At 40.7% G+C, this 576,716-nt stretch overlaps 6 protein-coding genes, 2 long non-coding RNA genes and 2 pseudogenes across 26 annotated transcripts in view; 5 read left to right on the top strand and 5 right to left on the bottom strand.

The window, feature by feature from the left end:
- GRIK1 (glutamate ionotropic receptor kainate type subunit 1) overlaps positions 1 to 47,260 on the bottom strand; it is a 276,806-nt gene extending 229,546 nt beyond the window's left edge. Inside the window, exon 1 of the mRNA XM_061629481.1 lies at positions 46,863 to 47,260. Coding sequence (XP_061485465.1) covers positions 46,863 to 46,986 — 124 coding nt within the window. The 5' untranslated portion in view covers positions 46,987 to 47,260. The remainder of the gene's footprint in view (positions 1 to 46,862) is intronic.
- Positions 47,261 to 142,520: 95,260 nt separating this feature from the next.
- Positions 142,521 to 143,186, bottom strand: LOC133385894 (claudin-8-like). Its single transcript, XM_061629480.1, has one exon. The coding sequence runs from the start codon at positions 143,184 to 143,186 to the stop codon at positions 142,521 to 142,523; it is 666 nt and encodes a 221-aa protein (XP_061485464.1).
- Positions 143,187 to 150,682: 7,496 nt separating this feature from the next.
- Positions 150,683 to 151,360, bottom strand: LOC133385893 (claudin-8-like). Its single transcript, XM_061629479.1, has one exon. The coding sequence runs from the start codon at positions 151,358 to 151,360 to the stop codon at positions 150,683 to 150,685; it is 678 nt and encodes a 225-aa protein (XP_061485463.1).
- Positions 151,361 to 193,564: 42,204 nt separating this feature from the next.
- On the bottom strand, positions 193,565 to 423,181 carry TIAM1 (TIAM Rac1 associated GEF 1). Of its 18 annotated transcripts, XM_061627835.1 has the most exons (33): positions 422,713 to 423,181; positions 420,465 to 420,588; positions 393,957 to 394,110; positions 375,451 to 375,504; positions 371,339 to 371,407; positions 369,488 to 369,672; positions 304,361 to 304,539; positions 300,765 to 300,931; positions 293,653 to 294,632; positions 275,744 to 276,188; positions 270,478 to 270,650; positions 259,878 to 260,111; positions 257,584 to 257,769; positions 252,971 to 253,117; positions 249,662 to 249,736; positions 246,921 to 247,091; positions 241,018 to 241,122; positions 238,242 to 238,323; positions 236,611 to 236,697; positions 233,959 to 234,183; positions 228,001 to 228,104; positions 218,949 to 219,128; positions 217,862 to 217,930; positions 217,428 to 217,553; positions 215,707 to 215,815; positions 212,665 to 212,844; positions 211,122 to 211,240; positions 208,539 to 208,647; positions 206,409 to 206,467; positions 202,179 to 202,281; positions 199,855 to 199,942; positions 199,119 to 199,291; positions 193,565 to 196,433 (listed from the first exon to the last, which is right to left on the bottom strand). In XM_061627835.1, the coding sequence occupies exons 8-33, from the start codon at positions 300,787 to 300,789 to the stop codon at positions 195,949 to 195,951; spliced, it is 4,839 nt and encodes a 1,612-aa protein (XP_061483819.1). In that variant the 5' UTR covers positions 300,790 to 300,931; positions 304,361 to 304,539; positions 369,488 to 369,672; positions 371,339 to 371,407; positions 375,451 to 375,504; positions 393,957 to 394,110; positions 420,465 to 420,588; positions 422,713 to 423,181; the 3' UTR covers positions 193,565 to 195,948. The 18 variants fall into 18 exon arrangements, with proteins under 18 accessions (XP_061483819.1, XP_061483818.1, XP_061483817.1 ...); XM_061627834.1 differs by lacking the exon at positions 371,339 to 371,407 and having other exon boundaries at positions 422,709 to 423,181; XM_061627833.1 differs by lacking the exon at positions 371,339 to 371,407.
- On the top strand, positions 321,324 to 321,438 carry LOC133386339 (5S ribosomal RNA; annotated as a pseudogene).
- On the top strand, positions 422,953 to 458,329 carry LOC133385232 (uncharacterized). Of its 2 annotated transcripts, none has more exons than XR_009762821.1 (3): positions 422,953 to 423,332; positions 425,294 to 425,466; positions 456,525 to 458,329. It is a non-coding gene; the product is annotated as an uncharacterized LOC133385232 (long non-coding RNA). The 2 variants fall into 2 exon arrangements; XR_009762820.1 differs by lacking the exon at positions 422,953 to 423,332 and adding an exon at positions 423,350 to 423,534.
- Positions 458,330 to 461,763: 3,434 nt separating this feature from the next.
- On the top strand, positions 461,764 to 474,047 carry SOD1 (superoxide dismutase 1). The gene is made up of 5 exons (XM_061627853.1): positions 461,764 to 461,915; positions 469,277 to 469,370; positions 469,787 to 469,856; positions 472,850 to 472,967; positions 473,756 to 474,047. Exons 1-5 carry the CDS (start codon positions 461,832 to 461,834, stop codon positions 473,864 to 473,866), a joined length of 477 nt encoding a protein of 158 aa, XP_061483837.1. The 5' UTR covers positions 461,764 to 461,831; the 3' UTR covers positions 473,867 to 474,047.
- On the bottom strand, positions 472,148 to 559,282 carry SCAF4 (SR-related CTD associated factor 4). The gene is made up of 20 exons (XM_061627852.1): positions 558,928 to 559,282; positions 517,638 to 517,721; positions 517,194 to 517,238; positions 515,278 to 515,439; positions 514,166 to 514,301; positions 512,028 to 512,164; positions 511,003 to 511,179; positions 510,347 to 510,447; positions 509,788 to 509,896; positions 509,492 to 509,659; positions 507,598 to 507,677; positions 504,904 to 505,088; positions 504,192 to 504,292; positions 502,903 to 503,016; positions 502,075 to 502,231; positions 495,142 to 495,305; positions 493,944 to 494,103; positions 493,618 to 493,713; positions 493,345 to 493,533; positions 472,148 to 477,533 (listed from the first exon to the last, which is right to left on the bottom strand). The coding sequence occupies exons 1-20, from the start codon at positions 558,955 to 558,957 to the stop codon at positions 476,761 to 476,763; spliced, it is 3,168 nt and encodes a 1,055-aa protein (XP_061483836.1). The 5' UTR covers positions 558,958 to 559,282; the 3' UTR covers positions 472,148 to 476,760.
- LOC133385892 (ataxin-10-like) lies at positions 518,459 to 520,104 on the top strand (annotated as a pseudogene).
- On the top strand, positions 558,341 to 562,194 carry LOC133385233 (uncharacterized). Its single transcript, XR_009762822.1, has 3 exons — positions 558,341 to 559,498; positions 561,264 to 561,306; positions 562,077 to 562,194. It is a non-coding gene; the product is annotated as an uncharacterized LOC133385233 (long non-coding RNA).
- Positions 562,195 to 576,716: the final 14,522 nt, after the last annotated feature.

Genomic DNA, 576,716 nt, shown 5'->3' with positions numbered 1-576,716 from the left:
GCTATTGCTCAGTGGCAACAGAAGATCCTAAGATCAATCACCCACACCTCCAGGTAAACCTGGGAAAGACCCCTGTGGAAACCCTGGAGAGCTACTGCCAGTCAGTAGAGTACAGAGAATATTGAGTTAGATAGATCAAGGGTCTGGCTGAGTATAAGGTATTTTCCTATGGACCAATGCTTTTCAACTCATGTCATATTTCTTTATTCTGCTTCTTCAGTGTGGCTGGCCATGGTTCATCTCTGTTCTACATGCTGTACCATAATAGCATGCTTTGTAAAACATGACTTCAAAGGGAGACATCGGCATGAAACCACTAAATTGCACCTTATCAAGAAGTTCAATTTTATCAACTCTAGCCTGAATAGAGAAGATGTTTAATCCCACTAAAGGTGTTAATTGGTTTAACCTATGCCAGGATGCCTGTGTTATCACCAACACTGCCAGTAAATGTAATTATTATACTTTTTTGTGGTTTTCAGTCTGTAATGTTTGCATTTCATTTCACTCTGACCTCACTGCATATTTTTCTTTCTCTCTGCAAAATCTTATGCAATAATAAATGTGATGTTATTTAAGGTGACACAAGATTCTTTTTCCATCGTTAGCACAATTAGGATTGTATCCTTAATCTCTAGCTAAGAATTCAGCCTTACCTATGAATACTAAATACTATACTTGATTTTAGAATTTCATTCATATACTGATCCTACACGTTTACTTAGAAGTCTCATTGAGTTCAGTCTCAGTAGGACTTACTTCCAAGTCCGGGTGTCAAAGAATTCCAACAAAAACAGAAATGGGGGTGGAAATTGCCAGTGTTCGCTTATATGTTCCATGTCTGGAATGGAAATCAATCCAACAAATACAATTGTTATTCGTTGTTCTTGGTGCTTTTAGTTCACAAACAATATATTCCTCATTTGCATTGCTTTTACTTTGCACTGAAATGAATGGGGTGGAATAACGTAATGACAACATAATGGGCATAATTTATATAATCACATTAGTTGCATCATTTCACCACAGCAGACAGCGAGACAAATAACGTAGTTTTTGGCAGAAAACAAACTGCAGTGGAATGAAAACTTCCATGACAAATAGAGGGCAGAAAATGATGCCTTCTTACATCCCTACTTCCAAGCAATTCTGCATAGGTTTGCCCAGCATGAATGCCAAAATTCTAGAGCAAATTCTGGAGCAGATTATAAAGCAGTCAATCTGTAAGCACCTTGAAAACAATGCAGTGATTACTAGGAGCCAACATGGATTTATCAAGAACAAATCCTGCCAGACTAATCTTATCTCATTTTTTCACTGTGTAACCTCCCTGGTAGACTGTGGGAATGATGTGGACATAATATATCTCCACTTCAGAAAAGCTTTGACAAAGTGATTTGATTTTGATTTGATTTGATTTTAATATTTCTACCCCGCCTTCCAGCCAAAAGGCCCTGAAGGCGGCTTACAAAAGAGCAACAATATAAAAATACACCAATAAAACATCAATAATATATCAATAAAACATCAATAAAACAATAAACAATAAAAACAATACAATTTGTAATACATTTCGAAGTTAACACAAACTACCTCCCCCCTCACTTTGGCAAAATAGGTATTATAGACATTGGGCTACTTTGCAAGGCTAGCCACACTCTCTCAGTCATAGTCCTATCCCCATCGTTCCGGGTGTGGCGTGGCCCTCTCAGTCTGTGGAAGCCAGGGCTCCCGCTTACAATGGTGGTGGGATGGTGGTTCTGGCCCTGGAGCTGCCTGTTCACCTTGCAAGGGTCCCAAAGGTGGAGCCCGATGGGGGAGGAAGGGAAAGAGAGCAGCCACCGGAGGCCTTTCCTCGCTGCGGCCTTCCTGCGTCTTGGGCCGCAACATCATCCCCGGACAAGAAGCAAGCAGCCCCCGAGGGAAGACTGGCGCCAGAATAGCTGTGATGAAGAAATTCCAGGGGAGGAGAGTTCCCAGGCCGAGGAGGAAGAAGATGATCCCCACACAATGGAATGAGTCCATGGGGGCCGCCTGGGTTCCCATCGGGAAGCTGTTATCCACTGTTGGCGATGGCGGCGGCTGCCGCTGGTGCCAGGCTCTTCGGAGAAGTGCTGCGCCCCATGATATTCTGATTAGCAAGCTAGCTAAATGTGGGCTGGATGGAACAACTATCAGGTGGATGCACAGTTGGTTACAGAATTATAATCAAAGAGTGCTTATCAATGGTTCTGTCTCAAAGTGGGGAGGAGGTAATGAGCAGGATACCACAGGGCTCGGTCCTGGCCCAATGCTCTTCAACATTTTTATGAATAACTTGGACGAGGGGGTGCAGGGAATGCTTATCAAATTTGCAGACATTACAAAATGAGAGGGATAGCTAATACCTTGAAAGACAGAAACAAAATTCAAAGGGAGCTTGATAGGTTGCAGCATTGGGCTGAAACAACAGAATGAAATTTAACAGTGATAAGTGCAAGGTTCTAAGCCTAGGAAAAAGAAACCAAATGCACAGTTATAAGGTGGGGGATACCTAGCTCAGCAATACTACATGTGAGAAGGATCTTGGGGTTGTTGTTGATTACTAGTTGAATATGAGCCAACAGTGTGATGTGGCTACAAAAATGCAAATGCTATTTTAGGCTGCATTAATAGAAGTATAGTTTCCAAATTGCGTGAGTATTGGTTCCCCTCTATTCGGCACTGGTTAGACCTCATGTTGATTACTTTGTCCAGTTCTGAACACCACACTTTACGAAGGTTGCAGACAAACTGGAACAGGTTCAGAGGAGGGCAATGAGCATGATCAGGGGACTAGAAACAAAGCCCTATGAGGAGAGACTGAAAGAACTGGGCATGTTTAGCCTGGAGAAGAGAAGACTGAGGGGAGATATGATAGCACTCTTCAAGTACTTGAAAGGCTGCCACACAGAGGAGGGACGGGATCTCTTCTTGATTGTCCCAGAGTGCAGAACACAGAATAATGGGCTCAAGTTGCAGGAAGCCAGATTTCGACTGGACATCAGGAAAAACTTCCTTACTGTTAGAGCCATACAACAATAGAACCAATTACCTAAGGAGGTGGTGGGCTCTCCGAAGCCTTCAAGAGGCAGCTGGACAGCCACCTGTTGGGTATGCTTTCAATAAGATTCCTACATTGAGCAGGGGATTGGACTCGATGGCCTTATCGCCCCCTTCCAATTCTATTATTCTATATTATTTGTATTCTACTTTCTAGTATTCTAATTGACAGCTGCTTTCCCTTCCTTGCTCGACTTTTGCTTTTCCCAAGATAAAAACCTTTGAGAAATTGTGGCCTTTTCTTACCAGTTTATTTTATAACAAGGAAAGCTGAACAGAGTCTAAATCTTATCTGCTAAATTAGCCATGGGTCTCCAGAGATTCTTCTTCTTGGGTCTTGAGCTCATCTGTGTTTTGCACTTTGTGTTCAAGCGGCTTTGTTATTTTTCATTGCCTTGACCCCGCCACCTGCATGCCTTTCCCCCACCATTTGCCCTTATCTGACATTATCACTGGCGGTATGCAATTGTTCTGATTTCTTTCCAGTGCTTTCCCTTTCTCTGCTTCAATTTCTGCATCTTGCACCCACAGAACATCCTCGATGGAAGCAAATATTGTACTATAACGTCCAATATCTCTGCTCCTTTATCATTTTGGTTGTGCTTCCACTCACAGTTATTTGTTTGCTGATTACTAAAACATTTCAATAATATCTCTGCATTGCTGAATTTTCTGCACTGGATGCTATTAATGTACCTTTGAATTCCACATTAAAATGTGTGGCTAATGGAAACAAGTCTATGTGATTGCTACACTGGATAATTTAATGCACCTTTGAATTCTAAGTGAAATTATGATCTATTTCTGGCTAATAGAAACAAGGATAGATGTTATTTTCAGATTTCAAAACCACAAAAAATAAGCCCTTTACAGAAAAAAAAAAAGTTGCATTTCCCCCCACTGGAAACAGGAACAACATTTCTGTGGCTGGGCTTTAAATTTTTGTGCCTTAACAAAATGGGAGGATATGAGGTGGAGCAGGGGGGTTATTTTATTTTGTTGGGTAGGAGAATGTCTTTTTGCATTGCTACATTGCCTGTTGTACTTGTCTTTGGACTGGTATTTCTGAACTTTGCTACATTCATAGCTGAGTACTCTTCCTCCAAGGGCAGCCCTGTTTCTATGAAAACAGCAAATTTTAGCTGGAGATATAAGACAAACAACGTGTGTGTGTGTGTGTGTGTGTGTGTATGTGTGTGTGTGTGGTGTGTGATTAAAAACATTTATCAATCACTTGTTTGAAGTGACAGTCCTCAGAGAGCAGTTATGGATGAATAATTCAGACATTTTCATACTTGTGTTAGTGAAGCATTTTATACATAATAATGTTGCATTTATTTTATGTGGGTACCTATGCAGGCATATATGGCATTCCCAAGCTAAAAGCCCAGGGACTCAGTCATCCCAGTAGTTACTTCCATTCATGCACTTCTCTCCAAGAGAGTCTAGTGCTACTGCCTCGCTTAGGGATGGGAGAGAAATTTGGTTTGGTTGTCATTTAAAGACAAATTTGTGAAATTCACACTTTCCAAAACAATATCAGAACTGAAACATGGCCATCCTTTAAAATTCGCACTTATCTGAATTTTGTGATGCGCTTTGCCAACCAAACAGTGTTAACAAGAATGAATATATGAGGAAATATGGACAAAAATGAACGTATTTGTGAAAATAGCATATAAAATGCATTACATTAGGAGAAATTGCTCGCCAAAATGTGTACATGAGTCAAAACTAAGTTTGCTGCCCTGGGCTACTGGGAGGAAGGGACGCATATAAATCTAATAAATAAATAAAACTGCATACAAAAATGTGTTTTGTAGGAGAAATTCACACTAAAATGCTGAAGAATTTTCATGAGGGTTTTTGCAAATTACTGCAGAACTGAATTTAAGATTGAAAAAATGAGAACCTGGGAGAAGTAGAATTGACAAATCTTTCCATCCCTAGCCTCACTACAATGCTCTTGAGGCAGGGACACACATAATAAAGTGAAGCAGCAGCAGTAGCAGCCTTTCTCCGAGAAAGAGGATGACTCGCTACTAGGATGACTCTGAGTCCCTGGGCTTCTAAGCTTAGAGATTCGGGGACAGTAGGACCCAAGGGAAGCCAACAGAAATGGCTGAATCACTAGAGGCCAATTCTCAGAAGGAACAGAAAGCCAGGATACTCAAAAGTTTAAAAGGTAGCTCAGGGAAAATGACAGGGTTCTCTTTTAAGGCTGAGGAAATAAGTCTTTCTGTGAACAATAGCAGGATTGGTGGCTGTACTTGGGGATTATTGGGTGCAGGATACCTCACAGCTCTGGTGTTAAGAGTCCAGAAAAAGGTGATACGTATAGTGGCATATGCATAACTGACCAGTAAGAGGCATCAGCTAACGAAAGCTGCTTCTAAACTCAGGTACCCTTCATGGACAAAGACCAGATATATATGTGCATCAACAATTTAAGCCACCTGGATGCAAGGCATCCAGTGCACATGAATCCTTTTTGGGTAAGAATAAGAGCACGGATTTCTACCCGTAGTGCAATGCAGATGCAAATCCACCTCCCCAGACACAGTCTCGTGTACTTTACTGGATATGCCTTCATTTGGATGGGTACTCTAGCGTACCTTTGTATACATATGCAACTTTGCCTTTCTAAGTACTGGTACCCTTTCTTTCTTTATTGCCCAACGCAGGTTTTATAGAATAAGTTATGCAATGTCAGGAAAGCTATCACGCACTGCAACATTCATGCATATTTTTCCTTTAGGTTTTAATACATTAGAGATGACTTTCTCAGCAGAGTTAAATGACAAAAGTGAACAATTGGCATGAAGAAGAAAGAGGAGTCACAAATCTAGTGTCAGAAACATTCAGGTCCAAATGATGAAGCATGCTGTCCTGTGGCATGCCTTTCAGACTCCCAATAGGATCTGAAGAAATGCAAGTTATGTGACAATAAGGACATACAACTGGAGCGCACTGAGTTGAAACCCTGCTGGGGTCATCCCAGGTTATTGCAAAGCATGATAATGAATTTCTACAGAATGGCCAGTTAGCTGGAGGTGCCAATAGTCACCTGTGACTTTCTTTGCATTTGGAGTGTAAAATCATAGCCAGAACAGGAGGATGCAGTTCCCAGCAACTTACATGTGCTCTGTCTAAAGGCTTCAAATCATAGACTGGTGGATACAAGGACAGCAGTTCAAATTATGTTTTGATGCAAAGTGTTGCTGCTAGTTTTTATTTATTAATGAACAAATAATGAATTAAACATTACTATTAATTTGAAACTTTAGGAAGATGATACAGAAAGGAAGTCAGCAAGAAGCCTAAGCAGAAAAGAAGCTCCACTGGGAGGTAGGGCAGGATACAAATGTAATAATTAACATATATTCTGCCCTAAGTACAGACCGCAGGAAGGATGGCTAACCTTTTTTGGCCAAGGGGCCACATTCACCCTTGGTACACCAGCTAGAGTTTGCATGCCAGCAGTGGGAGTGGCCAAAAGTGACTGTGATCACCCCACACTCTCTCATGCACAGGCATACACATGCACAAACAGGCACTCATCAGCTGATCCATACAGAACAGTTGAGGAAGGAGGGGTATCACCCCTCCCCATTCAAATGATCAATCTGATGACAGAAAGAGGTGGCTCTGGGCTCTGCCTACTCCAGCACTGTGTCTACTTTAGATTAGATTAGATTAGATTAGATTAGATTAGATTAGATTAGATTAGATTAGATTAGATTAGATTAGATTAGATTAGATTAGATTAGATTAGATAGACAGGCAGGCAGACAGACCTGGACAACAGGGACATTCTTCTTGCCTATCCTTTTTTTAACACTTCATGGAAAAGCGCAAATAGCAGAACACACACAACTACTCCACAGGATGATGGACAACACACATTGGGACAACACACATTTTCTCATAGGGAGATGTAAAAATTCCCCCTTTGCAAAATATTTGGAAGCACTCTACCAGAATGTAAGAGTAGCTTACACACTTGGATGAAGCGGATTATTTGGATCCTTTCCAATCGGGCTTCAGGACTGGACACGGAACTGAAACAGCCTTGGTCGCTCTGGTGGATGATATGAGGAGGGCGTTGGACAGGGGAGAATATACATTCCTCGTCCTCCTGGATCTCTCAGCGGCTTTCGATACCGTTGACCACGGTATCCTTTTAAATCGCCTGGAGGGATTGGGAATAGGGGGCACTGTTTTATGGTGGTTCCGTTCCTATCTCTCCGGTAGATATCAACGGGTGGCATTGGGGGATGAGGTTTCAGACCCTTGGCCTCTCAATTGTGGAGTGCCACAGGGTTCTATCCTCTCCCCTGTGCTATTCAACTTCTATGTGAAACCGCTGGGAGCCATCATCAGGAGTTTTGGGCTGCAGTGTCACCAATATGCGGATGACACTCAGCTCTATCTCTCATTTAAGTCCTCACCAGAGTTGGCTGTGAATGCCTTGTCCAAGTGCCTGGAGTCCGTAAGTGGATGGATGGGAGAGAACAGGCTGAAGCTGAACCCCGACAAGACCGAGGTGTTGCTCGTGGGTGATAAGAGAAGGTTGGGAAATTTTGACTTGGTGCTTAATGGGGTGAGACTACCCCTGAAGGACCAGGTCCGCAGCCTAGGGGTCATTCTTGACTCCCAGCTGTCCATGGAGGCTCAGGTTTCAGCAGTGAGCCGGGCAGCTTGGTATCAATTACATCTGGTACAGAGGCTGCGACCCTACCTTCCTGTACATCTGCTCCCACGAGTGATACATGCCCTGGTCTCCTCTCGCTTAGACTACTGTAATGCGCTCTACGTGGGGTTACCCTTGAAAACGGTCCGGAAATTGCAGCTGGTATAGAATGTGGCGGCCCGCGTGATAAAGCAGAGCTGCCGCCGGGATCATATCACCCCAGTGTTGGTAGATCTACACTGGTTACCAGTTGTTTACCGGGCCCAATTCAAGGTGTTGGTACTGACCTTTAAAACCCTATACGGTTTCGGCCCAGTTTATCTGAAGGAACACCTCCAGTATCACCAATTATGCCGCCAAACAAGATCAGCCTCACAAGACCTTCTCTCGGTCCCACCGGTGAAAACAGCTAGGCTGGTGCGGACCAGAGAGAGGGCATTTTCGGTTGTGGCCCCCACCATCTGGAACTTGCTTCCTTTTGACCTCCGTCATGCCCCCTCCCTGATGGTCTTTCGCCGGGCCTTAAAGACCTGGCTATTCAGGCAGGCCTATGGGATTGCCGGGGCAGATTAAGGTTATAGTGTATTAATTGAAAGATGTTTTAGAGGATTGTTGACTGTATTTGTATTATATTGTATTTTATATTGTTGTAGGTCGCCCAGAGTGTCTGTTAATTCGGACAGATAGGCGACTAATAAATAAAATTTTATTATTATTATTATTATTATTATTAGCTTGCAAATCATTTGTAACTGATTCTAGGTAACATATAACATAGCTTTCTGAGCAGATCCAGTTTCAACTCTGTTTATTTTACTAAGTGCATTAGAGTTCATGTCACGATAGATATTTGCTTCCTTTGCAAGAGGCTGTATTTTCTTTAGCTGAAGTGGGAAAGAGACAAATGGTTACAGTTAACTAGGAGTAATGTAGCTTGCAACAGGACCATATTGATGCTGTTCCCAAATGTTCCCAGCTATGCTTAAACAATGCCCAATCATACTTGGAATAGAGACATGTGGGGGACCTCTGCCTGAAAGCTGTTGATGATTGCATAGAGATTTTCTATGTCACAGCACCAATCCACATACTGAAACCCTTCCATAGATTATAGCAGCCATGTGGTGCCCCCAGGGCTGCCAACAGAGGGGGTACACATGCACTTGGCCCCAAGCCGGCAGAGATCCCAACTCTTAGCATTCTTTTTTTTTTAAAGTAAGTCAACAGGACATTTCTAAGCAAAGTTGGAAAGCAAAACACAGAGGCAACTCCAAGGCTTTGGTACTTGGCAAGCAGCATCATTACTAAGGACACTTAATCACTATGCTAAGGAATCAGAGGAAGGAATGCTGACTACCCCTTCTGACACTTGGGAGGGAGGGTCCCAAAGCAGCAGAAGAAAACAAGAGAAGCTCGTTGTTGCTGCTGCTAGTCTGGCACTGGACATGCCAGTTAAGGGGAACTCGCCCCAGACAACTGGTGGCTGTGACGTGTTCCGGTCCTCCCCACACCCACAGGATTGCTGGTAGTTCTATCAGCCAACCCTCGGATCTCCAGTTGCTGCTTTTCAATGCCAGATCAGTAAATAATAAAACCTCCCTCATCCATGACCTAATTGTGGATGAGGCGGCCGATCTGGCATGTATTACCGAGACCTGGGTGAGCGATCTGGGAGGTATTAATCTCTCCCAGTTGTGCCCACCTGGGTATTCGGTTCAGCATCTGGGTAGATCCGAGGGTCGGGGAGGGGGAATCGCTGTGGTCTATAGAAGTTCCATCCCTCTTGTTAGGCACCCTATCCAGGTGGCTAATGGTCTAGAGTGTCTACACATAACGTTGGGTCAGCGAGACAGACTGGGAATACTGTTGGTGTACCGTCCACCCTGCTGCCCAACAGCCTCCCTAACTGAGCTGACAGAGGTGGTCTCGGATCTATTGTTGCGTTCCCCCAAACTTTTGGTATTGGGGGATCTCAACATTCATGCTGAGGCCGCTTTATCTGGAGCAGCTCAGGACTTCATGACCTCCATGACAGCCATGGGGCTGTCTCAATTTGCTACTGGCCCTACGCATGTGTTGGGGCACACTCTGGACTTGATTTTTGCCTCTGGATTAGGGGATGGTGATCTGAGAGTGAGGAATTTTACATCTATTCCTTTGTCATGGTCAGATCACCGCCTATTAAGGTTTAGACTCACATTGTCTTCTCCCCTCTGCAAGGGTGGAGGACCAATTAAGATGGTCCGTCCCCGGAGACTAATGAATCCTGAGGGTTTTCTGATGGCTCTAGGGAATTTTCCGGCTGATAGAATTGACGGTCCTGTCGAAACCCTGGCCACACTGTGGAATACAGAAATGGCCCGGGCAGTTGACACGATCGCCCCGGTGCGCCCTCTCCATTGCAGAGCTCAATTGGCTCCCTGGTTTACCCCGGAGCTAAGAGTGATGAAGCAAGAAAGGAGACGGCTTGAGTGCAAATGGAGGCGAACTCCGGACGGCTGTAATCATGCACTTGTGAGGGTCTCTACCAAACTCTATGTGAAGGCAGTGAGAGCAGCAAAGAAGCAATACTTTGCTGTCTCTATTCAGTCATCTCTTAACCGCCCAGCGGAACTTTATAAAGTTGTCCGGGGACTTTTACACTCTGGTCCCCAGGATGCAATAACACCATCAATTGCCCGCTGTAATGAGTTTGCGCGACACTTTCGTGATAAGATCATGAACATCCGCCGGGACCTTGACTCCATTATTGTAGCAGTTGATCCTAATGAGGTGTCCAGAGCACAGTCTTGTCCTGTTTTACTGGATGAGTTTCAGTTGGTACAGCTCGAGGATGTGGACAAGGTGCTTGGACAGGTGCGGGCGACCACTTCTGCTCTGGATCCTTGCCCCTCATGGCTAATAAAAGCTAGCAGGAATGGAACAGCCGGCTGGGCCAAGGAGGTGATTAATGCCTCTTTACGAGACGGAGTGGTCCCACCCTGCCTGAAACAGGCGGTGGTGAGACCGCTCCTAAAAAAACCCTCCTTGGACCCTGATAATTTGGACAACTATAGGCCGGTAGCAAATGTTCCATTCCTGGGCAAGGTCCTAGAGCGTGTGGTCGCTCGCCAACTCCAGGCTCTCTTGGATGAAACTGATTATCTGGACCCATTTCAATCGGGCTTTCGGCCGGGGTTTGGTACAGAAACAGCCTTGGTCGCCCTGTATGATGACCTCTGTCGGGAGAAAGACAGAGGGAGTGTAACTCTGTTGGTTCTCCTTGATCTCTCAGCGGCGTTTGATACCATCGACCATGGTATCCTTCTGGAGCGACTTACGGATTTAGGAGTGGGAGGCACTGCTTGGCGGTGGCTCTGCTCCTATCTCGGGAATCGTCTCCAGAAGGTGATGCTGGGGGAACATTACTCGAGTCCCTGGGTACTCCAATATGGAGTCCCGCAGGGTTCAGTTCTGTCCCCCATGCTTTTCAATATCTATATGAAGCCGCTGGGTGAGGTCATCAGGAGTTTTGGAGTGCGTTTCCAGCAATATGCTGATGATACGCAGCTCTACTACTCCTTTTCATCTTCGTCAGGTGAGGCTGTTGATGTACCAGACCGCTGCCTGGCCGCGATAATGGGCTGGATGAGAGCTAATAAACTGAAACTCAATCCTAACAAGACTGAGATGCTGTTGGTGGGAGGGCCCTCTGCCCAGATGGTTGATGTTCGACCTGCCCTAGATGGGGTTACACTCCCCCTAAAGGAGCAGGTACGTAGTTTGGGGGTCTTATTAGACCCGCTCCTGTCACTTGAGGCTCAGGTAGCCTCGGTGGCACGGAATGCATTCTACCAGCTTCGGCTGGTAGCCCAACTACGACCCTATCTGGACAGGGAGAATCTCGCCTCAGTTATCCATGCTATGGTAACCTGTAGATTGGACTACTGTAATGCACTCTACGTGGGGCTACCTGTGAAGACGGTTCGGAAACTTCAGCTAGTGCAAAATGCTGCGGCCAGAGTTCTCACTGGGACAAAGAAATTTGACCATATAACACCTGTCCTGGCGCAGCTGCACTGGCTACCGATATGTTTCCGGGCCAGATTCAAAGTGTTGGTTCTTACCTATAAAGCCCTAAACGGCATCGGACCGCAATACCTGGTGGAACGCCTCTCTCGCTATGTACCTACCCGTTCACTACGCTCGACGTCGAAGGCCCTTCTCCGGGTCCCAACTCATAAAGAGGCCCGGAGATCAACAACTAGATCTAGGGCCTTCTCGGTGGTGGCCCCCGAACTATGGAATGCCCTCTCAGACGAGATACGCCTGGCGCCTTCTTTGTTATCTTTTCGGCGCCATGTAAAAACCTACCTTTTCGCCCAGGCTTTTTAAACATTTTAAATTTAATTTTAAACCTAATATGGATTTTAATTTATAAACTCAATGGCAATTCTATTTCGGATTTTTATCATGTTATATTTTTCACACTTGCTCATATTTTAATTGTGATTTTATTTGTTGTACACCGCCCTGAGAGCTTTCTGCTATAGGGCGGTCTAGAAATGTAATTAAATAATAAAATAAAAATAATAAAAATAGGAAGATACCGGGGTATGTGTCTTTAAGCACTTTCTTCTGTGTCTGCATTATTTCATTCACTCCCCACGTGTGCTGCCTTTACAGAATAAAACAGAATTGGCCTGCTTTGGTATGTTTTACTACAAAGTAACTCCCGTGAAGGAAATGAGATTTCCTTCCTACTGAGAAAAAATTGTGATATTGCAGTGTGTTCCCCCTCCCTGCTTTTCCATATTCCTGACACAGCCACTGCTGGTCTGCTTGTCATCACTGGTCTGTTATTAATTAATATACAGTAACCATAAACAAAAAATACAAAATACAAAATGATTCAGCAAATATAATTATAAAATAATCAAACCTTACAGCTGAAGCATGTTAAAATTACACAAGGATGCTTTCTTGTTTATCACGGTTGGCAAAATGTTTAGTGTGTATGTGTTTTTCTGAGAGTTGTGAAACTGCACTTATTTGTTGCTTGTTGTTGTATGTTTGTATCTTGATTTTCCACCCAGGAACTCAAGGCTGTGTACATTATCTTTCCCCTTCCCCTTTTTATCTTCACAACAGCCCTGTGAGAGGTTGTTTGGAGTTTGGTAGTTCAGACACCAAAGTTGCAAAATTGCACATACTTTGTTTATCAGGGTTGACAATTTTTTTTTGCTTTGTTTTGGTATTTTGCTGTAAATATCAGGACTATGAAACATTACAGCTTTCTTTACATGATGTTTGACATTATATATTTGTATATCCTGCTTTTCCACCCAGGAGCTCAAGGTTGTGTAACACCCCATGAGGTAGGCTAGGCTAATAAATGTACATAAGCAACAATTCTTGCTAATAGATTGTGAGGAGGATGCAGGGGACCCATTCCACAGTGTACTGGGCCCAGGAAATCCTATTGGGATCCCTGAATGCCCCCTGAGTTAAGTGGGGAGTTCTGATGCCCCTGTAAATGTTGTGCAGTAATTATGGTAAGTGTCGGTTTTGTAGGGTAAATGTGGTAAGTAGAGTGAGTGAGAGGGGGGAGTACATGTGTTAGAATGTTGAGGAATGTTGAGTTGTGACTGGGTGAGCATCTAGATGATTGAAGGTATAAATGAGAGAATGACAGTTGGAGAGAGGATTGTTGGTGGTGGTTCTGGGTTTTGTAGGGGTGGATTTGTGTTTAGGCGGGTAGTGAGGCAGGTTTTAGGACTAAGATATTTAAAGAGAAAACTATTATATGTAACCACATGCATGTTGCTGAACTTTAAGTAATCATGTTTATTCCTTGTGTTAATAATAAATAGTTATGGTTTAAGAACACACCTGATCCTTGGCTGGGATATTATTTTTTTATCATTAATTTTTATTCAAATTTTCAAAAACAAAACAAAACAAAACAAAAATAATTAAACAATAAAATAAAATGTTGACTTCCGATTTGTCGCAGATCAGTTATAGGTCTACAATATATAACAAACCTGTCTCTTAAATTATATTACAAAATCACTTTCCTCCAGTAGTTATCTTAATTAATCATCAAATCTCATAAACATTACTTTATTCTTTCCACAAAAAATCAAAGAGAGGTTTCAATTCCTTGAGAAATATATCATTCAATTTTTCTCCAAATAAACATGTCGATTAATGCATCTCATCAAATCTGTTAGGTCCAATAATTTCAATAGCCATTCTTCCATTATCAATGTTAATTCCATCTTCCATCTTCAATAATCCTGTTAAGTCCAGTAATTTCAGTAGCCATTCTTCCATTATCAATATCCCATAATAATCTTGCTGTCATAGCCATAGTCATATAATAAGAGTCTGATGGGAATTTCCTTTATCACAAATATTTCCTTGCCATCAATTCTGAATGTGTTGCTGAAATATTGTTGTAAAGTCATATCTCTGTTCTTTTTTACAAAATGCACTGGCACATCTCTTGAGAGTTTTTCCATTGTCACATATCTGTAATTAATTCCATAGATTTTTTCTATGTCAAGCTCCATCACATCATTCCAGTCCAGAAATTTATCCAAGACATTGATAACTTTATCTCTAATATCTTCATTAATTTCTTCAGAGACAACGTTGAATTCCAAACAGTAAATTTTATCTCTAATATCCATAAACTCCAAGTCTTTTTCCAGTTCCACATTTGTTCCAATCTCCAGGGCTTGCATCTTCCCTTTAATTTTTCTTTTTTCATCTTCTAATGCTTGTCCAGTTGTATCTCTGATCTCATCAACCTCCTCTCTCACAAGATCCCCTATTTCTTTAAGCTCCTGCTTCATTTTGCCAAATTCAATTTTCATCTCCTGTCTACCCTGTCTCAGGGTTTGTTTCATTATCTCAATCTCATCCATTATTTTCTGAAACATAATTACTTCCAGGATCTCAGCCACTTTCTTGATTGCCATTCTTAAAACCACGAAGAAAAAACAAACCACTTCTTATTCCAGCAACAATTGGGTTAATATTCCAAGCCTGATGACATCACAGTGTAGACAGCACAGCCTGCCTTATCTCTTATATGTTCAGGAATGCAAAACAAATTTAGTTCACAGCATCAAAACAGTTAGTGGCATCGTGAACAAGCAGATTCGTCAAAATGAAATAGACCAAAAAAAATAGTCCCAGACATATAATACTCCAAAGTTCATAAATCAGATTTATTTATTTTTTTTCTCCTCGGAATAGAAATCCCTCATCCGTTTGTATCTTTAAAATGCACAATTCCAGGCCAGCTTTTTGCAATAATAACAAAGATAAACTTTTTCAATTTCTTTCCTCCTTAATTTCGTGAATGAAAGAGAAGAGTTATAACTCACCCAGGGATTCTTTATAGCTGATTCATTGACAAATCTCTTTTTGCTGCAACAATTTAAACCAGATGATAAAAATAGAAAGAAGGATGCTTGCCTGTTAAAATCTGTTTTCCTTTAAAGAAAAGATAAACATGTCGCTTAATCAGTTAGAGCTTGTTTGGAAGTCCGTCCGGCACTGCTGGCTGAACCTTCTCTCATAAACTAATGAAATCCAGTCCTCCCAACAAACACAGGCTTTTGTGGTTAATCTCTATGTTTCTCCCTGCCCAGGAGAAAGTCTTTACCAGTCAAAAAAAAACGTTCTGACTGATTTTAAAACTAAAAAAGCTTCCTCTGAGACGAGAGCTCGTCTCAAAGGCAGGCACAGGTGAAGTCACCCTTCCCGGAAGTCCTTGGCTGGGATATTATAGACCAAAAGTGTGGGCAGAGCAAATACCAAAGCTGGGAACAGTATCAATGGTGGTAGCGGTGAAGGGATAGTGTAACAGCAGCATGTATCCAAAAGCAACCCAAGGCTGTAATCTTTAAAGGCAAAAAGATACAGGGGGGTTGTGGCCTGTAAGTGCACCCAGACACTACACAGCAATCTGAGGAGGAGACTAAGGCACAGTCTGAGGGCAGTATTGCGTTACAGAGTGTCAGGTGGTGGCGCCTAGTAGTGGGATCGTGAGAGACCTGTGCTGGGGCCAGTGTGAGAGATCCATTACAAGACCAAGCCCAGAGTAGGGGTCTGACAGGATTCCCCACTCCATTTCCCTGCCAATAGCTATCACAAACCTTCCTCCAGTAGTGATCTGGAATGTCTTCACCACACAGTTTGGAAAATCCACCTGGCAAAGAACTCTTCACATTATTCATATAGTGTGGTGTGTAGAGCCAGTATGGCGTAGTGGTTAAGGTGTTGGACTATGACCTGGGAGACCAGGGTTTGAATCCCCACACAGCCATGAAGCTCACTGGGTGACCTTGGGCCAGTCACCGCCTCTCAGCCTCAGTGGAAGGCATTGGTAAACCACCTCTGAATACTGCTTACCATGAAAACCCTATTCATAGGGTCGCCATAAGTCGGGATCGACTTGAAGGCAGTCCACCTCATTTTCAAAGAACAGGCACCACAGCAGAAGCTCTTTCATCTGACCTCTATGTAGCCAGTGTGCAATGAGCAGACTGGCTCTCAGACTGAGAACCATTTGGGAGCACAGATCCTTCATGCATATGCGTAATTGCTTTAAATTGCCCTTGGAATATGGTAAGATCTCGAGATATATGAATATATGCTTGATCTTTTTTTGGCTACAATGTTAAAAGCATCAGACATCGCCAAGGGATACCTCTTAACTTTTCCATGCAAGAACTGAGAGAACATTTTCATTGCAAGCGATATCAGGACAACTGTCAGCAGTTAGGAGCAGTATCTGTATAGGATGTTGCAAAGCCGCATTATTGCTAGTCATATACATTTCATAGTAAAATATAAGCTGACCTTTACAGTAGCTTGCAAGGCAATTTTAAAGTGAAACAAACACAGGCTGATTTACCAGCCACTTACACTGGTGCAATTAATTTCAAGATGAGTACTCCAGTATAAGTGCTTAATGCACCAGCTCATTAATGTTACTATTTTCTCCCTTAGAATATCCCAACTGATCACTTTATTATTCATTATTATTTATATATATATAAAAAGATGGTTCAAGTCCTTCATTTTGCCCTTGGGTACTTTTAAATCTCCTTTGATAATCGTCTCATATTGTTAATCAAGCCTCAGTTTAAACTGTTCAACATCTTTCTGTGGTTTAGGACTTTTACAGTTGATTGCCATAAAGCTGCCTACTGGGCTAAATAAAGGATATCAAAATTACTCAGCGCAACAGAGCTTCACATTAAAGATCTCCAATAGACAAACAACCCAGATTCACACATAATACAGGTGCCTGAATTTACACTAGAATCTGCTAGATATTTGCATATTCGTGAAAGGGGAATACACTATTGTGGCATTGCTTTAGATGCTTTTGTTCCAACACAAGAGGATACCTGAAGATGAATTGCTAGGAGTGTTTTTGAAACCCTGCTGATCTGAAGTTGCCCAAGGCTACAGACCAAAAAATAAGATAGCTCTGCAGAATGATATGAGGAAAGATGCTGTGCCTGCAGGGCACTTTTTCAACTGCAAATGGGGGGTGGGGACAAAGACTCTGCTTTTCTCATTTGAAGTGGAGAAAGAACAAGAATAAAGTCTTAGGTATAAATCCCAATCTACAACTTTGTTGCTATCCATTTAATTGTGATCTTTTTTTTTCTTTAATTTTGAGAGAAACTGTATTTTTTAAAGACAGGGCTTTAAAACTAAGTAATTCATCAACCACCGCTGGCCTAAATATTGCAGAGGGCAGGGATGGGCAACTTTTTTTTTTCTGTAGAGGGCCAAATTCCCTTAGGAGTGATTTGTCAGGGACCACACATCAACTCTCAGTGGGGCCAAAGCCAGCAGTAGGCAGAATCAGAATCCCTCCCTGCCCAGGGGCTGCCAGAAGAGGGACAGAGCTCTCTTGCCAGAGGACTGAACTGATCATTTACAAAGGACTTTGGAAAATAAGCAAAGGGCTACATGCGACCCTAGGGCTGCAGGTAGCTCACCCTGATCTAAAGTCATAGCTAAATTGCTGCCTGCTCCCCAGCTAAGTATAGTGCAGGAGTTGGGAACCTTTTTGGGCCAACAATACAGATCACTATATGTCCCCACCCCATGGGCCAACTTTGACAGACGGGCAGGACAACTCATCTATCAATCAGCTGACACCAGATGTTTGACAGGTGAATTGCCCTGCCCACTTGTCAAAGCCCCTTGCACAGAGTTTCCCAAGCACCTGAGAGTCTGTTGGTTGTTGGGTGCTTGGCAGCTGCAATACAACTGGCATTGCCAGCCCTTTGCTCAGTAGGGCACTGAGCATAAGGCTAACAAATGTGCTATCTGCAGGGATCAGGTGTGTGTTTGAGTTCTCCACAGAGAAGTCAGTCACATAGCCAATCCAGCAGGACTGAGCTTACCAAACCTCAGATGATGGGTGGTGAACTGAACCCTGCTTTTTGCAGGGATCAGCTGTATACCCGTGGGACCAACACTATGTTATGACATAGCATCATTCCTAGGAGCGATTTTTGGGGGGGGGGAGTTGGCTCCCCTAAGATGCATGAAGTCTTATTGTCAGTTGGCAGGAAAATATACAAAGAAAGAGAAAAATGGTAAGCACAGTGGTTAAAATGGCAATAAGATGCAAAAAGTATAACTTGACAATTCTATGAATATATGAATGACCAATCATAATGGGAGTAATTTGCAATATAATCTAGCATTGCTATTAAATTAACACCTGAATGGGACAGGAAACCATTGGCCTGGTTTGCACATCACACTAAGCCAAGCTATAGCTTAGTTCACAGCAGCATGACCAAGGCAAGAGACCAGCAATTGCAATCTCTCAGGGAATCCCCACACTCACGCATTTGCATGGAGCCATCATCCAGCTTAGCCATCCATGTGCAAAATATTCCATGGTCTTTGTCCTATCCCAGGCAAATAGATTCAAATTACATTATTAGTTCCAATTAAGCTATTTTGTTCTGGAGTCTCACTCTGAAATTCCTCTGTTGGAGAACACCTGACATTATGTAACACGCAATAGCTTATTTATCTTCCCATGGCAATTCAGAAGCAAGTTCCTTGGACTAAGCATAAACCATGGCTGACACATTGATAATTTGGTGGATAAACATTTGCTCCTGGGAAGAAACAAAACAACAGATCTCAAAAAGAAAGGAAAGCCCATTTGCCATTATTTATACTCGCACTGCAGTGGATAAACACTAATGCCATCATGATTGCCTGTTGTAAAGATCCTGTCATCTCTAATAGCAACCTGAGTTTTTTTTTCTTTCCTGTTGGGGCCCTATGTACTATCTATTGCTGAAGAATAAAACTCTAGGAGGACCTGTAAAACTAAGAGGCTATCAGCTGCATTGTTTTGCTGCAGCAGCTGCCTTTTGTTGTCTCCATTTGTTATTTTCATTTTACATGGATAAGTCAATGCCTTTTCAGATTTTGTCTTTTCTGCTCTTTTTCCAGAAAAAAAAGCCATGCGGACACCAGTGAAGGATCGATGAATCAATCCAGCATTGCTTGGATAGAGTTCTTGCACTCTGATGAAATGTGACCGCCAAAGCTGTATAAAATGCTCTGATCTTGACCTGTAACATATCAGAGTTCACAGCAAAGCTCTCCCTGAAGCTTTATACAACTCCAGGCATTTTGTTGTATGCCCTGATTTGTGAGGAGTGCATTTGTTTTTCACAGCATAGATGCTCTAAAGTCTTGGCAGTTCTATTTCTAACTGTGTATTATGTATGCTGAAAAGTACTTCAGAGAGAGGTGAGGGGAAGCAAGAGAAAAGTACAGATCTGTTCTGTATATGTAAGATTAATGCCAACCATCTATTGTTATCTGGATAACATAGAGGGGAGGAATTAAAAGCTGGATGTTTAGTCTTTTATCCAATTTCTCTCTTGATTCTCTTTATATGCCTGTGTTTTGGGACAGAACATCAAGGACACCCAAGGTCGAATGTATCTAGCAGGACCCCCCAGCCATTACATCATCTCACAAAATCTTAATTTTTACAGTCCATGACCATCAGCTTCAAGAAGATTATCCAACCACTGAAGCCAAACAGCCTATGATAGAAGGGTTGCAAGTGTGGGAGAAAAGCGAGCAAAATGAAGAGTAATTTATGAGGAGAACTTCTCCAGAAAACTTATTTAAAATGATCCATTGGCCATACATCACTAAAAAGAGTGGTGAGAAGGGATCGTTTTTGTAGAGAGGGCTAAAATTAACACACTGAAAAGGAAACAAACAAAATTCCTATGGGAGTTTGGGCACTGAATCTGATTATATGTGGGCTGTAATAAGCAAGTCATACAGAACTTAGTGGGACTTGCTTCCAAGCAGGTGTGTCCAGGTAGGAGCAGGCTTAGTGTTGAGTTATTTGATCAGACCACTGGCTGGAATGGTGTCCCTTAGGAAAGTTTTCATATCAAGGGCCAAGTCAAAAACAGTGGGAATGTGTGATGACAAAGTTCAGACAATTATTTCAGTTGCACATGAAGATAATCCCCCCTCCCTGACTGCTACTGTGATAGCTGCCCTGATCCAGGATCAGTAGTTTCATAACTCATAAGGAATTTGCTCCCAGAGGAGGCATTGATGGCCACCAGTTTGGAGGGCTTCAAAAGAGGATTAGACAAATTCATGGAGAATAATGGTATTGCAGGCTACTAGTCATGATGGCTGCCTCCATAGTTGGAGGCAGTATGCTTCTGAATACCGGTTTCTGGAAACTGCAGGAGGTCATAGTGTGCTCAGGTCCTGCTTCTGGGCTTCCCATGGGCATCTGATCGGCCACTGTGAGAACAGGATGCTGGACTACATGGGTCATTGGCCTGATCCTGCTCTTCTTGTGTTCTTAACTGTACAAATATAATGGTGGGAAGCCTCTTGTCAGGGAAAAGTTTGTTTACAGTCTCATATAGACTATACCGCAATGCAAGTAGCTAGATCTAGTCAATGTCACTCTTTTGAAACAAAATAAAATAAAATGGAAATGTTCTTGAAAGGCATGGGCATTGCTAAGAGAGGAAAGTAGCCTTGTATTTATTATATTGCTGTTTAAGTGGATAAGTACCCATCTTTTCAAATATTTAAGAAAGTTAATGAAAAGACATTAAAAACAATTCCCAAACTGGAGCATACATGAAGCTCTGGATCAGGATCAGAAATATAAGCACCACAGTACATCTCAATAGACATTCTTCATTTGGCTTCTTTTAAAAATCCCCAAATACTGTACACTTCAGTGTAGCTGCCCATTTACCATGTCATAAAAGTTATGGCTAAAATTTGTTATATGTAATTTCTCAATCACCTTACTGGAAAAAAGGCTTATGTCAGATGAATTGGCTTGTAACTACAATGGACATTAATCCAGAATGACATTAGACTGCATTATATTTCAACTTATTTAATATATTCACTTGATCAGATTAAAAGGAGGGTCATTTTAATGCACAAGAAAACCAGGACCTAATGCAATGTTTCACCTTATATGAATGGGTCTGCGCTGCAAGTATATTGGAAAGTGGCATGATCTGCATACACCAACAAGCATCTGTTCTTTAGAAGACGCCTTATATATTAATCTTGTAAAAGTTTTGGCAAACTTTGTTATAGCTTTACAAGATGAATGTGGAAGTGGATCTCAGATGTTGGACTCCAGCTCCCAGCAGCTCCCGCCAACATGGCCAATGGTCAGAGATGGTGGGAGCTGCAGTCCAGCAACATTTGGAGGGCCACAGGTTCCTCACCCCACTTTACAAAATTACCAATAGGGGGGATGAAGGCTGGGATTTGTCCTTTAGTTCCTCAAGCTTTTCAAGTTCAGAATTTTATGAGCTTTAATTATATGGATGAATAACAACAAATTAGCTGGTGCCGCCTTCAGTCAGAATAATATATTTTTGTCATAATATAAATCAACCATGCTGCAATTAATAGTGCTTTTGTTGTTTCCATAGAGATCGTTTCAAGATCTCTCTACAGACTCAATAACTATAAACTAACCCCCGTGAATTTGGAAGACAGACATTTTGGAAGTTACTGCAGAATTTGGCAACTGTTGTCAAACTAAATACTTTTCACACAACAAAAGTTGGTTGTGCCTTAAGCCAGCATTCAAAAAGTGTGCTCTCACAAAAATGCACATTGTCGTCTTTTAATCTACCTAGCATGCAGATTTGCCACAAATCAACAGGCATGCAAGAGTAAGCCAAAGACAATGGAACTCTTTCAAACGTATGGCATCTCAAAGCAGGATATGGCTATGTTGGATCTTCCTCATTTTTGTATTGATTTGCTGTAATCCAGCACCATATGCATCTTGCTGAATTCAAAATGGAGGTTCTGTCAGTGATAATTGTTTTCCTTAGACAACTTGGTGCATGACACTTGGTTCGAGACCTTAGGTATTACTATTCATAAAACATTGGCACACTGGAAAAAGCCCAGTATGATGCCACAATGCATCTCACCTGTATGCTGGCTCCTGTATTTCTGCTATATTTCCTGGAAAAAAATCCTCACTATAAAATATCACTTTCTAAAATATGATACCAACAATTTTTCAGTTTGAAGTAAGAAAACTAAATATACTTCACAAAAAATGCCTCAATGTGCACAATGCATTGACCTGCAGGTTTCATAAAATCTGGTTTCTTAAAACATGGGACCTTTTAACTGAGAACTTGCAACCTTATGCACAATAACTAGGGAATAAGTACTGCTGAACATAGTAGAACCTACTTTGAGAAAACATGAATCAGGCTGCAGTTTATGCAACACCCCAGGCATTTGGGTGGTATGGTTTTTGTTGTTGTTTTGGGGGGGTTGTTTTTGTTTTTGAGGTTACATGAGTTAACGAATCAATAGACAACTTTGCTTTGAGATCAGCTTCCCTTCCAGATCGGAAGGAGTGAGCCTGTGTCTATTCCTTAGGAGCACAGACTGGCTTTGTCGTCCTTCTAGAGAAATGTTTCAATTGTGTGAGCAGCAGGGTCCTGTTTAAGACTTATATGCTGTCAGAGTAAAACCAAAAAGAATCTTCTCCAGACTGCTCCTTCAGACTACTTAGTTTTGGACCCTATGCCAGTGCCATCTTAGAGGCTCAACTCTCCCTTTTTTATGTGTATCATCCATTTAATATTTTTTAAAAGGTATTCAACAGTTCTGTGGTTTTTCTTGTCTCACCCACCCCCACACAAAACACTGCAGCCAAGCAGCAGCACAATCTGCTCTGATTATCCTGATAAGCTTGTCATAAAGTGATGTGATATAGATCCATGAAAAATTGCTACGTAGTGATTTTTTTTTCTTATGGGGATGATTCCTTCTGAATGCTACAGATTTATATTTAACTATGCCCTGGGAAGTTGTAAACAAGCCTAGGCTCTCTAAAATGGCAGTAAAATGTCAATCAGGTTATGTGGGAATGCATTTGCAAAAAGCTTCATCACAGTGTAATGAGAAGGTAAAGGCACCCTGTGGTAGTCTCTCACCATCATAAATTATGATAGTCACCATTAAGTTACCTGTGGAAAAGCTTGAATTGGAGAAGCCCAGATTGAAGCTGACATTTTCTTAATTTTATAAAAACAAAATAGAGGGGGGAAAGAAAGAATGAAACAGAAAACACTTTACATGTAGAACAGGTGTGGGGAACCTTTGGTTTTTCAGATGTGACTGAACTACAACTCCCATTTGCTGATGGGAGTTGTAGTCCAGCAATGCCTGGAGGACCAGAGGTTTCACATACCTGATGCAGAGGAACAAGATTTGCCAAAAAAAAAAAAACTCCTATCTGTTTTACTGCCAAGCTATACAAAGAATTCTAACCACATTAAACTAAATGCCAAAGCAATGATGCCAAAAAAGCTCTGAACAATGGATTTTTCCAGTTAAGCTGGGAAATTTACGTCAGTCAAAAAAAGGGGAGAGTCCCAAGACACTTGTCTGTTAACTTTTACTGTTAAATTAGGCATGTGAAAGCAATGGCTGTCATCTTCAATATTTTAAAACATAATTTCTTTTTCTCTTTGTGCATTCCTTTGAAAAGAGTTTCATTGAAATGATAGGCACTTACCTAAAGTTCTGCTTCAATAAAAATACAAGCTGTAAAAGATCACCATGCCCCAAAGAACTGACATATGGGAGCTTGGCAAGGAACAAATTCTTATTTGCCTATATTCAAAGTACTAAATGTGCATATGATGAGAATCCCTTTTTTTAAGTCAATCAGGCAAAAACCACATTAGTTCAAGATAACTGAGTATGTAAAGACAAGCATGTTGAAGATCCCTTTTATCATATGCTCTCTACTTACTTCAGTTGAATGCTTTTATCACCGGCCTGAGTAAAATGAGATTTCTGACCTCTAGGGAGATGGGGTGCTTGAAAGTTAAAGAGATGAAATGCTTCATCACAAACAGGGACGTGGCCTGATCATGAGATTAATGAACACATTTGTGGAACATTTGTAGAGAGTTTTCTCTTCTCTGGCATTTTTAAGAGACAAGAAAGGTTTGGTTGAATGACAGTCCACTCTGAAGTTGTGTGGAAAGGGAGGACCTAGCAACACTCACATTTTATTTGTCAAATAATGCCAAAGTTCATTATTTTTAAAAACCTACTTCATACAGTTAGCGCATAGATAACAGATCTAGATTAAGGGCCAAACTGCATGAGGTATTTACCGTGTAGCTTACCTTTTAGTTCAAGCTTTTTCTTTTGCAAACTGCTCTCCTGAGGACCCTTATCCGAAATAGGACCTTGGCATGGGGAAGGGTTTTTTAACCCATTCCACTAGTGCTAGCCGAACTTTCCCTTCCCACTCTGTCCCGTGCAGCCCCCCTTGTGCCCACAAAATCAGCTCCAGAGGGTTGGGGGACATGAAAGGCGAGAAGAGGAATGGAAGCGCCACTGCACCAGCATAATTCCACTGACACTGCTTTGGACATAGCCCTTTGTCCCCTGCTGTGGTCTCTTCTAGATTGAGTCCCTCACACATGCAATATGCTTTGGTGGGGAGAAACTCCCATTAGAACAAATGGGACTCTCCCCCCCCATTCAAATTGCCAGCTCAACACACACTATCTCTTATTAGAACTACAGCAAGGAGGCGAAGGGTTAAAGTCCCCTCCTGCCCTCATGCCAACTCCCTGATCTGGATTAGGGGGCCCCTACTGACAATTTGTGAAAGGGTGAGTTTTCACACAATGGCAACTTCAGGATGAATTTAGGAGCCTAGGTGGCAGCTTTAATCTAACATAAACCACTGGTCCATCTAGTTCAGCACTATCTACACTGACTGGCAGTGACTCTATATTGTTTCAGAAAGGGGTGCCTTCCACTTATAGGAGAAGAGCCATAGGTCAGTGACAAAGCATCTGCTTTACATGCAGAAGGTTCCAGGTTCAATCCCCAGCATCTCCAGGTAGGGCTGGGAGAGATCCCTGCCTAAAAAGCTGGAGAACTGCTGCCAGTCAGTGTAGACAATACTGAGCTAGACAGTGGCCTGACTCAGAATAATACACCTTCCTATGTTCTAACATCACATGTACTTTGATTGCAACACAAGGAAAAGTTTCTTAAAAAAAAAAGAACTTGTAGCTATTTCTAACAATAGAAGAACATTCATGTCAATACAGGTCTATATATCATTTACATATGACTTCTCCCAATGACATAATTGTTTGTGTCCATTAAAGAACATTGTCTAATGTGTGTATTTTGACTCCTTTACCTTACATAATACTCTTTGGATGGGAAAGGACGTAATCAACCACTAAAGTGTTGGACAGCCTTTTCACTTCAAAGTGAAAAATCTACATCTTTTAATGAGCATAGTTCAGAAATCTCTTTATTCTGTTCAGTGGAACAGGCCTCTAATTTACAATGGAAGATAAGGCAAGAAGAGGTAGCATAAAATACTTAGAGTAGTTCTTCCTCCTATATTAAAATGTATCTTGGGCAAAGTAGTCCTAACATTTCTTCACATATGTTTCCAGCTGATAAGTAAACAATTTAGATGAGAAATGAAAATTTCAAAGATAGCAGTCATAGGAAAAGGCTCAGTTTCCATTCAACTTTGGCTAATCACTGCTAAGCTTTGTATGGTTTGGTACATAGAAAAGCAAGCAGCTATGGAAGGATGAAAAAAACCCTTTTGTACAGAAATTGATGGTTCAGAGAGAAGGAAGGAAGGAAGGAAGGAAGGAAGGAAGGAAGGAAGGAAGGAAGGAAGGAAGGAAGGAAGGCATTCTCATGAAGTTTCAAGGGAATGAATTAGTGCTGAGCATAGCAAGATTGGGCTGAATAGCATTACAGTCAAGTAGTTGGGAGAAGTAAAAAGGAAAGGATACAAAAAGGAACATTCAAATTAACAAAAACCAGGAGAGGTGATGCACCATGAATTTCAATAGGGTATAGGTCATCGTTTAGTTTCCACCAAACAGCTGAGTCCAGTTCTCTAGTAACACATCCACAGCCCATCTCTGTGTTCCTCAAGGTCTGTTTATCCTCCAGACAATTTTCCAGACAAATGCTGAAAGTGTTGTTGTTCTTCACACAACACAACCACGTCACACGTGGTTAGATTCAAAAGAATAATCAGCTCTGCCAGAGGACTTCACATATTGAATATACTCAGACATGCATATAAAACATCACATATAAAATATGAATGTGTGAAGAAGCTTTCTCCCACATAGCTTTTGAAAACAAGTTTCATTTTCCATTATGAATGACACTGAGGGCAATTTTTTTGCAGACCTTCATTACATCTGTTTGTTCATTCATTCTGTTCGGGTAACAAGCAACTAAGAATCATTTTGTTGTAGTAGTAGTAGTAGTTGTTGTTATTGTTGGCCAGCCTGGGCCAACCACCATTACAGGTGGGAAAGGAACACACTCAATCAAAGTAGTTTACAACAATGATAATACAATAAAAACAGATCATCAGATGATTATTATGGAATTACCTTTCTTAATTTTCTTAATTGTCTGCATAAGGCTGGCGACAAGGAAAAGTTTTCATCAAGGGTTTGAAGGTTAATATAGAAGGTGCCTGCTTCATGCCACCAATGAAAAAAGACTTGTAGCCAGTTACAACTCCCTGATTAATGCACCCATACAAAACACATGTTTTCAAAGGCACATTTGTCATAGTCACACTCTAATTTTGAGATTCACACTTGGTGTACATTTAAAAGGTATAATGTAAGAAGTGATTTGGGGGGTTGAAGTTCAAGTCCCTTTTCTCATAGTCACCCTTTCCCAGTCTCAGTCCCCTATCTGTAAAATAATTTTATTGATCTTCTTAAGGCCATTGTCAGAGCAGCCAAGATAGAAATAGTAAGATACTGTAAGTTCAGCACCTTAAAGGCCCATTGACTTCAATGGGAGTGAGCTAAATATATGCTTAACTCCTACTTTTGAAACATGCTTCATACTGGATGGATTGTGTCAAAAATAATAGTTGACAAAAAGGAAAAGGTTCTTACACCATCCATAATTTGATGGCTGTGGAATACAGATAGTCTGAGGCTTCCTTTATTATTCATCTACACACACACATTTTTTAAAAAATGACGAACAGTGAATGCGGTCCACTGGGAACTGTTCCAATGAAATGAACAAGAGCTGCACCTAGCTGTATGGCCGGGGGGGGGCAAATGGGACACCCCTTCCAAGCTGTGTTCCCCCCCTAGACATTTTTGGGAAATTGTCATCTTCTTAATTTGTGACATGACAGACAATGACAACCACCATTTAAAGAATGAACTTGTTTAACAGGAGCAGTTTAGGAATAAGACCTTCTAAAAAATTCAGTGACCCTTGAAGAGTTAAGTATTAGAACGTTATAGGCTAGAGTTAGACGCCACCCCTTGGACTTTCCTTTGCTCTGCTTTTCAGTTTCAGTTGTGTTCTTTACCCAGCCAGCAACAAACATGTTTGTTTGTCTGCAGTAAAAAGTTAGGGTTTGTTTATTCGGCAGTTATTATTATAATGACTAGAACAAAAAAGGGTGCTTACTGCTAAAGGGTGAAAAAAAGAGATAACAAAGTGATCTGAAAAAATGGCTACCCTAAATTACCATTTGCTCTTTTAAAGTTCTCACTATACTAACAATAATAGTGGCTATTTTTTTCTTCTTTGTCTTGAATACTTGATGGCAAAGTATGAAAACAGCCCTAGAGGAATAGAAATATTGCTGTGTACACTACAGTTGGCTAGCTGGCTGCCTACCTACACTGTAATTCAGGCCTAATTTCTGATTTTCCCAATATGTGCAGTCCAGCATGGCACCTTTTCAGGGTTTCCGGACAGAAAAATCAACCCAACAACCAGTAAAAAAAATCCCAATTGTTTTTCACAATTAGTTTCCAGTTACCTAGTTAATATAGCAGCCAGTTAAAAAGTTTTCCTTTGATTGTCTAACAGGAAGGAAAACCTAAAGGTCAGGAACAAGACTAGAAGGAGGGATTCTCACGGAAGAATTAACAAATACACCTTAAAGTATTTATTTTCTCTCTGCCCTTCCCTAAACTTGTATGGGCAAGTTTGTTTCTCAGGTGGAATCTAAAACAGAGATACTCAGGAGTATCACTGTGATTACCATAGTAGTTCAGTTCATGAACAATCAGAACACAGAGACAGAGCACAGGTGAAAGAACTGTAGCTGTAGGCAAAGGCAAACTTCTGAGTCTGGTATTTCTGGGGATCTCTCAAAAAAGGGTGAGACAATTCAACAGATTAAACTTCATGCATGTAAGTTAACACACTCTCTGGATGGAGGAGAGAGAAAGTTACAGCCATTCCCTTCCCTTGGCCTGGCCCTCACATCCTCTCCATCAGTGTGTGTGTGTGGGGGGGGTAGAATTGGCTGGTGCTATGTACCTCTTTCACCCAAATGCCCCACCTAGAAATATGGCTGCCCCACCTAACAAGGAATGCTGGCTACAGGGCTGGCCGCATTGGAGTACTAAAGGAACTGTTTGCTGCATTGTTCATCAGAGCATTTTTGCACAACTCCCATTCATTTCAATGGCAAACTGATACAATCCCTTACGAATTGTGGGGGCAGCTGATCTTTTTTTTAATATGTTTGTTGTTTAAACCATTTGGTTTTAAACAACAGTTTGGCAGTAAAGTTTTATTAGCATCAGCAGAGGAAGAAGAAAGCGAGATAATAGGAACAATCCCTTTCCTAAATTGTAAACTCACCATAAACTAGGATAAACTGAGCTTTGAGGTCACAGATCCAAAGCTGTGCAGTAAAACTAATCAGTTCTTTGGACAGGATTTCTTATTATTATTATTCTTTAAACTGCTGAACAATCTCTGGACCAGTCAGTCAAATCAAGCCTTTCTGAGAAAAGAAGATTAAAGGCAGTTGCTTAAAATACTTGGAGGAGAGGAAAGATTTAAGCTTTATTACTGAACAGTATGTACAAAATAGCCTAGAAGTGGGAGAGAAAAGCATTAAAGAGGTTTGTCTTCCACCAGTATAAACAGAATTTACAAGCCAAAGGTGGACCATATGGAGTGATTTAGTTTTATAGCAGGGATGGGAGATGAAATACTTGCCCTCTGAGTATGCAAAACTAGGAGATATACTTTCAGTAGGGGGAGTGAGTGAAGCGATTTGCATTATAAAGACAGAAGCTGGACAGTAAGCATAATGTGTAATAGTTATGCACACGCATTATATGGATTCAGGGCATGATCTGAAGGCACATGTGACCTCCACCTTGCTAAAGCAACCAGGTCAGTGCCTCAGTGGGTGTCTGCCTGGAAACCACATGTATGCCACCTTGGGTTCCATGATAGAAGAAAGGAAATACATAAATGTAAGAAAATAAGTAAAATATTATTCACTTCTGGCCATACTTCAGAGATACTAATCTTGTCAAGATGTCCTGGCTTTCCATATTTTGTTTCACCCATAAAAATTATTGTAAGGTATACATACACAGGTATAGGCTAATATATGACCTTCTCTGTGCTTCCAGATGTGTGTGCATGTGTATATTTCTCTATGCAGCATACAAAAGCTATAAAAATATCAAGAAAGTTCTATATAGCAGCACTAACATCAAAAATGGTTATTTTAAATCAGAGAGAAAATCAAAAATTCAAAACAAACAACAATACAAGGCCTAACAATTTCCATGGAGTTGAGCCACCATATTAATGTACAGCACAATAAAAAAAAATTAAAAGCATGGAGACTAAAAGGTCTGTGAAATGCCTGGTGCCGAAAAGGCATTCTAGTAGGTGCCTGACATACTTCTCTGGGAAGGGTATGCCATAACCGAGAAGCTGTTGCTAAGACATCCCTTTCTCTTGTGTCTACTCACTGTATCTCAGCTAGATGGAGGCACATACAGAAGGGCCTTCATTGATGACCTCAGCAGGTAGGTACATATGGAAAGAGGCAATACTTCAGATACCACAGTCCAAACTATAAACAACTTTAAAAGTTCAGGACCAGCACTTTGAACTGGACCTGGGAGCCAATATAAATGACAAAGATGGTCCTCAGTATGATCTGAAGGAATATGAGGCCACTACCTTGCTGATGCTAAGCAGATCTTAGTCTGATCAGTGCCTGGATGGGTGGCTGCCTGGGTACCACATGTATGCCACTTTGAGTTCCATGTTGAATGAAAAGTGGGATATAAATATAAGAAAGAAACAAAGTAAGTGCTGGGGTAATAAGATTGTAATGGCTGGTCCCAGTTATTACTCCTGTAGCCATATACTGTACTAACTGTTGTTTCCAGACCACCACCAAAGGCAGCCCCACAAACAATACATTGCAATAATCTAAATGGCATGGATCACTGAAGCCAGGCTATCACTGTCCAATTAGGGTCATAGTTGGCATATCAGCCAAAGCTGATAGAAGACATTTCAAGCCAAAGGGGCACTTATTTATTTATTTATAAAAGTATTTATATGCAATCTCTCATAAAATATCAGGGTGGTATATAACAATATGTATACAAAAATATCAAAAACTTAAGAAAGTAAATATTAGAATGATTAGGTAATCAAAAGGTGCATAGGCCTGTTAGCATAAAAAAAAAGTCTTGAAGAGATGCCTGAATGTCAAAAGCAAGGTTGTCTGCTGAATCTTCACTAGAAGAGAGTTCCAGAGCATGGGACCAGCAGCATTAAATTCACAGCTTTTGGTTAAGATCAATCAGACCTCTGAATGCAGGCTCAAACTAGCAGCACTCCTCCAGACATGGGGGACAACTAGCAGCACTTTTCTCGATGCTCTCAGTAATCAAGCTGGGATATAAGGACTCAGGCAATCCATAAGGTATCCTGGACCCAAGTTGTTCAGAGCTTTATATAACAAGCATTTTAAACCTGTGCCTCTAGTGACAAAGATGACAATGAGCACCTCCAAAAGGATACTAGCCTAAGATCTAAAGCAGAGGTAAGGAACTTCAGGCCAACAGTCCAGGCCTTTCTTGATGGCCCCCACCAATCCACTCCAGGCTACACCCCTTCGCCCAGGTCATACCTCTCACCAACATGCTTTGCACTCTCCTTGAATGCCTTTGCTTGCCTGGAATGTGTCCTTGTATTGTGATCTTGCCTCTTGTTTGCCTGGATGGAGGATACAGAGATGTGTGGGATGTTTGTGTGCTTGTAGAAACTCTCCACCTTCTATGTGGCCAGAATGTAGCTTACTATATAAAGATAAGAGTCACGCTCATTGTTCCAGCCACTTTTTGCCTCTGGCCCCAGCCACCACTGGCATGCAGCCCCCAGAAGGTTGCCCAGAAAGGAATGCAACCCTCAGGCTGAAAAAGCTTCCTCACCCCGATATACACCAAGAACATGCAAAACTGATTCAGAACCCACACATACACTGAACAACATGCCCAGTTCAGAGACTAGTTTGTGTGCCAAGCGTGCACAGGGCCTCTAGCAAGTTCACAACCAAACCAAGATCATGTACATGCATTTATTGCACAAACTGGTGCCACCATGTGGGAAATGGATATATGCCTACCACAATCTGTGCAATAGCCACAATATTCACAATATTCACAGGATATTCGCAGGGAGACCAAAATGCTTATTTACAAAGCCATTGTACTACCGACCTTACTGTACGCCTGTGAAACATGGACCATCTATAAACGCCACTCCCAACTTCTTGAAAGACTCCACCAACGCTGCCTCCGGAAAATTCTGCAAATTACTTGGGCAGATAGGCGGACTAATGTTAGCATATTGGAAGAAGCAAAGACCACCAGTGTTGAAACAATGATCCTCCAACATCAACTTTGCTGGACCGGCCATGTTGTTCGAATGCCTGATCACCGTCTTCCAAAGCAGCTACTTTACTCCCAACTTAAGGATGGAAAATGGAATATCGGTGGACAGCAAAAGAGGTTTAAAGATGCTCTCAAAGCTAATCTTAAAAAATGTAACATGAGCATCGAGAACTGGGAAGCCTTGGCCCATGAGCATCCCAATTGGAGGTCGGCCATTATCAAAGGTGCTATGGACTTTGAAGAAGTGCGAGTACAGGACGAAAGGGACAAACGAGCTAAGCAGAAGGCACGTCAAGCAAATCCTCATCGTGACCACCTTCCATCTGGAAACCTATGTCCTCACTGTGGGAGGCTTGTGTGGATCCAGAATTGGCCTCCAGGGTCACTTACGGACCCACTGTTAAAGACCTTACCCTGGAAGACAATCTTACTCTGCCACGAGTGATTGCCAATGAATGAATGAATGAATGAAGCCACAATTTGGAAAAGGGTAGAATCCAAGTCCATAGGGCATATTTACAATAGAGACTTTTATTGGTTAAATAGTATACTCCATTCAGCTAAGAATTACACAGTATTGTTGTAATTGGGGTGGGGCTAGCAAGAAACTGAGCAGTTTTCAACCATGATTTAATATCAATTATTTGTGATGCAATAGATTTAGCTGCACATTTATGAATGGCTTATCAAGTTTGTAGGAGAGACCTTTGCTGTTTCATGTTGCAGCAAAGGCATAAATCAGGGGTGTGGAAGCTTTGGTCCTCCAGATGTTGCTGAACTACATTTCCATCAACCCCAACCAGCATGGCCAAGGCTGATGGGAACTGTAGTCCAACAACATCTGGAGGGACAAAGGTTCCCCAGCCCTGGCATAGACTATGGTGTGAGCCATAGAACTGTTGAGTTCTACATTCTATTTAGACCAAATTATGTTTAACATGCCCGATCTTGACTGATCTCCAAAGCTAAGCAGGGTCAGGCTTGGTTAGTACTTGGATGGGAGACCGCATGGGAATACCAGGTGCTGTAGGCTTAGAGGAAGGCAATGGTAAACCACCTCTGAACACCTCTTACCATGAAAACCCTATGAATGTATCAAAAAAAGATTCATAGGGTCACCATAGGTCATTATAGACTTGAAGGTATATAACAACAAAATCTTTTATAAATCTGAACATACAATGCACTTTCTTCCTATCTATATATTTCCCAGTTATTGAAATGGCTTCTATATTTCTGAAAGAATTCAAGTTTTAATGCAATTCAGAGGAATTTAAGCATTGTTCCCTAATTGCTGCACCTTTTGCTGATTGTTTCTTTTAAAATTCCTGAGAGGCTTTGAAACAAGAACTAATTACTGACCATTTGGATTTAATTGGATCCTAAGTGGTTGCCTTTTGCATAAATCTGAAATTTACCCATGTTTGAATGCCACAGAGAGCAAGGTAGAGACCTCCAAGGGATTAGATCTTACTGATTCTTTGATTCATTCTTCTTACTCTAAAATAAAATGACAAGCTCAAGGAAGAATATTACCCGAAGAAAGATCTCTCTCACATCAAAATTTCCTCAAGCACCAAGTTTGATTATTTCTTAACAACTGCTACGAAACTATAGCAAAGCATGGAATCCGTGAAAGAGTCAGAAATTGCTGAATACCATGAAATGCTGGAGCAAAACTGAGGGAAAAGCAGAGACCTGATTTCTCACCCAACATTTCCAGTATATCTTACTATTGCAATATATCTTCATGGACAGTTCTGAATATCCTTGGATAAGACACATATTGAAATGGTCAAACACAACTGTGGACATATTTTTTTTCGTTTGAAAAAAAAATTAATTTAAAAACAAAACACAGACAGAAAAGCTACAATCCCTACATGGGAATCCAAGAACAGAGTACGTTATACATCAATAAAATTCTACAGGGTTAGCACTAAACACGGCAAGAATCAAGATAACCAAATCAATTTGACTACATTTGGCAATTGGTCTGTCAACTGTGGACAGAAGCTAGACAAAATGCAGATATATAGTAGCAGCTTCTCAGATCATCCCTCGGATCAGTATGTATGTAGGTATGTATTCGATTTACATCCTACCCTTTCTCCCAGTAGGAGCCCAGGGTAACAAAGTAGAGACATTTTGTTTGTTAAGCACATATTTTAAGCACTGTGCTCCAGCATGCTTTGCAGTGTTGGAGACCCTGGAGGACATCCCTTGAATCAGCCCCTGCCTCCTTTCAATGGATGCAGATTGATGGGTGAGTGCCAATCTTAAAAATACACTGACACATGGAACTGGTTGGGATGCTCGTCCAGTTGGACCATATCTCACTGTGTTCTGAGAGACTACTGCCATGATCACGGGAACTGCTGCGATTGCCCAGCTTTAGAGAATATGCTTAGAAAAAGGAGCAGATTCCTGAGGAAAACTGGAACTATTTTCCATGAGGATGAATAACCATTCTTGGCTCAGGACATGAGACCTTAGTGAAAAGAGTCTCTTTTTGATTTCTGGAAGGTGAGCTCTCTCAAACGGCTTGTGGTGGTGGTGTAGCGTGGAGGAGAAGAGCCCCATCTTAGACTAAGTCGGGCTTTTAATTGGACATTTTTGGTCATGCTTATCAATGTCATATCGTAGTGGTATCAATATTTTTATGTATTATGGATATTGTGTTATTCTTTTCTTAATTTATAGACAACCAGAATACAACAAAGCATACAAAGCAAAAAGAACAAAAAAAAGCAGTTCTCTTTTGTGTACTCAGACTAACAGAGGGAGGGAGGAAAAAGAGAGAGTGTATCAGATAACTAGGAGGAGCAGATGTTTTCCCAAACAAATTCACATTGAGCACGGACATAATAAATACATCTGTTTTTAGTCACATATGAGATAAAGTCCCACCAAACCACTGCAAGGGACTCTGGTTCCACCTTTCCTCCATGCAGCTTCAACAGCTTTGTTAATGTTTCTCACAGTGCAACAAAAAAAACTTTCTTGTACTAAGAGACAAGAGTTAGTAACCATGCATCCTTCCATACATTATTCTGCTATTACTGAATTTACATTGTCTATTTGTGGTGCAAGTGTGTTGGATTATAACCCAGGAGATCAGGGTGCGAATCCCCACTCAGCCATGAAACTCACTGGGCGACCTTGGGCCCGTCACTGTCTCTCAGCCTAACTGACCTCACAGGGTCACGGGGGGGGAATGGAGAGAGGAGAACCATGTACACCACTTTGAACTCCTTGGAGGATTGTTGTTATGTGCCTTCAAGTCAATTACTACGTATGGCGACCCTATGAATCAGTGACCTCCAACAGCATCTGTCATGAACCACCCTGTTCAGATCTTGTAAGTTCAGGTCTGTGGCTTCCTATTAGGAATCAATCCATCTGTTGTTTGGCCTTTCTCTTTTTCTACTCCCTTCTGTTTTTCCCAGCATTATTTCTTTTCTAGTGAATCATGTCTTCTCATTATGTGTCCAAAGTATGATAACCTCAGTTGGGATATATATTGAACGCTTCCAGTCTGTGGGCCATTGTTTAGTTTTCCATATTTGTTGACAAATTTTGGTCAAAATTTGGCCAGATTCAGTCTCAGTAGCTTGTAGCAACTCTATTGGTATGCCTTGGAGGATAAATAAATAAATATTTCCTGTTAACTGCTTTGAGGCCAACGTATTTGTAAAATATACAGCATATAAATAAATGGACTATGACTAAGTACTGTGTGGACTGGTCCCATGTGTAAGTAATGTAAGAATATCAAGCACCTTATTTAAAGCACAAGAAACAACAACAGTTACATATGAAGATCTTTCCAATTTTACTGGCTTCAGGAGAGTTGCACAGAAAACATCAGCAGTGAATATTACCCTAGTCCTTTGAAGTGACTGGTGGCCGCAAGATGCTAAGCTGCAAGAATCAGAAAAGCAAATAAAAAGTTTTTAAAATCTAGGGAAGAAATAAGAGCATATTTGATTTAGTCTGGCTTTTTGACTTTCAGCCTATGCACACTGGCAGCACAGCATAGAAGTTCACCTCATGCTTCCAGTACTAATAGATGGGACTGCCCTCTTCACACGTTCCTCTTGTGCTGAAGCTGTAGCAGCAACTGGGACGTAGACCATATGTATTCACCATCAGTGTCCTGCAATGTGGGGGCATGTGGGAAGGAGCAGCAGAGGGAGCCAGAGTCTCCACCAGCTCTTTGCATCCCATCAAAGGAGCCCAGAATTGTACTAGCATCAAAGCTTTGCAATGACAAAGACTGTAGCAAATGCTCCTTATAAAGCAGGGATAGAGAGCCAGCTGCCCTCCAGATGTTATTGGACTCCCAGTTCCCATCAGCCCCAGCCAGCATGTCCAATGGTCTGGGATGCTGGGAGTTGTAGACTCCCATAGCATCGGGAGGTCCCCTTCCACGCTATAAAGGCTTACCTGGTCTCCACATTGGAACCTTTTTTTGGACCAAGCCAAAACATTTTTGTTCGTCCAGGCATTTTAATCTTATGCATGCTGCAAGTATTTAGCAGTGTTTACCCACTCACCCCCCGCTTTCCTATTGTTTTATGTTTAATCCAATTTTGATGGTGGGTGTGACCTGGGGTGTAGCAACCCACACAACCCTGGTTATGGAATTTCCTTCCTGTTGAAGTGAGTCTGTCCCCTACATTGGCATTATTTATGCATAGTCTGAAAATATTTCTGTTCACCAAGGTATGATCAGTACCTTGGAAATCATGCATATATTCTGCAAATACGTTTTTCATGTTTTAAATTTTTGTAATTGTTTAAAATATAGTTTTATTTATTTTGTTGTATGGTTGTCTCTTTTGAGAGGAAGGGTGGGATAAAACTTGAAACAACAACAGAAGATTAAACAGTACACTGACATTCTGCATAGAATGAAGGGCTGTATAAATAGGTTTTACATTTTTAAAAAGTGATATCTATTTAAATGTATGGTGATTCACAATAACAGTTTTGTGGGTGTCTCTGGGACTAGAGCCTGGAAACGTTGGGCCTGTATTCTCCTGTCCTTGTGCCAAGCCACTCAGAACTACAGACGGAAGGGTTCCCCGCATTGATGGAGTCCTCTCAAGCTCCAGGTTAGGAGCCAATTTGGTTTTTTTCCTGTCATTAAAGGACTATCATTTCTTCCAGGTCAGGCCCAGGCAGTGACAGCTGGTGGCTCTGTGTCAGTGGGGCAGTGGAATCCCCTCCAGGCTGTAGTCTAACCTTTCAAGGAGTTGTCCAAGGTGCTGAATCCTATTCCCAAAATAGTTTAAGCACCTCGGGTAGCTCCTTGAAAGTTCAGACTAAAACCCAGATTGGATTCCACTGCCCCACTATGATGGAGCCACCAGCCACCACTGGGTCAAGGCTTCTGCTCTTGGGGGCAGTATGCTTTAGAATACCAGTTGCTGGGGATCACAGCTGAGGAGAGCACTGTTGCACCCTGTCCTGGAGGCTTCCCATGGATTTCTATTTGGCCACTGTGAGAAAAGGATAATGGACCAGATGGGCCTTTCTGATTGCTGCAATTCCACATCAGCCTAATCTCCACAGATGCTAGAGATGCCATTGTAGCATAACAAAGGTAACTTAAGACAAGGCTGTACTTCCTGTGGTCACAGGCTGAATTTGAAGTGAGCAAGTACCCTTACCGGTAGGAAGACCAGAAAGCTGTTCAGTCCTACTTGCCTCACAAAGAATGCCACTTTATCTACTGTAATGGAGGGCAGTAATATCTCAGTTAACAAAGTAGATGCATTCCTGGACTTCTTTAACAGAAACTTTGGTACCATAAGTAGGAATAACATGGAAATAGGGATAGGTTCCTACACCTGCTCATAGATGGCGGGGGAAGCTTCAACAGGTGTTTTAAAGGGGCCTACCCGGTTTCACCTTAGCAAAGCAAAGGCACAGGCTTATCACAGCAAAGCAAAGACACAAGCCAGACAGTTTCACCTTAAAGCAAAGACAAGGCTTGAAAGTTTATCCAAAGCAAAAACACAGGCTAGGCAGTTTCACCTGAAAGCAAAGGCATAGGCTTGTCAGTTAACTGATAGCAAAGCAAAGCTGGTCAGTTCCACCTTTAAAAAAGCCTTCCTTAAAAGGAGCTTAGTTCTTGGAGGATTGGTTATCTGAGGTATTATTGTATAAGTGGTTGATAACAAAATATAGACTACTTCCTAACAATGACATGAAAGTTGTCCTGAATCTCAATGGAAGCAAACACTGTTTCTCACTTGACTTTGGATCTTAAAATAATATTATTGAAGAAAGGGCTATTTTAAAAGGTTTGCAGTTAAGTGGAAATGTTGTAAATCAGTTTAAAGCAAATTACTGAACTTTGGAATATGAAACTCACCTTGCCTATTTTCTATAAAGAAGAAAAATGTTGCCTTTTGACTACATACAGCTTTCAAAACATTAAGATATTTTTATGATATAGCCGGCATTGTTTAATCACTACATGATCATGTCCTCATTGGTTAATCTGATGTTTGTATTTTGATACAAGCAAGACTATTAGTCAAAAACAATTCACATAACTGATAAATAATTTTGTTGCCTATATTTTCAGGGTGTTTGTCTTTTATACAGCTGGTATAAATATATTTTTGTAATCATGTGTTTTAAGACTATAATGATAAAGGAAATGATTCTCACACACATATATGAAACCTTAATAAGATGTCTTTTGCAAGATTGATTAACACATTAACTTTAATCAGTGAAAAAGCACAGGACTGAACATTATTACAGTCAAGTGCAGCAAAATATTTTAGTACTGAGTGTTCCTGTTCAGGGTGCCAGCCAGCCAGACTCTTTCTAAGATGCTCTATTCCAAATTTATTCTCTCCTTATCTTCTCCACTCCCAACAGACAGGCACCATTCTGTGGCTTCTGAGCATGATCTTTGTTCATTAGGCAGCTTGGGCAGGGGGAGGTCTGTTCCATATGTACATTTCGGCATTGAAAGGTCAGGCTGGATTGTCCCCTATTTAATCTCATCAAAGCATCATGATAGGCAGGTTGATAAAGTCTGGATGTTATTTTCACTATAAACAGAAATGAAAATTCTTGGATATTAAATCAAATGTATTGGGTTCATGAGCTTTGACAATTTTTTGGTAATATACTTGAGTGTGTGTGCATATATAGATATCATTTCTATTATTACTGTGGAGTACATTGCAAGTGCATACATCAAAGATAAGGCTTTTGTAAAATGTACTAGGAAATCATAAAGTCAGCAACCCACTGAAATCAAAATGTTATATTGTGAAAAAAACACCACTTTATTCTTTATGCATAGGGGAACAAGGCTCTGATCCTCTAGCCCCGTGCAATTTTCTACCATTTCAGTAATGTTTTCAGAAATATAGAGCACAATCTATATAGAGAAATTGCCTGCATAAGCTCCCTTTGAAATGAATGGGAGTTTTGGCAAACTCATGTCAGTGGGGCTTGTACAGGAGAACTTCCCAGTGAATTGGGTGCATGGTACTTCAAGACTGCATTACACCACTGAATCTTTCATTTCCCATGAAGTTTTTATGAATTATATACTGCACGGACTTAATGCTTGGAAAACTGGGAATGGCATTTCACAAAAACTTAAACCAACTAATAGAACATATTATTATTAATTTATTATTAGCACCATAAGAACCTGACATGATCTCACCATCTTCTATGACATTATTCATATTTAAGTCAAACTTTCTCAACCTAGTCAATTATAATAATTAAAAAATAAAAGTTTATTTTATAAACTAGTATGAGTAAATCCAAGTTCAGTTGAAGTCAACAGTAGTTTTCCCATTGATGGAACCAATCTTATTGTGTAAAAGAATGTTGAATTTCAAGAGATTTGTGCAGAAAAATCCCTGCATAGCTATGGGCTCAGTTGGGGATGCTGACAAATCACCACCTCTCAGGCTCCTTAATGAAACAGAAGTAATCATTTGCAGGGTTCTCAGTCATCATGTATATACATACATCTCTACACAAATACAGTCGTATGTTTGGAGGCATTCAAATAAATATGTGTAGGCTGAAGACACAGTTTGCCAACCCAAATCTATGCATGTCAGTATCCACGTGTACTGAAAGTCTGAAAGGGATAAAATGTGGAGATGAGAGAATTTATGTAATTAATGCTCTCCATAATGTCATAAGCACTAGCCAACATTGTGACACTTGTACAATAGCAAGTTCTGAAAACACTCACAGTTTATTTATTTATTTTATTACATTTTTAGACCGCCCTATAGCAATAAGCTCCCAGGGCAGTGAACAGCATTATAAAACAGATTAAAATACATGCGGATATAAATACAATACAGTACACAATAAAACAATTAAAATTTCCAAATTTAAATTCAATTTTAATTTTTTTTAAAAAAAATTTAAATGCCTGGGCAAAGAGGTAGGTCTTTACCTGGCGCCGAAAAGATAACAGAGAAGGCACCAGGCGTATCTCATCAGGGAGGGCGTTCCATAGTTCGGGGGCCACCACCGAGAAGGCCCTAGCTCTAATTGTTGTTCTCCGTGCCTCCTTATGCGTTGGGACACGGAGAAGGGCCTTCGACGTCGAGCGCAGCGACCAGGTAGGTACATAGCGGGAGAGGCGTTCCGCCAGGTATTGCGGTCCGATGCCGTTAAGGTTGTAATGGAAGTTCTAGTGGAGGGAAAAGGCATGGAGACGTTTTGCAAATATATGTGACATGGAACTTCAGCTGCTTTAGAGGCTCCTTATTCCTCCTTATACCTTCGCCCTGCACACGTAGGTGTCACTGGTAACTTGGACAGAACAGAAATGAGTCATCCCAGTTTTACTTCTGACACTAAACTCATAATAAAGGCACTATAAATAACTGCAACCGCCTCATGGGTTATTTCCTTCATACCAACAGGGCCCTTGATATCACCAACTGGTAGTAATTAATCCAGATTACACAGCTATGGTTACAGAGTAAGAGGGTGTTAACCTCTTACTCTCTAACCATATGCACTCTTTCCTAGGAGTAAACTTCACTGAACAGTATTGTGTTGCATCCTTTTCAATTTCTATCCACACTATTCCCAAATGAACACTTTCCTGGTAGCTTAACCAAGCAATAGGCATAATTGCAATCTTTTAACAAATCCTGCTAAATGGATTTTGGCAGCACACAGACTCACTTAAATAAGAAGAGATTTATTAGTCAATATAGATAGAACATGTTTTCAGTGTAAGATGAAAATATAAAAATAAAACCTTCTTTCTAGGTAAGAAAGACCTAAAGCAGGAAGTGATATATTTACACTAGTGCAGATGATCCATAACCATCTCCCGAAATTAGACAGCATAAGACATCATCAGTTTCTGACCCTTTGACTGTGATAATCACATGATGAACAGCATGGTCCAAATTACCACCTTGGAAGCCACTTACAGCAACTCTGGCTCTATCTTTATTTATTTATTTTTTAAAAAAAACTTATTTGGGAATAAGTACTTTGGTTCAAGATGATACAGAACAGATAAACAGAAAAATAAGGAAGTGAGAAAGTATGCACAGTTTCTCCTCGGGGGAGGGGCTGCCATGTGTCAAACAGCAAGACGTAATATACATTCACAAGAAATTCATTAGGATTGACTCACAAGAACTCATCATTAGAGGGGGGAAATAGAAGCTGTGTAGTTTAATCTTAGAATATCCCCCTGTCAATTAGAGGAAGAAGGTATATATATCATATTAGCTCCTATCTGTTAATGGAATCAGTTAAGTTCATACCTTCCCAAGGTTAATAGCAAAGTATTCCTATACCAGACTAATTCCTGCTGTGTTACTAACCATATTATGTGATATCATATTCAGAAGTATACTTCCCACCCCACTCGCCACTTCTCACCTGACACAGGCAAGAGATTAGAAGCATCTGCTTCTGTTTTCAATTTACTGCTGGTTGTTATTTCATTTTAACTGGGGACTTTCATGAGTTTTCACTATGGTTTAACCCAGATGTGAGGAACTGTGGCTCCCCAGATATTGCTGTACAAATGCTCTCGTTATCCTTTACCACATACCAGTTGGGGCTGATGAAAGTTAGAGCCCAACATATGGTGGGCCACAGCTTCCCTATCCATGGTTTATCCAAACAAGCAAGGATTAGAAACCATTCCTGGATCTCAGTTTCTTTGGACAAACCATGGAATAAAATAACCACACTTTGTTCCTCCTTGGATGATACAAAAACTGTGGTGTGCTGAACATAGAAGAAACTTCTCATCTCCTCATCATGGCTACAATGGATGAGAGAAGGGAGGAAAGAGCAGCCTCATGATGTAACACTAAACTATATCAGATATTTCTGTTCTTAACAGCCCCTTCCTTAGATGCAGTGCCTCATTTCTGGAGTGCATAGCATCAAGCTATCACCCTGATAGCTCCCTACTCTAACGCTACATCAGAAGAGTTAGTGCAGCCTAGGACCATAACTTAAGCAGCCAAAAGTATTCCTGTGCCTGTGTTTTCCCCACAATCCCTGTGCAGAACAGCTGAGCCCTAGCAAAGTATATGCATTACTCTTGAGAGGATGTTGTGCCCTCTTGCAAACCATTCCTTATAGGTCTCTCTAGCTTAGCATGAACCACAGCGGTCAATGTTAATGTGCATCACAATGTTAGATAAAGGACAGAGATCTCCCAGATAGCAGTACAGAGCCATTCTCCTGCTCGCTAAAAATGAAATCAGGCTTCAGCTGCAGTGCTGCAATTTCAGATGAATTAGGGTTGTTGGTCTGCTATTTTCATCTCAGATAATCTGAAATAGTCTCCACAACCATTTTAGGGCAATAATTAAGTGTAACTAGTTCAGGGATTGTGCACTAGGCCCTTCTTGATATGCATTTTAAAGCAGCTCACACACTGTTGAATGTATTACCATTATTTATCAAGCTTCAGTTTCATCAAAAGGGAAGCTCACTAACTTTACTAGGATTATTCATGTAGGTAAGTGCATATGAGTTCTCAGGGTCAAGGTTAGATTTAATGCACATGAAGGCCTTTCAAGAAGGTAACCCTTCAGTGTATTATGGCTGTTTCACTGTGGACAGTTTTCCATGGCTGATCTCAGAAATATGGTTGTATGACCATCATTGCTGCTTTTCATTTCTAATGCATGTGTCCCTGCCATATCTGTTTCCTTAATATATTAGTACTGCACTGTGGTCTCGTATTATAAAATAATATTGAGAATGGGAGGGATATATTCATTTTCTTTCCTTGGGCTATGTATATAAAAAAAGAGCTACTCTCAAAAGAAAGATATGAAATGCTAGTCCCAGTCAACTTGAAGGAATTCCTCGTCCGTTTTGTAAGATAAAGATCCTGTCACCACAAGAACAACTTTTTTAGCACTTGGTTCAGATTATACAGCCATATGATTCTTTTCCATTTAATAGGCCCATCTTCACAGTTGGAAAACCTTAAACTCTGTAAGATAGCCTCCGAGTTTCCTGGTTAAAAGAGCATGCTTCTATAGACTGTTAGCCACTTTGCTTCATAAGTTCAGTCACCACAAAGAAACATGGATGGAGATCCTGCTGCTCATTTCATTTCATTTGTTATTTTCCCAGTGTCTCCTTCCGTTTCCTTCGATACTTGGTATTCACTGTCTCACTTGACTGACACAAGAAGCCCACTGTGGGAAGAAACATTTCCTGTGAACTTTGCCTGGTTTCCATGGAGCAAAGTTTTCCCTTTAATTCTCACTTCCAGAGCTTACACACACGTGCAGTGTTTGTGGTGTCTTTCTGCCAAGCAAAGCTTACACCAGGATCAGTGTGAGGTAAAGAACTGCAACACACCATCGCACCAATTTATCAATAGCGTTATGCCATTTTTAGCTCCAGCTCTTTGTTCAGATTGGAAGAAATACCATTACTTTCCACTTTGCTCCTTAAAGTTATTGAGTTGTGTTGTTTTGGTGTGCCATCATTTTACAAACTATAACCATGCTAGCATCAAATCCTCTGTCAGCAAGTATAATAATATATTGAATACCATATATTTTATTCAAGGTTATCATTTGCTAACTGTTTCTTCCATTTTAACATTTCCCCATTCTAACATCCAGAAGAACTTGCAGTGAAGTATGAGCCTTTCAAAATCAAGTCAGCTAGACCTTTTAGTTAATTCTACAGGATTTAGCTTTCTAGATAGATCAGAACCTCCAGAACATAATTAAGCAGATGTCACTCACATGTAGTTAACTCAGAATTAATACAGACTAACGCCCTCTCTCTGTGTGTGCGTCTCTCTCCCTCCCTCTCTCTCTCACACACACACTTCTGTACTCATCCTCATTTGTAGTGGGAGAAATCCACAAGTGAGAAATTTGCCAGATCAAATTAGGTGCAGTGGTCTGCACAAACACACTTAAAATTCAAAGGAGGAAAATAAATTGTCCCTTTTATCACTCCATGCTGGCTTGTTGTTGTTGACCCAGGAGATCAGGATGTGAATCCCCACGCAGCCATGAAACTCACTGGGCCATCTTGGGCCAGTCACTGTCTCTCAGCCTAACTGACCTCAGGGTCACTGGGGGGGGGGGAGGAATGGAGAGGGGAGAACCATGTACACAACTTTGAACTCCTTGGAGGATTATTATTGTTGTTATGTGCCTTCAAGTCGATTTCGACTTATGGTGACCCTATGAATCAGTGACCTCCATGAGCATCTGTTATAAACCACCCTGTTCAGATCTTGTAAGTTCAAGTCTGTGGCTTTCTTTACTAAATCAATCCATCTCTTGTCTGGTCTTCCTCTTTTTCTACTCCCTTCTATTTTCCCCAGCATTATGGTCTTTTCTAGTGAATATTTATTTCATTAATTTATTTATTTCATTAAACTTATAGACCGCCCCATAGCCGAAGCTCTCTGGGCGGTTAACAAGAACAAAACAACATAAAAACACAATAGCATATAACACATTAAAATGCAATTAAAATACAGAATATTAAATTAAAACAATTCCAATACATACATACAAACATGATTAAGATGGTTAAAATGATTAAAATGCTTAAAATGCCTGGGCGAAAAGGAGAGTTTTAACCTGGCGCCGAAAAGATAGTAATGTTGGCGCCAGGCGTATCTGCTCTGGGAGGTTGTTCCACAATTCAGGGGCCACCACTGAAAAGGCCCTTTTCCATGTTGCCGCCCTCCGAGCTTCCCTATAAGTAGGGACTCGGAGGAGGGTCTTCGATGATGAGCGTAGTGTACGGGCAGGTTCATATCGGGAGAGGCGTTCCAACAGGTATCATGGTCCTGTGCCGTGTAAGGCTTTGTAGGTTAAAACCAGCACTTTGAACCGGGCCCGGAAACATATAGGCAGCCAATGCAGGCGGGCCAGAACCGGTGTAATGTGGTCGGACTGTCTAGTCCCCGTTAACAATCTGGCCACTGCATTCTGCACAAGCTGCAGTTTCCGGACCGTCTTCAAAGGCAGCCCCACGTAGATCGCATTGCAGTAATCTAATTTCGAGGTTACCAGCGCATGAACTACGGAGGCGAGGTTCTCTCTGTCCAGATAGGGACGTAGCTGGGCCACCAACTGGAGTTGGTAAAAAGCACCCCGTGCCACCGAGGAGATCTGAGCCTCAAGCGACAGGGAATCATGTCTTCTCATTATGTGTCCAAAGTATGATAACCTCAGTTTCATCATTTTAGCTTCTAGTGATAGTTCTGGTTTAATTTGTTCTAACACCCAATTATTTGTCTTTTTCGCAGTCCATGGTATCTGCAAAGCTCTCCTCCAGCACCACATTTCAAATGAGTTGATTTTTCTCTTATCTCCTTTTTTCACTGTCCAACTTTCACATCCATACATAGAGATCAGGAATACCATGGGCTGAATGATCCTGACTTTTGTGTTCAGTGATACAATGCAACCTGGAGGGGTTGGGGGTGGCAGGCAGGATCCACACAGAGTGATTTCCAAACCAATGACAACCTGAAAAGGGAAGAACATTCCAAAGGCAAGGCAGGCAAAACGGTTCCTTTTTCAGGGCTGAGCGATGAGGAGTGCAACTCATCTTTTAAAAAAAAAACATACACACACACATCTAAACTTCCTTTGCTGGTTCTGCCTGCCAACTATTTCTTGGAGCTTCTGAGTAACTGCAATTGGAAGGAGTGAGTGAGAGTGTTACTGATCCAAGAAGCAGGAGGGAAGAGAGGAAAGCCAGGGGGCAATCCGTAGGTGGCATAAACACCTCCCAAGTAATGGGCACCGACCAGAGCCAGGGCAAGAGGTGGACTGTGTGCGCTGCATCGAGCAGCCTCTCGGCAGCTTAGGGCTAGGAGGGTGCCCAGTCACCTCACACTGCGGACCTGGATCAGCGGTTCAGCGGGTTACAAGTAAGCCTCCCAAGTCAGGCGAGGGAGAGGCGTGTACACAGATACACACGCACGTACACAGAAAAATTGGTGTTAACTGATATTCACATGCAATCCCTTTCTGAATAGCGTGATTATATGGGAAGGGGGGTGTCTTACCCCGTTTTCACCGGATGTCACATTATACAACTGATCACTGTCTGCGACCTTTAAAAAAATATGTTTTCATGCCTAAGAGACCAGACTGCTCCGTAACAGCAAGAAAGCGCCCCCCTCCACTTGCAAAATAAATAGAAAGAAATGCCCACGAGTCCCCCTGTTGCCCTGCACTCACCGATCCTGAGCACTTGCTGGGAAGTCTGGGGGATGCCTAGGCAAACGTAGATGAGGAGGAATAAGAGTCCTCTGCCGGCCTTCATAGCAGAGTCCCTGGGCTCGCAGCAAAGGGATCTCTCCATCTTCTTCACTCCTTGCCCGGATTCATGCTTCAGCCTTTCGGCCCCACTTCTCCTCGCCCCTCGTGCATAAGCTACTTCGAACCGGATCTCTGGCCCTCATTCTTTCTTGGGGTCTTTTTTGCCCATGATAAGGACGGAGGTGGGTGACTGGGGGAGGTGGATATCGGTGGCGTGTGTATGTGTGTGTGTGGGGGGGGTTATAGTTACATATGAAGAGCTGCTGAGCTTGCTGCTTCAGGAGATCCACTTCGATCTCTCCTGACGTCTCCCGCCCTCCCCCACACCTTTTCCTTTAGCCCATCGCTCCCCCCTGCATCCGAGAGCCGCCAGGTGTGGGGCTTGGTGGGGGATGAGTCGTGGTAGTGGTGGGGTCTCCGCTGTAAGAGATTAGCAAAGCGATTCGCGAGGCTGGAAAGTTGCCTCTCGAAATGGCCGGTGTGGCTCCCTCGTGAGACCTGGCGCCAAGCGCACAAGTGGAGGAGAAAGGGCGCGCGAGGAGAAGGCGCGGCGTCGAGGGGGCGAGGAGAGGTCCCCTGGCAGAGTCTGGTCTCCAGCAGATGAAATGGGGACTGAGCCGCTGCTCCGTGCACCTCTCGCCCGCCCGCCAGCTCCACAAACTAAACTACTTTCTGCCCTTTCGCTCCAGGATTGATTGAAATCTCCGCTCGCAGCCTGATGATCCAAGCAAATCCCCTCTCCGTATTGGCCGGAGCTGGCGCTGCTCTCGGGGAAGCATGAAAGGGGACCCTGTCAACTCAAAGACGGTCAGTTGGACAGAAGGGAACAAAAATCCTTTGGTGACGTCATTCGGTGCGTCTCTCCTCTCCCCCCCCCCTTTATACTTCTCTTCCCTGCAGTTAAGGCGCAAGAGCGCATAGGTGGCTTCTTTTCCTGCGGAGGGTCTTCCAAGACTCAGCGTAGGGGGCATGCAGAGCCCAAAGGAGATGATACCGTTGAGCATTATCCTCGCCACGAACTAACCCCGACCTCCAAGCAAGCGCAGCTCATTTTAGAAGTCTAGCTCACAGGTTGCCGGGCTAAGCGGGGAACTCACCTACAGGCAGAAGTAAAAACATTCCCACCTTGGGGTTACTTTATTCAGCCAAGCTTCCCGTGGTGTAATGGTGGTGAATTTTGGCGTGCGGGACAGCCCTCATGGCTACGCCCCCAAGATGAGTCTAAAAACTCCGGGGAACTGTGCTGATCCACTACATATGGATCAGCGAAGAGTCATAGAATAGTTCTTATCTGATTTCCTCGATGCTAATATGTCACAAAGAATAGTAAAACTTGAACGTCTCATCCACTTGCCAAAGTAAGGAGAGTGCATCCTTACCCTGATGCTTCTGCAGATGACATCATCGCTCCCACTCAGAAAAAAAAGTCCTGGAGCTGCATGCCTTTCCTCTCTGCTCTGTCAGTACACCTTATACACAGCAGGCAACCTTTTCTTTTCTACCCTCATTTGCATCATCCAGACACATGGAACCATGGTGCTTGTCAGGGACACAAATGGCCCCTTTGCCAGCGGTGGCTGATGCCCGTTGGGACTGGTAGAGCAGAAGGCAGACTGGCCAGCAGTAGGCAGAGCCAAAGGCAATGCCAGGCAGAGCCAACTAATTCAAGTTATGTCCCCATCCTCATCACTACAGGCGGGGCAACACTGAGCCTAAGGAGGAAGAAGCTGACAGACAATGTCACCCTCTGGACTGGACATAAGAAGGCAGGCAGCAGGAACTGGTCGAGGGAAGACTGAGGTTGCTGGGGTGTGGGCCCATTGGCCCTAAAAAACTAGCCTCCACTGCATTTCCCATGCTGCTGCTTGGCACTGACATGCATGTCAAACCATGGCTTGGGGTTGTGATGGGCAATGCAACCACCCTCTTCACCACCACATCAGTGGTATCCTCCTGGCTCCACTAACAACCTTCTGCAGTGCACCAGTTTTCAGACTGTGGCAAGCTGTGGGCTGGATTGCCACATTTCTTCCAGTTGCAATGGGTCCCTATGAGAGGGTTCTCCATGGAACTGACTACTAGGAGTCTTCACAAAACTATGGATTTCTCAGATTTCCCAGCTTAAGCAGGGTTGATTCAGAAGTGGCAGCTGGTAGCGGTTTGGTCTTTATTTAATAGTGAACAACTTAATGGGGGGGGGCTTTACCATTTGTTCTCTTGGTCGTCTTGCATGAACGGACCAAATCTACATATTATGTTCCAGTCCGAAGGCTGAAATCATCCAAGGCCATAAAGCCCTGGGGAGCCCTAGCCTAACAATATCAATTCCCTGCAGCACAGCATTTAAAAGCAGAATTTGCAAGCACTTTACAAGAAATTTACCTGGGAATTCCATGAAATTATGAATAAAAAAAAGTAGCATTCATGTGGGGCCTGCCAATATCTCGTCTTCTGTGACAGAATATGGCTGAATGATGATTAACCATTTTTATTTCCACAGCTCTACTGACTTGATTCCTAATGGGGATGCATGGACAAGTATCAATTTAAAAGCCAGTCACCATACTATCCACTTCATTGGCATAAGGCAATGTTTCTCGAGCAGAAAATTACAAAACTGAAATGGAAAATGCACGAACTGTACAAGTAACTTATTTTACTGGTAAAAATCATGTAAATGGCTCCACACAGGAAGCAAAGCACAAGAAAATGATTAAGTACAACAAAACACAGGAAACTTTATTACTGAATTCCAGCTGCTGAATGCATGTAGGATATAAATGTACAAAAGCAAACACTAGGCTGTTCAAATGCTTATATATAAAGGCTTCAATTAGGTTTTAAAATGTATTATTACTAATCTGGGCCCTACCAATTAAGGATGATGTGAAGATTTTTTAAAAAAATCTTACCAATGTTAATTTTAAGCATAAGTCTTGTTTAACTGGCTTTGTTAAGGCAGGGGATAGAAAACAAATAGTGGAGCACTTTTATAAATCAAAATACACTGTTGAAATGTACAGTGATATTTGCAAATTTGCTCTTTTTTTAAAAAAAAGTCATCAGTTCTGATCATTATGGTTCGCCTGAAGATTTTTAGCCTCTAGACCGCTTAAGTCAACAATTCAACATTCTCATCAGATCTTGAATTAGTATTCAGTGACAACACTATCAGTGCACTTGAAGAACTGCATTGTTTGACGTATCAGCCTAGGTTTCAGTTCACATCCAAATCATATTCCCTGTTGCCTTTCTTTGTCCAGCATCCTGATGTACACTCAAGTGAAATGAACAGAGTCAAGAGGAAATCCCAGCAATTTTCTGGCTAATGCTCCCTTTCTCTGTCAAACAGATTTCAGTGCCCAGAGCTTTATGCATGCGAGATGTTCAGAGCACGCCGGCTGCCACATTTGCTTACTCATTCATTGCACTGCCAATATTTAATTCAGTGCATTAGTAAAATGCTTTGGAATACCTTGAGAATGTTGTGAGAGCCAAAAGGCACTTCATGGCAAAAACCACAATGTTTGCAAGCCAATCCAGATGTGGATCTGGCCAATTGCATAGAGAACCTTCACAGCAGTGGTTGCCAGGCATGTATAGCACTGGCATGGAGACTCTCTATGTCATTACTACAGACAAATCCACGTCTCAACTAATACTTACAAATGTTCTGGGTTCTGTGTGAGCATTACTATACAAAAGCTCTTTTCACAGGTCTGCAGCTTTTCATGGGTAGCTTAATAAACTAAATTGATTAGTTAATTGCTGGGGGCAAGTTTTAAATGGCAGAGACAAGTTGTAATCAGTGGGAGTTAAGGGCATACTTCCTTAGCTACTTTGGTGCTGGTGTGTTACCATAAGAGCAAATGAAAGTAAAATAAAATAGTAAAGACAACCTCTCATTCTAACAATACACAATATTTTGTTTAGTAAATTGTAAGCTGCCTTAGAAACATAAGGAGCTGCCTTATATTGAGTCAGGCATTAATCTATCTAGCTTAGTATTGTCTACATGACTGGCAGTGACTTTCCAGAATTTCAGAGAGGGATCTCTCCCGGTTAGGGTTGCTAGGTCAGAAGCATCCCAAATTCTGAGGTTTCAGGGACAGGCCCAAGTGATGTCATGAAGCATGATACATTAAGCATCAACTACAGTTGCTTGGAGCATACAATTCAAACAAAAACATTCCTCTGATTGGAAATTAAGATAAAAATCTTAGCTAAAAGATGGAGCCTAGATAGGGAACATTTAATCTGGCCTATTTAGTTTTTTAGTTTAGTTTAATTTCATTTATAAACTGCCCATAACCAACGGCTCCCTGGGCGGTGTACAACATAAGATAATACAATAAATCAACAAAAATCACGAAATATAAAAATACAGATACATAATAACAATAATGTAATATTAAGATCACTAAACCATTAAAACATTAAAATACTTTAACATGAATTAAAATGCCTGGGAGAATAGAAAGGTTTTAGCCTGGCACCGAAAGGATAACAACGTAGACGCCAGGCGTACCTCCTCGGGGAGACTATTCCACAATTCGGGGGCCACCACCGAAAAGGCCCTGGATCTTGTCACTACCCTCCGAGCTTCTCGATGAGTCGGTACTCGGAGGAGGGCCTTAGATGTCGAACGAAGTGCACGGGTAGGTTCGTAGCAGGAGAGGCGTTCCATCAGGTATTGCGGACCCGCACCATGTAAGGCTTTATAGGTCAATACCAGCACCTTGAATCTAGCCCGGAGACAAATCGGCAACCAGTGCAAACAGGCCAGAACAGGTGTAATATGTGAGGACCGATTGGTCCTCGTCAATGGTCTGGCTGCTGCGTTTTGCACTAGCTGCAGCTTCTGGCAAGAAGGGGTTTGTTTGTTTGTTTGATTGATTGATTGATTTCCCACCCTCCCTCCCAGCAGGAGCCCAAGGCGGCAAACAGCAGTAAAAACACTTTAAAATATCATAAAAACAGACTTTAAAATACATTAAAACAAAATATCTTTAAAAACACTTTTTAAAAAAGCTTTGAAGACATCTTAAAAAAGAAAAAAAAGGTTAAAAACATAGTGTTTGTGGTTTTTTTAAAAGGTTTACAAACATATTAAAAAGCAATTCCAATACAGACGCAGACTGGGATAAGGTCTCAACTTAAAAGGCTTGGGGAAAGAGGAAGGTCTTCAATAGGTGCCAAAAAGATAACAGAGATGGTGTCTGTCTAATATTTAAGGGGAAGGAATTCCAAAGGTTAGGTGCTGCCACACTAAAGGTCCGTTTCCTATGTTGTGCAGAACAGACCTCCTGATAAGATGGTATCTGCAGGAGGCCCTCACCTGCAGAGCACAGTGATCAATTGGGTATATAAGGGATAAGACAGTCTTTCAGGTATCCTGGTCCCAAGCTGTATAGAGCTTTGTACACCAAAACTAGAACCTTGAATTTGGCCCGGTAGCAAATGGGCAGCCAGTGCAGTTCTTTCAGCAGCAGGGTGATATGTTGGCGATACCCTGCCCCAGTGAGCAGTCTTGCCACTGCATTTTGCACCAGCTGCTGGTTCCAGACCAATCTCAAGGGTAACCCCACAAGGAGCACAATACAGTAATACAGCCTGGTGGTTACCAGTGCATGGACAACAGTAGTCAGGCTATCCCGGTCCAGAAATGGCCGCAGCTGTCTTATCAGCCAAAGCTGGTAAAAGCAGTTCTAGCCACTGAGGTCACCTGGGCCTCTAGCAACAAAGATGGATCTAGGAGCACCCCCAGACTATGGACCTGCTCTTTCAGAGGGAGTACGACCCCATCCAAAGCAGGCAACTGACCAATTATCCAAACTCGGGAACCACCAAGCCATAGTGTCTCTCTTTTGCTAGGATTCAGACTCAGTTTACTGGCCCTCATCCAGCCCACCAGGCCAGGCCGGTCACCAGAAGGTCATTGTAGGAAGAAAGGAGCCTAGTATTGTGCAGATGTTAGATAGGAGCACTCAGGAGTAAAAATAGATGCCCGTGAAGGCTGCAATTCTAAAAACACTTACTAAGGGTCTAAGTCCCATACAACTCAATAGGACTTACTTCTGAGTAGACATGGTTTGGATTGTGATGCTGGTAAAGCTTGACTAGGGATCCTCTGCAAAGATATGCATATCCAAGCAGGGTTGGCAACCTGGAATGACCTGTGCCTACCTTTTAACATGGCTTCTCCAAATTTCTTTACGGATTTGACCCTTCACTTCAGAAAGAGGTCTGAAAAATGAATAAGAGAAAGAAGATTCTCTGCCCTTTTCTGTCTACCGTGTGGGCTGCTATAAACTCACTTTGACAGCTAACCCAATGTCAGTGAATAATAACTGACAGAAAGAAAACATATGGTTTGGTCTACCTTCACAGGCAGCAGCTTGGCAACAACAGTTGCAGCCATGCCTCCCAGTATGTGAATGCTTTTTTACCACTATTGAGCAACAAACAAACCGTCATACAACCAACAAGGTGCATCATCAGTGAATTTAAGCTGAGCACATGGAACCACTGTTGTTGCTTATATGGATGTAAGGGAGTACAGTCAGAAGTAAATAAAATGCAAACAGAAAAATAAAAATAAAAGTCAGTGATGCTTTCCTAAATGCAATACCATACCAACCACAATAAGATTCCTATGAGTAAGGCAGAAAACTCAGCATCCCACAACCAGTCAGGATTCCTAACGAAAACCCAAAACTAAGAAAATCCTGGAGCCACTCAGCCAAGGTCACAGAAATCCCCATGCAGCACAACCTGACCCAGGGACTGCAGTTAGAAGCTATTATGTTTTTTATCTGTTTTTAACTCGTTGGTTTTATTCTTTAAAATGTTTTTAAATACCAGTGTTTAACTCTTTTTGCCAATAATTTTATTGTTTTAATTTATTCTGTAAACCGCTTGGAGGTTTTTTACAATAAAGGAATATAAATGTTGTAAATAAAATACAAAAATTAATTTTGGAGTCACTGTGGCCCTTGAGTCTCTTTCCACTTTTAGGAACAAAGGAATTTGCCTTATACTGACTCAGGCCATTTGGTGCCATCTAGCTCAGTACTGATGACATGGTCTAGCATTGGCTCTCCAGGATTCCAGGCAATAATCTTTTCCAGAAATTGAATTCTAGACCTTTGCATGCAAAGCATATGCCCTGCCACTCAGCTACAGCCCTTCCTCTGTTTAAAAAAGTATCTTTTAAAATTGTTCTTTTCAATTCACTCTTGAATACACATCATACCTAGGGCAGATCCACACCATTCATTTAAAGCACATTCAACACACATTTGAAGCACATGAAGCACACCACACCATCATGGGAACTGTAGTTTGTTAAGGGTGGTGGGAACTATAGCTGTGAAGGAGAAACTTTACTTCCTAGGATTCTTTAGGGGAAGTCATGTACTTTAAATGCAAGTTGGATGTGATTTAAATGTATTGTGTGGATCAACTTAATAACCTTTGCTTGCATTTAAATCATTTTAATTAATTTTTAAAAATGGAAATTAGCTATAAAGTTTACTGGGTGACCATGGGCTACTCACTATCTCTCAGCTGAATCTGCCCCTCAGGATGAAAACAACAGAGGGGAACCATAACCACCCCAAGGAAGAAGGGTACACTTAAAATGTAGAGAAAATAATAATGTACAATCATAGTGTGAAATCAGATACTTATCGGGACATAGTATGAAGAAATATTTATATAAGCATGACTGTCAAAGATGTTTATTATTTACACAACCTGTAAAGAAATTTATAGTGCAATCCTGTTTTTGTTTACTCAGAAGCAAGTGTCAAACAGGGAAGCATGCACAGTACTGCAACTTCAAGTGATAAAGAACTTCACTCACCCAACCCAAAATTCAGAATCATGCCACTTTAAACTGTTTTGCAACTGTTTATACTTTTTTTTTACAGTTATTGGACTTTAAAGGGATTTATTTCTTGTTGTGAGCTGCCTTGGTTTCCAATCACCAACCCTACTTCACAGGGTTGTTGGGAAGACTCCACACACAAACACACACTAGAGCAGCCTTTCCCAAACAGTGTGCCTCCAGATGTTGTTGGACTACAACTCCCATCTTTCCTGACCATTGGCAATGCTGGCTGAGGCTGATGGGAGTTGTGGTCCAAAAACATCTGGAGGCACACTGGTTGGGAAAGGCTGCACTAGAGATATAAAAATACATACACTCCATATAATACCTTCAGAGCTTGGAAAAGTTACTTTTTTGAACTACAACTCCCATCAGCCCAATCCAGTGACCATGCTGGCTGGGGCTAAAGGGAGTTGTAGTTCAAAAAAGTAACTTTTCCAGGCTCTGCTTATTGTCAAAACAAGTTGGTCACTGCAGAACATTTTAAATAATATAAAATCAGTATTCGTTTCCTACATAATAAAATCAGTGATACCTATGTAAACCCTGCCTAATTGCTTTAAAAAATAGGAATGGAGGAGGAGAGAAAGATTTACAAAACAAACACAATTCTTTGCTATGTTCCCTCAAAACTCCCATTAATTTACAGCACAATCCTAACCATGTCTACTCAAAAGTAAGTCCTATCAAATTCAATGGGGTTTACTCCGGGTATGTAGGATTATCATTGCAGTTTTACTCCCAGAAAAGGGAGTATTGGATTAAAACTTCATATTGGGAAGTTTTTCAAAACACTGCCATTTTCAACAGCCCAGGAAAATAGAAACTTGTTTGACTCCTGCAAAAAAGAGAAAAAAAGACAATGCTATATACTTACTTAATTTATGAGATTTTCAGATAAGCAGAAAAAAATGTGATGGTGCCTAGCTGTTGCCTTGTCAATGACAACCCTTACTTCACTTATTGGCTACAAACCTGAAAGGGCGGGGTTAGAGCAGCCAGCTAGGAGCTCATTTAATAGAAGTTGTGGGGGGGTGGCTGATGTTTTGGTGTATATCTCTTGAACCAGACCACCTAGAAACTTAATTTTTTTTAAAAGGAAAGTGGAGAGTCCAGAGATTCAGATGTTTCACCCAGAGACTCAGAAAATACCCCAAAATACAGAGTCTCTGGGTGAAAACATGAGACCTGGCAACCCTACTCCCAGTCCTACCTGGAGATGCCAGGGATTGAATATGGGACCTTCTGCAGGCAAAGCAGAAGCTCTGTCATTGAGCCAGAGCTCTTCCCTTATATTTCCTTTGATATCTAAAAACAAAGCAGGCTTTTATATTGCCAGCAATCCAAAGAAGTGCACAATTATTTTCACATCCCCAAAGATGCTTTGGGCTTTTGTCTTTTAATAGGAGCCCCCTTGCTGCATGACTAACCACTTTTGGAACTGCAGAGGTTTTCATAAGTAGTTTGTGATACAGTCTGGGGATCTGCTATCTAAAAGAAAATGTTAAAAAATCCCACTGGACATGCCAAACCACGGACATGCATAATCTAGGCCTTTGAATTCTGATCACTGAGCTGTTGGTAATATGCAAATATAACTTGAAGATATATTTTAATGGAATTGAATGGAATTTATTAATTGATAATGTAACAAATGGGGATTTAATCAACTAACAATCCTGTGTATGTCTACTCAGACATAAGTCCCATTGAGCTGCTAGGAAACTATTCATAGGATTGCAGCCTAAAAGATCTTTAATCAATTGGGACTGGATCCAAGTGAATACTCAAAAATGCTCTGTCTATTAACAACTTCTCTTTATTTTAGAGTGGAAGCTTACTTGTAACAACACAATCAATTATTTCAGGTTGCTTTAAATGTATTACTGTTGTAGTTTATGTCATGCCAAAATTGCTACTGCAACTTTGCTTATTATGGGAGTAAATTTGACTTTTATTGCAAGTCCAATTAGGGTGCTCAAATTAAGGGTATTTATGTGCCCTACATAATAAGCTTTCTTCCTTTAGCTTTGGTGTGGAACTGGTATTGAAAACCAAAATCACACGCATTTGTATGTGTCCAGCATGTGAAACTTGAGGGTAGCTGTGACCATGAGAACTCTACCCTGTGAGGTGAAAATGTCATGAACATGACTGATAGCATGATGTTCATGAGTTTGCGAAGGAACCACTAGGCTAAGCTGGCTCAACTGATAGCATGATGAGATTTCAAGAGTAACAGTAAGTTGGACACTGCTTAACTGCTAATTGTTTGGCTACTACTTAAATATTCAGCAATGTATTATATATATTATTGGCATTTAAACTTCCAAATGGAGGCATGGCTTACCATATTTGACTAGCTCTTTCAGAACCCACATATAGACTCTTGTTGTTATATGCCTTCAAGTCAATTACAACTTATGGCAACCCTATGAATCTTTTTTTGATATATTCATATGGTTTTCATGGTAAGAGGTATTCAGAGGTGGTTTACCATTAAGACATAAAAAAATCTGCACCTAAAAAGAGTCACTATGCACAAAATTCTGTTTTTTTAATCAATATCTTTGTAAAAGCCTATGTAATCAATCCATCACAATAAATCCTTACATTTGTTTTTAAATACTAGGGACTATCTCCCCTGCTCACTTCGCTCACCAACCTTGCCCACTGTCACCAAATTCCTCCCACCCCTCACCAACCCTAAGTCCCCCCATAGCAACCCCTTAGACCTTCCCCTTTCACCTCCTATAACTGCTAAGCCCCTCCCTTTCCCCCTTTAGACCTTGCTAAGCCCCCTCCCTTTTACCCCTTAAAGCTCCTCCCTCCCATGGGTTGCCAAAGCTCCTCCTCCCCTCACAGGACACCAAAGCTCCCTCTCTCCCCACATGGGTTGCCAAAGGTCCCCCGCCCCCCACAGGTTGCCAAAGCTTACTTTTATACTGGGGTCAGTTATGCTGCAATAAAGGTGGCTCTGTGAATTGCAGCCTATCTCTCTCTCACACACACATACATGTGTGTGCGTGTGTATATATATATATATATATATATATATATATATATATAGTTGCCTTGATGTACCAGGGGGAATCCATGCACAGAAGTAGTTCTCCACACATGGATATCTTTGCTGGATGTGAACAAGATGCACAAAAGGGTGCTGTGAGAGGTAAAAAAAATCCCAAACCCTACACCTGTCAGCCAGGGATGCACACATGGTGTTTTTTGCTGGAATAGCACCATCTATATACCCATTGAAGTGATGGTGTTTTCAGTTTTGACCATGCTTAACTGCTCATGAGTTTGTGGTCAGAAGACCTGTTGGTTAATTCTCCAACAGGGGGGCTGTACCAGTCCTGGTGCAGATTCTGGATGCATCTGTTCACACTCATTGAACAGAGACTCACTACTTAAGAATTTGCATCTGGCATTCCTCAAACTACATATCCACCTAGAAGAGACCTAGAAGAGAAAATGACAAAATGTCATTTATCACTAATAATTTCAAGCTGAAAACACTCAAACATATCATTACTGATCTGTAGCCCATGCTGGACAATGACACTTCCCTCTCACAGCCCTTGGTGTAAGCCACACACCAGAAATAAGGACACAGGAAGCTGCAGCAGACCCAGATGCCAACTCTTTCCCCATGTCTATTCTGGCAACATGATTACAGGACCCAATGATGTCATCCACAGCATCTGGTGTTCACTCACCTGCTCATCTTCCAATCTGATATATGTCATTATCTGCTAGCAATGCTCTTCTGCATGCTACATAGGACAAACAGGCCAGTGTCTATGCAGAATAATAAATGGAGCCCAATGTGACATTAGAAATTACAGTATTCCAAAACCAGCAGGGGAATATTTCAATCTCCCAGGATACTCTTAAGTGACCTTAGAGTGGCCATCCATGAGCAAAGAAATATCCATGGGTGAGTGCAATGTGAAATCTTTGAATTACAATAGATCAAGTGTTTCAGTGCTATCATTTGTGTATTGAACTGAGACAAAGGATTTTTAGCTCATTATTTGCATCCAATGCCAAAATGTTTGTGTCATCAGCAATTGTTTTAGGAATTATACCACTGTTAATTATTTAATTGTCACTGTCTGCATGTTTTTGCATTTATATATCAGGATAACACTTCCTGCATCTGAGGAAGTGGACTGTAGTCCACATAAGCTTATGCCATAATACATTTGTTAGTCTTTAAGGTGCCACAAGACTCTGTTGCTTTTTCACCTATCCTGGTGTTAAGCCATATGGGACAAAATGTTATAAATACATTTATCAAGCTTATTCTTACAAAAAAGATCACCTTTTAATATCTGTTAGAAAAAATTTATTTTTTCTAAGAAAGGATATAAAAACAAATGGCCTGATCTAAGGCATGCTGTATTGCCCCCTAAACACTTCAGAATGTGGCATACCAAAGCAACAGCCATATCACTGTCTGCAACATTACTGGACACAATGTTTCTCTGAACTGTTGAAATGGTACAGCAAGCAAATTGTTGTGAAAGTACTTAGGACTGGAAGTGTAACATTTATTTTAAATTGATCTAGAGCCATTTCTGCTGTGGGTTTTCCTGTTCAGCTCATAATATCCCAGAACATTTTATTTCTGTTTAACTTCTAGCAACTTTCCCTGTTCAACGATTAATTTGTATTGCTTTATCTATTCACTTCTTGTTGATTTCTCCCTTTACTTCTTCTCTATCCACCCCAAGATTCATTTAGCATCTTGTATACTCATCCACTCTGCCCTGCATACCTTGTTTAGAATCAAGATATGATTCTAAACCTTTATCTCCTTATTCCAATATTTTCCAGGCTTTTAAAAAACAGACCCCCTTCTTATAAACATACACAATCATCTGTCCCCAATCTAATTTATTATCAACTCATAATGATCAAATTTATGATTGCTGGACTACAAATGTCATTACATTAACAGACTGTGAGCGTCAAACTTTCTTTTCTTCCCTCCTTCCTCTCTTTCTCCCTCTCCCCTTCCATTGTTCATTTAGCATATTCTAATTTTAATTTTAGCATCATATAACAAGAGACCTGCCACCAATCAGAAAATCTGCCATTATCAAAACAAGGAACAAAGAAAAGAAAAGGGATCTGAATTATATGTGTATGGAATTATATATGAATGGAATAATAGACAGTTATTTCTTTTCTTCAAAACCCAAGGCTGCATAAATTCCATTTGGCCATAACTAATGAGCCAAAGTCATTGGCAGCTTCATATTCTTACAGTTATACAAAGTTGCACAATCAGGGCCAAGATTTGGGACCAACAGCAAGATGTTGTCTAAGACTGTTAGTGGTCAGCAGCAGAGAGGCCCACTCTAGAGGTAAGGAGCAAAGCCAAATACAATGATATATTCATTCATCTTGTGGAATCCTTTCAGATCACAGGAGTGAGAGTGTAGTCTGGGCAGGCCAAGGGCTGTCAATTGGATGTAAGGGAAAGGAATGGCTAAGAGGATGCAGCACAAGCAGAGAAGATAGACTAGAGACAGTGGATGCAAGCAGTCAGGAACTGGATTAAGGGGAAGGATAAAGATAGAACAAAGCACCAGCAAAGTGTGAAAATCATCTGTGTAGAAAGCATATATCGCATCAGGGGCCAGTAAAACGCCTGTCACCTGCTTCAGGGGCAGGACTAAGCAAAGGATCCACTATGTCAAGCCTGCAACCAGAATTGAGCAGTGGCACATGCATCAACCTGATAGCTAGTTAAGCAGCCACTGTACCTGTTGTTTTTGTGATTCCTGATGAACCAGTGTTGTGTAGTGGTTAGTGTGTTAAACCAGATGCAGGGAGTCCTGGCATCAAATCCCCAAGCAGCCATAAAGCTGCCCATCACTATCTCTCAGCCTAACCTACTTCAGAGGATTGTGATTAAAATGGGGAAAGTGACACAAATACACACGGGTCTGAGCATCTTGGAAGAAGGATGAGATAATATATATAATAAATAAATCCCAGTGAAATACATTTTTAAAGCAAATAGTTTTTCCCTTTAAAAAACCCACAAAACATAGTCCTTTCTCTCTCTTGTTCTTCATTTGATAATTTTTTCAACTGAAAACACAGAAAACTAGTAGTATATGGATTGATAATGAGCCACAAAGACTTCAGCTCAGCCTGGGTTTATTTTATCCTTGACTTTGGACTAATTCACATTCTGTCCATTCTATTGTTTTGCTGCATGAATGCATTCACTGCAGCTAGTTGATGACAATCTTGTTATTTGATCCAACAGAAACACTTTACTGTGTTTTCTGACAAAATAAGACAGCATAATATATCTCAGTCAGAATACTTTGTTTTTACTGTATTGTGAATATGTCTATAAGTTAGGGCCAGCATTACCATCAGCTGGAAAGGGATATTTTAAAATACTGTGATAGGTGGATGGAGCAAGACTTGAGCCATTTTCTGCCCTCATGCTTATTGTTAGGTACATCGATCAAACTTGAGGTCAAGGAAAGTCAACCATATCTCTGCTAATAATGTTGTCAAGTACACTGCCAGCCTCCCCCATAGGTCATTTTGGACTTCTTGTGATTCTTAATTATCTTGAAGTGCAGATAATTGAAACAATCCATTTGATATAGGTCAAGTTCCTCCACTATGACGATGATACATAATGCAGTGTTTTTAGCAATAATAAAATGCCTTTGCAAAGTGAGAAATCAATCAACACCGTTATTTTTAATCCCCTGGACTGCTACAGACTTTCTTCATAATGTTGAATAGCACTGATTCCTGATCTCTCCATGTTGGTTCAGGTGATGTTTTTCTCACTTTAGGTAACATAAACTCTACATTTGATTCTGAATCTGACATTTTGGCATCAGGAGAAAAAGAAATGTGAGTACTAATAACTGAATATTTCAAATAATAGCAGGGAGAAGAAGATGGAATCTTTATTCCCCTTAGCTGGAAAAGTGGTGTCTGAAAATACCTTTTTCCGTATGTGACAGGGATAGGCAACTTGTGACCCTCCAGATGTTGTTGGAATCCCAATTCCCATCATCTCCAACTGGCCCGGGCAAGGATGATGGGAATTGTAGTCCAGCAACATCTGGAGGGCCACAACTCTGTTTAGCAATATCTGGAGGGCCATAGCTACCCCCACACATACTATACAGTATAATGTATGTGTGGTGGTGGTGTCTAATTTGTATACCGAATGCATTGTATGGATGAGGGCATCTGAAGCATCCCTGACCAAGATTCCCTGGACAATAATCTCAGGCACTGTTCTCTCAGCGTGGCTCCAAGAAAAAACAGAAGTGAAAAAGCAAGGGAAAGTAAGGTAGCAAAATGGGGCGTAGTTAGCATCCCTTTTGGTGTAAAAGGCTTGATACTTGGCCCAAAGCTGTACCATGTTTTGAAATGAAATTCAAAATGTTTGCAGCATTGATAGTATTAGATAAGAAGAAATCATTTTAAACATATGATTGGGTTAAATATATATTCAACAACATTAAGCATTAACTTAATTTCAGAATGGTCATTAATATTTCCACTTCAGCTCAAGTGTCAGTATTAAATGATATAAATAGAGTCACCAATATATTTTACTCTCTGGGTTAATTAATTCATCAGTGCTTGAAAAATTCATCTTGTCCAGTGCTAAGCATTCCATGTAGGGGGCAACTCTAATGTTCTGTAAAGGCTTCAGATTCATTCCCTGGTTTTCAGGAGCAGCCAAGTAATTTCTAGTGTCTGGTATTGTCTTCTGTGAGAGCTCAAGGCTCACAGAGGAAGCTCAGCAGTGTTGCATCAGGAGGACAAGGCAGCAATTCAAGGCAAGAATCCATGGCCCCAAGAGCACAAGCAGGACCTTGGAGAGCTCCCAGAGTCCTACAGAGGTTGCTATACAAGCTGTTCTCTCTGCAAATACCTAGATCCAACTAAAGGCATATATGTGATGACTAGATCAATAGTGTAGTAAGTCCCATGTCCCCAGAGGAGCTGGATGGCTGATAAAGAGCCCTCATCTTATTCTGTAGTTTGGGGCTCCTGTAGGTTTGAGAAGACAGGGGTACTGTTGAAGAATCCTCCTCTGAGTCAGAGGGCAGCAGAGCAATGTCCTCTGGCCAGAAGGGTCCTGAAGAAGTTTCTGGTAGTTGTTCTCCCAAGAATGGAGCTGGAGCTTATCCTTTGAGTAGTCCATCCCACAGTGCATAGTCCCTGAGTCATGACATCTGTCATTGGCAGCTTTACAAATGAGTTAACAGAGTGCATTTTTATTTTAGCCAGTGGTTTCCTGCTGAAATCACTGGGACTACAAATTAACAGAAAATAGTCTAGCTTCTCTGCTTTGTGGATCTCAAGCTGAATTCAGTTTCTGGGTCAACTAGACTCTCACCAGTGCACCCAGAGGCACAATGGCACCCTTGAGATCTTCCCCTAATGCCCACAAAGCCACTAAGACTCCCCATTCACTGGCCTTTTGATCACAAGGTGGTGAGGGTGGATACTTTTTTCTTTCTTGAAAAGTAGATACTGTTTAAGGAGGAAGTTGGGGGAATAACACTCTTTCCCACTTCCCCTTTTAGCTCTTTGATTTTTAAGGCTCAGATTAACTCTACTGGATCCAACTTTTACCCAGATTTCTTGGGAAAGTGAAATGTGTGTGCACATGCTTCTTTTTCTGTCTCTTGAGCTGAGGCTGTTTGCAATATGATCCCTAGTACCTCCTCCTTTTTTGAATCCAGCTTGGACATCTGGCATTTCTCGCTCCATATATAGTAAGAGCCTTTGTTGTAGAATCTTGAGCATTACTTTACTTGCATGGGATATAAAGGCATGGGATAGTTCAATAATTACTGCATTCTCTGGGATCCCCCTTTTCTAGAATTGGGATATATGTTGAAAGCTTCCAGTCTGTGGGCCACTGTTTTCTTTTCCATATTTGTTGACAATTTTTTGTCAAAATTTGGACAGATTCAGTCTCAGTAGCTTGTAGCAACTCTTTTGGTATGCCATCTTTTCCTGGTGATTTGTTTCTTCCAAGTATTTTAAGAGCAGCTTTCACCTCACATTCTAAAATTTCTGGTTCTTCTTCATACGGTTCCTCCGTGAATGAATCTGTCATCCTTGCATCTCTTTTATAGAGTTCTTCAGTCTATTGCTTCCATCTTCCTTTTAATTAATCTCAGTCAGTCAGTGTGTTCCCCTGTTTATTATTCAACATCCTTACTCTTGGTTTCAATTTCCCTTTAATTTCTCTAACCTTTTGGAATAGAGCTCTTGTTCTACCTTTTTTGTTGTCCTCTTCTATTTTTATACAATAACTATTGTAATAGTTCTCTTTGTGTATGGAAATACACATTTACATGGGCATTAAAATATTGGTTACACACTCACCACATGTTAAGATACAGATACTGTCTAACTGGTGCTGGCTCTAATTATAGTCCTTGATATGCAGAAACAAATCTACAGATATGCTGCCTCAGTTTTCACAGGATTGGCTTATTACCAGCATGTAGTGTGGGACTCATAGATTTCTATGTATAGAATTAGTGGAACATGGATGGTATTGTTGCTAGTGTCTGAAAAAATCCATGCTCCATCATGAAGCTCACTGGATGACTCTCAAGCAGCCACCATACTCAGCATAACCTACCTCATAATGATTTTGTAAGGAAAAAATAAGCTAACTCCCTGAGATCATTTGAGAAAGAACAGGATCCAGCAGCAGTGTTCAGTGTATCTGCTCTTGTCATCCACATGCAATAGCATAAGAACATAAGAAGAGACTGCTCAGGCCGATGGTCCATCTAGTCCAGCATCCTGTACTCACAGTAGCCAATCAGATGTCTATGGGGAGCCCCAAAGCAGGACTTGTGCACAACAGCACTTTCACCACCTGTGATTCCCAGCAACTGGTACTCACAGGCATACTGCTTCTGACAGTGGAGGTAGAACACAGCCATCATGGCTAGTAGCCACTGATAGCTTAAACTCCATGGATGACTTTGTAACACGAGAAAGCTAAAAAGCCACCCTGGGCTCCTGCTGTGAGGAAGGGCAGGATATAAATCAAATAATAAATAAAAAAGTAAAAGTATGCCTTGAGTTTTAATATTTATGTCAAGATCATTGTATTCAAAAATAGTTTTAGAGAAATCATTTTATCAGCACTGCAATTTAAGGCTGTACCTGGATGACAGATACCCTTTTCATTCCATTGTTGCTCCTCCAGGAAGGACTGAAGCTCATTTTACAGGGCTATGCAAATACATTGTTGAGTGGGTTTCTTTAACAGTTTCAGAAGTGTATTGTGCTAATATGGAGGCCGTGTTCCTTTTCTTGTCTTGTGAGCTGCTTTGGGTACATCTGTGGAGAAAAGTGGTGTACTAAGTAGTGGCAGTGGTAGTAGTAATACTACCAGACACATATCCCATACTACAGAGTTTCTGAATTTAGAAAGGGCTTGATTCTGAATAAACAAGCTTAGGGTTGCACTGCTGAAACCCTATCCTACACATGCTTACTCAGAGGTACATTGTTGCACTCAAATGGTCTTATTGCTGAATAAGCACTGATAGGATTGTGTTGGATATCTTCTAGCTTGAATGTGTCTTACACTGCAATTGGATATTCATTGTTGATTTTGTTAAGAACGATTAAAAATGAACCATCAAGTTACATGTAAACTATTAAAGATAACAAGGCAACATTATTTCACAATGCCAATTCCTCTCATCAGTGCATACTTTCATTTGGCGGTGTTCATGGTAAGATATGCATTTGATGCAAGAAATCCTCTGAACCCTCTGTATGCAGTCCTTATGCTGCAGTACTCTGCAATGTGGAAAGCCCTAAAACACTTCCCTTTGAATCTCTGTGTTACTACAATAAAACAGCTGTCTTTTCATGGCTACAGAGGCACTCATACATTATATGAAGAACTTGTAAAGCAAGCTAGAACGCATTACTTTCTGCTATAGTATGGAAAGGAATATGGGCAAAACATTTTCTCCCTTAGAAAAGGTCACAAACTGCATGCCATATTCGCACCAGAGATGAGAGATGGCTTTACTTTGCCAGCTAAAATAAATTCCACCTGCAAAGGAAAAGGTTTTCAACATTTTTATGGCTTTAAATGTGTGTTTGAGATTACTTGAGGGATGATACAAAATATTTATCATTTACTAGTTAGGCACATTGAAGTTTAATTCCCCAAGTTTATTTTCCTCAAATTCATTCTTTGCTTGAGGAAACTATTTTGTTCCAATATGATGCATTTGGTGCTCTTGGAAAACATTGCCAGAAGGGAAATGAATGCAGTGCTGCAGGGACAGGGAATCTGTGACCCTCTGGATGTCGTTGGACTCCAGCTCCCAACAACTCCAAACAGCATAGCCAATGGTAAGGTATGATGGGAGCTGGAGTCCAGAAACATCTGGAGGACCACAGGTTCTCCGTCCACTACAGCCTCTTTCATTCCAATAGATCAGCCTTTCCCAACCTTGGGTCCCCAGATTTTGCTGGACTACAGTTCCCATAATTCCTGACCATTGGCCATGCTGTCTGGGGCTGATGGGAGTTATAGTCCAACAACATCTGGGGGCCCAAGGCTGGGAAACACTACAATAGATTGTACAGTAAGAGAAACAGGACTATTACAAGCAGCAATTAAAACAGGACTGCTTGACACATGAGACAAGTCAAAGCCCACAATAATTCACAACGGGTTGGTTGGTTGATATACAGAAAGGAAGGACACTCTCCATTCTTTTATTTGCCCTATCTCTGTTCAGCCCAACCACTCTGCCAGGGCTCAGTCTAACCTCCTGCTTGAGAAGCAAGCCGCGTTTGGGGTTACCTCAGTGGAAGTACCTAACCTGTGGGGAGACCCAGGTCTGGTTCTTACAAAAGCAGATGAAGTTGTAAACCTATAGCAATTCAGCCTGTAGGGAGGATTCATGTGATGAAATGCTTCTTGTTGGCTCATTTGCAGAGTGCATGTGTTGCATGCATAAAGTTCAAAATTCAATCTCAAGTGTCACAAGTAAAAAACATTTACTTTCGCGGAGACCTTGGAGATCCACTACCTGCCAGAGCAGACCAGTGGTTTGACGCACTGGTCTGACTCACTGTTAGCCAGCTTCATGTGTTCATGAAAGATTCCTACACAGAAAACTAGCACATCATTTTCTATATGCAGGGAATGTTGTTATGTTTTGTTTGTATTGAGTAACTTTAAAGCATGCAAAGTTAATTTACTGTATTTAATTACAGCATTTTATATACCACTCTTCATTGTGTTTAGGATACCAGGGCTATACATGATGATGATGATGATGATGATGATGATGATGATGATTACCACCACCAGATGAAATCGACAAGTAAAAATGCCTGGGTAAATAAAAACCTTTTTGCTCATTGTTTGGATTTGTGAAAGAAAAAAAGCAACACAAATTAACATTCTCATCAATGCAGATTTTCCATTCAAATTGCAAGCCCAGTTGAAGCAAGTCTTCAGACATTAGCAGCTTTCTGCATACTTTGCCTAGGGATGGCACTTACAGATTGCTGATTGTCTACTTAGTGACTATGGTAAATGATTCTCAGTGCAGCCAGCTCCAGAACACCAGCAGAGCATGACAGCTTCAATTAAATTAGGGACAATTATAGCTGAACCTACAAGAATATTTTCTTAGGGTTTGTTTTTTTTAACACACGGTGAAGTGGGTTGTTTCTCAAAGTTCACAGGCTCTCATTCACTGGTGGAGAATCTAAACTTCCCAGGCTGTGCCCCATAAATAGAGTCCATGGTCTTCTGTACATTAATGCTGCTCCAATATGATGATATAATTACATTCACATAAAGCTGTATGAAGGATACAGAGTACACAGTACATCTGAATCATTACATACTTTGGAAAACCAAGCCTCAGAATGTTTCAACTGGAATTCTTTCTTATGCATAGCTTGCATCATTGGTTCAAAGGGATGTTCCAGTGTTATAAGATATGATCACATTGCAATCAGGGATTTGTGGAGGAGAATAGGGTGGAACAATGCAACAACAGGGGTTTTCACCCGCATTTTGTCATTGCAGTAGTTGGAGCTGTTTCTGTTGTCTGGCCAGTTCACTCTAACTATGCTGTGTGAACTTATTACAGTTAGCTGCTTCCTCTGGTAACTCATAGTTTTAAGTAGCCAAAGCTAGACAGCCTACTTACTCCTTCTAACAAAAACGGGGAGTGTTGTGGGTTTTTGTTTTTTGTTTTGGAGAGGGAAGAGGAATATGCTCTGCTAAATATAAGGATTGATAGAAACATTCATCAGCCCCTTGTTTTTGGCTCAGAAACAAACTGGTAGCTAGTTAAATTGTTTTAAAACTGGTGAAATATGTGCACATCAGCTTTAACCTTTAGCAATTGAGCATTCTGTACCTGTGAACGTTTCTGAACCATCTCCAACAGCAACTCGTGTGTGTCTGTGTGTGTAAGCAGTCTGTGCGCTACTGCAGATGTTTGCCATTTGCTCATCACTTTGCCATATCTTTTCTCTGCTCCAGGTATATAAAGGGAAGAACCAGCCTGAAGCAGTGCCTCAGTGCATGCCTTGGTGTTGTGCAAAGTATTTCGCTAAGGGTGCACTTGGTGCACTTGGTGGAATCTGTTTGGAATCTATTCCCTTCCAAGAGAAATCATCACTAGACTCTGCAAGTGCTGAAGAGAGATGGGCAAACCAACAGGCTGTTGTGACTGAAAGCCTTCCCCTTTTCAGGGTGAAAGTTTGAAACTTGAATAGTTTTTCATTTCTTGGGTGAGAGATGAGGGAAGTGTCATTGTCTACTACGTTAGGAATAGTTGTTTCTATAGCCCCAGGGTGAGAGCCTGGTGGGGATAGTTTCTGTCCCATTGAGTGAGAGACAAGGGGGAGTGCTTGTTATGAAAGCTTTATTTAGTGTGTGTGTGCATTCTTGTTTATTTGTATGCATTTAGATTTGAATGATTTGCATGAGAGGATATGTGAGGGCTGATTTTAGGATGTGAGACTGAATTTATGTGAGTCATTACAGAATGTGATTTGAGGTGTGTTAAAATAGTAAGCTTGACTGCATTGGGCTAAGAATGTATATATGTCTGATATGTTTGATTAATGTGAATATTGATCTTGTAAGGGTGTGCTTTAGTAAATTGAATATTTACTTCCAACAGTAGTTAGATAAAATTCAGTTTGCTATTGTAAAGGGGGCTGGGTTTTTTATTTGTTTTGCTTTATTATTAGATATTGATTAAGAAATTAGTTGATTTTCTTTGATCCAATTTACTATATTTAAAAATTAGGTTGATGATTTTTAACTTGATTTTTATTAATTTTTTATTGAAGCCTAGGGGTATTTTCTTCAGCCTACTATGTTTGCTATGATTTTTCTAGTATTTTTTGTAGTTCATTTTTATATGCAGTGTTGAAACTAAATCAGTGGTTCCCAGCCTGGGTGCCGGAACCCCCAGTGGGGGCACAAAGTAATCCAGAGGGAGCCGTGAACAGTGAAGAAATGAATTATTAATTTTGTTTAAAAAAGTCTTCACTCCCTGGACACTGTCTGATCCCCACTGCCACTGCAGACAACACCTCCCCCTTGCTACAAATGAGAGGGGGAGGACTTTTGCTGAAGCGCCAGAACATCTTTCAGGCACACTGAGGGCAGGCATCTGCCTATAAAACACATGGCAGATGCCACAGGAGGCTGAGGGTGGGGCTACCAGGAAGAAGAGGGGATTACTATCACTGACTCCCATCTCCTCACACTGCTGCTGCTGACGCCCTTACTCATAACAAGAGGAGAGGGCTTTTCGTGAAGCAGAAAGAAGCAAGGTTGCAAGGAAAGGCTGCTTTCCTCCTTCCTGCCTGCCTTCCCAGGTTGCCTGCCTTTCTTGGCTCCTGCTTCACTGGCATCTCCTTTTAAAAATTATTCTTACTGATGAGGCCGCCCAGATCTCACTTTTGGCCCAGACAGAGCAAAGGAGCAGTAAGGAAGCTCAGGACTTGCTCGCCCCCCATCTCTGAAGCTAAGTGTGTGTGCCAGCGCCTGCCCTTTCTTCCGCCTACATTCTGCCATTCCAATCTCTGTCTCCAAGATGCTGCAGTTAAGGGCTTCCCCCCTCCCACGTGCCCAAATTCATGCATGCCTGCAAATGCTTGCAGGAGGGGCAGGTGTGTTTGTGTGTGTGCTGATCAGTCTTCTGCTCCACTGTTTCCCCAAGTGCACACTAACCAAGTCATCAGTTCTGATGATCATCCCAAGGCCTAAAAGTACTAACCCCCTACTCAATCTATCCACCCTTTTGTCTTCACAATCTAGCATCCCCACCAGTATCTCATTTCTTCTTCTTCTTCTTCTTCTTCTTCTTCTTCTTCTTCTTCTTCTTCTTCTTCTTCTTCTTCTTCTTCTTCTTCTTCTTCTTCTTCAGCTCAGCAGGTTGGCTGAGGCTGGGATCCACATACTGCAGCTGAAATTTGTTTATTTATTATTTATTATTCCTCCAAGTTGCTCAAGGTGGTGCGCATGGTTCCCCCCTTTCCATTTTATCTTTACAACAACCCTGTGAGGTAGGTCAGGCTGAGAGACAATGTTTGGTCCAAGGTCACCCAGTGAGCTTCATGGCTGGGTGGGGATTTGAACCTGGTTCTTCGTCCAACACTGTAACCCACTGGTGTTGGGAGACAGGACTGTACATCTTCAGACTGGGGGGGGAGGGGGATACCAATTTGATTGGACCTTTGCATTAAGAAAAGAAAGCCAACGCCTCCCTGTCTGCAGGGAGCTTTTTATGGAAAGGGATATTTGGGAATGTGATTTTGCCATGCACCATTTTTTCAATTAACAGATACTAAAATTATAGTTAGCATGGGGGCGATCACAATTTTTTTTGAGCTTATAAAGGGGGTCCTGTACTCATAAAAGTTGGAAACCACTGTACTAAAAGTTGTCACTAAAGAGGATGTTATGTTCAGTTACCAATTATATTTTATAGATTGTGTAATTGTTGTTGTTGTACAGGCATACCCCGCTTAATGTAGCTTCACTTAACGTTGCCTCGCTATAATGTACATGCTCCATACATCCCCATACCCCGCTTAACGTTTGTGAGCTTTGCAATAATGTACAGTAGGGTCCCACTTCCCAGTGCTCCACTTCCCAGCACTCCGCTAATGCGGCGGCTTTCCTCCCCTCTTTTAAAGCAGCTTTTGCCTCTTTTGCGGCATTTTCGCGCAATGCGCCCCATTAAACTCAATGGGGTTCCACTTTACGGCAGGGATCCGGAACGACACCCACCATATAAGCGGGGCCCTACTGTACACTTTATTGGCATGACGCCGCTGCCATCTAGTGGTGATTGCATGCAGTACAAGTGAAGACAATTGCTTCACTTAACGTTTATTTTCTCTTAAAGTATACTCTCCGGTCCCATTGCGAATGTTAAAGCAGGGAATGCCTGTATTTGCTGTTTAAGATTTTTAACTTATGCTGCACACCTCTTAGAGTTTCATTTAAATATAAAAAAAATGTAAATGTACTGCCTTCAAGTCAATTCTAACTTATGGCGACCCTATGAATAGGGTTTTCATGAGGCTGAGAGACAGTGACTGGCCCAAGGTAACCCAGTGCACTTCATGGCTGTGTGGGGATTCGAACCCTGGTCTCCCAGGTTGTAGTCCAAAATCTTAACCACTACACCACTCTGCATATATAAGCAGTATATAAATTGTCTAAATAAATAAATAAATAAATAACTTCCACACAGAGCACCAAGCTATGCAATTGATGATTAAGTGTCCAGCCTTCAGCAGCAGGTCTAGGTGGCAAACCAATCAAAGCTGGTAAATGGTACTTCAGGTCACAACAGTCACCTAAGCTTCTAGAGCAATGCTGGATCCAGAAGCATCCCATCCTATAAGCCTGTCACTTTAATAATAGTGTGACCCTATCCATTACGGGCATTTCCCAAGCCTACTGAGGCTGCAACCTTATATGCACATATCCACTTAGCTGAATGAGACTTAATTCTGAGTGCACATGCAGAAGATTGCACTGTGTGAGCCTCCTACCATTCTTGTTTGGATTCATCTTATATTCTCAGTTCCCATGGGATGAAATAATGGTTTCCTAGCATCACTTGATCCTCCAAGATCCTCCGTGGCGCAGATTGGTAAGCGGTGGTAACGCAGTCGAAGCTCTGCTCATGGCCAGAGTTTAATTCCGGTAATCTCCGGTAAAAGGGGTCGAGGTCCACTCAGCCTTCCATCCATCCGTGGTTGGTTAAATGAGAACCCAGCACATGCTGTGGGGTAAAGAAAGGCTGGGGAAGGAACTGGCAATCCCACCCCATACATACGGTCTGCCTTGTAAACGTCGCAAGACGTCACCCTAAGAGTCGGAAACGACTCGCACTATAAGTGCGGGGACACCTTTACCTTTACCTTTAGCATCACTTTATGTTTGTGAGAGGCCTCTGTAGGCCATGCTTTGTTATCTATGTTTCAGCAGTCTTGAGTGGAGGAGGATGCTGATTGAATATAGCCCAACAGGAGAGCTGATATTGAATAACGTTGTGGTGTTGTGGCTTACACAGCGTGGGACCTCAATACCTTGTGGAACGCCTCTCTCGCTATGAACCTATCCATTCACTTCGTTCAGAATCTAAGGCCCTCCTCCGGGTACCAGCTCATCGGGAAGCCCGGAGGGTGGTTACTAGATCTAGGGCCTTTTCTGTGGTGGCCCCTGAGTTGTGGAACAGCCTCCCCAAAGAGGTACGCCTGGCGCCTACACTTCTATCTTTTCGGCGCCAGGTAAAGACCTTTTTATGCTCCCAGGCATTTTAATCTTTTAATTTTCTTAATCTTTCTACTTTTAACATGTATCCTTCTTAATTTGTGTTGTATTTCGTTTTTGTTGTGCTTTCTGTTGTTTGTTTGTACATGTTTTTGTGATTTTTTACTATGATATATTGTATTTTATCTTGTTTGTTCACCGCCCTGAGAGCTATTCTGCTAAGGGCGGTATATAAATTGAAATAATAAAATAATAATAAATAATAAACCTACCCTACAGGAAGGAGTACAACCATCACAGTTCACTGCATCCAACACATAGCCAGAGAGTAGAGAAGGCTAACATGGTCAGTGATACTGAAGGCCATTGAGAGATGCAGGAAAATGAACAGGGGCACGCAGCCCTTTCTTTCTCCCAATATAGACAATCCATCAGCGTGGCCAATACAGTTTGTCTCAAAATTAGGTCAGAAACTACACTGAGTTGGATCTAGATGATCACCTACATCCAAGGCTTAAGTTCCCCAGGTACCACCCACCTGAGCAGGTGGATCCAAAAAGACAAAGTAGAGATCTGCTAGTCTATAGCTGTGATAATCTGCCAGATCCAACAATGACTCATCAAGCAGGCTTTTGCTCGGTTTATTAAGCTGTCCCCCCTTACTTATTGTATTGTTTTTATTTAATGAAGGGTTTGGGGTGACCAGTTTTAGAAACAAAGTGACTTTTTAATCTTATTTTGTAATACTTTAAAAAAAATTACCTTCAGTGATTCACAACAATGGTTCTTTTCTAAGAAAATGTAAAACAAATAAATGTTTGAGCTATAACGAGTATATTAAGCAGGATATATTAGCTACAGTAAGAACAATGCATCTTTATTAGGTTGCTGCCATGAACTCAGATATTGTTGTGGAAGGAAATGAATACAAAAGGCAACTTCTGAATTGTCGGAAGTAAATGCTGCAGACAAAAAAATGCAAATAAAACAGAAAGGATCAAGAGAAATCATTTCATTTCGTTGGACAGACATGGAGACAAATGATCAAGTTGTTTGCAACTTTCATGTTATACTGTATTCAGATTTCAGCTTCTGTGATTTCTTGAAAGCTGTGGTGCTTACAACACACGCAGAAAAATTTCTGAGATATCTGATTACCACTGAACCATATCATCAGAATATTTTGGTGTTCTTGGCTCATTACAACTCCATTAATTTCAAATTGGGATGAGATGTGTAGTCCAATAATTGGTTTAAGTCAGTAACATATGAAGGGAAAAACTCCTGAGGTTCTCACAGCTATCAAAGCTTCCACGGCCCCCACAATTACTTAGGATGCAATCCTATGGCCACTTACCTGGGAATAAGCCTCACTGAGCTAAATGGGACTAACTTCTGAGCAGATGTGTAAGATTTCACTTTAAATGTCATTTGCAGAGCAATCTTGTATACCGGGGTGGGAAACCTGTGGCCCTCTAGATCAGGGGTCACCAATCTTTTTGGACCAATGGGAACACTTGGAATTTTGAGAAAGTGCTGTGAGCAACCAGTCACAAAAGTGTGTGTGTGTGTGTGTGTGTGTGTGTGTGAGTGAGTGTGTGTGTGTGTGGCATAACACAAAGTAGCTGCCACATCTAAAAGTGCAGAAACAGAGACAGGACAGCAAATTGGTGTGGGCATGCCCCCACATCAATAGGGGGAAAGGCACTTACATCAGCCACTGCCACACTCAATCACAGACCTTTCACAGATGCAATAGGAGATACCCGTGGGCATGCTTGTACCCACAGACATGCCACATTTGTGACCCCTGCAGTAGATGTTTTTGGACTCCGGTTCCCATCAGCTCCAGCCTGCATGACCAACAGTCAGGCATGATGGAGGTTATAGTCCAACAACATCTGGAGACCCACAGGTTCCCCATCCTCACTGCATGCTAAAATCATGATTGCGCCTTTGAATGGGATTGTGTGCCTTGAAAATGATAATACCTTCCATATAGAGAAACAATCGTTGGTTAATAGCAGTCAAACTGAGATTTTCTGGAAAATTTCAGAACATATAATTAAACACTTTCAGCTGCAATCCTGTCCCCACTTACCTGGGAGTAAGCCCCATTGAATTCAATGAGTAGACATGGTTAGGATTGCAGCTTTCATTATTTATTTGATCTTAAATTTCATCTAAATGAATATGGCATTAGCAATACTATCAATTATAATTATGTCCCTTTTCATGTGGCATACTGAAACAGTGTACTGCATGATTAAAGCAATCTTACATTAAAACAAATTAAAATATACAAAAAGGTAGTCGTATAATAAAGATAATGAGAGTAAGCAATCCATCAGCAATCCACAAATGCCTGGGTGAACAGAACTGTTTTTTATTGTCACTGGAAACGCATTACAGAGGGTACTTGCCCAGACCTCAAAGGGGGGACTGTTCCATTATACAGATACCATTGCAGAGAATTACATTTTCCTGGTTGATGTCAGATAGATCAGAGGAGCCATGGCACCACCAGTATGGGCTTCTCTGAACAAGGTAATGTATGGGCTTGTTCATATGGATGAAGACATTCACTTAGGTACCCAGGTCCCAAGTTGTTTAAGGACTTTTAAGGGTTGTTTAGAACTTTCACGTTGGCTCAACAGCAATTGGCAACTAGTGCAGATTCTTCAGAAGAAGTGTTACATGCATATGGTAAGATGCACCAGTAGGCAGCCTAGCCACAGCATTGTTCACTAGTTCTAGCTTTTGAATCAAGCCCCACATACAGCACATTACACCAGTCAAATATATCAATCAACAGTATGTAAACATGAAAACATCTATAATAATTATGATTCTGACGCCCAATAAGTCAAAGGAACAGGTTGACTTATGTCGGTCTATATTATTAATTAATATTGATGCTAAATTGTTCACAAACATAATACCACTTCTCAAATTTGGCTCCAAAATATGTCCATTTAGCTCAAACAGGCTTCATTAAATCTACATCCGTGACTGATCCCATATGCTGTATATTAAATTCCATTTATTGTACCAACCAACAGGAAAGTCCATTAGCCTTGGTCTCACTGGATGTGACCAAGGCCTTTGACAAACTGGAATGGGATTTTCTGTTTAAAGTTTTGGAATATATGGGAATGGACTATACCATTATATTAGTAATTAAAAACTTATACAAAGAAAAACAAGCATTTATACAAATTAATGGCACTGACTCAGGACCTTTTAAAATTAATAGACGCACTAAGCAGGATTGCCCTTTCACTAATACTATTTATTTTGGCAATAGAACCTTTCGCCAATATGGCAACCATGCCATTTTGTTGTTGTTTTGTGCCTTCAAGTCGATTACGACTTATGGCGACCCCATGAATCAGTGACCTCCAAGAGAATCTGTCATGAACCACCCTGTTCAGATCTTGTAAGTTCAGTTCTGTGGCTTCCTTGATGGAATCAATCCATCTCTTGTTTGGTCTTTCTCTTTTTCTACTTCCTTCTGTTTTCCCAGCATTATTGTATTTTCTAGTGAATCATGTCTTCTCATTATGTGTCCAAAATATGATAACCTCAGTTTCATCATTTTAGCTTCTACTGATAGTTCTGGTTTAATTTGTTCTAACACCCAATTATTTGTCTTTTTCGCAGTCCATGGTATCCACAAAGCTCTCCTCCAACATCACATTTCAAATTAGTTTATTTTTCTCTTATCCCCTTTTTTTCACTGTCCAACTTTCACATCCATACATAGAGATCGGGAATATCATGGTCTGAATGATCCTGACTTTAGTGTTCAGTGATACATCTTTGCATTTGAGGACCTTTTCTAGTTCTCTCATAGCTGCCCTACCCAGTCCTAGCCTTCTTCTGATTTCTTGACTATTGTCTCCATTTTGGTTAATGACTGTTCGAGGTATTGATCCTTGACAAATTCGATGTCCTCGTTGTCAACTTTAAAGTTACATAAATCTTCTGTTGTCATTACTTTAGTCTTTTTGACGTTCAGCTGTAGTCCTACTGTTGGGCTTTCCTTTTTAACTTTCATCAGCTTTCGTTTCATATCATTACTGGTTTCTACTAAGAGTATGGTATCGTCTGCATATCTTAAATTATTGATATTTCTCCCTCCACTTTTCACACCTCCTTCCTCTTGGTCCAATCCCGCTTTCTGTCTGATATGTTCTGCGTATAGATTAAAGAAATAGGGTGATAAAATACACCCCTGTCTCACACCCTTTCCGATGGGGAACCAATCGGTTTCTCCATATTCTGTCCTTACAGTAGCCTCACGTCCAGAGTATAGGTTGTGCATCAGGACAATCAGATACTGTGGCACCCCCATTTCTTTTAAAGCATTCCATTGTTTTTCATGATCTACACAGTCAAAGGCTTTTCCTGTAATCTATTGTAATAGTTCTCTTTGTCCCTACATACTAGTCGCTGTATTATTGCATTTAGGGTTCTGACTGTGTTTCTATCTCCTTTTGCTTTTGCTTTCCTTCTCTCTTTAACCATTTTGAGAATTACTTCAGTCATCCACTGAGGTCTTTCTCTCTTTTTAACTAGAGGTATTGCCTGCCTTTTTGCATTCTTCCCTGATAATGTCTCTGACTTCACTCCATAGTTCTTCTGGTTCTCTGTCAACTAGGTTTAAAGCCTCAAACCTGTTCGTTATTTGATCTTTATATTCTTCTGGGATGTTATCTAAAGTGTATTTTGGCATTATGATTGCTTTGTTGTTCTTCTTTAGCTTTACTTTGTTTTTCGATACCACCAGTTCATGATCTGTACCGCAGTCTGCTCCTGGTCTTGTTTTTGCAGAAAGTATGGAACTTCTCCATCTTCTGCTACCAATTATAGAATCAATTTGATTCCTATATTGACCATCTGGTGATGTCCATGTGTACAGTCTTTTCAGTTGTTCAAAAAATGTATTTGCAAGAAACAAGTTATTGGCTTCACAGAATTCAATAAGTCTTTCTCCTGCTTCATTTTTGTCTCCTAAGCCCCATTTCCCCACAATTCCTCATTCTTCTCTGTTCCCCACTTTTGCATTCCAGTCCCCCATGATTATCAGCACATCTTGTTTGGGTGTGTGATCAATTTCTTCCTGTACTTCTGCATAAAACCTCTCTAATTCCTCTCCTGCATTTGCCGTTGGAGCATGGGTGATGGTTATGTTAATAGGTTTCCTGTTTAATCTCATTGATATCACTCGCTCACACCTTGCATTGTAGCTCTTAATTGCTTTTGCTATATCACTTCTCACTATTAAAGCAACCATGTTGCTTCTTAACTTTTTCCCCTGCATAAAATATTTTGTAGTTGCCTGATTGAAAATGTCCCATTCCCATCCATTTTAATTCACTCACACCAAGTATTGTAATGTTAACATGTTCCATTTCTTGCTTGACAATTTCTAAGTTTCCCTGGTTCAGCTTCTCACATTCCATGTTCCTACTGTGTGCGTCGTACAACTCTGGACTCTCCTTTCGCATCTGTGCGCATCAGCCTCTGGGCTTCCTTTCGGCTTTGACCCCGCTGCATCATTAGTCACAGCACTACTCGTACTTGTCCTTTGTTCTTCCCCAGTAGCTGGGTGAGTGCCTTCTGACCTGGGAGTCTCATCTGCCAGCACTATCTCATGTTGCATTTTGGATACTCTGTTCATAGGGTTTTCGTGGTAAGAGATATTAAGAGGTTGAGTTTGGATCCATGTTAGTCTGGTGTCTCAGCTTTGGCCATTCCACCTTGGGTGCCCCTACTAAGAGTCTAGCTTCTTGGTCTAGACTCCTGACGGCTTTGCTCTCAGCTTCTTCAACACTCTCAAACCCCCTTACCATGTTAAGGTGTGCATCCTAGAGGGGGAGCCATGCCATTAAAGGAAGGCAAATAAATGGTGCCTACCAGGTTAACTTTTTTGCAGATGATGTTGCACTGATGATCTCAAATCCCTTAGAAGACCTCCCTCATTTAATGAATTTGATCGAAAACTGTAAAAGTGGCAGGGCTTCAAATCAATTTTCAAAATTAGAAATGCTTTGCTTTAATATTATTCCAGATCATCAAACAGAAATGAATAAATTGACTAATTATTCAAAACCATTTAAATACCTGGGTATTGAAATCCTGAAAACTTTAGACCATTTGGAAAAAAACTAAACTTTAAACCTTTTATTGGACAAGTTAAATCAAAATTAAAAGACTGGGAACAATACTCATCTTGGGCTTGGGAGGATTGCAGCAATAAAAAATATTATTTTACCAAAATTTAATTTTCTCTTTCAAACATTACCAATACTCATACAAAAAGATAAAAATGGTTGTTGAATTCATTATTGGGGGGGGATCAAGGTTATCAAAAGCAATGTTATGTAAATCCACAAAAAAAGGTGAACTGGGTATTCAAAACATATCATGATGCTTTGCATATAAAAATGTCCCATATAACAAGGAAACATGGAAAGGATCTGGATTACCATGGAAGGGTCTGGAGTCTGTATGAAATCTATTAGCGGTCTTCTTTATTTGACCAACTTTCCCCATACGTTGCACTTACAGAGTGATCCAACTCATGGGAAACGGGCAGAAGGGATGCTGGCAGAGGAGGAGCAGATGGGAAGGTCCATGGCATCCAACTGCCATTTGGAAGCCTCTGGGCTGGCTGAATGTGGGCTCAGCCAAGAGCTGTGCATGGGGACCAGAAAGTAAAAGCTGGCTCTCACAGATACCCTTTTGGGGAGTAAGCACTCTCCAAAGACTTCCATTGTAATTATTTTCTTAGACTGACCTTTTTCTCTTTTCTTTGGCCCAGATTGGGACCCGCAGGAGGGCCCTGAATGGAATTTGAATGTTGCATAAGTCTCCGCTTGGCACCTCCTCCTACATGCTCCAGGAATATGCCTATTTTTGAGCCTTATGCCGGCTTCCACCAGCACCCTTCTGTCAGGCTAGGCTTCCCTAGCAGACCCCCAGCTGAGCTGGCAGGGTTTCAGCTCCACCACAGCTGAGTCGGGGTGAAGGGTTTCTGCCAGTGGTCCACCATATCCAACTCCCTTCAGCCTGGTGTAAATATGAATTGGATTGCACCCTTAATATCTAATCTTCTTTTGAAACAAGATTTAACCATATGGAAGAAATGATCTAAAAAATTACTACCATCACTTTCACCATTAATTCCCTCTTCCGATATGAACCCGCCCGTACACTGCGTTCAGCTACGAAGGCCCTCCTCCAGGTTCCAACCCATAGGGATGCCTGGAGGGTGATGACAAGATCTAGGGTCTTCTCGGTGGTGGCCCCCGACCTGTGGAACGGTCTCCCTGAGGAAGTGCGCCTGGCGCCGACGCTGCTTTCCTTTCAGCGCCAGGTTAAAACCTTTTTATTTTCCGAAGCATTTTAATCTAAATTGATTTAAATTTAAAATGTTACTGCATTGATTTAGATTGTGTTATTTTGTATCATATTGTGTTATTTATTGTATTTTTTATGCTTTGTATTTCTATGTTCACTGCCCAGAGAGCTATTGCTAGTCGGGCGGTATATAAATTTAATAAATAAAATAAAAATAAAAATAAAATAAATCACCCACACATTTTATGAGAAAAATTAATTCACAATATTTAAGGACTAGGAAAAGAACAGTTTATACCGCATGAAAGATTTCTGTACTGGCAATCGACTGAAAACTAGAGCTCAACTTAAAATTTAGCCTGAAGATCAAACTTGAGCTTGGTTCCATATACTCCAAGTTTCACACTTAATTTCTGCCTCAGAGGTGGTGAACCAAGCAAAAGACCACTTTGTTGCTGCCTTGGGAAACTTGATAGATATAATGGGATACTAAAGATAATCTTTATGATATATATAAGATTTTAACTGAGGAACATATGAAAGTCTGAAATACTTATGGGAACAAGACCTGCAAACTAAAATTGATGCAGATAGATGGAATTTTTTATGGTCAAAACCCCCGTTCTGATCAGTTTCAGCCCAAATAAAAGAAAAATCAAAAATTAACTTAGGATACTATCTTCCCCTAACTAAATTAAACAGAATAAATCTCTCCTGTGTGTTGGCATAATTGTGGGGAAAGGGAATGTCTTACCACGTTGGGTGGTCATATAAAGATACTGTTCAATTTTGGACAACATTTTTTATTGAAATTAGCAAAATTACTAATCAAGATGTACAGCCAGATCCAACATAGCTTTATTAAAGACCTTTGAAAATACATCAGGGTCTTTAGTCTTTAAAGATTTGATAGTTACGTTGGTTACAGCTGCTAAGTTAGTACTTGCCAAACAGTGGAAAACCTCACATCTTAATCTGTTAGAGTTTTGGTATCAAGATGTGTGGCAGACTGCTTTGATGGAAAATCTTACTCATAAGGTTAAAGCACAATGAAAAGGAATGGATGTCAACAAGTTTCAGAATGTCTGGTACAAGCTGATTGAGTATGCTTCATCATCAAGGGATATATGCAGCCCACCTTCAACACATGGGGCCTTGTAGAGAAATGTACTTGGCTAACTAGAGCTGATTATACCCTGTACAAAATTGTGAAGAAAACTTGACTGGATTGATCTTTTGATAACCTCCATGACTTTGTACACTTGTTTCGCTTGTTGTTTTGTTTCTCTTGTTGTTGTTTTGTTACTCTTTGTTTATGAAAAAACTAATAAAATACGTTTAAAAAACAGTATGTAGATATTTCTTTTTAAATTCACCCCCCCCAAAAGCATAGTCAATAAAACAATGTTGCAATTTTAACAAACATTTTAAAGCTGGTGGCCAGCTAGGATGAATGGATCCTAGATGTTTCACTCAAAATAGGCCATATTCTACAATTACTTTTCTTCTTATATTCTGCTTTTGACAATCGCAGAATAAATTGCAAAAGCGTTTTTAAAGAAAATATTGTAATGCAATGTGCTCATTTTTAATAATTCTGACTATTTTTTAATTTTTTAAATTTTTGGCTGCGATTGGTTGGGGTTCGAAGCTAGGATACTGGGAAGGTGAATGCATAGAAAGGTACTGAGGCCATGGGAAGGGTCACCATTGGTGTGGCATGTAGACAATTGCTATCCCTGCAGACTGGCAGTTCTGAAAGCCCATCAGTTTCTCTGGTCCTTACCTTTTCTTCCAGGAAAGAAAGATAGGCCTCAGTGTTCAACAGACCACATTTGACAGATCTCACACTCATAGCCATGTCGTTTTCTAGATTGTAAACTGACCCCTGGGTGAAAGCTGACAGGATCTAAGGAAAGTATGGTATGAGATGAAAACGTTTTTGATGGCCAAAAGAGGACAGGGTGGAAATAGGACACCATCCTGCAGTAGAACATGGTAGCCAGTCAAAGGGGCCAGTGGACCACTGAGGAAAATGCACATGCCAGAAGTTGAGGAAAGCTGTAAGTATTTTAATCCTAATGCTAGAAGCTTCTGAGCCAAGTTGGGGGGAAATCGAGCATTTGGTTTTAAACAGAACATAAATACAGCAGCCATAATGGAAACCTGTTGGAACTGAGAGAATCAGTGGGATAGGGTCATCCTTGGATACCAACTCTATAGGAAGAGCAGGGCAGAGTGGGAGAGTTCTATTGATTTCATGTGTCATGGGCATCTGGTTGGCCACTGTGGGAGCAGGATGCTGGACTATATGGATCTTTGGTCTGATCCAGCAGGGTTCATTTTATGTTCTTTATGCTCTGAGATTCTCTAATGATCAGCAAATGGAGAATGAATGAAAATGGACTTCTAATAACACATCGATCCTGAAGCTGAATTGCCTTTATTGTTTGAATGGGCCATTCAGATGTTGCCAGACTACAACTCTCCTGTCATCCATGACCAGTGGCCACACAGGCAGGGCTGATGGGAGCTGAAGTTCAACAACATCTGGAGGGCCACAGGTTCCCCATCCCTTACTTATGGAATAGTTAATTTCAACACTAATTCTGCTTTCAGGGAACAGGGGAAGAGAAAACCACAGGGAAAACCAGCTACTTCCCTTTCTAGCCTTGTTCCTTGCTTTTAATGTTTGTAGAAAAGTACACTGTCCAGCCAGACTGTATACTAATTAATGTGTCTTCTATCTCATATAAAGATAACTACTGTAGTTATTTCAAGTCAGAAATTCACATAACAATTGTGATGACACAGATTTTCTTTTTGCTACTGCCCATGAGCCAAGCCACTAACAACACGTAGAATATATCTGTTCTTTCCAAAGCAATCTGCAAACAGTAAGTTATTAACCCAAACAGCTTTGGGGACAGGTTTACTATTATTACTAATGGAAACCATTACACTCTTGAGGGAAATAATAGAGTTAATATTTGTATTCAGACAAAGTCTTACATCAAATGGGCATATTGCTGCAATGAGAATTTAAGTTTTATCTTTTCTTTGTGTTCCAGTAATATTTTCATTCCACAAAAGGAATAAATGGTTTAAAGCCTGAGTCTCAGTGAGGCGAGTGTGTGGGTCTGCATAATCATGAAGAAACACTTTTACATCCTAGCCATGTGTTCTAGACTTGTAGCCCTAATAATACATAGAGAGATGTTCACAGCTTACATTTCAGTGGAATATCACCTTTGAGCCATCTCAAAGTCATCACCATGACCTAGAAGTCAATCCATTTTCTTTAGTCTCCTGTTATTCATGATATTATTGCTATCTTTATCATTTTTATATAGCATTGTCTATGATATGTATGTTTTACAAAATGCAAAAGGAGAGATCGCTACCCAGAGAAGCTTACAATGTAAAATGTAAAGCAGGGGAGACAACAGAAGGTAGGTAGTGTGATGGAAATGGGGACAACCAGAGAAAGGATGTATATTTGTTTCAGGGCTGCACCTTTTAAACAATTAATTGGTTAGATTAATTGGTTAAAAGATTAATTGGCTAACAAGGCATCCTTGATTAATCAGGCATCAGATTAAAGAATGGATGAGTTTAAATATATGAATGTATAAAATAGGGATGGGCAGTGGATTTGGGTGAATCCCCAAACCGCCCTGGGCTCCTACTGGGAGGCAGGGTGGGATGTACATTTAATAAATATGAGTCCAATAAATAAATAAATAAATAAATAAATAATATAAAAAAAACTTGAGCCAAAGCAGGGCACTTCAGAGGAATTCTGGGCTTGTGAGAGACAAAATGGGATCTGCATGAGGCACCCTGAGTCAAAGCTGGGAAACCCCCAAGTGCCTCATGGTCCTCAGACACACACAAAAGAAATCCTGCTGCAGACAACTGTCTGCTAAAAGCAAAAATAATGTCTCTAATTTTATCATATAAGGAAAATACTGGGGGCAGAGGGGAGGTAGAGCAAATGCCAGGGTGGTGATTTTACCCAGACTTTCCAATCCCAGTGCTTTGAAGAAGAAAGATTAAGTAAATAAATAACCTTGGTCTCATGTGCTTCTTGCTCTTTTCAAGGTCCCCATGTTATTAATGAGTTCTCTGGGGCAGAGCAGTTGGAAGGAGGCTTTTCCTGCTGAAATTGAGCCTGGTCCTTCCTTTAACCACCTCTCCCCCCTCAAATCCTATGGTTCTTTATTCTTTTTTATTTAATCTTGCCCTTTGTGTTTGAGTCTTCATGTTGCTTGCTTGTTCTTATTTGAGTTCTGTGTGAGTTTGCTTCCTACATTCAGTGATGTGTTCTGTTTAGTCTGTCATGATTTTATTCAGCCATTGTCTGCCTTATATCATTAAATTCTTAGTGTGTGTGTGACTGTATGTGGCTTTTTCACTCATGCATCCCTTAGCATGTTCCAAACTATTTTTAGTGATTATATTGAATTATTATTAAATTAGTGGGTGGTATTCAGTGCTAGTCCTACTCAGAGCAGACCCACTGAATTGAATAGACATGGCTTAACTTTGGTTCATTAATTTTAATGGGTCTACTCTGAGTAGGATTTAGTTGACTACAAGCCAGTGCCTTTAGAGGACAGGGCCACATTTTATGCTTTACCCTGTCCCAAGTGATTATTGATAAGCCATAGCATGCCTTATTAAGTTGTTGTTGTTGACGACGACAATGATGATGATGGTAACTTAATGTTAGCGAGTTCATGCCTGCATGTGAAGGGAGTTCACACATACTCCTGTCTGTGACTGGACCATAGTTTTATTGTGAGCAGCAAAGCAACACACAAAACACTTTTCATCATTTATCATCACCATCTGCATCATCATCACACAGTCACACCTCTATTGTTTCTGATCATGAGAGACTTACGTGGCACTGGCACCCAACTACATGGTGCCCCCAGAGACAGAGTTGGAGACAATGGTAGAGGTGGCAGCAGTAATTGATATTTGAGTTCTTTCTCCACCAAGCTCAACTGCACCTTTGCTGTTGCAGATTGGAGCAGTGATGGTATGTAGTTGCTCCCCTCGCTGGCATCACTAGTGGAGACAGCAAGCAGCAGAGCATATGCTGGGATCACTTTGAGTTGCTAGTGGACCAAGCTGTACCATCTGCCTGCATTGCAGGAAGTAGCTAAGCTGGGGGAAGGTTCCAGGGCACTACATCCCCAGCAGCCTTAAAATGCACCTGAAGAGTCAGCACCAGTACCACTTATTTTTATTATTTATTTAATTAATTAATTTGTATCCCACCCTTCCTCCCAGCAGGAGCCCAGGGCGGCAAACAAAGCACTAAAACGCTTAAAAACATCATAAAAACAGATCTTAAAATACATTAAAACAAAACAGCATTAAAAACATTTTAAGAAACAACTTTTAAAAAGGGTTAAAACATTATTAAAAACATATTAAACAATTCTTCCTACCTTTGAGAGAGGCTGCATGGCAAGATGCTCTCTGCTGAGAGCATCCATTACTAAAGACCAAGATGGACTTTTCTTTCATCTAAGCTATAGAGCCTATGTTCCTAACATATGAGGTCGTAAGTAAACATTCTTTTTCTTTTACCTAAAGGATTATGTCTGTTGTTATTTATATAGAGAAAGGTGGGGCTGGTTTATTCTCATTCTGCTGCTTGTATTTTTACAACTCTGCTAAGAAATAAGACCAACCAAATTAGTTCCTATTTCTGTGTGTATTTTATAATACCGAACACCTACAGCTCAGAAAACTTTGCTTGCTGTTCTGTGTGCAGTAGAAGCAAAGGGAACCCACATAAGGCCACTGAACTGAGGTCCACAATAAAACAACAGAGAGGAAAACAAATCCCTTTTAGCTCTTCTCCCCAACCAATTTTAAAGGCACCTAGCATAAAAACCCTTGGACCTCTTTGTCTGTAATTTAGGAGGTTGCTTGCCTAGGGGTACCTCTCGCATGTCCTCTGTTTTCATAACAATTTCCCACAAGACAATATGGGAGATTAAGCAGCCCCAAAGTGTAAAGGCTGCTCTCTCAGGAAAACCACTGCAGCTATCCTTCTAAAATTTGGCAGGATTCATCTCCACAAGGCACTACCATGCTTGCTAATTTCATCCAGTTCTGCCCAAAATACTTTAAATTTATAGACTGTTCCTTTTTTAAAAAAAAAAAGATCAAATTTTAAAGGTGCTCACCACGAAAATGCCAGATGTTTGTCTGAAATTAGGCAGACTTTATCCACTCTGAAAGAGTGCCTGAAAATTCAATCCACTTCTATTGAAAGGAAATATAGGTGTTTTGATTTCACCATAATACTGAATGGAAGGAGGAATGAAGCTTCATTTTTCTAAAGCAGACCTGGACTCAGACTCTGAAACACATTTGGCAGCTTCCAAAGCACCTCCAAAAAAAGCAGGCTGTTTTCCAAAGCACCAAATCGATGTCTGAACCAAATCTTGTGATTGGTGCACACCTCCAGTATAAAACTTCATCATCTAGTAGGCATCATCTTAAAAGAGGCAGTCACTGTCACACAAGAACAAATCCCTCTTTTAAGATGAGAGCTTCTACAACATATACATACATCTAAAACCAAAGAGCTATATCCAATGGTGACTTTACATTAGTGAAGGGATGGACAACCTTTTTTTCTGTTGAAGGTTGCTTTCTGTTACAGGTGCTGCACAATACTCATTCTGCACTTCTAAGAAATTGTTCTTTTATTGCGGCAGCATCTAACCTTTGGAACTCCCTGCATATTGACATCAGACAGGCAGCTTTGCTGTATTTCTTTTTGTGCCTGCTTAAAACATTTTGTTTAGGCAAGCCTACCCAGACACATAGGTGATGATGTGTGTGTTTTTGATCTGTTTTAATAACTTGATTTTAGCTGTTTTATTGATAATTTTAATGCTTTTTGTAAACCACTTAGAGCGATTTTTCATAATCAAGTGGTATGTAAATGTTGTTAAATAAAAATAATAATAAACCTTGTTGCTGGAACTGACAATAGACATATGTTTAGGGAAAGCATGAAAAATAACAATGATAAGAAAAGATTTAGAAAGATAATTCATGGTACATTCACAATGATAATTAAACAATAATAATTAAACTTTAAATTTTCATGAAATGCATGCCTCTTCCATTCTTGTATAGATTCTCTTCAGTGAGTTGTAGTTAATAGAAAATGAGTCTGGGGATTGAATAGTTCTGGTGTGAAAGATTTTGCTGACACTGGATATACAAAAGGATGCAGCAGGCAAAGATGCATTACTGGTGGCAGAGATGCTGCTTACGCTGTGAATCTCAGCAACATCAATTCTCTCTCAAATCATTTGCACAGAGGTAGAAAAGAAAAGATCAAAATTTGAATCATTTAAAGACTCTAACAATCTAACCCAGGGCTGGGGAACCTTGGGCTCTCCAGATGTTGCTGGGCTACAACTCCCATCAACCCCAGCCAGCATGGCCAATGGCCAGGATGATGTGAGTTGTAGTTCAGCAACATCTGGAGTGCCAAAGGTTCCCCACATCTCTGTGACCACTTTTCTTAAATTAAGAAATAGAACAAAACCATACTGAGGGATTCTGACTTCTCCAGTTGCATATGAAATATAGAAGTACTTTAAAAAAAACTCAGTCAATATCAAACATCACCCTTTTAAAAAAATTAAAAGGAGGAAGATTCCATTTTCCATTTCTCTACAAACTTCAAATGCAGAAAAAACATCCCTAGGTTAACAGCTTGTTATGCTTAAGAAGTAAAGAGCACCGGAAATTATTGCAGTCCATATGTTACTAAAAAGGTTTTGCTGTGGATTAGCATCTTATGTAATGAAGAGGACCAACCCACTTTGGGCTTAACTTTGCTTCCCCCACCCTTCTCAAAATGTTTGATTCCTAATGATAAACGTGGTATTAGTTTAATTTGCATACTGTTTGCTTGCAGGCATAATTACCATACACTGCAATAAGCTCTTGCAAAACTGATGGGGATGAGGTTACTGTATTTTCTGTTTGATTGTATATATATGCTGTTGGTTGATTATAGAGTTATCAAATCCTAGACATATTTCACTATTACTACACTGAGGGGTGAGGGGAAATAGAACATGCTCACCAATGAGGGAAATCCCTTGCACCAGGGCTGGTATCAAGTTTTAATGTTGATGTGGTCATTGTTTGATGTGGCACTGGATTTGGCATAAGTGTGCTCCTCCCCTGTGCTGCTGGTATATCTCCCACAATTCCACCCTGTTTAGCTGTTCTGCTTGACTATTTCTGCTGGCACAGCTGTTGCACTGGCAGTACCCAAGGTATTGTTGCACAGGGATATTATTGTGTTGACAATGTATCTGGTGCTGCACTGGTGCAGAGGGACTTCTGCTATATCCCATGGTTCCTCTGTTGGCATAACTCAGCATAGGCCTAAATTATATTTAGTGGCCAAGAGCTGGATGGAGAGAAACAAGTATGGGCCTTAAAATCAGGGTTGTGGGTAGGGATGGAAAGACCTGTCAATTTCAGTTCTCTCCATTTCTCATTTTTCCAGTTTTAAATTCACTTCTCCATATTTCTGCAGCAACTTGCATTTTGATGCACACTTCCCCCTAACATATGCATTTTTGTAAACATTGTTTGGTTGCCGAACTGCATTGCACAATTCAAAGAGTGAATTGTGAAGGATGGCTGTGTTTTGGTTTTCACATTGTTTCGGAAAGTGCAAATTTAAAAGATTCAGCATGAAATGCAAACTGAATTGAATTTCTCGCCCATCCCTATTTGTGGGGAGAATGTTCCAAATGGCAATGAAGGGGCACTTCAGATAGAGCTACAATCGTATGCCCGGCTTGAAAAAGTATGGGATATGAATATAAGCTTGAAAAATGTTCTAAACTAATGCCCCCTTCAAGGGGTGTCTGTCCCAAAGCTGTGTGATTGACACTTGAGTCAGGCTTGCCCTATAGAGATGTGGAAATAAAAGTTAAGCCTGTCTGGATCATAGTAAAAACAAGCTGCCTTATACCAGGTTAGACTATTATTAGTTATTCTGACTGGAAGCAGCTCTCCAAGCTCTCAAATGGAGGTCTTTCATTTTGCTTGTAACCTGACCCATTTATATAAGATGCCATGGAACCCTGCCACTCCAATGGTGGCTTTCAAATGGGAACCAGAAGTGAAAAGTGTAGTCACTATAGTCAGATTTTAGCTCTATGGGTCCCTTAGGATTAGGTCATCCATTTGCAAAACCACATTTGCAGTGCAGCTGCCAACATAATTTCTTGCTTGTCAATAAAACAGTTAACCCCCTCCCCTGGAGCTCTGTATCACTCACTAGTAATACATCTTAAAAATAATTACGTCTTTAACGCTCAATTTAATCAGAAGAAAAGAGGCAAGAAATACACAGCATGGCTAACTTCAAATGGAAACAGACAAATGTTTGTTATTGCTGACAGTTTCCATAAATTGAAGAGTTTTTTCCATAAAGGCCACATTAGCAGGAGTGCCTAATGCTTCTATCTGCATGATCTTTTCTTTGAAATAAAGATTTGAAAGTCCTGATCAACGCCATAATTGAGAAATCCTTTGGCAGCCTTGTGTGAGCATGTACTTTGTAGGTTTTTTGTCAATAGCACACTGTAACATCCTTAGCACATCTAGACTCAGAGGCCACAGTCCAAAACATACTTCAGTGCACGCATGCCCATTGCCCACAAAATGTAAGGGTGCTTAACTCTCCAATGGGCTAATCCATAAATATAATCCCTTGTGAAAAAAGGTATTCAGGAAGGCCTTACTGGCTAAATGCCTGAAGTGTTGGACACTGGCAGGTTTGAATCCACAGCCTTTGAACCTTTAAATTGCTAGTTTATATATGTTTTGGACATACATGTTTGCTTCATTCATGTACAAAAGAATGCTCTATAGTTTATATACCACTATGCTCCTAAAACGTCAGGAGCTGCTGGAATCTCTCTGTGTGGCTGCACCATGTTGATGAATCATTGAACTGTAGGTAGCAGCCTTCACAATCGAGTACCTTCAGGCTGTGAACTGACTCCACTCACCCAGGCTGGCCATTGTAGTCTTCTAAGCATGAAGGAGTATAAAGGGCTTCCTGCTCCAGCTGATACTTGTTCAAGCAGCATGGTTTTCCTGAGCTCTGGTATGGTCCTTTATCCTTGGTCCTGAGTACTACTAGCTTCTCCACAACTTCTGGTTTCTGGCTCTTGGTTCACCTCAGACCACTGCCCATGTTCGACTCCATATATAAAAGCATCAAATTGCAATTGCCACATATGGCAAATGTTTCCATATTTTGTAGTCGAGGTTGTATTCATTTATGCAATAAATCCCACTTTAGAAATTCAATCACCAAGCAAGTAAAAACTCATAAAATCACCACAAAATTGCAAAATAAAAAAAGAGCAACCAGTGGCAGACAGATAAAAAGAAACAGCACTTTAATTAAGACATTTCTAGAAGCATAACAGTACAGGAAGGCATTACTGGCTAAATGCCTGAAGTGTTGGACACTGGTAGGTTTGATTGCATGAACAGTATACTAAATTATCTGGATAGGAGTGACTCAGAATACTTTTCCGTTATCATGTTACTCAAGTATCTTCTTCAATACAGCAATAGAACGCCCAGGGTGTTGCTCAGCTACCCAAGTTAGATGTTCTTTTCAAACAAGAGTCCTTTGATGTTTGTTTTTGAACACTGTTATGCACCTGGTTGCACAACAGGGTGTATACAGCCAACAAGACACCAAAATTGTGTAGGAAGGAAGTGAACATTTAAATGAAGCATGGGTTGTGATTCATCTTTATAGAAAAAATGGCTTCTGGTTTTGAAAAGAAATTTCCTCTGTTCCTGGAGAAATACAAGGAGCAAACAAGATATTCCAGTAAAATATAACTGGGCGGACAAGAAATTTGTAGAAAATCCCATATATGAACCTCATATCTAATACTGCCAAAGTTTATGCAGTATACCATCATGAAATATACTAAACCTATCTTGCACCAAAAGATTTTTCCTTCAAATACCATTTTTATTTATTTTATTTAAAGTATATTTATTCTGGTGTTCAGCTTCTAGAGTAGTTTACAGATCTGCCCTCACACTTATAATCAAAAACACATGGCACAAAAGGAAAATGGATTGGAAGGAAATAACCAAACTCAGATACAAATTCTTATTTACAACTGACAATTAACTGTAATTAATTATAGTTAACAATTAATTGTATGAAATCACACTTCAGTGGGTTCTGCTGAACAATCTATTCTGTATGTGCATACGAAGATTTTAATAGCCTGTGGTCCTAAGCACTTTTGCCTGAAAGTACATTTTGAAATTAAGGACTGTCATTTCCAATTAAATGTATTTAATAGGATACAGCTGTAAAGATGTCCTGAATTATCCAATGAAGGCACATGACTAATATGCAAAAATGTATGTATATTGTCATATGTACAGACAACAGCAGCCCAACTTGGAAATCCCCACTTCAAGAACCGCCTTAGGTCCTGCATTCAGAACTGCTCTCCAGAGCTTTGATAAACATACGTACAAAATACCAAAGAGCAAAAAGCAAAAGGAGATCAAAGGGACAGAGATGATATAGTGGAGGCAGAACTGCTCAAAGTACCAGTAACCTGTGCTACAGGGATATACAGCATTCCAAATAAATTTATATTCAAATATATCTTATTGGCACTACATGCAGTACAAATGCTGCCCAAAAAAGAGAGGCAGACCCCTGAAGTATCTATCATAGTTCTACACTACTTGAAGAACATGGAAGTGGCTTCAGAGGAAGCAAGGTTGGAATGATAAGAGATGCTTTCAATAACTGTAAATAAAACACCTACAACAGTTATTCTGGCTGAAGGTGAGAGGGGTCAGGATCCACTTGAGATGTCGCCTTACTGTGAGCTGCTGGAAGTGAACATTGAGCCCTTTTAAAGTGTTTCACTTCTGGGTCACAGGTTCAAAGCAAGAAGTGTGTTCCTAAACCATTCAAAAACTTCTATAATAAAATCAGAAGGTGTGCCTCAGTTCTGGCCTATTAACAGAGCTCCAAAAATAAAGACTAAAATTTGCATCCACTTATTCATTGGATCAAAACATCCTCTTCTGGTACAAAGTTTTTAAATACTATTGCAGCAAGCATCACTTAGCCTCAGTAGCAGTTTTAATGATTTAATGTTTAAACCTTGGTAAATCCTATAAATGTTATTAATGGGATTAATAAATGTTATAAATGGGATTCCCTTTATTTAGGGCCCCAGCATTTTGTTTATACTGGCTCCTTGTTCGTTTCCAGGCACAAGTCGATGTAGCTGTCAAAGTGGCTGACATTAATTCATTTGAATTCAGTTCAATATGGAGTGAAACTAAAATCTCACATAAACACATCTTAGATCCAAGAGAAGATATGAGTAATTTTCTGCACCTTCTTTGAGACAGCTTGGCAGTGAAGCAAAATCATTTCTTCCTGCCACAAATTACTAAAGGTCTGTTTTTGCAGGAGAGGCATGATAATATCCTCCAATATACTTTTTTATTTTGTAGACATTTCTTATGAAACTGTCCACTTCACTTCACAGCTTTCTATTTCTTTCTCCCTTTGTTCGTCCTTCTTCCCTCTTACTTTCCAACATTATTTTTCTTGTTTTTTATAATGAAGCTGTTTTTCCTGCTCCCATTGTTCCTGCTAATATCCTTCAGTCACTGAAAATGGCCATGTTCCTTGTGAAAACTACCTTCCAAGCCTTGGAAACCCAGTATAACTTAAAGCAGAGCCTCATTTCATGACCTAATGCTGCATACACACTAACCTATTTGTAGCACAAAAATGTTGTTTTTCTCCATTCAGAATCGTTCATGCGTGTCCTCAACATGCTGCTTTCAATCTAGATTGATTGTAGAACTTGCCATCCACAAGGGTGGGTGTGGTTACTTGTTATGCATTTGAAAGCCCTCCCCTTTATTAGATTATCCATTCCTTTTCCTTGTACACATGCCCCAGGTGAAAGAAGGAGGATGTGGTGATTGAGATCTTGGTCTACCCCCATAACAAAATATAATTGGGCAGGTGTAGATACACCCCCATTGCCATGACTGCCTACATATATTTTCAAATGGACATACTGCAGGCTCATGCAGAATCAATCTGCAATGAGCTTTTATTTTCAGCATGAAAAAATATGCAATGGATCTAGAGTGTGTGTGGACTACGTTGAAAAAAACCCTGATCCTCTATTGATTCTAGAATAAAATTACAGCCTTAATGTATGGGTCTGGAAGATCAGGCCTCAGAAAAGATTGATTGATTGATTGACTGAGTTGTTATAAAGACTTTATTTATTTGCTTCTATTTATGAATTGCTTCTCATAAAATATCTCAAAGTGATGCCACAGTAAAAATATCAACAACAAAAACAATTAAAAACAACTCCATTTGTAAAAACAGCTAAAAGAATTCTGTATATACAAACAATTTCAAATCCAGTACAGACTAGGAAGCATATGAGCACCTACTTTCTTTGCTCATTTCCTGAGGTGGGATATACAGTCCGCTCTGCTCCTTCCCTGTGGGTTTTCCAGAGACTTCTGAAAATGATTTTGTTCTGGAGAGCCTTTGGGAGGGACTGAAGGTAGAGCCTGACACTGTTTTTATGCCTTCTACATTAAATTTTACCTTTGTAGTCCCTTTAGTACCAATCCCTATATATATGGAGAAGCAGTTGCAAGCGCAATTGGAGGAAGCGGATTATCTGGATCCATTTCACTTGGGCTTCAAGCCTGGACATGGGACTGAAACAGCCTTGGTCGCCTTGGTGGATGATATGAGGAGAGTGTTGGATTGGGTTGAATGCACCTTCCTCATCCTCCTGGATCTCTCAGCGGCTTTTGATACCGTTGACAACAGTATCCTTCTGGACCACCTGGAGCGGTTAGGCATAGGGGGCACTGTATTGCAGTGGTTCCGTTCCTTCCTCTCTGGTAGGTACCAAAGAGTAGCATTGGGGGATGAGGTTTCGGACCCTTGGCGTCTCACTTGTGGGGTGCCACAGGGCTCCATCCTCTCCCCGATGCTATTTAACTTCTATATAAAGCTGCTGGGGGCTATCATCAGGAGATTTGGGCTGCAGTGTCACCAGTATGCGGATGACATGCAGCTCGATCTCTCATTCAAATCTTCACCGAGGTTGGCTGTAGAAACCCTGTCCAAGTGCCTGGAGTCGGTGAGTGGCTGGATGGGAAGGAATAAGCTGAAGCTGAATCCTGACAAAACTGAGCTACTGTTCGTGGGAGACAAGGGAAGGTTAGGGGATTTGGACCTGGTGCTCAATGGGGTACGATTGCCCCTGAGAGACCAGGTCCGCAGCCTGGAGGTCATTCTTGACTCCCAACTGTCCATGGAAGCTCAGGTTTCGGCTGTGAGCCGGGCAGCGCTGTATCAACTCCATCTGATACAGAGGCTACGCCCCTACCTTCCCAGTCATCTGCTCCCATTGGTGGTACATCCCCTGGTCTCCTCTCACCTAGACTATTGTAATGCGCTCTACGTGGGGCTATCCTTGAAAACGGTCCGGAAGATGCAACTGGTACAGAACTCGGCGGCGCTCCTGATTAAATGCAGCCGCCGGTGAGATCACATCACTCCAGTGCTAAGAGAGTTGCACTGGTTACCAGTTGCTTGCCTGGCCCAATTCAAGGTGTTGGTTTTGACCTTTAAATCCCTATACAGTCTCGGCCCAGTCTACCTGAAGGAGCACCTCCAGCATCATCAGCTATGCCACCCAACAAGATCAGCCTCAAAAGACCTTCTCTCCATCCCATCAGTCAAAACAGCCAGACTGGTGAGGACTAGGGAGAGGGCTTTTTCAATTGTGGCCCCCACCCTGTGGAACTCCCTCCCAAATGATCTCTGCCATGCCCCTTCTATGATGAGCTTCCGCCGGGCCTTGAAGACCTGGCTCTTCAGGCAGGCTTTTGGGGTGGGTTAGGTTTTATTATTATTGTTTTTAGATTTTTAATGTCTAATGTATTTGTATGTCTATTTTGTATATCACCCAGAGTGACTGGATAACCAGCCAGATGAGTGATTAATAAATTCAATATAAATAAATAAATAAATAAATGTATATGTATGTGTGTGTGTGTGTGTATTGTATTTTATGTATTTTAATGTTTTTGTGATTTTCCTGTATACAATTTTATTATGTACGTGTTTGATTTTATTTTTGTAAGCCGCCCTGAGTGCCCTTTTATAGGGTAGAAGGGCGGGATAGAAATATTTTAAATAAATAAATAAATTTTAAATAAATAAATATGCAATTAAGTTTTCTCAAATGCATGCTTCTTTCCTGCAGGGAAAAAGTCTTCTCCTGGACTTATATGGGCTGACTAGAGAAGAGTGCATCCATGCTGCCCCCAAAGTGCTGTGCTGCTTTTTCTTCTGCTTGGAAAATCTGGGCAGTTAGGATAAGACTATCAATAGTTACTAGCCACAATTGCTATGTTTTCCCTTCACTCTCGAGGACAATAGACACCTGAATACCAGTTGCTGGGAATCACAAGTGAGTAGAGTGCTGTTGCGCTCAGGTCTTGCTTGTGGGCTTCCCATAGGCATCTGGTCAGACACTATAAGAGCAGGACGTTGAAGGAGATGGGCCTGATCCAGCAGGGTTCTTAGTCTGTTCTTAGTCTTGCAGTTTTATTAACTTGGAAGAGCCAGTGCAGGTAGGGTTACCATCATTTTGTCATTTCAAAAAGAGTACATTTGGCTTTGATAAGTGAAAAGTAAGAGTATGCTGTTGCACCATCTCAAAAAGAGTACATGTACTCTTAAAAGAGTACGGTTGGTAACCAAAAGTGCAAGCCTTATGGGGACAAGATGGAACAACAGGTGCTGGGAATAAGTGGAGAAGCCTGAAAAACATCTGTAAATAAAGGTATGGTGAAGACCCTGGAGTTGGGCAACATGGAAGACCCAGAAATGAATTAGCTCTCCCCTGGATATAGTGCTCCCCCATCTCTATCTCCCATGGCCTCCGATTCTGAGATTTATTTTCCCACAGTTTTAGTGTCTGACAAATGAAGCCTTGTTCCTATTAAAAAACAGTAAAGCTGTGGTTCACTTAGCAACCATTAAGGCAGAGTATATTCCAGCACATTTGTTTGCAACTCAGTGTAGCTTTCAATTGGTTTGGTGTGTTCCAACTGCTAGTATAAATCTTCTTCTGCACTTCTGCATCCCTGCTGAGTGCTTCCCCACACACCTGTCTTCCTCACCCTACCCCCTCTTCCTCTCTCCTTTTTTCCACCCCCCCGCTGCCTAAGTCAGACAATCAGGTCACAGAAGGGTCTGTGGGGATATGTAGTTCCAAGTCTCCACAAGCCCATTCCAAGTGTTTATTCAGATTCTCCACACACACACACACACAAGAGATGAATTCCTACTTAGCTCATTACCTCAGATAAGCCTCAAGCATGAAACAGGCTTCTATCAATTATATCTCAGTCATCTGGCTAAGCAAAATAAATTTTGAAGACTCATCTCTGTCATAATCCTATTATGTTGCTGGAAATCAACGATGCATAATAGGGCATAAATATGAACTTCGTTCAATGGACAAAGCAACAACTTAAAGCAACTCATCAAACTACAGCGTGTCAGAAAGGTTTACATCAACTTTTTTTTAAAAAAATAATCTTTATAAACTGCACTTTCATAGGAAATATATGGTGTACATTAATCGCTTCCCACATCCCTCCTCCTCTCTGCAGACCTTGCTCGGGACTAGAGAAATCCTGAGCACAGCAGTGCCATTAAGTGTCCTGGGAAAAGAGAAGAGGATCTCTTGATGCTAAGGCAGGGGTGGGGAACCTCAGGGGTGGGGGCCACACTTTGTTCAATGGATAAAGCAACAACTTAAAGATTTGCTGTTCTGAACACACTTAAACTTATGGTCAGCTATAGGCGAGGTAGTCAGAGGTGTTTGTGTCGAAGACGTTCTTCAACGTTTCACTGCATAAATCCCAAGAGCTTCCACAGAAGAATAACAGCTGGTACAGCTGGTATAGCACAGTGGGGAGGAGAGCTTGGCTGGGAGTCCAGAGTCTGTGAATTCAAATCCCCATTCATGTCTTCTGGGTGTCAAGGGCCAGCTAAAGATCACCCCCACCATGAGTGGCTCAGGGGTTACGTGCCCTGCCACTTGTGCAGCCGTGGGCAAGCTGCATAGTCCCAAGCAGCCCAGTTGCCCCCTAGCTGGCAGTTGCGGACAAGACAGGGGCTGGCTTGTGCAGCTGTGGCAAGCTGAGCAGGCCCTAGCCAGCTAGGGGGGACTAGCCTCAGAGGGAGGCAATGGTAAACCCCCTCTGAATACCGCTTACCATGAAAACCGTATTCATAGGGTCGCCATAAGTCGGGATCGACTTGAAGGCAGTCCATTTCCATTTTTCCACAGAAGAATAGTTAGAATAGCAGTTTCCATAAGTATAAAAAGCGGGGGCGGGAGCCATCCACACAGGATGTGCAGAATACAACCTTCTCATTTCTTCCCTTGTGGGGTAGCTTTTAAAATGGTTATTTAGGAGCACCAGCACTGCCTGTAGGCTAGAGGAAGAGTGTGCATGAAAACTGAAGACATATTGCTCAAACAGCCCAAAAAATATTCCTGACTCTGGGGGAACCTCCCACACACACAATCTCAAGGTGCTTAAAGCTGGTCAATATATTCTGGCAACTGAGGGGAAAAAAATCCCACAAATGCCTTTCTCCCATCCTGTCAGGAAAATAATGAAATAGCAAATGATTTGCTGGCCTTTCATGATATCCCAAACTGGCTGCCTGAGGTGGCCACCACACTCTCGCCTGAGTCACATGATGGTTTACTGGAACCAGGAACGGGAGAGAAATTTGCTTCAGTTCTCATTTAAAGCTGAATTTATCAAATTTGCACTTTCTGAAACATTATGAGAACTGAAGCACAGCCATCCTTCAAAATTTGCACTTATCCAAATTTAGCGATGCAGTTCTCCAACCAAGCAATGTTTACAAAAATGTACATGTTACGGGAAAGTGTGCACAAAATGAGTATATTGGTGAAAATAACATACAAAAATGTTTTATATATTAGAATGAATTGCTTGCAAAAATGTTTACATTAGTTAAAACTGCACACAAAAATGTTTACACACTAAAATGCTGAGGAATTTTCATGAAGATTTTTCTTTTAAAAAAATTGCAAATTGTGGCAAAAATGTGGAGAACCAAATTTAATATTAGAAAAATGAGAAACCAAAAGAACCAAAATTGACAGATCATTCCACTCTAACTGAGACCGCACAAACATGTTCACAACCACTTTGTTCCTTCCTCGTCCTTTTTGTTCTCCCACCACACTGGGGTAAGCCAAGGTTTGGCCTAGCGTCTTTTCCAAACCCAAGCCACTGCTGGCATGCAATGCCCAGAATGTTGCCTATGAGACAATGCACCCCTTGAGCTGACTTAAACATTCATAATTGGTTAGTCCTGATTCTAGCTCAGCTTACAAGGTCAATGTCAAGAGAAATCAATTACCATTTCATGGAATGGCATAGAGAAAAATCACTCAATTCATGGCATGAATGGTTGTTGTACATGAATGCCTCCACTACATGGCAACAGTATAAAGTAGCTTCCCCCTTGTGGACATAATATGTAGACTAGGCCAGGTAAGGAGAATATAAACACCTGGGCTTTATTCACTAGCCATTGGATGTCACTGTTTAGCTGTGAATGGATGGTGGCTTGGACTGACAGGACCACCTTATTTCCTAAGAATAGTATGGGCTAGTTTCTTTTCATGACTTAACACTAGGTCAAACTGACTAAAAGATATCATCCCAAAAATTGGGACTAAGGATTAATTTGTGAATTTCCTTTCCCTCATAATTAGTATATTCTTATGTGTGTGCTTTCTTTTTGTTGCCTGCCTTTGAAACTTTTTTCCAAAATGCCATGTTTAAAAATGACACCTCATTACTGACCTCAGCTGCATTAGAATTAGGACTGCAGTGTTTAGTCAAGTAATCAGTTAGACTGTTTGCTGTAAAAACCTTTTGACCTGGGTGATCTTGGACTGGTCACTTTCTCTCAGTCTAACCTACCTCATAGGGTTGTGAAGATAAAAAGGGGGAAAGCATATATACCACCTTAAGATGCTTGGAGGAAAGGTGGGATATAAATATAACAAGCACACAATTAAGTAAAAAAATATGTCCATAGTGTGCCCATCCTTTTCCCCTAGCAACTAGGATACATCTTTCCTGTGCTGAGTTCACCTGAGATCAGGTAGTGCCTATACATTATTTTCTGCAAATAATAAGTGTGGGTGAATGTTAAAGAATCCCTCCTTCCCAAAAGGCAAATGTGAAAACTTTGCAGAGAGACATAGGCATGTCTCCTGCTTTGCAGGAGCTAAAGACCAGGGACTCATTAAGAATTCAATGTACAGTTAGCTTACAGTACTATGACATACATGTCTATGCAGCAGTGCTCGCTATGTGTTTACTGGGGCTTACTTCCAACAAAGTGGCTACAGGATGGCAGCTTAGACTTTGGTTTAGAGTTGGCATGGGGGAAAACAGAGCTCTTGTGCCTTTAACAGCTGCATGCAGGCAGAAATTCAACAGGTAAAGACAGCTCTGGTATGGGAAAGCATCACCTACTCTCTAATTTTGTGTTATTTCCTGCCCCCATGACAGCCATTTTGTGTTATGCCACTCTCCTATACAGGGCCGGTGCTATCATTAGGCCAACTAGGCAGCCACCTAGGGTGCAGACCTCAGAGGGGCGCAGTACTGACCTTTGAGGGGCACAGTTTTATACAGATTAGTTTTTTTAAAATGGTGCATCAACCCTACAAGAAACAGGTTCAAAAGACTGGAAGAACATTGGAACAATTCTCTCTTCACATGAGGGGAATACTGACCATTTAGAAAATGATAAGACCTGGAGAGAACTTGCACTTATCTAAAGGAAAAACAATTGATGATATTAACCAGCAGAAAATTAGGCAAGAAGAACAATATTGGCAACAAATCTTAGAACGCTTGATTGCTTTGGTCAGAGTTCTTTCAGTGCAAAACGTGGCATTCTGTGGTACAACTGAAAAGTTGTACAGTGCTAGCAATGGAAATTTTTTGAAGTTTGTAGAATATCTAGCCCTTTTTGATCCTACCATGAATGAACATTTGCGCAGAGTTAAAGATCAAGAAACAATGGCTCACTACCTAGGAAAAGATACCCAAAATGAGCTTATACAGCTTCTAGCAGGTGCTATAAAGCAGAAAATTTTAGCACATGCAAACTCAGCCAAATACCACTCAATTATTCTGGACTGTACACCTGATGTTAGTCATATTGAACAAATGACAATGATTGTATGTTATGTTGATGTAATCAAACCATCAGATAATGAGATGTCTGAGCGTGAGGTTATCATAAGAGAACATTTTTTGGGATTTGTTACACTAAAGGAGACTACAGGTGCCTTTATGACAGAAACTCTTCTTGGACAGCTTGAGCAAATGGGATTACCATTTAAATAAATATTTTTTAACATTTTAAACTTTTAATCTGTTTTATATTGTTACACGTTTATTGTATTTTTTTTATGTTTCTTGTCTTGTGAACCGCCCAGAGAGCTTCGGCTATGGGGCGGTCTATAAGTTTAATGAAATGAAATTTAATGAAATAAAATTACCAATTGACAATTTGCACGGTCAAGGCTATGATAATGGGAGTAACATGAAAGGCAAAGAAAATGGTTACAAAAGTCCTGAACATAAACCCACATGCCTTTTTTGTGCCCTGCAATGCACACTCTTTAAACTTGGTAGTCAATGATGCCACTAAGTGTTGTCTGGAAGCAACAAGTTTCTTCAGTTCGGTTCAACAGATCTATCAGTATTTCTCTGCATCGACTCAGCGTCGACAAATTCTAACTAGCCATGTATCAGACTTAGGCATAACTGTTAAGCCATTGAGAGAAACAAGATGGGAGAGTCGGATCGATGCTTTGAAACCACTGAAATATCATCTTGGTAGTATATATGATATGGTAGTATATATGATATGATGCTTTAATAGAGATCTTTGATGACACAAGCGTAATAGGTTTATGTGGAAATACTTCCCGAATTGAAGCTAAGGCCTTTGCTGATGCAATTTGTAAGTTTAAGTTTGTGGTATCCCTTGTTACATGGTACAACATCCTTTTTGAACTCAATCTTACAAGCAAACTACTACAAAATAAGGAAGCTGATTTAAATTCAGCTAGAAGCCAATTGCAAGTGACCAAGAATTACCTTGTGGGCTGCAGGTGTGATGAGGGTTTTCAACAAGTTTTGATAGATGCTACTGAGATTGCAAAGGAGCCAGAAATACTACCAAACTTTGAGACAGAAGAGGTTAGAAAAAGGTGAAAGAAACTGCAGTTTGAGTATGAGGCCCAAGAAGAGGCACTGCAAGATCCAAAGCAGAAATTCAAAGTAGGTTTCTACTATGCTATCTTACACATGGCCATACAATCTGTTGAAGAGAGATTCCAACAGCTACAACAATATAATTCCCTATTTGGCTTCCTGTATGATATATACAGTATCAACAAAAAAATCTACTGAAGATGTACTTAAGGCCTGCAAGAATTTGGAAAAATCATTGATGCACAACAGAAACAAAGATATTGATGCTGAAGATCTGTGCTGTGAACTTATAGGAATAGCTCGAAGACTTCCAAAGTCTATGCCGCCACAAGGAATACTTCTCTTCATACTACAATAAAAACTCCTGGATAATGTACCTAATGTTTCTGTTGCTCTGAGGATCCTTCTCACATTTCCAGCATCAGTGGCAAGTGGTGAATGCAGTTTCTCAAAGCTCAAACTTATAAAAACTTACATACGCTCAACAATGTTGCAAAAGAAACTAGTTGGCTTGGCAACTGTATCAACTGAACATGCCCAAGCATCAGCACTTGACCTGAAGGAATTGGTGACAAAGTTTGCAAAGGAAAAGGCACACAAAGTGAGATTTTGATGTGCCTGAAATTGAAACTTTTAAGAGACTTAAATTTTAATATCACAATTCACAAGATTATTCAAAATGATTTGTGTGCTAAAACATTTTCTTTTGTATTTGAGAAAGATAATCAAATATTGTTGTATTACTTATTATTGCAATTTAAACTAAATTTAGCAGTTTCAAGTTTTGTGCTTTTCATTTGTTCTACAAGACATCTGTTTTTGAAAATTGAAGTTAGCAATTTCTTTTTTTGAGGGGTGCAAGTAGTTAGCCTTGCCTAGGGCACAAATAGCCTGGCACCGGCACTGCTCCTATAGCAGCCATTTTGTGACTGGTGTCAAAATTTGAAGTGCTCCCTCTGGTGCCCTGTCCTAAAGCAATCACCTGCTTCTTGAAAACATTAAAAGTTATCAGAGAGAAAACATTTCAGTCTAAATTCAGAGCTTGGAAAAGTTACTTTTTTGAACTACAATTCCCATCAGCCCCAGCCAGCATGGCCACTGGATTAGGCTGATGGGAGTTGTAGTTCAAAAAAGTAACTTTTCCAAGCTCTGAATTTAACACATTAAATTTAACACATTCCTCATGTCTACCTGAGACTATTCTACAGAATAGTCTGTGCTGTTATTTTTGGAGGGTTTTTAGTGTAAATTATGCAAAATGTTGCTGTACTTCACATATTCACAGAAATAGAAGCAAAAGAAAATAATTTACTATAGGAAGCTTCACCAAAATTGAAAAGTAAATCAAACATATTTAAAGTAAGTATCTGAACTGTATTAACTGTCTTAATATTGTTGTTTCCTCCATGCTAAATCAAGATCAGCACAACACGTCTTGTTTCTGTTATTTGAGCTGATTGCAGGTGTTGCCACCACTCACCATATGCTCAGAGACACGTTACCAAATTCTTCCAAGCTATACAGGAAATGGATTGGACTGTGAAAGACGAACCCAAATTGTGTTTGCATTTTTACATATTTGTAGGGCAGTACGATATGTCAGAGAGGAGGTCAAGTCTCCTGCTCCTCTGGTGCACTATAGCTACCCAATTTTCTTGCTTTTTGAAGTTTGACAGAAATACTTATTGGCTAAAGGTATATTCTCAAACCACAAGAATTTTTTGCCTATTAGTGAACATAGTTATAAATTGAGACTCCTTCCTAGGTTTTCAATCACAGGTGTGATCCAGCAACTCATCAAACTACAGTGTGTCAGAAAGGTTTACATCAACTTTTTTTTTATTAAAAAATCATCTTTATAAACTGCACTTTCATAGGAAATATATGGTATACATTAATTTATATTTATGAAACATACAAAGGTCAATGGCTGTCTTAGCTGCAGAGGTAGCTAAGCATACTGTGTATGAGTTGCAAACCATGGGAAGTTACCTTTTGCCATTGATACTTTTCTGTCTTGGTCCTATCCTAATGCACACACAATTAGGGAATGACAAAGTGCACTGAAGAACAGAAAGCACAGTCATTCTTCCATGTGAACCATAAAATAAATTATCAAATGTATAAGGAGGTTATCAAATCATTATCACAAAGAGTCATGGCATTCAGTGTGTTTTACAATGCAATTGGCAAGTCATTGCAGTTGGAGCATGCTTTCATTATTATCATCAAATTACCACATTGCTGTAAAACAGTTTTCTGAACTGTGGAATTAATTGGAGCAGTCATATGGATGAAGAATCTTTTAATGTCTTTAAAGCAGCCTCATGACTTCTGCTCCAGTGCTTGGAGTGTCCCTTCTATTTGGAGCATCAAACTGTAGTGTCATCTTTCTGCACTATGCTTGTTTAGGCTTTTTAAACCCTGTCCTCAAATTGTCCAGATGCCTAAGAGAGCCTTTGAATTAATCTTTTTGTTGTTGTTGTTAATCAGTGGTGGAAATTGCCTTTGCAATCTCATCAATATAACTGTGCATTCAGTGCACTTCACAAAAGAATATGTACGGAGCTGTCGACAATTGACTCCAGCTTTCAGCCTTCTCTGGCCTTATATTGCCAAGTGTGGACTGCAGTGGGCTGGAAATTAGCTGGCTTGGTGAGGGGGAAGGGATGGTAGCATCGGCCCCATCCGTATTGGTTAGATAAAGGCCCAGACAAACAGCAAGGGGAATGGCAACCATATAATTGGGAAGCTCCACACTGTAAGGAGGCTAGCAGCTGGAAGCTTTTTCCACCACAGGAGAGGAAAGTTAAACAAAAGTGAAGAGCAGTGGCGTCACTAGGGGGTGCGGGGTGTGTGGAATGCACCGGGTGACACCATCTGAGGGGGTGACACTCAGAGCCACCCCGCCCCTAGGCACTGGGAAGCGGGGCAGTTGCAGGGACTCAGGGAAGCAGCAGCAGCAATGACGAAGGGCGCGCCAGAGAGTGGGAGAGAAAGAGAGAGATAAGCGACCCCCCGCCCCCAGCCAATAAGCTGCGAGGGCCCACCCCCAGAGGAGAGGCAGTCTGTGGGGCCAATCGGCTGCACCCTCCCATTTTACCTTCAGCCTCCCTTCCCTCCCCCTGCGAGGCCGGCATCCATGCCCCCTCCCGGTTGCCTGGTGAAGCCTGAGGCCTGGCTGGGGCCTGCTCGCCACTTGCCGCCTGCTCGCCACTTGCCGCCTGCCGAGATGCCACACAGCTTCAAGGCCGGTGACCTCGTCTTCACCAAGATGAAGGGATACCCGCACTGGCCCACCCAGGTAGGTCTGTGTGAGAGAGATTAAAAGAGCAGGGGGGCAGGGAGGGAGGCAGAAAGTGCACTCCTTGTTGCCTGGCAACCACGCCCCTCCCTCCCTCCCTCCCGTACTGGGTGACACCAACCCTAGTGACGCCACTGGAGAAGACAGCAGCATTCTGGACCTGGGGAGAAAGAAGAAGCAGAGACAGTGAGTGGCAGAACCCCACAGCTATGTAGAGGAGAATAATATAGGAAGTAAACTGGAACTGTATAATAAATTAAACAAAATGGCTAAACACTATTATTTGAAACTTAAGTTCCTGATGCTGAGAAGAGCCTGGGACTTCCTCAGAGATAAGAGCCTTATCAGGTCTCCTCTACAACTGTAAGGCAGACTTAGGACTCAGAAGGAAGCAATCTAGACTGCTGAAGGTTGCTAAACCCTCTTAAAGAGAAAATAAACTGTACTAGAAGAATTAAGAAAAGCATAACCATGTTTCTTTGTCTGTTTAGACAGGTGGAAAGAGTGCTGACTAAAAGATTTCTTGGGCATCTTTATTTCTTTTTAAATGAGATTTCAGAGTTAAGCGTTGATTAGCAACTGGGAGGTACTCCAAGTGCAGAACCTAAAGATAACATGAGCTGAGCCATTATCAACCATTCTATAAAGGTAGTTAGCTGACTCCTTCTTTCCCTGGTCCTTTTCAACATATATGGATGGGAAAACTTAGAAAGGCAGGCATTTTAGCTAGAAAGGAATATACATTAAACTTATTGCCAGGGCCGGTTCTAAAGGGGGGCCAGGTGGGGTACTGGCCCGAGGGCCCAGAGCTACAGGAGCCCCTGAGGGGCCCTCCACTCCTCTTCTGTGATCTGCGGCACCATCCACGGATCGCAGGGCAGGAGCTTCAGCCTGCCCACCATTCCCTTGCCCCACCTACCTGTCTCCTGCCTTTTAGCATTGCCCTTAATGAAGATGGCGGCTGCGGCTTCCCTAAGGTACTGAAGCAGCTGCCACCATCTTAGCTGATGGCAGAGATGCACGCGTGTAGCATGCACGTGTGCCATCAACAAAGATGGTGGCAGAGGCTTCATTCCCTTAGGGAAACCATGGCCACCATCTTCATTAAGGGTAATGGTAAAAGACAGAAGTCAGGTAGGTGGGGGGCGTGGGGGGTGCACGTGTGTGCACACACGCATACCCCAGGGCCCAGGGCAAGCTGATGCCCAAGGTCCCCGGCATGCCTGGAGCCAGCCTTGCTTATTGCTGTGGAATTATTTTTGTTTATGAGGTTGCAGTTAATTACTACAGGTAAATCTAGCATTCTTATTGGTATTCTCAGCCAGTGTTTTCTCATTAGTTGAAATTGGAAAATAATGGTTTATGCACCAATAATTTTCTCACAGTTCAGATAACATTTTTGTATTCCCTTCACCTTTCCACCTCTGCCCCCTTTTAGATGCAGTGTGGCTATGAGAATGAGGAAAGAATACCACAGTATATGGTTTTTCATTATTGAGGTTATATAACATCACTTAAACCTATTCTGTATGAGTCCACCTGTGTCATCAAGATGGATTTGCACAATTACTTGATGTGTGATGCTCCATGCCATCCGAACAGGGCTATAGGAACACATGAAAACAGATTAAATGAACTTATTTCTGGTTATGTATCAGAGATGCAGTGGGAAAGGGAATGACCAGCAGATCTGTTTTTACTGGTATGATATTCATAACCACATTACTAGCCTCAGGCCAGCCAAACATTTGAGAAAACTGCATGTCATACTGTGATGGTACGTTTTACTGCATATTTTCCTGTCTCATGACCAAAATGTATGGGGAACAATCTTCTTGAAATCCACTGATGGATTACTAGAAACAACTGCTGTTTCCATATTCATTTGTATTCATGGTAGAGAGCACTATATATTAAAAATAAACAATTCTATGTATAAAGTAAATATGGAAATCCACTCTCTATTATAGCTGCCCATTACAAGCAACTGACAGATGCATTTCAAATGAAACCACAACATAACACTGAAATTTGGCACAGATATTCATTTTTGTGTCCTTGTCTCATATCAAAATGCCAGAAATTGTCAGAGTTGCAAGGGCCTTGCAATTCAAAATGGCAGCCAGACATCTTGAAACAATGAATTGTATGTTTAAACATTACAATTTCAGTCACAAAGCTGAAATTTGGCACAGACATTTATTTTCGTGTCATTAACCCATATCTAAATGCCAGTAATTGACAGAGTAATAAGGGCCTCATGATTCAATATGGCAGCCACCAGACATCTTGGAACTGATCAATGGAGCATTAATAGTGAAAGGAACACAGGAATCATTCAGTCAAATGTCTCCTAACTTTCATTTGGAACAGATACTAAACAGATCTGCAAAACAGTCTGTAGTTAGCATTACACTTGATGAAGCTGCATGTGAATGATGGTTCCTAGCTACACATATTCAAGCGCAAATACAGGAGGCTGTAGATGTCATTAGCCAAATACACAGAGTGGTATTCAGTGCTAGTCCCACTCAGAGTAGACCCATTTAAGTTAATGGACATAACTAACCTAGGTTTATTAATTTCAATGGGTCAGCATTGGGTAAGGTTTAATAGAATACAACCTATAAACTTAAAGAATTATCAGTAGAATGAGGGAAAATGAGCTGGATGTATGAAAGTTGACAGTAGTTCTCATTAGAAAGCTGGCAAATCCATTTGAACAGGTAAATAAAGGACCGCTGCATATAGCAACTTGGAAAATCATCCAGAATATTTAGTAAAACCCATGCCTCAGACAGCTGCAATTGGAATGATACAACTTCATGCTTTATAGAGAAGCACCTACACACTGAGAGAGAGATCCCACTAAGAAGATCAACATATCCAGACTTTATTGTATGTTGGGTGAAAAAGGTGAACAAATATACTGCCAAGGGGATATTTTACAGCTTCTTATTGCAAAATTGTATGTCAAATGTCACTAAACAGGACTTCAAAACCCAGGGAACCAGATGTGTCTGACCTGACCTGTAATTCCACCTATAAAAGGAGATCCTCCCTCTAGAAAAAGACCCCACTGAATTCCTGCAAAAACATAGAACAAACCTTGAGGTCCCTGCACATCTCTCTGGTGACCCTGACTTAATGTTGGGGCTAGGAGGGCCCCTTCAGAACATCATAAATTTGCCGTAAAAAGGCATAAACTGGTGCCACCATCCTGCAGGCCAAATGCATGTGGCCAGACAACTTCAGTTATGTAGCAATGTAACAAAGGCTATCCTATGCTGTAATCCAACCAACATAAAAGCAAATGGCTAAACCGGACTACAGAATCCATTTCAATACAAAAAAAAAGTGCTGACAGGTGTCCCTTAGTTTTCTTCCTTGCTATGGAACACCCAGCTGCTTCACGATGAAATCAAATTTTCTCACCAAAAAACTGACTAGATGCTGCCTCCCCTAAAAAGAAAAAAATCATCCAGATAGTGAACTGTATTCACCAAGCCAACCTGCCTCTTCAAACCCCAGTCCAGAAACAATACACCAAACAAGATATTGAGCAACCCACGGGCAGTGCCTGTTTGACATAAACATGACCTTGAAAGTCAAAATCCATAGTCTTCTGGATGGATCATGAGAAGGCAGAAAACTGACTTGATGTTGCATTTATCCATTTGTGTTCCCTTGTCACAGTGGTGAATCATCTGGGCATCACTATCAAAAGGGGCATAATGGACCATGCATAACAGTTCAGGGATAACATGATTGACAGAGTCCACATGGGGAGCATTAATGACAGGGAATTAAACAGAATCCCCTGTGCCTTTTTGGACACATTGGCCAGCAGAGACACCCACAAAATAGGCATAGGAGATGACAATAATGGACCCAGGGCCTTGCCTTCCAATACTTCCTTATCAATTTTGTATTTTCACCACAACAGATTTAAGTTTGTCTGCAAAGTAGGCCCTGCGGGGATCTCATTATTTTAATTGTTCATTATTTTTTATATTTATTTTGCATTTTCTGTAAAAAGAAGCTCAAAGTAACTTACAACAATGGAATGGAATGGCATTCTGTATGGAATGTAGAAACCGTATGTGAAACTTCCTGAAGATAAATAGTGCCACCATGCAGGGGATATGCATCCCATCCAGGCTAATTGAACTGGGCCCATTTCCCCACATTTTTTTAGGAGGTCCAGACCTGGCTTTCCCTGGAAGCCCCTTTAAATCCATTGGCCCTGGGAATGAGTGGGAACCTCCACAAATGGAACATTCAAGGCAAAACTGTCATGAGTTCATAAAGCAGTAGCCCCAGAAGATATACTGCAAATGACACAGAACCCCCTGCCCTGTGAGCCTGCAGGAATTAGATGTTGCACCAGGAGAAGTGATGACGTGAGTGACCACTATCTACCCTGTTTCCCTGAACGAGCTGAGCTGGCATCATAGTTATAGGATTGACTCTTTTTTTGTCCCATGCTAGTCAAGGGTCAAAGGCTACAAGCATTTTAAGGCCTTCTCACACATCAGCCATGTGGATCCTATGTATTTCATGTAGGGCTGATAAATTATATCAAGGTACTTAAGAAAACAACCCCTTCAGTCATTGTTTGTAAAGCCCCCCCATGCAAAAAGAACCCTGCCACCCAATTAGACCAGCTCCTGTCTACCTTTTTTTACACATTTTCCTGATCCTTATCATTTCCTTTTTTCCTTTTGCAGTAGCTCCAGAAATAGCAAGGAGAAAACATCTGCATATTCCCCTTTCCCATTTTTCTTCTGTGGCTGGGTATAAATTATAGCTTAAAGAGGCTGACATCTCCAAATGGGATAGCATTGTTTTCAATAGCTGCCAACGGGTCCTCAGTGGCAGCCAGTGCTACTGCCACCAGAACGTCTGCCAGAAAGTCTGGCATGAGATTCTGCCAAACCTGCATGCAAGTTAACAGCAAAGGAACCTGTTGTGGATCCTGAATCCCATCAGCTGGAGGACTAGATGCCCTAATCTGCCAGTTTCCATGCAGCTGGCATGGAAAATGGCCAGGCTTGACCTGCTACTCATGGAGGCATAAATGAGGTCTAAACATGTTCCACACAGGCCAATCCCACTGCTGAAAAGGAGTAGTTGAAAAAGATTAATCCAAAGCCAACTCCATTGTCAAATCCTCCCTGGGTTTCAGCCCACAGCAGTTGGAGGGTACTTACTGGTTCTTGTTTCCAGCACCACCAGATAAGCTGAAACATCAAGCCCAGCCTTACTCAAGTTAGGTCTTTCCCTTTTTCATGGTGGCTTAGATTTCTTGGCTATAGCCTTCTTCAGTGCAGCGAGCTGGCCAATATGCCAGCATGATTAGGGCCCTCATCATCAGAAGACAGCCAAGGGGGGCACTTAGATGGCACTTTGTGAGCTTTACCTTTGCCCTTAGGGTCTCCTACCCCTTTCTTGGACCCATGCCCTAATAGGCCAGCCATAAAGTGGAGAAACCAGAGCTTAAGAATCTCCCTGGAAGCCCCTCCCAGCTACCCTCAACAAAGGACCAAATTATTCTCCACAGGGCAGTATGTTTGGGAAGGTTTTAATAATCTGCCTTACCAAAGGCCATCCAAAAAGTGGATGTGGACTATATAGGCCAGAACTGTAAGTGGTGCTAAAAGGCTGCAGTCCAAGACCATGACACACAAGCCCTTCTTGTAGCCCAGTAGGCTGACTGGGCCAGCAAAATGCTTCCCATGGCCAACCAAGAGGCCAATGATTGGAAGGACTGCTGCGGTCAAAACACATGCAGTGAAGCTTTAGGAGCAACCACTTACCCAACATGCTGCAAAGTGTTGTGCTAACCAGGCCGCCTCTGCCATTCTTCTCCAGCACCGCTCTCCCCAGGTCCCAAAAATACAAAGAAGAGGGGTGGACAGCATGGATTTAGCCTCAGTTGCCCCAGACTCTTTGCATGCCTGACACTGCCTGCATCTGCCTGCTGTGCAGAGCACGTCCCTCTTCCCTTCTCTGCCAGTTGCAACAGCACCCCTCTGCCCGATTCCAGAGCAGATCAGAGTGGCAGAATGGCCTTTGGAATGACAGAAGTCTCCTCTTAGCTGTTGGGCAAAATTCAAGCCCTCAAATTCACCACTTGAAATACATCTAATTAAAGCAGGGGTGGAAAACCTTCAGCCTGTGGAAGTTGACAGGCCTCAAAGACCAGCCAGCCAGGCCATTTTGGGCAAACCACACCAGCCTTTCTTGTGCCTATGTCAGAAATGGAGTATACTGGAGAAAAGCATAGCTAACTGAGTAGAACAGTAAAGAGGAGCATTTCCAATGGCAACATTTTGTTGCAGTTCCCACTTTTCTATCTGCTTCAAAAGGCAGACTTTCATAATTGGAATTAAAAGGAAAAGAATTATGTTTCAGACTGTTACAGTTATTGTTATCATTAAAGGGCTTTAAGATGTCATAGGACAGCTACAGGAGGTAAATGATTCTTTTTCTTATTCATACGCCTTCTTCAAGATGTTTATCATTTCCTATAGAAATCACACTGGTCAATTTCGCAGAACAGAAGAATACTCCATCATATCCAAGGGCAGAATAATAGATACATAGATATTATGTCTTTTATCAGACCATAATGTGCCACAGAAAACAAGACAAAAAAGTGATCAGGGTGCCATACAGCAAACGAAATAAGACTGTTCACACAATTTCCAACCCCAGGACAATCCCCAACTGGATTTCCACCAAAATGCATGTGTGTATGGTCCAAACACGGTAGACGCCTCCAGTAATTCTGAATATGAGCCTGCTCTTTATATAAAGGTATTAAAGGCATGGGAAAGTCATTGGCCATGAATAAGAAGTGTGTTATCTCTTTTTACTATTGTATTAGGGTGATATGAGAACCAGCTGTTATCAGGACTGCCATTCTTCAAAGATCATTTTTATGGATGCAGATTTAATGACATCTGAAGTATTTTAATTAAAGAACTGTAAAGCTGCCTGGGCCATACAAATATTTAATTTGAATTTATGTATTTTTAGCCTGTGCCCCAGGCTTGTGAAAATTCATAAAACTTGTTTAACTTTAACACTGCCACAGAAAACCATCAAGTATAGATGGTTTTTTAATGCAAGAATTATTCTGTTCCCCATTTCAGTATTTCTCAACTGCTTGATATCAAAACCAATATTAACATCTCTTATGCATATGTATCCTTGTTGAAAACTTTGGATATAGTAGAATTCAGTATCACATTGTCTGTTATTTTACATTTATATAACTTATCAAGTGCTATTAATCAAAAGCAAGCAAAGAAATATAGGAATTGGAGTTAAAATTTGTAATGGTGAATACTAAAAAAGTGGGTTTAATTTACTCCTATATGAGGATTATAATCCATCACATTGTTTACCATTTCTTATCAATAACTATATTATTATTAATAATCACAGCTATATCAGTTACACTCCCCCTAAAGGAGCAGGTCTGTAGTTTGGGGGTCTTATTAGATCCGCTCCTGTCACTGGAGGCTCAGGTAGCCTCGGTGGCACGGAATGCATTCTACCAGCTTCGGCTGGTGGCCCAACTACGACCCTACCTGGACAGGGAGAACCTCGCCACAGTTATCCATGCTCTGGTAACCTCTAGATTGGATTACTGTAATGCACTCTACGTAGGGCTACCTCTGAAGACGGTTCGGAAACTGCAGCTGGTGCAGAATGCTGTGGCCAGAGTTCTTACTGGGACAAAGAAATTTGACCATATAACACCTATTCTGGCCCAACTGCACTGGCTACCAATATGTTTCCGGGCCAGATTTAAAGTGTTGGTTCTTACCTATAAAGCCCTTAATGGCATCGGACCGCAATACCTGGCGGAACGCCTCTCCCGCTATGTATCTACCCGCTCGCTGCGCTTGACGTCGAAGGCCCTTCTCCGGGTTCCAACGCATAGCGAGGCCCGGAGAGCAATAACTAGAACTAGGGCCTTCTCAGTAGTGGCCCCTGAATTATGGAATGCCCTCCGTGACGAGATACGCCTGGCGCCTTCTTTGTTATCTTTTCGGCGCCAGGTAAAGACCTACCTCTTTGCCCAGGCTTTTTATATTTAAATTTTAAATTTCAAATGTTAATTTTAATTTTTTTTGTTGCAATCTTGTTTTTACATATGTTTTATAATGCATTTTATTTATACTCACTTGTATTTTAACCTGTTTTTATTGTTGTACACTGCCCTGACAGCTTATTGCTAAAGGGCGGTATAAAAGCACAATAAATAAATAAATAAATAAATATCTACAGGACAATGTCTGCATGGATCCTGATCTTCTGAGTCTGATTTGCTAGATGTATGGGGAAGGTATCTCATAGCCAACCATGTGTTGGAAAATTTTCATACAACTTGATATCCTACAGATTCTTCTGTGCTGTAATGCTATAAAGAAAAAGAACAAATCATTGTGTGAATATAGTTCTGCTGGATTCACTATACCCATATTCCACAAACCCCTTGCTGGATTGTCACCTTGTAGTGGTGAGTGGGCTTGTGTGTTCCAATGAACCCTATCAGCAATGCCGTCAGGAGTCATGTACTCCCAGCAGGGTCACCCATGGCAGTAAGGTCAAGGGAGAGGAACCAGACAAAGAACAATCCAAGAATGTCCTCAACAGCAGAACAGGTGGAGGATAACAATGTGTATGTTGCGGTGAAGGCGGGTGAAGGCTGCAACAGATAAAAAACTTCCATTTGTTGTGGTATCCATGCCATTGGATCAAAGCCTTTTTCTGTCAAGATTATGTGTTGATTGTTGTGTGCTGATCTAAAACAAATTCACGCACAGGCGTCTTCCAACCAAACCAAACCGAACCAAACCAAAAGTCCCATCGTAAATGGCAAATGGCGACAGGGGCAGGACTGTGAAATCCAGAAGCCCATAGTAACGGACCGAACATGGGCGGCAGATACAGACTCAGTCATCCTGGCTCAAGGACCAAGGCAGTTGAGTAGTTCAGCAGCTATATCCACGACTGCAGTCCTATTCGGGAACCACTCTGCTCACCCCGTATGGGGAGGGGGCTAGAAAAGGTGTCCTAAACATAGTCTGTGTCATCTCTCTTCCTGACTGGATTAATGCGTCCAGTGGGGTCACCACTTAAAGGTCGCAAAAGACAATTGCATTTTGGAACATGGAATATACAGACATTGCTGGGCAATACAGATAGGGAACGTCCTGAACGCAGGACTGCCATCATCGCGAGGGAGTTGAAATATCGACATAGCAGCACTCCAAGAAACTCGAAGAGCTGGAGAAGGACAACTGAAGGAAGAAAAAGGAGGTTATAACTTCTTCTGGAAAGGACTGCCTGAATAAGAATGACGAATACATGGAGTAGGCTTTGCTATTAACAATGATCTTGTGAAGCTCTTGTCAGAAGTTCCTATTGGCATTAATGAACAACTCTCAACTCTCCAGTTAAAACTTGCCAAAAACCAGCAGGCAACTATTCTAAGTGCTTATGCACCAACATTAGATGCTGATGAAGACATCAAGGAAAATTTTTATAACCAGTTGGACACCATCTTATCAGAGATACCTAAGGAGGATAAAAGTATCCCCTTGGGCGATTTCAATGTAAGAGTTGGGCATGATTTTGATTTATGGCCAGAAACCATCGGGAAAGAAGGAGTTGGCAATAGCAACCTGAATAGTGTTCTACTTCTGACTAAATGTGCAGAGCATAATCTTGTTATTATAAATACACTCTTTCACCAGAAAAATAAATTTAAAACATCATGGAAACACCCTCGTTCCAAACACTGGCATCTCCTGGATTACCTTATTGTCCATGCCAGAGTTCATCATGATGTACTCCTCACTAGGGCCATGACGAGTGCTGATTACTGCTGGACAGATCGCCGATTAATTTGATCCACTATGGCAGTTAATATTGTTCTTCAACATAGGCTCCAAGGAAGAAAACCAAGGTGTAAAATGAACATCCATCCCCTTCAAGATCCTATTAAGTGAGCCTGCTTTCAAACAACTCTCAAGAAACATCTCCCTATGGAACTCCCTGAAAATGTCGAGGAACACTGGATTAAACTGAAGACATCCATTATTGCAGCATGTGAACAAACTATTGGATACCAAACTAAGAAACATCAGGATTGGTTTGATGAGAATGACAGTGAGATTGAACATATCAGCAAGAAAAGGAAAGCCTTCCAGATATGGCAGAAAGACATTAACTGTGCTGCTAAAAAAAAAATCTATGCCAGTGCAAAGGCTGAGGTCCAAAGAAGTACTAGAGAACTTAAGAACACCTGGTGGATAAAGAAAGCTCAAGAAATCCAGCACTTTGCAGATGCTCACGATGCACAGGGCTTTTTTAATGCCACAAAGGCCATCTATGGACCAACAAATTATGGTACAAATCCCTTACATTCAATGCATGGTACCAAACTTCTTAAGGATAAAGAGTCTATTGCACTGTGCTGGAAAGAACATTGCCATGACCTCCTTAATCATAACTCTATAATGGCTGGTGAGGTCTTCTTGCAAATCCCACAACAACAAACTAGAGACGAGCTTGCAGTATCCCCTAATTTGGATGAAGTCAGTAAAGCCACCAATCAAATGAAGAACAACAAAGCTAGTAGACCTGATGGGATTCCTGCTGAAGTCTTTCAAGAAGATGGGCCTAAATTTACACAACAACTTCATAAGCTCATCAAAAAAATCAGGATGAGGGAGGAGATCCCGGAAGACTTTAGGGGTGCCATAATTATCACCCTTTTTAAGAAGGGTGATAGAACAGATTGTAGGAACTATCGAGGTATCTCTCTTCTTGCTACAGCAGGTAAAATCCTTGCAAGGATCCTCGCAAATCGCCTTCTGCCAATCTCAGAGGATGTCCTCCCCGAATCTCAAAATGGTTTCTGTCCTTCCAGGGGGACAATGGACATGATCTTCACTGCACAACAGCTTCAGGAAAAATGCCAGGAGCGGAATTAACCTTTATATATGTCGTTTATTGATCTGACTAAGGCCTTTGACACTGTGAATCGAACTGCTCTCTGGACCGTCCTTCTGAAAACTGGGTGCCCTGATAAATTTGTGAATATTTTGCGACTCCTTCATGACAACATGACAGTGACAATTTTGGATAACAATGGCTTTCAGAGCGATTCATTCAGAGTTGGATCAGGCATAAAACGGGGATGTGTCATTGCCCCTACCTTATTTGCTATCTTCATTGGTATGATTGTACACCTCATTGAGGGGAAACTTCCTACTGGTGTGGAAATCATATATCGAACAGATGGAAAGCTTTTGAATCTCAATAGACTGAAAGCAAAAAGTAAGATAATGTCAACCTCTGTCATAGAACTTCAATATGCCAATGATAATTTACTCTCTGCACATTCAGAGAAAGATCTTCAAACTATCCTAAATGTCTTTGCAGAAGCATATGGAAAGCTTGGGCTCTCACTTAATATTAAAAAAACCAAAGTGCTTCATCAACAGGTGCAAACTAGTCCCTCTGTAGCATCATCAATACAGCTTAATGGTGTGACCCTGGAGAACATTGATCACTTCCCCTATCTTGGCAGCCATCTCTCTGTAAAAGCTGACATTGTTGCTGAAATTCAACATTGTCTGAGCTTTGCGAGTGCCGCATTCTCCTGAATGAAGAGTAGAGGATCGGGATATTCGCAGGGAGACCAAAATGCTTATTTACAAAGCCATTGTACTACAACCTTACTGTACGCCTGTGAAACATCGACCATTTATAAATGTCTCTCCCAACTTCTTGAAAGATTCCACCAACGCTGCCTCCGGAAAATTCTGCAAATTACTTGGGAAGACAGATGGACTAATGTTACCGTTTTGGAAGAAGCAAAGACTACCAGTGTTGAAACAATGATCCTTCAACATCAACTTCGCTGGACCAGCCATGTTGTTCGAATGCCTGATCACCATCTTCCAAAGCAGCTACTTTACTCCCAATTTAAGGATGGAAAACGGAATATTGGTGGACAGCAAAAGGGGTTTAAAGATGTACTTTAAGCCAATCTAAAAAAATGTAACATGAACATCAAGAACTGGAAAGTCTTGGCCCATGAAAGTCCCAAATGGAGGTCGGCTATTATCAAAGATGCTGTGGACTTTGAAGAAGCACGAATACAGGGCGAACAGAACAAACAAGCTAAGCGGAAGGCACGTCAAACAAATCCTCATCGCAACCATCTTCCATCTTCCATTTGGAAACCTCACTGTGGGAGGCTTTGTGGATCCAGAATTGGCCTCCACAGTCACTTACAGACCCACTGTTAAAGACCCTATCTTGGAAGACAATCTTACTCGGCCACGAGTGATCACCAATGAATGAATGAATTCCACGAAGAAACTTATATGACTCTTAGGAACAACAAGCTTGTTTTTTGTTTTTAAAAGACCATCCTAGCAAAACATCAAGAACAGCTATTTACTTACATGCCAGGCATACACATTAAAGCAGTGAAATTTTGACACACATCCAATCAAATGTTGATCAGTGAGTAAGTATCCATCTGCTGCTATCAGAATTAGTCATCAACCACTGCAAGAGCTCAAATGGTGTAATATTTTCATGCTTTTGACTTTGTATATTGTCTATTACTACTGCTGCTATTGCTACTACTACTACCACATTTACCTCACCTTTCTGTTTTAAGGCAACTTACATTATTTTTTATATATAACAATCAACTAAGAAGCCTAAAACACAGAGCAGAAAATAAAGGCAACAACACGGGAAGAACTAGGTGTAATAAAATATTAGTCAGGCCAAAAGCCTGCCAAAAAAAGGAAAAAAGGGGGGGATATTTTTTTATTGACTGCAAAGCAGCATCAGACATGATTTCTGAGAGCCTAGGCATAGCAACAGAATAGTTGTAGGTCTTGTGATATGTTCTTGCCAACTAGCCATGGCAACAAGTCACGATCACACCACAGAGAGAAGCAGTATGCTTCTGAAAACCAGTTGCCAGAAGCCACAGGAGGTGAGAGTGCTCTCGCACTCAGATCCTGTTTGTGGCCTTCCCATGAGCATCTGGTTGGCCTCTGTGAGAACAGGATGCTGGACTAGATGGGCCATCGGCCTGATCCAGCAGGCTCTGCGTATGTTCTTAACTGCACCTCAGATGCTGCTTGCCAGAGAGATACATAAGAGGTCCTCCCCAGCTGATCTGAGTAGACAGAAAAGGACTGTGTCCTCCCATATTACTAAGTTTTCAACTCCTAAGCCATTTTCAGACTTTGAAAGTAATAACCAGTACTTTCAACTGAGCCTGGAAATAGCTCATGATCCAATGGGAAGAGGTACATGCTCCCCCAAAACAGCTCTGGCCAGCTCTGTAGCCACTGTATTTTACAGAGCAAGAAATTCTTGCTCAAGCACATAGTTGTGTGAATGCTGTTTGATTTGTGGACCCCTTTTACTCCTCTTCTTTCTGGCTTCTATATGGCTCTGTGGTTCCTATGACCCATGCTACCTACCTAACCCACCATCATACCCTTCCTTCACCCCCAATATTCAGTTCTCTCTTCCGAATGACATCCTGGGTCAAATAACTGATTAATGCAAGGGTCGAACCACTTTACGCATATACCAACTTCATTTCAACTTCTATCACTTTTAATGTACATGGTGTGCACAAATGTCTTCATTATGAAGACCTTACTATTGCCATTTGAGGCAATAGTCACTCAGATCTTGCAAAACTGCTGCCCTGTACTTGGGTGAACAAGGTCTACAGTGATCATTTCTTACATGTTCGTTACAATGGCACTCAGAAAAAACTATCCAAGAATAGTTAGCTTTGTGCCAGCTACTGCCAAAATGTATGAACTCAGTTGACTTTACAGAATTCAGTTGGTTCTGTGTCATTCATATTCATAATTTCCTAAAGTGTTTTTTTTTAAGACTTTGAAACTGCAAGCCACAAGCCTTTTATATCAAAGCAGCCCTTTTAAATTCAGTGATCTAGCTCTGGAGTACAGGGAATGCAGTTGCCACATAAAGGCAGGGGTAGGGAACCTTTTTCAGCCCTTGTAGGGAACATTCAGGGGCTCCATGCCAGTGGTGAAGAGGGCCAGATGCAACAGTGGGCAAATAAGTGGACGCAACTCTTTCCTTTGTACAGGAGGATACATTCCAGCCAAGCGAAATCCAGAGGTTTCTATATCCACCCACATCTTCCCATCCTCTATCCACGTAATCAAGAGGCATTATTACAGTGCAGGGACACATTCCAGCCAGACAAAAGCACTTGAGGGATGCTGCCTAAGGAGAAAGAGTTGCCTGGGCAAGGGATGTGGCCTAGCAATTGTCCTGAGGGGTAGATTGTGAGCCTTAAGGCCTGCGGTTTTCCACACCTGCACTAAGGGCAAATGATAGATTGTACAAGTCAAGGGGTAACTGTTGAAGATTTCTTCTTCTTTCAGTTTTTTTTAAGAGAAACAGAGAATGTTTCTTTTTCTATTGACAACAAAATGTACATAACCCAAATTGAGAGGGATACAATATACACAAAATAAATTTCTCCGTCCATGAGCATACAAACAAATAATCTACTAATTTTATTTGGTCACATTTATGAAATCCAGAGGTTCTGAAAGGCTTGTTTTTATTAACTGCCTCGTTAGTGCATGTGATGAAGCTCCACCATTCTGCAATAAATGTATTTTTACATTTTTGTTCTTTTGCACTCTTCAGTTTCTACGTCAGTTTTTCTATTAATGCTAATTGCCACATGTTGCTATACAACAGGGGGATGGAAATACCTTTCAAATCTTCCCAAAATTGTGCAATTAGCACCTGAGCTGCAACCAACAAGAAACCACTTAACTCTTTATATTTAAGGGCCTGGTTTTCATTCAAAAATAAATTTAATAAAGCTTATTCTGGAGTTATATGAACTGCCTGTTTTGTATTTTTTTCTATTTGTGTAAACACCAAATCCCAAAATTTGGCAACCTTGGCACATGTCCACCACATGTGGGGGAAGCAGCCCTTCTCTGAACATCCCCTCCAGCATAGTGGGGAGACAGTTTTACTAATATATGATAGCTTGACAGGGGTGAGATACCATTTCTGTTGAGAATGTTTCTATTGGAGCCTGAGGATAGGGTAAGGCAAATGTAAAGAATGTGAACATAAAAAGAAGGTAGCTTTAACTCTCCTAGAGGTTTGAACTCAGTTATTGAGCCAACACAAAAATGTCCACTGGAGTATTTACCAGTGCAACAACGTAAACCATAAATTCTTTTCCACTGCTAGAACTTGTTCTGCATGGTTATGCTACTGCTAAACCTGTCTACAGATCAGAATTGCATTTATTCTCCTTTCAGCTATTAAGTTGGCATGGAAAATATGACAGAAGAGTAATACTACAAAAATATAATTTAAATGTTTTTTTAAAAAAATCTGGCAATTTTTACAACTGCTTAAATTTTCCTTTGGAACTACGGGATCATCCTTGGGCATAATAATACTTTTTAATTGTCACTATATTGCTATTTAAGCAAAGGGAAAAAATGAGCTATTAAAACTAGACTATCATTTGAGGTTTTGAAATATAATGTTGAAAAGAATTATTTATTTATTTCTACCAGAGCTTACAGGTGGTTGCCAAAATTATCCCTGAGCACTTTTTAAGACAAGCTGTTTTAATTTGGTAATGTTTCAAGAGTCTCTAATTTATCTTTTTGTTGTGTGATCTAAAAGGGACTCAGTATTTTGGGGCACTTCACTCAAGCAATGTTAATAGAGCTAGAAATACATTGATATAACAGTTGATAATCATATCCAGCATCTTTAATAATGGCAAAGGTTTGTGTTGTGCCACCTGCCACCATCTGTGGCCCCTATTTTAAACTGAGAATGACAGCATTTCGCTTGAACCTATGCATGGATTCTGTGTTTCTCCTAAGGAGTTCAATCTGTTTGGCCCAGCAATGTTGAATATTCTACTTAGCACCTTTTCCCATATGTTAATGGAAATATCTGAAACAAACAGGTGGTCTAGAAAAGAAATACCATTAAAAAAAAAAACATTAGCCTCTTTGTGTTATAGACATTTCGCCTAAAAACTCATTCGAGGGATATAAAGGACTGAAGAATGTAGTAGTAGTAGAACAGCTTATGCCTTACTTCTCTCTGGTTCTTCACTTTGAGTGGCTTATTATAAACATATACATGGTCTTTGTATTGGGCACACACATAAAATAGACAAAGTGGGAGGGGATGACTGTTCATTTCTTAACGCAATAGGGGTTAGTTTAGACTAGACATGGGTCTAATTCACTTTAGTGTTTTTTCCCCAGTACGTACTGCTTCTTGGTTGTTCATGAGGCACATACCAGACATGCCCCCAATCTGTAGTAATACCACCATATTCTGTGATTTTTCATACTATTTCTATGATGGCTTTTTCGTTTATAGTGTTGTTCTTTTGCTGTGGATTTCCATGTTAACCAACTGTGTGATCTCGCTACTCTTATCAGTGGGAGTAACTTGGATCTTGCAGTACCTGTTTGGCATTTTTTAACATCTTTGTATACATTTGTTTCATTTAAAATATTATTGGAAACAAAATTTGCACAATGCATATCCAAACTGTATTTGCAAATACTTACCGGAAGTCATCTATGAGTGTACTTTCACTCTATTTTTTCCACTGCATTTTGCAAACTCTTTCCTCACACAGCTTGCCTTCTCACGTACTATCTCTCTATTTGTGTATTTCTCTTTTCTGAATCTGCATCTAGTGGTGCTTCTTCCATGATGTTTGGTACTGGATGCTAATACAAAAACACATGTGCATTCCCTCAGATATACAAGATGTGCACATATGTAAAATGACCAATTTTCTTTAAAATGTGTACAAGACAGGGCCAATCCTACTTTGTATTTTAAACAGGGACAGCATTTATTTATTTGTGAGCCTTTTAATGACAGATTATGTCAGATACACATTAATTAATTAATTTACATCCTGCCCTTCCTCACAGTAGGAGACCAGGGCAGCAAACAAAAACACTAAAAATACTCTACAACATCTTAAAAACAGACTTTAAAATATGTTAAAACAAAACATCTTTAAAAACATATTTATATATAAAAAAAGCTTTAATAACATCTTAAAAAGCAATTCCAGCACAGACACAGACTGGGATAAGGTCTCTACTTAAATGCTTGTTGAAAGAGGAAGGTCTTCAATAGGTGCCAAAAAGATAACAAAGATGTCTAATATTTAAGGGGAGGGCATTCCAAAGTGTCAGTGCCACAACACGAAAGGTCCCCTTCCTCTGTTGTATGGAACCGACCTGCTGGTAATATGGTATCTACAGTGGGCAGAGTGCAGTGATCAGTAAGGGGTACTTGGGTTCAGCAGCTGAGTACCAATTGCCACCTAAGAAACAATCATTTTTCTTTATTATATTAAAGTAATATAACTTTATCCCTGGTAAAAGTAAAATCAGTAATGTCCAGCACCTCTCTGCCAACATACATATCTTCATACTTACAGGAAATACTGCCCCACTCTCCGCGCAGCTGGTGAGCGGGACATAGTTGTTGATGGGGGCGATGCTGCCGCTGCCATCTTGAAGGAGAGCAAAATTGCACATCGCAGCAGTTATGTGTGCACGACATACAGCATGGAGGGGCGGAGCTACGGGGCTTATTTAAGTCCTGGCCACCCCTCCTAGCCTCCTCTTCGGAGCGCAATGAGAGGATGATGAGGGAGCAGGACAAGGAGGACGGAGCATTGCGTCAGAGAGCTGCGGCCACATGGAGTCACCATTTTGTGGCACACAACATGGCAGGAAAGGTTGCATTTGTGGGCTGATTAGGCCAAGTTGTTTGATCCCCGGAGGGGGTGGGAGCATAAAGCTGCCACGTGGGCTGTGCCATTTGGCACGACAGCTTGGCTGCTGCTGGCATGCCTTGGGAAAGGCCACATTTCATGGGGCTGATTTGGACCATTCACTTTCCGCCGGCAGGGGTGGGCCACCAAAAGGTGACGCTGCAGCATGGCTGCTGCTGGAGCGGGCCTCTTAAAAGGGGCCTAGCCAGTGGGCCTCGTAAAAAGGGCCTAGCTAGCTGGATGTCCCCCCCCAGACAGTTAGGGGAGGGTGGCATGAGGCATCTTGAGCAGCACCACGTTAGTGCTGCTAATTGTTAAAAGAAAGAAACACACACATAAATAAAAATAAATATAAAATAAAACAAAACAAACAAACAAAACAACATTATATATAGCAATAATAAAAAATACAGTAAAATAAACCAAAGTAACTACATAGAAAAGCCATGTCTTCCCACAAAGGAAAGGGGGGGCCAAAGGGGAAGGGGAAGGCATTTAGGCCTCCACAAAAAAGGCACCCCCCCAGTCCCTACTTCTTCTGATGAGGATGAGGCACCTCCATGGGAGAGAAGGTGGCGCAGGCCTTTCTATCCCCCCCCATGCACCTGGGATAGGTTTTGGTGTAGTGGTTAAGATGTTGGACTACGACCCGGGAGACCAGGGTTCAAGTCTTCCCAATGGCCGTGAAGCTCACTGGGTGACCTTGGGCCAGTCACTGCAGGCTTAGAGCAAATTATGGGAGAGGAGGCTGCACAGGCCCTATTTCCATCTTTGATTGCCAAGGCTGGGTGTGAGTTCAGCCTAGGTAGGGGGCACAAGGTAGGGGGATGTGGGTGAGGCCCTGGCAGCCTCTATTGGCAATTGTGCGGGGCTCTTTGGTTAGTCTTATGGCTTTTTCCTAGACCCGGGCCTATATTAGGTTTCAAGTACTTTATTCTATTAATTTATTACATCGTGGCTGTTGGGGGGTGCGGAGCTCTTGGTTAAGCTTCCGACTTCTTGCTGGGCCCAGGAATATATTTAGGTTGAGGTAATTAATTCTATTATCGTTACATTATATGGTGGCCTTTGTGGGGCCAGGTGAGCTTTCTGGGACTTTGTGCCTGTCCTATTTAGATACTAGTGGTGTGCACAGATGACAGGGTTTGCTAGAAAATGTCTAAATCACCATAACTTAGGTGACAGTGATCCTTTTTCAAGTATCAGTTCCACGTTAATTGTTAACTCTGAGACAGAAGTTGCATTTATTTGAATTTGGTCTCATATCAAAAACAAAGCATATGCATTTGTTATATTTAAAGGAGGACATGCAAACTTATGCAGGGAATTGAAGGTCTAGCAGATGATAATTGGCTTGATGGGAGGATAGGAATAAAGAGGAAAGCCAGACTGCTTATCAAGCTCTTATCCTCATTTCCAGGATCTTACGCTTTGCTGGCACAGGGGCTGCCTTGACAGGATCTTAGACTCTCATTGACACAGAGGCTGCATTTTAAGAGCCAGGCAGACCGTTCACCATTTCCTGATGATTTTACGACGAAACCTTCTTTGTTAGGATTTCTGATGTCATTTACCTGAAGTCATACATAGCATGCAACTTTTACATTGGCACTTCTATTCTGATTAGTGTTTGGAAACCTGTTAGGAGAAAGCTGCTGCAGTGGGGCCCAATATTGGTGACAGCAGCATATCCTCAGTCTCTGCGCTTTAAGGGAACTGGGTTAGCTGTAAGGAAAAAGTAGTTGGTAAAGTGTACTTACTCATAAATGATTTCCTTCCTTTCTTTGCTGAAGAATATGTGCAACAGTGAGATATGAGGCCAGAGGACTTCAAAGGGGTAAGAAGAAACCCCCAGCATGAGCCCAGTTAGACTCGAGGTACTACCAACTTCGCTTGCAGGCTACCCAGTTTAAGGGGAAGTTTTCTGTGTTATGGTGTTTTCCTTTTGGTTTCCCAATCCCATACTCCATCTCCCGGCTGGCCTTCATGGCCTACAATCTTAAATCTTAGTATGGCAGTGATTGCCAGGGACAGGTTGTAAAGATGTACAGTTGGGTAGGGTTCTTGGCCCCTTCCCAGATGCCCCAGTGGTGTAGGGCCCCTAAGAGGCGGTGGGCGAATTACACCTGATTACCACCAGTCTTATTTACAGGGTCAAGCAGTAAAGGTTTTCGTATCAAATAGTCTAGGAACAGTGCACTACACTTCATTCAACATGGTGCACGCCTGTGGTAGAGGTGCCTTATGCATTTAGGGACTGCTATATTTCTCACAATGAGGGTTTCAGCTCCTTCTGGGAGGGAGCAGTCAGGAGACAAGTGGGCTCAGAAGCTGTGGGGCATTACCTGTATGGTGGTTCATAGGTCTGGCAGATTTTGGGGTGCATGTTAGTGCCTGAGGTCACAGTTTATAATATGGCTATGTAACTGGGGGGTTCCCTTGACAGCTGGGAATAGGGAGGATTCTGCCCTTTATGGGTATCAAGATTGACTCTGGGACCCAGAGCTGCAGGCTGCCCTGGGACAAGCTTGAACTGTTGCAGATTAGGATCCTGGAGTATTCAGGGGCCATGAAAGTGTTTTCCTTTCTGCCATCCAGGTATTAGGGTTCTTTTATGGTAGGTTATGATGCCATGGCAAGGCTTTCACAGCCTTACTACAAGTTCAGGGTTATAGCTGCCTTATGCGCCGACCTGGCTGTGTGGCCTTCTTTCTAGTGGCTGCAGGCCTGGATTTGGGAGGGGTTACCTAGGGATTTCACCTTTCAGTAACTCTTTTCCAGTGTGTTGGAGGTCGACTTATGGGTGCAAAGGCTCATGGCCATGGGCCAGATTTTGTAACTCCCTTATATTTAAGAACACTAGGGTTAGGTCCCTTGTCTGTTCCATTGTTCTTGGAGAGGTTGTGGCAGTGCTGTACAAAACGCACATTGAGAGATTGGGGGACAGAGTCGGAGATGGCCATGAGCCTATATGTTGCCCTAGCATGATCACCAGCTATCAGAATACAAAAAGGGATTACCAGGAGTTCAGGGCCGCAGGGGCTGTGCAAAGGTGGCCTATTCCTGTGAACTCCATGCTGGAATTCCCGTGGATTCCATTGCCCCCAGCACACTCGCCAGCTATCAGAGAGCAGGTAGGGCGATTCAGGAATTCTGGGACAGCAAGGGCTATGTGCCAGAGTAGCCTATTCTGGTGAGTCACCTGCTAGAATCCCTAGTGGATGGCAGGAGAAGGGGCCTGTCAGCCCAAGCACTTCAAATTAAGCTGACGGGACTTTCCTTCCTAGCAAAGGCTGGTGGTTTTTTCCTGATCATTCCGGGGACTTTAGAGTCTGCTGTATGTTGGCTCCTCAAGCTATGAAGCCAGACTATTCCAGGCTGTAGCCATTAAGCTGCTTTGGGAGCTTTTAGGATAGGGGAGGTGGTGGCTGGATCCAAATGAGCCTGTCTCAATGTACCCTTCAGCTATTAGATGTCACCATGGAGGGGGTTTGGTGCTGCAAAAATTGAGGAGGTCTAGGATAGATCAGAAAAGCAAGGGGTGGACCGTGCATTTAGCCCCTTCCTCAGTATTGGACCTCTGCCCTGTGAAGGCTTTGCGAGCTTTTCTGAGGGCCAGGGGATCTGGAGAAGGATATTTATTCACCCATGAGAGTGAGGATCCCCTCACAAAATACCAGTTTTGGGCACTCACAAAGCAGGCCTTGCAGGGGCTAGGGCAGGCTCCCTCAGAGTTGGAACCCGCTCTTTTAGAATTTGAGCTGCTTCTACGGCAGCAGGTCTTTGGTTTTCACAGGCAAAAGGTGCAGACCGTTTGGATGCTGGTCCTCTGGTGCTTATAAGGACTATATTCGCCCCTTTAGAGGGCCTGGGAATTCAAAGCCTAACAAGTTGTAATTTGTTTTGACAGGTTGCTGGACAGGGATTGAGCAGATGCGCATCCTAATATGCGGCCACAGCATGGTCTTCTGGGCAGCCCGGAGGCTGTGAATTCGAGCATGGGCTCACAGTTGGGCCTCAGTTGATAGGCTGCAGTGCAGTGGCTTGGCCGGTGAGGAATGCATTGGGATGGGCTCCTACCTGCTTTGTTCCAGCATGGTTCTGTGTGGATGGTTCCGCAAGTGGTGGTCATTCCCCTGGGGGGGCATCAGTTACTTGAGGCAAGGCCCTCAGATTGCTGGCATGTGATGACATGCAGTTTGAGAGGCAACGATGGCCTCGGTTACTTAAGGGCAAGACCCTCAGTTGGTAGGCATGTGGGGACATGCAGTTGACAAGTTTGAGAGGCAACAACGGCCTCGGTTACTTAAGGGCATGGCCCTCAGATCGCTGGCATGTGACGACATGCAGTTTGAGAGGCAACAACAGCCTTGGTTACTTAAGGGCAAGGCCCTCAATTGGCAGGCATGTGAGGACATGCAGTTAATAAGGCAACGATGGCCTTTGGTATGTCTGCTATGGTCAGACATTCTCCCACACAAAGGTGGTGTGGTGTATGGAACCCAAACGGGATTGATCAGGCACGGAAGAAGGTCAACCGGTGGATTCGGTTGGCTCTTCTTGAGTATGGGGGGTTGGCTGTTACACATCCCCACATACAGCATTCAAGGGTTGAGCTTTATAGGGCCGATGCTTTCACCTGTCGGATGCAGGGAACGACATCTTCTGGGGAGGCCTGCAGAGATGTCTGCGAGAGTTGCTTCTCAGCAGTGGGGTAAAGAAGGACTAAATAGAGGTTTGTCCCCCTTTTGTGGCGGGAAGGTGCGGGAAGGGAAGTAGGTAAGAACAGCTAGGTGGCACCTTTGGAGGTGATTGGTGGTTCCAGAGGCCTGTCTGTCAGGGCTTTACAGCTTGAGGGCAGGATATGGGCTGCTTCTGGGGCCAACTTACCTCATCCACCTGAGGGTTGTACGGCCCCAGGGGGTGGTGATGTGAGAAGGCCCCCCTACTCACCTACTGGGTGTGGCCGGGGTAAGGGGTAAGCAGATGGGCTTGCCCTTGCCCCAGCAGGGGCTGGTCGCCGAGAGCTGTATGGCAAGATGCTTGCTTATAGACAGTTCCCGCACCTAGGTTTTCCCTCTGCAGGTCACTTTAAAATGGGTTTTGTTATAACTTAATAAAGTGGCCCTTGTTCAACCCAAGCTGATGTGTCTGTGTCTTATTTCGCCCCTCAGCTGCAAAAGCCATTAGACTTTTGAAGTACATGTTGTAGTAGGAGAAACTGACTTATGAACATCCTCTCATTTCAAAGGCACAACTTCTTAACTAAGCAGGTTTCAAAACTGTTACCCTCTTTCAAAACCAGTGAAACACATACAAAGGCCTTTAAAACAAATGTGACTTCATCAAACTTTGGTCTTACCTCAGGTCACAAGATTTACTGTAAGTTCAAGGAAGATCTATTCAATTTATATCTGAATAATTTTAACCTTGAAAAGTGCTAGTCATATGCCACCTTGATATACTACCCGAAACTATTTTGGTACCAAAATGAACAGACTAAAGAGACTACAGAGAATAAAAAAAACAATAATTGCTTCCAAACCTTTAAGCCAAGTTGCAATTGACTGACCGGCATGATGTTCAGCACCTGTTAATGACACAAAAAATAGCAGATATATTTAAAACCAAAACAACCATGGCTGATGAACACTTGAGACAGTGCTATGGTTGCCATGGAGGCCATGAAGTCCTGAGACAGACCAATGATCTCTGACATTTTGGAGCATGGATGTTTTAATCTATTAACTGTGACTAGAGATGGGGTAAACTTACCTTATTTACTTATTATTTTTTAAATTATTTCTCACTATTCATGATATAAATTGCTCAAAGGCAGCTCTGCTCACTCCTGGACTTATCTGAAGAGCTTGAGCCCTTACTAGGCCTGTGAAGCCTTTGGTCTATTGGTATGGCATGACACAACAAGAGATTTTGACTATAAGATACAGGGGAGAAGTGGGTTGAAGACGTGAGAGGGAAGAGTATTGTGAGTGGAGTGGAAGAGCTGGATGGATGGGGAACCAATTCAGCACATACAGAAGTCTCTAGAACAGGAAAAAGAAACCTGTGGCCCTCCAGATGTTGTGGGACTCTTGTTTCCATCAGTCCCAGATAGCAAGGTCAATAGTCAGAGATGATGGGAATTGTACTCCAGCAGCATCTGGAGGACCATATGCTCTCCATCCTTGCTCTAGAATAGTTCTCTCCATTTCTCATTTTTACAATCTTAAATTTCATTCTCCATATTTCTGCAGCAATTTGCGATTAAAAAAAAATCCTCATGAAAATTCTCCGGCATTTTAATGAGAATTTCTCCTACCAAACCCCTTTCTTGCACGTAAATTCTCCTAATATACTGCATTTTGGAATGTCATTTTCACTAATATATTAATTTTAATGCACACTTTCCCCTAATATATACATATTTGCAAACATTGCTTAGTTAGAGAACTGCATCACAAAATTCAGTTAAGTGCACATTTCAAAGGATGGTTGTGTTTCGGTCCTCATGCTGTTTCAGAAAGTGCGAATTTGATAAATTCAGATTTAAATGCAAACTGAATCAAATTTCTCTTCCATCCCTTCTCTAGAATTAGCCTTGGTGGGAAGGTTTAGCAAGTCTAGAAGGGTGTACAATTTCATAAAGCTTGGGAACCTTAGGGCTGAAGCATTCGTTATATTGTGCATTTGGAGTTTGCAGTTCAAGACAAACTGTCTTCAAATGTTTTGCTGGTAGCTAAAATGATAGTTTTCCGAAAATACTGGTGAAATTAAGTACATTTCTCAAAAGGCCTGCTTTTCTTTATTGCATAATTCTGGTGCTGTCAAAGAATGAATGCTATTCCATTTGTAACCAGCCTCCTCTCCCAAAAGCAGTGCTTGTTTTCTTTGTTCTAGTGGACAGGGGAATTGATTCACTAATGTTTAATTCATGAAAACATATCTTCTGAATGTGGCTTCCAATACATATGAGGAGCAAAAGTATTACTAACAGAGAAACGTCATGAAATCTCTCTGCTTTGGTAACAAAAGGTTCAGCAAATTGAATTATTGCCACTAATGGATGTCCTAACTCCATAATTGTACTCCAGCTTCGAACACTGCAGAAGCAATTAGCTTCCTTCAGAAGTACAGATCAGAAGTTCATTGCAATCAAGAAAAAAGGGCATCTGGATCTAGACAAAGAGGGTAGTGCTGCTCTGTCACAAGTCTGACAAAATACTGTCAACTTCTTAGAATGTGTCAAGTCATTCTGCCCTAATATCTGTCTTTAAAGCTTATCATAGTGATATATGAATTTCCCACCCTTTAGTTTTTCTTAATAAATATATACAGCCCTGTGGAAATAAATAAATTCTAGCCACAGAGCTTTTTCTGCTGTGCATAGATCCCATATATACTTGATGAAAAGTCATGCTAACTAGTGATTCTAGGAAATGCAGCATTTTTCATTTTCATTGCAATATAACACCTGTAGCATAATCACTAACTTTTCCATACACGAGGAACACCAGGGGCAAAGCTGGCTTCAATCAACTGTAGACAAGCAAGGGAATTAATGGGGACAAAAACAGAGGACAGCTCCCCATCCAGGTTAGTAGTAGTAGTAGTAGTAGTAGTAGTAGTAGTAGTAGTAGTAGTAGAAGAAGAAGAAGAAGAAGAAGAAGAAGAAATGTAGTAGTAGTAGTAGTAGTAATTTATAAACTGCTTTACAGCTTGAAGCCATCCATATGGTGTTCAACAAGATAAAAATGAGATGATATGAAAAAAAATATACATCGAAAATCAATTAAAACCATTCCTACAAACTCTAAAATATGACATAGAAGTGATCTTTCCACTTGCAAAGGTGTCTGAGAGGCAGGAAAGCTAATGTCTCAGTCAGTATCATCTCCTTAAGAGGCACAAGTGACATCCAAAACAATGAAAATGTGTAGCTCATCTGCACTGGATTATAAAATAAGATAGTTGTTCCCCTACCCTACTAATGTCATGTTTAGGGACAAATGCAGCTGTTCCTTGGAGGCTGCTTGAAGCTGCCACATGGAGGGGAAGTCTTGTCATGCATAATATTTCACCATACAGATCACACACACCCATTACAAGCCACCATCAATAATGTTTGGCAGCAGTATGATGCCATGCTACGCAGTGTGGGCTGATCTGCACTGTGATCCAGTACACACAAAAACCCCTTCTCGTGAAACAGAAAAAAAGTTCCAAGAATGTTTTCTTGAGTGTATTAAACTGAGCCTTGCCTTTTGCAGTGTTTTAATCAACTGGGTGGTCACTTAGGAAAGCAGTAATGTCTTTTTGATTTATTGCATTTAAGTCCCTAGTTGCAGGTTGCATTTACTTCTTTGGCAGAATATTAAACCTATGGTTGAATACTTTAAAAAGCCAATCCCTGCTGGCTTAACTGATCAGAATGAACAATGAACAACTCATTCTCTTTCTTTCTTCTTTTATAAAAAGCTGCTGTAGATGTAGAATAGATTTCTGCCAGGGGAAATATTTTTTCTTTATGTTATTTTATGGACCATACTCTACTAACCCTAAGAAGTTTTTTCCCCTACAATATCTGGCTTTTGCTGCTGCATATGTTACCATAGCATCCTTGAACCTTGTGAAGGTATTTTATCAAATTTACTTGCAAGAAAGTGGTTTGTTTTGTTAACTTTAAGCTCTCTTTTTGCGGCATACTTAATGCTTATGGCAGCTGGAATGACACTGCAAATGGATAATTTGGAGCAAATGTTCAGTCGAGAAGACCATGCCTCACTGAAGAGAGTTAAATTAGGATGACCTTCCAATCAAGCATTTTTATGGTTCTGGGAATTCTCTTTAAAAATGTTCCATTCATTCAAGATTAAGGAAAGAACTGCTGGAAGGTGACTGTTATATATCATACTTGTATCAAATAGGAGATGTATAAATGGAAATGCTAAGTAATCGAATCATATTTGTGATGCCATAATAAACAATCAAAGAAAGTGTGTTAATATTTTTCCAAACATTTATGACAACCGTTTTAAGCAGAGACCTTATCCCAGTCTGCACCTCTTGAAATTGCCTTTTAAGATGTTTTTAAAGGTTTTTTAAAATATGTTTTTAAGATGTTGTTTATTTATTATTTTATTTATATCCTGTCGTTCCTCCCAGCGGAGCTTTCCTCCTGCCCTTCCTCCCAGCAGGAGCAGGAGTGGTTGCTATTTTTGAGATGTTTTAAGATGTTTTTAGTGTTTTGCCCCTTGTTGCCACCATGGGTTCCTTCTGGGAGGAAGGGCAGGATAGAACTTTATTATTATTATTATTATTATTATTATTATTATTATTATTATTATTATTATTATTATTATTATTATTATTATTATTATAAGGATTGTCTCCTTTAATACTGGATAGCTACATTAGGGGTTGCATGTGTGATGACACATGTTGATAAGAATCAGCTCTAAATAGGCACCTTTTAAAGTGGAATTATGAGGAAATGGGCAATACTTGATGTGTATCCTCAGGTATGTACAGTCTTAAACCACACCTATGGCTTTCAGCAACCAATTCAAACCTGGTTTATTTTAGTCTAATTGAGGTGATTTATACCTTAGCTATTCACACACAAACAATATTCCATGCCTATTTACTATTTATTCTAGAAGCAAGTTATCCTTGCCTATACATCTCATGTGAAACCAATAGAGGAGGAGCTGTACTGTGCCTTTTTTACAGCACAACTATAAAAACAACAACTGTATGAATACATAAGGGTTGGGTATCTGCTCACATGCTGCACAGACATCCCTCACCACCTAATGTACCAAAATAGCCCCCAGCATCCTCAGATTTGCCTGTGTGTCCTACAATGACATGTGCATAGATTTTAAATCCTGATCACTGTGACAGAATAATACATATTTCTAATTTATGGTAAAAGCTAAAGGAAATGGGGAGCAAGAGAATCTGGAACCAAATTGGATCCTCTTGCTGGTTTATGATGGTGGTTTGCTTGTTTCCTTAAAGATGACATAAAGCAATCACACTTTTGCTAAACTAGTTAACTAATTTTTAAAGTCACCCTTTCATGTTTATCTAGATCTAGTTGGAGGACGAATCTAAAGAATTCACACTTAATTTTAAGTCTGCTTAATTTTGGTGATTGTTTTCTGGTTTTAGGGCCCAAAAATCTTTTTTCAGAATCTGAGGCCTAGCTCTGGATCTTCAAGTCTTCTGTATCATGTACATTAGCTGTAGTGTATTTTTCTAGACCTGTGTGCTAGGCTGGAGAAAAGAGTGCATCTGCATGTACAGATTATTGTAAACTGTGGCTGTGTACTAGGGATGGGGTAGAAATTTGATTCAGTTCACATTTAAAGTTGAATTTATCAAATGTGCACTTTCCAAAACAATATGTGAACCAAAACAGCCATCCTTTGAAATCTGCACTTATCTGAATTTTGTGGTGCAGTTCTCCAAGCAAGCAATGTTTACAGAAAATTCATATATTAGAGGAAAGCGTGCACAAAATGAATATGTTGGTGAAAATAACATACAAAACTGCATTATTTTAGGAAAACTGCTTGCAAAAATATGTGCATTAGTCAAAACTGCATGTAAAAATGAAATTCGTACTAAAATGCTGAAGAATTTTCATGAGGATTAAAAAAATCACAAATTGCTGCAGAGATGTGGACAACCAAAGGAAAATTAGAAAATTGAGATTAGAAAAGTGATAGAGAGAACCGAAATTGACAGATCCATTCCATCTCTACTGTGTACACACTATACTTTCAAAGCACATTCAAAGGCCATTTTCCCCCTTCAAAGGATCCTGGGAAGTGTATTTTGTTCTGGACGCTGGGAATTGTAGCTCTCCCGTGTGTGTGTGTACGTGTGTGCACGCGTGTGTAAACTACAGTTCCCAGGATTCCTGGGGGAGGGTGTTTTGTGCTTTAAAGGCATAACCTTTAATGAAAGCATTTGCTAATCTTGAGAGAGAAGCCCCGAGCTCCCTCCTAGGGCAAGGAAAAGGTTTCTGTGCTAGAAGAGCTAGAAGGAAAGAATCACCCAAGCAGGAAAAAGTAGATAAGCAAGAAGAAAGAACAGCCACAGGGAGAGATCATTGGAGCCAGGAGCTATCAGAAGAGATATAACTTGTTGTACAGGCAAGGGCAAGATGGTAAAAGAAAAATAACACTAAAAATAATGTTTATTGTTAAGTCAATCCCATTGTGTTCACTGGGCTTACTCTGTAGTAAGTGTTTAAGATTTTAGTCTGAGGCTTTCTGAACCAGTGATGTGGTGCAGCTACAAAGGAAATGCTCACCACCTCCAAGGTTGCTAAGTTCAATGCTGATGATTACACTAACCAGACATAGTCTGGTTGAGAGTACATGGTTTGATCCACGTCATCTATGGGCAAGTCATTTTTAAAATGTCTGTTCTGAAACTGTAAAATGAGAATGTTGGTAATGTAGACTCATAGGGTTTCTCTGATAACATATCTGCTAGAAATCACTTGCTAAAAGAATAGTCCTATGTCTGCTCCAGAAGTAAGTCCTATTGAATTCAATGTGGCTTACTCCCAGGTAAGTTAGGACTGCAGCCTAAAATGTTAGTAGCAATTAGCAAAAGACAGCAAAACTATTTTAAAATGTCATAAATTAGGAAGGCCGTTGAAGGGTTTTTGAAAATGAGATTCCTGTATGAGGCTGTGTGAGTCTACTAGAAGGTTGCCACCTGTACAAGAAAAAACACACAAAAGGCTTTGTTCATTTGTGTATGTAATAATTTATTGAAACAAGTGCCATTAATGTTATTGATCTTTGCAGCTGAGCATTTTAAAAAAAATTGCTGGAATCCCTGGAGGCAGAAAGTCCAACCACATTGCATATGAACATTGTGTAAAAAATAGCAGTGGTATAATTGCTCACAGCAGTCTTCATCATAGAAAACTTTGAGGACTAGAGATAGGTTTCCTCTGAGCTTTTGTTTGGTGATAATAAGGCACAAGGGGGGGCATCAGAAGAAGTACAGCAACAAATCATTCATTTAAATTGCAGTAAGTCACTGGGCTGAAGGGTCATTCCTGATGTCCTGTGGTGAATTAGGAGTGAAGTGAGAAAGTTATTGCTAAGGGTCACACAGAAGTCAAATATACTGCTGTTTGAACCAAGTCCTTTAAATTTATTAATGAGGAATTCACATTAGTCACTTCTTTTTAGTATTAAAAAGATAGAGTGGGATAAGGGTAAGAAAGGAATCAGGCTGAGTATCATATATACAGCTCTTGGCATCCAGTGCAAGGTTCCTACTGTGAATCTGAGATGACTGACAACTTGTTTCTTTAGGCTAGGCTAGCAGAGTTACAACATTCAGCATTGGTGTTAGTATTACTAGTAGTTGGAGCATTCTGATACGATGGATCACCTTCCATTTTCACAGAATAGTAAAACTGGAAGGAGCCTACAAGGCCATCAAGTCCAACCCCCTGCTCAATGCAGGAATACAAGGTAGAGCATACCCAACAGGTGGCTGTCCAGCTGCCTCTTGAATGCCTCCAGTGTTGGGAGAGCCCTAGGTAATTGTTTCCATTGTTGTACTGCTCTAACAGTTAGGAAGCTTTTCTTGATATTCAGTCGAAATCTGGCTTCCTGTAACTTGAGCTCATTATTCCATGTCCTGCACTCTGGGACGATCAAGAAGAGAAGAGATCCTCGCCCTCCTCTGTGTGGCAACCGTTCAGGTACTTGAAGAGTGCAATCATATCTCCCCTCAGTCTTCTCTTCTCCAGACTAAACATGCCCAGTCCTTTCAGTCTCTCCTCACAGAGCTTTGTTTCCATTTCCTTGATCATCCTCATTGCCCTCCTCCGTACTTGTTCCAGTTTGTCTGCATCCTTCTTAAAGTGTGGTGTCCAGAACTGGACGCAATACTCAAGATGAGGCCTAACCAGTGCCAAATAGAGGGGAACTAGTACTTAAAGTGATTTGGAAACTATACTTCTGTTAAAACAACCTAAAATAGCATTTGCCCTTTTTGCAGCCACATCGCACTGTTAGCTCATATTTAGGTTGTGATCAACAACAATTTGAAGATTCTTCTTGCATGTAGTATTGCTAAGCCAATTATTCCCCATCTTATAACTGTGCATCCCTCAACTTACAACTGTTTCTTTTCCCTAGGTATAGACCTTTGCACTTATCCCTGTTAAATTTCATTCTGTTGTTTTCAGCCCAATGCTCCAGCTTATCAAGATCACTTTGAATTTTGTTTCTGTCTTCCAAGGTATAAGCTATCCCTCCTGATTTTGAATCAACTGCAAATTTGAATAGCATTCCCTGCACTTCCTCATCCAAGTCATTAATAAAAATGTTGAAGAGCACTGGGGCCAGGACTGAGCCCTGTGGTATCCCACTCATTACCTCCCCCAGTTTGAGAGAGAATCACTGATAAGCACTCTTTGAGTACAATTCTGGAGCCAGCTGTGCATCCACCTGATAGCTGTTCCATCCAGCCCACATTTAGCTAGCTTGCTAATCAGAATATCATAGGGAACTTTGTCAAAAGCTTTGCTGAAGTCAAGATATATTATGTCCACAGCATCCCCACAATCTACCAGTGAGGTTACCCAATCAAACAGCATCCTATAAGTTTTTGAAGTTCACCCTGACAATAAAAAGAACACATGTTGCTCTTTAACATTTCAAAATGTGTTAGATCAATGGAAATAAAATAATGAGCAAGAAAACGGCATTTATTGATACCCAAGTCTGCAAAATGCAAAGTAACTGTTTACTAAAGGTCTGACAAAGATTTGTGATGTGTGTATAGTTGATGTGTGTATATTTTGCCAATAATTAGAATTTTTCAATACATCTCCTTCCTTGATTGTCACATCTATGAATGCTAAATTGTATTTTACCATTTCCTTTTGTGCTTACATCTAAGCAACCGGGCTAGTTATAGAAAATGGTTTATTTTTGTGCTGAGTCTCTGCATAAAAGTATTAGAGGATGCAATGTAATGTTGCAAAGCATAAAATTCAAAAAAAGAACATTTGCCAAGAGTTTATAGGGAGCTCTTAAAGGTATGGCAGAAGAAGAAATGCAAAAGGGTTTAAGCCTCATCTTACGGGGAGAACAACTAATCTGACTGAGTGTAGTAGGCTGAAAGAATGCAGAAAAAACAACCCAAACAGCCTTTGAAATATTACATTGACACAGTACAGTGGAAGTTGAAATGTCAACTCATACATTTTGTTTCCGGGCAAAGAAAAGACAAAAGATAATGTCTGAAGCTCTGCAAATGTCCAGCAAAACAAAAACAAAAACAAAAAAAACCCCACAAGAGTGCTGAAAAACACTGTGGCCTTGAGGATGTTGCTGAGCAAGAAAAGTTTATTCAGTGCTTTTTTAAAATAAAATAAAAAAAAGGAAAGCAGCAGCAACTTTATATCTGCAAGAGAAATCCCATGGAATGCCCTCAAGCAGGGTGCAGAGCAAGAAGGATGTACAGGAGACACAATGTAAGGAAGGCACACTGTGGACTGGCAAGGAGGAGGAGGAGAAGGGTTACCACTAAATTATTGGGGGCCTTGGGTACATTCAAAATTGCTGGGGAGGGCTCATATCGGGCTGGGAGGCCGCTGGTTTGCTACCACTGCTGTAAAGTGTGATGCCAACAACTGCTACTAACAACAAAATCCTGATCATGGATAGCATGAAAACATGGTCTAGAACTATGTAAACAAATAATTTATCCTTTATCTACGGGAGGCTAACAGTGCAATCCTATACACATCTATTTAGAAGTTAAATCCCACTTAGACCACATTCACACCATACCATTATTCCACTTTAAACAGTCATGGCTTTCTCCAAAGAATCCTGGGAAAGGTAGCTTGTGAAGAGTGCTGAGAGTGGTTAGGAGACTCCTATTCTCCTCACAGAGCTACAATTCTCAGCGTGATTTAACCCTCAGTCCCTCTTCCTAGAGAACTCTGGGAGTTGCAGCTCAGTGAGGGGAATAGGGCATCTCCTAGCAACTCTCAGCACCCTTCACACTATCCATTTGTGGCATCCCACTTGTGCAACAAATGACCACTTGGGCAGGTGAAACTTTCTTTTCCTCCCCTCCTCCCTGTAGCTCCCAGTACGCACCCAAAATCTGGATCCTTCAGAGCCAATGGGGTACAGGAACTGTAGGGAGAGGGAGTGAAATCCCATTGCTTCTGGTGGGCCAACACTGGATCTTGCCTATAACCTACCAAATGTTGAAGATAAATTCATTGTGAACCAATTAGTGATGGACAAATTTGTCCTGAATCAACCTGAATGAGTTCAGGTTTGTTGTTTTTAGAGCTTTCTTTGAGCATTCTCAGAAAAAAAATCAGCTCTGAGGGTTTTTTCTTCTGCAAAAATCTAGTGAAAACATACTCAGAGATGCTTACTTCCAGCTAGCCCTTCCCAAACAAACTTACCATTGTGAAGTGGTGAAGAAGGCAATGGAGGTCATGGAGGTCTCATTTTTAAGTTTTGGGTTCTCCTGAGCATGTGCCAGATTACCTATGTTTCTCAACCCAAGTCACTCAGTTGTGAGGCACAGAAAACTGTGAAAGATATCTTGCCAAAATATGTTGGACAGTAATTATACTAATAAATTATCCTTCATGCATCAGTGTGACATCTTTCCCTCATTTTCCTTTTCAGTAAAACCAACCAGTCCTTAATTTCATATGATCTTCTAGCAGTAGATCATGAAATACAATTTCAAATTCAATGATAAATCATGCATAAGAAATAACATCTCCAAATATATAATTCTCCAACTACAGATATTTCTCAGAATCAAATACCTCTTTTCAACAGAATGCCATCTTAATAACACAGCATCTAGTCAACTTCCTGTGTCCTTAGGAACACAATATTGCACAATATATTAGTCTTTTTTCCACTTTGGATCATAATTTGCTATGCAAGGCTAATTTATTCTTGGGAAACAACAACAAATGATGATGCTTTGTTGTTCTTTTCAAAAATGTTTCAGCAGACGTCTTGACTTTCTGCACTTTCTGGGTGTTGTGGCAGTGATGAATTGGAAGCAAGCAAATGACACATGCATTGTTCTGTTTGGTGGAGTCTTCCTTAAAACAACAACACAAAAGTTGTTATATGATGGAGTAATTTAGCCAATTAGGTAGTAATGCTGTGTGGAATCTCTCAATCCAGCCTGGCAGTGAAAAATCAGACAAATATGTCAGTCTTCTCCAACCTGGTGCACTCCTGATGTTTTAGACTGCAACTCCCATCAGCCCCAGCCAACATGACCAATGGTCAGGAATGATTGGAACTGTAGTTAAAAACATCTGGAGGGTACCATGTTGGGGAATGCTGATATATGTCATGATATCCAGAATCATCCCAATAGAAGTTAGGACTGGGGCACAGTTTAAGGTTCTTCTAGTGCTATGTCTCCTATATCTGCTATTATGTCCAGACCTCTCTCCAGAGATGTCATTGTCCAAAACATCTGGTGGGCACCAGGCTAGGGAACACTGCCCTAGAGAGAGCTGTCCACTAGTCAGTGTAAACAATACTGAGCTACATGTGTATGTACCATTATTCTGATGGTACAAAGCAGCTTCCTTTGTTTCTAAATTACGGTTCTGTGTGTCTTTTATATGGATTATTCTAATTTCCTCTTGGGGACCTAGGTTTGAAGGTGACATAAAATTATTTTTATAATATATATTACAAAGAAAGAGGATCCCAGGGAATGCAGTAATCAAACTGTTGCCTTAATATCCCATGCAAGTAAAGTAATGCACAAGATTCTACAACAAAGGCTCTTCAAGCTGGATTTAGATAAGGAAGAGGTACCGGAGATCATATCGCAAACATACATTGGATAATGGAACGGAACAAGGAATTTCAGAAGAAAATTATCCTATGCTTTATATATTACAGCAAAGCCTTTGATTGTGTAGATCATGAGAAACTATTCAATGCTTTAAAAGAAATGGGAGTGCCACAGCATCTGATTGTCCTGATGCACAACCTCCCTGAGGTTCCCCATTCCTGGTGTATAGAATTGCAGTACTAATTGCTACATATAACTGTTCTGAAGCTGTACATTGTTGATTATTACATCCCATTCATTTAGAAGATCAAGAACTGGTTCTTGTGAAATCCAAATGTAATATAGCAAAACAAATGCAGGCAGAAGAGAAATTACATTTTGGCTGCAATCCCACATACACTTAGGGCTAGATCCTCAACAACCATCAGCAGATAATTTGGACAGATATTATTGTTATGTGCTCTACACTTCCCTAAGTGATGAGACATTTCAGGGGAAGCACTAATTGGGTTTGGTTTTGTTTCAGAGGAGAGATCACTAGAGACTCAAGAATTTGGTTTGGTTTATTTACAAAAATGTAAGTAGACCATGGGTGAAGGCAAGTGACACAACACACTTATCAGGCACCAGATACACTATGTCACATCTAATCCTCAGAAAAAGGAACCCTGCGCCTCAGGGCACTCCCTTCTTTCAGCTAATGCTCAGACTTTCTGTGTTTCTTTCTTCCTGTGTGCTTCCATGCTGGGTGTTAAGTGGGGAATTGCCATGATTGCTCACTCACTCTTTAACAGGGCATCCACTGTCATCAAGTGTTTTCCCTATGGGTCTTTTGCCTTTTGTCAGACCAAAGTCCCACTTTTTCCAGATGGTTAAATCTCTGATGTCTCCAGGTGAGCCTGGGAGAGACCCCAGCCTTGAAACCTTTGAGACCACTGCCAGTCAGTGTAGACAATACTGAGCTAAATGGGCAACTGGTCTAAGGCAGCTTTCTGTATTTCTTTGTTCACCAGGTCTGGGACCCATAAATGTAGTTTGCTACACAAATAGGCTGTACAATAAATCTGAAGCTGTTTGGCAAAAAAAAAAAAAGTCTTCATAATATAAATAGTCCAAGGACAGCTGTAGCATTAAGGTATTGTCATGGCCCCCTCAGAGGACTCCTCCGATGAGGACGACTCAGGAGTAACAGCAGCAGACCCAGGAGCAGCAGACCCAGAAGGAGACACGGAGGAGCCTCCTGAGAATCCAGCTCCTTCTGCCCCTCAGCTGCAGAGCACCCCAGGGACAGCAGAGGCCCTGCAGCCAGACACAGACAGTGAACAGGATACTCCCCCCTCACCTGCAGAACGTAGACAGCAGAAGGTCAGGCAGAAGAGAGGCAGGCCTGTCTCCTTAAGGCCCAAACGCTGAGGGCTCACACCTGCTGTCAACCCTGCTCTTTATAAGGCACACCTTGGCTGCAGCTTGTTGCTGACTGCAACGTCAGGAGTGGCTTCGTGTATTCCCAGTTTCCCTGCAGCATCTCTTGGACTGACCCCTCGGCAATTGATCCCGGACCTCTACTGACCTCGCTTCTGGACTTGTGACTTAGCAAGTAAGCTTCAGACAGGCCTGGCCCTTATCAGGTTCCCTCCTCGTTGGCCTGGCAGATTTACAACCAGTCTGCCGGCTAAGGACTTCCCTTCCCTGCTAACGACCCAGGAATTTCCAACCCCTACTGCTGACTCAGTGCAGAGCTGACAGGTATAGACTCTTTCAGTCTTTTATCATTTGAGCACTTACTAACGTCTTCTTTCTAGGTGAAACTGTGGGCAACTTTATCTTGCCTTGATTAAAATTGATCTGGAGTCTGGATAAAATAACCCCAGAACTCTTAACTAGCCAGCCCTGCACCCTGTTTTTTCCCCTCTCCTCTTGTTTCATTTGTGACCTCTCTGAACAATCTTTGACCCAACAAGCTGAATGCAGCCAATTAGCGAAGCACAGTGACCTGGCCCTTGATTAACCTCTGTTTCTACTGCCATATCTCTGAATGCTTGCTTCATCAATCAAGAAAATTGAACAAGAGGAAGAAACTGTTGATGAGAATACTTTAGCTTTAATATAACATATTTTACCTAAAGAGTCCTACAAAATTGCTACAGAAGCCAGGGGCCTCCAGCAGGTTCAGAATACATCTGAAAGCACTTGTAATAAGCATTCATAAGAACATTAGAAGAGTCTGCTGGATCAGGCCAATGGTCCACCTAGATCAGCATCCTGGTCTCATAGTGGCCAACAAGATGCCTATGGGAAGCCCACAAGCCGGACCTGTTGCAGTTTCCAGCAACTAGTATTCAGAAGCATACCACATCCAACCATGGAGGGAGAGCATAGCCATCATAACTAGTAGCCACCGTTAGCCTTATCCTCCATGAATTTGTCTAATCCACTTTTAATAAGAACATAAGAAGATTCTAAAGAGAAGGCACAACATTGCTAATATAACTTCGAAAACTTTGCTATGTTAAACAAAAAAAGTTGCTTGCATTTCACATCAAGATTCTAAAGAACCATATTCACCTTGATCCACAGAACTTAAGGAGCAACAGAGAGTTGTGTCCATATTGCTTCCCATAAGAAGACAATGCGACAAAGCCTAACTCAAAGATCAATACATTGTGACATATGGGTAGGTATATTTAGTTATGGGATGTTAAATCCCACACACTTTTGCACATCCAAACAGCAGATCCATGCATAGAAACCTATCTACACAACTAGATTGTGTTCATTGGATCTGGATGACTATGGTCTTGCTAATACATATGTTGCAAGAACACTGGCTCTGCTGCCCAAAGCAAGCACAACATGCTAAACTGAAGTAATCAGACGTAAGAATCCACAGTCAGGGGCTTTCTTCTGATATGTTCAGGTTTGTTCAGTCTGTGGCTGGAAAGCGATGAATCCCTGTATCTTCCAGGCTTCTCTGCAGAGCCACAGAAGCTGCAAAATATGGCGCCTCCACTGATTAGAAATGCTGAGGTGATCCAACCTAAATAGAGGGCAGCTCCCAATTCACGTTTCCGCGCAGCCTGGATAAGTGGATTGTAGAAGTCCTTGATGATTTTGTTGGCAGTCAAGGAAACAGGAATCAGCACGATAACACCAGTCAGAAGAAAAATTACTCCAGCTGCCAACAGAATCTTGCTTTTTATTTGATCATTATTGCCAGGACATTGGATGCACTTCATGCCAGCAATGGCAATGAGAAAGGCAATAACTGACAGGACACATGCTGTGCACATTAGCCCTCTGGATGCTTCTAAGGCAGGTGGAAGGGCCAACAACGACTCATAGAATTTGCACTGATACTTCTTGATATGACTGACGCACACCATCCATAGGCCCTCCCAAATAGTTTCAAAGACTATAATGTTATTTTCTGTGAAAGCAGATACTTTCCACTGAGGCATCAGAGTGACAGTAAATGTTCCAACCATGCCAATGCTCCCAAGTAGAAGAGCCACAGTTTGCAATGCACAGCAAGCCATATGGTTTCTCAGAAAATGGCACCCTAGCAAAAAATTCTTAGGAATATTTTTCTAAAGAAGATCTTGCATTTCCCCAAAAAAGTTGAGAACCTTTCCCATAGATTCTTCATGTGGTGAATTAATTAAAATGGATTCTATTGATACAGCTGAAGAACAAGCAGGAAGTAATCTACTTCTGTCTAGCCTGAAGGAGCCTCTATATATTTCTTCTAAAGTTCCATAATGAGTCAAGGGCAGACCTAATACCTTTGTGGCCAATCAGATTCTATGGAAGGGTGAGTCCAGACATTTGCTACCTGACATTGTTGTATTTGTGTATTTCAGTGTTTCTAACATGCTATAATTAAATGACTACACTCTAATTTTAGATGCCCAAATACAATGCTGATAATTATTCTACAGCAATCATCATTGCATCTGTGTCAAAAACACCACACACAATGAGTTAATCATGTTTGATGCTCTTTCTGGTTAAAAAAAAAAGTCACATAAATCTGTCCCTTTACAATTTGCTGGTGACAAATCTCTAAGGTTGCATTTAGGATAAGCTTTAGAAATTTTCTAATGTTGCAAGGAACTGAAGGATATGTATAATAAAAGTTATATTGTGAACATGAGAGGTGGGCAACCTGTGGCTCTCCAGATATTATTGGATGCTAACTCTCCAGTAGCCCCAGCCAGCATGGGCAATTGGCAGAGATGATGGGGTTTGTAATCTAGCAATATCTGGAGGACCACAGATTTCCCACCCTACTATATATATCTTCTTAAAGTTCTAGCCAAGCAACTTTCTTAACTTATATGCTTAGTTTGCTAATACACATAAAGAAAATGTACCCCTACACCATCTTTTATGCTGTTCCCAAAGGGCCCTCAACCATCTGGAGCAGATTTGGGGGAGGGGTTCAGACAGAAAAGAAAGCAAGGAAAATTTTCACCCTCCTTTTTCCATCATGAAAGCCTCTGCTGGGTCGGAAATCCTACCATCGGTGAAGAGACAAAGTTAGGCAGCCCAGAATTTCTAAGTCATTGATGATGGATTAGAGCCGTGTTTCTCAAACAATGGACCCTGGGCTACTTTAAGATGGGCCTCAGTACCACTGCTTGCTTCCACTATCTAGCTGGGCCGTAATCGTTTGGCTGAGCCTCAGTGTTGCCAACAAGATTTTTTTCTCACCAGACCCACACCCCAAGTCCAGTGGAATCTGACCGTAACCCACTAGACACTGCATCTGGTAACATTTTTTGCGTTATTGTGAAACACTGTTATGAGGAATTGCTTAACAAGGTAGTTAATAGAATTTAAAAGGTTCAAAAATGTTCTGTGTGCTTGTGTGTTGTATTTAAGTTTGCAACTGCAAATATATGTGTGGGGTTTTAGATCTGAGAGAATTATGGAGCATTCCTTTTTTTTTAGATGTACAAAATGCTTTGTGTGTGTGTGTTTGGATGGTTGGTTGGCTACTCTGAGAACAGGATGCTGGACTAGATGGGCCTTTGGCCTGATCCTGCAGGCTCTTTCTGTGATTATTAGAAAATGTACTTCTTTATATAAAGGATACCTGCTGTGGAATCACCTTATTAAATACAAAAAGAGGTTCCTCATTGGTGAGGCAGGTGCATTCTGTGTGTGCTCATGCCATTTATTTCTGAGCCTTATAATTCCTAATCATCACATCTCCTCTGCTCAAGTTTGTGAGAGCCAACTGTGGTTTGTGAGGAGGAGCTGGTGGTGTTTAGGCTGCATCACACTTTGGGTAAAATATTGCCTGCACATTTTCCTTCTCAGTAAGCCAGGTGGCAAGAACCTCCTTGTCTTTATACCTTTAAAAAACAAGCACACCAGAGGATCAGGAGACTTAACTTAAAAATCCTCCTCTCTGTCACTCCCTTATTGTGTGGTGTTGGGTACATTACTCGGGTATCCTTTAAATCAAAGAAGTAGCCAAATAGGCTTGGCTTACAGCAAAAATGAAACAATAGTCAAGTAGCACTTTAGAGACTACATAGGAACAGAAATGCAAACAATGAAAAATATAAGAAAATGTCCGAAAGTAGAATGTTTTTTTAAAAGGCTAGATTTTGGCTAGACAATTTCATGAAATACTTAACAGAGAAAAAAATAATGAAACTTAAGTATTTCTAAAAACCACCAGATTCTCACCATAAAATGTTTGACATCCACTAGATTTCCCACCACCAGACATGTGCCTAAAAACATTAGATTTAGTGAGAAAATCACTAAATTGGCAACAGTGCTGAACCTATGCCAGCACCAGCAACTCCTTGCATGCTGAGTAAACATGGCCAGGAGATATTCAGGGATGGAGGAGGGAACGAAGGTCTCCCTCCTGCAAGGGAAAAGGGCCAGAGGAGATATTGAACAAAATTAGATAATGACATAAATATCTATTTATTAATAAATAGGGAATAGAAAAGAAAAAGATGGTGTAAAAGGATCAGAAAGAAGGGATGAATGAAACTGGTAGGGTGGAGGTTTTAGGGAGTGCAGTGGGGGAATACGGTACAAGTTAAGTGTGCAACAAGGATGGGAGAAGAAATTACAGGAGATGGGTAAAAATACTTTGAGAAGCATATGGAGTAGGGGTTTTCCAGTTAAATTCTGCCTAAAATAGTGAGGGTGAGTTACAATACCTCCATAGAAAATGTTTGCACATAACTTACAGTGACCATACGACTCCCATGTTACAAAAGCTCCACTCTGCCACTCTGTTTCCGGACACAATTCAAAGTGCTGGTGATGACCTATAAAGCCCTATATGGCTTAGGCCCAGGCTATCTGTCAGACCGTATCTCCCTATATGAGCCTGCCCGGGCCCTGAGATCATCAGAAGAGGCCCTTCTCTCAATACCTACATCCTCACAAGTACGACTAGTGGGGACGTGAGATAGGGCCTTTTCGATGGCTGCCCCGAGGCTTTGGAACTCCCTTCCTAGGGAAGCAAAAATGGCCCCCTCCTTGCAGTCCTTCCGTCGGCAAGCAAAGACTTTTTTATTTCAACCAGCCTTTGGAACTGAAAGCTAAGGACAGGACTTAAAGGGTGCTGCATTGCTATTGTCTAATTGTATTATTTTAAACTGAGTTTGAATTATTTTAACTGTATGTATGAATGGTTATAATACTGTAAATAGTTTAATTTGATTTTAATCTAGACTTTTGTATGTTTTTAATTATATGTGTGCTTTTACCTGGAAGCCACCGTGAGTTCCAGTTTTGGGGAAAAGGGCGGGGTAAAAATAATGATAATAAATAAATAAATAACTTGAGAGAGCTCAGCTATGGAACTCCTTAGGGTCCCCCTACTGTTTACCTCAGAAGATGGTACCTGCTAGGCAATATGTTTTTAAAGATGTTTTGTTTTAATATATTTTATAAAGATGTTTTGTTCTGATATTTTTTAAAGTCTGTTTTTAAGATGTTTTTAGTGTTTTCTTTGCTACTCTGGGAGAAAGAACAGGATATACATTCAATAAATAAATAAATAAAACCTCCACTACACTTTTGTCTTTCATTGTTGGAGGCTTCAAATGCGTTGAATTTTTTTGTTGGTTTAGGGATCCCAGTTGCATTCAACCCTGCTTAAGTTGTTCTAAGAGTCAGCCCAAGTTCCTTATGACTTGTGACAGATTCATATCACCAGTGTTGATTTGCACACACCAGGAAATTAGAGAGGCAATTAAAATTGGTAGTCAGAGGAGCCACCAGATTTGCGAAAGCTGCTCACAAAGCAGCTTCTGTAGCTAACATTTCCAAAATATCTGAAATAATTATCTAAGGGACACTGACTAAAAAGTAGATTGTGTTTATTTTTGTGTGTAAGGTGTAACTATGCTGAAAGGCACTCTTGTCTCAAATGATGGAATAATCACTGGTATTGAATTCTGAGGGATGTGAAGCAGCAACAGGAGGGATGAGACTATAGGTATTGCAAATGCTATAAACAAATACAGACTGTATCGGAATGTGTTCTTAAGAATCCCAAAGGATATTATGAGTTTAGTTCTCTCTTTATTTATCTGTAGTAAACCTTTAAAACAAATTAGTAGTAGTACAATGATCTTGATGAAGGTTATGAGGTAAAAGAATCTGATCCCAGTTCCAGTCTGGGACAGCAAGCCAGAAGGTTATCTGGAAGAAACATAAGGGGATACCTCTGACTCTTGTTACTGCTTTGCTAGTTGGCATAGAGGCTCCAGTGAGTTGGCAAATGGGGCAGGAAGTTTATTATCCCTGTGAATCAGTGCACATCCCCCTCCCCATGTCTCAATCTCCAGAGATGGAACGTTCCTATCTCAGTTGAAGTTCCTGCAACATATTCTTACACTTAATTCACACATGCAGTGTGTGGTATGTTAGTCATTTGAAAATACAAATAGATAGAGGCTGTTCCACATGGCAAGCTGTTTCTGTCATTCTCCACAGTTTTAAATTGTTTTCTAGATACATGCAGTATTTTGAGGTGCATTCCAGCTTCAGTGGAATTCAGTGGTAACCATGGTAGGCAAAAAAACATTGCACTGCCTGAGATGGGTACCATCACCCTCATTCCTCTTCTTCTCTCCTCTGACCCCACTTACTTTAAAACCATTTTGCCATCGCTGATGCAGCAGCAGCAGCAGCATTGGCAGTCTCTCTGCCTCAGCCATCTCTGTTCCTAGCCCTGCCTACCCAATTTACTTTAATAACATTTAACTATTTTTTTTAAAATGACTAGCCACAGCAAAGTGGTTGTGGTGCAGGGAGTCTTCTGGGCACCTTGGCCAGAATGCTTCACTTTGAGGAAGGACACCCCCCCTTCATCAGACTGAGTGAGATATGGCAATGACTGAGGCTGGCCCTGTGGAGCCCTGAGGAGTGTTGGCCGGTGGGTGGGCAGTGGCAGCAACAATGGGTGGCAGCAAGGCAACCAAGCAGCAGGTGAAAGGGAGTGTTAATTTTCCTCTCCCCAGGCCCTGCCACTTCATTTCCTCATTTTGCCTCATGAAAGAGCCAATCCTGATGGTAAAGAAAAAGCACCTGCTGACATGAATTCAGCTGGATTGCACAATATTTCTCCCATGTTAAGATAATCTGATAGTGGAAAAGCTTTGCACAATTAAAGGATTTTTTTAGTTTTTCAGCATAGCACACACAATATTCTGCTGCAGTTAAAATAAGCCCCCGACCCCCACTGAAAATTACTAAGGGTGGTATCCAATGAAGTGCTTCCGCTAGCACAAGGACTTTGGGCCTTCCCCTCTCTCTTCCCTGTGAAACTCCTGCACGCCCCATAAATCTATTCTGGGGGTTCTCCCAACCCTCTGGAGCAGATTTAGGGAGGCCATGGAGGGTGCATGGGGAGAGGACAGATAGAAGTTCTGTTGTGCAAGTGGAAATCCTTGTGCTAGCAGCAGGACTTGATTGGATTCTGTCCCAGGATTTTGCCCTGCCCCCCAAACTAAGGTAAACCCTTTTTACCCCATCCCTCACTACACTAGAGCTTGGAAAAGTTACTTTTTTGAACCACAACTCCCATCAGGGCTGATGGGAGTTGTAGTTCAAAAAAGTAACTTTTCCAAGCTCTGATAAGTGCCAAAAAAGAACAGAGCAAATAACCTGGCCCTGCTCTAGAATATGTTTCTGAGAAAGAACTAAGCATAGAAATGGGGGGGGGGTTGTGGAGAAGGTAAGGGAGAGATTTAAGATAAGAAACATTGATTGCAGTGTTGCTACTTTGTCGGGGGGGAGCAAATTGGCTAAAGTCTTGGGAGGAGGGAATTGGCAGCTAAGCAGGTAGAAAGACCTGAATAGCAAATAATAACAATAATAATAATAATAATAAATTTTATTTCTAGGCCGCCTATCTGGCCACACAAGCGGCCACTCTAGGCGGCGTACAAGATAAAGTAAAATACAACATACAAACTACATAAAAACCCAAGAACTACAATATAAAATGAAACCGAACCCACCCATAGCTAAAACCAATGGCACCCAAAAGAAAACAAAAACAGAAACAAAAAAACAAAACAAAAGACAAAACCCCAGGCCACCTCAGCCAGCCGGCTTATGTATCCCTCCAAAGATGGACAGGTGATGGAAATTAGTCACAGCTGGCTGGGTACCTGGGACCTGGTCCTGCAGGAGGCACGTCTGCCAGGCAGCAGTCCCACTGGGAAGGGTGGTGGAGGTGGTGTTCCAACAGCAGCAGCAACAGCAGGCTCTCCTTCCCTGGGTGGCGATGTTCTCCTTCTTCCTGCAGGCACTGGGTCTGAATATAAAGATAAACTATTTCTATTTTCTTCCCCTTAGCTCCGTGAATAAAAGAGAAAGCAATAAGCTTGGAATACTCTAGTACTATGCTGTATGACTGACCTGATTATATATTCAATTAACCTTTTAAAAATGGCAAATAGTCTTCAAAGCTATCATAACAAGACTGGTTTGCATTCTCTACAGACCTGTCAAATCAACAAAACTAAAGTGCACTGCAAGTGTGTGCTCGCACACACAGAGGAACACCCTGTTAGAAAAATGCACAAATACTAGTAATACAAATGCTACCTATCCGCCACACACAGTCCTAGTCAGATGCTAAACTGTATTGGAATTCACCGACAAGACAGCATGCCGCATCTTCGTTATGTCATCTTGCCTGCCATTCTGCATGTCATTGTGGTTACATATATCTTTAGAATTCTGCCTAGTGTACTCTGTGTGTTACCAGGAAGGTCACACAAAACTTCTTACCAGATGCAGTTTTAATTTTTTTTGTTAAAATGTGTTAAAGCTCCTTTGCCACAGAATAGACTATAATGTGCAGAAAAATAATGGAAGAATATAGTTAGCGTCAACAGCAAGAACAGAAAGCACACAACATTTTATTATTGCTAAAAAGAGTTAATACTTTGGACAAAAATAAGGAAGTGTTTTTTCAGGAAATACAGAACATCTACTTTGAAAACTACATTAATTTTTTTTAAAGTACATCACTTTTTTTACCAAGCTAAGGAACACTTTGATAAAAGAACATTATATGTAAAAAAACCAAATTGATTTAAAGAAGTTTTTCTTTTCAGTTTTCCCCCTTCAACTCCCAATAAGATCCTATGCTAAGTTTTACATATTAAAATAATATTTAGATCGTGGATTTCAGTAAGTCTTAGAATTTTAGCTGTAAAATAACCTTTTCCCCCTCCAAGGCAATTTCCATTCAATGTTAAAATGAATATTCCCCTTAACAGATGACAATAAAAAAAAAATACAAAACTTGAGACAAGATTCAGCTTCAATTTCTGTTCCTGCAGTGAAATATCTGAAGACGTTCTGTTGTTATCACAGAGCTTGCTTTGTCTTGGAGTTCATAGATAACATCATGAATTTTCCTCCAGTGCACACAGCACGCTGTACCAGCAAAATTTCTTCTAACATTATTAGAATTCAAGTTTGATATTAAAGAACTCTGTCCTTGGAAAGACAGTAAATCAAGAGATGACTAAACATACTGACTTTTAGAATATGAACTTTCAGCTCTTCTTTGGGTATGGTGGCTGTGGTAGGCTGTACGTTGAGAAGGCACCGAGTAGCGATAGCTTCTGTTTTTTTCATTGCAACGGCAGAAGTAACAAAGAATTGCCCCTCCCGCAACAAGACAGAAGGCAGATGCCCAGCCTATGTAAAGGGCTTCCCCAAGCTCCCGCTTCTCAGCCACTGTGATGACTGGATTGTAGAAGTCTCGGATTATGTTATGGGCAACGAAGCATACTGGGACGAGCACAACGATACCAGCCAGAATGAAAGTGATGCCACCTGCCAGCAAAATATACCCCTTTATTCGGTCATCATTTCCTGTGCACTGTGTACACTTCATACCAAGAACAGCTACTGCAAAAGCAAGGAATGCCAGGGCTGAAGCCGCACACATCAGACCTCTTGAAGCCTGAAGGTCAGGCGACAGTGCCAAGAGGGAGTCATAGACCTTGCATTGCATCCTGATGGAAGCTTGCCGAATGCAGTTCATCCAGAGGCCTTCCCAGAAGGTTTCAAAGACTACAACATTGTTTTCAATGAAAGCAGTCACTCGCCACTGAGGCATGCCTGTGATGGCAAAAGTTCCAACTGTGCCAATGCCTCCAAGGATCAGTCCAGCAATCTGCAGAGCAACAGCAGCCATCTCTTCATCTCAGGAAAGCACTCCAGAATGGAACTCCAGATATGTATCCTTCGAGTGCAGGGAATGGGGTGTTTGTTTTGCAGATCAGCTCATCTGCTGAAAGCAAAGCCTTTCCTAAGCTTGTGTGTTGGTCGCTTGCAAAAACTCTGCTAACTCAAACCAGGTTGAATCTGATGCACACTGGTCAGCACTTAACTGTTTCTCTAGTGTTCTGAGCATTCCACTACCCCCATCAATTGGAAAGGATGGAGTTATCTATCAGGTTTAACAACTTTCAGAGCCAATGAAAGGTTTAACATAACAGGGGTTGCAACAACAAACATTTTTTCAGAACACACCTGTATCTAGGAAGAAACTGTTCCTTAACTTTTTTCTCTTGGTGAAATGTTAGATAGTACATAAACATTCTGAAATGGAAACTAGATGGCTTTAATATAACCATTAATAGAAACATTCAGTTTCCCTCCAATAACTTTCGAAGAGCAAAGGAGAAAACTTATAACCATAGTTGAGGTGAGGGTCAAAAACAAGACGTTGTTTGTTGCAGCTGTGTGAAAGACATTTGCCTGAAATGCCGGTATATCAGCTGAAAAAGCCATGGCTCCTCAACACAACAGGTACTGCTGTGTAAAAGTTTAGAATCGGGACAAAAGCACTACCCTTTTAATCAGCAAAACTGATGCGATAAGCCCCAGATGTGAAAGCATCCCTAGATAGACCAATGGACTGGCTCAGTATAATGCAGGTTCCAATGTTCCTATCCTATGAATTGAAACCCAAGTGTCAATAATTTGATTTGCAATAAAGAAAAAAAATCACACAAGGGGTGTGATGACAACTCACACGTGAAATGGAAATGGACTGCCATCAAGTCGATCCCAACTTATGGTGACCCTATGAATAGAGTTTTCATGGTAAGCGGTATTCAGAGGGGGTTTACTATTGCCTTCCTCTGAGGCTGAGAGGCAGTGACTGGCCCAAGGTCACCCTGGGAACTTCATGGCTGTGTGGGGATTCGAACCCTGGTCTCCCAGGTCGTAGTCCAGCACCTTAACCATTACACCACACTGGCTCTCTAACACATAAGTAGCTTTACCCAAATATTGCAGTTTGTAAATAGCATCTGAACAGAATGCTTGAAAAGAATGGGGCTACTTGTGAAAAAGCCCTGGCATCAATCACGACTGAGGTAATGTTCAAAGCTTGCTAATGAGTTGAGAGCTTGCTCATGGGTTTGGACCCCTCCAGTCTAGTGTTTCATTGTGAGTTCAGGCTGCAACAAGTTCCTAACACAGTAATTGTGCATTCGTGGTGGATTTATTCTGCTTTGTTCGTTGTTCTGCAATGCTTCAACGATACTATCACATTATTGCTGCCCAAAGTGGAGTGCAACCAAAGTAAGAGAAAAAACAAACAAACCCAGAACATTTGTGGTAGAAAAAGTTATGGGGTTTCAGCAGGAAGCTACAGGATATGCACTGATTGCAGTGTGACTGCCCCAAAGCATTTGCAGGAGCAAATAGTATTGAAAGCAGGATTGCATGTGACCATCCTGATAGCACCATGAGCCAAATTCATCATGAATGTGCCATAAAGGATGTCTGGAAGGGCTCTTTATATGATTTACAGTATGACTGTAATGGCTGCTTTAAATAGCAACTTTGGCCATACCTGGAATCTAACTTCCTTCCCGCTTTCAGCTCCTACTGTGTTGCTGTGAGGTGCTTCCTAATGCGTTACCCAAAGGTTAATTGGGGCTGAAAGAAGCCTTATTTAAACCACATATGTGAGGGCATAAGATGTTCAGAGGATAAAGCTAAGTTATGCATTTGTAGAATAGGCATTTTTTTAATATGCTACATATACGCATGTTATATTTTCTGGTGATTATGAGTGCAGTCTGTGGTAGAGATCATGAGCTTGAGTTAGTGGCTCTGCGCATATTTCTAGTTCTTGTTTGGGGCTTGTGGCACATTGTTTGTCCTAGTGTGAATTACAGTAGACTGAGAGTGGTAGCTTCATAACACTTGTGGTGAGGGTGCTACCTTCTTCTTGGGTTACAATTCTACCCCTGCCTCAGCTGCCTGGCTTCTCATATCAGCCCCCATGCTTGCTGCCTTTGCAGATAAGCAAGGCGGACAGAACTGGAAGTTGCCAGCATCCAGACCTTGTGTTACATGACAAGCCATGTTCTAGCTGAGGAAAAGAGGGGGAAAGCTTATTAGAGAGAACCCTGTCAGTAAGCCTGAAGTAACCTTCCTCAGGATTAATACACGGTATAATCCATGTTCAGCTCATTATCAAATCAATAAATACATAATTAGGAAAGTATTGCAACATGGAATTTTGCCCATTTCTCTCATAACTGAAATCAGTTTTCTTTACCCCATAACCCCTCACCTATTAACATATGTCCCCAAATCTTCTAAATCTGCCTTAAGTAAGATAACACGCTAAAGTGTACAAGTAAAAAATGCATGATGCAGACCCACTTTTTTTTCTGAACTTGAAGAATATCTTCAAGAGCCTTATAAACTAATCAGTAACTCAGCTATCTGTTGAAACTAATTACTTATTTGTGCTGTATAAGTTTAAACCTCTGCAATATATATATTTAAAACCCTTGGTACTTCTTCTCAAAAGCCTCACTATGATAGGAAGGCCTGCAACCACTGCAGAAGGCTGTATGTCCATTACTGTACAATATGTGGTTCCAAAAGAGCAATCAGGAGGTGTCAGGGAAAACAAAAGGAGAAGATTCAGTCCTGGGATGCTTGCTCTCCTCCTTTACTTGCTCTCCTCCTTTTCAGTGTCAAATCAAGGTTTGGTGGATGGGAAGTGAATGAGGGACAACGAGCCTGGCCCAGTGCCAGCCCAAGACATTTTGCAGCCTAAAACAGAGCCTAAATGGTGTCTCTTTCTTTGCACCCCTGCTAGGGCAAACTCTTTTAAAATCTTTTAAAAAATTGTAGCGATTATTCTCTATCATATAGCAATCCAGAGAAACAATGTGCCCCAGAATGTGTTACACCTTGTTTCTTCTTTCTGCAAACATATACAAATATAATGTGAGAAACTGGTTTTAGTTTTCAGTGTCCTAGACTCCTATTGTCATTAGTACAAGGTTTGAAACACAACTATATCACAGTTTTTCATTTTTATTAGGTGAAATCCAGTGCTGCCGTTCATGGAGCAGCATTTGATCCAGCTAAGGCATCCACTAACATAAGAAAAGGGAATAACATTTTCTCCTGAGGTTTCGAACAGCTTTTTCTTACTTGAATCTTGTAATGAGAATCTAAAACTTTGCCTACATTGCTAGAACATACATTTGATTTCTCTCCCACTTCTCTCCCACCTATATTAATTGTTCTCACACATGGCAAAAATGATCTGAGAATGACACTTCTTTAATATGTGAAAATCATCACAGATTACATAGCTACTAACTATCAATGAGCAAACAATAATGTAGCCCATTATGAGATTTAGGCTGCATACACATTAGCAGCTTAAAACACATCTAGGCTGTTCCTTTTCTCAATTTGGATTGAAGATGTTTTGGTGGAAAACACATCAAAACACAGTATTTCATAAGAAATGACAGGATAGATACAGGATAAACATAGATTGTGGCTAATACTGTGAGAACACCGCTTCCCAAACCAGTGGTGGGAGTGCACTGGATGCAGAGTAAATGGGACTATGTGCATAGCCGTAGTCATCCTGATGCCTAATATTTTTGTGCCTGTTTGCAATGCTGGTAGGGTATCCCTGCTACAACGTCAACATCACATCATATGTTGCGGCTTTTTACATTTCCAACAGTCACAAAAGAATAAAAACAAAATTGCTCTAATCTAGCAAGAATAGTCTGAAAGATGCTGCATGGATAATTAAACTGACAACAACCCTGCATCCAGTTCGATGGGATAGTGCATATATAGGAGCCATGCTGAATTGGGTCTAAACATGCTGCCTGCAGAGGAATCAGTGCTGCAAACTTTATCAGTCTGTTGGAAAAGGGAATCTTCCTTTCTCACCCAACACAAGTGGACAAGATGACTGGCACTTGTAGTTAGCTATGCTGTCAAAAGGAATAGGACTGAGGGACATATGCTACTATGCACAAGGACTAAGGATTGTCCAAAGTTGCAAACCAATCAGAAAAACGATGACACAAAGCATACAGATAAAAATGTGTAGTAAGAACTTCACAATTAAAGGCAAACCTGCAAATTATCAAAATTAATTTAAAAGGAGTTAAATGTTGATGTTGATAAGGAAACAAAATAGGGCATGGAGCAAACAGCCAGGATCTGGGTAAGCCTTTCTGTGGTTTGGAGGAAAAGACAGTATGGAATATAAAATATCCTGAGTAGGACATAGAAATAGAGGAGAAATATGGTTTGATTCACATTTTAATACAAACCAATGGAGACTGGTGGCTCTGAGGTCAGTGGGGCAGTGACAAAATTGGAAGCTCAGACTAAAACCCGGAGCAGATTCACTGCCTAATAACATCAGAGCCACCAGTCTCCACTGATAAAAACCTATCTAACTTTTATTTCTTGAAACAATACACACACTGACATTATTTATGTTGCTTTGCAAACTTCTTAGAGGTATTTTTATTAATCAGTATGAAATCCTGGTAAATAAATAAAATACATCTGTTCTTCGAAATTCCCTGGATTTTGTAGTGCAGTTCTCCAACCAAATAATGTGTACGAAAATGCATATAATAATGCATATATTTCTGCAAATAACATGCAAAATGTATTAAATTGAGGATTACCTGCAAAAATGTGTATATTTTGTTTGTTCACCGCCCTGAGAGCTATTTCGCTAAGGGCGGTATATAAATTGAAATAATAAATAAATAAATAAATATTAGGCAAATCATGTAAATTAGGAGAAATGCACACAAAAATGCTGGCAAATTCTTACAAAGACTTTCAAAATAATAAATCACAAACTGGTATGGTAATATGGAGAACTAAATTTAAGATTGGAAAAGTGAAAAACTAAGAGAAATCAAAATTGACACATTTGTCCATCTTAGTAGGGCAGATACAAGATCAAAGAATAGTTCACACTGAAGGGCCAATGTAAACTATTAGAAGCCTTGTTTACACATGACTGCATGTAACACAACAAAGCATTTTTCAGTAATAGTTGTGTGTTCACCCAGTCCTAGCTTTTGGACACCCAGTGGACACAAAAAAAATAATCAATGAACCTAGAACACAAATTCAGATTGGAAACCACTGAAACACTGACTAGAAGCATGACATTTTAGTAAAATTGAAAAGAAACAGTAGGACATAGGGACACATTACAAACCACCAGTCTTTCTGGAAAATGCCTTAACAAAATCTCCCCCCCTGTACACTGTCTGGTTCTCTGTATCTTTATTATTATTATTTTTAATACAAATTCTGTAACTAGGGTATGGATCATAAGTTGCAGTTTTTAATTCATGTATTTACTGGTGAGCTAGTAAGAATTTGGCTAGGTTAGTAACTTGTGTAAATGCATTTTTGCAAGGCTGTATTCAGTCCCTGTTTTGTTTGTTTGTTTTAGTTTGAACCATTTTTGCCTCAATCCAAATATCAGAGCTTGTACGTGGTAGAGAGGCTTCCATGTGCAAGTCCTTTGAATGAAAAAATGGACACCCAGTAACAATTCCTTTAAAAATGCCCAGATATAACAATTACATGTTTGTGCAAGATTCTGTATGCTCCACATCAGGACAACATACTCCCCTAAGCTATGGATTCCTGACATAGTAAGGGGGCACATATATGCACTGGCAACCTGGCTTAAACATGATACTGACCACCTGGAACCTTATATCTGATACTTGGCTTATTGTACACCCTCCATATTTCATTTAAACCATACCTTAAGCAAATATATGTTTTCAAACTGATTTTTTTTCTTTTTTAGGTATGCCAAGAGTCTGTTTCTTTACCTCACATTCAGGGAGAAAGTTTTTTCCCCATCAAAACTGGCATGCATTCTGTTACGATGCCTCAGGATGTGAGGATGAACACATTACTTAGAAGCATGTCAGGTTTTTAAAATTTAATACTAGGCATGTGAGTCGCAAATGGGGAGGGGAGATTTAACCCTCCCCAGCAGTGATCCTGATTAAAACTATTCCCCTCCCCGTTAGCCTTTTTAAAATTGCCCTTCCCCATGTGCTACAGTCCCAATGAAAATCAGGAGGCTTTCTGCATACTATTGTTTTATTATTTTTTAAAAAAAACATCTCTGTTCATGTGAAGCATTTAGCATCATGTTTGGTCCATGCATTTAGCATCACATGTGGTGTTAACAATCAGTATGCCACATCCTAACCACTGTGTTACTGGTGCAGTAGGTCTTAAGATTTTTGGCAGTTCTAAATCTTGAGTTGACAAGATACTGGTAAATACATATTAGAGAGCAATCTTGTATTGACATGAAGTTCAAAGTGATGCCTTAATTGACCTTTTCTGTCTGCAGGCAACAGGATTTTTATTAGGTGAAACTACAATTCTGTTTGCTTTTGACAAAATACGCACAGAAAAAATGAGTTCACTGAACCAAGACCTGTTGGCAAGGATGTGCAAACATTTGAGCTCACAGAGTTATTTTGTTAATAGGCAAGATGAGGTTGGGGAGCTTCTCTACAAACCAAACAAGTTTAATTAAGAAATCATGCACTACAATCCCTTAAGATGAAAACTAGGGACTTCAGCAAGTCCCCATCTCCTGTTGGGGAATCAACGTTGCAACGACACTTTGAACCAAACTGCCATTAGTCTCATGAGTCTATGGCAACAGTTTAGTTGGAGTCAATAGAAGGCTGTTTCAAGCCTAATTACAACACAAGGGGCATTTTCAGGTGGGGTGTAGCTGAGAGGGAAGTGTTAGCCCTCTCCTCCCCATGCACTGTGAATTCCACCAATAATTCCCCACCATGCAGCAATTAGGCCTTGGAAGGCTCCTTTCAAGCCTAACTGCTGCATGGTGGATATCTTTGTGGAAATTGCAGCTGAAGAAGGACAAATTAAGTTGCCCTTTCCGAGATGAAATTTCCATAAAAACCACCCCCAAGAAATTAGACTTGAAAAAAACTAAAATACATTTTTCAAGACTAATTCATGTGTGTGTGAGAGAGAGAGTGTGAGTGTGTGTGTGTGTGTGTGTGTGTGTGTGTGTGTGTGTGTGTGTGTGTGTGAGAGAGAGAGAGAGAGAGAGAGAGAGAGAGAGAGAGAGAGAGAGAGAGAGAGAGAGAGAGAGAGAGAGAGAGAGAGAATGAATATGAATGAATTTATAGATGAATGAATGTGGGTGTTTGAATAAATGAATGAATGAATGAATGAATGAATAATGGTGTTATTGGAGTGTGAGAATGAATGTGTGTGCGCATTATATGTGGATGTGGATACATGCAAGTGCTTAGATAAGATAAAGTATGTAGGGTAGTACCATCTACTTTTTATATTGGCTCACCCCTTTTGCATTGGTTCCACTCCTGGTTGACATGAAGCCCCTGGAAGTGTAGCCACAAGGAAATGTGACTCAGGCTGAAAAAGGTTCCCCACCTCTGCTGCAGACTATGGGCAGAGACACACTCACTGTTCTATCGGTTCCAGTGCATCTCCACCTCTCTCTTCTGAAAACAGGGGTACACAATGCTAGTCAAATCCTGCCCCTTTTTACTGTAAAACCTGGTGGGAGCAGCTTGAGTGCCTTTTTTTAAAAAAATTCAGCTTCAAAAAGATTTTGCAACTGATCAGCAGATCGACTCTCTCTAGGTGTGGCTAATGGAAACACTTTGTTCTGGCAACTAGTGTGTTTACAGCCTACAGCACTTACTAAAAGATGGAAACAGAAGCTGGTTGTGAACACTATAAGAAAAGGAAGATAGCAGACCAAACTGCATATTATGTTAATCACATAGCATTTGCCCATAAGTGAATTTTTTTTCTTTCAAAAATGCAAGCATGGAGGGTAGCTGATCAGGACCCTGGCACTGGAAGAGTGGGGTGTTGCTCTCCACTGTCGTCTCAATCCTGCCTGCTATTTACAAGGGAAAGAAGCTCCCATTAGCATCAAAGAGTTGGTATGGGGGGTCCAATCTGGAATGAGACTGCAGTGGGATACAAAGGGTTAAATTCACCTATCCCAGGGTCTTATCTGAAGTGGGGGCCCTGCATCTGCTATTTATGAGAGAAAAATCCTGCATTTTAGGGAAAACCATATGAACAACATCATGCACAGTTGGGCCCAAAAACTTTATAGCCCATGCAAGACCAATGAGAAATGAGGGCCAGGAAGTGACATGTAATAGCTATCAATGGAATACTGCCCATTTTTGCTGCTCAGTGGTTTCATGTTGCTGTTTTAGTTTATCATTTAAAGAATTTTTAAGTATTTATTTTTAAATGTTTGTCTGGCATCAATTGTAGGACACCTTGAGAAAACTTTTGTTTTAAAAGCAGCATATAAATCCTTAAAATAAAGAAAATTAGCAACTTTAGATCCTCAGTCTTCTCTTTCTCTCTTCTGTGGAGTTTCCCTATTGCTGACTTTGTTTAAACTGCTGACACTGAATTCAGAAACTCCTTGATCTCACTAAGCTTTGACTTTGGGGGAGGGTGTGTTCTCTGAAAAGTGTGCATGCATGGAAAAGGGGTCATTTCAGGGTTTTTGTTATATTACTACTACTACTACTACTACTGCTACACTGCATTTAGAGTGATCACTTACACATCATGCAAAAAAACCCATGAAAGTGGGCACAAAACCTTTGCCTTCCAGGTGTTGCTGAACTACAACTCCCATCAGCCTCAGCAAGCATGGCCAATGGCCAGGTATGATGGGAATTGTAGTCCAGCAACATATGGCAGGCCAAAGGTTTCCCCCACACCTGGTGTGTTCATATGAATTACAGAAATACATCTCATCAAAATGAGGAAGTCAGTGATGAGGTGACCTGTAGTGCCTGCTCCATCTGCTGTTCAAGTGCTAATTGTTGATTGGCAGCATCAAGGCTCCTGCAGGTCTCCCTGCTTACAGTTCTTTATTTTTCACTTGGACCAGACAGCCCTTCAAACAGAGGACTCCTTCAAATGGAGGAGTGTCCTCTGTAAAGTGGAACACATGGGCATCCTAACTATATTATGCTATTGTATGATATTTATGGACACATAAGCTAATCTCTACATTATGTATTCTATTTCCTTTCTGGATCCTTGCCTTTTCTCTAGAACTTTGTATCCCTAGACAGCAGTAAGTCTTTTACAGCGCTAGGCTTCCACAAAGAGTCCCACAATTCTTTTAAATAAATCTTCACTTTAGAATGAACATACATCAGACAGCAAAAGTAAATAGCCGCACACTTAGCTTTATGGTTGCTTAATTATTCCATGCTCACAAATGAAGGGCTGTAAGAACATTACAGTTACAAACTGCAAGCAAACAAAAGTTTGGAAATGATCATTTAAAGTTGTTGTTGCATATCAATTTTAATGAGCGAAATGGAACTGTATGCACATTTAATCCCCAAACACTAGAAAGAGACACACTGCTTCTTGTTTGCCTTTGTGACTACTTGCTCTTCCCCGCAGCTGTCGTAATTCACTCTATTAAATAAAACCTCATTTCTCCTCAAGCGTATGTACTTTTCTAGGGCTGGATACTTTTTTCTTTATCTGTATCAAGGTAAAAAAAGAGAGTAAAATATAATAAATGCCTAAGTAATTGTTTTATGTCTGGAGGATGTTATTGGGGCAACTCAGAAAAGCCATCAGCAGAATCAAGTTTTGTTCAGTATGTACTTTCACATTACAAACAAGCAGAGTGCTGCATTTTGTTAACCAATCAGTACTAACAAACTAAATACTGCTGTAGAAGGCAGTGAAGAGCAAGATGTGCTGAGCTCTAACAGCTTCCCCATTAATGTAAACAGGAAGAACTGGTCTACATGCACATAGGAATGCCTATATGAATGGATTCATTCCACTGAAATGAAATGAAAATCATTCCAGATAGATGTGGTCTATGTGTGAATCAGAGTGCCTTGCCCAGAACAAATAATAAAATAATTACATTTTAGCATCATTCCACTGGACTTGTGGGATCACTGAGTTACTAATTGCCATCTTTAATTCTTAAAATGGATGAACAAGACTCCAGTCATTTCCAGTATTGGGAATCTAGCCAACTTTATTTTTATTTTCTTTCCTGAATTACAAGTCTGTATGACAATTATGCTGTGTAGTCAACAGCTGTAGATTACAAAACTCATGATCCAATGCAGCTGAGAGCAAACTGTGTATAAGTGCAAAACGGAGTCAAAAAGACAGAGACCCAGCTGGTGGACTGAAGAGACTGGTCAAATATATTTTGACCTATCTAAAAGTCCCTTCATGTATTAATCACATAAAGGGATAGGTTGCACTGCTTGTCCCACCCCCAGTGTTAGGCATACCATTGACCCCACCCCCTGGGCATTCAAATATTAGCATGGATGACTGCAGAAAATATATGAGTAAGTTTCATATGATTAGGATCCTCTCCTCTCATGTGGTACATATAGTAATCACGTAGAGCAACCTTTACATGAGTACATTGAATGGGACATTTAAAAAACAGAGAACAGAGTAGATGCACTTGGGCTGTGAACATGCTAGTTGCAAGAGCAAAGCGTTTCCATTAGCCACACCTGGAGGAGGAATGGGTTGATCTGCCAATCAGTTGTAAAATCTCTTTGAAGCTGAATTTTCAAAAACACACTCATGCTGATCCCACCCGGTTTTACAGTAAAACGGGACAGGGTTTGACTAGCATTGTGTGCCTCCATTTTCAGAAGAAAGAGGTGGAGACTCACTGGAAGCAGCAGAACAGTGAGTGTGTTTCTACTCTTATTCTTTATAATGTGAGCTTATAAAGCAACTACTTGATCCAATTGCCTGAAAGTGGCCTTGGGTATTCTAAACCAGCAGGGGGAATGGAAATATCATTGATCTATGCTTCCTATTTTCATCCTTATTTAGAACACCCAAAGTTAAGCCCATCCGTCCCTCTCCCATACACATCACAGCAGACACCTGCAATGCAAGTGGCTCCAGACCTTGAGACAACAGGTCACAAGGTCCCATTTGAATATTATACAACCATAAGAACAGGATGCACAAATAACTCATATGTGCTTAGGGTTGCTAGGCCAGAAGCATCCCATACCTTGAGATTTCAGGTTCCTCGTGATGTCACTGGGACAGGCCCTAGTGATGTCATTGCGCATGATACATTAAGCACCACAGTTGCTTGGAGCATACAGTTCAAACAAAAACATTTGATTGGAAATTAACATAGAAATCTTAGCTAAATGGGGCGTTTCCAGGTCCAGATGAAGTGACAGGATCATGCCTTCTCACCTGATTAGGGAGCCTGGGTAGGGAACATTTAATCTAGCCTACTTGCTTCTGGCAAGAAAGGGTTAAGTGCCCTCATGCCAGGCCAGTCACCAGAAGTCCACTGTAGGAAGAAAGGAGCCTAGTGTTGTGGAGATGTTGGATGGGAACATTCATAGTAAAGATAGATGCTCCTGCAGGCTGCAATTCTAAACACACTAACTAAGGGACTAAGCCCATAGAACTCAATAGGACTTATGTTTGAGTAGATATGGTTTGGATTGTGCTGTTGGTAAGGCTTGACTAGGGATCCTCTGCAAAGATATCAATATTCAAGCAGGGTTGGCAACCCCCTGCCTGGAATGTCCACTATTGGGCAAGAAACAAACTGGCATGCAAACAACAAGGTGCATCATCAATGAGTTTAAGGGGGTTGAGTTGAACACATGGAACCACTATTGTTGCTTCTATGGATGTTAGGGAATGAGGTTAAAGGTAAATGAAATGCAAATAGGAAAAGAAAAAGACAGTGATGATTTCCTAAATGCAATACCATACCAACCACAAGAAGATTCCTATGAGTAAGGCAGAAAACTCAGCATCCCACAACCAGTCAGGATTCCTAACCAAAAACCAAAATTAAAAAAAATCCTGGCACCCAGTCAGCCAAGGTCACAGAAATTCCCATGCAGCACAACCTGACCCAGGGGCTGCAGTTAGTACAGAATGCTGTGGCATGACTTCTGACATAAGCAAGACTCTATCAGCACATAATACCTCTGGTCTAAAATCTGTACTGGTTATTGATTTGCTGCCAGGCCAAGCTCAAGATGTGTTTTCCATCTTACAGGTGCCACATAGTATTTGTTCTGCTCCTGTAACAAATCAGTCCTTTAGTGTGGCAGCACCTACGCTTTGGAACTCCCTGTCTATTGACAGAAGCCAGACGCCTTAATTGTACTCTTTTCAACACCTGCCAAAAACATTTTTGTTCAGAGAAGCCTACCCAGGCATGTAGAAGCTATTATATTTTTATATGTTTTTAACTCATTGGTTTTATTATTTTGAATGTTTTTAAATACCTGTCTTAAACTGTTTTTGCCAATAATTTTATTGTTTTAATTCCTTCTGTAAACTGCTTTGAGTTTTTTTATAATAAAGCGGTATATAAATGTTGTAAATAAAATAAAATTCAGAGTCACTGTGGCCCTTGGGTCTCTTTCTTCTTTTAGGAACAAAGGAATCTTTGGAAAGGTACCACAGGCCATTTGGTACCATCTAGCTCAGTACTGGTGACATGGACTAGCATTTGCTCCCCAGGATTCTAGGCAATAGTCTTTTAGACACTGAATTTTAGACCTTTGCATGGAAAACATATGCCCTCCAACTGAACTACAGTCCTTCCCCTGTTTTAAAAAAGTATATTTTAAAACGGTTCTTTTCAATTCATTAATGAATGCACAGCATACCTATGGCAGATCCACACCATTCATTTAAAGCAATTCTACACACATTTGAAGCACATGAATCCCACCACAGAATCCTGGAAACTGTAGTTTGTTATGGGTGATAGTAACTATAACTGTGAGGGGGAAACTACATCACCCAGGATTCTTTGGGGGATGTTATGCACATTAAATGTGAGTTGGATGTGCTTTAAATGTATTGTGTGGATCGACTTCATAAACTTTGCCTGCAAGTAAATTGTTTTAATTTTTAAAAATGGAAATGAGCTATAACATTTACTGGGTGACCATGGGCTACTCACCATCTCTCAGCCTAATCTGTCCCTCAGGATGAAAACAACAGAGGGGAACCATGACCACCCCAAGGAAGAGCAAAACACTTAAAATGAAGAGGAAATAATGTACAGCCATAGTGTGAAATCAGATATTTATTGGGACATAATATGAAGAAATATTTATATAAGCATGACTATCAAAGATGTTTATTATTTACACAATCTGTAAAGATATTTATAGTGTAATCCTATGCATGTTTACTGAGAAGCAAGTCCCAATGTATTCAATGGGGCTTACTCAAACAGGGAAGCATGCACAGAACTGCAACCTTACCAACCTAACATTCAGAATCATGTCACTTTAAGCTGTTTTGCAACTGTTTTATACTTGTTTTTATGGTTGTTGGATTTTAAAGAGATTTATTTCTTGTTGTGAGCTGCCTTGGTTTCAGGTTGGGAACCCTACCTCCTAGGAATGTTGGAAATACTCCATATACACACACGCTGGAGATGTAAAATAAATACACCCTATATAATAGTTTATTGTCAAAATCAGTTGGTCATTGCAGCACATTTAAAATAAAACAAAACCAGTATTAGTTTCCTATGTAATAAAAGCAGTAATACCTAAGTAAGCCCTGCCTAATTACCTTAAAAATAGGATTGGAGGGGGAGAGAAAGATTTACAACACAAATACAATTCTTTGCTATGTTCAGTCAAAAGTCCCATTAATTTATAGCAGAAACTTAACCATGTCTAGTCATACTGAATTCAGTGGCATTTTCTCCCAGTATGTGGGATTAGCATTGCAGCTTTTCTCCCAGAAAAGCGAGTATAGGGTTAAAGCTTCATATTGGGGAAGTTTTCAAAACACTGCCCTCTTCAACAGCCCAGGAAAATTTAAACTTGTTTGACCCCTCATTAGAAAATCAAAACACATTGTAATGGTATTAAGATACCCTGAACACAAGAGGGAAAAACTTTTGCTATTGGTGAAAGCTATAAACTTACTGAGATTTTCAGACAAGGAGGAAAAAAGTTTTCTGGCCTTGCAATGGGTTCTGGAGGTCAACAAATCCCTTGTCAATCACAACCCTGAATTCGCTTATTGGATACAAATCTGAAAGGGTGGTGCTAGAGCAGCCAGCCATGAGCTAATTTAACAGAAGTTACGGGGGACAGCTGATGTTTGGTGTGTATCTCTTGAACCAGACCACCTAGAAACTTACTATTCTTTAAAATGAAAGCTGAAAGTCTGGAAATTTAGGTGACTCACCTGGAGAGGACCCCAAAAATCTGGAGACCTGGCAACCTTATGTGTGCTTCCTCTTCTTTTTCTTGTTAGAAAGCCCAAAGCCACCCTGCATATATTTTTCTAGTGGCATTAAAGACAAAGACTGAGAGCATAGCTCTGTGAATTTTAGATTTCTGCTTGAGTTCTTATACATGATCTGTTCCATTTACCATTGTTACCTATTAAGCATCTGTTTTCCATGACCTGAAATGGGGAAACATGAGATACCTAGCACTGCTTCACTTTAATCTGAAAAATCTGTAACAGTAACAGCATTTTCATCTAACATTAAAAGCACTTTTGAGCTTCTTTCACTGTACTTGTGTGCATGGTCTGAAGTTTGTCAATGAAGGATAGTAAGGAGAACAAAATTAGTTAATGTAGGTTTTATTTTTATATTGCAAACATGGCGAAAATAGAATGCTTCTTCATATAACACTAAACAGAGTCCGGTGCCTTTAGATTTGTGCCTCCCTTGAACCGCTGATGTCTATTACACTTTCAATAAGAGGTCATTGGAGAGATTCCAAGCTTTTCATGGAAAATAATGTTCAAAATGGCTTTAAAGGATTAATCTTCTAGCAATGTAACATATCAGACAGTTCCTTTTGTGATAAATTATATAATGGATCAAAGTATCTAAGCAGAGGAAGTATTTCCATGAGACAGAAAATGACAGAAATAAAAATAGTCTATGATGGAAATTGGCTACCTTCAAGTCAATTTCGACTTATGGTGACCCTATGAATAGGGTTTTCATGGTAAATGGTATTCAGAGGTGGTTTTACCATTGCCTTCCTCTGAGGCTGAGAGGCAGTGACTGGCCGAAGGTCACCCAGTGAGCTTCATGGTTGTGTGGGGATTCGAACCCTGGTCTCCAAGGTTGTAGTCCAGCACCTTAACCACTACACCACACTGGTTCTCTTATTTATTTAATGTTTAAATTGCCATTCATCCAAATAGAATCCTACGGCAGTTTACAAATGCTCTTCAAAACACAAACAATAAAACTATGAGAAAACAGTAAACAACCAAAGTTTTCTAAAAACATTTGATGATGCCACAAATTCAGCTGCAGTAATTACCCTGAATAGTGAATTTCTTCCAAAATGAGGATGAAGCACTTACACAGGTCAAAAGAACAACTGTTTTAAAAACATTAAATTTAATCACTGTAGTTTTGTTATTTTCTCCACGCAAACTGCTTTTCATCCCTCCACATATTTTACAGAATTGACAGAATACATATTCTCTCATCATAATTCTCACTGTAAATGCATGTGGCTTTCTCAGAGGAACTTTGAGAATGAGAATATTTCTGCAGCATCAATAGAGCTGCAAACAGTTTTCATGACTTCTTTCTTGTTTACAAAGAAATCTGATATTTGAATGGTATATAAGGAGGGGGGAATAGCTGTAACCCTTCCTTTCTGCCCCAAGCACATGTGAACTTGGACACTGTCCAAGCACTGTCAGAGACTTCCAGAAAAACTGCTATGTCCTTGGAGTGACAACATACATTTTTGCATCATTAAGGAAAACATGAACTAATAGCTTCACATTTTAATCTGCTATATCTGCATTGGGAGCAGAAGAGCAAAAGTTCATCCAGTCCAAAATTCTTCGAAGCCTTTATTGGGGATCAGGTGGCAGAATGGCAAAATGAGGCAGGGAACGCAACACTCCCTGCAAAAAAGACTCTAGCAAACCTTAGGTGCAGGAGCTGTTTGGGAGGCATTTTTCCATGGGCTCACTGCAGTGTAATATTTAAAGGGCACCTCAGCTCTAGCTCAAAATGGCTGACCTTCATGAGTCTTTGAAATGCATGGAAGTTGTAAGTCCAATGGGTCTATGGTTCTGCATGGCCATGATCACAGCCAGCTCAGCTCCAGTGCTGCATCTTGCTCCTGTACTGGGAGGACTCTCTCGAAACTAGGACCAGCTGCTCCCTCTGGCTTAATTTTGTCTAGCTTTGGGCTTTGGATGGCTTGTTTCCTTTGACTAGATGTTCTATCCTAGATGCCAAGGATTTGACTTGTTCCCTGCTGAAATCTAGCCCAGTGGTACTGTTAGCACTTTCAGCCACAAGTCCAAAGCCCACTCAGCAGAACGAGCAGGAAGGCCCCCAAATGAAGAAGGGATGGCTAACCACATTTTGAAATGAATTAAGACATATTACCATCTAAAGAGCCCCACCTACCCAATAAGTCCATGAAGTCCAGAGTCAAACATTACCTGACTGCACCCACTGACCCAGCCACAAATCTATTCTGGATCCTATTTGAGAGTTCCTATTCTGCAACTACATCAGCTCCAGAGTGGCATTGCAAACAATGTGGTATCTAATTCACATTCTCATCGCTCTTGTAGAATGTGTGTGAACCTAATCAAACTGTAAAATGAGGCTCTCAGTTGCCTTCAGATGAAGCATCTTTGCCATATATTCCACTCTCTACCTTTCTATTGCCACTAGATACTGAGAATTATATCTAACAAAGTTGTCCAGTTAGCCCAGGTGTGTGAACCTTGGGCCCTCTAGATGTTGCTGGACGCCCACCAGCCCTAGCAACCATGGCCAATGGCCAGGATGATGGGAGTTGTAGTTCAGCAACGTTTGGAGGGTCAAAGGTTCCAAATACCTGAGTTATGCTAAGGGCTTCTGCCTGCACAACAGGACTTCCTCTCTTTTCCCCATGTATTCCTCTGCCCTCCAGTCTGCTCCAGAGGAATGGGTAAACCCCCAGAGAAAATTTTGGGAGGGTTCACAGGGTGTACAGGGAGAGGAAGTCTCCATTGTGCAGGTGGATGTTCTTGCACTAATGGGATGACTTTGTTGGATCTAACAACTAATCTGTCTTTTCTGCACACTCATTTCTGCCATTCCCTTGTCTTCTATAATTCTTGCAGCCTGACACTGTCAGGGCTTATGCAGAATCAGAAGCATGTCACACTGTGTTTAGAGGGTCTTGGCCTCAAGAAAGTGTACCTGGGGTTGCACTGCCTCCCATGCCTCTGACAAAAAATAGTAGTGAGACACAGGTGAAATACTGAAATAGACTTTGCAATTACATTATATGTATGTATGAAGTTTGTCTAATTTTCATACTGTATTCCAATAACAGAATTTGATTTTTGTTGCAGAGTCAGAGCATTCAATACACAAATAGCTCAATACTTAATGATAGGTTCATGGTGACTTCTTAGGCAGCTGAAAAGAAACAAAAAGTACACAGTAGAAGCACTTTGTGTTACTAGACAAGACCTAAAATAAGTTTAAAAAAAAAATGCAGTGATCCCATTTATTAAGTCTACCAACAATTAACTCCTGTGCCTGCTAACACCTCAGGAGGTCCAACATATGTTGCACCCATATAATAGCCATACTTCTCTAGATTCATTATTCAGTAAGTATTAATTACTAAGCGAAAGCAATACAAAGGCACTGTGAAGTGAAAGCTCAAACACTTTTCTAACTCCTTTTAAATAAGGAAGGGTAAGTTACGTATCACAAAGTAGCCATGATTGCAATCCATAAGGCTCCTCATGTACCATCTGAACATGCTTCTGAATTTTTGAGAACGTTTTGCTCTCAGAAATTGCCCTCTGCAGACATCACGTGCTCTTTCAAATACTGAGCTCTTGTTTTCTGTGTGCAGGGACTTTTTTTGTTTTGTTTTGTTTTTAATAGAGGCTTAATAGTTTAAGAGATTTAAGTCCAGGACGTATTTTATGTTGGCGTGTGTGCGTTGCTGTGTGAAACAGCATACATTACGTTGGAGTTAAGTTGAGCAAAAAACTTCTTCAGAGCATGTTAAGAGTCTTTATTGAAAGACATTAAGGCCAGAGGCTTAAGAGTAAATACATGTAGAGATTCTTCAGTCACCCCCCTTCTGGTACATCTCTCTCCATAGATAAACACAAAAGACAGCCTCTCAGCTCAGAGGCATAATTCAGAAGACGACAATACACAGCCTCTGTTAGAACTTTCCCAGTCGCTATCAGATGGCTACCATAGCAACGGCCCTGGCAGTCCGTTCCCAGACAGGGCATAGACATAACTCCCCCTTAACCACAGTTACGTCTTCAAACTTGCAGGCTTCATGGAAAACAACTAGAGACGGTAATGCCTACTGGTCACCAGCCCAACATTTTACCCCCTTGTCCTCTGTTTGAGTGAACCAGGCTTTGGGCAGTAAGAAAGATGATTGCTCCAGAAGGGAGGGCAGGCCCTACTCAGATTCCATGGGAAGAGCTTCCCCTCTTTCAGTGATGAATCACTTCCTCTTTCTTGCACTGGAAAGAGTCCTCACTCACCCTGCTACACCTAAATCACAAATTCCTTATATACACGGTGCCCCATTGATCTTCTAATGTAAATAGGTTTTCAGGACTGTCCATTTTTTATGCTTCAAAGAAGTGCTGGGAATAAGAACCTTTCACAACTCCAATAAGCAACTAAAGCACCAAAAGTAAGTTTTGTCAGCCTTTATTCAGTTATCCAATTGTTTTTAAATGAATAGGGTTCTTTGCTCCCACAACAGTTTTAAGAATAATTATTCTATTAACTTCAAGGCACCCATATAATGTTATGTTCTCTAACTGTGTTCTGTAATTGTACTGTGAAATTGCTTTAAGATACTTTATAGGAAGCGATTCATAAATGAAGTAAATAATAACAACTGTATCAGTTTTGCTCATACACTAATCAAGTCTCGATTTCTATAAAACTGAATGCTACCAATGGCTGCAGTAGTGCAATGGGAAGTTTAGTTACAAACAAACTCTGCCCAGTTTCTCTGAAGAGAAGGCAGGGTCGTGCTTCTCACCTAAGCCCTCTTCAGGCGTTCAGCAAACTGTATGCCTTGACACACCTGTGTCTTTGTGTGGGGGTAGTCTACATAATGTAGGGAACTTACACAAGTAGAAGCTTGTCTTAACTTGTTGAGGGTGATGGAGATAGGGGTGGGACAGAAGGAGCTAGCAAGTTTGTTTCCCCCAGACACAGACACCCCTTCACATGCTAGGTTACACTGTTTACTTAATGCCTGCAGAGCACTGTTGCCTTAGTCAGATGGGGGAGAAATTTAATTCCATTTTACATTTAAAGGTGAGCCAACCTAATTCGCACTTTCTGAAACAGTATGTGAAATGAAACACAACTATTAAGTAAAAATTGCACTTTCCAGATTTTGCAGTTCAGTTCTCTACATTGTATAATGAATATAAAACATGTATATACTAGGGTAAAATGTGCATAAAATGCACGTGTTAATGAAAATAGCAGACAAAATTTAAATTTAAAACTGAGAAACTCGGAGGAACTGAAATTGACGGATTCGTCCATACCTCATTAAAACTAGGGATGGTGGAGAATTTTGCAATAATCAAACATGAACAAAAGCTCTGCATCCATTCGCTCATTCACCCACCAAGCAAGCTGGTTGGTTGCCAATATTCGTAAATACCAATTTTTTTCTAACTTTATTCTGTTCATTGTCATTGTTTTGGAGTTACCATCTGATCAGATGTGCTGAAATGTGTATTCCATTGAACTCTGTTTTATTGAGGTGATGATGGTAGCCATTATGATTCATTGGTATGTGCTAGTACTAGCAGTAGGCCCAGCAGACAGTATTTCTGAGTTTCAGAGGAAGAAAAAAAACCTTTAAAAATATTGTTGCCATCCAGGCACAGACATCAGAAATAGATTAGGTGTCGTCTCCTCAGGAGAGATGTGGTGGGGGCAGTCAAAACAAGAAAAGTCAAAACAACTTCAGGATTCCATTGAGCCGCTTCCTCAAAATCAATTTACACTACAATGACTAACAAATTAACACTCAGCCTTCAGTCTTCAGGCTCATGATCTAACTGAAACTCAATCGCTCTGGGAAGAGTTTTATACCCCTCCCCATGGCTTCACCCTTTCAGGCATTCCCATACATGCTCACTCACTTTAAACACCGCACCACTGTCAGAAGAATTTAAAACAATTATGTTATTTTCACAAATCATCATATTGGGCCAAGGCCATACAAATTTAACAAAATACAAACCACAACTGACCAAGTTTGAGGAATGATAAAGTGATCAAAACATGAACATGATCAAAAGATGAACATGATACAGGACAGCAAACTATAACCCTAGTCAAAACACAGGCAAATGGGATTTACAGTGCAATCCAGTACATGTCTACTCAGAAGTAAGCTCCATTGGGTTTAATGGGACTTACTCCCCAGTGAGTGTGTATTGGATTGCAGCCTCAGTGGCTAAAGTGTAAGCCTCCCTTGCATTTCGTTATGGTGGGAAGGGATCAAAGCAGGATGGAGGGACATGTGCCCCCCAGCCCTAATCAGCACAGTCAATAGTTAGGGATGATGGGAGTTGTCATTCAACAACGTTGGGAGGGCCAAAGATTAGCCACCCCTGGATTAAAAAAGCCTTTCCCTGAGGCTCAGGGTGAGCAGCTGAGGGCCAAGCTAGACGTGAGCCGAATTACATAAACCTAATTTAAATGCATGGTTTTTGTAAGGTAAATAGCAATTGTGTGGAGGTGCTCTCTGGATGACCTCACCCACAATTTCTTGCTCTGGGAAAGTAGCACCCCTTTCTCACAGTGAAGTCAGGAGCACTCACACCACAGAAGCCAGTATGAGCATGTGAGTGGACAAGGGAGGGAAGTGTGGCAGCAGTGGGTTGGCAGCAGGGAATGAACATCAGGCAAGTGGCAGGCAGCAATGTCAGCCAGCTGGCTGGCCGCTTGCTGGAGTGGGCAGCTGGGTGGATGGTTAATTGTGGTGGGAGGAGGCTGGCCCTGTGAGCAGTAGATGGGGAGGCACACAATTAAGCACTCTTCCCCATCCATTGCCTGAGGAGAATGTCTCTGCACATACCGTGGCTGTTCACACTGGGGAGGGGTAGAGTTTAAAGGGCCCTTTTCCTAAGCTGCTGTTTCTTCGTTTTAGAAGAACTGAGGTCCAGGTTAAAAGGTCTGATATTTGGATTGAACTCCAGAGCTGTCCTGATCTATTAGGAAAGCACAGCTATGTAAGAGGCAGCATTGACTGAGAAGCAAGCTTAGAAGTGAAATCCTAGTGACAGAAAACAAACAAACTCTGCTTTTCCTCTGCTTGAATACATGCACTCCTTTCTCTCAGCCCTTATTCTCTCCTTTTACAGAAGCATTCCAAATACCAGTGAGATCAATATTTAAGAGACGCATTTGTGGAAGATTTTGAGTTAGTCCCCTAAATCTATCTTAAATGCAAATATATCCCCTTCCCAACTAACATTTGGAAACTTGACACATTTTGATTTCTGCCTCTGTGCTCAGGATGGAAAGTAGTATGGATTATGCATTCGGTCAGACAGAAAGGATCTGAAAGATTGTGTTCCCGTTAAGCGCCAGTCTCTCAAGCCTGATGCCCATATGGCCTGTTAATATCAGAGTAGTATAATTGAACAGCATTTTCCTTCAAATAAATCCCAAAGTAAGTTTCATGCAGACAACATTCATTTAACATGGTCTGCCCAATGCCCCATCCAAACAAGAGTAACAAATGCACACAAGGGCACACTTAAAGGAGAAAATCCTTCAGAACCAAACACAATTCAGATACCGATGGTTTGTCTTTGTCAGTTTTCTTTGAATTTGATTTTAAACCCACTCCACTCAAAAGGCTCAAAACAGGTAAAAACATTTGGAGACTAATTTTTTAAAGCCTCTTAAAAAAAAAATCTTGGGATGTTTTTAATGCATTTATTTTATGACATGCTTAAATTGTTGGCTATGTTGTTGAAAATGCTGAAACCAGATAAAAATTAAATGTTTTTTTTTAGCAATTAAAGAAACAGGAAGGTGGTATAGCAAAGTGGTTCAGAGCAGGTATTATGTGTGAGGATATCTCAAGTTCCAACTATCAGCTATGCTATGAAACCCACTTAAGCAAGATGCTGTTGTTAAACCCTCTTCAGACTGGGCTGGCTCTGGGCTGGTAGGCAGAACCCATGAAGCTGCTGATCTGAAGTGTCATGAAAGAGCTGCCTATTTATAGTTATTTAATTTATTATTATTTTATTTTTAGTAGCAGGGAGCAGGAGAGGCACTTGGGGAATTTCTTGCATGAGGTACCAAAGTAACTTGGCTTTACCTTTGGTACTGTGTGCCGTGACCAAATGGAGGTTCCATTTGCTGCTTGGTCTCAGGCAGCAAAATATTTGGTGCTGGCCTTGGAATGAGAACACTGAATACAGAGTAAAAGGAGTGATACATCAGCAACAGATAAACTGCCCTCCATGTTTGGATCATAGCTTGTTCACACACAGGTTCTGCACACAAGATGTACATGCATAAAATGAATCATATAGCTCCATAAAGAAACAAGTTGAAACTAACACCCTAAAATGCAATCCTATGCATGCTTAGTGGGAGTAAGTCCCATTGAATGCTCTGGAAATTCCTTCTGAATAAATATGCATAGAATAGGATGTTACAATCAATTAGGCATTCTAAATTAAAAGCTTGCTCTCACAAATAAGGCCTTACTTACACATGTACTAAATAATTTGGAAAAGGGGGTTAGACTGATATTAATAGTCAACTAGTTCTACAGCTGGGATGGGGAGCCTATGGCCCTCCAGATGTTGCTGCACTATAACTCCCATCATTCCTGACAATTGGCCACACTGGCTAGGGCTGATGGGAGCTGTAGTCCAACAGCATCTGGAGGGCCAAAGGTTTCCTGTCCCTGTTCTAGAGAATCAGGGGTGACTACAGAAAAGACTCTTCTCCACGCTTTCATCAGTTTAACTTAACTATGGGACAATGCATTGAACCTTATTTTGTGGAGTGTTTGGGCACTGGAAATCAGCTGTCCCAAATAGACCTGTGCATGATATTCACATATGACAATAATTTTTTTCCTCCCCTTCTAAAAAAAATGCACAGAAAAAAAAGTAAGGCATGAAACAACCCACAGGCTTATGTTCTGTGAGGTTGCTGTAAGAAGGGAAGCCCTGACTGGAAACAGCCATCAAGAACTACTCAGTGCAAGATAGGACTAGCGTGGTTTGGATAGCATAGGAAGAAGTTGTTCACTCTGGTGAATGCATGGACTGCCTAGAAAGAATGTCTTCAGATCTTTACAATGTCTATTTAACAGACAAAGGGACATTACAGGGGCACCTTACTCACAAAGGTGAAAAAGAAAGGAGAACAGATCTTCCTGGGATGACCAAATGAACTGTTAATTACGAATACAGCATGATAGACCGGGCACCACCACACTGAATTCCTTCATTTACAAAGAAAAAAAGGTCATTGCCCTTAGATGAGCTAATCAGTATCGGAGGTTGAGGGATATGCATTCATAAGATGTCTCCTAACTTACATGACTGATCTGTATCCAGCTATTCTATTGGAGTCCTCAAAGAAGCTCACATAATATTCAGAAAATGCAACGGATTGTAACATAAAAACACAAGAAGAGCCTGCTGGATGAGGCCAATGGCCCATCTAGTCCAGCATCCTGTTCTTGCAGTGGCCAAATTACTGGATAAATTAAAAACCTTACAAATTAAAATCAGCCCAGCATCTGATGTCTCACTTGTGGTTTTAGATGGCCACGTGAAGTTGGGGTGGGGTCACATCTGGCTGGATCAGGCTCTGATGTCTTCATTGCCTGCCTGCCTCTCTCCAGCCCTCACTTGCTTCTGAAGAATTCCCAAGGTATCACTTTCCTTCAGTTCCCTACTCACATAATTCTCTGGCTATTCATCTCTTCAATCCCTAGCCACAATTATGCTCTAAGGACAACAAAAGCACTTTAAAATGTTGGGCTCCACTTTGCAGTGATTGGGAATCTATACTGACTTTTTTATAGCAGTAATTTTGTTCGCGTTTTTGCTTTTTTTTTGTTTAAACAAAAGGGGGGAACTGATAAAAGGTGAAATCCATATTCGGAAAGAAAGAAAGTTCATGCTAATACAACCTGTTCGAGAACAATAGCAGCTAAGTCAGGGCAAAGTTAAACCCTTGTAGTAATTTAGATGTCCATTAAGACAAGCAAAATAGTGTGTACTGCTTATGTAATTAAGTTACTGATAAATACTGGCTTGATCCTGACATACAAGTTGAGCTGCTATTGTGTAAAAGTTTCCCTACAGAGCTTTTGCAATTGCACCACTAGTCATGCTTTTGGAATGCTAACATTTCCCATTATTTTGCAAAAACTGAATGATTGTAGGAGGAGAGTTGACAATAACATAGTTTTATTTTATGAGTATTCTTCGACCCTTTTTTCACCATGTGACCTGAATTTTCCTCTGAATTCCATACTGACCTAGCATGAAAATGATACAGGGGATCATTTTGTATTATTCTTTCAGGATTACCGCATTCTCTCCTGACATAAAAGCTGTGCTGCCTTTAAAGCTCTAGTGTCATTAAAAGGAGGCAGTCAATCAGTCACTCATGTTTTTATAAAAATTACTTACATTGATATTCTCACAATTGTTCCTCTTTCACAGAGCAAATTATGTATAATGAAAGCTCAGGTTTTCCTAAGACTGTTCTGAGTGTCTATGGATGGAAAATGCACTGACCAAATGCCAAAATGCTTTAGGGTCATAGTCATATCCAGAATCTAAATTAAGGGTACAAGTTTCCCCAAACTGTGGAGGAAGTGGAATGGAATGGAGTGGCTGGGCCCTGAATAGAAGCACTCTACATGGCAACATTTTCTTGCAGGGCCCCACTTGTTTTGTTCTAAGTTGTTTACCTCAAAACATATAATGGCTAGTGGGCAATGGAACATAGTAACAAGAAATATTTTTTCCTCCCCTTTCTCTGGTGTGCTCTTGATACTTCATTACGCCTGGTATACTTCCCCACAGTATTTGCTAAACTAGTCATTATGTTGATGAATGGAATCTATCTATGGAAACCTACATTAGCTATCCATGCAGAGCCGTAGGTTTTGGCAGAGAATTAGTTTAAGAGTACTTATGTGATGCAAGCAAATCTACTTTAGCTGCTCATTACTATAACATTCCTAGTTTAAAGAGAATTTACTGTATGTAAAGCTGCTTTTCTTAACTTTTAAAGCATGTCCAAGCATATTTCTAAAGCATAATTCTTCTCAATGTACAGATCACTAAGTCCTGCCCCAATTATACCTACTATTTGAAATTTGGGATGTATTTTCCCCTCAATATATTCCTGAGATATCTATTTCTGTTCTTGCTTTTCCCCAGAGTAATTTGCTTTTACTTTTACAGGCTTATAACAGAACTTTTGAGAGTAAGATTGGAAATCCAGGTGCCTCCACTGCCAGCAGAAATCAGGCAGGTAGTGACTGGAAGTAGAGCCTTTTCCATGGTGGCACCCCTGTTTTGGAACACTCTCCCTAGGTCTTCTCACCTGGCACCATCTCTATTGAATTTCAGTCACCATCTTACAGTTTTTCTATTAATCCATGCATTTAATGAACATATTCTTCTAACAGTAACGGATGTGTTTTAGCTGTCTTGTGTTTTAGATTCTTTTAGAGTTTTATTGTGTTAGAAGATGTGTGTTAGAATATGAGAATCTCCAATAAATTATGTTGAGTTTAGCAGGAGTAAGGTCTCAGAAAAATAACTTCTGGTAGTGGCTTTCTTTTCTGTTATAAACAGATGGTGCTGGGTTTTCCTGTAAAATAGTAAGCCATACATATTTAGGGGAAAAAAACCTTGCTGTCACTTTAGATTGCAGATGGGAGATCACGTGCAGCCAAAATGACAATGGGAGCTGATCTGGAGCAACTCCCCTATGAGGAAAAGTTACAATGTTTGGAGTTTTTTTGTTTCTACAAAAGGTAAGGGCGATATGTTATTATGTATGGTCTGGGAAAAGTGGACAGACATAACTTTTTCTTCCTCTCTCATAATACTATAGCCATCCAATGATGCTGAATGGTGGAAGATTCAGGACAGACAAAAGGAAGAACTTGTACACACACATTGCACAGTCAAACTATGGAATTTGCTAGCATAAGACATTGTGATGATGGCCAATTTGGACGGCTTTAAAAGAAGAACAGATTCATGAAGGATAAGGCTGTCAATGGTTACTAGTCACAATGTACTTCTATGATCAGATGGAAAATGCTGAAGCGCCCATGTTCTGCCTGTGGGTTTCTGATAAGCATCTGGTTGGCCAATCTGCAAACAAAATGCTGGACTAGATAAGCCTTATTTAAGCAGGGCTCTTCTTATGTTCTCATCACATTTTTCACTAATATATTTTGATTATGCCTCTTCAGTAATTATTGGGTGATGAATGCTAGGAGCAGAGCTTGGAAGATTACTTTTAAAAGTAATAAATTACAGTTACAATTACATGGCCCAAAAAAGTAGTAATCACCGTTACAATTACAATTGCTCTGAAAGTAACTTACTTTGCTTTTTCTCAAAAGTAATCACTACAATTACATTTCAGTTACTTTTTAAAAAATATGCCTATAAGGTGCTGGCCTTGGCTGCTGCACATCTAAGTAGCCTAAAACAACATTTAAAATAAACACACACATACAAAGGTAATAGAATAAGATAGCAATGGTGGTCTCTCCATTGGTAAGGAAGGTGCGGAGGGAGGCAGAGGCCACTACTCAGATCTTTGCACGTCAAACCAAGTGCAACCCCCCTCCCCCAGCCAGCAAACATAATCTCTCTCACTTATCCACCTCCTGGACCCTGCCCTGTGTACCAACTAAGGGATACTCCCCCGAGCAAACATTTTCCCCTGAGATGCAAAAAAGCTAAAATACTACAAATGCAGCACAGTAGCCAGAGAGGGTGACGGAGGCCATTTTGTGTGCCAAGTGCAAACACAGTATTCACACACACACACACAGAGTAATCTTTCACCTCCACAGTTATCTCCATTCTGCTGCTGCCTCCTTCTCCTCCTTTATCCACGTTCTTGCCCTCCAGCTCTCCAGCTCCTTTCCCCCTCCCCTCCATTTTTTAAACAATTGTTTTCTCCACTCTACCCCGTCTCACTCTCCACCTCCTCCCTCATGGCCTCCTACCAACCCACAGAGCATGAGGGAAGAGTGATGCTGCACAGAAGCCCAGTTTGAGGCACATGATTTTCATCCACTAATCAGAGCAGCAGAAGACTTCCCCTGCTTCCCCCCCCCCCAGTAATGCCCAAACGTAATGCTGGAAACATTACAATTACTCCACAAAAGTAATAAAATTACCCCTAGTTCTATTACAATCAAAATCGTTCCTCAAAAAAGTAATGAATTACAAGTAATTCATTACTTGTAACTAATTATTTCCAAGATCTGGCTAGGAGTGAGTATTGATTTAAAAATGGTAGAACTATTTGGGTATTGATGAGAAAAATAGCAAACAACCATACAGATGTAATATACAAATATGAATGAAAATGACACACAGTCACAAAAGTGTAGCTTGTTTTTATGGAACACCAAACTGTACAATATTCAAAAGCTGGCTATTCATGAAGGGTATTGTATAGCCATAGTATAGCTTCAGTAGCTTTAGTGACATGACACAGGAGGAGAGGGGGGTACAGTTTGCCTTTCTGTGAAGGATAGCCAAGTCATGGGGAGCAGGCTGGAGGAAAGCCTAGCTTTTAAATAATATGTATTTGTAGGAACTATACTTGAACACTGGAGAGGGGAACAGACAGCCATAGAGGAAAGGCAGTAACACCAAAATCAGCAAGCAAGTCCATATGCTGCTTCCCACTGACCTGGCAATCAGTCTTTGAATCGTTTTGCCCCAGTCAGTGGTAGACCTGAGCCATCCCTGGAATGTCTGTACAACCTCTTATATTGACCTCATTCAATAACACTGCCTTAATCCTAAAACTGTAATTTTAAATGTCATGTGACTTGTATAGAGTGAACTTGTATACAGATCTTATGGTGCTTTTGAACCAGCAGGGCGGGATATAAAAGTGTTAACAAAATTAATAAACATTTAATAGATGCAGCTCACTTCCAACTATGTATTTTTGTAATTAGGATGAAAGCTAGTAAAGTATCCCTACTAAATAAATGACACAGCAGATAAGTACAAACAACTGATTTTCTAACAGTAAAATAAAAGTCACAAACATTTTCCCCAGTTTATCCTGTAAACCTGATCTTGTTTGATGCTACTAACTGTCAAAGGGAACTTCAAAGCCCTGCTCATTTTCATTCACTTCAGAGCATAAATTCAGTACAGATCAACACAACACAGTCTTAGTTGGATAACTGTAAATCCAGTTTATTCTACTCACAAAAGATGAATATTTTCAAAACAAGTTTTATCTGTTTTGGAATCTTAGGATATGTGGTGCTGAATTTAGAGAAGAACAAAAGCTTTCTGTAATTTCTAGTTTCTCAAGGCGACAAAGGTTACAGATCTAACCTCTACGTCCAGGTTCCTAATGCTCACTAGAGTTGAGCCCTATAAAAATAACTTGCAATCACCACTGGAAAAGATTTTAGATTATCAATAAATATGGGCAGGTATCAATGCACCCAGTCAAAAAACCAATTGGGCTACTGAAGAGTCCAGCAACAACAAAAATCTTTTTCAAGTGTTCATTGTCAACACTTGCACAGCCCAGTTCCTCCCCACCTCCTCTGCTCCCTTCTCTTTTCAAAGGACAGGAGAGTGGAGTAAACAATGAAGCACAAGAGTATAACTTGCAGCTGGAAACTGTGGACCCTTCCATGCCCCAGTTCCAGTCCTGTCTTCCCAACTCCTATTTACGATCTCTGCCACTATTATTCTTCCGTCCAACAAATAGTCTCTGCTTTGGCTCCTTCTCCACTGTGTTTAAACATATGACCGTGTGTCCTAGTCACATAAACATTCCCATAAACAACCCTCATCTTCTATAATTACCATCTAATCTCTGATGTATTTTTGTATTTTAAAATGAATACTATCTTCTTCTCTTTGCCTCCAAACTCCTGTTGCATGCTGATCCCTCTCTTTCACCTCTACTCTTAGCTCTAATCTGGGATCCTCTGTCACGAAACTGCCTTTGCTAAAATCACATATTACCTTAGGGCCATTTAGTCATTCACCCTCAACATGTGAGACGAAGAAGCGGGACCCAACCTGCCCACCTGACCTCTGATATTGGCATGCCCACCAGTCCTGCCCCTGACATCCAGTATCTGACAGGGTGCTTACATACATTAGTATGTACTTCGGAACTGATTGAATAAAATTGTCTTTGAAGGTCTCTTATCTGCCTACGCTGATCTTCCAGTTGAGGAAACTCTAAGACTCCAGGGAAGCCCAGCATTCTGTGGAAAATAGGTTGAAAACCAATCATTAGGCAAAGAAAAAGATCCCAAATGTTAAAGGCTCAAATAGGCTGATGGTATGCCCTTTCCACTTTTAAAAAACACATTGCTTGATATGCAATTGGCAATATTTAGCAATAGAGTAAAATATCCTTTAGCTTCCATTTTAAATACTTTCTGGAAGTTGTCCATCATGAACATGTTGCTGATAGCACAAAATAAATTCACATTTGAATTAGCTGCAAGTACTCTGGCTTAATCCTGCAGTCATCCTTAATTAAAATGGGATTTTCTTCAATGTTTAATAGTCACATGGACTTTAACACTTGCATAAACAGAGACAAACCCTTTTGCTTGCTCTGCCAGTCAACAGCCTCCATGAATTAGAATGACAACACTATGACTGTGTCTTATGTCTACTTTTTGACATATTAAATGTCTTAAACTATTTGTGAGCATACAGAATCAATATTTATTCCAGCAATCCTAAGGCATTACATCAATGTAATGATGGACTTGTTCATTCATATTGTGTGCATGTCAACATAGGATGAATGAAGAATGACAGATGGAATACTAAGAAACTACATGAATTGTAAGATACAGAAACACTTCCAACTTCAGGTTGTTAGTTTAAAATATGGTCCATGTGAGATCAATTGTCAGACTGTATTCTGGAGTTATAAACTGAAGACAAACATTGGGTAGAAACGCACTCACTGTTCTGCCAGTTCCAGTGTGTCTTCACCTCTCTCTTCTGAAAACGGGGGCACACGATGCTAGTCAAACCTGGCCCTTTTTACTGTAAAATGGGGTGGGAGCAGCTTGAGTGCATTTTTTATTAATTCAGCTTCAAAGAGGTTTTGCAACCGATTGGCAGATCAACCCATTTCCCCTCCAGGCATGGCTAATGAAAATGCTTTTCTCTAGCGACTAGTGTCTTCACAGCCATAGAAATCTCACACAGTGCTGTGAATGTGCTGCAATAGCCCTCTTTTCATATTAAAAAAAAAATCCTGCTCGTCAGCTAAAAAAATAAAAGCCCTCCACAGATAATTAAAAATCAAGACAGTCCCTGCCCTCAGACTTACAAGCTAAAAGACATTACACAAAGGGAAACGAGCTGTTAGGAAAGAAGGAGAAAAACTCATGCACCATTTCTTAAAATTAAAAAGTTCTCAAAAGGACCAGCAGGAATGGAAACAGTTCAGGGAGAGCAGGAATAAAAAGGAGCAGGTCTCTCAGCAGAGCCAGTGGAGCAGCCCTGCTTTCCTTCTCTCTTGCTGCTGCTGCAGTCTGATGGCATGGCTGTTGCTACCTGACATTTCAGGGAGCCAATGAGCCAAAGATGGCTAGTCACTCACTACTGTACAGTAGATGAAGCGGCTCTACATCCCTTTCTCTTCAGAGGTGAAAGACCTGGGAGGACTACCTACTTATTTTAAAGAGTCAGCCCAGGCTACCTAGTTCTTATGATCTTGAGGTCTCAGTATTTAATCATTTACTTGTATTAGTCTAACATAAATCAGTAGAAAGTTTTTAAAAAAAAATCAATTTATTTTCTGACAAAAGCTGGTGTCAGGGTCTCGTGCTTTCAATTTATTTTTAAATTTTATTTCAAAGTTTTATACATACACACATATATACATATACATACATATAGAGAGATATACACCCCATATGCCAGATCGGTACACAATAAAACCACACTCATCCATGATTTGATCATGGATGAAGATGCTGATTTGGTGTGTTATGGCCACCAGCTTGGATGGCTTTAAAAGAAGATTAGACAAATTCATGGAGGACAGGGCTATCAATGGCTACTAGTCATGATGGCTGTGCTCTGCCACCCTAGTCAGAGGCAGCATGCTTCTGAAAACCAGTTGCCGGAAGCCTCAGGAGGGGAGAGTGTTCTTGCACTCGGGTCCTGCTTGCGGGCTTCCCCCAGGCACCTGGTTGGCCACTGTGAGAACAGGATGCTGGACTAGATGGGCCACTGGCCTGATCCAGCAGGCTTTTCTTATGTTCTTATGTGCATTACTGAGACCTGGGCAGGTGAGCTGGGAGGAGTTGATCTGACCCAACTTTGCCAACCTGGATACTCAGTGCAACACCAGAACAGGCTGCGGGGGGGGGGAGTGGCTGTGGACTACAGAACTTCCATCTCTGTCACCAGGAAACCACTCTGTCTTAGAGCTGGCTGTGAGGGCCTGCACCTGGTTTCGGGTGAAGGAAACAGTAAACTAGGGTTGCTGCTGGTGTACCATCCACCATGTCAAAAGAGCCTGAACTTACAGCCAGATGTTCCAATCCTTTTTACATAGGCAGAGGACAGCTGAAATCAATACCATGACTTGCCTTCTAAAAATAATAATTTAAAAAAATCCTTTTGTCACTTTCTTGTTTCCATTTGCAGCTTTTGTTCAGTTAATTATGGGTGCCTATTGTGCTCTCTGAAGATTAGATCTTTTATCTTCTACATTTAAGTATTTCAAGCTAATTTCTTTTATTTGATGCCATCAGCTGCTCTTTTTCCAGCTCGCAAGAAGTTCATTGCTTTCTCCCTTATCAAATCTAAGGCCTTGTGCAGTCAAACATCCATCAACCACAAAGAACAGTACTTGCTTGCAAGGATAGAAGCCCTTGAGGAGTGGGAGGGTGGAAACACACTTGCGCTTAAAAGCTTTTCAGTACATCTTCAACTCTGTATTTTGAAAACAGGAGCACATGACATTAGTCAGCTCTGGCCATTTTTAATCCACAATTTGTGATTTTGGGTATTGGATGCTATTTTCTTGAACTCTGCTTCACAACCATTTCAACACTGTTTGCTAGATTAATCTGCCCTAGTCTGTTGTGCATCTAATGGAAATGTTTTGCTGTGGGCAGTGCACACCGGCAACAGTTAGGCAGCTTTGGACATGCAGAAACCTTCTACCTGTTTTTCCGCTTCATTTCTGGCCCTCTAGCTGCTTCTTTCCGGTTTTCTATATTACCTCTCTCCACCCTCAACACCTTCCTCCTTGGACAGATACAGCAGTGGAACAAAATTGTCTTGCTGGTGCCCAGAGTGCTCTTAACTTTTTACTATATTTGGCACATACATTGTGTATTAGTATACTTTCTAAAGTCTTCAATGTTTCGACAGCACATTAGTAGTAGACTCTCTGGGAAAAGTTCCTTGCCTACCTCTGCTAGTTTATGTCATTCATTTTCTTAGTTTCCAACATCTGCATTTTTTTGTTTGCTTTGTGTTTCCTGATCATGCGATAGACTGGATGCTGCATTTCCCCCACCCACCCTCCACCTGTGGCAGGTGTCTCCCTTGGGAGACCCTCCTCAAAATAAAAATTGCTCCTTTTCTGCTTTAAAATGAAAACTCTACTACTGTATCCATATCCCTTTTTTGGTATTTTTGGTATTTCTAAGCAGTTATCTGGTGTCTTCCCCACACCCACAAGTTCCAGCCCCAGAAGCTACAATTTCCTCTCCATGATGCCATGCATCTTGTTTACCTGTGCACATACCCTCTTCAAAAATAACATAATACAGCATTCTTAATTTTTAAATATATTTTGCACATGTATTGCATGTTAGTGTACTTTCCAAAGTCTTCAATATTTCAAGAGCACATTAGCAGTAGACGCTCCGGGGGGGGGGGGAGGCAATGAGGTTCTGTTTGCAATGTTACTAGCCTATCCACAGAACAGGAACAGGGGAGACGCTGTAGGCCAAAACAGAACAGTGCTATTAGGCATTATAGAAATAGCAAAAAAGAGTGTTACTTTGCTTGTGTGTTTGTATGAAAATGCAAAATGGTGCTTTCACAAATAAACACATTTTTGCATGAGCACAAAATTAAAGAAAATCAGAAAAACAAACTTTTTAAAAAGGCTCCCCCCCCCATATTTTAAAGAACTAAGCAAAAGTACAATTTAAAAATACAATCACTCCTTCTTGATAAGTGGGCAATAGTCTGGGGTCTGATAAGTAGGCAAAAGTCTGGTTTTTTTTATAAGCTATCCCTGCAAAAGCACCCCCTCCTCCTTCTCCATCCATCAGACAGTGCCTTGCTGGTGTGTCCCAAAGAGTGAAATAAAAAAAGTCACGGTTCCTTGCCACATGGCTCAATGTTTTCATCTTGTTGATTTATTGCAGTGTTTCCAACCCAACACCACCTTGCCATGTAAAGCAACAATCCCATTGGGATGCCTCTTCCCCCTTTCCAGCGCCATCACAGCCACCACCATCATGTTTTCCCAGCAAAGGGGGGCGGCGGAAGGAGAAACAAAAAACTACAAGGAGTAGGAGGTGGAAGTAATACAGGTGGAGATGAAAAACCTGGGGTATATGCATGAGCGTTAAATCACCTTGTGACCCTCTAGACTAGATGACTCCAATTTCCATCAGCTGTAGCCAATGGTCAAGGTTGATGGGAGCTGGAGTCCAAGAACATCTGGACAACCCCAGGTTCTCCAACCCATTTCAAGTATTGATGTTTTCGTGTTTTATTTTATCTTTTTTGTATTTTAAGAGCTAGATGACATGACCCCAGGCTTCTACAGGAGGAAGGGTGGTATAGAAATACTACTAGTGCTGCTAACAATTAATTAATTGAAGTAATGGCTTCAAACCCCAAGTAAAATTGTCATTTCATACATTAAGGTAATTGCTTAATTCTTGGTGGGTTGTAGATTTAGCCCAGTGATGGAGCACATAATTTGCACACAAAAGGTCCCAGGTGTCATGCCTCCATCGGATGAGTCCTCAGAGGAGGATGAAGAGCAGTGGACTGGCACAGCAGACCCAAGAGAGGGAACAAGCAGACTCACACAAGATGCAGCTCCAGGCCTCCCTCCCCGGAAGAGGTTCAGAACACAGCTGGAGCCCTTCAATCAAACTCAAGGAGTGAACAGAAGCCTCCTCCACTCCCTGACACTTGTGAGTAGCAGAGCAATGCAGGCTTTCTGGCCGTTTAAGCTACAAGCTCCCAGGAGTCAGAGGGATGACTGTTAGCACCTGAACCAGGGAGAGGAGCTTAAAAAGCAGTAAGAGGCCTTTGCCCTCTGCTGGAAGCATCGTCGGACACTAGAGGATTGATTCAGGATGTGGTCAGCTCATACTTGTGGGAAGGGATGACCATGGTCATCTTGAAAAAGGCAGTGATATAACTACTCCTGAAAAAGCCCAACTTGGACCTATTGGTTTGTGACAATTACCACCCAGTAGCAAATACCCCCTTTTTAGGGAAAGTGATTGAGAGGGTTGGAATGCAACTGAAACAGATTATCTTGAACCATTTCAATCAGAGTTCAGGCCTGGTTCTGGAACTGAATTGGTCTTGGTTGCCCTGAAGAATCTTTATCAAGAGGACGGGGAGTGCAGCCCTGCTATTCTTACTTGATCTCTCAGTGGTTTTTGATACCATTGACCATAGTATCCTCCTGAATCGGCTGTGAGAGATGGGCATTGGGGGACCTATATTACAGAGGTTCTGGTCCTATCTCCAGGCTCAGTTTCAAAGAATAGCATTGTGTGAGTATCTGTCAGTTTATTTATTTTATTTATTATTTATTATTTGATTTATATCCTGCCCTTCCTCCCAGCAGGAGCCCTGTGTAAACAGAAACTGAAAAACACTTTAAAACATCATAAAAACAGACCTTAAAATACATTAAAACAAAATGTTAAAAACATTTTTTAAAAGCTTTAAAAACATCTATAAAAAGGATTAAAAACATATTATTATATATATATATATATATATATATATATATATATATATATATATATATATATATATATATATATATATAAACATATTAAAAAGCAATTCTAACACAGACACAGACTGTGTCACAAACCAAGTTGTGCTGTGCGGTGTCCTGTTCTTAATCCTATATAACATATACATGAAGATGTTGGAAGTGTTAGGACATTTGGAGTGAGGGGTCATGAGTATACTGACAATATCCAGCTCTATTTCTCTTTAACCCCTGAATCAGAAGAGGCTTCGCAAGCTCTGAACTGGTGCCTGGACTTGGTGGTGCACCGGACTCAGGACAATAAACTGACTCCAAATCCTGGCAAGACAGAGGCACTGTGGGTGAGCAGTTTCCTTATCTAAATAGCCTTTTTGCTTTGGATGGGGTTGCACCCCCCCCAAAGGAGCAGGTTTATAGTCTGTGGGTGCTCCTGGATCCATCTCTGTTGCTAGATGAGCAGGTGACCTCAGTAGCTAGAAATGCCTTTTATCCACTTCAGGTGGTGAGATAGCTATGGTCATTTCTGGACTGGGATAGCCTGACCAATTATTATTATTATTGTCTTTATTTATACCCCGCCATTTTTCCAAAACTGGAACTCATGGCAGCTTCCGGATAAAAAATACATATAATTAAAAACATACAAAGTCTACATTAAAATAAGATTAAACTATTTCCAATATTAAAACCATACACACATATAGCTAAAAAAATGATATAATAGACATTACCAATGCAGCACCCTTCACGCCCTATCCTTAGCCTTCAATTCCAAAGGCTTGTTGGAATAGGAAGGTCTTTGCTTGTCGGCGGAAGGACTGCAAGGAGGGGGTCATTCTTACCTCCCTAGGAAGGGAATTCCAAAGCCTAGGGGCAGCCACCGAGAAGGCCCTCACACGTCCCCACTAGTCATACTTGAGATGATGTGGGTATTGAGAGAAGGGCCTCTCCTTAAGATCTCAGGGCCCAGGCAGGCTCATACAGGGAGATACGGTCTGATAAATGTCATCCATGCACTGGTAACTTCCAGACTTGATTACTGCAATGTGCTGTATGTAGGGCTGCACTTCAGGCTGACTCAGAAGCTACAGCTAGTGAAAAATCTGGCAACTGAACTGGTCACTGGGGTGGATATCGGCATTATATTACACCACTTCTGAAAGAATTGCACTGGCTGCCAATTAGCTACTGAGCTAAGTTCAAGTGCTGGCACTGGTATACAAAACCCTGTGCCAGGATATCTAAAAGATGGTCTCACCCCCTACTTACCCAATTGATTACAGCACACTGCAGGAGAGGGCATCCTGCAGGTACCATCCTGTAAGGAGGTCCATTCCGCATGATGGTGGAATTAAGCCTGATTGTAATAAAACCTCCAAGTGGTATACAATTGGTTTTATATATGCAAATGTTTTAGCATTTTTTAAATAAGCAATTGTTCTATGTACGTTTTTATTGTATTGTACATTGTTTCAGGATTCTTCATGGGAAACGATTCATAAATAAAAAGTGGCCAGGTATGATGGGGGTTGTGATCCTCCAAATGTTGCTGAACTACAAGTTCCCCATCCCTGTCCTACAGCAGTCAGCATAGACAATATGGGACTAATTGGACAAATCATCTGACCTGGTATAAGACAGCTTCCTATGTTCCTAAGAAGTCTGCTGCTTTAAACTGGTAGTATTATATCAAACATGATTAGGTCATTTTGTGATTAGTAGTTGAAAGACTAGAAAGATATTTGACTCCTAAAGGAGGTATTAGGGAGTTAATTAAAAGTTTTAATCTTCCTCAAATGGAAAGCAAATCTAAATTCATCCCTTGAAATTGCTTTTTCCTGATTGAATGACATAAAAATCAAATGTGAGCTAGATGGATCATTCTTCTGTATCTATCCGTATTCCATTCCACCAGCAAATTCAGCATCCAAATAACCAAGGACCCCGTTTTAATTTTGATGAAAATACAAATAATACTGTGCTTATGTTTTACACACACACACACACACACACACACACACACACACACACACACACACACACACACACACACACACACACACAGGTTTTGCACATTTTTTCTTGAGTAAAGAGCGCCATCTTCTGGCTACAGAAATGTTCCAAATTAATCTCATCAAGAGATTCATTCATTGAATCTCTTTCTTTCCATGTGAAATTACTGCATAGCAATAAATCTGTGAAGTCAGAAAAGTTGAACTACAGGGTTGGAAATTTTACATCCACAAGTATATTTGGCAACAAATTTAATGTATAAATTCACATTTAATGTTTTGGCCAATGTAAATGTACTACTCATTTTCCAGCATTCAAAACATTAGTTTAGTTCTTACATTATTAACTCAGCATCTTAACTTGGGAGTTGGGTTACCTCTTCAACCCAAAAATATATTTGATTACTATTTTCATCATTCACTTCATGCAAAGTCAATTAACATAAAATGGCATAAATGCATCCAAACTTCAACATAATCTTCAACAGCTTAAAATTACAGAGATCTTCTCTGTGACTCTTGATTCGTTTGAGCAGGTGGCTGTCTTCCAACCATCACTGAGTTATTCAGAGGTATGATTTCATCTTTGCAGTGTCTACGCTCATTCATCCATCTTATTATTTTTGTAAAGGTTTTTTTTAAATAGTGCCCTTCATTGTAATGGAGAGTGGGGGAGACACCTACCTGGACATATTCTTAGTTATACAAGTTTCTGAATTAAACCAAATGATGTCTATAAACCATCACAGTATAGTTAAAATTGCATTTCATTATTTTGAAGATTTTGTTTAGCATTTGAACAGTTTTGACTGATACACTCACTATTACACATCAATTTCAGTGAAAGATGTAGAATGTGGAAAATTAAAACTGGGTAATAAAATAGCTAGGGCTGAACAAGATCAGAAAACACTCCATTTGTAACCCTTAAAAAAAATAGCATATTTTTTGTGATATTTGCATGAAATAGCTGCTTGAGAGGTTTTTTAAATATCAATCAATTATCATGAAGGACAATATGATATGAGCCCCTGTGCTGGGGCCTCGCCTGTGGGCAGATCCATCTACGCCGAGCAGGCCTCCACCCCTTTCTTCTCTGAGCCTGTTGTTTCCATCTCTTCCGTGGGCAGATCCATCCACGCTGAGGCTTCTGCTTCTTTCCCCTTTCTTTCCGAGCACGTCATTTCCACCATTGCAATGACCTACGACAGCTGGAATGTCGGCCGCTTCATCCCTGTGACCAAGGTGAAATACTGCTTACCGTGGACACCATTGATGTTGGCAAAAAGCTGGACTGCTTCTGCTCCTTTTCCTGTATTAGGACTGACAGATGCAGTACCAGCAGGACACCTCAGTGATATCATGTTTTGAGGTCAACAATATTGATGTAAGAACTAGCAGACACTGATGGTTAGGAATTTATTAGGAGGGTTAGGAAAGTGTGATTTGTTGTATTTTCATTGAAAGTTATTATTGTTGCTTTTTAATAAGGTTATTACCTTGTTATTTAATTTTTGTAAATTGTACTGTTTTTATTGATACGTATTTCTATACAGTAGGGCTCCACTCATACGGCGGGTTATGTTCCAGACCCCCACCAGAAAACGAAAACCATGGGAAAGTGGGGCCCTACTGTATTATATAATGCACACTCAGAAACACACACCAGGCAATCCAGTATAGCTGTAGCATGGGGAGCTCCAGCCACCACGCTACAGCTGATAGTGATCAGCTGGAGCTCATGAGCTCCCCGCGCTACAGCTGATTGCTGCCAGCTGAAATGCGGCAGGTGGAGCTGCCCAAGCTACAGCTGATCACCCCGCTGGCGCTGCCGTACTAGCGGAACACCAAAAAACGGGGCGCTACTGTATTTGTGTTTATTTTTTGTAAGCTGAGTTAACCTGGTGGCCTTCCTCAGTGATTATCAAGATTGAGGGACAGCAGCAGATACAGGAGCTTTATATAAGACAGGGGCACATGTTTGGCCCTCTGGTGTCACCCAGTTCCTCAAGGAAGGTTCTGGGCTGTTGTGCAACTGCCTCATTTTCAGCTGTTATCAGGGATCCAGTCCTTAATACTCAGAAGTCCTGTATATGTACCATGGCACCTGACATAGAGAAGTTGCTAGAAGATTTGTACTTCCATTAAAAAATCAATGGCACTGCATATTAAAATAGGCAGACTGTTAAAACAGATGGTAGCAGATGAGCTCACGAAACACTGATGATACCAAATGGATCAATTGGATTCAAATTGCGTCACTTCAGTAGCAGATACACAAGGGATCCAGAAATCCATTCCTTTCTGGGGCTCCACCTCTAGAGCAGCATCTAGTTGGCCACCTTTGGAAACGGGCTGCAATCCATAGACTCCATTTAGACCTGTGCATCTCCTTATGCACACACACATCTCATTTTTGTCCCAGCAGCTGCTTCCCAGGGTTGGGGTACAAGCATCTGAGGATGTTCTTGAAATTTTAAAATGGCCCCAAGTTTCAGGTAGTGCATATCAGATGGTGATTCAGGTAGAACAGAGGAGGTAATCAGAAGACAGGATTTGGACATCTAATGTGCAGACATGTAATTTAGGATTGTTTATCAAAATGTCACCCACAATACCTGTGAACCCAGGCAAACACTTGTAAAAGCAACATGATGGACAGGTGCAAATTACTGGATTACAATTACCCTGTAACCCCTTTTGATTAATACTTTCTCTTAAATCACATTTGTCTTTGTATGGTTGACTGACTTATACATCAATGTTTGGTGCAGTTATACTAGCCACACATTTTTGTTTCTTCAAATTAGCGCCAATGGTGAACACCACCAAGAATTTCAGAAGAGGTAATTCATCAAAATGAGGAGATTAGTTAAACAGAAGTTGAGTGTCAGAAAGATCAAATCTCTTCAGAGTCTTTGGAAGTAAATTTAAAACTACTTATCACTATTATATAAACTCAGGTAAAACGTGTATCATTGATTAAGATGGTTACAAACAAGTCCAAGAGGATGCCAGCATAGTGAATGAGCTATAAAAGACATAGCATTTATTAGAGACAAGAAGGTTTTTAAGTGGTGTCCACCAAATAAGAAAAATAAGGACCACAAACTCTGGCAAAACGAATACAAGTTGACAATAGCAGAAGAGGGGAACAAACCGAGGAGCCTATTTCCAAAAACATTAACCAATCAACAACAATTAAACACACCACAAACAGGAAAACAACCTGAGTAGTGGTTGATGAAACGAGTGTGATAAAGCTACCAAAAGATGATAGAAGTTAAACGAATTTAGCAGACAAAGTAAATTAATTCTTTGCATTGGTCTTCACTGTGCAAAGAGCTAGACTGTTTTCATGCTGTAGTTCCAATCCAAATTGAGGATACCTGAGGCTGCTTTCTTACAAACATACAGCACTAGGCAGTGCAACTATGGATCAGATATGGTTGGGTGGCCAAAAGAGAACAGGGCTCCTGCTCCTTTAATAGTTATAGATTAGGATATTTTAGTTGTGTGCACATTTGGGCAATAAATAAACAAACACAAACTCCATAAACACCCCCACAGAACTGGAATCTGAACTAACTATAATTATCCAGGAAATACCTTGAGGTTGTGGTTGACTCAGGTTTACAGCAGCAGTGAAAAATGCAAACTCCACATTAGGGATCATTAGGCAAGTCACCAAAAATTAAAAACAGCCAGCATTATAACCAATATTGTTTATCAATGGCCATTAGGCAGATGACTAAGGCAGATGAAAAGCTGAAGACAGCTTTGTCTTCATGCCCTTCTGAGAAGCTTCTGGCTGGCCAATACTGGAAATAATATGCTGAACTAGGATGGATCTTTGGTCTGATCCAGTAGGCTTTTCTAATTTACTCCAGCTTTTCCCATCTACTCACCCCCCCCCAAAAAAAACCCTGCTGCCCTTGATGTATGCTGGGAACAATTGCCTTTCATCAATTGGACAAGAACAGGCAATACAATACTTTGAGTTGCTACTGACTTAACAGTTAGAGAGCACAGATGTGTTGCAGTGCTTCCCCAGAGAACTCATCATCTGTGAGCCCAGAGCTTGGAAAAGTTACTTTTTTGAACTACAACTCCCATCAGCCCAATCCAGGGGCCATGCTGGCCAGGGCTGATGGGAGTTGTAGTTTAAAAAAGTAACTTTTCCAAGCTCTGAGACAGACAATCTAACTTCCCTGAGGAGACCTCTATTGTCCTGTCAAGCAGTAAGGATACTTTTACCATATATCAGGTGCAGATGTGTGGTAAAATGGTCAGCTGTACTCTCCCCACAATAGACACTGGAAAGAGAGGAAGAGGGCAGGAGTTGATCAATTAGTGGCAAAAGCAGCCTCATGCCACAATGGCAATATATGTCATGCCTATCAAGCAAGTCTTGAGGTTATTAAGAGGAAAAAGGAAGCTGATGGATGAAGACAGACAGGGAGACTAGTTTCAATGGGCAAGTTAAACATGAACTGAAACATTCCCCACTGAAGTCAGGGAATCTTAAAAATGCTTAACTTTCACTGGGTTGTGTCTAATGTTCTTCTGTTGGGAAAATGCTGCCGTCTATATTGAAAGAGGCCAGGATAGCCACAAGCACCACTGACAACAATATTCCAATGTTTTTTCCATATTATTTTATTTGACAGGCATTTACAACGTTCCATTCATATACCTAAAAACATAAAAATAGACCTTCTTTCAGCTTATAAAAGAAATATAGAAGAACCTTTGACATCGACAGTTTATGACATTATGTACAAGAACAATGGCACCCTCCAAGCACAGGACGTCCAGCATTTTCACAGGCTTATTGTAGTTCACTGGGGACAGCTAAAACATTGTCAGCTCTAATAAATTGGTACACAACTGGCTTGAATTTAAATATGGTGAGATACATAGGGTGTAGAAACCTTGCTAAAGCTTTTTAAGAAAAAACAATTAAAAAGACTGCAAAAGTTAAAGAGAATAAAACTTTCAAAACACTGAGTATACTGCGGGTGAGACTCCAAGATTGGCCAGAACACAAAACAGCGGATGTTGCTAGGTAACATTTTCCATTCACATCTCAAAATATAGCCACAGCTGATTGTATAAAATATAATCCCTATAGCTATTATAAAATGTTAGGTTTTCAATGTACCCACTAATGTGTCAAACATCAATAGATACAAAAATGACCCCTTCAAAAAACCAACCAAACAACTCTTCCCCCCATGTTTTTGCAGATCAAAACTAAAATGAGAAAGCTATATATAAATATTTAAACAGAAAAAGTGCTTTGTAAAAATTATTTGGAAATCTTTAAAATTTTAGTCACATTTTTACCCTGTTACAGATGTTTAAATACAAAGCTTACAATTGAAAAGAGGATTGTTTGCTTGTTTAAAACATTGCTCATATTCCATAGCGGGGGATGGGGGAGGAGCAATCATTAAGTACACTAATATCACATAATAATAGGATGAGGTCACTTTTTTGGCCACAAAATGTTCAATTTTTCCTGAGCCCTAATGTCATCAACCACAGAGGATCAAACTCATCCTAGATGCAATGTGCCAATTCCAACAGAACTACATCAGAGATTCAATTAACCCTCTTGGTTCCTCAGCTATTTATTGACATTGCTAACTTAATTCCAGTCTCAAATATGTACAGCTGTTCAGTTTTATTTCTATTTTACAAAAAAGAAAAATGAAAGAAATGAAAAAAGATTATCCCTACGAGTTTCCAGTTTAGCATTATACTATAAAACCAACATCCTCAATCCTTTCTAAAAGGATTGCTTTACATCCTAGAGTTGGAACGAAACACAATCCTATGCACATTTACTTGGAATTAAATCCTGCTGCGTTAAATGGGACTTATTCTTTGATAAGTGTGCATAAGATTGCAGGCTAACACTATAAAATGCCCATCCTGTTCTGCCCTTGCATTTCAGGTAAAATACACACAAAAAAAATTTTTTTTCAAGTGTTAAATTCGGGTCACTTTTTCAAATAAAAAAGAGTTTGGCATTGTTATAATTTTCATGTAAAACTAGAACTTCCAACATTGACATTAAATTAGACAAGCCACAGACCAAAGAGAACTCGGCACAACATAAATTCCAGATTTTTCCTCTACACATTTCTAAAATATACATAATGTCACTGGATCCAGAGATCCTCACCTGGTGACAGTAAGCTTTGTGAATGCTACTGTGTGCAAGTACCTCCCCTCCAAACAAATGTTTAGTGTTGTCAGCACCGATCACTTGCTAAGGGACAGAAGAAAGGACAGCCTGGTTCTAGACCCTCTCCAAACAAGTTACTGGACCACTCAGAGCTGACAGTGCCAAAGATCTGTTCAGCAGTGCATATGCAGTGCAGGTCCACCCCATGCATATCTCCCAGGTACTGGAAGAAGTGTTTTCCTCCACTCAAACACCATTTCCAATGGTAGTGTCCCATAAATTACCAAAGTCCACGCAAAGATGTCTGTTTCTGTGCATGGATCACCCTTGCAGGATTAGGTTGAGAATCTCTGAAGTTTAAGAGGAAAATGGATTAAGAATACTGCAGATATTCCTTGTTTCCTTGAAGCTTCTTTGTTTAAGATGAACCTATGATTGACATGTCACATACAAAATTTGTTTGCTGCATGTGCTATCACTTAAGCTAATTTGCTGCGTTTTTTTAAAAAAAGAACACCCACAGCAACGTGTTTTCTAGTCATATCTACGCATCCCAGTTCAATATGCAGCCCGATTAGTTTAGAATAAATAAAGCCCTTGGTAATGTACAGAGAAGGACTCAAGCTCATTCCATTCCCAAATTTTGTTTTCCCTCCCCCCCTCCCCCCCATTATGCATTACCTTAAAGGAAAGAGAGAGAGAGAGAGGTTGTGTGGTTTCAACCAGTTTAGCTGCCATAACTGTATGTGCAAGTGTGCATTCTAAAGGATCATTCTCCACAATGTGTAAGGGGTGGGCTGGGGGCACAGCTATGCCTACTGTCTAACAAGAAAGTGATGGGGCTAAAGCTCAGTGTTCAGTTTCCTTGGTGGTACAAAATCTTCACGGCGAACCCAGATGACCTCTTCACTGTTGCCTTCCATACCACCATTAATTCCAGACAGAGCAGCTTGTTTCTTTAACTGAGCCATTCTGGAAGCATGTGTGCCCATGGCATACCGCACTTTGTCTCCTCGATATGACTGGTTGCTTGTAATGGAAGCTGCCTGTAACTGATCCTGAAGGTCTTTTTCAACCATTGTATTCCTCAGAGGCTCACAGTATTCATCATCATCACTGAGAATGTCTGTTTCTTTTATGTCCTCTTGCTCTTCATATTGGCCAAGGTCAAATTGTTCTTCTACCCAGCGGTCAGTGTCCTTGTTGCTGGATGCCGGCTGGGACTCTTTCTCAGGACTGCTGGCAAAGACAGCATCTGAATCAATAGTAAATCTATTTCGAGCCAGCCTCCTCCTCCTCCTCCCAAGAGACTTGCTTGGGGCAGACACTGTGTGCACATACAAAAATAAAACCCCAGATACTTTTACAAACAATTGACTGCAAAACTGATTTTTTTCTTCTTCAGAATTTGGCTTTCAAATACTTTTTCATTTTATATTAGTTGGGGATCACCTACCAAGAAGAGTGGACATGTTTAACACCAACATTTTCTGGGCACGCAACAAGTTTTAGGCAGTTTCTGGAAATTATCAGTTTTGCCAGTGGCCTTTAAGAAATCTAGTACCCAGCTCCTCAGACTAGGATAATGGGACCCAGTTTTTATGTCTTTCTTTCTACTGGCTGCTAAACAGGCCTAATCATCTGCTTTTCATGTCAGTGCCACAGTGGCTGATACAACTAGTCAGGGAAGAGTCCTGCCTCGTGGAAAGGGCTGTGCTTAATGGTTCTCTGTTCTTTCCAACTCAGTGATTCTAAGGCAGGGATTGGGAAGCTGTCTCAGCCCGAGGGCCATATTCCCTCCTGTGCAACCTCCCAGGGGCTGCATGCCAACTATGGGCTGTGCAAGAGGCAACAATGGCTTTGACTCTTCCTTTGGCACAGTAGGCTCATTCCAGCCATGTAAAAATCAGAGGTTTCTACACACACAAACACACACATGTACACCTCTCCATCCATGCAAGGAAGAGGCATTTTCACACAGCAAGCACACATTCTAGCCAGGCAAAAGCACTTGAGGAGGGCATGAAGCCAGGCTGGTGAAGGGTGTGACCTGAGAGAAGGAGCGGGGTCTGGGGACAGACCCAAAGGCTGGGTTCAGTAGCCTGGAGGGCCACATTCAGCCCCCACACCTGAGAGTCTCCATCCTTGTTCCAAGGGTTGCTTATCATGAAAGCATGCTTTTCCAGAAACTTTTCTGAATATCATGTAGTGAATGCCATAACATTTAAAGGAGAGATGCCCATGTATACACACAATGAACAAGCCTTGCGACACACGTGAACAGCTGCTATCGGTTAAGATTCCCTGACCTATGTAACTTCCCTTCAAACATCAGACTGTTCACCACACGACAAATGGTAAACATGCTAAATATGTATGCCACAAAACTGTGAAAAGATCAGAGATGCTCCATGTATAAATATAGACTATACTACTGTCTTATTCATTACACCCTCTTTTCAATGGTTCCAATAAAAGTCACCAAAAATATGCATATAAGGAAAGAGGCAATTTGTTACTCCTTCTTGCTAAATAATGGGAGTAAGGGAAATATGTGGGTTAAGGTTATACTCACTCCCTGGAACCTGTATGCACAGTAAGACTGAGAGCAGGTTGCATGCTTCCCCTATGTCCCCTCATCGTGAGCAGCAAGGAGATGCTGTGATTATTTGATCACAGGATCTCTCACAGTGGGGTCAGAATCACGGAGTAAAGAATATCCTGTTTTCATATAAATGCAGTCTCTCTTGCTTTGGGCCTACCGGCAGTGTGGATTAGGAAGTGACAAGGCATGGCAGTTAGGAATCTCCTCCCAGTCTCACTGTGGATGAGGGGCTGAATCCAGACTTTGCTCCTACTGACTCCAGTGGACTGGGCAAACCTCCAGAAAGGGGGAGGGTGGTGGAAATCAGCAAAATTCCTCCCCTTCCTGCCAATGAGATTCCTCTGCTGGATACAAGCTTTCCATAGATGGAAGGAACCCTTCTAATCCCAGATAGCTAAGGACGGATCAAACCCAGAGATTGTAGGGAATGGATACTGAATAGATCCTAAAGATGAATGTACAAATTCAAGAATACATATTATATTCCAAAGGAGAAGCAAAACCATCTGTTCATTCTTAGCAGTTCCTACCAGTATTTGCACAGCTATTCCAGTGTATACTATTTGTGAATTATGTTCAAACCTAATTCTAGGCTGGTTTACAGTTAAGCGCTGATCAGAAACAACCCAAAGCCTGAAGTCATAATGTTAACAGGGGTTTTTGTTTGGTGGGGGGGAGAGAACAGAGAGAGCATTACACAGTTCCTACTCTCTTGAGACAAATGTTCTGATATTTAGGAACAAAGGAAGTCAGCAGGAAATTAAGGAGAGTCTACAGCAAAAGACAAAGGACCAGTTTGTCGTTCCTCAGAACTTCTCCTTAACTGTGCCATGGAGGTGCAGAGTCTTGCACAACAAGTCTTGCTGTGAAAGTCATTGGTCTGTTACAGAAGAGGTACAAACACCCAGGAGACACTGTTAATTTTCTACTCAGGAAGAACCAGGGTAAAAATCCTGTATTCTTTTTTTTTCTTGCAGACAAGGCATCTTTGCATGCCTCCCCCCCCCCAATCATGTTTTCCAGTTTGTTTGCTGAAGGTCAACTGATAATGAAACTATCTGTCCTAAATCATGAGAAATGTAGGTGGTTTCCCCCACCCCACCTTTAAAAAGGAACATATGAAACAAACAAATACAAATCTCTATTGAAGAGAGAAGGTGACAAAGTCAGCAAATTGCAATTCTCCCCTTGCCTTAGAATCTACTAATAAAATGTAAGGGCATGACTCCACTTTACAAGAGATTCTTTGAATACAGAGTCACGTGTTTGCCTATCAATAACACATCTGATGTACTCATGAGGATCATGGAACACTAGCCCTACATTTTGTACAAATAAAGTACTCTGATGTGTCTTACAATGGTGGCTGGGTTACTGAGATCTTGAAAAGCTGTAACCCTACAGTACCTGCCCTGTTCATAGCTGGCCTTGCACCCTTTAAAGCACTCAATCTTTTTCCTCCAAAAGGAACATACTGCTGGGATGAAGGTAAACTTTCGGTTTTTAGAAGCTGCCTTCTGTGTTTGTCACGTAATATTGAATGCACAGACTTCAGAAAATCCTTCCGATGTTCTGGGGAACTATGGGAAAAAGAGAAAAAGGAACAGAAATGAGGCACCAAGCTAGCAAAACAGCTTATATTTGTATGTTCTTTATTTAGCTTAAATTGTAGTATGATTTTGCCAACTGCTTTGCAATCTTAATTGAGTTCACCCTCACAAGAATCCTGCTTTTAACAGAGTTCACCCTCACAAGAAACCACAAATTATGCAGTCAAGTTTCCCGCATTTGGGGAAATCACAAAGGTTAGTACATCCAGAGTCAATAGATCACCCCCCCACCCCCGGGAAACTACCTTCATAATCCTGTCAGATAAGCCACTATTCCAACATTACACATTGGGAACTAAAGCTGAAAGTAACATAGGGCCACACAGAGTACATGGCAAAGATGGGAATTAAACTCAGGTCTTTCAGACCTATGCCCAGCTTTTGTCTACATTATCCGTCCGTCCGTCCCTCCTCCCATCGTCCGTTTTTTGTTAGCTATTCTTTGGCCATGGCTCTCAAGAGTGGCCTACAATAACATTACCGATAAGCTTCTTTACAAGAGTCTTTTTTTTTTTTATGTGGCACTCTCTTACCTACAACAAAGGTGGAATGACCTTTCTGGCCTGCCTTCAGACTCAGATTTCACATGAACTATTTCACAGACGGAATTGGTCTCTGCATCTAGGAAAAGATAACATTTTTTAAGAAGTGCTATTTCATGCTCTTCATGTATGCATGCTATTTATGCTATTTATTATTATATTTACATCTGACCATTCTTCCAAGGTGCTCAAGGCCCTATATATGGTTCTTCTTCCTTCTCATTTTATCCTCACAAAAACCCTGTGAGATAGGTTAGGTTCAAGAGACAGCGAGTGGCCCAAGGTAACTTCATTGAGCTTTATATGGTTGAGTAGAGATTTGAACTTGAGCTTTCCCAGTGCTAATCCAATGCTATAACCACTGAGGTATATTGGTATAGTGATTTAGTAGTTTTAAGAAGTAAATCTTTGTGGATATTCATTTAAGTGAATTTAAATGCCTTAATATGGGATGATTCAAACACTGCAGTGGCCAGAGGAGACTGCTAGAAACATTTCCATGTGATGCTAACTCCATGTGGGGATTATAATATGTGAAAACATCTTACCATGCACACCAATCCCACTACAGTGGTAATTTTCCTCAGAATGGAGGCAATTCACATAGATAAACAGCTCATGACCATGACACTCATATACTCCTCTACACAAAAAATACGGTGTACTTAGAACTCTATGCCTCTGCTGTAGTATGGACAACCACAACCAATTGGTGAAGTTGGCTACGTACTGCCATGGAGCAGCCTCCATTAATTTAAAATGAGGCTCCCATTCAAACCACACTGAAATCAATGGGTAATGTACAACATCAATTTTCGTGTTTTGTTCCAAGGGGAGTACAAGCATTCTCTCTTAAAACTCCTAAGAATGTTTCTTTTATGTATTTAAACAGTATAAAAGAAAGCACGCACAAAGAAAACCTGCTGAAAAGATGTTCAGGAATTATCTCCTAAACAATTATATTGTTAAAACTATGGACTTATATGCTATCACGATGACAAAGGGACCAAATGAATTACAAAGTCCCTAACCTTTTTGAAATTTGGAGATCTAAAACCTCATGGGCGCCACAAAATACTCATTTCATAGAAGAAAAAACTGGTGATGCTCAGAACTGCCCCTCTCCAAAAAAAAGAAAGAAAACAAACTGAGGCAAAAACATCTACAAACATACCAAACAAATAAAACACAGACAAAAAACCCAGGCAACTCCCCCCAACTCAACCAAATCCTCAATTCTGAGGGGCAGGTGGTCTTGGCGGGCACCAAGGGGAACATCTGAGGACAGTGTGATGCCCATGGGTGCTATGTTGGGGAACCCAGATTTCTAGGTTGGAGAGAACAGTTAGCCATTACCTAAAGTACACTGGGCAACAACATTGTGGAAAGAGTATTATCTATTGTGTTTTGAATTTTCATGGCAAGTATAGCCTTCACCTGTGACTGACAGAAGGGAGAGCTATGCAGGCCTATGCAAGCATCAACTTCAAAGGCTGCAACGAATGAGAGTTTGGGTGATCCCAGAGAACCATATTTTCAGGCCAAAAGAATGACATAAAAGGGAAGCCAAGGCTACTGCTATGGGTTGATCTCTTGTTCTGTGACTTCAGGGACCATATTGCCAGTCATAAGTTGTACTCTTGAGCCTGCAATACCATGTTATAGCAAAATAGAAAAAAAAACGGTATCCTCACTTGCCACAGAACCATCCAGCTACATGTCTTAGAGTTTCATGCTGCTTCTCTGCTTGATAGTGGACTCCTAACTGCTCCACATTCAGCTCTCACTACAGTGAACTTAACAACTCATACAGCCAGGCCACATGCAGTGCACACCAGCAGCTCATATTAGGAATACTTGTTTCATACCCTTAAAAAAAAGTGTCTTTGAATCACTTTATTTACTCTCCAGGATAGCAGTTTCTGGAGCTCAGTTCAGAAAACAGAATTTGTTTAGACTGATATGCAGAACTACAAGACAAGGATGTTACATAGAGTTCATTGTAGTAGAGCCCAATCTAGAGAATTCCAGGAGAAGTTGAACCAAGAGCCACATCTTCCAAACCAAAAGGTATACGATACACAGCAAGCACTTTGATAAATGTAATATGAACCTGATATTGCTATTTTTTCAGTCTTTAATTTGGTTTTACATCTAAGATTCTCTTGAGGGTTTCTTTGTTTTTATTTTGTTGAACTTATTTTAATTGCTCCTTTTTTTGTATATATAACTTGAATATTTGGAATAACAAAAGAATTTTAAGTAAAATAAAATAAAAACAGATCCAAACTTAAATAAAAAAATTTGATTGCTACCTGCGCTAGCCAGTGCCCGAACTTGTAGAGCTTCTAAAGGAATCATGTGACGGAAACGGAATGGGTCTGAGTCTTCATATATTGAAGCCCTATGTGATCCTCCCTAGAAAAGAGTGGAGGGGAAAGAACAGCACTTATTAAAAAAATTATAATGCTGAATTCACACCAGTGGTTTGAAATACCCACAATAATAAATCAAGTCTTGAACAAGAAATATTGAACAACTTTATTAGAACCAGGGAAGCTGACAAAACTCCCTCCTGTGGGCTTGCTTTGCTTCTCATAGTAATGTATCTCTTTCCTCTGCTAAACACTTCTCATCCTGCACAGTGCACAAACCTGAGAAAGCTTTACATTCAAATGCCACACAAGCATGCCAAAAAATTTCTTATGCAGTGTTGTCTAACATAACCTCTCTGTGCCTACTCCAGACTTGGGAATTGGTAATGGCTCATTAAAGTCCCATACTTTCTGCGAAAACAAGACCAGGAGCAGACTGCAGTACAGATCATGAACTGGTAATATAAAAAATCAGAGTAAAGCTAAAGGAAGAACAACAAAGCAATCATCATGCCAAAATACAATTTAAATAACATCCCAGAAGAACATGAAGATCAAAGGCTTTAAACCTTTAGATTTGAGGCTTTAAACCTATCTGATAAGAGAACCCCAAGAACCGTGGAGTGAAGTCAAAGACATTATCAGGGAAGAATGCAAAAAAGACAATACCTCTAAATAAAGAAAAAGACCTCAATGGAGGACTGACAAAATTCTTAAAATGGTTAGAGAAGGAAAGCAAAAGCAAAAGGAGAGAGAAACACAGTTAGAACTCTAAATGCAATAATACAGCAACTAGTACGAGAACTACTACAATAATTATTGTACAGAAATAGAAGAGGATAATAAAAATGGTAGAACAAGAGCCCTATTCCAAAAGATTAGAGAAATGAAAGGGAAATTCAGACCAAGAGTAGGGATGTTGACTAATCAACAGGGAAACACACTGACTGACCGAGATGAAATAAAAGGAAGATGGAAGCAATATACTGAAAAACTCTATAAAAGAGACGCAAGGATGACAGATTCATTTGCGGAGGAACTGTATGAAGAAGAAACAGAAATTTTAGAATATGAGGTGAAAGCTGCACTTAAAATACTTGGAAGAAACAAATCACCAGGAATAGATGGCATACCAATTGAGCTGCTACAAGATACTGAGACTGAATCTGTCCAAATTTTGACAAAAAGTTGTCAACAAATATGGAAAATAAAACAGTGGCCCATAGACTGGAAGAGTTCAATATACATCCCAATTCCAAAGAAAGGGGACCGCAGGGAATGCAGTCATTATTGAATTATTGCCTTAATATCCTATGCAACTAAAGTAATACTTAAGATTCTACAACAAAGGCTCTTACCATATGTAGTGCCAATTGCCAGAAGTCATCTTGATGTGAGGGCCACGGAGCTAATATGGCATGCCCCATTCCCCTGTCCCATAATTCATATACCCCTGATTAATCTATTGGGGTGCTTATTGCTTGGCATACTGTAATTGTCATGTATTGCAGTTTAGAGAGCTCAAAGCACAGGCTTTGTAATATTATTTAAACCTCTGTAAACTGCCCAGAGAGCTTCAGCTATGGGGCGGTATATAAATGTAATAAATAAATAAATATTTAGTAGAAGAAACAGAAGTTTCCACTTTGTACTCAGAAACAGCCTGTGAGAAGAGATGTTCAGTTAACCAAAACAATGTAGTTTGTCCCACGCTTCTCAGGTGAGATTGTTTATGGCTTTCTCAAGCTCTGAAGGGATGATGAGCTAATTGGTTTACGAACGTTCTCACTTGGCTAATGTAAACAAGTAGCCTAATAATCAAAACAAGCAAACAACCTTGAGAATGAAGCTGCATTCTCAGTTCAAGATGTCACGAGGACAGCATCAGGAGACATCACCTGATGGTGAAAGCCAGCTACCTGGATGATGGAAAGATAATGATCTAATAGGTGTAAGGTGCCCCTCCCAGGGGTCTTTGGGGGAATAAATACAGGACCCCTAGATCAGGGAGATTAAACCTTCAGGGGGCTGAAGAAGCTCCAAGATACCAACAAGACTAAGCCTTCAGGGGGGCTGAAGAAGCCTCCAGACATCAAGATTAGACTCAAGAACCACAACTCCTCCCAGGCAAGAGAATCCTCACAATGGCGGTTCCAAAGGCTTCCAGCTCGCAGGGCAAACGTAAGAGCAATCAAAGACCGACGTGGGAGGGAAGGCAGAGGCCCATTTGTCATTAGTTTCAGGTTAGTGTTTTATTCCTTGCAAATGACAGTTTGATGTAAACAGCTTTGCTAATAGAGCCTTCAATTTCTTCACCACCAGCAGTGTTCATGGTCCTTTTGAAATTCTAAACTTATTAGTCTTGTGCTTGGCAAGGGGCTAGGCATTTGGCATTACAGCATATATGGAGTGAGAAATGCCAGATGTCCAAGCTGGATTTAGAAAGGGAAGAGGCAGCAGAGATATCACAAACATACGTTGGATAATGGAACAGAACAAGGAATTTCAGAAGAAAATCACCTTGTGTTTTATAGATTACAGCAAAGCCTTTGACTGTGTAGATAATGAAAAACTATGGAATGCTTTAAAAGAAATGGGGGTGCCACAGTATCTGATTGTCCTGATGCACAACCTATACTCTGGACGTGAGGCTACTGTAAGGACAGAATATGGAGAAACCGATTGGTTCCCCATCGGAAAGGGTGTGAGACAGGGATGTATTTTATCACCCTATTTGTTTAAATTATATGCAGAACATATCATATGGAAAGAGGGACCGGAGCAAGATGAAGGAGGTGTGAAAAGTGGAGGGAGAAATATCAATAAATTAAGATATGCAGACGATACCATACTACTAGCAGAAACCAGTAATGATATGAAACAAATGCTGATGAAAGTTAAAGAGGAAAGCACAAAAGCAGGACTACAGCTGAACATCAAGAAGACTAAAGTAATGACAACAGAAGATTTATGTAACTTTAAAGTTGACAATGAGGACATTGAACTTGTCAAGGATTATCAATACCTTGGCACAGTCATTAACCAAAATGGACACAATAGTCAAGAAATCAGAAGACGGCTAGGACTGGGGAGGGCAGCTATGAGAGAACCAGAAAAATCCTCAAATGCAAAGAGGTATCATGGAACACCAAAGTCAGGGTCATTCAGAACATGGTATTCCCGATCGCTATGTATTGATGTGAAAGTTGGACACTGAAAAAAGTGGATAAGAGAAGAATCAATTCATTTGAAATGCGGTGGTGGAGGAGAGCTTTGCGGATACCATGGACTGCGAAAAAGACAAATAATTGGGTGTTAGAACAAATTAAACCAGAACTATCATTAGAAGCTAAAATGATGAAACTGAGGTTATTATACTTTGGACACATAATGAGAAGACATGATTCACTAGAAAAGCCAATAGAAGGGAGTAGAAAAAGAGGAAGGCCAAACAAGAGGTGGATTGATGCTATAAAGGAAGCCACAGACCTGTACGTACAAGTTCTGAACAGGGTGGTTTACAACAGATGCTGCTGGAGATTGCTGATTCATAGGGTCGCCATAAGTCGTAATCAACTTGAAGGTACATAACATACACACACACAACATCAAAGTCTGCTTAGCTTCTCTCTCTGCTAGTTAAGTACTAATGTATGTACTTACGTTGTATAATTACTGACTACATCCAAAGTGTCTGGAATGACTTCTACATACAAATGTCATAAGTAATTGAGCAAGGGTGCTCATATAAGCAAACATGTCCTGCTCAATTTCTTCGACAGAATCTGAGTGAGTTGCATCATCCACTTCAAGCTGCTTATCCTGCTTATACTGAAACAATAGCTTGGGGGTCTCCTCATTTGCAATGTTGCCTATCAGCTGCGATGCACCTTTGAAGGATAGGACTGTGTCCCTCAAAGGCATTCTGACTGCTGCTGCCAGCTTCCCAGCTGAGAGGCAGCCTGCAAGAGAGATGCCTTTGGAGGGGCCTGCCCTTCCAAGGCAGACTGATACTGACTTCCTATCACCAGTTGACTGCTAGACTCACACATATGAGGCCATCTATCAACTGGGAATGGAAAGGAAGCTTCAGTGCACAATGATTTTAAAGGGGCTTTGATAATGTCTGCTGTTAGAGTTACCGTTATTTATAGTAACTGACAAACTTACCAATTTTTTCTTCTGTTTGGAGCCATCTTTATACACAAGAACTACAGCAGTTTTGAATACTAGAGAGAGACCAACACATATAGAAATCAGTAATTTGTAATGCAGTATGTGGATTGCTAATTCAAACGAGTGGGAGAGGGGAGGTGGTGGAGAGCAGTAAATGCACCCTGAAGCATGTATCCCAAGCAGCTAAACAACTAAGATAAGCTGCTTATCTTATATCATTAAAAAAAAATGAATTATACGTTTTTTAAGCAACGACAAAAACACTCATGTGGTTGGATTGGGAAAAATAATGTTTGCATATTTGTTGTAATAACAATCCTACCCAGGAATATAGTTTGGGGGTGGGTTCTTATGAATGCAAAACAGAAAGGGCACAGCTTATTAAAGATAAGGATAGTCCATATGAAATAATATCTTCTGTTTAGAACAGGTGCTGGCAAAAGGAAGTATCAATGTATTTTTTTTCAGCCATCATGGATATATATCTTTCCCTGCAAGTGTTCTAGATCATGGGTTGGCAGAGAGTGTATCTTGGATCTGCTAGTATGTCTCTGGGTGAATCAGCAAGATTTCTGTATCCCAATTGTTTAAATAGCAACAAAATGACTCCTCCCCTCATCCCAAATTATATTCCTGAAATGAAGAAAGCCTGAGGTAACCAGGAATGGGATTCTGTATGGAAGGACTGTGAGCTCCATTCAGTTCTGATACAATTTCTGGAGTCAGAATTCTGTAATTCTAAATGTAGCTCTTTTGCACCAGGCTCTGGTTGGTGAATCTCGGGGTTCTAGTAAAAACAAAACAAAGCAGATCCTGGAAACCTGAAGTCTGCCCATCCCAGTTCTAGATTATTATTCATATTAAAAATCTTACAGACATTTAAAGTGGTTATTATCAAACCACATATTGTGAGAGTTGTATTAATTATAATGGGATTACTCCAGAGACAGCAATTTAATGATTGCCACTTAATTTTCTTGACTGAATAAGGTTTCTATAAGCAATCAACATTAGTAGTTCACAGATTTAAAACAGACAAAATTCAGTTAAACTCCCAGATATTCATAAGTTACAAAGCCAATGCATTACTTCAAAGAGCTTTTTAAAAATCCATACTGCTAATCTTATTAAATTGTCATGCATTCCTAGTTCATCCGCACACAATTAATTATTCCATAGAGCTATGCTTAGGAAAAGAATCAGTATCAATATTTATATAGAAGTAGAATGTAGGCCAATAGCCCTGAAGGATCTGCACTGAAGAATTCAGAAGGAGGAACTGGCTGATAATGGTTAGTCACCTGTTTTACATTTGCCAACATCTTTTTTATCTCATAAATTTAGATACACTTTTTTTAGGCATAAAAACATATAAGGCTACATCCAACCCTATCCCAAGTGTTGAAAACACTTTTTAAAACAGGACTACCAACAGCCTGGATATCTGAATGCAAGGTCATCATTAGCAATTTCACACTTGGCAATTTTAGTGGAATTTCTCTGTGACATTCAATAGAGCAGATCTGGCTTCTACAATTTACATGAATGACACATAAAAACAGTAATTATCAGGAATGGACGCCCACAGTACCATGCTTAAATTACCCATACTGCAGAAGAAATATTATGAGTGGAACATTTCACATGGCAGTAGGAGCAATTTTTGTGCATGGAAGTGTCACAACAGACACATTTTTTTTGGCCACTTCTGCCTACACTTCCTGTTTATTGCTAAAGCATCTTTATATTTAAGCACTAGTCTGGTAGCCATAGGAAACAAGGAATTCCATGCAGGCCACAGAGCAGGGATGGAGTATGCCATCCTTCATCTGCACCCAGCACAGAAACCAAGAACACTACTAGAAGAGTGAAGAACCGTCCTCTGCACCTAGTGCAGAAATGCAACTGCAAGAGGGACAAAATTCTTAGTTCCTCCTCTGCCAGACTCCAGCAGGCTAGTAACTTTTGTTACTAGCAAATAAGGCTGTACTAAAGGAAAGGCCTAACCGGGAAAGGCACAAAACTTCCCTGCGGCTGTGACCATGGAAACAATTATCTCCAAATTTTATTTATATCTTTAACACTATCATTTGTTCTGTTTTTTTGAGGAAAAAAAGCATATACCAAAAGCTGCCAATTCTGGTTCCTTTTTCCACTTCCCAAGCGATGCAGGGGGATTAAGCCAGATGACTGTGGTGTGCAAAAGTAAGTCTCCCATAGAAAGATCTGCAACCTGCCAACCACAGAAATACAGACAAAAAAGTAATGTGTTACTGTAAAAGATAAGTGGGGAACCTCCAGACCAATCATGGCCCTTCATGGGGTCCCACTTGGCCTCAAAGTAATTTTTCCCAAATCATGCCCACCCATCCACCCGCTGATGACACTGGGTGGGACAACAGGTTTTAATCCTGCCTTGGCTGCGTGATCTTGTTGCTAGCAGGGAACAAGATCATGCACTGAAAGCAGCAGGATTTAATCCCTCCTCACCATATGCAAAAGAGCCCTGTGAAACAGCTTTTGCACATGCATGCCAGCTACTTCAAAGATGCTTTTGCAAGGTCTTTAAGACAGCTCCTGCACTCTCGTTTTCTCACAAGGGAATGTGAGGGCTGTCTTAAAAGCCTTGTTTAAGACTCCCCCTTTCTCCCATTAACTCCCCGACATTGGGGACGAAGGGGGAGAATTAGAAAAGCCTTTGCAAGTCTCCTTGCCTCCTCCTTCAAGTCCACAATGCTGGGAACTTAAGGGGGGGAAGACTCGCAAAGCCTTTTCAAAGTCCCCCCTCTCCCTTCAAGTCCTCAAGCCTTTCCTTTTCTTCCTTTGGGCAGTGCAGGAAGGGACAGAATGAAGCCAGCAGGGTTCCAAGTGCCTGGAGCCAGCACTGGCTTCCTTCTTTCCCTTCTGGCGGTGTGATAGCAGGGGGTGAGGGTACAGAGGAGAGAAAGAAGCATTCTTTCTCTTCTTTGTCCCCCCTTGGCACTGCCACCCACTGGCAGTAGTGGAAAGGAGAGTAGAAAGCCAGCACTTGCTGCTGGCTCTTGGAAATCCCCCCGCAAGGGATTTTGTCAGGTGGGCAGGAGTACCTGCCTGCAATCACATAATGCCATAATGGCAACACATGATTGACAGGTGGCAGCCATGCCCACCTGTCAAATTTGGCCCATGAGGCCAATCCTGATAAGGATCTGGCCCATGGAGCCAAAAAGGTTCCCCACTCCTGTTTTAAAATGACAATTTTAATTAAAAAAATTAAAACAATTCTATACGAGAGTGCTTGGAATTGGATTTAAGAATTTGCAGATCTAATCAGACACAATTAATTCCTATTTGTGAACGCAGAAGACAAAAAACACTCAATCGAGTGAAGAAGACTTAATTTAGTGTATGAAGTATGGCTGAGTAATCTGTACATTTTGCATGTCTGCATATGAACAAAATAATAATTCTACAGCAAAAAGCTTTGAGTTTCGACAATGGCTACATTTACATGTCATAGTAAACCATCGAAAACCATACTGAATGGTTTACTGTGAATGCACAGAAGAGGGAGCAACAAACTACACTCCCTGGCTTAGTGTTATGTTAGAACTGAGGATTGTAGTTTGTTTCAGTTCACACAATCCATGATGTGAACTTACAGTCTGTTCTTAGCTTACCAGTCATGATTTATTTGGAGCAAAACAAACTATACCAGGTTTGGAAGCAATGCTAAGGGAAGGATTATAGTTTTTTGCTCCTGTTAGTACTAAGGGAGTGGAGGCTATTACCAGAGTTCAAGTCAGACAAAATTCTTGGCCTGCTGCATGGTGCACCTCCTCCCCTGATTGGAAGAAGATGCACTGGTGGCTCACACATTGGCTGGTGCTAGAAAAGAAGGCAGAGGCACTTCACATGCTCAGCACCAACTAGTGCTAGGAAGAAGAAGAAGAGGAAGAAAATAAGCAGCTCCAACTTTAGAGGTTTCTGGTATTTTAAGAGAATGTTTCTTTCTTAAGAACTCTTGGACTGATGCACGTGTAAATGTAATCAGTGTAAACCAACCAAATTCATACAATTAATTGACTAAGATTTCTTTGAATAACACCCTACTCCTAACAATTTCCATTTCCAGCTTTCATATTAGCTTTCTCTACAAGTATTAACATTACTTTCAAATGTACTATTGACTACGTCATTCCTTCGTGGAATATAGGAGAAAAACAAAACAAAGCAAAGAGAAATAAACCTAAACAACCTGAAGGTAGAAGTAGAACAGTCACATTGCATACAGGTTGGATGATCATATATTATTTTATTTATGAATACTTTCCCAAAAGGCACCCCAAAGTCATTTACAATATAATGAAAACATATATAAATATATATATAATTTTTCTGAAAAACCAGTTCTATAGAAACAAACAGTTTGCAAACAATAGCAGCACATACATAAATCAATTCAAATCCAATGCAAATACCAACTGGGATAAAGATTTCCATTTGGAAAGTTATAGATAGCATGCCAATACAGGACTTGGACCCAAAGTGCCACTAAGGTGTGCCTTCTGGAGTGTTTATACAGTATGTATGCTTTGTGGGAGAGTGCAAGAAATAGAACATTTTAAATATTTGACATCTAGAAATAACATTTTTAAGTCACAAAAATATACAGTTCTTTTTTAACTACGAGAATATCTTCCAAACTATCAAGAGCAAGCACCTCACCTCTTTTCTGTCTCCTGTTTGTTCTGCAATGAGCTGGTCAAACACAGCACCATATTCTTCATGGATTTTCTGCATTTCATTAATATGGCTTGCAACTTTGTTCATTGTTTTTATGGCCACTAGAATAAAAGCAAAGGAACAGAAAACAATGAGAGCAGGGATACATGACTACGTTACAAGGGTTCATCTGTGTTACATTTTAGGGTATTTAGATGACCATCCTTATGCTCATAGTTTGCAACACTACACCTCCCATCATGATGTATTTGACATGCTAGCCAGGAACAGCAGCAGGTTATTTTGTATTATCCTTTTATTCACTTGGGCAATCCATAGTTATACTGCAATTACCTAGCAAATAGGAGAGTCTTTTAAGAACATAAGAAGAGCCTCCTGGATCAGGCCAATGGCCAATCTAGCCCAGCATCCTGTTCTCACAGTGGACACCGAGATGTCTATGGAAAGCCTGAAAGCAGGACCTGAGCACAAAAGCACTCTCCTCTCCTGTGGTTTCCAGCATACTGTCCCTGAAAATGGAGGCAGAGCATAGCCATCATGGTTAGTAGCCACTGACAGCCTTATCCTCCATGTATTTGTCTAATCCTCTTTTAAAACTATCCAAGTTGGTTGGTGTCACTGCCTCCTAAAAGAGTGAATGCCATAGTTTAACTATGCACTATATGAAGAAGTACTTTCTTTCTGTTCAGACTCAGCACAGCATGTGAAGGAGCAGTGATTACATTTGGACTGAATGCACTTGAGCGCACTTGCACTGCTTGATAGTACTGGGAGTAACTGTGCACATGTTATTTTAATTCATCACACCCGCTTACACAGCCATACAATGCTTGTTATGGAATTGCACATACCCAATTTTTTTATCTGCTCAGTAACACATGTACAACAGAAAGTTTTACATTTGCTGAAGACGCTGCACGACCATCTACGGGTGTGATTAAATACAACACAAAGTGTACTACTGTGGTCGTGAGTCTGCACTTTTAGAGAGCTATCTTAAAGTACAGAACTTCTCAGTTAAGATCCCTAAAGAGATACACATAGCCTTTGGGCAGCATCACAAGCCTGACTAAAAGTACACAGAGAGGACAGAAAATGAAAAGTAAAATGGGAGGAATTGAATCTTAATGCTGGTTTACATGCAAAGAATGGGTCCCTCTGTTGCCAGTGTGGACCGACCTTATCTTTTCTGTACCATTTGAAGGGCATTCACATATCTGAAAAACATGCAACTGAACACCCTTCATCCCTATCCATCCTCTGAATCAGCAGGAACCAACTGAAGCTCCATGTGCATGTTTCCCACGTGCTTTTAGATATATTTATTCCTTTCTAATGTTACAGATGTGGATGAGCTTGTAACATGCTCTTGTGGCTCTTGAGAACATAAGAAGACCCCTGCTGGATCAGACCAAAGGCCTATAGGAAACCCACAAGCAAGATATAGGAAGGGTTGACAAAAACAAACACACAGTAAAAACATGGCACAAGTTAAGCTTTGCTATCACATAGAAGAGCAAATTACCATCAAGGTGATAATGTTCTTCACTCTCTGCATCAGTAAGGGCAAACAGTTCTTTCAGAAGAAGAGGATACTTCAATATCCTCTGGATGGGTTTGATGAGGTATGACTCTAAGGTTGATGAGTGTTGTCGTCTAGGATTCTGAGCATCCAAGAAAGCCTTAAATGCTGTGTCCGTCTTAGCTAAAGGATTAGAAATAAAAAGCAACTCTCAAGATCCAATGCAAACATTTTGCTTTATTTTAAAATTATTATTATAAATTATTTATTTATCATATTACTTAGCTACACTCTATGCCTGAAGGTACTCAAGGCAGCATATAATGTACCAATTTACAATAGGACGAATATTATTAAACTTTAAGCTACAAGCCACCACCCATATTTTTGTGGGGTGACAGAGTTATCAAACACCATCCCAACCAGAAAATGGGATAAGGGGCTGAGGAAAGTGACAGCAAGAAAATACCTAAAAATTAAGCATGAACATATAGCTTCATGATAAGGGATACAAAAACAGGTGGACTGATGATGGGCCTATGATGGAATCAGCCGGCATGCACAGGGTTTGTACAGGGAGAGAGGGGAGTATGAGTGCCCATGGGCTGCCTTTTAAAAATCTCCATTTAGAAGGCACAAGAGAAAAGTCTTGCCAACTGACAGTGTTTCAAGATTTTTGTATGCAACTCTGTGGCAAGACAGAATCATTAACACCAGGCCTCTTCCCTTCCCAAGGCTTGCTCTCTGGAGGAGGAAAGGGCTGTAGCTCAATGGTAAAGCAAATGCTTTGCATGCAGTCTCAGGCATCTCTGCATATAGCTAAGAAAGATTCCTGTCTGAAATGCTGGAGAGCCACTGCCAGTCAGCGTACACAATACTGAACTAGATGGACCAATGGTCCACCTTCATCCCAGCTGTTTCCCATCAGATATTAGATGATGTACAGCATACTTGATTACACACTTTTGCCTCGCCTCTCACTCCATCTGAACTTTCTTGGTTGCCAGATAGCTGATCAACATTGTATGACAAGACATGAAGCTCCTCTCTATCTCCTTCTCCTACTTAAACTTACCTGCCTGGTACCACCCACAGCCCTAGCCTGCACAGACTCTGTATACCCCATCCATAATGTTAAGTACTCATATAGAGCAACAAAAGAGAGGTCTTATGAAACTGCTCCTTTTATTGGCCTCTCCCAGTTGATATGTGCACAAACACCAGATATGAACACAGTCCAGTGTTCAGTATGGACAATCTCCCTTCTCCTTGCACCATACACCACAGGTCCTAAGGCTGTCTCCATGCAGAGACAAAGAATGTCATCCTACAAATTTTGCAATTTTCTCTTCCACCCACAAGCCAGTCTCTCTATAAAGATCCATAGACATTATGGATATACAAACTGTGCTATAAAGGACATGTATATATAAATATTTCATAGGAAACTTCTATATATGAATAATTTTGCAGACAGTTGAAAAACTATTCCTGTGGAGTTTAAGAAGATGGAACTACCTTCCTATCTAGTTTTTTTGGGGAAAGAGTCTGCCAATACAAACATCCCAGTTTTCAAAATATTAGTCACTTGAGCAAAGAGACCTCTGAATATGTTTGTTACCAACTAACATATAAGACTAAAAATAGGTAAAAAGTGACAAAAAATTACATAACCCATCAGCCTGGTAATAAACCTATATATACAGTTTTAAAGGGCCTCAACAGATCATGCAGCAAGACAATTCATCCCTATATTCACAAGGTTAAAAGCACATCTTCATGTGGTAACTCAATGGTAAATCATAATAAAACAAGAGTGCTATTATTTGGACTTTCAAAAGTTCTTGAACTATAAACCTTCCTTCTGTGTTCCTTTAATCAGAACTATGACTTGACCTAGCAAACCATGAAATCGAGTAAATAGAATAGGCACTGCTTCAGAATTTACTCAAAGATATATTGTGTTAATGATTCCTGGGGGAGTTATTAAAAACAAATAACCACTTACGTACCATTTCCCTTGAACATGAGCCCATGCATACACAAATCAAGTGCAGTAGGACAAGGGTAGATACACCTCTTCAGAGAGGAGTACACTCCTCCACTTGAACTTTGCTTAGCGTAGGCCCAGTTCACTTCTTGCAACAAGTGGCTTGGTGGCCAATTGAAAATGGCCAAGTGATGCAGAAGCTGCTCCAAATTGTAAGCTGCTCAGTTCCAACAGTTTTGATCATGCCAACACAATCTCCTTTGCTATTGCTGGCAACTGCACAATCACCAAAGAGGTCTGTGCAGACATTTTCCAACCATGCACACACTGACCTCCTGGAGGGGAAAGCCCACCAGACTTTAACATCTGCACATATATCAGTACACATTGTGTGCCAGATTCCCAGGCACATGGAAGGTCTGTGTACATAGAATTAAAAAGCTTCATGGCTGAATGCACGGATATCAGGGCAGGCCAGTGGATATGGTCCTGCCTCCATGTATTCACTTGAATATGTGTGTATGTGTTTCTCTTTATATATGCACACACAAGATACAGATATGTGTGTGTGTGTGTGTGTGTATCTGAAAAACCCTCACATCTACTGAAGGAACTCCTTGCTTTTTCAGCTGACTGCATGTATGAATTGGGCCTTAGTTTGCACATGCCATATAAGCAGAAGTGGAGTCAGAATAAGCTAGTGCCTTCAGCGTATAGAATAACTGTTCATTCTAAACTGAAAAATTTTCACGGTGCTAATCCTTGGTGACATATCCCATTGGAAGTCAGCAAAGAATTGCAGGCAAAAACCTAATTCTCTCCTGCTCACTGCCTCGGCACTGTAAATTCTACTCCCAGCACAAAATGGAGGAAAGAAATAACCATTTGGGGGTTCTGAACTATAAACATTTCCCTTTTCAGCAGATTTTTCAGACCACAATATATATAAATAGAATTTGTTCCCAGCATCACCCAGAACTTACCTGTAGCGCGACGATTTTAAGGTTTGAGAGAAGCTACAATACAATTTGGGAGTGCGTTCATATAGCTCTTACCTTTCACAAGGACTTTTGGAACTTTTGTATGACTGGCACAGAAGGCACTGTATAGCTTGAAACGATCAGCATAATAAAGGAAGGAGCCACCCAAGGAAAATAACACTTTCTAGGATGAAGAGAGTAAAGCAGAGTATTTTCATTGGGTTTTTCTTTCAGTCATGGGGAGAATACAGCATTTTAAAAAGTATAAAATAAACGCTTTTTCTCATCCTCCTGTGTCATATGGCTAAAGCTTGAGACCATAATTACAAGAGGAGAATGCAGTCTTTAATTCAGAACACAAGGAACATCTTAAGTGTCAACTGATTTCATTAGCAAGCCTCAATGTCTAACATAATAGGAGACAGAAAAACATAAATCACTTAATGCAGATTAGAGACCACTTCAAATACTTCTCTTGCTAAAAATTCTGAGTGGGATGAATAAAAGGGTCATTAGAGTTTTTCCTCTCTTCCAAAGAGCACCCTAAATGTGAATTTACATGAATATTAGTCTACATTTTGTTTGCCATCTAACATTTATGGTGGACGCTTTTCATGCCCAAAAAGAAAATGTTGGCCGTGCTCATCTCTTTATAGGCAGGTGGGCCTTTTCATTTCTGGAGGACAATTGTGTCCCAGTCAAGAATCCCCTCCTACCTCCAGAGAGAACAAGGAAGGTTTTGGGTAGCATGCATACCAACTCATGTTCAGCTGCTACGTGAAAGGATAGATCACTACAGAGAAATTGGCCTTATTATTTATTTAATGCACAGTCCAACAGGAAAGCTACACCTGGGGATCATTTACCATATAATCCTGCTCTCTTAATGAGGTCAGATGAAAATAAAAACTGAGAAGAATAATCTGCACTTAGAAGATTTATAGGGCATGCACACATTGCCACTTTAGTAACGTTACTACCTAATGCAATATTTAAACCACATATACCAATATACACAATACTTTATATCCCTTTATATATATATATATTGCTATTATTCTGTTCATTAACTATGTAAACTCTCACTCTCACTCTCTCCACACACACACACACACACTGAAGAGTTGAGTTTTTAGAAATTGATACTTCATCTAAAATCCTGCTAAGCAAATGAATTGCAAAAAATGAACATAAGTTTCTAAACAAGTTTGAAAAGACCTACTCAGACAATTACTCTGGGGAGCATTGTTCAACATTAGCAAAATGATTACAAATCTGCAGCAATATTTTTTCAAATATGGAAAGATGGTGCATGTTGCCATGGTGGATCAAAACGATTAAACCATAAGAGATACGTTGAGATGTAAATTTTAGAAGCAGATGTGTTGTATATTTTGTTGTGAACTGTTCAGTTATTTAAAAAATGGATACAGATATGGAAGGTGATGGAAATAACAGATATGGGAATTCTGTTGGGGCCCATTAGGATTTTATTGAGAAAAATGGAAGGAATTGGATCAGAGAATGAAAAAGAGCTAATTATTTACTTATGGCAGCAAATATATTAGCAGCCCAGCACTGAAAGTAAACAAGGATACCAAGAATAGTGGACTGGGAAATAAAAGCCGCCTTGGGTTTCTATAATGAAAAGAAAGGCGGGGTATAAAAGTAATAATAAATCATAATGAATAAATAAAACATGTTGGATCTTGGTTAAATATGTGAAACTATCTTTCTGGATTAAATTAATTGAAAGTTACTAGTAATTTTAATGAAGAATGAAAAGAAACACTTACTTTAAACTGGTCAACCTTTTCAAGCTTTTCCAGATCTGGAACCAACCTCACCCCATCTTCAAGGGTTTTCAGGAATTCTACTTGAAATACCACCATTTCAGTCAAGTTTCCAAAAAGAACATCAAGCTGTTTCAGTAAGAAGTGGGTGAAGATGGGGTGAAAATTATTCTTCGCACATAACATATGACAAAACATTATCTCTACATTTCTAAACTTCCAAATGTCAGCCACTTGATTTGATCCTAAATTCTAATCCTGCCAATCAGCCTTTATTTGAACATGTTTGCCCTTACAAGTCCTTGGCAATATCAGTCATTAGCTTTGTTATGCTGAAAAATCAATTTTAGAATTTAATGGTTAGAATCTACATTGCATTTTCTTTAATTTCAACCAACAAAACTTCCTGAACAAGTATCTTGAAAAAGGTTACATACCTCTTCTTGAGTAAGAAAAGTTTCCTTTTGTAGAGGTTTCAGGTATCTCTCCATTAGACAATTTAAATCCTGAAAGTAAAAGAATATTACTTGAGCTGCATTTTCTACCACTCACAGAAAGTACAAGTTTAAAACATCTTCACAGTGAGCTGACTTGCATGTAATGTTAAATTGTGATTTAGCAATATGTAGAAGAGCCTCAACATGCATGAGCAAAGCATCAAAACTTGCACACTTCCCTCTCATGTATGACAAGCAGGAGGATTCCTGCCATGTTTGCTTTCAGTTTCAAAGAATCTCAGCTTACTGGTGCATGTGAGCCAGGAATCCTGGTTTAAAACAATGGCTTGTTAAACAAGGCAGCTTAATAAACCAAATAGGCTGCATGACACAGCGAGCCAAACTAAGATTCACCAAGACCAAGCAAACATATGGGTTCCCAGAGAGGTCCGTGCAGCTGCAGCTGCTTTGCTCCTCTCCAGTCTTTTTTGCTCCAGCACAGTGCTAATCCAAGGTTAGGCTAGGCATCAGCAGGGAACATAGAAAAGTCAAGCTCCACCAGGCTTGTGATTAGGAGACAGACAATTGACACTAGGGATGCCATGAAGGATCTAACAGGAGTGCCTGCAAAAATAAACATGCCTGTTCATCTCCTCGTGAGCAGGATAAGGGTGAGCAGAATTACTTCACCTTGACTCTGAAGTGTCCACCACAACCTTTCTTGCCCACCTCACAAACTTTACCCAGAACAGGAGAAAGGGGAAGTGGCAGCAGCTGATGCTCAGAACATCCATACCTGTGTGATAAAGGGACTACATGAGTCTTGGAGAGATGCTAGGATGTGTAGTCCCAAGTCCTTTTCTGTGTGGGTATGAATGTTCTCTCTATTTCTTCCCTTTCTCCTGCCTTGGGTGGCGTGGGCAGGGGAAGGGGTGGCAGTGCCAGTGGACAGTTTCAGTGTCCTAATACATTATGCACATGCTTTAGTGAAGCACACACAAAGAATCAAGCCTCTTTCAGGGTGAACACATCCCTCCAAAGTCTTTTTGACATGGCTATTTAGCATTTCCCCAAAGCAGCGGTTTACCTTGACATATGTGCGTTCTGTTTCAAGGAGTTCACAAATGACCTTGCGCAGTTTGTCAGCATCAGTTAGCTGTCTTGTGGTGGCTTGCTGAGGCCCAATAAATTCCTGAGGGGTCACATTAGAGTCAGACGAATTCATCTCATGAAGACTGCGACAAAAAGCAGCAACCTGTTCCGTACTCTTTAAAATTAAGAACACACATATAGCTGTTATTATTTTCCAGAACTAATTATGTCATCATTACAGTCGCACTGAAACGCCCAAATTAAGCTATAATCATTGTTTTTCCCATTTAAAAAAGTTCATATTACTGGGCTCTTTTAAAGCAAACGATGACATATTACATCAATACCAGAAGAATACATACAAATAATTGGCTCTGGATTACGCAAATTACAAATCATTGATTTCTAAAGGAACTATGCAATACAGTACACAAGATAAGTAACCTACATTAAAAGCTCAGTCTTGAACCCTGCTGTGTCAGCAAATAGCTGCTTAGGACAGTGTTTACCAACTGCTGCATCAGCATAACTTCACAACAGGTTATATCAGCAGTGAAGAGATGTTATTCAGGTGTCACAGTAAGAGAGCTGGCTCAAATGTCTCGGCTTGAGATGCCAATTACAGAGATATTCACACCCTTAGGAATTTGCTACAATGGCTAGACATAAGATTTTTCTCAAGAGGCAAAGCAGAGGAGATGCAGAACATGCCTGTTCTTTTAAACTGACAGGTTTTACCAGCATCCACGTCTACCTCACTCACCATCTTGTTGTTTCTAAGGAAGAGGGAAAGGACAGCAGCCACTGTTAAAACACTCCTCACAACAGAAGTTGAGAACATAGAGAGCTGCCTTATACCAAGTCAATCCCTTGGTCCCTCTAGCCCAGTATGGTCCTCACTGACTGGCACCAGCTCTCTAGCATTTCAGACAGGGGACATTCCTAGTTCTACCTGGATTTCCACTGAGTATGGCCCTACCCTGAAGTTGTTCAGAAATGTGTTCGAGCAACTGCTAGGTAACCTCCAAGTGCTTCCTCCCCTATCCCAGACGTCACAGTCTTAAAAGCTCAGTTTCTGACGTCATTGCTGTAGCTGTTGATTAAGAGAACCCATGCTATCATAGCTGTTTGCACCAAAGCCTGAATTCTGCAGACAGTTTTAAACTATTATTAGAATGGAGATGGAAAAAGAACACAAAATTTACAGGTAGTTATAGATTTAGTTACTTTTCCTCCATGTCACTTTATCCTGCAGGTGAAAACGACATTTGTATAAATCCTTCTGCATATGGTTTATAAAATAAGTGCCATATGGCATGGAGTCAAAATCCCAAGATGAATTTATAAATGTGAATTCAATCCATTTTCTGCCTTTTTGTATGTATATATGTATGGATGTATGCCTTATTCTAAATAATGAATTGTCAGAGTCTAAGTGGATGTGAAGTTCAATCACCTGATAGACATAGCAAACTCTTGACCCTGGGCTTTTTGTAAGCCACTTAAAGGTTCTATATGCAATCAAGTAGTATACACATTTTGTTAAATAAATAAATAAAAATAAATCACTATGTACACTCTACATGTACTTTAAAAAAATATGAAACTTTGTGGCAACTCACAAACCAAACACCATGGAAAGAGCAGTCATTTCCTAGAACCTCCTTTTGAAATCTCCCTTCAAGGAAGAACGGGAACCACAGCAAGAACAATACCTCCTAGTCCAGGTCCCAGCCAGGTGACTTATAAGGAAAGCAAGGGTCAATTGTACTGAAATTGGCTGAAAGCTCCAGATGGACCAACAGTAAGCTAGACTGCTGCTGATTGGGAGTGCCAGTTGGAGGGTTAAGGGTTGTAGCCAGAATTTGATGGCAAGAAAAGTCTGTGGAAAGCCGAAGAAGAAGGGAAGCCTCAAAGCAACAGTTTCTACACAGCCTACTATTCAGCTCAATAGCAAGAAACAAGAACACATATAGGACATATGCCTGGGGGTGCTAAGCAGAAGCCATCTTGGTTGGGGTCAAGAAATATGGAGATCTGAACTGGGAAAGGAGCTTCTGGCTCCAGTTCTTCGAAGAGAGGGGATGTATCCTACTCATCACTTTGATCATGAGGACCTATTGGCCCCGTTCAACTACCATCAGCCCCTTAAAGAGCATCAAAGGCATGCAGAACAGATACTCTAATTCCTTAGGAAACCAGGAAGCAATCTTGCACCATGTTTGCTTTTTGGTGTGGTCTATGGTGATAACAGAGAAGAACTCTATCCACCAAAGGCTATTGGGATAGGTAAGTTTGAGTAATTTAAACAGAGACTTCAGCACAGAAATTTTTTAGAGGCCTCTTCCCCAAAACCCATCTTAGGAGTCTTCACAGGATTCAGCTTCTGTTACTAGAAAAGTAAAATTGTTTCCTTGACCCAATATAAGTAACATAGCTTATGAAAATCTTGGTTCATAGTGCAACACACGTGTGTGTATTACACAGAGAGAGAGAGACAGAGAGCTCTACGTCTTGCAAGTTTGTAACTAATTGTTAAATTTATGGCTTGCTGAACAAAAATGCAAGAGAGATTTATTATCTTATTGAATACTGTGTTTGTTTTTGTGTCATTTATATGAAGGCCAATGAATTTAGAGTTATATACAGTATATGGTAAAACATTTTTTCATAATATGTTTACTTAGGAAGCCATTCAGACAATTAAAATCCATTACATTTTATCCATGGTGATAAAACTGTTACAATCTAGATTACAGCCAATACACACACACACACACACGCACGAGGAACAATTCAGCTGCATTATGCACTTTTACACTGGAAAAGCTTCAGAAGGCAACAACATGGTGTTTGGCATCCCTTACAAATATGCAGGACTGCCAGAAAGCTTATAAACCAGCAGGGATTATGTGGCCATGCAAAAAGTGTGAACCAGCACTGCCACATGGGACCAATAACACAGTTACCATAATTTGTGCAATTATGATTTCTCAGAAAAAATACCACCATGGTTGTGCAAATTGCCATGGTCATGAATAAAGCCAAGCCCCACACAGAGGGGCAATTTTACATACATGACACCAAAGCACATACAGAGGTCATAAAGAGAGCTACAAGCAGGGACTTATTTAAAGGTCATGTCAATATCCTGGCAAATGCCAGTTCATCATTATTTTCAAAGTTTTACACAACCATTTCTAACTTTAGAAAAATTGTCTGCTATTATATCCAGAAGGAACGTGCGATTCTTTAACATACTGATTTTAAAAATACAATTGCAAAACTGCATATAGAGCTTGTAGCTATAGCATGAGCTTTTGTAGGCAAGAAACTACTTCATCAGAGACCTGCTTAATCACATATTTTAATATTAACAGATAGTAAAAAAGCCCTCATTATATGTATATTTGCTTGAAAAACATATATTAAATACCAGAATTTGTTAGTTTAAAGAGAAACAATAATTGCTTGAGAACCAAATCTTCTTTCACTTCAAGTCTGCATTTTTATTGAGGCTGATTGTGGGTGGTCGCTTGCAGAACTGGGTGAACCCATGGACTAGTAAAAGCCACATTAGAAATGCTTCTTTCCTTTTTAACTATGCAATAAAATTTTGTTCTCCAAAAGAACTGTACCTCATTAAACTATAAAACAGTTGAATCTGAAATCTCACTCATTTAATGTTCTTTCAGTTGGATAAACAAACTTCAACTAACTCTTACCTTGTATAATACTTTGGTGACCCAGGATATTGCATGTTCAAGGCAAGAACTGGAAAATTACTCGATTTACTTTGATAGCATTTAATTATTGCTTTGAAGAGCAACATAACATCCTCTCATTATTTTTGCTATATGGTAGATCTCACCAAATGAAGCATATACTGAAGAGAATCAGAAATGGTCTCAGTGCCTTCATTTCTAGGATTTACATTTACCACTTCAAAAAAAACTGACATTAAAACAATGTTATGCTGACAATACCATTATTAGCCATTTTCAGCAACAAAAAAGGAGGGGGGAAAACAGACACACCCCAAATCCAGATTTCCTGACCTACTTAACCAAAGGGGGAAAAAAATCTCATTCTAATTTATAGTATTCCTGGCCACTGGATACCTTCTTGCTTGTTAATGAGAAAGAGCAGCTACCATATTTCTCTCGTATTTCTTTTCAGACTTCACACACGCAATAGAGTCAACTAGAATGAAATTCTCAGATTTAAGCTGCAGAGTCAGTTCTTAATTCTCCTTTCCAAAGAGTTTTTGAAAAACTACTCAAGCAAGGGCAGCTTAAACTCGAAAGGAAGAAGCAAAATCCCCAGTGGAAAAATTGTCTATTGCCTGTGGCTCAGGAGAGCTGCTTGGCTACAACCTGTACTGCACAAGAATACTAACATTTCAAAAAAATAAAGAAGGTTGCCAATTAGAAATCTTTGAAAGCCAATAGCTTGTAAGGAATCTAGGTAAGATAATTTTCCTTTTAGAAAAGCATATTAGTAGATAGTGAGAAAACATGGTTAATGTGTTTGAATGCAAAATAAACAGGGACTATCTTTCTTTGCTAAAAAGAAGGAAAATGTAGGTTCAAAATACTTTGATATTTGAAACACTTGTACAAAAATCATGATTCTCTGCTACCATCACAAGCTAATTTGCTTCAGTTTTAAGAGCCAGCTACCTTGATATAGATGAAAGAAACAGATGTCCAACAGCACTTCTGCTCAATAGTTTCCCCCCCTGAAAGGACATCACTAAATTGGAGTCAAAACTGGGCAAAGGGTGTGTACGCACACAGTTTCTCATCCAAATTACCACTCCCCCTCCCCAGAATTTTGGCAATGAGTACAAAATGGTGCAAAAATGCTTGCCCATTCAGAGTAATGCCATGAAGCACTGTACACGCTCCAATTTATCTTTGTGATATCATGTAGCAAAATCTGATTGAATAGGTTTCTGGACAACTTCATGGAGAAAACCAGATTATGAAATAAATTATGTCACAAAGCAAAATCAGAGTATAGGCAATGCTTCCTGCTTTTATTCTGATTTGGCTTCACAGTGTTGTTACATAACCAAATCTGATGGATTGTAATGAGATATTGGTATCATAATGACCATGTAATGCCTGATTGGCTCAGATATCCTAAAGAAGAAGCCCTTGACTTTTTTTTTAATTTGCTTGTTTTACATTATACTGAACCTGCATATTAAGAGAAGCAGCCAAGAAAAGAGGCAAACACTGGAAAAAGCATCAGCAAGGAGGGATACACAAAACATTTTATTCTCCTGAAAACTCCCTTTTTAATTCCCAAAATTATTTTCATCAGCACTGTTTCAACCAGCCTGTGTGTGAATGCATGTACTGTACACAGTCCTCCTCTGTCTGCATTGCAGGGTAGCATAATGTTGTCCCCATCTTCCTCCCTCAGGGTCCCTCACAGTGAAGGCCAGTCCAGGCCCAATTAGATGTGAAGGGATGGATTTTGTCTCCAGTACAGCATTGTCAAAAGTATAGCAGTGTGGTGCAGTGGTTAAGGTGTTGGACTACGACCTGGGAGACCAGGGTTCAAATCCCCACACAACCGTGAAGCTCACTGGGTGACCTTGGGCCAGTCACTGCCTCTCAGCCTCAGAGGGAGGCAATGGTAAACCCCCCCTGAATACCGCTTACCATGAAAACCCTATTCATAGGGTCATCATAAGTCGGGATCGACTTGAAGGCAGTCCATACTGTATACTAAAGAGATGCCATTGGAGACACCACTGGGATGAGGAGTCAACCAAATCCTTTTTTCTAGGAACCTTGCCCTTTTATCTGGGACGAGGTTCAGGTTTGTTTTTCCCAACTCTATCCTATACTGTGGCCCATTAATTTTGTCCATAAGAAAGGCATGAGTACCATTAACACATGCACCATAGGTCTAGGTTTGATTGAGGCTTAGACTGTTTGCAAAGCTGGTTCTTCTTTTACAAGTGTGTAAAAACACAAGTGTATGTTTTATGGAAGTGTGTGGGACAAGCAAGATAGTAAACATTTTTGGTGGTGATGCAAGGTTTATGTGCAACATTGCCATATGGAGACAAATGATGCAGCAAAATAGTTTGCAAACAAAAAACTAGAAAAACAAGAGCATCGTGCTTTAAGAGCAAGCTACTATTGTTGGAATGGTTTAAGCGTGATATAATCCAGCAGAAATACAATGTTAAAAACAGAATTAGAAATGAAATGGAATAGCCATTAATCAAAAACACATGCTCAAATGTTCAAGAGTCATAAATTGCACAAAAATAGAAGAACCCAGAAGAATGTCCCTCTGGAACGGTGCTAAATGCTATCATGTTATACAGTATAGCATTATATATGAGCTATTCAATCTCTATTGTAAAGACACACCTTTAACACAAGTTTAACAAAAACCCAGACTGAATTTAAAAGCATGTCTCCCTTTAAAAACACAAACATGCATTTCAACATATTAGGAGCACATGAAATAAGTAATTTTTCATTTATGCAAAGAAAGTTTCCATTCCTTATTGTATTCTTATGCTTGATAAGAGATTATCCATGTTAGAAAGGGGAATACAATTACGTCTATTGACTATTAAAGACTCAGTTTAAGCAAGTTAGTCATAAATTATGTATGTTTATAAATAATAAATAAATATTTTGCTACATATAGTGGATAAAACATTAAGCCACCGTAATAGTTTCCTAATTTGCTTATTTATTAACCTTAAAACACGCCTTTATTTAAGACAAGTGCAAGTGAAAAGAAGAAAATGGAATTACATCAAAACATAGCCAACTTTAGTCTAAAAAATTTAAAAATCTAGATAGAGCACAAATACCAATAGGCAATTTAGCAATATTTTCCAAGTAAAAACCAGTCCCTGTGGTATTTTTAAAAATGGCATACCTTTCCAACATAATATTAATCCAACAGAGATCATACCTAGAAGTTTTTAAATCTACATACATCAAGAGAAGTTAGTATTTCCCTTCTTTTCTAAACAAAAATTTCCCCCACAGCATCACTTACTGTAGTAGGTTCTGCAGGAAACCAGAGGGCAAACTTCAACAGTCTTCTGCATGATATATGAGCTCTGTATCTGAGCTTTCTTTGCTGATGCAAGTTTTGCAGCTGCTTCAAGCTTAGGCATACCTCCTGCTAGCTGACCTACTGTCTAGCTATCAAAGGAAGGGCTACAGTCTTATAAGACAAAGGGACAGGAAATCAGAGGCCAAGAGCTTTTTCCTTCCTTTCCACTATGATACTCTAACAACATAATTTGTGGATCAATTAAAAACCCAAAGCCACCTGCCACAAGATTAATTTCTTACATGGATATGATTTTCAGATAGGAAGGGTATGTTATGTAACCCACATAAACATAATCATATGTGATAAATACACACACATCACTTTTACGACATGTATATGCTGTGTCATATCACCAAATTCAGCTTCCTGCCTCATCTAACAAACAATATGCTTATCAAGTGTGACAACATGTATGTATTATACATGGCATTTCCTTTATGAAAGGGGCATTCATGTAACAAATTAGTATTGTGTGAAACTGCCCTTAGGCAGAAGTTGTAATTAATAAACTATTAAAATACAGCAACACAGAAGAGGCCAAGGTAGCTCAGACGTACTTACCCTAACTCAACTGTTACTAATTACCAGAAGAATCCTGGTTACAAACTTTCAGTTTGAAAGTTCAAAATAAAAGCACTTGTCAAACAACTTTAGGGCTTATTCATGCATCACTTGAAATGCATGCCCTTTTAAAGTAACGTTATATTTTTTACACACACAGTTAGAGAAATCTCATCTTCACAGAGAGTAAACTGCACAGAGCGCTAGCACAAAAACAAAGTGGAATTATTCATTCATTCATTCATTGAATTTATATCCTGCCCTTCCTCCCAATAGGAGCCCAGGGATGCTCATATGCTAATGGGCAGCAATTAGTTATCCAATTGTTTAGCCAGTTTAACATAATTGTTGAGTCCCACCTAAATCAAAAGGTAGATTGCCTTAAATTACTTTCCTTTTAGGATGCCACCATAAAAAGTGTGTTACAGGTTAAAAAAAAATTGCATGTCATATATTAAGAATGATAAACAGTTGTAAGGGTGCATCTGAAAATGTTGGTAAAATCTTCAATACGGTTCAAAATTGACTGATATAAGGAAATGAATAAATTGAATTAACATATAGTCCACATATCAGTCCATACCCCAGAACAGAGAATATAAAATGTATATCTATCTTCAAGGCCACTGAAGAAGACGTTCTGTCGAAACGCGTTTGGCCATATTATACACTTTGAATCTCCTGGGTATTGAGTCATGTTTATTGGCCATTGTTCATCAGTTGCCTTTTATGTTTAGATTGGTATTGTTTTGACCTTTTCATTCTTCATTATGTATGGGCACTGAGCTATTTACAAAAAGTTTTTTTCTGGCCATCTTTGTACTATTGTATGAGAATTTCTATAAGGATTTTATATTGTGTTTTTTTATTTTTATATATATATTAAAAATTCATTTCTGATATCATTTTTTTAATATTACATTTTACACTTGTACCGTAACTCTTCTTTGAAACATTTAGGGAGACTCACACACAATAGAAAGTGGTCACATAAACTTTAATATTTAATATTTAAGATCATCACACCACAATCCATGCTGAGCAAAGGGGAAACATTTGCGTACCACAGGTGGTATTGGGCTGTAATCAAGGCTCTAATTCAGAGCTTGGAAAAGTTACTTTTTTGAACTACAACTCCCATCAGCCCCAGCCAGCATGGCCACTGGATTGGGCTGATGGGAGTTGTAGTTCAAAAAAGTAACTTTTCCAAGCTCTGCTCTAATTGGTTTCATTCCATATCATTTGTAAACACTTAAAAAAACAAGACAAACATTCTCTGGAAAGAGATGCTCTAATCATACACAGCTGTGAAGTCAGCATGCCAGCTTTGACCCTACAGTGCTTCTGCTATTTACAATGTAAAAATGAAAGTTTCACACCTTGCTTGTTTTATCACCCTCATCAGATGACTCCAAGAGATGCACTTCTGCTGCTTCTGGGGTTGTCTCAGCACAGCTGTCTTGATCACTGCAGACCAAGTGTCCTGCCAGGGTGAGAAACAATTGGAAATAATGGACTGAGTAACATTTCAAGAGCGCAACACAGCAAACACTGATATGTCACAAGTAAATACAATCACCTCTCTCTCTAACCCCATAACACACTTTTCACAGAGATCACTTGAAACTGCAATTAATGATGGTTGTTGCTGATCTGCAATATCACACATCAGTGTTGGATCAGAGTAAAACTTTTTGTTTTTCTGTTTTGTTTTTAGTAACATAGGAAGCTTCCTTGTACTGAGTCAGACCAATGATCCATCTATTGCAGCTCAGTATTGCCTGCTACACTGACTGGAAACGGCTCTCCAGGGTTTTAGACAGGGGACATTCCCAGCCCACTCTGGAGGTGCCAGGGATTGAAACTGGGCAAAGAGATGCGCTATCACTAAGCTATGGCCCTTTCCCTAGGCTTGAATGTAGTTTTGGTTATATGAAATAATTACATAACATTTATGACACTCTAACCACAAGAATGGAAACAGTAATCATAAGGTGCTTACCTAGAAATATTTTAGATTTATCTACGGTCTGCTATTGTCTAGTCCTTTTACTATGGTAAGTAACACACTGTAACAATAACATACTACTTCCAGAAAAACCCTCATGAGCTCAAAATTAAGTCTCAGATGGGCATAATGCAGTTTTATAGCAAGCCCACACCATATTTCTACCCCCCTTTGAACACACTGTTTGCCCCCTTAAGCATTAAACGTTTAAATGACTCATTTTTTAACTTGCTTGAACCTATCTTTATTAAGTTAGTTTCACTTGCTGCATGTACTCTCCAGTATTTTATTCTGCTTTTTAAAAGATTTGTGTGTGTGTGTGTGTTTATATTGTTTTAATTTCACTGTTAGCCACCTTGGGTTCAGCTGAGAAAAGGTGGGCTACAAACGTTTTACATAAATAATTCCTTCTAAGCAGTTTGCCAAATGTATCACTCAAGATACCATGCACATGTCATAAGCTTTCAACATTTGTCTGGCAAATTGTTTCTAACCACCTGAAAATTTAATATAATTCCTTTGTATTCTGATAGGCAAATTCACAATTTCTAAGACAGTTTTTAGAGCAATAGAACGTTGGCCTTTTAGGACAAGTAAGATTACTTTAGAGATACAGATGTTGCGTTCATCATCACCATAAGCATAGTTAATGGTTTATAGCTTACGATTCCCACTTTTGCTCTTCAACAAGTAACAAACCAAAACTGGGGATCATGGTTTGCTTTGCTATGCTCAAACAGACCACAACTGGGGAGCACTCAGAAAAATTCTGAAAATACCATATATCTAAAAATATTGATAATAGAGAAAAGACATGAAAGCAGCGATATTTATTGATTTTGTAACCAATCTATTTTTTTGTTGGTGCAACATGCTAAAGTGAGCAAAAATCAGCAAGAACAATCAGCAAGTTTTTCATTACATATAAATAAAATTAAGCAGATACTCCAAAAAAACTGATATTAGAGCCAGCCTAAAAGTTCCTAATTCAGAAGTATTTAAGATCTATAAATACTTTGATTAGCCCCCTACAAAACGTCTATGATCTCGCTAGGAGAATATGTTGTTCATGGTCTCCATAATGTTGATGATGATGATTACTTGAGAACAGTTCTTATAAATAATCATAACAAATCTAACACCATAGCACTAAAAACATATTACCTACCATGTTTGAGCAGCTTCATTTTGTCTACTATGATCAATAGTCCCTTTAAAGCCATGTGAAATGTATCCTCTCACTCTGTGCTAATGGGCCTAATACTTTTTAAAGTTATCTGGACACTCTTTCCTGTCATAGGAAAAACGTGCTATAATCTACTTCCTGAAGTATAGACTCCAATCCTAGACAGAGAACAATTGTTCATTTAAGCCTTAAATGAACAGCAATGAGGGCTTTCAGTTGCCGAGCAGACAGAATGCTTTTTACTGTCTGTATCAATTTACTGGCCAAATATATACATGTGTGTGTACATAAACAATGTATTTATAAAAAGTTTCTACTACTTTATAATAAAATCTCTAACTGGGTTACATAAAAACAACATAGCATTCCATAAAATTTCTCAAAAAACCCAGACCTGTATATCACAAATAAAACTAAGTAGTGTGTTATTGTGGGTGTCTCTACGTATGCATGCACAAATGTGCACATGCACATACATACACATTCCTCCCATCGATTTAATACCTGACTCATTTATGTCACATTCAGAGTTCTTTTTTATTTAATCATGCCACTCTAAAACAGACACAGTGTAATGATTTATTTTCAAGGAGATTACAGACAATGACCTTAATTGCCTTGCTACAACAGTAAACTTATTTTTGCATTGCATTAAGGACCTTTGGTAGGCCGCGAGAGGCTACAAAGTGGTGAATGATTGGGTAATGCAGCAGCAGCAAACTAGGATGCCAAATAATTAGAGGTATGGGTCTTAAGTTTCATCAAAATGACCTGAATCATTCCTTTTAACTAGAGTAAGAACAAACCAGTATATCTTACTGCACAGAGCTGATGCTGGAGGAAGGGGAAACAGGAGAATCAGATTCCTCCTACTGGGCAGAAGGGTGAGATATAAATTTAATCAATAGTAATAATAATTTAATGCTCTTTAGTGGCATTTGTATTTTGCGCAGCATTTCAAGCACTTTTCCTCCATAACAGGTGAAAACATACTGAATAGTGGTCTCCTAATCAGCACCATTGGTACTGTATCACTTCACCTATCTGAGTGAACATGGGCTTATTGAGGAAATGTGGCCACACACATATCAGAAATCACTTTCCTATTCACAGAAATGCAAATGTATTTAAATACAGCAACTATTTTGACATCACTGGGGTGCAGTAGGCCATGTAAAAATTTCACTGAATATGGTCAGAACAATGTTACTTCACAGAAAGTGTGACTTTGAACTCTAGTGGTTACATAATAGGTTCTACTCACTTTGGAATCCTTAAAGATAAAAGGTGATATTTGAAAACATTAATTCATGTCATTAATATTTTTTATTTTCCAGCCTCCCGAAGTCTTCCCTCACTATGCTATACAATGCAAAAGGGCTCAGGAACGAGGCTGGCTGACAGTCCTGGACCTAGTGCTTTACAGATATATAGCACTGTGTGTGTAGAAGGGGAGTAACCTTGGGTGCACGTTCCCTCTGTCCAACCTAATGCTCACTTCCAGGATGCTACATGCTGTCAGGGGCTCAAGTGGGCAAATCTTTCCCTCTGCCCTCCATTTCCCTTCCTTTTCCTTTCTCTCTATTTCTTACTTTATCCTTTCACAACATTCCATATCTGAACCAAAGACTTAATTGTGATGATGATAGTGATGATAACGATGAGGATGATATTACTATTTCTTTGCAGGGGTTGTAATTCCAGGGTTCTTGACTATGTTTCCTACTGTGCTAATAGCCTTATCCTTTGTGATAATCTGAGCAGCCTGGGAAGCTTCCAGTCTGGCTGTTTATTGAGCATTCATGCTGGTATGTTCATGCCGAGGTTATATGACATTGATAACTGCTGGTTGTTATACCATACTTTCCAGTACAACTTTCCATCACTATTTTTACAGGACTTGTTGCAGTTAAAAAAGTTGACAGGAAAATTGCACTATTTATTGATATTTTTATTTATTTATTAAATTTATATCCCGCCCCTCCTCCCAGTAGGAGCCCAAGGTGGCAAGCTTCCAACCTGGCTGTTTATCTAGCATCATGCTGGTACGTTCATACACTAGAAAGTGTGAGATAGCAACCAAATGTTGTACAAATAAACAGCCCATCGAGAAGCATCCTTGGACACTTTTCTAGTAATATATTCACATAAACAAGGTCAGTCCATGCTCCTGTTCCTTTCTTACCTGCTCTCTTCTTTCAGCATGAACATCTAGTGCAAGAGTTAAAAGACCTTACAAAACACATTTCTTAGGATTAAAGAAAACAACATTATTAGGATAAGTTCACACTTGTTTTGCCACTAGTCTACTGCAAGTCTCCTGGTGAACACAGTAGTGTTTGAACGATGCTACATTCTGTGAACGGAGAAGGACATGGTATGGACATCTGCTGGGGCCTGTTTCCAGCTTGTATGAATGGCATGTTCACAGACACTTGACTCTCCTGTTAATATTATCTGGCTACAGACAGACCCATTCTTCACTGCATTATAAAGAGCCTTGTCATCTTTGTTTTGTTATTAACCAAGTACGGTCAAGTGCACAAGCGAGTCCTACATGAGACACTGCTGACACCTTGTGGCCAAATACAGAGACACTTTAATCCATGAAATTCCTTGAACTAACAGACAGTTCCCATAGCTCAAAAGCTAAGCAGTGTGTGAAACTGTATAAATACATCAGTGTTTGTGTCAAGATTGCCTAGCCATTGCCCAGAATGAAGAAGACAGTTTTTTTTAAAAAAAAAAAGATATTTGGATCTTCTATTCTAAGGGGATTGCACCAGGCTTTTGTACTTCTGGGAAAACTAAGGTTTTTATAAACCTAAATGTATTAATGGCCAGTCAGTGTCATTAGTTCTTACATCAACAGGCCATTTTATTAATTAATCATAGCTCTGTGTTGGTCTGTGTGCATGTAATTGCACTTTCCCACATTTATCTCTTGTTAGCCTCTTCACCTGCAGTTATGAGTCTTTATGTACATGCAGAGCGTTTCTCTTTAAAGAAGAGAATGGAAAGGTCCTGCAAGTGTGGATCTTGAGATGGGGTCACTGCTTTACATATAACGCATGTAAAACAGGATGCAGCAAGTTACCGTGATATTTTGTCACCAATGCCTAAATCCAGTACGGGTCAATTCACTGAAGCCACAGGCATCAGACACAAAACAATGCATCACCATACATCATTCGCTCCGAGCATCTCCTAGCCTGGTTCCCATTTTGGACAGCAAGAAGTAATTATACACTGGGTTAGTTTCACATGGTCAAACAACAGCTGCAATTACCACCTTTCTGAAATAAAAAAATCATAATCTGTAAACTGGTTGCCACATTAGATGCTCACATTAGTGTTTAAAGCCCTAAACAACTTAGCCTCCAAATATCTGAAAGACCTCCTCCTTCCCTACAGACTCTCTCAGGTTTTTACAGCAGAGGGCCTCTTGGTACCTCCACCACCCACAGAAGTTTGAGGGAGGACATTCTCCATGGCACCCCCTAAACTGTGGAATTTCCTTCCACAGAAGTGCATTTGGCACCTTCATGATTTTTTTTAATTGGATGCTGAACACACATCTTTACCCTGGTATTTGACACCTGAGACAAATGTTTTAGGATGCCCTCTATTATCTTGACTGTAATTTGTTTTAAGTTATTTTAATATTGGGATTTTTTAAACTGTTGTAACCCACCCAGAACCTCATGGTGAAGGACAGGTAACAAATCTAGCTAACAACAACAACAACAACAATTCTTAAGATGTCACATCTAGTATGCACACATGCCCCAAGTGTAAATACAGTTGGGCCCCACTCATACAGCAGGTTAGGTTCCAGACCCCCGCCGAAAAGCAAAAACCACTGAATCAGCTGTAGCGCGGAGGTCTGGAACAGCTACAGCTGATCTTCCCCTCCTCCGGTGCGATCAGCTCAAGCATGGGAGTCTGATCATGCCAGAAGAGATCAGCTGTAGCGCTCTACAGCTGATCTTCCCCTCCTCCGGCACGATCAGCTGGAGCGCGGGGAGCTCCAGCCCCCCCTCCAGCTGATCGCCCCGCTGGTACTGTATTAGCATAACGCAGAGAAGCGGGGCCCTACTGTACATCTAAATGTAGGACTACAATGCCAATGAACATGGGTACCTTGGCTACTGCCAACAGAGCGCAATGGACTGTCAGTCAGGTCAAGAGAACCATCTGTGCGGCGTGGTGGCAGCTGTGTTAGTTTCTGCCCTGCCTCTCTCTCAGGATAAGTCCGTACTGTAAGGCACAGAGAAGGCTGAACAAGGACATCTCTTAGCATGGCTGAATTCAGGACTTCTGCAGCTTTTTTATTAATTTCAATAATTTCATCACCAGCTTTTAGACCTGCAAAGAGAAAGTAGCAAATCAAGAGTCATACTCAAAGGTTTGCATCATGGTTGGTTTTCTGTTTGACATTAGGATTTCATGTCTGTCTAAGGCAGCGGTGGCTAACCTGTGGCCCTCCAGATGTTGTTGGACTCCAACTCCCATCAGCCCCAGTTTGCCTGGCCAATGTTCAGAGATGATGGGAGCTGGAGTCCAGCAGCATCCAAAAGGCCATAGGTTAGCCACCTCTGGCCTAAAAGGTACATGCTGCTCCTTTCAGATAAGCAACTTTTCATTATTGATCATTTAGAAAACACTTTTAGAGCACAGACCACAAACATACACAGCAGTACTGATTCAGCAGCCAAGCCAAGCCAGACATATCTGGCAACTGAAGACCTATCACAGCCCTTGGACTGTACAAACACTACCAATTTTGTTCCTTTCCTCATAAGGAGTATTTGTAACTGTTCTCATCCACAGCATAGCCCGTGGGGTATGGGGTACCAGCTTCCAGATATACCTGGGAGTTTATTTATTTTTATTTATTTCATTGAACTTATAGACCGCCCCATAGCCGAAGCTCTCTGGGCGGTTCACAAGACAAGAAACATCAGAAGTACAATAAACCTATAACAATATAAACACATTAAAAATTTAAAATGTTAAAAATTAAAACAATATCCACACATACAAGCAAGTTAAGAGCATGTTAAAAGCATGTTAAAAAGCCTGGGCGAAGAGAAAAGTTTTAACCTGGTGCCGAAAAGATAGTAACGTTGGCGCCAGGCGTATCTCCTCTGGGAGATCATTCCACAGTTCGGGGGCCACCACAGAAAAAGCCTTTTTCCGCGTCGCCACCCTCCGAGCTTCCCTATGAGTGGGAACTCGGAGGAGGGTCTTTGATGATGAACGTAGTGTACGGGCAGGTTCGTAACGGGGGAGGCGTTCCAACAGGTATTGTGGTCCTGTGCCGTGTAAGGCTTTATATGTCAGAACCAGCACTTTGAACCGGGCCCGGAAACAAATAGGCAGCCAGTGCAAGCGAGCCAGAATTGGTGTTATGTGGTCAAACCGTCTGGTCCCCGTGAGCAGTCTGGCCGCTGCATTCTGCACAAGCTGCAGTTTCCGAACCGTCTTCATAGGCAGCCCCACGTAGAGCGCATTGCAGTAATCTAATTTCGAGGTTACCAGCGCATGAACTACTGAAGCAAGGTTCCCTCTGTCCAGATAGGGTGTAGCTGGGCCACCAGCCGAAGTTGGTAAAAAGCACCCCGCGCCATTGAGGCTATCTGAGCCTCAAGTGACAGGGATGGATCTAAAAGAACTCCCAAGCTACGAACCTGTTCCTTCAGGGGGAGTGCAACCCCCTCCAGAACAGGTCGAACATCCCCCATCCTGTTAACTGGGGCTCAAATGCCTGTACTGGTACACTGTGGAATGGGAAACAGAAGGTTCCATTCAGCATAGCAGAGCATTCTGTGGATTGTGCTCCGAGCTTTACAGACTCGATTTTGTTTGTTCATTCAATCATTTTATCAGTAAGAAAAATATGTTTATTTTGCAGATGGGAAAACTAAAATAAAACCCACCCAAGGGCACCCCGTGAATTTATTACTAAACAAGGAATGGAGCACTTTATTTGTTATACTTTATTTAGTATTGCAAGAATATTAAATTATTAAATCCATTTACTTAATGCACTTATTTTTCTGATACTGTTACTATGCTGCTTATATTTGTGCTGCATATGTTTATCTTCAAATAAGCTGTTAAATCCTTGAAAATATAATTGTATTGTAATTACTACTTGAACACTAACTGATTGCAAAGGTTGAAATGGTAGAATATAATTTTAGAATACACTCAGTATAGTTCCTGTTCCATCTGTTTTTGGAATGGAAATGCCAGAATTTAAACATATTTCAAAAGAAGTTTATATTGCTGTCCAAGTTTCAAATTTCCATGTTTGTATATTCATTGTTGTTGCATATTCATTGTTGTTGCATATTCATGTTCCTCAGTCATCCATATAGATATTTAAAAAACAAGTGAAATAATCATAATACAATTTATCTCAATCCCAACCCACTTCAGGGGTTACTTCTTGCGTTCCTTTGAGTTAGATCTGTTATATGCTGATTTAGGAGAAACATCACAAGATATTAAGATGCAGTAAAGGAAAGGATATCAGCCTTGTGTGTTCAGAAAGAACATGTACAATAAACCTTCAGCATTTTCCTGTTATCAGCTTTAGAATGACTTGATAAATTCTTTTAAAACTAACAATAGCATAATTTGAAAGACACTGCAATTGCATGGATTTTTGTAGCTATTCCTAAGTAATTTTTGGTATAGCAGAAAGAGGAAAGGACTCATTTTGAAACGGCTCATTTTTGGTGGAAAATGTTTTTAAGGACAAGACAACATACCCTAGTATCATACCTTTTTTGAAAGCCAGACCTGTCTCTTTGACACTGTTTACATGCAGCCGCCGAATCCCTTCTTCTTCCACAGAGGACAGAGAAAAACCTATGAAAATATACAGCAACAAAACTGAGACTCTTTGGATTTAATTTTGCAAAAAGATCTATCCCATTAACTAAAGTTAAGTACTTTGCTTTACTCATCTGCATTTGACTTTGTCTTATCTCAAGGTGGATTCAGTTTATATCATCTGCTCCAAAGTATGAAGGATGTAAATACATGTTAGCTATCATGCATATTTATTGCTTTCTCTAAAAATGACACATTTGCTGGTCTGAAACTCTATGGCTTCCTAGGGATGTGTAGGCAGCAGCTTGCTTTTTTGCTTATTAAGCAAAATATTTATGATCTCATGGGGGAAATGGATTTAACACAGAATTGATCATTAGCTACAAGGAAGCAGATGTGATAGGATCAAATTCTCAATCAAACTGCCTTCAAAATAATTTCAAAATAATGCAAAGAAAAGCCAATATGTATACTGCTTTAATATAAGGAGCACAGATATAATCCATCAACAGCATGCATGTTACCAGACTTCAGGAATTCAAAGTCAACATTCTCATGGTAGATATTAATCATTTCAGTATTTTACTTTCAAACAGAATCCACCACTGCTGCTGTGTGCTAGGCCTTGCAGCTGTATAATAAACAGTATGAGGATTTTAAACATTAAAGCATGGAAGATAGATAAACATTAAAGATGCAGATCACTTGTTCATTGAAGTAGACGGCCAATACAATGTAATAATATGGGAACTTGCCTGGCCATGGGGAAATATGATAAATCTAAAGGAAGTCATTTTTAAAAACTAGAGAAACTGAAAGATCAACTGAGTTGTTTTGCAAAACCACAGTTTGAAGTTAGTTTGTTTTGAAACAGACTATAGCTAGTGATAAACTACAATCCCCAGATAGGACGCAGTGACAAGTTGTATTTAAAAGGAAAGTAAGTAAAAGGTGCCTGAGGCAGCATACACACAATACATTTAAGGCAAATCCCCCCCCCAAAGAATCCTGGGAACTGTAGTTTATTAAGGGTGTTGGGAACTGTGAGGGGTAAACTACAGTTCCCAGGATTTTGTGAGGGGGGATGTGTGGTGTGTACACAGCTGAGGCTTGTTGCATGTTGTACTGAACCATGATTAAGCATGACACGAATGCAGTCACTGTTCCAGAAGGTGCAGAGCTTTTGCTGAACAACAAGCCAACCCTTGCAAAAAGTCATTTTTCATGTATAGCAATACACAAATGTCATCCCTCCCTCTTTCTTGGGAATTTGTTTATTTAGCAAGGAGAGGCATCTTTTTTGGAAGGACCACACTCTCAAACTGGCAAATCCCATGAAAATTTAGCACAGCACTTCAGGAAAGACAAAAAGGACTTTGCTGAGGTGCCAGATTTGCCACGTTTCATTAGAATCGTGTTTCACTGTGACAGTAGAGGGACAGCCAGTCTTGAAATTGACCACTTGGGAATGACAGCCCTAAGATCTGGCCACAGACTGTTTATTCAATAAATCTCTGAACATATATTTAAAAGCCTTTTATTGGATCTAAAAAAGAAAAATATAAAAACATCAAACTTACCATAGTTATCAGATAATGTATCAGATTTTTCAATTTGAATTTGATGTGTAATTTTCTCACAGATTTCAATTTCTTTATATAACTGAAAAGGCAAGAATGTTTTTTTTAAAAAATTCTGTTATGAGGACAGATATTGTTACTGGTCATATTTCACACAATATTGTTTTGAATTTAGAGTGAAGAGAGATAGAGTATCTAAAAGCAGCACTGTGAAAAGAGTGAATTTGACAGGTCATAACACCAAATATCCCCCTCTAGGATGCACACCTTAAAGTGGTGAGGGGGTTTGACAGTGTTGAAGAAGCTGAGAGCAATGCTGTCAGGAGTCTAGACCAAGAGGCTAGACTCCTAGCAGGGGCACCCAAGGTGGAATGGTCAAAGCTGGGACACCAGACTAAGATGCATTCAAACTCATAGGAAGGCAATGGTAAACCACCTCTGAATACCTCTTACCACGAAAACCCTATGAACAGAATATCCAAAATGCAACATGAGATAGTGCTGGAAGATGAGACCCCCAGGTCAGAAGGCACTCAACAACAACACCAGATCAAATGCTGCTTCACGAAGTCATCATCACCCTTCTCTGCCCACTCCTTCCCTGCCCCCCTTTTCTTCATTAGCTTCATCATAATGCACCCTACAGAAGGTGCCTGATAACTTGGGAAAGTAATGCAGTCCTCTCTGACTTTTTCTCAGCTGGAGCAAGAGGTGGTGAATAAGAAGTTGGCAGAAGGTGAGGGAAGGAGGACAGGGAGGGCACCAAGGGATAAGCACAACTATTTGAGCTATAGTTCTGTTTGCTGTCGTGTTGATCTGTTGGTTCAGTTGTAAAGAAAAGCTGGCAGCATGGCTGAAAAATGAGTTGTGAGACCTCTTTTCATATTACCTCTGTCTTCTTTCATAAAGGAGAAAGGTCTTAGAATCATAGAATAGTAGAGTTGGAAGAGGCCATATGGCCATTGAGTTCAACCCCCTGCTCAATGCAGGAATCTTGTTAAAACACACACAAATAACTGGGTTTATAATTCCCCTATCTTCTTTTCTGTGTCTTCATTTGGAGATACAGATCCAAAGAGCTACTGTGGTGGAATGGTTAGAGTCATGGGCAACGACCTGGGAAATCAGGGTTCAAATCCTCACACAGCCATGAAACTCACTGTGTGACTTTGGATCTCAGCCTAAACTACCTGACAGGGTTGGTGGGAGGATGCAATGGTGAGGTGGGGAAGCATGTATGCCATCTTGAGCTCCCTGGATGAAAGGTCCAATATAAATGTAAAAATAAATAAATAAATCTACATCAATCTACTAAAAAGGGGCTGGGTGATAGCTGTGGTGATGCTTCATAAAACATCAAGTGAAATTTTCCTTCCATCTTCAGTGCCATTATTTATAATTAACCTGTTTATAGCAGCTTCAGTTTAAAGAAAAATCCCTCTCCCTGCCCCCACTGGAGACCATATACTAAGCTTACTGACTGAAGGGAGAGATACTGTAAAACAGACTCTTTCATCTTAACTAGTAGACTGAATTTGTCTGTCAGTGTGCATCAGGTTGTTTTCTCAAAGTAAAGTTCCATCAGTCTCAGAGATTTATCATTCATATGTACAGAGTCAGTCACATGCCAGATAGTCACATACATGTCTTTTTTAATACATGTACTTGGCAGTGGAATGACAATTCTAGTCCAACAAAAGACACCCATACAATAACTCTTACATTAGACAAAATACACATGCCTTTATACACAAGTGTGGACCTCTACATTTGAAATAATAATTTGAGAATCAGCCCTTAAGACAAGTGTATATGTAACATTTCCAAAGGTGTATAAACATTTCTAAGCGCTGCAAAAGTGTTAATCATCATTTTCTGCCATTTACATTTGCAGCACAATTCTATAGCTTTCTACTCAGAAGTAAACATCCCACTGAATTCAGTGGGACTTACTCAAAGGCAAGTGTGTCCAAGACTGCTACCTTAACTTCAGGAATAAGAGCACAGTGTTCCTTCTTTATCCAGTAGTCCCACTCATCCCCCCTAGGGGTCAGTTTTTACTGTCTTTCCCACTGACATTGCTTTTCAACATACATTTCTAAGGAATGTGGATTTTTTAAAATGTTAAATAACAGTCTCTCTTTCTCAACTATTTTTTTGTGCAGACTATTTTATTCAAAAGCTCCAGATCTCCTGGTGCTTATCATCAAAAATCTAAATTGACCAAGACCATCAATTAGTATTCGCTGAAGCTTCCTCTCCCCAAGAAAAGCTGCCCCTTCTATTCATCTAGCCACTTGCCTTCCTTCTTTCAGTATATACCAATCACAAGGCATGAGTTTTATCATCCTGCTTAAGAGTGAATTGCTAAGGTCAGTGTCATGTAGAGGTTAGAATGTTGGACTAGGACTGAGGAGACCTAGGTTCAAATCCTCACCCAGCCATAAAACTTGCCAGGTAACCTTGGACCAGTCACAAAAATCTCAGCCTACCCTACTTGACAGGGTTGCTGTGAGGAAAAGGGGGAGGGGGGAAAACCATGTATACCTGTGTGAGCTCCTTGGAGAAAGGTGGGATTAAAATATAAGTAAGTAAATATGATTATCATCATCATTATGTGCATCACTATACACACAAATAATCCTCCTAGTGGTTTAAAGTCCTTGATATTTATGAATATCAAAAACTTGCAATTAATTACCAAAAAACTTAAGTAATACAATGGGAGTCTCTTTTTTTTACAAGAAAGTTGCATAGAATTATTAGTGAGCATTACCAATTCATAAATATCTTCTTCTGGCTTTGGTACATAGGATTGCATTTGGTTTCCTGTCAGGAACTTAAGACGGAGATAGTGAGCCGAGTAATCTAGCTGATGAGCCTGAAAGAAAGAAGGTTGCGGGGAGGGAAAATTACTTCAAGATAAAGATATAAAAATACCAGTAATCACTTTCTTCTAGTGATAGATGTCCCTGTAAAATGAAGGGGATATGTTCTATTCTTAACAAGAAGTTTTAAAAAGATACTGCCTAAACAACCCCTGAAAAATGCTTTATTTGCCACTCAGAAAAGAAATGCTCACTTGTCCGCTTCCTGATATTGCAAAGATAACAACATTAGTCTGAGCACGAAGCACAGTAAAGTCCAGCTCTGCTCACCTGTAGTGTGGATGAAAATATCACTAATAATATATGGAGAAGATAATTGTATCATAGGAAAAAGGGAAAGAGATGAGTTTGTTCCTCCTGTCTGACAATAAAACTTTTGAAAACTACATACAGTGGGAGACCAGGTTGTTGTTGTTTTTCTGAACCTTGTCAGGGTTTGCATCAAGATATCAAATACTTGCTAATTTTGGATGAAAAAAGTCTCTTTAATCCCATGCATTAAGATCCTCTGTGGCGCAGAGTGGTAAGCGGCGGTAACGCAGCCGAAGGTCTGCTCACGGCCGGAGTTCGATTCCAACGGAAGGAGGAAGTCGAATCTCCGGTAAAAGGGGTCGAGGTCCACTCAGCCTTCCATCCATCCATGGTCAGTAAAATGAGTAGGGGGGTAAAGAAAGGCTGGGGACGGAACTGGCAATCCCACCCCATATATACGGTCTGCCTAGTAAACGTCACAAGACGTCACCCTAAGAGTCGGAAACGACTCGCACTACAAGTGCGGGGACACCTTCACCTTCAATCCCATGCATTACATAATATGATCCCAAAACAGATAACAATGGATGTGCTTACCAGCTTCACTTCCAACTACATAATTTTTGTTTTAAAAGGTATTAGTTATAATTAGCTGGAGGTTATGGCATCAGCACTTCCACCTCCTTTCTGATTGCCTATTCTTTCGGCTGCAAGTGGAATTTAAATGTGATCACCATAAAAAGGGTCATTTTAGAGTTACTTCAACCAACTCAAACAACTGCAGCTTCTCCTCACAGTTAACAGAAGATAGATTAACAAACAAAAAATGGAGTGCAGAATGGGCCCACATTTGCCCTGAAGGTAATTAATGAAGGCCAGTCTGCCTGGCTGTCCACTGCCTCCCCCATTTTTCCTTCCTACTCTATCTGCCCCTAGTGTACTCTTCTCCAACTGAAAGAGGAGTAGTATGACACTATCCCTTCCTCTATACCAGCCTTGCCAACCTGGTGTTCTCCAGATGTTGCTGGACTACAACTCCCATTAGCCCAGCCACTACACCTGATGGGCTGATGGAAGTTATAGTCCAACATCCGGAGGGCACCAGGTTGGTGAAGGCTGCTCTAAGTAAACAGCTGCCATTTGTGACCCATTAAAGCTATCAAAGACACCCAGATACACCTGCAACTCTTTTCCACACCAGGTAAAAAACAACAGTGCAAGGCAGTGCACTTGAGTACAAGTTCAGTGTGGAAAAGAAAGCCGTCCTAGCCTTTTGTCTTTAAAGGCTGACAGAAGCACTGTGACATTCTTCCCAAAGCTGGTGGCAGAAGCTGTAAAGCTGCATCTCTCTCAGAATTAAAAGGACATGAGGCACTCCCAGCCCCCGCTAGGTCTACAAAGCTCTGGGGCCTTTGGGGAAATAACGCAGTAGCAACCAGGAGGGAAGGGTGGGCAAATGAGTGCTGTCATTCATTTACTCACCTGAGGGCAATCGTTACATGCCTCGGGCCTATAGAAAATTTTAATCGGAGCTACATCAGCTATTGCTTATGACACCAAGTTAACATCAGTCCCAATGTGGCCTATTACATCCAAATCTGTTGTGAAGACAGTATCTCTCCATACAAATGCATATTAGCACAATCTTTGTTTGTACCCCAAAAGCTCTATGTTGCTTTTGTTTTAATTTACAAACATCCTGCTCCCCGCCAAACAAACACACCTGAATTCAAACCATTTGCGGCAATGGTGGAATTGGAAGGCAAGTCAGGTACTATGTGTATCAGTGAAATATAGACTTGAGAAATGTTTACAAATTTATTTATTATTTATTAATTATTTCATTTATATCCTGCCCCTCCTCCCAGCAGGAGGAAAATGAAAATGAAACTTGACATGCTAGCACAAGAACATGGAAACAAAATCATGTGAATGGAACAGATGACCCACTAGCCCCTTTCCGACAGCCTCTTTCTGTCAGTCAGCAATCAGTGAAAACCTCATGTACATTCTGCAGCTCATTCATCTTCAGAACGGTCAGGAGAAGCCATAACTGAAAGGCATGTCAATGTAGGTTTAGTCCGACATGTTAGAGAACCTGCAGAGGACTACTGTCCAGGCAGCATCATACTAACCACACATACTCACAGCTATATGTTGATGAACAACAATTCTTAGACTATTTCCTTATTTATTTATTACATTTCTACCCCGCCTTTCTTTTCATGACTGAAATCCAAGGCGGGTTACATACGGTTCCCAATTGGTCTCCCATCCAGGCACTGACCAGACCTGACCCTGCTTAGCTTCAGCAGGGAACTGGCCTTATGTACCTTCAGACCATAGCCTGGGACCTTATCGGGGGGGGGAACCCACAATTCTCACAGAATGAGGGAAACTTCCAGAAGAGGTCAGTATTAGCAAGCTCTTCCTTGAGGCCAACTACCATGCCTAGTTAAACAAATAAAATCTGGCAGCTCTACAACACTCTTCTTTAGTGTTGAAAACAGCAAGCTCACTATTAGAGATTACACAAATGGGAACACAGAAGTTGCTTTATACAGAGTCAGACCATTGGTCCCTCCAGCTCAGTGTTATCTCTTTAGTGACTGGCAACGGCTCTTCAGAGTTCAAACACAGGACCCTCTCAGTCCCACCTGGAAATGCCAGGTACTGAACCCAAAACCTTCTGCATAATAAAGCAGCAATGAGGAACCATTTTCAACCTGAAGGATGAATTCCCTTCTGAGCAATCTTCTGGGGTTACATACCAGCAGTGGGGAGGGCCAGAGGCAAAACAATGAATACGAATTTTAACTTTGTACAGTAGGGTGGTTTCTACATGCCCCTCTCGAACCTCCATCCAGGGCTGGTGAGGGGTGTGGCCTAGGGAGAGGGGGTACGGTCCCGAGGGCTAGACTGAGGGGCCTGGAGGACCACATTTGACCCCTGAGTTTGAGGCTCCTTAAAACATGTGTTCTAACACTGAGCTACCTACATCTCTCCACCTTTATGTGTAATATGCTACATACTAGAGGATGATGCATATGACCAAAACCATCATTATGATTAGCAGGACAGCAATCCTGGCATTCTTTGGTGCCTATCAAGGGAAGATTTACAACATGAACAACACAATCTAGAGCATGAAGAAGTTCACATGAAATGTAGAGCTTGAAATATTTACTATACCAGAACTCGACTGGTTCTCAGATGGCAGATGGCAAACTGATGTGAAATGATGTGGATCAGAGAATTAAAGGAAAAAGAATGAGCTGAATGCAAGAGACAGAAGAGAGAGATTCATTATTAGATGTTACAGAAAAGAATGTAACCATCAGTATTTTTCTAAGCTGATAACTCAGAAAGGAAGAAACAGATTTACAGCTTAAACTACAAATCAGTTTGGCCAGAGTGCTTGAAAATAATATATTTCCAACTGTGGCCTAATATGTTTGCGGCTCAAACCCGAAAAAGAAGCATAACATGGATTTAGGATTTTCTCTTCATGACACGTAAACTAAAAGGGGGAAAGGCACTATCTATCAGCTGAGAATCTGGCTTACTGCTCATATAAAAGCTCTAAAAATAAAATAATTGCTAAGAACATTTTATGATTTTTGCCTATTGTGTCTCTTTAAAAAAAGTGTCATCTGTCTTTGTTACAATGAGACATTTTTTCCTGAATTCATTTGCCAGTGAATACAAGATATAATTACCCTAAATAAATGCTTTTCTTCACATCTTCTATACATTGCTGGGCTTTTCTTTAAAAGTCATGAAGTTATGTTTCTGAAAGCATCATTTGAATATGAAAAAATTATCCAAATTATTTTAAGTGTTCATGTTAGTTCATTAGTAGATGTTATTGGGGATGAAGACTGTATGGATTACACTGCAATGATGACTGCAAAATTATACTTCATACTTGTACATTTATTATTATCTTAGTTTGCAAACTGAAATGCATGTATTTTAACACTTACTTCTGTCTCATACTTAAAAGAATACAACTCAAAAAACAGGTGATTTGTTAAATTTGTTGCAACTCAGCAAATGGTTCTTTTTGTTTAAAAATTCACTTCCTCCTCTTTTTTTTGCCAACAATTCACAAATAGTGACAGCCAGCAAACAAACAATTCCACTAGTTTAGAGCTTTACTATGACAGTCTTTCGTGGTTAATCTAAGGGTAGAAATGGAGAGTGTGTTCACAGTACTAGGGGACGGTTCAAATATCACATGTTTGCAGATTAAAGACACATTTCCATGTTTGTATATATGGATAAACAGTCTGAATCCTAAAAATATACCAGAGAATCCCTGTTTTCAACACACATGGATTACCATCCATGCAATAATGCAATAATGTACACCTATCACACCTATAGCACACCTGAGTATTACTGAATACCAAACTTTATTTTAAAGATGGAAAAGATTAGTTACTTAGCATGGAAACTGATAGAGAAGAAACAGATGAAAAATAGGTGAATCACATGTAAAAGTAATAGGACATATTTAACTGGACAGTAGACAAAATGTTTTGCTAAATATGCAAACATAACCAACGAAAGTACAGCTAGAGATGAGCATTGGCACTGAGTTAATTATTAAAAGTGAAATAAAAATATTTAAAAGTACACCAACATGCTCTGGTGAAAATTCATTTCCACAAGAGATTGACCATTTTTCCAGTGGATAATGCCATTATGTTCAAGTACCACAGATGGCAGAAACATCCAGAAAGCGGGTGAATAAAACTACAAAGTTATACATAAAGTCAAATGAAAACTGTTTCAGGCTGATACAGCATACAAGAGCTCCAGTGCAGACATGAAGCTCCAGTGCACACAAAGTTTCTGCCATTACTTAAATGGAAGGGGCAGCTCAGCATGTGCAAAGAGTACATTTGTCGACCTCTGTATCACAACATCTCTATTTTCTTCTACTGAAAAGGGCATTTAAGGCTTTTAAGATGTTCAAAGTGCTGAGCTTAATTTTAATCAAACTCAGCATTATGTATTATACAAATATAGTATTGTATTCAACTAAGTTCTACTCAGAGTAGAGTCACTGAAATCAATGAACCTAAGTTAGTAATGTCCATCAGTGGGTCTGCTCTGAATAGTACTAGTGTTAAATACCACCCATAAAGTCCAATAATTCTATTGAAATGTGTGCTGACATGATAACAGAAGAACATATTCACACACTACAAATAATTGTTGAAAAGCCAAAAGAATGCAAAATTTTAAACCTTAAAATTTAAATTTTCTGTAAGGAGAAAGAATTTCAACATGATTTTAAGGCTGTGTGAAGACAAATACACATGGTTTTCACAAATTACAGATCATTCAAATGTGGGAGATTCATCAAGCTTTGCATTTTTGTGCAATTTTTCATTTTAGGTAAAATTAAACTACAGAACTGTAGGCTATAGTCGGAATGCTTTGAAACTGGAAAAAAGGAGCTAGACTCACAATTTCAAATCATCACAGAAAATTCAAAAGGCCTTTCCCACAAAATCTCTCTTTTTACCTTACAAGTCATTTCCAGGACATCTTGTGTTGTGTCCCCTGGGTGGACTACAGTCAGAGCAGACTGGTTATTTGGCAGGCAGTACCAAGATGGCGTGAAATACTCATGAACCCAGATGTCAGAGTCAGGATTATGTGGATGGACTGTGGTTAGTGCCACTTCTTTTTTTCTCTGAATAGAAAAATACACTTATCAACACACTTCTGGTCAAATACAACTGATCCATTTGTCTGTTAATTATAAATATAGAGCCATAAAATGTGCCATAGTTTTCTATCCAATTAAATCACAAAATTAAAGCACTATGTTATGGGTGTGGAACTAGCTGCCCTGAAGGCAACCAATTAAAATTCAACCCCAAGAGGGCTGTCAACTCGTCTCCAAGTTGCCACCTCCTTTTCTTCTTCTTTGACCTCTGTTCACTTTGGTAAGGGACAATTTCATGCTCCTATCCTCACTGCACACACAATTGCAGAGTCAGTGGAGAACTCCACTTGCAAAGAACTGCTTGTACACATTTGACTGCTCATGGAACTTAGCATCAGGGGGACAAGTATGCAGAAAGAATACCAGAGGAGAAATAGATCAAAACACCACTATGCTCAAGTTAAAGCAATAAGCAACAGAAAGAGATGAAGGTGACAAAGTTACTGTGGATTTGGTTGAACTAGGATTGCCACTGTCCGACAGCAACCTGCAGCATGCATTTCAAATTTTCTTTATTTTTTGTAGTCTTAAACTGGATTTTGATGAATATCATTTCTACCAAGTGATAGATGTATGGAATTCTCATTAGTTTTAAATGTGATCACCCTGTAAAATCTCCAAGTGCTTCATTAAAAACATGCCCCCTAGCCCTGAGTTAATGGTGCTTCACCTCAGTTTTCTTTAGGGAGTTACAGGATAGAACTGTAATTGGCAAAACAGAAATCTCTCTAAAGTGTACACATTGATCAAGCACAGAGAATAGCGCACTCATCTGTCCTCATCAATTCAAATTAGCAGTGGTCTGTGTGAAGTCCTTTTTCACATCAAAGTGAAATGTTCAACTGTGGTTTTAGTTTTCACAATTACATATCACGTTGCCTGCATGTCACTATCATTTATGATATGTAAGTTAGGTTTGGCTATGTACAAAATATTTTTGTGGTAGTGCTGAAAAACAAAATATTGCCAAAACTATCTTCCAATCGGGAAAACCTAACACCCCTTCAGAGAGAAAAGTCAGACTATGTTTGGCAGAATCAAGAGCAAAGCCACGTCTGGAGGCCTGCTGAACACTTCAGTGTGGTGCAAGAGGGGGCCTTGGCATGAAGCAAGGGCTGCTCAGACTGTGAAAGCACATATGTGAAGAGCTGTTGTGGGCAGGCATCAAGGCAGATCAGGAAGCACTATACTTGCCTCTAAAAGGAACCACTGCATGCCTAGCTCTCCAGGCAAACAAGTAATTAGGATTACACCCTTACAATGCAATCCAGTGCTTGTCTATTCAGAAGTAATCTCCATTGTGTTCAAAGGGTCTTACTCCCAGGTAAGCGTGTATTGGATTGCAGCCTCAGTGACTGTAAAGTGGAATAATTATTATGCCTGAACATTCAGCTGAGAGAGAGCTTTTTCCACTAGTAGCTACCTCAGCTCTGCAGAGCTTTGCACATAGCAAACACAGCCCTGAATAAATATTTTCCTAGTACTTCCACCTCTGTCTTTCCTTCCACATTCTTTCTTGACACCCTTCCCCTGCACAAATTGAAATACTAAATTTCAGAAACCAAATGCATCTCTCTGCAAATCACTTCTGGAAGCTGGAAGGTTGGGTTTACATGCTTTTTTAACAAGTGGGGGTGGGAAACCTGTGACTATAATAGAAGTCTAAAAAAATACATAGCATAGCAAGTAGAAAAAAGTACAAAAGGGTGTTAGCATGGATGACAAGCAGTCAAGGATAACTTTAAAAAATGAAAGTCATGTTAATGAAATAAACGAGCACAAATCCTGGCAAACTGAATACAAACTCTCTGTGTGTGGAGTAGCAAGGGAGGAAGGATTATCAAAATGCTCTGTTTGGAAAATTCCTGGTTGCATGATTCTGGCTACAGTTGGGGCCAGACTGCTGGACTAGACTACACTTTGGACTGATCCAGCAGGACAATGCCTACATTCTTACATGTTCTGATGAAAAAAATCCAGCCTCATATTGAAAGACACAGGTGTAAACACAGGTTTGGGGGCAGAATTCATTTTAGTTCTACTTAACAAGTAGCTATTAAAAATGAATGATTTGACAGGTCTTCTCATGCAAGGATTCTTCATAGAGGTTTGTGTCAGTGGTAGCATTGCCATAAGCCTTAATGGAATCAGAATACTACCCATCTCCAGAGGCCACTACCATGGAACCCATTGGCCTTTTTCACTGAAATGCCAATGGATGCTTAAGAGTTCTCATCTCCTATTGGGAGGAAGGGCGGAATTTACATCTAATAATAAATAAATAAAAATCAAATGAAATCTCCGCAGTGCACTTTTGAGTTGAGCAGTGCCAAGCTCCTTATACCTCATTGCTTGGCTACATTTCAAGCAATATGACATCTGGCAAAGCTTAGGTGCTGCATAACTTAATTTTCCATTCAGGATTTTACTTCACTTTACTCTGCCCTAAAGGAATGGTCTTCATTCTAAAAACAGACTCGCAAGCTAATTGAACTCCTTTGTGTAAATTAATAAGATGTCCCTTATTTTTTTACCTTGCTTTCTTGAACGGTGTCATCAAATATTCCTTCTAAAGATTTCTTTACAGAATCCGCTCCTTCACCAAACACCTGCAGAGGCACAAAAAGTGGTATTTTAAAATACAATAAGATGATGCAAATGCTTTCTAAATTTGGAAGTATCTCATGTTACTGGGACAGATGAATACTTGTTCAGGGGGGAAATTAACATCTCCATTAAAATTGGATAAAATTATTTCCTGGATAAGAAAATAGCCAAATGCAATGGTTATCTGGTCTATTCAGACAAGGTCAGTACCTGATCTAAACCAGAACCCCCTGAGACTTACTAAAGGAAATATGGGAGAACAGTTCAAATGGGAAGTGGAGAAATACCAAGCCAGAAAAGATGAGTGCAATGCAGAAAAGACTGCTCTTAGAAGCAGCTCATAAGCTGCAGTGAAAATCCTAACAATACTTTCAACATCTTATAAAGCAGTATCTCCAACTAGTACCAGTCTTTGCCACCACACCATCTCTCCACCCTGTGTGGTCACCAAGATGCTTACCAAGATCTGTCATACTTTGTTCCTGTGTTGTGTGGAAATGCAGAGTCCAGTGACTGCAGAAAAATGATACCAGGGCCAAACTTGGCACCCACATTAAGTAAATAGCCCCACCACAACATATCCCTCAATCCAGCCGCTGAGGCTTCACAGAGACTGTGATCTATTAGAATAGCCACAAGAGAAAATGCCCCATCTTTAGATCACATGGGATAAGGACCCTTTAGTTCCCAAATCTCAATTTAAAGCCCAGACTCCAACTTTAGATCTGAAAATATCTCCCAGCTTCCGACTATATTTTTATGGGTGGGAAAGTCAATTGATCTTTCTTGTTTTAATGTAAAATTAAGCAGCAAGAAGTAATTCTTCTGGACAGTCCTTCCTTTCAATTGGCTAGGATCAGACTGCAGGGGAACTAAATTAATTTTACTGAACCATCAAATTTGGTTTCCAGTGCTTAGGAAGTTACATGGTATATCACTCCATCCCCCCAAATCCACAAAATTTTCTTGAAATGTACTTGTGTACTCCTAAAGCAAAATGGGGAATAGAATACTTCATATACAAGGCACCAAAATACAACAATGAAAACAGGTATTTTATATGCAAGTCTATAAAGAATTCTTGCATAACTTGCCCCGATTTCTATATTATGCCTTTAGAGAAATCCCTACTGTTTTTACTAAGTGCCTGCAGATCCTTTGACGAAAACTAGCCAAATATAATAAGCAGCAACCTTATTTCGCAGTGTTTAGACTGTTTCAGTTAGAACAAAGGATAAATATCAGGCTGCGACAATGAATACAACTGAGAGTAAGTTTATTATTTGCACAAGGAGAGCCTGGAATAAAATCAGGACCTACAATCATAAAGCACTATGCAAAAGTTACCACTATTTAGCCTGGTTGTTGAATCTGTAATTGTTTTTGTGAATGCTGTAGATATAGATGAGTTTTTACGGTTATCTAATCCTATTTATAAACACAATCCATGAGACTACAGGCTTTATGGAGTTTGAAACGTAGCTGACATTGACACAAGACAAAAAACCTTCTTGCACAGGTACCACCCTAATCAACAGGCAACCCAGGACAGCAGTCAATAGAAAGTAAGCAATACTAAAGAAAGGCAGTAAGGAAGAAGTCTTCCTTTCCTGGAGCGACCTGGAAGTATGAAAATCTATTGACCAGGAGAACCAGAAGGAAAGGACCATAGCAGATGTCAGGGAAGCCAAGAAGGGGCAGGAACAGGCAAGCAATACTAGTGCTGGAATGTAGGCATACAAAAAATGCAATGGGTGGGGCCAGAGTAGAATATGAGACACTGCTTTTACTTTAGGTCTTAGTGCATTTCAATTTTTCTCTTGTGTTTCATTAAAGTTTGTTATAGTCTATTCAATGGGTTGCCAATATGGTACCCACTGGTATACATACACCTACAGAGACCTTCCCAGGCACTTATAGAGTTCCATCCCACCTTCCCTCCTACTGAAAAAAAGAACCCTTTTATTATCACCAATAGAAGGCCTTTTTCAAGCCTAATTGTGGCACACAGGGACAATTTCTTGTGTGTGTGTGTGTGTGGGTTACAGCCAGGAAGGGGAGAGATCTTTCCCTGATCCTTTTAGCTGGAAATGGCAGGAACCAAACCGAGGATCTTCTGTATGCAAAGTATGTGCTCTACCACTCTACAAAGTTTGTAATTTTAGGCTTGCCTAGGTGCTGGAATTCTAGGTCCTGACAAAGTCTGTCACATATGTATCTTTCTCTTTTCTCCCCTACACTTTATCAGAGAGAACCTTCCAGGTCATACAACTGGGTAAGAAAGTATAATTGTAATTGTTAGAAACATACCAAATACTGAGACTTAAGGCGTAACAATGATACACCTAATGCCATTAAAACAGATTTCTCCAAGGAAAGCTTTGGAAAGGGTTAGGGACTCTCTTCTATGTGCAGCACCTGTCAACTATAAAGTTTTGCTACTAAATTCAGTTACAGAATCAAGCTTTGAGTTTGTACAAAAGCTATTTTGTCTTCTTTTGCATGTACAATATGGCAGGAAAAAGGTTTATTTGGCCCATTTTAGTTTTATGGAACACTATTAAATCTTTGCCACAGCAGTAATGCAAGTCATCCACTTTTTTAAAAACAGAAGGAACTGTGCTCCCCAACTGTACTCCTTAAATGTTTCCAGAAAATAGAAGTAGCAAACAACTTTGGCAACAGACATTCTTTGTTTCGCCGGCCTCGTTGTGGGCTGCCATCTGTTTCATACTTCTCTTCCTGCTTCAAAGTATGTGTTGTATTAACATACTACATTGTGCATCTAATCTGTAGTATTTTGAAGAGGGTATTACACATTACTATCAGGAAAGAAGTCTTATATTCAGGGGAACAAAGTTGTTAATCAATAGAGCAGTTTGCAACTCAGCACCTAATTCTGAATGAAACCTGCAAATTAAAACCTCCTGCATAAGCAGCTGGTATTTGTTTTAAATAAGTCTTCGCAAACTTCTCTATGCACCTTCCTAAACAAGACTATGGACCCAGCAATAAAGGACGGGATCCAGAGTAAAGCATATATAACGGGGTGGGCTTCCCCAATGCCTCTTCCTCAAAGCAGCCTCTGCAGCCAACAGAAATGCTGGGCAACTCTGCTAAGCAGGGCGGGTTGTGGAGCATATGGTTGAGGGGGAAGGGGGAATCCCTGAAAATTAGGTTGGAGCTCAGGTTTCAATCAATAATTTTGTGAGGGTTTTTTCTGGTTGGTAGGTTACCTGATTAATGCTTGGTCTCCCTTGCTTTTTCTTTGAAGTGGTGTCCAAGCCCCAAAGGGAAGAAAACCGGCTTCTTCGTTTGCTTGCTGATCTCGACATAGCCTGTGTTCTTCTTCTGACCCCAGACTCACCTGTGCGAGCAGCCACCTGCCAGGTGCATTAAAATTTATTAAACAAGACCATCACAAGGGAAGCAAATACAGAGAACTATGTCACATGTTATTAAAAATATGTACTGACAGATGTTAAGGTGTACAAAGATTATTTTTAAGATATTTGTGTGTATGGTGTAGAATATCTGGTGATAAAGGTACCTGATGTATGCTGAGGGCCGATACAGACGTAATACTATCCAGGCAATAGGTGAAGTTAAGGGATCAGGAACAGGTTATAAAATTATGTCATCTCTTTTCTCTACTATGGAGAATTCCATGGCCCATTAAGGACTTGTTATCTTTATGTTTGCATCATCCTTGAAATGGAGTTGTCACTGTGAAGCCACCCTGTCCATCCGACTAACCTTTAGTTGCCCTCTGACTGTAACACATCTTTACACAAATCTTTGAGTTTAAACCCATTTTTAGTTTGATTTTTAGGACCAGATTCGAACACAAAATAGAGTGATTATGACTGTCATTTGGACAAACTGCTGAACATTAACTACATCTCACAATCAGTATCCTAGATGCATTTTGTAGGTTGCATTCATACTGTCATCCCTATGAAGTATAATACTATGTTGTTGTTGTTGTTATATGCCTTCAAGTCGATTACGACTTATGGCGACCCTATGAATCTTTTGGGTATATTCATAGGGCTATCATAGTAAGAGGCATTCAGAGGTGGTTTACTATTGTCTTCATCATAATACTATATAGGCATCAATTACCTTCTCATGTTGCCTATTGTGATGTTCTATATTTCTGTATAAATAATTGTTCTGGATTTATTTCAGTGTTTATGATAAGTGATGTTTCAATAAGTTGAATATGGTAGGAAGTGAGAGTTGGGAGAGGGAAGCGAGAATATGGGATGTTGGTGAGTACTGTGCATGATTGGCTGGGTGAATGTGGAATGATTGATGCATATCTGAAAGGTTTGACAATTGGATAGGGACTGAAGGTGGAGAGGAACGGGGTTTTGACATTTGGAGGGAGAGGGCTGGAGAACTTGTGGGTGTGACAGGATTGTAGAGGCAGGTTAATATTAATTGACAATACAGCAAAAACTGTTGGAACTATACACATCATAAAGAGCATATTTAGAAACCACATGCTTGAGTACTTGAAACATAAACAATCTTGCTTCAGAAACATATGTTAAATAAATAAACTTATTTGTTCTTTTTAAACACACCTGGTTCTTGGCCAGCTATTACAAGAATACGAGGGTGGCAAAATATAAACAAAAGGGAGAAACAGTAACAATGGTAGCAGCGAAGTATCTGAGAAAGTAACTGTAGCAGGTTACAGAGGACCAACCCAGGGCTGTTATCTTTGAGAGTCATAAAGTTACATGGGGGGTTGAGGCTTGACTGGAAACCTCCATGTTTATAACAAGGGCTACGGGGAATAGACATAGTCTCTAACTGCAACTTTGTTATAAAGGATGGTGGAAGAAAAGGGAAGCCATGTCTCTCTCTGTTAAAGGTGGAGTGTTGGCAGGGTGGTAAAGTGACATCTATATGCTTAGCTATTTTGGAAAAACAAAATTTGTACAAACAACAAAAAACTAGGGGTGTTTTCTCCTCAGAGACTGCTTCTAGCAGATATTCCAAGTTAATGTCATCTGGGATGTTTCTTCCAAACTGTTTAGCTCAAGTGGAATGATCAACTCTCTGTCAGGCCACCTATGTGCTCATACTTTGTGAGAGAGCAGTGAAAAGTATGACAAGGATGACTTATTTTAGGAATGGCAGCGGGGAATGAATCCAGTATGTCTACCCTGTAGACTTAAACCTCTTTTAAGGAGAAACGAAGAACTTGTGAAAGGAACTGGTTTTTTTGGGCATGAAGTTAATATACAGAATTAATAAGAGTTTGTTACATAAAACAGAAAAACTCTGGACCATAAATTCTTTTTTCATTCTGTGAAGATATTGTAGTAGATTCCCCCTGAGCTTAGGTCACTAGAAGGGCCAGAGCATGGAAACAGGAGCATGCCATTCTTATGAAGGTGACCAACTCTGGGGCTCACTTGGGCTCCCAACTCCCAATGGAGATAACTTTTGTTGGCCTCTTGAGCCTGTATTTCCAGAGCCTAAAGTGGGAGGAAAAATAAACTAAGGAGGCTTCCCAATTCCTCTGGGAGAAAGGGCAAAACTATGCAATACGGGCAAGACCTATGTAATACAAAAACATGCTTTGCTGTAAGAGGGCTTTGAGTTAACAGCACTCCCATCAGTGGCCCTGAGAGGGCACACAAAGGCAAGAAAAAACAAAAGCGAGCCCTCTTTAAATGGGGGGGGGAAATAAAAGGAGTCACTTCGCTCCTAGGTTACAACCTTTCCCCTCCCCTGACATCTTGCCCTCTTGGTGAGGGGTGAGGGAAGAGGGTCACACATCCATGTCTTCCCACTGTCTGGCTTTCTGGGACTCTCTCCTGCCTGCCTGCCTTGCTTGGGTGGCTGCTAAAGATTGCCTCTGCTGCCTAGCAGTCTCCATCCGCTCCTCCTCTCGATGAAGCAAGAGAGTGCATTTAAATTGCCTTTCATACTCCCACGCATTTTGGCTGGCCCTGCCTCCCTCCTTTCTTTCTGTTCTAGCTGCAGCTGTGGAAAGGATTGGCTCAGTCAGGGAGGGGCTATTCTCTTATGCAGCTTCAAATACACTTGGTGGTGAGGAGGCAGCTACTGTGGGATATGACTGGATACCTTCTCATTTTTGTTATATGCCACCATCGTTTAGCGTGATAAGCTGAGACCAGTAAGTTATCCTTCTCTGGCAATCAATAAAATGGTATTCAAACTACTACTTTCTTATCAACAAGATTTAACACTGATAAGTATATCTACAAGAGTTGTCTACCACCTTTTCAACTATAACGATTAGCAAACTGGTTCTCAAATAGCTAAAATGCCACCACAAAATTGGTGTTTTTTCTACTAATCAAGTGCAGATTGACAAGGCAGGCTCCTAATGGCACTTTCTGCCAAAGGACGGTAGCACTATATCAACTTCACAAAAAAATTAAAACAAACTGGGAGAAGATCTAAAGTTAGTCTTAGCGTCCTGGGAGTTCCGAGAGTAGGCAGGGGCAGCCCCTGCGGCATAGAAGAAATACTTAGTGCTTGTGGCGGCAGGTGGTGGCGGCTCTCTACTCCACAATGCTACATTTTATGCATATCTGCCCCAGCCCAGGCCAGCCCTAATTTGCAGGAATTTGGCATTATCCTTATCCTGATATAAGGGTCTGCTGCTATCAAATCTGATTTGGCTCCAAAATACCCAAAGCATCCCAAATCTTCATGATGAGACTGGCAAGAATAAAACAAGAATCACTTAAAACAGGTATCATAGGCACCAAAAGGCCCTTTTCTTCTATAGGTCTTCTGTAAGAATCTGTATTTATAGTCTGCAGTTCTTCATTCCCTTGGAAGAAAATGACATAGGGTCAGATCCAACGGTTCCCTTCCATAAATAGAAGGGGTCCTTCCACTGGCAGAAGGGGCTTGGATCCACTGGAGGCTTCTGTGCTCACAGAAAGGGGAGGTAAATTTTTTGATTTCCCTTCTCCCCTGCAGCCCCTTCCACACTGTTCCACGGGGTTCCCCACACTTCAGAGCAGTTTTTCAGAGGCTACAAGGGAAAATCACCCTCTCCTCCACTGCTGGATCCAAGCTCCTCCATCAACAGAAGGACATTATTGGATCTAACTGTGAATGTCTCCTATTGAGTTAGCTGACAGCATTTAAAATCTGGAAGATAATCAAATAAAGTGCCAGATCTCACATAGCTTGTAGAGAGGGTGGACTCCTACGCAGGCGCCAGAAACAGCTAGAAGTATCAAGTTTTTTTAAAATGTGAAGGAAGATAGGATAGTCACATAATTTCTGCTAATATGCAGTATACATTCAGGAAGAAAAACAGATTTGTCATATGCATATGTATGGTTTGTGTGTGAGTGAGCATGTGCATGTGTGCCTACTGCAAAGTTGTTGCCAATGATGGAAGCAGAAAATATACCATATGAATAAACAGCAAAATAAATAAATGGTAATAGACATGAAAAACCAAGTATCTGAATAACCCAAGCAGATCAGTGAGTCAACAGAAATCAGCAGCTCAGGCACAGAAAATTTACCAGTAACAATTAATATGAGCAGCATGATAATGAATGGCAACAAAAGGTATTGAAGCATTTAAAAAACCTTTTTGAGATTTTAGGCTCCAATTCAATTTTGCTCCTCAAAAATGCAAAAATATTTAAGGATGGAAAATAATTTGCCACAGAGATAGCACTCTGCTTTTTGCTGAGTGATATGAGAGCAGAGACCAAATACACACTTACACCACTGAAAAAAACAGAGGTTGCACAGCAACAGCACTCACTTAACCTTCACCAAGTGGTTTCTATTTTAGCAACAATAACCTCTGGCATCAGTTTAAACTCACCAGTGCATGAAAAGAAGAGACTGAAAAGATTCCAAGACGGCCCATTGCATCTTTAGTAGGACGACTTGCAAACGCAAGCAATGTTTTTGGATTTGGCAGTTCCCCACCTTGGAGGCTAGCTAAGTAACAACGATACCGAAAGAGATCCATTTGGAACTGTTCCAGGTTTTGCTCCCAAACAAAGATCTACACAAAACCAAGAAAGATTGTGGAAGAAAAAGATCACCATGGTAAATAAAATTTAAAAGTGGATACTGTACAGGAACACACAAGCACAAATATTATATTTCATTGTTATCTTTTATTGTCCAAACTAATTGTATTCCTGAGGGGGAAAGGGGGATTTAAAACTAAGTTGGATCAAAGTAAATGTCTTTATTTTCAAAAGGGAAGACATTTGTCAACATCTATTACTTTGGTATGACACTAATAAGATGAAAAATCTGGTTTTAATTTCCTTTTTATTGCAGCTGGATTCTCCTCTTTACCTCGGAATCACTGAGAAAGTGTTTTTATGCAACACATTAGAGATAAGACACCAGATCTATAGCAAAAAAAATCTCTAGACTGTCAGCAGCAGCATCTTATAAACCAATGAAGTTTGTCATCATATTAAAGAAAACAATAACACACACTGTGGATACATTAACATCTGTCAGTTGCAGAGTGCCACCATCAGTCTGTATGATGCAGAATGCTACTGGAAATACTTTCAATTGGACAAAAATCTCCATAATAATTACATAGTTTTTCTTTGGTTAACATTCTGGACACATTTAGGGGCCTGGTTAAAGAGCTGCAGCTCAGCAAAAGGGGTCCACATGTTGCCTTCCAGAAATAATGCTGCAGTTCTAACCATGCTTACTCAGAAGTAAGTCTGACTGAGCTCAATGGGGCTTACTCTCTAGTAAGTATAACATCATAAGAAAAGCTCTGCTGGATCAGAGCAAAGGCCCATTAGCCCGGCATTTTGTTCTTACAGTGTCGTGTCCAGGACTGGACTCAGGAACCAGACCAGTTGGTGAAAGCAATTCAGTCTTTATTAAAGTAATATCCAAACAGAAACTACGCCTTCTCATGAAGCAACACAATAACACGTGTCCAGCGACATGCAAGAGAGTTGACAGAACAAGGAATCCCTGCTCTCCCTGACTCTTATAAAGGGGGCTTTCTGGCGCGAATTCTCTCACTCCGCCTCAAGGTGCTCTCTTCTACACCCCTCCTATCTCTCCCCCTTGCTCTTTTTTGTTTTCTCCGGGTTCGTGGTGAAGGGGGAAGCGCTGCCCCCTCCCCTTCTGAGGATTCTACCTCTGGTATTGGGGAAAGAGGGGGGTGGATGCCATGCCCATCAGGCGGGCTTTTCTCTGGCTGAGGAGGGAGTTGAATTCCCCCTCCTTCCGTTTCTAACTGCTCTGACCTGGGAAGGGGGGTGAGCGTGGGAAGTTCCTGGGAAGAGTCTGTGTCTGTGTCGGCTAGAGTTTCAAGGTCTTTACTGCTGGGCAACACTAACTCTGGGATTCCTCCCCCCTCCTCTGGTTCTTCTTCACACAACTCTGGGAAAATGATCTCCTCCCCTTCATCATCCTCTGAAGTGCCAGGACCCCAATCCTGCATCCTGACATACAGTTACCTACCAGATTGTCCATGGGAAGCCCACAAGGAGGACATGATTGCAATAGCATTTTCCCACTCATGTTCCTCAGCAACTGGCACTCAGAGGAACAGGGCTGCTGATACAGGAGGAAGGATATAGCCACCATGAGTGGCAGTCATTGATATCCTCCATGAATTTGTCTATTCCCCTTTTAGACAAGGCTGTAGCTTGGTGGCACCTTTATACGCAAAAGGTCCCAGGTTCAACTTCAACAGTTGGAGTGGAAGAGCCCCCTGCCTGAAATCCTGCTGCCAGTCAGTGTAGACAATAGTGAGCTAGTGGTCTAACTCAGTAAAGGCAGCTTCCTGCATTCACTTGCTTAAGGTAAGAAATTGCCTCTGTAATAATAGGACAGATATTTGCCATTATAGTACTGTTTCACCAAATCAGCAGAAAGTTGTCCAATTCAAACTGAAAGATGACCAGAATCAAAGCTCTTTGCGGGAAGAGACCAGTTACATACAAAACTTTGTAAAACACCATCTACAATGCCAATGTAAGCATTATAGTTGAGAAAGAAAAGAAGTCCAGCAGATTCTCAGTTTTACACTAGCTACTTAAAGCAATTACAGCAGCAGATACTTGTGGACACCTGAATTTATTTTATAGTCATGTATTTAATGCATGCAAGTAAAGTTACCTGATCAAGAATGGTCTTCTTCTTCTTGGAGTCTCTGACAGAAGACAAACTGAGGAAGTGCATTTCACCCATTTTCTTCATCTTCTCATCCATATCAATCTTCTGTTCCAATTTTTTAATCTCAGTTTTCAACAGCTTGACAGTATCTTCTTTGTGGTGCTGCCGGGCAACTGCTGCTGCACAAGCAGAATGAACTGCTGTAATCCAGTTCTCCAATTCTGTTTGGCTAGAAGTCTAAAAAGAGAAGCCAGAATCCTATTGATTAAAACATGCTGGTTTAAAAAGATCCCACTTCTCTTGATCTCACTTATGAGAGATATGCTTAAAGAAATTCTACTCTGTGCCTGTCTGGGTGTGCTGGAGTGCTAAATACACCTTTTCGAGCTTGGCGCTCTGCATCAGCATCGGAATCAAATGTTTATCAGTGCTAATAACTGCACAATGTCCACCAGCAATGGCTCAGGAATTACCTTTTTCTCCATCGTAATGCAACAATAGCATTCAGCTCATCACTGAACACAATTATTTAGATGGCAACAATGTTGAGGTAACTGGAAACCATGCATGTATACTTTTATAGCATCATTACACAGCTAGCCTGTAACAATTAATAAAATAATTAATGAACATGGTATCCATTGATAACAATGATGAAAAGTATAGCGCTTCCCTGCTGAAAAAGTTTACAATAATTATTATAGTCTCACAATATCTCTGTGAGACTACCCATGCTTTACAAAGGGAAGCTAGTAATGAACAGAGTAGTCCACATCAAAGAGTGAGTGTCTTGGTTTTGAGCCATAATTGAGCAACATACTCTTGTTCACCAAGCAATGCCACCAAGCTGGATAGCAACGTGTGTGTGTTTAGAAAGGAAAACAATGTTTTCCACTCATAGGGAATGGATTATTAAATAGAAAAGCTCATGCCCCCAATTTTCACAGAAAACCAAAAAAGTTTTCTGCTTCCCTGAGCAATATGAGATTTGAATAAAATGGGATTTAAAATCCGCCTCACTGTATCTCAATTGTCAAACATCCATTAATATCACTATCTGCATAGCTTGCTCTTTTCCAAGAGCACATGATGTGAATGTCATTTAAAATAATAAACTAATTGCTAGATTAATGAATCCCATAAGTAATCCTTTAATTGTTTTTCAGTGGTATTAAGTCAGCTAGAAAAGTTTACAAATTCAAGTGTCATTCTTTAAACTGAAACAGAGGGCAGGGTGGAATTGGGTGATCCAATGCACTCATAATCTAGGAACTGAAAACAGCTTCAAATTTGATCTGAAAACAGAGGTTAAGAGCAAATCCTAATTAGCATTAACCATGTTTAATGTTGGTGCAGACATAACCACAGTTAAGTGTGAGGGAGGGCAGGGGATATACTGTGTGTGAGAGAAGGGAGCATGGAGACTATTCCTGATCGATGGATAGTTAAGGTGCAAGTCCACACTGGCCCCTGGTGTGACCAACACTCAAAGCCAAACTCTGTAATCTAAGTCATATTGCTTTTAAATCTCCTCACCTCTCCTTTTTTTTTTTGGCCTGCTTAAATTTCATTAAAAGCAAACACCATTTTAGCAATGTCATAGTTTGTGAAGAAATCCATTCTAATTTATTATGACTTCCCTCCTTCTATATCCAACATATATAGCTGCATTCAGTAAACAAGCTAAAAGGAAATGTATAAATAGCCTCCAAATGCATTAACCAGGAAAAGTCTAGGAACAGAACATGAAATGGAACTCTTTAGTTGCAGAAATCAGGCTGAACAATCCTCATTCGTATTATATACAGAAAACTGGGTGTGAAGTTTAAAATTATAATGGTCTTCCACATCAAAGGAATCAAGTCTTCAGATATAAGTCTTTGACCAGATGTTCACAGAAAGGGAACATTACTATTATTATTATTATTATTATTATTATTATTATTTTAAGTTGTTTGGGAGCAGGGAAAGAGGAGGCCAGAGATATTCAGCACTCTGGAAATGAAAATGCTGTTCTGCCTCCAAAGAAAAGGTGAAACCCTGCAAAGAAACTGCACATACCTGAAATATAAGCATGCAGTTTTAAGATGTGGTAAGCATCTGGTAACATCATGTGACTTACAAAGTTAATGGCTTTATGTAGGCCTCATTGTAAGGAGGAAATTAGGAGGTGTATGGTATGTTTGGATGCAAGATAGCAAGAATAGGATTACAACAAAATATATCCTCTGGATGTACCAAAAAAAATTATTATTATTTTGAATTTGGTTAAATCAGTAGTTTCTACTGAATGTAGAGAATTGTAAACAAGAGGAAAACTGTCAAGGACTTCTACACTGAAAATTATAAACAGTAACAATGCCTTGTAAATGAATTTCCCGCTTACAGGTTATTTTAAATGTACATGAATTATATGGCCCATGGTATATTATTACTAGCTCAAATGATGTACATGCTTTAGCAATTCTCTGCATAACAAATCAAGCTTGTGGGTTACAAATCAAGGTTGTGGGCTGCAGTAACCTGCCAATTATTTCCATAATTATGTCCAATTGTTCTTCCCTCCCTGCTGTCCTCCCTCCCTCCCTGTTTTACCCTCAAAATCCTTTAGATTTAGAAGGGCTCCAGCACACTGCAAACAAAGTATTTTACAATTCAAAAGAAAAGAACCTACTAATTCATTCTTTGAAAAAAAACCCAAACCTTATTTTGTGCTCTTTCCCACAGGAAGGTTACAGGAAGACCTAAGCTGATGTCTCAGCATGGAACTTGCAATAAATAAGCCTCTATGTTGCCACAAAAGCCATGCACTCCATGTGACCTTTTAAGCCTCTATTACCTTTGTTTTCTGAGAATCAAGGTTTCCCCAAACAAAATACATCTGTAAGATTTTGCAGTGGTCTAAGCAGATCCAATTGGGGAGGGTCTTCATGGTCTATTGATGCTGTTTACATATGTCCCTGTACTTACTCCCTCTAGAAGTAAACCACTCCAGTTTGGAAAATGCACTTTACCCATGAGGGAAGAAAACATTTTTAAGGGAAATTATGGCACTGTCTTTTACTACATGTAAGAAAATAAGCATAAGGCAGATCGGTTATTTAAAAAAAAAGATGCACAGAAGGCAAAGGCACTCTGAGGCTGTAGCCCCTATGCCTTCAGAGAAGAGGACTGGTTTGTAAGAATCTTCTGTTTAAGTGTCAATGCAGAACAATAAAGTATAGCCCTATTCCTGTGTTACTTGCATGTAGGGCTTATCCATGTTGATGTTGTAATGGGGGCTGTAATTTTAATCCTGCCCTTGCCAGCAGGTCTTCTTTTTGCAACAATTAGATGCTGTGTGCATAGTCTGCAGAGATATTACAACGTGTGAGCCCGTGTTTGCATGTAGCAGCTCCATGAAATTGGGCTACAGTTTTCTGCAAAGAAATTTAAATGAGCGGAGAACCTACACATGGGGCTCACATGTTTGCCTGGGTTACTGTGTAAGAAATCTGTAATGGCAGATAAGTTTCTCTGAAAAATAGGTTGCCGGCCACTACTAATCTTCCCTGCAAGCACCCCAAGAATATCAGTGTGTGCTCCAGGGTGCATCCTCAGTTCATGAAGGCCAACAATGAAATCACTACACTCCACGTAAATTAGGTGCCAGTACCTTTCTCCAGAATCTTCTACAACACAGAGAGATCCTTGGCAGACAAATCAAGGGGTTCTGAAATGATAGCTAGTTTAGAAACCACTGACCTAGCCCAAACTATTTTTCTGTGAAAAACATCCTCTGGAGATGTATCTCATTTTTCCTCAAAGTAGCATTTTACGGTCTCCCTGGACAGCAGCAGGTTCTTTTTCCTCTATTCTTTGGGAGTGGGGGAAGAACAATACCATTCAGGGAAAATAATACTTTTGGGGGTGGGTGGAATACTATTACAGCTGGAAGCAGAGATCAAACAAAATCCTGAACGTAGTTGGGGAAATGTCATAGCTCTGTGGCACAACATCTGCTTTGCATGCAGGAAGTTCCAGGTAGGGCTGGGAAAGACCCCTGCCTGAAACCCTGGAGAGCCACTACCAGTCAGTTTAGACAATACTAAGTTAGCCAGACCAATAGTCTGCCTCAGTGTGAGGCAACTTTGTATGTACCTAGTTTGTACTGAGGACCATCGTTCTCTAACCTGACCTGCAGCAAAAATAATTATTAGTCTGTGTATTTTTCTCAGATCTACCCAGCCTTAAAGATATTAAATGCAGTTTTCTCACATCTTCCATAGATCCCAAATATTATTTCTTTGTGGAAGAAGACAGTGCCCCAAATATGTCACAACATAGTTACTGTTCTAAGATCCTCTGTGGTGCAGAGTGGTAAGTGGCGGTAACACAGCCGAAAGCTCTGCTCACGGTCGGAGTTCGATTCCAACGGAAGGAGGAAGTCGAATCTCCGGTAAAAGGGGTCAAGGTCCACTCAGCCTTCCATCCATCCGTGGTCGGTAAAATGAGTAGGGGGGAAAAGAAAGGCCGGGGACGGAACTGGCAATCCCACCCCATATATATGGTCTGCCTAGTAAACGTCGCAAGACGTCACCCTATGTCGGGAGGATGAGCTGGGCTCCTGGGGGGTTGTCAGAAGAGGATTCAAATGGCTGGCAGAGGGAGGAGGGAGGAACTTACCCTCTGTGGAGCGAAGCCGAAACAGAGGACATGCCAGAGATAGGGTCACCTAGCAACGGGGAGCCTGAGAGCCTTGAAGTTTTAGAATCCCCCCCAGACATTCCCAGGCCCTCCCTTCTCCGCAGCTCAGAGCAAGAGGGAGGGCTGATCACAGCAGAAAGGCGGAGAGATGGTTTACCCTCAGCTCCTCCTTTATCACCCATAGGGGAATCGGACACTTCAGAAGAGGAGGAGATGATACCTCCCCCCTCACCACGCACACGCAGACGGTTGAAAAGACAGGAGAGAAGGGGGGGAAGGCGGGCAGTACCTGAGGGGAAGTTAAGGAGGAGCGAAAGGTTGCGCGCCCGTTTAGCCCCTTCTTAAAGAACAGGCGGGAAGCAGCCCCTTGCTCTGTCAACTTTCTCCCAATGTCGCAGGACCTGTATCCCTGTATTGCTTCATGAGAAAGCGCAGTCTTTGTTGGACATTACTCTAATAAAACACGAATTAACTACAACCTCTGGTCTGGTTCCTGAGTCGCATCCTGGGCCTGACAGCTTGACACAGCCACCTAAATCACCCTCAATGCTCTCTTCACTTGACTGGGACAAGATGTCAAAGGGAACAGCGGGGGGGACGAACCCCACTTCTGAGACGGAAGAAGTGAAACTCTTGAGGACTAAGGTAGCTGAATTGCAGACGGATGTCCAAGCCCTGCTAGCAGCAGTCAAGGCGCTGAAGACGGATAATCAAACCTTGAAGGCCACGATAGACCAGTTGCAAACAGCCCCTCCAGCTGCCGCAGTAAAGGTTCCCATTGGATTGCCCCCAAAATACGCGGGACAAAGTGATCAGTTGGCAACTTTCGTGGCTCAATGTGAGTTATATCTGGATGTCAGGCACATGGAGTTTCCAGACGATGGGGCTAAAGTGGCCTTCGTGATTAGCCTCCTGGAGGGAGAAGCTGCAAAATGGGTGACTCCGTATCTCGTGAGAAAAGATACTGTCTTAAGAAGGTACAGAGGATTTATACAGGAGATGACCAAGATGTTCCAAGACCCGCAAAGAGCTGAAACAGTAGCGCGGCAACTAGGCGCTCTGAAGCAAGCTAAAGGGACTGTTTCCGAGTACACTAACGCTTTTAAAATTCTGTCCCAGGAAACTGGTTACAATGACGCCGCACTGATGTTTATGTACCGGAGTGGATTAAATGCTGAAATCCTGGATGAGTTGGCCAGGACCACCCCCCCCGCTGACCTACCAGGGCTCATCCGGCTATGCCTACAGATAGATCACCGGATGGAAGGAAGGCGCCTGGAAAGGAAGCAGGAGGTCCCGAGATACTCAGCCTCGGCATCTCGCAGCAAGACCCTTCCCTCTGCAGGAATGGCAGGTAATGCAGCTGAGGGACAGGGAGGGGCTAGGCCAAGACTGTCGGAAGAAGAAAAGGAAAGACGCCGCCGAGAACGTTTATGCTTTTATTGTGCAAAGCCGGGCCACGTGGCCAGAGACTGTGGACTAAAAGGGGGGAAAGCTGAGCCGTCGGGAAACTAGAACACCCAGTCCACGTGCAGGCCGGTGGACTGGGGGCAGCGTTGTATAAAGGCCTCCCAACGATCCAACCTCCCTCAAAGGGGGTGTTGGTCTTGCCTATTCGGATTACAACTTCCAGAGGAGTGGTGTTCAATTCCACTGCCTTAATTGACAGTGGAGCCTCCACAAATTTTATTGATGTAAAGTTAGTCAAGCATCATGGAATTTCCCGGTGGAAACTGAACACTCCCCTAGCTGTGGAGACTATCGATGGGAGACCCCTGAAGTCAGGAGGGGTGACACAAGCCACGGAGGAAGTGAAACTTCAAATCCCCGGGCACGAAGAGTTCATTTCGCTATACGTGTCAGATCTCTCGAACTTTGAGGTGATTCTGGGAATGCCCTGGCTAACAAAGCATGAACCCACAATAGGTTGGAAGGAGGCGGTGGTGTGGTTCACCTCACAGTATTGCCAGGAGAACTGTCAACCTGAAGGAATCAAGAACACCTTAGCGGGGGCAGTGCAAGAGATCGAGCAAGTGACCCTGCCGCCAAAGTATGAAGAATTCAAAGATGTGTTTGATGAAAAGGAGGCAGAGACTTAACCCCCCCACCGCCCTTACGACTGTGCGATTGATCTAGTGCCAGGAGCCAGCATTCCATCAGGGAGAATCTACTCTCTCACAGAGATTGAGAGGGAGGCCCTGAAGGAATTCCTGGATAAAAACCTGAGACGAGGATTCATACGCCCCTCACAATCCCCTGCTGGAGCGCCACTATTGTTTGTGAAAAAGAAGGGGGGGACTCAGACCCTGTAACGACTATCGCGCATTGAACCAGATCACCATCCCCAACAGCTACCCGCTGCCCCTGATCTCAGAGTTGTTGGACCGACTGCGCTCTGCAAAAATCTTCACGAAGTTGGATTTGAGAGGAGCGTACAATCTGATCAGGATGAAGCAGGGAGATGAATGGAAAACAGGGTTCTTGACCGCTTACGGACAGTATGAATACCTGGTCATGCCGTTCGGGCTTTGTGGAAGTCCAGGTATTTTTCAAAAATTCATGAATGACGTGTTTAGAGACTTGTTGGACACATATGTAATCTGTTACTTAGATGATATCCTGGTGTTCTCAAAGAACCAGGAAGACCACGACCAGCATGTGAAGACGGTGTTGCAGAGACTGAGAGAAAATCACCTGTATGCTAAATTAGAGAAATGTGGATTTGACCTCAAGTCTCTAGACTTCCTTGGATATCGAATCTCAGCGGAAGGCGTGGAGATGGACCCAGGGAAAGTAAGCTGTATATTGGACTGGGGCCAACCTGTCACCAAAAAGGATGTACAACGGTTTTTGGGGTTTGCCAATTATTACAGAAAGTTCATTCCAGGGTTTTCCAAATTGACAACTCCTCTGACTGACTGTTTAAGGGGAAAGAAGAAGTTTCAATGGACAGAGAATGCCACCCAGGCCTTTGAGGAGCTGAAGAGAAGGTTCGCTTCCGAGCCCATTCTGCACTTCGCTGACCCGACCCGCCCTTTCATCGTGGAAGCAGATGCTTCAGATTTTGCTATCGGGGGGGTCCTTCTGCAATTAGACCAAGAAGGAAAGGAGCTGCACCCCTGTGCGTACTTCTCTCGGAAGTTAAAGCCTGCAGAGAAGAATTACACAGTTTGGGAGAAGGAGCTGCTGGCATCAAGGACTCTTTTGAAAACTGGAGACAATACCTAGAGGGGGCCCCTCATCAGATCGAAGTGCACTCCGACCACAAGAACCTGGAAAGCCTCCAAACTGCCAGAAAGCTGAACTAGAGATAAATAAGATGGTCCCAGTTCTTCACCAGGTTTAACTTCAAGATCACTTACCAAGCCCAAGCCAAAACCAGAGAGCTGATGCCTTATCCAGACAGCCACAGTACAAAGAAAGTGAATCCAAGGACCAGCCTCAGTACGTGATCCCGCCAGAGAAATTAATGTTGGGATCATGCCAGTCTTCGTGGGAAGAGGAACTCAAAAAGGCACAACAAGAAGATGCAGACGTAATAAAATATGGGCAGGAGACGGGACAAAGTCAAGACTCAGAAGTAACCTTTCACTGGAGGAATGGACTATTATGGTTCAAAACAGCCAGATATGTGCCAGAAGGAGAATTAAGGCTCAGAATCCTACGCCAGTGCCATGATTCCATCACAGCGGGACACTTTGGGATTTACAAGACCATTCAGAACGTGGCCAAGGACTTCTGGTGGCCTAAAATGCGTAGGGATATTGAAAGCTATGTAAAGTCCTGTTGTGTCTGTCTGCGGACAAAAACACAAACAGGAAAACCAGCAGGACTGTTACAACCACTACCTGTCCCACATGAACCCTGGAAGGATCTCTCCATGGATTTTATAACTGATCTACCCAAATCCCAAGGAATGACAGCCGTTTTAGTCGTGGTAGATCTACTCACCAAAATGGCGCATTTCCTCCCTTGTGCAGGGGCCTTAGAGGCTAAGGAAATGGCCAGGTTATTCATCAAAGAAGTCTACCGACTGCATGGGTTGCCAAACAGTGTAGTCTCAGACCGAGGAACTCAGTTCACAGCCAAATTTTGGAGAGCAATGTGGAAACAGTTGCAGACGGAATTAAAACTCTCCTCCGCCCATCACCCCCAGACAGATGGGCAGACGGAACGCTTGAACGCCGTTTTGGAAAGATATTTACGAAGTTATGTGTCCTATCAACAGACTGACTGGGTATCATATTTGCATTTTGCAGAGTTCGCCTACAACAATTCTCTGCACTCCAGCACTCAACAAACCCCATTCTTCGCGAATTATGGATTCCATCCTAAAGTCTTTCCAAGCAGCTCAGAAGGAATGCTGGTACCGGCAGCTGAGGACTTCCTAAAAGAATTGCAAGCGGCGCAACAAACACTGAAACAGCAGTTAAACGAAGCCAAAACAGAGTACAAGCGAGTTGCTGACCTGCACAGGAAGGAGGGCCCCCCCCTTCAACCAGGAGACCAGGTATGGCTGTCCACCCGTTTCCTCCAGATGCCGGGCAAATGTAGAAAATTACAAGACAAAAGGGTGGGTCCTTTTGAAATAGAAACTCAAATTAATCCCGTGGCGTACCGGCTGAAGCTACCTGACACGTTTAAAATACATCCTGTGTTTCATCGATCCCTCTTGACGAAAGCTGCCCCTCCCAGTGAGCTGCGGCCGGAGGAGCCTCCTGGGTCCCCACTCCTGATAAATGAGCAGCTTGAGTTTGAAGTTGAGGAAATCTTGGATTCCAGGATCAGACGCCACAAGCTGCAGTATTTGATTCACTGGAAGGGCTATGGAGTGGCTACAGATCATGGGAAAATGCAGATGATGTGCATGCTCCAGAGTTAGTAAAACTTTTCCATCAACGTTTTCCTCACCGCCCCAAGCCAGACAGGGGGAGGGGGGCACAGCTTGAGAAGGGGGATGGTGTCGGGAGGATGAGCTGGGCTCCTGGGGGGTTGTCAGAAGAGGATTCAAATGGCTGGCAGAGGGAGGAGGGAGGAACTTACCCTCTGTGGAGCGAAGTCGAAACAGAGGACATGCCAGAGATAGGGTCGCCTAGGAACGGGGAGCCTGAGAGCCTTGAAGTTTTAGAATCCCCCCCAGACATTCCCAGGCCCTCCCTTCTCCGCAGCTCAGAGCAAGAGGGAGGGCTGATCACAGCAGAAAGGCGGAGAGATGGTTTACCCTCAGCTCCTCCTTTATCACCCATAGGGGAATCGGACACTTCAGAAGAGGAGGAGGTGATGCCTCCCCCCTCACCACGCACACACAGACGGTTGAAAAGACAGGAGAGAAGGGGGGGAAGGCGGGCAGTACCTGAGGGGGAGTTAAGGAGGAGCGAAAGGTTGCGCGCCCGTTTAGCCCCTTCTTAAAGAACAGGCGGGAAGCAGCCCCTTGCTCTGTCAACTTTCTCCCAATGTCGCAGGACCTGTATCCCTGTATTGCTTCATGAGAAAGCGCAGTCTTTGTTGGACATTACTCTAATAAAACACGAATTAACTACAACCTCTGGTCTGGTTCCTGAGTCGCATCCTGGGCCTGACACCCTAAGAATCGGAAACGACTCGCACTACAAGTGCGGGGACACCTTTACCTTTTTTAGTTACTGTTCTACATAACATAATCTGGTCTTGCTAAGAAACTAGGAACAGATTCTTATCAACTCTAAACTGAATAAAGTTGCAAAGCCATTTGGTTGCATCTCGACTCTGGAGTGTTTTGGATCCTGCTACATGAGCTAAGACCACCCACTGTTAAAATAATTAGGCAGCTAAACAATCAGGTGTAAAGGTACCATCTTTCAGCTGGTAGGGGGCCATTCAGGCATTTGCCTGATGGATGTGTGAAGAAGGAAAACAATTATGTAAGGACAGAACAAACCTGAAACAGAAATGCATCACCAAGGGAATTGCTGAGGCAGAAAACATAGTCTTTCTTTGGGTGCTCAGGCACTGCTTGCACTATGCTGTTTTCCACCCAGACGGCATGTTTTGGGATGCTGTTGTGGTCTATTCCAGATCTGCCATCACTTTCATAGAAGAATAAAGTGCACCCTTAAGAAAAACAGCAAATTATTAGCAAACTGCACACCTGAACAAGATAATATTGCAGCTCTTCAGTAGCAGAGACAGCCAGTGTGGCATAGTGGTTAATGTGTTGGACTACGACCTGGGAGACCAGGGTTCGAATCCCCACACAGCCATGAAGCTCACTGGGTGACCTTGGGCCAGTCACCGCCTCTCAGCCTCAGAGGAAGGCAATGGTAAACCACCTCTGAATACCGCTTACCATGAAAACCCTGTTCATAGGGTCGCCCATAAGTCGGAATCAACTTGAAGGCAGTCCATTATTATTATTATTATTCAGTAGCAGAAAGCTTCATGATCACAAGCTATAAAATGTCAATATTAGGAACAATAAAAATACCAGAATTAAAATCAACACACATGGAACCTGCAACAATATGTTGAATGATGGAGTGCTACTGTTCACTGTTCCATTCTCCCAAACATGCCCTCCCCCATGATATGCTATTCCATTCCTCCTCCCCCTGGTTTTCCATCCCCACCCCCAACAGTCAATCAACATTTTGTGGCCACTAAGCATGCTCATTTCTTATTGGACTGTCCTCGCCCCCCCCGTCTTGTGGGTGGGTGGTGCTGTTTTGGCTACATAAGAAATAGCACTCACAGCCTGAACAACAGAAAGAGAGGGAATGGTGATGTACTATGCCAGAAAAAGAATGTTTTAATATGATATTTTGCATAAGCAATTTATAATCTGTCTGCCAGGAGACTGTTTGTGACTATTTTCCACACCTTTTGGGTTTCTCTATGTGGTCTCATTCTCAGGAGCACTCAGATGGCTGAAATCCTTTAACCAACTACTCATCTGTACAGAATGCTCAGAACAAATATATTTTAAGCAGATAATGCTAAACATCTTTGTGTCAACTAGTTGCTAAAAAGTTGCAGTCCTTTAAACCTGATATCGGTCTTCAGATAATACATATTTTTTCCCCAAGCATAGGTTCAAAACTTGAATCAAAAATAAAATAAAAAATCTTTCTCTGGCCGGACTGTGCTGCTCTCTAACACGGTAACATTATAACTAACCTAGATTATAATAAAACTAGAACATATATTACCCTTCCCCTGCACCAATACTTTGTGAGGTCTGGATTGGTTCATGTGCAACCCTTAAAAGTGTTCTTGTTTGACTCAAAAGCAAATTTGAGACCCTAGGAACTTATTTTAGATATACCATTTCTAGTTCTGATGGTGGAAGAGCATGACAACAATAGTACAACAATCTACAAGCAAGTCCACCACACAGAAGCAAACACACTGCTGCTGTAATGTATGAATTAATCCTAAACAGAAGGGGCTCTGGAAAGCTACCACAGGGCCCTGACTCCACAACTGAAGGAACTTTATGCTTGTCCTATCACATTTTCTAAATTCATATGCTCTTTACTGCTGATAGTCACAAGAGTTTAGCTCAATCTATTTAAAGTCTGAATCAGGTTCATTCTTCAGTGGATCCATGGTGGACTAGCCTTATAAACTCAGGTCCTCCCAAGTGGGCTGTCAGGGTTAAAGGCAGGTCTAACAGCAAATTTTTTAAAGTCACAAACTAATATTAAGAGGCAGTAAAACCAGTTCCTAAGGGGAAATAGATCTGAAACTGATTAACTTTCCTGATTTAAAGCCTAAAATAAAACTGATGCCAGTTTCAATATTTTATAGAATGTAAGAAAGTGAAAAACAATCAGTGTGTAATATTTTAAAATAACTCGTTAAAGAGGAACAAATTTATTATTGTTTTTGTGGACTATAACCCACTTGTCAGATGCATAAAGTGATATGCAGAGTTGCATTTTTACATACTGACCCATATTCATGTTAGTCTTTCTCCATCTGCACATTGCTCTATTGATTTCCATAAATCAAAAAAAATATTGGGGAGTTAGCATGCAAGAGCACTGATGCCTAAAACAATGCCAGAAACATTTCTGGCACTGTTTTAGGTATCAATGCTCTTGCATGCTAACTCCCCAATATTTTTTTTGATTTATGGAAATCAATAGAGCAATGTGCAGATGGAGAAAGACTAACATGAATATGGGTCAATCTGTCTTTGACATCACTTTTACATGTTTACTTTTATACATCTAATTGTGTAAAACATGTTCTATCTTGGGAGCCACTGCAAGTAGATAAAGTTCAATTTTTTATAATGAACTGCCAATTTCTGAAAATTTAGGCCTGATTAGAGATGTGAAGGCCCAGAAAAAAACCAGGAAGATTCAGGGGAAAAGTTTTTTTTTCCCCGAAGCTGTTTTTGTTTTGTTTTTACAAAAAATTGGAAAAATTGGAAAAAATGAAGAAAAATGAATTATGGAATGTTTTATTTTAGCATGATGAATAAAATGTTTCATTGAATCTTGGTTCCTCCCTTTTTCTCAGTTCTTTTTATGGGAATGGATGCTTTATGTCTGCTTGACACTGTGGAGGACTAGGGGAGACATAAATAGTTTTCTTTGTTATAAATGATCATGGTTTCTTCTGTTTTTTTAAAAATTGTTTTTTGCCTGCTCCTCCTAAACTGGCAAAACGAAAGAGGTTCCTTACAGTTCAGGTGTTCCTTACCATTCAGTATCTTGTAGATCCATTTATTACAAAAAAAAGTTAAAAAAAATAAAAAGTAAATTCAATTTGTAATAATTGTTTGAATAAAATTTACTTTTAATATACAAAATGTGATAATTTTATGCCAAACCAACTTGTACATAATTACATTTTATGTTCCTGAAGTAGCAAACTGACTTTCAATCTGTAAAAAGTGCTAATACTGAATTTTTTCAATTTTTCTGAAAATTTCCATTTTTTTCTGGATAAAAATGGGGGAAATGGTTTTTCCCCCCATGGCTTCAAAATTTCTGGAAATCTTAGATCTCTAGGCCTGATCTCCCCTTAACTGAAAAAAGAGACAAAAAAAACACCACAAGGTTTCCATGTTGTTAGAACATTCTAGCTGTCGATCAATCTGTTATCAATACAGAAACAGTTGTTTTTAGTTAAGGTACAGTTGTAAAATTTGGAAGGATGTAATTTAGGCTGCAACCCTACACTTACTTATCTACACCACTGAACTCAGTGGAATTTGTTTTGAGTAGATATGTACAGGATTGCTCTGAAAGTGTTTGCATTTTATCACGTAAATTTAAAAAAATAATTTTAGTTTCCTCATGCAAAATTCTTATTGTTTTTTTTAAAATCTACATTGCTTTCTTTCTAATCCACAGTTACCATGTTAACCTGACTTGCGGATAAAATATTTTCAGCAAAAAGTACTTTTCAGCAAGACACAGCAGATGTTAACTTCAAAGCCTAAATACTAAACATTATTAAGCCTCAGTAATCCAAGAAACAAACACCCCATGTAAGGCACACTTTAAAGTAACACCTCTTTTATGTTCATCCTTCCCCTTTCTTGGTCCAGATGGCTCTTTGTTTATTTGTACCACCATCATACTGTCCCATCATGCTGCCTCCACGAGGATGATTATGGCCTCCTCCTTTGCTCAGTCAGCCATGGTCTGATCTATTTCTCTGACCTCAGTTGAAATGCAACATTATATACATTCATCTCCTATAAACTGCTGCTCCAGGCAATGCTCATTACCAAAAAGAATAATAGTGAAATCATAAGGCCCACCCTTTATTCTTTGGACTCAGCAAGTAACCTTCCAGTCTTTTGTGGCCTTTCAGAACAATAACACACAGAACTTGGTCGCAATGTGGCTTTCCCTTTTGCTGTTTTGGGCAGGATTCCATTTTTACTTTGTTCTCAACTGTTTTATAGATAGGATAATTGTATAGATAATTTGGAAGAAATCCTCCCCATACATGTCAAGGTGACCTATTCAGTTAGGAGCTTCTTCCTCAGCTTTCTCAGCCTCCTGAGGGGAGTACAGGTATGGTGTGGGTCAGATATGTGGATCCTACTCTACTATTTCCAAGCCATAACATTTTCAGTCAGAAGCTCCATCTCAAGCTACAGCAGAGGGCTTTTATGGGGAAGCAAAACCAACACTGCAGAAAGAATCCATACATTTCATGTAAGCAGATTCAGAACCATCTCACCTATGCTACACTTGCCTGACACATTAGCCATATATGAAGAGCCAAGCGGCTAGCCCAACCTGTCACCCTGGAAGTAGGTGCACGTTGGAAACAAGGGAGAACAGAAGCAGGAATAGAAATGGAATCTAAAATTGTTGTCGTAGGCAAACTTGTTTGGAAATAACCAGCATGGCTTGTTGTAACTTGTAACTAGTGGGATTTATTACCAAGTAAATTTGTTTAGGACTGAGGTATAAGGTCTCAAGTCTCAGAGCTACTAATTATTTGCCTTACCATTTGGTATGTCAAATACACAGGTAAGATTCTTGCTTTAATTACCTTGTCACAGATCTAATAACTCACTTTCACTGAAGATGAAAGTGGATGACAAATTGTAATGATTTTGAAACTATGCTTATAACAAAAGCAAGGAAAATGAGTAACAAGTGGAAATAAAGACATGCTAAAAGTATCAGGATCATATTCTGCCAGTTTCCATTTGCTTTTACTGTCTGTCTACCTATACTCACCTATATACAATTAGCTTTTCACAAGAGGGAGTGTGGCGTGCACAATAGGCATAGTTTGGGTCTTGCTTTTTATAGGTCATATTTATATCCTACCTTTTAGCCCCAGAACTACTGTTCAATACATGCCTGCAGTGACAATGATATACTGAAGACCACTTTCTGAGTTTCCTACCGAAATTGGGATCTGAACTTGGATTTCAATATAATGGCAGAATATTTTGGCTTAAAATGTGCATTATTTAACAGAAATGCCCAGTTGTATAACAAATCTTTTACAGAGCTATTTTAATACATTACATCTTAATATTGCATTTCACTTTCAAAATATCATGAACCCCCAATAACTTAGCTGGTTAAATAATAGAACACACACACACACACACAAAGTTCCTTATATGTCAGAGAAAACATTCTTCACTGCTACTCAATAGTTTTGATTTCTATACTTTTAGATCTCTGAGGTAAATAATGGTAATGTATTCACTGTACCTTTTAAGGAAACCCAATACTGCTTCCATTTCCGCCGTGTGGCCAACTCCACCTTCTTGTTCTTTTTGTGGACGAGGAAGTTTTTCACTGCAAGAGCTCCTGCTTTCCGTACAGTCCCTTGGCCTGCAGTAAGAAGAATGTCTGACTGTCCTGGGGAACTCAAAGTTCCACTGCTCTGCTCATCGCTCAAGGCAGAACCAGCTTCATCCAAGTTATCATTAGTGCTGCTCATCTCCAGCTCCCTCCGAAAGTTCTCATAGACTCCCTGACGAGCCCCATCTCCAGTAGAAGAGCTGCCACTGTCACTGCCAGCAAAGGCCCGGCTGGTTGTTGGAGAGTAACTGGAGTTTGTGGTGTTTGAACGTCTAGAAAGGAGGTCTGTGTCAGTCATTGCACCCTCAATCCCACTGTCCGCAAATTCACTCCCTTCACCTGTATTAACATCCTGATAAAAAAGGAAACATTATAGAGAAGTAATCCAAATCAATATAGTTACTGAATAATTTCTGAATAATGACTGAATAATTTAAGTACCATTCTTTTATATATAAAATGACCTATTGATTACTCTTTTGTAATATCTCTTAGGATATGTGGAAAAACTGAGATTTCATTTTCTTGAAAAGATTATTATAATATTTATTTATATAACTTAATTTACATACCACTTAATTGTAAAAACCTCTAAGCGGTTTACAATACACATTAAAGTTATCAAAAAATTCAGAAGTTAAAAAAACTAATAGACCTAAAAAAATTCAAAATATAAATTAAATCAACGGTTAAAAACAAACATCATACAATTGCATATTAAAATATGTCAACTTTACATATAAAGTAATTTAATATATGTATTGAAAACAATCCAACCAATGTTAAATATTTTTATTCAAGATGAGTGACTGAAAATGTGATCAAATTTTAAAAAGCTATATTAACAGATTAAGTTTATCTGAAATGGTAATATATACATTGAAAATGAAAATGCAAAAAAACCTCACCTTAACTTTTTTTAAAATTGTGTTGGCCTTTGCAGATAATGAGTTTTACTGATCTAATTGCTACTGCTGTTCATTATCTGTAGGTAGTATTTGCTTGGATGTTCTGGTTTTTTTTTTTTTAAATACATTTTAAAATAAAATGTGATTAAGAAAATATTAGGCTCAATTCAGTTACACTACAGTACTTTAAACTCCCACCAATTTCTATGTAAGCAAAAGAGTTAAGCACATGTAAGTAAGACTCAAAGGTTCTTCACTCTGGATTGGATCTAAACCCTCTCAAGCATTAACAGAAGACATTTCTGCTAGAGAAAGGTGCCATCTCATTTCCAGAAAGCAAAAAATGAAGCAATACTTCCAGTATAGTACCAGAAGCTGATTTTTATAAAGTAGCAAAATGCAATAGCATAGTGAAATGCCCAACTCTTTCAGTAAGACTTTATTCAGGGGCACTTCACACACACATATACTCCCCTGCCACTACAACCCACTCCCCACTGCCATGCCATTCCAGACAGTCCCCTGACCCTCAACAACAGCTTTGGACGGTGCAGGAGGCTGCAGTGAGGAGGTGCAGATGGGAAGACTTGGTTGAATGGGCAGAGTCCTGTTAATGTTTCTTTGGATCCAAGCCCAAGACTGGATCACATCCACAACTTTTAATTGTTAGGTTAAATTGGAACAATTGGTTGAAACTTAATTTGTGTGCCTATGGTCTCTCTCTCTCTCTCTCTCTCCTCTGAGGAATAAAGCACACTAAACATTACTTAAGAATAGTCATATTTTTACTGCATGGGACTTTGGAGCTTCTTTTTTCTATTACATGCAAATGACCAGAACGCCAACAGGTAAAATAAAGCATTTTGGTTGCCATTTCAACATATTTTCTGCATCTTATTAATATTCAACAGCTGCAGCATACGCTGTTATTTTTTAAATTAACAAAGGATCCCCCTCCCAAAAAAATGAGACAGAGAAGAGAAAAGCAACCTCCAATGGAGTGATCACTGCCCCTGAAAATTCAGAGGGAGAAATGCTAAATATAGATTTATTCTAAAATGCAAACATTTATCTTTGATACCTCTTCAGATTATCACTTCACTACTATTCTCCAGTCCAAAAGTGATGCGTGTTAAAAGCTGCTGAATTTCCATCTCCTTATGGGTAGAGGATAGTTTCAGAATGTTGAAGTACATATTAAAATATCCCTGAAGAACTGCAGTGATACAGCTCTTCTTTGGGTTGGGAAAGGGAGGGAGGGAAACAAGCTTCCCAGCAGAATTGTGAATAGTCACTGGCTGATGACAAGACTGTTTAGCATACATGTTCATGAATAACACACACACATGCATACACACACACACACACACACACACAGAGATATGAAAAAAACAAAACAAAAAACCCCAAAAAGAAACCTATGCTTACAGATATGTGACAAAGTAACATAAAAAAGACAGAACATAAACCTTTCTCACAGAGCAGATGTAGTGGTGTCTTTGGGGCAGGACTCCAGGGTTCCACTCAGGAGGGTGACCAGGAGGGTCCTCAACTGCAGCAGGGCTGGCTTGCCACATGTTGAAGGGACATAATTCCCATGGGAAGAGCCTCCCTGCTCCACAATAAGACCTTTACATTCACTGCATCACTGAAAAGACACCCACAAGGCAGCAGTGGTCTTGAGTGACCACCTGAAAGACTACTAGAGGCCAAGTCTGAAAATGCAAAGTCCTGCATCATCCTAATTTCTCTACTCACAATATTCAGCCTATATAGGAACAAAGCAATTTGTAGAATGAGGACTTTATTCTGTTCTTCCTCATTTGCTAAGCTGTGACAATTGTATCACAAATTAGCTTCCCAGTTCTTTGCAACACATGAGAACAGGAGACCTTAGAGAAAGACCACTGGAAAATGGTCAACATAAGTAAAATTAAGCTAATTAAAAAAAATTGGGTGGTCAATAAAAAGCTGTGTGGTAAGGAGACTCCAATTTTGTAATTGGATAAGTGCTCTTTGGGTGATTGGCCACCAGTGCATAGCACACCTCATTTCAGCACTGTACAAATACCAGTTTTAGACAGACACAACCCCTGTGGTTAATCTAAACCAAGCTGTCAAAATGGAAAAAATAAGAGTCTGAGGAGGATTAAAATGGTTCTTGTGCTTGGTTTTTATTTATTTTATTATTAGATTTATAGAAAAAATGGGGTCATCATAAGTAATTTATTGCTAATTCCATCATTATGAAATCGTTACTTGATATTTTAAACATTATTTCTATGTCCCATTTTTATCACTTTTTCTGCCATTGCTGGAAAGAAATGGAGTGAGGTCCCCTTCCAACCATCATAAATCGGGAGTCTGTCCTATCTTGTTTTCAGGTACTGAGTGCTGTTAGTTCAAAAATGGCAAATAACATTATTTTATAGTCTCTTTGACAGTTACTCCTCAGCTATGTGAACAATTCCAACACTGAAGCACATAAACTTCTTAATGTTCTCTGTGAACAAGGTCGAAAACATATAGAATCATCCACCATATTAAATGGACGGATTTCAAATGCTACAGCTGGATCACATTTTTAAGGTGCTGTATCAGCTGGTATAGCACAATGGGGAGGAGAGACTGGCTGGGAGCCCAGAGTCTGTGAGTTCAAATCCCCGCTCTTGTCTCCTGGGTGTCAAGAGCCAGCTAAAGATCACCCCCACAGTGAGTGGCTCAGGGGTTACATGCCCTGCCACCTGTGCAGCAGTGGGCAAGCCGCATAGTCCCAAGGAGCCTAGTTGCCCCCCAGCTGGCAGCTAGGACAAGGAAGGAGCTGATTTGTGCAGCTGTGGCAAGCTGAGCAGGCCCTAGCCAGCTAGGGAGGATTAGCCTCAGAGGGAGGCAATGGTAAACCCCCTCTGAATATTGCTTATCATGAAAAAGCTATTCATAGGGTAGCCATAAGTCGAGATTGACTTGAAGGCAGTCCATAATCATCAACTCGGAAGGATGTGAACAGGCCATGTAAAAACCGCCTAATTTATTAGTTATTTTGTTAGGTACATTTATTGCCTATCCTTCACCAGAAGGTCCCAAGGCTGGTTACACTACTATAACAACTTTAAAAACACAGTAAAACACATAAAAATCACATCTAAAATCACTTTATCACAACTGGTATAAAATCACTGGGAAGGAACAATCAATCAAGCATTCCCCCCAAAACGTGGATAAATAGGTATGCCTTAACATATGAAAACTGCACTGCTATGTTAAAAAGGTAAAAGATAAGTTCACGATAAATTGTTGGGAGGGGGGCAGAAGAGAAACCTGTGAAAATATTAGCAAGCAGTCTGGATAAAAGTAGGTCTTATTAGATCAGAGAGTCTAGGGATGACTGCCTGGACACAAAATATAAAGAACTCCTTGTCCAAGTCCACCACAAATTGTAAGGATCCCAGAAGACTAAAGGTATGTGGTGGATTGCTGGCAGTTCTGTTGAACTCAAACCAGCCAGAAAGTCCTAAGCCAAATAGCCTGATTTAATGTGCTTCCTCAGCAACAAAACTATATGTATTTACTAAAAACTTGGTAACAGCAGCCATGCCAAAAATAAACAACTACATTACTACCGGCCTCCAGCTTGTCCCCAATGTCTTTCGTAGACTCTTTCTGTAGTGATAAACCTCAATACGGCTTAACCCTTAGTCACTTCACCCTAGTTTTTTCTTCCAGGCAGGAAGTAGGGCCAGACCCACTTCCTAAACCATATGAAACGGAGATTCAGCAGCCAGCCAGCCCCTTAGACAGACTCTTCTTCTTGATAGGTATTGGAGCCTGATATGTCACTGGATCTTTCACTGTGCCAGAAACTAAAGACTATTTTCACTTCACGGGAGGCAATGGGTAAGGAGTAAAAGAAACTGCTGCTTCTCTCTTTCTTGGAAGCTTGGCAAAAAATAAGAAGCCTGCTCTGCCCATCCTGCTAGTTTCCCGGCACATGCCAGAGAACCCCTGGGAACAACAAATTTTGTGGACTGTTTTCAGAATCAGGTTTTATTCAAAATATATAATAACCAAATAAAGTTCAACTTACATGCAAACCACATTTTCCTGTTGATTACTAATCTATTTGTTTTATATTATCTGCATATACAAGAGTTTGAAGGGGTGGGGAAGAAGGCATATGAACGACAATATCTTTTTCAAGAAGATTCTCCCCAAATAACTATTGCTTCATTCAAACAAATTAGGGGACAGATTCCTAATCCTCAAATAACTGTCTTAGAGCCAGTTTCTAGGAGTTGTATTGTTTTTTTTAAAAAGAGCCTTTTTCCAGCCCTTGCAGACACCCTATAGCTTAACATAGTTATGAATTGTTACGGGTTGCAGAGGCAGCAGATTAGAGTTGAATCCCTGGGCCCCCTGCTTGCATGCCTTTCCGCTGCCATCCCATCCAGTGAGTCTCCTGCACTGAGCTCTCCAGTGTCTGCTCCATCCCTCCATCTTGCTCTCAGGATGGGATCCTTCCTCAGAGTGAGACACCCAGGTCATTTTAAACTTTTAAATAACTTTAAGAGAGAATTTCTAGCCACTGTAGCAAAGTTGCAGCGGTGCAGGCACTCTCCCTTATCACCTTACCCAGAATGCCTTGATCTGAGGAAAGACCCTCTTAGAGTGAGGCAGAGAGGAGAGAGGAGGGAGCAGTAAAGATAGAGTCTGCTAGTGTAGCTACCACATTAGGGACAGCAAAACAGTTTAAAAGGTAATTGGGGGCAGGGAGACGAGGAAGGAGCAGAGGAGGAGGTGTTGGAGCTTCTCACCTTAGGGAGTACAATGTCCCTTGCTGGCCTGGGGTATTCATTCCCTCCTGCTCCAGTTAATTACTCCTCTCTTCCTCTTTTCCCCAACCACAAGCTCTTCCCATAGGCCCAATAACCTAGAAAATGCAGCACAGAATCTCCAAGATTTGTATTTTCCCCTGCAATGGGAGGTAGAGCACAAGTCCCTTTCCATCACCTTTCTGTGGATGCCAAAAGTTCATTCTCTTTTCCTTTCTCCTGATATGTGAAATCTGCTCATGTTCATGCTGTTTATGTTAAACACAGGGCAGCACGTGGCTGGATGTACATACAGTTCAGCTCCTTCCCTTGTGGCCATTAGATGGGCAAATGTTGATACCCTAGGCAAAAAGATGAGTGGACAACGACAACTTGATGTAACATTATCCAGGGAACTGGAGCAATTGGTAGGATTATACTTAACGTTTCTTTCTCCCCTACCCATCTCCAGCTGCATCATTTTGCTGATGCAAGAGCTCTTCAGTTACTACAAAAGAAAAAAATGCAACAAGATTTGACTTGCCCCTATGATATTATTTGTGTCTGTAGATTGCTACACACTTGCTGAAAGTTGTTTCTTTATTAACCTACTGATGTCACTGCTGTGACATACATATTGGGTAGAGTTCGTAGATAGCAAGATATAATCATGAGACCATGCTAGCTTATCATGTCACTGCTGTGTTACATACATATTGGGTAGAGTTCGTAGATAGCAAGATATAATCATGAGACCATAGCTAGCTTATCTGATGTACTCTCTACTTTTTTTTGGCTGCAGACTGTAAATACAGTGCAGAGCTGTCAGGTGTGACAATCAAAATTAGGCAAACTATAGTTACTACTAATGAATTCAAACTGTAATATCTAAGTCTGGTTTGGAGATAAACATAATTAGTGGCAACCATAATTTCCCTGATTCAGATATAATATCAAGCTATGTTTTCTACAATGCAGGAATATGTGGAAGGGAGATGAACAATCGATTCATACAGTTTAGTCTTGCTGTCTAAACTTGGCTAATATATACTATTCTTTTCCTTTTGAAAAACAAAAAACAAACTTTCAATCATGCTACAGATCAAGGCAACTTGGCATAGCATGGGGAAAGTTACATTATTCTGCAGGTTTGTCTTTCTTTTTTAGCTTGGTTACTAGCAAGTGTAAGTTTTGAAATAAAGACACTATCAGCTTTGACCTACAACCAGAGATAACAACCATTGCCTTGCCCCAATAGTATATTTTGCTGATCATATCAATGGTTCTCAAGTGTGTTTAGTCATTCTCATATGCATAATATAAATAAACAAATAATAGCAGGAACAGTAACCAATCTAGAATTTTATTCTTAAGAAATGTTTGCCCATTGATGAAAGCATGATTATCAATTTAGATATGATTGGATTGTGGTGCTGTTGTCAGCACTTTCATATTAACTAGTGTCACCATGTTATTCAAGATGAAAGATGTACCATCTGTGCCACACAACTCTTTCCCCTGCATTTACCTAGTCTATACAGACATGACCTTGACACTGGTATCAATTTGGGTGATCTAGATAGAAGAAGCAGATTCCATGAGATACACGGGGGTCTGGTTTTAAGAACACTCTCTACATGGTAGTTTGCCTTTTGATATTAACAACAATGTTATAAATCTCATAAATACTGAAAACATTGTTTATTTTTTCACTAAATATCCATTGCAACATACGCCCCACTTCATATGTTAAAGCTTCTTAAGTGAACATCTAGGTATACACCCAAAAATGAGAATGTGACACCTATGTTTTTGCAAGTATGGGCACCATAGCAAGTATGTGCATCATGGGTACATTCATCAGGGAGGTATGATTGGTTGTAATTGAATGTTCACTTGATTGCCTCTGCATAATGTGTGGAATGGACCTGTGATATTGCTGTCTTTACATAAACATAAATTAGATTATCTACATAAAAGTCAACTTAACTCTTGCTTTGAAAATATATTTAAACATGTGCCAGATAAAACAAGAAAAATGCTGACGACATTAACTAGTCACCTGCAAAGAATTTACCTGAACAATCACATAAAGTAATAAAACAAAGAGTCTTGTGGCACCCCTTTGGAAATGAATGAATACAACAGAGAGAGATTTGCCAAACCAGAAGCCAACTAGGTCACAGCAAAATGCATAAAAACGTTCTGAAAACAAATGTTTCAAACATACACTTAACTGGAAAGGTTAACTGTTGGAAATTACACCCATCTAATTGAGCATGGTGCCACAGAACTGTCAGTTGTGGCAACTCATTGTGGGTTTTCACATGGAGATCCTTGAAACATATAATATATAATCAAGAGATTTTCTGTAGCTCAAAAACTTATATTGTCTAAACGTCAAAATCCTACTGCTAAGACATTTTGTACAACAAACAAATTTATTCGAGCCATTATCTGGAGCCATTAACTTCTGATTGAAAGCATAAATAGGAGAGGCAGAGAAAGGTATCAAAAAACTATTTTAGGAGTCCAAATAATTTATTATATTATGTTTTCATATGTTTTCATATATGATATTAACTCATACACTCAAAGAGTGGTCTTCAGGTTCGTGCAGTCAGGATGAATTTAGGTAACTAGACAGCTGTCTGACCAGTTTGGGAATAATTTGATGGTTCTTTACAGCAAAGACACAGCAAAAGAAAGCAAAATTTTATTTCTCACTTTCAACACAGATGCAAATTTCAAATGGCCAAAACAAAAGGCATATGAATCATTTTCCTGCACATTTTTCAGAACACTTGGATCAAACATGTAGAGTCATAGGAGGAAGTTACTTGTTTGTACCACTAGATAATACACTGCATAATTTTCTTTCAAAGCTGTCTAAGTTCATGGTCATCTCTGCATCTTGCTGAAGTTTAATTCCACAATTAAGTGAGGAAGCCCTTTCTTTTGTCTATCCTGAATCTATTGTCAATTAATTCCATTGGGTGACACCCCACCATGTTCTGGTATTATGCGATAGAGAGAGAGACTATACATTTTCTCCAAGTTCCCTCTCTGAGGTAGGCTTAGAGGGTGATGAAAAGGGAGAGGACCTTTTCAGTTGCAGCTCCTGTTTGTGGAATACTCTCCCCAATGAGGTCTGCCTAGCACCTTCATTGATCTTTTCAGCACTAGGTATAGACTTTATCTTTTCCCCCAAGCATCTAATAGATTGAGATGATTATGTTTTTGTTCTTAGCATGCTGCCAAGCTTCTTGTGGCCGTTATAGGGATTGTTTGTTCTGCTTTTATGTTACAGTAGGGCCCCACTCATATGGCAGGTTAGGTTCCAGACCCCCGCCGAAAAGCCAAAACTGCCAAAAAGCAGATCAGCTGTAGTGCAGGGGTCTGGAACCTAACCCACTGATCGCGCTGGAGGAGGAGTATATCAGCTGTAGTGCACTCCTCCCCTCCTCCGGCAAGATCAGCTGTAGCACGGGAGTCTGATCGAGCCAGAAGAGGAGATCAGCTGTAGCGTGTTACAGCTGATCTCCCCCTCCTCTGGCAAGATCAGCTGGAGAGCGGGGAGCTTCAGCTCCCACTCCAGCTGATTGCCCTGAAGGCGCCGTATTAGTGGAATGCCAAGAAGCGGGACCCTTACTGTGTAAGTCTCTTGGAAACCTTCAGGTAACAAGCAACTAACAAGTCTAATAATACTAATAATGATGATTTTATAAACCTTAAACCCCAGACACATTAGCCTTTTCTCATACAGAACGTGTTCCAACTCTTTTATCATTTTGGGTACCTTTCTCTGCATATTTCTTGAAATATATGAAATGGACTATGAGAAATATTACATATGCTGCTCTTTAAATGTGGCTTGAATTTAGCCAGTTTTCATTACATTCAGGATTAACTACATTAAAGAATAAATGTAATAAAATAATAATCTGTACACCATGTCTTCCTTCACTTATAATAATGTATTTTATTTTTTGTAGCAAAGCTTGCATTTGCCTATTTTGAATTTCACATGAAATCACGCATCTATCGCTGCTGTCAGTGGACATCAGAAGAACATTTGCACCTGCCAAATTGGAAAAGGAAAAAAAAAGACAACCCTCCAGCCAAGGATTGAAGTTGGACAGAATATGACATTTCAGATGCTATTTTGGTTTTAAATGTTTTGATAGAGCACTGTGCTGTATTGGCTTTGTAATGTTTTAATGTCTTTATTATTATAAATGGCTCAAAGCTCTCGGTAAACAGAGAGTAAAAACACCCAGAAATATAAAGAAAAATACAACCTTTGTTCTGCTCTCCAGAAACATGCTGGCCACTGCCCATTTAATTGATCTACTAAAAAATGTTCATAACCATTTCGACCATACAACAGATAAAGGAGAGGAAAGGAGCATTATTGTACCAACAATCAGACCTCACTGTATTGTTTTTTAGATTTCTCTTTCTCCTCTCCCCCCCCTTTTAGGTTTCATTTGCTTAAATATTTTTTGTACTTCTGCAATCTGTGTTTCTCAAGAGACAGCTGATCCCTGCCCTCTTGTATGTGGGTGGTGCCATTTTGACTAGATAAACAACAGTGCTCATACTTGAACCTCAAAAATAGAGGGGAATGATAACATGCTATCACAATAGTAGTTAGAAAACTGTATCTAAGGTCAGTCCCTTTGATATATAATGAAAAAGGCTTCCATGCCTATTAATAGTGCAAATAGCTCATGAGTTCTCCCTCTCTGCTACCCAGGCAGGACCCTTTTCCCCTCCTGACCTCACAGAAATGCAATGCTATCCCTTCTGATTAGTCCATGCTTGTCTGAAACGGAGTAGCAGTAGGTGCCTTGAGGTTCAGTGGATCAAAGTTCTAAGGTAAGATCTCTGCTATGTCAGTTCTATGGGACTGCATACCTCAGATAGTCAGAAATAATGATACAGAAACATAGGAAGCTGCTACTTTATCTTGATTGAGTCAGACCATTGCCCATCTAGCTCATTATTGCTCAGTGGCTCTCAAGGGTCTGAGGCAGAGGTTTTTCCCACCATCTGCTATCCACTCCTTCCAACTGGAGATGCAGCGATAGAATCTCCTGCATGCAAAAGATGTATTCTATAAATGAATTATGGTTGAATACTCAAGACCCAGTTCACATATCACTTTAAACCATAGTAAAGCTTAATAATGATTAAAAGGTGAATGTGCAGTGTGCTAGTGCACAGGAAGAAAGTAATGTCCCTTTTTTTCTCCTTCCCAGCCCCTGCTGCTACCATTATACCAGGAGTACTACAGAGGAACCCAGGATCATGGTTCGTCTCTCTCCAAACAAACCACAAGTTATAAACAAGGTTTGTTATGAGTTTACTACTTGTGGTTTGTTTGGGGGAGACAAACCACGAGCCTGGGTTTGGATGTAATGCTAAGTCAAACCCTGGCTTAGCTCTCAATAGTTTGGCAGGAACAGGAGAGGAGCACAGCACCGTGATTTTCTTCCTGTGCACTAGCGTTGGGCAGAGGTAATCTTTTAATCATTGCTTGGAATTCCAACTTATTTGAGGAATGTTTGTGTGCAGACAGAGTAACTTGATTGCTAAGAATGGGTTGCTTTGTTTTTAGTAGATTGTATTATTTAACTGGTTTTTTGTAATTCTGTATTGTGTTTTAACTCTTGATGAAAGTTGCCTTAGAAACTCAGTTGGATCAAATGAAAGAAAAATAAATATAAGTTTTTAAGTGAGATCTTTAACATGCTAAGACCTATGTTAACAGCATAACAATGAAGTTTCTTAAAACGATTAGCTAAGTGCATTGCTAAAATAAAGCAAAAGCAGCATAACGTGGTGTAAAATTCATCCCAGAACACCTATGAAGTGGGATCTTGCTTTATATATCAGCAATGAATACAGCAACAACAATTGGTCCAACTAGATATCTATCACAGAGCTTAATCCAGATCACCCAGAGTCAACCTAATACCCTTAAGTTCATGAAAATGTAAAAAAATTGTTCTCTGCTAATGAGTTCAGATCTGGCTCAGTTAAAAATTGATCTGGACACATGATGTTTAATAGTCACAAGCACAACATTCAATCACTTTAGCTACAAAAGTATGGCCACATGGTACATTTGGTTGTGTTCTTTCACAACTCATTCTCTATTTTGTTCTCTATTTTATCCAGGGTCAATCACTGGTTCTCTAAATCCAGGATATAAAGGGAATTCATGACAATTAATCTCCATCCATATCCCAGGCTTAAAAGCTGTTTATTTAGAATGAGTTCTATAGAGCTTATCACCTAATAATTATGTTTAAAGTTGCTCCAAACAACTTTACCTGGAAGAAAATCTCAGTGGTTTCAATGGCACTCACTTCCAATAAGTAGGCTTTGGACTTCACCTAACTCCCAGTGTGGCTTGGTGCCCTAGTATTATATCTTAGTGTTTTAACGCTAATTGATGCAAGTAAATACTAATTAATTACCATGGTTTTAAGCCCATGGAGATTAGACTGCAAAACCTCTTATAGAAACAAGTCCCTAAAGGTGCACAAAGCCCTAAAAATCTCCTTCAGTATAAAATATGTCTACAATCAAGAGGGGTCAAAAGCATGTCAAGGGCCATTTCAGGCAGCATGTCTCTACCCATCATTATTTTTAATGAAAGCAGAATTTAGTCTATCAAACTAGTGGCAGATTTCTCAACTTTTTGCGGTCCCCTTCTGACAAACACATCCAATTTTGATCTTGTCTTTCATAGCCAGAAACGGGTCTGAAAAAGCAAGGCTGTGGATATCTCATTTGAAAGCCTAAACAGTATGCAATTACTGCAAAGTGCTCTCACATTTAACAAATACTGTGTGACAATTTGCTCCTACTTCCAGCGATATGGATTTAAATTTTTATTTTGAACTATAGCTATTCATTTAGTAATCAAAATGACAACCTAGGTAACAGCTCCCACTCCCACCTGCTATTAGTTTAAAGGAAGATTCATAGGCATTGACAATGAGGAATGAACTATTGATTGCAGAATTATAATTCCAGCTGAAAATCCATCCACAGTGACTTTTTTTTTAAAGGGGTAAAAACACTTTACTAAATCTGTACTTTTAGGAGAGACAGCTGTATGTCACATCATTTTTTCAGAAGATTCACACACCAGGACACTTTAGGGCTCATACTCTGTGGATATATTTATGTGACTAATTTTACTGATTTTATATGTATGTAAGTGTTGTGGTTTTCCTATCTCATTGGCCAAGAATCCTAGGAATGGTAGCTGGTGAGGAGGATAATTTTGTGTGAAAGATACCTAGCTCTTTCTTAGAACTACAGTCCTCAGGTTTCCATGGAATGAGGGAATGACTACCACACCAGTATGGAAAACAGAAAGCACCCTGTGTCTCTCTTTCCATGGAAAACTTGCTCTCACACAGAGAAGGAAGGCAAACAGCAGAGCAGAAAATAAGGAAGGAGGGAGTCATCCCCCAGGACAGTAAATTGTCCCAGCTTTGCTTCCTATCACCAGTATTTCCAAATTGTGTATTTGCTCATTACAGGCATGTAACCCTTTGCCACAGGTTTGTTTCAGGGAGGATGTTAAAAGAAACTGCTGGGGGGGGGTTCCTCTGTTGATGGGTAGATAAAATTCAAGAAAGGGATAGCACCAAGTTGAATGCAACAAGTTGATCTGTAGTGCTTTAATTCTGCACAATGGGCTGTGACGGTTGACAGTAACAAGAGAAGTTTGGACCGGGTGATAATGGGAAACACTCCTTCAAGTTTCTGGGACCCAAATCATTCAGAGGTTTATATATTAATGTCAAAACCTTGAATTGGGCTCAGTAGAATATTGGCAAACAGTGCAATACAGGTGTTATGTGGTCACCCCTCACAACTTTGGTGGTCATTGCTGCATTAGCAGCAGCTTCCAGACTGTCTTTTAAAGAGCATATTACAGTAGGTTAATCATGAGGTTATCAGAAAGTGGGTTACTCAGGCAAGTCTATTTTGATCCAGAAAGAGCCATACCTGGTGTACCAGTTGGAGCTGGAAATAGGTACTCCTTGCCATGCATGCCATTTGAGTCTCCACTGACAATGTTAAATCAAGGAGTACCCCCCAAATAAGAGCCTGCTTATTCAGGGAAAGTGTGACTTCCATCTAGAACAGACTGCCTCTCCAATTCCCAAACACAAGAACCACCCACCTACAAAACCTCCATGATGTCAGGATTCAGCATCAGTTTATTGGCCCTCAAGCAGCCCATTACTGCCTCCAGACAACGATCCAGCACCTACACAAACTCACCAGATTCAGATGGTATGGAGAGACAGAGCTGGGTGTCATCCACATATTGGTGATACCATGCCCCCAAACTCTGGAAGACTTCTCCCAGTAGTTTGATATAAATAAATAGCACTGGCACAAGATGGAGCCCTGTGGAACTCCATAGTACAATTTTCCTGGGCCTGAGCAGCAGTGCCCCAATGAAATGGCCCTGCAGGTGGGAACAGAACCACTTATCACCATTCTTCACCTTCCTCTTTCAACAAGCCTTTTAAGTAGAGACCTTATCCCAATCTGTGTCTGTGTTGGAATTACTTTTTTAGATGTTTTTAAAGCTTTTTTTAAAAAAAGATATTTTTAAAGATGCTTTGTTTTAATACCTTTTAAAAGATGTTTCATTTTAATATATTTTAAAGTCTTTTGTTTTTAAGATGCTTTACAGTGGTTTTCAGTGGTTTTGTTTGTCGCCCTGGGCTCTTTCTGGGAGGAAGAGCAGGCTATAAATTAATTAAATAAATAAATGAAATATGCCTTCAACTCCCAATCTGCAGAGCCACTTCAGGAGGACACCATGACTGATGGTATTAAAAGCCACCAAGAGATCAATGAGAATCAACAGGGCTGCACTCCCCACACCCTCATCTATCTCCCCAAACAGGTTATTAACCAGGGTGGCCAAAGCTGATTCAGTGCCAAAACCAGGTTTGAAACCATATTGGCATGCATCAAGATAACCTCTTTCCTCTAAAAGAAACCTGAAACAAGGTCCACCATCTTGCCCCAAAAGGGGATATTAATGACTGGGCAGTAGTTGTCACAAACCCCCAAGTCAGTCAACTGATTTCAGTGGTTCTACTCCGAGTATTATTAAGTTGGATGTCATCCACAATATTAATTTATGCTCAACAGCCTTGTCAGAACTGTGGAAAGAGTCTATACTGATGTTGTGTAAGTGCTCCCACAAAGAAGTGCTGATGTTTTTTTTTAATAGAGAGCTTCTTCTGTGGGAAAACAGCAGCATATGTTTCAGAATGTCATTTTTTATATTTAGCACATCTTCGTGGATCAAATACAGGCAACTGATCCAGAAACCTGCCTCCAGTTGCCTTTTGCAAGTTAATGCCAACTGATGCACTCTCTCTCTCTCTCTCTCTCTCTCTCTCTCTCTCTCTCTCTCTCTCTCTCTCTCTTTCTCTCTCTCTCTCTCTCTCCCCCGCCCCCATTTAGATGTCTTCCTTGTTGCCATCCAGCGGGTACCTTGCACAGATGTGTTACATATACCTACACCTACGCTTATAGAAGCTGTTCATCTGACCAGCCCACACTGTTAGATCTAATTGCACTTAAGAACGGTGCATTGCAAGTCAGGATGCAAGTCAGCTGGTTTATCACCCCTATCCAATTGCTATGTGAAGTGTTTTTCTTTTTCCGGGTCACAAGATATAGTCTATATTCTCTGCTACATATGTACTAAAATGGAACATATAATAAAATCAGGGTAGTCACCGAAGCATGCTGTCTAGTGCTAGATTTGACCTATTTGTTCAGGCTTTTTCCTTGAATTGTTTAGTTTCATTCTGCTGGCTACATTTCAGAGAGGGCAAATACAGAAAACCAAGGAACATTATAGCTAATCATATTTTAGCAATTACTTCTTAGAAGATTACTTCTTTGCTGCAAAGACTATTACTTGCAAATATATTTCAACAGGACCAGTTGCATGTGGAGTATATTTTGGATAAACTCCATCTGATGTTAGTTTCATTTTTTACCTGGCTCATACTCTTATTTATTATTAAGTTGAGAACAGCACAGAATGGTACAACATGCAGAGCAACTCACTCACAGAAATAAAAACATCCCATCTCCGAAACTTATAGTAGCTACAAAATAATAAAGAAGTCAAACAATTTCTAATTTGGACAGTGTTAAGCTTATGATGGGCATGATGTATGTTTATGAAAAAAATACATTTTATGTCATTGGTTGTTCCTTTTCTAAAGAAACAAAAAGTAACAGCCATCAAAATTAAGGGGAATAAGAAAAGTATATTTTTATTTCCTTTATTAAAAGCAGAAGACAGCCCCAGCTTTCCCCCCCTTGGTTTGTCAGCTCCTTAATTGAAGTTATTGCATATTTGTCTGTTCATGCATGTTGTATTCCTAGCACAGGAATACAACTGAAAGGCATCTGCATTACTGGAAAACAAGAAAGTGCATTTGAAATCCAAAGGTAAGTTGATTTTGGTGGGGAAAAAGTTATTATTATATCCCAAGGAGGCTGACTTGGGCTGCACACACACCATCTTTAAAGCACATTTAAACCACATTTCACCACCACCTCAAAAAAGAATCTTGGGAAGTGTAGTTTATCCCTCACAGAACTATAGTTCCCAGCACCCTTACCAAACTACAGCTCCTAGGATTCTTTGCAGGAGGAGGGGAAGAGATGTGCTTTGAAGATATGTGTACTCAGCCTCTGAGGCTGTGCTTGAAATTGGCAGATGTGTTACAGGTGTTAGCTTCATAATATGCTGTATAGCTTCTCTCAAAGTCATTAATATCATACTCCAAAACCATTTGGGTTAAAAGATCACCATTGTTTAAGGCCCAGGAAAAGAAAATAATGCAAATTTAAGACCAGAGTCTCATATCGCTGCTGCAATTGCAGTCATGAGAAACTGACAAGCTGAAAGAGGAGCTTGAATAAATAAATCAGAGCGGGTGGTGGTGGTAATGATAAGAGGATAGAAATTAGGCAGCAGGATAAGGCATCTTGGCTGATAATGTGGCTTTATTTTGGCTGATAATCACTGGGTGGCCAACAAGGTGGTTTGGTACACAAAACTGCTGGCAGTCACTGCATGCTGACAGGTGACAGATGGGAATTCCTGTCCTTATTTTTTGCACCAGGAGCCAGAAGTGGAGACATACCTCAGCCGGCACTATGTAAGTGCATAGATGCTGAATGGATAGATGCCCCAGCACCGAGAGCCAAGGGCATGAATTCTACACTCTCTCTCCATTGCTGCTACACAGTAGTTGCTGGCAACTTCACCTAGCAAACCACCTCATCAGTGCCACTAGTGATAACAAAACAGCTCTCACCTTGATTTATGTGTCAATTAACTTCGATGAATGAATGTGATATCTCCATTTGTTATGTTTTTGTTTTTATGTTTTAAGAATGAAAAATCTTTAATAAAAAGAATGAGCACAGCAGGAAATGTTAGAAGCAGCACTATTTCAAAGCCCATAGAACCACTGTCTTTCGTAGCCTGATGGCCCAAGCTCCTTTTTGGCTGGACAAAGTATTAGTTTTCTCTTTCAATAGTAAGTAATAAATTACCTGTCATTCTAAGGGTTAATCTCATAGATGGTACATTGCTATGCCAATTAAGCTGACATTTGTAGATACGATTTTTTACCATCCAAACTATGTGAATGTTTTCTGTCATGAAAATATCACTCCAATGAACCACATTATTTCTATCTCCTTTAATAACTACAATCTGCTTCTTAGGCATGCCCGCTTACTGACAGTGGTATTTTTAAGAGAGTTTTTTTTTTTTCTCAGAAAATGTAATATATAGGAAAAAATCTCCTGGGAATCAAGTTCTATTTAAGCATCAGAAATGTGTTGGTTCTGCCCATGTCTACATTGGCTCTTTATTACAAATTAAGGATCTGGATGTAACTTAGTTTATTGGGAGCTAAATTATTCTCCCAATAAAGAACAGCATATTTGTAGTACATTAGTGAACATCAGCAGTTGTCAAGTTTGAAATAAGATATAGGTATTTTACCTGAGTCGTTTTTGCTCGTCTGCCATGCATACTGTTGCTATGGCTCATTTTGGGGTGAGTGATTCCTTCAGAGAGGCAATGAGACTTCCTGCAGGGGAGTGTGTTGTAATTACTGTAAGAAGGAACATTCTCCGTTGCAGCTGGTAACATTTTGTGGTTCTCAGTATCTGGGATATGAGATATTAAATTCCGACAGTACCCTCCTAGTGTATTTTGTGGACCCCCATTTATTGTCACATTTGAGTTTGGGGGAGAATACAAGTCACTCATGGAATTAGCACGCTGGCAGGTGACCAGCGGCTGACGACTTCTGCCTGCCTCTCTCCCTCGAGTCTCCTCACCATCTTTCTCCTCAGCAGAGCCTAGGATTTCTTCATTGCTCGTCAGATGTTCTTGACTGAGATCAGATAGTGAAAATTCCAAGCTGTCCTCCCGCCAGATATCCGCAGATTTTGAACGTTTCTTCTTGAAACTCAAAGGCTCCAAGAAATTGGTCCCCTTTGTTGAATAGGAATGTTGCCTCCTACTTCCTTCAGCCAAATATGTTGATTCATCTCCATAAAGTCTGCCACTTTCTGAATTTGGCATACTCTGTACTGAGGCTGCCATGAGGACTGTGCTGCTATCCACACTGGGAGTAACAGAAGAATCCGTGTGATAAGAAACTGGTCTTAAGCCCATATCCATTCTGTCTACCCAGATTGGGCTTCCAAAGTCCTCCAAATTGGCTTCTTGGGTAAAAGGCTCCAGGCCATTCTCTGCTAATGACTGAGGGATACTAGGAGTACTGCTAGATCGTGTGCTTACTTCCGAATTCCTGTGAATAATTTTTCCTGAGGAAGCATGTCTGGTCCGGCGAGATGCCTTGTTTGAAAGGCGAAGAGAACGTGATGTATGCTTTCGTCCCAAGCTGGCAGGCTTCTCTCCATAAAACTGATGTTCTACATTTTGGCTCTCTGCGTTTCCCATGGTGTAAAGATCTGCAAGAACAAGAAACACGAATGTTTTATAAATGTGATTGGAGAATATAGGAAAGAGTATATAAACTTCATAAAAGTGATTTTTCCTCTTTGTGTGTTAAAAAAATTAGCTTAACCTGTCAGTGTTCTTGACAGACCCACCCGTGATTCCATACATAAGATGGCTGTTGTGTATGGATCTGACAAAACATGTCTAAGCCTGCTATTAGGCACTAAGCAAGACATACGCCATTACTTTCAAATTCAGAAATTGATCTACGAAATATGAACTTGATAAAAAGCAACAGGTTTTACCAAAATTAAGTCAAGAAGCAGCCAAGAGGTTGAACTGACCAATGGTCCCCCTCCCCGCATTACAAAATGTTTTGCTGTGACCCATGACTTTGTGTAACACTTGACCAAAGATTGAAATTGTTTAGGTGCAGAGTCTGTCTGACTATCAGGGTGTATATTTTTATCTATATTTTTTCACACACACATCTTTTCTATGCTATCGCACACAGTTCAAAAGCTATCTCCCCTCTGAGTTATGGAATGTGCTCATACTGATGGTAGTCTGGTACTTGCTGAAAAGTTATTTATTCTCCCAAGCATCTATCAGAAATTAATACCAGTCTGTTCTTTGCTTTTATTATTATTTGCATTATCATTAGCATTGTATATATGTTTGTTTCATTGTAATGTTTATGTTGTGCTGTATACGGCTTTGTGATTTTTAAATGAAAAGCGATATTAAATTTTTAAGAAATAAAATAAAATAGAAACACAGCTGAAATCAATAGGGGCAATAACCATGAAATCAGATGGAATATAGAACCTAACCTATCATGAAAGGATGTTAAGCAAACATATCTGAAAGATTCAAATTAAAATCATGGTAGTGATTGTTTGTCAGTAAGAAAAGAGGGGTTTGCTGGGGGAGAAAGAGATATCTGCTCCTCAGTGGCATGCAGGTATTGCCATCTTGATCCCAGAGATCAATATATTGATATATTTTATTCAGCCAAATTCTGCTGCAGAAGTGCACTTTTTAAAACAAGTTACACAGTTCTCTCTTCCTTGGGGTTAATAGCTAACATTTTAATATCTTTGCCCAGGCATTTTAATATTTTTAGTATTTTAGTATTTGTATTTAATGTTTGTAAAGATAGGTATATGTTCCATCTTTTTTTTCTCTCTAATTGTTTCTGATTTGTATTTAATATGGGTTTATTAGATTAATCTTACTTGTGTTGTATGTTTAAACTGTTGATTTGATGATTAGGTGCTTTTAAATTGAATGTAAATATATATTTTTATTTGATGTACACCACCCAGAGAGCCTTGCTATGGGCGGTATAAAAATTGAATTAAATAAATAAATAATAAATAATAACATAAGAAGAGCCTTGCTATACCAAACCAAAGGTCCATCTAGTCCAGCATCCCATTTCCTGCATTGGTTTACCAGATGCTTCTGAACATACCTAAGCAGGGCATGAAAGCAATCATCCTTATCTTATTAATTGCCCTCACCAACCGGTATTCAGAGATCTACTATCTCTGAACATAGAACTTCTATCGAGCGATCATGGCTAATAGCTATTGATTTGCCTGATCAGCTTTGAAATCCATCTTTAGGTATCATCATGTTAACTATTATAGCTGACTATGATGTTGTTCTTTTCCAGTTTCCCCCCCCAACGATAAACATAATCTACATCTACATTTGCTTACAAAACAAAAGAGGTAGTGAGCAACATTTCAAGTGGATTACAGATGAACATACTGACTTTTGAACACAGTGTAGTTTTGTTTTTGTTTTTTAATTTGGTCCTATGAGGAGAAGTAAATTTAAAACATATTCCCTGGACTACATTTCATAATCCATTTCATGGGTCCTGGCCTACCTTTTCTGTATGTATGTATTTTATGTATTATGTAAGGAAAGACAATGAGAATGATAGAATTAGAAATAATATCCCCCTAAAACAGGTTCCATACATTTTGCAGTATTTATAGAACTGTGAATAAACTAAATTACTGCTAGTCAGGAAGTCAAACCAAACTTGAACAAAAAAACCCAGAATGAACCTTAGGTTTTCTGGAACAGAACCTGAAACATTATCTGAAAACCTCTTCAACCTGAACTGGAACAGACTCACAACCCTCCCATCAAAGCAAAACCCAAACTATTGTTTCAGAATAAGGGTTCAGCCAAAAAGTCTTACTTAGAACTCTCAAAGGCTCCAAAGGCAGTATGGCTCAGAATGAGACATAAAAGAAAATAGAATCTCTAAAAGGGTTAGAGTTCCAGATTACTTAAGGTTCCAGAATCTGGAGACATCTCCATGCAAAGAGGTAAATGCATGAAGGCTTCATTGCCTCAGATGGTCACACTGAGTGGACACCAGGTCCAGAGCTGGGGGCAGAGGAGAGCTTGTGTTTCATAGTGCTGGGGCCAAAAATACATATGTATGTAAAACTGAAGAGTGCATAGAATTTATTGCTGACACTTAGTTGCAACAGTTTTAGACTTATTAGCTTGCTCTGCTGTGTACATGATCAGTATAATGAGCTTTCTATTTAATTTTAAATTTTCTTACAAAAATCAGTTTCTTATATTGAATCAGTTGGTCCATGTGTGCCAAATTGGTTACTACTAAATCTTTCTTGGCCTGAACTGGAACCTAGATGGAATATCTTCAGCTACAGCTGAACTTGAACTAGAATTGAAACAATCCTGACCAAGATGGTTATACATTGACTCCACTTTTTGGGGAAGACAAGGGGCAGCCCTGTAGCCAGCCTTGTTGGGTGGGACAGCCACATTTCTAGGTGGGGCATTTGAGGGGGGAGAGGCACATAGCACCAGCCAACCCCTCCCCACTGGTGGGGAGGATGTGAGGACCCGACCAGAGGAAGGTAAAGTGACCTTCCCCATCATTCCTCTTCCATCCAGAGAGTGTGAAGCTTGGCTTTGATACTGCATTAGGTATCTCAGTTTTAGATTCCACCTGAAACACAAACCTGTCCATACTACAAGTTTAGGGAAAGGGCATTTAGAAAATAAATGCTATAGGGTGTGTTTGTTAACTCCTCATTGAGAGTCCCTCCTTCTAGTCTTGTTCCTGGCCTTTAGATTTTCCTTCCTGTTGGACAATCAAGGGAAAACTTTTAAACTGATTGCTATCTAAAGGACTAAGTAAGTAATCGTGGAAAGCAATTGGATTTATTTTTACTGGTTGCTGGGTTGCTTTCTTTCCAGAAACCCTGAAAAAAGCCTCACACTGAGCTGCAATATTGGGAAAACAAAAAATTAGGCCTGAGTTACAGCTTAGGTGTCTACCCAACCAGCTAGCTAACTGTAGTATTACCCAGCAATTTTTCTATTCCTCTAGGGCTGTTTTCATCCTTTGCTTTAAAGTAATCAAGAAAAAAAGAGACTATGATTGTGAGTATAGTGAGTGCTTTAAAAGAGTAGCCATTTTTTCACATCACATTGTTATGTCTTTATTTCACCTAGAGCAATAAGTATGCAATCCTGCTCTACTCATTGTAATAACCGCAGAATAAACAAACTCTTAACTTCTTACTACAGGCAAGCAAACATGCTTCTTTACTGCTGGCTTGGTAGACAGCACAACTGAAACTGAAAAGCATACCAAAAGAAAGTCCAAGGGATGGAGACTAACTCTAGTCCATAATACAAAGTTCTAATATTTAACTCTCCAAAGGTCATGTTGCTATACAGGCTGTTTTTTTCAGGATCACTTAAGTAACTGTAGGATGATTGTGATCATGAAAAATCCATCCTCAGTCAGGGAAGCTCCTGAGTGAACAGACTTTTGGGGTCTCTTCCAGACAAGGCTTTTGTTGTGCACACGCCCTGCCTTATTCACTCAATTTTTGGGAGGGTCCTATTCTTAAACTATCATTCTTGAAATTGAGGTTGTCACTGGCTGTCATATCCCAAATTAAAGAGAAGATAATTTCCCAAAAAAAATCCGGGGGGGGGAACACAGCTCGAGGCGGCACCCCCATTCCCCCCCTACCTAAAGGCCTAACAAGGGGGAGTTCTATTGTACACTTCTGAATATCAAATGCTGGGGAATACCAGGAGTTCTATTGTATTCATGTTCTGCTTGTTACCTTCCCATAGGCATCTGCTTGGCTACTGTGGGAACAGAAGGCTGGACCAGATGGGCCTTTGGTCTGACCCGGGGTCATGACCCTGGGTTCGACTCTCCATCCTCAGGGGAACAAGACACAGATTCAGAGAACATCTCAGACTAGGAGCAGGATGTGCCCTCTGAAACCAGCCTTTAAAGTCCCTGCCTCCTTGGGAGATTCTACCACCAGTGCCTCTCCAACCTGAAGAGATTGCATTACCTTCTTTGGACACCAAGGACTTCAGCTTGGAGACCTTCCTCACACTGCCAGAGTCTACAGTTCCTAAAACAGGTTGGGCCACTTTAAGAGCAGAGGTTCTATTCATTAGGAGTGGGGCTCAATGCACAGAGGAAGCTGAAGTCCTATTTAAAGCCTAGTCTGCTTTTGCTGGTTATTGGAGCAACACTCAAGCCTGCCTGATCTGACCTCCAGCCTAGGTTCCACTCTGGCCTATCGCTCGAACCTGAACTCTGCTTGACCCAACTTAGCTCGCTGGATTCAGAACTGAGACTAGTGGTATGTGAACTAGCATCCTGTGACTCTATGCCAGGCACATGCCCTCACTTGACCCCCAGCTGGGACCATTGCCTAAGTCAAAACATCCACTTGGACTCTTCTTATCCTCAAATCATAGTTTTTAAAAATTGTGTAGTGTTTTTCATCAAAATGCTTCCTTTGTAGTCCTATAAGCTCAAAAAACGGAAAAGGGGTTACTGAGCTGAAAAGCAGATCTTCCCTAGTCTTGTAGAAGGAAATTGCTATTCAAAATCTGCTTGTTAAATGGATATTGAATTGTTTCCTACTAGCAGTTAGACTCGTAAACCTAAGAGACAATCCAATTCCCAGCTGCATCCTTCCTCCTGCAGAGATTCCGCTATGGATCACCTCCCCACCCTGGTACCAGCTTTCCTGTGCAGAAAGCTTGCATGCACCCAATGGTGGTCATAGGGGAAAGGTTGGACTGGAACCATAGTTCTCAGACTCTGGAGAGCAACAGATAATACAGAAAGAATTTGAACTGTCTGCAACAAAACAAAAGGAAAAGGCAGGGTTGTGTGTATGCCACAATTCTGCCGGAATGCAGAAAAGCCACCAAATGTGGACTATGACACAGAATCTAGGTGACTAAAAATCCTTTCATGTTTAAAAATCACAGTTTCTAGTCCTTGGTTGTGAAAATATACTTGCAAGTTTGTGGGCGATAGCTGATGAAACCTCAGAAAGCTGACTGGATAAATGAACATTTTTCAGTGGTCTGAGAGCATGACAGTATATAGCTCCTTGTCCTTTGCACTGACAAACACAAACAGTTTACACCCAAAGACAGATGCGATAATAGAAACTGAGCTGCAGTTGCCTCTCTTTGTATATTAAAATCCATCCCTAGCACACTAGTGAATCGAATGGTAGCATGCCATTCTTGTCTCTCCTTATTCTTACTGCAACCACCTCATCTAGCTAGGTAAGAAGATATCCTGCACTTGGGTACCAGAGATGGGAGGGGGTTGCACTGCTTCCATCTCAACACCTTGAATTATTGCAAGGCATTTTGTTTTGCAGCTGGAAGAGGAGGAGGTAGCAACTACAACAGTAGCAGCCAGGCAGCTGAGCAAATGGGTAAGAACATCAATGTCATATCACTGTTCAGTTTGCTGGTATGCTGGATGCAGGTGTTAATATAGAATGACAGCTGACAGCACATTTACAGCTTTGTCCAAGTCCTTTCTATATTATATCAACAATGCACAATAGCAGAACTTGTCTATGCAAAATGTGAAGTTATTTGAAATTAATTAAATTTGTTACACCATTTATACAAGTTGCAGAATTCAGCTCTCTTCGTCACAGAATGCAGGTTACCTTAATGCAGTTATCTTTTAGAAGTGTGGAACACACACAATCCTGGAAAGAGCCCACAAAACAACATTCAAATGTCATTCACAATTGTCAGTAGGACTTTTCAAATATTAAATGTTCTACCTACATAGTGAGGCTCCACGTCCATTCTTTAGGACAAGGGCTTACGAATTTGACAACAGAGCAGCTCCAACATTCTCTCCACCCTTTTGCATTTTGTTTAAAATTGTATCTCCCCCAACAGTGGAAAGGGCAGCGAAAATCCATCCATTTATCACTCTTCGATCATCCTAAGTACAAGCACAACAGAATACTTAAAAAATGTTCAAGGGGCAACTAGTCTGTGTCATGCAACCTTAAGTGAGCACTCTTAGCTGCAATTAAGAGACTTTCAGAACAAACCTATACGTTTTTACTCAAACATAAGTCCCCCTGTGTTTCGTTGGCCTTACTCCATGGTAAGTATGTGTAGGATTACAGCCTCAAAATGTTCTGACTTGCTTAGGGAGGATATAGAGAGGATACAGAAAGTCTGGGAACTACTGACTAAAAGGTTTTAAACTAAAGCAGCCAAATTCACCTGAAGTTCTTTGCAGCTGGAAAGATATAAGCTCTGATGGATCATCCTCAAGAATTATGAGATCATTCTTATGTGTCAGATGAAGAATGAGCACAAAAATGAGATCTCAACTACTGAGAAGCTGCTAATTTTAGACCAACTTGCTATACAGAAACTAATTCCCTAGACACGCAGGAACTTGCCCGATGAATAAAGCAACTGGATGCATTTTGCCAGTTCAGCACATGCAATGAACCCAACACAAAACATAAATAATGGATACAATCATGCAACATTTAAAAAGCTTTTCTCCCAAAAAAGTAACCTATACTGAGCAAGAAATAAAAACAGCTAGGAGAAAAGTGCTTTCCTGAAAAGAGTATCCATTTGCTACCACAAAATCCAGCAGCTGTGATAATGGTTCTCTTAATACCTCCATCTATGAATATACAAACAGAGACATTCATGGGAAAGTATAGCAAGGAATATCTCATGAGAAGGTATCTGTTGGGTAGTGCTCTGACGTACGCAGACCATCCTTAATACATTGGACATGATGCAAGTGTGGGGTTTTAACTTGTCATAGACACTGTTCAAATAATGACAGGAATTCCTCGAGACTTTTAGGCTTTTCACTAAGCCCACATTGACAACAAAAATATAATCCCAGTTCATATTTTTTAAAATGAGACTTCTTAGGAATATTTGAAAGGTTTAAATGCAGGTTGGGCTCCTCTAGTCTATGGTAATAATCAAACTAACAGTGAAGCATAATGGCTAAAAGATTAATGTAATACTGGGCTTTTCAGTCAATCTGCCTGGTCCAAATGCCATCTGATTCCCTCCCTTCTTGGGCTCCTATCAAGGTCTACCCATTATGCAGCTTAGCTAAGTGGGATAGAGAAAGGCCCTTTCTATTGGCCTGCCCAGCCCAAGTGCCAACCAGATCTCCTCTTGGACTCCAACAGGGAAGGAGGGATCTTTCTGTAACCTGTTTTGACTTATCTGGATTGCACATTTCTTTTAGCTGCCTCAAATTTCAGTTGAAGAAGAAAGGTGGAATATAAATAAATACATGAAAGAAAGACTGGAAGTTCTTGGTTCAAATTTCACCCGTGCCATGAACTTACCAAGGCAAACCCCTCTGTATAAATCTTTGTCCCCATCCCTTCTACAATAAGAGGTAATAATACTGGCCTCCCTTACAGGGTTGTTCTAAAGCAGCTGTGTGGAACCTATGACTCCCCAGATATTGTTGGTCTCCAACTCCCATCAGCCTCCACCAGCATAGCTAATGGTCAGGGATGATGGGAATTGTAGTTCAACAACATCTGGAGGGTCACAAACCTGGGTGACAAGACAAGATAACATGTGAAGTACTCTGAATGTTCTTAAGGATGATATAAATGCTAAAGTAAAGTGCTACAAGATTTGTTTGAAGAAAATGGACTAGCTAGTTTAATGTTCTCACATCAAAGTAAACCAAACAAGACTTACAACACTGAAGATTTGCCATAAAGAGCCACAATCCACAACAAGGCAAACAAACTTAAAGCATACTTTGGTCTGTGTTAGCCAATAACTTGAGAATTGAATAGGGACTTCCTATATTACTACTCATAAAATTAACTTCTGAACTAAATCAGTTATTATCAAGCATCTGGAAATTAGTTGCAAATAAAGGATTTCCACAGGCAAAGAATGCTGATTTTCCCAGCTGTTACCTCCAGACCAAATATACAAAAACTACAAAAAATTAAGTTTAATCACAAAGTTTTAGGTTTCATGAACTTCATAATTTCACTATTAAATATGAAGTACCTTGTAAAACAACAGATTGCAAATTTAAAATTAGATTCTGGTGGGAGGCTGTTATCATCAGATCCTTATTTTCTGCTGGAAACCAAGCTTTAGATTGTGAAAATGGGGGGGAAGATCCAACCAACAACATGCCCTTTTTCCCCAAAAAACAAAACAGCCATCCACTGAAATAGATTTTACCTCAGGTTCAAAGCACACATGACAGCAGCAGACTAATTTCTCTAAACCCAGGTCTACCTCAGTCACCTCTAAATTTGGGGGCAAGATCAGATTTTTACAGCAAAAGGGACATGTAGGTAAAAGGCACAAATCCTCCTTGGCAACTGCCATTTATTCCCCTATTGCAGGAGGGGAGGAACCTGTGGCCCTCTAGATGTTGGTGGACAACATGGCCAATGGTCAGGGATTATGGGAGTTGGAGTCCAACAACATCTGGAAGGCCACAGGTTCCTACCCCTGCCCTCTAGCCTCTTCCACTAGGTGCTTTACTGCTGGTGAAGTGACATCAGGAGTATAGGATACGGGAAGACTTAAGCACCTCCCCTGCCTTTGCTCTTAAAAACAAAATGAAACCAAGCCCTCCGCCATTCCTCTCTTTGTTATATAAGTGGGAAACACCCAAGTATAAACAAATGTATCTGCTGGCGTCACATTTAATTTGTGCCTCAATCTCATGAATCAGATAATATAAAAAGCTACAGGCTGTATCCAATGAAGTCATCCCGTTTGTGCAAGGACATCTGCTTGCATAACAGAACTTCCCCTCCCTCACCCCATGCATCCCCCCCAAAATCTGCTCTGGAGGGTTAGGGGAATCCTTAGAGCAGATTTGGAGGGATGCATGGGGTGTGGTGAGGGAGAAGTTCTGCTGCGCAAATAGAAGTCCTTGCATGAGCAGTACAACTTTGTTGAATACAATCCTGTGAAAGTAACGTTAAACGTACATTTTTAAAGTAACTAAAAGGCCACTTTAATTTCTTCATGTTAATGTTTACTTAAGATATTAATTTTAAGCAAAAGTTAAAAAAGAACTTTCATTCTTCAGCATAGACACCATAATGAAATATTTCAGTTTTTAAAGTTAAGCCTATGGCCAGATACTTCATTTTGTAATCCACTTTAAACACATTAAAGTAGAAAAAGTGTATTTTGACAATGCCCTGCAGGCAATTCAAAGCAGGAAAAAAAGAAAAGGATGGAAAAAAAGATATCAGTAGCCACTAGTGGAAATTCTAGTTCTCCTATATTGCTTGATGGCTATAATGATAAGTCACGTTCTCCTCCCAGAACTGCACACCAGGAAGCAAACTCCCATACAAAATACAGACAATAGACATACCTTACAAGGCAGCACTGGTATGCAGCACTACTTTCTCCAAAAGAAATATGGAATTTAGATGTATAGAACGACAAAGGCTATCAAAATGAGCAGTTACTGGAACTGCAGAATCTTTCACCAGCTGCCACTCAAAGACTCCATTACTGCCTTGTCGGAGCCTGTGAATATATGCCAAAAACCTGGTGGGGAAGAAAGGAGAAAGAGAAGCAAAACAAAAGGATTAGCCAGAATGGATATAGAGTTGCACTTTTATCCTTTACTACATAGAAATGACAACAATCAACATCTAACTGTATAATAATTACACTTCCATATTATTACAAGTGCACACAGGTAGAAAAATATAAAGGTAGAGCATCTGGTTATGACTGTTCCACAGGAAACTTATAGAAGAAACTGGATATTCTTCCTAACTCAAGATGGAAAACTAAATGTGCATCCTTTGCTTAAATAAGAGCAAGGCAGAGAGGAAGTAAAACAGATACAGACAGAGGTAGAAAGGGCTTCTAATTAGAAGGGACTTTTATGCCATCTTCATAAATTTCTGCACAAGGAGGCTATCTATGAAACAACCCCAATAACCAAAGAAAGGAGCCACGAACGTACTCTGTTGAAAATGTCTTTATGCACTGACAAAAGCTTAGAATACAAGCTGAATTTTAAAAAGGCAGCAATTGAAGAAACTGGTTTAACTGGATTCTATGAAAAGAAATTATACAATTAAATACACAGCTAACAGAGTGAGACACATCAATAGCCTGGTTTTCCACTCACTTGCAGTAAAGGCAACAGATACGTTATGGAGGGGGCATCATTCAAAACAAGAAGGATGAGCCCTATTCCTCACACCACTAAAGTATTGCTGCCACTGCCAGTTTGAAAAACAAAAAAATTGTTCCTAGAGGAACAGGCAATGCATGAGACAGTAAACAAGCCTTGGGGAGGGGTTGGAGAATCTCGTAAGAATTGACTGAGTCCTGATTATGGTTTTTAAAACTGTGAAAACTAATAAAAATTCCAATGAGCTTGGCCTTGCTCTTTATTTATTCGGATCATAACAAAAATGGGAAAAGGGTTAGTACCATTTTGTTTAACCCAAGTTTTCTTCCTTCTCCTTTGGGTCTCTCCCCCCCCCGCCTTCTTTAAGCTGCAGCTGAGCTCTGAAAAGGAGTTCACATATTGCCCAGAAGCAGATAGAAATTAATAACATGAAGATCATTTATAATGAAATAGACTCATTATCATGCCAGCTGCCAATAATTTACAAGGCTGGATTCCCGATAGCAAGCAATGGTACCTACAGGCAAGTCTTCTTCCATCTGCATCTTGTATTCAGTCCTTTTTGTTTTAAAAAATATACTTGAAAAGGCATTGACTTATGAATGCTTATTATTTATTTTTATGTATTTATTTATTAGATTTATATCCCGCCCTTTCTCCCAGTAGTAGCCCAGGGTAGCAAACAAAAGCACTAAAAACACTTTAAAACATCATAAAAACAGACTTTAAAATATATTAAAACAACCATTAAAACAGATTAAAACAAAACATCTTTAAAAACATTTAAAAAGCTGAAAAAACATCAAGGTTTAAAAACATATTAAAAAGCAATTCCAACACAGATGCAAACTGGGATAAAGTCTCAACTTAAAGGCTTGTTGAAAGACGAAGGTCTTCAGAAGGTGCTAAAAGATAACAAAGATGGCACTTGTCTAATATGAAAGGGGAGGGAATTCCAAAGGGTAGGTTCCACTACACTAAAGGTCCATTTCCTATGTTGTGCAGAACAGACCTCCGGATAAGATGGTATCTGCAGGAGGCCCTCACCTGTAGAGCACAGTGATTGACTGGGTTTATAAGGGGTAAGACGGTCTTTCAGGTATCCTGGTCCCAAGTTGTACAGGGCTTTGTACACCAAAACTAGAACCTTGAACTTAGCCTGGTAGCTAATGGGCAGCCAGTGCAATTCTTTCAGCAGCAGGGTGACATGTTGGCAATACCCTGCTCCAGTGAGCAGTCTTGCCGCTGAATTTTGCACCCTATCCAAAGCAGGCAACTGACCAATTATCCAAACTCGGGAACCACCAAGCCACAGTGTCTCCCTCTTCCTAGGATTCAGACTCAGTTTACTGCCCTCATCCAGCTCACCACTGAGTCCAGCCAGCAGTCCAGGGCTTGCACGGCCTCTCCCAATTCAGATGGTACAGAGAAATAGAGCTGGGTATTGTCAGTGTACTGCTCACACCTTGCCCCAAATCTCCTGAAGACCACTCCCAGGGCTTCATATAGATGTTAAATAGGATGGGGGACAAGATGGTACCCTGCAGCACCCCACAGCACAACTACTGGGGGGGGAACAATCACCCAATGCTATTCTCTCTGAAAATGACCTTGGAGATAGGATCAGAACCACTGTAAAACAGTGCCTCCAATATCATCTCACCAAGTTGGCCCAGAAGAATACCATGGTCAATGGTATCAAAAGCCGCTGAGAGATCAAGTAAGAGTAACAGGGTCATACTCCCCTGTCCTTCTCCCAATAAAGGTCATCAGGGAGACCAAGGCCAATTCAGTCCCACAACCAGTCCTGAACCCAGACTGGGATGGGTCAAGATAATCTGTCTCATCCAAGAGTACTTGCAATTGCTGCACCACAATACTCTCAATCACCTTCCCTAAGAAGGGGGCATTTGCGACCGGGCGGTAGTTGTCACAAACCAATGGGTCCAGGGTGGGCTTTTTCATGAGCGGTCGAATCACTGCCCCTTTCAGGGTGGCTGGAACCTCTCCCTTCTGCAACAATCCACTGACCACACCCTGGATCCACTCAGTCAAACCCCATCGGCAAGCTTTAATAAGCCAAGAAGGGCAAGGGTTGAGAGGACACATTGCTGGCTGCATTGTTGCAAGCACTTTGTCCACGTCATCAAGCCACATCAACAGAAACCATTCCCAAGAATTTGCAGCAGACTTTTTATTCGACACCTCACTGGGGACTACAGTAGATGTGGATGGGGCATCAATACTGCTACGGAGGCGAGCAACTTTACCCTCAAAGTGTCTTGCAAACAAATAACAGTGGGCCTCCGAAGAGTCTAAAACTCCATTTCTTGGAGCTGATGTCAACAGACCTCTGACAATATGGAAACGCTCCACTGGATGGCTACTTGAGGATAAGATGTAGGCAGAGAAGTGGCCTTCTTCACTGCCCCCCCACACAGCACAGTAGGCACAGTTATGATGTTTTACTTGTGCCTGATCTGCCTCACAGCACGTCTTTCACCATTTGCGTTCTAGCCATCATCCAGCCTGTTTCTTTGCCCCTAGCTCACTGGTTTACCAAGGTGCAAACTGGACTCCACAATGTTGGAGAGGGCGCTCAGGGGCAACCGTGTTAACAGCCTGATGCGCCTCTCTGTTCCACAGCATGACAAGGGTTTCAACAGGGTCACCTGCTCTATCTACTGGGAACTCCCCCAGGTCATTCCTGTGGATTCCATTAGTCTCTGGGAGCAGACCATCTTAATCTGACCATCACTCCTACAGGGGAGGATCGGAGTCACAAGTTTAAACTTCACCAGGAAGTGGTCTGACCATGACAATGGGGTGACATCCACCCCTCCTATCTCCAGACTACCCCTTCCTCCATCTGCAGCAAAAACCAAGTCGAGGGTGTGCCCTGTCCCATGCTTTGGGCCGGTGACAACTTGAGACAGCCCCATGGTCATCATGGAGGCCATGAAGTCCCATGCCGGAACACTAGAGGCAGCTTCAGCATGGACACTGAAATCACCCAGGACTATCATTCCAGGCTCCTCCAATACCACAGCAGAGCCGGCCTCCACCAGCTCGGTCAGAGAACCTGCTGGCCAACAGGATGAAGAGTAAACTAGCAGCAACCCTAGTTTACTATCCCCTTGGCCCGACATCTGGTGCAGGCCCTCACAGCCAGCTCCAAGACAGAGTGGTTTCCTGATGACAGAGATGCTGATGTTGCACTGAGTATCCAGGTGGACAAAGCTGGGTCAGATCAACTCCTCCCAGCTCATCCAACTAGGCTCGGTAATACACACCAAACTGGCACCTTCATCCATGATCAAATAATGGATGAGAGTGATCTTATTGCATAGTGATCTGGCGTTAAACAACAGCACACACAAGCCAGTGGGCACAGCAGATGAGCAGCGAGCAACCCATCCATGAGAGGAGTGGGAGCGAGGAACAAGGCATAGATAGCCTTGCCCTCGTCTTCTATGGTAGTTCACCACCTCCCCATGGCTATACTTCCCTCTACCCACGATCACTGAAATTGGGGTGGCTTATGGGGTGGGAGATGGTTTTAGAGCAACAGTAACTACTTCTGAAGATTACAATGTTGTTGCAATAAGCTCTTCCATACTAGTGGCTCAGTTCTGATGAAACCCCAAGCTACGATTTGGCACCAAGTGAAAAGGTCCCAAGCAAATTTATTTATTATTGCATTTATTATTGCATTTATATCCCACCTTTTCTCCAAGGAGCTCCAAATATATTTTCCCCTTCCCCCCTTGTGTGCTATACTATGAGTCCCTTGCTCCATGGAAATATAACCATAGTTTGAAGGTTCAGATATAATGGCAAACTATGGTTTGTCACAAACCAAGTAAAGGAATCTCAGCATGCAACAAGAGGAGGAAGAGGAGAAGGAGTATGCATATCAAAGGCTCATTCAGATACTGCTACTCCAGAGTTCAGTGTTACATCTGAACCAAGACAATGTTTAGCAAATAAGAAGAAAGTTCTTACAGCACAATCCTAAACATTTTATCTTGGAAGGACAGAGTTCAGTTGGTGCTCACTCTTGTAAGCATGCATAAGACTGAAGGCACAATTTACATTTTCTTCTAGTAATACTGTTCCCTTTCTGTGAAGGCTTGTTCACATCAAAGTCACTGACACAACCATCTTGTGGTGCGTGTTCAAGGCTTTGGATCTTCAAATCATAACAAAATTATTTTGAACAAAGAAGACACTCAGGAGGATGTAGATTACTCGCCACTCCAGTTTTTGTCTTTGTCTTGTTGCTGTTTCTGTATAGCTTGCTTTTGTTGGATTTTATTTTAAATTGTTGCAAGGTGCTCTGAGCACTGTGCATACAGTGGAAGAGTGAAATATAAATGCTTCTACATACATTAACTGAATAAATAAAATGTAATTCCCAGTTTGGAAATGGTGGTGTTTGGCTCTCAGGACAGGTCCCTTGAGATAGCTATTATTATTCTGTAAATAGTTCCTAGCAATCAATTAAACATGCCTGAAAAAGAGCATAACCTCAGAGCTAAAATTTCTGTGGGCAACTTGCTTTTCTGTCAGCAACCAAACTTCTGCTTCACAAGCTGGGTCACGTCACTTCACCTGGGCTAACAAAAGGCCTCTAAGAAACACCAGTGTCAAAAGGGAAGTTTTGCTGCAGGAGTTCCTAGCAAGAAATTTATTTATTTATTTATTATTTTATTTATATCCCGCCCTTCCTCCCAGCAGGAGCCCAGGGTGGCAAACAAAAACACTAAAAACACTTTAAAACATCATAAAAACAGACCTTAAAATACATTAAAACAAAAGAACTTTAAAAAAATGTTTTTAAAAAATCTTAAATAAAAAGGGTTAAAAAAAAACCCATATTGTTTAGAAAAAAAGAAAGGGCTGAAAGACAGTCACCCAATGCTATTCTCTGAGAGCGACCTTGGAGATTGGATTGGAAACACTGTAAAACAGTGCCTCCAATACCCATCTCACTAAGTCGGCCCAGAAGGATACCATGGTCAATGGTATCAAAAGCCGCTGAGAGATCATGTAAGAAGAACAGGGTCGCGTCCTTCTCCTGATAAAGGTCATCCATCAGGGCAACCAAGGCCGATTCAGTCCCACAACCAGGTCTGAACCCAACTATGCCGCAAAATAACCAATTCTGGTGGGTAAGGAAAAACCTCTCGCAACAGGGATGGAGTGGACCCACTGGAGCAACATTCCAATTAGACCAAGCAGCTGAGTTCCTAGGAGAGAGATTTAGTATGACAATTCGCAATTCCATTTAGCTAAAGGGCAACTTTGCTCAGGGGCTGTGCTATATCTTCCCCCTGCCCCCACTTTCAAAAGCGAGTGACACCAGTTTACATCACAAGAGGGGCCTTTAGATATTTCCAGGGACCACCAGAAAAAAGCCTTTCTTGATTTCAAGTTAGGGCTTGGCCATAGGAAGCTTTCTCCCCTCATGAGGAATGCACAGTGGTGACTCACTCAGAATCTCGATGTCATTTCAGAAACATAGATGCTTCCCCTCAATTTTCCCCCAATTCCCAAAATGTAAAATGCAGCAGTTTGCTAGAGAAAATGTTCTATTTCTTTTTCCAACCAAGGATGCCCATGACTGCAAGTGCTGCTTCCACATGATGTCAAGATCATATGGATCCTGTTGTACTAGGTACGTACATCATTTGCAGTCTCCAAAACACTGCTTCCTGCTGTGGAAATACTTTGGATTGTCTTCAAGTTGATCCCAACTTATGGTGACCCTATGAATAGGGTTTTCATGGTAAACGGTATTCAGAGGTAGCTTACCATTGCCTTCCTCTGAGGCTGAGAGGCAGTGACTGGCCCAAGATCACCCAGTGAGCTTCATGGCTGTGTGGGGATTTGAACCCTGGTCTCCCAGGTCCTAGTCCAACACTCTAACCCAGCCTTTCCCAACTAGTGGGCCACCAGATGTTGTTGGGCCACAATTCCCATCTTTCCTGACCATTGGCAATGCTGGCTGAGGTTGATGGAAGTTGTGGTCCAACAACATCTGGTGGCCCACAAGTTGGGAAAGGCTGCTCTAACCACTACACCACACTTAAAAAAAATATTTGATCTCTCTCCATCCTACACACACAATTCTCAGACAAAAAGTTCCCAGTTGTATTACCCCAGCACAAGCACCCACTTTGCCAGATTAAAAATAAAATAAAATTAGAAGGCTAGAAGCAGCAATTGCATGTTATTTAATAAGCTACCTTCTTCTTTTTCCCTCTCTCTCCCTGTATGCTTGCTTCCCCCCCCCCCAAAAAAAAGCTTTGGTGCATATATGTAACTTGCTTGTTGTTTGCTTGTTTAGAGCAGTGAAAGGTGAGCTTTAGGAAGCTCAGCTAGGCTCCTTAAAACAAGGCAACTGCCCCTACAATCCCTCATGCTAGGATGGTTTTTTTAGCACTGGATCTGACTAGACCTAAGAAAGAAAGTGGTTCTTTTCAGCCATCTTGAGAAGCTGTGGGATGGTAACACATTTTGGAATGCTGTTGTGTGGGAATAGAAGCTACATCTGATTTTAAAAAGTCACACGAAAATATTAAGCTGCAAAATTGGTATCATTTGTGGTTGAAACATACGGCTGAAGTGTTTGAGCTCACGGCAAACTATTATTCTTGGTAAATGCATGCAAAGAGAATCTGTGTGAAGATCCTTATTATAAGTATGTCAGTGCAAATGATTGCTTATATAAATCTAGCAAATGTCTGGGTATCCAAGTCCAAAGGAGACATACAACACCAAGTTATTTACACCTTCCTCTTGCCCCAACCCTTTTATAAATTGTGCTCATGGGTTTTTCACAAGGAATTGGTTTTTAAAAGCTGCCCACTGCAACACAGATGGGCACATATGCCAAGCATCATACAAAGATTTGAACTGTGGACAAAAGAAAGCAGGGCGAGGTGGGAAGGAGTTCTTTTAGAGATATTCCATAGAAAAATAAAATGCAGCCATAGTTCCCAGACATAGTTGTCTTTTTAAGGAACTTTCACAAACAAAGCAGCAGATAAACCTGCCAAATAAATTATTCCTCCAGCATGAACATCAATCCTACACAAATCTATAAATAGAAATATAATTATCCCTCTCAAAAGACCTTGTATCTCTATGTAAGTGACAGGTCACATCCTCCAAACAACAATTAAAACTAGCAAAATCAGAAACAGGAATTAATAACAGCCTATAAAGAGGGACGCATACAAGAAGGCACCACAGGAGGGAAAAACCCTCTGAAGAAATGCTCTTTTGGGTATGTGTTTCTGTGTAAAAATGATACCAGATTCTAAGAGGATATATTGATGAAGGGTGCAAGGGAAGGGGGAACTCCAGAGACAAACATTACAAAACATGGAAAGCAATGCAGCAGTAGAAAAATGTGAAGTGCAGTAACACTGGGTACTTTGAATCCAACCAGTGGTTCAAAATGCAAAACAGGCCTTCTGAATAGTAATGAACACCATGGTCACTAGCTATCATGGCTATGTTCTACCTCCAGTGTCAGAGGCAATATTGTTCTGAATACCAGTTGCTGAGAATCACAAGCGGGGAGAGCAGACAGGCATCTGGCTGACTGCTGTGAAGACAGGATGCTGTACTAGACGGGCATTTGGGCTCATCCAGCAGGGCTCTTCTTATGTTCTTTATGAAAAATCAAGCACAAAGTTCTGTCATACAGTTTTGCAGTAGTATAGAAGCAGTACAAAAGCTTGATGAGATTTTTTTTTTAAAAAAGTGTATCAGAACGTTGGCAAGGGGAAAGCAACAGATTATATTTGTTTTTAGAAGAGAGGTACCAGGGTCTCAGCCCTTAAGTACAAGCTCTGCTATCTAAGAAGCCCTCCTCCTTAAGTGCTTGTAGACAAGGTTGCAGTTCCCCAGTAATATGGGAAAGATGCTCTGATTCTTATTTACTTTGTGTAATCTGTTGCTTTAAATAAGGGGGAATGGTCACAGATGGGAGTAGGTAGTGCTAAATGAGCATCATTAAATGCAGGTGGCGGAGCAGGGGTAGAAGGCAACAGTATCTGCAACTGATTTTTCCCCCTACTGACTCCACTGCTCTACAAGAAAATAGACAGCCTCAATATGTTCTCTAGCTCCCCCTCACAGAATGAGTCTTTACTGGGCTAGGAATCAGATAACTGTCTCCTACTAATTGGCAGCACTGAAGATCAATACAGAAAGCCCTCTCTTTGTCCTGCCCTAATAGGGCTCATGGGAACCTCCACTGTCTGAGGTCCAAAATACTAGATTTAGACCCAGGTGAGTCCCAGAAAGAAGAATGGTATAGGAGAGCAATGTGCCACATAGTACTTTCACTGCCCTGAAACAAATTCTGACAAACTGAAAAAGGTTTGATAGCTGAACATTATTTCCACAGACACCAACATTTCTATCATTAAATGTTCTGAATGCTTGGCACTTGGACATGCATGCTTATGCAAAAAGCAATGTAGCTCAAAAAGAGTCCCCAAAAGAAAAGTCCTTCAGGGTTTATCTTTCTCTGCCCTTAATATTAAGGTATAAGAAAAACTATGAGAAACCATGTTGTATACCAATTTCAGGGAAGCAGACAGCAGTGCATTAAAAGAAGGAGCAAGTGCTGGGGTTATCAGTCAAAGGAGAGGTTTTGTTTTTGCCCTGGAGCCTCAATGTGATCAACATGGATATTGGCATCTGCACTGCAAGGTTCAGAATTCCAGACCCTTGTTTTTTTTTCAATTAGCACAATCCTACTCTTGTCCTTTTTGCTCTCAAGAGTTCTAAAAATTTTCACTTTCAGGTATTATTCACTTGGAACAACAACTGTTCTTGGGAATGTACTAAGTGTTATGAAAAACATTCACAAACCACTTTGTGCTGGAATCCTGCCATTATTTTAATTCATCTAAGCCAATTCTGTGAAAAGCACAGTGTAGTTTATGTGTGGTGTTTCCTAAATGTCTGAACTGTTCGTGAAGAGTTTAATTATGAATTTCATGCATCGGTTTTCTGAGATGGCCAGCAGGTAATAAGAAAACTCTGTTTGCTCAAATCTCTAAAATATGGTGCATGGTGCTGCTGCAGAAGACAATGGTCATGAGGGTGTCTTGTGGAACTTTCACTGGAATGGATGAGACAGCTCTTATTTCTTTCAGTGGGGCTTCCACAGGAGAATGTTCAGAAAGTATTCTGAACAGGAGTGTTCAGAATACAAGACTATTTAAAAAGAGTCTTGTACAGTAGGGCCCCGCTTCCCGGCGCTTCGCTTCCTGGTGTTCTGCTAATGTGGCGGCTTTCATTCCCCGTTTTAAAGCCGATTTTGCAGCATTTTGCAGCATTTTCGTGTCATTTTCATGCAACTCGCCCCATTATACTCAATGGTGTTCCACTTTATGGTGAGTTCCACTTTAAGGCAGGGTTCCGGAACGGAACCTGCCGTATAAGCGAGGCCCGCCTGTATTCTGAATAATCCTTGTATATGCAATATACAATTCTTTTCTTTTGAGAGAACCAAATACATAGTGCGCAGACTTTAACTGAACCAACGGATGAACACTTAGCATACCAATTCTAATTACATTTATTTGGAAGCAAGGCTTGCCTAAAACAAGGGAAAATTCTTACTCTTCCATACAGAAAAAAGCATACAAGCTACCTTTAAAAAAATCAATGGTTATTAGCCGTAATATCACTAAACACAAGGATTGCACACACAATATGTGTACTTCACTGTGTGTATATGTGAATGGAATGTATGGTTAGTCACAACTTCCCAGCATGTGCACACCTAGCAAGATGCGTGTGAACAATCATAACATTCAGTCTTTATGGCCACAGTTAATTTTCTATAAAGGAAATGTTTTCGGCATAGGAATTTTATCATATCTGAATCAGATCTTAGTTCCATAAAGGTTAATGTAGCTTTCACATAAGTCTCTTCAGCTCTCCAAGAGTTGGGTTACTTGAAAAATGCATGGTATGATGCAGCCAGAGTAAAGCACTTTATAGTCCTATCAATTTCAGTGAAAAAGCTGGGAATGTTGAAATGTATTTATCATCAAAGCTGAGGTTGCAAAAAGGGTTATCTTATTCAAACACTGAAGTTTCCACAAGATAGATGTTTTAAATTGAGCATAGTTTTACTATGACAAAGTCTGATTACCAAATGTGAAGAAAAAACCCACATTCAGGCATTTCTGGAGTCTTGAATAGGTGGGATCAACAATTTCAACCTATTCCATCTGATTAACAGACTCAGTGATTGTGCCCACCTTTTCTTTACCTCCTGCAGCTACATCAAAACAGTATTTCTACTACATGGCAACAAGATCTCTGTACCAGTTTGCCTTTTAATACTAAATAGAACCATTAAAATAAACAAGTAACACTAAATGTAACCACTAAAACAAATGGCAATAAAGCAAACTGAATAGCTGCATCATAACAGTATACAGTAGGGCCCCGCTTATATGGCGGGTTCCATTCCAGACTCCCGCCATAAAGAGGAAAACGCCGTAAAACAGAACCCCATTGTTAATGGGCCGTGTTGCGCGAAAACGGAGCAAAACGGCGCAAAAGGGGGAAAAAACCCTTTAAAATTGAAAATGAAAGTTCCGCTGCATCAGCGGAACGCCGTAATGCGGGGCCCTACTGTACTCTATACTACAAAGTATAGAACACTTGTGTAACTTTACAATATTGTAATGTGTTATCTTGATTAATAATCCAACTTTAAGAATATTGCCAGTTTACATTTTATGTGAGAAGTAACTGAGAACACACAGAAGTAGCATGTCACTCTGAAAAGTAACTAATCATCATCTAAAATATGAAGGTGCCACAATATATTTGGTAGTCTTTAAGGTGAAATGAAAAATGGACTGCCTTCAAGTCGATTCTGACTTATGGCCAACCCTATGAATAGGGTTTTCATGGTAAGGGATGTTCAGAGGGGGTTTACCATTGCCTCCCTCTGAGGATGAGAGGCAGGGACTGGCCCAAAGTCACCCAGTGAGCTTCATGGCTGTGTGAGGATTCAAACCCTGGTCTCCCAGGTCATAGTCCAGCACCTTAACTACTACCACAAGACATTTTGTTAATTCTGCTGCAGCAAATGAATATGGCTGCGTCTCTGATATTTTTAGATGAAGTGTATTGAACCAAAAAGACAACCATCAATTGGAGTTACACAACAACCATTTCACCTGTGCCTAACAAGTTACTTGCAAATTATGCAGTACAGTTTAGAACAGGACTGGCTTCCTGGAATTTATGCAAAGTACACAAACAAATGGGATGAACGCAACAAGTCATTGCAGTATCCTTTTTCATTCATTATAGAGTTAAGTGTACAAACTGAGCTGGTAGGTTGCAGAATAATACTTGATTATTTTGCACACTGGATAAAACCTACAATTTGATGTGGATGCTAGAACACCCTGTAGGATAGCCTATATACAAAGTCCCAATTGTTTTGTATTCTATGTCTATTATGTTATCTTTTTACAGTATGTTGTTTATTATATTACTAGGTTGTAAATCACCCTGTTGCCTTTTGACAAAGGCAATATATACATTTCAAAAACAAATAAATAAAAATCTATAAATCCAACTCTGCTAAGTCTCATCTTTTAAACGTATAGAGAAAAAGAAAAAATGATAGTGAATAGCAATGGGGTTGGTAACTCCTGATAACAGTGTGTATATATATATATATATATATATATATATATATTGGGGGGAAGCAAGTTACAAGAATGATCCTCCTCTATCAATCTGTAAAGACCGGGGAGAGTTCAGAGATGGCCTTCTAAACTATGAGTTCAGATGAGAATTCCAAACTCAACTGTTTTTTTAAACACATACACACATGGATACATTTCTGCACTCTTGCTTTCATTTCAAACTGTGTAACACATCCAAGAAATCCCACACCACCAGTAGGTGACATTTATAAAACTCTAATTAACTACTGGTATTTGTACAGAGCTCAGAATAGCTAGTGATAAAGTCACTGGTTGTAGTTTCTTGAGACTTTGTGGGGGTGGTCTGAAGAACAAAAGATGAAGTTCTAATATCCCACTTCACATTATTACAATGCAGAAAGATTAAGAGAGTCCTTTGCATAAATAAATTTGTTCATAAGAATGTATCCAAGGGTTTATCGCTAATCACCCCAATTATTTACAACAGTGGGAGAAAGGATGTAGTGCAAGTTCCTTTACATGCATGTATCCCTTTGGTGCAAAATTCTTTATACATTTGCTTCTCTTCACTGAAATCAATCAATAAGCTATATTGTGTCATCTGTTCATCATAGCACATTTATGATCTAGACCAGGGTTACTGGCTCTGATCCAGTGCTGAATTAGGGTCTAACTATATGTAACACACACGTACATGTCATGGAGCTAGCCCCAAATGTTATTCTTCCCTGGCTCCATTTTTTATTTTTTTAGAAACACTGTTCTGGGAAGAGAAGGAAGGGTGCTTATCCTTTTCATCACTGCTGTTCCTCGACTCAAAACAGTACTCCACTTTCTTCAGGCCTGGCAGGAACTCTGTGGGGGAGGGGGTGAATCTATGGGGGGACAATTTTGCAAGGAGAAACAGAAAGTGGTGAAAATGTTATGACTTCCCTTTCCCCCTAGATTTCTCTGCCCAATATTGCCTCTTTCCAAAGATATTTTTCTCTTTAAAAAAAACACACCAGAACTGCATCAGGATTCCATTACATGTTTGTACATAATATATAGTTAGAGCTTACATGCTTTTAAGTCCCATTCGTTTCAATCTTACTTAAGCCTGGATGGAGATTTGTGGCCTCTGATTTCAGTCAGCCCTGCCATCAAAAAGGCAGTGTGGGATCTAAAGCTTGACAGAAACAAGTGGGCCTCGCACAGGTGGAGATGTTTAAAGATTACACATCCTAAATGAATGAACGACAGAGCACCAGACAAGCAAAATACTCTCTCTGACATGGTACATTGCTGACCTAACAAGAAACTATTATCAGACAGATGTTTTACTGGTTTCAAAAGAAGCTGAATGCCTGACAGTGCCTGATGAAAATCTGATTTTTAAACCTATGTATCTTATCTATATATCTGCTGTGGGAATGATCAAGGAACTCTATTACCATCTTTTATATAGGCTGTAACATGCCTAAACAAAACCATATACAGGAACGTTGACTGCAAACTCTGATGCATTTTCCCAATGCTTACCTAAAGCAACACTGCTAAATAATAATAAGATGTCTACAAACTTAGCAAGAGACTTAGTATTTCTACACAAAACACCTCCTTCAGGCAGCATATGAATGCTTCAAATTAAAAAAGATAGTTACTTGCAAATTCTGGTTTTGCATCCATTTATGCACATGTGGGTATATTCATAAAGGTATTCAAGTATCTTCTGCTTCGTACGTCATAGTAAACTTTTATTATGTCACATAATATTTTTATCCATGGCCGGTTGATAGACATTTCTCCTCTGCAGCCCTTTCTCAACTTATGGCAAACATTTGTCTGGGAATTAGAGCTGAAGGAGTGGGCGCAGGGGAGACAGGGAAGGGTTAAGAAAGAACCTCTTGCCTATCTGACAGCCTCTATGATCTGTACCTCTCTCTCACTGCTTTGTCAGCTCTGCTCCCAGACTCAGGTCTGCCTATAAACATCTTGTTTCATCCCTTAACTCCAAGGCCGACATTACTTTCTAGACATATTCCTACATGAAAAGCTGTTGCAAGCTAGGCCACAACGAATCTATAAGCACAGTAGTATGAGTTCAGAGTAATTTTGCTCTTAGCATTATTTGAAATGGGCAAATATTAACAAAAAGAAAAACAGTGCTCATAACCCTCAGTAATTACAAGGCTGTTTGCAGATTAGTTAGCATTCTGATCTGTTTAACAAAGGCAGGCATCAATAGATATGAGCCAAGATACTCCAGGGCAACTCTAAAATACAAACTACCAAAATCAAATCCTGTTACTACTTTAACTACTGAGTTGTAAATGAAGGGCTGCAAGGAGCAGCATATGAAGGTCAAAACATTCCCACAGCAATTTATGAGCAGTAAGGCACCCTAAGATTACTTTGAATGATCATGAGCATGCCCCTGGAGGTTAAAAACACAAGGTTTGTAATGAAAAATGACCCTCTAAACTTAGCTAATTAAACTGCATTTTAAAAAAATTAAATGCCAATATCATACAATCTATGGCTGTCAATGATCTCCTACTAAATTATTGGTGAGGTGAATTAACATGCAACAAATATTGATTAGCACCATCGTTAGTCCTTAGCACCATTATAGTAACTGGACAGCAGACTAAGCAAACACACATGTCACCTGGTCACAGTGTTCCCCACTAGAATAAGATATACTGAATTTATTTTTAATTATTTCTAAGTTTGCATTGTTGTTTGTTGTTATGTGCCTTCAAGTTGATTACGACTTTATGGCAACCCTATGAATCAGGAACCTCCAAAAGAATATGTCATGAGCGTTCAGATCTTGTAAGTTCAGGTCTGTGGCTACCTTTATAGAATCAATCCATCTCTTGTTTGGCCTTCCTCTTTTTCTACTCCCTTCTGTTTTTCCCAGGAGAGCCAGTGTGGTGTAGTGGTTAAGGTGCTGGACTACGACCTGGAAGACCAGGATTTGAATCCCCACACAGCCATGAAGCTCACTTGGTGACCTTGGGCCAGTCACGGCCTCTCAGCCTCAGAGAAAGGCAATGGTAAACCACCTCTGAATACCGTTTATCATGAAAACCCTATTCTAAGGGTCGCCATAAGTCGGGATTGACTTGAAGGCAGTCTATTTCCATTTCTGTTTTTCCCAGCATAATTGCCTTTTCTAGTGAATCATGTCTTCTCATTATGTGTTCACAGTATGATAATCTCAGTTTCATCATTTTAGCTTCTAGTTAGTTCTGGTTTAATGTGTTATAACATCCCAAAATTTGTCTTTTTTGCAGTCCATGGTATGCACAAAGGTCTCCTCTGACACCACATTTCAAATGAGTTGATTTTTCTCTTAACCCCTTTTTTCACTGTCCAACTTTCACATCCATACATAGAGATCAGGAATGCCATGGTCTGAATGATCTTCACTTTAGTGCTCAGTGATACATCTTTGCATTTGAGGGCCTTTTCTAGTTCTCTCATAGCTGCCCTCACCAGTCCTAGCCTTCTTCTGATTTCTTGACTCTTGTCTCCATTTTGGTTAATGACTGTGCCAAGGTATTGATAATCCTTGACAAGTTCAAGGTCCTCGTTGTCAACTTTAAAGTTACATAAATCTTCTGTTGTCATTACATATAATAGCAAATGCAGATTTTCTGCAAATCTGTGTCCTTTGGGGAGGAAGGCTTCAACTCTGCTTGAAGAGGGAAATATGTATTGCATTTATTATAGTTTCCAGGACTCCTCACCCAGATGACAAATCTCCTTTCTACCTCTTGTTACCCTTTTATAATATAATATTGGAAGATTCAGGAGAGACAAGAAAAGGTATCCTTTACAAAGCTCATAATTAAACTAAAGGAAGCCACAAACCTGAACTTACAAGATCTGAACAGGGTGGTTCATGACAGATGCTCTTGGAGGTCGCTGATTCATAGGGTCACCATAAGTCGCAGTCGACTTGGAGGCACATAACAACAACAACAAGGGTACCAATGGCTGCTAGCCATGATGGCTCCATGTTACCTCCAGTATCAGAGGCGGTATGTCTTTGAATACCAATTGCAAAGAAGGACAAGTGGGGACAGTGCTGTTACTCTCATGTCCTGCTTGTGAGCTTCCTATAGGTGTCTAGTGGCTGCTATGAGAACACGATGCTGGACGCTGAGGGCCTTTGGTCCAACCCAGCATGGTTGTTCTATTCTTGGGATTGTAATTTGTTTTATACTGTTTCAATGTTACATCTTAAACTGCTGTTACGTGCCCAGGGTCCTCAGGGTGAAGGGCGGGTAATAAACCAAATAAATAAATAATAATAATTGATGTTCCTAAGCTTTCCATTATCCTCCTCCTCAATGACTGAAACCCCAAAAGAATGATATATTGGTCAAACGTTTTGCTCTAATTTTAGTTACAGTTCTTTCTCATCACTTCTACTTATTGTAACAGATACTGAAAATGTATCTTAATTACTACCCTGAACATGCCTGATCTCGTCTGATCTCAGAAGCTAAGCAGGGCCAGGCCTGGTTAGTACTTGGATGGGAGACTGCCTGGGAATACCGGGTGCCATAGGCTTAAAGGCAATGGTAAACTACCTCTGAATACCTCTTACCATGAAATCCCTATTAATATATTTTTAAAAAAGATTCATAGGGTCGCTGTAAGTTGTAATCAAGTTGAAGGCATATAACAACAACTGACTGAAAAAACAACTACAGTATGCATACAACATGAACAGGAAAGCTGAAATCACTCTGGAGAGGGGGAAAGAGAGTGTATGTTCTAAATGGCAAAGTATGGTATGCAGAGAGTCAGTAGTCCACATCATCTTACTTGCACAAAGGAGCAATACAAATACAAACTGGCTTTGGAGCCATATGTCAGATAGCTCCTTCTGGCCCTTCATGGGTTACAGGCTAAGGGATAACTTCTGAGGCTTGGATCCTTTTCTATCTGTAAAGGCTCTCTGTGTGATCAGGATTCTATATTGCATGAAGTGCCTACAAGAATTCAAAAGACTCCCCTCTTCAGACATTATCCCTCAGCATGTGAGGGGCTGGGGAAAGCCACATGACCTCAGGGGCAGAATTACACATGAAGCCACCCAGTTCCTTTGTGTCTGTGCTGCTCCTTTACACAAGTAACATGTGAAGAGGGCTAGGGTTACATCTGCAGCCGATTACAATCTCTGGAGTTTTATGGATGGAAAATTCAGGTCTAAAGGTTCTGAGGAGTCAATCACTTTATCCATTCTGCTATTCCAGCTGTAAATGGCAACAGAAGTGACCTTCCTTGATAAATTGGAAGGATTAAGGAAATGCTTCAGCGCTCTTGAACTTTAGGGATAGGGAAAGCTGCAAAACTGGAACCAACAGATGGCCGTGTTTAGAACAAAGCAGCTGAAAAATACTGTCGGCACCTTACAGTTGTTTTGTTTTATTTTAAATATTTGATAGTTATGGAGACATTACATTTAGTAATAGTCAAGCAAAAAAGTATTTAAAAATCACAAAAAGTTTAGACTAAAATGTATGAATAAATTCTGCAGTACCTTTAAAATGAATATTTCTAATTAAATGGATATTAACTCACATTGTGCATACTTGTTCTCACTTGTTTTGAGCTGCAGTTGCATATGAATTGTGAAATCATTTCAAGATCATATATGGGAAACAAGTTATAAATGGAACCAAATAAATATAAAGATTAAAATACTGAACTATTGCCTCTTCTCCTGTCTTCATATCCTCTCCCCCCATCACCTCCCCCCCAAAGAAAAACCTCTTAGCAACTGTTTTTGAAGCTTCCAAAAGAAGTCAAGCTTTGTGGGCTAATGTGTCATCACTAGCTAGCAGTTTAGTGGTGCTTTCGGTCTTTGTGGTTTCTGGTTTAATTACATAGCAAAACTACTTCAAGGCTTTTAATCTTATACCAACTTCTGGGGGATTTTCAGTACTGAGGGCTTTCTATTATGTTAATAGTTTGATTTCAGATTTGTTTGACTGGACCACTCCCTGTCTAGCTGATGCATTTCCCTAGGCCCTAGCCATTATAATTCAAAAGTTCTGAAAGAGTTCCTTCATATGCTACATACACCAAAGCAAGCAGGGTATTATTTACGCCTCAGGCTAATGAATGATTGACAAACAGAGGTGAATATTTTAAAGCCCCAATTCACAGAACTGTACTTTCACAGAGCCCTCTCCAGTCTAGTAACCAGGATGTCCTCAGACTCTGATCTCACTTTATTAAACTGCAGTATGGATTACAGAGATAATGGTAAAGCACATTTCACTCTCAGTGGAAATGAAAGTTTGCCTGGTAAGGAGTTCTCTGCAGAAGCTCTGCCAGCCTGGGAAAAGACCTGCCCTGCCCCTCTTACCCCAAAGTGACTTTGGAAGCCTACACCTGCTTTGAAGGGGAGAAGTCCACACCTCTGCTTTCAGAGAGAGTGTGCTGCTGCTGAATGTTTCGTCCCTCCAAAACAAGCCTCTGCTCAAAATAATGGAGTTTTGTAGGAGATATAGTAGATGGTTTTATTTAGGGGTTGGGGTGTGTGTTAACGGTTACTTCTTCCTTGTTTGTTTTTAAAGATTGTTTTATTATGTTCATAATATTGAAAAGTTGTTTTTGCTTGCTGTTATATTTGTTATGTTATTGTTTTATTTTTTGTTAAGAAATTGTTTTTGCAATTGTTTCTGAGATGTATTTCTGTTCATCAGTTGTAAGCCGCCTTGAGCACAATTTTTTGTGAAAAGGTGGCATACAAAATGAATGAATGAAAATATCTTATTATTAATAATAATAATTAGGTTATGAAGGCAGGGAAAGGGATAGGCAGTAGTACAGTACTCTGATATCAGTATGTTACTCCATCTCAATACATCCTAAGTGTATGTGCAATAATAATTTCCAAAGATCCAACATATATCTGGAAAATTTAACAGAGAGCTGGCTTAGGCCATGATCCAGATCATGAGGCACAACTGGCTTCCTTCAAAAATAAACATATCAATATGATGAAACAGGGCATGTTGGCTATGATTGCTAATATCTAGTTTATTGGCTGCCACTTAAAAGTACCAAACTCCAGTTGGGAGCAGCCAAAGCTTGCAAAGCGATCATTCTTAAAAGGTTATGTACATGTCTTTTCCTTTGTCTACTTACAGGGAGTGATCTGTCACACATTTTTCCTGGCCAGGCCCTTCTAGGAAGTAAGTTTGTATAGCTTGTCTAGACCCCCCTCCTCAGTGCAATTTTCAATTTAAATGTTAAGCAGCTTTCTTAGCTGGAAAAGGTGCAATTATTCACCCCTGGTGGCCAATATCATTCATTACTTGCCCAGATCTAATTGGCTTATGGGGACGGGTTTGGGTAATCTGGTTATTTAGATGAGACACTGCCCTTGATAGCAGATGAAAACACCATTCAGGCTTGGACTGAGTCTTCATTTCTCTGAAAACACACCTATGCAATCTGTGTTTAGCTCTTCCCATTTCTGAAGTAATTTCTTTCCAGTGTTGTTAAGCAGTGCAAGCTATGATCAACATAAAACCAGGTTCTCTTCTAAACATGGTTGCAGACCCACTTCAAACCATGATTAGACTGTGGTTTATCAGGGAATCATGGCTTGCATTAACCATAGTGTGAAATGTTGGCTAACATCTGAAACTGAAAGGGTAAACACACTAGGGAGAGGGACAACACACATCCAGAAGGCTGGCTCTCTAGTAGGAAACCATAGTTTGCAGGGAGCCAGCATTACATTACCAGGCAAAGCAAATCAGATGGGTTTTAATGAAATTCCTTCATGGTCAATGCTCTAGCCTGCCTGCAGATATTAAAATACCATGTGTCCTATGCATCTGAATGCTATACCAAACACTGCTGTATGACCTGCTCCATAGCCATACTGCTCATTTATTTGATAAATAATGCAACCATTTTCTGCTATGTGTTCTGGAGAATGAAATTAGTTTTATGCCAGTATCACAGCAGAAGCCATGAACATGTTGCTATTCAGGAAATATTCAGGTTATGGAGAGGGGAAAAAACCTCACCATTCTCACAGAGAGATGTCTTGCTCAAGATCTACTGAACCCACAGAAAGCAATGTTACAAAATATTGTTTAGATTTTACATAAGTGCAGAATGCTGATTCAGCAGAGAAAACCTATATAAAACCTATATAATCATTCATGACTTTATGTAGGAGAGTTCCATATCTTGTACACCTATACTTAACTAGTGCTAGCCAAGAATAGTAAGTCTCATATGAGATCAAGATGATTTGCAAGATGCAAGGTATCATTATGTACACTGCTTAGAGAGTTTTCTGATTAAGCGGTTTATAATTTTTTCTAAATAAAATAAATAAATAAGGGCCCTGGATTGACAGACTTTATGGTCACCCCTGGTCTCTCCCCCATCCTCTGTGTGTACGCCAGAGTACTCAGGAGGGTGGTATCTCTGATTGTGTAGAGCGTTGGAGCAGGAAGAAGCAGTGAGTCTCTTGTGACTGCCCCAAAGCTCAATGCAATGTGAGGAAAAAACCCTCCCCAGACAACAACCCCCACTCCAACTCAACATGAGACATGCATTGTCCCCACTTCTGTGTCAGGGGAAATGTGAGGGTTTCTAATGTCATGAGGAGCAAGGGTCATCTCCCTTGGTGAGCAAAGTTATAGCATTCTGACTTCAATGCTTATTGTAGATTATTCTTTTTCTGTCTACATTAGGCTCATTTTCATAACTCTCCCATACATCCTGGCACTAGTATCAACACACACTTTGCTGAACAGGTAGAAGCTAATATACAGAAGAATTACCATATTATTCTGCTTCTGCAATAAAAAAAGGGTAGGCAACATATGGCTCAACACATTAGGCATAAGAACAACATGATTCAACAAGTTAAGCACTTAAGTGGGAGATATATAGAAATGCTTTAATCCATCTGAAATCTATAGGAAACTCATGTCCAAACTTTCAACATTTCTAAACAAATAAATCCATTCTCTGATATAATGAAAGGCACAATCAAATGAGATGGATTATCATTTTCTCACATTTGAGCAGAGTTCTCCATAGAAGTCTAATAAAACAATTCCCTTTGGGGTTGGATTTGTTCAAAATGTTTGGTGTTCTAACTTCTTAAAAGCCTTGTGACACTGTCCCATAGGCGAAACCAAACCACCAACAGATAACATACTTGCTGAGCTAAAGGAGGGCAATTTTCATATTTGTTTATATTTTATTTGAGGAGATACAACCAACAGTAAATATTTAAAGGTGAACTGCATCCTGAGCCTAAAAGCAATCATACTGAAGTACAATTCCATTGCAAACTGTAATGAAATTATAAATGTTTAAAGGGTTTTTTAAGCTTGTTTTCTCTCTGGTTCTGCAGTATCTGTAGCTTGACTATGCTAATCCTGTTTTCAGTCCTCTGTATTCTGACCTCCTTAATATCCCCATGCAAGGATGCTGAAATACTACAGTCTATTAATAATTTATTCCTCTCATCCAGCAATGGATTATTGTTCCATAAAACTCACTGAAACATGCTAGACTCTCTCTCTCTCTCTCTCTCTCTCTCTCTCTCTCACACACACACACACACACACACACACACAGAGTCCAAAAAGACATTTTAAAAGGAAACAATGTTGAATCTACCCCCTTTGCAAATTTGCTATTAGAGATTTGTGCCACTTAATTCTGGATTCAGTTGCAGTTTTAAAATTATTATTATGAAAGAGAACACTGATTAAAAATTGAAATTGTTGACTAGCTGCCATTTCACCCAAAGAGTCTTATCACTACTTCTATCAGGTTTTCTTGCACAGTCAGTTTTCATACTAAAGCACAAGTGAATAGGATCAGGGTAAGACAATAGTTGAAACAGTGGCCACGTCTTCTTGAGGAATTTCAAAGGGGCAACCACATTAGTCTGCTACAGGAAAGCACACAAAATGACATCTTTTAAAAAAAGACTAATTGTGGGGAAAGCTTTTGTGTAAATAAGCAAGCCAGAGCTGTGTGTGTGTTGTGTCAGCGAGCCAATTAGATACATTTTTCATCTGTTAAGTGGCTCAATTCAGACATAACAAACTATGGATCAGGTCCTGGTTTGATACAAATGACAAATAATGTTCTGGACAAACCATAATTAATGGTTTGCCCAGAACATGGTTTGCCATATTTGGATGAATCAACAAACAGAAGCTTCTTCCAAAACACAACTGGAAGCTTCTCATCTCATCCCATAATGAACATAGAAGCAGGGAAGGGAATGCATGAGCCTGAGAGCCTTCCCCATTCATATTAACAAACGATGGTTTGTTGTTCCATCTGAATTGAGCTAGTGGGTAATTTTAAGTTTGCACATATTTAAATAAATTTGCATATTACAAACAGTGCATTTTTGTCTTCAAGAGAAAGACTTACTGATGATGTTAACATTAGGTCCTAGAAAGAGTGGTTGCAGATCAGCTCCAGGCACTCTTGGATGAGACCAATTATCTAGATCCATTTCAATCGGGGTTCAGGCCCGGTTTTGGCACGGAGACAGCCTTGGTCGCCCTGTATGATGACCTCTGTCGGGAGAAAGACAGGGGGAGTGTAACCCTGTTGATTCTCCTTGATCTCTCAGCGGCTTTCGATATCATCGACCATGGTATCCTTCTGGGGAGACTCGCTGATCTGGGAGTTGGAGGTACTGCTTGGCAGTGGTTCTGCTCCTATTTGGCGGGTCGTCTCCAGAAGGTAGTGCTTGGGGAGTTTTGCTCGGCACCCTGGGTCCTCCAATATGGAGTCCACAGGGGTCAGTATTATCCCCCATGCTTTTTAACATCTACATGAAGCCGCTTGGTGCGGTCATCAGGAGTTTTGGAGTGCGTTGCCACCAGTATGCTGATGACACGCAGCTCTACTTCTCCTGTTCATCTTTCTCAGGTGAGGCTGTCAAGGTGATGAACCGATGCCTGGCTGCGGTAATGGACTGGATGAGAGCAAATAAATTGAAGCTCAATCCAGATAAGACTGAGATGCTGTTGGTGGGTGGTTCTCCTGACCAGATGGGAGAACCTGTCCTGGATGGGGTTACACTCCCCCTGAAGGAGCAGGTTCGTAGTTTGGGAGTTCTTTTAGAACCATCCCTGTCACTGGAGGCACAGGTTGCCTCGGTGGCACGGAGTGCTTTCTATCAACTTCGGTTGGTGGCCCAACTACGCCCCTATCCGGACAGGGAAAACCTTGCTTCAGTTGTCCATGCACTGGTAACCTCAAAATTGGACTACTGCAATGCTCTCTACGTGGGGCTGCCTTTGAAGACGGTTCGGAAGCTGCAGCTTGTGCAAAACGCGGCAGCCAGATTGTTAACAGGAACTCGGAGATGTGAACATATAACACCGATTCTGGCCCGCTTGCACTGGCTGCCTATACGCTTCCGGGCTCAATTCAAAGTGCTGGTTTTGACTTATAAAGCCTTACACGGCTTGGGACCACAATACCTGATGGAGCGCCTCTCCCGACATGAACCTACCCGTACACTACGTTCAACATCAAAGGCTCTCCTTCCGGGACCCACCCAGAGAGAAGCCCGGAAGTTGACAACAAGGAAACGGGCTTTCTCTGTGGTTGCCCCCGAATTATGGAATTCTCTCCCTGATGAGGTACGCCTGGCGCCAACATTGTTATCCTTTCGGCGCCAGGTAAAAACCTTCTTGTTCTCCCAGGCATTTTAACAATTTAATATCTACTTTTAACACCTACATCTATCACTCACAATCTTAATTTTAGTAATTTTAACATTAACATCTTAAACAGCTTAATATTTTAACTGATTTAATATGTTTTTATACTTAACATTTTAGGATTGTGTCTGTCGTTGTCCATGTGTTTAACTATGTTTAGTTATTTTGTTATATTGTTTCAATGTGTTTGATATATGTTTTTAATTGTATACTGGATGTTTTTATGCTGTAAACCGCCCAGAGAGCTTCGGCTATTGGGCAGTATAGAAATATAATAAATAAATAAATAAATAAATTATAGACCTATGACAAAGAGGTACTTTTGACACTGACTCCACAGAAAGGAAATTTACAAGATCCAGTTTGATACATGTACAGGTAGAAAATATGGACCTGACAACTACCTGGCACAAGCCCCACTGAAATGTATGGGGGTTTTCAGGGCATAATATTTTCACTGTACTTTTGAGGAAACAACTAGTCAAGGACAAATGTTATAAAGAAAGATGATAAAGAAAGCATTTTATAAGAGCGACTGTACCTTAAGCACATAATTGCCACAGCAATTTTCTGGGCATTTCAAAATGAAATGATGATCAGTTTTAAGCTCAAGATGAAGTGACACACCCACATAAGCATTTCCCAGAGGACTTTTTTTTAAAAAAAAAAATGTTAATCTTGTATAATAATTTAAATCAACCCAGGAATGTAACACTTCTAAAAAGAGTAACTGTCTGGAAAATTGGGCTTTCATATAATCTAATGAAAGCATCACAAGCAGCAACCACCTGTCTTAATCAAGCTACAGAAAATGTATTTTGTTTGTCTGCCCTAGATAAATTATTCTGGGTGACAAAGTACCATGTCAATGGATGCAATTCAGAATCCAGCTAATCTATAGCTATGTAATATTAGACAATATGTTTTCCAAATACTACAGAGATAACAGCTCCAGACATCCTTTGCCTTACACCATGAATATAGTTCAGTAGTTCCCAAACTTTTTTCCCATGGACCACTTGCAAATTGTTTTTCAAGGGTCTTTGTGGACCACTTAATGATTTTTCTGCCTGTTGTAGCAATTGCAATGTGCTGTGCTAGATTATGGTGTGATTTTTAATTGCACTTTTATAGACATGCTGTTGGCCACCTGGATGAAGTTCATGGACCACAGTTTAGGAACCTCTGATATACTTAAAACATTGTTTTGCATTGGCTCAGCTGCAATAGATTCTAGTATCAATTGTCAGTTTATGTTTACTCCATGAGCACACATGGCTGTAGAGTTAATCAAGTAGATTCTTTCATTGTAGTTTTATCATCACTTGATCAAGTGATACCAAAGTTTGCTATTCATACCCCAATATTTCAGAAGATTAAAATATAAAAATACTTGAAACAAGTTGGGTTGCCTTAACCCAAAAGTAGGGTTGCCTAAAGAGATCCTGGAGTAGTCCTGCACAACAGACCGTAGCGTTCAGAAATATTTTGCAAGTCCAACAGCAGCAAACCATAGCCCTTCCTTGCCTGTATGAATGTTCTAAAATAAACCTTCTCAGTTTTCAAGATTTCACTGCTCATAACAGGATCATGAGCAAAACTGGAATTTTTCACACGATGAGCTTTAAGCAGTTACATAGAAGGTAACCTGTAATTATAGAGCCAGACAGCTTGGGGGAAAAGGTGCATCTTTAATAAGTAAGATGAGACACCTCTCTTTTTCTCTCAGGGACTACTGCTATTAAATCCTTCACTCCCAGTAAATCAAAACTTGGCTTTGCTAAAGAAGCTTTAACATTAAAAAAATCACATGCTTTGTTGTTGTTACTGCCTAGCAAAGCATAAATGCTTTTAAAAAGTAAATTTCTTCAAAATTTATTTTGAATAAAGTAGGGAGAAAAGGCCAGCTTTCTACCTCTAGCTGTGCCTTCTTTTCAACACAGAGGAAAGAGCCATGCAGGTTATAATTCAATCAGCACATAACCAATACCACAACCCTTAGTGCGTAACTGTCACATTGCAAGCAAGCGTGCACACACTCACCCTCCCCTACCCACCCTCAGCCACACTTCAAAATACAGCTATAAACAATATCCAATAGGAGACTTATCAGAGTTTCTTTTACAAGATAGCTGCTTACCATTAATCAGCCCAGGCATATCCTCTAGTCTCATTTCACAAAGCACTCAGATCCAGCAACAAAAATGAGGAAGCGTGAGCCTTTCATTCCGCTTTGGTTCAGAATGTGGGTGTAACTTGCTAAGTTTCATGCTAAGTAGAGATGGGTCATTTGGGTGTGTTTCAAAGGCTCTCCCTCCTCCCCCTCCTCCCCCTCTCTAGTCTAGTCTAAGGCTTTGTTTTTGCATTTTTCACACAGAGAAGAAAGCAAGCTATTGGGATCCTCTTCAATTTCCTCAAATCTAAATACCTACAAACACCACCTCAGCAGGATCCCTTGAATAAAGATGCCTGGAACAACAGCCGGGTTTAGCCAGTTACTGAAAAAACACAGCAACCCTAGAGAAGGGCTAAACATTTGGAATGGCACTTCAGCTGCGTTGACACATGTGCTCCATAAGCATCAGATTGAAGTCAAGTAATTCCCAGGAAAAGTCAAAACAAAGAGGAGGTGGGCTGCTCCTGAGGAATTGGATCAGGCAATTATGATGTCCCTGCCAAATCATCGCAGAATGACTGGCACACTCAGAGATTCCATCTTGTATCTCTAATACAATTGCAGTCTCCAATACACAGCTGAGTGAACAACATATCCATATCTCCATTCACTCCAACTAGAATCCTAAATGCAGTTAAGAGGAAACTCGTCCTCATATTGAGAGCTTATGGTTCTCACTGCAGGGAGTGAGGGGGAAGAGACGAGAAGGTTCTGTTTTGGAGAATTCAAAGGAGAATACACATGTGAGCCACTTGCACTTCCTGTTCCTACTCCTCCACTCCCTCCCACATATTACATAATATTCTATCTTGGGAAAATGTTCTTCTTCCCCACTACATCTACACATATTAGAAAGTTCTAGGTTGACCTGCAAGTTTATTTCTACCATTAACAACATCACTGAACAGAGCACCAATACATAGCCATGTTCTTAGTACTGCAGGAAGAGGAATTCTGTGCAGGAAGCTCTGGATGGTCACAATACTAGACAAGATTTTATTTTTTTACTGTGTGTTTTATTTACCATGCCCAAGGGATGCTCAAAAATAGCATTAATTGCTCAGTTATGCAGAACATGATTCCATATAGAAGCTCATAAACAATTCTGACATCATCAACAAGAGTCTGAGAAAAGAGGATTGTAGTCATCACTAACAAGTTGTGACTACGTATGGGAGGCTAAGAGGCAACTCTCCAACTCTACATTGTACAGGTCACCATCTGAAGGCTCCTGGGAAATATTGAAAAGAACTTCGTAACCAGCTTAAACTATTCATGACAGATAATAAATAAATCTGCACAGACAAACCCCAAATAGACTAACCTAGAGACCCTCCACCTACCACCATTAACTCACCATAGGCAACCCTAGGCATTTCATTTTTGGAATATTTGTCAGATTTCCCCATCAAGTATATTTCATCCTCAGGTATTATGCTACCAGTACACCTAGTAATTTATGAGACATTGCCAATTTTCTGAGGAAGCCATAGTCCAGTGACAGTATCCCAGGGAATACTATTCTGGCGTCCATGGATTCTCTGTATCCATTGCCCACAAAGAGACAGATTACAAGTCTTCAGTTGCTTTATCCCTGATGACACCGTAAAGCATCTGGCCACCAAGCTTTCTCACTTTGTCCTCATCAACCATCTGCCATAAAGACACCACAGTGAAGAGCTCCAATATTACCATCACATGATTTTGCTACTTGAAACTGCCTCTGCCTAATGGCTACTCCATGCAGCAAGCCTTTATGAACAGGCTCACCATGCAGCTCTTCACACTTCGTATGGTTTATTCCCACACCACCATCAGTTGTGACAGCAGCTTACAGCAACATGAAGGCAAACTACTTTGCAGGGGACCAGGCAAGTCTGCACATAAATGGGTAGGCTCAAATTTGTTCTTAATCTCATGGATAATGGGGCTTGCAAAATGAATCGCAGCACAATCCTATGCATGTTTTTTGGAAGCAGGTCCCACTGCGTTCAATAGGACTAACTGGGAAGTAAGTATGCACAGGACTTCAGCCTTAATGAACACCCTTTATTATCATCAGCAATCATGCACTTTGACATGTGATAACTCTGAATGTCAAATGGTCAAGTTAAATCAAAAGCCTTGCTTCACTAAACCAATAAAAGAAAACCCAGACCAAACATTAGTTCAAATATAAGTGAGGAAAATGAACAGAACTGACTGTGAAATATTACTAATCAAGACATGAAAGTCAGTCTGCTGCCACAGAGATGTGTCAGGGAAGTAGCTGTAGTGGCAGTGATAGGACACAGAAGTACCACTGGAAAACTATTGCAGACCTTTTGATGACTTAACCTGCTTACTTAAGATTTACAGCAACCCCTATTTTGATGGCTTAGGTAGGGTTCAAAAAAATTAAAACAAAATTCTCTTCTCAAAATCTCCCTTAAAACTGATATATGAAATACCCAGTTAAAAAACCCATTATAACAGCTAACACCTAATGATTGCTACCCTGCCCCCCGTACTATCTTAACCCTGGCCCTTGAAAGCTAAACCTAATAAAAGGGACTTACAACTGCAATAATGGCAGGTAATTTATTGGCACTAGCCATACTAATGGCCGTAAAATGCAAATTGTTACAACACACCCTTGTGTTCTGAGCCATAAGGGCACTTAAAATATTTACAGGTTCACAGGACTGAAAGGAGTATTATTCATTATCCAGAAACACAAGGATTGCCGACATTGTAGTTACATGAAGAAGTCATATCTATTCCAAATCAAAACTGCCCAGCAGCTAAGCACATGAAGGCACACACACCTAAACATTTCAACCAAATGCAACCAATGGAAAACAAATGACTGAACCTCCATTTTAAATGGGTTTCAAACTAGAATTTATATATGCTAATGATTAAGCTGTATATAAAAGCATTTAATAAATAAATAAAGGAACGAACAACTTTTTGCTGTTAACACTCTTTTTACTTGCATTTTGTCAGAACAATTGCAACACTACATCCAACTAGCCTAGCCACTTCATACAGTTATTAATAGTCTTGTTTTACCCAGTGCTTTTTTTGGTAAAAAAAATGAGGTGCCAGTACTTATGCTTTAATAAAAGTGCTGGAAGTGCCAGCACAAAATGGTTACCATGGACAGCAAAAAAGAGGTGCAGGTACTCTGAACCAGTGAGCACCATCACAACAAAACACTGGTTCTACCAAAAATTTCATTTTCCTCCAGAAAGTGCTCTTTTAGAAACAGATAACAAAGGGAGCTGTGTCAATCTGACCTTTGGCTCATTTTTAATTGGCACAGAAAGGAAAACACAGTAAATTTGACCTTCCAACATTAACTAGCAAAAGGTACATCAAAAATAAAAACCCAGCAGGTGCAAGGAGAATGATAGCAAACCTACAGATTCAGAAATGTACCATAAATGTATGTTATGCTGATATAGTTTCCATTTAGCACTTGCAAGAGACCAAATCTCTGGTGGGGACAAATAACTTTTTCCTTGGTCTTTAGCTTACCTTTCCCCTCTGAGAGTCAGCTATAAGTCAAGCAGACATGCCTATAGTTTAAGTCTGACAAAGGGAGGTGATTCATAGAGATGACATATTACAGTCTGAGCATGTTCTAAAATCACGAGTGACACATACCAGTTGGGGAAGGTTCACAGCAGAGAGCTTGACTGACAACACCCTTGCCGATAGCCCTTGAAGGCAAAACAATGGCTTGTTGGCTCATGCCCACAGTATTTTGAAAACAGGCCCTTCCAGACTCTCAATCATCCTATTAAACAGCCAGTTAAGTTGAGCCAGTCTGGCAGAAGCCTTCACATATATTTTACAATGAGGGACCAAGACTTTTTTGCCTTTTGTCCCACATTAACCTAAGTTAAAACAGTGTTTTTTTCTTTCCAGTCTACACGGCTTTACACGCAGCTCGCAATCTTCCCATATAAGCACTCAAATGGCACTCCATCAGCCCATGTCGAAGTGCATGCTGGGACTCAGACTTTATGATGGACCCTGAGCATGTTACTAAAAACACACAGTTGCAGAATAGCAAAATACTCAACAGGTTGCTTCTCATCTCAAGTGGCGCAATATAGTTTGGAATGAATTTTACTTTTAGTGAGACAAATGGAGAAATTATCTCACCCCACTGACCTCCTGGTATTTCCAACCACAGCTCTCTTCCACTCCCTACAGCTGTCTGGAGCATTTTGAGGGAAGGAAGTAATCCCCCCCACCACCACCACTCACCTGCTTCCAAGACTTCAAAGACCAAAGCTATGAACTAGTAGAAAAAGGAGAGCTTGTAGAGGGGGAGGGGGAGAGGGACCACCAGAGTGAGGGACTAACAGCAGTAGTAGGGACCAGGGCTGTGGAGTCGGAGTCGTGGAGTCGAAAGCAATTCTGGGTGGAGTCGGAGTCGGTAGAAATGTACCAACTCAGACTTCAAAATAAATTAATATTTTAATATTAATATTAATATTAATTTATTAATATTAATACATTGATATACAATTGCCATTTATGAAGGAGTCAGAGTCGGAGTCAGACAGTAGAAAAATTAATATACATTTGCCATTTATGAAGGAGTCGGACAGTAGAAAAATAGAGTCGGAGTCGAAGGTTTGACATACCGACTCCACAGCCCTGCTAGGGACACAGATTTGCTCTGCAGGCTGCTAGCTACTGTCCCCAAATGCACAATGTGAAGATTGAACTCTTATTATTTATTTATTAAATTTATATCCTGCCCTTCCTCCCAGATGGAGCCAAGGGCAGCAAACAAAAACATTAGAAGGGCTCTAAAAATATCTTAAAAACGAGGACTTCCGGGAAGGGTGACTTAGCCTGTGCCTGCTTTTGAGACGGGCTCCTGCCTCAAAAGAAGCTTATTCAGATATATCAGTCAGTTTTTTCTTTTTTTTTTGACTGATTAAACTTCTCCCGGGTAGGGAGAAACGAAGAGATTAACCTCAAAGCCTATTTTTGTTGGGACGACCAGATCTCATTAATTTATGGGACGAGGTCCAGCCGACGAAGGTGGGACGGATTTTCAACAGCAAGCTCTATCTGTTAAAGCGAACGTTCATCTTATCTTCTAAGAGAGAACGCACTAACAGGCAAGCACCCTTCTTTCTATATTTTTCTTTTACTTGACTTAAATTGTTGCTGTTTAAAAGAGATTTGCCAGATTGATCGGTTTTTGACATCTCACTGGGGAGCCGTAACTTCTCTCTGCTACGCACTAATTAATAGCTTATCTCTGTTTTTGTTGCAAAAAGCTGTCCTGGATTTGCATTCTAAAGATACACACAGAAGAGGGATTTCTATTCCAGATTTTTATTTTGAAAAATATTATACTGTTTTGAGACTACTCTCTTTTTGGTCTATTTTATTTTGACGAATCTGTTTCTTGACGATTGCCATTAATTGCTTCGATCCTGGGAACTGCATTTTGTTTACTTAACTATTGGAGAGATAAGGCTGTCTGCTCTGTTTATACTGTGATGTCACCAAGTTTGGAGTATTAACCCAATTGTTGCTGAAATAAGAAGTGGTTTTCCTATATTTTTCTTTTAAAATGGCAATTAAGAAAGTGGCTGAGAATCTGGAAATAACTATGTTTCAGAGAATAATGAATGAGATTGAGATAACGAAAATTGAATTGAGTAAAATGAAGCAGGAGATTAAAGATATAAGGGTCCCTGTGAGAGAGGTGACCCTGGAAGGGGTCCCTGTGAGAGAGGAGACCCCGGAGATTGGAATAGGGGTCCCTGTGAGAGAGGAGACCCTGGAGACTGGAATAGGGGTCCCTGTGAGAGAGGAGATCCCGGAGATTGGAACAAACGTGGAACAGGAACAAGATTTGGAGTCTATGGACTTTAGAAATAAAATCTATTGTTTGGAACTCAATGTTATCTCTGAAGAAATTAATGAAGATTCTAGAGATAAAGTTATCAATGGCATGGATTATCTTCTGGACTGGAATGATGTGATGGAGCCCAATATAGAGAAAATCTATGGAATTAACTCCAGCCATGTGACAATGGAAAAACTTTTAAGAGATGACCCAGTGTATTTTGAAAAAAAGAACAGAGATATGATTTTACAGCAGTATTTCAGCAACTTATTCAGAATGGATGGCAAGAAAATATTTGGGATAGAGGTAATTCCCATCAGACTCTTATTATATGACTATGGCTTTGACAGCAAGATTATTATGGAATACTGATAATGGAAGATTGGATATTGAAATTACTGGACTTAACAAGACTACTGAAGATGGAAGATGGAAAATGGAACTAATAGAGATAATAGAACAATGGCTACTGAAATTACTGAACCTAACAGATTCTGATGTGATGGATTAATTGAAATGTTTATTTTGACTATGGTTATGACAATAAGATTATCATAATTAGTAATGAGATGGATTAATCGATATGCTTATCTGGAAAAAAAAATTGATAGATATATTTCTTAAAGAATTGAAACCTCTCTTTGACTTTTTGTGGAAAGAATAAAGTAATGTTTATGAGATTTGATGATTAAGTAAGATAACTACTGGAGGAAAGTGATTTTATAATATGACTTAAGAGACAGGATTGCTATATATTATAGACTTATAACTGATTTGATCTTTGACAAATGGGAAGTCAATATTTTACTCTTTATTTTTTATTTTTGTTTTTTTTTTTTCTTTTCTTCTTTTCTTTTTTTCTTTTTGTTTAACTATTTTTGATTTTGTTTTTTGTCTTTGAATGTTTTATGATTTTGTCTTGTATGTTTTATGAAAATCTGAATAAAAATTATTGAAAAAAATAAAATAAAAATATCTTAAAAACAAAACATATTTAAAAACATTAAAACAAAACATCTTAAAAACAACTTTTTTTAAAAAAAGCTTTAAAAGCTTCTTAAAAAGCAATTCCAGCACAGATGCAGACTGGGATAAGGTCTCTACTTAAAAGGCTTGTTGAAAGAGGAAGGTCTTCAGTAGGAACCGAAAAGATAAGAGAGGCGGTGCATGTCAAATATTTAAGGGGAGGGCATTCCAAAGTGTCTTAAATACTCTTAAATCGCAAATACTCTTAAATCATTGTTGTTGTTGTTGTTGTTATGTGCCTTCAAGTCGATCACAACTTATGGCGACCCTATGAATCAGCAACCTCCAACAGCATCTGTCGTGAACCACCCTGTTCAGATCTTGTAAGTTCAGGTCTCTGGCTTCCTTTATTGAATCAATCCATCTCTTGTTTGGCCTTCCTCTTTTTCTACTCTCTTCTGTTTTTCCGAGCATTATTGTCTTTTCTAGTGAATCAGGTCTTCTCATGATGTGTCCAAAGTATGATAACCTCAGTTTTATCATTTTAGCTTCTAGTGATAGTTCTGGTTTAATTTGTTCTAACACCCAATTATTTGTCTTTTTCGCAGTCCATGGTATCCGCAAAGCACTTCTCCGACACCACATTTCAAATTAAATGAAATAAATAAATAAAATAAATGTGGATTTTTCTCTTATCCGCTTTTTTCACTGTCCAACTTTCACATGCATACATAGAGATCGGGAATACCATGGTCTGAATGATCCTGACTTTAGTGTTCAGTGATACATCTTTACATTTGAGGACCTTTTCTAGTTCTCTCATAGCTGCCCTACCCAGTCCAAGCCTTCTTCTGATTTCTTGACTATTGCCTCCATTTTGGTTAATGACTGTGCCAAGGTATTGATAAATCCTTGACAAGTTCAATGTCCTCGTTGTCAACTTTAAAGTTACATAAATTTTCTGTTGTCATTACTTTAGTCTTTTTGACGTTCAGCTGTAGTCCTGCTTTTGTGCTTTCCTCTTGAACTTTCATCAGCATTCATTTCAAATCATTACTGGTTTCTGCTAATTGTATGGTATCATCTGCATATCTTAAATTATTGATATTTCTCCCTCCAATTTTCACACCTCTGTCATCTTGGTCCAATCCTACTTTCCATATGATATGTTCTGCGTATAGATTAAATAAATAGGATGATAAAATACACCCGTCTCACACCCTTTCCGATGGGGAACCTATCGGTTTCTCCATATTCTGTCCTTACAGTAGCCTCTTATCCAGAGTATAGGTTGCGCATCAGGACAATCAGATGCTGTGGCACCCCTATTTCTTTAAAGCATTCCATAGTTTTTCATCATCTACCCAGTCAAAGGCTTTGCTGTAATCTATAAAGCACAGGGTGATTTTCTTCTGAAATTCCTTGGTCCGTTCCATTATCCAACGTATGTTTGCGATGTGATCTCTGGTACCTCTTCCCTTTCTAAATCCAGCTTGGACGTCTGGCATTTCTTGCTCCATATATGGTAAGAGCCTTTGTTGTAGAATCTTGAGCATTACTTTACATGCATGGGATATTAAGGCGATTGTTCGATAATTACTGCATTCCCTGGGATCCCCTTTCTTTGGAATTGGGATGTATATGGAACACTTCCAGTCTGTGGGCCATTGTTTAGTTTTCCATATTTCTTGACAGATTTTTGTCAAAATTTGGACAGATTCAGTCTCAGTAGCTTGTAGCAACTCTTTTGGTATGCCATCTTTTCCTGGTGATTTGTTTCTTTCAAGTATTTTAAGAGCAGCTTCCACCTCGCATTCTAAAATGTCTGGTTCTTCATCATATGGTTCTTCAATGAATGAATCTGTCATCCTGTCATCTCTTTTATATACTTCTTCAGTGTATTGCTTCCATCTTCCTTTTATTTCATCTTGGCCAGTCAGTGTGTTCCCCTGTTGATTATTCAACATCCCTACTCTTGGTTTAAATTTCCCTTTCATTTCTCTAATCTTTTGGAATAGGGCTCTTGTTCTACCCTTTTTGTTGTCCTCTTCTATTTCTGTACAGTAACTATTGTAATAGTTCTCTTTGTCCCTACGTACTAGTCGCTGTATTGTTGCATTTAGGGTTCTGACTGTGTTTCTATCTCCTTTTGCTTTTGCTTTCCTTCTCTCTTTAACCATTTGAAGAGTTTCTTCAGTCATCCGTTGAGGTCTTTCTCTCTTTTTAACGAGAGGTATTATCTTTTTGCATTCTTCCCTGATAATGTCTCTGACTTCATTCCATAGTTCCAAAGTGTCTTAAATACTCTTAAATCGTAAAGACTCTTAAATCATAAAGACTCTTAAATCTCCCATTTTCTCAACTTCTCTCCCAGCCCTAAAATACACACAATGCTCTCTCTTCTTGCTTTTGCCACTCCATACAAGCAGAACAATTCTCTTGATTCCCATTTCCAGAGGCTGCCTGAATCCTATTCTTTTACCATTCTGGAAAGATCCTCCTGCTCCTCACCCATAAAGCCAACTTCATCCTGCAAAGCTCTCCTTAGGCCATCAAGTTTGCCACATCTGTATACTTACCTCTGGCTAGATGGGCATTATCATGCAAATGTTCAACTTCTCATACAGAAAAAAAGTCTCTGTATATGTGTCTGTGTGCCTATATATATATAGCACTAGGACAGGCAGGACATATTACATGAAACAGAACATCACCTGCAGGTCCTGCAATATAATTTATGTCATCTAATGCAAAAGACCAGGATCTCATATCCAATACATAGGAAAAACCACAACTGACCTACGCACATGCTTCGGAAACCACAAATCCGCAATCTTAACAAAAAAAAGTGGAGCAACCAGTTGCAAAACATTTCAACATTGAGGGCCACACAGCCTGTTGGACTTTTCTATAACAGTGATAGAGATGCCAACAGATCCAGCAGCATTGACTAAAAGGGAGAAATTGGCACCACATGGCCTGAACCTGGAGGACATTACCACCACTACTTAGCTTCTGCAAGTGAAGCCCCTCTGAGCATTCCATACTCAAAGCTCTGCAACTGCCACCTTGGTAACAGCATTTGTATGTTAGCAGCTGGTGAAGGCAGAAGCTGAAACGTTTTGTTAATACAATAAAAACCTGTTTTGTTAATCACAATTACGTATATATATATAATGCCTAGGAGTCCACAGATATGGATAAACAATGTTCACCTGCTACGTACTTCAGACAAACATTTTCCACAGCAAGGATTAACACTACAGCTTTTTCTGGACACCTTCTACATTGGACAAAATACATGTGAACTAATGAAGCTGATCTAAAAAGAGTGTGTCATAATTCAACAGTTGTTTTGCTTCTCCCACCGCCTCTCCTTTCCTTTTGTAAACCTTCTCTGGTACAGAGTCACATTCACCTACATTTAGCACCTAAGTATTACAATTTGATACTTTCCAATTAATATCAGCTCTGGCAGAGTTCCTTACCCTATTTAAACCACAAGACTAGATTGAAGAGTACCCTTTCGACTTCCCCGATAAACTGAAGACAACATGCTCTTCTAAATGCAATCACGTATCCAAGGCTTTGGATCTGCCTCCATGGAGCAGTAACAAGAGCACTTGATCAACATTATCCTGTCCACACCACACTGAAGAAATCACTACCTGACATACAGGGTGGGAAAAAAAGGATTATGACGTCTATTCAGAGAAGATGCATGTTCAAACAGAACACTGGGAAGATACACAACTGAACCCTAATAAATGTCAATGGGCTGTCACACCCTGAAACACCTGCTAATTAGCATCTGCATCATGAGTTAACCCATTGTTTAAATGCTATCACTTGGAGCAAAAGCAGGTTTGCGGGTAACTTACAGAGCATTTGAAATGCAGGTTATCCTCTCATTTTGGTAGCAATGAAATCTAGAATTTTAAAACAAGGAGCTAACCTTATTGTAGAATATAAAACAGAATATAAAACAACTTTTAAAAGAGAATTAGACAAAGTCAGGGTTCTCAAGGACACTTGCTGCTTAACATAAATAAAAATAAAACATCCTAAGTGTTGTTATCAGATTACCATCAAAAGGCCCACCTGCCTCTTCAATGAGTTCTGTGGTTTAAAAGCCGCTGGCCTGGTAACACACCTCTTGTAGGAGAGCACATTACACACTCTCCTTCCTTTTCTTCCCCAAACCTCTAGGTGTGTGGCAGAGTTTTTTATTACACTCGGTATCCTGGTTTGCATATCACACTAAGCCAAGCTTTGGCTTCGCACGAAGAGAGAGTATGGGCTCCGGAAGAGGAGATTGCAGCTGTTTTGCTCCTCCACAGTCATACCTTGACTTACAGTGTTGTCTCATCCCAGGCTCATGGTTTAGCTTTCTTCAGACAGACAAAGAGCTGTAACTACAGTTTGTGTTAACGTTCATAGCTTGTGGTTTGTTCAGAAGAGCTAAACCACAAAACTGAGTACAGAGAGCATGCTAAGTCAAAAAATGGTTTCGCTCAGTGCAGCGCAGCTGCAGAATGACTAGGGTGGAGCAAAGCAGCCATGATCTCCTCTCCCACAGCCTGCACTCTCTCTTGTTCATACTAAACCAAAGTTTGGCTCAGCATGACAGGCAAACCAGGCTATGGAGCATAATCAAAAACTCTGCAACACAACTAGAGGCTTTGGGAAGAAAAGGGAGTGCATAATACACGTGGCTGCAAGAGGTGTGTCAGCATGGGCATGGGCAATCTTTTCAGCAGCCAAGATATGACATATATAACGAGGGTATCTCTTCTCCCCGAGCCCTCTCAGCATTTAAGAGGTCAGAAGGGCAAACAGTTCTGCCTGTTTCGCTTTGCTAGATATGCTGCTTTTGCTGCCGCAGCATAAGCCTCTGTATGATCATTTAATATTTCAAAAAACACCTATAATATACGCTGCATGCACCACAGCTGATAAAAGCCTTTCGACAAATGTCGACTGTTCACATGCTACACACCAGAAGTCCCCAATTTGACTCAAAAGTTCTGCTGTAATTAATAAGCAATAACGTATAATAAAATGGAGATCTGCAACAAAATACCGGAGTGTATCCCCAGCTCCAAACAGAAAAATTTCTGTTCCTTTTCCACGCTCCGAAGACGTTCTCCTGCTCTGCTGTATAGCACTTTATTGCTAAACATAGCAAGGTGAGGACCTTTTGCCTTTCCCCCCCATATAGCGTCACGAGGGAAGGCTGGGTTTTTTTATCCTCACGGCAGGCAGCCCTCTCCCAATTTTAATCCCCATCTCCAGGATTATTTATTATAAACCGTTAGGGGCATAAACAGCCGCCCTACCCCTTCTTTCTTTTTCCCCTCTTCTGCTCCCTCTTTGTGGCCATACCCTGAATATTCAGTAGAACATTCAATGTTTAAAACAATTGCCTTGACCCCATATTACAGGTTGAGGTGTTATGTGCCTCTAAGGGGCAGTGGCTTACAATCGAACCGCAGTGTATTCCAAGGTTAGTATTGTCAGGTTGATGAGGGGGTGAGACTAGTTTGGAGTTCCAGCTAAAAAGCCCCTATGCAAAATTACTCCTTGGATTACCACAGATGCGGACAAGGTGCTTATGGCTATACATCTGACCAGGTGCCCTCTTGACCCCTGTCCCACTTGGCTCATTAAATCTAGCAGAGAGGGTTTGACTGGTTGGGTCCAGAGCATAGTTAATGTTTCATTGCAGGAAGGATGTGCTGACAGACACAGCTTGCATAAAGTGGGAATCAAGTGACAAAAACCATCATGTCTCTCCTTATCTCTAGGAGTATGAACTCATCAGTACCTGTGATTTATAGCATCACCTGCCATCTTATTACCTGGCCTGGTGTCAGAGTCAACCCCACAGGAGCTGGGTAGAATTAGCAGAACAAGCGCCTAGGGAAGGCTGAGACACCTCCTGATTACTTGGGCAATGAGCGAGGAGTGGCCCAAAAACAACACAGATAGTAGGCTGCTGACTGAAGAGCTCACCAAGCAGAAGAGTATTCTCAGCTGAAGACTGGAGCTTGTAACTATGATGGAACAGGATGAAGCAACCATTGCTCCCTCTTACTAAGGCTATTTCCCCATATATGCACAAGACAAAACAAACAGAAAGGAGGACCCAATGTCCCCACCCCACGTTATTAAGTTCTGAATTGTCAATCTGCTAAATATATAATGCGGGGGGGGCCTAAAAAGTATTTAGTATGGTGATAATCTTCCACATACCCTTTAAAAGCAATTAGCCCAGAGATGGCGAACCAGTGGCCCTCCAGATCTTGTTGGACTTCAACTCCTAGCATCCCTGATTATTGGGCACAATAGCTGTAACTGATGGGAGTTGGAATCCAACAACATTTGGAGGCCACATATTCCCTATCTTTGGATAAGTCATTCATATCCACAGATTCTGTACTATTATACTGATATTTTCAGGCTGGGTACCAGGCATGCCTGGGTCCTTGGGCACCAGCCTGGTCTGGGCCCACAGCACTGTAGCCCAACCCCTCCATGCAGGCGGTGTGGGACTAATAAACAAACCCACGCATCCCATCTACCTCTGTCATCTCTGTAAATGAAGTGTGTGCCTGCCATCAACCAAGATGGCGGCTGGGGCATCAGCCCCTTAGGGAAGCCTCTGCTTCCATCTTGGTTAATGGCAGGCACGGGCACACAGTGCACACATCATTCACAGAGATGGGAAAGGTAGGTGGGGAGTGAGTGCAGGCTTATTGAAGTCCACACTGACTGTATGGGGGGAGAGGTGCCTGGCAGCTCCCTCTCCGCAAGCTGTGGCAGGGTGAGGAGCCAACGGTGCAGTGGATCACAAAACAGGAACACCACTCTCCCACCCTAAGGAGGGCCCCCTCTAGGCTGCAGAGGCCCTCGGCCAGGGCCTGATCTGGCCTCCCCTTGGTACTGGCCCTGGATATTATACAGGGATGGTAAGGAAGAATGCAACTAAATAGTGCAGGTATGGATTATCTAATTAGCTATGCATGAATCTGTGCTTGCAGATTTCTCATCAATCTGTTCAAGTTACCAAAAAACATCCTAGCTGTTGGAGTTCTGCAATGCCAGATTTCCAGCCCTTTTGCTACAGTCCACTACTTCCTGCATACATGAAAATAAATAAGTTAAGAAAACCTTTTAAAACCTGCAGGAGCCATAATCACTATAATCAAGAGTCTTTTTTTAACCTTTTATTGGAGAAATGTTTCAGATGCTGAAAGGAAGATTTCTGAAGCCACACAGCTCTTTATGCTATTCAAAGAGAAATTAGTAGTCAGATCCTAATTTTTCCCCATGACATTAAAAGTGTAACACTTCCTTGTAATGATGATAGAGAAGTTATAGTCTGAACAATGAAGTTGGAAATTTTATTTTATTTATTTAATATTGATTTTTTTTAAAGTGTTAACAAAATATTAAAAACCAATTCCAACACAGAAGCACACTGGGATAAGATCTCAACTTAAAAGGCTTGTTGAAAGAGGAAGGTCTTCAATAGGTGCTGAAAAGATAACAGAGATTGCGCATGTCAAATATTTAAGGGTAGGGAGTTCCACAGGGTAGGTGCCGCCACACTAAAGGTCCATTTCCTGTGTTGTGCAGAATGGACCTCCTGATAAGATGGTATCTGCAGGAGACCCTCACCTGCAGAGCACAGTGATTGACTGGTATGTAAGGGATAAGATGGTCTTTCAGGAATCCTGGTTCCAAGCTTTATAAGCTTTGTACACCAAAACTAGAACCTTGAACTTAGCCTGGTAGCAAATGGGCAGCCAGTGCAATTCTTTCAGGGGTGACATGTTGGCAACACCCTGCCCCAGTGAGCAGTCTCGCTGCCACATTTTGCACCAGCTGCAGCGTCCAGACCAACCTCAAGGGCAGCCCCACATAGAGCGCATTACAGTAATCCAGCCTGGAGTTTACCAGTACATGGACAACAGTGGTCAGGCTATCCCAGTCCAGAAAAGTTTTGAGTTTTGATCAGTTTTGAGAAGTGGTAGCTGCATCTATTTCCCCCCCCCCGTTAGGGTTCATTCTCCCTATACGAATTTTCTTGCTTGCAGCAAACTGCAAGCTGGACTATTGGGGAATCAAAAGGCTATAGCTCAGTCCCCATGTTGGGTTGGGAAGGACCCAAGTTCAGTCCCCAGCATGTCCAATAGGACTGAGAAAGTCCCTGATGTGCAAATGCTGAAAAAAAGATATTTGGAGCAAAGCAAAAGCCCTTTTCACACACTTTTGCCACAATTCACAAGAACACACAGACTAAGCTAGCAATCCATACTGCAAGCCTCTTTTGAAAACAAATCACACAGCTGTGAGTTTTTGTTTTGTTTCAAAAAAAAACCCTGCTGTGTGTATTCACTTCCTTGGCAACTTGTAAATAGGCTCTCTGGTTCAGAGGAATATATGCCTTTGCCTTTTAATCATTATGATGAGCACAAGTTTGTCACGTATTTGTCTAATCATTGCCAGGAAAATATTTTTTTTTAAAATGAACAAAATTGTTTTACACAGCTCTCTTCAGATAGAAATATTTTGCACTTTTGTATTACCTCAGAAGGTACCATTGCTTTGTAGATGGAGAAATAAATATTAACATCAATTCCAACATGTGCCTAGCAAATAAGTGCTAAAAACAGGGTATTCAGATTATTGGAGAAAATACAGTATTACAGGCTGGCAATGCATGGAGCTCATGTCAGTGTTTCAGACAGATATGACACTGTTAATGATGAAGGCTGAGGTATTAGTTTCTTGTGGAAGGCCAGAAAGTCACTATGACAAGAGAATTCAAAATTTCGTCGAAACCAGCAAACTACGATTTGCACCCACCTTGCAAACCAGAACCACGGTATACAATCTTGAATTTGCAGGGCAATTACAAACCATAGTTTACCAATTTGGATGAAATATCCGGTTGCAGCCACTCCAGGCTCACAGGATCAGGAACCCTGCCTTATCATGTGAAGGTTGGGAGTAGAGGGGGTGTGCCTGTAAACACTGGAGATGGAGCAGTCCACACACACACACACACACATCTTTCTACACACTTTAGCTGTTGCAGGCCCAGGATGAACGTCTAAAGAGAGCTTATGGCTTATCTCAAACAAGAAGAGAGAGGGGGAAATCACCATACAGAAGGGGAGAAAGCGGTGAGCCCAAAGCTCAGGAATTATACTACGCATGGTACTTAGACAATGGACCATTTTATATTTTACAGTTTTCATGTGAAAGCTGAAAAAAAATCTGCCCCTGTATGTCAATGCTCTATGAGAAGGCTGCTAGTTTTATAATAACATCTCAGCCATGTGCACCACAACCCCAATTATGTGGATCAAATGTTTTTTAAAAATGCTCCTATGGAAGTTCTCTGCACAATCAGTGCATACAGTGCAGCTTACAAATGTTATAGTCTCTGCCTAGAGTTCTACAACACAGAAGTGGTTTTCAGGGGCCTCCTCATAAGGGCAACAATGTTTCTGAACAGCTCTTATTTAGCCTTCAGAGAAAGAGCATTCAACAGCCATCAAAGGATTTGATAAGGAAGCTTTTTCTTCTTTTGTGCACAAGTTACGTGGAACATATTTGTCAGCCAAAAATGGCTAAAAAAAGATCCCAGCTATCTAGAAAAATATAATGATTAAACTTCCCAATTAGCACACCTAATAAAAATAAATTGGTTCATCTAACTACTTTGAGATATGTGTGTGTATATAGAATTAGAAAAGTGTTAAATAATATGCCAAATGTGACTAGATTTTCATTATTAAATCAGAGCACTGAGTTCAGAACAATTAGTTATCTTGTCTGTAGGTTTGCATTTGGAAGTATTCAGAGGCTCCCTTCTGCCAGGTTCTTCTGGAAATTCAGCTGGCAGTCAGAAAGCTACTACTTGACTTGGTTGCATTTTGTACTTGTATCTGCCTTCTGGGTACAGAGGACAGCAGAGGAGAGAAATAAAAATGCATAGATCAAAGTTTCACTGCGTATAGTACCATTCCATTTCCCTGGAGTTTCTCCTAAATTTATATTCATCCATAGGAGATTATGGGTGGCATCCATTGGTGATTGTCTGCTACCACAAAGAAATCAGTTGGCAAAAAGGGGAGAGAAACAAAAAGGGGATTCCTCCCCCCACCATGCTCCACATCCTCTGCTTCAGAGAGTTAAAGGACCCTTCAGAGAAGGTTTAGTGGAAGGATTTGGCACTTGGGGCGCTGCAAGAGAGACAAGTTGCCAAAGGTTGCCTCTCTCCCCTTTCCACACCACCCATTATTTTTTAGATAGACATTTAGTGATCATCATTTATTTCACTGCACTGGTATAAAACCTCTTCAGGCAGCAAACTGGACCCCTATGCTACTATAATACAAATTTGGAGTTACATTTGCCTTACAAAAATATTAAGTATTTAATATTCCACAAGGCAGAATGCAAAAACAGAAAAATCTGTTCTGTAGCTCTTAGTTTCATCCACCATAGTCTCCTTTATAAAATTCAAAAGATATATCCCATCCCAATTTTATCGTACAATCTGGAAAGAAAATGGAAGTGGTCCCAGTATACTTCCAGCAAGGACCACCCTAGTTTCCCCAGAGAACAGAACGACCTCCCCCCCTGCTGCACTATAAACAAACAATCCCAACTCCAAAAGGATTGGAACCAATGCTGAATAGACCAAGGGCCTTTTCAAATACTTCTGACAGCCCATTCTATTTCAGCAGTTGATTTAAGTGGAATGCAAAATCCAAGAGATCATGCCACAAAACAATATAGATGAAAATCTGAAAGGGTCTCCTCCTTGTGTTTTAATAGAAAAGGTCTAGCCCAGATGACTCACGAGTAAATTGCCTTCTGCGCTGAAGATTTGCAAAGCCAAGGCCCAAACATGTAAATTAAGTTGTCAACCTGTGTTGATTTTATTATAGGCAACATAAATGACTGTTATTGCCTTTATTCTGCCTGCAATTTGTGCACTGCAATCAGCACTTTAAAACTATATATATTCGAGCCTTTTGTTTTGCCATCCCATATCAGATTTAGTGTGTGATGGAGCTTTGACAAGGGTAAGTAGGTCTGTGGCTGGAATGGGCAATCTCACTTCCTCTATTTAGAACAATGAAGTAGATGCTATGGGGAGAATGACACCAAATCAGGGTCTTTTACATATAGAATAGTTGCCATGGAGTAACAACAAATTGTGGATTGTATCCTTAGAGCTGCTGCCTATGTAAAACAGTTCTTGAACTCCAAAATCAACTACATTTCATAAGCAGCATAATATTACTATGGGTAATTTGGGGAGAAAATTTAGGAAGGACACTTTTCCCAACATGATCCATCTCCCTACTCTGACTTTGCTTCCCTATTACAGAACAGGGCAGCTTTGTATGTCAATTAAACACTTGCCTGGTAGCCACAGGCAAAAACAAGGAACTGAATATAGGCAAGTGAGTGGGCTGGTAAAGGAGGGACAGTGCACTCCATCCTTCCACCACGCACACAAGGCAAAAATTGCCCTCTTTTTAAAATGTCCACTTGTTACAAGCTCAAAAGGGTCGTATCACTGTATGAGCTCAGGAAATATCAGTGTTTTCTTTCTCAATCCATTCTTCTTTTTCTTTGTACCACCTCTTGAACGGGGTCGGGCAGGAGGTAGGGATGGGTGAGAATTTCCATTCAGTTCGCATGTCAAGCAGAATTGATCAAATTCACATTTTCTAAAACAATAAGAGAACAAAACAGCCATCCCTCAAAATTTGCATTTATTAGAATTTTGGGACGCAGTTTGCCAACTAACCAATATTTACAAAAATGCATGTATTAGGGGAACGTGTGCGTAAAAATGAATATATGAGTGAAAATAACAGGCAAAAAGGCATGATGTGATGAGAAATGGCTTGCAAAAATGTATACCTTTGTCAGCACTGTCTACAAAAATGTGTTTATTTGGAGAAATTCACACTAAAATGGGATAATTTTTATGTGGATTTTTTTTAAAAAAATCACAAATTGCTGCAGAAATGTAGAGAACTTAATTTAAAATGGGAAAAAATGAGAAACTGAGAGAAACAAAATTGTCAGATCTTTCCATCCCTAGCAGGAGGTAGACCACGATCCATCGGTATGTCTCTGGGTGATTTGCGGTACATCAGCAAGGATTTCTGAGTCACAATTGTTTAGCAATAGCAAGAAAATAATAACTTTTCCCATCTATATGAGGCTGCTGAATTGAAGAAAGCTGACCAGGAGTGGAGTTTCGGGCAAAAGGACTGCGACCTCAGTTCACTTCTGGTACTGAGAACAAATCTGGGAGGAAGGGTGGGATAGAAATGTAATAAATAATACTAAAATAAATTCCCACACTAAGAATATGCTAGGGGGACCCAGTTCCTTTTAATTCTGTCTTTTTCATTTAGCTTTCTGTGCTAGATCTTGGGACTACAGTAAAGCAAAGTAGATCTGACAAGCCTAAAGTCTGCTCAATTCTGCTCTAGAATGCACTCACTTCTCTCTTTACACACCTCTTTGTTAACCCTCCTTTCCTTCATTGTATGGTGTTGTCTTCTCTCTCTGTATCACCATGAGTGCACCCCATCATAGTTGCCCTTTTGTTTATTTCCCCGTCGGCACAGATTTCTCTGCGGGTGGAGAACAGACCAGCAAAGAATTGGTGTTTGGAATTCCCCAGGGCCCCCCACAAATAGTTAGAGAAGGATTGCGCACAATCCTTGCACAGGCCTGCTCAACAACAATGAAAAAAAACAACCTCAGAATTTAAATCAACTGCACTACTTACACTGAAAGGAAAAGAAACCCAAAGCTACAAGCTTAGGTATGCAAAGAATGCTGCCCTTGGTGACCTGAACAAATTGCTTCTAGACCATGAGCCAATTCAGTCCTATCCTCCCAGCACAACAGCAGGGAAGTAATTACAATCAATTTAAGTGAGCAAGTGCTTGACTTGAGAGCATCACATTTAATGTTGAATCCAAGATACAGGAGGGAAACTTGACTAGAAAACCGACCACCATTGTTAACTGCTTGTGCAATGGAGATGAGAGCGCAGGATGGTTCTAAGACTGCAAGTTCACAGAGCATGATGGAATTTCCTTAAGAGCACATACATAACTCTACACAAAAGACTGCTGTAGACCAGCTGCGTTAACACCATCTTGTGAGGCAGGCATTTATCTTTTGTGAGAAGAATAATGGAAGTCCTCAAAAACCTTAGACATGGATTATGAAGATTCACTACTGGTTTTATACAGAGGTGTACCGTTTGGTAGTGTTTCCACTTAGCAAGGCATTCATATTCAAATTCACCTTAATTCCCCAACTTTCTTCCTGCCATTTTATTCTCCAGTATGGGCATACTGTATTTCATTTCCTTCCTATACCTTTCCCTAGAGATCTGACCCGTGCCAACACGGTCAATTTCTAGGCACTAGCCAAAAGGCTTCTATTTTTGTCAGGCTTGCTGAATGACTTCAGTAATTAGCCTGTGTCACTATATCAGGAATGGGAAATGGCATGTCAGGTCAGATCCTTATCTGTCCCAACTTACTTGTCAATCACCTGACATTATGAAATTGTCCCACCCGTCTGTCAAAGTCCCTGGTGCAACACTTCCAAAGTGCCTGCTAGCTGGCTGTCAGCCACTTAGGAACTGCAGCACAATGGGCTTTGCCGGCCCTATGCGTGGCACTTGGGAAGCACCAAGCACAAGGCTTGAGACACACTTTGGTGCAGCACTTCCCAACACCTGACAAGCAGGTGGCTGTCAGGCGGCTAGGAACTACTGCACAAAGCACTTAGCCAGCCTTGTGCTCAGAGCTTCTCAAGCATTGAGCACAGGGCTTGCAAAGCTTCTTTCTACAGGGACTGGTCATGTGATCAAGTTCTTCACAGAGAACTCTATCATGCAGTTGATCTAGCAGGTTTGAACTCACCTCCCATCAGTTGGTAGGCAATGACTTCAATCCTACTTTCTGCAGGGATTGGATGTGCGATCAAGTTCCGAATAGCCGCGTCTCTACCTGCCCCACACCTGCCAAAACATATGGCATGAGGTGTGGGGCAGGTGGGTGCTGTTTGAGGAAAAACAGTCTTGCAGACCACATTGGGGTTCTTACTGAGCCAAATTTGTCCCATGGGCCAAATTTTCCTGCAATATATTAACAGAAGGTTGAGTTTTAGTGATCTGCTAGTGTCTTATTTTTTATGATTGATTTAGGTTTTAATATTGTAGCCTGTCCCGATTTCATGTAATGAAGGATATCTAAATTTTAATAAATTAATAGAAGAGCACCACGACAAAGGCACTAAATGGGATTTGTCACTTTCACTGTTTCAGTGTCTGAATGAAAGCGACAGAAGTGGAATTAAAATAACTTTGGTCAAGATTACAGCCTAATTTTTCTAAAGTTTAACTATTTTTAACATGAAATTTATATAAGGAACTTTTTAAAATATAGAGGTATTTTATAGTTTTTTAAAAGTAGGTTTTAGAAACAGAATAATCGGAATAGCTTGGGAGGTATGCAAAGTATTTGGTTTGTTACAGAAATCGGAAAAGGGATTCAGGACAAAATTCTACAGGGAAAGATTCCAAAACTCTCCTCAATAGCTTCATTGCTCAACCCATCATACTCTTAGTTAAAATTTCCTGATAGCAACTCAGCTTCACAGCAACTTGATATCTCAGGGAGTCCATGTTGTGTGTTCTTCCTCTTTATGATGACACCCTTTCAGATATTTTTAATCATTTCCCATGACCACCATTAATTAATTAATTCATTAATTCATTCATATCCCACCCTTCCTCCCAGCAGGAGACCAGGCAGCAAACAGAAGCACTAAAAACACTTTAAAGCATCATAAAAACAGACCTTAAAATAAATTAAAACAAAATGTTAAAAACATTTTTTAAAAACTTTAAAAACATCTTTTAAAAAGGGTTAAAAACATTATTAAAAAAAATATTAACAAGCAATTCTAACACAGACGCAGACTGGGATAGGTCTCAACTTAAAAGGCTTGCTGAAAGAGGAAAGTCTTCAAAAGACGCCAAAAAGATAGCAAAGATGGCGCCTGCCTAATATTCAAGGGAAGGGAATTCCACAGGGTAGATGCCACCACACTACAGGTCTGTTTCCTATATTGTGCAGAATGAACGTCCTGATAAGATGGTATCTGCAGGAGGCCCTCACCTGCAGAGCGCAGTGATTGACTGGGTATATAAGGGGTAAGATGGTCTTTCAGGTATCCTGATCCCAAGCTGTATTAAGCTTTTCCCTCCTTGAACCACAAACTGTTCAGACTTTCCTCTCATATGTTCCAAAGCTTTGATTTTCTTTGTTGCACTCCTCTTAATATTCTCTGGCTTTTTGGTTGGTAAGTACCATCAAGTGGGTCAAATAAAACAAGATCCTTGACACTCAGTCCTTACATGAACTGGTGGAAGCACCACAGCAATCTTCTTTATCTTATAGGTTTATCTCAAGAGCAGCTAGCCCTATGGGGTGGCGCTGCAACCCGAGCGTCCCGGCAGTGGCATCGCTGCCCCTTACTGGGAGAGAGAAGGGTGAGGCAGTGGGGAGGTAGATACAGTGTGGGTGCACTGATAGGAGCGCTGGATTGTCTCCACTAGTGTGCCTGCATAGCTCTGACCTCCCTGCTGCTGTGCCACTCTAGGTAAGTAGCAAGGTCACCACTACTGAGAAGCTAGTGTTGCAGCTCTGTCCCACCAGGTAAGCCATTTCTGGTTTATAAGCATATTTATACCAAATTTGTCACAGATCTACAGAGAGTATCTTATAAATGCCATTATCCATGTGTATGGATAATGGGCTACCAGTATATATAGATCGAAGCAATGCCTTTAAGGCTCATGAAAACCTATGAATTTACGCTCATACAGCTAAAAGTAAAATTCTGAAAGATTAAGTATTAGAAAGAAGAAACCCACAAAAAGTTAAACAGATCAACTAGAAACTATCTGAAATGAGCAATGGAAAATATGCATCTGATTAACCATCTCTGTCAAATCCGAAAGAGTAACGTTCAAAACAATGTTTCTTCTCTTTTGTTTGCTTCTTTACATCATTAAAAAAGAAAAAAAAAGTGTACTGGAGAACCAAGCTAGAATGATCATATGGGCATATTAGTCCTATTTCAGGTTACATGTAACCATGAGAGTATTCTTTCCAAACCCAGTTCATTCGGGGAAACTTTCCTATAATACCGTAGACCAGGGCAGTCCATGTGGTGCTCTCCAAATATTGTTGGGGCTCCAACTCCCATCAGCCCCAGCAAGCATGACCAGTGGTCAGAGGCAGAGTCACCAGTGGGGGGGGTACAAAGAGTGCTGCTGTACTGGGCTGGAAGCCACAGCAGAGGGGCTAGACTCTGAGCTTTCTTTCTTTTTGTTTTAAAGTAAACTCTCTAGCTCTTGCTGAATGAAAACTATGAAGTAAAATAGGCAGGCACCAATCAAAGCAATTGCTTCATGAGAGATAAGGCTGCTCCATTCTTTCAGTATTTCACCCAATGAGTTTAGTCAGAGGTATGATTGACAAATTCTATAGAGAAATTTAGAGCCATGCAAACCTCAGGAAAGACCACAAAATGACTTCAAAATAGCCTACAAAGTTTCTTTTCCAGAGAGTGGAGAAGGGGCTTCTTGGCTCATTTTGAAGCTGCTTTTAGGTCTTCCTTGGTGAGTCGCTCAAGATTCAGACAATGGAGAAGAACTACCCTGGTTCATTATGGAGCTGGTTCATTATGAAGCTGTTTTTTCATCATCCCTGGTAGATACGTGATTGTTGCCCAGAGGAAAGGAATTGTGAATTGCAGAATTTTAGTGTAGCTGTGTCTGGGCAAAAGCTTATCTACTCAAAAGCAAAAGGGAGCAGCAAAGATGGGAGTTCATACTCTTTCCACCCAGGTTTAATTTCATTGAAAAACGTTGTTTTTTCTGAGTACGTAAACATAAAAAAATTACCTTGTTAATACAAATTCAAATAAAATCCATCATTAGCATATCCATATTGCCTGGGGGGGGGAGGTATTGTGGTTGAAAAAACATGGTCTACTTCAGCCCTGAAAAACAGCCCAGTGTCTTTATACAATGTTGTTGGTGTTGGGGGCTGAGATAGAGTAGTAAATGACAACTTTCCAGTGTAGAGTGTTGTTATCCAGTATCTTGGGGTGTTGAACTTTTGGGAATGCAATGGGGAGGGGCCTGATGAGTTGATTGTAGCAGCAACATGGAGGGAATGATTAATTGTTTTCCCATCCATGGGAGGAAATAGAGGGATTATTGGGGGTGGGTTGTTGCTGGTGGTATAACCACTTTAAAAAAAGGTTTATTTATGTCAAATGCTCATGTCCTTTTTGCTCAAAAAAAGCAAAATGAGTGGCTGTTTGATCTGTGCTGATAGCACTGTTGTAGTTATTATGAAGTATACACAGAAACAAATAAATGCTCTTAGCATAAAATAGTTTTTAAACAATTTAATCTTGAATTGAGTGAAGCATGGGCAACTGAACCTTGGTTACTGTAAATATGAAATAATTTTTGATCCACCAACCCCCAAAATCTGAAGTTATCATGTCTGGTCTTGCACTGACCAGTCTTATATTGTCAGCCTAAGACAATTTGATGCAAGTCAACAGTGACATAACTGACTTATAACTCATGAAGCTTGAGTTCTTTGGATGGTTTAGGGTTGGCACTGGGGAGGGGAGCAAACCTGTTATGCCTTAAGCAAGCAGAAATTCAAATTAGTTACATCTTTTCTAGTATGGAAATGCAATTATGGGAAACGTTTCACCTGTTGTCATTCAGTCTGTCAGACATCTTATTACTTGTATGTGGTCCCTGATTTATTTTGGGGCCTTCCACCTCACCCACAAAAAAGGGTACAAATTTGTATATCATTCAAAGCATATGCAAAATTTTATGTACATTTGTATTCTCTCTTGCAGGTGTAGCAGGAGCCCACCCACCCCTCCCACAGACAGTGGCCCCAGAATTACAGCAGTCAAATGAATGGGGGAAATCCCTGTGGCCCAGAAAATTTGATTTGTTTATTGGAGGTCAGTGCCACAAGAGATCAGAGTGCCACTTTAGCATTATAGCATCTTTCCTAAGAAGCAAATGAGAGTGAGAAAATGAGCAGTGCGTGACCAGAACACTACATGGCAAACAAAAAAACCCACAACCTGCGTAAAAATATAAAATGGAAAATTAGCAAGGATGAAAAACAAAAACACACATAATAATCCATCAAGTAGATAGTCATATTGGTCTTGGGACCGTAATAAAGGATGATGATGATGATGATGATGATGATAGTCATATTCCTTGCCCTTGACCAGACTATAAGTAAAATCTATCTAGCTTGTACTGCAGAAAATCAAATCCAGTGAAGATTTCATTGTTAGTATAAATGCCGCAGAGCTGTCTTTACTTCAAAAGAGTTTTGCCACTATATACCAATGGAGGAAAATAAATCCGTCAAACTTACATTGCTCTCATTATCAAGAGAGTTATAAATATCTAAGAGTTTCTCTATTTACTGACAGTCACTACTAAGAGTAAGTAAACTACTCAACATTTCAATGCTGTTTTCTGACAGTTTTTACAAGATACCTTCAAACATTCAGGCTGCAATCACATTAGGGTATGACCATTTCTTTCACTTAGATTTTGTTTTATTTCCAATAGAGACATTCCTGTTCACCCAGAGCTGTGTTAGTTTCAAGAACACAAATTAAATGCTCTCACACATTCTCAGCAGCTTGGGAGCAGTTTTCATGTACCCAATACTGCAGGGACATGATTTTAAATAACACAATTCTGTAGAGGAAGGGGAAACCACATGCATCTTTCCTACTCTATTAGTACCCTCCTAGCAAAGAATCAATGTGTTTGGGAGAACCAGGACCAGCACTACCACTAGACAGGGCGAGGCGGCCATCTCAAATAGCAAATGCTAGGTGGGGGAAAAGGCAGCACCCACCCACCCACCCTTGGGCATTCACCCTGATCGCTCAGCCATTCCCCTCTGTTGGAGGACCAAGCTGTGTGTGCCATGCAGGAGACGCCTTGTGCCCCATAAGCTAGCCTTCAGATGCAGTGAAGAACACTGTCCTATTGCCAGCGTTGAAGAAAGAGTCAACTGCCAGGCAAGTCAGCTTCTGCACATGCAACGCTACCTTGCCCTTTACCTCTGGGAACAAATGCAATGGGCCGGCTCTAGGAAATACCCACATGACTGATTCTGGGAAATACCCACTACAGTGGCAGAACACATGCACTGCACAGAAAACTGCCCAAGTCCACTCCCTAGTATCTTCAGGGAGAGCTGGGAAAGACTGTCTGAAACCCTGAAGAGCTACTGCCAGCCATTATTTAGATGGCAATGAGCTAGAAGCACCAATGAATGGTATGACCTAATATAAGACAGCTTCTTAGGTAAAATTATCCCATTATTCACACATGCACTCCTATAATATGGGAACAGACCACAGGCTGTACCCGGAACAAAGTAGTTCAGGAGCTCCCTGTGCTACAGTGGAGCAATATCTCTAGAACTCCCCATGACTCAGAGAAGTTGGGAATACTTACTACTATAGTGCTATGCTATTCATGTTTTCTCAGAAATAATAAGGCTATAATAAGGATTATAGCCTTTATCTTACTCCTAAAGAAAAAGAAGACATCTTAAAACTGCTCCATAATCAGTAATGTAATGCCTGGAATCTTTAAAGTGCCTGCAAAAAGTGCAACTCACTGCTTTCCACATCCCCAGTTAATTTCCACCTAGATGAAAAAACTTACATCACTTTGCAATGTTTCTTTGAAGGATGCAGTAACTTAAACCAAAAAAGGAACACCTGTTCTCTTAGCAACTGGAAAGTCTGAATCTTACTGCTATATTATGCATACATAATTTTACATCAACAGAACAATATTGGTTAGCAAAAGCAGTTGTTGTGCCAAGGTCAGATTGCCAAACAGATTTTTAAAGCTATTAAAGAGTAACTATTTTTATGTTTGGAAATACAAGTTGATCCACATGGAATACATTGGGAAGCAACCTTTCCAAGAGAGATCATAACAAATTTATATAGCTGTATTTACTTCAATAGAACTGTATCAGTTTTACCTATCTCTCAGTCATGACCTGTTATCAATTCATTTAAATATATGGACATTCTTTTCTTCCATTTATTCAACAGCATGGGGAAAAAGAGATCTTCCATCAATAAAAATAACAGATAGTCAATAAAGCAAAGAATATTTCAGAAGAGTATACATACTATGATATACATGCTGATTTGCAGGATTCAGAATTAGAAAAAATAAAATACAACCAGAAGGTATTACATTCACTGAGATTACAATCCAATGTCCACTTTCCTGGGAGCAAGCCAATTGAACTATATGAGGGTTATTCAACTAAGTTCTTGCACCAGCAACAAGGGATCCCTTCCTTTCCTCCCCCACGCTGTCCCCAGATCTGCTTCAGAGCGTTGGGGAAACCCCTAGAACAGATTTAGAGGTTGTGGAGAGGAAGCAGGGGGGGGGGAATGTTCTATTGCACAAGGAGAAATACTTGTGCTGATAGAACATTCACCTTAGTGCTATGTTGAACACAACCCATGGGAACTTCCTTCTGACAAGATATGTGTAGGATTGTGCTGTGAATCTGAAAAAAACATACAAGATTTTTGAACTATATTGTCATCATGCCATAAAAAAAGAAACAAGGTATGTAAGGAGAGCTGAGGTCAGACTTCACCACCACTACTATCATTAGTAGCTTCTAATGATGCTGCAAGGTTTCCTCACTAGAGAGAGAGCAAGCAGGTTGATCCATCACCAGATAAGAGTAGCTTAAGGAAAAACCCCAAGGCCAGACTTGCAATTACCATTTAGGCCATCTAAAAGCATTTGGCCACGTTTTGCACATCGTGCTTAATACAAGATGAACAAGCCTTAGGCTCCCCCCTCCTTTCTCTTCCTACTGCACAACCAGAATTCAGAAGCTTCCACTTTTGCTTTTGATTCAGGGTAGCTTGCTGTATCATCTGGGTACAGAACAGTAGTTAAATTGGACTATAGCTAGCTTAAACAAGCCAGCTTCAGTAACTATGGTTTGAAGTTGGCTTGTTTGAAACCACAGTTAATGTGAACCACAGTTTGTCAGTCTGGAGGACACAATAAGCAAGTTAAGCAAAAAGAAGCTTTCCAATTCTTCCTCCTGTCCATGTGTGAGGAAGAGGGGGGGAGTGCACAAGCCCAAGGCTCAGTCCAGCTCATTTCTGCTCTTGCATGTTGTTATTAAGCTATGGTTAAGTGTGATCAGCAAGCATAGCTATTGTAAGCCAAGTCAAAATAATTAATTTGGAAGAAAGCAACAGAGCCCAAGGTGTGGCTATGCAGGTGACAGCGAGGGTGCTCTGTAGAGGGCAGCAGGCAGGATTCTCAATTGCTAGGGTCACCAGGAGCATGGATCAAGTTAAATTCTGATCCTATATAGTGACCAGCCACTCTCTCTCATTGTATAGTGCCACACTTCAGCACAGTGTTGCAATGAGGATGAAAACTAGCTCTCCATCCTAACATTGGATAGCCTTCCCACAACTGGCTAGCATTCTGTAGAGAAGAGCAACAACACACTGCACGCATCCTAGGGAGCTTTGTGTAATACAATCCCTCCTTACATCAGGACTGTAGTGACAATGGGAATTTTACCAACACTTAACAAAAGGAGAAATGTATCTTAGCAAAAACACCAATTGTGACCATCATCAGGAATCCTCAAGCTGTATGCCAGTGGTTAAGAACCTGTGTCCCTCCAAATATTGGTGGACTCCAGCACCCATCAGCCTCAACCAGCATGGTCAATAGTCAGGGATGAAGGCAGTTGTAGTTTGGCAACTTTTGGAGTGCCACAGGTTGCTTGTCCCTGCCCTATGCCCTAACCAGCTATGAAACAACAGGGGGCAGTGGTGGGCCCCTCACTGTGTGGCTCCAAACAGCTGCCAGTTCACTTTTCTGCTGGCATGTGTCAGGAAGCTCCTCGCTCTAGATTAGAGAATGACCAATCTCTGCCAAATATTAGTCTCAAAAACTCTCCATTATCACTGACCTTTCATTCTTGCATGTATGATGCACATTTTCTGCTTCAATGCGGCACCATCTGCTGCCCCATCAGTGACACTTACACCCAAACTTGTACCCAAATGTACTATTCTCTGTGCCCTATTTAGATGGCCAATGATGTTCTGTGTTCCAAAAGCCTCACATTTATTGAACTGTTTCCTTGGTATCCCCAATCATCTCTGTACTTTATTTTAAAATTAACTGTTTCAGGTTTTGCATGTTACAAAGAGCCAATATTTAGTAGATTTAAAATGAATATTTGGGGCAAACCCATAACCTAATTTTACTGTTTCATATTATACAGAGCTAGTGAATAGTTTGTATTTGCCCTTGGAAACAACTTTTTGTGCAAAAATATGGATCCTCTGATGCAAAGTCAGCAATGTTACAGAAAATTTAGTTTTGTGAACTTAGAAACTGCAAAATCTTAATTTTATGCATATCATCCTCTGCTTCTCTGAGATGAGGGACCTGTTCCTGTGACAACATTAATTTGTGGAATCTCTCTCCCCACAAAAACCACCCCTTTTGAAAATAATCTTGTTTTCCTTTCAAGGGAAACTAAGCCAAACCTTTACTGCACCTTTAAATTTGGTAGGGTCAGTGGGGACCGCGTTTTGTGTGAAATTGAAATGGATCGATCCCATAATGCCATAAAATAATCAACACTGCATTTTCAAACTAGAATCAATGAAAATTCAATAGTGTATAAATACATTTTTATATAAAATACATCTTGCTTGAATTTGTTAAATTCTGAATTTCTTTTAAAAACCACCAACAATACCACAATATTCCTTGACTCTCTTGTGTGTGGATTTTTTGATTAGTTTATAAGCATCCTATAGATAGCTTGTGAATCTACAGAGTATTTAAGCCTTTCCCTCTTGAATGAGTGTGAGGGCCAAACACTACCGCTCGCATACTGACAGCACTGAAAAATACTTTTGCATGGTGGCAAGTCATGTAGAAGTTAACATTAAAAACGACAACAAGGTATCACATTGCTGGGGCTGAGCATTAAGCACATGAAAGCATCTACATACCAGCACTGCATGCGAGGGGGGGGAGAGGTGGTTGTGGTGGAAATGCTTCAGCTGCTCAGTTTCAGTCACAACTATGTAGTGTTCACCATCGTAAACTGCTTCCACCTGGATTGCCACCACACATAAGCATTTTTAGTTAGTGTTCCCTGTTATGCTTTACTCTCCCTCGACTCAAAGCTCATTCATTTGCTTTCCCAAACTACGGCAAAATCACACACCTCGAAGAACTCCTTTTTAGGATGACCTCCTGGCATGGCTGGTATCAGGGCCTGCCATTCTTGGGCAGTTGCCAAAGCCCCTCAACACCCTAACAGAGCCCACCGCTGGTGCTTACACCTCCGTCTGGCATTCCAACCAGCACCAGGAAGCTGGATCTAGCCACGCTTGTAAATTCTCACAATGCCCCTGGCCTAACACTCTGGGACATTATGGGAAACTTAAAGAGTACTGGGGCTGGAGGAGTGCTGTCGCCATAGACAGGTATGCCTGCCAGAGCCCAATAAGAGAGGCACCGCCCCACAAATACCCTTTGCCCAGCCCCCCTTCAAACCTGGAGCCACCCCTGCCTCCTGTATTTCCATTTCTCTATTACCATTCTGAAAGATGTTGTGCTTAAAAGCTGTTTTCTCCAAACGGATCTATATTACTTTATTAGTTCTGTAATCTTTTATTAAAGAGTATGGCTTAGCCAATGATGATAAAAATGTGCATTGTATTTTACTTCCCCTTTGAGCTACTTCCAGTCCTGTTAATTTCACTCGCTCTAAGGACTAAATCCTCAATGGTTCTTGTTGATAGGAAGCAAGTACTTTATTTGCTGCTGCTAAAAGAGAATATAACTTCCTCAACATGAACAAGCAGCTGAACCAGACTCAGGATGAATTATCAATCAGCAGCAGTGCTCCAGAGAGCCATACTTAAATCTGACTTTCTGAACTTCACTATTCAGTCAAGCTCCAAGTACATACAATGGTCCTTTAGAAAAGTAAACAGCAAAATGGCAATCTATAGTACATACCAAATGGCTATCACTTTCTGGAACACTCTGAAACTTCCTGTTTCTGTTAGCAACTAGGAACACATGCCTGGGATGCTAATTCCTAAGGGCATTGTGTATATACTTGTTTAAGTATGAAGAAGTAGCCACTACCCATTAACACTATTATTTACACAAGTAAAGTGTTTTAGCAGCCACATTCCCATCTCTTCCATGTTCATATGTTCTAAATCATCCTTATTTATCTAGTATAGTTATTCTCCTCCCTGTGTGACTGCTGCATCTGCCTGTCTCTAGTTATCTATTTTATATCATCTCATTTCTTCATGGCATACTCAAATTACCATAGCTGGTGTGGAATAGCGGTTAGAGTGTCTGACTATGCCCTGAGAGACCAGGGTTTGAGTCCCCACTCAGCCATGACGTTCATTGGGGTGACCTTGGGCTAGTCATTGTCTCTCAGCCTAACCCACCTCTCAGGGTTGTTGTGAGGATAAAATGGGGAGGGGGAAACCATGTACATTACCTTGAGCTCCTTGGAGAAAAAGTGGAATATAAGTATAATCAATAAGTAAATAAAATGAGATATAAGAAACTCCTCATTAGTTTTAAGCCAAGGGGGGCTAACCCCTGATGGGGGGGCTAACCCCTGATGGGGGGGTTGTCATGATCTGATCTCTCCGGCAAATTCTGTTGCCCCCACCCTGACTCCATTCATTTGAGGCAGCAGAGGCAGAAAAAGAAAAGCAGAGACAGCTCTGGGGTAGGCGGAGAGGTTTAAACGCCAATGCCCAGCCCAACACCCTGATGGCATTGCATTTGCATTGCAAATTGCCATCCCCCTGGTCATTAGACTGATCATTAAGTGAGTGTGAACAGGCCATACCCCTGGTTCGTCTGCATGGAGTGCCTATGTGCAAGCAGCTCCTGGAGAGTTGCCCAAGGGTGAATGCAGCCCTTGGGCTAAAAAAGGTTAGCCAACCCATGGATTTATAGAAAAGCTGTCTATATAATGTCAGTGACTCCAAGAGCACCACCAAAGGAATAACTACAGCATTTTAGAACCAAATTATTCAAATGCAACAAAACAGAAGAAATTGTGGATTTTATTAAGCATCCAATTTTTACATTACCTATACTCATATTTACATACTGATTTCACTAAATTCTTCACTCCACAAACATGAGGTGGCTCCCCTCTTCAGATTTCACCCTCCAATTCTTGCAGACTAATATGCATAGCAATGCGGGGGGCAGAAACCTAATCATGTGCATGCTTCCTAGCAATTCTCATTGTAGATCAGCACACTTGAATTAGGGTTAAGCTCAGACCTAAGTATCCAAGATGCCTAGTTCTGTTATTCTCAATGGGGGGGGGGATTTAATATGAACCAAGAGCATGTAGGAAGAATATTCAGTGTGTAGGAGTAAGAGAATAGTATTTAAGCTGATATTGCAGCTGTCAGAGATAATTCTGAGGCTACACTCCCACACAAAGCAGATGCAGGCTATTCACGTCTGATTTTAGGTAGCGTTCAAATGTTCTCCCCTTCCCAGTTATGGAAAGTGCTCAGAAAACCTTTCTTCTGCTCAGTTGTTATGCTTTCATTCCCCTTCCAACTTCTGAAAATGAACAAAAATGGAGATTAAATATACAGTTTAGAAACTGATGTTTGCATTTGCATTGCAAATTTTGCAAAGCTTTTGGGTTTTGTTATCCATGATTAAATTGGAACTGAGCATTCATTAAGATATGCCCATTCAGATCCCTTGTGTGTCATGTGTCAAAAGTTCCATTAGGCAAAAGTTAGACTGCAAGAAGAGAAATGCTGATATGCAAAAGTGCCTGTGTGTTCCTTCCGTTATCGCATTCCATTATCAAAAGTCAGAAGAAACTGGGAGAAAAGCAAAATTATTAGCCCCTAACCCAGGTTTTAGTCTTCATGTACACAGAACATCTCAGAATTTTACTCACATACACAGCCAATACAAATTTCAGACTTGGGGCAAGATCCACCATAACATTTCGTGTTAGTGCAAGATATCTAAGAGTTGATATTGTTGCACAAGAAGGAGGGGAAGAGGTAGCACACAATGTTTAATGCACAAAGCTTAACTGTCACAGACAGCAGTGTAGTGGCAAATTCTGAAATGCAGGGTCCCTTCATGTTAGTCACAGCCATGTCTTTCTCCCCTCTTTTTTCTGAGGGGGTTGAGATTGAGATCCTTATTAATGACTTTTCTAACAACAGACACAACTCGGAGCCAATAAGCATGAAAGAATGTTAGCTACTGAGAAGAGTCTTCTCAGCGGCTGACTCACCTCCTGTCACTCTGATTAGTTCCAATCAACAGCAAAGGATAAGGAACCACGGTAGAAGATTCTTTTCAGTAGCTAACACACTCCCCTTTCATGCTGATTGGTTCATAGCATGCTGGAGATATAGGAACCCTGCTCCTAAAAAAGTAAAGGGACTAAGACCACCCCGAGCCCCTAGAAGACTACATCCCTGGTCACAGAGGATAATAATATCAGTTGTGCAACATTGTTCACAGGTGCAAGACACCCACTGGATTCAGCTGTTGTGCTATGCTATGAATGAAGCTCTCACTAGCAGACTGACTGTTGCGCAAGTGGGCTGCCATAATTGGGTATCAACTCTTGCTTTACAAACTAAACATTTGGTTTGAATTCTCACCTTCTACTTCCAATACCTTGTCAGGCAACACTTGCAACACATTGTGCCAGGCTTGCTTCTAATCCATCCCAAATTCAAATGAGTGTGGATTCTTATGCTGTCACAAGTTAAATTAATTAACCTCGTAAAGTAAAATTTAAAAGTTTTATAAACCTTTTTTAAAAAAACAATATGAATGCCCAAGACACTGCAGAAAAACTTAGGAGGATGCAAAAAGCACAGAAGTACAAAAAAAAAAGACCAGATGTAAAAAAAACCCAAAACATCAGGAGCAAGAATATTTGTTTTAAAAACCCTGTAAGTAAAGAATAGCAGCAATCCAGTAACAATTTCAATATAAGAAATTCACTAAGAATTAAAAGACAACAGAAGTCTAGCAAACGTCTGACAGCATAAAACATATTTGATGCTGAATGCCAGAGTTCTGGTTCACACACAAAATTACACTACAGTTTAAAATAAACTATTGTTTAAAGGAACACAAGTGTGTTGCTCCTCCCTTGCTCTTGACTGCTGCACAGGGAAGAAAACAAGCCAGAGTCTGACTTGTCATGACGTGTGAACCCAGGCTCATGGCTTGTTTCTCTCCAAACCATGAGTCGTAAGCTCAAGCCTTTGTTTCTGCTTGTGTTTGGAGGAAAACAAGCCACAAGGCTGGATTCATACATCACAACAAGCCTTTCCAGCTTCATCCAGCACTGTCAGGAGCAGGGAAGGAGAAAATCACTTGAGTTCATTAAACCATAGTTTATTTTAAACTATGGTTTAACTCTGCATGGGAACTGGGCCAGAAAAAGGCTTGATTTAGGGGGTTTTCAGGAGGGTAAGCTCAAGATTTGGAGAATGCTACCATGGACAATGTCTTCTGCTATTCCATCTAGAATCCATACTTCAGTTAACCTTTCCCATGTCAAGAAAAAATTACATGGCTGCATATGGAAGTGGATTCATATAAAGGCCAATATCCTGCCCCTTATTCCCTGCCCTCATTTTTTAACATTTACACATTGGAGTCACTTTATGTATGTTAGTTTGACTACAAAAGTTGGTCCTCTGAGCACATAGACAAACTACTAAACCTGCCCCCAAGGGAGGATGCTATTACATCTGTTACTGTGCAAACATCCATATTCTGGATATTATTTCTGACACATGTGGATAGCTGCTCTAACTACAGAAGATAATAGCAATAACATCTAGACAAAACAAGAATTTGCATACAGCTTTTGCCCTGCTCCCAGTTCTGAAGAATGTATTATTTATTTTATTTTATTATTACATCTGTATCACACCATTCCTCCATAGGGTTGAAGGTGGCATACATGGTTCCTGCACTCCCAATTTTATCCTAACCCCCCCCCCCAGTTAAAAGCAATCACCAAGTAAGTGTACATAGGATTGCAGCTTAAGGTCCCAAACAGAGAGCAGAGCTTGCAACAATGGAATATTAACAGTCCTTCCGCCGACAAGCAAAGACCTTCCTATTCCAACAAGCCTTTGGAATTGAAGGCTAAGGATAGGGCGTGAAGGGTCCTGCATTGCTAATGTCTATTATATCATTTTTAAACTAGTCTGAATTCTTTTAGCTGTATGTGTGTATGGTTTTAATATTGGAAATGGTTTAATCTTATTTTAATGTAGACTTGGTATGTTTTTAATTATATGTGTTTTTTATCTGGAAGCCGCCATGAGTTCCAGTTTTGGAAAAATGGCGGGGTATAAATAAAGATAATAATAATAATTAACATTCACTTGTAAGGTACAGATACACAACACAACATATCCAGTCATTAGAAATAGAAATAGTACTGCAATGTTCTAAATAAATAAATATTAAAATGCTGACAGGTCTCATCCATCACATGATTATCATCAAGGTAATAACATGCTTATTTAGATGCAATAAAATGGGCTATGTTAACAATAGTCTCCACAAGAAAATCATTTACCACATTCTCAGTTATCAGAAGGAAAGCATTGCGTGAGAGAGTCTCAAGTTGCCCTTTTAAATATGATGCATCAGTTTTACTTCTGGAAATCTATACATGAGAGCAGAGTAAATGGATATGAAGCAAGAACAAAATAGCTACCCATTACCTGGCAAAAAGGAAGCATCTGCATTTTTTTTGAACACACTGTGGATTAGAAACTGGAAGCACTTCTGCTTGTGCAAGAAAAGTTCACCATTGCCAATGACTCCCCCCTGCCCCCCGTGGTAACCCCTCATGCCACTTCACATGCCATTCCAAAGGGTTCTCAACCCTCAAGAGAAGGCTTGAGGAAGAGAGAGGCAGGCATAGGGAGCTGCACCTGGGAAGAACTGATAAATAACTCATCTTGTGGTTTACAGATCCAGTCTTCTACAATGTATAACATTACAAGAGCTAACTGTGACCTAAATCAGAATATAGGCAGAATCTTTTTCTTTTATTCAGATGTTCTAATGGTGCCCATATCAGAACAGCCAAATAGCTTTTGAATCTTTTCATGGCACTAAAAACAAAAGCCAGCTTAATTCCGTAATATATATTCTACTATTTAAGGCTAACAGATATATATAGTTAAACTTAAGAAATTAAAAGCACATGGGGGAAATATGCTAAAAAATACAGTTTCATTTTCAATTCTTAGCTTGAAATTTAATGCAGATAATACATCTGATCTCTACTATGAATCACTGGACTAATTAGTATATAGCAGCTTCTCTTGTTTTATATACCAACATGTAGATTAGCGATATCACCATGTAGTAAGCATGCCACATGTGACAGGGAATAGATTTAATCTTGGGCGCACATTTGAACAGCTTGTTATGAGATCAGTGATCAGAGTAAAGAAATTCCATGTTTCAGGATGTAGTCCAATCATTGCACATGTCAGGAAGGAAATTCAACCACATAAAACACTGCTACTACTCCCCTTCTTTCTCTGAATATGAAAGCAAATAGTCAGCAATGGAAGGGGGATACCAGATGTGGAAGAAAACACTTTGATCAATAACTAGAAAAAATGTGTTATCATTAAGATTTACCACTGGAAATTAAGGCACATACCTCCTCTTCTTTCATTAATCATGTCAACATGACAACAACCTGTCATCTCATTGCCTGGTCGATAAGGAAACAATATTTCAAAGCCAGACAAGTTCTTCCTATTATGGTTTGGAAGGTAGGCTGGTAACCAGAGGGCCACATGCAGCCCTCAGCCATCGTATGTAGCCCACCAAGCCCTAGGAACCCCATCCAGAGTTCCCAGCTGGTCAGTTATCACCACTCCACAGCAGGGAAAAAATCACTGATAGCAGCAGGGACAATAAAATCTTCTCTGATGCCCAACTGATGGCTGTTCAGCAAAGCAGCAGGGAAAAGCAAGAGAGAAAGCTGGTTTGCACAAAACACTATGCCAAACTATGGCACAGCATGAATGCATAAGCATGAGGGTTCCCAGAAAGGAGACCATGGCCACTGTGCACTCCTCTGGTCCCGCTCCTGTAAGCTAAGCCATGGTTTGGCTTAGCATTCAGTTCAAATGCAGGCTCAAGGTTAGTCTTGCTCCAGAGAAACCACAAGCTGTAACCAAGGTTACACAGCAAGTCAAGCACTGCAGCAGGGGGCCCAGGGGAGAAGCACAGCAGCAACAGCAATCTTCTCTGTGGGAACCCTCACAATCTCACTATGTCATTGTTTGGCTTAGCATTATGGGTGAACCAGGTTCAGAGAGAGAGAGGAGAGAGAGAGAGAGAGAGAGGAGAAAAGGAATTACCTTTCTATCTCCAGCTCTTCATTCTAAGGTGATACTACCACGTCTTTTATAAATATTTAAACTGGCTGTTCCAGAAGGCATGTAGAAATGGGATTCTGTCCTCAGTCCACTCAGATGTTAATGGGAAGAAAGCTACTTCTCATCACCAAGCAATACCTTTTTTAGGTATTTGCTGTTTATCCAGAAAATGGTAGCTGCAAAGTCCAGTTTTTGGAGCAGAACTATCTAATTCCATCTCCCCCCATCACTTGCTCGCTCGCTATTTATTTATTTATATCCCACCTTTCCTTCCAAAAGGAGCCCAGGGTGGCAAACAAAACACTAAAAACATTCTAAAACATCTTTAAAACAGACTTTAATATATATTAAAACAAAAAATCTTTAGAAACGTATTAAAACAAAGCAACTTTAAAAACATCTTAAGGTATCTATGTAAAAGACTTGTTGAAAGAGGAAGGTCTTTAGTAGGCACCAAAAAGATAACAGAAATGGTGTCTGTATAATATTTAAGGGGATGGAATTCCAAAGTGTTGGTATCACAACATGAAAGGTGCACTTCCTAAGTTGTGCAGAACGGACCACCTGATAAGATGGTATCTGCAGGAGGTCCTTACCAGCAGAGTGCAGTGATCGACTGGGTATATAAGGGGTGAGACGACCTTACTACAAAGGTCAGCTCTTGTTGGAAATACATGCAGTGTGGACAATGATGGAGACTAGTAGGAACTTCGAAAGCTACCTAATGTCATGTCAGTCCAATGGTTTATATAGCTTGGTATTGTCTACAACAACCAGAAGCAGTTCTCCAGGGTTTCAGTTAGGAGTCTTTCCCAGCTCTATTTGGAAACTTCAGGGATTGAACTTGGGACCTTTTGCATGTAAAAACCACTGAGCTACGGCCTTTCCCCATAATAGGTACACAGTAGAGTTGCTTTGTGGTTAAGAGAGAGAGACAGACAGACAGACTGCCTTGGGGCAGATGATTGGGCCAACTATTCAGCATCTCTTACCAGTTTTATGTTCTATGTCTTGAAGCCTTCCACAATGAAAAGACAAGTTGTTTATTACTGAATATTATGTATAAAACATAACAGATTGATAAAGCATCACAATAAAATCATCAATACATACCTCTGCTCCATCGGAAAAACAGCTAAACCTCCTGAAGTGTTGCAACCCTAAAGTATAGTATTCCAGGTCACACATATACAGGTGGTCCAACAACAACAATACACGCAGATCACATTAAAAACAGCATGGCTTCTCAAGGCAATACATGTCTCTTAAGAGGAAATGCACACCAAGCAGATCACAAGCTGGAAATTAAATCATACACATAGATACACATCAGAGAAAAAAATACATTCTAGGTTCAGTTTGCATTTTATTTTAATATTAAAACATCAAAAGGAATTTATCTTATGGCTCAAATAACCTTACCCAATTCAGAGTCAGTTTTACTTACAGTACCGTAAGTCTAATTTTATTAAATTACTTGATGAAGACTAGAAGCATTAAGTGAGGTCTGCAATGTTACAGCCTCACATTCAGAAATACTTTGCCACATTTAAATATTTTTGGTGCTGGACTTGGGGATATTATTAGCAATATCTGGTTGCTAGGGAAGGCTTTGGTAATGACATGCACAGGCCAGAAAGCAGAATCTGAGTTGCAAAAGAAGTTGGGAGTAGAGAGGTTTAAAATTAAGGTTGAGGGGGAGAATTACATTTACTGAATTACAAAGAGGTGCATCAGCAGACCTGAAAAACATTTGCACTCTGCCTTTACAGCACATTATCAAGCAAGGAGGATAAACTCTACAACTGACCACCTCTTTTGGGACAAGAATAAAATGTGGTCCTTTACCAATCAAGAAGCCCTAAATGCTTCATATTCTTGCATTCAAGGAAAGACTGGCAGGTTTTTACTGTTGCTGAATCTCTTGCATTATAGTTCTACTCAGAAGTAATCCTCACTGAGTTCATTAGGACATACTTCCAGGTGCATAGGACTTATCCACATGTAGGAGTAAGGCCTATTTATCTCAGTAGACCTTTCTCCCAAGTAAATATGCTCCACAATACTTCTCATTCAACTATACCTCCTGTCCTACACACAGACTATGGGGACAAAAAAAAATTACAGGTAAAAGAACCAATGTTGACAGGTAAACTGTCCTGCTTAAAAGGTCATATATTGAATCAAATAGCCAAAACTGATTTAACCCCAATTCTACTGGTTCATTTCACATGTACAGCTAAGTAGAATTGACTAGGTACAAAACTAACATTCCTACATCTTCTTTCAGGTCTCATAAACAAACTGAGATTATGCCTTTAGGAAGCCACTCTGAAGTATCTAATCTGAGAAGGGAATTTTTAGAAATGGAAAAAGAGAGATAGAAGTAGTGTTTGGATAAAAAAAGATCATGAAGATGGAAAGAGCTTCTGAAAAAGGTTTTGAAGTATGAAGACTCATTGAACTTCTAGGTTTTTTTTATGAAGTTTGGCCATGGATATTGTTTGGGGCATTAAATTCTGCAAGCATTAAGTACCTTAACAACTCAAATTTATCCCCCAAACTATACTTTCCTCACTTTGTGGAAGGTGAAAGCAAGGTGAAGAAAGAAAGAAAAAAACAACTTGTCCAAAATTATTCAAGATCATTGAGTGAACTGGGAAATCTACTAAGCCACAAAACTATATCTCACCTTTCCCCCTAGAATCTGGTGGGTCAATTTTACAATATCTCACGAGGTTTAGAAAATGTACTGTTTTAGTCATTTTGAAATCATCATGTTATGCAACATAAAGACTATCACATGGCTGCAACAGCAGCAACTTTTCTCTTTATATTTTTTATCTAAGAACTGTGTGCTATTCCTTCATTGCAAGCATACACAAAAATAAATGCAACCATTTCACATTTTGTTCACAGTGAAGCCTATTGATGCTATTAATATCTGTAGTTAAAAGTCATTACCATCTGCCAAATCAAGACGGTAAAGTTCCATTTGCTCCTCAAAAAGTCTTCCCTTTGGACAGTCCTATACTAAGAAAGATGGAACACCACGAAAGTACACATATCACATTTTAGAAACTGTCAAGCTATTCTTTCTAGGTGAATGCCTTTCATGGCATAAGAAACATGCAGTAATTAAAAGAATAGCTCCCCTATGGCCAACAATAAAAAAGATTTAATTATGCATTAAACTATTGAGGATGAAAGAATCATAACACTTTTGTATTTCTCCTTGGCTACATTATACAACTGTTTCAAGTAGAATGTAGCATGTGTTAAAGTATGTTTCATTGGCAACTTAAACCAGAGATTTCCATTATATGAAGGTTAAACAGATGTGGAAGGGGGTGCACCCATGTGTGTGTATGCTTATATATATATTCATTCATTCTATAATAAAAAAACTCTGGTTTAAGAACGTACCTATAGCTATATATCTTTCTACCAAACTCTACAAAGCAGGAAAACTGGCTAGCTATAGTGAATGTGCCAGTGGAGTGGGAGACCAGACCTCCTCTCTGTGATATTGTACTGGCCTACAAATCTGTAAAAATGGAAACATAATTTGTGTTGGTCTTTCATAGTCCAATGCACTTCCTGTGTAGTTTGGAAGATTTCAGTAACGTGCCTCTGAGCATACATTGAGTCCGGCAACGCACACAATCAGCCCAAACAACAAAAACAAGACAAGTGATTCCTCCCTGCTAAAACAAAACCAGCACAGCACATGACTGCTTTTTTTTACTTTAACCTGTGGATTCTCCATGAGTTTTTTTAATATCACCATGAAAACAGGCAGGCTTCATTTCTGGGTCAAACACTGTAAGTTTTGTGCCTTTCTGTTGTCAGATGTCCTTACGTGAACCATGAGAATGGCATGGGAGTAACTGCAGTTTGACAAGGTAGAACACCTTTTTTTCACATCATCTATAGTATTCATGCACTCTTATGCATGTACAATAGATATGGGGGGGAGATTAAGTGACCTCTAGCATTTAAAATTATCTCACTACTATTTGTATACTCTTGACATATGCCTATATTTGGAGCTTTGGTATGACTCAACATGACAATTTTTATTAAGCATACAAGCTCTCTCTTGGTTTTAAGGAGAAAAAAATCAAGTCCATAAAAAAGTAAATATCCAAAGATATGGATGAGACATACATGAACAACTAGCAAATGTACCTATGGTTGACAGCACCTGACCCCAAGAGGTCTCTTCAACAGCTGCGGATAGATATTTTGACAGAAGCTGATGCTGCTGTCACAGTGGTGGAGAAAATTCTTACTTGTTCAATTCTTTTCTGCTATGTGACTTAAGGACACGGGAGTAGCACACATTTCACTTTTGACAATGGGGATTCCCCTAGTATCAAAATACCAATTAAAAAATCAGGATTCAGGTCTGGCTTTGTTTCGGAAACTGCCTTGATTACCCTGTACAATGACCTGTGTCAGCAGAAACACAAGTGGAGTGTGACTGCTGAACCTCCTTCATCTTTCAGTGGCTTTTGATACCATCAACCATGGTATCCTTCTGGGGTAACTGTTTGAGTTAGGTAGTGGGGCACTTCATTGCAGTAATTCAATTCCTACTTGGATGGCCGGCTTCCGGTGGTTCTCGGGGAGCATTGCTTAGTTCCATGGGTCCTGCAGGGGGTCAGTTCTGTCTCCCATGTTGTTTAACATCTACATGAAACCACTGAGTGGGGTCATATGGCATTTGATGACATGCAGCTCTATTTCTCCTTTTCATCTTCTGCAGGTGAGGCACTGGATGTGCTGAATAAGTGCTTGGTTGTGATAATGGACTGGATGAGGGCCATTAAACTGAAGCTTTATCCACACAAGACTGAGATCCTCTGACAGGCTTAGTGGTGTGCGGTGCGCTCTAGATGGCGTCACATTCTCTCTGAAGGAATGGGTTCATAGTTTGGGGGTTCTTCTGGATCAATTGCTGTCACTTGAGGCACAAGTGGCCTCAGTGGTGCCAAGTTCCTTCTATCAGCTTAGGCTAGTGACCCAACTACGACCCTATATGGAAAGGGATAACCTGGCTATTGTCATCTATGCTCCGGTAACTTCAAGGTTGGATTATTGCAATGTACTTTACATGAGCTGCCTTTGAAAATGGTTCAGAAGCTTTTATTAGTACAGAATGCAACTGCTCGACTATTGACAGGTTCGAGGCAAACAGACAATATAACACCAATTCTGTTCCAATTACACTGGTTGCCTTTACATTTCTGAATCCAATTCAAAGTGCTGGTTTTGACTCTTAAAGCTCTTTGTGGCTCAGGAACCCAATATTTTCTGGCACGCCTCTCTTGACATGAACCTATCTGGCCCCTTAGATCTTCTTGTGAGACCCTTCTCCAGGGCTCCCTCTCAGAGAGGCTCAGAGGCTAGTGACAAGGGAGAGCGCCTTTTTAGTTATGGCTTCCTGTCTGGAATGCGCTCCCCAGTGAGGTCCACTTGGCACCTTCATTGACATCTTTTAGGTGCCAGGTAAAGGCTTATCTTTTCCCCCAAGCTTTTGATAGATTAGGATGGTACTGTTTGTCATTAGCATGTTGCCAAAGTGTTTTGTGGCAGTATGGGGATGGTTCTTGTTGCTCTTTTATTTTAATATTTTTATGGAATAATGGATTTGTTTTTTGTTCTTAACAGTGTTGTAACTCACTTGGAGACCTTCAGGTAGCAAATGACTAACAAATCTGATAAATAATAACAAAATAGAGAAATTAGTGTCCAAGTACAAGCCTAACTCAAGAAAAAAATTTTTTAATGAATCACTGTTTCAACTCTAGATCTAAAAGGTGGAAAGATGTGACCAGATTTCAAAGAGAATGTATAGTATAATTCTGTGGACCAATCAAAAGACTCAAAGCTCTGAGAGCACATCCAAAAAGAGAAGAAAGAAGCAACTGCCAGGAAGAAGCGATATATAATATTTTTTCTTGATAAGAGGTTGTATCAACATTAATCATACTGAAAGCAGAACCATTGAAATGAATGGACATTACCAACGTACGTCCATTCATTTCAATGGACCTACTCCGAGTATATCTTGATTGGATACAACCCAAGATGTTTTTTGATTAAGTTCACCACCCCTTCATTCTATATGTAGAAGATGTCATTAGAGGCATTTTATTGGGATTGGGAAAATGTATATATAGATGGCATTAGAAAAATATATTATATTGCATTTTTCACATTAATTGGACTGCTTGTCATTTCTTAGGTGTTCTCTCTCAATTTCTGTTAAGTTTATTTTCAGTGTTTTAAGTTTGCTTTTTTGCTCAAGTGGTTGAGTGGGCTGTCAGTCATTTTAAGGGTGGGATGAGGACAGTGACTGAAGTGATCTAATTGTTAATAGCTTCATTTTTATGGCTCACCAGATGAAGACCTATGGAGACATGGGAGGCATATGTCCAGGAACACTTTTCAGGGAGTTCAAGTTGTAAGAAAATGAACCTGTTACACCTATGCAGCTGCCAGTTCTGCCCTTCTTTGGGGTGAAATGCATAGCACAGGAGATGGCCTAAGAAAGGCAGAACTATTTTTAAAGCTCCTGCTTCTGGATCTTCTCTACAACACAAGCACATTATTTTCATTCCAGATTGAGCACACTTAGGAAGTTCCTGAAATGAAGAGTCTGTTGCATTATGGGCTCTTACCATATTTTGGACAATCAGCTATTAAAACAGGAGTACCACACAATTAGCCTACATGCACTCCACATTCTCTCATACAGAGATATCTTCTTTTCCTCAATGGTAACAGGACAACCATTTCTCATTTTAAATCTTTGCCCCTTAGCTCATTGATCCTTTCCAAAGTTCTCATGACTCATAAAGATATGTGCATACTATTGAAATATTCATTTTATCTCACAACATTCATTTTATCCCACACCTCAGTCTGCAAGATAATCCAGTGGAATGCGTTTGAGGACCCAGACAAAGAGTTATCTAGTCTTAACAAGCATCTTAACCGTTAAAAGAGCTTTGATTTATCCTGGATCTATTATGTAAACAAAAAGAATAGGAAAGTATTATACATACAAGCCTGGGAAATAGGAAATGCAGGCATCATCACTTCACTTCACAGCTTTAACTCTGGAAAACAAAATTACATAAAAAGCCATCAATGCACAGCATGTGCCAACCTGCACATTAAGTAAGTTCTGGTCACACAATAATTAAATAGTGAAAACAGCATCCAATCCAAAACAGCAGAGAACACATAACTCACTAAGTGAACTTGTTCTCTGGGGACAATTTTAAAAAGAAAAAAGCATGTGTTCTAGAAATATACTAGTATTGTAATGCATGCTAGACCCAAGTCTCCTTTTCAAGAAATTCCTCTTCATCTATCTTTAAGTCTGAACTCAAAGTGTTCAAAAGGTCTGCCCATCTTTGTAGAAGTAAAGCGACATTGCAAGGGTAGATCATTTTACAATTCAGTTTATTGTCATGCAGATAGATAGATGTGACCTTCCCCTATATTATACATACAAACTCTTTTTCGGTTCTACCAAAACCTGGTATCTGCAACAGTTTTGCAGACACAATGTACACAATCCAGCCCAAATTAGGCACCTTTAAGTCCAACTTATTTCATTACAACAAATACAAGTACATTCTCAACTCTTACTGAAATCAATGGGACTTCGCATTGGCGAGGTCTTGCTCCTTATTATGCCAAACTTGCTTAGGCACTAGACCCCACAACGACATAGAAATGTATTAAGTGTGATGTTCCAAAAAAGCTAATATTTTAGGAATTACTTATTTTACTTGTGAGGTAATGATAAAGTTGTATGGTATCTCATTCAAAAGGGCGATTTCTGTGATACACTGAGAACATTTCAAAATGTCTTGGGAGGGGTGGCCAGGACCATCTGGTGGACTTGGAATTATAAAAAATTTCTGGATTAAAACAGTTGAAAAGATTGATTAAATTACCAACAATAAACTAGAATTAAACCCTATGGTTATTCTATTGGGAAAGTGAAGACAAACAACAGCTGAAAAAGACAGATATACGGTGGCAGAAACGTTGGCTAAATTTTAGCTGCCAAATACTGGGGGGGGGGGGAGAAAACAAAAGAAATCTATCTATAAAAGAATGGGCTTTGACACTGGATTCCAAAGTATACATTATCATATGATAAAACATATGGGAAGGAATGCTAGATTCCTATGCACAGGTTCATTAAAAACTTGGTAAACGTTTTTTTTTTTATTGGTGCAATAAAACAAAATATACAAACATAGGACAAGCTATCAGAAGCAATTTAATAAGAAATCATGCTGAAGATGACATTGTGAGTATACAATTCACACAAAACCTATAGACTGCATTTGGCATTTATTACAGCACTTTGGAATATTTATTTTTGTTTTTCTGTACTACCAAACTATTTTCTATTAATACAAAATGGTGTGTCATAATGGCTGTAATTTTTTTATGAAAAAACAATTTTCAACAATTATTTGGAGAGTAACATTATGAGGCAGCAGAAATGACTCACTTAACTGGCATGTTCACTACATTACCTGTTTACTTAATGCAAAACAAAATCTATCCATTTTCCTCTATAAAAAGCTGGAAGATATGGTGGGTTATTTATAAAATATACAATGATGTACATTAAATAAAAGTTAAAGACTAACAAAGAAACAGACTTACCTTTGCAAAGTATTAACCTAGCCCTACAAAATGTTCATTGTGGATACTGACTCGTGCTTTGTCCAGCGCCCTAATGATTTTATGGTTACCGGACATTGTATTTCATATTCCAGAACTAATGACTGACTTGACTCTTTCCACCAAGCCCATAAATTAGCCTGTCTCTTCATTCACTTTCCAGCCTGTCTCTTCATTCGCTTTCCAGAAATTCTCCAAGGAAACTTGTTATGACTCCATAGATCAGAAAGTAAGACTTAAAAAATGAATATCTAGCCAGTTATATAATAGAAAATGTCAGCTTGCTCAGATATTTGTACAGATTGCACTTGACAAAACTGTGCAAATGGGGTGTAAATGCTAAAAGGAAAAACAGAAGCCTCTACAAATGCATGTTTCCTGGGTAATTGAAGCTCCCTTGAACTCCTGTATGTAGAAGCCAGAGAGTCAAAAATTGTGTTAGGGTTTCTGTTAGGGTCAATGACAGTTCATTAGGAATTTTTTACAGAAATTCAGTGGATATTTTACCTAACAGCATAGAGATTTATGTGCTGATATGACGTAGATTACGAGATAAATGTCTGTAGTCTGTTCCTCCCCTCAAAAAAAAATTGATGTACACTGACAAAGGGAGTTTGTATCCAGAGGCTGTCAACAGCAATTGTATAATTATAGAAGGGATCGTTTATTCTCCTTTAAAAGGCAAGTATATGCTAGCAAATATAAGAACTGAAAACAATCCACTAAAGCAATTACTCCACTGAAGTCAAACTATTGGCTGTGGTGTCTTCCTAAAACTGCAGTTGCTCAAGAAGAAACGTAGCAACCTTCCCTTTCTAGCAAGAGTCACTCGTTCAGCTGCAAGTGGAAAAATATTAGGGATGGATGATTAATTGCTGCAATATGGAGTTTCTTACTGGCAGCTTTTATAAACAACTTCTCAGTTAGCAGGGCTTGAAAACACCACTCACTCATAGCAAGTTGGAAGCTCTCCCTGGAGAGCCGACGACCACATGCCATCAATCTGACAACACTTTAAAAAAAATAAAAATAAAATTCATGCTTACAAAGAAAGCAAGAGTTTGTTCTAGAGACCATGCATGTTGCTGCTCTTGTTCATAGGGTTCCCTAGCGGTAAGTAGTTGTTGATATACAACAAGCTCTAGATCAATTTAACACTAACAAGAATGCCAACTCCATGCTGCATTTTTGTATCCAGTTGACAAGTACTGTATTAATGAATTCAGTACAGGCTTAAGTTCCTTGTGGGGTAAGAGGAAATTCATTCCAGCTGTCCGTGCCATGCAGTAGAGCTGAATCTGCAACAGATTATGACATGCTAGGAATTGCTACATGGTAGCCAGTATTAAGAGAATCTCTACACCATTCTTACCTCTCCATTATCGCACATGCAGAGAGGAAAGCAAGACTCAGACAGACATGACTTCTTTTGACTTCACAGCACCCAGGCAGCGCAACATTCACCCATTAGAAGGGCTAGTTCAGGCTCCTCCAAAGCATCTGGCTGCTTTCCACCTCCAAAGCCTTCCCCCTAAATCTGTGGCTATACAAAAATATTTTGTGGGCTGAACACTGACACTTGGCCACCACTTATCCATTCCTGGTCAAATCTGAATACCCCTCCCCCAGTATAGCCTAGCCATGGTGATTCATGCACTGGTGATCTCAAGACTGGATTATTGCAATGCACTCCATGAGGAGCTACCCTCTGACCTGGTCTGGAAGTTCCAGCTAGTGTAAAATGCTGTTGCTAGACTGTTGTCAGGGTCAGACTACAGCTAGTACATAATTGTGGTGCTTAAAAATTTGCATGTGCTGCCCACATGCTACTGGCCCTTTACAATTTACAAAGCTCTTAACAACTTGAATTCAGGATCCCTTGATGATCACCTCATTCCATATATCCCTGCCAGATCACCAAAGATTTCAGGAGAGGTTCCCTCATGACTCAGACGCACCGCTCCACTAGGAGCCATGTGTTCAGTATTGTGGGCCCAATTTTGTGGAACTCCATCCCAGCTGAGATCAGACAGGCTTCCTCCCTGTTGAATTCCAATCACTGGGGAATGCCTTTTTTTATTTCAGCAGGCATTTTAATTAAATTTTTCTGATTTTATGGTCAATTTCCAGCGATTTTATTATATCTTTTGTAGCCTTGTTGTTCACTGCTTAACTGCGGTGTTAGCTAAGAAGTACATGAATTGTATAAATAAATATAAATATAAAAATAGTCCAAATAATGCATTTGGTTCAGCTGAAGTCCTACTTATGTAAGGCTAGCCTCAGCTGCATTGGTCCTGACAGTTCAAAATGCAGCCTAAGGGATTAAAATGCCTTACATACCGCCTCCCTGCTGCAAGAGAGGGCCACCCATCTATCAGCTCCCCTCTCCCCCCACACATACACCAGGATCTGCTTACACAAATAGTGCCATGAGCAGAGACAGCTGGGAACCCCCAAGGGGAGCCTGTAGAGCAAACAGCTCCCAGTTATTCGAACTAACAGACATTGCAAGGGAAGGCAAAATACAACCACCACCACAGGATCACTAGCCACTCTGACTTGAGGAAAATACCTTCCCAGCCCTAAACATGATATCCAATGAACCCTTCCAATGGGATTTTTTTCCTCAAGGTACATCTTCATACCATCCAAATTCATCTCTCACATTGGAATAGTTTCTGACACTCTTAAGGAAGGTAGCCACTCTTTCTGATCCACAACAGAGGCTTAAGAATCTTCACTTGAGGGGCTGAAACTGGCAGAATCAAAACTATCACTTGGGATTAACATTTTCTATTCTAGCTCATAACCTGAATTTATAGATCGTCATTCTTGAGAGGAGTCCACAGAAGTGCTTGCCACAGGCAACCATACCTTTGACCTGGTGTGCACATCATGGGATGCAGTTAAACTAAGTTCCAGATGTGCTTATAAAGCAAATTTCCAAGTAACTCAAACTTAGAACAACCACAAGGAAGAGTGTACCTCCTCTCCCAGTGTTCGAAAGGTTGGGGCTCATTGTTGCAGCTGTTCAGGAACGCTTAGAAAGCATGATCTCCGCCATGCCCCCTCCCTGCCAAGTTTCCGCCAAACCTTGAAAACCTGGTTATTCAGACGGGCTTACAGGATTCTTGGGGCGGACTAGTTTTTATCTTGTTGCAGTTGTGGGTTGTTTTTAGATTAATTACAGTTGATGTTTTTGCCTATATGTTGTATTTTATATTGTATTTATCCTATCCTATTATGTACGCTGCCTAGAGTGGCCGTTAATTCGGCCAGATAGGCGGCTTAGAAATAAAATTTTATTATTATTATTATTATTATTACTACTACTAAAACTGTTTCTGCTTTTCAAGTTCCCTCCAAAACTCAGAGTAATGTCGAAGACAAGACCCCACCTCTTCTGCTATTCAGCAGAAAAGGGCTGGGCCTTGTCTCAGGTGTTACACTGCTGCAACTATAATTTTTGGCTGGCCATCAAATATTTGTAGACTGCTGTACTTTAATTTAAGTAACTATCCCCTTTTGGAAACAAAATGTTCTCTAATGTTAAGCTTCAAATTGGTTGATGCATAAAGAAGAGGGTACTCCAAAAGACAATTAAAAAGACAGTATCCAAGATTCTCAAGCATTCTCCTACAAGGTATCTGGATGATTTGCTCAACACTGATATCTGATCTTGGTGAAGGAACCTACCTCACCTTTCCCTTTCGTAAGCCGATATTGTACAACTCCAAGACGTGCTGAAACTTGTAACATTTCTCATACTTCTCACTTACTTGCATAAAACTGGAAGGAACACACAGCCTTAGAAGAATAAGAATACCTTTAGTGAAAATGATTTAGAGATGGGAGAAGAGGTGAGGGGAAAGCAGGGGGAAGAATTACTAAAAAAAACCACATATAAATGGAGGGTTTTTTTTTTTGAAGTAACTATTATTCTACTGAACAGTGACCTCAGAACACAGGCAATTTTCTCCATGTAGCACAATATTATGAGTCCCAACTAGGAATTCCACAGAGGGAGAAACTATGTCCAGTTTGGTGGGACACATTGTGCAGACCTGGCTTATCATTCACATATGATGGCCCACAAAAGGCTCATTAAATCTCCTGGTTTTACTGCCTGCCTGGGACTACAAAAACATACAAATTGTCACACACCCAGCAGACCACAAGACATGGCTGGTATGATTTGTTCAGCTTGGTGAGTCACAGGTTGTACAGGTCTTTGGGGAATGGAGAGAGAGAGAGGAGATAGGCAGCTAGTTTTTCCACCCAGCAATTTGCTCTGAAGAACTTCTGCTATTCACCCCAGGCAATTAAGAATGGGCAAGGAAATGTATTTTATTAGTACCTGCTCTGCTGATATTTCAAGGTACCAGAATTCTTCACCAGACTCCAGTAAGCAAACATCCTGACTTCTACAGACCAGATAGGCCAGTAGATGATTCTGTGTTCATAAAGCTGAATATGTTCAGACGAAAAGATTTTTACAATAGCCCTAACCTGGTTCCCAGAGACACCTGGAGAAATAAACCACAGGAAAAAGGAGTCCCCTGGTTACTTTGGTATCAACTGAGCTCATTTATACGCAAGTCCCGTATAAAAACACAAGGAACCTGGGAATTAACAACAGGGGAAAGATTGATAATGAACATGGAAAGCAATGATAGAGGCTTAGTCTCCAAAATTTACTCCTTTTTGTTAAGTAAAGATATGGGAGGCAACTTAGCCTTAAAAAAATATTGGGAGGATGATTTGAAAATACAAATAGATGAAGAACACTCGGATACCATATGGGACAAGTTTCCATATTCAACAGTTTCCATTTCAGTAAGGGAAATAGCACTTAAAACTATACATAGATGGTACATGATCCCAATTAAAATAGCACAAATTTCAGGATCATCACCTAGACTGTGGTGGAGAGGTTGCGGGCTCTCGGCTGTTACAGCCATATGTGGTGGGAATGTGAGAATGTTCAGAAATTTTGGAGGGGAGTACAAAGGGAAATAAGCAAAATAACTAGACAAACAATACAACCCACACCAGAACTTGCTTTATTAAATCTTTTTATTAACCAAAACTCAGATTTTCAGTAGCTGCCCGTCATTAAATTGCTCGGTGCTGGAAAAACCTAGATGGACTATAACTGGACCAATGGTATAGAAAATTATGTGAATTTGCTTTGCTGGAGAAACTGACCCAAAACTTGAAACTAGCAGCAGACAGTAAGAAGACAGACACTTTCACAGACCAATGGATGCCCTTTATTGAATTTACAAATAAGGAGGAAAATCGTTGCCAAGTACCCAAACCCTTTACCAGGCTGTGGTTGGCTTGATGAACTCTAATATTTTACTTAAACACTGTAATAGCTCTCTCTCAGAACGAAATGGGGTCATCAGGGAGGGGGGAGGGGAAATATGTATAGTTCTTTTCTGTACTATTTGAAAATGAAAAATAAAACTAAAAAAAAAAAAGAATTCTCCACCAGACAGTCAAAAAGGAATTCTCTGCCATACAAAAGAGGAAAGGAAATACTGTATGAATCATAATGGCTCCTCTGCCCCAGTTTAAACACCAACAAATCCTGTCATTTTATTTCACACAGATCTACAGCACACCACAGGAGGATAACAGTATCAAAGTCTACTAGCCACAAAGGCTATGCTCTGCCTCACAGTTGGAGGCAGCATGCTTCTGAACACTAGTAGCTAGAAGCTGCCGGAAGGGAGAGTGCTCTTGTGTTCAGGTCCTGCTTGCAGGCTTCCCATGGGCATTTGGTTGGCCACTATAAGAATAGTATTCTGGACTAGATGAGCCACTGGCCTGATTCAGCAGGCTGGTCATACATTCAGAGGCTTGACCACCGTGATTTCCTCACTCTGCAGAGCCAGTTTATCAGCATTAATAATATGGTGGCCCTGATATTAAGTAAAAAGAATACAGATGGCAAGAATGATTTTGATAACCTGACAATAACTTAAAAGGTACACAACTAATGTGATGTGTTAAATAACTTTGCCCATAGGTATTTTGATTCCACCAGTGGTGTTTGTTGTGAAAAAGCTAAGAGTACATATGCTGCTGACAAAGACAGCCTCACTAGGTAAGATCCAGAAATTTGCTTCTTTTATATAACCTCCTGTGTCAGTGACTCAATTATGGGGGTGTGCTCACCATGGAAACTACAGGGAATAAGCTTTTGCCGTGATAGAGTGCACACTTTTAAGGGGAAAATGTCAATAGAAAAAACCAAACTGCTCCAGTGCTTGCAACATTTTAATAAAAAGATTTTTCCTCAATAAGGCAGCAGGAACTCTTGTGAACTGAAGCTGCGTCACATGCATCTTCCTATTGATTCTGAAGCAGATTTCCATGACGTATGGGTCATATGTCTCTACCTCAGCTTTCCCCAACCTGATGCTCTCCAGATGTTTTGGACTCAGCTCCATCAGTCCCAGCCAGCACAGTCACTCTCCATCAGGGGTGGGGAACCTCAGGCCCAGTGCCACATCTCTTGGCATCTCTATCTGGCTTTCAGGACTCTCCCCAGATATCAACCCACCCAGGCCACACATCTCATTGGCCCTGCACTGAGCTCACTTTGAGTGTTCTTACCTGGCTGGAATACGTCCTTGAACTCTGATAATGCCTCTTGCTTGTCTGGATGAAGGACAGAGAGGACTGTGTGAGGCACACAGAAACTAGCTTACTGTATGAACATGACATTTATATTAATTGTTCCTCCCACTCCTGCCTCTGGCCCTGCCCACCACTGGCATGTGGCCCCCAAAAGGTTGCCCAGAGGGAAATGTGACCCTTGGTCTGGAGAAAGGTCCCCCATTGTTGTTCTATGTTCTCCTTACCAACCCTCTCCCCAAATCTCTCCTCTGACAATCCAAGTCTCCCACTTGGAGAGGGAAGAACACAGAGATGCACTTTGCTACATACAGTATCTTTTTGCCAATGCAACCAGCTTAGGAGCAAAAGCCATCACTGAAGCTATAGGAAAGTTACTACCTCTCTGCACCAATACAGCAGAACCCCTATGCTGAAAGTCAGATAATATATCTGTGTTTGAGTCTTTGTATCTACTACTACTCTGAAGTGAGACATTTCCCCACTAGCACTTCTCTCTCATGCATGTGGGTTGATGGGTGAGTGGGAAGGTGGTGGTGACACAGCCCATGACCTTTGCTAGTAGGCTACTTTGAACAAAGAGTGGGAAACGAAGACTCAAGTCCCTCTTCCCTGAAACAATCTGTTGGCAAACCAAGGTGCCAGACCTTCATCTCCTTCCCCACTCCCACCTCAATGAAGCAAGAGGAGAGGCTACAGTACTCCAGCAAGGAGAAGGACTCTCCCTCTCCCCTTCATGGCACAGTCCAATCTGTCTGGATCCTCTCCCACCCTCCTGCTTGGGAAGCTAGGCCAAGCAAGGCCACGCCAGGCCATCTCAGTCATAGGAGGATTCTTCCTCTCACCTGCACAACGTGTCTGTTTTGCCTTCTTTACAAGTTGTTTCAATGAGCCCAAGATAAGCAAGAAAGGAGGTTGCTGACCCAGAGGCCCAGACAGCATCTCCAAGTCTGGCAATATACCTGTGAGGGAAGGGGGAGGCCAGAGAGAGCCTGCTTCCACCCTTCCTTGCCCAACTGCCAAGCTTTTCTTCACAGTACCAAGACAATCCCTTCTCTAAGAATAAATATTGCCAGTGTAAGTAACGCTGTTCTGTGATAGCCCTGCATAATCCCAAACGTTAGGCCACAACAATAGAGATTTCCACCATCAAGACAACTGGGAGGCAAGGCTTCATCTCACCAGCTCCCAGTAGTTCAAGGTGGACCTAAAAATGGGCAGAAAGGGAGGTTAGTCTGTTCCTGTTCCACAGTGCTTATAGTCTCAACGCTTGGAGAGTACATGTAGTTGAAAATACCCATTATAAAGGCTGTTTACACGTTTAATTCCTAAAACCGAAAGCCTTGAAAACTCAAAAAGCAAGGTATGTAGAAGCACTGTGATTCAAAAGCTGTGAGGCGACAGCCATGTACTTTAACAAGTAATATATCACAATGCTATCTTCCAACTCACTGAAGCTAAATCAGAAGAGAAGGCAACACCACCACAACAAAATATAGAATGCAAAGCACTTCAGAATTCAGCCGTCACAAGCCTCCTGTAGAAAGGACAAGAAAAGCCATGAATTCAGAGCAAATAGCCTTCAAAGAGATCTCCCACCACTTGTCATAAGAGTGATGAAGATAAAGCAACGTAAAATTAACCAGCAGAGATAATCACAGGTGTTAGTGTGACAGAACAGGGTGTTTCGTGTTAGTCATGAATAGAAGTCAAACAAACTGTGTTCATGCTAAGATTTATTTAACATTGTGTACCAGAGATACCAACAAGTGGGTCTGCATGTATTAGATAATCTAGTGCAGAAAGTGATGGCTGTTTCCGATAGTAATGAATTTGTGGTATGTTTACATTTTCCCTTGTTTTTCTTCAGCATCTATCACTTGGTACAGAGCTGACTTTTCTACATTTTTACTGCATATCATTATTTTAAAAGATTACTACATACAGAACTTTATGCTATCCCCATCGCCTGCCATGAACTGGAAACATCATCTGTTTTCTGTATATCACAATATTAAACTGCAAAATGTTTAAAAAGGAAAAGAAAAAGAAAAGAAATTTGACACTAGGAATCAAATTCCACCTTCATCCCTCCCCCCAAATTTTGAAGAAATAAAACATTTGAAATGCTACACAGAAATTCCTGCTGGATTTGTTTGAACAGCTTTGTCATTCTATTATTTAATTAATTAATTAATTAGTATCCCGCCCTTCCTCCCAGCAGGAGCCCAGGGCAGCAAACAACGCACTAAAAACACTTTAAAACATCATAAAAACAAATCTTAAGATACATTAAGACAAAACAGCATTAAAAACATTTAAAAAACTTTTTTAAAAAGGGTTAAAAACATTATTAAAAAACATATTAAGCAATTCTGACACGGACACAGACTGTCTTCTATGCAAGACATTCTTCTCTTCCTTCCAAGCAAAGCAGTGCTTGGAAATGTAATGCCGCTGTGTATCAACAATTACTATTTATAGCTAGATCTGTTTTGTAAAAAGGCAGAATGGTTTTCATAGATGGTGCTTTGGCATCCTTGACATGCCTTCTGGATTATGATACAAGGTGAGATTCTCTGAAGGCTTTTGTATGAAAGAATCTTAAGCCCTTTAGTCTGAGAGAAACCTCCCACCTTTTCAAGCATTTATTTCTTCAAGTCACAAAAAGCACAGGTAGCCATGTCGACTCATAAGAAAAAATCCAAAACCCACATTAGGGCAATACCTTTATTAGGCCAACCAAAATGTTAAACATGTTCTTCAGAACTCTTAATCAGGCTAGATGGTAAACAAAACAGGGTGTGAAAAGTAGGGAGAGGAAAAACTGGCTGATGTTGGAGCCACAGATGGAATCTGCATTTATGTCCCAGTCTTAAGATGGAGTACGGGAGGAGGTGACAAGACATTCAAATGAGGCTCTGCTAGGTACTTTTGTAGTTTCAGGTTGTACCCAGACTCCTGGGAAAGAGGGGGGCATACAATAGTCAATTCTGCATGTCTTAGCATCAAAATGGCAAGGATTGAGAACCTGTAGCCCTCCAGATGTTGAACTCCAGCTCTCATCATCCCTGACCATTTGCCAGGTATGTTCTATGGTAATTCATATCAACTAAGCAAATTATGAAGAGTTTCAAGGTGGAATAAATCTATAGCCACAAACTTAATTCTGTTGTGTACTGTTCAACCACATGGATACAGTAAGGTCTGTTACATACTTCTTTTACAACTGCCAGAAATTCAGTCACCAAAAGTTTCAAATGTTTTGGTTGTTCTGCATTTATAGATCTCGATTGTCTACAATAGTTAGCAAAGATCTTATGGTACCTTACAAATGTAGTGCAGCATAAGCTTTTGTGATCCAGAGCCCATTTAGTCAGATGCAGCTAATCAGTGACCCATTCGTCAACACTCTTAACTGGAACAGGTTGCTAGGCAACCAATTTTTACTCCAGATACCTTTGAAAGCTAACATAAGCAATAGGTAAAAGTCAACAAAATAGCTATCCTATGATCCTATTTAAAACATTAACACACAACGCTATACATGTTTACTTGAAAAGAAGACCCATTATGTTCAACAATGTTTACTCCTTTGAAAATGTTTAGAATTACAACCAAATAGTATTTTATTATACCTCCAAAACTACTATTAAAAACTAGGTGTGTGGGTGTTTTACAGACAACTATTATATTTTAAAGACATTTCACTATATACAGTTATCCACTAATGGGCAAAAAACCTTGCGGTTTAAGAATTTACATGCAGCCAACAGACATTTCTATATCAAACTTTAAAAAGCAGGGAAATTGGGCCACTGTAGTGAGTGTACCAGGGGAACAGGAGACCTGACCTCCTCTCTGAGATATTGGACTGCCCTACAAATTTGTCAAAATACAAACACAATTTCGGTTGGTCTTTCACAGTCCAATCCACTTCCTGTGTAGCTTGGAAGAATTTGGTAACATGTACCTTAGAGCAGTGTACCTTGGAGAGACAGTGTGGGGTAGTGGTTAAGATGTTGGACTACGACCTGGGAGACCAGGGTTCGAATCCCCACACAGCCATGAAGCTCACTGGGTGACCTTGGGCCAGTCACTGCCTCTCAGCCTCAGAGGAAGGCAATGGTAAACCCCCTCTGAATACTGCTTACCATGAAAATCCTATTCATAGGGTCGCCATAAGTCGGAAAAAACTTACAGGCAGTCCATTTCTTCTTTTTCACCTTGGAGCATATGGTGACTGGTGGCAACACCTGCCATCTCCAAAGATGGAGAATTACATTTTTGTATATTTGTTGCTGATCTTCTTACTTTGCTTTTTTCCTGTGTTACCAATGTTTCTACAGAGAATCAAATCTCAAAAATTATATTTCTCTCATTATTCATCCTAGAAATCTGTGTCAAATTTATTTTTATTAATTTCAAAGCCTTTGTATATGTCTATGTCATATTATGGTGAAGACAGCCTTTTGTTTTTCAAACTAGAAGTTATGTTCTATTTCTATTTGGGGTGCATTAACAGTTGAATCTGAACCGGCAGTTTGATGTAAAATCAGACCGATTACAATATGTTGCTACATAAACAATGAATCTAGCTGTTGGAAAAAACAAACTTGGCCTGCTCAAGAGGCATGTTTCCAGCCTGCTATGCTTAAACCACTCCACTTAAGGAAAGATGGGCATGGTCAATTAAAAACAGAGAGCACGCCTAGAAATTTGCTAGAATATATTTCAACTCCCACCGTTTTATCTTGTGAAAATTAAGACTCTCCTCATATCCACTGGAGACTATTCTGCAGAACAGTCAGTGCCATTATTCCACAACTGTTTTTGGAGTTTTTTTAGTGTAAATTTTGCAAAGTGTTGCTGTACTTCACATATTCGCAGAAACAGAAGCAAAAGAAAATGATTTACTATAAGAAACTTCTCTGAAATTGCAAAGTAAATCAAACATATTTAAAGTGACTATCTGAACTATATCAACTGTCTCACTATTGTTGCTTCTTCCCCGCTAAAACAAGATCCGCACAGCTCATGTCTTAGTTCTGTTATTTTGGCTGATTGCAGGTGTTGCCACTATTCAGAGGTACATGTTACCAAATTCTTCCAAGCTACACAGGAAGTTGGTTAGGCTGTGAAAGACCAACCGAAATTGTGTTTGTATTTTGACAAATTTGTAGGGCAGTCCAATATCTCAGAGAGGAGGTCAGGTTTCCTGCTCCCCTGGTGCATTCACTATAGCTGCCCAATTTCCCTGCTTTATAAAGTTTGATAGAAATGTAAGTTGGCTGTAGGTACATTCTTAAATCACAAGGCTTTTTGCCTATTAGGGAATAAACATATATTCATGAGCAAAGTCAAAAAGAATACAGACATTTCCTATCTGACCACTGTCTTGTAGAAAAATTTGTACAGCAAAGAGAACATAGCTTTTTTTAAACATCAGGAACTTGTCAGACCTCATTACCAGCATTTTAAAAACACACCTTTCCAGTCCCATCAGAATGCAGTGTGCAGAAAGGGAAGCAGATGGCCTCATAGTAAGCACAAGGCATAATTCACTGGAGCTGCCAAGGATAGAACTGGAGGCAGGAAAAGGAAGCCACAGCTCCACACCAAGACCGAAGTCGTCCTTGTATTTACATTATTTTTATGCTGCAAGTACTGCTATCATGTGGTTTGGCCCATTTTATCTAGAATACATAAGCATATACAATACTCAAGAGTAACACTTCTCCTCTCCTTAATGAAAGAATTTAATTTAAAAGAAAAAAGAGTACATTTGGGGCCCATTTTCACAACCGCCTTTCAGCAAGGCAGCTGCTACTCAGTGTGAGGTTTGCCAGCCGAATTCTGCATGTATTGATCTTTAGAATGTCCGCTTCTTCCAGACTGCACAGACATGGTAAAACCCAAAGCAGTCACCAATTCTGTGCATGTTCTCATCTTTTGCGCAACCACCTCTGCCTTAAGTATGAGCAGTAGCCACCACGCTGGAAGTTGATTATAAACAGGGATGTATTTTAGGGTTGTGGGGGGTCATAGACTCATTACTTTTTTGGGAACAGGGTCCCAGCCAGGTCCTTCTGTATGAGCTAATCAGTATGAAAATGAGTGTCAGACACTAAGACGAGTTCTTGTCCTTTTGTGCTGACTAGGGTCAATCAGAGTGAAAGGAGATGAGTCAGCCACTGAGAAGACACTTCTCAGTAGCTAACACACAGACTCCCCTTTCATGCTGATCGGTCATTGTCTCCTAAGGACATCTGCTGTAGTGGAATGTGGCCTCACGAGACAACAGAGAGACCAAGGCAGATGAGGGAAAGTGAAAAAGAGGGTGTGGCTGTGAGGGGATGTGCAATGACTATCATGAAGGGGGCCTGCACTTCTGAATTTGCCACTACATTACTGGTTATAAAATGGGCTCTTCGTTTGCAATAATTGCAACTTTAAATTCAAATTTGTGTTTTAAGAATTTGGTGAATACTCTGCTGCTGCAGTAAATTCGCATAAGCCCACACAAATCCAGAGTGCCCAGAATGATACTATATTCATTCAGGCAACACAAATAACAAGGAAATGATAGTTATATTGAAATTCAGAGAAGGCCAATACATGTGACCTTTATTTCAACAAGGCTAAAACTGCATGAGGACAAGCTGATGCACTAGGTGAGACCCTGCAAAATCCAAAAGGTCTCAACTTCCCACCCAGGATAATGGAGGGAAAACTAAACTCTTCAAAAAGAAATATGCCATTATGGCTCACATTCAGCAACCTGCCATGTCAATCCAAATACATACTTGTATGTTTTGAACTTTTGTTTTGAAACAAGTATATGTTTGGTCTCTATTTAAATACTGTTATGGTCAGCCCATCTCTCTCAGGTAAAGGAAAAAAACACAAAACACCAAAGGTGAGCTATCAAAGCTCCATTAAACTAAGTGGAAGCTGTACAAGGGGACTACTGTGCAGCTCCATTTCAGTGAGACTTGCATAATCGGTGCCTCAAGTCTTTATTCTCTTTTCAAAATGGGTCAAGTTAGTTGAATTTTTCAGTTCATCTTGTTGAAGCACAAAACATATATTAATTCTAAAAGTATAAATACAAACTATTAAAAAGTGTTTAAAAACACAGGCAAATAATGAAACATAATATTCATCTGGGGGGAATGGATTGTGCCATTTGATTTTCAGTTAAACATTTTTCAGTTGAATTAATTTCAAGGAAGTAATGGGTGGCGCTATTCTATGGTCTAAATTAGCACAGCTGCCACCATGTCAGAGCTTAGTCTGGCATCAGGATCATGTACTTGCCTAGCAACATGATCAAAACCACAACAGTAGGAAAGAGCACTGACATAGCAACCACCACCACCATTCCCACAGAGTCCCTGGCAACTACAGCCACTAATCATAATGATGTTCAATTATGACACCCCCACATACTCTGAAGGCACCAATCAACACACACTATGACAATATCACAGAACCCAGTCCACACAGTCCTCCCACACACAATGGATAAGCACATCACCAATGAATCAACATCAGAGCTTCCCATCGCCCAGGGATTAGGAAAACATCTTGTAGAACCAGCTATAGGCATTCCAGGAAAAAGAGTTCTAATCCTACTGCGGGGGCAAAATCTTGTCACTCACATGAAAAGCTATTAATGACATGAAAGGCAGAGGGAAGGGATCCAGCTGGACAGAGAAGAATGCACAACATGACAGAAAGATCCCAGAAAGCAACACCATGAGATGCCTGGTAAAATAATGCAGTGGGAAATGGGAGATGTCTGTTTGAGAAGGTAACCACGAATCCAATTCAACCCTAACCTGCAAAAATCTGGGGGCTGGCAGAGGACAGGCAGAGATCCTTCTTGCAGCACCTTGCTGCATCTCTATAGTGGGTGTGGAGAAGGTGGCTTCCATCCTCTGGCACTACATTGATTGGTACACTAGGCAAGGCCAAAGTGTTCCTTTCCTCTTCTGTCAGCCCACTCACTTGCCTGCATGAAATTCCATGCATTTGCCTACATGTTGCTCCCTTTTGTCTATGGCTACCGGGCTACAGTTTGAAGGCTAGTTATATTTAAATATAAAGGAAGTGAAGAAGCCCAAATGCAGAAACAGGCAAATATTCTGATCTGAAAGGTGGCGCCTAGCCTGTTCAGGATAGGGTTGCACTCTTAAGAATCAGGTTCACAGCCCAAGAGATCCACCATTATGTCTTCAGAGGCCCAAACGACCTTTGAGGTACGAAGCACCTTTCACCAGCTGAGGTTGGTGTACCAGTTGCAGGCTTTCCTGAACAGAAATATCCTTGCTCTGATAGTATCATGTCTGGACTACTCCAATGTATCCTCTCAAGTGTTTTCCAACTTCCCCTACCATCAGTAGCAATCAGAGACAAGGTACCATAACTGAAGAAGCCCTACTTCTAGAACTCCTCTGCCCCTACCCCCCGGCAAGGAGACTCACTTGGTGGCATCTTTGCTTACTTTTTAGCACCAGATGAGAACTTTTTATTTGTCCAAGCTTTTCAAATTTATCAGTTTTAATTCTCTCAAAATAACCATTCCAGCAAGAACCTTACTAGCTGAAGAGCAGATTAAATGGTTTTCCAAATACTTATGTGACTCCCTGTCCCATTTGCTCCTCTAATCTTGTCCCATAGATTAGAGATGTGGAAGGTCATTGCCAAACTTCTGAAGGAACAGAACATTAAAGAATACATTTTCCTCTCCAATAGGTTCACTGACTAATCTTTCCGTTGCTGTTATAAACACTGAAGCAGCAAAAACCATAACAAAGGTAACATAAGCTATACATCTGACTGAAATTAAGATTTGCCTTCATCATGGGCCAAACAAGGTCTAGCTACACTGCCTCAGGTGTGCTCGGTGGGCCTGCTACTAGGGAAGACCAAGGCAATACATGTTGCCTGAATAATCTTATTTTGGTATTGCATGTTATTTTAACTGTATTGTATTTATTTGGGGCTGCGGTTGTACCCAGATATTTTATAATGCAAGTGGTTTATGAAGCTTTAAAAGTAAAATAAATAATCCTGGCATCATATGGTCATCATGTTATTTCTGCTCGATACCAGATTTGAATGTGATTGTATTGTGCAAATCGTTAGAAAGCTACTTTGAAAGCCTCCGAGGAATATAAAGTGAGCTATAAGTAGTATTCTTAATAAAGTTAAATGAATTTTTAAAAAACCTAATAAAAACTGGCAAGTAAGGAAACAGGAAGAAATACAATTGCAAACACAATATTATTTTAATGTAAAATCATGCTAGTGAACATAACATATTAGGTGTTATATGCCTTCAAGTCGATTGACTTATGGTGACCCTACGCAGGGCTGGTTCTAAAGGACGGCCAGGTTGGGCACTGGCCCGATGGCCCCTGGAACTACAGAGGGCCCCTCAGCTCCCTTTCTGTGATCCGTGCCCCCTCACCCCCCACCTACCTTTCTGCTGTCTTTTACCATTGCCCTTAACAAAGATGGTGGCCACAGTTTTCCTAAGGTTCTGAAGCCCCTGCCGCCATCTTAGTTGATGGCAGAGATGCGTGCACGTAGCACACATGCATGCCAACAACAAAGATGGTGGCGAGGCGTCATCCCATTAGGGAAACTGCGGCCGCCATCTTTGTTAAGGGCAATGGTAAAAGACACTAGAAAAGTAGGTGGGGGCATGGGGGGCATGTACATGCATGCGCGATATGCATGTGCAATGCGCACATGCATGCACAAGCACATGAGGGGCCACGGCAAGCTGATGCCCAAAGGCCCCTGCATTCCTGGAGCCGGCCCTGACCCTATGAATCAGCAACCTCCAATAGTATCTGTTATAAACCACCCTGTTCAGATCTTGTAAGTTCAGGTCTGTTGCTTCCTTTATGGAATCAATCCATCTCTTGTTTGGTCTTCCTCTTTTTTTACTCCCTTCTGTTTTTCCCAGTATTATTGTCTTTTCTAGTAAATCATGTCTTCTCATTATGTGTCCAAAGTATGAATACCTCAGCTTCATCATTTTAGCTTCTAATGATATAACATATTAGAGCACATTTTAAAGCAGAAAAGGAGAAAAAGATTTTATAAACTACATCCCACAAAAATAAGTTTTAAAAGCTCTACATACCATATTGCCATGGTAAATATTTTATTATGTGTAGAGAGACATTACCTTTTTTCCTAGAAAATAAATCACTGGTGCTTCTATCCCTTCCTCCTCCCTGCCAGTCTATATTGCTGTCAGCAGAACCAATTCCAACTTCTTAGACTCTAATCCTGTCACACCGACTTGCACAACGCCAATAAAGAAACAAGATATGTCCTTTCTGTGAAAGAAAAGAGATAGCAGGATTTAACAATACACTTTCAACATAAGGCAACTGCGAATAATGGCAGTCCAGCTTAGTGTGAAAAGGAAAGTACAGTAGTCAGCTTCTCAGCTAACTCAAGGCATGCCCGGTTTGGAGAGATCTTCATCCTGCAGCAAGGATAGTTAAGTGAGGAAGTAGAAAAACATTTCAAGAGCGCATTTCTGCAAGTGGGGTATTCACATGGGTGTACTTTTGGTATCTTTGCCACTTGAAGAGAATTAGAAGTAATCTTAGAGATGGGTTCAGAATTTAGAACTAGCAAGACGTCTACCACTCTAGGGAAACAAAAAGCATACTTATCCCATGATAATGGAACCTTCTAATGATAAACCTGTGTGGTGTAGTGCTAACAGTGTTGGACTAGGACTCAGGTTCAAATCTCTACACAGCCATAAAGTTCAATGGGTGGCCTTGAGCCAGTCAGTATCTCTCAGCCTAACCTACACCACAAGGTTGTTGCAATGATAAAATAACCATGTATGCAATTATGAGGTCTTTGGAGGAAAGGTAGGATATGTGCAATAATTTATATCACAGTCAATTTGGATTTCAAGTCTTGTGCCTGCAAAGACATTTTAATAAGCCCACAAAATGGTTAGAAATATGAAGGCCAATGAGTTCTAAGTCTTCCAGAATAAATTACAAAAATATACCATTATAACACTGCTGTTTCACACAGAAAGCTGTAAAAGAGGGCAGACGTTCAGCCAAAGGTTTTGGAGGGGAAAGAATGGGAGGCAGAGAGATGCATTCAGACATCACAATAAACTATCACCCATGATGAGAACATGCTGCAGTAAGCCATGGGCTCACACATTCCCCTCTCCAGTGTTCTTCTTAGGCACACCTACAAGGAGGAGTTCAGAAGCTTTCACTTCCAGCTTAGATTAACCACAGGTTATCATTTCATGCAAACACAACAAACTGTGGTTAAATGAAATCATATGCAAAAGCTTCCAAACTCCTCCTCAACCATATCAGAGGACAACAGGGGATGGGTGAGCACATGAGCCCAAACTTGCTGTGGCTGATTTAAAGAGCACAACAACCCTGCCAAGGGCTTTCCAAAGCAGGTATATTTCTTGGTATTTTTTTAAAAAAATAGAGTATTCTGTATTATATTTTTACTTATAAAGTGTAAGAAACAGAAATGGGTAGCATAGAAATTGATTAAAATAATAAAAATGGTTAAAGCACAAAAATCCTCAAAGTACTTCACTATTTTATTACTGTCATTAGGCCCATAAGAGTTTTCTTCTTTTTTTAAAAAAAGAAGGAATATTCACCCAAACTAGAAATTGTCTCTGCTCTTTGTTAAACAGAGGCAATTCCTAACAATCTAATTTCTTCTCCCAGAGGAACATTGACTTTGATGACAAAGAGAAGGTTTGAAGGCAAGAAGCAAATGAAGGGTCTTTTAACTGAAACGATATTAGTTGAAAGGATACTTGAAAGAACAAACATTACATAAGACAATCGATCCTGTATCTCTTAGAAGCAGTTCCAAAGATGATGCGTAAGCACAGAAGGCAGCTACCTAGCAAATCTTTCAGAAGTGCTGTAAATACTTTATTGCATAAGCTGATGACTCACATCCAAACTGGCTGGCAACACAGCAAATTTACAGACTGGAAGAAATAGAAGCAGGTAGCTTTCATGGAAGCTATATGTTCATCCAATTTCACACAGGATGGGAGTATCAAGTACAAATTATCCTTCACCATCCTGTCAAAGGTTTGGTAGATGGGCATTTCTACCAACCATAACGATTTACCAGCTACTCATAAATAATTGCTTTTCTATTTCTGCAATATGTAATAGAGCAGAGGAAAACCCTAGAGCTTTCCACAAACAAAAGGATCTTTTAACAGATAAGAAAGGAAGGCAGGATGTCTGCCCTTGAAATACAGGTCCAGGCACCTCTTCTTATAGACAGATCTGCTGACTCACATAATTCCTCCCACAATTTTCAAAGACAGCTTTAATATAACCATGGGAAGGAAAGACAATTTGTAACAGACACTTTGATGGTATAAACAGTTCTGTTGTCCCCAGCTTTACCATGCTTCTGCTGCCCACAAAGAAAAGAAAATTAAGAAGCCACTAGATGCAGCAACTTAAAAAGAAAAAGACAATGCCAGATGTGAAACCTTGCTTGGGTAAACATATTCCACTCATATACTAGCTACAAGAAAGTGTGGAATATGTATATTGTTTCAAGGTTTGTTTCTTCCTTTTGGGCTTTAGGTTTTTATATTGTATGCTTTGAAATCTGTGTTACATTCTATGTTTAAATCTCTTGGAAGTTGCCTAGAGATGATGGGTATAAGGCGACCAACAAATGAAATGAATGATAATAATAATATCCTTTAGTTGAATTGATGTGTCAAATTTAGCAAAGGATGCAACCATATTCCCAGATCCATTCACCACTGTACCTTCCCCAATGGTAGTGTCCCTCACTCTCTCTCTCCCCTCTCACACTATATGGATAGATATTCACTAACAGGCAAAAAAATCTTGCGGTTCAAGAACGTACCTATTGCCAATAGATATTTCTATCAAACCTTATAAAGCAGGAAAATTGGTCAGCTATAGTGAATGCACCAGGGGAACAGGAGACCTGACCTCCTCTCTGACATATTGTACTGCCCTACAAATTTGTCAAAATGCAAACACAATTTGGTATTTCACAGTCCAATCCACTTCCTTAATGGAAGTGTGTGTGTGTGGAGCAGGAATGGAGTCCTCCCCTTCCATGATACCTTCCTGTACTCTTCCTTTGTGGCCTGGCCTTCTTTCCACTTCTTTTTATGTTCCGTTTTTAAGCATGGCCCCTGGTGGTCGTTAATGATCTGACTCCTTTTCCTTCTGATATCTTTTCATTTTTCCGATCTCCAATTTTTTTTGCAGATAGTTATCGATATTATAATTGCTGTTTATTCATGAGTCTCCACTGGTATCAATCTTTATTCTGAACTCTGTAATGATTGCCTGTTTACATTACTTTTCAAGTGCACTGTAGGCAGATAAATCAGTGTCTTCCCCCCTGCTGCTTTCAATCAATACCTCATTCCCACCTTATGCTTTCTGTCTGTCAGTGAAAGGGAATATACGTTTGAAGAGCTCTCATAGAAAGTAGATCAATAAAAGTATCACTCACTTACAGATTTCAAAGCGAAGTTAAAAAAAAAAATTAAAAAAAAAGAATCAATTGGAAACCAGGTGTGGAGAGTTGCTACTTCAATATTCTCTCTGCAAAGACGGAAAATATCAGAAATAATAATTAACCCAATGGCAACTCTGATTACTGCAGAAACGGAGCCCATTGCTAGTGTGGAATGTGCTGATGGTAAATCCATGGGTCTTCATCCTTGTAAGACTCCTAGGATGAAATGAGGAAGTAGGAGACATACAAATGGGGCTTTTTGGGTGCTATGCATCAAGTCCTTTTGAGAGGGAGAAACATATAATGGCTGATTCCACAATTTGTTATATTAACAAATCTGCTGATTAATTTTAGGTGGTATATGCTAGATTTTTTTTAAAAAGATCAACAGAAGCCAAATTGGATAGCTTTCACACAGGGAAAATTCCTTCCAACTACCCAATTTGGATTTTTTTTAGCACACCTAAAATTATTCAGAAAAAAAGTTGATTTTGTGATGTATTTGCACTTTGTGTTTGTCTATATTTTTTAAATGCTGGATAAATTACAAGCTGTTCCTAAAATTATGTGGTCTGACCTTTCTTATATTCTTTCTTTTGCCCTTAGGAGTTGCAGCAATATGAATAGCAGACTTTTGGAGAGGGAGGAAATTCTTTACTAGATAAAACATGGCAATAACATAGCAACAATCATGGAGGTTTTGGATACACAGAGGACAACCATATTTTGTCCAAAGATCTGGCTGAAGAATCAACAAAGCATAGTAGGAAGCTGCCTCATACCAAGTCAGGGCAGTGGTCCATTCAGCTTAGAGGGATGGGGAACCTGTGGCCCTTCAGATGTTGTTGGATACAAACTCCCATCCAGGATGAGGAGTAGTCAGGTATGATGAGAGTTGCAGTCCAACAACATCTGAAGGGCCACAGCTTCCCCACTCCTGGTCTACAATGACTGGCAGCAGCTTTCCGGGATCTTGGGCAGGCATGTTTCCCAGCTTTACCTGGAGATAGACTTGGAACCTTTTGAATGTAAGGCATATTATCTACTACTACTGAACTTCAGCCCTTTCCTATAGATATTGTGAGGTTTGTGAATAGAGAGAGATGGCAATCCTCTTGAAGAAATGTGAGAACAGTACTAAGTATTATCATTACTCTACATTAGTCAAATTAAGTCACTAAAATATATTTTGATAAAAGAAACTCTGCCTTTCCATCTTCTTTCATGGAAAGACTGGCCTGAAACAATGTTATAAAATAGATAGTGGTGTGGGGGAGCATATATGCTTGACCAATTGAGTTGCACTTAGAGAGGTGATAGAAGCAGAGATACAGTTTTGGCATAACGGTCACACGTCTTAGGCAGATGTGTCCCAAAGAAGCAGAACTTCTATGATGGCTAAGTAGAGTATGGCTCTGTTACACAAGGACACAATATTAGATTTCTTATGAAATCTAATGGTTGATACTTGCCTGAAGCAACTGGGCCCCTTAGAGACTGATCTTGATCATAGCCAATGGGGAAAGGATTGTGATAATTACAGTAATGACTTATTTAGTAATGTCTAAGCAGTGTAAAAGCTATTTGAATGAAATGTGCTGAAGAAACAATTGCAAGAGAATAAGGTTGAACTGGGTAGAGGAAAAAGAGAGCTCTTTACATTCTTTAGGACCATAGGAAGCTGCCTTATACCAAGTCAGACCATTGGTCTGTCTATCTAGCTCAGTATTGTCTATGCAGACTAGCAACGGCTCTCCGGGGCTTCAGGCAGCCCTACCTGGAGATAGTAGGGATTGAAACCTCTGTGTGTAAAGCAGATGCTCTACCATACTCTAGTTTTCATTCATTTTCACAATAACTCAGTAAGCCAATACACTTAACACCTCCATTGTGTAAATGGAGAATAGAGTCTGAAAGTCACTAATGTTTCATGGTAGGTCTAGTCCAGATCTTCATCTAATAATATGAACCTCATTCTGTATCTAGTACTATGAACTCTGTTTAAACAGCTGCCCTTTTTGGGCATTTGGGTAACTGAATGTTTACTTCAACAACAAAACAGGTCACCTATGAAATGTGTTCATATATATGAAGTAAATATGTAGCTTTTAGATTCTGCACCAATAGCTTCTGTGGATTTGTAATTTTTTTTAAAAAAATCGTTGTTGATCATTACCTTCAATAATCACTGCTTTTAGAAAATGCATAATGTCTGACATCACACTTATTTTCTGCAGACTATAACATGGAAAAGACATAGCCTGTGGTGTACTGGAACATCAAAAACAGAAGTTAGTCTTAATGAGGAAGTATCAGTCAATATAATAATTTGCCAAAATAGCTAAAGAACACTGAGAAACTATATGCAGAAATACATATTTTGAGACATGCTGATGTGTATGGGAATTGGAAAATATAGCAAGTAATGAGGAGTAATTAATTCGGACTTTAACCAGATTGGAGTTTGGGATGAACTCCTTTAGAGTTAATGTACTGGAATATGCAAATTCAAGTGGAAGTGTATGCATTTTTTAAACTGCTAACAAACTATCAATAACTAATCATCAGAAAATAGGTTTCTTATTTTAATAGATTTCATTAAATGCAGATTAAGCCTAAAACGATTTTCAAAGAGCCATCTTGAGAACTTTTTATTTTTACATCTCTTGATGTAAGATGAATGTAACTTTCAGTAGTTGGTTTCCTGGGCCACATCATTCTCAGAAATACTAATTTTTTTATTTAACATTTTTTTGTCTCACAAGATGATACGGAACAAATGTTGTTAAAGGGGAAAGAAAAATAATTTTAAGTACAAGAGAACAGAATGCCAATACAGTGGGGCTAGACTATAAAATATAAAGCTACTATTTCAGTTTCCTGGCTACTAGGATTGGTGAAGGATCACTTCAGAAATGCCAGTCTAAACTGTCTCCTCTCAGCCGGGGAACTAATGGAGCCCCTGACACTAATTGTGTTCTCTCACTGTGGCTGGGAAGTCCTAGCATATATATTTTTCTTTAGCCATTCTCTTTGTGCTTATAGCTAAGAGTGTAACTTTTACTTCCATTTAAGTACGCTCTACAACTGTGGAAAAAATAATAGGTCCACCTTAAAAAAATGAGCAACTGTCTACAATATCCTTTCAAGAAAGGAAGTTCTGTATGGCAGAAAAATACAACAGTTGACTTGTGTTTCAGATGGATTTCTTGGAGGTCATGTGTGGATTAATATCAATAAATAGACTCTGAAATTGCAAGAAAGCTGCTGTATTTTGGTTTCCATCTATATATTAAATTATAATAGAGGCTGGTTTACAAAGCAGACACTGTTGAAGCCACAGAACTGTGAGTCTAAGGGGCTATGCTGTTAAAACAATGCAGAAAAGAGCTGGGGCTACCAAACCACTCAAGATTCATGAAAATAGCCCCTGATGATGTGTATAGAAGGGTCACTTTGAGGAGAGTGCTGGACCCAGATCTTGTCGCCTTCCTCCAGAAGACTGCCAATAATTGTTCTTTTCAACATTTCTCCTTGCCTCTGGGCCATCAACTCTGGAGACAACTAGTATTCCTTTGGCCACAGGATTCCTCAGTTGCCAATTTCCTAATTTATACCATGCAAGGTAAAGAGACAGAAGCATGCATCAAAGCCTAAGCAGTTCAATAATATTAATACTTTATTTTAATATTGACTTGGATAATCGCAGAAGCTATTTAAAATGACAAGTGAGCAGAAGAGAAATTGCCTCACTTTTCTGCACTTAAGTGGGAATGCAATATGATTCTGGATAAAAACATTAGGGAAAATGTACTAATTTAAGACTGGTTCTTATAATGCCATTACACAGATCTGTGGTGTGACCACATTTGGAATATTGTGGACAGCTCTGGTTGCCTTACCTCGAACAGATTCAAAAAAGGGCAACCAACATTATCAAGGGGATGGAGTGATTCCCCTATGGGGAAAGGTTTCAGCATTTGATGCTTTTTAGTTTAGAGAAAAGGTTAAGAGGTGACATGATAGAAGTTCATAAAATTATGCATGGCATGGAGACTGGATAGCGAGAAGTTTTTCCTCCTCTGTCATAATACTAGAACCCATGGACATCCAAAGAAGATGAACGTTGAGCAAGATTCAGAATAGATAAAAGAAAGTACTTCACACAGTGCATAGTTAAGCTATGGAACTTACTCCCAGAGGAGGCAGCGATGGCCACCAACTTTGGACGGCTTTAAAAAAGAGGATCAGACAGATTCATGGAAGATAATGGTATCGAAGGCTACTAGCCATGATGGCTATGCTCTGCCTCCATAGTAGGGTTGCCAGGTAAGAAGCATCCCAAAACCTGAGATTTCAGGGGTGGGCCCTAGTGATGTCATGGGGCAGGTCCGAGTGATGTCATAGGGGCAGGCCCAAGTAAAGTCATTAAGCATGATACATTAAGCATCAATCACAGTTGCTCGGAGCATACAATTTTAAAAAAATCTGATTGGAAATTAAGATAGAAATATTAGCTAAAAGATGGAGCCTGGATAGGGAACATTTAATCTAGCCTACTTGCTTTCAGCAAGAAGGGTTTAAGTGCCTTCAGGCCAGGCCAGTCACCAGAAGGCCACTGTAGGAAGAAAGGAGCCTCGTGTTGTAGAGATGTTAGATGGGAGCATTCGGGAGTAAAGATGGATGCCCCTGAAGGCTGCAATTCTAAACACACGTACTAAGGGACTAAGCCCCCACAGAACTCAACAGGACTTACTTCTGAGTAGATATAGTTTGGATTGTGTTGTTGGTAAAGCTTGACTAGGGATCCTCTGCAAAGACATCCATATCCAAGCAGGGTTGGCAACCCCCTGCCTGGAATGCCCTGCCCTTATCTTTTAACGTGGCTGCTCCAAACTTCTTTACAGATTTGACCCTTCACTTCAGAAAGAGGTCTGAAAAATGAGTAAGAGAAAGAAGATTCTCTACCCTTTCTGTCTACCCTGTGAGCTGCTATAAACTCACTTTGACAGTCAACCCAATTCGATTGATTGATTGATTGATTGATTGATTGATTGATTGATCGATCGATTGATCGATCAATTGTATTTGTATACCGCCCCATAGCTGAAGCTCTCTGGGCGGTAATAATTGACAGAGAGAAAATGCACATGGTTTGGTCTACCTTCACAGGCAGCAGCTGGGGAACAACAACAATTGCAACCACACTTTCAAATATGTGAATTCCCTTTTACCACTATTGGGCAAGAAACAAACTGCCATGCAACCAACAAGGTGCATCATCAATGAGTTTTAGGGGGTTGAGCTGAGCACATGGAACCACTGCTATTACTTCTATGGATGTAAGGGAGTGAGGTTAAAGATAAATGAAATGCAAACAGAAAATGAAAAACAAAAGACAGTGATGCTTTCCTAAATGCAATACCATACCAACCACAACAAGATTCCTATGAGTAAGGCAGACAACTTAGCATCCCACAACCAGTCAGGATTCATAACCGAAAACCAAAACTAAAAAAATCCTTGCAGCGAGTCAGTTAATGCAGAATGCTGCGGTACGATTGCTGACATGAGTGAGATCCTATGAGCACATAATACAGTAGGACCCTGCTTTACAGCGCTTCAATTTACGGTGCTTTCCTAATGCAGGGGTCTCAATTAGATGCAATTAGACTAAAGCCCCACTCATACGGTGCTTGTTCTGCTTTTACGGCGGATTTCGGGCATTGCACGCTATTCTATTCAATGAGTTACGCTTTGCAGCGGTGTTTGTTTTTCAGCAGGGGTACGGAATGTAACCCGCCGCATGAGTGGGGCCCTATTGTACCTCTGCTCTGAAATCTGCACTGGTTGCTGATTTGCTACCAGGCCAAGTTCAAGCTGTGCTTTCCATGTTATGGGTGACACACAGTACTTGTTCTGCTCTTGTAAGAAATCAGTTCTGTAAAGTGGCACCATTTTGGATACTCTGTTCATAGGGTTTTTGTGGTAAGAGGTATTCAGAGGTGGTTTACCATTGCCTTCCTCTGACTTTGGACACATAATGAGAAGACATGATTCATTAGAAAAGACAATAATGCTGGGAAAAACAGAAGGGAGTATAAAAAGAGGAAGACGAAAAAAGAGATGGATTGATTCCATAAAGGAAGCCACAGACCTGAACTTACAAGAATGGAACAGGGTAGTTCATGACAGATGCTCTTGGAGGTCACTGATTCATAGGGTTGCCTTAAGTCGAAATCGACTTGAAGGCACATAGCAACAACAACAACAAAGTGGCAGCACCTACGCTTTGGAACTCCTTGCCTATTGACATTAGGCAGATGCATCTTTCCAGCACCTGCTAAAATCATTTTTGTTTAGGCAAGCATATCCACGCATGTAAAAGCTATTGTGTTCTTAAATCTGTTTTTAACTCATTGTTGGTTTTATTATTTTGAATGTTTTAAAATACATGTCTTTAACTGTTTTTGCCAATAATTTTGTTGTTTTAATTCTTTCTGTAAACCGCTTTGAGATTTTTTACAATAAAGCAGTATATAACTGTTGTAAATAAAATACATAAATAAAGCCAAGGCATAAATCACATGGTCTTCAATGTCTGTATACTAATGCGCAAGCAGGACGAACTTGAACTCTTAATACAGGAGGGCAATTACAACTTGATAGGAATAACTGAAACTTGGTGGGATGACTCCCATGACTGGAATACAGCAATTGAAGAATACAATTTGTTCAAGAAGAACAGAAGGAATAAAAAGGGAGGTGGAGTTACGCTATATGCTAAAAATATATATCCCTGCACGGAAATACAGGAAGATGAGCTTGGTGGCTCCACTGAGAGTATCTGGATTAAAATTAATGGGGCAAGTAACAAAAGGAATGTGGTGCTTGGAGTCTACTACCGACCACCCAATCAAGGAGAACATGAGAATGTAACTTTTGAAAACCAAATTGCCAATGTTTCGAGCAGGCATGATGTAGTAGTAATGGGGGATTTCAACTATGCCGATATCTGTTGGGAGACAAATTCTGCCAAACACGGCCCCTCCAAGAAGTTTCTGACTTGTGCTGGAGATAACTTCCTCCTACAGAAAGTGGAGGAAGCAACCAGAGGATCAGCTACCCTGGACTTGATTCTAACCAATAGAGATGATTTGGTGGATGAAGTGGCAGTTATGGGAACTCTGGGGGAATGTGCCCACACCATACTTGAATTCTTGATTTTAACAGAAGCAAAAGCTGAGAGTAGCCATACACGCACCCTGGACTTCAGGAAAGCTGATTTTAATAGACTCAGAACAATTGTAAGTACAGTTCCATAGCAAGCCACCCTAATGAAAAAAGGAGTCCAAGATGGGTGGGAGTTTCTAAAAAAGGAAATTCTAAAAGCACAATGGCAAGCAATTCCAACAAGGGAAAAAGGGAGGAAACAACAGAAGAAGCCAATGTGGCTTCACAAAAAGCTTAGAGAAGACCTGAAAACAAAAAAGGACACATACAGCCTGATGAAGACTTCTAAAGAGCTGGAGAATTAGCACACTATTTTGTGCAATTCAGTTGGCCTAATATGGATTTTTTTCCCCTTATGGTCCATCATGGCTACCTTTATTTTTGTAAAAGAACAAACAATATTATCCAAGATTAAATTAAAGATGTGTTTCAGGTCAACTACATTAGTAATCAGGCCCTTCCTATAAAGTTTAATTGTTTCCTAACCGTGTACCCTTAAAACAGCACAATCTCACTAAAAACCTTTTTTTAAAAATAAATCCTGAAAAGACAATTTCAAGAGAAGTTTTGTGTCGTTAAAATGGATCATGGTTATGTTTCTCTGAACAAATCTGAGTTTTAAGAATACAACTAAAAAACTGACCCAGAGAATCTTTAATTCTGATAGTGATCTAAAAGCACAAAAACCTAGAAGCTTGACTTGAAAAGTATTTGATTGAAAATTAATAGCTAAAGAAATTGAAGTTACTTCTAGATTAAGAATAGCAAGATGCAGATACAAGATAACATGTTAATGTTGAACTACTCTTGGGAGGTATATGGCACTGAAGTACTTCAATGCAACATTTTTGTCAGTTGCTTGAGAGTCACTAAAGTCTTTAGCCCTCCTGGTTACAAAAAAATGCTTGAAAATACAATAGCCAAAAATTGCTAGAAGGTTTGAAAGAGCTAAATAAATCCTATGAAATTTCTGCCCAGACTAGGTCATCAGGTAATCTTGGCACATTTATCTCTCAATGCAACTAATCTTTCACACCAATGTGAAAGTATTTTACTCATTTAAAAGCATTTATAAGCCACTTGTAAAGCCACAGGACAATGCAACTAATCTTTCACACCAGTGTGAAAGTATTTTACTCATTTAAAAGCATTTATAAGCCACTTAATACTTTAAAAAAATATAAGTGGAACATGATTATCCTCTGGCACTGCATCCTATTGACCTTTTTAGCCTCTAAGAGATATGCAGTCATTTTCTAATAAAGGCAAAATTAAGATTGTTGTGTGTTTTTTTAAGAAGAGGGGCAGAGTTAGCCTACTCTGCCCTCTTCTCCAGGTAAACAGTTGCATATCAAGTGAAATTATGCAACTCACCAAAACAGGATGCAAGCTTTGTTAAATCTTTTCAAGACTAAACTTTGCATTCTATATTTAAGAGTAAACATTAAGAATGTTGCAGAATAAAGCTCTGAGTCTAAACACTGCCCAGTGCAAACTGAAAGTCTGCCCAGAAGACAGCAGCATAGGGGCAGCCCATTCATGGCATGTCTGCCATGCCAAAGTCTTCTTTTTAGGCCCTTTGACAACTTTCTGTAGAATGGCTTACGGTCCAAAATTAAGGTCCATCATATTTTCTCCATGACTTATAATCTGACATATTAGGTTCATCATGTATACTGTCCCAGGGCAGATGTCATGCTAACAATCTCTTAACTGTGGGTATCCATGTTCTCTGCTCCACACACACAAATTATCCCTTTATTCCCTTTCTAGCATTAACCATTGTATAGTATTACAGAACTGTGCTGGCACTAATCATATTTAATGTTAATCAGCATTTGCTTTAGCCAGTATTTGCAAAACAGCTTCAAACCCTGGTTAAAAGCCAATCACAGTATTATTATTCAAATACAGCTTTATTTATGGTTAGTACCAAAGCAGAAACCATGGTTAAGGCTAACAAGAGAAGAAGGCAGACAGAGCACATATCTTTTTACATCTCTTGCTCTTATCTTAATGGTAGTCAAGTATTAAGTTAGCTATTACTAATTATATATGAAAGTTTATTTCAGTCCATGACCAGACAGTACTAATTATATATGGCCAACATCTATACATTTTGTTTATGGTCCACATCTATACTCTTGTGTCAGGAGTGTAGTATCCCTGTAAAATTTCTACAACTAGGTTGCAACCAAATCCTCAAGCATCAGAGATGGGCTGCCCTCCTTTTTTCCTGTCTCATAGCAAGACAGGAAAAAGATAACAACCAGTTGCCAGTTTGTTAACCCAGAAGCCTAGCAAGATACACTAAAAAGAATAAGCTAGAAGTAAAATGAACCACCACCAGATTGCAGAGAATAGCACTTTAAATGTGAGAGGCAGAAAGACAAAAGATGTGCCTTGTGGTTCTAGATTAAAAATATATAGATGCAGCAAATGTCAAGTCTCTCCACATTTGGCTGTTCTATGTTGTCCAGATTATACATTTTTACTGTACGAAACACCAGTTTGTACACGCACCAAGTGTGTTTGCCACAAAAAAGTACCACACTACCCTTCAGCATAAGAAATAGCGGATCCACAAGCACACTGGGCACAACTTTCCCCATTGTTGTCCAATCCTTAATTGACTAGAAACATCCTATTCTTGCCCAAGGCTTGTACACAAACACTAACTGACCAAAACCCAGCCAAAGGGTGGCTCTACTGGTCAGACCGCTCAAGAATATTGAGAAGATTTTTCCTGAATGTTTATTCTAAAGAGAACTCCCTGGCATGAGCTTGCTCACTCTCCCCTCCCCGCCCCCGTGTAAGGCTGCCTTCATGCTGCAGTTTGCTTGGCCACAGATAGGTGGTGCTGTGAATCACAGTGTGACAAGATGCAATGGATGGGTGGCCCAGGCAAGCCACAAGAGGTACAGCCAGAACAGGTTGCAGCTGCCTCCTTGCAGCCACCCTGCTCTACTGAATCCTCTGACTGGCAGGCCCAGGGCCCGTGTCTATGCCTCTGTTATCCTGATCCCCAGGCTGGCACCGCTACTGGACACCTTCCTAATTCCCCAGACAGCCTGGCGATTTGCTGCTGCTACATCCCAGGCACCTGATTAGGATGCAGGAGGAGCAGTATGGCGATCAGGAAAGTGGTCAGAAGTGCCAGCCAGTCTGGGGATCTGCTGCTGCTGCATTATCACGAACAGCGTATGTAAGTCAGCAGCATGCAGGATAAGGGAGAGTGTTGGAAGTGGGGCAAGAGCAACTCCTGTTTTGTTCTTTTGTTTGTGCTCCAGAAGGAAGATAGAGCTAGGGTCCTTACCTTTTTATCTGTGATGCTCCAACTGACTTCCTTCCGTTCCTTCCGTCACTAGACTGTTACGTCTTTAGGGAAGCTTACCTGCCTTTCCGGCCTACTCCCTGTACTGATTGGCTGCAGGGACACTTGCTCTTCACCTTACATGAGCAGACTCTTCATCCTGCCTGGCCACTGCCCAGTCTAAGGAGACAGGGGGCGAGCTCCAAGAGAAGTGGAGATGGAGAGATTTGGTGAGGTTTGCAGAGAGGGGTGGTTGGCAAAGGGGTGGGTAGTTTGGTGGGGTTGGTGAGTGAAGTGAGCAGGGGCACAGCCCCTAGTTACAAATGCATATTAAAAAATGTAGGCAGGAGTCTGACAATTTGTTCAGTAAGACTTGCTTCTACCTTTTAGCCAATGACTATTTAGGGACTGGGCTATTTCTGTCCATTGCATGAGAAGGGGACATAGAATCATAGGAAAGTAGAGTTGGAAGGGGTCAATAAGGCCATCAAGTCCCACCCCCTGCTCAATGCAGGAATCCAACTTAAAGCATACCAGACAGGTGGCTGTCCAGCTGCCTCTTGAATGCCCCCAGTGTTGGAGAGCCCACCATCTCCCTAGGTAATTGGTTCCATTGTTGTACCACTCTAACAGGACGTTTTTCCAGATGTTCAGTCAAAATCTGGTTTCCTGCAACTTGAGCCCATTAGTCCATGTCCTGTACTCTCGGAAGATTGAGAAGAGACCCTGATCCTTCTCTGTGCAAGAGCCTTTCAAGTACTTGAAGAGTCATCTCTCCCTTCAGTCTTCTCTTCTTAAGGCTAATCATACTCAGTTCTTTCAGTCCTCATAGGGCTTTGTTTCCAGGCCCTTAATCATCCTCGTTGCCCTCCTCTGAACCTACCCCAATTTGTCTGCGTCCTTCCTAAATTACGGTGTCCTGAACTGGACACAATAGTCAAGATGAGGCCTAACCTGTGCAAAATAGAGGGGAACTAGTACTTCACATAATTTAGAAACTATACTTTTAATGCAGCCTAAAATGGCATTTGCCTTTTTTTGCAGCTGCATCACACTGCTGGCTTATATTCAGCTTGTGATCAACAACAATTCCAAGATCCTTCTTGCATATAGTATTGCTGGTCAGCATTTTTATACTTCCCTTGTCAGTTAAAGCAATTTTGCTCCAATTGCCATAGCTGTATTATTATACTGCAAGGGTAAGCATAGATCTTCACAGCTCAAGAACAACTCAGTAGGCAAGGAACTTATTTTTAACATTAAAATAAGCATTAATATATTTATACTTGGTAAACTGAATAAGAGAGCCAGTGTGGTGCAGTGGTTGCTGGACTACGACCTGGGAGACCAGGGTTCGAATCCCCACACAGCCATGAAGCTCACTGGGTGACTTTGGGCCAGTCACTGCCTCTCAGCCTCAGAGGAAGGCAATGGTAACCCCCCTCTGAATACAGCTTACCATGAAAACCCTATTCATGGATGGATGGACTGCCTTCAAGTCGATTCTGACTTATGGTGCCCCTATGAATAGGGTTTTCATGGTAAGCAGTATTAGAGCCTCTGAGGCTGAGAGGCAGTGACTGGCTCAAGGTCACCCAGTGAGCTTCATGGCTGTGTGCGGATTCAAACCCTGGTCTCCCAGGTCATAGTCCAACACTCTAACCACTATGCAAATCGACTTGAAGGCAGTCCATTTCCATTTTTCAAACTGAATAAACTTTCAGCGTTCAAATATCTGTATTGTACTGCTGTTTTATACTGACTTATGATGCTCTCAATGTACATTTATGGCTACATATTATAAAACTTGTGGCTACAGGCCTGCTAAATTATGTAATGGCAGCATTTAAGACACAGGACAATACATGGGGGCTATTCCTTGGCAAATTAAACACATACATGTGCCAAATTTTAATTCTTAGATTTTAATGAATCTCTGCAGGTAATACATTTCTGAACTAATATCATTCTTGCATTAAAATACTAATGGTGCAAAAGATAAACATTTTTTCAATAATAGGATAGGATAAGCTGAAGAGAACAATGAACAGACACTCATTTGTACAGTGGAAATGCCCATGTAATACAAACTTTAGAACAGGGTAACCAATGTGGTGCACACCAGACATTGTTAAATTACAACTTCCATTATCCCTGGTCATTGGTTATGTTGACTGGGACTGATGAGAGCTGGAGTCCAACAATATCTGGGGGTACCACATCAGCTACATGTACTTTAGAATCACTGGTGTGTTAACTTGGTGGGCATTCTATTTCCTTATGTCTGATTTTTTTCCATAAGAGACTGAAATTAATAAATGTTAAAATATGCTTATATTAAGCAATTAACTGTCTAAGAGCTGATTGCACAGAAGAGGACACAGAGCTGTCCTAGATATGCTGCTATCCCTGAGCAACAGGACGCCACTACCAGGCTGTCAGACCTGCAGCACCTCAACCAGGCCAAACACTCCAAGTCCTTCCATTAATCATTTTTTTTATTATTTGTGTATATAACCCACGGGAGGGAGCCTTTTCAATTGTGGCTCCCAGACTTTGGAATTCCCTGCCCCAAGAAGCCTGCTTTGCTCCCTTCCTGATGGTCTTTCGGAAATTTGTAAAAACTATTTTGTTCCAGAGAGCCTTTGGTTGGGACTGATGGGTCAGCCTGACACTGTTTTAAGTTTTTTATATTTTATTTTTATCTTTTAAGTTCCTTTATTCTCACTTTCTTATATGTGTATGCACATATATACATGTTTTATGTTTGTATGTGTATGCATAATGCATTTTATGTATGTATGTGCATAATGCATTTTAGGTATTTTAATAGTATTTTATGCATTTTAATTTACTGTAATGTTTTGTGTTTTTATTGTGTATTTTATTATATATGTGTGTGATTTTATTGTAGCCGCCCTGAGTGCCCTATTGTAGGGTAGAAGCGCGGGATAGAAATATTTTAAATAATAAATAAATAAATAACCCACCCACCAAAATAACAAATTATTAAAGTATCAAAATAAAAAGGAAATTGTAAATATTACCATCAGCTACTTAGCTTGCAGTTCTTGGGCTTAATACAACACATATATTCTTTAAACGGAATGATCTTATCCACAAATCATAGTTCTATGGTGTCCTTTTATGGTCAGGCATGGAAATATGGCACACTAGTCACCCCATCACATTTTTCACCCTTAGCTTTTCCTGCTCTTATGGCAATATAATGAGGTATGTTGATTATGTATGTAATAATCTGTGACTAATGAATTACCAGAAAAAGCCACCTATGAAGAACCTGTTTGTCTGACAACACATGCCAACCAAAAGAGCATTGTGGATGTTGAGCAGGGTGGTGAAACAACATTGGTCAGAACCCTCTTTCAACAGAAGTCCCAGATATTTTACTAAGGAAAGGCATTGCCAACACCTCTTGTAATCACCAATCCAGCCACATTTAAATGCTTTTGATTGAAACTTGGTTTCAAATGGGAGTAGCAACCATGGCCACAGTGGTCCTTCCTGACCTTTCCTAGACCAGTTCTTGCATATGCTGTCTTTGGGCCAGGAACCCAAGATGCAAAATTTGCTTTAAACTTTAAGATCAGTGTGATATGGAAGACCACCATGAGCTATTTATTAAAATATATATACCATATTCAGACATGGGTTCTATGGTGGTTTATATAAGATCCAACAAAGCAAGACTTAGCATTACTGTACTTTTATTGACCCTCCATTTGAATTGATAAGTTCAATATATAGAATAGTCTTCAAAGGCTTTCTCCTTTCTAGAATGGATACACTGGGGTCTTAAGACTTGCCACTGACACAGATGTCCACAGCTTTTGTTCAAAAGTGACACCTGCCCTTGAATCCATCTTTCTTTCCTGGGGTACTTTCCACCACCACCCCCTAATTAAGGGAAGCTCATTAAACCAAAAATTAAGAACCTTTGAGTTTTATACAGCACAATGTGCATAAGAAGGAAGACATACTGAGCTGAAATATTATTAGCCACGAGAGAAAACACCCCCCCCCCAGATACCCTGATTAGTAATGTAAGGCTCTTGTAGCAGAGGTTATACTTAAGGAATTCTGCCTAAAACCTTCAGGCTTTATGGAATCACTGCTAACTGCACTAACCTTGAATTTTTACTGAAGTAGCATATAGCTAATGAAATGTCATCTGCTTCCTAGAGAGTGAATAACATAAAAATAATTATGGAATATATGTAGACTGCTCATACTACATACCCCTACTGAAAATAAAGTTATATGGAATACCTAGTTTTAATGGTGATTCTAAATGACATCATTAAATACTATAGTCATGTAGGACTATCCATTCCAATTTAGCAGTGCCATCAATAGATGTTGTTCACAATGCACAGATTGTGGTTTAAAGTTTGTGGCTTAAATCACAATCCAGAAAGCAGAGCAACAGCCATGCACTAAAGACCTATTTCTACATATAATTATCCTGAGGTAGCTGAACACAAATATTTGATTGGGGGGAGTCATTCAATAAAGTGCAGTTAGTATGGAATACAACATTTAAACAAATTCAAAGCTTTACTTCAAAATTATTTTTATTGGACTACTTGGAAATTCTTATAAAGACACAACAACTCAATAGCTTACACTTCTCTCTTACATAAATATAGATGTTAAGAAAAAGTGAAGGTACTGAACTGTTATAACTGTGCACTAAATGTGTGTGCTTCCTAAGGATAGTCACATGAAAAAGTTAATTCTAACTTCGATTTTAATTTGACTCACTGTGTTGCCCAATTTGACTTGTATTGTATTAATGTTATGAAACATTCTAAACATGGAAGATTTTCCACACATCACTGTAATCATATAAATAATGTGGCATAATGGTTAGAGTGCTGGACTACGACCTGGGAGACCAGGGTTCGAATCCCCACACAGCCATGAAGCTCACTGGGTGACCTTGGGCCAGTCACTGCCTCTCAGCCTCAGAGGAAGGCAATAAACCCCCTCTGAATACCGTATACCATGAAAACCCTATGCGTAGGGTCATCATAAGTCGGAATCGACTTGAAGGCAGTCCATTTCCATTTCATATCAATTCTGCTGGGGAATTTCCCAATGATCTGGGAATTATTAAAAATGACCCGCAAAGGAATCTGGACAAAAAAACTTAGAATTCATGTAAACAATAATCATATCTCAGGACTAAATAAATAATCCTGAACAAGACTGTACTCCTGGACACATGCCTCTAGAAGTTTAATTTAAATTAATGGGATTTACTGCCAAGGCAGGCTGGAATCCTGTACATGCTTATCTGAGAGAAACAATCACTGAACTCAATGGGATTTTTCTTCTGAGGGTTATACATAGCCATGTGCTACAAATGTGTTACAAGCCACGGTTCTAAGTCACATTAGGAAGCAAGTTTCCCTGAACTCGCAAGGACTATTTATAAACAAGTGTATGTAGAACTGGTTTGCAAAAGCCAATTTAAACATTCCGGACACAAACAGTTCAGTCCTCACATGGGACTTTATTAACCCCTTAAAACTGCATTGAAAAAAATTCTCCCTGGCATGTCATTCTAAACATCTAAGCTGGCTCCAAGTTACCGTTGATACATCTCAGAACTATTACTGCCCACAAAATACATTTTATAGTGCAATCCTAAACAAGTCTATTCAGAACTAACCCCCCTAAAGTTTTATGAAACTTAACCAGGGACTAAGGCTACAGTCCAATACATGTCTACTAAGAAGTAAGCCCCATTGGTTTCAATGGGACTTACTCCCAGGTACGTCTGTATTGGATTGCAGCCTAAGTGTGTCAAGGACTGCTGGGTTAAACTTCTTTATATGGGTTCCTGAAATCCTCCAAGGATCAAATTTTGGAGAAAGTTTCTTCTTAGAATCTCAGCTTCTCTCTTAAAAAGAAAACTAGACTTCTAGCCCCCATGATTGGCAGACATACAATAATATGGCCTTTAGCAAATTGAATCCTCTTGCTTCAGTGCATTCATACATTGTCCTCTAGCCATAGGACACATTAGGTAGCACAAGATACATTCTTTAGGGATTTAGTTCATCAGGAAGGAAAATTCCTTATCTCTGGGTTTGCCAACATGGTGCCCACAGTTGTAATGTCACCCTCGAAGACTTCCCTTGACACATACAAGGCCTCTGAGTCCCTCCCCAATCACTGCTCCCTTTGCCATGAGGTGGCGAGGATGGTTACCTTTGCCGCCCTCCCGCAAAAAGCACATAAAGACAAGAGTCTGTGAGAAGAACATTTCTATCTTCCACATCCTCTTTCACCTCTGTGCTTTGCAGGACTCAGATCAACATCTAAACAACTGAACAGAAAGTAAACCAACTAAGAGGGACGCAGGGAAAGGGGGAGGAGGAAAATGGACTGGTTTGGGGCAGTGAAAGTAGGGTGCCATAGGAATCAGGAAAAAGAATGAAGTGCCAGAGACATAGAAGCAAGTGTGTGTGCGCGCACACCAGATCCAGTAAGATGGAACTTCTTGAAATTTTCCCCTCAAACCCACTACTCAAACCCATTATCAAATCATAGGTCACCCGTGTTGAATGATGTGTTCTGTGATTTGTTGGTGGTTTTGTTGTCACTCAATGTAAAAATCATGAAGATCCATGAGGACTTGTGCCTTGGTTCAGTGTGTTTTGTAGTACTGGCAAGCACAAAATCTGATTTTGACTGTGCAACCTAACAACAAAAGGTCTGTTTTGATGGTAGGTGGTTTTTTTTGGGGGGGGGGGTGTCAGGAAAATTCAAGGGAGTCTGTTTTAATTTTACTGGATCTGACTTTTACTTAGACCTCTAGAAAAAGTAAGGAATGTGTGTGCATGTGGTTTTTTCCCTTTTATGAAGAGAAGCAATCAGGAAGGGATGGTGCCCCATAGCACTCTGTTCAAGATTACATATATGCCCATATTTACCCACAGGCACCAAAAGGCTGACTACCCCTAAACTTAACACTGACTAAGATGATATCTTTCTTGTAGAGTGCCACCACACATTAGCTGTGGGCATTGTTGTTGAAGCAGGGGACACAGCTACAACAAAGATCACAAAAGACAACAGACACTTGACGTACAAGTAACAATTTTCTAGTCCATGCATCTTTCAGCTGTTCCAAGAGTAGGTGGAAGTACAAAAGGTGGCATGAAGCTGTTCGTAGGACAAGGACACTGAGAAAGGAGGAAAATGAGAGAGGAGAAGAGAGCTGAGAGGAGAGTAGGAGGAATGAAAGCAAGATGTGGGCAGGAAGGAGGAGTTGAGTGATAAAGCATGAAAGGGTAAGCCTTTAAAAAGGAGGGGGGGAATGCTGCATACATCCAAAGAGGCTTCCGTAACAGTTGCTATGGAAACTATAACTTTGAATTCTACAGCTCAAGTTTAGTAGTAGCTCAACTGTTATGTAGGCTCATGTGTTATCTTGAGTAATGCAACTCTAAGCAGATGAGCCATGTCCCTGAAGAGATGTTTCTGTGGCAATATCTTTGAACCAGCATGCCAACCATTATTTTCACTACCATACAACTAGCAACATCTTCAGCCACAGTCATACCACCCAAATTTAAAAAACACCCTTTTGTTTTTAAGAAGCCTTGGCTCAACTAGGCTCTGACCAAGCACACTGGGGCATCATTTCAAATTTCAAGAGGTGAGAGCAAAGAGACTGAGGAAAGGGAAAGATTCTCAGCAAAGCAAGGCCAGATCTTGAATAGATTCAACAGCTTTTTAAAAAGTTGTCAACTTGTCTTGGATTACTTTTTCATACCTTGTAAGAACTCAAGAAATAGTTATCAACCTAGGTCAAATAGTCACCCCTTAAAAAAAATGTATCGAAGGACTTTCAGCATGCTTACCTAGCGCAGAGCTTTTAAAATGTTTGGAACACCATCTCATGCTGTAAACCAGGAGAAGCTACCTTCCAAACGCACTTGTCGGTGGCAAGCACATCTTTTATCCTGCAAAGAGCGTTTGTAGATCCCTGCCCCAGTCCACAGACAGAAGCAGGCAGGGGTTCTTAACTCACTGGGCATCAGAGGCAGCAAACAGTCTTCCTGCTTTGGAGCCCCCCATCCCCACCCCAATTTAGTTACAAACCCTTGCCTCAATCCTCTTCTACTGAGCTTTTGGGTGCTTCTGAAACTTTGCAAAAGAACAGAAATGAGGTTCTACCCTTCTCCATGCAGGAGAATGGTGGAGGCTTATCCCATCTGTTACACAGAACTTTTGAGGCACTCTGAAGCTTCAAGATCAAGGTCAGAGGCAAGACCCTGCTCTTGAACAAGTTGGGGAAGGGACAAGAGTCAATGACAACCACATAGTGCCTCCCAACCCCACATAGCACCCATTCTGATTATTTCTCAGTTCTCACAGAGGGTTTATTCAAATGCACTCTACACTTGGGAAAGGGTACCATTGTTACTCCCATGGATTCCAAATCCCACAAATGGATCTGCAAGCAAGACACTGGCAGATGTGTGGCCTTGACTTGGGCAGGCAAGTGATTTAGATACAGTTGAACCTTGCCATTTTGATTATAGTAAGGGCAATTAAAAAATCCTGTAAATTAATCATACCCTAAGACTGTAATCCTATGCACATTCATTTGTAGGTTAAACCTACTGGAGAGGAAAAATCAGTGGAACTTATTCCCAAATAAACAGTGATAAGCTTGGGATGCACAAACAGTTTGCTGGAAACCTATTTAAACATGATTAAATCAAAGAGCTAGTGAGGTAAAATGGTTAAGGTGTTGGACCATGACCTGGGAAACCAGAGTTTGCATCCTGACGCAGCCATGAAGCTCTCTGGATGGTCTTGGGGCTAGTCACTATCTCACAGCCTACATGTTTCATGCTGTTGTTGCGAGGATAAAATGAGGAGAACCATATACACCACCTTAACCTCCTTGGAGGAAAGGTAGGATATAAATGTAAAAAAAATCTGAAAGACAACATCAGAAAGAGGCAATCTGTTAGTTTACAAAAAAACCAAAATGCATTACCAGTCACATTTCATTTTTCAGGGCACTGAAGCCTGAAATCTACAGCTTGCACTATTTTACAAGTAAGTAATATTTACCAACTCTTTTGGTAAGATGAGTAAAAGCTGAGAGAGGCATCAGAACAAGATTCTTTTGCAACATTCAAAGTGTGCAATAATTGCAATATATTGTTATAGAAAGCTACAATCCTACACATACTTGCCTAAAATAAGTGCCACTGCACTTACTGGGGCTTTCTTCTGAGTAAACATGCATAGGATCACAAGACCACTGGCAGAAACAATGCAGCCCTATCCCTTTCATCCTAACCTGCCTTCTGTTCTGCTGTCCTATGTTTCTACAGCCATAGCTGGATTAAAGAAGGAATGTTTCAAGCCTGCACATGAAGTATCTGAGCGCAAAAGAAACCCCTTTTGTTCTCTCCCCCATGGCACTACGCACTGTACCTAAAATGCCAATGAATAAAAATCGTGCTTACAGATAAAAATGTTTAGGTTGTATCCCACACTTTTTGTACTTTCCCTCTTCCCGTTGCTCCACAAGCCCTCAAAATCTCCAGAGAGTCGGAGAGCACTCCAGAGCACTTTCTGGGGATATATGCAGGGCTACAAGGGAGAGGAGAGAAAAGAGAAGTCTCATAGTGCAAGCCTACATTGGATTTTACCCACTAACCCTTAGTAGCATTTTAAACTTCTATTGTGCTCTACATCTCAAGAGTGGTAACACAGCAGCACAGTTTTCTCTGTCCAAGAGAGAACAGGAGCCGATGTGCAATAAAGAGGTTTAAATCAAAAGTAACCCTTTGGTGTAAGGTTTGACAGAAAGACAGCTTCCTCTCTAAATAAGGAAGATCCTCCTTGAGAAGAAAGCACTGAGGCACCTGTTCCTCAGCAAGCATTGCAGATGTACCCAAAGTTGTTTACCTTTGCTCATATGAATATTGCCATAACAAGAAATAAATTGTTTGCTTGTGAAACAAAAGGCAAGATGGAGAGAAGCAGAAGGAGGAAACACTCAAAATGAATGAAAAATGCAAGCACATCCAAAAGGCTACAAAGCCTGGCAATTCTCCCAACTGCTATGCAGAGTGCAGTGGTGGCTGGTCTCCACTGGGACCAATAAGACAGACAGCAGGGAGACTAATGGGAGGTGGAGTCAGAGCCAATGACAAGCAGAGCCAACTAATTGTAGCTTTGCTCCCATCCTCTTCCCTGTTGAGTTCTACAAGGACAACACTGAGATGGAGGAGGAGGAAGGTGACAAGCAGTGCCCCCCCCGCCAGAGTAGTTGTCAGTAAAAAGGCAGGCAGGTGGGGGCTGGCTGAGATTGGTGAGGCCGTATCCCTATGAGCCATCACTGGATAACTACAACATTCAACCACAGGGCTATTTTCTCACAGCGAAGTTTGGCCTCTTGTCAGGGTCCAGTCTTCCCATGTGGCCTTGAGCATTTGGAGGAGATCCTGGTGTTTTGCGTGTCTCATTCGTTTTAATATAGAAAACTGAACTGCAAGTGTATAGCAATGCACTCACAGATTCGTCTCTTTTCATTAACATCACTTGAGAAATTGTTAATGTGAACGTTGGTGGGGCAGTGCCTCACTTGCCCTAAAAGACCAGACTCCACTGGCACAGTGCACGTTTGACATGGTGATCATCAAGGAGAAGCATGCTTCCCCACAGGGATTCATGCAGGAGAGATTTCCTTGAGGCTCATTTCAGCTTCATCCAAACTAGGGTTCTTACAGTAAAGATGATAGCAAGTGTCATTCAGCCTTCTTCAGTCATTTAGTGGCAGAAACCTTTTCAATAACACTTCAGCGTTATAAAAAATGCAGGAAGAAGTGATCTAATCAGAGACTAGGAAATAGTATGTACAAGCATACTTTAAAGCAGCAAGTGAACCCTCTGGCAAACACCCAAGTGTCAGTGTTCTGCTGGATAATTTATGCACGTAAAAGCAAGTACCTATTTGTCAGCTGGGTTGCACGTCATAATGGCCACATACTGTATTTAATCACATGGTTACTTCAACATAGAAATTCTGGAATCTTGCAAAGTGTATGAAGTTATTCCCACTGTAATCCTCGGACAAGTTAACAGCTGTGGTTTTACTGCAACATTACTTTAATAGCAACCCCCAAAATCAATAAGTAAGAGCATGCTTAAAAAAAAAAAAACCTAGAATAAACAGGAATCCAGAGCTATATGTCCCAGTCTGCTACCAGAGGTGCAGGGGTTCTATTTTCCTCTTGTGCTAGGCAAAAAGCAAGGCTTAATTTCAGGCTTAAAACCCAATCCTATCAGGGATTTGTACACACTCATACCCACATCTCTCCATCCACGCAGGCAAAAGCCATTATACCATGATACCTGGAAGATCGTCTTACCCCTTATATACCCAGTTGATTCCACACAACTTAGGAAGCAGACCTTTCGCGTTGTGGCACCTACCCTTTGGAATTTCCTCCCCTCAAATATTAGATAAGCACTGTCTCTGTTGTCTTTTTGGCGTCTACTGAAGACCTTCCCTGAACAAGCCTTTTAAGTAGAGACCTTATACCAGTCTGCATCTGTTTTTAATATGTTTCCAGTATTTTATCACTTGTTTGCCACCCTTGGCTCCTTCTGAGAGGAAGGGTAGGATATAAATTTAATAAATAAATAAAATTATCACAGTTCACAGATAGATCCCAGCCAAGCAAAATCAATTAATGAGGTGACAGAGCAGGTCAATAAGGGGTGTGGCCTGGAGAGATGGTATTACCATCCTAAAATAGAAAGTCCTGAGGGTCACACAGAAATGCCTGGAAGGCTATATTTGGCCCCAGGTCTGAAGTTCCCCACCCTGCGATATACTCTAAAGTAAATCACACTATGATCAATGGGGTGCCCCCCAGGAAAGCACACATAAGATTGCATCCTAAGCCACAGAACATGTTTTACTGCTATTTCAGACATAACATACCTAGGCTTAAAAATTAAGAATAAATGAAATAATTGATTTGTGCCTGTGAGCTTTCAGTTTCCTGACTATACAGATAGCCCCTCTAAGTCATTCATTAGTTAGAAGCTAAACTTTTATATTATCAGGTAAGATCAGCTCACACCTACATATACATCACATAATTCTCCAACACTCACTGTACAACATGAGAACTACTGCCACTTAGAAGTACTGTATTGGATGCAGTGTCCCTAACTGTGGTTTCATCTGCAAGGGTTTTCCTATATATATGTGCATTCAAGCAATCACACACACAGTCACTGAATGATGGGTACGCATGCGAGAACTCAATCTCACATGCTGGAGAAAGGGAACACTCCTGATCATATAGAACTCTCAGTAAAGGTGCACACTACATAGAAAGAGGGTGCTGTGAACAAAGTATTAGAAGATACAAGCCACACCTCTCCCCAACATGCAGTCCATCTCATCATAATCTTTTCACTTTGATAAAGGAGCATCAGCTAGCTTTCAGACTCAGATGTACTACAAGAAAAGGTGGACTTCCAATCTATCAGCAGAATAAAGAAAATCAGACTCACCTTTCTGTTTTCCCATCTGAGTAGAGCACACAACCTCTAGTATTCAGACCATCACAGATATAAATCCATGTTGTTCCTAAACTGGAGCCTTTTTACATTAGAAGGCAAAAGGGAGCAGAGAAATCTGTGGAGGGGAAACAACATTGCATACATTCATTTGTATGCTGTATCACAGCAGCAAGCTGAAGCCACCAGATAAAGAAACACTGGAATTCCACTCATACATCTGTATAGAGGACTGAGGTCTAAAAATGTAGTCTCCTACACTACTCTATAAGGGCAGATTTATAGGACACAGATATAGAAAGGGTCTACTTATTATGTACTGTAAGAATTTGCAGGACTGGACTATACTGAACATGTACATACATACTACTGAAATCCAATACATTGAATGGGCTGGTACATTTTAATATACATTAACATTGCTGCAAACACACTTCCCCTGAAGCTTCTTTTTATATATCTATATTTTCTAAACCCACTATGCATATGCACTACCTCATCTGCAACTCATTCCTTAAACAGCAAACTGCATTCTGGGGGGAGGGTGTACAGTGCAGAACACAGCATGCAGCAGACTTACAAAATGTAAGCAACAGTAGACCTACATTACCTTCTTAAGCTTCATACCCACTTACAGGTAAACTGAAAATCAAGACATCTATCAAATAATTTGGTATATCGCAGCAACTCTGGACATTTCCAGTGAGGACTGCACATAACAAAACTTTCCATGGCATCCATCTATAGCAGTTTAAAATGCATTAACTGACACACTGTAACTGATCTGACAAGTGGAGAGCCCCATAGCAATTTTAAAAGAAAAAAACTTAGTAATTTTCCATGTTGACTGGATTCAGTTTTCACACCACCATGCATGTTTTTATGACATGCAGAATGATCTGACACGTTTACTCTGAATTCAGTGGAGCTTAATTCCTATTAAGGACTGAAGCCAAAGTAGTGAGATCTTCCTAAAACAGTTGTGTTTCAAGATTTGTGTGATGGCTGTATTTGTGACGAAAAGATGAGATGCCACTCATCTTTTGATGAAGATGAATTATACAGAGCACCCTAGTTAGTCCAGTGTTGCCTAATTACACCATCAAAACTCACTACATCCATATATACATGATTTCTAATCATAACCCAGGAAGAAACCTCTGGAAATTGACAACATAGCCATCAGTTCCTTACCAACCTATCATCTACAGCTACCTCCCTGAGTTCTGAGCAACTGGATATCAACACTATTCACCAACTATAACCAAAGATGCAATATATAAACAAAAGCAACCCTCCCCTGTTCTCAAACAGGGCAGGACATCACAAGCAGCTTGAGGTAGTACTAGGCAATCTTGTGGTGTGGTAATGTCAATGCTTAAGTCCTCAGGCCATGAGCATCCTAACACAAAATGCAGTGAGCTTAACACACAAGCCCATCAATGAATCCATCACACATGTTTATGAGGTGCACTTCACATTACACTTGCCAGCTCCTGTGGACAGTTTATCAGCTTTGATCTCAGAGTACTTAAGATGCAAATGAGAGGTTGGGGAAGAAATGGGGGGACAGTTCTACCAGACCTCCCTCTGATCCATCTGTGCCATTATACCTTCCTTCTCAAAGAACAAACGATTATCTCCCTTTCTTTCTCCTTGCTTTTGGGCAAATGTTTTCCTCGCAGATGAACACACGGGCCTCATCGCGCTTCTGCCACGGCAGCCAGAGGTTATCCCAAAGCTTTATCCAGCTTCCTGATCCCTGGACGGCGAGGACGTAACATCAGGTCCGAGCACAGATTACACTGAAGCGGAGAGAGACACCCCTCCCTCGAAGCTGATGTTAACAGAGCGATCGCCCCTCTAGCTTGAGATCAGAGAAAAATTAGCGTCTTCCGCTTGCTCGCTCTCACATGTACCCAAGCGCAAGGTTGGTTAGTCTTCGCTCTCTTTCTTCTTGACCACCGGGCACCTCTCTCGGCTTTCCTCCCACCCAAACAGTCCCTATCCCGACGACCATGCATCCATTCATTGTGCTAGCGAAATGCATACAATGCACAACACAGGGCCAGCCTCACTCCTACACTCTCCAGGGCACTGAGAGGAGACGGGGACCCTTGTGTAAAAAGGACAGCGCTCCGGGGGGCTGGGAGGGATTTCTCTACATCTTCATTCCATCCCCCTCCGCATCCATCCATTCAGTCAGTCAGTCAGTCAACCAACTAAACAGGGAGATACCTACCAGCAGCCAGAGTACAGATTGAGCACTGCAGCCCAGAGCGGTGGCGAGAGCAAGGAGCTCGAGAAAGGCAGACACAGGATGGCTTCTTTCCAGCTGCAGTACCGCCACCACCACTCTCACGACGAGCTCATTCTACCAATAGCAGCTGCTGCCATATTGTTACTGCAAACGCTGCGGAGGGCGGGGCCTGTCGGCACCTTGGAAACCAAGTTCCATTGGCTGCGACGCCGGCCAATCTAACCGACGCGGCCCAGTGAGCCGAGCCGGCGGCGAACAGCGGGGCGTTTGGAGTTGGAACGCGGCGTGACAATAACAGGCGCACGCGGAAAACCTGGTGGGAAAAGCGAGTGGATGCCTCCGACCACCTGAGTTACCGTTCAGGGGGCGTTGAATGAGAAGCACCTCAGCGTTCCGAAGGGGGGGCGCTACATGTAACAAAAGCGGTGCTCTTTCTTCGTTTCGAGGCTGCTAATCGCTCTGTCAATCTAGCACCGAATTGACCAATCAAGCGAAAGATTTGGGATTAAATTAACGCGGGCAGAAAAGAAGTGCAACGTGATTGGTTATTTACCGGGAGGGAGGGAGAAAGAAGGGGGTCTGTTCCACCTACTCGAGTTGAGGTAAGAGTTCCAGACGTGCAATGTGTAACACGTGGATAGTACGGGATATGCTACATTTTATAAAAAGAGGGATCTAGTGTCAGCGCCATTGAAGTAGCAGTGCAATAAACCGAAGAATTGTAGTACACTTTATTCAAGCAAAAAGACGAGTTTGTTTCTTAAAACTGCCTTGTTGGCTGATCAAAGTAACGCTTGTTTTCAGGTAATTGCTACTGTCTATTGTTTTGCGTTTCAGTTCCCTCTGAACAGACTCTTTTATGTTGCATCCCCGTGTGTGTATGTGCTTGCTAATTCAGGGTTGCACTTCACTTATCTGATGGGGCAGCCTGTGGTCTAGGAAAGCTTATGAAGTATTTGTAATATCTTTAAGGTGTCACAAGACTCTTGGTGGTTTTAACCATATTGCAACTTGTTTTTCTTTGAAGTGGAGTGAGGACATTAAAAAGTAGCTATATTTGGAAGTAAAAAAATAGTATATTAAAGGGTATGTCTTCCATGAAAACTTACAACTAACAGAGTTTCCCCTCTGGAGATACTTGTAACTACTTTACTATTGAAGAATGAAAAAAGAATAGAAACGTTAATTGTTGTAAAAAGTTGAAAGCAGTCTTGAACAACAGAAACGAATATTTCACATAACTTAAACACTGCATAATGCCCCTATGGGAAATGTGATTATAGTACTGGTGTCAGCAATTTTGTTATTGCGTTTGAGACAGGAAAATTGAAAATAAATATTGCTGGCCAAAATTTGCTGTGAAAATTTGTTTGATTATTATTAATATGAAATCTCCTTCTTAGAAAGGGGGACTTCCATGACATTTGCCTTCCCTCAATTGATAATAAATGTTGGGTTGAAAAGAAACAAATCATTAAAGTTTAAGCTTACTGATAATTAACCTCAAAGGTTATCTAATTACTAAAAATATTAACATATACTTGTATTATCTTTCTTCTAAAAGCAGTAACATATATCCATCCTTCCCTTGTCTGACTTGTATAGCTTATTGAGGGCATGGGGCCTGTCTCTTCTGTAAAACTGTAAGATGCCCTACACTGATGATATGCTACAGGGGTTCCCAAACTGTGGTCTGTAGACCACCAGTCGTCCATGAGTTTCATTCGGGTAGTTCACGGCATACCAACATTAAATATTCATATTGATTTTAATTGTATTTTTATTACTTTTATTTCTTATTCTGTATTTCATTGTATTAGTTTGAATTCTATGGAATGCAAATTATAATACAATAAAGTACAAGAAATAAAAGGAGTAATAAGAATACAATTAAATCATACAGCATCCAGCACATTACAACAGGCAGGAAAATTATTAACTGGTCTGTCAAGACCATCAGCAATTTCCAAGTGTCCCATGCGGGGAAAACATTTGGGAACCACTGGTATAATATAATTAATAGGCCTAATAAATATTAAATTTTCAGAGGAGGAATTATGACAGTCCTAAAAAAGAATTTAAATAATACATATGGCAACACATTTATTCTATGTAAAGGTGGAATGCAACTTGTATTTATGCTAGGCTGAGGGGAATTGGATGTGGTGGACCCCCAGCTGAGCTGTCAGGGTCCCGGCTCCACTGGGCTCAGCCAGCAGAAGCCCCACACTCTGGCTCAGCTGCAGCAGGCCCAGGACTCTGCCAGCTCAGCCGGAGATTTGCTGGGGAAACCCAGCTCAGTGAAAGAGGTGCTGGCGGAAGCTGGTGTAAGGCCCAAAAAAGGGGCATTCTGGAGGTGTGTCAGAGGAGGGGCTGAGGGGGGGACTTACACAACATCCACCTCCCATTTGGAGCACTCCTTTGGGTTCTGATCTGGGCCAACGTTATGGCAAGAAAAAGGTCAGTCTAAGAAAATAATTATAATTGAAGTCAATGGACGTGCTTACTCGCTGGGAGGGGTATTTGTGAGAGTTGACTTTTTCTTTTCCATTCATGCACACAGCTTTTGGCTGACCTCACGTTCTGCTGGCACAGCAGCTCCCAAACTGCAAATGGAGATGCCGGTTCCTCCTCCACCAGCACCCCTTATGTCAGCTTCCCATGAGTTGGATTGCTCTGCCCGTTGCAAATTGTGGTGTGGCTCACAAGAACTGTTATATGCAAAACACATTTCAGGTAATATATGATCACATTTTCTAACTGCTAACAAGCTCAAAGAATAGAATCACGTTAAAACTTAAAATTTTTATTTTAATTTGTTGGGGGGCTGTATGCTTTTTCGTGACCAACATAACATGTTCAGTTTGTTCATAACATAAAATTTATTTGCAGTTTATCAAATGAAAAAGCAAAACTACCAATACAATAAAGAGTCATTAACCTATTGACTATTTTCTTGGAGAGGTCTTTAAAGGAAGATTGGAGGGGGGGAGAAATAGAAAAATTGAGTCATCTTGCATGCCACACCTGTAGTTGTTTTACTCACATGCAAAATGTCACTTTAAAACTGTTGCCAGATAATGAAACTTTGGAAAATTATTTTTAAAATGATATAGAACATGTTAGCTATATATTAAAATGAAAAATGTGTCTGTAGGTTGAAATTTTCATGGAATTACCCTACCACACAATTGTCATACGGTTCTACCAATTTTCTCTGTGGCGTGTAGATCTGTCCCTTTTCTTTATGTTTATACATTTGCAACAATGTAGAGAAAATCAGACCATGTGGAGAACCACTACACATGAATGGCTCATTATATGGAGGCAATACTAACTTGTACAGATTTCACTGGAGCTTCCTTCTGTGTAAGGGTGCTTCGAATCATGTTATGAGCAAAACTACTGGCTGAATGTGATAGGTGAGAAGTAATGTTCTTATATTTTGCAACACAAAATAGTTAACACTGAATCATATAGTTCAGTGGGAATAACACTAAATCATTTCAAGATATGGCTTCTCTCACATAGGCTGTTCTTCAGCTTTGGCAGCAATTAACAAATAATGAGAAAAACTAGCCATGCATCTAACAATATTCTCCTAAAAAATCTTAACTGTGTGGTGTTGATACATGTCAAACTGACATTAATACACAATAAAACTGAGCCCATCATAATATGTAATAAGCTTGAATACCAGTAACAGTTATGGCATTTTTAAAAAGCTCTTCCTATTCATACACAAACAACTTGTTTTTATTCCATTTCAAGTAATCTGGCATGATGAGTGTGATAGTCCTGGCTGACTGACATGACTATTGGCATTTTACAGTGTTCAAATTCCGTTTTGGGAGCCTACAAAATAGTCAGTTCTAATTGGTATATGTGTATGTTTAGTTTGTTGTGGCTGAATCCTGTTTGTCACCTACAGAAAGCACGCTTATGAAGTGTCAGTGTCGCTTTCCTGACAGGAATTCTCAGTGTAAGCTTACCTTTTGTTGCCTAGCTGAGGTATGCAGTTACTCAGCTCTTATGTATGATATAATTGATCACTTGCCTAGCTGTAATTAACCCAAGACCTTGAAGGAATGCTGTTGATTTTATTACCAAGGTGAGATGTCTTAGCTTTAAAAAGAGAGGTGAACAGCATATCTCTGTGAGGGACACATGGCTTGTTTGAATTGTTTCAAGTCCGTAGGGTAGGAGGTTGTAGAAACCATGGGGGTCAGTACCTTCTTGGACTTAGTGAATGATCTGAATGGCTTTTGGAACTTGCAAGTTTTCATTAATTCTGCTTGCTAATTACACCTAAGCCAAGCAGCAAACGAAGCCATTTCCCTCAGAAACCCTTCTAGTTGCTATTCTTTAATGCTAGTTTCATCTGTCTCTTCTTTTATCATTATCTTTTATTTCATGGGATATTGTTTAAAATTAAATCAAATTTTGCACCCACACTTGATAAATACTTTGAAATGCTTGATTTTTAATTTATGCTTGTAGACTGTAGCTGGCTTTGCTGAAGATCTTATCTTCTCTACCTTTAGTAGTATTGCCCTTTTGCAATCCCTGTGTCTAATCTCCACACTAGCTGACTCTCAGAATTTGCCAAGCTTGAAAACCTAATTTAGGTTGCAATCCAATATATGCTTACCTGGGAGTAAGTCCCATTGAACCCAATGGAGCTTACTTCTGAGTAGACATGTATTGGATTGTAGCCTGCCTTGAGGTTTTCATCCAGTAACATTGTTGTTCTTATATCTATTCTTCTGTTACGACATTTTTTGTAGGAGAGCTTTGAGAAGACCATATTCTTAGAAGCAATGCTGCTCAGTATGTGCACATAATGGTGTGTGTGTGTGTGTGTACACAGATACATACAGACACACACAAAAGTGGGACAGGAACAGAGAAAGGATTTTAAAAGCATTTTGCAAAACTTGTTTTAAAAGTTGCAGTGACAAGGATGTATTTGTAATTTACTTAATAACACTTTTAGCAGACAGTTACACATGTAAGCATGATTTGCGCATGTTAGGAAAGTTTTAAATGGCATGCAACTCAGTTCTAGGCATGTTTACTCAGGAGTACTACTGCTTTGAGTAGGACTTACTTCTAGAAAGTGTGCTAGGATTGTAGCTTTAATCTTGAAATAGTGGGAAGTTTACCTTTAAAATATTCATGTTGCTGTTTTATTTGTTTGCCTGCATTCATCCACTCAACGACTCAATCACTGACCAATACAATGTAGCCACTATCCACATAGTAGTATTTAGTTAATAGATAGTTGTATTTGGCACAGGACACTTTCTGAATCTCTGAATGAACAGTTGAAAAGTGTGTGAAATGTTGGCTAATGTATTCTTATTCTTGAAAAAGCTTTAAATTTTGTAAATTGTATGCTTTAAATCTACATTTATAGCAGAGATGGGGGAACCTGCGCTTCCCCCACCTGTAGTTGGACTGAATCTCCCATCAACCCCAGCTGGCATGGCAATTATGATGTGAGTTGTAGTCCAACAACATCTGGATGCTGCTGCATGAAAGATGCATTCCAGAGGAAACTGATTAGAGAGGAAATAATGAAACTGCCATTTTTTTTAACATACACTCTCACACATATACACCACAAGATATACTGGCCCACTGATGCAATGCCCTGAAAAATATGGGTGAAAGTCGGCAAATCTGTCAGAAATTGCCAACATTGGAGGCTCAGCCACAAACTTTCAGATCTTTCTTTATTCTGCTCCCCCACATGGCAAGCCAACAAGTCTATATACTGGAGACTTCTCTGGGCTGTGATATGCCTTTAGGCTCTAGGGTCAGGCAGCCTGCTGGCCTTTCTTGATCAGGCCTCCCTGCAGTTGTCTAAGACCAACTATCAACAGAGTGATCTGATAATGTTAATTATTCAACATGTCAATTTATATTCTGTTATATAAAACCTTTCTAAGTGCTTGTTATGTTAACCCCTTTCTGAGCTCTGCTCACGGCCGGAGTTCGATTCCAACGGAAGGAGGAAGTCGAATCTCTGGTAAAAGGGGTCAAGGTCCACTCAGGCTTCCATCCATCCGTGGTCGGTAAAATGAGTACCTGGCATATGCTGGGGGATAAAGAAAGGCCGGGGAAGGAACTGGCAATCCCACCCCATATATACAGTCTGCCTAGTAAACGTCGCAAGACCTCACCCTAAGAGTCGGAAACTACTCACACTAAAAGTGCGGGGACACCTTTACCTTTTAAGAACTTTTTAAAGAGGGTGTCTTTTCTCCAAGCCAAAGAAGTAAAGTAAATGAGACAAATCTTAATTTATCTATTCCCTCTCCCTGCCACTTCATAAACTATTGAGCAAAAAATAAAAAGTCCTGCAAAATTTGTACATGCGCATGGCAGTTATCCTTTTAATTCAGTTCCTTTTGCTAAGCTACCACAGTGATTAAGTCTGCCCAACTCCCCACTCTTTGAGCTAAAGAATCTGTGCTCCCCCACAGAGCACAGCTAGATTGGTTTGGATTTTAGCTTGGGGTGGAAGGTAGGAGAAGGCTGTGATGAATGAGAAAAATCCCCAAAGTGCAAACCCGCAGCCTCCTGCTTCACTGGATTGCAGTTATAATTGTGATGGCTTCCATGAATATTACACCAAGTATAACCAGTTATTTCTATCAGTGAAGAAAATGAAGAGCTAAGAGTAAAACATGCAATCATTTCATTTGACTAATTTAATATGTATGTATTAATGATTCAGGAACTCATTGACTCCATTTAGTAATACTGGAAGATAGCGAGTGGATAGCAAGTTCTTTTGAAATCAAAGTCACTGTTACTTCACACATAATTGGTGTTAGGGCTTGGTTTTGCCTGCTCTTTCTCTTTCTCTGTGGTTTCGCCGTCAAGCAATTGGTCTTGTGGTTTTTCTCTGATTTGTAACATCAGTGGGGAAGCCCCTCACACAGAACACCATGTGTGCAGTGGAACTATTGGAGCATTCGATTGGAGCTGCTTCAGGTATATGACCCACAATCCAGCGAACACACTGAATGCACAGAATACACACACACAGAGGTCTCTTTCTCTTAGTTTTTGTCACATCCATTCTCAACGCTGAACTCCCAACAGCTTTTATTTCTTCCTTTTTAAAAAAAAAAAGTTAATCGAGTTAAAAGAGTACTGCTGAGGTAAAATTAAGAACTAGGGTGAGGGTGAGGAAACTACTATGGCCAGGATCAAATGGAGCCTGTGCACATATGCAAAGCACATCTGCAAAGGGGGCGTAGGCAGCTGCAGCCCTTTGTACCCGTTTGAATGCCACCCCAGAAGGTCCCCTGACCTTCATCATTTAGGAGGAAACAAAGGGCATAGTGGGTAGGAGAACCTGAGGAGCTCTGGTGTTTCTGCAGAATACCGTGGCTTGGATCCTGACTTTCGCTCAGATTTCTGCTTGCATTGTAGGAAGGGGGTGGGCTTTTTTTTTTTTTATTCCTCTGCTCCAGAGGGTTGGGGCCCTCGGGAGATGCATAAGAGGTGTCACAGGAGGCTGCAAAAGTTGCCTCCTTTCTTCAGTGGGGAGTTTCCACTGGATCTCAGTCCCTTCCATGAATGGAAGGAGCCCTTGTGTTCACAAAGGGGACAACCTTGGTGTAACCCCATGCATGTAAATCTTTTGATCCAGACCTGCATGTATGTGTGCATCTGTGGACTGGGATAATTGGGCTGTAGTTAACTATATCCCTGGATATATCTCACATTTCTTTCTAAACTCTCCTATTTTGGCCAAATGGGAGAGCATATTTCCATCCTAGACTTTGTGCTGATGTTCTGCCTTTTAAGCACAAAGGCACCATTTCAAGAGGCTCCACCTGGTGACTATAATGTTTGAACTGGCCTGTTCTTCTGAGTGGAAGTGATTACAATAATGTTGGAGGTGGTCTGAAATGTACTGATGACAAATATGTTTACATTTATCCTCCAGGACCAAACCTTTAAATTTTAACAAATTGCAGTCAAACAGGAGCAAACCTTCAAATTGCTCCTATTGTTTATCTGCAATTTATTAAACTCATTTACCTATTGGATATAATCCAGTGGCATGAGTGACTATATTCATAGGGCAATGACATAAAGGCACTTTTAATAAAGAAGTTCTTGCTACTAAGATTTCAAAACAGAATTGGGTACTAAGAGAGGCAAAGAGTGCCACCTGCTGGGTTTCCTTAAGCTTCATTTTTCTTAGTAATTGCTGTTGCATCTTTTCAGTACTAATGTATAGCAACAGTGACGAATTTAAGGGCGAAGACCATCTTACAGCAAAAGATTAACCTTTATTGTGGCATTTGTGGACGGAGGATGTGAGAAGTCGATGAATGCCCATACCACAGTTATTGCTAGCCTTTTAAGGTGCCACATACTCCTTTTTATTTATTTATTTATTTATTCGACTTATTAGTCGCTTATCTGGCTGGATTGTCAGCCACTCTAAGCGACGTGCAAAGCAGAACACGTAAACATCAAAACATTAAGAGACTAACAATAACGTAAAAGCAACAACTTCCACTAATAATAGGGCTTCTCTCCTGTATAGTCCGGAGGTGCAACTACCGGTGGAGGTTCCTGGTGTAAGCATAGAACCAGTGTGGCAATAGTTCATTTGCAAGATGTAAAGCAACATCCTCCCCCAATCTTAACATCCAGCAACTCCAAGAAAGAGAGGGGCAGGACAACAGGCCCATCAAAACCAACAGGGCAGTTCTCAAGGAAGCCAAGGCAGAGGAGCCAGGGTGTAAATGCAGCTGATAATAGGCAAAATAAACAGAGGGCCGCATGGCAAAATGACAGCCGCCACAGGGGCGCCTCCCACTTCTCAGAAGCCGAAAGATTATCACAGCAACGGCGTCTTCCAAGGTCAGGCCGCAACACCTGACCCACCAGTCTCTGGCTCCAGCCTGCCTCTGCGTCCAGCCCGGCTCGGCGCTCTCCACCACAAGAGGCGACGGCGGTGGCCTGATGGAGTTAAAGTCTGTGGGACATACCGGTAGCTAGCATCCAATTCAGGTCAAATTATGAGGGAGGCAGTATAGAAAGTATGGAAAGAAGGGAGGGGGGCTCCCCCATCTTTCCCATGCTCTCCCAAACGTTGTAGCTTCCAGTGGGGGGGGGGGAGAATTACTCCGTAAAAGCCATCAGTGGCTTTTGTTTTAGAAGGGGTGAGGAATGCACACATACTGAAATTAACTGATTTGCAGTTGAAAGTGAAGAGTTAGTTTAATCAATCCAAGCTTAATCAATCCAGTTTTATTCATGTTTATTCCAAAGGAAGTTCCACTGGATTTAATAGGATTTATATCCAAGTAAGGTATTTAATCTCAAATATATTTATATCTAGTACTCTGAAGTTATATATAATGGTCAGCTTCATTCAAATTCAATGTGGATAGGAGACCATTCACTCTGTAACAAGGAAGGGCCACAGCTCTATAGTAGACCATATGATTTCATGCAGAAAGCCTTGGGTTCAGTTCCAGGCATCTCAAGATAAAACTGGGGAGGACTTCAGTCTGAAACCCTGGAAAACCACTGCCAATCAGCATAGACAATAACAAGCTAAGTGGACCAGTGGTCTGACTTGGCATGAGGCATCATCCTATGTTGTTCTTTAAGCTGGTGGTAAAACAGAAGCATATATATTTTATCCCATCCTTAGCACTCTGATCCGTGGCTTTTTGCTCTAACTGTATAAATGGGTCGCATCCATCAAAAAAATCTGATTCCAACAATAAATATATACATATTGGGGGAGACAGAGGGAATGGATTTGAGGAATTTAGGCAAGAACAAAAATCCTTGGAGCCTAGATGGAGTAACTGGTCTTAACTGTTGAAGGGCTAAAGGGAGAGTAGAAGACACAACAAAAGTCATATAACACAGAGTCGTAATTGGGAGACCTGTCCACATTTGGCAAACAGTCAGGCAAGTGATGCTGTAAGGCAGTGTCAGAATGGCAGCTCAAGAAGAAGGTGATGTTCCTCAACAGAATCTTGTGCAGGCCTCAACAAGATTAGCAGCTTCTGACCAGTTCCAGGGGAATGCGATATGTAGGAAAGCTCCAGGCCTTCAATTTCCCATACTGCCACCTGGTGTAAATTATTTCAGTGCTTCCTAGCCGATGGACGTATATTAGTATCACTGCTTGAAGCTCATTCTCTTCAATTATAGATTTCTTTCTGTTTCTCTCAACCCCCTCTTGCTAAAACATTGTCTGGGATAATTGGTAGGTAAAATGGTATATTAGATATTGCAGTAAAATCTGTCACCCAAAAATGATATTGATCTTGTTTCTGAAGTATCAAGGTGTGAAGGAATAGGGTTTTCTGCCATTTTGTGTTTGGTTTTTGATTGTAAGATTTTGGTTGTAAAATGGTTTTTTGTTTTAAAAACTTTCCTGCGTAGAGTCAGACGCTCAAAGGAAGGTTAAAAGTTTAAGGCCAGGATGGGGAATTGGATTCAGCCCCCCATGGGTCAAGTTTTATTTTGCATAGCACAGAAGCAATTGATCGGCTGATCATTGGGGCTTGCAAAATACTGTAGATTGTGCTATGCAAGCACCAATATTCAGCTGAAATCCAGGGCTTTGCAGGGGCCTGCAAACAGCCTTCGGCCCAGCCATGTCTTTACCTGCCCCACACCTGACATCAAACATGATGTCTGATGTAGGTTAGGTAGAGCGTGGCTTGGCTTGACCAAAATGGCCTGGTGAGTCTAATTAGGCTCATGGGCTAGAGGTTTCCCACTGCTAGTTACAAGGGATATTTTGCTCAAGAGGATCTGCAGAGGCAGGTCAAAGGTTCAGCCCAGGAACCTGGCAATTAAGGGAAAATAGAAACTTAATTTGGAGTCTGCTCTCTTTCTGAACTGCTAAAAGGTTGGAAGGGAACGTGAAAATAATGTATATGAGTTGGAAAACAGGATAGTAAGTTGCAGAAATGAAGAAGAAAAGAGCTGTGGAATAGAAACTTGAAGAGCTACAAAGGAGCTGAAAGACTGGAGCAACAGGGGACTGCAGCAGAATCCAGAAGACCAAACAGATCCAGAACCTGAGCTGAGGAATACAAAACTGCTATATATTGATGTGGTTAGGGCAATAGCTTAGAAGAGATGTAGCTGGATGTGTTTCTCTCTATTTATTTGTTCTTATGGGTGACTACTCAAAAGTTTTTTTTTAAAAAAACAGAAACCTAAAATAATATTCTCAAGCTGTTTAATTTTGTTACCTTACTAAAACCTTAAGTAAAAGCACATTTTATTTTTGGGGAAAATTGGTCTCGGGCCTTGTTGTTCGTACCACATCTAATTGCCATACCACTCTACCTGATACTGGGATACGTTGGGCCAATTAAGTCTAGAAAAGAGACTCTGAAACTTGCTACTCCCAGGGCTCACTTAAGAAGGGTGAAAATTACTGAGACCCACCATTTACAAATGGCAGCAGAGAGAGGTAGAGTTGATCATAATCAGCTAGCAATTGGACATAGTCTTCTATTGATATCTAATCCCTCATTGGAAGTTCAGCTTTCTTCATGTTAAGTACAGACATTATTTCTGGAGGTATCACTGAGTCAGCCTCCCTATTTTAGGCAGAATTTGCTAAGGTGGCTTTTTATTTCATAATTCTCTCACACACCTAAAAGTATTTTTACTCATTTCTTTTTAAATTATTAATAATATGGTGTGGAGCCTGGGTTTATGAATGATGGTTTTCTGGGAGTCAAATATCATTGATAAAGTGTTTTGAGATGAATCTTCCTATGTTTTGTTTAAATTGACCTATATGGTAATTTATTCCACTGATTCACCCAGTCCTCTCTTTTTGTATTTAATCCTAATTCACATTCCCACCATATCTTGACCCCTGATGTTTCTCCACCTGATGTATCTAACAGTGTTTCATAGATTTGGATGTCAGTCCTCTGGAGTCTTCCTGAAATTCCAACTTCAGGTTTTCAAACCTCATCAGCCTTCTGGTTGCACTCTCCTTTATAGTTGCATTATTCAAGAAAGTCAAGAGTTGTCTCTCCAATAGCCATGGAAGGGGAATTTCCTGTAGGCCAGTTTTCAGCCTTTCCATAAAAATTGGTTGCCCATGTATATAATAATAATGAAGATGATAAAATCCTTTGACACGCCACCCGGAGATGTCATAGGCTTGACTCTTGTTATAAAACAATGGGTGGAATACCAAAGGAATTAGAGGAGATAAGCCAGGAACCAAATCTGGTACTTCTTTATCCATGCTTTGAACATCGACTGCATAAACCTATTCTGTATTTTCAGCCCACAAAACTTATTTTGAAGATATGGAAAAAACTTCCAGGGGAATCCCTTCTATTTGAGTCCATTTTAAACTTACTCGTTGCTTACTTTTATCTCCCATTAGATAGGGGATAATGTGACAACTTTTATGTAATGATTTCTAAATTGGGGATTCCTCATTCTCCCTTCCTGATCATCTTATATAACCCTTCTTTACTGACTCTAATTCTGTTCTGCACAAAAATAAATTCATTTAGTTGTCATTGTCACTGTCTTAACTGTATCATGGGTACCTCTATTGCCCAAACCTGAAATAATGTCAATTTTGGGAGGATTATCATCTTACTCATTGCTATTCTGCCCATTATTGAAAACTTACACTTCCTCCAGCTATTAATTTCTTAATTAATTTTCAGCTATTAATAGTTTTCCGTATTGAGGTATAATTTTCTTTAACTCTTCTAACATTTCTTCCCCTTCTCCTTTCATGCTTAACGTCTATTCTGTTCCCAGCCCCAACCTGCCAATTTCTTTCACTCCTGCTCCTTTAACATTTACTTCTTCCTCCTATAATAGTTACTTCTTTTATCTCCTTCCTCTCTAGACTCATTATTTCATTAAATGTTAACTATTTTCTTTCAGTGCAGCCTCTAGGTCTTCTTTCCACTCCCTGAAAGGAACACCCGCCTCCCTGAACTTCTCCAGCTCTTAACTGCCCTTAAGTGGTTCTTCTTTCTCCCCTCCCACCACACGGGGGGGGCACATACAGACAGAGTTTGGCTCTCCAGTTCCTGTGCTCCTGCCTGATGCTTGGTTGTTCTTCTGAAGTGGGGGGGGATGGTTATCACCTTTGAGTCAGTTAAGACTCAGAAGAGGCTTCCTGGCTTGGCAGGAGAGCAGGTGGAAATGAAGGAGGACTGGGGAGTAAGAGAGTATGAGTGAGTGAGCAAAGTGTCTTCCTCTCCCTCATTCTGACCATCCTTTCCACCTCCCTCCTTTCTGGGTTTGTTATTCCTCCTGCTTCCCTCACATTCAGTCAGCTACATTGTCCATTCATTTTCTTTTCCCTTGTCTACCTTTCCTCCCCTCCAACTCTGAGTGTTACAACCTTGCTGTCTAAGTAGCTTCTGCCTCCACTTGTGCTTATGCACTGAGCATGTGGGGAGCTGCTGCTGACGCTGTCAGAAGTGGGTCAGGCAAGTGAGGAGACACCAGGCAGGCTGTAGGACTGAGGCCCACTGGTGGTCCTAGTCCTCCAGTTTGAGAAACACTGATGTAGAAAGTTAAAAGGCCTGCTTAGTAGAGGCAGCCAGAGAAAAATAGAGAGATCCATTGGGTGACAGCAGTGAAGTGAAGAAGAAGAAGGGGATGGCTTGGTGAGCTGGATGCCTTGTCTTCCTTCTTTCTCACAGTACAGTCTATAGCCTGTGCTATTGCCTGTTGCACAAGGAAACTGTTCTTGTTAAATTTATTACCTGCCCTTAACAGTAGGTCCCCTAGTGGATCCCAACAATATAAAGCACACCACTAAAAACAGTTTAAAACAAATCGCAATCATAACTAGAAAAGGTCCAAAATAGACTATTATTATTATTATTATTATTATTATTATACAGCCACGAGAGCATGGATTTTTCACGTTCTACCATTTTAAATGAAAATACCCACACAGACACCATTCTGGTGTTTTGTATAGTCCAAATTCAAAACAAAAACTTACAAGTCTTATACTGTTGGATTCAGAATGGCTTGCTCTACAACCCTGAAAGTTTTCTTGGTGATACACAACCCCCCCCCCTTGAGAATTTACAAGTTAAAGTGAAAACCGGGAGAGAGAAAACCAAGAAGCAGTTTGGACTTTTTTCTTCAGAAGTTCTCATAATCTGTTGAAATTCATTAAAAATCAGAGATGATTTTAAAGTATCTCTAATCAAATCCTTGAGCTTGCCCCAAACACAGAGCTTAATCTTCAGTAGTTTTAAAGTAAAAAAAGGCACGTTTTTTTTAATTATTTCTTAAAAATTGCATTATACTGAATGATAATGTCATGCAAGTGCAGTTGAAACCAGGAGTACTTTCCTTTCCCTCCCCCTCCCCTTCCCCTTCCTGTGTTCTAACAGCCCAGAAGCGTCTGAGTAGCAATGTCCGTGAATTCAAAAACTTATTAACGTTCTTTAAAAGGGCAGCCTGGTCAGAGGTTTCTTTTTTAAAAAATAATTTAACTGTACTGTTGTTACACAATGAAAGAGATCCAGAGCAGGGGGAAGAGATAAGGCTAGACGAGTTGCCAGCTGGCAGCCAGTCTCTCAGGGAGAAAAGGAGGGATTACTCCTAAGGGAGGGAAGGAGGCACCACATGCTCCCAGTGTGGGCAACTCTGGAGCCTCCTTTCTATCCAACAAATAACAAGGGCTGGGTTCATACACGGATACAGGAGCTATTTTGCAAACCACCATGTGAGTGCAGGGGAGAAGGGCGTGAGTTTGTTGGGGATGCACAGGATTCCGGAGGGAGGGGTGCAGAAGAAGAGACACTAATTGCTCTCTCCTGTGACTCAAAAACAGCCAGTTTTTGCAAAAAGGGAGCGGATATCCCGGCTTGCTGTGCCCGGCCCCGGAGAAACATTTGCAGAGAGTGGGGGGGGGTTTGGGCAATGTTGAGACCTGCCTGGGGTTGGGGAGAGCAGTTGGTAGTCAGAGACCGCGAGACCATGGGCCTGGGAGAGTGTTATCTTTGAAAGTGGTGGAGCTCCGCTCCCTAACTTATGCACACCTGCCCCCAATCCAGCTGGAGTGGGGGCAGGGAGAGTGGGAGTGGGTGTTGCTGAATCACCAGCCCACCCCCGCCTGGATTGACAGGTGGGAGCAAGAGGGGAGCCGCAAGGGAGCTCTGGAGGTGTTTGGCAGGTGAGTGGTGGGAAGGAGGTAGGGATGTGTGTGCAGTACTGGGGAAGGCTATTTGGAGTAAGATATCCTCCCCCCCAAAAAAAGTGGCTTCACTGCAAGGGAAGGGCTCTTAAAAGAAAAGATCTAGCCATCTTCAGCACCTCAATTTAAAGAGGGACCAAGAATGAATAATGAATTGCCATTAATACCAATAAGGCCATGCTCTGTGGTCCAAGCTTGCACTTAAGCCACGGTTTCTGGCATTGTGATCTTTCCTTCCAGGTAGGCAGGTGTGGGGAACGTGCCAGGTCCTCCAGATGCAGCTGAACAACAACTCCCATCCTCCCTGGCCATTGGCCATGGTGGCTGGGGTTGATGGGAGTTGTACTTCAGCAGCACCTAGAGGGCCAAAGGTTCCCCATGCCCAAGATAGTTGTTTGCGTCTGCTGATGCTGTGATAGGGCAAGGGATGTTGCTGGATTCCCAACTCCCATCAACCCCATCCAGCATGGCCAATCGTCAGGGATGATGGGAGTTCAGAGATACCCATTGCCAGAGATGATGGGGATGGATATCTGGAAAGCCACATCTTCCCCACCCCTGCTTTAAGGCCACATGCTCAGAGATACTCTTGTTTTGCTTTTTAATTCGCATATTGCAAAGGGAAAGCTCCTGCCATTTTTAAAAGAAAAAGGTTCTGGGGTTTGAAACCCCTGCAGCAATCGCGTGCGTGTGTGTGTAAGAGGTAGTGAGTGGCCTAACCCTCCTTGCATGATGGGTTGGGGCAAACTTCTTAATTTGGGCAAAGATTAGGAATTGCCCAATCACACCCTATGTACAGCTGCTTCACACTCTTATGCTACCTGCTGAGCACAAAGAGAAGGGAGACTGTTGCTTGTGAGCTTCACAGAAGCCTGTACTCAGAGGCACATGTTACCAGATTCTTCCAAGCTACAAAGCAAGTGGATTGGACTGTGAAAGACCAACCCAAATTGTGCTTGCATTTTGACCAATTTGTAGGGCAGTCCAATATCTCAGAGAGGAGGTCAGGTCTCCTGTTCCCCTGGTGCATTCACTATAGCTGCCCAATTTCCCTGCTTTTTGAAGTTTGATAGAAATATCTGTGGGCTATAGGTACATTCTTAAACCAGAAGGTTTTTTGCCTATTAGTGAATTATTATATTTCACAGGACATCTCTCATACAAATTTTGAATGCTGTGAGTGGACAGGCAACACTTCCCCCCCAACATTTTAATATTTGTGGAATCTTCTGCAATGGGTAGAGCGGAACGTGTTTTCTCAAAATAATACACTAGGCTTGGGCCCCATCTGCAATATACCTTTAAAGCAGTATAATACCACTAAGCAGCCCTGTCTTCCCAACCACCCCCTAAGAATCCTGGGAAGTGTAGTTTGTTAAGGGTGCTAAAAGTTATTAGGAGACCCTCAGGCTCTTCACAGAGCTATAGTTTTCAAGAGTTCCCTGGGAAGAGGGATTGACTATTAAACCACTCTTCAACTGTAGCTCTGTTTGTTAAGCACCCTTAACAAACTATACTTCCCAGGAGTCTTTGAGGAAAGACAGGACTGTTTAAAGTGGTATGATACTGCTTTAAATGTATAGTGCAGATGGCGCCTTTCATCAGTTGTGAATATTGCATATATATCTAACTTACTGTTTTTCTTGACAAAAAAGAGCAGTACAGACCTGATCCTTTCCCATTGGCTGTTTCATGTATTTTGCAGAGGAAGCTTAAATGCACTTGCACCATCCGGACTGAATGAAATCTAGTTGAATTTATGAATATTAACTCTAGCACGCAAATCTCTCATCTTGTTTACAGGGCAACAGAAACTTATTTGAGCAATCAAAATATTTGTTAAAACTCCTGTAGAGAAATTACATCTTAATACATCTGAGGCAAACTTATGTACCTGCTGAAACATAAACAATGAGGGTTGATGGACCCTCTGGATTTTGGGGGGTGCGTGGGGTGAGGAAGGGGAAGTCTTGTTGCATGTGTGGAATGTTGCTTGCACAGCATTCAGTAAAGCCGAACTTATTTATTAGCCTGTTCTAATGTCACATGGGTCTGTTAGAGCTGAGGTAAGCTTGAGACTGCTGTGTGAAGTGTTACATCCCCTGATGATTAAAACTGTGTGTTATGCTAAGTCTTAATTCCTGTTAACTACATTTAAGGACCAAATTGTTTTGTTTTATAGCATTTAGAGGAGAAGGGCTCCAGTCTGTTGGTAAAACCCTTTTCTCCTATTAATGTTTCTGTGGAGATTGTTGTGTATCTCCAGGAAACCAGATATTCCTCCTGTCCAAAGAAATTATTGAACAAGTAAGGTGGACTGGATGCAAGCAGTAACAGTGTCCATGGCTTGGTAATTACAAAATCTTTCCCTGTGAAAATTTATATATTCTTGCCTATGTTTAACCTGTGATGGACTTTGTTCTTACAGCAAAATAGAGAGGTATCAGCTGACCTGAAAAATTAATTCACCAAGTAGTACACAAAAGTCCTGCAAGTTGGTCAAATAGGAGGGAAATGCTTAAAAAGCCACAATAGGGTGATAGCTCTGTTGGGACCAACTGAAATGTTAAAGTAGTGAGCAAGCTTTAAATTTTCCAGAAATCATGTTCAAGCTGGATGTTAAGCAAAGCAACAAAGGGAGGAGAAAAAACTGCATGCTGTTTAGTTACAACCATCTGGGCTTGTGCATGATGTGTTAGGCAGATGAAGGTTGTAATCCTAAATACATTGGCTAGACTATAAACCTCATGAAACACTCTGAGACCTGCTTTTGAGTAAACATGCATGGAAAAGTTGCAATCCTATGCTCGCTTGCTCCCAAGTAAATGTGTATATGATTGCACCCATAGGCTGCCTAACAAATCTATGGGAGTAAGCAATGGTGGCTCCAGGTTTTAGGGGACCCTTGAGCAAGCTGCTCAATAATGCCAACCTGGAAGTGAGTTCTTTTGAAATAAATGGGACTGTCTTTGAGTACATTTGAAGAGGACTGACCTGTGAATTAGATTAGACCATGCAAGGGACAAAACAGATTTCAGGTTCCACCAAGGGTTTCTCTGACAAAGAAACAAGAAGTGTTCCCTATATCTTGGAAATGTAAAATCTAGTCATTACATGGATATCTCTTTAGTATTAAATTGAACAAATGGGTTTCTTGTGAGACAGAGAAATAGAGCTTTAATGAACTCCACTTACCTGAGAGTAAGCCCCATGGCATTCAATAGGACTTAATTTTGAGTAGACATGGTTAAAGTACAGTTTTTACAGTGGCAACCGACTGCAAGTAGGTTTTTTGAAGCTCTGTTCCTAAAATATCTCCACTGAATTAAGCCTCATTCATTTCATTTTCAGAGTTCTAATCTGCTATGGAACTTTGTCCTTTTCACTTTCTGAGTGCTTAATTACACAGAACTATTTCTTCTTGGGAGGTTTTCTTAGTACCACTTAAACTGGAACTCAGCTCTGCCCACCTACTTCTGAGGGCGTGTTTGGGAATCCTGGCCTTGCTTTCCTTGGAGCATCATTGGCCTGTCTATGTCATGTCATATTAATCCTTAATCTCATTTTTGTTCCTCCATCCAGTTTATCATATTCTGAAATACAGTTGCTTTAAACATACGAATGGGGAAACCTTATCCCTTGGATGGATGAAGCTGGAATCCATACCATCCTCTGGGTTCGTTCTTGCTCCTCAGCTGCACAGCAGGGAGGAGCTGAGAGGGAAAAGTGCTGTGTTGTTGTACAAACTGTTCAAGTGTAGGCCCTTCTATCGAAAGATTTGCTGCAAGAAAATCAAAGCGGGGGGAAATGTTTTAGCAGAGAGGTATACTTGAGTTCCTTGCAAACATGCAAAATATATCCATGCAATAAATTTTCAGGATACAATTGCATTTTGAAGTTTGAAGATTTGAATAGCTTTAAGGCAGAGCTTGAAATTCAGCTGTACATTAGTGTTATTTGCTTGCTTCTGTTTGAGATTATTGAGTTCTTTTTGCCTTTTGCAAGATGAGGACAGAAAAGGTGTTTGAAAGATTTTCTTACAAAGTTTGTTTTAAAAAAAAGTCTATAGAGAAAATGAAACTGGAGTGGAGTTGCTAAGAATTAAATTTATACCTCTCTTTCAATGGGGAAAGCTTTGTGTGTAGGGTTGCCATATTGCCCGGTTAGCTGGGTTTTACCTGGATTCTTTGCATGCCACCCGGTGCCCGTTTAGCCCCTTAGGTGGCCCGGATTCTCAGCTTTAATTTTTTTTAAAAAAATTAAGTTTCTAGGTGGTCCGGTTCTCGAGATATACATAAAAAAATCAGCCGCCCCCCCGACTGTTAAATTTTTCTTTAAACAGTACTGTATAGCACTTCGTAGCTTTAACCCCGCCCGTTCAGGATTGTAGCCAATCAGTGAAGCCAGGGTTGTGTTTCAGTTTCATTGACCTGAGGCAGTGTCTAGAAAAACTCATTGCAATGCCAGAAAATGGTGGTTCCCCCCCCTGTTTATCTGAAAATCTCATAAATTGGGTAAGTATATACATTTCAGGATTTTTTCCTCTTGTGTGCACGAGTCAGATCATGGGCAGTGTTTTGAAAACCTTCCCAATACTTGCTTTTGTAAAAGCAGTGCTAATCCCATATGCCCAGAGTAAATCCCATTGAATTCAATAGGACTTACTTCTGAGTAGACATGGTCATGAATGTGCTGAAAATCAATGGGACTTTGGAGTGAATGTAAAAAAGAATTGTGTTTGTGTTCTAACTCTTTCTTTCCCCCTCTCCAGTCCTATTTTAAAGCAAGTAGGCAGGGCTTACTTAGGTATTACAGTTTTTATTCTGTAGGAAACTAATACTGATTTTTTTAAAACTAATACTGATTTTTCTGCAATTACCAACTGGTTTGACAATAAACTATTATATGAGCTGTATATATTTATACATCTGCAGTGTGTGTGTTTATGGAGTCTTTCCAACAACCCTGTGAAGTAGGGTTGGAAACCAAGGCAGCTCACAACAAGAAATAAAGCCATTTAAAATCCAGTAACCATAAAAACAAGTATAAACAGTTGCAAAACAGCGTAAAGTGGCATGATTTGGAATTTTGGGTTGTGTGAATGAAGTTGCTTATCACTTGAGGTTGCATTTCTGTCCCTGTTTGAGTAAGCCCCACTGAATACACTGGGACTTGCTTCTGAATAAATAAACCTAGGATTGCACTATAAATATCTTTACAGTTTGTGTAAATAATAAATATATTTGATAGTCATGCTTGTATAAATATTTCTTCATTTATCATATTTTTGGTTTTTGGTTAGGAATTCTGACTGGTTGTGAGATGCTTACTTTCCTGCCTTACTCATAGAAATCTTGTCGTGGTTGGTATGGTATTGCATTCATGGTACGAAATGGCCTGAATCAGTATAAGGCAGATTCCTTGGTTCCTAAAAGTGGGAAGAGACTCAAGGGCCACAGTGACTCCAACATTTATTTATGTATTTTTATTTACAACATTTATATACCGCTTTATTGTAAAAAATCTCAAAGTGGTTTACAGAAAGAATTAAAACAATAAAATTATTGGCAAAAGTGTTAACAGATACTTAAAAACATTCAAAATAATAAAACCAACAATGAGTTAAAAACAGATTTAAAAACACAATAGCTTCCACATGCCTGGAGAGGCTTGCCTCAAGAAAACTGATTTTAGCAGGTGCTGAAAAGAGGCATCTGCCTAATGTCAATAGGCAAGGAGTTCCAAAGCGTAGGCGCTGCCACTTTACAGGACTGATTTCTTCCAAGAGCAGAACAAGTACTATGTGGCACCCATAACATGGAAAGCACAGCTTGAACTTGGCCTGGTAGCAAATCAGCAACCAATGCAGATTTCAGAGCAGAGGTATTATGTGCTGATAGGATCTCACTCATGTCAGCAATTGTGCTGCAGCATTCTGCATTAACTGCAGTCCCCAGGTCAGGTTGTGCTGCATGGGGATTTCTGTGACCTTGGCTGACTGGCTGCTAGGATTTTTTTAGTTTGGGTTTTTGGTTATGAATCCTGACTGGTTGTGGGATGCTGAGTTTTCTGCCTTTCTCATAGGAATCTTGTTGTGGTTGGTATGGTATTACATTTAGGAAAGTGTTACTGCCTTTTGTGTTGTTGTTTTCCTATTTGCATTTCACTTATCTTTAACCTCACTCCGTTACAGCCATAGAAGCAACAGCAGCATATGCAAGATAATTAACTCCCATTAGTGATAAGAGCAAGAATTTATAATTATTATTTTATTTAAAACAAGAGGCTTATCAGTACTTTGAAGAGGACCAGATATTTATTTTGTTTCTGAGCCCAGGACTGGGTCTTTCATGATGCCCGGGGGGAGGGAGCAGGAGAGTAGTCGATAAGACAGACATCCTGGCCTTGGTTAATCTAATTAGCAAGGTATGTGTGGGGTTGTTGCACACTTCCAGGCCCAGTTTCATTTTGAGTATGGAGGTGGAACCTGTGTAGATGTGGTTGATCAAAGGGAGGAGAAATTTTGAGTTAAGCAAATCTCTGCTTTTATAAAACCTAAGAAACATACAGATACTTTGAATGTCAGAGTGCCTGCACCAGTGGAATAGTGGAGGAACTTGTAAAACTTGCTGCAACAGTATTTAGAACTGAGCATGTGGCATGAAAGACTCCTTTTCCTAACATTTTGGCTTCTTGTTTTTCTCCACCCACCACATCTCTGAAATATATCGTATATGTAATGGTTAACCGTACTGCTGCCCTGACTTACTTTATGTTTGTTGCTGTTTTGTGTTTTTATGTTTTTATATTGATTGTGTATTTTTATTGTTTTTATTATATTTGTAAGCTGTGCTGAGTTCTGTTTTTAACAGCAGAAGGGCAGGATATAAATCCTCTTAATCAATCAATAAATATTCCATAGTTTTGGAAACTAGAATCTAGGCATTTAAGGCTGAAAATGTTGCTTTAAAAAAAAAAGATTTCTCACATCTTTCCCCAGTTTTTGGTGCTAATTCCTAGGCACAAAAACAAAACAACTGGACAATCCAAATATTAACATGCAAATAATTTGCATAATATGCAAATGATTTGCATAATATGCAAAATAGCTTGCCCGGATTTGTGGAACTGGAATATGGCAACCCTATTTGTGTGTGTATGCAAATATATTAAGGGTGTGTGGATGTGACCCTACCCACTACTGGAATGTGCCCCCCCAACAGCTTTCCATTGGAGTAATGGGGACTTTGCACCAGAAAGGGTTCTCTTCACCAGTTAAGTCAAAGCCCTCAAGAGAAATCCATTAAGATCAGTGAAGGTATTGTGTTAGAAGTAAATATAATGAAGTAGTAATGGCCTACTTGCAAAAGAGTAATACCAGTATGTTTCACCACAGTAATAATTGATCTAGAGTAAAGTGCTTATCAGAAACCAACATCTGGTATACAGAAGTTCAGCAACTGTTAAAAGTACTTTCCAGATGACAGAAAAAAACCACAGTTTTAACATCAACACTAAACATGAATGTAGTCCAATGCATACTCATAATGCAAAATAATATCCGCTTCCTCACTTTCTTTTCTTTCTTTGAAAGGTTTTGTGTAGTCTGTAGGTCTGATGACAGAGTGCACTGATGAGGACTGAATAAACAGAGAAAGAAAAAAGTGTTAACTGTTAGCATTGGAGTTGAATGCTGGCAGAAGGTGAACAGTAACAGGATCCCTATTAAAGGAGCACACTTTACCCTGGATACAATCGCATTAAGACTCCAACTTTAAGAAAACAATAAGCCGGCACTTATTAAAGGAAATACATGTTTGATAGGAAATATCCCTAGTTGCTTCTCGCCCCTCCCCAACATCGAATGCAGCCAGCTCCGAATTGGGGTGTGTGTCAACAGTCTAAATCTCCCTGAGGAAAAGAGATGTGGACCCCTACCAACCAGAAACTGGAGACTGGGGTGCCTCACCTGGAAAACCAGAGAGGACCTGGAGTCTCCAGGTGAAACACTAATGCACACCCAACAGCAAGCTGAGTTGCATCCCCACACTTCCAGCAATGGCATGGGGGGAGGAGCAATGCTATATTGGAGGACTGTCATTAGTTGACCCCCCCCCAAAGGCAATGTGATCACTCCATTTGGAGCTATAAAATAAGTATTTCATGCACTGTGGATTTTTAGGGGATATTATATTATATATTATAGCATAGGAGACGGCTTGAGTGCAGATGGAGACGAACTCCTGATGGATGCAATTTCGCATTGGTAAGTGCCTATACTAAGTTGTATTTAGGGGCAGTGCGGGCAGCAAAAAAACAGTATTTTGCAGCTGCTATTCAATCTTCTATCTGCCGGCCGGCAGAGCTTTTTAAGATTGTCCGAGGGCTGTTACATTCTGGCTCTAAGGACATGATAGATCCAATGACTTTGCTAGGCGCTTCCAAGATTAAATCTCTTGCATCCATCAGGACTTGGACTCCAATGTTATAGCAGTGGATTTAAGTGAGGTATCCGGAGCACAGTCTGGTCATGCTTTGTTGGATGAGTTTCAATTGGTACAGCTCGCGGACGTGGACAAGGTGCTTGGACAGGTCCGTGCAACCACTTCTGTACTGGACCCTTGCCCCTCTTGGCTGATAAAAGCTAGCAGGGTTGGAACTGCCGACTGGGCCAGGGAAGTGATTAATGCCTCATTGCGAGAGGGAGTGGTCCCCGGCTGCCTGAAGGCGGCGGTGGTGAGACCACTCCTGAAGAAATCTTCCTTGGACCCAGAAACTCTTAACAATTATAGGCCTGTAGCAAATGTTCCATTCTTGGGCAAGGTCCTAGAAAGAGTGGTTGCAGACCACCTCCAGGCACTCTTGGATGAGACCGATTATCTAGATCCATTTCAATCGGGTTTCAGGCCCGGTTTTGGCACGGAGACGGCCTTGGTCGCTCTGTATGATGACCTTTGTCGGGAGAAAGACAGGGGGAGTGTAACTCTGTTGATTCTCCTTGATCTCTCAGCGGCTTTTGATACCATCGACCATGGTATCCTTCTGGGGAGACTCGCTGATCTGGGAGTTGGAGGTACTGCATGGCAGTGGTTCTACTCCTACTTAGCGGGTCGCCTCCAGAAGGTAGTGCTTGGGGAGTTTTGCTCGGCACCCTGGGCCCTCCAATATGGAGTTCCACAGGGGTCAGTACTATCCCCCATGCTTTTTAACATCTACATGAAGCCACTGGGTGCAGTCATCATGAGTTTTGGAGTGCGTTGCCACCAGTATGCTGATGACACGCAGCTCTACTTCTCCTGTTCATCTTTTTCAGGTGAGGCTGTCAAGGTGCTAAACCGATGCCTGGCTGCGGTAATGGACTGGATGAGAGCGAATAAATTGAGGCTCAATCCAGATAAGACTGAGATGCTGTTAGTGGGTGGTTCTCCTGGCCAGATGGTAGATGTTCATCCTGTCCTGGACGGGGTTGCACTCCCCCTGAAGGAGCAGGTTCGTAGTTTGGGAGTTCTTTTAGAACCATCCCTGTCACTAGAGGCACAGGTAGCCTCGGTGGCACGGAATGCATTCTATCAACTTCAGTTGGTGGCCCAACTACGTTCCTATCTGGACAGGGAAAACCTTGCTTCGGTTGTCCATCCACTGGTAACCTCTAAATTGGACTACTGCAATGCACTCTACATGGGGCTGCCTTTGAAGACGGTTCGGAAGCTGCAGCTTGTGCAAAATGCAGCGGCCAGACTGTTAACAGGGACTCGGAGATTCGAGCATATAACACCGATGCTGGCCCGCTTGCACTGGCTGCCTATATGCTTCCGAGCTCAATTCAAGGTGCTGGTTTTGACTTATAAAGCCTTACACAGCTTGGGACCACAATACCTGATGGAACGCCTCTCCCGATATGAACCTACCCGTACACTGCGTTCAACATCAAAGGCCCTCCTTCGGGGGCCTACCCAGAGAGAAGTCCGGAAGGTGACAACCAGAAAACGGGCTTTCTCTGTGGTGGCCCCCGAATTATGGAATTCTCTCCCTGATGAGGTATGCCTGGCGCCAACATTGTTATCTTTTCGGTGCCAGGTAAAAACCTTCCTGTTCTCCCAGGCATTTTAATAGATATAATTTTAAATATTTTAGCAATTTAATATTTACATCTTAACATCTTAATATTCAATCGATTTAATGCATTTTACATTTAATATTTTAGTACTGAGTTTTGTAGTTGTTTATATGTTTAATTATGTTTAGGTATTTTTGGTATAATTTTTAAGTTTAATATATGTTTTTAAATTGTATATTGGATGTTATATGTTGTGAACCGCCCAGAGAGCTTCGGCTATGGGGCGGTATAGAAATATAATTAATAAATAATAAATAAATAAATAACTGAGACCTTTGGCAAATGTCACAGGAGGTATTGGTAGGATACTGGTGCTCACAGGTGCCATGTTGGTGATCCCTGTCCTAAGAGCATGAGGCAGGCCAATAATTATAAGAAATTCATCACAAAATGTACTCTTTCATGCTTTCTTTCATAATTCTTCATAGGTTTTGGTCTTTGATCATTGCCATGAGTGCACGTTAAGATATAGACAAAGGCTGGATTATGCCTCTGTCGTGGTCATCTTAGATTTTCAGCTGGGATTTCCATGTGATGCTTATGACTAGCAGATGTATTGTTTCATAACCAGGCGTACTGGAAACCCAGATTGTATTCATGAAATTTCTTGCTTCCCAATAGCCATTGACTGAACTTTCCTTTTAAGGTCTCACTCAGTTATCCTACTATAATATACATTTGTGAATACTAAGCCATTAAGAGGTCACTTGAAAGGAGGATGAGCTGAACACCTTCAAGTTTTCTCTTTCTGCCTCCATTGTAGGTATTTCAGAAATTTTATTTCCTTTAACTGCTGGCCTGCAAGAAAGGGGGGATGAACACAGACACATGACTGCCATCATCCAAGATGGGGGGGGGCTTCCCTAAGGGGCTGATACCTGTGCCACCATCTTGGTTGATAGCAGGCATGTGCTGTACACGTATTAGCCCAGCACTGCCTGTATGGGGGAGGTGTTGAGCTACGGCGCCATGGGCCTGAGGCAGTCTGGTGCCCAAGGGCCCAGTAATAATAAACTTAATAAACTTTAATTTATAGGCCGCCTATCTGGCCAATGGCCACTCTAGGCGGCTTACAGTAAAATATGATAAAATACAATAAATAAGATATAGTCAAAACATTACATACAAGTTCAGTATAATAAATTATCAGCATTTCAATACAAGGCTAATTTACCCTAGAAGTCTCAGAGGTTGTAAAGGCCTGGTTAAAGAGCCAAGTCTTCAGGCCCCGGCGAAATATTTCTAGGGAAGGGGCATGTCGAAGATGTATTGGGAGGGAGTTCCAGATTGAGGGGGCCGCCACAGAGAAAGCTCTCTCCCGAGTCTTCACCAACCTAGCCACTTTAGTTGGCGGGACTGAGAGCAGGTCCTGTGTGGCAGATCTTGTAGGGCGGCACAATTTATGACGGTGGAGGCGCTCCGTCAGATATACTGGGCCCAAACCGTATAGGGCTTTAAAGGTTAATATCAACACCTTGAATTGAGCCCGGAAAATAACTGGAAGCCAGTGGAGATTGTAAAGTCATGCCTGGTACCAGCCCTGCACACACACACACAAACACACATACAGAAGAATTATCATTATTATTAATTTTGTATAGACTTAATCACATTTTGCTTCAAAAAAAGTTTCAGATATTATCAACCATTCATGAGAAAGACACATTTTATAGCTGTCAAGTGGAAAATGTTCCCTCATAAATTATTTCCAACTGAATAAAAATCTCATATGCACTGCAATCCTGTGTATCTAATTAATTGCGATGGCATTTACTTCTACATAATTATGCACAGGATTGCAGCATTACAGTGCAATCCTGTTCATCAGTGGTGCTATCTGGATGAAGATAGGATTGTTACAGGAACAAACATACCTTAGTGGATACCAGCCACTCCTTTCATTGCTGTTGCTGACAAAACACTCATAACCCCTTCTGCCTTGGTGGATAAGAGCAGGGCCACATAGAGCAGCACCAACAGAAAGTGCAGACAAGAGTTCCAAGGCAGCTCCTTATAGGAGACAGGCAAGTATTATCTCTATATAACTTTATATCTCCTAACAGACAGAGCCCTGAATTTTGGCTTTGAAGGATACTGTGATGTTCCTATATTAATGTATATATGGTAAGTGTTGTTGTTTTAGAAGATACATGATAAGTGGAGTGAAAGAGGAGGGGGAGTGAATGGGCAGTAGAATGCGAGATGATTGGCTGAGTGTTTAAAATGGCTGAATGTATAAAAGGAAGAGTGAGAGTGGAATGGGGGGGGAGAAGAGAACTGAGTGGGTTGCTTGGTGGGGTTTAGAGAGTTGTTTGCCAGGAGGGAGGTGGAGTTCAGATTAGTATTGAGTAAAACCATATGCTTATGTGCCTTAAGAAGAAATCTTGTTAATCTTGTTAGCTTTGTTATCTGTAATAAATACTTAATTTGGTTTACCAAAGGCCTGATCTTTGGCTGGGGTTTCACAGACCAGAAGGGAGGGTAAGATAATGACCAAGGCTGAAGGGGAACTGTAACAAATGGTGGCAGCGGTGAAGAGAATAACAATACCAGTATTCAGAGTCTCTGGGAATACTAGTATTGGGACGTTACTGGTGGTTTCCTAGCAGGGGGATCTGTTGAGATCTGTGCTAGAGCGGATAGGTAAACCATAAGAGAGTGCGGTCCGGACTGGTGGAGTCCCTGGTGGTGCCTAGAGACAGGCAGTAACCACGAGCAGGTAGGAACCTGACAGGGAGAGCCAGGGAAGGACGCATCACATGTGGTGGCAGTAGCGGTGGGATACGAACAACAGAGAATCCAGATACGAACCAAAGAGAGTCCCAAAGACACGTGGTGACAAAGGAGACTACGTCACAGGTGTTGGCTGTAGCAGTGTGATACGAATACTAGAGAATCCCTACCAGTGGTGTGGCAAACAGAAATAACAAAACAAGATTACTTGTGAGAGTGACTGGCAAAGAGTGTGTGGCAAAGAGTGAGTGAACTCAAACACCATGGCTGAATACATAAAAATGAAAAGAGAGGAGCTGGTGGAGAAGTGCATAACATTCAATTTACCTCACGAGGGTAAAGGGGTAGATGAATTGAGGGTAGCACTTATAGGATTTGCAACTGCCCAGCAAAAACAACCTGTCAGAGAAGAGACCCCAGAAGGATATTTAAGCAATCCCGCTTATATAGAGTACTTGAGAGAGAAGTTAAGATGGGAGGCTGAGGAAAAAGACAAGCAGAGGGAGTTGGAAGCTGAGAGATTGAGGAGGGAGGCTGATGAGAAAGAAAAGCAGCGGGTCTTTGAGGCTGAGGAAAAAGGTAAACAGCGAGAGTTGGAAACTGAGAGATTGCGGATGGAAACTGAGAGAATGAGAGTGGATGCGGAATTACAGGCAGAAAAGTTAAAATTTGAAAGAGAGAAGTTTCATTCTGATGAAACAAGAAAGGACAGAGATGGAGCAAAAATAAAAATTACTCCAAAGGACTTTGCTGTCTATGAGCCTGGTAAAGATCCTCAAATTTACCTCAGCACCTTTGAAAAAGCAGCTCAGTTGTGGGGGCTACCTGAAGATAAATACATGCAGTATTTATCAAACCTGATTAAAGGGGAATTGGCTGAGGTATACCAATATTTCCCCTCAGACAGGCCCGTCACCTATGCTGAATTCAAAGAAGCAGTGTTTAAAAGATTCAAACTGGGGCCTGATTATTTTAGAAAGCTTTTCAGAAACTGCCAGATACAGACAGGGAGGTCTTTTGTGGAACTGGGAGCAAAATTGATGGATATATTTGGAAAGTGGATGAGTAGTGCCAAAGCTCAGTCTGTGGAGGAGGTGAAAAACCTCATGATATTGGATCAATTATACTATCAGTTACCACCAGAAATAAGGCTCCTGGTCAAAGACCGTTCCCCTACATCGGTGCAGGAGGCCGCAGAGATGGCGGATCACTTCGCCTCCAACAGAACTGGCTGGGTGGGGAAAACATCAAGAGATTTTAAACCCAGACCATATAATGCTGGCAGAAGGGATGTGGTACCACAGCGAGTGAGTCCTCCATTAAAATCTGAAGGGCACAGGACACCCCAGAGTGGATCTGTGTACCCTAAAAGTGAGGAGAAATTATGCTACAAATGTGGTAGACCGGGGCACCTACGTTTTCAATGTGAGGTTGCCAACCCCATTAGTAATCCTGCTCAGACAAGGGCAGTGAAAACAGAGCCCAAGGCTTTAGAAACAGCGAAAAAGGTTCAGTTCTGCCAGATAAACTGGACAGAAGTAACAGACCTTGATTCAAGTCTGAGAGAGGAAGTGAGTGTACAAGGGGCAAATTATTGGGCATTGCTTGATACTGATGCCGCTCAGACATTACTGAGGCCAGATTTAATAAAATCTGAGGTAATATTACCTCAGGAAACTGTGACTATCCAAGGAGTGAGGGGTCAACCAGAAAGTTTGCCTGTGGCCCTGGTGGATATGACTTGGAGAGGCCGAGAGGGCCGATATAAAGTAGGCATTAATGCCCAGCAACAAGAACCAGTAATACTGGGAAGGGATGTAATGGGCGCCCAAGGAAAGATCTATGTAGTGACCAGACAGCAAATTGGCAGAGAAAAAGAAGCCATATTAAGGGGGGCTGAAACAAACAGGGTGGAATCTGTTAACCAGCCTCAGGTCACCATAGCAACCACTAGCAGGCCTGCTGAAGGAGACAAACTGTATCAAGTGGTCTCTGATAATGATGAGGCAGATCAATTCAGGGAAGAGCTGCAAAAAGATATAAGTTTGAAGCAGATAAAGGAACAAGCTCTGACCCAACAGATTCCTTTCACTGACAAGCTGAGGAATCAAGTTGTGTGTGAGAATGGGATTTTATATAGACTGTGGATGCCTGCTGAGAGAAAGGATGAATGTGAACCAGTGAAGCAATTGATAGTACCTAGCAAATACAGAACCAGATTGCTAGAGGTAGCCCACAATGTCCCATGTGCAGGACATCTGGGAATAAAAAAGACCAAGAGGAGATTGGCAGCACACTATTATTGGCCAAACATCTCCAAAGATGTAAAACAACATTGTCTATCTTGTGGAATATGCCAAAAGGTGGGAAAAAGTGGAGTAAAGACTAAGGCACCCTTAAAGCCCCTTCCTATAATTGGACAACCCTTTTATAGAGTGGGAATAGATTTGGTGGGCCCTTTTTCCAAACCCACAAGGCATGGCAAGAAATATCTATTGGTGGTGGTGGATTTTGCCACCAGGTACCCAGACGCAGAAGCACTAAGATCCGTGGAAGCCCCTGTAGTGACAGAGGCTTTATTAAAAATCTTTATGAGGCTGGGTTTCCCTCATGAAGTGCTGACGGATCAAGGCAGTGTATTCATGGGAGAAGTGATGCAATGTATGTGGAAATGTTGCGGTCTAAAACATCTAAAGACCACTACTTACCATACCGCCACTAATGGGTTAACAGAGAGATTCAATGGCGTTTTGAAGGGCATGATCAGAAGCTATGTTCAAGATCACCCACAAGACTGGGATGAACAGTTGGGATGCTTCTTATTTGCATACAGAGAAGTCCCTCAGGAGTCAACAGACTTCTCACCCTTTGAACTCATGTTCACTAGAAAAGTGAGGGGACCTTTGGAACTATTAAAAAATTCATGGGAAGGAACCCTGGGAGAGTACAAAACATCTGTAGTAGATTTTGTATTGGAATTCCGCAATAAATTAACATCAATGATGGAGGTGGTGGAAAAGAATTTGAGTCAAGCACAGGAGAAGCAACGTTACTGGTATGACAGAACAGCCAGGGAACGTGTATATGATGTGGGAGATATGGTTATGGCATACCCAGGAAACATGACAAATTACAGGCTAACTGGGAAGGACCATATACCATCAGAGAAAGGCTTGACACAGTGACGTATGTAATTACCACAGACCAATTAAACAAAAGCAAAGTGGTTCATGTAAATATGTTGAAGCCTTACCATACCAGGGATGCACAGGTGTTGCAAGTTACCTTATTCCCTGAGGGAAGTGGGCCTGAACTTCCAGATTTGGTACAGGAAAGCAAAGACAAAGGAGGGGTAGATCAAGTGGAATGGTCAGAGGAGGTGAAGGAGGAAGCAAAAGAAGAGATTCTGAGAGTGTTGAAAACCTATAGGAATCTCTTTAGCAACAAACCTGGCCGAACCAGTATAGTTATACATTCCATTGATACTGGAGATCATGCCCCAATCAGATCTGTTCCGTACCGTGTGAATGGGACAGTTTTGAATGAGATCAAAAAGGAGGTGGAAGATATGCTGGAATTAGGACTGATCAGGGAATCCATCAGTCCCTGGGCCTCAAGTATTGTCCTGGTTCCGAAAAAAGATGGAACGACAAGGTTTTGCATTGATTATCAGCTAATCAATAAAATTACTGTCCCAGATGCGTATCCTATGCCTAGGGTAGACGCAATGTTAGAGTTATTGCGGGCAGCAACCATTATCTCTACACTAGATCTCTGTAAAGGATTTTGGCAAATGGAACTAGACGAGCAATCCAGAGCCAAAACTGCCTTCAGTACACCAGATGGGTTATATGAGTTTGTGACCTTACCCATGGGACTAAGGAACTCACCAAGTTCATTTCAGAGGCTAATCAATACTGTGTTGCGAGGCATGTCAGATTTTGCAGTGGCCTATATCGATGACGTGGCCATTTTTAGCAAGTCGGTGCCTGAGCATGTCCAACACCTGACAACAGTATTGGAGGCCTTAAGAAAAGCAGGCCTCACAATAAAAGCTAAGAAATGCCAGTTTGGACTAAAGGAAGTAATCTATTTAGGACATAAGGTGGGGAGTGGGAAAATCACCCCCTTATGGAGCAAGGTGGAGGCAATACAAGCGTGGCCGATCCCCTTAACCAAAAAACAAGTAAGGGCATTTCTGGGTGTGGCTGGATTTTATAGGAAGTTCGTGAGAAATTTTGGGGAAATAGCAACCCCCTTGCATGAATTAACAAAGAAGAAGTGTTCTGAGCGTGTGGTATGGACGGATGAATGTCAGAAGGCTTTTGATCTACTGAAGCAAGCCTTATGCCAAGGACCCATATTAATAGCACTAGACTATGAGAAACCATTCATTGTGGCTACAGATGCGTCGGACCTGGCACTGGGAGTCGTCTTGCTACAGGAGAGAGAAGGCACCAGACATCCAGTGGCGTACCTGAGTCGCAAGCTGACGCCGAGGGAGAAAAACTATTCGTCGGTCCAGAAGGAGTGCCTAGCGGTCGTGTGGGGACTGAACAAGTTGCGCCCATACGTGTGGGGACGAAGATTCACAGTGACTACAGATCATCGGGCCTTGTTATGGTTGCAGACTATGAAAAACCATAACACTATGCTGCAGAGGTGGTCCTGGGCCCTACAGGACTATCAAGTGGACTTCCAGTTCATCAAAGGCAAGGACAATGTACTGGCCGATGGACTTTCCAGGCAAGTGGCTGGGACTGCAGTGACGTGACCAGACAGAGGAACAAAGAAAGACATTTTCCCCATAGAGACTTTTATTTGTTAACGCGACGTATAAATCCTGGAACAGGAATAATACTCTGCTGTTGTTTAAGGGGGGGGAAATGTGATGTTCCTATATTAATGTATATATGGTAAGTGTTGTTGTTTTAGAAGATACATGGTAAGTGGAGTGAAAGAGGAGGGGGAGTGAATGGGCAGTAGAATGCGAGATGATTGGCTGAGTGTTTAAAATGTCTGAATATATAAAAGGAAGAGTGAGAGTGGAATCGGGGGGGGAGAAGAGAACTGAGTGGGTTGCTTGGTGGGGTTTAGAGAGTTGTTTGCCAGGAGGGAGGTGGAGTTCAGATTAGTATTGAGTAAAACCAAATGCTTATGTGCCTTAAGAAGAAATCTTGTTAATCTTGTTAGCTTTGTTATCTGTAATAAATACTTAATTTGGTTTACCAAAGGCCTGATCCTTGGCTGGGGTTTCACAGACCAGAAGGGAGGGTAAGATAATGACCAAGGCTGAAGGGGAACTGTAACAAATGGTGGCAGCGGTGAAGAGAATAACAATACCAGTATTCAGAGTCTCTGGGAATACTAGTATTGGGACGTTACTAGTGGTTGCCTAGCAGGGGGATCTGTTGAGATCTGTGCTAGAGCGGATAGGTAAACCATAAGAGAGTGCGGTCCAGACTGGTGGAGTCCCTGGTGGTGCCTAGAGACAGGCAGTAACCACGAGCAGGTAGGAACCTGACAGGGAGAGCCAGGGAAGGACGCCTCACAGATACCACCAGTGAAGGAGGGAGGCAGAGGCAAAGGAAGAGCCCTTGGGTGGCAGGATTCTCTCAATTACTTGCTAACTATCACCTATAAAGCACTAAGCCCAGGCACTGTTGCAACTGTTAACTGTTACTCCCACTATCCCTATGTCTCAACTTTTTCCAGGCAGCCCTCCAACAAGTGCACAAGCAAGGATGTTTTCCACTCCCGGTGCAATTCAGAAGAGACTGAGAGCCAGACTAGCAACAGCCATGCCCAGTGTGACTCCAGCTTGTCCTTTCTGGCAATCCCACTTTGATGCTGTAGCCAGGCTCTTATGCCACTGCAAATGGTTTGAGAAAAAGATAGCAGGTGGTGATGTCACCAAACATGGGAATGCCAGGATGGGGAATGCAGCGGTGTTCCTTTGCTGTCATGCAGTTTTCACAGGCACAAGAGCCATGATGGAACAAGGAGTTTGACAACCCTATTAATAGGAATTGCTTTCAGAACTCCATCATTGAGGCTAGCCAACAAAAGTTGCCTGTTTTACAATTCTGTCACTTCAGCTACCTTCAGTATGGCTCTTATTGAGAAAGATCCGACGGCACCACACCAAAGTTCTCACTCCCCATATTCTGTACACATCAGCTCCTGCAAGACTCCGAATAGCTCTCCAACATCGTGGTTACTGCCGGTGTGATAAGCTGGGCTCCCAGAAGAAGTAGTAATGGCCACCAACTTGGATAACTTGAAGAAAGTGTTAGACAAATTCACGGAAGATAAGGCTATCAGTGGCTACTAGTCACAATGGCTATGTTCTGCTTCCACTGTCAGAGGCACCATGCCTCTGAATGCCAGTTGCCGGGAGTCACAAGTGCAGGGAGTGCTGTTGTGCACAGGTCCTTCTTGTGGGCTTCCCATTGGCATCTGGTTGGTCACTGTGCGCACAGGATTCTGGACTGAATGGGACATGGGCATGATCCAGCAGAATCCTCTTATGTTTATGTTATGATCATTCTGTGTATGGCACTGGGGGAAGGAAGAAGCATATCATGGATCAGACCACTGGGAGACTTACACAGCCCCCATCATGAGCTTTTCTATCTGTTTTCATGGCCATGCAACCAAGAGTATTGCTCTGTGGAACAAGAAGATTGGGCTTTATTCCTGTATCTCCTCTTTCTGAAATTGTTACTGGCCAGGGTCCCTATGCAGGGCTTGCCTTTCTGTCTCACTGGGGAGGGATTCATCTCTCCCCAGCATTTTACTTTTTGGTATTCTTCCCCACAGAGCTGTGAGGTATCTCACAGTCTTGCTCCCTGTGAGCTTGCATGCCTCCTTCCCTAGGGAACTGTAGAGCTGGCTTACTTATGATTGGAAAGGCATTCCTTAAGACCCTGTGTGACCCAGACCTTGGCCCAGGGGGAAAAAAAGGTTTTCTGATGCTGTCAGGGAATCCAAGCCCCTGCCTGAGAGGGAAGCTTGGAGCTGTAGGTATGGATGATTCTGGTCTAAACTGGTGAGTCATAGAATTAGATGTACTGCAGGATGCACTCTGAACTCTCTCTGGCAGCATACTGGTGGAATGGGTTCCTGCTGTGCCTTCCATATGTGGGCTATGTAATAGACTGTTTTTCTCTTCTCCCCCCCCCCTTCCAAAAGAAGCCATTCCGTTGAGAAGCAATCTATATTAATAGAACCATGTATATTCTCCCTTATTTGTTTTATGGCTTTGTTTGCTGGGAGGAATTTAGATAGTAAAATATTTGGAAAGCAAAAGTTGTAAGGTTATGCCTTTCCCCCCACTTATTTTATTTCATAACAAATCTAGTTATTTTCATCAGCCCTTCAGAGATGAAGGTTCTTGTCTCTTTCACCCTGTAAGTAAAGCACTCTTTGGCTGCTCCTCCCCCTTTTAAAGTACACATTAGCCCAGGGAATCTTTGGGCTGAGCCATACCTCCACATAACATCTACATTTTGCCTATTCTGGTAGTCCTCTCTTAGTGAGTCCTTGTTTACTTCCATCCCCTGCCAAGATTCTTGCATCACCTAGGATTGTTCTGTTTGTCTTTTGTGTATGTTTCACTTTTACCCATTCCCCTTCTCATGTGAAGATAAAGAGCTAATGAACAGCATGCTATGATCCTCCCTGTCTATAGTAAATTATTTTGTTAAAATTAAGTCAGCCCTTACAACCCTTCTGGCTTCAACTTTGAAGTCACTCAATTCCCACATAATTCCATTAAAATAAAAGGACTACTGGGGAGTAGTGATATCAGGAGGATACAAGTCCCTCCCCTTTTTGCACCTTTTCTCCTCCCATCCCACATTCTGAGCTTCTTGCTCCAAGAATTATCTGTTGTTTATTTAAAGTTTTTGTACTTTGCTCTTCAGCTGAAAAGGTCCCCAGAGTGGCTTATAGATCAATGACAAAGCAAAATAGCCCTGCCTTCAGATTACAATCTTAAAAGGCATAGCACAAAAGGAAAAAGAAGATGAAGAAGAAAACAAGCAAACTCAGGTATGACTGGTTCTTAAAGTTACAAAGTTCTCATAAGGGCTAACTGGGATGAAAACAGCTCAAGGAGAGGAGGAGCCAAAAGGTGTTCATCTGCCTCCCTTGGTGGCAGCCGGCTGGAATAGCTGGTGTTAAGTGTAGAATCTTACAATCTAAATGTTGATGTAGTGGGGTAAATAAGAGGAATGGGGGTGATATGGTAGGCAACAGACTAATCTAAGTGGAAAAAAAACTGAAGGAAGAAAAATACAGCTTGTACTCATACCACTAAAACAGAGAAGTTAGTCCTGCCTTCTAAGTGCTGCATGACCAGTAAATCAGCTGTGTGGAATGCTGGAGAGCCATTTTATGTGGTTAATTGAAAAAGCTGTAAGGGTATTTATCACCTCTCACACACATAACTATCATGTTGGTGCATTACTATCAAGATCACTTTAACCAAACAGTGCACTTAAATAACCAGGTTGTAATGAGAGAACTGGAAAATTTTTTCTTATAGATGAAGTGAGGATTCTATTAATGATTTTAAAGAGTGGTTCTGCAAAGGCAGGGGTGGGGAGGGCAGGCTGTAGTCGAACACTGACCTGGGGGAGGGGCAGGGAGGGGAGGGGAGATTAGGTGGGTGGGCACTGGGCAGAGGGGAAGCCCCTTTCCTTTCCAAAAGGAAAACATTGTGAACACTATCACTGTTTTTCAGCCTTTCCCCCACCTTTTTATTCTACAGTAGGCACATGTAGCCTCCCACCCAAATTTAAACCAAAGCTGCCCCTGGCCACATCCATGCCAGGCCTTTATTTCACTTTGGATAGTCATGGCTTCTCTCAAAGAATCCTGGGAAGTGTAGTTAGTGAAGGTGCTTCAGTCAGAGCAGCTGACTGTTAAACCACTCTGGTTTAAACCACTCCTCTGTCAGGAGACTAGCAGTCTCCTCTCAGCACCCTTGACAAACTACACTTCCCAGGATTCTCTGAGGGAAGCCATGACTGTCTCAACTGAAATCAAAGTCTGGTGTGTGTGGGGGCCCCTGATTAGCCAAGCCCAGCAGCTGTGAGTCTGACTTTTAGAACACTGACAGTTGGTTCTTACTGAACATGCCCGGGCTTATCATAGGGTCCCAGCCAAAATTTATTAGATTAATTACAAATCAGCCAGGCATTTTTTAAACTGCAGAAGATAAAGGTCAGAGTATGGGGCAAGGTCAGTATTAGGATTACAGGTACTCTGTGAACATGGCTGATTTTTAATGAATTTCAAGAGATTATGAGAACTCAGAGAAAAAAATCCAACAGGGCTCTGGGGTTTTCCCCTCTCTTTTTACACGTTGAACTGTCTATTCTCTCTGACTGTTTTGTGTATCACCATGAAAATTGAGAGGGTTGTTAAGCAAGCGTTTCTGAGTTCAGGACTATAAGGTTTTGTTTTGAAATGAGCTTATGGGAAGCATCAGAATGGCATGGGGGGTATTTTCAATTTAATATTGCAGAATGCGAAAAATCCCTGCTGGCTATCGTATACAGGCAGTCTCGTGGCTGTATAATTTGTGATGGTGCTCACTGGTATGGAGTACTGGCAGCCATTTTGTACTGATACTCCTGGCACTTTTATCAAGCTAAGAGTATTGGTACTCATTTTTTTTACCAAAAAAATACTGCATGGAATCATTATCTCCTTGTCATGAAACAATATTGTAATGGCAGTGTTTGTACACAAGAGACCCTGACTTAAGTTCTCTCTGTAACATTTGATGAAATCACTATCCACAAGATTGCTTTGAAAGTTACGAAATCCCTGTATAGAAAGTATTAATAAATTCATATGCAAACCACGTGTATATTGTTACATACATGTTCAACCATATGCTGGGAAACACAACCAATTAGTTTTACAATACATATATGAACAGTGAAGCACAAGCATATACTATCACAGATGACTTTGCATATGGACTGAATATTTAGCCCCAGACCACACGAATTCCCCTTATACTGAGTCAGCCCATTGGTCAATCTAGATCCATGTTGTTGTCTGCACTGACTGGAAGCAGTTTCCCAAGGTTTTAGATATTTCCCAGCCAGCAGGGACTGAGCCTGGAACATCTGCATGCAAAGCAGATGCTTTACCACTGAGCAATAGCCCTTTTTCTACAAAAATAATTGTGCAATATTTGGAGCAATTGAATGAAGGTAGAATTGTAAAATTTTAATTCGGTGCATCAAATATCACTGCAGAAACAAGCAACAAAATTGGTGGTGGAATAATTTTGCGCCTATATATTTTTCTGAACGGGATGGGGATACTTTTGAATTGCAGCCAAAATAAGAAAGAGAACCAAGTACCCAAGCTAATATGGTAAGGACCACCTAAGCAGCGCTTCCGGAAACAAAATTATTTGAAAAGCAACACGAGAGGACAGATCGTGACCCATAACCCACTTCTGTCATAATTAGGATTTGATTTGGAACTCAATCACTGAACATCTGAGGCAACAAGGGATAATTCCTCCCTCTCTCCCTGCGGCATATTAACTTTGGCTGCCATTCGTAACTCTCTTGCTTCCGAGTAGTCCCACTTGTTTCAATGGAATTAATGCTAAGAAGGCGTCCTGAGACCGTAAGTTTCTCCTTCCCCATCCCACGAGCGATTAAAAAAAACGGCGGGGGAGGGGGGAGGGGCTTGGTCCCCAAGGCTGAGGCCGACCTAAGAACAGACTTTAGGGCTGTGATTGGCTCAGAAAGAGTGGCAGAGTGCGTATTCGGCTTTTTCTCCCTTCTGGTTGGGAGAAAGGGGGAAGTTTCGGCCGAGTGTTTGGCCACATTTTCTCGCGAGGGCGGGCATAGACGCGAAACTAAGCGTTTTGATTGGGAAGGGGACTGGTAACCAGAGGATATAAAAAAAATTGAGCGGGTGGAGGCTAGTGACGTAGGCGCTTGGGTTCTCGGAGTAGCGATTGCTGCTGAGGCGAGGAGAAATATGGCGATGCAGAAAGCCGTTTGCGTCCTAGTTGGTGACTCCACTCAGAGCCCTGTCAAGGGCGTCATTTTCTTCGAACAAAAGGCAAGGCCGGGCGCGAGGGCGCTACACATTTGTTTGGAGGGCGCGGTCGGAAAGGCTAGCGGTTTCCCTTCCTTTGGGTACTTGGCGTGGGGGGGGGGTGGCCGGTCGGCCTTTTGGTCCAGTTGCGTCCGCTCAGGCCCAGAGCGGGCGGTCCTCCTAATCTTTCTGTAAGAGATTTGGGAGGCGAGTTAGGAGGCGGACGGTTGTCCCCTAGTCAGATGGCATTTCCCAGTTGCACGTTGAAGGTCGCTTGTCAGACCCATTCTATCCTACGCGTGTACACCCCAGAGTAAGCCCAGCTCATTTCAGTGGGATTTATTATCGGGTAAACGTATAGGGTTGCAACTTTGGGGCTGAGCTAAGGAAAGTGGATTCATTGCCGTACCTCTGACATTTCGCTAGGTCTCTAATGTGCGCGCCACTCAGCCGTCCCCCCTCTCCTCGATCTGTCTAGAATGATTTGACTCCGATAAAGTTACTCTCTGGTAACTTCAAGATTGGATTACTGTAATGCGCTCTACGTAGGGCTGCCCCTGAAGACAATTCGGAAGCTTCAGCTGGTGCAGAACGCAGCTGCCAGACTACTGACGAGGACCAGTCGGTCTTCGCATATAACACCTGTCTTGGCGCGACTGCACTGGCTTCCTATTTGCTTCCGGGCGAGATTCAAGGTGCTGGTTCTTACCTATAAAGCCTTACACGGCGTGGGACCTCAATACCTTGTGGAACGCCTCTCTCGATACGAACCTACCCGTTCACTTCGTTCAGAATCTAAGGCCCTCCTCTGGGTACCAACCCACCGGGAAGCCCGGAGGGTGGTTACTAGATCTAGGGCCTTTTCTGTGGTGGCCCCTGAGTTGTGGAACAGCCTCCCCGAAGAGGTACACCTGGCGCCTACACTTTTATCTTTTCGGTGCCAGGTAAAGACCTTTCTATGCTCCCAGGCATTTTAATTTTCTTAACCATTTTAATCTTTTAATCCGTATTTTTAATTTTTGTCGTATTGTGTTTTTGTAGTGTTTTTTGTTGTTTGTTTGTATATGTTTTTATGATTTTTATTATGATATATTGTATTTTATCTTGTTTGTTCACCGCCCTGAGAGCTATTCTGCTAAGGGCGGTATATAAATTGAAATAATAAATAAATAATAATAAAGGGGAACGATCAATAAAAGGTAGCTGGGCCTGTTAAAATTGAATTTTAGCTATATATATGAACCCACCAATTACTTCCTAAAAATATCCCAATCCAGTTTTTACCGTCTTACCAAGGTAAGAGTTGGCTTGGGATCTTTTTAGATCGGATTGGGACCTTTTAGGAAATAATTGGTGGGGGATTCTAGGGAAAGGAAAGCAGCTCGCCCCAGTTCTACATAAAATCTGGCCCCGCTAGTAGGTGAGGTGCGAGAAGTAATTTTTGTTTTCTCTGCATGTGCAGCTCAATAACTCAATAACTCGCGTCCCCAACAGGACATCTGGGGCCGTAGAATAGCACCTGGACGCTTTGGGATTGTTGGTTCCCTTAACCGCGTCATTCCGTTTGCAAGAGATTGCCTCTTAGGAATACCTCCCGAACTGCTCCGGGGCACCTGTTTCTTCCCCTTCTCCATTCGGTAGCCAAAGAACGGGGAAATTATCAAAGGGAACAAAGTGCTGAATCATGGTTGTTGGAAAGAGTAGCTTCACCCACCTGCTGTTCCGGGAGGAAAGGGGGAGTGATGGACTCTAATCCCCTGGGCAAACAGGTTCCTCAGTCCCTGCTTGCTTGTAAGTCAGTCCCTGGGAGTTCAATGAGAATTAAGAGGTTTTCCTTGCTGTGGTTTACCTAAGCCAGAAAAAAATCACATGTGGAAATAATGAGAATAGTGGGGCAGAAGAGTAGCCATTAAGTATTTAATAGGTAATGTGAATTTTGAGGTTACACTTTTGAACACGTGTGTGAATGTATTTTATGTTTATCTTGTTACAGTTTTATAAGCTGCTGTACATGCCAGCAATCAGTACTTTAGGAAAAGTCATCTTTATCTACATGGCTGGTTCACTCTGGTTTAACAGACTGTATTAGTAAGACTGCAAATGCCCTGACTGGTTATCTGTGTAGCAACATCTTATTGTAGGGATAGCCAATGTGGTGAGATGTTATGAGATTCCAGTTCACATCATCCCTGACGATTGGCCAGACTGGCTGAGGAGGGTTGGGGTTCAACATCTGAAGGGCACCTCATTGGCTACTCTTATGTTACTGACACCATGATCCTTTCTGGTTTCATGTGTTTTAAGTATTAGGATAAGAGGGAACATAATTAGGATTAGAAGAGAATTGTTGTAATTGGCATTATTTCAGTATGACTTTTATGGAATGGACCCAAACCTGTGGTAGTGGCTACAAATGTTCTGATGGTGCATGAATATTTCAGGCATTTTGCTGTATTTCTAGGAGTAATTGTATGTTCATAGAGTAAACATTTCTGTGGAGGTTTCTCTGGTAAGAGTGCAGTGGATCTCAGGGTGAAAATTATTTTGAAGATTTAGCTTGATAATTTGATACTCAAAATGGATTACAACAGATTATAAAATACAAAATAGCTCTTATTCTAAAAACCATACCCTGTGTTCATCCCTGTGAAGTACTCTTAATTCTTATGTAATGTATACTGGTCTACTGATGTTGTAGGATTCCAAAGAATATATTTTACACTGGTGTGCTAGTTCAGAAGCTATCAACTTCTTATGGAATGTACTGTGCACTATCAGTATTTCTCCAGTATGACTTCATAGAATCATAAGAGTTGGAAGGGGCCTACAAGGCCATCAAGTCCAACCCCCTGCTCAATGCAGGAATCCAAATCAAAGCATTCCTGACAGATGGCTGTCCAGCTGCCTCTTGAATGCCTCCAATGTCAGAGAGCCCACTACCTCTCTAGGTAACTGGTTCCATTGTATGGCTCTAACAGTTAGGAAGTTTTTCCTGATGTTTAGTCGAAATCTAGTTTCCTGTAACTTGAGCCCATTATTCCGTGTCCTATGCTCTGGGATGATCGAGAAGAGATCCCAGCCCTCCCCTATGTGACAACCTTTCATGTACTTGAAGAGTGCTATCATATCTCCCCCTCATTCGTCTTTTCTCCAGGCTAAACACGCCCAGTTCTTTCCGCCTCTCCTCATAGGGCTTTGTTTCCAGTCCCCTGATCATCCTTGTTGCCCTCCTCTGAACCTGTTCCAGTTTGTCTGCATCCTTCTTGAAGTGCGGAGACCAGAACTGAATGCAGTACTCAAGATGAGGCCTAACCAGTGCTGACCTTAGAGGGGAACTAATACTTCACACAATTTGGAAACTATACTTCTGTTAATGCAGCCCAAAATAACATTTGTCTTTTTTGAAGCCACATCGCGCTGTTGGCTCATATTCAGCTTGTGATCAACGACAATTCCAAGATCCTTTACATGTCGTATTGCTGAGCCAAGTATCCCCCATCTTATAACTGTGCATTTGGTTTCTTTTTCCTAAGTGTAGAACTTTGCATTTATTACTGTTGAATTTCATTCTGTTTTTTTCAGCCCAATGCTCCAGCCTATCAAGGTCCCTTTAAATTTTGTTTCTGTCTTCCACAGTATTAACGATGCCCCCCAATTTTGTATCATCTGCAAATTTGATAAGCATGCTCTGTACCTCCTCGTCCAAGTCGTTAATAAAATGTTGAAGAGCACTGGGCCCAGGACCGAGCCCAGGACCGAGCCCTGTGGTACCCCACTCGTTACTTCCGCCCAGTTTGAGAAGGAACCATTGCTAAGCACTCTTTGAGTACGATTCTGGAGCCAACTGTGGATCCACCTGATAGTTGTTCCATCCAGCCCACATTTAGCTAGCTTGCTAATCAGAATATCATGGGGTACTTTGTCAAAAGCTTTGCTGAAGTTGAGATATATTACATCCACAGCATTCCCACAGGCTACCAGGGAGGTTACCCAATCAAAAAATGAGATAAAATTAGTTTGGCAGGATTTGTTCTTCATAAAACCATGTTGGCTCCTAGTAATCACTGCATTGTTTTCAAGGTGCTTACAGATTGACTGCTTTATAATTTGCTCCAGAATTTTTCCAGGGATTGATGTTAGGCTGACCGGTTTGTAATTCCCCGGTTCCTCCTTTTTGAACATAGGGACAACATTAGCTCTTTCCAGTCACCTGGCACTTCACCAGTCCTCTGTGATTTCGCAAAGTTAATAGACAGTGGTTCTGAGAGTTCTTCAGCCAGTTCCTTCAGTACTCTAGGATGAAGTTTATTGGGCCCTACTGATTTGAATTCATTCAAAGTGATTAGGTATTCTATCAATCTCAAGCTCCAGTTCTGCCCCTTCTACATGTTTCCCATAGACCCTTTTTGGGAGAAGACAGAGCCAAAGTAAGACTTCGGTAGGTTTGCATCCCATGGCATTTCAAAGTTAATAATGCAGTGTCCTTCTGTTATGAATGTATCCTCCCTGAACTGAGTGAATAACTACTGTCAACACTGCCAGGCTTTGGCATAAATGCTTCCGTTATTAAAAAGGGAGTATGCAAAGACTTGCAGGTAGTTCATTGCTAAGTTTGTGAACTGCTTTGCCCAAGGCTACTTAATGTGCATGTTGATCTAGTTAAGCAGTTATCCAGAAGTTAAACAATGTGTTTATTACAACACAGGCTAGTGTAGTATGTAGAGCTGAAGTGGGAATCCCTTGTTGAAGTGGAGTATATCATCATCATGGACCCAATACAATTAATTTTCCAAGAAATAAAATCTATGGTTATAAAATACATAAAATATATCAAACAAAGCTCATGAAGATTAAAACAACATTGATTTGCTAAGAAGACAGGAGAATCTTCATACGGATACGTTGAGCAGCAGAGATAAACTTAGCAACAGATAGAGCTGTTGGTTTGTCATAACCAACCAGAAGATGTTGCAGTAGTATGGTTTTAGGCCTGCCAGGGAGATTTTTTAAAATTGGATTTAAGTATTTGAAACGTTCGGCTGTGTAGTAGGGGCAGTCAAAGAGGACATGGGGCAAGGTCTCGACATCTGCGTTCTTGCAGGGACATAAACGAGATTCAAAAGGGTGAGAAGATGCAATTAAATCGGGCCCTAGAGAAAACTTGATGGAATTTAGGCATGGTCAGATGTTCTAGATAGGGAGCAGGTTTAGGGAATGTGTAATTTAGATCAGAGTAAAGGGGGGAGCAGGTTTTGGCGGCATTAGTCATCGAGCTCTGAAGATACATGTCCTTAATCCGAGTCTTGATGATTCGTCTGGCTGTCACAGGATCCAGCGAAACTAGATATTCCACTGAGAAACCCACCGTGGCCAACTTGGCAAGAAGAGCTTTGGACCAAGAGCTGGAGAAGGAATTGCGCCAGAGGAAATACAAATATCCAGAGGAAGGACTTGTATAGGCTAGTTTAACCCAGTATCTGAACATTAGAGTCCAGGCAATAGATTCTAGGGAGGGCAGGCCCCCCTCCAGCCTGAGACCGGCAGCTGAGACGCAAGGGGGACCCCAAAAATTAATCTCAGAAATGATTATAAAGTTTATTCAGTTTTAGGATTAAAACTCGGGGCCCAAAGGGGGACACCATACAAGAGTTGAGGGAAGATTTTGGACTTAAAGACCTGAGAGGCTGCTGGTATGTACTTCCTGACCCTGGTATAGAAAAAATGGAGAATGGCTTTTGATGTATTTTTGGCAGTTTGCACCGCAGTACATATGTGAGGGGACCAGGAAAGAGAGGAGTGAAAGGTAACCCCCAGGTATCTATATTGCCTAACCTGGGTGATTTTTTGTCCATTAATTGTCCACTCGGACAGTGAAAGACGGTGGGAAAAGACTAGGATTTTGGTCTTATCGAAATTTATAGATAATAGGTTTGTGGTACAGTAGGTCATGAAGGCACGGAAAAGTCTTTTCAGGCCTACTTGAGACAAGGATAAAAGTGCAGTGTCGTCTGCATATAGTAGCAGGGGGCAATTTTGGTCAGCCACTTTTGGGGGATGGAAAGCGGGAGAGTGGCAGCGTGTACTGAGGCCGTTCAGAAAGAGGTTGAAAAGTGCAGGAGCTAGGATACAGCCCTGTTTGACCCCATTGGGGGCAGGAATGGAGCTCATTAGTGTCCCAACAGCGCCACAGCGAACACGGAGGGTTGTAGTTTGGTGGAGACGATAAGTGAGATAAAGGAGTCTCCTATCAATGTTAGATTGAGAAAGTTTAGCCCTAAGCTTGTCTCTTCGAATGGCGTCGAAAGCAGATTTAAGATCAACGAAAGCTACGAACAAGCTGTTACCCAGAGGGCCCGTGTATTTTTCTGCCATATGATTTAACAGAATGCAGTGGTCAAGGGTGGGTCTCCCTTTTCTGAAGCCACCCTGTTCTCGGCAAGTGGAGCATATCACATTCTGCCTAGCCTGAATAAACAGCTATGCAAGAAAACTCTGCAGACCAACAGGTTTTGTAGGTTGACTGTCTCGCCATCATCCAGTGCCTGAAGTCTACCTGCAGGTTCTTCTGCCCTCTCTGTGTAGAAGGAAGAGCCTGGTATCTGGACTGTTGTCAACTGTCAGAGGCCAGAAGACTCTGAATTGCAGAGAATAAACATATATTCTCATTTACATGTACAAAAGGCTTTAATGAAAAGTCATTTGGAATTTTATCAGGGAAGTCTATCTTTGAATGCATTTATTTAAGAGAGACTTTATGATTCCAGTAAAACACTGTTAAGAGCCACAAAGAAAAATCTGCTTGAACATTAAAAAGTTGATTTGATGTTTGTAATGTACTTTAGGGAGGAGGTTGCAAAATGCATGCTTATTAAGAAACTTGAATCACTGCCTGCCTTGGGCATTGTTCTATAAGTAGCTTTAAATGTCAGGCACCCTGTGAAGGTCAATAAAAAGCACTTCACACGATGACCATGCAGCAGGTGTAAACCTCACATTCTCTGTATTGGTGTAAATGCACGCATAATATCCTTGTCAGCATTCCATCTCTCTGGTGACTGTTCACACTGGAGAAGCCAGTTTGCGCATGAGGCTTCTAAACAACTACTCCTGGTGTTTGGTATACCAGAATTCATTTATGGAACTGTAGGCACCATGGTGAAGATAATGATTCCCAGGTTCATGTTGGTACCAAGCCAAAATGCTACAATACAATTGCACAAGCATGTATTACTTGAAGGGTCAGTTCTCTGTTCAGTACAGTGTCATATTGGCAAAATACCCTCTTCTGTATAGACACTAATTGTAGCTATGTGCATATAGGAAATGAAAGGGCTTTATGATGAATAATTGGTCTGAACCTTGTTATGTATGCTATTCTGTTTCAGGGTAGCGGACCTGTAGCTGTTTCAGGAAATATTGAAGGGTTGACTCCAGGGGAACATGGATTCCATGTCCATGAATTTGGAGACAACACAAATGGTAACATTCTTATTCTTGCTCTTTTAACTTCCAGAATGCTTTCTGATGATAAAAACGTAAATGGTGAATGCGAAGAATGGAAAGATTATATTACAAACAGTGAATATGCTTCTCCTGTGGAAGCAATTTATTTCATGTATTTCTTGTGATGTGCACCATGCCAAACACAGGAAATCTTCTCAAATCTTCAAGGGGAGAGAGAGAGAGAAGGATACATTGACAGTCTTCTCCCACACAGTTAAGAATTAAGTTAAATCAGAGTGGATTACATTTACAAGTGTCTTGATAGGTTATCTTGTTTTTAAAAGTAGAAAGGGAAAGAATTGTCCATCAGGCTAAGCCCTGAGAGCCATCATTTACTGACATGCACAGTGTGACATATGTGGGAAAGACTGACTTGGGGTAACTTGTTACAGGATGTACCAGTGCAGGCCCTCACTTCAATCCTGAGGGGAAAACCCATGGTGGACCAGAAGACACACAGAGGTTGAGTACAGAACTATTTCCTATTATGTGTGTGATCTTGAGGTACCTTCTAATGCAGTGGCTTCCATCCTTTCCAACCCAGAGCCAGTGTTTCACTCCAGTATGCAGCATCAGGTCTACTGTTATTTTATCTTCCTAGGGCTGTCACTCTATCTTTTTTCTCTTTTCACTCTTTAGAGGTGGCACCAGTGGTGTCAGTGGAGAATCCTTGAGTCAAGTTTCTGTCTGGTGAATGTCAGTCTTGTACCAATTTTGTGTTAAATACGGACTTTCTCACTAATAGTACATACCTGAACTGGTCCAACTTGATTAGAGAGATGAGCTTCTGTCTGTGCTTGCTATGGTCCCTTAGCAATGCCTACACTACCATATGCTCCATTTAGATTAATCTTGCACTGGAGAGATCCTTCATGTCGTTAGGCATATTAGTACCACTTTCTCAATCAAGGAACAATGTACTATATCATCTCCAATACAGAGAGCCACAATAAGGTCCTGAGTCAAAGGTAGAAGACTGTAGATCGGACTTAAATTCTCCATGTACTTGAATTTTAGGCCATCCATTAATACATTTAGGAGAACTACCTGGTGGACTAGCAGCTGGTATAGCACAGTGGGGAGGAGAGCCTGGCTGGGAGTCCAGAGTCTGTGAGTTCAAATCCCCACTCGTGTCTCCTGGGTGTAAAGGACCAGCTAAAGATCACCCTCACAGTGAGTGGCTCAGGGGTTATGTGCCCTGCCACCCGTGCAGCCATGAGCAAGCTGCATAGTCCCAAGGAGCCCAGTTGCCCCCCAGCTGGCAGTTGCAGACGAGGGGGCTGGCTTGTGCAGCTGTGGCAAGCTGAGCAGGCCCTAGCCAGCTGGGGAGGAGTAGCCTCAGAGGGAGGCAATGGTAAACCCCCTCTGAATACCGCTTACCATGAAATCCCTAGCCATAAGTCTGGATCAACTTGAAGACAGTCCATTTCCATTTCCACCTGATGGACATTGCTGGACTGGAAATTATTAGTAGGAGAACTGTCCCTTATTAATTGTAAAAGCAATAATGTCCAAAAGGAATCATGGATGGCTATATAAATACCAGAGCTGAAAACATTAGGGACTAATGCTCATTTCCTTCACATTTTCTTATTCATTGCTCTCTTCAGTGACCAATCCACCATTTGCCCCTGAATATTCCTATACTACTGTTGGTCCACACCTCTGTACCTACTGTGCAAGGCTTCCTGTCTCATTGGCACACCCTTTATTCTACCTCATCCACCATTCTTCAGAATCTACTTTATAGCTCCTTCTTTGGTCCTTAGTCTCCTGTCGTGGTAAGAAGTCTATGGATAGGTACATCAAGCACTGTTCCTTATTCAGAAGGATTACTGATATGTTTTCAAAGTAGTTTTAAAAAAAAAATCTGAACCTTTCAGGGGCAGTTAGGGCTTATCCACATGGAAGCATAACTTTGTGCTAAAGGTTCTGTTTTTGCCTCTGTTTTCTGTTTGCACTGTCTACAGTAAGGGATCAATGCCAGCTGCAAACATGGCATTTTCTAGTCACACTTGAGGGGAAGCATCAATCACACAGTTTCCTAAAGACCATGCCCCCTCATTTAACATTTCCACTCCCTCTGTTTACCTGGTAACCGAACATGCTCAGTTTGTTCTACCAGTAAGTTTTTTTAAGAACCCCCCCCCGAAGGGTGATTATTTGTATTTTCACTGGTACAATACAGATAAAATACAAATCTTTGTTTGAGCAGTGTTATGCTTGGGCGCACAAGTTGGGGGGGAGAGAAAATAAAGGCACCGTTTGCAACAACATAAAAGAAGCTTTCAGAACAAGAGAGAGAAGCGGAAGTTTCTGTTCATCCCACAGGAAATGAAATGAAAGAAGGGAGGAGGAGGGAGTGGGAACGGAGAGGGGAACAATTGACACACCCACCTAAAAGCATCAGAGCACAACATCTCCAAGCCCTAGAGATACAGAGTGGAGACGGTTTTTCCTTCCCTTTTCAGATTATCAAAGGATTGGGTTAGTAAGGATTTTCAGGAGGGAAGCTGTAATAGGTTGTGTTTGCCAGTAACGTCATGTGAACCATGCGAATTAAAAGGAGATGCAAGTAGCACCAGACACACAGTAAAACCCTGTGTAGATGAGCCCCAAGCATAGCATATACTACCAAGCAAAATCCGGTACCCTGGCCATTGAACGTCCCAGCTGGGGTGTTAACCTCTAGTTGGAATGGTGTGTGTCTGTGTCATACTAGTTCGAAGACAGTGAGAGATTTGTCCTCTATATAGTTTATTCAGCATTGCATAAAATGAAAATGTTAATACAGACACTACTAGAACAAGCAAAATACAGCCATACAGTTAGAGGCATCAATAGTTGTGTACATTTGAATTACAATGAAAGTATCAATTTTTTTAATGGCAGGTCTAAATTACAAATTGGACTCCCCCGAACTCTTCAGAATTTCCTGGAATTTTGTACAATTGTAAAGCCCTCTGCCTGTGTTGCTGTTAGAACTGATGCTATTTGAATTGCATGAGTGGAGAATTCCAGTATTTTGAGTATGAAAAAGGCTCAGCAAGGCAATGGCTAAAACAGGAAAAGTTAAACTACTAGTAACTTGTTCAGTATTAAAGATCACTTAATTTTTTTATATAAGTGATGGTTTAATAGTCAACTTGGAATAATATGTGGTTTAGGCATAATTGGATGTTGCAGTAGTAGACATTGTCTTGCTTAGGACAAAACACAGAGCTAAGTGAATAGCTAGATGTTGGGTGAACACATGCTAGTCCAGCTTGAGCTGGCTGTAGTATCCTCTTAACACTTGACTATATAGTTCAAGGAACTGGTGTTGAGGCTGAAAAGCACCAGCTTCTTTGCATGTTTGAGCAGTGGTATGTCACAGTAGCACCTCAGGAAGCTGGATTTAGCAATCATTATAGGGCATATTCTGCTTCTAAAATAAAACTGAATAACTATTCCAGGCATGTTGGAGATCTTGGCAATGTGACTGCAGGTGCTTCAGGTGTGGCAAAGGTATCGATACAGGACCAAGTTATTTCTCTCTCTGGGCCACATTCAATTATTGGACGTACTATGGTGGTAAGTGTTTTTTGAGCAACTTTCCTACATATTCTGGGAAAATGCATTATATTGATCTTAAGACTGTTTTACCTTTGAATGGTTTGCTTGAGAACTTACGACCTAGAGGTCTCAGCACAGGCTTGCTGCTTCTGATTCTCCTTAGACTTGCTTGCTTGCATAACTTGTAGGTGGGTTGGGCATCGGCTGCACCAGAAATGGGCTAAAGCACCTTGGAAGCCCAGATTTCTTCTGAGTATTACTGTATGTGATCAGTTTTACTATAAATTTTGAGGTATCCAGTAATGAGGTATTTTAAGGAGCTCATCACTTTGGTCCAAAGCTTTTTTCTCAAACTAGCTTGAGCTGCAGATCTAAATGTTATACTTAAATCTCTGTAATAAGTGATGAATTTGGGAATGAGATGGAAATGTTTCTGCTGAAAATCTGATCAGCTAAAATATTTTCTCATATGGTACGCAGTGGAGGCTTTTTGTGAGGCACTAGTTCTTTTAAGCTAGAAGTGCAAATTCTGAAGCTTTCTGTCAGTATAGAGGGGAAGCTAGACAGATTTGGTTAGTCAGACTGCTTCTGACAGCAAGATTTGGGAAAATGCAGTTATCACATGGAACAGAACTAGAATTTCCTGATTTAGTTATCTCTGTATTGATTTTTATATTACTGGAATCTATATGATCTGCAGTATTTATACTGCCTTGCATTGTGGGGCTGAAATTGACTGCTTTCCTTGAAATTGTTTGCTAATACAGCAACTTTCACTTAATTATATTGATCTGTCCCTTTTTTAGGTTCATGAAAAACCAGATGATCTGGGCAAAGGAGGAAACGAAGAGAGCTTGAAAACTGGAAATGCTGGTGCTCGTCTAGCTTGTGGTGTGATTGGACTGGCTAAAGCTTAAGGTGTTGGAGTGGCACCACGTACCAAAACCTACATGCAGAATGTAAATGTACCTGTGGAATTATCAGTGATCTGGCTTTGTTTAGGGTTAAAAACAATCATTTAAATGCACTGTTAAATGGAATTTAAGCTGACAAGTCGTATTTTGTATATCTTGTAATTAAAGCAGCAACAGAACATAATTTGAAGAGTTCTTGCTATTACGCAGAGACTAGACACCACCAGTTCACATATCTGAGGCAGTAAAGTCTGTGGCCTGATTTCATCAACTCATCTGGACAATGGAAATTACTTGATGGTGGCTTAACAAGTTAGCTTGACAGAGCCTTACACATGAAGGCTTTATCACTACTATGGTGTAATTCTATTGAACTCTTACATTGGCATTTTCTACATGGAAGAACTCACCCTGATTCCACTACCTTACAGAACAAGTGTGGATAAGCCCCATAGTCATTAAACTAACATTTGCTTCTGAATTCAGTTGCTAACTCCAGCTACACCTAATCTGTGACCAAATGTAATGGCAGCAAGTGAGTTTAGTTGAGAGAGGACGTAAGCCACATAATTCTCTTACTTAAAATACCTGCTGTGTTTTGGACAGTGGGAGTTATGGCTGCACAGGAGCAGACAGTCTTGTTCTACTTCCTGAGGAAGCCAGGATCTAAATCCCTACAGTCCCCCTTATTTAGGCAATAGAGCATAGTTTAGATTTCATGGGGAAAATATAGAGTAAAATATAGTATATGGTCCTGCCAAGGGCAGATACTGGATTATGGCCTGTCTTGACTGCAGGAAAAAAACCCTGCTGAACTGTCTAAAATAAATGAACTGAGCATCAGTTTTTATAGGGAGTTATTCAACTGCATAGCTGTAGAGAAGAGGGCTACTGTGCATATAGAGGAGCAGTTTCTGCCATCTCTACCTACTGCTGTACATATTAGCAACTTTCTACTTGACATTTTCTTAACCTTAATATTCATACCAATCTCATTGCACAAAGAGATCTGTAGATATTGCAGATGAACGTGCATGGAAATTGTAAATTGTGCCTAACATGTCAGCAGCGTGCTTGCTTGGGAAAAGGGTCTTGGCTAAACCCTTTCAATGCAAGAGGCACACAGAAAGCACTTGTTTCCTATACAGCTGTCTTGAAGGGAGTCTGGCAGTTGTCTACCATGCTTGAGCAGGTGAGAGACCTTTGCTGTGACCAGGACTGACATTCTTACCTGAAATCATGTAGGTTTTGCAGTCCTGCCTTTGAATAAGCTGGCTATACTGTACTTACTTTCAAATAAAACATTGGCAATAGTTTTGTTAACTTACATCTTGTTTAAACAAGTCTGTTCAGATGGCATACATGTTCCTTCAAAGCAGTAGTGGCAACTATCAGTAAAAATATGAGCTATTAGTGTGCTTTAAAAATCTAGCAGCTTAAATTAGTTTTCCATAGAACTTTGGGGGAGGATATTCTGTAGCTAACAGCTTCAGCATGTTGGCATAGTTCCCACTGTTAAATTTCAAAAAGAAAACATGCCTACACCATTTCCAACTTCATAAAGTTATTGCTAGTTTTAAAATTAGGTTTTGGTGTGTCTTCTGAGATGCTAATAGTATAGTAAGAAAGTTCAACACATGGAAATTGGTATCACAAATATATGATTTTTTTTTCTTTATTCTACCAATGCAAGATAAGTTTTCTGCCTCTAACCCCACCTGCCAAAAAATGTCCACGGGGGAGGGATCCCTGTCTTCACCTAAATGGGAACAGTAACCGAGCTACTGAGCATGTCAAGCTAAAAAAATCGAGGGGGGGGCTAGAGCATCAGTTTTGTTGCAGATAATATGGTAAGATCTCTCGTCGTGCATAGGAGTCATTACGGAAATAGAAAATGTACACACTTCTCAAAGTTTGCTGACTTGCTAAATGCTAGCTGCATTTTAAAATGCAGCAGAAGAACTAGTAAGTCAAAACTTGCTGCTCTGTTTAAACAAGCTAATTTGACAACTAGCAGTTACAGTAGTCAGTTACTGACAAACAGGAGAGACAATCTTAGAAACTTAACATTTGCTCTCAAGTCAGATTAGAATATAGCAATTTGGTGTCATCCTTCAAACATACAATGAATTAAATTACAAAAAATAAGCAGATGTACTTTTCTTAACCTAATATTGAACCTTTTGAACAGGGAACTTATTTTTAGGGCAGTATTTATCACAATCTATTGGATAGTGAGGAAAACAAAAGCAAAAATAAAAATATTTCACTGCAAACACTAGACTTTCTCTTGAAACATTTAAAAACTTATTTTTTCCATCTAGAATAGTCATGTCGTTAATTAAAATTCAGAAATCTAAGAACATAACTACCACGTACACTTAAGTTTTTGTGAACTGTTACACAAACATGTTTAACAGATTTAAACAAAGTCTAATTTAGACTCCAGTACAGCATTAACAGTTCAAACTTTAAGATGTTGAACAATCCTTTACCACTTCAGTGCAGTGTAGGAAGAATAGCACACATTAAAGTTTGTTATGAAAATAGAGTTTATTAAAAACACATCCCTATTTTGTTTTTAAGAGCTTTTACCGTTACCTTCACTTAAATTAAAAAAAATAGCACTTCTAATTCTGACTTGTAAACTTTTTAAAGTCAAAACTTTTAAAAAGTTACAGCAAAAAATGGGTAATGGTTTATTCATTTCTTTGTTATTTTTGTTGCTATTTTAAATAGAAGGGAAGCAATCAAATTGCTTACATATCCCCATAAACTATGGAGGAATTGTGATATAGCAAAAGCAAATATACAGCATACTGTACAACTCTAAAGCTCTACACTCCAATGTCATTTTTTATTCTTTTGGGCAAATATTCCAGTCTAGCGAGGAGCCTCTATGACTGAGCCGGTTCAGGTTGTTCAAGAGGTGAGGTAGTCTCAGATGTTAACTCTTCAACAGGTTTTACACCTGTGGGTTCAGACTCCCCTTTATTAAGTTCAGAAACAGAGTCTGTATTTTCCACTTTGCCACTCTGGGATTCATGGTTTTTGACACCATCTGCCCTGTCTGTCAACTCGGGTTTCTCCTTTCGATTTTCATCTTTTTCTCTGCGAGATTCCCTATCTCTAGAATCTCTCTCTCTGTGTCCACTAAAACGCCTATTTCTTTCCTCCAAGTCTCTATGTCTATCACGTTCAGGGCTTCTTCTTCCCCATTCTCTCCTTTCCCGATTACCAAGGCGTTCATGATCTCTGTCGTCATTGCGGTTACCATAACGTTCACGTTCATTTTCTATCCGATTTCCAAAAGACCTCCTTCCAAACCTTTCCTGGTCTCTGTTTGGAGTAAATGGCTGCCTATCATTTCTGAACTGTCTTCCATCTCTATCATCAGGTCCACCAGGCCTCGCAAAGTGCCCAGGGGGAGGGAAAGGACCCTTCATCCCATGAGGTGGAGGCATCCCAAAACCACCTGGGCCTGGAGGTGGACCTCTGTGCATCATATGGGGAGGCATATGCCGAGGGGGCATCATTGGAAACCGTTGCAGATGAGGTGGTGGCATTCCTGGTGGCCGCTGAAGTGGTATCAAACCAGGTCGTGCACCCAAAAGGCCTGTAGAAGGTGTCTGTAGCCCAATCACGGGACTAGGTGCAACTCCTTGTGTACCTGACAAACCAAAAGAAATAAAATTGTAAATGGATGCAAGATACATTCAGAAATATATACAAATCAATGTCTTCAGAAGTGTCAGAACTCCTTAAAGAATATTTGACATGCTCTTCCTACTAGATTCAAGCTACAATCTCCCAACTGTAATACAAACACTGCAGGACTTCCGCAACCAACTTTTGCTCCAATCCAACTGCCTTTCTTTCCTCCATTTAGTATCAGTGTTTTCATTTTGGATTTAGTAGACACCAGCATGCCAACATTAAGCTCATTTAAGTCCCATTAATTTTAATAGGATACATTTAAGCAGGTGTTTTAATTATCTCATTAAAATCAGTGGAATTCAAGAGTGTAACTATCTGGATCACTCAAATATAGTGCAAAGAAATCCAACAGAAGAGGGCTTTTGTCTTAAATGGAATACTATCACTAATAAAATCAACTTCTCTAATCCAAAGCACCTTTCCCTTTTTTCATTTAAAAGTATAAACTGTAGTCCTACAAAGTAAGCTCTGCATATGTAGTTTGTTTGGTATATTATATACGCATCTCCATATTAAGCACATAGAAGTAGCTCAAAAATTAAAGATATATACATATGAAACAGATACCAAACATGAGCAAAGATGAGAACTTGTAGATCAGGGGTTGCCAACATGGTGCCCGTAGACACCAGTATATCCATTAGTACCTCCTATGGCACCTGTGGTTTCAGTAAATACTCCCTCAAAAACCCCCACAATGCACAATGTTTTGCTCTTCCTGTTTGCACTGGCCCAGCCCCCTTTAACATGCCCACATTTCATTGGATGCCAGGCTTGGACACTCACCCTCTTACCAGTTCATAACAAAGGAGAGGTACAAGAGGCCTTGTCTGTCTGAGACAGTGTCTGTTCCCCCAATGATGGGAGGGGTTACCATTTTGTGGTCCTCTTTCAGCCCTTTTGGATGTGGCAGACATTTTGTTATGCTATGCCCTGCTCCCTCTTGCCAGCAGCATTTTGACTGGCACCAAAATTCCAAATATGTTCACTGGCCCAAAAAAAGTTTATCTAAATTGGGATCACCATTGTGTGAGAACTTCAACCTCAAGTTTCAGTAAGTCAAGTTATTGAGAAGTATATCTTATCCTAAAAGAATCCTGCAAAGACTGCAGTTTCTTAAAAAAATAAATATTGGGCTAACCCTAACCCTATTTTGCAACCTGAGCATACATATGGAATAAAGTATATCCATCCTGCTTCAGAGAAATGATTGAACTATATATTCTGTACTTTAGGTATGCTGGCTTTGAAGAAAAACCATATCCCATACATCTATATTTCTTCCTCAAAATAGGCTTTTGGATATAAGCTAATAGAAATGGCTCAAAAAGGAAAAGCACAATATTAAAATTTAAAAACTCTAGAATCATGCAGGATTCTGTTAAGACAGGGAATACTTCTCGATAACCTGACATTAACACTTGAATATTTCTTGAAGTATTTACACCAGGAGTCAGGGGGAACATTTCAAAATTTTTAAGAATGCTCAGTGCACCAGTCGCAAAATGGCTGCCACAGGGGCATGGTATAACACAAAATTAAAGAGTACAGTCATTGCTGCTTCCCCACCCCCACCCTCATGTTTACTATGGAAAGCCAGCTACATCCTGCTGGTCCTGATTGTGGAGATATAGCTCTTAAGGCACAAGAACCTTGTTTTTCCCTATGCGAAACCTAAAACAAAGCCTAGGCTGCCATCCTGTACCCACTTACCTGGAAGAAATCCCCATTTAACACAAAGAGACCTACTTTTAAGGTAGACATGTATACCACTGTACTGTAGGTTAACTATGCAGTGAATTGCTTAAAAGGGTACCTGCACATTTTGCTTTGTAACTTTCTTTCTAGGAGTGTTAGAGACTTCATTTTTAAACTGCAATTCTATGCATGCTCAGGGTAAGTTCCATTGAACTAAATGGGACTTATAGTGGTGAGAAAAAGTTTGTGAACCCTAATGATAATTAGAGAAATTCCATAGTTTTATCATGATAGCCTTAGTGAATCAAAACCAGTCCTTTTCTAAATATCCAATAGGGTTGATCTTACCCAATTCAGTGTTTTGTGAAATAAAACTATGTGTAAATTAAGCAAACAACAAGTACATAAGAATCAGGGTAGATGGAAAAGTGAACCTCTGGTTGCATCAGCTTAATTAAAGGGTATAATTCGAATCAGGTGCTTAAGTAACTAGGTAGGTCTGCAGGGATGAGTTTGAGAGGTCCCACTCTATAAAAGGATGAGAAACTTCGTGAGTTTGGTCTTCAGCATACGGTTGTGTGGAATGTAATGTCATGCCATGACACGTCATGCCATGATCAAAAGATATCTCTGAGGACATCAGAAAAGAAGTTATTGCTGCTCATCAGTCTAGAAACCATTTCTAAGGATCTGGAGCTCCACTAAATCCACTATCAGACAGACAGTCTACAAATGAAGAAAGTTCAAGACCACAGTCACTCTATCCAGGGGCAGTCATCCAACCAAAATCTCGCCAAGAACAAACTGGTGCATCATCCAGGAAGTCACAAAGGACCCCAGAGTAACATCCAAGGATCTGCAGGTCACTCTTGCCATGACTCAACTATCAGGAAAAGACTGAACACGAATGATGTTCATGGGAGAATAGCCAGACCACTACTCCCCAAAAAAGAGCATTGCTGCTCATCTGAAGTTCGCTAAGTTCATATAGATGATCCCCAAGACTTCTGGAACACTGTTCCACCTTTGATTAGTTTATCCATTTTGGCCTCAGTAAGAAATGTTATGTTTGGTGAAAAACAATGGAACAGAAGAACCTCATCCCAACCATCAAGCATGGTGGTGGGAATGTGATGGTTTGGTCCTGCTTTGCTGCCTCAGGACCTGAACAGCTTGCCATCATTCACACAACTATGAATTCTGCTGTGTATCAGAAGATTCTAGATAAGGCCAGGCCATCCATCCAAGAGCTGAAACTGAACTGAAAGTGGGTTATACAAGCAGATCTACCAAAGAACGGCTGTGGAAGAAGAAATTCCATGTTTCAGAATGGCCTAGTCAAAGTCATTGAAATGCTGTGGCAGGACCAGAAGCAAGCTGCTCATGCAAGAAAGCCCTCAAATGTCAGAGTTGGAGCTGTTCGGTAAGGAGGAATGGGCCAAAACCAATGTGAGAGACTGACCAACAGTTACAGGAAACATTTAACTTGAAGTCACTGCTGCTCAAGGAGGTGCCACCAGGTACTGAGTCTAAAGGTCCACATACTTTTTCACACATGGATATTGACTGCTGAATCAATTGTGGATACATAAATGTTTAAAAAGCATCATGTTTGTGTGTTATTTGTTTAATCAGGTTATCAACTGTTCTTTATCTGGGATTGTGGGGTTAGATTAAAATCTATAAGCATTTTAGGTTGGAAATATGTGACTTATTTCTCGCCACTGTATGTCCAAGGAGACTTGCATAGGGCTGCACTGTGATAAAATTTTCACTGACTGTCCTTATATTGTACTATACAGTTTGCCAATAAGTTCTGCAGCCAATATTTAACTAGTGCTGAACATGTAGTAGTAGATAAGACTAACTTGCTTTACAGATGTTCCCAAACTGTGGTCCATGAACCACCAGTGGTCTGTGAGCTTCACTCAGGTGGTCTGTGGCATATCCACATTAAATAGTCATACTGATGATGTTTAACAGCTGGTATAGCACAGTGGGGAGGAGAGCCTGGCTGGGAGTCCAGAGTATGTGAGTTCAAATCCCCGCTCGTGTCTCCTGGGTGTAAAGGGCCAGCTAAAGATCACCCCCACAGTGAGTGGCTCAGGGGTTATGTGCCCTGCCCCCTGTGCAGCCGTGGGCAAGCTGCAAAGTCTCAAGGAGCCCAGTTGCCCCCCAGCTGGCAGTTGCGGACAAGGAAGGGGCTGGCTTGTGCAGCTGTGGCAAGCTGAGCAGGCCCTAGGTAGCTGGGGAGGACTAGCCCCAGAGGAAGGCAATGGTAAACCCCCTCTGAATACCGCTTACCATGAAATCCCTATTCATAGGGTCGCCATAAGTCAGGATCGACTTGAAGACAGTCCATTTCCATACTGATGTTTAAGTGTATTTTTATTGCTTCTTCTTATATTTCATTTCATTGTATTACTGTTTCAAGTCTATGGAATTCAAACTGTAATACAATAAAACACAACAAAAAAGCAATACAAATACAAATAAAAATCATACAGCACCTAGCCCAGCACATTACAATTGCTACAACAGACAAAAAATATCATTAAGTGGTCTGCCAAGACCCTCAGCAATTTTTAAGTGGTGGAAGGGGAGAATACCCAGCAGCAATTAGAATTTGGGGTTATGATCCCAAATACTTGGATCTACTTCTAAGGATACAGAAAGGCATCTGACACATAGATTCTTAACACCCTGCAGAGCCAGTCAAATACATTTTGCTCCATGAGATTAAGAACAAGATAGCACCAGCACCATCCTTCCATGTACAGAACTAGCCTGGCAACTGAAACTTAATTTAACGCCGACAAGCTAGCAACCTCCACCAAACCTGAGGGAAGCAGGCCAGGTCAAGTGGGAAACACAGCTATGTTTTCCAAAACTTCACTACTTGCTCACTGTTTGCCTGGTGCCTGCTCTCTGCCTATTCAACTAAATGCTGCAATGCAGCAGCAGTACCAACAATGGACATGTTGGGAGAGACTAGGAAAGACAGCCAGGACAGGACAGCAACAAGGAAGCATTGCCTCCACCAGTTCAGGGGGGATGGCCAAGGGGCACCACCACCATCCCCCCCGCATCTTCCACCTCATTCTGCCTAATAGGGCAGGCTTTCTGTAATTCTGCAGTAAACATAATCCCCACACTGTGACTGGCTCCAGATCCTGGGCACACGTCAGAGTTTCCTTGCACGTTTCATCTTTAAATTTTAGTGCTCACAATGTGATGTCATGGATATCCTGTAAACAGTCCTTCAATAAATGGCCACAATTTAAAGAACATTAAGTTTAGTAAATTACTACTGAAATCACTGACAGTTCAAGTGAAATCAATGGGAACTCAAGTTCCAATTCAAACCACCTTACTTTCGGGATGCTATTATGTAGAATAAAGGTATGTGTTAATTTCTCACTGTCTGATGTTTCCATAACCTTTCTGTTAATACTCATCCAATGAAAGATAAATATATGGATAGAATTAGAATAAACTTAAACTTAAGTTAAAAGAAAGTTCAGAAGAGCAAAAATTTAGTGATGTGATCCTACAAAGGGTAAATGGAGCTGTAACTTTGATCAGCTGTAAAAACATAGCTACTTTTGAACTGCAGAAATGAATGTATGGTCAGGGCTAAATTGTCTTGGGGCAAAGGACATGTTAAAACAATACCAAGCTTATACTACCGGAGTAACTTTTATTTTTAAAAAGTATTTCTTCCAATAGGTTCAGATATATATATTCATATGAAAATGAATATAAATGTGTTCTTTCCCAGAACTAGTTGCGTATTATCTTTTAAATGTACACCCATCAGAATTGTACTAGAGGAACCCAACATTAGACCCAAAGTGGTCTCCCTTTCCCAAGGCCTCAAGTTTCATCTCAAATCTGACATCTATGCTCAACCATAGTTTTGTCTATTTTCGGTAATGCTAACTTTAAAATAAATCTTTTCTGGGTTCAAGAAAAATCTGCTACTATCATAATGGTATTACATAGAAACAGCAACTTTTTGATTATAGGTTTACAGTTCCAAGAAAATCTTCCAGATGGGTTGATGGAAAGTTTCTAAATAATTTAAAATGGACAATGGTCCAGCTTCCTGACATCGTTAAGCAGGGACAAGCTTGATATGTATTTTTCAAATGACAACTCAATGGGCAGGTAGGGATTTCATAACCACTTCTCCATCATGTCATCATTCCCTTTAATTGCAAACTCAGGTCAAATGCCTATTAGTCTGAAAGCAAAAGGGATCCATCAAAAGTAAGGCAGCAGCATCTACATATTGAGCGGACTGCCTAGGTATAAATAGTATGTAAGATTTAAAATGTTTTTTTAAAATGCCCCCACAAGGCCTTGTAAGCTTCTAAGACTTATGGAATGTTAATCATAGTCAAGCCTGCAAAGATAATAAAATACTAAAAAGTAGGCCACTCGTTGTCTGGTGTCAAACAAGTGAGACAGAAGTCAGCTAAACTACAAGAGTCAGCAATTCATTCTATGTTTCAGAGTAATTGAGACATGGAATATTTGTGTGTCTTGGGGGACATGGGAGGATATGTTGAGTGGGCTACTCAAGACTCTAACAGCTTATAGTATTCTGAAGGGAAGAAATAGGGGTATGCTATTTAGAGTTGTTTCTTAGTTTCTCCTTGCACTATGCAGGGATATTTAATGTGGAAGAAAAAAGGGACACCTTTTCCATTACCTGCTGTCCAAAAACCACCCAACTCCTCCCACTGTTTAGCCAGCCTCAAATGTAAACTCTCTAGTACTATACAACACAACAGGGGAAGGCTAGGGTGTGTGTGTCATTTTTCCATCCCCTTCTGAAAAATCTCCCACCACACACACACACAAAAATACACAATTCCAGGCTGGCTGGAGCCAGGAACATTCCTCCAAAGGGGTGGTGATGCACTGCAGAATTATCTTTTGGGTTCCTCTTGTACTTGACATAATAGGCATGTTCATGAAGTGGAAACTACTTGTTTTCCCATGTAGCAATATACACCATCCATTTTTCAGGTTACAGCAGGAAAAGTGACAGTTAAATGACATTTGCAGCATTAAGAGTTCAACAGTTTTCATGCTCTATCCCAAACAACAATAAAATGCGTACTGAAAAGATCTGAACTACTTAAAAATAAGCTTGGTGTAATTAATAGATGAAATATGTACTGATTGGTATAATCTCACTATATATCCAAAAGGCAACCAAATAGTGAATCCTTACAGATCTCAACATTTCAGAGCAATCCAAAAAAGGTTAACTAGGATAGTATCACCTCTCTGTAATTTTTCACAGCACAAACCTAGTTCTTCTCTGACCTCTCTGTCCTTGGATTAAAAAGAACATTGATTTGAAAACCATGCCAAAGAATTAAAAGTTCATACACTTCCTAAATGGAAAAGACCAGAGATCCCAACCCATTGCTGGTTAATGTTTCATGGAGCAAATGTTTTGTAACTATTTGGTTTACCTATATGGCATTAGTAAGCTTAACTTTTTCTACAGTTTCTACAGCTTGGTTCCAATTTGGCTGGACTTGATGAAGAGGTTACTAACCCACCATTCTGTCAGTAACTGTTTATCTGAACACAAGACCTCACCTATTTTGTAGATTTTATGCAGTGGCCTGTTACAGCAGAAACCATGTTTTATATAGTGTCAATATACTCTGTTTGGACTATGTTACTGTTACAAATATGGTTAATGTATGACTTTTTAAATGGCTAACTGATGGACTGCTGTGTTAAAGATGCCTTGGACACAGTAAAGACATAGTGGTTACAATACTTTGTTTTGACAGGGAAAGATTCTACATTTGTCTATATTCCAGAGAGTTCCCTGGTCATTTCATCACCTTCACATACAGTGCACAGGATTATACATTTTGCACTAGCCGTATTTCTTGCATTTTCCAATACAATAATATTTTCCAGATACATATTGCAAGAACTTTTTAATCCTTCTGTTATTTGGTTGGTCACGTACTTTGTGAATAATTTTTTGCAGCAGACAGTCCACAGCCCCACCACATTCCTTTTTTGGGAGAGAGGAGGAGATGCTGTTTCTCTACTGATCACCATTTAGTGTCTTTTCAGGAATCAGCTATGCGCTCCCAAGGTGTAAATGTGCATTTTCAACTCCCCTAACTCAATTCCATATTTCTTTCTGAATTCTGAGCTACACATTTCAGAGTTCACACAGCTCATGGGATATGGGGACTGAAAAACAGCAGCATTATCTATCACCCTACAAAACTGGCACTACCCATGTAGTGCATATTGGATCACATGTTAATCTTACATTTGTACTGAATGTAGAACACAGGGGTGCTGAGATTGCAAAACACATAAAATGTAGTTGGTACCCATGTGAAGAACAGGGCAAGAAGCTAGGTCTTTGCTAAAGTAACTGGGATATGGAAGTGGTGACACTTATGATGGAGTAAGGCAGGGGGGCAGACATGAGGCTTATGAGATCTACTTTCTTTTGTATTAGAACCCAGAGATTAACCAACTGGAGCCTAGAGCAAGACATACACTAATTAATGAATTAGAAGTCCAGAAATTTGTTTTGAGTAACAGAACTAAATAGAGCTCATAGTCCTTCCACACAAAAATTCACTCATTACCGCCAAGCCATCTTCATTTCAGCAATATATTCTCAGGCAAGCATTAGGGAGCAGATGAAAGGCCAGTCCTCTGCTGGAGAGCTGCAGCCAGTTAGAACAGGTGTGGGGAACCTCTAGCCCTTCAGATGTCGCTGAACTACAATTCCCCTAGCCATTGGCCATGTTTGCTGGGGCTGATGGGAGTTGTAGTTCAGCAACATCCGGAGGGCCAAAAGTTCTCCACCCATTTTAGGGCAAGAAGTACTTTTACAGTGTTGGCTATAAACTGGGAGTCAGAAATCCTTACCAATCTACCACAGATCACCACAGATCACCCAGTAGATCCCAATCTAATTCTGCCCACCCCAGACTCAGATATTAACTGGATCAATGCAGTCTTCTGAAATCTAATTTGTAATTCCCTGTTACTTCTTTTCTGACCTCTTCCAATAAACTTTTACTTTTAAAAATTCCACAAACCTTACTTTTTAAGTTTTGACTTAAAACTGTTTTCATTTCATTATGAGACATTAAGGAATATGAGGAACATAAATGAAGCTCATTTCACAACAGAAAAGAAGACAACCTAAAAGATCTGTATGTTCTGTCATATGATATGGAATCTTCAGCTACAGATGGACAGCTTCACAAACTGAACAAAATCATTCTAATACCACTGAGTATATATACTTTTTCTCCAGATAGCCTTGTCACTTACCTTAAGTGTTTGAATATTTTAAAAAATACATGAGTAACAAATTCATGTAGGGCTGCTCAAATTGGAAAAATGTAGTAAAAACTCAGATATTACCCAGAAGTGATTTGCAAAGTCCAATTCTGTAATAATGCAGAATTATTACAGTACTCAGCATTGCAACTGAATTCCTATCATTAAATAATGACAAATTTTGAATGACTGAAAAGCAAGAGGAATCTTATAAGATAAATTTAAACTCTATAGGGCTATGTACATGCTGTGAATCCACTGGAGAGCAGAAAAAAAGCCATGAATGTGGTTTGGGCACAGAATTCAGCTTCCCAAGATTCTCAACTTTCATTTAAAACAGAAAATTTTTAGCCTTTATCTTTCCACTTCTCAGCACTGAGCTAGAATTACACAAAAAATATACAAAATTGCTTTATGTACATACTTCATGCAGGTTGCATTGTTAGGATTTTCTTAGTGCAGAATTTAAGTACCTCAGCAGAGAATAGTAATTACTTTACCATGGAGAACTGTCAACTTTAACCAAAAAGATGTAGTGTTGAGAATCAATTATTTATGTATATTTCATTTAAAGATACATTCAGTATTTGTTGAATCATTTAAACTCATAAAATTATGGACTATTTATGATTCAGTATTCTGTGTTCACAAACTGTCTTTTTAAAGCTATCATATCAGCATTCACATCTGTAAATATTAAATGGTGATAAGCCACCCACACAACTTTTCTGAATTTTTATCTGTAAAAAGGAAAGCTATTTAGGATCCTCTTTCCTGACACATCTAGAAAGCATTATAGTCCCCATGTCATATTTCCAAATGGCAGAGATCACACATCACTTGAAAAACCCATGAGCTTAGATTGTCAGAAACAGGTCTACATAGATATATCAAAGCAAAAGTAACTACAAGTAGCCTCTTCAGGAAAGTCTTCCTTTTTTTCCATTCGTGTGCAATGTCTTCTTCCATGTTGTTCTCTGTGCAAAAGATTAATCTCCCCCTAGTACTTATTTAGACAGCTTTCAGTTTAAAGCATATGCCTCAAAATATCCTTGAGACATGGTTGCATGGGCTTTAAGACATGAACTCACATGCTATTTAAAACCACTGGACCTTTAAAACTGAGAAACTTTTTCTTTGAAAAAACTGCATATAGCTAGTTTAGCTTTCACAGGCTTTGAATGAAAGACCCATTTCCACACATCTTCAGATGCTATGATCCCATGTTGTTGGCGGTGCTACACAGTACACATAGGATTACATAATCCAGTAGCTTCTTAAAGGGAATTCAAGAATTATAAATGTGGGGTGGTGGCTCTAGGAAACCACTTTTATACTGGAGTGTCTCCATAGCATAGGATCATTTTTAAAAGCAGACATGTAGGATCAGGCATGTTCCTATGCCGGTAATGGTGACAGGCTTCCAGGAGATAGTTTGCTAGTAGAGACCGTAAAATATGCCTCATCCACCTGACTACTTAGAAACATGGTGACAGCACGCAGTTCCAACTATAAAGCAGCAGCTGCCCAGTAGGACTCGCTCTGTAAAATCTGTATCTAGTCTAAGTTTGGGTAATCAAAATTAACTGATTCAGTATGCATAAAACTTCATTAAATAGCTGTTTGCCAACAGCTGAGGTTGGACTAATACGACATTGAAGAAGTGAGTTTACAAAAATATGTCTAAAAAGACATTCCACATATCTGCGAACTGAAAGCAGAAATTAAGACCGACATCTTTGAAAATGTGTTATAACATCTCATGTTCTGCTTAATCCAAACAGTGTATGGAACACTCAGAACAGCCCTTTTTCATTTAGCGTGACCACTAGATAGGATACCTGAAGGAACTCATGCAAGCATTCGTGGAGTCAGACTCATCCTGACTGATAAAAACCAGTAATAAGCAGCTCGAATGCTTATTAATGGTACGTGGATTCTCTTCATTTCTTCACCTACCTCCCTTTCAGGAGACTGGCAGTTCGCAGTTCCTCTGCAATTCATACACTCTTTGTGTTTCATCCAGTTCCTGAACCCATACCGATCTGCATATGGCACCAAGATTGTACCTATTACCTTGGGTCCACAATCTATGTCTAGAAATCAACAGATGGATTTGAAGTTTACCTGAGGATGATGGATGACACTCCTGATAGGAATGACTCCTCCTACTGGAAGAACAGGCAGGGTCCACTAAAGCCTTTTGCCTCCTTTCCAGGGGGATGAGTCATCCCTCTCACCAGATGGCCCTGTCTGTGCTTGGTGATGGTTCGGTCCTCTTGTTCTCTCTCAAGTATTTGCTCTTTCTTGGTCTTGTGCCTTTCCTATCATGTATTTTCTGAGTCCGTGCTTTTTATTGTGCTTCCTCCTCTCCCCCTTTGGTATTAATACAGTTTGTTTTATTGGGTGTAATTCTTTACCTCAATACAATACTCCTTCATTGGTCCTCTGTGTGTGTTTGCACATGTCTCGTGTCTTTTTTATTCCCCTCCCTGTTTTCCCCTTGTGATCCAGGAGTGGGGGAAGTGTCAGGTTGTCGCAAGAGGCATTTTGCCTTCATCAGAGTTCCCTGGAGGGAGCTCTTCTTTTTGTTAACAGCATTTATCAGCTCTGAAGTATTTACCATTGCTTTTTGCAAAAAACTTCTGAGAGGCCCAAGTAAAGTACTTTTCATTGGGATTACTACGGCAGCATTTTATATTACCCGCATTATGTTCAATGTGTGTATGATGCCAAAGTGGTAGATCATGTTCAAATCTGAAGGGAGGTGCGCCCAGTAGTTGACGACACCCAGCTTTCTCCCTCCAATTCAAAGCTTGCTTCACAATTTCAGAAATTATGTAGTGCCTGCAGGCAGTAAATAGGAAAGCTGATAATTACAGAGTCTGAAGAAGAATGAGATACTGATAGTAGCTTTTATGTCCGGATCACATCTAGCACTGAGAGAGCTCAGCCTCCCCTAGTTACTGAGGCTCAATGTATTTGAGTATTGCTGGATCCAGCGTTACACATCAGATTTCATGCAGAAGTTAACAGCACTTTTCTTACCAACTTCCACCTGCAATGCCTCAGAACTGCAATTTGTCAAGCAGGCCCTCATACCACTCTCACAACACCAAACTGAACACTACTTTTTAAAAAACTTAAAGCATTGTTGATAAAGCTTATGCTGAATGCAGTCATCTCAACTAAAGAAAGGCAAGTTTATACAAGCACTTGAAGCCCCACATCTGAACTGGCATCTGCAGAAATTTCCAGGAATCTCCAGAAACATTTTGCTCCAGGATACCTTAAAAGAAAACATCCCCACTCCCTCCAAGCTTTCATGTAGCATAACAGCCCCAGTGGCTAATCTGATTATAGAATTTATCTTTCTAGGAAATTTCTTAAGATGGGGCATTGTGACATTTGGATAATCATTTTTATATCGATAAAAAAAGTTTTTTTAACCCTCTCACACACAGAGTTACTTAAGACAACAGCTGTGTTTGGACACTTATTTGTGATTTCATTAACAACGGTTTATGAAGTTGTGGACAAAAGTGCTGCACTTTAATCCTCATGTCACTTATTATCCTAGTTTGTTAACATATATTAGGCCAGAGTTCCCAAGTTCAGATACAATAGGAAGCTCTGGCTTAAGGTAAGCCAGGATCTAGTGCCAAAACTGGTGTGTATAACAAGAAGGGGGAACAGTGAGGGAAGGCAGTTGTTAATGAAATTGTGAATGAACATACAATCATGGCCAATGGAGTACTCCTCTCATCAAGAGAAGGGAAATTCTGGATCCAATCTATTGAAAGTGATCCGTACTACACATTTAGACAATATAAGGTTTGGAATAGTGTATACACAACCAGAGCTGTGAGAAAATCTTTACACTGGGTTACCGCTAGTATATTCAAAACTAGAAATAAGGTTTCAAACTAACAGAAGTGCAATTCTAGCAAGGTTTTCCCAGAACAGTTATGGAAGCAATAATTCAGTTTATTTGGTAACCAATCATGGTATATTTAAGAGCATTAGAGCAGCTGTAATGAGATTGTCTGGGTCAAAAATAATACCTCTCTCAATATGTTTTCCCTTTCCCTGGAAATGTGGAAGGATGTGGAGTACAAGACAGCACTGGAAATGGAAAAAATCTGGAGGCAAAATAGTAGATAATTCTTCCATGGGAACATTAAAGAGGAATAGGTGGAAAGAAATGGTAGCAAAAATATTTCATGGTGGAGTCTTCCTTACATGCTCAGGTTGACTGCTACATTAGGGTGCATAGAGATGTACCTAATTTTACCTGTGAGCACATCCACTGCATCTGGACACACATAAACCTTCTGCTTTGAATCGAGCTCAGGAGAAACCTGTTCTTCTGGTTTTCAGCAAAAGAACAACACTGATTGACTGGCCCCTTGGGTCAATCATGAAACTACATTCCCCCCTTCTGAGTTTTTGAGTAAAGAAAAAAATTTTACATTTTTATCTACTCAACTATATGGTATTTTAAACATGCAAGATGTTTGAAAACAAAAAGCAAACTTTCATGTACAAAGTAAAGTGGCAGGCGAAGAATGAGTCAGCTGGCACAGAAGCCACCATGGGGGCCTCCTACTGAGGCTGGAATCGGTGGCAGGCAATGGTCCCTTCTCAATTCAAACTATCTAAAAGCTGTAAGACCCAAAGTGATCGTTTGCCACTTTTGCACTGCAAAGAAGTCAAAGAGTTAGAGAGAAATGGGAAATTGAGCAGTATGGAAAAATCCCTGGATCCATCGCATTCCATTGGGCAAAGTTGTGGATGCTTTACAGATGGACCTAGTACATTTTAAGGAGATACACAATCAAGATGTGCCTTCTAAATCAGACAATTTAATCTTTTCGTGTATGGCAGGAGTGAGAAGCATCCAACCTCTAGCTGCTGCAAAGTCTCTGGGTTTCCGCAGAGTTCAGCACTATGCTGGTAGCTTCAAAGAACTGACAGAGTATGAATCTTCAGGGAAAAAATGACTTCTGGAATAACCTATTCAGTATCTGAAACTGCCAATGCTAAGGCTAATATCACCTAACTTTTTTTAAGGATCTATATAAATGTAGGAAATGTTTTATGTAAGTAGGATATTGGTTGTGTTAGACAGCAGACAAGAAATGAAACTGGTTTGCACATCCAGCATGCCTTTTCACCATTATGAAAGTCTCTTCTCCAAAGGCTGTCAAGATCAACCCCAAAGTTTGAAAATTTCCTCTTAAGTAGTTTTATTTTAACATAGAACTTGTGATAGATCATTACTGTAGGTTAAATCATATTTTATTTTTCCCCTTAACTGTATAATTAATTTTGACTCTAAACACACTAATTGAATTGTGTTTAATCATGATTTCAAATTAAAGTTGTGCATTATAAAATTAATATTAGACACTCACCCAGGAAATGTATTGCTTCAAACAACTTCAGCTAATTTTCCCAGTAATTTTTGCTGTACATAAAATAGAGCTCAAATGTTTATCCAGTGTATACGAGGTAACCTGAGTTTCCTTTCCTTGCTTTTAAGGTTTGGACTCTTTGTACAGTCCTGCTTGTTGTCATTGACATTCAAAGTTTTTGCAGTCTAATACAAAACGTTTGTGGAAATAATTGTGTGGGGAGAATTATCCGAATAGGGAGAAGCATTCATAGTATGAATACTACACCTACATAACAGATTAGTTTTCCATATAAGACAGTTAAATAAAGGATGCAATCTGTTTCCATCTGGACAGCTTTCATTGATTTTAGTAAATAAGGGTTCCTTTATATATCTGTAATATCACTGTGATTTGTTTTGTATATACAAAGGAGATATCCTAAAATGTGGAGGGAAGAGCAAAGGCGGGGGGGAATCCTTTTCAGTCTGAGGGCCACATTCCCTCATGGGCAACCTTCTAGAGGCCAGCAAAAGTGAGTGGAGTAATGGATGGACTCTTACCTTTGTATAGTAGACCTCATTCCTGCCACACACAAGTCAGAGATTTCTGTGTGCACACTCACATACTTCTCCATTCACCAAGAGCATCATCATAGTTCAAGGAAAAATTCCAGCCAGACAAAAGCACTTAAGGAGGGCACATATAATGGTCAGAGAGAGTGTGGACTGGGAAGAGAAGATGCTACCTGGATGGGGGCATGGCCTAGAGGGCGCTCTGAGGGCCAGACGGAGAAGTCTGGAGAGCTGCATTTGGCCCCCAGTCCTAAGATTCCTACCACTAAAGCTAAGGGGACAGCATACAATCCAGAAGACATGAGTGTGTGTTTTGAGGAATAAAGGCAGGGGAAAAACACAGCTCACCTTCAGGTTCATCTATACACCTGCACCCACTCCTGTTTGCAAGTATATCTATACACAGTCTTAGGTGATCAGGAAAAAAATCTCTCTGGTGAAATTAAAACCAGAATCCTGTATCTGATTATACGATCCCTGAGTGACCTGGATTTGTTTTACTAAAATGTACCAAACATTGCTCTCCAAGATCCCATAATTACTTCAATGTTTCATTATTTATAATTGGACACTTGTATTGTTAAATGCTTTATTCCTCACAAAATTGTACAAAATAGATTGAAATGAAAAAGAAAACACTTTGCTCTTTGTATTTTTGGCTTTCTAAAAATAATCAAAATAGAATGAGGATTTTTGAAAGAAAAAAATGATATATCCAACAACTTAAAAATTAACTTACCAAGGAGTGGGACTGGTTGGGTGACAGGAGCAGGTATACTAGTAGAAGTTGCAGGTGGTGGAGCATTTGGATATCCTTTGGAACCATCTGCATTTTCAGCATTTCCTCTAGATCCAGAAACTACTGTTGGAATAGGGTTTCCCACAGAAGAGTCTTTTGTAGTGTCTTCATTTATACTAGCCACAGTAGCTAAAACAGTGATGTTAAGAGGGACATTTTAAGTGGCATAGACTTCTAATACAATCAACTTAGTAACATACAAATTACACTTACAGTTTGGGATGTTTACTCCTGGAGAAGGAGGGACAGAGACCGGAGGAACTGAAACTGGAGGATTAATAGGAGGCGGAGGTCCAGGAGGAAGAAAGCCTAGGAAGACAAACAGTGAAGAATCACTCACTTCTACAACTGAAATCCTTTACATGTGTCCTCAAAAGGAAAGGAGCAATCTTTCACAACATGATGCCCTCCAGATGTTTTGAACTACAACTCCCACCTGGGAATTGTAGTTCAAAAAATCTGGAGGGCACCTGATTATATAAGACTTAAATGCACAACTCATAATGTGAATGGAAATTCTCAGAGAATGCTTAATATACCTGGTGGTAAATGCATTGGATTGAAGCCAGGTCGCAAAAATGGTGGAGGTGGTGGAGGAACTCCAGGACCAAATCCAGGAGGTGGAATTCCTAAGGGAGGAGTAAATGTAGGCGGCTGAAGTGTACCAACCATTGGAGGACCTGGCTGATGTGGCGGAACCTACGATAAAATGAAATTTTTTTACTCAACACTTGATTCTACAGTTTTCTACCCACAGGCATCAATTGACAAAGCACAAAGACTGTGTGTGACATTTTAAACAGAGCAAACTGCTAGAATTCAGTCTTATCTAAATAAGGAGTAGATGCCATATCTTATTAAATCTCTTATTGAGAGGAGCCATTTACACATGAGAGAAAGAACCACAAACATTCACAAGGAGCTTTCTTTGTAGTTGTCATTTCCATATCTTCCTCGATAATGAGAAAAGGTGCTTTTAAAACAATGAGATAGTTCATTATTGTGTGCAGAAGTTGGAATGATGAAAGCAATACAGAAAGCTCCAGCAGCATTTAAATGAGCCTTTGTCACCCCTGGTGCCCTACAGATGTTTTGGGCTACAACGCCATCAGTCCCAGACAGCACAGCCAAGCCTCAAACTTAAACCGCAAACTTAAACTTCACCCCTTGGCACAGGATCGTCAGTAAAACACCTATTACTGGACTGGCCACATGTAAGAGATCAACAATTTCACTTCTATATAATCACAGGGCATTTAATTTCTCAGATCTCATGCCGCATTTGTAGGGACTGTTTGAAGACAAATGAGTTATTTCAACAAAGTTTGCTTTTCAACTATGCAACCAACACCATTTCAGTGAAAGAAGATTCTAAAAACTTTTGAAAACTCATTCCCCTACACATTCTTCATGTACAGTGTTCATTTGCTTTCGGTGATAGCCTGGATGTTTTGCCAACAATTTGGTTAAATGAGTTAATAATCTATAACAGGTTGCAATATTTTCACTGTATCAGGAACAATGTTAGTACTAAATCTTGACATATGACAGTATTTCAAATGCAATTTTCATTACACAAAAACTATGTTGCAATAGCTAGCTAATAGTACGTATATTCAGCACTTCAAAACAGAGCATGAAATTGAACTTTACTTCTCAGTAAATATAAGTCAGTGTTTACAATTTCCATTTGCAGATACAGAGAAAAAGAAAAAGGAAAGAGGGGGGAAAAGTTACCTGTGGCGGAGGCACTGTTATTGGTGTGGGTATAGGAACAGGCATTTGAACTGACAAATTTTTAGCAACAGAAGATGTTTGTTCATTGTGTGCAGTGTCTCCAATTCCTGCACCTCCATTTTGGGCTACTTGGTTTTCTGATTTTTTGGGAATTTCCTTCCATTCTACAGGAAACACAAGAACACCAATTAAAAGAACTCAGAATATTTAATTTCAACTTCTGACATAAACCAAGTGTAAAGTCCTAATCAATTTAAGTCTGCCCTACAATATCTTGATGTTGTACTCAAATCTGTATACATCATGGTCAACACACCCATCTGTCCCAATGGCAGACATAATCTATTTAGGAAGACAAGAATAAATTTTTGGAACATGCATGCATCATTTGTCCAGCAAAAGCACAGATTGCTTTCAAATACTATGTCATTCTTGCAGCCCCTATAACAGGCATGTAGGCCATAATCAAACACTGCACAGGCAGACTACTACTTGTACAACAGGATTTCACGTCCTCGCCTCCTGCACTTCCACACTGCAGGGAGGAGATTAAGGTGAAGTCCTGTTACATGAGCAAGTCTGTTCCACTCACACACAAACAGAATTGGATATAACACAAAGTAATGTTAATGTTAAGAATTAGTAGGCAGGTTAAAAAAATAATTTACAGCACCGCTACATTTTTACATGGATTATTTTCTATTTTAGAAATTAATTCTTTCACAAAATTAATCCCTACGGTGCACTTGATTTTTCTCTTCATGAAAAAAATCAGTTTAAGTACTTTTGACTACTGGAAAAAGTTTTGAGATATTTCTACACACATAAGCTTAACATGGAATCCTTTAGTTTGTTTACTAAATGTGGTATCAAGCAATTTAGGGCAGAAACTCACATCAAGGGTATATATTGGCCAGAAAATGAAACTAGTAACTTGAAATACTAACATTTTAAAGCAGTTAGGAACCTGTTACATTGGACCATCAGAAAATGCCTTATACGAAGTCAGGCCATTGGTTCCACTGAGCTCAAGACTCTATACTAACTAGAAGCAGCTTTCCAGGCTTTTTTCAGACAGTGATCTCTCCCAACCATACCTGGAGATCCCAAAGCTCGAGCCTAGGACATTCTGCATGCAAAGGTAAAGCCCTCCCCAAGGACATGCATTAAGGAATGACTTATTGGCTACTTCCTTCTTCTGTCTCATACTAGTAAGAGTAAGTATGAACTAATTAAGCAACGAGTTAAAGCTACAACATAATGAAATCAAAGGATTTAAGAATCTGAAAATAATTTCTCATAAAACAAAAGTTCCATTTAGTCCATCACCCTGTTTTCAACAATGACTAGCCAGACACTTCCAGGAAACACAACTATCAGTCATTTGTGCTTGCAGGTTTCCACTGGCTGGCCACTGTGAGAACAGGATGCTAGACTAAGTCGGTCATTGGCCTGATCCAGCAGGCTATTCTTATGTCATGGCAACATTCCACCACTGTTTGTTCCACAGCAACTGGAATTCAGAGATATACCTCCTTTGAACATGAAGGTGTCATTTAATTACATGTTCAATAGTTGTTGATAAACCCATCCCAATATGAATTTGTCTAATCCTCTTTTAGTGTCATCTAAGCCAGTGGACTATGAAAGAACTTTTTTTAAAAAAAAATATCAAAATTTATATTATGCATAGCAAGATCAATACTTTCTTTTGTGCATCCTGAATCTACTGCCAATCAATTTCATTGGTGACCCCAACTTCTAGTATTTGAGAATTAATCTCTATGAAGCTCCACATAATTAATCATTTTATATGCCACAATAATGTCCACAATTTCATATGGTTTAGAGGCATCTAGCACCTGTATGCTATATCCATCTCCAAAAGCTCTTTGTGTGTCCAACTTTTCCTATAACTATGTGGTCCCTTTAAATAATGCTATTTGTTTCTCTAGGCTCACTGCCAAGTTCTACCCTCTCTACACTGTGAGGATCTGAAACATTTAGATCCTCCTCCTCAAGGGCTGCTTCCCAGCTCCTGTTTCCTTTCCTCCAGGTCAGTTCTGAGTACACAGTGTAGGTGCTGTTTCAAAATAGCTACCAACAAAACATGCAAAATCAAAAGAGAAATGTTTTATCAGCATCTCACTTAATTGTCTCTAAGTATGCCTACATCAGAGTCCAAACTAGTGCTATTCAAGGGGCAAGCACCAAGACAGGATGCTCGCTCTAAAGATTATCTGGCTCTTACACAGGGGCCAAGTTCCCTTGTGGTGCCCAGGGAAGCATAAATGGCACCTTCTGGAATGAAGAGCAGTTGTTACCACTGTGCTCTGAGACATGTTAAGATCAGCAGAGGGGACCCTCTTGGGTGATTCCATCAACCTCAGAAGTTTGGGCATGGGGTGGGATATGGCATTCTCTATGGCAGCACCTAAGCTGTAGAATTCCCTTCCACACAAAGGTACCTTCAATGTGGTTTTCATAATGTATACCTCTTTATCTTAGCCTTTGACACCCGAGATATATTTCTTAGAATCCACCCTATTTTCTTCATTGTAATTTGTTTAATTGATTTTAATATTGCATTTTTAAATTGTTGTAACCCACCCCTGGGACCGCACAATGAAGGGCAGGTAAAAAATGTATTATTATTATTATTATCATCATCATCATCATCATCAATAACAACAACATTTTCATCATCATCACCACCAACAACAACAATAACATCATTTTAAAATAACTGGTGTGACAATTACCCCTACAATTACCCTGTCACTAAAGATTACTCTCACGGTTAGCAACTCCTTAGAATTTTATGAATCTGAAATGTCATATGTAAAATAAAGCAATAACATTTTTCTATCTGAAATACTGCTTAATCTAGTCATCCACAAATATGAACGCTACTCTCCAAATTTTTAATCACAAAGGAAATCCCCATACCACTAGTTCAAGCATGATCAGTAAGGATGGCTGAGCTGCCTGATTTCATCCTGCTTACATTTCACTTGTGCTCAATCACAGGTCCCATTCAGCCCCACCTGTGCAGATTTTTTGAAAGAACACACAAAAGCCTGCATTTAAATTGTGTGCACTTTGGACATAAAACATGCCGTTTCCCATAACATACACATTTTGATCACATTTTTTAAAACATAAAGTAAGTATTTTGGTGCACACTTTTTGCATGCCAAAACTGCACTGCATTATCTGGATCTGTGTAATCTGATTGGGAGTTGCATTCCAATCCACAAGTAAATTCAGGAGCATCAGATCAGGTCTGTTTGCTGCAAAAAAAATGGACTGAACTAATTCCTCCATCCCAATGATCAGCCCAATTTCCATTTTTAAATTAGATTCCACAATTCAGGCAACTTAATGTTCAAGAGAAGTACTGCTTACAAGCACCTCTCAAAGTTGAGCCCCAAAACAAGCAGACAAAACAACTGGTTTGTTTTCTTACACATTCAAATTATTTCACATATCAGAAGGCTTTTCCTTAATATATATGTGTTTAGTCGCGGACTGGCTTTTGGCTGTTTTGTTTGTTGATTGTGAGTGTGTATGTGTGAGAGTTTGTGTGATGTATGGTGTATGCTGTAAGTGTGTGTGGTGACATTTTATATTATGTGCCTGGGAGAGAGGAATCATAGTCAGGAGGAATTTGTGGGGGCCCCAATAGGCGTAGTGACGGGTAGAGGGAGATATGTTGTGTGGAAGACAGGCCAGGTGAGGGGAACGTGGCCCAGGCAATTGACAGCTGTCCCGTGTTCCGGTCCTCCACACATCCACAGGTATGCGGGATGTCCTATCAGCCAGCTCTCTGATCTCCGGATGCTGCTTTTTAATGCCAGATCGGTACATAATAAGACCGCCCTCATCCATGATTTAATTGTGGATGAGGCAGCTGATCTGGCATGCATAACTGAGACCTGGGTGGGTGAGCAGGGAGGAGTTGGTCTCTCTCAGCTGTGCCCACCAGGATACTCAGTACAGCATCACGGTAGATCTGAGGGACGGGGAGGGGGGGTTGCTGTGGTCTTTAGGAGTTCTATCCCCCTCTTCAAGCACCATGTCCATGTAACTACTGGCCTTGAGTGTTTGCACCTTGAGCTGGGCCAGAGGGACAGATTGGGGATCCTGTTAGTGTACCGCCCACCCCGCTGCCTAACAGACTCCCTGACTGAGCTGACGGAGGTGGTCTGGGAGGTTTTGTTGAGATCTCCTAGACTATTGGTACTGCGCGATGTCAACATTCATGCCGAGGCCATCTTATCTGGGGCGGCTCAGGACTTCATGGTCTCCATGACGACCATGGGGCTGTCCCAATATACCACCGGCCCAACTCATGTGGCAGGTCACACTCTGGACCTGATTTTTGCTACGGGACATGATGATAGTGATCTGTATATAGGGAGCCTTACATCAGCTCCTTTGTCATGGACAGATCACTGCTTGTTGAGGTTTAGACTCGCGACGACTTTCCCCCTCTGAAGGGTGGGGGACCTATTAAGATGGTCCGCCCCCGGAGGCTGCTGGATCCTGATGGTTTTCAAAAAGCTCTGGGGAGTTTTTCGGCTGATAAGGCTGGCGCTCATGTCGACACCCTGGTCGATCTGTGGAATGCGGAAATGACCCGGGCAGCTGACATGATCGCTCCTGTGCGCCCTCTCCTTTGTAGAGCTCATACAGCTCCATGGTATACTCCGGAGCTGAGGGCAATGAAACAGTATAGGAGACGGCTTGAGTGCAGATGGAGACGGACTCCTGACGAATGCAACTTTGCACTGGTGAGTGCTTATAATAAGACGTATTTTGGGCAGTGCGGGCAGCAAAGAAACAACATATCACTGCTTCTATTCAATCTTCTATTTCCCATCCAGCAGAGCTTTTTCAAACTGTCAAAGGGCTCTTACATTCTGGCCCTAAGGACGTGATTGAATCTTCTAAAGCTCGCTGTGACGAATTTGCCAACCACTTCCAGAATAAAATCTCTTGCATCCGTCAGGAGTTAGACTCCAATGTTACAGCAGTGGAATCAAATGAGGTCTCCGGAGCACAGTCTGGTCATATTTTATTGGATGAGTTTCAATTGGTGCAGCTTGAGGACGTTGACAAGGTGCTTGGACAGGTGCGTGCAACCACTTCTGTGTTCGATCCTTGCCCCTCTTGGCTAATAAAAGCTAGCAGGGATGGCACTGCCGGCTGGGCCAGGGAAGTGATTAATGCCTCACTATGTGAGGGAGTGGTCCCGAACTGCCTTAAGGCGGCGGTGGTGAGACCACTTTTGAAGAAATCTTCCCTGGACCCAGATAATTTGAATAACTATAGGCCGGTAGCAAATGTGCCATTCCTGGGCAAGGTTCTGGAAAGGGTGGTTGCATCCCAGCTCCAGGCACTCTTGGATGAGACCGATTATCTGGATCCATTTCAATCGGGTTTCAGGCCCGGTTTTGGCACGGAGACGGCCTTGGTCGCCCTGTATGATGACCTTTGTCGGGAGAAAGACAGGGGGAGTGTAACCCTGTTGATTCTCCTTGATCTCTCAGCGGCTTTTGATACCATCGACCATGGCATCCTTCTGGGGAGGCTTGCAGATTTGGGAGTTGGGAGGTACTGCTTGGCAGTGGTTCCGCTCCTATCTGGCAGGTCGTCTCCAGAAAGTAGTGCTTGGGGAGCACTACTCGATACCCTGGGCGTTCCAATATGGAGTTCCGCAGGGATCAGTTCTGTCCCCCATGCTCTTTAACATCTATATGAAGCCGCTGGGTGCTGTCATCAGGAGTTTTGGAGTGCGTTCTCATCAGCACGCTGATGATACGCAGCTCTACTTCTCCTTTTCATCTTCTTCAGGTGAGGCCGTCAAGGTAATAAACCGATGCTTGGCCGCGATAATGGACTGGATGAGAGCGAACAAATTGAAGCTCAATCCAGACAAGACTGAGATGCTGTTAGTAAATGGATCCCCTGACCAGTTGGATGTTCGACCTGTTCTGGATGAGGTTACACTCCCCCTGAAGGAGCAGGTGCGCAGCTTGGGAGTCCTTTTGGACCCGTCCTTGTCACTTGAGGTGCAGGTGGCCTCGGTGGCACGGAGTGCTTTTTACCAACTTAGTCTGGTAGCCCAGCTACGCCCGTATCTGGACAGGGAACATCTTGCTTCAGTTGTTCATGCTCTGGTAACCTCGAAATTGGACTACTGCAATGCACTATACGTGGGGCTGCCCTTGAAGACAGTTTGGAAACTGCAGCTTGTGCAGAATGCAGCGGCCAGATTAATCACTGGGACCAAGCGGTCGGAACATGTGACACCGATTCTGGCCTGCTTGCACTGGCTGCCTATATGTTTCCGGGCTCGATTCAAGGTGCTGGTTTTAACCTATAAAGCCTTACACGGCACGGGCCCGCAATACCTGATGGAATGTCTCTCCCGATATGAACTTACCCGTACACTGCGCTCAACATCGAAAGCCCTCCTCCGGGTGCCTACTCAGAAAGACGCCCGGAAGGCGATTACAAGAAAGAGGGCCTTCTTGGTAGTGGCCCCCGAACTATGGAACACCCTTCCTGACGAGGTACGCCTGGCGCCTACATTACTATCTTTTCGGCGCCAGGTGAACACCTTCCTCTTTACCCAGGCGTTTTAGTATTTTTAGTATTTTAATATTTTAGTATTTTGTATTTAATGTTGTAAAGATATGTTCATCTTTTTCTAATTACTTTTTGACTTGTACTTAATGGGTTTAATTATGTTAATCTTAGTTTTTGTTGTATGTTTAAATTGTTGATTTGATGACCAGGTGGTTTTAAACTGAATGTAAAGTGTTTACTTGATGTACACCGCCCAGAGAGCTTTGCTATGGGCGGTATAAAAATTGAAATAAATAAATAAATAATAAATAAATAAATACTATAGACATCTCTTACCAGGACTAAGTGTTTCGCTGTCCAGCATTCCTCCTTCACAGAAGCTTTCCAGATCTTCAGGCTTAACTTTACTCCATGGTACGTAGGTAACACCTAACTCTACATCCCAATACTGCTTATAGTCTGGTTTAATTCCTTTATTTAAAGCCCATGCAATCTGAAGGAAAACAGCAACACATTAGTAATTTCCTACTGACATTGAACTTGTACTTGTTCAGCAAAATGTAATTTGAAAGTCAGAAAGCAAAAGGACGGTGTATCTAGTTGAGTTTTACTCAGAGTAGACCCAATGAAATAAGTAGACCTACGTTAGTCAAGTCCAATAATTTCAATGGCTCTACTCTGAGTTGGACTAACACTGTATACAACCCACTATGTACAATGGGAAATCTGCAAAGATTCACATACACAGCACTATGAAAAATCCTTGCAACAAGTGACTAAGGGCAGCTTTGCATAATAAAGCTTTCCTATGCAAGCCCATGAACTGGCTCCATGTAACAGCTATTCTCCATGGTGATCCACTTTGTTTGTAGAAGCTCACCATATGGCTCATTTCTTATACATTTCTTACAAATAAATCTGTCTCCACCACAGGGTGTTTTATACTGCTACAAAGTATTTTCTTAAAAAACACTGTAGATGTATTATTATAGGTGATATCTAATGGTATCTGTTCTCAGTAAAACAGGCTTTTTGTTGCATAATGGGAGTGCTCCTTCCTTTCCTTCCCTGTTCCTCCACACCCTTTAAAAAATCTTCTCTAGGGAACAGTGTGCATTTCATCCTATAGGTTTAATTTTTATTGGGGAAAAATGTATCAGATACCTTTATAGATTTCTGATTTACTTTAAAGTTGCCACGGCTCAGTTTCTGTAGGGCACGGTATGCATCTTGTCTCTCTACCATTACAATATAGGCGCATCCTCTTGGTGGTATCATCTGTTTTAAGTACAAAAAAAAGTAAATTACTATTAAACAGAAATTCCCATTAATTTTGCAGAAAAAATGGAAGTGCAATACAGCTAGAATGTGTGCCTAATGCAAAAGACTCATACATCAGTGGTGGAGAACCTCTAGCTTGCAGACCTAATTAGGCTCAGCATGGTCCCAATTTGGCCTGCAAGGACATCTGCACAAACAATTCCACCTATCACACACCTGATATCGTATGTGAGCTCCTGATTGTTCCTTTGCAAGTGGGACTCCCTATCAGCACTAACAGGGAGCCCCCCTGGGATAGGCTGTGTCAGGGAGTGTCTTGTCGGAAACCCCCTAGTGCAGCCAAGGGGGCTCGCTTTCTCTGTTTGTAGGAAGTGGCTTGGGTTCAAACTGTTTCCTCCAAACTGAAAATTTTCCCTCTGCAGCAAGCCCCTGTGAAGTCCACGTGGAGAAAGCAGTTTGAATCCAAGCTGCTTCCTGAAAATGGAGAAAGCAAGCCCCCCTCACCTGCATTAGGGAGTTTCCAACAGGGAACTCCCTAGTGCAGCCTATCCCAGACATTCAGCAAAGGAAAAATGCTCCATTTGCAGTTTGGATCCAAACTGCTTCCTCCAAATGGACTTCAAAGGGTCTTGCTGGAACCACCAGTCAGCTGATTGGCAGTTACAGCCACCTCCTTTGGAAGTACACTCCCAGCACCAATCAATATGCCTGCAAAGGAGGCAGTTCTAACCACTAATCAGCTATTATAGAGACCTCCTCTGAACTCTACAGTTGTCCATCACCTGATGTCTTGCCCACCCACCAATGCTGACCAGCCAGGGGACAGGATCAAGGAGTACTCCACTACTGATATAAACCACCACCTCTACAACAGCAGAACTGAGACATATGTGTTTCTAATATCTCTAAATTATCTACTCTTAGAAGAGTATGAGGCAATGCATAAAACAAATGAAGCTCACAATTAATATTCAGTATCTTCTATTACTAGTATACAAACAGTTTACTTAAGTTTCTCTCAACTGAACATTCAAATTGGTTTTTTTTAAAATCATACTATTATTCCTCAGAAATTTAAGATAGAACTTCTAAATTTGGTTTTAAAACAGGTATAAAAATCTGCTAGCATGAACCACTTAAAACTGTTTCTACTAAAACAACTGCATACTTACATTTATAGATTCAATTGGGCCAAATTCTTCTAGAAGACCTCCAACATCATGCTGCTGTGTTCGTTTGTCCAGTTGGCCTACCCAGAGTGTTGTACTGCAAACTAAAAATGTGACATTTAAGGCTACTTCCATATTAAAAGCACCAACCCCTGATGCACTTATGTACTTAGCAACCTGTTTTTGTCAATTACTGTTAGATTATGTGCAGCAGTTAACATGCCAGAACAAATCAAAGGTGGCTGACAAATTGAATCAGGAGCTAATAATAATTTGAAAGAGTGTACTTCAATCACAGTAGGTGGGACCTAGAGAGTCCCTTGAACAAATGATAGGTACTTCTACTAGGAGACATCTCTGATTTTACAACTCAGGAGGTCTAGAGCTTGTTATGGTCACCATAAACAGGATAGCAATCCTTATGATGAGCGTAATAAGGCCATTTGTGCATTCCTGGCTCATCTTTTTAAATATACATTTGTTTTTACCACACTACTGCTCACAAATATTCAGAAGACTGCAGCTCAGTTGTAAAAAGACATTGGAAACTGGGACTTGAACCAAGTGATGCAAGGCATCAGGTTACCATTTTGAGTTTGTTTACTGCTCCCAAGTGCACATCTCATCCCATTGTTCCTCTTAAAAGAAAGCAAGAAGAGTGACACCTGACAGCATACACTAATAGTGCCCCATAATACATAATGAGATAACTCACCACTAACAGTTTCTGTTTTGATTGGAGGAAGGCCTTTTGTTCTGCGCTCCTTCTCTCTCTCCCTTTCACGCCTTTCCTGAGATCGTGATCGAGGAGAATGGCGGCGCCTGTCCCGGGAACGGGAACGGCGATGACGTGATCTTCGACTCCGAGAACCAGACCGTGATCTTCTTCTTTTGGGTGATCTAGCATTTAAGAAAATATTAAAATGCTAACAAATACAGAATGCATTTTGCATTCATAGATAACTTACTGGCTGCCACTGAATTCTGCCCATATCCAAATCTAAGAATTATTATTCACTAACAGGCAAAAAACCTTGCAGTCTATGAACGTACCTACAGTCAACAGGTATTTCTATCAAACTTGAAAAAGCAGGGAAATTGGGCAGCTATACTGAATGCACCAGGGGAACAGGAGACCTGATCTCCTCTCTGAGATATTGGACTGCCCTACAAATTTGGCAAAATGCAAACACGATTTGGGTTGGTGTTTCACAGTCCAATCCACTTCCTGTGTAGCTTGGAAGAATTTGGTAACGTGCCTCGGAGCATATTGGCAACACCTGCCATCTCCAAAGATAGAGAATTAAATTTTTGTATGTTTGTTGGTGTTCTTCTTACGTTTCTTTCCTGTGTTACTAATGTTTCTACAGACAATTTAACCTAGAAAACTATATCTCTCATTATTCATCCTAGAAATCTGTGTTAAACTTATTTGTATTAATTTCAAAGCCTTTGTATTGGTCAATGTCATATCATGGTGAAGACAGTCTTTTGTGTTTCAAACTGGAAGTTATGTTCTGTTTCTATTTTGGGTGCATTAACATTTGAATCTGAAACTGCACTTTGATGTAACATTAGACTGATTACAACATGTTGCTATTTAAGTAATGAATCTAGCTGTTGGAAAAAACAAAGTTGGCCTGCCCAAGAGGCATGATTCCAGCCTGCTATGCTTAAACCACTCCACTTAAGGAAAGGTGGGAACGGTCAATTAAAAACATACAGCACACCTACAAATTTGCTGGAATATATTTCACCTCCCACTGTTTTATCTTGTGCAAACTGAGACACTCCTCATGTCCACTGGAAACTATTCTCCTGAACAGTCAGTGCCATTATTCCACAATTGTTTTTGGAGTTTTTTTAGTGTTGCAAAGTGTTGCTGTACTTCACATATTCACAGAAACAGAAGCAAAAGAAAATGATTTACCACAGGAACTTCTCTAAAATTGCAAAGTAAATCAAACGTATTTAAAGTGACTATCTGAACTATATCAACTGTCTTAATATTGTTGCTTCTTCCCTGCTAAAACAAGATCAGCACAGCACAGGTCTTGTTTCTGTTATTTGGGCTGATTGCAGGTGTTGCCACCACTCCTCAGGAAGTGGATTGGACTGTGAAAGACCAACCCAAATTGTGTTTGCATTTTGACAAATTTGTAGGGCAGTACAGTATCTCAGAGAGGTCAGCTAAGAAACGGAATCCTGTGCAAGTCTGCTGAGAATGGATTGATCATTTGCAAGCTTATTGAGTTCAATGCGATTTACTCGTCTGCAATCATGCTTCGGATAGGTAAAACTGACCGGGGGGGAAGAGAACAGGGGGGGGGGAGGAGAACAGGGAGGGGGGGGAGGAGAACAGGGAGGGGGGGAGAAGAGGGAGGGGGAGGAGAAGAGGGAGGGGGGAGGAGAAGAGGGAGGGAGAGAGGGCTAGAGTGGACAGGGGAGGAGGAAGAAGGGAGAGGAGAAGGGAAGGAGGAGAAAGGCAGATCTGATCGTTTGCATGTTGAGTTCAGTGGGATTTACTCCTCTGCAATCATGGTTAGGATAGGTAAAACCATCCGAGTGGGAGGAGAGAGGGAAGGAGGGAGGGGAGAGGGGAGCATAAGGAGGAGGAGGGAGGCGATTGGAAAAGGAGGGGGAGGGGGGAGGGGCGAAGGGGAGGGGCGGAGGGGAGGGGGCAAAAGGATGGTGATGGGAGGGAGGGGGAGGGGAGGACAGATCTGATCATTTGCATGCTTATTGAGTTCAATGGGAATTACTTTCGTGCAATCATGCTTAAGAGAGGTAAAACTGACCATGGGGGAGGGGGAGCCACTCTGTGGCTGTATAATTGTATAGCTGAGGCTTGTCCTTTAAGATCTACAAGTGAAATGTTAACCTGTTAAGATCAACATTCCTTGCTACCACTGCTCCAAAACAAACACAAAAAACACTCTCACAATCTGAACTTGGCCTTTTGTCCCAACTGGGTGCCTTGTCTGAAATCACAGAATATACATGATCCATTTTTGAACACAGTAGTTATTTATTGGCAAAACAAAACCATATAGAACATACAAAACAGGTTAATAGTTTGTAGTTTGAGATTTTCATTTTACACTTGTCTTTGTATACATTGAGAGCCAGTGTGGTGTAGTGGTTAAGGTGTTGGACTATGACCTGGGAGACCAGGGTTCGAATCCCCACACAGCCATGAAGCTCACTGGGTGACCTTGGGCCAGTCACTGCCTCTCAGCCTCAGAGGGAGGCAATGGTAAACCACCTCTGAATACCGCTTACTATGAAAACCCTGTTCATAGGGTCACCATAAGTCGGAATCGACTTGAAGGCAGTACATTTACATTTTTGTATACATTCTAGTATCTATTCTTGCATTATAAACGGACATAAAATTGCTACTTCTTACCTTGATGCAGATCTAGATCTGGACTTTCTGCTCTCATGTCTTTTTCCTTCTTGAACAGGAGGATGATCTACTTCCATTTCCTTAAAAAAATATTAAGCCTTTATTACCATTGCTGTTCCTCAATTACATTTTTTTATCAGTTTCAACTTTAGTACTAGAGGAAATTTTGTTCAAATAAGGACTTGAAGGCACATAACAACAAGGATTGTATCCAGCTAAGGCTGCAATACACATCTACTCAAACGTAAGCTCCACTGAGTTCAATGGGACTTACTCCCAGGTAAGTGAGTATTGGATAGCAGCTTAAATCATTGAGTAGACCCACTGAAATCAATGAACAAGGGTATCATGATTAATTAATTCCACTGATTTGAATGGGTCTACTCTTGAGTATAAACTCAGTAAGATAAAATCTCTTGTAGCAAATGAAAATTAGTAAGAGGTGTCAAATTGTCTTGTTCAAGTAAAATGCTAAATCAATCATATTCTATCAAATTTATTAGTCACCAAATAAAGAATGCAAACTTGAAAAGAATATCTAACACCATTGTTTATCCATATATAATTTGAGTTGAACACATCTGTGTAACTTTTTTCTGAAATGATCATAATATTTGTATTTGTAAATAGTTATAGTTTCTGTAACTGGGAATTTACCACCTGCCCATTCTGTCCAAAAAAGAAATTGGTAAACTTCTGCACTCAATGTACTATAATAGCTTAGCTCAATAAGAGATTTCTGCTCTATTACAATTACTGGAGATTACTTGAAACAATCTCTGTACAGTAACATCCTGCCACAAACGTAAAATAATTATATAATTTATACCCTGATTTTCTACATTAACACGTGTTTTTAAAAGGTTTGATAGAAACAGTTAACATGAAAACACTAAATTAAAGTAAATGAATTGGAAAGCTACCTGCATATCTAAGACAATAAATACTTCTGCCTTCAGAACAGGCCTATCGTGGCTTAGAAAGAGGCTGGCAAAAACACAGCAACCACCATCTTGTCATGCCCCCAAACCCACAACCTTAAAAGGGACTTGGGAAAGTATAACCCTCCCCAGAATAGATGTCAACATCCAAGTGGAGGAGTTTCTTAACTCAACAGATGCTTTTCTATGGCACCATTCAACTCTCCATGGTGGGGGGAAAGGGTTCATACAATTTTAAATATCTTCCTGTACACTTATTACTGTTCCTATAATCATGTTTACCTATTTTTTTGGCTGATTTCAGTTGCAGTGGGATCAGGGAGATAATTATTTTCCCAACGTACCATGTAACAATGATCTAGCCAAAATGCTACATCACTGGAACACATTAGTTGTGGGTGAATTATGTGCAGACAATTTAAAAATAGGATGAGAATGCTGCCACACATTACAGTTGTGAGGTGGGGGAGGAATCACCACATATGCCATTTCCTACAAGTTTTGCTTAATATTTGTAATATGAAGGGCAGTCTTCATTCTCTGCCAAAAGCAAAAAGAAAACACAATGGTTTTGTAATTAAAGCAGGCAAGACCTATAGATGTGTTAAGGAGCCTATGCAGTTGTTTTTAAATGGTATGGCAAACAAACCAAGAGGTCCTCTATTAATTATTAGTTTCCTGTTTGCCCAAACCAAGTAAAGTATGAATAACAGCTTCAGAACAAGCCAGGATATTAAGCCATGGTTTGAAGTTTGCTTAATATCCTGGTTTGTTTAGAAGCCAATAAACCATAGTTTTCTGGGTTGGACAAAACAGGAAATTATAGTTAACAGTTAATGTTGTTAATTGTTGTAAACTGCCCAGAGAGCTTCGGCTATGGGGCAGTATACAAATGTAATCATTCAATCAATCATGTTAGAAAATTCTGAAAAAGGATAGTAAAAGTTACTTACCTGCGGATGTGGTTTCTGTGTATGTGGTTCATTTTGTGCTGGAAAAGAAGGTTGGAAAGTTTGTTGCACCTGGGATGAAGATTGCACCCCAAGCTGAGCCATGGGAGGAAACTGTGGTGCAGGGAGAATTCCATAGCTTGGCATTTGTCCATTTGGAGGAAGTGAGACCTTGTAGAAAAAGAATATACAGGTATTTTCCATTCATTTCAAATCAAGAACAAGCTCTCAAAGTATTACAAATCTAATTATTAAGTATTGCACGATACAAAGAACATTAAAACAAGTGCTTCCAATACCTGGTGAAGCATAGGCTCCTGCTGCATTCCAAGCATTCGCTGCTGAAATTGATCTATATTTGGGAGCTGGGGATAAACTGGTTGCTGTATACCTTCACCTGCAAATCCACTGAGCAATAAAAATGATTTTTTCAGCAGCATTTTAAGAACATAAAATTTAGTACAATAACCTAGACTGCCATTGATGCTTCCTCCCCATGCAATTTTTTTTTAAAAAAATTGAATACACATTCCCCCCTCTTTGGTCTCCTTTATTTCTGTTGCTTTCTTTCATCAAATTCTAGATTGTAAACTCATATGCACAGGGATCAGTGTTCTTATTGTTGCACTGCAGAGTGCCATACACACTGATGGCATTGTGTAGGTATTTTTTTAAGCAGAGAAGCTAATATTCAACTGTAACTGCAAACCAGAACTTTATCAAACTGATGCATATCAAACCATTGCACAATAAGAGAGTTTAAAACAATGCAATCTAATGGACAGAACCTATGCAACATTGGACTTCTACATGTCATCCTTAATTTTCAGATCTACATATGTGCATCACAAATCTTACAATGTTGGTTGAGAGATTGAAGGGGAAGGTGTTGATTCCTCTTTCTTTGTGTCTTCCACTGCTTCTGGTTCATCATCATAGTCAAATCGATCCAACAGCTTCTGAAACATATTACATTGAGCCGCCTCTACTTTCTTCAATAATTGATGACAAGACAAGTAAACCAACAATATAAAATTCTTTCTGTACGTTTTGCAATTTTTGGAATACTAATAAAGCGATTCAGTTTGTCACTAACTAGGGGGAGCACAAAGCATCCTGAACATCTTATTCCATTGTAACTAACATATAGTAAACATTTCTCATTAACTTTGTTCAGATATAGCCTCAATTCATGATTTGGCATTATGTACCCAGGCCTCAGGTTTATGCATTCCCTCCTCCCCTTGCATGCCAAGATTTATCCCTTCATCCAAACTATCAAAATATGGCTGGCATACACCCTCCAAATCATAGCCTGCTGTTTTGTCCAAACCAGCAAAGTATGGTTCACCTGAAACCAGGAAATGGGGAGAGAAACTGTCGCGGGGCCGGGGTAAACAAGGTTAATGCTCCTTGAAGGCTTGTTTTCATAGCATGGCACAATGACTTGGCTCGGCATTACATCTGAAAGAAGTCACTGGGTTATTTTCTTTTAAGTACAAGAAAAATATTACCTTATCAAAAGATGTCTTTTGTTCTGGCACTGGAAAATCATGCTTTTGTTCAGATGGTTGCGTTGTTGTAGTCTGCAGCTGAGCAGTAATAGCGTGGACCTGGGCCATTACATTGTTATCTATCACTGGAGACTGAGGTTTGGGAGGCTGCTGAAAAGTCTGAAGAATCTGTTGGAGCTAACATAATAAAACCACTATTAATATCAATTTAGGAATGGCCATGTACAAATACCAGAGACATAATAAATGTGCAACAATTGTGCTTACCCCCTGCTGTACACACACATACACTAACTTCCAATCAGGCACTTGCTACAGCTATGCCCTGTAGATACTATGGTGCAAGGTACCTGCTCATGCAGCTCCTCCTCTGCTTTGTGATCTTAATACAAAAAGGTACAGAGGAAGACAAAATGGGCTGCCACCAGAGAGCCTTACATGAAAGCTCAATAAACCATTGACTACCACATGTGCACATTCACACTCTTTCTTCTGCCCTTACTAATGCAATTCACTCACAAAATTCCACTAAGGATTTTAAAATGGAATTGTAGAATCATACAGTTGGAAGGGGCCTTGTAGGCCATTGAGTCCAACCCCTTGCTCACAGCAGGAAATCCACAGCTAGAGCATCTCCAGCAGATAGCTGTCCAGCCTCTGCTTCAAGACATCCAGCGAAGGGGATCCCACCACCTCCCTAGGCAGTCGGTTCCATTGCCAAACTGCCCTTACTGTCAAGAAGTTCCTTCTAATGTCCAATCTGAATCTACGCTCCTGCAACTTAAAACCATTAGACCTAGTCCTACCCTCTGGGGCAGCAGAGAACAAATCTGTACCCTCCTCTATGTGACAGCCCTTCAGGTACTTAAAGAGTGTAATCATGTCACCCCTCAGCCTTCTCTTCACCAGACTGAACATGCCAAGTTCCTTCAACCTTTCCTCATAAGACTTGTTCTCCATATTCTGCATTAGGTAAACAACTTATTAGCTTAATTTTAATTTTCAAACAAAAACTCTCTGCTTGCCTGTTGTCCTTGTGTTGTCTGGAATAACTGAGCTACAGCTGCAAAGGCATCAGAACTGGGCAACTGCGGCACATTAGATACTGAATTAGAAGCAACTTGAGAAGGCTCAGATGGAATCGTGACAGGAGGTGGTGAACCTGTAACATAAATTTAAATACAACTTTAATATTTTAACTATTCCATTTTATAACACTGCACTTTTACAATATAGTGTAAGTTTCCAAAACCTTGTGGTCAGCTTGTAGTCACCCCAACCTTTTTTTTTTTTACTTCCCCAGGCAAGATTCTCTGAAGTGCACATCATGTGGTCCTCTTCATTCCATGTAATTTTTGGCACCCACCCCTTTGCCCTGTATGCCACAACATAAAGTCTATTGTTTCCATTTATAGGGCCACATGAATATATGCCTGTAAGCATATGCTACATATTCTTAAGACTTGCCTCATCACAGGGCCAAACTAAACATGACAATAACCATGCAAGTGGTAATTTATTTTATTTATTTATTATTTTATTTATATCCCGCCCGCCCTCCCAGCAGGAGCCCAGGGCGGCAAACAGAGGCGCTAAAAACACATCAAAACACCATAAAAACAGACCCTAAAATACACCAAAATAAAACAACTTTAAAAACATTTTAAAAGCTTTTAAAACATCTTTTAAAAAGGGTTAAAAAACATGTTTAAAAAAAATATTAAAAAGCAATAAATGTTTTTTGTTTAGTAAACAGCAGCCACAGGTGGCAATTGGGACTACAGCAAGGCAAAGGGTTAAACTTCCTCACCACAGTCCCAATCCAATTTAGGCCCCACTTATAGCTTTTAAAAAAAAGAAACTACCATCTCTTCCATGATTATCGTCATGTCTATTTTACTCATAGTTCCATACAAATTCCTCATTTTTTTTTTGTATTTCAGCAATCTCACTTCCATATAGAAAACAATGATGACAGTTGATGGTTGACACAGATCAGAAAAGCATGTGCACAGTTTAAACATGCACATGCAAACACACAGACCACAAATGTGAAAGAAATATTGTAAGGAATAATGACAACAATGAATATATGGTGAGCAGCTAGACTATACATGGTTAATATATTTTTCCAGCCTTCACTATTTATTTATTTGTAGCAATTTCTATACCACTAAGCAATATAAAACACTAGAGCTGTATACAGTCCTTGAAGTTTATTTATCAATTAGCATTTCTAAACCACTTAATATTTTTAAAAAACCCTAAACAGTATACAAAAATAAAACAAAGCAATAGAACAGTAAACAGCAGGAACAGGTAAAAACATCTTCAGAAATAACAGGGTCCAATCTTATGGGTCCTGGAAAGCCTGGGCAAAAAGACATGTCTTCATAAGATGTTGGAAGCATCAAACAAATGATGCTTTATATATGGCAAAGGGAAGGACAGTGCACGGGGAATGGCAGGAAATGCCTGTTTTTGAATAATCACCCTGTGATATTCTATAGGGTGCTGAGCCACAATTAAAATTTCCCCGGATGATCCAAGTGATCTTACAGGTCTATATAGGGGCAGGCAGTATCGCTCAACTACTGAGCAATCTAAGGGGTCCCTCTTATATATATATGGAGGACTAAACGCCAAGTCTAAACACAAATCATTTTTGGCAACCGAATATGCTCCATATCCTCTGGATCACTGCATCTCTCATCTGTAAGACCATCCTAACATTTTTAGCCAAACTCATCTTGATCAGTGAGCAGAAATCATTCAAGCCAAAAAAATATGACAGACAAAAGAATGGGTAATTCACAGTACAATCCTATACATATCTACTCAGAAGTAAACCTCAATGAATTTAAAGTATCTTATTTTTGGTTAAGTGGATACAGAACTGCATGATTAGCTTTAAGAATATGAGAAGTCAATCAAAATGCTTGTCATAGCATTTTTGTTCTATGATACATTTATTGACATAGTCAAAACATGAACTTTATAATCTTAACACCAAGAGTTACTGCAAAAATCTAATCCTAATTTTTATTTGTAATTAGTAAAGCCCATTCTATGTGGAATAAAGCAAACTAAGCCCAAGTATATAGGTCCATAACAGAAAATGAGATTCTGAAGAAAATGAGATGAAGGTAGCAAGATACCCTACCTTCATTATTAGTGGCATCTTCAGACATTGAAGCAGTACTGCTAGCTCCTGCTGCCATGTCCAGGAGTGGCTGAATGATTTCTATTTTAAATACTCCATTTTTCTGCCATAAGTTGAGGACACGAACTATCTTACTCTGTTAAAAAAAAAGGTGTATCAGTACATTAAAAAAACTTCACTTCTTACTTGAAACCTAGACAGTGTTCAGAAAACACTCTCCTCCACACATCCCCAAACACACACTTCATTTCTATATATATTGAGATCAGGTCATGGACTCATGCACACCTTCCCTATCATCCAAACAAATCTAACACATCCTGGTTCAGATAATATCTTCTATTCACAAAAAGGAGAGAAAAAATAAGCAGGAAGTGCATGAAGCCAAGATCCACTCCCAATCTTACAATACACAGAGATGAGAGGAAGAAAATGTCATTTGAACACAGCCCTAGTTCTTGCATGTAAAAAAGAAAAAGAGATTGATACAAAGTTTTTATACTTAGTTTATTGTATCAGATGCAACAAAGCATAGTAAAGAAAGAGCTGGGGGGTGTTCTAGAATGAGAAAGACTTCCTCGTGTACTTCTTCAGAAACGTCTGTGGACATGAGCAATTAGGGAAATATCACATTCCATTCACTATTTTTCTAGCCACACTTTATGGATCCCAAAACTTTGTAAATGAAGGGTACTTTATTCTATTCTAGACTTGGGAATCACAGTTTTTGTCAACATCATACATACAAGCAGCAGAAACCCAAGCTTTTTCTAAGTCACCAATCACATCTAGTTTGTGTGGCAGCTTTACTATCAAATAGAATAAAATCCAGCTCACATGACTTTGTACACAGAAGAGAAAAGTTCCTCCGTAAGAGCTTTTTGTCATGAAGTGGTGAGAAGAAGGGCCTCAAAAAATTAAAAGCCAACTAGAAAAGAAACATCCAACATAAAGGCCTAATTCAGAAGTACAGTATCTAACAATCAACAGTGTGTGTTTGTACAAGGTAGACCAAATAGACTAGAGTCAGAAGAGAGCCTCCTAATTCACTCCTACTGTATACAGATAGCATGATTTCACAAGTCAAAGCGCTAAAAAAAATTGAGCTATACCTTGTCTTCTGTTGGACAGAGATATAAATACTGGAATGTGGCAGTTATATTTTTACAGAATCTTGGCCCGAAAACATCCTTGTCTGTTCCAAATTGATGACGAGACTGACGAACAATAGAGTCAATAACATACAATCCAGGAACTTTATATTCTGGCTTACACTAAAAAAAAAGGGGGGGATAGAATAAACACACACAAATTTATTCAATTCATACACATAAGTTCTGTGTGAGCAAAAAACAGGCCTATCAAAATGAACTAGTTGCAATTAGAGAAAAGGGAATAAAGGAAAACACATTAGCATGTGCTGTGCAACACTAAGGACATTCCAACATCTTTTCCTGGAATGTGAACACAAGTGCTATTCTCCTCTCAAATGCAGAACTCAAGAGTCCAGTCACATAACAGGCAAGTGAGTATAATCAACTTTAGAAATGCTCTTACAAATAAATACTAATTTGATTCAGTGTTGGTCATTTGTTCTTTGTTTTATGATTTTATAACTATGATGTTTAGAGGTTAAATTATGTTTTAAATTATTTTATGATGTTCTATGGCAGTTTAGAAATACTCTTAAAAATAAAATCAATAATCAATGCACAATAGGGCAACAGGACTGAGTCTGCCCCAACATGCCTTGCCTCCATATCAGTTGCACGTTACACTGAACACAGGTATGCTTGACAAATGGTATCCACTAAAATTGGAAGTGGACATCACAAAAGCTGAGGCCTATGCACAATGGGCTGCGTGTACACAAGTCAGTTGCATGTTACTGAAACTGCGTGAAGACCAGAGCTCCTGTAAAATGGGCCAGTTTGCCCAATGTTTGAAACAGGCTTAGGATAGACTCTTTTGGCCCATAATTCAGCCACCGAAAAGCTAGACAGACAAAAGAAAAGTAATTTTCTGGGTTGCAATACATCAGAAAGCTTGGAGCTACTCACTTAGATCCCAACCACATGATTTTTACATAGGCCCACATTTTAAAATCTAGTATACGCTATTGTGCTGGTTTCAATGGGATTTAACCATACTGCTAGGTTCAATAATGTAAGCCTATATCCCAATAATCTAGCAACACCAACATTAGCTGGGAACTAAAGATTCAAGAAGGGGAAATCCATACACAGGCTTTTTATTCTTCATAATCTTTCTTGACTTCTAAGAGCTTTAAAAAGCCGGGTATAAGAGGCAAAGATGCAATGCTGCAGCATGGAAAAGGAAAATAGAAGTGCTGCTGTTTGCATATGATCCTCTGCATAAATCCCATGCCTGAGAGAATGGTGCCATTTCTGTCTCTTTTTCAAGAATTTTTTTTTTAATATTAAAAACATTTTTATCTGTGGGGTGGGGGACTATCAAGTTTCCAGGTACCAGCACCACAATTTCAGCACTTCTGATTTCTCCAGTCCTGATTTTACACATTCAAAGTATTTTCAGGGCATCTAGAAATACTCACAAGTAGTAAGTTACAGCTCTGGCATAAAAAAGAAATCTAAAGTCATTGCAGGTATAAATACTCCCATGAAGGGAGAGAAACTGGTTAACTACTTCATGCTAGGTTAGATCTAGAGTTGCGTAAAGAAACACTCCATAAACTGGACACTCCCGCAGGCAGAAGAAGGCGGCAATTTTCATTTATTCCCTCTCTGACTTGCAGCTCCTATGTCCCCCAAAAAACTGCTTCAGAGGACTGGGAGATCCTCTATAACATGGGAGATGGCACTGGGAGCTGTCGGGGGAACACACTCTTTCATTCACAAAACAGCAAGTCTAGAGCCAACCCACTGTATAGTTCAAAATAAAGTTGTTATTACATTCTTTGATGTTATATTCAAGAACATTTTAATATGGCTAAAATGGTTTGTCAAGACTATATATAGATTAATAAGTATTAGATAATTCCATTTACCTTTTTTATAAACTTCTCTACAATCTGGACTACATGTTTGTAAAGCTGAAAGATAGAATTCAAGAGCATTTAAAATGTTTATCTGTGTAAAGTGTTTAGAAAAATGTGAATTTATTACCATAAGCATAAACGTGTAAACCCATATCAAATTAAGCAGGAAGAAACAGGTCATTTTACTAAACATGACCCATACTGTATTTACAGCTCTCTCAAAATCAGCTTAAGAGGGTGGTTGAAATGAAGTAATTAAAAATATTACTTTGATTATTATAAAAGTATACATAAAAACATATTGATAAAATTCTTCAGTATCTGAAAAACAACAAGCGAGAATGACTTTCACTCCTTGTGGTCTGAAAGAACACAAAACATGCCACAAATGCTCAAGCTTTTGTGAAAGGCATATTTTGTACAAAATAGAAAAAACACTCTTTAGCACCTCACCTTAATAGCTTTAATGGCAGCTTTAGTGATGAGAATCATCTTTGCACGAGAAATAGGAGGTTTCATCTCCATCAATGAGAAGAGCTAAAATTAAAAAGACAATAATTCAGAAACCATAAAACACAAATAAATACTGAAATGCAACTAAGACAAGACACTTCACACAATATTTTGTTGAACATTAGGCCAATCACAGTTGGACTAAATAGTTCCAGAATGAAGTACCTAGTACAGTAACTAATACGCTGCAGATCATGAAGTGATTTCTGAAATTATGCTATAATAAAATGGTACATGTATTTGCATTCATAAAATGTTATAAAGATGGCCATCTGACTATTCTGTGCTCTTACGAAGGTAAAACATATCTTAGGATGCAATGTCTTTGCAATGTCTTACAACTGTATGTTTTTTAACATCATAAATATACCAAAATATTTATCTGTATGTCATGTATTGCATATTCTTAAAATGGTAAATAGTTTTAAATTCTAAAGTCAGTGAGTATTACATACAATCCCCTACAGAGTCAAAAAGTCCTAGATTTTTTTATAGATCAGCAGTCAAACAACAGGCGAATTCAAATGTAAGTAAGTGTTGATCCTAGAAAGCAAGGTCCCTTTCCTCAGCGGAACAGATGGAACAGGAAGAAAGGAGAGAGCCCCCTCCTGGGACAACAGTGTCATCACTGATAGGCAGGGTATTGGGCTGCCAACCATAAAGAAATTAAGGGTGAGGCAGCACCAAGTATGCCATTTCCATTCTGGCACAGCTTAGGGTCCCCAATACAGCATGTCTAAATGCCAGGTTATAAAAGCTGGGTGATGATGGCGTCGGCGGAGACGCCGCCATGGCCAGCCGGAAAAGAGCTGTGCGCGCTGGCTGCGCGACTGAGAAGTCTGGAGGAGCAGGCCGCATCGCTCTCCGGTTACTTGGCAACCGTGAAGCAGATTACGGGTCTCTTCCGGGACCCGGCGTGTAGGAAAATAGCAGCTGAAAGCTTATTCCAAGATATCCTGCAAATTATGAGAAGAATTTCACATGAAATTGATGTGACCTACAATGACCCTGATACACTGAAACACATTGATTCATTGTTGCTGCTGCTATCAGAATGTTTCAGATGTCTTCGGAATGCCTGTGTTCAGTGTGCCAATAATCAGAATGTTATGAGGAACCTGAATCTGATTGATGCATCTGTCCACCTGATCCAATTGCTTCAGAAATTAGAAACAGATCTGGAGTCATTACTGACAGCTTTTCGTTGTAGCCTCCAGTTTCTTGGAAACATTGCAACAGGAAACAGAGATTCTCAGCATAGGATTTGGAAGCTTGCTTTCCCTTCCCTTTTCTTGAATTCCCTGAATCATCAGGATGAGAAAATCATTGCCTACTGCTGTATGGTTCTTTTCACTTGCCTTAACCCTGAGAGGATGAAAGAACTACAGGAAGAAAACAACTTGAATATTGTTCGTGCTGTTTTGCAGGCATCCAGAAAGTATCCGGAATCAGAATGGGCGTTCTTGATTGTTACCAACCATTTGCTGAAGTGCCCAGAGTTGGTCAAAGCAATGTATGCCAAACTGAGCAATTAAGAAAGGAAATGGTTTTTAGAATTACTACAATCAGAAACCGGTGAAAATAATACAGTTATCTGTGAAGAAATGGCCAAATTTCTTGTAAATAGTTTCAAGGAGAAATGTCAAGCTGTGCTCAAATTGGCTTCTGCAGCAGATGATGAGGAGGAGGAAGCACTAGTCACAATTCGGCTTCTTGATGTTCTTTGTGAAATTACATCAGACTCTGGACAACTGGAATGTTTGCAGGCTTGCCCTGATTTGCTTGAGGTGGCTGTCAAAACTTTGCAGCTTACACATCTTGCTGGAAAGCAGAGCACAAACATCTTCACAGTAACTCATTCTGCTACAGGGCAGGAACAAATCTCTCATCCAGCTGTGGGGTTTAAATCGCATCTAATTCGCCTGATTGGAAATTTATGTTACAGGAATAAGACTAACCAAGACAAGGTTTATGAGCTAGATGGCATCCCATTGATCCTGGATAACTGCAGCATTGATGATGATAATCCTTCCAGTGGGCAGTATATGCGATCCGCAACCTCGCCGAACAGAATGAAAGAAACCAAGAGCTCATTGCACAGATGGAGGACCAGGGACTGGCCAACAACTCTGTCCTTGAGAACATGGGATTGCAAGTCAAGAAACAAGATCAGAAGCTGATTTTGAGATCTAGTGGAAAGATGCCAAATCTGTAAGAAGCTAAAATGTAAATTATTTTCATCTTATTAAGACAAAATATTTTGTTGTGGATATTCTGCCAATACAGCAGAAAGAAGGCTCTCAACCAGTCTATTGGAATTCTTTCTCATAAAACAAAAGTCAAAGATTTAACCTTTATAGATTGAATAAAATGTAAGTACCATGGAAACTGCAAATCCCAAATTATGGCTGTCTAGCTGATAATATTTGAGCTCTTTGGTACCATTAAATAAAAATGTTATGCATCTATCTACCAAACTGATTTGTAGCCGCTATATGTTCAATTAGGAACAGTTTAATGCTATTTTAAACTAGAGTTCATTTTTTAATTATATTTGTTTATACTTATTCATTTATGTATTATATGCTTTTATTTTTGATAGGTTTTTAATTGTATGTGTCTTTTATCTGGAAGCCGCCGTGAGTTCCAATTTGGAAAAACGGCGGGGTATAAATAAAGTTAATAAATAAATAAATAAATAAATATAAATGACAAAATAATAGAGACTTGCTATCATAGCCAACACAGGCACACTATTCACGTTACAGAGTGCATGTTAACATAACCACAAAATATATTTACTAATAGGCAAAAAACCTTGCGGTTTAACAACGTACCTATAGCCCATAGATATTTCTATCAAACTTTAAAAAGCAGGGAAATTGGGCACCTATAGTGAATGCACCAGAGGAACAGGAGACCTGACCTCCTCTCTGAGATATTGGACTGCCCTACCAATTTGTCAAAATGCAAACACAATTTGGGTTGGTCTTTCACAGTCCAATCCACTTGTTATGTAGCTTGGAAGAATTTGGTAACATGTGCCTCTGAGCAAACTACACTTCCCAGGATTCTCTGAGAGAAGCCATGACAGTCTCAAGTGAAATCAAAGTCTGGTGTGGGTGCGGCCCCCTGATTAGCCAAGCCAAGCAGCTATGAGTCTGGCTTTTAGAACGCTGACAGTTGGTTCTTACTGAGCATGCCTGATGTTATCATAGGGTCCCAGCCAAAATTTCTTAAAATAATTAAAAATCAGCAAGGCATTTTTAAACCTTTAAACTGCAGAAGATGAAGGTCAGAGTATGGGGCAAGGTCAGTATTAGGATTACAGGTACTCTGTGAACATGGCTGATTTTTAATGAATTTCAACAGATTATGAGAACTCAGAGAGAGAAAAGTCCAAAAGGGCTCTGGGTTTTTTTCCTCTCTTTTTAGACTTTGAACTCTCTATTCTCTCTGACTGTTTTTTGTATCGCTATGAAAATTGAGAGGGTTGTTAAGCAAGCGTTTCTGAGTTCAGGACTGTAAGTTTGGGAAGGTTTTATTTTGAAATGAGCTTATGGGAAGGCTGTGGAGTCGGAGTTGTGGAGTTGGAAGCATTTTTGGGTGGAGTGTGTGCGTTGTTGCGTGAAACAGCATACATTACGTTGGAGTTAAGTTGCGCAAGAAACTTCTTCAGAGCATTTGAATCATGTAAGAGTCTTTATTAAGACATTAAGGCTTTTCAGCAGTTCCCCCCCCCCCTAGCTCTACAGCACATCTCTCTCCAAAAGCAAAAGTAAAGACAGCCTCTCAGTTCAGAGGCATGGTGCAGAAGGGCAGAAGAACCAACAACTGGCTGTTACAACTTTCCCAGCTGTTATCTCCCGTTACCATGACAACCTGTCTGACCTTCAAGTCTGCTCTCTCAGGCCAGACATGGCAGATAAGACTGCTTCTCAAAACACATGCTTGTAACTTTCCAGACCTGATGAAAACATCCTTAGGCAGTACGGCCTAATGCCAACAGTCCCCCTTTTTCATCATGTCTGTAAATCCATTACAACAATAACACATTTCTACAATACATCTTGCAATACATTTCAGTACATTACATCATACATTTTCAGTTTAGTTCAGTTCAGTTCAAAATTACATCTCAGTACAGTTCAAAACTTTATTCATTCAAACTTTGGTTGAACACATGTCAAATAAAGTGTATCAGGATCCATGTCTACAACTTTATTCATTCCAGAACTTATTAATCCCACGGTAAGTCTTTCAGGCGGTTTGCCTAAATTTGCTATTGTAGAGCGTCTTAAAGGAACCAGAGCTTCGGCTCTCTCTGCCCCCCCATTTGTGCTTGAGCTTGTGCTTGTGCTTGGCACCGCGTGCCCAGGATCTTCCATTTCCTCAGCTTTTCGTTTCTTTGATCTGCGTTTTGCACAAATGAGCTCATTCAAAGCATCTCTGAGAGGTATTTGTGTACCTTCCACTTTAATGTCAAGATCTGGCTTAAATGTCTGTGATGGTGTTCGTGTTTGTGTGCCATCTGTTCCTCTAAGAATAACTGTCTGCCTTTGATCCCAAGGCTTCTCTGAGACTTTAATGCTTCTGCTCAGAATTAACTGCTGTGTTTCTGGACACCAAACTCTGTAATATGCATTCTGAAATCCCAAAACAAAACCTTGCTGTGCTCTGGGCGCAAGCTTGCCCCTCCTTTTTCCCTGTGGAATGTGGATCCAGCACCTTGCCCCGAATTTTTGAATGTGTTCTATTTTAGGCTTTCTGCCAGTAAGTTTCTCATAAGGAGACATTCCAACTGCACTGTGTAACACCCTGTTGTGAATATAATTCGCATAAAGAATTGCTTCTGCCCAGAAAGAATTCCCTAAACTGCAATTCAACAGCGTGGCTCTCATTGCTTCCTGCAGCACCCTGTTTTTGTTCTCTGCAACCCCGGTGGAAGGTTTAAGTGCTATTTTCTTACTTGCCAGCACTTCATGCAATGCTTTACCCATGAATTCTTCTCCCTGGCCTAAGTGTATAGCCCCCACCGTGATGCTGTGTTGAGTTTCGATTCTCTTAATGAACAGTTTCAGCTTCTGTTCAGCTTCACTTTTATGCTTTAACAGAAAAACATGACAAAATCTTGAAAAATCATCTACCAGTACCATGAAGAATTTCGCACCTCCTCGTGAAGCATTTATTGGCCCTGATAAATCAACATGAACTAGCTGGTAGGGAGCTGTTGTGGTTCTCTCAGCCTCCCGGTTTATTGGTGCAATAGTCATTTTAGCTTGATTACAAGAATCACAATCCATTATCTGTCCACAATCTCTTAAACGCATGTTTTCACTGTGCAAAGGGGTTTTCTTAATCGTGTCAAGGTTTGCATGCCCCAGCCTTTGATGCCATTCATGGACGCAGCCCTGATGTACCTGTGCCTCAGCATTTAACACAGCACTCCCTGCTTGACTGCTCTTTATTACAAACTGTGTATCATTAAGGCTTCCCTGCAAACACACTTGATCTCCCCTCATTATAAAACACTGGTCTTTGTGAAACAAAATTGAATAATTACAACTCACCAGTTTGCTCACTGACAAAATATTATGAGCCAATTCAGGAACAAATAAACAATCTGACAGTATTCCAAGCTTGTCAAACTTCACCAGACCACGAGCTTCCACGTTCTTACGCAATCCATCAGCAAGTAAAACAATGTCTTTCACTTCTTCTGAAACGTAAAACAAACGTCTGTCTTTAATTAATATATGGCTTGCTCCACTGTCAAGAAGCCAATTAACAGGTTCTAAATCTTGAGACTTCTGTTTACAAACAAAGTTCACACTGCCTTGCTTCAACCCTCCGTCTCTGGAGTTTCGCTTGATTGCACAGTCTTTACGGAGATGCCCACGAGCCCCACAGGCAAAACAAGACTTCAGCCGCTGCTGCTCCCGCTTGTTTTCCTGTCTGCTTTCGACAGCCTGCTCCGGTTCGGCACTTTTCTCCTCCTTGCTTCTGACAGCTTCCATCGACTCGGCTCTTTTCGCCTCCTGTCTCCGCTGCCATTCTTGGGTCAGCTTTTCCTCAATAAACGCAACGTTCAAACCTCCATCAGGCAAAGCTTTGAAAGCCATGACCATATTATTCCAAGTCCCATCGAGTGAAGCCAGGATCAAATAGGTCTTCTGAAGTTCAGAGTGTTCGACGCCTCGGTCTGTCAACTCAGCAAACAGGCGTCTGAATTCCGTGAGATGCTCACACATGTCGCACTCACCCGTGAAGCGCATTTGATAAAGCTTCCGTGCCAAACACAATCTAGATCCCGCGGTCTGTTGCACATGAATGCCTTCCAACCGGTCCCACATCTGTTTGGAGTTTGTAACATCCCTCACGTGTAGCAGTTGAGAGTCTGATAGAGCCAGAAGTATAAAAGCTTGAGCTCTCTCATCGTTTCTAGTCCAAGCCGCTGTAAGGGGTGCAGGGGCTGTACCTTCAATAGCTTCCCATAAAATCTTCTTTTATCAGCAAAGCCTGCATCCTCGGCTTCCAGCTGCCATAATTCTTTTCATTAAGCCGTTCCATCGGCAAGCCTCCCCCAGACAGGTTTACAGCCATGTTGCTCACCTCCGTCTGGTACAATCACGCTGCCCTCTCTGGAACTCCGTCTGCCGTTCAGACCAGCAACTTACTCCCGTGTAATGCGCTGTGGATCTGGGCCCTGAACCCCTGTTGGTGTGTGTGCGTTGTTGCGTGAAACAGCATACATTACGTTGGAGTTAAGTTGAGCAAGAAACTTCTTCAGAGCATTTAAATCATGTAAGAGTCTTTATTAAGACATTAAGGCTTTTCAGCAGTTCCCCCCCCCCCAGCTCTACAGCACATCTCTCTCCAAAAGCAAAAGTAAAGACAGCCTCTCAGTTCAGAGGCATGGTGCAGAAGGGCAGAAGAACCAACAACTGGCTGTTACAACTTTCCCAGCTGTTATCTCCCGTTACCATGACAACCTGTCTGACCTTCAAGTCTGCTCTCTCAGGCCAGACATGGCAGATAAGACTGCTTCTCAAAACACATGCTTGTAACTTTCCAGACCTGATGAAAACATCCTTAGGCAGTACGGCCTAATGCCAACAGTCGGAGTTGGTAGAAATGTACCGACTCCAACTCTGGCTTCAAAATAAATTTTGATTATTTTAAAATATAAATTCAAAATGTCAAAGAAGCTTCCCATGAAGTCAGCTGTAGTTGAGCATTTCACCATAATTCAAGATGGAAAACATTTTGTGTGTCAGTGTATGACACAGGACCCAGATGAAGACAAATGCTGTGATGCCAAGATCAGCGCATATTCAGGCAGCGATAAAAATGCTCCTATGAGAGCTTCCAATTTAAAAAGACATTTACAGCCCTTTCCAGGGCTGTAGAGTTGGAAGCAATTTTGGGTGGAGTCGGAGTTGGACAGTATAAAAACAGAGGAGTTGGAGTTGAAGGTTTGGCGTACCGACTCCACAGCCCTGATAGGAAGGATCAGAATGGTATGGGGGGTATTTTCAATTTAACATTGTGGAATGTGAAAAATCCATGCTGTATAATACACAAAATATTTGCAATTAGTGGTTCCCTCTCAAGGATTCTACAAGTAAGAGTTTGTCATAGCACAGTTTCAGAATGATATGACTTACTTAAGTACAGAAGAAGACCCTGCTGAATCAGGCCAATGGCCCATCAAGTCCAGTATCCTGTTATCACAGTGGCAAACCACAAATGTCTATAGGAAGCCCATAAGAGGGCCTGAGTACAGCACTCTCTGTACTTGTGATTCCCAGCAACTGGTGTTCAAAAGCATGGTGCCTCTGACAGTGGAGGTAGAACATAGCCACTGTGGCTAGCAACCACTGACAGCCTTATAACCTCCATGTCTCCGACACTTAACAACAATATGCATGACATTTATTTGAAGTTATTTAAGTGCCATACAGCAACCATGTTTCTATCTGACGGTCTATCATATATACCAATACCAATCTCAGTTCTCTGAGTGCCAGCCCTTATGCAGCCAAAACACACTCTGGACTTTGTCATCAGTCAGAGGACCAAGGGTATACACCCGTCTTCCATCATAGCCCCATCCAACTGCCAGACAAGGAACATCTACAGGAAGCATACTATCCTCCCTGCCAAAAAGAACATTCAGCTCCAATTGTTTACCTGAGACTACAGAACTGAAAGGAACCACATTCTGGCCTCTACCAGCAGGCAAGGTAAGGGCTGCCTGGTTGTGGGAGTTTTGTGTGTATGTATGTGTGTTTATTACAATCTGTTGTAAGCTGCTTTGAGAATCATTTGATCTAAAGGCAGGACAGAAATCTTATAAAGCATTAATAAAACAGCAGCACACACAAGAAGTCCAAAAAACCTTGGGGGAAACAAAACCTAAGGGGCAACCCCTACCCACAAAAAAGCACAGCCCAACAAGGACTGAGCATGGTTAGTTGCCACAGAATACAGAGTGACATGGGGCAGGTGAGAAATGGAGTAGAAGGAACCCTGAACAAAAGCACAAGCACACTTTTAACATTTTGTCTCACTTCTTCCCTCAAATGACCAAGTGCCTATTAGTTTGTAAGTGAAACGGGGTCAATCAAAACTAAGGCAGTGATTTCTATATATTCTGGGGACTCCCTAGGAACACAGAAGTACTTAAGTTTGAAAACTAAAATGATGAAAAATTTCAAAAACCCAACTGAAATTATGACCCTTCCAAAATTCTTATACTCATTCCAAATACTTCTAATATGGATAGATCGTACTGAACAAATGGCAAAAGCTGCTGCAAAAATTATTAACAAAATGGGCTATGGTAAATAAGAAAGTTTTATATCAGTCACCATCCTATGGGGGCTTGGGAGTGCCCTGTCTGCATCTGTACTACGACTCCTGTGATCTCAAGCAGTTGATACAAGTAATTGTAGGATATTTCAATGTGCATTGGGTGGCTACAGAAATCAGTGAGTTGGGCCCCCATGGAAGGGCTCTTCCTTTTTTGAAGATGACTCCTGCTAGCTTGCAGAAGGCATCTAATCAGTTCTCTAGAACCATGTTTAGGATTTGGAAGGGGTGGGTGAAAATATTAGCACCGCAGATGTCACCCCTGCTCCCCTTTGGGGCTCATTATCTCTTTTGCGATGCCTTTCAAAGCGGTCATTTTCATGCTTGGGAGGCTAAGGGTCTGTATTGAATTTTGGACCTATTTTCTGGGGGCTGACCTCTTACTGGGAATCAGTTGAGAGCCAAGTTGCAGGATGTTCCTCTCTGTTAGTTTCAATCGATGCAAATCTAATATTTTAGAATGTATTTTCTTAGAGTGAAACCATATGAGTAGGCTCCGGCAATTCAAAAGGATTAGTCTCTCTGCTATGCAAAGCTCTACTGTCTCACACTTTGGGAGCAACATTTTAATTTATTTGAAACCTGGGAGGTGGATGTATGCTCTATTATTTCAGAGGGGGACTGGGAAGTGCAGTGGTGTTAGCTCTGACTTCGAACAGTATCTGTCAGAGTTAAGGAGTCAATTTTTAAAGTAGTTCTGTGATGGTATTATATGCCAGTTAAAATGGGCAGAATGAACCCAAATTGTCTATGGAGTGCTGGAGGGGGTGTGGTCTGCTGGGCATGTACTATCATATCTGGTGGTCACACCCAGTAGTGACATCCTTCTGGATGTCAATAAATGTTGGTAATACTACTACACATCCCCCCCAAATCCTAAATTAGTATTGTTATCTATCTTTCCTGATGCTATGAACCAAGTGTCCTACAAAGAGCTTATTTTATTTCTGTTAGCTGCTGCAAAGCTTGAAATAGCCCAACACTGGCACTATAACTCTTGTTACACACAAGAGGGCTAGCGGAATAAAATGTGGCATCTTGCCTTGATTGAGCAACTCACCCATGAATTCAGATACCACAGGGGTGCAACTATGGATGATCAAATCAAAGGCATATTGTGGCTTCTTATAGATGGACCAAGAGAATGCTACTGCTTCACCTCCTAAACTGCAAATTAGTTTCCGGAGAGGGATGGATCACACCTAAAAGTGCTTCAATTGCTAGATGCATTTTTTCACATTACTTGAAAGTTTTATACTATTCTCTATGTGTTGGGATGTACTTTATCTGCTTCACTGTACTTTCTGTTTTGGTTCCCACTTATCTCCTCCCCCCCTTTGTGTTTGTACTTATTGTTACTGGAAAATCAGTAAACATGTATTTGATTTTTTAAAAAAACAAAAACAAAAACAAAGGGCTTCCGGGCTTCCAGGATATACAGAATGTTGAGGTAGCAGTTGAGGAAGAGAGAAGAAAAGGGGAGGGGAGAGAAGAAAAGTTAGGAGGAAGGGTTAACTGATTATCTCAAGTTCCTAAGAACCTTGTGGTTAGGATGGGGGAAGTGAATCGGGTTGGGGAGGTTGCATGCCATGAGGTTAAAAAAATTCCTCTCCCTACAGTATGCAGGTATGTTTGAGGAAGAAAGCAAAAAGTGTATCTTTCCCCTTTCCCACTCTCCATAAGCTTCCCCCAACATGTGCGTACACACACACTCCTTCACTTCCCTATACCTCTTTAAAATACTCAGTTTCAGCCCCAAACCAGGGTCATCTGGTACTACATTGCACAGCAGTGCTCTTTTGCCTCCCCTTTATTAAGCAGCAATACTACAAGGTTCCTGTTCCAGTCTGGCTAAAATCCTACACAGGAGCACACCTCTTATGGGGTGGGGATACAATGCAACATTTTGTTGCAGGTTCCACTTGTAATGTATAATGCCACATTTTAACACAAGGATTTTTCTTAAGGAATACAGAGCTAATAACACATGTATTTTAATATTTAAATGCAAATTTCAACTTACTTCTGATACAAGACTATATTTGACATTATTAAATAGGACTACACACATTAAGTATTGGAGGTTTAACAGTATTACTCTCATCCAAAGAGAAAATATTTATTGAAGATGCTTGTCATAGCAACAAAAAAAACCCCAAAAGAACAGAAACGGACATTTAGAAAAATTGAAGATTGTAATGATGCTGTCTTCCAAACATGCTGCTATATGTTTGGGCTTCTTCAGGAGGAAGACTGGGATTTAAATGGAATAAATAATAATAATATCCTCTAGCGAAAAAGAGGCCAGCTAATAAGAAAACGACCTCTGAAAGCAGCTAGAGATTTAGTAGAAAGGAGGCACAAAAATTAAGCAAAACAGTTACTAGCAAGACTGGGATTTAAAATTCCCAGTTTGCCAGTCCAAATCCATACAAAATAAACATTAAATGATCATCATACAATTTAAATAAATAAAAATTACCACACATTGTTACACAAAAATACTATTTTAGTCATTTCTGTTACATTAACAGCAGCACACTGCAATCAAAACAACCTCAAAAAACTGCATCCTTAAATTTGCCCTCACCTATTAACACTGCCTACTACTGATTAAGGCTGCAATCCAATACACGTCTAGTCAGAAGTAAGCTCCATCGGGTTCAACAGAACTTACTCCCAGGTAAGCAACCAAAGCTTTTATTGATATATCTGCTTATTAAAGTCTGCACCAAAACCTTTTAGTAACATCTTGTTTGTATTTAGAGGCTAAGAGCAGTATTCAAGAATTAATAGTTTTAAGTTAACATACAAATGCCAAAGTTATGAAGTCATATTTTTAAAAACATCCACTAGTAAAGTAAGCACAGCTACCCCTACCTATTCTTGTGTGCAAAAGCACTCCGTAATCACTTAATAGCCATTTGTACAAGCACCTCTTCTAAACTCTAAATTGTTCCCCCAATATTTATTTGTTTGTTTGTCTGTTACATTTATACCCCCGCCTTTCGTTCACCATGGAATCCAAGACAGCATACATGTGGTTCCCAGGTGGTCAAGAGTGGAGCCAAAACAGTGGCACTAAGAAACAAGCTAGAGATTCGGCAGAGGAGGAGGCACAAAACTTCAGCAGTAAACCCCAACAAATAAAAAGGTCTTTCCCAATGGGGGCAAAAAAGCCCCACAACAGCCCAACAGCATGCTCAGTGACTTCCAAAACCCATGTAATATTGAGAGCCATGTGGAAAGAAAACCTGAAAACTAGGCAGGAGTGAATTAGCCTGCTTGAGCCTCTCACACTTACAGCATCTGGAAGGAGGGCATGGCTAGCTGGCTGAACCCTGAACAGGAACACTTTTGTTATGAGTTTAAGATGCAACAAAAAAAAAATTTTTTTTTACAGGTCTCATGTGTTATGCTTAAAATCAAGCCAAAAGAAATTGTATGTCCTTGGCTTGCTGAAATTTTGAACCACTGCCGAAGAAGCAATGCAAGGATTAAAATTATATACTTGTATAGAAATAGTAGGAACCTTACCAATTTAGGGTCAATTTATGAGACCCGGTGTGGTGCAGTGGTTAAGGTGTTGGACTATCACCTGGGAGACCAGGGTTCAAATTCCCACACAGCCATGAAGCTCACTGGGTGATCTTGGGCCGGTCACTGCCTCTCAGCCTCAGAGGGAGGCAATGGTAAACCACCTCTGAACACCGCTTACCATGAAAACCCTATTCATAGGGTCGCCATAAGTCGGGATCGACTTGAAGGCAGTCCATTTCCATTTTACACAGAACAGCAGCCTCACATCTCCCTAGTAACATCTTTTAATTGAAGATTCACAACATGACATCAGGATGCTCAGACTTACCCTGCCACATCACACAATACTGAAGGAAGGGAAGGAGAACTGAGCACAATGACATCACTTCACTTCCCTAAACTATCCAGACTGTTTTACTAAATTGCCAAAAGCCCTGCCTTGGCCTCATGCCCATGCTTCATATGCGGTGAGTACAGTAGGGCTCCGCTTTCCAGCGCTTCGCTTCTTGGCACTCTGCTAATGCTGTGGTTTTGAATTGTATCCATGTTCCATATGTTCGGTGCTTGTTCAGTTTTTGCGGCGGAAAACGGCCAGAATACACAGAGACACAACACCCTTCTCAGACTCAGCTGCTGAGCGCGTCGTCAGAGCTTGGAAACGTTCCTTTTTTAAATTGCAGTTGGGCTGATGGGAGTTGAAGTTAAAAAAAAAGGAATGTTTGCAAGCTCTGACGACACGCTCAGCAGCTGAGTCTGAGAAGGGCGTCCGGCGCCATTTTATTGTCAAGGGAGGTGGCGGAGGGCGAGTGAGTGAGCAGGCAGGGGGGAGGACGAGCAAGGGAGGCGGCAGAGGACGAGCAGGCTAGGGGGGACGAGCAAGGGAGGCGGCAGAGGGCGAGCAGGCTAGGGGGGATGAGCAAGGGAGGCGGCAGAGGGCAAGCGAGCGAGTGAACAGGCAGGGGGAGGGCAAGCGGGCAAGGGGGGATGAGCAAGGGAGGCAGTGGCGGGTGAACGAGCAAACAGGCAGGGGAGATGAGCGAGGGAGGCAGCAGGGGGCAAGCGAGCAAGCAAACATATAGGGGGAGGGCGAGTGGGCAAGGGGTGACAAGCGAGGGTGGGGGCGGAGGGCGAGCAAGCAAACAGGCAGGGGGGAGAGTGGAGAACGAGCGAGGGAGGTAGTGGAGGGCGAGCGAGCGAACAGGCAGGGGGAGGGCAAGTGGGCAAGAGGGGACAAGAGTGGGCAAGAGGGAACAAGGGAGGAGGAGGAGAGCAAGGGAGGAGGCGGAGAGGGAGCGAGCAGGCGGGCAGCTCCCTCCCTGCAATCCGCAGCAGGGAGCCTGCCGCAGAAGGGGAGCACTACTCCCCCCACCATAATGAGGGCAAGTGAGTGAGTGAGTGGGGGGAGAGGGCGATGCATGGAAAAGTGGAACATTGATCAGCTGTAGCATGGGGAGTTGCAGGGACCAAGCGCTGTCAGCTGGAGCTCCCCCACTACAGCTGATTGATGTTCCACTTTTCAGCAGTTTTTGCTTTTAGGCAGGGGTCTGGTCCCTAACGCCACATAAGTGGGGCTCTACTGTATCACTGTTGCAAGAGCTGGATACAATGGACAAAAAGCAATGCACAAGAAGCAGAACCCAATGGGTTCCCTCAATAAACCTTCCATATACAGTATATACAGCCTCTGGAGTTAGAAATCTGGTGAGACACTACCAAGAAGGATTCCCAAAATAAGCAGTTCCTCTTTCAACAAACCTTCTAAAATCTTAATCCCAATTACTATCTACATTGGATTTGAATTGATTTTATGTATGTGCTGTTGTTTTATACTGTTTCTATATTTATAAGGTTTAAAAAATATAGATGTAGCTGCTTTATATATGTTATATTGTAAACCACATTGGGATGCCTCATGGAAAATTATTCATAATAAATAAATCAAGCCATTTATCACACACCTTTCTTCAGGCATGGAACCCAAGCTGGCATACACTGAGGTTTAGATTCCAAGTTCCCATGAACAAAACTTGCAAGAGCAGAAGGGGGAGAGGAGGTGAATTTTGCAAGTGGCTATAGCTTGGGCAAAAATGGTCTCACAGGCCAAATTAGGATCCCTGTTGGACCTAATCAAGGCCATGAGACAGAGGTTCCCAATCGCAGATGTAGATGTGAAATACCACAAGAGACAGGATTGACCAATGGTACACCACTGTGCAGGACACCAGAACTCAAGGGCCAAGGGGCTGAGCAGAATTCCCCCGATGCCATTCTCTTAGTAGCTCTGCAAGAAGGAGCAGAACCCTATCAAAGTGACTAACTCCTAATCCACATAATTCCAGGGACATACCATGGTTGAAGATATGAAAAGTTGCTGATTGAAAAAAATTAACAGGATCACACTCTTCATTCTCTCTACTGATAAAAGTTCATCAACTAGGGCAGCAAAGACCAAAACTGGACCTGATCAAAATGTACCTAGATTGGGAAAGCCAATGTGCTACCTGGCAATGTCCTTGGACTACAGCTCCCATCTTCCTATCACTGGCCATGCTGGCTGGGGCTGATGGAACCTGAAGTAAAACTTATAGAGAGCACCACACTGGCTGTCCCTGGCCTAGATACTCCAAGCACACTTGAAGTTATCCAGACGCCATCCTTTCAATCACTTTGCCCCAATTCACCACAGGACAGTAGTTATCAAATACATAAGGGTCCAGAGGGCATTTTTAAGGAAGGGGTACACCACCATCTCTTTCAAGGCAGCTGGAACCACCCCCTCCCATGAAGACACATTTAACAGTCCTTGGATCCACCCGGCCAATCCCCTATGGCTCAGTCTTATTAGCCCAATGACCAAGGATCAAGAGAGCATGTGGTTGGCTGAATCCCTTGCATTTTCTTGTGCACATCATCCAGCTGCAACAACTGAAACTGGTCCCACACAAGACTCATTGGTGCACTAGTAACCTCCCGTTGTTTTGAAATTTGAGTGGAACTGAACAACTTTGCCCTCAAAGTGCTCTACAAATTTGCCACAGTGGAATTCCAAGAGCACTGTTTCCAACCATCTGCGCTTTAGGCTTTGATCTATCTGTTTCACTGACATTCAGCAAAGCAAGGAGCTGATCAGTGCCAGAGAGGTCACTGAAGAGCAATCATATTAGTGGTCCTGGGTCCTATATGAGAATGCCTGCCATGCTGATTTAGAAAATTCCACACAGCAAGATTCCGTAAGTCTCCTGGAGCACACCATTCTAATCAGTGCCCCAACCCTGGAGGGGGGGAACTATCCACCATCAGCCCAAACTTCACCAGGCTATGATAGGTCCATGAGAGCAGGAGAATGTGAATCTCCCCCACTACTGGATCACCATCAACACTCGGTTGAGATTATGTCCCAGTATATGTGTTAGGTCCATAATACATAACCACGAAGTCAAGCTGTACCAGACAAGACATTCTCAGTGTGGATACTGAGGGTAATATGCAACTAAAGAGTGGCACTAGCGGACTTCCCAGGAGGATCGCTCCGCCTGTGCTTGCCTCTAGACGAGCTCTCGTCTCAGAGGAAGCTTTTTCAGTTTTAAAACCAGTCAGAAAAGGTTTTTTTTGACTGGGAAATTTTTCTCCCAGGTAAGGGAGAAACTTTGAGATTACCCACAGAACTTCCGTGGTGTTTGTTGGACTGGAATTCATTGGAATCGCCTATGAAGGAAGGTAGCCAACAGCGTCGGACGGAGCCAGGGATTACAAACAGGCTCTAACTGATTAAGCAAGACTTTTTTTTTCTTCAAAGAAAAATGGAAATTAACAGGCAAGCATCCTCCTGTCTATTATCATCATTTTGTTATCGTTACTGCAAAAGAGATTTGTCAAAGAGTCAGCAACAAAGAAGCCCTGGGTGAGTTATAACTTTCTCTTTCACATACGGAATTAAGGAGGAAGAAAATCGAAATAGCCTATCTTTGCTTTTTATTGCAAAAAGCTGGCATGGAATTGAGCATTTTAAAGATATAAACGGATGAGAGGCATCTGATTTGAAGAGAAAATTTGATTTATCTGATATTTGAGTATTATATGTCTGGGACTATTTTTTCTGGTCTACTTTTTTTTTTTTGTGAAACTGCTTATTCCTTATGCCACTAATCATTTGGACGCTGTGAACTAAATTTGTTTTGGACATATAAGAGATAAGGCAGTTCGTGCTGTCTAGAGGGTGATGTCATCTGGCTTGGAAGATTAACTCATTTGTGACTGGAAAAAGAAATAAACTGTTCTTTGCTTGAGAATAGTGACTATATTGGAATTGAAGGGGTTTTGTTCTTTTGGTTTTAAGAATGACAATCAAGAAGGTGGCTGAGAACCTGGATGTTCAGGAAGGGATTCTCTCTCTAAATATGTTTCAGAAAATAATGAATGAGATTAAGCTAATGAAACAAGAGATGGGTCAGAACAGACAAGAGATGAAAATTGGATTTGGCAAAATGAGACAGGAGCTGAAAGAAATTCAGGATTCTATAACTGGACAAGAAAAAGAAGATGAAAGAAAGATCAAAGGGAAGGTTCAAGCCCTGGAGATTGGAATAGATTTATCAAATATGGACCTGGAAAAAGATTTTGATTTTATGGTTGTGATGGATCTTAAAGACAAATATTACTGTTTGGAATTCAGCGCTGTCCCTGAAGGAATTGGTGAAGAGATTAGAGATAAAGATATCAACGACTCGAAAAAATTCCTGGATTGGAAGGATTTGATGGAACTTGAAATAGAGAAAGTTTATAGAATAAATTCCAGATATGGGACAATGGAAAAACTCTCAAGAGATGTGTTAGTGCATTCTGTAAAAAAGAGGAACAGAGATACAACTTTACAACAACATTTCAGTAATACATTCAGAACTGATGGCAAGAAAATACCTGTGATGAAAGAAATCCCTATCAGACTCTTATTATATGACTATGGCAGTAAGACCAATTTTATTGGGTGTGCGAAGATGGAAGATGGAAGATGGAATTAATACTGATAATGGGAGAATGGGAGAAGAGCTATTGAAATTACTGGACTTAGTAGACCTGAAGAGATGGATTAATTGACATGTCTATTTGGAGAAAAATTGATGGATATATATCTCAAGGATTAGAAACTTCTCTTTGACTTTCTGTGGAAAGAATAAAATGATGTTAATGAGATTTGATACCAATTAAGATAACCACTGGAGGAAGATAATTGTATAATTTTATTAAGAGACAGGTTTGTTACATATTATAGACTTATAGCTAATCTACGACAAATCGGAAGTCAATAGTTTTTATTGTAATAGTTATTAATTTGTTTTGTTTGTTTTGTTTTGTTTTTGAAAATTTGAATAAAAAATTAATGATAAAAAAAAGAGTGGCACTAGCACAATGGGATTTCACCTCTCTCCTGCCCCCCACCCCATGTGCCCCTCATCATCTTCAAATCTACTACAGAGGGTTGGGGAAAACCTCAGAACAGATTTAGGGGGTGTACAGGGGTAGGGAAGGGGAGAGTGTTTCATTGAACAAGGAGACATCCTTGCACTGACTGATCTGCTTAGTGCTAAACTGAATACAACCCTGAACTCCCCCAGTCCATTATAGGCAGGACCTCCAGAATGGCATCTTCTGCAGAACTCAGGGGCCTGAATAGGATGATATATGGAGAGGTGCTCCTTTCAAGTATCTGGATTCAAACTCATTCAGGGCTTTATATGTCAACAGCAACATCTTCAGCAGTGTACCGGCAACCAGTGCAACTCATGTAAAACCACTGTTATACTGCTATAATCATTACACTGCTCAGCACTCTGGTAGCTGCATTCTGCATTAGTTGCAGCTTCCAAACAGTCGTCAAAAAGAGTGCCAGATAGAGCACATTACAATATTTTTAAAAGGTTCCCAAAGCATGGATTAACATAAGAAGAACCTGCTGGATCAGGCCAATGGCCCATCTAGTCCAGCTTCCCATTTATTTATTAATTAAATTCCTATCCTGCCCTTCTTCCCAAAGGAGCCCAGGGCAGCACTATTTTCACAGTGGCCAACCAAATGACTACGGGAAACCCAAAAGCAGGACCTGAGCACAGCAGCACTCTTGTGCTTCAGGGGCATACTGAATTTTGATGCTGAAGCTATTGGGGGGAGGAACTTGTTTTCTCCTGGGTTTTTTTCCCCAGAAAAAAACCCCCAGAAATTTTGGGGGAAATTGAAAAATATGCAATCCTTTCTTTTTTAAGTTACAAATGGAGTTCAAGCTGCTGAACTGTAAGGAACCTAGCATCTCTTTGGTTTTGCCACTTTATGAGGAGCAAGGGGAAAAAATAGAAGAAACCAACAACAACAGGAGCCCAAAGGTGGTAAATACACAAGCAATAAAACATCTAAAAACATCTTTTAAAAAACCAAAGAAAATTATTATGTCTCTGAAAACTATTATGCCTTCTCCAGGGTCAAGCAGACAGAAAGCACTCAAAAGCTGAGAAAAAGACGGGGCAGGATAACCAAGACTCAATGAATATTACATTAAATTTAATCTGTCTTTATTTTCTCTATCACAATCAGTTTCTGCTTTTTTGTGTTCCTCTGTGCTTTTTCCCACTCCCAGCACTTTGAGGCCTAGCCAAGAGGACAGAAACAGATTCACCAACTATGCTAATAAGAGAAAGCTCATAAGCACAGAAGGAACTGAATCCTTCTCTTGTGTCACAGTGCCTCCTAGAAGCAAAGATGCATCTTGCTCCTGTATTTAAGTGTTGTGCTCTCACTGTATTACTCAGGACTTACTTGTCCTCACTTTACAGGAATTGTAATGATCTGATACTATACATGGTCTTACTTGTTGCTTGGTTTTTGAAATCAGTTAGGAGGAGGAAATATATGGACGCCTTGTCTTTAAAAATTTATCCATCATTCTAAAATAAAATATTTCATAGTCCAAAATTTTCAGGGGGGAAACAAAAAAGGCTTTGAAAAAATGGGAAGAATCCATCCCCTCTAATTTGTCTTTCTTTTCTTTTTTTTACAGGCCTTCTCATCTCTTGGTCAGACTATCTCAGTCCAGGAATGGTTGTAACAGACGAACTAGATACAAACTGGAAAAATACATTCCATGCCACCTGGGCATCAAGTGACAATGCTGGATCTAGCACTATGGACATACCTCCGATTATGAATCTACTCCTTCAAGGGGATTTGCAATGCTATCTAGAACATATTGCCTACCTACTTAACAGACACATGAGCTGCCTATATGCAGCACCTCCATCTTACCAGGATTCAGTCTACAGATAAAATTGCTTTTGTTAACATCACAGAATAACCTACAAACAGCGTATGGAGTGAAAAAGCACTTCACAGGTTTATAAAGCCCCTGTATAAACCTAACTTTTTTTAAAAAAAGTTATAACCTTCCCTGTGACCAAACAAAACTGAGTGGGTTTTTTTCATCATAGCTAAAAGTTTGTGCAAAATTTACAAGTTTGGCTTTGGGGGTCTTTGTGATCCAACTGATCTACAAAACGTTTCCAAGCAATCTGCACCCTCACCTCAACAAGTGGCCAGAGTTAAGGGCAACTATTGAAGACCTTCTTTCAAAAGAAATAAAGCTCTGATATCTGATGACAGGCTTCAGTGCACAGCTACCAATGTGAGAGCAGCTTGCCCCTATGTGTGTCCTGTAGAATGTTTACTACACCTTTTCCCATAATTCTTCATGCCATATGAGAATGTTACAACAGATGAACAATTAGTTCTACTTAGAGAAAGATGTCCAATGCAGACAGTACAGTATTGCCATCCAAACCCAAGTATGGCATAAATGTCTGACTGATGTGATTCCAAATCATATGTTTATGATACAGACATATACGAGGGAAATGAAGATGATGTCCTAGCGGGTTTGAGAAATTAACAGCACATTTACAGGGCCCTAGATGGAATACAATTTGTATTTTTTCACCAGCATGCCATTAGCAAGGGGACAAGCTATGAAAACATGACTGGTTGGTGCACCGAAAACAAACCAGAAAATTCCCCAAATCATAGTCACAAAGCCAAAATTGTCAACATCCACATTTTCTGTTTTAAAATACATGTGTGTTAAAAGGCAGCAATTCTTTCTTTGATGCATAATGATAGAATCGTTATGGACGAAATTCTGGATCAGAATTTCAAGCCTTATTGTTTATTGTAATAAAACTAGGACTCCTCTGGACCGATGGGCTCCATATACACTTTCAAACTGATGAGCAAACTGTGATAATTGTGGTTTTATATATAAACACACACACACACACACACCAACCAGAGCTTGGAAGGTTACTTTTAAAAAGTAGTAAATTACAGTTACAATTACATGGCCCAAAAAAGTAGTAATTACCATTGCAATTGCTCTGAAAGTAGCTGATTGCTTTTTCTCAAAAGTAATCACTACAATTACATTTCAGTTACTTTCTTAAAAAAAGTCTACAAAGTGCTAGCCTTGGCTGCTGCACATCTAAGTAGTCTAAAACAACATTAAAAATAAACACACATGTACAGAGGTAGTAGAATAATTCTTTTTATCCATAAGGTAGCATTGTTGGACTCTCCACTAATAAGGGAGGTGGGGAGGGAGGCAGAGGCCACTATTCAGATCTTTGCATGTCAAACCAAGTGCAACCCACCCCCACTCAGCTAGCAAGCATAATCTCTGTCACTTAACCACCTCCTGGACCCTGCCCTACCACCAACTAAGGGACACTCACTCAAGCAAACATTTTCCCCCGAGATGCAAAAAAGTTAAAATACATTGGTGGAGGCCACTTCGTGTGCCAAGTGCAAACACAGTATTCATTCTTTCTCTCTCCCTCTCTCTCCCTCTCTCCCTCTCACTCACTCACTCACTCACTCACTCACTCACCAAGAGAGAGAGAGAGAGAGAGTCATCTTTCACCTCCACAGTTCTTTATCTCCATTCTGCTGCTGTCTCCTTCTCCTCCTTTATCCATGTTCTTGCCCTCTGGCTCCTTTTTCCCTCCACTCCATTCCTCACCACCACCATCCATTTTTTAAAACATTTGTTTTCTCCACTCCACCCCATCTCACTCTCCACCTCCTCCCTCATCGCCTCCTACCCACCCACAGAGCTCGAGGGAAGAGTGATGCCGCACAGAAGCCCAGTTTGAGGCACATGATTTTCATGCACAAATCAGAGGAGCAGAAGACTTCCCCCTCCCCAAGTAATGTCCAAAAGTGCTGGAAACATTAAAATTACTCCACAAAAGTAATACAATTACAGTAGGGCCCCGCTTCTCAGCGTTCCGCTAATACGGCAGTGGCCCAGCAGGGAGCAAGAGCACCCTGCCCTGGAGTGGGAGGCAGGGAAGCTTCTTGGTGCTGGCTGCGGTGGCGCTCTCTCCCTCGGCCCTGGACTAGGACACCCCGAACTGGTCGGAGGAGGAGAAAGAAGCAGCTGGCTGAAGACTCCCAGCGCCAGCCTCCCTCCCTCCCTCTGGCCCATGGCGAGGGCAAAGTGGGTCAGGCTGGAGAAGCGAGCCTCCCGGCGCAGCCAATGCCGAGGCCAGCACCAGGAGGTGGGGCGGCATGAGGAGGCACCAGAACCCTCGGCCTCTAGCATCCCCCGCAGAGCAGATACAGCGCGCCGGCCAGGACCAAGATGCCCTTCATGGAGCTGGAGACGAGCCTCCTGGCTGCGCGGCTGCCCCATGACCTGCCCACCAAGTTGTGTGCAGTGGCAACGGGCATCTTGGGGAAGCCCCAGGAGGTAAAGAGGGAGGAGGAGCCCAACGGCCTCCCCCGTGATGATGCAATCCCTGCGCAGCCTGAAGAGTGGGGAGGCTGCGGCTGGCATGCCCCAGACCGCCCTCATTGCCACTTCTGACGGCCTGGCTGCAGCCCCCCAAAACAATACCCTCTGTGGGACACACACACACCCAGAACCGAGTGGGGCCCTAATGTACTCCTAGTTCTATTACAATCAAAATGTAAAGGAATTACCCACTGATTCCTCAAAAAAGTAATGAATTACAAGTTATTCGTTACTTGTAACTAATTACTTCCAAGCTCTGACACGCACACGCACACACACAAAGTGGCCACTGTATGTTTAAATCCCTATACTGTTTGGAAGCTGACTAACCCACAATGGTGTATACACCCCAAAAGGTGTTTCTTCTTAATAGACCTGGATCTAGAATTAAACCAACTTTGGGTTGGGTCAAAAACATGACCAGCTTGCCTGGAACATCAAGACAGGCAGCCACAGAAATAGAAGGCCTGCCACTGTCAACATCAAGAAAAGAGGAAAGTATTGAATACAATGACAGAAAATCAAAGCAATGATGTACTTTATGTAACTGTTTTCTGTCCTACACATGGAGTTTTGAAATATGGTTGTGCTTAGGCTGCTCATGTGATGTGTGTTATGGCTGCCAGTCCTGTGAGATTTGTTATTACAGGTAATTCATAACTCATGAATATTGCACTGCTATAGTGATGCATGTGCATTTGTGCATACAATGGCACAATATTTTAAGTTTTAAAACTATGGGGTTATTTAGTTCCCATAGACCATCATGTCAGGTTTTGTATGATATGGGGTATTGGTACATAAGCCATTGAGGTAAACAATTTTTTTTTACTTACAAATGGTATCATGCTTAATACCTTCAACCAGGTATTTTATATATATGGCTTTCTTGTTGTACATTCCCAGACTGATAGTCAATTCTACTATCAATGGAGGATTAATCATCTGGGTTTTCCACTAAAAAAATGAATCAACTTAAAAACTGCCCTGCCCGTGCATATTCAACTACAGCAGCTATACAGAGTGACTTTCCACTGCTCAGATTTTCACATTTTGAGGAAAAACTCTTTAGCCAAAGACAAACAGAATCTGACAATATCCCCCGAGTGACTATTATATCAGAGGTCTGCTCCTCCTTTTAGTGAGTCTAATACTTTTAAGATGCACTCCCACTCTCTTCTGCTGTTGCTCTACATACATAGTCAACACCTCCCATTCCACTTAACAAAGATTCAAGGCACTTTACAATATTTAAATTAAACTAGTGATAGATAAATCATGTAAACAATAAAAGAAACTAACCAAAAAATACAAACTTTATTACGTTGATGAGGGAAGCAATTCAATCAGACTTCAAATACCGTATGGAACAGTACAGTCTCTCTCAGGCACTGGAATGTCAAGCAGGCCATACAAGACTCTTAGGATAATAAATTTCTGGGCCTGGATGCTACAACAGAGAAGGCCTATCTGATGTCCTCATCAACCATACTTCAGTTGGCATTGGAACAGGGCCTGCCCAGAACAACTGAACAGGCATACAAAATCACATGGGAAAAGATGATCCGCTAAATACCCTGACAGACTGTTTAAAGGCAATAACCAGCACCTTTAACAGAGCTTGAAAACAAAATGAAAGCCAATGCAACTGATGCAGTAGCGGCATCACATGATCCCTGACATGTGTCCTAGTTAGAACCTTTGCTGTCACATTTTGCACCAGCTAGTTTCCAAGTGCTTCTGAAGAACAGCTCCACACAGTGTGTTGTAGTAATCCAATCTGGAGCTACGTAGGGCATGTGTGATAGTAGACAGATGGCATGGCCGAGTAAGATTGTCTTCCAAGATAAGGTCTTTAACAGTGGGGCCATAAGTGACTGTGGAGGCCAATTCTGGATCCACACACCCTCCCACAGAGAGGACATAGGTTTCCAGATGTAAGATGGTAGCAATGAGGATTTGTTTGACGTGCCTTCCGCTTAGCTCGTCTGTCCCGTTCGCCCTGTATTCGTGCTTCTTCAAAGTCCACTAAATATATCATACACTTCTAGACATAGCTAATAATGTTAATATAGGAACAGGACTTGAACTCAGTGGTAAAACCCGTTTTCCATAATAAAGGCCCAAGGTTCAACCTCTGGTATCTGCAAAAAATTACTAAATGGCAGCTCTCAATTTATACTTTCAATAAACTTTTTCTTCATTTAGAAATACAGGATGCTACCTTATACCAGGTCAGACCATTGTAACAACTAGCTCAGAATTGTGTGCCTTGAAACCATGAAAAGCTACTCCCAGTTGGACATTAGTGTTTCCTAGCTTCATGTGGAGATGTCAGGGGCTGAACCCGAGACTTTTTGCACGCAATGTGCTCTCTTGCTGCCCTTTTTTGTCTTTATGTTGCAGACCTTTGTTTTTTGCACATTTCTGGGTATGTGAGATAGGTGTTAGGTAAGAGGAAGCTCAGTGGTTATAAGCAAGCTGTCTTTCAAGGAAGCTTGTCTATCATTACTCACCTCCTTACAAAACATAACAAACTTGCAAGCAACCCTAAAGTTTTCCAGAACACAGTTTGAAAACTGCTGCTATAGAAGAATGCAAAAGTCTTAACTATTAACCAGTGCATTGTCTGGTATACCAATGGAAAACTTCCAAGAAGCAGTTTCAACAGAATTAAAGTAAACACTTTTAGAGAGAGAGAATGATAACAGCAGTATTAAGCATTTGCCTATTTCAGGTATTTGAAAAATTAAATAATTATTCACTAATAGGCAAAAAACCTTGCAGTTTAAGAACATACCTATAGCCTAGAGGTATTTCTATCAAACTTTAAAAAGCAGGGAAATTGGGCAGCTATAGTGAATGCACCAGGGGAGAAGGAGACCTGAACTCCTCTCTGAGATATTGGACTGCCCTACAAAGTTGTCAAAATGCAAACACCATTTGGGTTGGTCTTTCACAGTCCAATCCACTTGCTGTGTAGCTTGGAAGAATTTGGTAACATGTGCCTCTGAGTGTATGGTGAGTAGTGACAACACCTGCAATCTCCAAAGATAGGGAATTATATTTTTGTATGTTTGTTGGTGTTCTTCTTACTTTGCTTCTTTCCTGTGTTACTAATGTTTCTAGAGAGAATCTAAACTAGAAAATTTTATTTTCCTCATTCTTCATCCTAGAAATCTGTGTCAAATTCATTTTATTATTTCAAAGCCTTTTTATTGGTCAATGTCATATGATGGTGAAGACAGCCTTTTGTGTTTCAAATTGGAGGTTATGCTCTATTTCTATTTTGGGCTCATTGACAGTTGAATGTGAAACTGCAGTTTGGTGTAAAATCAGACTGATTAGAATATGTTGCTACTCGGACTTCCCGGAAGTAGTGCTGGCTGGTGGTTGTCTCTGAGGGAGCTCTGCCTCAGAGGAAGCTTTTTTCAGGTTAAAAGCCAGCCAAGAGGAATCTTGGACTGGCTTAAATGTTCTCCAAGGTATAGGAGAACCGATCAGATTTTCCACAAGACTTCGTTGAGCTGTCGGCGGCTGGAATTGATCAGGAAATTCCTGAGATAAGAAGGCATGCCGATCGGCTGAAGACGGAGTCAGGATTTCCACGCAAGCTGTACTGGAAAAAAGCGAAGCGTTCTTTTTTTTTCTTCTTAAAAAAAACGTTCTTAACCAGCGAGCCTACTTCTGTCTAAATCTTATCATTCGGCTTAAATTACTGCAATAAAAGGGATTTGTTTACGAATCAGCAACTGAGAAACCTGGGTGAGTCATACTTTTTCTCTTTTAAATATAATTAAGGAAGAAAGAAAATGTAAACAACTTATATACTTTTTTTACGACAAAAAGCTGGCCTGAATTTGGAGTTTTAAAGTTTAAAAACGGATGAGAGGTAATTATTATATTTTGGACTATTTTTCTCTTTGGACTATTTCTCTTTGGACGAATCTGCTGCTCGTATATGTTACTAATTGTTTGGTGTTGGCAACCAGAATTGTTTTGCATTCTTGGATGTAGATAAGAACTGTGCTGTGCTGGCTGGACTTCAATAACAGGCCTGGAATATTAACTCTTTTGTTGGTGGAGGAAAAAAAAAGAAATAGACTGCCTCTAGGTTTTGAAACAGTGATTAATATCAGAAATTAAAGGCTTCTCTTGAAAATGACAACTAGAAAAGCAACTAAGGCCCAGGAGCGAAGAGGTTCTACTGATCCACAGGAAGGGGCTATACCCCCAGATATGTTTCAAAAAATAATGGAAGGGATTAATGATATAAAACAGGAAATGAAAACTGAACTGACAGATATAAAAGACTATATTAAAACACAAGTGGATGAGATCAAAGGGACAATTGGGCAAATAAAGGAGGATGCAAAAAACACTAAAGAAAAGGTACAAATCTTGGAGAATAGAACAGATATATTAAATCTGGAATTAGAAAAAAACCTGGATTATATGGCTGTGACTGAAATGAGAAATAAAGAACATTGTTTGAGATTCCGTGCAATTCCTGAGGAAACAGGTGAAGACATCAGAGATAAAATTGTTAATGCTCTAGTAAAATTTCTGGATTTGAATGAAGATCGGATGCAATTTGAAATAGACAAAGTGTATAGAATTAATTCCAGATATGCAACAATGAATAAAATTCCAAGAGATGTGCTTGTTCATTTTATAAAGAAGACGACCAGAGATATGGTATTACAGCAACACTTTAAAAATACCTTTAAAATTGATGGTAAGGAAATACTGGTGATGAAAGAAATTCCTATTAGACTTTTACGTAAGAGAAAAGAATATGCTTTCCTTACAGAGAAACTTAAGCAACGCAAAATTCAATTTAGATGGGATGTTCCAGAAGGAGTGATCTTTACATTCAGACAACAGAAATATAGATTGAATACTGTTCAAAAAGCAAGGGACTTCTTGAGAAAAGCTTCAAAAGACATGGATGAAGATAAACTCAAAGATATGGATATAATTCCTGGGAAACAAAGTCAACAAAGATATGCAGAGGAAGGGAAGGAAGATGATGGATTAAAAGGAGCATCAGGCACATTTTAAAATACACGCTTAAAGATGGATTACAAATATCTAACTTGGAATATAAATGGAGCCAATACGGCGCAGAAGAGAAAGAAAGTGTTTCATTATTTGAAAAAATTAAAATTGGATATAATTTGTTTACAAGAAACTCATATTAAGAAGAAAGATTCCAAATATTTGATTTGTAAAAATTTGGGTGAAGAATTTATTTCGGCTGGACCAAAAAAAAAAATGGAGTTGTTCGCTACATTAACCCACAATTGCTTCCTAAATTGGTATTACTGGATGATAGTGGTAGATTTGTGGGGGTTGAAATTACTCTACAGGGTACAAACATTTTGATAGTGGGTATCTATGCCCCCAATGAAGATAAAACAAGGTTTTACACAGGACTTATGGAAAAATTGTCAGAGTTTTCATATGACCATTGGTGTGTTATGGGTGATTGGAATGGGGTAATCTCACCAAATATTGATAGGCTTTCTGAAAAAAATATCAAAGAGACACAGGGTAAATTACCGAAGATTTGCTTTGAACTGATGGAACATTTAGAATTGGTGGATACCTGGAGATATATAAATGATAATGCAAAGGAATTTACTTATTTCTCAGAAAGACACAAAACATTATCGAGGATTGATATGATTTGGATGTCTAAAATTTTAGCGAAGGATACTTTTAAAATGGATATATTACCAAAAACTTTTTCGGATCATAACCCTGTGATATTAACTTTAAAAAAGAAAAATCTTGGATTTAGATGGAGACTAAATGAATCTTTATTACAGAATGACAAAGTAGTACAAGAATGTAAGAAGAAATTAAAAGAGTTTTTTGAACATAATTTACATAAAGGAACAAGTGAAAATATCGTTTGGGATACAAGTAAGGCATTTATGAGGGGATATCTTACTAAATGTAACTCTGAATTAAAAAAAAAGAAACAACAGAAAATGCAATTAATCTTGGAAGAAATAAAACAAAAAGAGGAAGAATTGAAAAAGAATCCAACTAAAGTTTCTATTGTAAATCAAATTAAAATGTTACAGAAGCAAGTATCAATGCTGACAGTTAGAGAAATTGAAAGAAAACTAAATTTTGCTAAACAAAGGACTTTTGAATTTGCAAATAAACCTGGGAAATGGTTAGCATATAAATTAAGAAAAGAACATCAAAAAAATATTATTTTAAAGATACAAGAAGGAGATGAGACGTTGACAGATAATGTAAAAATTAAAAAGATTTTTCATCAATATTATTCAACATTGTACAAATGTCAGGAAATTCCATCTGAAAAAATAGAAGAGTATATATCTAAACAGAATTTGCCTAAAATTACAGACTTTCAGAGACAAGCTATTAATGGCCCTATTACGTCAAGAGAGATATCTGAAGCTATAAACAAAATTAAATTAGGAAAGGCACCAGGACCAGATGGGTTATCTGCAATGTATTATAAATGTTTGGAGGAAGAACTCTTACTACCTTTACAGTCTACAATGAATCTTATTCTGCAAGAGGGAAAGATACCGGATAGTTGGAAAAATGCTAATATAACATTAATACCTAAAGAGGAGCAAGATTTAACTAAAACAAAAAATTATCGACCAATATCTCTATTGAATAATGACTATAAAATTTTTACAATGATCTTGGCAGAAAGATTGAAAATAATATTGCAACAATTTATTCAGGAAGATCAATCAGGGTTTTTACCTAAAAGACAATTACGTGACAACGTCAGGAATGTCTTGAATGTTTTGGAATATTTAGAACAACGAAATGATAAACAAGCAGCTTTGATTTTTTTAGATGCTGAAAAAGCATTTGATAATTTGAATTGGAAATGTATGTTTCAGGTTTTGGAGCAAATGGATTTTGGAGACAATTTTATAAAATGGATTAGATCGATTTATACATCTCAGAAGGCTCAGATAATTGTTAACGGAGATTTAACGGATTCATGTGAAATACAAAAGGGTACAAGACAGGGATGTCCTTTATCTCCCCTTTTATTTATTCTGGTCTTAGAAGTGCTGCTTAGAGATATAAGGCAAGATAAAAGAATTTCGGGATTAAAGATAAAAAAAGAAGAATATAAATTGAGAGCATTTGCTGATGATTTGATAATTGTACTAGAAAATCCTTTGGAAGGAATTAATGTATTGATGGACAAATTAAAAGAATTTGGACCGTTAGCAGGATTTAAGATTAACAATCAAAAAACAAAGATGTTGGTGAAAAATTTAACTTTAAGGGAACAGAAAGTGTTAATGGACAAGACAGATTTTACAATAGAGAAAAAGTTGAAATATTTAGGTATCATTATGACAAATAAAAATTCAAAGTTGTTTCATAATAATTATGAAAAATTATGGACAGAGATTAAGAAAGACTTGCTAAAATGGGATAAACTACAACTGTCATTAATGGGTAGAATATCTGTGATAAAAATGAATGTATTACCGAGAATGATGTTTTTGTTTCAAACAATACCTGTAATATCCTCTGATTTACCTTTTAAACAATGGCAAAAAGATATCTCTAAATTTGTATGGCAAGGAAAAAAACCTAGAGTTAAATTTAAACTACTACAAGATGCCAAAGAAAGAGGAGGACTGGGATTACCAAATCTGAGACTTTATTTTGCTGCCTGCTGTCTAGTCTGGATAAAGGAATGGATCTTATTGAGGAATAAAAGACTATTGGATTTGGAGGGCCATAATTTGAAGTGGGGATGGCATGGATATCTATGGTATGACAAAGTAAAAGTAAATGTAGACTTTAACAATCATTTTATAAGACGTCCTCTGTTGAAAATATGGAATAGATATAAACCAAGGTTTTATTCGAAAATACCATTATGTGTCTCAAGCCAAGAAGCGTTTTATAGAAGAGAAATGGCTGGAAAAGAGAAATGGTTAACTTATCAAGAACTATTAGAAAATGTACATGGAGAATATATAATGAAAGAGAGAGAACAACTGACAAAGGAAGGATATAGTTTTCAATGGTTCGCCTATTTACAATTGTTAGAAAGATATAAAATGGACAAGAAAATGTATGGGTTTGAAATAAGTAAATCTGATTTTGAAATAGGATTGTGTACAAATGATGAAAATATAATTGCGAAAATGTATAAACTCTTATTGAAAATGGATATGGAGGAAGAACAAGTAAAAGAGTGTATGGTAAAGTGGGCAAAAAAATTTGGTTATAACATACAAATGGATCAATGGGAAAATATGTGGAAAAAAGGTTTGAAATTTACACTATGTTATAATCTTAAAGAAAATTTTTATAAAATGATGTACCGTTGGTACATGACTCCAGAAAAGTTGTCAAAAATGTATAGTAATGTTTCTAATGTTTGTTGGAAATGTAAACAACAAGAAGGATCATTTTATCATATGTGGTGGTTGTGTAAAAAGGCAAAATCATTTTGGGCACAGATAGGTAGGAAGATGCAAAAAATTCTAAAGATAAATATTCAGTCAAAACCAGAATTTTTTTTATTGGGTTTTATGGATAAACAAATAGAAAAGAAATATGGAAGAATAATATTGTATATGATTACGGCAGCAAGATTATTATATGCACAAAAGTGGAAAATGGAATCAACACCAACAATGGAAGAATGGCTATTGAAATTAACGGACTTAGTAGAAATGGATAAATTGACATGTTTACTTAGAGAAAAATCGACAGATACATTTCTTAAGGAATGGAAGCCTCTCTTAGACTTTTTGTTGAAAGATCAAAATAAAATGATGATACTGGGATTTGACGATTAATTAAGACAGCTTATGGAGAAAAGGGATTCTGTATGTATACATTAAAGGACAGGTTTGATGTATATTATATACTTATAGCTGATCTGCGACAAATCGGAAGTCAACTATTTTATTTTTATTTTTTGTTGTTGTATTGTTATGTCTTTTTGACTTTGTTTTGTTTGTTTTTGGAAAAATTTGAATAAAAATTATTAAAAAAAAAAAAAGAATATGTTGCTACTTAACCAATGCCTCTAGCTGTTGGAAAAAACAACAAAGCTTGGCCTGCCCAAGATGCATGTTTTCAGCCTGCTATTCTTAAACTACTCCACTTAAGGAAAGGTGGGCATAGTCAATTAAAAACATAGAGCACATCTAGATTTTTGCTACATTATATTTCACCTCCCACTGTTTTATCTTGTGCAAACTGAGACACTCCTCATGTCCATTGGAAACTATTATGCAGAATGGTCAGTGCCGTTATTCCACAATTGTTTTTGGAGCTTTTTTTTATTGTTGTAAATTGTTGCTGTACTTCACATATTCACAGAAACAGAAGCAAAAGAAAATGATTTCCTATAGGAAATTGCAAAGCAAATCAAACAAAGTGACTCTCTGAACTATATCAGCTGTCTTAATATTGATGCTTCCTCCCTGCTAAAACAAGATCAGCACAGCACAAGTCTTGTTTCTGTTATGCTAAAGTAATAAGGGCCTATTAAAAGGTAGTAGTCAAATTGTGGGTTCCCTGAGACATCCCCATGAGTTATTTGTAATGGTAGGCAATATTGGAACATCTGTTCTATCAGGACTTCTGTGATTCAGGGGAAATCTTACAATGCTCATGGAACTTTTATATATATGTGTGTGTGCCTATAGTAATATAAATGTAAGAAAATAAAATAATGCATATGTAGGCTAAGTGATCTGATTTAAATCATAAATCTGATGTACATAGAACAGCACACTGTGCTGTTCTTTACACCAGTGCTTGGAATGAATTAGTTCAATTGAAGAAAAAATATCTTAAATCTTTTTTTTGTTTGCTGTTTATGTTTACTGTTGGTAGGTTGATTTTATTGTGATATTCTGTATTTTAATCTTTTTGTACACCGCCCAGAGAGCCACTCGCTATGGGCGGTTTAAAAATGAAACAAACAAACAAACAAAAAATTTGGGCTGACTACAGGTGTTGCCACCACCCACCATATACTGAGGCACATGTTACCAAATTCTTCCAAGCTACACAGCAAGTGGATTGGACTGTGCAATACCAACCGAAATGGTGTTTGCATTTTGACAACTTTGTAGGGCAGTCCAACATCTCAGAGAGGTGCTCAGGTCTCCCGCTACCCTGGTGCATTCATTATAGCTGCCCAAATTCCTTGCTTTTTAAAGTTTGATAGAAATACCTCTAGGCTATAGGTATGTTCTTAAACTGCAAGGTTTTTTGCCTATTAGTGAATTTCCCTGCTGTTTAATCCAGGAGGTAAGAAATAGGATCTTGTGCAAGTTTGCTGAGAGTGGATTGATCATTTGCATGCTTATTGAGTCCAGTAGAATTTACTCCCCTGCAATCATGCTTAGGATAGGTGAAACAGACTACAGGGGATGGGGAGGGGAGGAGGAGGAGGGAGGGGAGGACTGGGATGGGAGCAGGCGGGAGGGGGAGCGGAGGAGGACAGATTTGATCATTTGCATGTTTATTGAATTCAGTGTGATTTACTCCCGTGCAATCATGCTTAGGATAGGTAAAAGTGACCGGGGGGGGGAGGGCTGGAGTGTGCAGGGGAGGAGAAAGAAGGAAGAGGGGAGGGGAGGAAGAAGGGAGGGGAGAGGGGAAAAGCAAGTCTGATCATTTGCATGCTTATAGAGTTCAATGGCATTTACTTCTGTGCAATCATGCTTATGATAGCTAAAACTGACCATGGGGATGAGGAAGGGGAAGGGAATGGGTAGGAATGGGCAAAGGAAGGGGGAGGGAAGGGGCAAGAGGGGGGATAGGAGGAAGGAGAAGGGAGGATGGGTTTGATCATTTGCATACTTTTTTAGTTCAACGGGATTTATTTCTGTGCAATCCTGTTTGAAAATGGAATGCCTTCAAGTCAATCCTGACTTACGTTGACCCTATGAATAGGGTTTTCATGGTAAACGGTATTCAGAGGTAGTTTTACCATTGCCTTCCTCTGCGGCTGAGAGGCACTGACTGGCCCAAGGTCACCCAGTGTGCTTCATGGCTGTGTGGGGATTCAAATTCTAGTCTCCCAGGTCGTAGTCCAACATTGACCTGGGGGAGGGGCAGGGAGGGGAGGAGATTAGATGGGTGGGTACTGGGCAGAGGGGAAGCCCCTTTCCAAATGGAAAACACTGTGAACAGTATCATTGCTTTTCAGCGTTTCCCCCAACTTTTTATTCTACAGTAGGCACATGTAGCCTCCCACCCAAATTTAAACCAAAGCTGCCCCTGGCCACATCCACACCAGGCCTTGATTTCACTTTCGACAGTCATGGCTTCTCTCAAAGAATCCTGCAAAGTGTAGTTAGTGAAGGGTGCTGAGAGTTGCTAGAAGACGCCCTGTCCCCCTCACAGACTTCAATCAGAGTGGCTGACTGTTAAACCAGTCTGGCCGCTGAAGCTCTGTCAGTGGAACAGGAGTCTCCTCTCAACACCCTTCACAAACTACAGTTCCCAGGATTCTCTGAGGGAAGCCACGACTGTCCCAAGTGAAATCAAAGTCTGGTGTGGGTTTGCCCTCCTGATTAGCGAAGCCCAGCAGCTGTCTGACTTTTAGAACCCTGACAGTTGATTCTTACTGAGCATGCCCGTTGTTATCATAGGGTTCCACCCAAAATTTATTAAATTAATTAAAAATCAGCCAGGCATTTTTTAAACTTTTAAACTGCAAAAGATGAAGATCAGAGTATGGGGCAAGGTCAGTATTAGTGGTGAGCGGGCTTGCGTGTTCCAATGAACCCTGTGAGCGATACCGTCGGGAGTCATGTACTCCCAGCAGGGTCACCCCTGGCGGTAAGGTCAAGGGAGAAGAACCAGACAAAGAACGATCCAAGAAAGTCCTCAACAGCAGAACAGGCGGAGGACAACAGCTGTGAAGGCGGATAAAGGCTGCAGCAGATAAAAGACTTCCAAGCGTCGTGGTATCCATGCCATTGGATCAAACCCTTTTTCTGTCAAGATGGTGTGTTGATCGTTGTGCGCCGATCTCCCCACATAAAACAAATTCACACACAGGCGTTTTCCAAGCAAAGTGCTTATCTTGGAAGACAATCTTACTTGGCCACAAGTGATTGCCAATGAATGAATGAGGATTACAGGTACAGTAGGGCCCCGCTTACTGGCGTTCCGTTTTGCGGCGGCTTTCAATTCTGAGAAATTCCCCGTTTTAAAGCCGATTTTGCGCTTTTACGGCATTTTGCAACATTTTCACACGACGCAGCCCGTTATAGTCAATGGGTTCCGCTTTATGGCGGGGGCCTGGTCCCTAACCCGCTGTATTAGCGGGGCCCTACTGTACTCTGTGAACATGGCTGATTTTTAATGAATTTCAACAGATTATGAGAACTCTCAGATAAAAAAGTCCAAAAGGGCTCTGGGTTTTTCCCCTCTCTCTTTACACTTTGAACTATCTGTTCTCCCTGACTGTTTTGTGTATCACCGTGAAAATTGAGAATTTTGTTAAGCAAGCGTTTCTAAGTTCAGGACTATAAGTTTTGTAAAGTTTTGTTTTGAAACGAGTTCACTGCAGCTGGTGCAAAATGCTGTGATATGGGTGCTGACAGTTATGGTGCCCCAGGGGCATACAACACTGCTCTTGAAGCAGTTGCGCTGGCTGCCTATTTGTTATCAATTCAAGGTTATGACTTTGACATATAAAGCTTTAATCAGCTTGGGACCAAACTACCTGAAAGAAAGCCTATCCCACTCAATACTATTCTGCCTCTAATCAAAGATCAGCAGGGACACTCTAGTAATTGTACCATCTTCAGTGGTTGTCTGGTTGGCCAGAATTCAGAATAGGGCTTTCTTTACTATAACACCTCAGCTCTGGTATGCTCTCCCCTTTGAGATCAGGCAGGCTCCTCCACTGGGTGGCTTCCAGCAACGGCTAAATCATTTCTGTTCCGCCAGGCCTTTCAACAAGAGTGGTGAGCTTTCAATTATGTTAAGCTATGATCAGGAAGTTTCTGGTTTAATTGTCATCTGTCATTTGCCAAGATACTCCCTCTCAACCTAAACCCCCTCCCCATCTGCAATATGGAGACAATACTCATCTTACAAGATTTTAAAAGATTACATAACACAATACATATAAAGTGCTTTGAACAATCAAAAGTAGTATACTAACAGCTAAATATTAGTCCAGAGACCCAGTGGTGTAGTGGTTAGAGTATTGGACTACGACCTGGGAGACCAGGGTTCGAATCCCCACACAGTCATGAAGCTCACTGGGTAACCTTGGGCCAGTCACTGCCTCTCAGCCTCAGAGGAAGGTAAACCACCTCTGAATACTGCTTACCGTAAGTTGGAATCGATTTGAAGGCAGTCCAATTCCATTTTTTCAAGTATTAGTCCAGCATTCTGTTTCCAAGAAAAGACAGCCAAATACTTCTAAGAAGCCCACAAGCATGACTTGTAGGCAATAGCCTTAACCCATTGTTCACCCCCAGCAAATGCCATTTGGTTATCATAGCCAAAGTGGTGACAGGCCGGGCCTCTTCAAAAATTTATCCAATCCCTTTAAAACTTCTAAGTTACTAGCCATTTCAATATAGGGTGGCAGCATATTTAATACATAAATAGTATGTGGTGTGAAAATGTACTTCCTTTCGTCGGTTCTAATTCTACCTTCAATCAATTATACTGGTCACTCTCTAGTTCTAGTATTATGAGGGAGTGGAGTTTCTATCTGCTTTCACCACACCATACATGATTTTATAAATTTATTTCATATCCCATCTCAGCTGACTTTTTTATAAACTAAAAAGTCCCAAATGCCTTTCCTATAAGTACCCCAGCCCTTTGATAATTTGGATTGTCCTTCTCCAACTCTTGTGATATCATTTTTGAGATGAGGCAATAAGAATCAAACACCATATATTGTATAAAGGAATTAAAATATTGGGGGGTTTTATTTTCAATTCCTATCCTAATTCCTTGTATGGAATTTCCCCTTTTTCACTACTATTAACATATTTTCACTGAGCTATCCACCATGAAAGATCCTTCGTGGCGCAGAGTGGTAAGTGGCGGTAACGCAGCCGTAGCTCTGCTCACGGCTGGAGTTCGATTCCAACGAAAGGAGGAAGTCGAATCTCTGGTAAAAGGGGTCAAGGTCCACTCAGCCTTCCATCCATCCATGGTCGGTAAAATGAGTACCCGGCATATGCTGGGGGGTAAAGAACGGCCGGGGACGGAACTGGCAATCCCACCCCATATATATGGTCTGCCTAGTAAACGTCGCAAGACATCACCCTAAGAGTCGGAAACTACTCACACTACAAGTGCAGGGACACCTTTACCTTTACCTTTATTCACCATGAGCTCAAGTTCTCTTGCTTGATTAGTTCAGACTCCATCAATGTATATGTGAAATTACTGACTTTTCAGAATAGCAACCACATTAGGGCTCCTGCTGGGAGGAAGGGCGGGACTTAAATAAAATAAATTACAGATTTAATAAGTTCTAAAAGATGGGAAATCTCTACTCTATTCAACAACGGTCAACATTTCCTATGGAACACAGTGTGTCCAGTTCTGAGAACAGAAGGCAGTTCAAGACATGTTGACAAGTTGGAGGACATTTAGAACTGAGGTATGAAAATGAATTAAAAAAATAAAAATCGTAACAAATAGCATTAGGAATCTTTGTCCTGGGGAAAGGAGAAGGGCAAAAGGAAATCGGCTTCTATCAACTTCCAAATGTTAAATATATTATGAAATTACATATATATTTTATTTTATTTATTTAATTAAGCTTATATACCGCCCGACTAGCAACAGCTCTCTGGGCGGTGAACATTAAAAATACAATAAAAATAACACAAAACTGTACACAAAACTGTACAGTCTAAAATCAAAATATAATAATTTACAATTAACAGGAATTAAAATGCCTCAGAGAAGAGAAAGGTTTTAACCTGGCGCCGAAAAGATGACAGTGTCGGCGCCAGGCGCACCTCCTCGAGGAGACCATTCCATAGTTCGGGGGCCACCACTGAGAAGGCCCTAGATCTTGTCACCACTCTCCGGGCTTCCCTATGAGTCGGAACCCAGAGAAGGGCCTTCGTAGTAGACTGTAGTGTACGGGACAGTTCATATCAGGAGAGGCGTTCTGACAGATATCGTGGTCCCGCGCCGTTTAAGGCTTTATAGGTAAGTACCAACACTTTGAATCTGGCCCTGAAGCATACTGGAAGCCAGTGCAAACGGGCTAGCACAGGTGTTATATGCTCAGACCGCTTAGTTCTTGTTAGCAGTCTGGCCGCCGCATTTTGCACTAGCTGTAGCTTCCGAATCGTCTTCAAAGGTAGCCCTATGTAAAGCGCATTGCAGTAGTCCAGACGCGAGGTTACCATAGCATGTACCACTGATGAGAGGTCCTCCTTACTCAGATAGGGACGTAGCTGGGCTACCAACCGAAGTTGGTAGAACGCATTCCGGGCCACCGAGGCTACATGAGCCTCAAGTGTGAGGGAAGAGTCTAAGATGACTCCCAGACTACGCACCTGTATCTTTAAATTCCATTAGGAAAAAAGCAGAAACATGTTTTAAATAGAGGAAGGGAAGTTACAACTAGGAAATATGTTGTGGGCCATCCCACCCTGTTTTGTAATGTCACAAGTGCTATACCACTGGTGTAAATATATCTAAAAATATATCTAACCTAGCAATTGCTGCCTCCAGCAAAATAATATTATCAATGATATTAAAGAAAAGCGCTATATATATATAATACCACAGATATATCAACTCCTGTCAGCAGGAAGCATTTCAGTACCTTCAACAACCAACAGTGATATACCCCCTATTCTTCTGTTCCTATTTTATGTCTGGTAGAACCCTAGAAGCATATTGATTGCACATAAAATACCATCGAATTCTATTTCTGTTATCACAAGTGGCATATGGGGCGTAGATTATAAAGTCAATAATGGAATAAACAGTCTGGAGAGACTATTGTCGAAGTTTTCTGAGTAAATTTGTTGGGAGGTTCTTTTAACCCAGCTTTTTCCAACCTGGTGCCCTCGTAGATATTTTAGACTACAACTCCTATCAGGCCGAGCCAACATGGCTAATAGTCAAGCATGATGGGAGTTGAACGCCAGCAATATCTGGAGAGCATCAGGTTGGGGAAGGCTGCTTTAGGTATATACTATACTGTCAAGTGGTAGGGGGTCAAGGTACATGACCCATTTGGTGTCTTCGAACTTTAGAATCCCACAATATGTAATTAAATTTCACTTTCCTGGAAAAGAGAACACAAATCCCTGAAGGAAACTGGAATATATAAGTACTGTGAATTATTTGAAACAACATGCCCATCACTGCTCCTACATCATGCCCATTACTGCTCCCATTTTATTTTAAAAGTATACCTTATTTCTCAGAGCAGAGCCCTTTACAAGCACAACACACAAGATGCAATTATGGGATCTGGGCCGCAACCAGAACCTAGCTGTAAACAATCTATTAAAAAGGTTTAGTTAAAACACATTGTTTTAACATAAGACTACTAAATAGAAAGGAGTCCTCCATAAGGTTTATGGCTGTAAAATCCAAGGCACAATTAGATTTAGGGTCCATTCTAACCAGTAGGATTTAGGATTGAGAATAAGTTATTAGATATCACTATTTACACTAGACATTACACACAATCATTTTATTATTTCTCTGGTAGATAAAACCTACATAATATGCATTCAAGCATGCATGTAAAATGTCAAGATGACTTGCATTCTAGCCTTGTAAATAATGGGCAAACTGCCCACTCCACCCCTACTTGCCTACTCCCTTTCTTCATTCAATATGCGCCACAATGATGCAGCACAGGTTTCACTCTCCTGTTAATCTCTGAACACAGAATACCAGTGCAGTACACCAAAACCTGAAGGAACAGTCACACTGCTGTACTATGACCTCTAAGCAGGGCAGAGGGAGGGGGTCAGCACAGCCTCTTCCTAGCTTTCTGCAATCAGAGAATGCACAATGATGTAGTAGCCATTCTAACACTTAGCTGAACATTGTGACTATCTGCTTTCAAAGCTCACACACAGTAATATTAAAGCACACCTTGAAATAATTTTCTCATTACAGGCAGTTAATCAGCTGCTCATTCTCTTGCTGGAAGTCTTACCCAAACCAGACATTGATGACCATAGTATTTATAATACATTTTGTATACAAATACTGAAAAGTATCAATTTGTTAAACACATCCCTTACATACTTGGTGCATGTTCTACAAGTTCTACTGAAGTTGCTGAAGACACCTTTCATGAAGTTGAATAACATTTAGATTCATGTTAAGATAAATAAGCATCATTACCGCAGCTGGGGTAAACAAAAATTGCTCCTGGGCAAGACCCAAGTGACTAAATGAACCTGACACTTATGCACAGCTGTTTTGATATTTCATATGGGGAGCATATGCACTTGTATTATTGTATTCACTGATAGAGTGCTTGGCAGTTATATATGCATCTCTCTCTATTCCTCTTTAAACAGCTATTAGCTCTTTAGGACTGAAAAAAGATACCTAGAGGCATGTACAGCTGCCATAATGATGTGCAAAAGGCAATATTCTGGAGACAGTTGTGCAGTGTGTGCTCTTAGGTAAGCTTGTAACTGTGTATTTAAATGGAAGCTAGCATGATCCTCTATCTCAAATTTACAAGAAGTCACAATGAGCGAATGTTACATAGATTTCCGCTCTATGAAACACATGCAATGATCTAAACTTGAAAATCTGCTTTGTACTGCTTTGTTCAAGAAAAATCTATTTTTATGCAAACTTTATCTGGCTAGATGCAGCACTAAACACATTAAATTGTAAATCTTATGCAATCCATATGTAGTTTTCAAGAACACGTTTGTCCATTTTCCTGAGAGATAGCAACGTTGCTTTTTTCAAGTATATTTTTTAATGAATATCTACTGTCAAATACATTAAAGAAAAGCTAGTGGCAATCATTCGCCAGACACTTTGGCTTGGAATTCTTCTGGCAATCGGTCGAGAGAATATAGTCAATGCTACTTTTATAAAAGCAAGTGTCTGATACTGGCTAGGAACTTTCTACTGGTTGACATCAACTACCTCACTTTCCTGCTCACCTTAACCAACGCTGAAAAGAGCGGGAAATCTTCCAGAATTTCTGTTCACACTCCCACAATCTGCGCTGTTTATATTATCTAAACTAATTACTGCGAAGTGTTTTATCCATCACTATATTTTGTAATGCAGAGGGATGTACAGCATCACAAAAGCAGTTGAGTGGTAACTTTAAATACACAACCTTTTGATGGATGGGATAGTAGGCAAGAAATAAAAAGCCTCGAGACGTCCTATCTCTTCGCATATCATGGATCGTCATCAAATCGCAAAGAAAGGGGCCAAGAACTTCCTCCTCTCTCCAATCGTCGTCGCCGCCCCCCATCCCATTCTCTCTGAAGGCGCGCACACACATTCACTCCATAAAGGCCCTCCCCGCCTGCAAACGAAGCGCATACACGCACAAATTTCCATTCCCTGTCGGTCCTTTGGCCTACAGGGTTGACCTTAGGCAGCCCGGCTGGCGAGACCGGGATAGGCTAGCCAGTTCTTACGCCCCTCCAAGCTTTGAGAGGCGACGCGGTGCTATTCGGGGAGCGGGGCACCGAGTATGAGAAGGGAAAAGGGACAGATGGGCCCTGAAGCTCCGTGTCAGCGGACGCAGCGCCACCACCCGCAGGGCCCAAGAGAGGCCTCAGAAGACAGAAAGCCCCTGGTGATTCTTCCCTCACGGCTCTTCCGTCTCAGCCTTGGCCTATGAACTCCTCCCTCACAGTTCCAGAGTTTGGAGCGGTATCTGCCACCACCACCCCCTCCCACCAAACAGACCGGGCCTGGCGTGGCCTGCTCTCCCCGCGCTCCCTTGCGGGGCTCCATTCCCACCTCCTGGTTGAAAGCGTTCACGGCCTCCATGTTGTCGCTCGGCAGCCTTTGGTAGCGCGCGCGAAGGAGCCCCGAGGAGGTCGCGGGACGTCGTTTTCGTCAGCGTCCCGCCTTCAGGACCTCGGCGCTAACATGTCCGTTTGGCGGTAGCCCGCAGCATCTCGTTGGCAAAATCTCGGCGCAGACTGTCTCCCTCCCTACAGGACGGCGGCGCCCACGCTGCGAACAGTACTCTGGGATAGCGCAGGCCTCCGGGCCTCGCGCCACCCATCGGAGAAGGAAGAGCGACGTACAAAAACTCCCATCGACTGGCATACAAACGAACAAGCGAGCACGCGCTCCGGGAGGATCACGTGACACCATTCACTTTCCCCCCGCCTTCCACTTTTCATCTCCAATTTCCGGAGACTCCCAGAAGCTGCCGATTCCCCTTTCTCGTGGGTCGTGGGAAAGGAGGCAAACTCATTCTCACTTTAATTTACTATGGATTAGATGGAAATCGTTACGAAAAGAAAATCTCACTGTTACCCACTTTATACTACATACTCCATTAAAGTCAATGCTGAGTAAGGTCGGTTTTAAGCAAACCAACCAGTAAACAAACCGTGGTTCCCGGGTAATCTTGCAACCTTAACAGTCTAGAACAGTTGAAGAAGAGCCTTCAGAAATGTGTAATTAGGGCAGTAGTGCTCATACGCCGCAAGATAGTAAAGGCCTGACGGCTGAGTGTCCCAATTTTCATTACTGAGATTTTGGAAGATATCGTTGTCCCTTAATTCGATAGCAGAACATATTAGAAAGCCCTATATTTAGAACACTTAGTTTCTGTTTGCTTTTTGGAGTGCAGCTAAATTAAATTTGGGGATGGGGGAATGCCTCTTTCACACTGCAGCAATTTTCAGTGTAGTAATAATACAGCGCCTACAGTTCCCAGATATTTAGCGTCAGATAAGCTGTCATTGCAGGTACTTTCAATGGGAAATGAATTATATGTTGTAATGGCAAAAATTGGCTCAGAATCTGTTTAGGTAGTCATCCTAAGCACACTTAGGTATTTCATTCTGTTTGATTTCCTTCTTTCTCTGAAGTAAATCTGTTTAGTAAATTTGAGAACAGCTACATACTTTGCATCTCACTGCACCAATAAATAGCACTCAAATTGGAATATTGATTGAGTTTATTTATGCAGAAGACAATACTTCCTTAAGTCCCTCATTTTCCTTTTCTCGGGGCTAAAATAACATAACTACACTAAACATGTAATTAAATAGTATTATCAGCAACAGATAGAGAGCCAGTGTGGTGTAGTGGTTAGTGAGTTGGACTACGACCTGGGAGACCAGGGTTCAAATCCCCACACAACCATGAAACACACTGAGTGACCTTGGACCGGTCACTGCCTCTCAGCCTCAGAGGAAGGCAATGGTAACCTCCCTCTGAATACTACTTACCATGAAAACCCTATTCATAGGGTTACCGTAAGTTGGGATCAACTTGAAAGCAGTCCATTTTCATCAACAACATAAAAGGAAGAGTGACTTTATAGTTATCTTTATTGTTAATTTTTTTAAGCCATGCTGGCATTTTGCTTGGGGATTTTTCACTTATGGGTATATTGCTTTCCCCTTTTCTTGAGGCACAAATACTCAGGCTCCACTTTATATGAAATATTTTTTTAAAAGCTTATTATTGTTATAATATCTGATCCTCCAAGGAGCAAAGTAAAGCACACATAAGGATTATCCCATTTTATCCTAACAACAAACCTGTGTGGTATAGGTAACACTGATGCAGAGTGATTAGCCCAAGGTAACCCAGTGAGTTTCATAGCTGAGGAAGATTTGAATCTAGATTTCTCAGGTTCAGATCCAACATAGCACTACACTGCACTCTCTGTGTGTGTGTATGTAAACACAGTAACACACACATATTACAAGTTTTCTTACAAGTGATGGCCCCAATGCAGTTAAAGTTAATTATGACTAACAGCATAATTAACTCTAACTGCACTCTTGGAAGTAAGTCCTATTCAGTTCCATGTACTTTCTGAATGGTAAGTATGTTTAGGATTGCAGCCTAAGTCCCACCTGAAACTAAAGGAACATGTTAGATTAGTTACATTATTTTCTGTGTGAGGTAGTGCCAACAGATTTTAACAGAATAGAGGTCTGTCACTCTGGGGAAGAGGCGGGGAATCACCAAGGGTGTTCGCAGAAATATTTCAGAGTCGGGGGAGCAAGGTCTATGAAATATTACTGCAGGTCATTGGCAACCCACTCCACCCACCATTTATTTATTTATTTTATTTATATCCCGCCCTTCCTTTCTCCCAGTAGGATGCTGAAGACAAGGAATGAGAAACAATGGTGGACTTTGCCTGTAGGTAATTTACTGTATTGTATGGGATTGTCAGAACTAACTTCTAACAAATTGCTTTATTTGTCCATTTAACAACAATAATGGAGTACGGCACTAGAAAGATATACGTTTGTCCATTGATCAACAATAATGTAGGATTCTATTTTATTTATTTATTTGTTACATTTATACCCCACCTTTCTTTCACCATGGAACCCAAGGCAGCATACATGTGGTTCCCAGGCAGTCTCCCATGGATGGCACTGACCAGACCCAGACCTGCTTAGCTTCAGTAAGGTGGTGGCCTCATGCCTTCAGACCATAGCTGGGACCAGTTTCTAAATCCCTAAGACTTTTAAAGATCAGATATTTTAAACAGAATCTGCCATGGCTGTCTTGTAGAATTCCAGACATAAGGTCTGAAACCAGTCAGACTGTTTTTGTTAGTTTTATCTGTCCAATCCATAATGTGAAAGAAACTTTTTTGTTAGTACTTGTCTGTCCATACCATAAAATATATAAAATGAATCATTCTTTAAACAAAAACTGGAGTCTGAGGATTTTGGCCAAAATAGTCAATAACTTTTTTTATACATTCCAGACAAGCAATCTTTACTCATTGTTGAACAATTCAATTGTGCATGTTGTAACTGGCAGGAAAAGTGCTGTCAGGATGACCATTTTAATAGTAGGGAACAGTTTTGTGTGGACCAACAGTTCAGTAAGGCATATGTTACATAATAATAAGTGTGTTTCTTTGGTGTTTCTTGTTCCTCTCAACTCATACCAAGTGACAGATTCGTCCCCAACAGTTTCAGATTTATATCATTCCTGAATGGAATTGCCATGGGCTTGAAAGTCTGTTTCTTCAGTGTGGTACATCTGAGAAGAATGTAGCTTCAGCAACTTAAGCAGGTTGGTTTTCATCACTAAAATACGTCTTAAGTGAGTTAATAAGTGAATCCAGATAAAGAATGTAGATTACATTTATATACAGCCCCACAGCCAAAGCTCTCTGGGTGGTTTACAGCAATTAAAAACATTAAAAACAAATATACAAATTTTAAAAAACAAAAAACAATTTAAAAACAATTTAAAACATTTTAAAACAATTTAAAAACACATGCTAAAATGCCTGGGAGAAGAGGAAAGTCTTGACCTGGCGCCGAAAAGATAAGTATTGGCACCAGGCGCACCTTGTCAGAGAGATCATTCCATAATTTGGGGGCCACCACTGAGAAGGCCCTCTCCCTTGTTGCCAGACTCCCAGCTTCCCTCAGAGGAGGCAACCAGAGGAAGGCCTTAGATGTTAAGCGTAGTGTACGGGTGGGTTCATGTCAGGAGAGGCGTTCCATCAGGTATTGTGGTCCTAAGCCGTGTAAGGCTTTATAAGTTAAAACCAGCACCTTGAATCGAGCTCAGAAACATACAGGCAGCCAATGAAAGTGGGCCAGAATCGGTTTTATATGTTTGAACCATCTGGTCCCTGTTACCAATCTGGCCGCTGCATTTTGCACAAGCTGCAATTTCCAAACCGTCTTCAAAGGCAGCCCCATGTAGAGCACATTGCAGTAATCTAACTTGGAGGTTACCAGAGCATGGACCACTGAAGCCAGGTTATCCCTGTCCAGATAGGGGCGTAGCTGGGCCACAAACCAAAGTTGGTAAAAGGCACTCCGTGCCACCAAGCCTACCTGAGCCTCAAGTGGCAGAGATGGTTCTAGGAGAACCGCCAAGCTATGAACCTGCACCTTCAGGGGGAATACAACCCCATCCAGGACAGGTTGGACATCCACCATCCGGTCAGAAGAACCACCCACTAGCAGCATCTCAGTCTTGTCTGGATTGAGCCTCAGTTTATTAGCCCTCATCCAGTCCATTGTCACAGTGAGGCACTGATTCAGCACATTGACAGGCTCACCTGAAGAAGATGAAAAGGAGAAATAGAGCTGCGTGTCATCAGCATACTGATGGCAATGCACTCCAAAGCTCTGGATGACCGCACTCAGCGGTTTCATGTAGATGTCGAACAGCATGGGGGACAGAACTGACCCCTGCAGAACCCCATACTGGAGAGTCCAGGGTGCCAAGCAATGTTCCCCAAGCACCACCTTCTGGAGCTGACCTGCCAAGTAGGAGTGGAACCACCACCATGCAGTCCTTCCCACTCCCAACTCAGCCAGTCTTCCCAGAAGGATATCATGGTTGATGGTATCGAAAGCCGCTGAGAGATCAAGGAGAATCAACAGAGTCACACTCCCCCTGTCTCTCTCCCGACAAAGGTCATCGTACAGGGCAACCAAGGCTGTTTCCATGCCAAAACCAGGCCTGAAACCTGACTGAAATGGATCCACATAATCGGTCTCATCCAAGAGTGTCTGGAGCTGGCCTGCCACAACTCGTTCAAGGACCTTGCCCAGGAATGGAACATTTGCTACCAGGAATGGAACCATTGGGATCATTGGGATGATTAGTACAGTTTTATGCTGTGTGGTTTGTCTAGGTGCTGAAAGTGCTACATCCACTTCATCTGCCAGTTTCTTGCGCTTCTCTGTTATTGTGCTAAATGTCTTCTCACTAGCTTCCCTGTATTGTTCCATTATTCCCAGCAACTCGTATATGTGCTTCAATTTCCATTAGATCTAATTTTACTGACTGCAGAACTTGGGTGACTGGCTCTAGCACTGAGGAATATTTGCTTATGGTCACAAGACAAACAATTAAAATTTAAGTCTGTGATGCCCATAACAACTAGTATGAAAGTTGTCTTGCCGTAGCGTCGGTTGATTGATTGCTAATTGCTTGAGTTGTGAGACAATTGTTCTATAATTTTCTGCAATAACAAGGATACTCTTGTATTTTTGAGTCCACCATGTTTCACGTAGCATTGGTGAGTTAGGTATTAGATGTCATCTTTAGATATTTTCATGGAAAAAAATTATGATGGCTTTAATCGTGCCAACTCTATTACATACATTGCATACACTGTTCAGATAGTTTACAGTGATATTAAGTCTATGGGCTAGGCAGTGGACAAAGGTTGCCTGTGGACAGATTGCCCTGATTTGTGCTTGAACCTCACCTTCTTTTCCTGCCATGGTTGAACAACCATTATATCCTTATCCAACTAATTTACTGAGATCTAGTCCAAAATCAGAACAAGCAGATAAAATTGTGTTGGCTATCCCAACTGGTCTGAGACTGAAATGAATCCAAAGAATTCTTCATGTACAGATGTATTCCCATCACTTACTTCTACAAATATTATACCTAAAGACAGTTGTTCTATGTCAGGAATATCTGCCATTTCATCTGCTAAAACGGAGACTCTCATGGAAGCATTAGCCCTCATAACTATGTTTTCCCTCAGAATTTGGCCATACAACTTTATAAACTCATTCTGTGTTGTTGCAGATGTATATCTGGCATTGTTTGCCCCTATTTCCATTTTTTAAATATTTCACCCCCTGCCTCAACACGAAACTCTAAAATATCTATCATGTTATCTGTGTACTGGTCTTACCATGAAGAGCAAGGTCATGTGACCCACAATATATAATGGTTGACATTATAGAGTGCAGGTTTTGCCATGCAGCTAGAAACTGGGAGAGAGATCAGTGCAGCCTTATTTTTTCATTAGCTGCTGGGATAAGATGTTCAATAAATATAGTGGTTAGCATACTACAAGTTGTCTCGTGCTGTTTCCAGACTGCAAAAAGGAGAATTTACTACAGTAAGGAAAGCCTGGAGGCTATTGCAAGGAGGCCCATTACCAAAAAAGCCATACTGAAAAACTAAGATCCTAGAATTATAGAATAGTAGAATTGGAAGGGGCCTATAAAGCCATCGAGCCCAACCCCCTGCTCAATGCAGGAATCCAAGTTAAAGCATACCCAACAGGTGGCTGTCCATCTGCCTCTTGAAGGCCTCCAATGTTGGAGAGCCCCCCACTTCCCTAGGTAATTGGTTCCATTGTCTTACCACTGTACAGGAAGATTTTCCTGATGTTAAGCCAAATTTGCCTTCCTGTGAGCCTATTATTCCATGTCCTGCATTGTGGGACAATCGAGAAGAGAAGATATCCTGACCCGCCTCTGTACTTGAAGAGTATCATATCTCCCCTCAGTCTTCTCTTCTCCAGGCTAAACATGCCCCATTCTTTCAGTCTGTCCTCATAGGGCTTTGTTTCCAGTCTCCTAATCATCCTTGTAACCCTTCTCTGAACCTGCTGCAGTTTGTCTGGACCCTTCTTAAAGTGTGGCGTCCAGAACTAGATGCAGGACTCAATATGAGGCCTAATCAGTGCCAAATGGAGGGGAACTAGCATTTCACAATATTTGGAAACTACACTTCTGTTAATGCAGCCTAAAATAGCATTTGCCTTTTTTGCAGCCACATCCCACTGTTGGCTCATATTCAGCTTGTGATCAACAACAATTCCAAGATCCTTTTTGCATATAGTATTGCTGAGCCAAGTATCCCCCATCTTATAACTTTTTCTAGGTGTAGAACTTTGCTCCACCTTATCCCTATTATATTTCATTCTGTTGTGTTCAGCCCAATGCTCCAAGCAGGCCCTCCCTTAGCATGTGCGGGGCCCGGGGCAAAAGCATAGTTGGGGGGCCCCCACATTTGCTCCGGGTCACCGTCTTGGTCTTGGCCGAGTTGCTGTAGGTGCACAGGCACCAGTCCCAGAACTGCCGGCCCAGCTCGATGTCCCCGGGGCAGCTACCGCTTGCTGACTGCAGCAGGAGCGGCGGTGGCGGCTTCGGCATGGCTGGCGGGCGGGCGGGCAGGCGAGCAAGCCCCTGTCCCGGGCGGAGAGAGAGAGAGAGCTGCGCCCTGCCTGGCGTGGCAAAGGTGAGCAGGCAGGGAGGGAGGAGCCGGCTGGTGAGCAGATCGCCAAGCGCGGGGGGGCCCCAAAGCACGGGGCCCGGGGCAACTGCCCCGCTTCCCAGTCCTAGGGGCGGCTCTGGCTCCAAGATCACTTTGAATTTTGTTTCTGTCTTCCAGGGTATTAGCTGTTCCTCCCAATTTTGTAACATCTGCAGATTTGATAAGCATTCCCTGCCCGTCCCCATCCAAGTCATTAATAAAAATCTTGAAGAGCATTGGGCCTAGGACTGAGCTCTGTAGATCCCCGCTCTTTATCTCCCCCTACAGTTTGAGAAGGAACCATTGATAAGAACCTCTTGCGTATGATTCTGTCGCCAACTATGGATCCATCTGATAGTTCCATCCAGCCCACATTTATCTAGCTTGCTAATCAGAATGTTATGGGGCACTTTGTCAAAAGCTTTGCTGAATTTGAGATATATTATGTGCACAGCATTCCCACAGTCTACCAGGGTGGTTACCCAATATAAAAATGAAATAAGATTAGTCTGGCAGGATTTGTTATTGACAAATCCATATTGGCTTCTGATAGCCACTGATTGTTTTCAAGGTGCTTACAGATCAATTAATTAATTAATTACATTACATTTATACCCTGCCTTTCTTTTCATGATAGAAACCCAAGGCAGCTTACACATGGTTCCCAGGTGGTCTCCCATCCAGGTACTGACCAGACTTGACCCTGCTTAGCTTTAGCTGGGTGCTGGCCTCATGTGCCTTCAGACCATAGTCTTAAGTATAGTCTTAACCATAGTCTTGACGGCTTTATAATCTGCTCCAGGATTTTCCCAGGGACTGATGTCAGACTCACTGGTCTGTAGTTCCCAGGCATTTCACCCATCCTCCATGACTTTGCAAAGATAATAGACAGTGGTCCTGAGAGTTCTTCAGGCAGTTCCTTCATTACTCCAGGATGAAGTTCATCGGGCCCTGGAAATTTGAACTCGTTCAGATATTTCTTGACCATTTGTCTATCAGTCTCAAACTGCAATCATGCCCCTTCAACTTCACATTTGCCAGGATAGTCATAGACCCTCTTTGGGGAGAAGACTGCGCCAAAGTATCATATTTATTCAAACTTATATCCCACTAGGCTTATATTAACATTGAGTTTCTAGAGTGCTGAAATCTTGCAAAATTTGTGAAAGCATCATCATTTGATCAGAACAACCAACATTCATCTAAGCAGCTTGCTGAACCAGGAAGGCTTTCCTTCAGAACAATGCAGAATGTCCAAGTCTAGCAGCTGGAGTTTACTGTTCTCCTAATAGAAGTGGTCTCGGAGATTACTGTAAACTTCCTGCTGATTAGATGAGTGTGCATGTGGCCATGAACATTAAAATAAATAAATTTAGAGTTCTAGGAGGGCAAGTGCCCTCCTTGCCCCTTCCTCCCGGGCATCCTTGGGAATCACATTTGTCTGAAGGGCCAGATCAAGATATAACCAACCCTTTGTGGACCATATTTGACAGATGGATAGGCCACCCACCTGTCAATCACCTGATGTCATATGACCTCGGGGATCCCACTTCAGCTGAAAGCAGCATGGTTTGCATTTGGCACCAAATTTTAACAGCACAAAATGCAAGCTGTGTTTACAAAGGAACAATTTGGAACCTTACAGTGCACTCCAGCAGACTTTCAGCAGACATTTGAATCCACTCAGGAATTTTACTTATTTTATTCTTTATTTATTATTTAATTTATATCCCGTCCTTCCTCCCAGCAGGAGCCCAGGGTGGCAAACAGAAATGCTAAAAACACTTTAAAATATCATAAAAAGACCTTAAAATACATTAAAACAAAACGTTAAATAAAAATTTTTAAAGCTTTAAAAACATCTTTAAAAACAAAAAAGTGTTAAAAACATGTTATTAAAGAAAACATATTAAAAGCAATTCTAACACAGACGCAGAAGTTTGATCAAGAGCTCCCATGTGGATCCAGCCCCAGCAGCGTGGCTTGCATTTAGCACCAAATTTAAACAGCGTGGAATGCAACCTATGCTTGCAAATGAACAATTGAGAGGGCACTCTAAGACTCCCAATTGTTCCCTTATAGCCTTGCAGGTGGGTATACCCCAGAGTGCTTTAGGATCAGAGTATCAAATCAGAGTATTAAACCCTCTGAACTCAACAGAGTAACATGCAATCCTATACACATGCACTCAGAAGTACCGAGTTCAAGTAAGTAGATTTAAGATTGCAGCCTAAAATGGTCATCAGAAAAAGAATACACTGAGTCAATCCACCTGTAGCTGTATGCAACTAGTTAGGAGCAACAGCTAGCGATCTGAGATGGAGATGGGTGGGACCATCTCTGCCAGCACTTGCATTGGCTGCAGAGGGAGAAGCTGCTTCCACCCACTGGTCTCTCTAGCTGGATCTCTCTTTTTTTGAGCCCGTTGAGAACTTTTACTGTATTGTTGTTGCTTGAACAAAAGAATTCCACTGGCCACCTTGCTAAATCAAATTAATATAAATATACTGAAGCAATATTCATAAAAACCACCAGATGGCTCTTAAGCACACACTGACGGAATCAACAACAAATAGCTTAACTTCTTTGTAAAATTATTCTTCTGGTGATTGAACACCCCCATGCACACACACAAATAAAATGTGTGTCTACCATGTATACTTGGAAGTGCAACCCTGATCTGGCAAATTCTGTTTTTTTATATTATTAGCTATCCTTATAGATGCACAAGTGTGGCTTTCTGTGCAATCCTATACACGACTCATCAGAAGTAAGTTCCAGTGTATTCAGTAGGACTTACTCAGGTAAGTGTGTATAGGATAGCAGCCTTACTTTGTGGTCATTGCACTTTCAACCCCCTACACACACATACTTTTAAAAGTCTCAAAAGAATTGCAGTTTAATATTCATATATCACAGGCATTCATGTTTTTAAAATATTTATTTATACTTACAGTCCACCCCCCACCAAATGGTTCCAGGATGGGTTAAAAAAATCACAATTAAAATAAGTACATTAAAATCATAAAATAAAAACCATAACATAAAAATATAATTTTTATTTTTTGCTACTTCCTCAGACTCATCTAATTAATTTATTGAACTACCCAACTGTACAAAAGATAAATATGATCAAACAAATATATAGAGATATCTTTTACTTTGAATCAGGGGAAATGAACAAGAAAAAAATAGGATTCGAGTATTGTCCATAGAAGATCAAATGGAATGTCCACTTTTGGGTACCTGAAAAGACATTTGCAGCATTTGACAATTTTCAATTTGTTGCCTATCTACTGTTTCTTTAGAGCTTCTGGATGATGCAGATTCCAGAATGAGGTGAGATCATTGTTATTCTGCTAAAACTATGGTAAATAATCATAGCAGACTTTTGCCATAATAGGTTTCCCCAGTTGTGCAAGGACACAATTTATATTCTGGTACTTTAAGTCAGGCCCTGGATTTGGAGTAAAAGCCAGTTCAAACCAGCAATGCTAAAGCTGACTAGAACTGTATTTTGACTTTCATGTAAATAGTGTTGGGGATAAAGCACCAACGCATGCAACAAGTAACCTGAGCTAGTGGGGGACACCAGACAGAAAGGAAACCGATTCTTCCCTCCCTGAAGGGCCATAGCTCAGTGGTAGAACATCTGCTTTGTGTGCAGAAGGTCCCAGGTTCAATCCCTGGTCTAGGTAGGGGTGGGAGATACTCTCTATCTGAAACCCTGGAGAGCCCTGCCAGTCAATGTAGATGCTGCTGAGCAAGATGGACCAACAGTCCGATGATTCCCTCTTTAAACCACGTCTTTGGTTTTTTCTGTCACCGCGAAGAGACTGGTGCCATTTGATGATCTGGGTTGGGGCAGTCGGTGGTGGCTGGACTAAAATCCACTCCTAGTAGCATGGCGTTGCTAATCCATCGTCTCAGTTGTCATGGAGAAAGGATCTTTCCTCCAGGCCTTTCCCCCAAGATCCATTCCTTTGGACTTCTCCTGTGCCCATCCTTCTTCTCACCCACATTTATTTATGTATTGCCTATTGTAAATTGTATTGCTTTTATTGATGTATTTTTATATTTGTGTTTTTTGTAAGCTGCCTTGAGGACCTTTTGGCCAAAAGGTGGGGTAGAAATAAACAATAATAATAATAAAATAATAATTTTTAATTTCTCCCTTCTCTTCCTGTCTGAGATAGTGCCTGTGAGTTCAAGCCTCATGGATCAACAATGGCTGCAACAGCATGTATTTTATTTCTTTGTAGTAATAAACCTTAAATTTCTTTATTCTTTCAACTAACTCTGCATTCCGCTGTAATATATATCAAAAATCCAACAAATGAGGAACAAGGAACCCGTTTCAAACAGCTAAGTGGCCAATACAAGGAAAAGTTGGATTAATGTAACCTTTATATCAGAACTACATACACAGTCATGTATTCTACAAGAATACAAGAATACAAGGCTGATTTTGTATTTTGGGGGCTGCTCTCTTTCAGCTAGCACTTATTGGCCCCATCCACACAATTTGTACCCAAATTTGTATATCTGGGTGCCTAACAAGAACTATCCCTACTTGTGCTTGAATAGTAAAGCCAAAATATTTATGTACAACAAGCAAATCATAATATTAAATTCAATATGGCTGCTTTGAGAAAAACAAATATTGGTACTCAGTTTAGGAAGGATGGGTTTGTAATCCAAGGATGCTTCTCCAGGTAGAAGAGGAATCACCTATGTTCCTTTGTCCTCTACTCACCATTCATGACAGTACATTTGCCATCAAATGTCCAGCATCTCCTCTTCCAGGGTCAATCCAAGGTTCATTATATTGAAGAAGCTGTTGCTTGTCTGGGGCGCACACACATCTGTCTTCAGTCCAAGTCAGATTCTCTAGGAACCAGAGCAGGTGTGGGGAATGTTTGGCCGTCCAGATTTTGCTGAACTACAATTCCCATCAGTCCTAGCAAGCATGGCCAATGGCCAGGAATGAGGAGAGTTATAGATCAATTCAGCAACAGGCAGAGGACCAAAGTTTCCCCACACCTGGTCTAGAGACGACCATTTGTCTTTTGCAGCAAATGATCTTGGAAAAATACCAGGGAAAGTTATCAATGTCAGGGTGATATTTGCAGCTTAGCAGACAAAATCTATTTACCAAAATAGAACAATATCAGCAACCTGCTTTAAAAAACAATGGCTGCCTTTGCACCTTTACTATCAGCAGTCCAGTATAAGCAAATAAGAAGTCTCTTCATACATCAGCCAGACTGTGGTTTTGGGAAACTGAACAGAAATTTATTTCTTCCATAAATATATGCCAGTATCTTTCATTCCCATAGTTACAGCAACGCTTAGGTGACAATAAGTGGTGCCAGCACATTATGCTCCTCCTTCTGAAGAAGCTGAAGCAAATGTATAAGGGTTACAAATATAATTCTGACTGTAACCAGGTACTATACTATACTTCATTTCTTAAATAAACTTTGCCAAGCTATGTTAATAAGATGACCCTGCATCCATTTCTGCAGGCCTTGTCTCTTATCCTTCACTAGACAGCAACATGTAGGCCTACTATTTCTTGAAGGCTTGCAGAAGGATATAAAGTGCAGAGGGACAGGAAGAAGCAGGGCTTCATGCCAGATTTTTGCCCAGCGTAATTAGCTTGATAAGACAGCTGTCAGAATCTGTCCTGGAGATCATGGGAAAAGAAGAATCAAGGTGCAATCTATTGCATTAGCTGCTGCAAGTAAAGGAAAGTGATGCAATGTGTTTCATAATTGATGGTACAGAACAGAGGTGAGGAATTTGTGGCCCTCCAGATGTTGTTGGACCCCAACTCTCATCAGCACTAGCCAGCATGGGAAGATGAACTGTAGTAATCCAAAAACATCTAGAGGGCCACAACATTCCATTCCTACCACCAGCCATCATATGCAAAACCTTCCAAGTATTTATATATAAGCAGAGCTTGCAAAAGTTACTTTTTTGAACTATAACTCTCATCAGCCCCAGCCAGCATGGCCACTGGATTGGGCTGATGGGAGTTATAGTTCAAAAAAGTAACTTTTCCAAGCTCTGTATATAAGGACACTTTCAGATGACCTGTTTACTGAGCATTCATCTGAAGTGGTTGCATAAAATTTGTGCAGAGGTTATATAGGATATATGTGTATCCTACATGTCCTAGTCCTTTATGTCATCACTTTTCTTATTGCAAAAAGTCTGCTTTTTCTGGAAAGTGGATTTCTTGTACTAAAGCATTGTAGTACAATTGTTATTTATCATAGAGTTTCTCTCCAATTCTCATTTTTCCAGTCTTAAATTCAGTTCTCCGTATTTACACATCAGTTTGTGAACTTTTTGTTTTGAAGTCACAAAAAATTGTCGGCATTTTAGTGCTAATTTCTCCTAATGTACAGATTTTGCATGCAGTTTTCCCTCACACACATTTTTGCAATAATTTCTCCAATATAATGCATATTTTCACTAACATAAGCATTTTTATGAATACTTTCCCCTAATACATGCATTTTTCTACACATGCTTTGGTTGGAAAATTACATTGCAAAATTTGGATAAGTGCAAAATTGGAAGGATAGATGCATTTCAGTTTGCGCATGCTTTGGGGAAGTGCAAATTAGGATTAAAATAAGAACCGAACTCACTTTCTCATTAATTTATCATAATGTACCCAGTTTCCTGGACGTGGATTATAAAGGTGTCCTATATTGTCCAAAGAAAATATTCTGGCATCTATGAGTAAGAGACCCATGCAAAAATCTGGAAGCAATGTATGTCTTTGTTGTTGTTTTTAATGTTCATATCTAAAAGTTTAATCACCCACCCAGCCCCAAGCAACAGCAAAAATTCACATGCATGCATAGGGCTTCATTTTCACACATGCACAAAGATTCAGACACACAACAGGAATAAAAGTTAGGTACCCAAGTACCCTAATCTTGCTTGCATAGACTTGGACATCATGCATGGGAGATGGAAGCCACTGGAATAAATCTCACTGATATGACCATTTCCAAAGGAGGGACCGTGTTAGTCTTTTGCAGCCAAAACAAAACAAAAACACAAGAGCATCTTGTGGCAGTTTAAAGATTAACACATTTATTATTGCATAAACTGTTACAGTATTTGTCACGGCATGACCCGTGAGCTTATTCCCATAAGGAAAATTTGTGAGATCAAAAGAGTCTCTTTTTGTTTTTTGGTCAACCCTTTGAAATATTTGAGATTTATACTGTTTCACAAATCATGCTATAGGCTTTGTTTCAAACTCAGCATGGTAGTGTAGTATGACAGTATTTTGTTTTCAGTATTCACTGTACAGTTGCTAGGCAACTAACCAGTAGCAGTAATTTGCATGGCTCTTTGTTTGGATTAATATGCAGGCATTAGAGCAATCTGATGTTGGCAATATAACCAGTGACAAACAAGTTCCTCCTGAATGTCAACCTCTTTTTTTTTTTGTATGTGTGTTTTTTGTGTATATGTTTTAATCAGCTTGTGAGCAAGTTATATATGACTCTAGTGTATTTTGTGCTATATCTTTTTTCTTTTCTTTTTTTATTAAATAGATATGACATCCATAAACACATGTTACTAAATTTACATTTAAAACATAAAGGGGATTATGATATGATAGTCTGCACATACCTTTAAAATATGGCACATATACAACCTTTGTTTTTGATTCAAGTAAATGGTGCTTTATTTCCCCCCCCCCCGAATTTGTGCACAAAAGCATAACACTGTTCAAACAGAGATTTGTATTTCAGCTACATTGCACCAGTGAAAATACAAATAATCACACTTCCGGTGTTTTCCGGGTTTTCTTTTTAAATGAAACTTACTGGTAGAATAAACTGAGCATGCTCAGTTGCCAAGTAACCAGAGGGAGTGGAAATGTTAAATTAGAGGGCTTGTTCATTAAGAAGCTGGGTGATTGATCCTTCAGTGAGAATAGAAAACACCATATTTGCAGCTGGCATTGAGCCCTTACTGTGGATGGTGCAAACAGAAAACGGAGATCAAAATAGCGTCTTTAGCACAAAGTTATACTCCCATGTGGATAAGCCCTTAAGCTCATGCTGCAAACACTACAGAGCAGCTCCCTAAGCACTAAGCCATAGCAGCAACCAGTAATCATACATATTATGACGTATCTGTAATCTCCCAACCCCAATACCCAACCATAGAGACACCAGGAATAAGCAGACCCATAGCCTGGGGGAGTTAGGGGTGCTTGTCCCCCCAATTTTGTTTATAAAAAAACAAATTATTAGATGTATTTAAAAAAAAACCCATTTTTTTATTTCCCCCCCTTCCAGGCTACAGGCCTGGAAGTAAGGATGAATGAACCCACTGATGTCCAGTCCATCCTGGTTCTCAAAGGGGATGGGACTAAGTCTGTCCCCTCCCATTTCCAGGCAGATTTTAGAGGGAAATTCCTTAAAAATTTACCCAAAAACACACATTGGGTAATATTCAATCCTAGTCCTACACAACGTAGACCCATTGAAGTTAGTTGAATAGAAGCCATTGTAAATATTCATTTAAAAACAACTTTCAAGGTGGTCCAGGGGTTGCATCCTGCCTCCTTTTCCCAGGAGCAACGGGGCTTGATGATGTTTCATCGCTCCCAGGGGGATATACTCTATGTTAATTCAAGGTGTGAGGTCGCTGGATACAAAATTTCAGAAAGCTTAAAGAAAATAAAATTGGGAAGTGGGTAACAGAGGCAGTGTACAACCTTTGGACCACCTCATAATGGAATCTGCTGGACTGCAGATTTTGAAATGTACCATAGATCTGATCTGGGTCAGGATCCGCTCAGATCAGATCATATGACTCCACTTTGAAATCCAAGTAGAGTGGATTCCTCCTTCATCCCTAAAGAGGAACTCGGGGGGTTGCAGGAGAAGATCTCATGAAATAACTCACACTTTTTTTCATGCTGGATACTCGTGGTTCAAATCCAGGGCCCAGCCCATGCTAGGAAAGGGGGACCAACAAATGCATCTGAGCCAACCAGGAAGACAGCTGCATAGACCAATAGCCTGACCTCTGCATGGTCCAATTGCCTCTTTTGGCCTACCCTCCCCAGCCCATATGACCAAGCTATTACCCTCTCCATGTTCCCTGATAGGCCAGCCCTATTGGCAGCATCCCAGTAGGACTCATAGTCTGCCCGCTTCTTCCTCATTCCATCCCCATCTCCCCTTCCCCCAAACTATTTCAGACACCCTGGTGGCAGTGCCGGCAGCAGCCAACCCACTTGTTCACACTGGGAGGCCTCCTCCACCCAGTACAGGGAACCTGAGCCAGCAGGCAGTGGAGGGGGTACTGTCCCAGAGCCCAACAAACCCCTCTTTGCCTTCCCCTCAGAACCCTATCCTGAGACCAGATGAAGCTATATCACATGGGAGGGGGTATCTTTGTCTACCACACGTTAGCAACAAACAAACAACACATGTAGCAAGTTTGAATTGATCAGCATCCAGGATGGAGGAAAGACAGTTATGTGGGTTTGCCAACCACTCACCCAAGTTGGACTCCTATGCCTTGGACAATGGCATGACAGATAGCAGGGTAGCCAGTATGGCTACAGCTTCATTTTAACAACATCTTCACCTCTTTGCATGACTGTTTATTACAGAACATGAAAGAATACAGAAGCCTGTCTGGAGCAAATAGATGAACAAGGAAGAACAGCCAGGGACATCCTAGGACTGCTGCTGGTAAGAAGGTGGCCTCCTTCATGGCATACACAGAGCAAGCTATGGGATGGTCCCTGAACCTGTAGAATAATGGCCTGCAGAGAGGAAAAGGTGATGCAGAGAGAGGAATAGGCAGCACCTGGAAGACTAATTTGCATACACACCAGCACCCTTAACAAACTACAGTTCCTAGGATCCTTAGGGGAGTTATGCGCCTTTAATGTATGGTCCATACAGATCCTAAACTTGTATGCACTGTGGTTGTGTGGGAGTGATAGAAAGGAGGAACAATTGCCACATGAGTGCTCATGCTCACTGGGAGTGGGCGAGACTGCAGTGACTATGAGTATACATAGCCCCCCACCCCTTGGAGATTGCAATGGAATCCAAGGATGCTAATAACTGCTTCTGGTTCATACATTTGGGCTGTCATCCTTCAGGGCAAAAGCACTCATGAATGTTTGGCCAGCAGTGGCCATGGTTGGAGTGGAATGCTTGGCCTTTGCCCAAAGAGAAGCGTACCTGCATGTGGGGATAAATGCTGTGTGTGGAAGACACTGTCCACCAATGTGGTGGGGTTGAGGGAGAATATTAGAGCAATACAGTTCAGACAAAATGAATTATTCTCATATGGTGGGGTGGAGAGTGTGGCCAAAGTGTGAGGGAAGACAGTGATGGGAGTTATCCATTACAGCGTTGTTCCCTCTTCACTTGCTTACCTGTGTGGGGTGCTGTGCCCTGGCATCCCCAGTTGTTGGAGTATAGTGGAAGTTTCAGCTGAATGTTTATGTATTATTCCTCTCACAGAGCTACAATTCTCAGAGA

This window comes from Rhineura floridana, chromosome 5 (genome assembly GCF_030035675.1).
Source record: "Rhineura floridana isolate rRhiFlo1 chromosome 5, rRhiFlo1.hap2, whole genome shotgun sequence".
Classification (NCBI taxonomy): domain Eukaryota; kingdom Metazoa; phylum Chordata; class Lepidosauria; order Squamata; family Rhineuridae; genus Rhineura; species Rhineura floridana.
This window is presented reverse-complemented; position numbering and strand designations above follow the sequence as displayed.

Bases quoted from the DNA above. Each gene is read 5' to 3' on its own strand.
- SCAF4 (XM_061627852.1), bottom strand. From the start codon at position 558,957: ATGGAGGCCGTGAACGCTTTCAACCAGGAG. The intron at 517,239-517,637 runs GTGAGGTGCTAA...TCTATCTTTCAG, and splicing joins CTGCCATTAAAGCTATTAAG to CTTTACAAACATGTAGTCCA. The intron at 493,714-493,943 runs GTATATTAAGCA...TTGTCTTCCTAG, and splicing joins TCCAATGCATTTACCACCAG to GCTTTCTTCCTCCTGGACCT.
- LOC133385893 (XM_061629479.1), bottom strand. From the start codon at position 151,360: ATGGCTGCTGTTGCTCTGCAGATTGCTGGACTGATCCTTGGAGGCATT.
- TIAM1 (XM_061627832.1), bottom strand. From the start codon at position 330,793: ATGAGACTAGAGGATATGCCTGGGCTGATTAATG. The intron at 219,129-228,000 runs GTGTGAAACTTT...TTAATTTTAAAG, and splicing joins AGGGTGATAAAACAAGCAAG to AGTACGGAACAGGTTGCTGC. The intron at 217,554-217,861 runs GTATGTAACCTT...TTACTGAAACAG, and splicing joins CTTTTCTTACTCAAGAAGAG to CTTGATGTTCTTTTTGGAAA.
- SOD1 (XM_061627853.1), top strand. From the start codon at position 461,832: ATGGCGATGCAGAAAGCCGTTTGCGTCCTAGTTGGTGACTCCACTCAG. The intron at 469,371-469,786 runs GTAACATTCTTA...AACTTGTTACAG, and splicing joins ATTTGGAGACAACACAAATG to GATGTACCAGTGCAGGCCCT. The intron at 472,968-473,755 runs GTAAGTGTTTTT...TCCCTTTTTTAG, and splicing joins TTATTGGACGTACTATGGTG to GTTCATGAAAAACCAGATGA.
- LOC133385894 (XM_061629480.1), bottom strand. From the start codon at position 143,186: ATGGCTTGCTGTGCATTGCAAACTGTGGCTCTTCTACTTGGGAGCATT.